The sequence below is a fragment of the Martes martes genome (assembly GCF_963455335.1).
Source record: "Martes martes genome assembly, chromosome: 15".
NCBI classification, from domain to species: Eukaryota; Metazoa; Chordata; class Mammalia; order Carnivora; family Mustelidae; genus Martes; species Martes martes.
The window spans coordinates 13544017-14112309 of NC_137903.1; the positions used below are offsets into that span (position 1 = coordinate 13544017).

General features: G+C 37.9%; 2 protein-coding genes and 1 pseudogene across 4 annotated transcripts; 2 read left to right on the forward strand and 1 right to left on the reverse strand.

Annotated features, from left to right (window-relative positions):
* Nucleotides 1-132563: 132563 nt before the first annotated feature.
* Nucleotides 132564-314685, reverse strand: SPATA17 (spermatogenesis associated 17; the record flags this gene model as incomplete). The annotated part of the gene is made up of 11 exons (XM_080823976.1): nucleotides 132564-132921; nucleotides 136770-136852; nucleotides 186672-186807; nucleotides 211253-211401; nucleotides 217988-218191; nucleotides 242725-242848; nucleotides 276335-276438; nucleotides 287653-287703; nucleotides 299718-299799; nucleotides 301153-301242; nucleotides 314618-314685. 10 exons carry the CDS (start codon nucleotides 314683-314685, stop codon nucleotides 136772-136774), a joined length of 1089 nt encoding a protein of 362 aa, XP_080680102.1. The 3' UTR covers nucleotides 132564-132921; nucleotides 136770-136771.
* On the forward strand, nucleotides 150365-150519 carry LOC308356030 (large ribosomal subunit protein eL39-like; annotated as a pseudogene). The gene has a single exon. The product of its transcript is annotated as a large ribosomal subunit protein eL39-like (transcript).
* Nucleotides 314686-314980: 295 nt separating the features above from the next.
* Nucleotides 314981-482510, forward strand: GPATCH2 (G-patch domain containing 2; the record flags this gene model as incomplete). Of its 2 annotated transcripts, XM_080825116.1 has the most annotated exons (10): nucleotides 314981-315150; nucleotides 325078-325794; nucleotides 331181-331242; nucleotides 334426-334608; nucleotides 335071-335150; nucleotides 418691-418758; nucleotides 434893-434932; nucleotides 441544-441614; nucleotides 470060-470148; nucleotides 482290-482510. In XM_080825116.1, exons 1-10 carry the CDS (start codon nucleotides 315095-315097, stop codon nucleotides 482508-482510), a joined length of 1587 nt encoding a protein of 528 aa, XP_080681242.1. In that variant the 5' UTR covers nucleotides 314981-315094. The 2 variants fall into 2 exon arrangements, with proteins under 2 accessions (XP_080681242.1, XP_080681241.1); XM_080825115.1 differs by lacking the exons at nucleotides 418691-418758; nucleotides 434893-434932; nucleotides 441544-441614; nucleotides 470060-470148; nucleotides 482290-482510 and adding an exon at nucleotides 335278-337308.
* Nucleotides 482511-568293: the final 85783 nt, after the last annotated feature.

The following is a 568293-nucleotide window of genomic DNA, read 5'->3' on the forward strand; positions in this document are numbered from 1 at the left end:
TCGATAATGGACTTTAATCATCTGCTCTAATTTATTAACCGGAAATGTTTTGCAAGATGTTTAGTCATTGGAAGATGCATTTTAACTTAGGAAGTTCTAAGAGGTATGTTTTTATTTATTTTCTTCCTCAGCAAATATTTGTTTCAATGATTAATTTCATTTCCATTGTAATACATCTCCTGGTAAGCATGTTATTCCTTAGGCAAGCCAGAATTCCAGACAAGAGCACAGGATGAAAAATTGGCAAATAGAAAAGCGATCACAACAAATGGATTAAGAAGAGTATGTATTTTAAAGCGAAGAGATAATACAAAGTAGTCACGAGTCAGAATTTTACATGAACAAACTATGTCTAATTTCGATGCCGTCCGAAGAAGTACAATTAAAAAAAAATCCCCTTAACTTCATTAAGACATACAATACACCTGACCAAAAAAAAAAAAAAAAAAAAAAAAAAAATGGGTGTAGTCATTGGGGTTAACTTTCTCATCTTGTTATTGATTATGATGATAATTATGATTATTATTTATTACTAAATCAGTCTCAGCAGAAACTGAAGAATCAAGCCCGGCTGTTGTCCTTCTTTAACTTTTCTCAGAGTGATACTGGTTCTGATGTATCTGTTTTCCCAGAGCTTTGTCTGAAAGGAGGCACCTCCATTGGGAAATCTCTCCCTATAGAAGTAAGAATTAATCATGGAAAAGAAGGAAAAAAAAAAATCTCAGAACTCTGTCAAAATAGATCACAAGTCTCTCGGGGACGGGAAGTGTCGCCGAGCGTATTCGCTGTGTAAGGATGCCTCTTTTTGACTCAAGAGAAAGGTACGGCTCCGAGGCTGGCACAGGGTGTGAACGCGCAAAGGCAGCTCCAAAGTGAGTCTCAGACTTCAGTCGCCAAAAATAAACTGGTTCTTGGCTGAAAGACATAAGTGCAATTGTGAAATTGATATCCCTCCTTGGCCGAGTCCCAGACAATATGTTGCCTTTCGGGGGCTGATCAGCGTGATTGATGTGACCTGTGAAATCCAGGGGGGCGCTCCCCTTTAATCAAAGCCTCCGCCCTCGACAGAGAAGCAGCTGTGGACTAACAAGTTCTCCAAGCGTTCTCCCTCCAGGTCCCCTTAGAGATCTGACAGCCCCGAAGGAGGAAAAGGGGGCAAAACAGCCCCCAAGCAAACTCCACCCTGGAAAAGGAAAGGAGCAAAAAGAGAGAAAAGACAAGCTATGGATCGGGACATAAGATGGCAGCAACTGAACAGTGTATTGCCTTTCAGAGGGAAAGTCGGATTTCACTTGTGATGTCAAAACAAACTTACTGAAGACAGGCTGCTATGGGTTTTTTTTTTTCCCCCTTCTAAAAATATGATTTTTTTCTGTTTCCCTCTAATAGTGATGATCGGTGGCTTAGAGATGACATCCCGTTTTTTTCCATTTCCCTCTCCAGTTTCCATGTTTGCATCATAGACTGTGGAGTTGTGGGAATCTGTCCCCAAAATAACACGTGAGGATAAAGTCAGAAAAAGAAAAATGACTTCGAATCTTCCAGGGGAACAACGTGAAGCTTGCAGCCGCGGGGTGGTGAGTCCTAACACCAGCCCCCTAATCTCATCATCATTAACCTATCACTTGTTCTGCCTCTTCTCTGCTGCTATCAGGGAAGGAATAGGGCTATCACTTTGGAGGGTTTGAATTTCCTACGGCAAACGTTTCTAAACCGATGACAGATTGGCCCCGCTCCTTTCTTCTACAGCAATCATCATGACTCAGATTGATTTGAGCTTAAAAGATCAACACCGGGGTCTAATTTACTTTTTGCACCGTTTCTTTTAACACTGAAAGGCTTCCCAATTGGTTAACCTCACCACACTCTCCTGCATTGTTGTCCTATTTGCACTAAACATCCTGGTGCCAGATTGTCAGCTAATTATGTCACAAGCAATCAGCTAACAAAGCATAGCCATTCTCGCCTGGAGAATGAGCCTTGTTTCAAAGCTACTCCAAGGGAAAAAAAAAAAAAATAGGCCCCTCTCATTAAGGAAATCTGGAGTGCGGGTTTTATTTAACACAACATTTCCGTTTGGGCACCGCTGCTGTAGGGACATGTATTGCTGGTTATTTCTTAGGCAGTTGCAAGCGGGCAAGTCCTGGAGCTTCCTGGAGACTGTGGTTCATTGACACGTACCTGGGAAGACATGAGAGTATTTGGTAAACCTCTGTGATGTCAATCGGCAAAATGAACACTAGTAAGTTACCTTCCTCCAAAACACCTTTTTTTTTTTTTTTTTTTTTTGGCTCAGTCCCGTGGAACAACACCTCAGTTTCCTTCTGTAAAGACTAAATCTGGAGCAAGACGACAGCAAATTTTCAATCCTCTATTTTATTAGAGATGAGATTAGCAAAGACGAGCAAACCAAGAGAAACCCAGAGACCGTGGATGGTAGGAGGGTGAATTTGTGATGGGAGAAGCGTGGACTTGTTTTCATCTGGAAACTTCTGGATGTTTTCTGTGGTAGGTGCCTAGTAGAGAGCCTGATGGGGGTTTAGCGCTCAAGAAAGACTACTTTCCCCTTTTATGGAGGCAAACTGAAATTAGTTCTCAGTTTTGGAGTACGCGCACAATTGGAGGTAGAGAGAGTTAGCTAAGTGATACGACAATAAAGAACCTACTTGGATAAAAAACCGTGCTAAGGGGGCGCCTGGGTGGCTCAGTGGGTTAAGCCTCTGCCTTCAGCTCGGGTCATGATCTCAGGGTCCTGGGATCGAGCCCCGCATCTGCGTTCTCTGCTCAGTGGGGAGCCTGCTTCCCCACCCCCCTCCCTGCCCCCCTCTCTGCCTACTTGAGATCTCTCTGTCAAATAAATAAAATCTAAAAAAAAAAAAACAAAAAACCGTGCTAAGAATAAATGAGTTACATCGGTTTCCCTTCCTTTCATTCATCTAGTAAGGCTTTCGTGTTACACCTGCTTAATACAGTATCCATAATCTGATGATCACTAGATCTTAAAATTCTCAGGAACAAGAACTAACACACAAGAGAAAACTGTGTAGAACATTACAATACACAATTAAGTAATACATTTTATAGCATAATAATAAATGCAACGGCGATGCAGACAATAGAAAAACTTGTAATGGTCTCAGGATTCTTGGGTTGTTTCTCAGAGTTGTGAGGGCAGGAAGAGCTTCTGGGTTCTTGGTTATTACCAGACAGGAAAATAGTGTCTGAGAATGCTAATTATCCTGATACTTAGCTCTCACAATGAACATTTAAAACTTTAAATCCTGGGGGCGCCTGGGTGGCTCAGTGGGTTAAAGTCTCTGCTTTCGGCTCAGGTCATGATCTCAGGGTCCTGGGATTGAGTCCCGCATCGGGCTCTCTGCTCAGCAGGGAGCCTGCTTCCCCCTCTCCCTGCCTGCCTCTCTGCCTACTTGTGATCTCTGTCTGTTAAATAAATAAATAAAATCTTAAAAAAAAGAAAACACTTTAAATTAGGAAAATTAGGATTAGGATCAAACTAAAACTAAAGTTTTAAGCGCCACAGTCAGCAGAATCCCAGGGACTGAAGGTTTCCCCCCCCCCCCGTTCTTCCAATGGATGCTACTTCCTAGAGGGGTTCCACTTACTATTCTCTTGGATTTCTTTAATTATATGGACTTGGATAGAAATATTTTCAAGGCGAGTCCTTTAAAAATGCCAAATGGCTAAGGGTATTAATGAGACCTTCACTGAAAAGAGAGAGAGAGAGGAGAGAGAGAAGTGTGTGGAATGTGCACAATGCATTTTCAGTAAGATATGCTGTATTTTCATCAAGTGTAACCACAGCCAACACCTTCATCCGAAGAGTTTTTCACTTTATAATAGATGCTTCTGGGAAAATAAAATCTGAGCTTGAGAAATGAGTAGCTATGCAGCAGTCTTACAGAAAAGGATGCGATTTCTGTTTCACAAGTGAAGTCTAATTTGGCTTTGCAGCATCTTTACAAGATCGTATCTTGAAAACACAAAGAGAAGAAACCAAAGAAAGAATTCACTAACCCTCTCATACCGACCGGGATGGAAACTTAGTGTCAAGGTCTTTAACTGAGTGAGATAAACTAAAATAATAGATAATTCTTAGGAAAGTCACAGAAACATAAATAAAGGGGTATTAAAATTAGACACATGGCAAAAACTTTAGAAGTTTGGGTTTTCCAGCTTGGTGACATGAAAGCCAAGAAATGATTTGTGATTAATATTCTAATACGTAAAAAGTCCTAAGAGATCAAAGAGGGTATCATTGGGTTGTTCCAATTTCCACCAAGATGAGAGAAAGAGGGGTCAAGTGGAAAGTGAATGGATGGGACTGAAGTTAAAAAACTCTGAAGACAGACTGTGGACACTGAAAAACAACCTGAGGATTTTGAAGGGGCGGGGGGGTGGGAGGTTGGGGGAACCAGGTGGGGGGTATTGGGGAGGGCACGTATTGCATGGAGCACTGGGTGTGGTGCAAAACCAATGAATACTGTTACGCTGAAAAGAAATTTAAAAAAAAATGTTAAAAAAAAAAAAACACAACAAAACTCTGAAGACAGCCTGATCAGGGAAGGATTTTGTTAGCCTGAAATTTGTGAAAATTTCAGACCTACAAAAGGTCTGAAATGGTTTTTCCCTGGAGATCCTCGAAAATAAATTCAAAGGAAGAAGTGACTAAAAATGCCCTTTGAAAACAAGAATATTAGGAAGTCAGGCTACATTCTTCCAGTGAAAGACTATCAACTGGAAAAGGACAATTTGATTTTTGTTGCATGAATAATGAGTTCAGTTTGACATTTTCTGTTTATAACTTGCACCCTCTGTGACAAATTTCCCTCAAAGCCCCCCTGCCCTAGCCTGCCAGTAAAAATAGTCAGTAGTCACAAGGGTGAGGCACAGACCTTCTTGTGGCTTGTTAGATCTGGGGTGGGGATAAGGACCCTTGGGCAGGTCATCATCTTCATGGAGCTCTTAGATTTGATATCTGGAAGGAAATTTAGGACTTTGGAAGATATTAAAGTGGTGTAATTGTCCCTATTTTAGCATTACTTTGGGGATTTTCTAGGCATTATGGCGTTTTGTTTTTGCATTTGTTCTCTCTCTCTCTCTTTTTTTTTTTTTTAAGATTATTTATTTATTTATTTGACAGAGAGAGAAATCACAAGTAGGCAGAGAGGCAGGCAGAGGGGGAGGAAGCAGGCTCCCCGCTGAGCAGAGAGCCCAATGCGGGGCTTGATCCCAGGACCCCAAGATCATGACCTGAGCCGAAGGCAGAGGCTTAACCCACTGAGCCACCCAGGCACCCCTACATTTGTTCTCTTTTGATAGCAGAAAGGAGAGAAGCAAAGATTATCTGAAGTGATAGCTCATAGCGGTATCCAGTTAGAGGCTGGAAATCTTTCAAGAAAAAAATTATTGAGGTTACACAACTTGCATATAATAGCACTGTATTTTAGTGTCTCTTTATTTGAGAAGTACATGGAGAACAATACATGATTACGCATATATAATGCATACACTCTGAAATGAATTTTTAGAGTTTTAGTAACCACACAATATTTATATACACATGTTCAACAAGTGTTTATGTTGTCACCTTAGAGGCAACGCTTGGTGCTAATGGACTGGTATAAACTCCTTGGGGTCCTGCAAGGATTCGCTGTCCTTGGTCAAGAATCCCTTCTAAAGAAAGTAACAACTGTCTTGTTAGGCATTTTCTCTTCGAGAATGCAACATTACCAAGAATGGCTGAGAAAATTTCTTTTTAGGCTGAGCTCAACTTTGAAATAACTGTGATCAGAGATGACTGGGAGCACACAGAAAATATGCTTCAAACAGTGACCAACTTCATCGTTGTTTAACTTCAATCCATTTTAACCATTTAGGGAATATGGATTTATTTAGGCACTAAAGTTAGAGATAAAGAAACTGGCCTCGAAATTCACCTAATTTATGTTTTTTTTCAAGACGTCTTTAAAAAAAAAAAACAACAACACCTTATTTATTGTCTACATTCTACATCAACATTTAAAGTCTTCCTTCCACCCCTGTCAGGCAGGCCTATTAGGAAGTGAGTAAATTTAATAAACACGCAAGTGCGCTAAGTAACCATCACCTCATTTGCATGTCTGTGCTGGGACAAGTGCAGTCAGTGAGGGCAAGCGGCTGGCTGCTCTGGGTTTGTGTGGGTCTGTGAGTGAGCCCCTTGGAAAATGCATCTCTATCACAATTGTAAACTTAGGGCTGGATGAGAGTTTCGGGAGCCATCAGGGCCATTCTTAGGCACACTACCTTTAAACCATCCCAGAAAGAGGCTGGTGAAAAATCGTTAGACAAGATTAAACCTCTAAAGAGAGTTAGAAATGAATGACACATGGACAGGGAAAAAAAAAAAAAAAAAAGTCTACATGTCGTGTGGATTTCTTTTTAATTTCTTGTTTTCGGTCTGATAGGAAGAAACCGCAGCATGATTTTGTTCTGAAATGCTCATTACCTTAAAAACTAGTTTGTAAGCCCGTTTGCTGCCGAATGAAATATATAAATCAATTAGCCGCTGTCTTTGCTTTCACCTGCAATAAATATTTGCATTATCTATCAGACAAACTATGATACCAAACAGGACCTCAATATCGGGAAGAGTAAGCAGGGCTCGGGGTTGTACGTGATGTGGGGCCTCTCTGCTCTTTGTGCAAGACCCGCTGAGATCCTATCAGCTTTAGGGGGGAAAGAAGGCATAATCCTCTAGAAGTGAAATGTATAATCGGGTTCTAAACTTTCTCTATTTCCATAGCTTGCGATAAAGTGAAATCTAACCAGGCAGCTTTGTTTTCTTCATGTCAATAAAGAAATAAACCATAATGTGCAGATTTTTGTGTCATTCTGGTTTTTTCAACCTAGGTCGCCTCTTGTATCGGAAAAAGACCATCCTAGCAGTGGATCCGAGGCTGTGGGCGATGGCAGAAGCTCTCTTTAATCTTCTGAGCAGCTTTGTAACGTCACTATACTGTAAAAGCTACAAGATAAACATTTCCAATGCGAATCAGTGCAGTAAGCCACATATGTAAATACATTTGCAATGATTGTACATTAATAGGAATGTTCACAGTCCTGTTAATGTGCATTCACTGGAAATGCTCTCTCCGTGAATATCCCATTTAATAGTCTCAATAGAGCCGCGCTGGGAAAGATTTCGCATCCGGATGCGCGGGGAGATCCTTCAGCGGGTGTGACGCAGGCTGTCTGATGCGCAGTAGCTGGCCGTGGCATGCGGTGCCACATTTCTATTTGTCCTTCACGTGAAGTCCATATTGACTGCTTCAAAAACTCTTTGTATGAGCTATTATTTTCAAATTGTTTCCCAACTTATACCGCAATTGAAAATTGGACAGCTTTTCAATTGCTCTCACATTCCAATTGATTACCAATACCGTTTTTCAGAATTAAGAATATCAGTCTATTCTCTTCCCGGGCATCGTGTCGACTCTGAGTGGCTTTCATTTAAATATTGCAGCTCAGTTTGTGCCTGACTCCGTGTTAAGATAACGTGCAAGACGATCAATTAGATTTATTATCTCTTGTCTTGACTCGATGGTATGTATCACTGTGGAAAAAAGGCAACGACCCCCAGATGAAATGTTGCCTTGGCTTCAAGGTCTCCTAGGGTGACTACCTGAGCTTCGTTTCTGCTGTATCAGACGGGTTTCAAGGTTTGCGATGTACATTTTAGGACGAGGCAGTTGTGATGATCCAGGGACTAACATGTTTTCTGAATAAATGCATTCTAACTCTGTTAGGTTATCAGATCAAAGCAATAAATATTTATTGAGTGATTACTATGTATAAGGCACTATGCTAGGCCCCGGAGGATGGGACGGGGAGTGCCTCTTGAGCCTTATCTTAAATTCTCAAACAACTCTCAAAAGTGAAATCGATAGGACAGAAGGAAAGAACATTTGATTTGTCTAAGGTGTCTCTGAATGCTTTACAAATCATTCTGTGACATTGTCAATGGTCCTGGGATGGTTCATAGTAGCCACCTCTTTCAGATGGGACAATTCAGGAAGGGAGAGATTAAATTCTCTTCCCAAGGTCACAAAGCAATACGGATGCCAACTGAGGACTGCAACCTCGAACAGCCATCTCCTGGCTTTGTGTTAAACTGTTCAGGAGCAGTCATTGGTGTCGGGGGCTGGGACGAGGTCAAGCTTTGGCTTGGCCGAGATTGCTAACTGGCATTTAGGACAAAATTAACTGACGTAAAATTTCTGGCATTTAAATTAGCATAATACCACTGGTCTTCTATCAATATAGGGTGTTCTCTAAGCAAATGAGTCTAACCTGTCTGCTTTTATATGACCAAAGACAAACAACATATTTCTATTTTGGATGAGTGTTCCTCTGAACATTTTCTTGTGCAGATTTTCAAACATACAGAAAAATTGAAAGAATTTTGCAGTGAGCATTGCCAAATGACAAAACTAAAACAATCTAGGAATGAGTTCAACGGTTTTTGTTCAAGGGGAAAACAATCTGCATATTGGGGGAATGCAGTGTGTCATCAGCAGGGATTTTGGGCAGGAGTGAGTTTTACAGAACGTTAGATGTGACAATGCAGAAACAGGGCATGGTTGGCTAGGAAGCTGGGGATTTCGTTATTAGGCCAGCGGGTCCTGTCTTCTAGGGAAAGGTAAGCTAGGTAAAGTCAGGTGGAGGACTATGATGGCCATATGTTAGGTTTCCTTCACAAGTGTTTCCTTTACGTGGGGGCTGATTTGGGATTAGATTTGTGACATGGACCAGGCCACTGGGGTGACCTCCATTGTGTGGGTCCCAGCATATGCATTAACTTTATGAGCATCTGGACACCCACCACCCCGATATTATCATTTGTATTTACTCTACTTGCTTTGTGACATCTCTGTGTCCGTTCTTCCATTCATCCACCAATCCAATTTATTTATGAAGCATAAAGGAAATTGCAAGTATAACCTTTTGGGAACTACCTTCACTGTAGGGCAGAGAGGCTTGTAATAATGCCAATAATAGTATGGGAAGAAATAATTATAATTGGAATTCCAACAAATTTGTTCAAGATTCTTCTATGTATCGACTAGCCTTATATGGGTATGGTGTTGCATTCATTAGTTTATCTGGTCCTGGCAATAAGCTCATGGTATGGAAAGGCAGGTATAGTAGCTCCATTTCGCAAATTAGAAAACAGGCTTAGAGACAAAATGTCAACCTCAAAGTCACCCAGGAGAGAGTCTATCCAAGAACAAATGACTTCTAGCTCCTGGCCCAGTGCTCTTCCCACTAGACCATGCCATCCATCCTCTTGTTTAGAACCTCCAGTTAAGTTTCTGATGATTATTCTAGTAGCTGGTTCTTAAAATAGAAATACTTAAATAGCTGGGTATATGCTATAGCCTCCCGTAATTTATAATTAACACTCATAATCTTGTTCCAATTTGGTCTTTTGTTTAACATGTCTCCAGACCTTTAACTTAGAAGGAGCTTTAGGACCGAGAAATGTTACATCATGGAAATATTTTCCCTTCCTCCCTTCGAGGTTCTCTGGATGATCTAATGATTACATTGACATAGGTTAAGAGCAAAAGGAGAAGTCTGTGTGCATGGGAGCCCCAAAGATACGAGACCCAAAGACGGGGGTCGACTGAGCCTTGTGTGCCATCCTGAGCTAAAGACAATGGGGAAAGAAGAGGAAGACAAGTCACAGGAAGAGGAGAAGAGATGTTTGGTAAACAAATGTTCACCATGCCATGCAGGTAAATATTTCTGATATGAAGGTTATGTTGAGTATTAGCTCTCTTCCTGGTATAGGCCTCCTACCTAAATTTTTTTTTTTTAAAGATTTTATTTATTTACTTGACAGACAGATTACAAGTAGGCAGAGAGGCAGGCAGAGAGAGAAGGGAGGAAGCAGGCTCCCCGCTGAGCAGAGAGCCTGATGCGGGACTCGATCCCAGGACGCTGGGATCATGACCTGAGCCGAAGGCAGCGGCTTTAACCCACTGAGCCACCCAGGCGCCCCCTACCTAAATTTTTATAGGTAGTTACGGAAAATGTAAATAGCTTTTCTTGAGTACGTTGGACCTTGATTGTCTTCAGCTTGAAATTATCCACGTGCTCAAATAGCATATTTTGGGGCAGCTTATTTTGATTCTGCTCAGTTATATCATAATTTACTTAATCTCTTATGATGGATATGTAGTTCGTTCTTTTCTGCCATTATAAACAATGCCAAGTAGCCATTCTTGTCCTTACATTTGGGTTCCTCCCTGCTGTATTTACAGAGGACAGATCCCTAAAAGCATGGAGTGGGAGGAGTAAGAAAGACTGACAATACGTTCAAAATGGAGTCACTTATGGTAAGCCCCACATCCCCAAACTGAGACTTAATTCCAGTTTTGGCTCTCCCAGAAATGGCATCTTAAACTGATTACTCAAGAATTGTCAGATCGGCATTAGCTGGTAATCTACTGAATAAACCCCTACCATCACCTAGAAGGATAATATCCTTGCAATAGTCAATTGTTTTTTTGCCTACTACCCCTTCCTTGGTTCTGCTTCTTTCTGCCTGTAATATCTCTTGTCTTATATGGCTCTTTAAGGCCCCTTTCTCTCTGCTGGTTTGGAAGCTGCTCAATTCATGAATCACTGAATAAAGCTAATAAGATCCTTAAAATCTGCCCAGTTGAATTTCGTTTTATAACAGGGAGGATGGAGTGACTGAGGGAAGGAAGGAACCAAGAAAGACCAGGCAGGAGCAGCCTTGCAAGTCAGTAGGCTTCAGACAGAGTCAGTTTAAGTGGATGTAAGTGGACATGTGTATACACCATGTGCCAGGGGAGAAGTCTGGAGAGGGGAAACTGCTTTGGGAACCCATGACATCTAAATGGTATTGAAAGCCCCTGGATAGGATGAGAGGAAATCATCTAGGGGAGAACATGCATAGTACATGGGATCCAAACACTTGGGATGCTCCAACGATCAGAGCTTTGGCCAAAGCACAGTCTGCAAACGAGCCCACGGAGGAGAGGACACAAAGTGAGATAGAAGTCCAAAGGGTTTGAATGTTCAGGAAGCCTGGTTTCAAAAAAGGGAAAGTGGTCCAAATGTCCAATGTTGCTGAGAGACCAATTAAGATGAAGGCAGAATTGACTATTGAATGTGGTATGTAGTATTTTTAGGTATGCTATAAATGTCAAATAAGCATATAAAAGGTATGTTTGGTCTTACTTTTAGTCAAATAATTGAAATTTAAAAGATAGAAACTTTTTTATCTATCATAATAATAAAGACAAAAAATAATAATATCTACTACCAATAATGATGAAGGGGAAATAACCATTCTTTTTTTTTTTAAGATTTTATTTGTTCGTTTGACAGACAAAGATCACAAGCAGGCAGAGAGGCAGACAGAGAGAGAGAGGGGGAAGCAGGCTCCCCACTGAACAGAGAGCACGATGTGGGGCTCGATCCCAGGACCCTGAGATCATGACCTGAGCCGAAGACAGAGGCTTTAACCCACTGAGCCACCAGGTGCCCTGGAAATAACCATTCTCATACAGCTGTTACAGCTGTTGCCTCCATTTCTTTTGAGGGCAATTTGGCAACATCTAGCCAAACATTTCACGTGTACAACTGTCACTTTGGACATTTCTCTTTAAGGAGTCTGCCGCATTGCAGAAATGAGAGGCCAACCTCACCCCCTTCCCGCCTCACCCTGGTGCTTTTTCTAATACACCCTTCCTAACTGACCTCTCAGCTCCCACCCTTCATTGCCTGCAGTCAGTCCACTCATCATAGGTTGGATCGACTGATCTCTTAAAAACAAGCATCAGATCGTGTCACTCCCCTGCTTCTAACTTTCCAAGGCCTTCGCACTGACACCCAAGCCCTGACTCCTGCCCAGAGCTCACTTTCCTTCCACTCTCCCGCACCGCGCTGGCCTCCTTGCTCCACGTTCATCCCCTCACACACACAAGCAGGAAAAGTGGGAGAGGGAGAAGCACGCTTCCCGCTAAGCAGGGAGCCCAATGTGGGGCTCAATCCCAGGACCCTGGGATCATGACCTGAGTCGAAGGCAGGAGCTTAACGACTGAGTCACCCAGGTGCACCAAGAGTACCCTTATCTTGATGAGCACCGAATAATGTATAAAATTGCTGAGTCATTATGTTGTACACCTGAAAGTAATATAACACTGTATGTTAATTATACTTCAATTAAAAAATAATTAATTAATTATGTACTAAATTAATATAGTTTCATAATAGTTTGCTATTGACCCATCTTTGCATTCTTGAAATAAACCTGCTTGTTTAGGTGACTGTGTTGTTGATCGGTGTTTTTACATTCATATATTTATATTCAACACATTTGTTGGATGGCTGCTTTATATGGGGCATTATACACCAGGAACTACAAAGATTACTATGAATGAAGATCCATAGTGCCTGCTCTCCTAGAGTTTGCAATCTTGTGGGAAGGCACAATTTAAAGCTAATTATTTAATTACAATTGAAATAGAGCATAAAGTGCTAAAAGAAAATATACTTGGGAAGCCTGACAGCCTAGAACAAGCTTCTCAGTAGAAGTAAGACTTAAGTCAAAGGGCAAATATGCATAGGAGTTAACTAGGCAGAAGTTATAGGGCATAATAAAAGAACTAGCACATTCCAAAAACATAGAGAAGCCACTATGGGAAATAGTATGGAGTTTCCTGAAAAAATCAAAAATAGAACCACCATATGACCCACCAATTCCACTTGTGGGTATATACCCAAAGGAAATAAAATCACTACCTTGAAAGAGTATCTGCTGCCCCATGTTTATTGCCACATTATGTACAATAACCGAGACATGGAAACTACCTTTGTCTACCATCAGATGAATGGAGAAAGAAAATGTAGTTTATATGTGCAATGGACTATTATTCAGACACAATAAAGGAAATATGCCATTGGCAACATGAATGAAACTTGAGGGCATTATCCTAAGTGAAGATAGTCAGAGAGAGAAAGACCAATACTATATAATCTCACTTACATGTGAAATTTAAAAAGAGCAAACTTATAGATAGAGGGAACACAGACTGGTGGTTGCAGAGGTTGAGGGGGGGCAGTGGGGTGTGTGAAATGAGTGAAGGTCGTCAAAAGGCACAAACTTCCAGTTACAAGATTAGGAAGTCATGGGGAAGTAAGTTATGCCATGGTGACATTAGTTGACCAATCTGTATTATACATTTTAAAGTTGTTAAAAGACTAAATCTTAAAAGGTCTTATCACAAGAAAAAGAATTGTTACTATGTGAGGTCTTGGATGATAACTAAACTGAGGGTGGTAATCTTTTGTAATAAAGTATATGTGTATACCAAATCACTATACCGTACACCTAAAACTAATACAATGTTGCATCTCAGTATTTATTTCAATAAAACTAGAAAAAATTAAATTAATAAAATTTTAAAAAATTTTAAAGAACTTTGGGTTTTATTTTCTTTCTAGAAAGATCATATGTGAGAATGGTGGAGGAAGATGAGGTGGTTGGTTAATATGAAGAAGGTCTGGAACAAACAATAGGCTGTAGGAGAGCAAGATATACCCATGACTGAGACTAGATCGTGGGCTTCCTTTTTGGTACAATCTTGGTCAGGTTTTGGAATCAGAGTTATGTTGGGCACAAAAAAATATACTGAAAGCTATCTGCCTCTTTTTTGTGCTTGGGAATGAGGTAAGCAACATAGAGAATACTGTATTGTTGAAGATTCGGTGACAATCAGTTCTAAAATGATCTGAGCTTTCCTTTTCGGCGTTAGCTCCGGGTAACTCTTCATTCTCTCCTATAGTCATCTTTACCTCAAGTAATTTTCTTTATTGGACATTTTTTGAAAATCACACATTTTATTTCAAATGTATTACGTGAAACTGTACGGAGTAATTTCTCATATTGCAAAAATGTTTTGAAGAATTTATTGCGTATTTCTCATATTCAATGTCAATTTTTTAAATTTTTTATAAACATATAATGTATTATTAGCTCCAGGGGTACAGGTCTGTGAATTGCCAGGTTTACACAGTTCACAGCACTCACCATAGCACATCCCCTCCCCAATTAATGTCAATTTTTAATACCCTAGAATTTGTTATATATACATATGCATGTGTGTGTGTGTGTGTGTGTGTGTGTGTGTGTGTGTGTGTATTCTCTTTTTTCCTTAGAGGGGCTTGTTAGAGATTTAACTTCTTAGATGTTTCAAAAATATTAGCTCTTTTTATTATTGATCAATTTTACTGATTTTTTTTCCTAAATAACCGTTTCATCTTTGTCATTATTAATTCCTTATTTCCACTGAACTTTAGTTTATTTCATTGTGTTTTTTTTCCAGGTAAATGAATGCTTTTTAACTCATCTTAATGTTTATATTAAAAATACTTAAAGCTACAGATTTTTCTTTAAAATATCTTGGTCTTGGGGTGCCTGGGTGGCTCAGTGGGTTAAGCCTCTGCCTTCAGTTCAGGTCGTGATCTCAGGGTCCTGGGAACGAGCCCTCCATGGGGCTCTCTGCTCAGCAAGAAGCCTGCTTCCCCCCTCTCTCTGCCTGCCTCTCTGCCTACTTGTGATCTATCTCTGTCAAATAAATAAATAAAATATTTAGAAAAAATATAAAATATCTTGGTCTCATCAATATATAGTGTTCCTATTTTCATTAATTTTTAGGTAAGCTGTAAATTGAGTTGTAACTTCCTCCCATAAAAAAGATCCTTATTATTGTGCAGACACAGGTAGTAACAGGGCAAGAGGATGGAGGCAAATTGACCTGGTGAGGTCATTTCAATAGTTGAAGCCAGACAGGTGGCATTCATGGAGATGGAGGAGACGGGGAAAGGAACAACTTAGAGAGAGGCTCAGAAGGGTTACCAACTGTATTAAGCATTAAAGACAACAAATTTTCACTCCTTGAAAGCAATCACCCTTTAGAACCTTTATTTACTATGCTATAAAATAGACACTGGCATGTCTTTCCAATTGCCCACACGATATCCATTTTCCTTTATTTTACACTAACAGAATCCTGACTTTGTTTGGTATGCAGTGTACCCAGAAAACACATTCTCATTTTTTCCTGCTGCTTGAAGTGGCTATGTCAAGCAGTTCTGACCAATGACATGTAAGAGAAAGTCTGCCGGGTATATCTAGGAAAGGTTGTGCTTTCCTAATATAAGAGGAAAAACATTTATGTCTTTTTCCTGCCTTGGAAATGTATGTAATGTCTGGAGATGTAGCAGCCATTTTGTCACCAAGAGGTGAGAAGCATAAAGATGAATGGGTATAATTTAAGAATGTCAGAGTAGAAGAGTGCAAAGTATCTGAACCTAAGCAGCAAATACCTACTAGCAGACTTCCTGTTATGTGAGATAATGTAGGTTTCTACTTTTGCAGCCTATGGTTGGGGGTTTATATTGCATGCAGCTGAACACTTTTTTAACAGATGCATTTTTTTTTCTGCCAACTTTATTACTTTCCAATGAGCCCCCTCTATTTTATGAGACCTGCTTTTGCCTGCTACATTTTTGCAACAACCCTCATGTACCATGTACCAGCATACCTCTAAGATCCTGCAGGTTGGGTTCTAGAGCACCCCAAAAAAGAAAATATGGAAATAAAGCAAGTCAAATGAATTTCTTGGTTTTCTAACGCATGTGTTATGTTTACACTGTAGTCTATCAAGTGTGCAATTTAACATTGTCTCAAAAATCAATGTACATACCTTAATTAAGAAATACCTTGTGGCTAAAAAATGCTAACAGTCATCTGAGTTTTCAGTCATCACCGATGGCCATAACAAGTAGAATAATAATGAAAGAGTTTGAAATATTACGAGAATTCTCAAAATGTGACACGGAGACACGAAGCGAGCACATGCTGCTGGAAAAAATGTCACTAAAAGACTTGCTTGACGCTGGGTCTCCACAGACCTTAAATGCGTAAAGAGCACAATATCTGCAAAGGGCTACAAAACAAAGTGTGCTATAAAGAATAAACCCCTCGAAATGTGGGGGATACTGCTCTATGTCCCACGTATGAGTGTGACAGTCTCGTAACTTCTCTGAATGTTTTCTCTTCCTGTTTTACCAACTAAGTCCCGAGTTTCCTTCTTCTTTTGCTTTATTAATCACCGCATGCTTGGACCTGGATAAGTGCTTCCCTACTGGTTCCCTCATTCTACTCTTTTCGTTCTCTAGGCCACCCGATATTCCTGTTACCCAAGGCTTTCCGACGCTCTTGTGACTTGATTTTACTTGATTCCTCTGCAGATGGTGTAGCAAAGACTACTCAGGACATGAGAAATAGGCAGTCGTTAGGCTGGAATGCTCTGATCTCCCCCAAATCTTCCTAATCTCTTTCCATAGTCCTGATTTTCACAGGAACGCTCATTCTAATCAAGTTGTTTTCCTCACCTAGATGTACCTATCAAATATACTTTTCTCTATATTAAACTCGGTCTTATCCTCTCCTTTTCTTCTTTAAATCCTACTCATTTTCCAAGGTTCAGCTCAAATCCCACCTCCTCTGCTAAAGCTTTCTTGTGCACCATGACCTGATCTCTTTCCTTTCTCTCAAATCCTAGTTCTTAGTATCCGTATTATTTTCATCTTCCGCTACATCTGCTCACCTGTAATGTGCCCCAGCAACCTTAGGCTAATCAACCATTCTCCAAATACACTTTATCTTTGCTCAGCCGGTCCTTACAGCTTGACATGCCTTCTCTCCTCTTTTCCTACCAGAAATGCTGCTTATCATTTGAGCTGCAGCTCAAAGCTTTCTTCCTTTTAGTCTTTCTTTTTTCCTAGGTTAAGAATACCAGCCCTTCCCATGCAATTTGTTCACTCCACTACTTTTTTGCTCTGTCTTATGTGAGTGCTATTTGTTTACATGACTTTTTTCCTTACAAAGACCTACAACCACTAAGATTTAATAGAACAGATACTGTGTCCTCCATTCATAATTCATCAAAGCATGGCTCTCTTGGTAGAAGAAATAGTACTGACCACCTCATCCAGACCTCCAGTTTATAAAGGAGGTAATAAGCCTTCAGACAGGTGGTAACTTGTACAAACTCACAGAGTTCAAGTCCACATGAAGACCCAATCCTGCAGCAGTGCTCTGGTGAAACAACGAATGAGAAACATTCCGTTGCACAAGGAACGAATAGCTTAGTGAACATGTGACTCACATTTAATTAACAAGTCACAGGTTTATTATTTGGAAAAAAAAATCTGAACATCATGGTGTACTATGTATTTTCTAAAGCTTCCAAAATACGATAGATTAATTCAATTTGGAGAGACAGTAGAGAATTTTTAAATATTAGCCAATAAATAAAATTCCTACAATTTAAAATGTAAGAGATGATCTATAAAAATGAGCCACCAAGTTCATCTGAATCAAATATTTGCAACATTATTGTAACTTTGCAAATTTCTCCACTGTTACATAAGTAAACAATACAAAATTAAACAGGAGAAACAAATGTGTCATATCTTTGTTTTAAATTAGTGTGAATAACATTTACCCATTGTTTGTTTTAAGAAATATGAAAATAATACTCCACTTCAGACCATCTACTCTTTATTTTACAAAGAATACTATAATGGGAAATGAGAAAACATTTGCCCAAGACCCCTTAATTGTTTAGTTCTGTCAGTATTTTTTTTTTTTTTCCAGAATGGATTGGTGAATCTTGAGTACAGTGATAATTATGATTAGGGGACATTTCTTTCTGGAATCAGGATAAGATAATGAGCCATGTGTGTCAAAATCAAATTTTAGTTTAAATTGTTTTCTGTTTTCACATTCCCTACTTAAAGACTCACTATATTTATGTGTACAATTATTGGTATAACTGTGCATAGTATTGTTTATACTGTTTATACATCCCTACTGGTTCTGTTATACTTTATTGTAGTAGAATAAAAAGTATAAAAAGTATAAAAAGAATACAAAGTATTCTGATTTTCTGATTTTCTGATTTTCTTCCATAACCATCACCATAATCTTATATGTCTCAGTTTAACAAAGTATGGTCATTTATTGAAGGAAAAAGAATCATTATTAGACAAATTGAGCATTCCATGAGTTACTAATGACCAAATCCTGTTGGAATTTAAAGAACAAGAGTTCGACGCAGTTAAATATAGTCTTGTTAGAGTCTGATGCAGTTAAGTGTGATCTTGCATTTTCTTAGTCTGGATGTGGCCACCGAGTACTATTTTTCTGCACTAGCTTAAATCAGGAACTACCCACACATCCTCTCCATTCACCTGGGTGAATGAATGATTATCACAATTTGGAAATAAGGCTACTGTAAAAGGTGAGCTGTTGATTTCTTTTACTTTAAACTCCTAGTGAACAAACTTTAAAAATATATTGGATGGTGAAGAATGGAGAGATTTTTAAAAAAATTTTATTTATTCATTTATTTGTGTATTCTTTTATTCATTCATGTATGCATTTATTCATTCATCTATTCATATGAGAGAGAGAAGGAGTGCAAGAGCAGGGGCGGGGCAGGGAGAGCAGAGAGAGAGGGAGATGAGCTCAAGCAGGCTCACACTGGGTGTGGAGCTGATGCAGTTCTCAATCCCAGGACCCTGAGATCATGACCTAAGCCAAAATCAAGAGTCCGTGGCTCACAGGCACCCCGAGGGGACAGATTCTGTAAGTGCTCAGTAACTAATTGACAAGTTATCCTGGGTATTCAGTCACTAAAACTTGAAAGGAAACTGATCAAGAATGGCTGAAGTTGTTGATTTGGGGTAGGAGTTTTCCGATCTGAAAACTCTGAGTTGGGTTCAGACCAGTCCTGACCCTTGGTAAAAGGACTAGGGAAACGTTCAAAGCAAACGCAAAAAAATAGTTATAAAAGGAAATCCACCAAGTTGCAACAGTCCAGTAATACAAATTTGGCATCCGTTTAAACGACGAATCAGAATAACTTATCATGATCTGAATTAAGCCACAGGTGAGGAGTAGAATCAGAGCGGTGATGGAACTAGGGTTTTATTTAAACTTTTCAAATAATTAAAGACTTGTTAGTTTCATTCTCTCTGTTCATTGTTTTGTTTTGGCATTGTTTATCCCTGGTTATCAGTGGATTAGTTGGTTTATTATGATACACAGATGATCCTTATTGGACAAGCAGGGACCTGGCCAGCCAATGGTCTATAGTTTCCTTGCCTAGAGATCTCTAGCTGGGCATAGTCATATAGGCAACTGACTGTAGAGCCAAGGGAACTGAAATCCCTTCCCACCTTACCCACCCAGGCACACACCATTCCAGATTCTAGATTCCGGCACTAAGTAAAGATTGCAATTTAAACCCTCTACACTTCTTGCATTTTTTAAAACTTCGATACACAAAATATCAGCAAAAATTTCTTTTGATATCCACAACGAGGGCTTCTTAACTTTAATAAAGAACCCCCTAGAGTGCTGAATGCTTGGATTCTTTGATTTAAGGGTCAAGCCAACTTCTTTCTCTTTCCTGGGTATGCAAAGTAGGGCTAAACTGGCAAGTGGGTTTAACATGATAACCTGTCCTTGAGTTAATCTCTGATAACGAAGTCATCACATTTTTGTAGTTTTTTTTGTTTGTTGGTTTGACTCTCAGTGATCTCTCCCGCAATCTGTTTTGTCTGTAGCAGCTGACAGTGTCTCGGGGAACCTGACTTCGTTAGATTGATTGGAACCTCCAACTTAGCCATTTGCTTGCAGAACGGCTACTTCCCCACCTCCACCTCCCTCCCTCTCTTCCCTTTTCTTCCCCCCCTAATGATGTTACGTTTGTCCTGCAGATGATGTAGAGCACGCTGCGGAGGATGAACGGCTGGGCTCCGATCGCTCCTTTCTTGGCAAGCGCTCACACTTCACACCAGCCCTCCTCGGCACCATTAATATTATATATAGATACCCTTGTCACAGATTTACATTCGGCGATCCGAAATCAGGACGGGAGGGTGAACCGCGTGTGAGGAGGGGTGGGGGAAAGCCAGCTGATTTATTGTGGGGAATGTTAGAGAATAAAAAGGAGGTGATCAAATTTATATTAATGTCCTGACCTATATTCTTAAAACGGCTTTTTGTTCATTTCAGTGTTCAAGCATTTTGCTGCCCAAAGCCAGAGGGGAAAAAGAAAGAGAAAGAAAGAAAAAAAAAAAAACAAAACCAAAACGTAAGCACTATGTTAGTATGTTGCCTTGTTATTTATTTATTCTCTTTATGTACTGGAAAATTGTTCAAGTTATCACCATGTGTGAGCTTCAGGAGAGGATATGGAGATAGATGGTTTCTATAGATTGATGGGCTGTGTCTCCTTCCCCGTGGACGTGGACAGTAGAGGCAGGTGTGGGAGAGTTTGTATGTACTAGTTTGAACTGACTGGTAAGGTCTTGTCTGTCCTGGCCGGATCCAGTTTAACCTAACCCAGAAAGACTTCGTAGTAGACTAAAAGCCATTATATGTGAGTCCTATTCTGAAAGTCAAGAGGAAGATTTACTAAGGTACAGAGATAACATTGGCAGGATCCTCCAAATTGCAGGAATATTTTCTGTGGCCACGCCACCATTTTTTCAAACAAAATTACAAGTAGTTTATCTTTACCTTCTGTTTGATGGAAATTAAGGTCGTTAGCAAAGTTCTAAAAATCTCTGTGCTTTGTGCGCATGTCTCTAAATTTGTCTTGCTCATCCTGCAAAGTATTTGTCAAACCCACAACACGGAGCTCCTGTTTCCCACTCCAGTACCGACCACTCTGGGCTCTGACTGGAGGATGGCTCGAACCGCGGCGTCTCTGTTTTGTGTGCAGCAAGGATTTCTGAATTCCTCGGGTTTTTATTTTATTTCATTTTTTTAAAGATTTTAATTTATTTGACAGAAAGGGAGAATGAGCGAGTGGGAGCACATGCAGAGGGAGCGGCAGGCAGAGGGAGAAGCAGACTCCCCACTGAGCAGGTAGCCCGATGTGGGAGTGGATCCCAGGGTCCTGAGATCCTGACCCCAGCTGAAGGCAGATGCTCAACCCACTGAGCCGTCCAGATGTCCACCTCAAGTTTTTATTTGTTATTGAGGATTCAGTATTAAAACCAGTTGCCTAAGGCAAAGAAAATAATGAGATTTCTTCCCTTTTATTTTTTCAAACTACGCTAAGAAATTTTACATGGCAGCTTTTTAAAGTACTTTTTTATTTACCCCCCTTCTAAAGAGACTACAGAACCAAAATTGTCAGAAGCACTGATTTAACCCGAGAACCATTTCTTGAGTAGAGAGGGGAATATGATGAGGTCAGTACTAAGAGTTCTATGTATTTATAGTTCGAAATTATGTTTAATTTCAGAAAAGCTTGATGTTTGCTACTTTGAGGCCTAAAAAGTTATTTGTTGTAGTTTTAATCATTTACATGTATTGAGGATCAACTGTATGCAGATCTGTGTTGTGCGGTATCGGACTAGGTCTTACCTTTGGTTGTTGGTTCTCCCCCGATCAAGGCTTTTTCTGGTTTCTTAGGTAAATCCCTCTGCCCTAACCTCTCTTCCTTCTTACAGATTAAACAAAACAGAAACTGTACGCGTTCATGAGAGATGTATTGAAAGTGTGATTTCTGTGAGTCCTGTTTTTGTATATGGGGATGGTCAATGAAAATGGTAGATTGCCACTAATCTTTCTAGAACTGGAATTATAATTTTACTGTCCACTACTGTCTACTACCCACTACTCCACATTGCCTGACAGTTTACTCTAAAGCTTGCCTCGTTGTAATTACTCTATCCGTAAAACCTATGGGTCAGACTCATCTGTTCATTTTTTGATTTTTCCTCAAAAAGGTGACTCTGTCCCATTACTTGGGAGCGTACTCTCATGCTTTCTAAACTTTGTTAGTGTGTTCTCGGTTTACAGAGGGGGTAGTGCTCCTCTAACATGCTTGAGACTCAGGTTGGTTGGGTGTACCTGGGGCAGGTAGTGGCTGCCATCAAGGAATACCAGGTATTTGAGGCAATCAATTACATTCTTTCTGATTTGCCATGGGCTTCTACAGACCTAAAAAGGTTGAGGTGTTTTCAGTTTTCAGACTCAGGCGAGAGGATCCTGGGTCAGCAGGCTAGAGGGAACCGCATATTGCAAAAATGGACACGCAAGACTGGTTCTATTTTCCCAAGAAAGTGGAAGAATCTGGAACTGATTGAACAAATAAGTATTCCAGATGAGGGACCCTCTGGAGACACTGGGATGACATGCCCCAGGCCAGAGGGCAGATCGAAGTGCATGCAAGGGAGGAGAAGATCCAGCTCCTGCCTCTGTTCACCAACTGAATTTGCTTGAGGTTGGCTGCGCCAGTGTCCAAGGTGGGGGTCTAGGCAGATCAGGTCCCCGATTCTGCACTCCTTCCCTGCTTTGTGCTCAGGGCTTTAGTTTTGGGAGGCATTGAGAACTGCCTGAGGGTCTTGGGAAAATTATAGGGAAGGGATCCTCTCTCTCATGACTCCCTGAGGAGCTTGACTGGGTCGCTGTCCACTCTGGGTTTGGGCTGGTCCCTGTCCTGATGCCTGAGTCTAGGCCTCGCCCCAGCAGATCTGTGCTCCCACTGAGGCTAACAGCTGGCAGGGCGGCCTCCCCGGAGCACCCCCTGAGAGGGCACTAAGGCCCCCAGGTGGGAGAATCCAGCAGGGGAAGGTGAGCCCGGCCTCAGGCAGATCTCGACTTATAACTTGTAAATATAAGACATACAGGATATGGGCCTCCATCTATACTGTTGTCTGGGAACCCATAAATTTTAAAGGGCCCTCCTGGATAGCTTCTCTGCCCCATGCCAATGCTGACTTTTCTGCCTTTGATGACAACTTGGCAATTTGACTCTGTTCATGTTCTTGATGTCACTTTGCACTTGTATCCTTTCTCTTCTTTTCATATTTGACCTTCATTTTTCTGACCCAAGGTCCTTTGCCTAATGGGTCAATATTGCTTATACTCTTCTCTTTGCCCTGGCCTAGGAATCACACCTAATGGTGCCACTCAAAACAGTTTAGCCGGAGGGACCTACTGTCCCCTTACTGCAACTATTTTCATATCATTATGTTTTGCAATGAATGAGACAGAAGGGTGTACTAGGTGAAGAGTAAGGAAATGGAAGGAAAGAAGGAGGAAAGAAAGGAAAGAAAAAGAGAAAGAAAGAAAGAAAGAAAGAAAGAAAGAAAGAAAGAAAGAGAGAAGAAAGAAAGGAAGGGAGGAAGGAAGGAAGGAAGGAAACATCCTACCAGGATGGTTTCTTCGACTATAGGCTTCTGTTGTAACAGTTGGTAACATTAGTAGCGGTTCATGAATCACTATTCAGGTCCACAGTAGAACTTGGCTCCCACCACCCTGACACTTACTTAGGAGTTGAGTGCTAAATGGCAGTGTAATATTAGGGCACTATTCAATTTACATTAAGCGGTCCTCGCTTGGTGGCTGTTCACTGGGAGTTCCCTGGGTGATTGTAAATGCAGACAGCTAATGGTGCTGGCGTCTTAGCCAACATTTCTGCTGTGGGAACAAAAGTTGCATGTACAAACTGTTCACATGGACAGTAATCCACTTACTGCACAAAATCATTGCAAATTAAGTCAATAGGTTTCCAGACAAAATGAGTTAGGAATCAGCATGGGGAAGCACCACCATTTCCCCTCTCCCCACCCTGTTCTCACTTTTTTTCCCCCCCAATATGATGATGAAATCTGTTGTCTCCTTCTTAAACACCAAGAGGGAAAAAATGTTAATCAAATTTCCTCAACTTTTTATTTTAACGAACCTTTGAACAAGTTTAACAACTTATAAAAGATGGGTGCTTTGAGTCACAGAGTGAATTTTCTTTGAAACATCAAATTTCAAAACACATGTTCAAGCTCATGGGAAGGGCAGCTTGCTAAGGAAAAACAGACTGTGTCTCTTGCTGTTGTGCACCAAAAACAGACTCTTTCCAAAGAAACTGCTGTAGAACTAAAAGAAGAAATGACTAAGGTTGGGTTTTCTCCTGGGGGTGGGGCTTATCTGTATCTGTTGATCAATTTTAAGTGTCTGTTGCCCATTTTTCACTTACCCAATGTTTGTTTGGTACAAGAGACTACTATTTCAGGAGAATACAGTGTTACAGACAGGTCATGAGTTCCTATCAACTCTACTCCTTTCTGGATATGTGAATTTGGGCATTCTCCTTATCTTCTCTAGATTATCAGTTTCTTCGTTTGGAAGTTAGCGGTGATAGATCCTTATAAGGATGATGAGGGGGATAAATGAGATAATCTATGCAAAGGTGACAGAGAGCTCAATATATGATAATGAACTGAAAGTAAATAGGTATGAAGAAAGGCATTAAGTTGTAAGAGAGTGCAGATGTTCCTCTCCCTTCCTCTCTGCAATGTTAATATAGATTATGGTCTATACCCCACTGCTGTGGTGTTATTCAATTCTGTTTACCAATGGGGCAAGAGTTCAATGTTATATGTGCATCCAAACAGATCTTATGAACTTGCTGTCAGGAGTTTACCTTATGCTGATCTGATTTAGCCTAGAGAAATATTGCACATAAATGTTCTTTACATACAAAGTGAGGATCTGGTCTGTGTTACTCATTTCTAAATGCTCAGCACACAGAACAGTGCTTGGCAAACACTCAACAAATATTTGTTATGAGAATCAAAAAGTGCATAGAGAACTTTGTGACTCGGAGTGAGGTGTACATGGAACAAATGATTATAATTGGGCTATTTCTATCCTTGCATTATGCTCTTCAGTTCAGACTGGTGCCTTTTGGTATTTGTTAGAAAGCAAAAAAGGGTCAGTCAGTTGATTGGCACAGTCGGTTGATCATCCGAGTCTTGGGTTTGGGTTCAGATCATGATCTCAGGGTCATGGGATGGAGCCCTGCATCAGGCTCTGCAGTCAGTGGGAGGTGTACTTGAGATCCTCTCTCCTTCTCTTCCTGCCCCTCTCACTGTTCTCTCTCTCTCTCTCTCTCTCTCAAATAAATAAATAAGTCTTTGGGAAAAAAAGAAAGTAACAGAAATACTTTATAACATATAGGTCATTCTAAATGCATAGATCTCACCTTTAAAATAGGAAAGAGGAAAAAACCCAACGTATCATAACAGGGTATGAATTTAGTTGTGCTTGGGATATCAAGTGATTATTGTTAATGCAATCAGAGATAAGTTAATTTCCTTCACGTTTTGTATATAATTTTTATAAATGTCTTTTAATGGTTTACATGTTAATTTTGTTATGAAGTCAGTATATTCAGATTAGGGAATTAAACTGAATTAATTTCAATGCCCAAGATTCTTAATTGCCAATCCCAGAAGTCTTCTCTTGCCCACTTTATAATTAGCCCTAATTATAGGTCTATAATATGTTTATTTAGTTATTCAAAGCTTCTTGTACTTTGAAGTGTAAAACAACAAGGATCATTTAAATTTGACCAATTAAAAAAAAAAAGACAAAACATTGTGGTCACAAAATTACTCTTTGAATTAACTAGAACATAATCTACCTACCTAAAGAAATGAATTCTTCCGGCTAAACGTACCTATCGATCTATCAATAGAGACATGAGTGTTTAAGTTGCAATATTATAAAGCATATAAAAGAAAATAAGGAAATGATCCATCATCCTGCATTAGTGGCCATAACTACTTACTGAGCTATCATGAGATTGGAGAGCAACTTTCTCATGGTTTTTTTTTTTGTTTTTTGTTTTTGTTTTTGTTTTTGTTTTTGTTTTTTGCATCCCAGAAGTTCACGGCCAGAGTCAGGAAAAGAAAAAAAAAAAAAAAAGAATACCGAGAGGAGTGCCTGGCTGGCTCAGTTGGTGGAACATGCAACTTTAATCTCAGGTTTGTGAGTTCAAGCCCCATGTCTGATGTAGAGCTTACTTAAAAATAAAAAGAAGAGAGACCCCTGGGTGGCTCAGTTGGTTAAGCATCTGCCTTCCCAGGTCATGATCCCAGGGTCCTGGGATCGAGTCCCGCATTGGGCTACCTGCTCGGTGGGGACCCTGCGTCTCCTTCTGCTTGCTGCTCCCCCGCTTGTGCTCTCTCTCTCTTTCTGAAAATGAATAAATAAAATCTTTTAAAAAATAAAAAGAATGCTGGTAGATGGGGAATGTGGGAAGTAGAATAATGGATGGGATTCATAGAAGAGGGAAGAAGTCTTTGCTGTATTAAGAACACCGCTAAGAAACTTATCTCAAACAACAAATAAGAACATTTTATCCTCTAATATGGAAAAAGAATGAAAGGAGATTTACATTATAGGAGGGAGGGAGATTGGGATAATTATAAAACAGCCTTATTCTCCTTACTCAGAAATGTCAGTAGAGTTCATAAAGTTCATAGTAGCTTCTACGGAGCATGGAGGAGGGGTGGGAGATGGTGCAAGGTGTTTAGGGATGAGTTGAAGACCTGGGAGTTACTTTATGACTCCAGCTCAGCTGTGCGCAATTAGATCTCTGTGGACACAGCCCATGCATCTACATACTTTACCTGTCTCTTCACTGGATCAGAATGAAAAGCCAAGAAAACGTTGAGTTGGACCAATCCGTGTTTAGGGACAGGACATATGTCCTAGAATCACAAGTGTGGACTAAACTAAAAGGCGGGTGATGAAAGGCTGAAACGGTGTCTAACAGCCAAACTAGGGAAGACAATAAAGGTAAAATGGGCTTGTAGAATCTGAGAATAGGGAAGGTTAAGTGACTAGAGAACAAAGAGTTTGTTCAATGGAAACATGGCAAGATGCCTGGTGAAACAACCTGTTTTTGGCAAAAGAGATGAATTTCAGAATTTGTAATCTTGGAGGTTGGCAGCTCACATATGGTTGATCTAATTGTGGGAATGAAGATCTTACTGTTAATGCCCCGTCTCCACTGGAAGAAAAGATGCCTGGGGGCGAGCAGTTGATGGTGGTTGAGATGGTGGGCACTGGTTATTTTAGTCTTAGTTTATATCTTGCCAAAAGTTACATTTTTACAGAATAAATAGAACTACACTTACATTCAACATTTTTGCTACTGGATCACAAACTATCATGGTCCGTGTCTTATGCAGCTCATTTTTTTTTTTTCTTTTCTTCTACTGGGATAATATACTGGGAGGCTTAGGGTTACGTTATGCTGTGGGAGAAGTGCCAGTCTACCAACACACCAACTGTACCCCATCCACGTAAAGTCCTTGGGACTATTCCACTATTTTAAACCCCTTGGGGACAGCGTCTATGTCACATTTATCTCTGTATTCTTGACATTTAGCAGAGTCACTGATACTTAGAAAATGTTTGACAAATGTTTGAGGAATAAAGGAGCAAGTGCATGGATGAATGAACTAATGAGAGCAAGGATAGAACAGAACAGAAAAATGTAAGTCAAGTTTGGAGAAAGTGAAGAAATGAAGATGAAGTTGAGTGGATGACATGAGGATGGAGAAAGGTGGTCTTGGCATTAACTTCCAGGAAGGGAGTGTTCCTGAATCGCATCTATGGAGGGAGCAAAGGGAAATGAGAAGGATTCAGCCCCTTCCCGTCAGTGCCGAGGAGGAGGGCACAAACAGTAACTAGAAAAGCTGGTGAGGGAAGAGGTGTCATGAAGGAAAGCCGTAAACAGTGCTGAGGTCCTTCAAGGAGAAATGATTCACGGCAACACGGTGCACCTATTAAAAGAATGTGACATTTTCCTTGGTGCTTGGCAAAGCATATATTTTAAAGTTTGCTTGAGTGTGGCTTTGATCTTTCAAGAAGTCGGAGGGAAGATTAACGCTTATTTACTAAATATTTTTTATAGAATTAATTTTTCAATCTTGTTCTTTATATTGCTACAGTCTGCATAACATGATTTAAAATTCTGGTCTCATGTGGCTAGTTCCAAAGTACAGTTTTGATTAATCAGAGAATTGGTTTAATCATTTGTTGGAAGGAATAATAAATTAGTGCAGCTGAAGACTTTGCTCTGTCTCTGAACTCGCTCTGCGCTGGCCTCCTTCTAAATATTTGCAACAGTGTGTGCAATGGTATCATGCCCAAATAGGACCGAATTACGTATCAGCTCTGAAATGAGAACCAAAACAAGGGTGGGGAGATGAGAAGCAGGAAAACACACGAATTACATGAGGCTGATATTGTTCGGCTAATGAAAGAAGAAGGAAATGCAAAATTGTGGCAAAATGCCAGAGATCTGGTTCACGTGTGGGCAAAACTCCATCTAGATGATGAAACTAAGATCTCATAAAGTTCCAAAGTGAGCTGTAGTAAGTTCATAAATCATGGGCCTATGATTCTTCATGCTCTGAGTTTTGTTTTTTTTTTTTCTTGTAAATATCCATTATGCAAGACAGAGGCTGTTCTCCCACTCCCGCCATAGTTTACCTAACGGGATAGGCTATTAGGTGTTTACGATAGTCGAATGCCGGTCACTGTGAGAAAGAGTAGAGGTCTAAGTGTCGTACAGCATCAGACAAGTTAAATAGCGGAGCTGAAGTGTTACCTCATAAAATATTCATAAAGCAGGTTTCATTTGTTCCAACGAATGAGACTCCTGCAGAAGACCCACCACAGTTCCTGACATGCCTCTCAAATTTCTGGGAATTCACAAAGAAATTCAGAATTCCTGAGCGAGCGGGGTAAGTGATTTTTATTTTGGAAGGGAAGTTTCTCCCAAATAAATTTCAACTGTCAGATCCTGGGGACTTGCAGCAAAAATGAATACCAAACTGATGTTATACATCATAGACGTTTTTACAAAGAATTTTGTTTCCTGTGATGGGTCAAATCTGTAGGAAGAAAGGACAGGAAATCAATGCCTAGAGTAAGAAATGCAATAAAAGTGGGCTTTGTCTTAAGCATGTTGTTTCCTTCCATTTTACCTGCGATCAATAGACTTTGTTTCTTTCTATTTCATCACTGGAACAATAGACTTTCCTCTCATTGCCCGTGTTTGCCCAGAAATGTCCCCCCCTGAAGTTGTCACTGACAGAAGTTCCAGAAGAACTTCTGGTCTATTTCTTTCTATTCTGAGTATCACCTAAACCTGGGGTTCTGACCTAGGACGGGGGGACAATTCCACCCACTATGGGGTATTTTGGATGTCACATGATGGGGGGACTATTTGTGTTAGGTTAATGGCCTGAGAGTTTCGTTGTAGTGAAGTAAACGTCTGCTTACACGTTTGTTTTCTACGTAAGTCCTTGAAGTTATGGACGTTCCATTCTTCTTCTTTGCTCCTCTGGCACTGAGAGCAGCAAATGCTTGTTGAATGACTAACAAAATGATAAAGTGAGAAAAACAAGGAGAGGGTGTGTTTAACTATAGACAGTGTCGATGAAACGAATGACATTTAATTTACTCTACTTTGTTAAATACAAGATGCCCTGGGCAATTACGAACTTCAGACGGAGAGGAATCACAAACTTTTGACTGGATAAGGAACTTTAAAAAAAAAAAAAATCCTTTCAGATATATTTACCTGGAGAATCGTTATATTTTTGATGGTTTTTGTGATTGACGAAAATGGCCAAGGAAATAATTGCTTTACAAAAACCGAAAGACTCTGGAATTCTTCCCGCCCCCCACCCCCTTATTTTTAAGAAAACCTGTTTTCTTAAATGATGAATATCAGGATTTGCTTCCACGACCCAAGACAGAAACATGTTCAGAATCTTAAAAGCGACTTAAAAGAAAACCTTCCTGGAAGCCTGTTTCTGTCAGAATGTTGTAATTTCCTTTAGAAACTCCAGCTGTTCCACAGCACGCAGTTAAATTAAGTATAAGTGCTGTTAAATAGGAGGCAACCGTTAGAATATTTTAAAAATATGACTAGAATCCAATGTTTTAATCAAATAATTTGCTAATCACTCAGGATGGCATAGCCTCGCGATGCGTCCCTCCCTTACCTCAGCCCTGCCCCCTGCCAGAGACCTGGGCTCCCGCTCCTCCTCCTCTTCCTCCTCCTCCTCCTGCGTCTGCCGCTGACGAGGCCCTTATCTCTCTGTGGAATGTTCCTCAGAGCCCATTAAAGAGTGCTTTAATCCAAGAGAATCTAGATGATCAAGAAAAATTAAGCTCCTCATAACAGCGAAATTGTAAGAAATTTGGACAAAACGACTCTCCGCATCACAGATTTTGTTTACTAGTGGGTAATTAATTCTCCACATATGTTGGGAACATCTGTCGCCATGACCCGCCATCGGATCTGCGAAATGACTGCTGTGCGGTTTCCCCGCAGGTCATTAGCAGAGCTCTGAAAGGAAGCGCCTTCCCCCTGCCCTCAGCCCCGACCACTTTCTCTGTAGCGGGGAGGTTCTCTGTGTAGGTTCCTGGGAGGGAGATGCCCTCCTTCGCCACTTGTCCTTCTGTCACCAGTGGGCATCTCTGGCCACGTCCCATCCCCCTGCCACGCCCCAGCCCAAAGCAGGAGGAAAGCAGCGCCTGGGTGTGGGGGAAGAGAAGCTGGCGGGTCTGGGGCTAGAGGAAACCTTTGGCTGCCCTCTGGATTGTCTGGCTCCACCCAGGGGACAAGGGGAACGTCGTCTTCAAGCGTAGCTGAATGGGATCCAACAGAAATCTGGAGGTTTCTGACCTGGGACGTCCCAGCGCCATTGGTGAGAAATTGGCCTCAGGTTGGAGGCTCTCATTGCCAAGAGGCCTTGTCTGAACAGAAATCCAAGATGGCAAACCAACTCTGGGAAGGGGCTTTGGAAGCTACCATGAAATGCCATTCATTGGTTGGCATTGGGGCACTTCCATGCAAAGGAGAGGGGAGACTTGTGGAAAAGGGAGATCATTTGCCCCCATCCCTGAGCTTCTAATAAAAAGCCAGCTCTCCTCCGGACAGTGGTAGGGGCCTCCCGGTAGCCTGGAAAATCAGAGATGAAAAATCACAGATCTATTGGGAAGTTTTAAAGTGAAATGGAGATAGGAGAAGGGACTCTGTTGACCAGATGGGGTTTGGAAATTTGTACACATTATAGGCCTCTGGGCATCCTAACACGGCACCTGGCACACTTTCTTGTCTCCTACTTGTGTGTTGTCCCACTAGCAGAGTCAACTTGTTAAATACTGGAAATTTGCCTCCCTCATGTTAGTGCGTTCTAGCGTCTGATCTATCACAGAAGAGCTGCTCAAAACGGTGTGGTAAATGAATGCGCGGATGTCCTAGTAATGCCTCACTACGATCCTGCAACATCGACATTATTATCTTAATTCTAATAAGGAAACTGAGGCCCAGAGGGTCCCTATGGCTGAGCCAGTGTTTCAACCAGCTGTGGCTGCTGTCTGTTTCCCTGCTTTTCTCAACCACAGTGCTGTTCACAAATATAGCTCCGAGTCCCCGTAAGGCTGGGTGACGTTCTCCCAGAAAAGAGAAAAATTTGCAACTTCTAGTTCAATTATTGAATTAAACTTATTAAAAAAAAAAAAAAAGCACGTACTAAGCATTTATAGGGGTGAAGCTCATGGATCTTAGAGTCACTCCTACACTTCATTCCTGATCCTATCCCAGTACCTGACCTCTTTGAGCCAGTTTCCTCATCTTGTAAAATGAGGATATTCAGTTTCTAGTTGTTAGGATTCTTATGAGGATCATATAAAGAAGATATGAAAACCACTGAATGCAATTGCTCAATTAATGGTGCGAAAGAAAAACCCATTGCTTCCCATGTTGCTTTCTAAAATCAAACACTAAACACACATCTTACGCAACTGGCACTTGTCACTTGTGTATGATTCTGGTTCTTGTTCATAACTAAAACCCCCCTTTTGGTTATTAGAATTACACTTAGAGATAACTACTTGCATACTTGCATGATTATAAACCTTCTTCCTTTTTCAAAAAATATTTTTATTTATTTGACAGACAGAGATCACAAATAGGCAGAGAAGCAGGCAGAGAGAGAGGAGGAAGCAGGCTCCCTGCTGAACAGAGAGCCTGATGCGGGGCTCAATCCCAGGACCCTGGGATCAGGACCTGAGCTGAAGACAGAGGCTTAACCCACTGAGCCACCCAGGTGCCCCCAAACCTGCTTCCTTTATTTAGAGAATTCATCCCCTGATGGAGGTGGCCATTTTATACCTTCAAGTGGCTGAATTATGAAAGGTCTTATTAGGCTATTGAACGAATCAGATATAGATAAGTAACTATTCAGGAAATTCTTAAATTGGATCATCAAAGTGCCTCTTCAATAGTTTCTTGGAGAGCAGCCTATAAAAGATCTGCCCCATACCTGAGCCAACTCTTTTCCTAACCAGCTATCAAGCTAAGGTTTTGTTTCCAAATGGAAGCCTTTTGATCAGAAACACAATATGAAGTTTGGGGGATAATTTTAAGCTACTTGCATAATGACTTGACAGGAGAAATTTTGCACAGTAGAAGAATGATGAGCTTTGGAAATAAGGAAAACAGTGGGGTCCTCCGTCCCTATCCCCCCTCCCCCCCGTTTTCTTTATCTCACTTTCAATGGGCAAAGTCTACCTAAATCCCATGGCCGTCCTGTGCCTCCCTTAGTGACTCTTGGGTAAGGAGGGTAAGACAAATGGGTTATGACGGCCACTACGACATATGTGTACCACATTCAGAGGGAGCCGGGGAGGCACCGAAGCAGTTCTTCTAGTTATGGGAGCCTAAGTAGAGATTTTGGAAAAATGAGTAACAGCCATTAAGAACACATTTCCAACACAAAGATGGAAAATGTAGAGGAACTCACTGAATGTAAGCTAATGTAGGGGCATGTCCACGTAGGGTTGAATGGACTTTTGGTCTTCTTGATTCCGCTCCCCCAGGCCCACTCCCTTTCAGAAGGACTCATGACCACTGGCTGAGCTCTTCTAACATATGTCATGGTCAGGTACCTTTTGTTTGTTAAGGCTCCTGTGATTCCTCCCCCTAGCAATTTGTTAATTTAACAAGTATTTTGGAGATGGCCAGTAGGTATTTGTTAATTTTTTTATTCGGTGTTTGTTTTGTGTTTTTCTTTTCTTTTAAGATTTTATCTACTTATTTGAGAGTGAGAGAGTGCACGCACACAAATTCAGGGAGGGGTAGAGGGACAGGTATACTCCCTGCAGAGCAGGGAGCCCAATGTGGGACTTGATCCAAAGATCCTGGGATCACGATCTGAGCTGAAGGCAGACACTTAACCAACTGAGCCACCGAGGCGCCCTTGTGTTTCTTTTTAACACTGTTTTTGAGCCCTAACAATGTGATAAATCATTTCTTTATATATATATATATTTTTTTTTTTTAATTTCTTCTCAGTGTAACAGAGCACCCAGTGCTCCACGCAATACGTGCCCTCCTTAAGTGATAAATCATTTCAATTTAACTCAGTGGAACAGATGCTTAATGAGCACCTACTATGTTCTAGGCATTGTTTTTAGAGGAAGCAATACACAGATTCATAACATAGTTCCTGCCTTTTAGAAGTTTACCATAAACTAGAGAGAATTAAAATAAAATTGTATTTTATTTCCAATTGAAGAGTTTACTCGAACAATATGGTAAGGGTATGTTCAGAGTGCTTTTGGATCACTGAAGATGGGACATGCCGCTCTAACTCTGACTGAGGGGACTGAGGTGTTCCACAAAAGAGATGACATGTACAGTGAGTCTTGAAGGATGTATAGGAGTTCCCCAAGTGGCATCCTGGCTAGGAATATGGACTTTGGAGTGGCCTGGGTTCAAATTCTGATTCTGTCCCTTTTAGCTACGAGACTTGGAACACATTAATTAACTTCTGCCTCCTTTAGATTCCTTACCTGTGCAATAAAGGTAACTCAGAGCACCTGCCTTACAGTGTTGCTATAAGACATAAAAAAGTTAGTATTAATACAACGCTGAAAACTCTCCCCAGCACACTGCGGTACTGTCACAGTCCCAGCGGGTATCCTCAAAGCTGCTCGGTCGTCTCTGCTGAAATTCCGATTTGCTCTTGGCCCCACGGACATCTTTGCCAGTAGTTTTTACTTGTTTCCTGACATTTCTGACTGAGAATGTGGAGAGCATCCATGCATCGGGGAGCTCTGCTTCGGACTACCCTCCCTCCAGGCTTTATAGCAACATGGCCCGGGTTCTACACTCTTCCTTCCACTCAGGGACCTCTCCTTCCACTGTCCTTTCACACAGGGCTACACACTATGGCCCAAGTTCAAGTCTCCCTGCTCTCTACCATCCAGACTGTGTCTGTCTATTTGGATTTCATACTCCAGGGTCAACCTGTGGAGAAATCTTTGAGTGATGGACTGAGGAATTTAAATTTAAATCAATGAAGTATGAAATGTCACTGAAAGTCTGGTAAGAGAATGAGATAGTAACTTGGCAGCACTTACAACAGGAAAAGAAGCTCAGAAAGAAAACTTTAGGAGAAGTACAAGAATGGATATATCGTGAAAGCCAGTTAAGGAGGAATTTGAAAAATGGACATGTGGAAGCCATTATCAAGACTGTTTTAAGAAGATTGTGTCTGATTGTTTTGAATTATGTGATAAAACCTTCTTCTCTGACAACCATTTCAGGAGAATGGTAGAGGTGGAGGGTAGGTTGGGAAGGGGTCAGAAGTTAGTGGATATTAAAGAAATAGGGGCAACATCTGAAGGAAATTTTGGGCACCCCGTGGTGAAGGGAACAAGATGTACTGTCCAATGACTGCTCTTCACACATCACTGCTCCAGGGAGAGGGCTTTCTACCTGAGAGACATAAGCAAAACTTACAGACTGGTAGAAGTTTCCAGTAGAAAGGAAGGATTGGATGGGAAATAAGAAAGGGTAGGACTGAAGGGAAATGATGCTAGAAAAGGAAGGGCCAGTTGCAGGTGTGTTGTGATAAACATATCCAAAGCAATAACATGTTTTCGTGACCAAAATATTAGGATTACGTGCACTGTTGATTTATTCACGGAGGTTATCGTCTTGACTCTTCCTCAAAATACATCTAGAATATAGGATGAAAAGGATTCTTACTTTTTATAATCCAGCCATTCTCTAGTGCTTATTTTATGCTAGTGTCTATAATTAATATCCAAATGTCTTGATGGATGTATGGGGATCGTTTTAATTTAGTCTTTTGTAATCATTCAGTCCATTTTATTCTTATAATTATGAAGGGCAGGATTAAGGGCAAAATCCTCTCTTTCTATCAGGATTAAGCCTGAACTAGACAAAAACACAAGCATCACAGGACTAACCAAGAGGAAGCTCTTTTCAGTGAACGTGGTGACTTTAGTAACGCAAGCCAGGCTCTGGAGTGAGAAAAACAGTACTGGTGAATGCACTGTGTCTCACGGGGTCAGGGCAAGAATTCCTAGTAGAAAGGGTATTCCCTCTTTAATAAAAAAGAAGAAAAATGGGTGTTTAGTTTATGCGGATTCACTGGTGGAGGGACTGAACAGGAAGGCAGCACCTGATCCCCCTCTCACTCCAGAACAGGCATCCTCTTCTCCTCCATATCCTGCCGGGACCAAGGGTCAGTCTGGAACCCTGAAAGCTTGGGAAACTCCAGTTTGTAGGATTAGGGAAAAGCCTCATCTGATGTGTAGACAAGGAGTTCAAGGATGCTTGATGGTGAGAGATGGGAGAGGGGAAGATGGAGGGATTGGGAAGATGAGGCTGGAAACATCTTCTAGGAACCCTTGATTTTCCACGTCCTGACTGCCAGAGCCCAGCTGAGCTCAGTAGGGAATCCCAGCCTCTGCTCTGTCTGGACTGAGACCCGTCCTAGCCCCCTTCCATCAAGGAACCTCAGAAGAAACCTTTATTAAACAGACCCTTTCAAGTAAAAAAAAATACAATTTTTATTAAAGCGCATTTTTTTTCAAATTAACCAAAACATATGATTACGTCTTCCTTTGTAGAAATGGTCTGTAAGTAGCTGTGAAATATTATTTTCATCTATTGCAGATATGCCTCCTTAAAAAGAAGAAAAAAGATCCTCGAGGAAACAGTATGGTGGACTATATAGCATAGTGGTTCACGTCCAACCGAATTTTCTAAGTTTTTTCACAAAATCTGCTCCACTAACAGTCTTTTGCATTCTAATCCATGACGATTCTTTTTGTCTAGTTGCTCATCCTTGACTCCTCTGGTTTTTCCTATTCTTCATCCAATCAGAAACTCCTATTTAGCTCTATTTTCAAAATATATCCAAACTCTTCCCACCACCTCCACTATTACATCCTTGACCCAAGGACATAACTGATCTCTTGCCAGGTCTTTGAAATAGCCTTCCAACTGATCTTCTAGCTGCCAGTGTGCTCCCATACAATCTTTTATCAAACCAAAGGAGTTAAAGCCTCCAGTAGCCCCTATTTCACTCAGCATAAAGCAGGGTCCTTCAATGGCCTCCAAGACCTGACCCCCGCTGGGCACCTGCTACCTCTCTAGGTGCATCTCTGTGGTTCTCTCGCTTGCTCTCCTCACTCTGGCTGAAGTGACCTGCTCCCTGTTCTTCTGGCTCCTTTAATCAAGTTCCATCCATGTATAGACTTTTTAGCAAGCCTACCCTGACCTCCCTGTTTCATATAACACACAATCCCTGGCCCAAAACCTGGCATTAGCAGTTCACTTTATCCTGCTCCAAACTTCTTCCAGTATGATAGACATGGAGTAGGAGTAACTACTTCTGAGGGTCATGTGAGAATTAGAGGAGTTAATACCTGTATTTGGAATTTACCTGGACATAGTACATGCATGAAAAATATTGTAAAATATTGTATAATAATGTATGTTTGGGTACATGATAGAATCAGTCTTTTTTTTTTTTTTAAGACATTTATTTGAGAGAGGGGACAAGCAGGAGCGACATTGGGAGAGGGAGAGAGAGAATCTCAAACAGACTCCCTGCTGAGCATAGAGCCTGAAGCGGGGCTCGATCTCCCTACCTTGAGATCATGACCTGAGCCAAAACCAAGAGTCCAATGCTTTTACCAACTGTGCCACCCAGGTGCCCCTAGAATCAATCTTTTAAAAATTATTTTATGAGTATTGTTTATATGCTACGTGAAACACATGATTTAATCTTCACCTCAAATGGTATGAGGTGGCCCTTGTTAATGTATGAGGAAACTGAGACTCAGAGGTATTAACTGAGGTTACAGAGTCAGAGTTGGGATGAGGAAGTATTCCCAAGCCCACTGGACCCTAAAGCTGAGTCTCATAAAAAGCCTTAGACCTCTCTCCTCCTTCATACCCACAGACACACTCTACCCTCTCAAGGAAACTTCATCAACTGAGGACTGTGGCAGATGCCGCCATGTTCCTAGGGCCATGTCAGTGTTTACAACTACAGTCAGGTCCTCACCTCTGTGTCTAACTGTCTCCTGCCAGATCTCCTGCCATCCTGCAGTGACACACTGGATGTATTGGGGGCTCTATCCTTGGACCCCTCTCTTCTCTAGTCTTCTCTCTAGACCCACTAATCCACTTGCATGACTTCCACTACCTGTGGCCAACAACTGCTGAATTTATATCTCCAGTCCACACCACTCTTCGGAGACCCAGACCAACACACCCTCACCATCTAACTCCCTCCTCACAACTCCATGGAGTAGATCTCGGTGGTTCCTCACAGGCATCATGCCCAAAAATGGAAGTTATAATCTTTCCCTCTAAATTCACTCCTCTTTATCAGTGTCTTAGTAAATGGCATAATTTTCTCTCTAACCCTGTATATCCCAATAAGTGTGAACAATCCCTATGGTACCTCAGAAAGCCAGAGGTTTTTTCAATTCTTCCATCCCCTTCATATACAGTCACTTATCACGTCCAGTCCTAACTGACTCTCAAGTTTCTCCTTTTATTTCTATTCTCACCCTCACCATATTTTTTCAAATTTTCATAATCTCGTTTCCAGGTTCCTGCAATAACTTCCTACATAATTTTTCTACACTCCAAACTTATTCTAATTCCGATCCACCTTCTACACTTTAGCCACAATGATTGACAATGTGGTCATTGCTACTTCTCTGCTTTAACCTCAAAGGCTTTGGGCACCTGGGTGGCTCAAAAGGTTAAATGTCTGCCTTTGGCTCAGGTCATGATCCCAGAGCTCTGGGATCAGGCCCCGCATTGGGCTCCCTGCTCAGAGGGGAGTCATCTTCTCCTTCTCCCTCTCCCTCTGCCCCTCCCCACCACTTGTGTTCTCTCTCTCTTTCTCTCCTCTCTCTCAAATAAATAAAATAAAATCTTAAAACAAAACAAACAAAACAACAACCTCAAAGGCTTCCCATTGACCTAGTGATAAAGTTCATGTGACAGCTTTTGTTGTTTCAAATCGGGAGGCTAAACTCACTCCTCATTTAGGTCCTATTGTGAAAGGATTTTTCAGACGTAATTAAATTTCCTAATAAGCTGAATCTAAATTAATCAAAAGATTGTCCTGTGTGGGCCTGGCCTAATCAGGTGATTCCCTTAAAAGAGGGTTTAGGCTTTCCTAAACTTAGAGTTGCCGAACATCTCATGCCTGTGGGGTTCCAGCTACTCATGATCTTCTCTTCCTGGCTGTTTGCTTAATAGACTTTAGACTTACTCAGTGACTCCTCACAATTGTGTCAGCAATCAGTGTGTGTGTGTGTGTGTGTATATGTGTATATTTATGTGTACGTGTGTGTGCATGCACATGCAGACACACACACACACCCAGTTCTGCTGCTCTGATTGAACTCTGACTGGTACAATCCTTAAAATACCCTAACAGTCTAGCACAATTAAGTCCCTCTCTACTGCTTCAACTCATGTCTCTTTTCCTCTCTCCCTTAGCTGCAGACAACCTAAAATCCTAATGGCATTAGCCTAAAGACAGAGTTTATTTTTCTCACAAGTAAGAAGTCTGCACCAGTTGTAAAAGAAGTTCAGGTTTGGGGAAACTACACAACAATGCCCCAGGGGCCCCTGCAATACCTTCTCCTTTGTCATCCTTTGTCTCACGCTTGTCACTTCATCATGGCAAAATGGCTATTATACTTTGGGGCATCAAGTCAATGTACTAGAGAGACAGTAAAGAGAGGTTAATTTAAAAAAAAAAAAGCAAAGGAAAAAAGGCGAAAGGACAGAAAAAACTTTCTCATTGCAAGTCTTTGTCTTTTTATTACAGAAGGGCTACCCTTCTAGGGATTTCTCTTGCTGTCTTATTAGCCAGAACCATGTTGCTTGGCAGCCCCAGCTGGAAGGAGGTCTGAGAGAACAAGTTTTTAGCAATTATTTATATGGTAAAGGCAAGCAAGAAGAAGAGGTTGGAAATTGTAGTTGGGTCAGCCAACTGATAGTATTTGCCAAATATCCTCTCCCCCCACCCCTTTTAGCTCATTTTTCAATCTCAACATAAATATAATCTCCTCAAGAAAGCCCCCTCTCATCCATCAGATCCTGCTGAGTCTGTTAAAAACTCTTTTCCATTACAATGCTTACCACACCAAAGTCAATCTTCCTTGGTAGACTATAAGCCATCCAGCAGGGGAGACACCCCATCTTTAATATTCTTAATGTTTAGCACATTTGTAGTTCTGGCATGCCTGACGAGCATTAGAAGCTATGATGTAATGCCATCTACCTCATCCATCAGGAAATGAGAATTCAGTGTGATCACCAACAGGACTCCCTTGCTTATGACTGAACTTTTCATTCCTGCAATGCTCAGAAAGCCCCATCCTTGATTTCTAGTATGTGGGAGAAAGGAAGTTGCCAGTCGGGAGATGCCACACACAGTCTCCAAGACACATCTCTTACCACAGCCTGATGTCATACTCAGGAGGCTTGAACAGAATCAGCTGTCACCATTTTCCAGGCAGGCTTCTTCACCACATGCAAAATATACCTAATTACAGTTTGCTAAGAGAGGATTCTCTGTGCTATACTTACTCATCAGTCAGTCCTTTTAGGCTTCAGCAGAACGCAGAAGTTTGGGCTCTTCTCTTAGCTGCTTGGCTGCTGCAGTTGAATTGAAGATGGTTTTGCTAGAGCCAGGAAGAGATCTAACAGATAATCTAGTTGACCAACACAATAACCAATATCCCACATATCCTCCTTCCTTGAGTCTATCTACTCTTCCCCTTAGCTGGACTAAGTCGCTTGCACAGGCAATAATTTTTAAATAACAATTACTCATTTGAGAGAGAGAGAGAGAGAGAGAAGAACACAAGTGAAGGGGAAGGGACAGAGGGAGAGGGAGAAGCAGGGCTTCTTCGTGGCCCTGGAGATCATGACCTGAGCTGAAGGCAGATGCTTAACCGACTGAGCCACCCAAGTGCCCCACGTAGGAAATCTTGATAAGTCAGAATTCTTCATGTCCTTGGGAAATTAGACACATATTGATGAGATTTTAATCATTTATGTAGCAAGATGCATGCAGCTACCATTTGATGCATTGAAGTGCCTGAGAAATATCTTTGTTCAAACTTTTGCCTAGATGCCAGGCTCTGATGAATGGGATGTATGTTCATGGGTGTAGGAGCTTGGTTGTTGTTGTGGTGGTGGTGGTGGTGTGGGTGGGTCGTGCTTATCCCACTGCTGTACTCAGAGTACTGAGCAATGCCTAGCATGGGAAGCACTGAACAAATAAGAAATAAGTGACTATTGAGTGATGAGATAGTATTGTGTTTGTATCTGTCACTCTTACTCTACTCGTATGAGGAAACACATTGATCAATTTTTTTAATGTAACCCAAACTTGCACACCAGGCACAGAACCCACTTGGCAATTGAACTAACACATTGAGAGATTCAACTCAGATGATCAAGCTTTTTTATTTATTATTTATTATTTATTAATAATTTCAAGGATACAAGCAGTCAAGAGGCACAACCAAGGCAGGGAGAGGTCTATGACAACTCCCAGCTCCCAGGTACTTCCTTCCTACATTGCACACATGTGCTCTGGGCCAATACACTAGCTGAGGTCCCTAAGTGAAGTCAGAATCTCTAGGCTATGGAATATCTCATTTTATATCTCAGATTTGTATAGTCTAAGTGATTTCTTCAGGGAGCCATGCTTCATCATCATTAGGTTACATATTGGCTTGTTTACCATAAGTGGTCCTAAATTGGGGACATCGTATAAAAAATATTCCATATATAAGGACTTTACTTCTAATACATATCATTAGTCTATTTAATCTGGACTTTCAGTTGCAAGTCTCTAGTTGCAAGGAAAATAGATGGGGTCACTTGCCCGATTTCCCTGGGAGTGAGATCCTTACCTCACTTTCTAGTAACTCAGAGATAAAGGGATCACAGTCACTCCATCATGTCCAAAAACAGAAGTTGAGCTCTGCCCATATTTGTATAAGTATGCAGTGCTGGTATTATTAGAGTAAAATTCTTTACATTTTATAATATCTCTTTTAAAGCTATTATTTAAGCTGGTTTCCTAAGGTAACTATATATTTAACTATCTTCATGTTGATATCCTTATCATTTTCGTTGTTTGAGGCTTATTTAACCTCAGATTTCTCAGGAAATACCCTGAAATCTTCCATACACATTATAGTTTGTAGCCTTCATTCTTGAAAGTAAATTTAGCTGGATATAAAATTCTTGGCTTACATATTTTGCTTTGAGTAACTTAAATATTGTACCATTGTCCTCTAGAATGAAGCTTTAATGTTGAGATGCTTAGTTACAAAACTATATCCATTTCCTCCTGGTCTTTTTGCTTGCATGGACATAAGTTTTGTTTTGTTTTCATTAATTTAATGTCCAGGAATTTTAGTACAGTGTCTCAGTGTTGGGCATTCTGGTTCAGTTTTCCTAGGTTCAGTGTTCCCTTTCCATATCTATTTTAAGTCATCTTGTCTTTCAAGAAAGATTCCTTGAGATAGAATTTCTAACATTTATCCTGTTCTGTTGATATGGTTTTCTTCTTCAGGTATTCCTGTGATATGTGTTTTGGAATATCATTGATTATTTTCCATAGCTATCACCCTCCTTTCAAGACCATTTTGCTTAAAAAATATTTTTTTTAGGATTTTACTCCTTTTCCTTTTCTGTTTTTCTCAAGGCATTGTCTGTTGCATATATTTTCTCTTGCCTTCCTTCTAGTCTTTATATTGAAAGGATTATTTCTTTTATTTCTAAATATTTTCTGAGTTGTCATCTTCCTTTCTGATCTAAATTCTTGTGGCTCAGACCAGCTCTTGGTTTCCACTCAGGTCATGATTTCAGGGTTGTGAGATTGAGTCCCATGTCAGTCTCACATTCAGTGAGGAGTCAGCTTGGAATTTTCTCTCTCTCTTTCTCTCTCTCTCTCAAATAAATAAGTAAATGAATAAAATCTTAAAAATAAAAGAAAAGAAACCAAATAAGCCAGCACCTTGATTTTGGACTTCCAGGTCTCCAGAACTATGAGAAATGAGTGTGTGTTGGGTGACATTTTGTTAGGGTGGCCCAGGAGGACTAACACAGAGCTCTTGGTCCCTTTCGCTGTGTCATGTATTCACTCGGTGCTTTCATGCAGTCTCATGGCTTTAAGTACTAGCTAAATGGTGATGCCTCCCAAATCCGTATCTGGTCCACATACACCTTCAAATTCAAGGCTTCGGCATCCAGTGGCCTAATCAACAATCTTCTTTTGAATGACAAACTGATGCTTCAAACTAAACTTCAGAGCGTTGCTCTTGCCCACAGACAAAATGTCCCATCTCAATTTATGACAAATTTCATAACATTAGTACTCAGGCCAAACTCTTGAGATCATCATTGATTTCTTTCTTTCTCTTCATCCCATCCAGTCTCTGAGAAAATCCTACTGGCTCTATTCTCAACATGAATTTAGAATCTGATCACTTCTCACCTGCTTTACCACTAAAATCTACATCAGGTTAACTCATTGCTCCTGTCCATTGCATTGACTTCCTAACTGGTCTTCCTACTTCCATCGTTTCTCCCCTACACATCAACCAGAGTAATTCTTTCAAAATTTAAGTCTGATCATATTCTTCAAAATAGAATAAAAGCCATAGTCCTTCCTCAGAGGTCTATGGGACTTATCTGGGCTTCCATGATCTCTCTGACTTCAACCCCTACTTCTGTCCTCCTTGCTCACTCTGTTCTAGTCTCATTGACCTTACTGCTGTTCTTCAAACGTGCCAGGGATGCTCCCACCCTGAATGTGTTTCCTCTCCTCGAATAATGCTCTTTACTTGGTTGTATACTTCACTAAGGTCCGTAACCCCTTCAAACATATGTCCAAATGTCACCCTAAGAAGTCTACCTGCACATCATATGTAACACTTGTTGTATGAACCAGATCTGGTTCTACATAGTTATATATATAGGTATATAAATATATATATCCATATTTAAAACCCAGGTCGTATTATATGAATGTTCATATACATGTAAAACAGGTATTTTTATTTATATATAAAGATGTTTATATAATATATAAATATACATATATTTATATAATACCTATTTTTTTATTGTCTGCACCTCCTTGCCATGATGTAAACCCCAAGAGAACAGTGATATTTGCCAACTTTGTTAAGTGATGTAGTCAAGGTACATAAAACACAGTTCAGCTCATAGTAGGTACACAATAAATATCTCTAAATAAATGAATGAGTTTTTTCCATTTGTTTTGTTCCTGGATTGCCATCTCTTTCCTTGATTTTTTTTCTTTCTTTTCCTAATTCTGTCTATTTTTTCACTTAGTAATCTCTGGGTAACATGTTGTCCTTGATGTCGTCTCAAACTTGCATCTTCTTTTCTTCTTTATTTTCCATCATCTTATCTCATACACGTGCTTTCCTCTCTTAGGGAACTCTTTAGTAAGAAATCTGATGAGCCTATCATTCTTCCCTTAGTTTCAGGATTCTTGGGGATTTTCCTACAACAAACACAGACATAGATATTTCATTATTATCAGAAACACACATATGTTGCTTTGAAAAGCACCATGCAAGGAATTTATCCACAAGTGGGACTTGTTCTTTAATAATGTATCTCACAATTTGTGCTTGCTATCACTTACCATTAATGCTAAAAAGGTAGATTGTAGAATATATATATATATATAATACATAAGGCACTTTTCTATGCCTTAGTGGAAGGAAAGTTATCTTGATGTTTCTAAGACATGGGCTTTGCCAGGGGCTCTGCTGCTAATAAATTCTAGGATATTTAGGGAGTCATCGACTTGTTTGCATCCCTGCTTTGACTGCAAAATAAAGGCTGCATAGAAGGAACACAATGAGCCATATACCACTCTCGATGTGATAGCTGCTATATATTTTCTCTTTATTACTCCTGACCACCACTTGGTAAGACTGGAATGAGTCAACACATGTGGAAGCCCCACATCCTAAGGAGATTGGGGTGCTCCCCATCCCATCTCCCATTATGTCATTTTGTGGAAGGTTTTAAAAATTCTGAACAATAGAGGAAGTATAACGTAGCTGATTCAAGTTATGTCCCCTGAACTGATTATTATGAGACGTTTAAAAATTTCATACAAGATATAAAAACTTTCCGGCAGCAGCTCTTCCTGCCCATGGGTCCTGTCCCCGTGCTTTAATAAACCACCATTTTGCACCAAAGATGTCTCAAGAATTCTTTCTTGGTCATCGGCTCTGGACCTCACTCACCTCACCTCACCTATGTTTTAGAACTTCATCAATTTGAGTAAATGGATGTAGGGGAGATTTCGTGAAATGAAGTTATTTGCAACCCTTTATCGACCTGGGTTGCCTTTTAGATCTGTTGACGGTTTCCTTCACTGCTAGAACTGATCAACGGATTCCCTAAAGTCAGAGGATACAAAATCAATGTACATAAATATGTTGTGTTTCTATGCACCAATAATAAAGCAGCAGAAAGAGAAATTAAGAAAATAATCCCATTTATAATTGCATGAAAAATAATAAGAAACTCAGAAATAAATCTAGCCAAAGAGGTGAAAGACCTGTACTCTGAAAACTATGAAACACTGTTGAAAAAAATTGAAGACAACACAACACAAAGGAACAGAAAGACATTCCATGATCATGGATTGGAAGAACAAATATTGTTAAAACATCTATACAACCCAATGTTATCTGTACATTTAATGCAATTCCTATCAAAATACCAACACCAGGGGCACCTGGGAGGCTCAGTGGGTTAAAGCCTCTGCCTTCGGCTTGGGTCATGATCCCAGGGTCCTGGGATTGAGCCCCGCATCAGGCTCTCTGCTCAGCAGGGAGCCTGCTTCTTCCTCTCTCTGCCTGCTTGTGATCTGTCTGTCAAATGAATAAATAAAAAATCTTAAAAAAAAAATACCAACACCAGTTTTCATAGAGCTAGAACAAACGATGCCAAAATTTGTATGGAACCATAAAAGACTCCGAATAGCCCAAGAAACCTTGAAAAAGCGAAGCAAAACTGGAGGCATCACAATTCTGGACTTCAAGTTATTTTGCAAAGCTGTAGTCATCACAAGAGTATGGTAAAGGCACAAAAATAGACATTCTGATGAACAGAACAGAAGAGAAAAGCCAGAAATAAACCCACGACTATGTGTTCAAACTAATCTTCAACAAAGCAGGAAAGAATATCTACTGGTGAAAAGAAAGTCTCTTCCAACAAATGGTACTGGGAAAACTGGACAGCATCATGCAAGAGAATGAAAATTTCTTATACCATAATCAAAATAAATTCAAAATGTATTAAGGACCTAAATGTGAGACCTGAAGTCACAAAAATCCTGGAAAAAAACTCGGGTCGTGCCCTCTGACATGGCTGGTAGCAGCTTCTTTCTAGGTATTTCTCCTGAGACGAGGGAAACAAAAGCAGAGATAAACTTTTGGGACTTCATGAAAATACTGTGTAATGTTTCTTACTTCTGGTCAATAATTTCCTTTAAGTGCTTTACTGTTTTAGCTTTCACACTTAGATGTATGATAACTCTGGAATTGAAAATTTTGTGCGCCGTGAAGTAGAGATGAAAATTATTTTTTTTTCATGTAGAGATCTAATGAATCAGTATCACTTATTAATAAAATCTTACCCTCACCATAAAAAAAAATCTCCAAAAAACTCTTTTCCCCCAAATTTTTGTGTGTGCCCCTGCTTTTTGAGCACTCTGCCAAGCTTGTTTGCTCGACGGATTAGACACTATAATGTGAGCATTGCTACAGAGAGACTTACGGCAGGAAATAACTTGCTCAGAGCTGGGGTGGGTGACTCAGGCCTTTCTAATACTCAATTCCGGGAGCCTGTATTACCATAAGCCACCTGCTCAAGCCACCTGAGGTAGCAGACATGAGCGTAAAAGGTACCAACTCTTACTATCTTCATATGGATTGTTATGAAAGTCGACAGCATTGATCACTTCTCTTTTCACTCTTGGATTGGAGTTCACAGTTGGAAATAAGCAGGCGTTATTAGCAATAACAATGGATAGTATTTGATCACTTCTAAGATATTTTTCATACTTTAACATCTCTGAAATCAAAATGTATCTTGTAATAGATAGCGTGTGATAGCTAATAAAATTCACTAATGTTTGAGAGGTATTCATTATGCATCAGACACCATTCTGATTGTTTCAATATTCCCACTTTTTAATACTCCCATTAACCCGACAGGGTGGTGATACTATTCACCCCATTTTGCAGGGGGAGAAGCTGAGGCATCAAAAACTGAAATAACGTGCTCAACATCATACATCTAACATGTGGGAGAAATGAGATTTGAACCTTGAGGATCTGGCTAACCAGAAACGATTCACCGCCCCCCATTGTGCCTGGGAAGGGGGGCGTGCAGGCCCACCTACGCATGACAGGGCACGAGGAGAATCCATAAAGGTTTAATGAAGGTTGACTGCATTGTGTGGGCATCACTTCCTTCCCTTGCTCGCACATCTTCAAGTTTCTAGTACTGTTTTGCTTTGTTTTGTTTCCTCTTGGATATTGGGTCAATGTTACAGCGTCAAACACTATGTGGAACAGGAAACGAGAGGATCGGTTGTCAGAATGAAGCTCTGGAGAAGTTCTGACCAAGCGTTTTGCTGCCTGAAGGCAACTTGGTAACTGACCATTTGGCATCTGGGGTACGCCACAGGTCTGACTTCCAGAATTCTTTCCTTCCATGTTTTTTGCTCCTGAATTCAGGAGAAATTTTTTATCTTTTATTTGTTGCTGAAGCCAAGGAGGGAGAACTGAATGAAAGGAGAGAATCATTCCAATCCACTTATTCCTTCCAAACTCTGGTGAAAGAAGTATTAAAAAAAAAAAAAATCCAAAGCCTCTACAGATGTAGTTCTTATGATAAATCACTTTTTAATCAGTCATAATTTTGCATTAAATGCTGAATAAATGCCCTTTGTTTCATACTTAAACTGTCAGTGACTAACATCGGGAGGGCAGACTAGTGCCTATCATTAGAGCAGAGAAAAATCAATACCATTTTTAATTAAAGGCAGGCACAGCTGAGCTTTGAGACAAGCAAATCTCCTTGTCAGTTCATCTCCCCTTTAAACTCTCTCAGAAGTTCAGTTCAGAAGTTAAAAGCCAGCCAAATGCAGGAACAGAGTGACACAAGGGCTGGGGGGAGGGGGGTACTAAGGGGGAGGGGAGGGGCATGAGGTGGGGGAGGGGGTGCAAACTAACAAAGAAGGCAGAGGGAGACATTAGGAAAAGTTCGCTTTTCATTCAGCCAGCCCCTAAGACAACCTTCAGGAACCATAAAAGGTAGATACTGGCTGTTGTTGCGGAGGTGATCTTTTCCCTTACAGACCGAAAGGTGATCAAAGGAGAGTCAAACCTACTCTTGTCAGTCATATTTTATTACGGTTCAGATGCCAGCACATGGCAGCTTTGAAATGGTCCTTTTCATATCATATTTTGCGACGTTGGATATTCTCCCTTCATAGAGCAAGGGTCCAGCAAGGCAGGACTCACGGTCTTGTATAAGCCAATGACAGAAGGGACATTCCATCACCTTTGCTGTATTCTTTTTGTTAGAAGCAAGTCACCAGGCCAGTCCATACGCAAGAGGAGGGGATTCCACAAGGCTGTGGCTCAAAGAGGGGGAGTCACTGAGGACCCTCCACGAAAGCTGCCTACCATAGACCTTCATATCAAAAGGCGTATAATCTCTTTGGACAAAGAATACAAGGAAATTGGGGTAATATGAGAAAAAGAAAGGGTAACATTTCATCACATCCCCCGATATGATACAGCCAATGAGTCCTAGGGATAGTCAGGAAGATAAAAATAACACAGGAAGAATGTAATTAATGAAGGCTGATGGCACTTTGGTGAATGTACAAGGACAGGAAGAATGCTACTCGTTTTCTTCTAGCTCTGTTGGAATAACTATGGAAAGACCTAGTTTTCAGAGTTTTTTGCAGACTGCCCATCCACCTTCTGGTTACTGCTATTTTCTTCCTAGCATGAGAACTCCAGCTAAGTCTGGTTTTGCTCATCAGGGTCTCCATGGTTTTAAGTAATTTTAAAAAATCCATCTCAAACTAGCTCAAGAGTGAAAAAGGATCCAGGAGTAATTCACTTAAGCAAAGTGTAGATAGAGGCAAGCAGACCTCTGACTCGGTGTGATCAAGAAACCAGCTCCTTTTCCTGGTTATGACATCTACCCATTATTCTAAATCCTACTGGTTATTCTCAGTCTTCACTCTATCTCACATGGGTTTATGAATCTTTTAATCAAATCATTTATATAGACTGGAATCTCATAAAAACTGTTTGTCCCAGGTCCTTCACACTCTAGGGATACACTGTATATCAAATAACTAATTCTAGAATGGTTAGGTAAATGTCATGGCATATGTATTACATAGAATTTCTGAAGTTTGATCACCCAAATCATGTGGGTTAAATAAGGTGAGAATATATATGAATATACATGTATATATGTATTCATGAGATAATTTGCCCTGTAAGTAACTAATCTGTCAATCTGTCACATTCTAACTTATGCATGGCCCAACCAAAGAATTCTTTTTTTTTTTAATTAAAAAAAAAGATTTTATTTATTTGAGAGACACAGAGAGAGAGGGAGAGAGCATGAGTTGGGGACAGCAGGGAGACAAGCAGAATTCTCACTGAGCAGGGAGCCCAATGCAGGCCTTAATCCCAGGACCCCAAGATCATGAATTGAGCTGAAGTAATGCTTAAACAACTGAGCCACCCAGGCCCCCTGAGAATTCTACTTTATTTTATTTTATTTTATTATTTGAGAGAGAAAGAGAAAGACCTTGTATGGGCGGGCGGGGTGGGGGGGGGAGGAGCAGAGTGGGAGGGAGATGACCCCAACCAAAGAATTCTTAATGGTATTGTGTTGCTTGTTGATGAATCACAATTTATAATCACCATATTTTTACCAATAATTATCAATAAGATCATCAAAACTTTTTGGTGGCCTTCATAGTCTTTCAACCAGCTCTAAAGGCCCATTCTTGCACATGCATGGAAACTCCATGCTTTTGATGTCATTGTTTCTTTATGCTATCCCTTTCCCCCACTTCTATGGCTTACTTTTCCTGAGTTCCCAGTTTCCTACCCTATTCAAACCCTATACTCTTCCAAGACCAGGCTGAAGTTTGTTTTTTTTCTATAAAATCTTGGTTTAAGTCACAGTACCCCTAAAGAGTCATTAGAAGTAGTTAGACTTTATTTTTTTCTTTTCTTTTTTTATACCAATTATTTGGAGATTCACTAACACAAATGTTGCAATTTCTCTTTGTCTTACATTATTCTTTAACTTGTTAATGTTATGTTCTATTCTCTTTTGTATTGCCCTTAGCAGCTGGGCAGAGTTGATTGTCAATATGTATCTACTGATTTGTAGATGAATGCCTTGTATGGAATTCCAGAAGGGCCTTCTACCCAAGAGGTTATTAGATCAGCTACAATTATCTTCACCGAGTTGGGTGAAGGGGTTGGGGATAGAGCGTTTGTATGTATGTGAGAGAGAAAAGAGGGAGAGAGAGAAATGCAGATGACCACTGGGTAGTATTGTGTGTCAATTATTGATTTGTGTAAAGAGTATTTAATTAAAAATTACACAGTGAAATGAGACCTACCACTCAATAAAAAAAAAAAAAGTAAAAAACAAACCAAAAAAACGAAAAATAAAGACCCAAAACCTCCTGGTAGATGTCTTACAACCTTTCTTCTGCAATTATAGAATAAATAATAAAGTAGCTTTAGATGATGTCAATCGTAACTATTCCCTAATTTTTTTTAATCTTAAAATTAAATTCTCTAAGTTCAGTTTGGCAATACTCTGATGGTTTGGTTTTCTGATAAGCACCAACCCTACATGAGAGGAATTTATTATAGAGGTCTCTGGAATATTTCCTACTTGATTGAAAGTTCTCTTGGAGCAGAGGTATGTGATTCACTTTTTTAAAGTAGACTTTATTTTTTAGAACAGTTTTCGATTTACAGGAAATTTGAGAAGATGGTGCAGAAAGTTCTCATCTACACAAGCACACAGCTTCCCCCCTTATTAATATCTTGCAGTAGGATGGCTCATTTGTCACAAATAATGGACCAATTATTTATTCATTATTATTAACTAAAATCCACACTCTATTCAGATTTCCTCAGTTTTACCAATTTTTTTTTTTTTCCTCATCCAGATGCCTTCTCAGAATCCCCCATTTCATTTACTCATCATGTGTCCTCAGGTTCCTCTTGGCTGTGACAGTTTCTCAGACTGTCTTTGTTTCCATTTTTGTTTTTGTCTTTGTTTCTGTTGACCTTTGGTGACAGTTTTGAGGAGTACTGGCCAAGTACCTCATAGGAGGCCCATCGACCGGGATTCGTCTGATGTTTCTCTCATGGCTCTACCGGGGCTGTGGGTTTTCAGGAGGGTGGTCACAGAGGTGAAGCGCCTTTTTCATCACGTTGTATCAAGGGTCCATGCTGTCAACTGTGGACCCAGATCAGCTAGCTGAGGGAGTGTTTGTCAAGTTTCTCCATGAAATTAGTCCTCCTTTTCTCCCCCTTTTTCTTCCTGTCCTCTGCGGAAGTCATTGTACGCAGCCTATACCTGAGGAAGTGGGGAGTTTCTGTTCCACCTCCTTGAGGATGGAGCGTCCATGTAAATTCTTTGGAATTCGGCCACACAAGATATTAGTCAGTTTTCCCCATGTATTAACTAATGTCAGTGTGGACTCATGGGTATCCAGACATTTCTTTCATACCTTGGGTTCCAGCATTACTTTATTTTGTTACTCAACTTGTTCCAGCTTTGACTCTGGGGATCTCTCTCACTTGGTTCCTGTACCTTCATGATACACTTGTTATTTTGATGTTGTTCTGAGCATTTCTTTACTTTCAGGTGCGAGTCATTCACTTCTGTCCATCTCTAACTCTTAGTACCTCAATGGACTTTTTGTTAAGTAAATACAGTGTGTACTGAATTATGGCAAAGCTCGCTTTTCTACCATATTTATCTGCAGTTAAACAGTAAGGCCTTGTCGCAGTTTCTCTCTTGTAAGGGTACACATGCCCCCTATTTTTGAGCAAATATGTTTACATTTCCTTCTCGAACATTTCTCCCTCTATATTTCAGTTATCGGCAAGAAGTCTAGAGACATCATGGCGACAGTTTTGTGTATTTACCTGAATTATTGGAAGGGCCTTCTGAAATTTAAAGCGTGGAAACACAAAACCTCAAAGCTCAAGTGGCTTGATAGTCAAGTTAGAAGTAGGAGCTTTGTGTCCTGGCTTCTCCCTTTAGGCTTCTCTGCTCCAGCTCCCACAGCCCACGTAAAACAAGACAGTGACCTGGGAGTTGGAAAAGCAAAGAAAAGGGCCCAGCCCGAGTGTGGGGAGATGTACTAAATTTATGTCTTGGGTCAACACAATTTACTCCTGCCTCCTCCCCCCCAGTTCTCCTCCACCCCTAGTCTTGCTTCAGACAATGAATTTCCAGGGAGTTTTTTGCCTTTTGATCTCCTCGCTGGTCTAATGCAATTGTCCACTGGCAGAAGCGCTGTGAGGTGCAGAATAAAGTAATGAAGCTAATTTGATTTGCACTCCACCCCACCCTAAAGATCTACATGTCTTTATTGTATTAGATTCCTAATGAGATTCTCCGTCTGCACTCCGGAGAACGGTGGCTGTGGGAGGGGCTCATCTCAGGAGAGTCTCCCCCATTTACATCCCATCTTTAATGGATATGGACCTGTGTGCCCTTGAGTCATAAGGTGACCATATTTTCCTGCCTGGACTACCCTGGGCAGGAAGTGGGAGAGCAACCCCCTCCACAGAAGGAGGGAGGCCTTCTTTCCAATTCCAGAAGAAAAAAACAAAACAACAACAAAACCAAAAACAAGAGTAAAGGTTCAAGATGGGCTGAACACGTCACTTCAGCTCCAAGCAAACTTCCAGCCTCAAATCGTGTTTCCGGAAGACATTTGCTGCTTGTGCAAGTGTGCTCTTTACTTGTGCCTCCAGTATGATAAATAGTGAGCAGCAAAGATAGCATTTCAAAGGGCCCTCCCCCGGACACGGAATTTCCTGAATTATTCCTGCTGTACTTGGCAGTGGTCCATGGAGGCCAGACTCTGGCCGTCCAGGGGCCCTTGGAGTGAGATGTAAACATGAAGCTGATTTTGGAGAACCACATCTGGAGAATGTGAAGCCCTCTCTTCCAAAACGACACTCATTCACTCCCTCTACTCTCCCTGGCACCCACAATGAGCTCTAAACCAAGTCATGAATGGGAGATTTAAAGCACTTCATCAATGTCTCTTTAACGAGCCCCTCCCCACACCCTCCAGGATTTTGGCAAGGCCACAGACATCACCCTTTTCCTCTTTTCCAGCTCCAAAACACTCCATCTCCCTGTCTCGTATTACATCACACACCGGGAGGATAGTGCGGTGTAATTTTGCTTGTTTTAGTCCAAAAGCTGCTTTTGAACTGGTTGGCAACCCTGCTGGAAACTCGGATTTAATTAATATAATGCATTTATTTATATGGCAGAGTGGATTATTGTCGGACACAGCAGGAAGGTGGGAGGACAAACATCCGTAATCCCCAATTCACAAGCCTAGTGCTCAAACATAAAAGGGTTTTTGACTGTTTTGGAAAAAAAAATGGGGGAAAAAAAAAGGGCCCGGTGCTACCCAAAGAATCATTTCGTAAAAGCAAACATTGCTCAGTTTGTTTTAGGCCTCGCTCAGATCCCTAGAATCACAGGAGGAACGGAAAGGAGAGTGATTGGCATCATGACGACTTTCCTAGGGGGAAAAAGGTAGTTTATATCTAATCTAAGGTCTTTAAGAGGAATCTATCAGCTTTGGTTTGGCTCTCAGTGGACAGGTGTCTGGATCATAGAAGCACCATACATAATTCACCACCAGAGAGCCCCAGAACTTAGCAAGAAGGCTAAATTACCTGTCACTTCCAGAGAAGGTGTTCCCTTCAGGTCAAGGTTGAAGGCTCCGGTAAACCCATGCGAGGAAGAGGGCTTCCGTCCCTATCTGAATGTCAGCCCCGCTTCTCCGGGGTTGGAAATGCAGGCTGGCTACTGACCCTCACGCTGGCCCACCTCCTTTGCAGGGTCAATTAACACCCTATCATTCTGAAATCAGATTGGAAAGGAGGAAGGCAGGTCGCTTGTTTTAATGATCGGAGACCACTTTGTTTATGTCAGATCAATGGATGCCAAGAATCTTCCTCTCTTCGTGGAGGGTGTGGGCGAGGGGGGTCCTGTCAGGGGTGTGAGCCGTCACAGCTTCGTCTGAATACAAAAACATCTCATTATTACCTGGGGTGGAACACGGAGCCTAGTCCCAGGCAGACTCTGACTCGAGGACACAGTTCGTGAGAGGCAGGCGCCATCCAGCTGTCATTAAGCTGCTGATTGTGACTTTCTCCTTGATGGACTAGTGACGGATTGACAGGTGACGTTGAGCCTGTTGGAGCCTGTGGTGGGGAGGTGGGGAGAGCTGCGTTTCACCTCTGTGGTTTGGGGGAACCTGTTTGAGCCTTCACGCATGGATTTCCCTTTGGGTTTATCCCCCATGTTTCAGAACTTTGTTTCCAAAGCAGTGCGACACAGAACAAAAACGCAACATCAGGCAGAGACCCATCACAAGAATGAGGGTTGGGGGAGCAAAAAAACATTTTCTTGACTTAATTCTGAGGGCAGTGAGAGATGGCTAGTTGTCTTTGCTAGCGTTTTTAACTCCTCCGTTGCTTTACGATTTCGTTTTATTATAATTTCATTAGATTACAAATTCATTAGATTCAAATTTTACTTTAAATTAAAGAACCGAGTTTTAAAAGTTCTTTATTTCTAATAAAGTGAAGAGGAAGAATGTTTAAGAGTTCTGAGATGTTTGTATATAGAAGAATGTTTGTTATATTAACACACTTATCAAATGTGTTACTTAAATTGATAACATCAAAATTAGGGATCAATTCTGCAATGTCTGAGAAATTTATTATACTTGGTAACTCAGAGGTATTTTATTTCTTCACAAAAATTTCCGGGACGCCTGGGTGGCTCAGTTGGTTGAGTGGCTACCTTCGGCTCAGGTCATGATCCCAGCAACCTGGGATCGAGCCCCACATCAGGCTCCTTGCTTGGCAGGGAGCCTGCTTCACCCTCTGCCTCTGCCTGTGCTCACTGTTTCTCTCTCTCTCTCTCTCTGACTAAAAAAAAAAAAAAAAAAAAAAAATTCTAAAAGCAAGAAGGAAAATGCAGGGCAGCTGGGTGTCAGAATTGCCAAACATGGCTTGATAAATATTTGATTCATTAATTAATTGAGAACTATTGGATCCAACTTGGAAAAATTTTTAGTGTTTAAATTTAGATGATCTTTTACCAGAGAGAACTCTTTCAGATATTATCTTAGTAAAAGATAGTACCTTCAAATTATGTTTTTAAAAAAGTGTCATTTTAATTTGGTAACCTCAGGAGAAGCAGAAATAAAAATCATCAATTATTAATTCAATAAAGAAAATTTTCCATGTTTCTCTATTTTTTTATTGAGGTAAAATTTACATGTAACACGGTATTAGTTTCCGGCATATGGCATGGTAATTTAATATTTTTCTACACCACAAAGTGATCGCCCCAAGAAGTCTAGTTATTGCTCATCACCAGACAGTTGACCCCCTTCCCCCATTTCACCCACAGCTCAACCCCCTTCTGCTGTGATCACCACCAGTCTGTCCTCTGTCTATGAGTTTCTGATTCATCCTTGTTGGGTCCTGGTCACTGAGGGTGTGCCAAGACCCATCCAGGTTCCAAAGGAAGTGATTTTGATAACATCTAGTTTCAGGCTGGTTGGAAGCAAGATCATCAGACAGTAACTTTTAAGGTATGCAAATATATATAGTCCTTTGGAACCGCAATCATAGACCCTTTTCATTCCCAGGCCAGGAGATCTGGAGGCGTCCCTTGGGTGACAGTTGCAAAAATCAGGGCTCCTGATGAGTGTATGAGCTCCTTTCTGGGAGGTATCAGCAAGCTCTGGTGAGGCCAAGTGAAGTTTCCAAGGTGGTGTCCCCTTGCCTGTGCTGCCTGAGAGCAGCCTGTGGCCCCTACATGTGCAGTTAGCTTAAGCTTGTCCCTCAGGTTGGAGCTCTGGAACAGGGGAGATGGGCCCTTTCCACGGGCAGATGGCGGTGTCTATCAGTCTACTGTCTGTGCAGTGTGCTGAGTGAGGTCGCCTGACTGCCTTTTTTTTCTTTTTCTCAGATGGTACACCAAAACTCAGTAAGTAGTAGTTTCTTTCTTTTTTAAAAAAAATTTATTTATTTATTTGATACAGAGAGAGAGAGAGAAAGCACACAAGCAGGGGGAGTGGCAGGCTGAGGCAGAGGGAGAAGCAGGTTCCCTGAGGAGCAGTGACCCCAATGTGGGACTCGATCCCAGAATTCTGGGATCATGACATGAGCTGAAGGCAGACGCCCAACCGACTGAGCCACCCAGGTGCCCTACGTGGTAGTTTCTTAAGGTTAATTGAAATGTGAGCTTTGTGTAGTTTGTATATTAAAACCCACTGGTCTGTCTTGCACTTTAGAAAAAAAGCACTGAAGTATGAATGGCAATGTCATACTAGTTTTGGGTGTACAACAGTGATTTGTCAATTCTATGCATTACTCCGTGCTCACTAAGCTAAATGTAGTCACCATACAACATTATTACAATACCACTGACTGTATTCCCTATGTTGTCCTTTTCATTTCTGTGACTTAGGTATTGGATAACTGGAAGTTTGTTGCACTTCATCACCTTCAACTATTTCACCCATCCCCCCCACCCATCCCCCCACCCACCTCCCCTCTGGCAACCACTAGTTTGTTCTCTGTCCTGAGTCTGGCTTTTCTTTGTTTGTTCTTTTGTTTGTTTTGTTTTTTTAGATTCCACATATAGGGGAAATCATATGATATTTGCCTTTCTCTGCTAGACTCTCTTTCTGATTGTTATAGTCTCGCATCAACAAACACAAGCCCCTCTGACCATCGAGGCCAGGCAATCAAGGGATATCCCCTGTGCGGACTGCACTCACCCACCCACTTTAGTAAGGCTGTGTCTCCATCCTGGCTGACTCTGCTAGCTAGGGAGAGGGAGAGTGCAACAGTAGTGCTCACCAGAACGTCCATGTCCGGAAAGTTCCAACTAGCCACTCCTCCTCCGACAGATGCTTTAAAATTAGCAAGTGAATTTCCTTCACATATAATCCCATTGCTTCTCGAAGTTCTGCCTTTGCCCTGGGTCCTGGGACAAGTGAGTCTATATGCAAACCCCTGAAAAGGCATATCCCAGATTCCCACAGCCCTTGGGTCCCCTAGACATAAACCCTGCTGGTTTCCAAAGTTTGGCTTTTGGGGCGCTCATTGCTCTGGTACAGGTCCCAAGGGTTGAGTTGTTCAAAAGCATAAATCCCTCACTTCTTAGGGAGAGGCTCTGGATCCATGAGACCCCTCCCTATTCTATGGGGATGGGGTAGTGGGTGTTTTTGTGAGAGTGTTTCTGTCTCCCCTACAGTCTAGATGTGGCCCTTTATCCCTTGTTGTGGTAGCTGCTGTTCTTCAAAAAAATTTTTTTCAGTGGGGATTATTCTCTATGTAGCTATGGATTTGGTGTGTCTGTGGGAGAGATGAGTTAAGTGTCTCCACTGCCGCCATCTTGGACAGCCTTCTTCCTTGTTTTGGATGATAGAAATTAACATTCTCTTCAGAATATTATTTTGGAATAATATAAATAAAACTAATGAGTTTTTAAGACTAGCTTTTATAAACATTTAGTTTATAAAAATGAATTAAATAGGAAAAGTTCTGTTAACTACTGACTGAGAAGTTAAGAGCTAATTTTCCTCTTTTACATATATTATTTGTGTAAATGTATCTTTATACATTGTTGCACACTGTGAATTTGGTTTATTTGCATATTTCAAGTTCTTTCTGTAATTTTACTTCTAAATAATTCTATACGTAGCCAAATGAAAGTGATTTTAATTAAAAATTATCTGAAATAAAAATTCCTTCTGTATATGTATGTGTGTGTGTGTGTGTGTCTCACATAGACATAGCAGATTCCTAGGTGACCTCACAATAAAAGCCATTGCTGTGTAAATAACGTCCACACAGTTCATAGATGCTATATTATATGCATGGCAGGGATCATTCCAAAGGGAAATTCTCAGGCAGCAGGATATGAAGAGAGAAGAAGATTCCTTCACTATTATTTCGAGGCTGATTTCTCATTTTCTGGTTAAATGCTTCAAAAAACTATCCTCATGCTTCTTCTTGAGATTTCCAGGAGATGTGGAGGCTATAGTATGTAGAAATTTAGAGAACTGTTTTCTGTTTTGCAAGGATGAAGCATTTGGATACACCCACTGGGAAATTATTTGAATGGATCCCATGACTTAAAATACCATGTATGTGCTGTCGACACGAAATTTATATCTCCTCCTTAGATGTCTCCCCTGAACTCCAGACTCATATATTAAACTATCTAGCAGACATCTTCAATCAGAAGTCCACATTTCGAATGTAACGAATTAAAAAACAAACTCATTTTTTGAACTCATAATTTTGTCTTCCACACCTACTCTTTCTTCAGTCTTTTCCATTATAGTTAACAGAAATCCATCTTTCCCATCAGTCAACCTGAAACCCTTGAGTCATCCTTACTTCTCCTTCTCTCACATTCTACATGCATTCTATGATGAAATCCTTTTATCTTTAGTTCCAGATATATCTAGGATACAAACAGACTTCACCAGCTCAGCCTCCACTATCCTTGTCCAAACTACCTGCGTCCCTTTGTGGATGGTACTTGCCTCCTGATGAGTTTCCCTACTTTATTTCCCCCTCTCCTCACCAACCGGAACCATACACTCGACACAGCAGCCAGACTGATTCCCTTTAAGTGTAAGATCACACTGCTCCTCTGTTTGGAAGCCTCCACTAGCTCTTCTTCCTACACAGAGTGAACCCAAGTCCTAACATTTGTGTAGGATACGCACAGACCCACCGCCATTGTGCCTCTGACCTTATCCCCCTCCTCTGCTTTCCAGCCCCCAGGCCAGCCATACCTCCTCTTGTTCTCGGATTGCACCAAGCACATTTCTCCCTTAGTAGGGGGTCTTCACTCGGAAAGCACAGGACTCACCCTCTCATCTTCTTCACGACTTGGCTCAAATGTTACCTTCTTAGAAATGTCCTCCTCACTATTCTTCTCTCTGCCCTACTTTTCTCTATAGCATTTACCATGAGCTAATATAACTGAAGTGCTTATTTCGCTTACTGTCTCCCTGAACGAGAATGGAAGCTCCCTAAGTGCAGGAGGTTTGCCTGCTCACTGCTCTATCCCCAGGGCTTACCAGTGCCTGGAATAGAGCAGCGCTCAATAAATAATTATTAAATGAATTAAATAATTCCTTAAGCAAGGCTAAAGCTGAGACCTGATCATTTCTATGGCCTATAGAGTCTTTCAAATATATTTTTTAATGTCTATTTTAATGTACATACAGTAAACTTTAGTCTTTTTGGTATGAGTTTTATGCACTTGGCAAATGCATACACTGGTGTAGCACCCACCTCAAGCAAGATACAGAATGATTACAGCATCCCTCAAAAAAAAAAAAAGAAAAAAAGCCCTCATGTTTCAAATATTGTCCCCATCTTTAATGCCCCTGATCTGTTCCCTATTCTCCAGTTTCGTCTTTTCCAGAATGTTACACAGATGCAACCATATCACATGTAGTGTTTTAGATCTGGCTTCTTTTTCTTAGCATAATGCATTTGAGTTTTACCCATGCCATTGTGTATATTGTTTGTTTGTTCTGTTTTACTGCTGAGTATTATTTCATTATATGGCTATACTGGTTTGAATTCTATTATTTCTAGGAGATCATGAATAAAAGGTATATACCCCCAGGCTATAGGTCACAAAACCAAGTTTCTGAAATACATTGACTTTATAGGGATTATAGAACTAAATTTAGTTGTTTGTTTTCAAACTAAAGTGTGGGAAAAGACCTGAAGAAAATACACCCCAAATATTAATGGTGATACTGTCTTTGGGAATAACTTCTTTTCTTTTCTTTTTTCTATTTCTAGTTATCTACTTATTTTTAAAATAAGGGGCACATATCATTTCTAAAATAAAATTTTTATTTTGGAAAAGATATAGATACTGAAATATCCAAGGGATGGCTTTTGAAGAAATGAAAATACATCTTATTTCATTTTGATCTGAGTGGCATCAAAAAGGCTTAGTCGGCCACAGTTTCATTGAGGAATGAGAAAAAAATGGGTTCAACAAAAAGTTTATTTAACAAAGGAGGAAAGTAAATGCTAATTTTAAGATGATAATTTGCGACTTTTATTTTAGTAACAATTTATACCTGCAGTCAAGAAGTCTGCTGCTTCTTTAAGGAGTGAAGGTCTGCAAACAGCTTATGAAGTAATAGATCATATCTAAGTAGGTTGTTTGCTCTCGGTACAGATGCCATCATTACTAACTACTTTCAGGCTCTTTGAGAGCTAAATAATTCCGTAATGCATCATTGAACATTTAGTTGCTTCATAGCAGATGGTTTCAGGGGTCCATCTGCTCACAGCAATGTTTTCAACAAGCCCCCTTCACCTTCACCAAAAGGTTCGGAAACATTAGAATATTCATTCTCCACTACAGGTGTGTTTTCTTGGCTCCCCTATATTAAGGAGAGGGACTACTGTCTTTTCTTTATTCCAGAAAGGAGATGCTAGCCTGTGGAAGTCTAGGAAGACTTACCGTGAGCGTCAGGGAAACAAGCTAAAGGGTATCTTGATTTAAAGAACTTCTAAAGTCACTGAAGTTACCGTGTCTGTGTATGTGTGTGTGTGTGTGAGTGCTTGTGTGCCTGTGAGAAATGGTTGCTTTTCCGTACTATGTTAAAAATGAGATATTATGCAGTCAGCTTGTTCTGTTACTCCTGCCCCTAATACGTGCAGGAGCAGTGTCTGCTTCTTTAGGGTTTGCTGGGGAAAAGAATGCCTTCTCTCTGCCTTTGAGGCCACGGGCAAGGTCAGAATGAACACGTGAAATACACGAAGCAGCTCCAACTAAAACCATATGGATAAGAGCAAACGGAATATCCTCTCTGAATGCTGAGGAGCTCCAGGGGTAAGTGTTCTGGGGACACAGCTAGTTTTATTCCAGAAATCCCCAATGCCCCATTACCTGTGTGATCACTGAGATTTGCAGTCAGACTGCTGGAGAAACAGAACGGTGACATGCAATGAATAAGACAAGTGCAGCAGCTGCTCTCCAAATATGGAGAATTTTCTTTTCCAAATTGGAAAATAATAAGGAAAGACGGAGGTGGCCAAGAGGAAGCGCGAGCATTAAGTAGAGGACATTCAAGAGACTGCAAGAAACTAACGGTCCGTTTATTCGATTGAGTCAACGAACACCCCTGACCCAAAGACACGGAACACATGAATTCAACACCGTGAACCATATAAATAGCTTTCAGGTGTTGAGTAATTAGAGCGACCTCACCTTATCACCAGTCTGTTGGCAAAAGGAACAGTGAAGAGCTGGCTATTGCAGAGAACCGTGTACCTGGAGGTTAATGCCCCTTCCTGCGGCCACAGAGGGGGTGTTCAGACATGAGAGCCCTCTGTGTTTCGTGCTCAAGTGTCGTATTTTAATTTGTTTTTCTAAAAGGAACCAATGGATTCAGATCCAGGTAATGAAGAAAATCGTCGAAGCTTTCAGAGGCGTATTTCAGAGAGCTGTTTGAAGTCGAGTTAATGATCCATTATCGAATCTGAGACAAAACTATGAGTAAAAAATAAGAATCTTTGGCTTACTGAGATGAATGGCACTTGCTCTATGCAATTGTCACTGGTGATGGCTCTAGGCTTATATTAGTGCATTCATTTTTAACAGGCATTTATTAAGTACCTACTAGGTGCCCAGAATCGGACAAGGTTTACCAGAGAGACCCTACTTCCAACCTTCAGGAGCTCCCTAGTTTGTAAGCTAAAAGTCTGTTGCTTAAAGGTTTGTGTCAAAGGTGAATGATTGATTACTGGCCACAAGTCTGAAGGGGTGGCTGGCGTGAGAAAGCAGAGAGCACACATTCCTGATATGGCCATCAATGTCATCTTGATTATCCTGTCAAGAATATCCACTGGAATTGACTTTACCATCACTCCTACTTTTGCTGGGAAAGCAGAAACAACTACCAATATGTTTTCTGTGTCGGTGAAAGCTTCGGAATACAGTTCATTTAATCCAGTGTTCTCTTTTAGGTATAAATAGAATTCTCAAGCATGCTTAGCGTTCTTAGCTTCATGAGGAATCCAAATTAAGGAAAGGACTTGTTTCATGTTTTCAGATAGCTTACAATCTAATTGGAAAAAGAATATAAATCCACCTGAAATGGTAAGAAACACCTGCAGGAAACACTTCACTGCACTGCTGAGAACCGAGGGCATTCTAACCAAAGAAAGGGGGAATGCAGAGTGGGGTGAATCGGAAAGGCAGGCATCTTCTCATGCCATCATGGACCCTGTCCTACATGTGACTTCTGTAGAGAAGAAAAGGGGAGACAAAGAGGCTTGGGTCCACTTTAAGGAACTTTGGATGGATTTCTTTAAATGTGGAAGTAGTTGTAGGTCCATATGTTTGGACAAAGGCACAGCCTGAGTGAACACACTGAGCTGGGAGTCAAAAGAGTGGAAAGAAGGAAGAGTTGGTCGTTAGCTCGCTGAGGCTGAAAGGCTGTGGCTTGAAGTCGTAGGAAAGGAGGGTAGGACCTCTGAGCATAGTTGGTCTAAAGTCAAGGGGTGTGCCCAGGGAGGCTGAACTATATCTGGCCCATACCCTACCAACAGAGCCCGGGTGAACCTAGCCCACCTGTCTGCTACGATCGAAAGTGGCTGAGACCTAGCCCTAGTCCAGTAGCGACTGGAGCACCAGAGGTCCTAGTGCTGAGAACTCGTTACATGGTCCAATAGTTTCAATGAAGAGTGCCAAGCAGTAAGGATCTGACATTATGCATCAGAAGATACGCATGGTTCTAGAAGATACACATGTAATTTCCAACTCAGAAGGAGGAAAATTACTTATTAGAAAGCATTTTTAAGAGTTCTCAAAATAAACAGAGGAGGTTCTTGAATTTTTCAAAATTTTCAAATCAAATTTTTCAAATTTAATATACCAGCAAACTAATTTAATTATTTCAAAAGGTTTGAATTTAGTAAAAACAAGTTATGGTCAAAAGAACTATTACTTCCTCAGTATGGATTTAGATCTGTTTGAACTTTTATCCAGTGATTTTTAAGGGATACAGTAAAATTGTGTGATCTCAGAAAACTCTATTTCAATTAGCTTGAGGTTGTCCTATCTATCTCCTTATCTACCTATTACCTGTGGCTCTGGAGAGTTGGCAGGCTTGAAAGTCATGATAGGAAACAACATTGAAGCAGTAATGTCAATTTTTTTTTAAAGTAGCTTAGCCTTGTTTTCAGATGAAACCTTATGCAGGACTCCAGCATACAAAACCGGTAAATTAAAAACCACTTTTGCTGATGCAGAATGGAGAGTACAGCCCCCAATGCCTGCCATTGTTCCAGACCCCCACATCTTCCCAGAAACTTTAGTACCCTCCAGTAAGCTTTGTACGTGGGTTCAAGGCTGATTACCTAGATTAATCACCTTCAATCAATGTCTTTGATATTTAGCCCAACATGGGGTAGATGATGGTCATATTTAAGTATTGACCAACTTCTACCTTTCTATGTGATCATACTTGTATTTCCCCTTTATTCCCCTCTACAATAAATGACCATATCTTGCCTCGTCTTCAATAACATATTCTGTCATATACTATGACTGGCATATGGTCTATTTCCATGGTACTCAAAAGATAGATCAAAAGTGACTTTATCTTAGGTACTCTAAGATTATTATATTTCCTTTGTAACATTTGGGCATAATGACTCTGACTTTTGAATCTTTGGGTTAACAAACAAACAAACCAAAAAAAAAAAATCCAAGCCTAATAAAAATAATTTTTCTTTTAATTTTAAGCGGAGACAGAAGCCATTTAATTAAAAGCCATTATTCATAAATCCTAGTGTAGGGCAAGTCTATTCATTTCCTATGGCTGCTATAAGAAAATACCCACAAACTGGATGGCTTCCACCACAGAAATTTTAACACCGTTCTGGAGGCTGGAAGTTTAAGGTCAAGGTGTCAACAGGGTTGGTCTCTTTTGAGGGCTCTGAGGAAGAATCCGTTCCTTGCCCCTCTCTTAGCTTCCCGTGGTTTGCTGGAAGCCTTTGGAGCTCCTTGGCTCACTGAAGCGTTGTCCTGGTCTCTGTCTTCACGTTCGCCTGGCATTCCCCTCTGTGCACATTTGTCTCTGTGTTCCAATTTCCCCATCTATAAGGCTACTGGTTATATGGGACTAGGGCTCTCCCTAATGACCTCATCATAACTTGACTACATATGCAATGACCCTATTTCCAAGCAAGGTCACGTTCACAGATGCTCAGGGTCAAGACTTCAGACATCTTCTGGGAGGACATGATTCAGCCCATAAGAACAAGTCTTATTTTCCTGCCGTCCTGTATGTGGATCACTGCCTATGTATGTTTATCTGCTGATACAAGGTCAAAGGCAAGTATGTAGACTCCCATCTGGGGTGACTTCTAAATTCCTAATTCAACAAGAAATAGAGAGATACCTGTGTAGTTAAATAGGGAAGCGGCCTTTAAAAATATATTTAAGGAGAGTTACAATGGACCAGAAAGCAAGTTAATATTAGTGATCCAGCAAAAACAGACAAAATTATCCTCAGGGACTTTTCTGATGTCTGCAGAGAGTCCCCCTGATCTCATGGGCTATCTACAGCCACAATTACTGTATGGCACAAAGGTTATTTATTCAACGCCCTTATCTCTTAAATGGAAAACTTAATTAATTGGTAGTGTTAGGCATTTTCTACCAGTCGAAGTTTCATCTTCCAAATTCCACAGAGGGGCTGATGCTCGCTCCTGTTGGCAAAGTTTGCGTCCCTCTCCAGGTGCTTCCCTGCCTTGGATCTCTTGAATACTGAGAGCCCGCTGTGTGGCAGCCCCTGGAGGTACAATGATGTATAAGATAAAAGAAAGCCTCATGCAAGGGACAGACAGGTAAATAGATAATCACGATGAAGTGTTTGAGTTTCATGTAGACTCACACTCTACCTGAGGAATACCAAGAAATTACGGAATCATGGCTTATGTGTTGGGTACTTATTATAAGCGTGATTCCGTGCTAGGTACTCTGAGGTAATAGAGAGAGGAATAATTTGTTGTTCTAGATCCAAGATACACATTTGGACTTGTGAGGCAGAAATACCAAAGGTTATGAAATTTAAAAGGCCTGACTTCAAATCTTGATGTCATCATCTAATAATCAGGTCACCACGAGCAAGTTATTTAATATCTCTGAGACTCAGGTCATTTCTTCATTCGTAAAATGGGTATTGTCTTGCTTTCTGCATACGATTGTGAGGATAAGAGCCCATCTCAGTGCTTACCCAGGAACCTGCTAGATTGCAGGGACTGGAAAGTGTTTTACAATGCTTAACTGAGGAGATGAGTCAAGTCCAGAGTATGAGATAATGAGTAGTAGGAGGAAGTGTGTGTTTGAATATACGGTGAGTAATCTTCACTCACTATAGGCACCAGGGGACCAAGATCATCACTGGGGTTTCACTGATTAGTGGTGGCCAGTCAGAGGGTCTGGATAGCTCACTAGTGAGAGACAACATGAAGACAGCAGTGCTTGTTTATCTAAACCATTTAATTTACAAGGATGCCCCACAACACTTACGAGGTTGGCTGACAGGAAGCTATGAAGCACTTACAGAAATGAGTCCTAAAGTAGGGATGTAAAATTCTTACCAAAAAAGAAGTAGGCTGCATAGTGCCATATAGAATTTCAGTCATTTGTCACGAAATGAAGCAGAGACCCGCAGAACCAAACTGAACTTGGTGCCCTGAAAAATGTACCTTTTAACCAACCCCAAATCCAAGCATGTGAGAATTAATCACAAATTCAAACAATCTAGCTTTAGTTTTGTTAAATGTAAGGTTTCCTCAAACAAATGTCTCAAATAACCATGCAAATCTGTATTTCGAAAGTTATAAAACAAGTCACGTGCTGATGACCTTACTATTTCACGTGACTCCAAACCAGATCCAGTTCCTAACCTGCAATTTTGCTTCCAGCAGGGAAGGGTTTCAGCTCGTCTCTTACGCCTGGGAGGTGCTCATTGGAAGCCCGCACAAAACCTTTGGCGGCCGGAAAGGAAAGGAGTCATTTGTTGTCTTGGCTAATCTGAGGACTACAGGTGAGTCGCTGCTGATTTGGCTCAAGATACTTCTGTTTCCAAAATGCACGTGAAGGAAATGTGAAGTAGTATTGGCATTTCCGTTAGAATTTGTATTAGGGGGTACTGATTTTTCTTGCTCGTCCTGTGTCCCTGTGTGCCTCGTGGCTTCATGTGGCTCCCCATCCAGACACAGAACCAAAGGAATAGTTTCAAAAAATAGCCAGATAATTAACCCAACATGTACTTATTTAAGCTTTTCAGATAATTATTGTGTCTCTTTTTGATCGTGGTGGCACTGGCGGTAGTAAAGGCGATTTTTACGACATAGTCTGGTGATAACATAAGAAAAAGAAAATCGTGGAATGAAGATAACGGGTTTTCACAGTTGCTGAAAAACAGCTACGTCGTTTCTGTTAAAACCACCACTTCATCCTCAATTACTAATGCAGTCACAAACTGTGAGGACTTGATCTTAAAATCAGGCTCAGAGAACTCTTTGTAGATAGTTTTGCTCGTGCTGTACATAAGGAGACCTAATTATATTTATGCTTCATTGATAATTTTGTAATTCTTTGGAATAAATTGACTGCAAATTTGAAGGTTATTAGTGAAAAAGAAATATGCCCTTTAAATAAAAAAAAAAATCACTGCCAATAAAGAGCTGACCTACATTCACAAAATTACTAAATTACAGTGATTCAATCCGAGGCGATTTAAATATTTTGTTGCAACAGGAAATGGCATTTCTTCCCTTGTGTAGTTAGTGGTCCTAGCTTGTTATTTTGCTTTGGGCTGTCTTTACTGCCTAAAATTCACATCTTAGAAGGATACGCACAGCTGAATTAAAACAACACTTTCCTCATTTAAAACAAAGTTGGAATTGGCCAGATGTGTACATTCCCAACTGTGGAAGCCGACTGTCTCACAGAGGCAAGAGGTGGCCATGTTTGGGGGTTTGGGATATTTTATTTGGGCAAGTGAAGTCACGTGGTTTCCGCAGTTGAGGAGTGGGTCACTCCCTAAGTTCGTTCAGAGGCGCGGGTAAAATGCACCTACCTCTGGACCCTGAAGTTGGATTGAATCTCACAAATCCTTCTCCCTTGTCCCTGTTCCATTTCATTTATATACAGTGGATGTCCGACAGGCTCTGACTGGTGCCGCTTTCCCTCTTCACATCCCCAGTCTCCCGACATTAGTTCAGATGGAATCAGAGTCATTTACTTTTCAGTCTGCAGTGCCCCTGGTGCCAGACCAGCTGGAGAGGGGGACACGGCTGAGGAGCCTGCTAATCTCAATGGCCCTTGGGTCTTTCCTCTAAAAGACACAGCAAGCAAACATGCCAAGTGCTATATATACAAAGGTTGGATGTCATTGCTGCAGAAAAGGACTCATGGTGGTGTGTGTCCACCACCATGATTGTGAATCACGTGCCACTCAGAAAAGCACCAGTGGCAAGAACATTTGCCACTCTGAATCACGGCTCCCCTTTTTACAGGACCGTGGGGGAAGGGCTAATAAAGATTTTAATTCTTCTCCACAAATGCATGCAGACAGAGGTCTAGGTTGGAACAATACAAAGTGTATCATCTTAATTATTGTCTCGCTCTAGAGACAGCCAAGTTCAGGACCAGGAAAAAGTCACTTTGGAGAGGACTGAGAAGCAGCTCTTCCCAAAAACTGTAAGAAAAATGAATTGTCTCCTTTATGATAAATGCAATCCTTAGTGAGGTGAGGTTGATAGAAATCCCGTAACGGACAGGATAAAGCCAAGTGTGCTCTGAAAAATCTCTGAATGTCACTGATCTTCACGAGTGTCATCTCTCAATTTTTTAAATGATCTTTTCTATGAAATTAGGCAATTTTCTTTGTAAAAAAGCACAAAAAAGAATAGCTATGTTCTTAAATATTTATTTTCATAGTAGTTACAATTAACTTTTAGAGTAGTTCTAAATATTCTGGAAGGTATACCAAACCTTTCAAATGTATCAAAAAATAGACGAATTCTGACATCTTCATCAAAGAAAGCATGTAAATATTTTAGTGAAGAACACTGTAACTGTCTTCCTATGAGTCACTTGTAATGAAATGGATTTTCATCTACATGACATCTATTGTACCAAAAGAAGTATAAGTTGCTCTATTTTAACCTTCCTAATATACTCATGAATTCTCAAAACCGAATTATTTTAAAAGAATTTAAAATAAAAATATCATGGTTCACAAGGAACATAACTTTAGAATACACTTTACAGGTAATATTAACTTTAGAAAGTATTTCCTTTTTAATAACCTCATAAAAATGTTAACAAAAAAGAAATTGGGAAGATACAAATTGGTTTGTGTTTTTAATCATTCTAAATCAAAAATAAAATTATTTTCTTGGAAAATTAAATGATCATACATACCCAGAATTTTGACCATATTGACAAGAAACACATATTAACTTTTATCTTTATCATAGCCAATTGAAATTTCTTATTATTGTTTTATGATAATTATTATTTGTACTAATTAAAGGTGATATTACAGGACAGAAGTAACAACCTCACAAAGCCATTTCCTTTTTAACTGATTTTGATTTTAATAAAATTTGAAAAATATTCTGTAATTATTCTTACTGTGCCTCTGTATGCATGTCTACAGAGTGGAATTTCTGAAGAAAAAATGACTAAAACCTTAATTAAACCATTTCAATTACTTAAAATACTCAGTATATTATGAGCTTTAAGAAAGAAAAGGCCTAGATTACATAAGGCTTCAAACACGAAAATGATTTTGATGTTCTTTTACTCTTGAGTAAAGGCATTTTAAAGTTTAGGATCTTTGAGGGAGTAAAAAAAAAAAAAAAATGATTAATTGCTGAGACACAGATGCTGAAAGCCAGGGGCGGGGGTAGCTGTTGAGAACTGAGGTAGCTCTGTTTTTAGTTCTTTTTATTACTTGTGAAATGCTGTTCACCTTTTAGTAGCCAACACTCCAGGTCTTAAAGAGTTTGGCCCAACAGCATCTGAAACCCTATAACCTCAATTTTTAAGTGGTGTGCCTCTCTGGCCAAGTGGGGCTGTGACATGATTTCCCCTGCCTTCCGAGTTAAGAAAATTACTTTTAGCAGGTCATAGTGAAGGCAGGGTTATTACATAATTGGAAGAAACATGTTCCATTTTTCAGGAACCAGATAGTATTATCGGGGTGCGCACACGTGGGTTTCCCTTCTTCTTCCACATTTATACAAGTGCCCTGCGTTCCTTGCGGATAAAGACAAGACTTCGCGGCACCCATTTCGCCTCCAATTTAATGAAGTTGTTAAAGTAGCAAGACTGACAGGTTAATTATCCTTTATAAAAGGGGGACAAATTGAACTGTGTCTTTCCATCATTTTTTGATATATCAAGAACTCCGAGGTGCCCAGATGCGGCTCTGGTGAATAGAAGAGCTAATCCACTCTGCGATTCTGTGCTGACCCCGCTCTCCCCACCGGGGCCTCGCTATATTGCAGTTGGTTTTGTTTTACATTCAACAGATCCCACTTTATTATAAATTCAGGAGGATTTTTTTTCCTTCTTCTCTCCATATGTTGGCTGACAGCTCCCCAGAAATAACTGATGGCTAAATTTAAACTCTGATGAAAATTAACCCAAGTGTTAAATGCAAACAGGAACTGCTTGGAAGAGGAAAGAGTTATCATGGTAGATGCCAAACAGTGGAAAATGTGTGTAAATTAATGGAGCCTCGCCGGTGACAAGCCGTCAGGCAGTTTGATGGCTCTTGCTAGCGCTTTAGTCCCACTGAAGTTGGCCAGAGGGCAGCACGGACAAGTCCTGCTTTTCAAAAAGACCGCGGGAAGCTTGACAGTAACGCTAACTAGATCATCGAAAGTTCATGGTCAAATAAGAGATTTTTTTTTTTTTTTTCTGCAAAGCTTTGCACTAAACAGAGTTTGCAGACAGGAGAGCCATGAATGAGATGTCAAACTGCTAGTGCAGCAAAATGATCTAAAGAAGGGAAGGGAACCAGTGCGGATTTAAGAAAACAAACGGACAAACTGGCCACTGATTCTGGAGTGAGTGTTGAGACATTGTTTGGTGAAAAATAATAAGCATTTGACTTGAACCATTTTCTACTTAAGAGAGTCACGCTTCGCTTACTCTAAGTGTTGTCACAGAAGCTACGTTTGTATTTCTCAGTTTTTCAGATTAAAATATGGAATTTCAGCACAGTGCATTGAAAGGGGAAGGAAGTATAATCCACTATACCTGTTTTGTATTGTGATGTATATGTGACATTCATAATGGTCGGAGGAAAAAAGTCCAGTCCGTGATCCATTTTTCTCTATGAATAAGGCAATATTTTGCTTCTCTAAAAATGTAACATTAATCATGTACTATTACAGCCCAATATTAGCAGGATAGGATCGCTAGGTCATTGAATCATGAAGCAGAAAAACTGCTTTCCATCCCGTGAGTGAGCCTCAGTTTGCTCATTTGTAAAATGGGCGTAATGGTACTAAGATCAAGGGGGAAGCTGAATGTGAAAGCTAACCTTCCACCAAAGGAGAGGAAGTAAACTCATATCAAGTGAAGCCAGCCTTCTGGACACCAGAGAAGGATCCTGAGCATGAGACAGTGGAAAGAGCACGAGAGTAAGGGAACAGTAGAGTCAAGTCTAGGATCTATGGTGACAGGCTACATGTCCTTGGTCCACAGCAAAAAGAGATGAGTGCAATAATTAATGTATGTAAAGTGCCTTTTTGGGAAATGGTAACCTTCTCTCCAGCTCTTAGTTCTTATCCAGTTGCCGCCTTCAGCTGTCTGAACCTGCCCGTCAAATGAAGGTAGAGCTGAAAGCCCCCCCATTCCTTACTTCCCAGCACCCCAAGCTCTCTTGGTTATCTCCAGTGGGGCTTAGCAGCCCGAGGGATAGAAACAGAGAATTAAGGAGATTGAGGTGTTAAAGGGTCAACACATCAGAAAGACAATGAAATGGGTTAAGTACAAACTTGAGTTCCCAAAGCTGGTAAGTGACAAGGTACGTTTTTTTTTTTTTTGTCCCCTAGAACTAAGTTCAGTTGGTATCTTGAGTCCCCTATTGCTTTTTCATGGCTAGAAACTTATCTGATAATTCCAGGTAAACTCAGACAAATTGGCTCATTTATCAGTTATTCAGGAAAGTTCAGGGGTTGGGGGGGGTTTTTGGTCCTCCTTTCTCCTGCTTCTGGGACTTTCAGTGTCACAGCAACCCTCCAGTGGAGGTGGGGTGTCTGACCAATAGTTGGGGTCTTCAGCGCAATGTGTACTTCACTGAGATGTAGCTCTTCCCAATTGTTTCTTTTTTATTTTATTTTATTTATTTATTTGACAGACAGAGATCACAAGTAGGCAGAGAGGCAGGCAGAGAGAGAGGGGGAAGCAGGCTCCCTGCTGAGCAGGGAGCCCGATGTGGGGCTCGATGCCAGGACCCTGGGATGATGACCTGAGCCGAAGGCAGAGGCTTTAACCCACTGAGCCACCCAGGTGCCCCTGTTTATCTTTTTTAAAGACTTGATTTTTTAGAGCAGTCTTTTTTTTTTTTTCCGAAGATTTTATTTATTTATTTGAGATAAAGCAAGAGCTAGTGAGCGAGAGCATGAGCAGGGGGGAGGGGCAGAGGCAGAGGGAGAAGCGGACTCCCCGCTGAGCAGGGAGCAGGACTTGGGGCTCCATCCCAGGACTCTGGGATCATGACCTGAGCTGAAGGCAGACACTTTCGCTGACTGAGCCACCCAGGCGCCCCTTTTTTAGAGCAGCCTTAAGTCACGGCAATTTTAAGAGGGACGGTACAGTGATTTCCCATTAACTCCCTGCATAACTTTAACAACACCCTACACCAGGTGGTCCGTTCGTTACAAATGATTGTTAGGTCATAATCAGCCAAAGCCCACGGTCCATACTAACAGTTCAACCCTGGTATTGTACATTCTGTGGATGTGGATAAATATACAATGACATTTCCCCATCCTTATGATAACATAACAAGTATTGTCACTGCCCGTAAAAATCCTCCGAGCTCCGCCCAGCCATCTCCCTTGACCCTCTCTGGTTTTCTGCTCTGTTATCTCCATCTGGCTTCTCCTGAGAGCTAACAGCTTATTGCCACCGGCTGGCCTATGGTGTTTCCTCCAGCTCAGCTTCTCCTCACACTGGTAGCAAATGTTCTGGGCATCTACCAGCTGGTAAAACTAACTTTCACAGCTCCCTCTAGGACTGCTAGGGATATAGGTAATTTAACTGCTCTTTCTGCTGATGGGGGGGGTGGGTGGGGGCTATGGGCAACTCCCTCTCACTGCCCATCCCCCCACTCCCTGGACAGTAACCCTTCAGCCATTACTATTTTGCTCCTAGACTATTCTAGTTACAGGACACCTAGGAAAGGTTCACACCCTCCCAGGGCTACAAATGGAAACTGGGCACCTAGGCTGAGCTCTCAGATCCCCCAAACACTTGAAGTAGGAGAATTACTGTCCCTCCCTCTCTGAGGACACACTCACATTTCATTTCTCTCCTTCCCCATCCTCCTTCTTTCTTTTCTCCAGTTGGAATTTTTTTTTTCCCCTCTTGGGGGTCAGCAAGAAAAAAACAGATTCTAAATCATTGCATATCTTTTCCAGGCTTTCTCATCTGATATCTGGATTTTTTGAACCAAAAAGTTTGGAATGTGATGTTTTCATCCATGATGTCTCAATAATGCCATGGTTGACTACCTGTCTAGCTGCTTACATTGGGGAAGTTGACAGGTGAGCACATCCATTAAATATGTCATCTATGGACTGAAGTTTCTGCGCATGCCTGGGACCGGGGGGCAGGGTTGTGGGTGAGATGAATGAAGGAAACTAAGCACTTGGTTGGAGAGAGAAGGGCGTGAAGACAGATTGGAAGAAGATGGGGTTATCAAGATACGGAGCTCTCCCTAAGAGTAGTGTAGACCAAGTAGAGAGGAAGACTACTGGAGGACTGGAAGTTCTGTAGAGAGAGTGGCAGATTTTAGCTCATGCTTCTAAGATGGAATTGTTCTATTTGGGGCAATTTAGATTCCTAAATAGGAAGGGAGATAAAGTTCGTGGAATTGAGCGCGCCGATAAATTGGAGATTAGAAAGTTAGAAAGTTGGTCATCGTCTCACGTTTGAGTGTACTTAAGTTATCACTGGACTCCTATGCCACCAATTATATTCACACATAACTTTTAAAACTGGTCACTTCTTGGGTAGTGTCATTTTATGTGAGTTAGAGTCTTGCTTCTTGGGGTCAAGAACTGTGCCTCTTCCAGTTCTCCAGAGGAGGACACACACACACACACACACACACACACGCACACACACAGGAAAAAAGCTATAAATGCCGCATTCCAAGTTGCAACATGCAACACTGCATTTGGATAGACCACTGCTTTGAAATATCTATGAGTCTCCTCTGTAACAGAATTGAGATGGTTCCCTCTACACCGCTATGCTGACTTTGCTTTCTAAACTGCCTCACCTCCCAGTACAACTAAAATGTACTCCTAGGATTGTTTTGGTTTAATCAAAGCATAACTGGGAAAGAAGTGTTCTGCTTGCCAAATTGTGTATTTCAGAACTTGAGAGAAGGATTTTGAATTAACGGCTTCGTTGGATTATATATCCATTTCTCAGTTCAAATAAGATGAAAAAAATTGAGTTTGTTAAAGGAAAAAAAAATAACACCATTATTCATCGGCTTATGTACTTGTCTTCGGATACTATGGAGAGACTCTTTCGGACAAAGCGAGTTCTCCTTACAACATTTTTATGCGTCGGGCATATTCTCATCTTCTGTCGTCCCTGTAATTCACACACACAAAATCCGCGGGACGCTATCCCTCACCATCCCTAGTGAGAAAGTTACAAAGCAATTTCTTTTCCGCGTATGTAGTGAGTGGGGGCAGGGGCAAACCTAGAACATCTGTGCGCTCTTTCACTCTGATGCTCGGCAAACGGAAGCTCCTTGGTATGTCAAGGGCATTTCCTTCCGCAAAACAGGCCAGGAAGCCACGCGTTCCAGAGGCCTGCCTGGGAGCCCACGGGGCGGGTCTCCTGGTTGGTTCCAAATGCGAGAAGGGACCACCCGAAGCAGTGCGGGCCGTGGGGGCGGCGGGAGCTCCCGGGAGCAGGTTTGCGAGCCTTGCCGCCGCCCGGCGGGGTCCGGGGCAGGGGCCGGGGAAGCCCCCCTGAGCCGGGGAGGGCGTGATGGACAGCTGCTGACATCCGACGGCCCTTCCCGTGGCCTCTGCCGGGAGAGCGAGGAGGGGTCTGCGTCCTCGGAGGACCCATCTCCACATCACAGCTCGCACTAATTGGTCCTCTGGCCGACCGGCGCGGCGGGGAGGCGGGAGATTGGCACGGCTGCGGGGCTGCGGGGCTGCGGGGCTGCGGGGCTGCGGGGCGGGCCCGGGGCGAGGGGCGGCCGGGCGGCGGGGCGGCGGGCCCGGGGCGCGCGCAGGGCGGCGGGGAGCGCAGGGCCCGCGCGGCTGACTCAGCGGGCTCCGAGGCTCGTGCGCACGCAGCCTCCGCCGGGAGGTGGAGGGGAGGCCCCTCGGCGGGTCTGGCACCCGCAGTCGCAGCAGGCAGCCTTCTATTTTTATAAAACCACGGCGGCGACGACGACGGTACTTTGGGAAATGTGGGCCCGGAGCCTTTTAAAGAGACATCGGCGTCACCGACGTATTTTTGTCAAGACGTTTCTTTCTGCTGTTTGCTTTTAAAGGCAGCGGCATCTCTTTGGGACTTCAGACTTGGCGATCCCCTCCTTCAGTGGGGAACCCTACAAATGTCCTTCATCTGTCTGTTGCACGCATCTGTAGAAATTTCGAGTCCTAGATTCATTTCAGTTGCTCGTGTGACCTCTGGTTCTTGAGTGCCATCAAGTGTAAGCCCTTAGAGTGAGCTCTCCTGTCTTGGGAAGGGGTCAGCATCTGGGTTGGCTCCCACCCCCTCTGAAGAGGCTTGGGGGTCAGTCCTGTGCTTGAAAGGCTCACCAGTGCTCCTAACCTTGGGTGGTAAGTCTACTGCGGGGCTGCAAATTCTGACCTCTTTTCTGTCTCAAGCCTGCAGGCATTTGCTGATGAGTCTGGATCATGTAAATGTCCTCATGCATTTCCCCTTTGCACGCGTACATGCCCACACTTGTACATGTGTGCACGCACACACAAGCGCGCGCGCGCACACACACACACACCATTCAAGGCTCAAATAAGAGGTGATGGCAACCCTCTTCTTTCTTTCTTTCTTTATTTTTTTTTTAAGATTTTATTTATTGGTACGCCTGGGTGGCTCAGTTGGTTGAGCGGCTGCCTTCGGCTCAGGTCGTGATCCGGGCGTCCTGGGATCGAGTCCCGCGTCGGGCTCCTTGCTTGGCGGGGAGACTGCTTCTCCCTCTCCCTCTGCCTCTGCCTGTGCTCGCTCTCTCTCTCTCCCTCTCTCTCTCTCTGACAAATAAATAAATAAAATCTTAAAAAAAAAAAGATTTTATTTATTTATTTGACAGACAGAGACCACAAGCAGGCAGAGAGGCAGGCAGAGAGGCAGGCAGAGAGAGAGGAGGAAGCAGGCTCCCTGCAGAGCAGAGAGGCGGATGCGGGACTGGATCCCAAGACCCTGGGATCATGACCTGAGCTGAAGGCAGAGGCTTTAACCCACTGAGCCACTCAGGCCCCCAACCCTCTTATTTCTAAGCAGTCACACTATGGCCCTGTCTTAGTCCATGCCTTTCAGAGAACTTAATAAAATGAAAGAAATAAACGAATGCAATCGCACATAGAGTACTATGCAACCATTTAAAAAAAGATTTATTTGGTTTATATTTATTCACATGAAAAAAAAAAAAAGAAAAATCGTGATATATCGGGAAGTGATTCAAGGAAATACCAACCAGTGCACAGTCTGATTTGTTTTTGTAGCAAAAACAGTTGTTAGAAGGTCATCTATATATTTATATTTGTGTAGACAAAGAAATCTGGAAGGAAATGCGCCCCTCTACTAGTGGTGGTCTCTCTGGGTGGTAGGCTATAGCTGGGTTACTTTGTGGCAGGCAGCATCAATGGTCCCATTTGCTGGTGACCGATGTCCCTTCTCTTGGATTCAGGTAAGGCTAACTTTCCTCCTCACCTCAGTCAGGGAGGTGGACATATGACCTTAATGTTACCAGTCAGAGAATTCAGACAATTTCAAGGTTAATACAAAAGACCCATGATGGGCTATTCAGAGATTTTTTTTTTTTTTTCAGTACTTTGGGGAGAGCTATTCGAGAACAAGCTCTACTCCCACTAGGATTGCTTCCCTAGTGATGTGCCCGTCTGAGGCCCCTGGGGGCCACTTTGGCCCCATCAGGAACACAGCTGGCTAAGGACAGAGAGCAGAGCTCTGATAAGGAGGAGTTGGTCTCTGGATACCATCCTGTACAAAGCAAGATGTAACCCCTGATTTTCTCAGTTACACATACTAAAATATTTCCTTTTTATGTAAGCCAGATTGATTTGAGTTCAGTAGATGATTTGTTGCATGCAATAGACCTCTTTATTTTCTAAATTTTTTGTGGTATATGCTACATTGAAAGCCAAAAATATATACATACATATCTAAGCTATTCAAAAGGATGTATGAAATATTATTTACTGAAGCTTTTATTATGTACCAGGCAATGCATATAACTAACCCTCACCTTAATGTTTCAAAGTGAATATAGAGAAGGAAACTGAGGCTCAGACGTTTAACAATCCAGCCAAAGAGTTAGTGAAACTCATATGCAAGTTAGCACACACATGATTCTAAACCCTTTAACTATTGTCCATGACTGCCTTCCATTAATTGAAAGAAAAAAAAAAAACAAGCTTTAATCTCATATGACAAAGCAAGCATTTCATTTTTTGGCAGTCATAATGCACGTGTACATCTATTTACCTACATACATATGTATACGTGGTTAAATGTGCGTGTTTTGGGGGGATGTGTGTGTGGTATGTGGAGTGTGTATGTACTGTGTATGATGTATGGAGTGTGTGTGGTTGTGGAAAGTGTGTGTGTAGTGTTTGTAGTGTGTGTGTGAAGTATGTGTGTGGTGTATGGAATGTGTGTGGTGTATGGAATGTGTGTGTGCTGTGTAGAGTGTGTGGTGTGCATAGTATGGAGTATACGGGGGTGAGTGCATATGCATAGAGTGTGTGTGTGTGTGTGTGTGTATGGAGTATGGAGTATGTGCATAAAATGTGTCTGTGTGGAGCATAGAATGTAGTGAGGGTGTGTGGTATGTGAAGTGTGTGGTGTGTGGAATGTGTGGTGTGTGTGGTGTGTAGAGTATGTGTGTGGTCTATGGAGTGTGTGTGTGCTGTGGAGTATGTGTGTATGTGTGGCGTGTGTGTGTATGTGGTGTGTTGTGTGTGTGTGCACGGCGGAGCCTCTGTGTGTGGAATATGGAGTGTGTGTGTGGTGTGGGAAATGTGTGTGTGGTGTGGGGTGTGTATGTGTGTGTGGAATATAGAGTGTTGTGTGTGATGTGTACAGTGTGTGTGTGTGTGGACTATAGAGTGTGTGTGTATGTAGTATGGAGTGTGTGTGTGGTGTGTGGAGTGTGTGTGTGTGTGTAGAGTGTGTGTGTGTGTGTGTGGAGTGTGTGTGTGTGTGTGGTATGGGGTGTGTAGGTGTGGGGTGTGTGTGTGTAGTATAGAGTGTGTGTGTGGTGGGTGGAGCGTGTGCGTGCGTGTGTGCGCGTGTGTGAGTGCGTGTGTGCGTGTGCGTGTCTAGCAGTGAGTCGGAGGCTTCTCCCAACCTTCCTGCCGTTTCCGCAGGGAGCTCGCGGCGGTCCGACGTCCGGACGCGCTGCTCACGCCGGCCTGGTCACGGCCCCGCGCTCCGGTGACTGCTCGGTCCGCTCTGGTTACCCGACGCTCGGGCCTCCGTCCCGGGTGCGCAGGCCGCCCCGCGGGCGCCTCGCGTCCCGCCCCGCTTGTGTGCTCCGCCCCCTTTCCCCTCCGTCGGGTCCCAGGTCACGGCGGCCCCTGCTGTCTGCGGAGCGGCCGCGCCCTGATGGGGGTGTGGGTCTCCGCGAGGAGCGTGGCCCGTTCAGGGTGGACGGCGCGCAGCAGGTGACAATGTGTCCTTCCTGCACGCCCCGGCTCCAAAGCTTTACAGACCTGTCCCCCCACCCCCCACCCCGGGGGCCCGTGATCCCCCACACCGGCCACGCCAAAGCTTCTTCACTTAGAATGACGTCTCCACGCCGTGGGTCCTGATGGTTCCGGGGCTTCCCGATTCTGGCTGTCCTTGCGTCACCGCCGAGCGTCCCCAAGCCCAGTGGGGCACTTTGTCGGAGCTGCTGTGTCCTCTTAGCTTTCTGCTTGGGTCTTCAGGATCAGCCCTGTCCCCATCCTCCCATGCTCCGGGGCCACCTCTGTCCTCACGTGCTGCTCCCCCCTCGTGGCTTTTAACACGGCCACAAAAACCACGCAGTACTCCGCTTAACACCGGCGCCTTTGGACAGGTCCTCCTGCTCCTGAGAAGAATATTTTCCCCTTTCCTTAACCTGACTAAGGCCTGTTTTCCTTCAAATTTGACTCAAGCATCGCTCCACCAGGAAGCCCTTCCTGGCTCCCACGTCTAGACGCCCACCCCTACGCTCTCCCTGCACACTCGCCCCCATGGTGTCCGTGGGGCTCCAAGTGCTCAGTTCCTCTCCGTCTCTCCTTCGACTGTGTGTCCACTGAGGACCATGGTCGTAGGTTCAGATCTTGAACTCTTCTGTTCCTATGTCCCGGGGCCAGCACGGGGCCTCTCACAGCACTGAGCGCGGCGGTTCGCTTCCTTGGTCGCTTGTGGCACCGTGGACCCGTGGTCAGCTCTGTGGGTAAGAATGCTGTTCTCGCCATCACTGTGTCCCAGTTTCTGCCACAGCCCCCACAAACAGTAGGTTCCCCCATAGATGTAAGTTAAATGTTATTAAAAGATGGATTTTAAAATAAAAGAGTCTATTATATTTATAAGCATACCTTTATTTTCTCCATTACTCTAAGCTTTTCTTTTTTTTTTTTTTAAGATTTTATTTATTTATTGTAGAGAAGTGCAAGCAGGGGTAGGGGTAGAAGGAGAGGGAGAGAATCTCAAGTGGACTCCGTGCTGAGTGTGAAGCCTGATGTGAGGCTGGATCTCTTGACCCTGAGACCATGATCTGAGCCAAAACCAAGAGTTGGATGCTTAAACCACTGAGCCATCCAGGCGCCCCACTGTTAGTTTTTTGAAGAAGAGTTTGATTTCTGTGTCTTAAAAGTTTTGTAGACAAGACTGTCTAGCGTGGTCATGTTCCCAGCAGGTAGTCAACATTTACTGATTGGAAGAAGTGACCTGAGTTCAAGTCCTGGCTCTGCTGGTTTCTCGTTGTAGGACTACTGGTTAAGGAAGTCACGTGTGTGCAGTCTTTGACTTCTGTACAGTTCCGTACAAATGTGCCCTGAACCCCGATCTCCTGACAAGGAGATAGAGAATCCTCCCAGCCGAAGCTGGGCTTATCTCCTTGGGAGGGTCTTTCCCTGTTCTGAACGGAGCGCACTTCTCTGTTCCGCTGAGGTATGTGCGCCACACGGCATCTGGTCAAGTCCACTGATCTATCTGTCCCTCGCAGGGAGGGACCCGGTCCCGTGCCCATGGCACAAGAAGGGTGCCCTCAGCCAGCTGCAGGGGGAGGCCCCAGGGCCGTGGGGGACCGACGCTTACTATTGGAGCTCATCTTGCTCTTTTCTATGTGACTAAACGGTTATTCCTTCTAGTGCCTGTGCGAGTTGTGTCTTTCCAGGGACCGTGTCCCCTGAGAACCATGCAGTGGGGTGCCGTCATGGGCCTGCTGCTCCTGGGGACAGGCATCCTGACGCCCTTTGCTATTTTGCATGCCGTGGGACTCCTCCTCTGGAGGAGCTAACAGGTGTCGCTTACACGACAGGGACCTTCGCTAAGTTGTGTATACATCCCTAGCCTCTGTTACTTCATCTTTAAAATGGGAACATCGAGCTAACACTTTTAAATGCTTTACATGCTGCTATTCCATTTTACAGATTAGAAAACTAAGCACAGAGAAGTTAAATGAGTTGCCCCAGGTCACCTACCAAGGAAGTGCGATAAAGCATGGGCTTGGCATGCGGTTAAAGCTCACTGAATGCTCACTGCGGGGGTCGCGGTGGCGGTGGTTAATGTCTTTATGATTGTTATGATGATGATGGGCCTCGTAAAACGATACATGGATAACCGCACTACTGAGTGTCTGCGTCACTCGGCTGGACACAGAGTAGAACCTTACTGTGTAAGTATGCAGGGGGCTCCAGCATAGAGGAGGGATGGTCACGGTATCCTTTACAGTCAGGGTAGATAAAATTTGGCTGCAACTGTGCATCTCTAAGAGCCTTCTCCATTAAGCCCCACAGGGGAACCCCGGGATTTTCCATCGTGTAGGAGTCAGCACTGGACACTGGCTAAGACAGCGGAAAGCCCACCCTGTGATGTCATTGCTGTCATTGATGGACCTCTGCCACCCCATCCCAACCCCACCGCCACGCACCGGGAATTTTCTGGCTTCTTGGGGCTCTTTCAGATGCTCTGTTGTGTGGAAGGAATGAGGAAAGTGGATCAGGTGTTGGCATCTGTCATTTTTTAGGACTGCTAGACAAAGTGCCACAAACAGTTGCTGAAACAACAGACATCTATTGTCTCATGGTTCCAGGTGCGAGAAGTGTGAGATCACTGGGTCTGCAGGGCCACGCTCCTTCTGGAGCCTCCAGGGAGAGATCAGTTCCAGGCCACTCTCCTAGCTCTGGTGTCTCCTCAGCAGGTGGTAGTGTACCGCCATTTTTTTAAAAGATGTTATTTATTTATTTGACAAAGAGATCACAAGTAGGCAGAGAAGCAGGCAGAGAGAAAGAGAGAGGAGGAAGCAGGCTCCCTGCTGAGCAGAGAGCCCAATGCGAGGCTCGATCCCAGGACCCTGGGATCATAACCTGAGCCAAAGGCAGAGGCTTAACCCACTGAGCCACCCAGGTGCTCCCTGTACCTCCATTTTTAACACGACGGTCTCCCTGTGCTACTGTTTCTGTCTCCAAAGTGCCTTGTTTTCTAAGGACAAGTCTGAGGACAACCGTCGTATTGGATTAAGGGTCCCCTCTACTCCAGTAGGAACTCATCTTAACTAATGACGTCTGTAATGACCCTATTTCCCAACAAGGACACATCCTGAGGTCCTGAAGGTGAGGAGTTCAACATAGGAACTGGGGACACAGTTCCTAACAGTCTCAGACAATGGCCAGTGTGGAGCCACCGCTCAGCTCCTGCTTCCTGCTCTGCATATGGGCACAGCAGCAGACCACGCGGGCAGGGGGACTGCTGAGGGGACGGGCCGGAGTGGGGTCAACTTTTACTGCGGTGGCTGGAGCATGCAGATCAGACTCCTCCTCGAACCAACGGCTGCCTTCTCCCCGGGATAGAGGCAGGAGAGAAAGCGTAGCAATAACTACACTTCAGAAACCACCCTGGGAGGCAGCGGGGGACGAGCGAAGGGATAAATGGCCCAGCTGCTGAGCCATTCACTGAACGTGCCTGTCCTCGCAGGCATCCCTGTGACTTCAGTGCTGGAAAAGTGAATGAAACGAGAACAAGGACCCGCTCCCATGTTGTTAGCTCACTGTTACAATGCAGGGTGACATTTGCTTTAAAAATCATGTGGAAGTGGTTAGCAAATGCTATTACGGCATTTCCAGAACTTCACCGCAGCTGTTGCCCTGCAAGGGAGGTGCACAGCCACTGAGCCCAGCTCGGCAGTGGGGGCCCTGAGTGTGCCCTACGGGCCACAGGGCCCAGAGGAGCCCCAGCAGCCCGGGTCCCCGCCCCTCAACCTCTCCCAGCCTCCCTGTCCTCCCCTGCAAAGAGGGCATAAAGGCACTTACAGCCTACTGGGCAAAAAGATGTGTGGAGAAGGGAAAATTATTTAAAGGTTAAAAAAAAAAGTATATAAGCCCAAATCATTGAAAAAGAAAACTCTGCGTTTTTTTCCATGCCTCATGACCTTGAGCCAAAACATCTGTTGCGTCCCAGTCTTTCCTTCCTTCTGAATAGTATCAGGATTAATAGAGACCAAACGCCTTGCATTTTTTGACAGGGGATAATACTGGAGATCTGGCAGTATGTACACAGAGATATGAGCAAGATTTATACTTTACATGTGCTCAAGGAGGATTAAAAAATGCGGTAAAGTGTACATCGTTTCTACCAAAGACAGGATGGCGTTGGTCAGGCCTGGTCAGTTTCTCAAAGACCAGACTCCATGAACACACATTCAGAAGATGGGAAGAACTAAGGTAATTTTAGGTTTTAACACAGGGACCATACGATCTGTGTCTGGTGGATCTGGGATCAGGACCTGGGAAGGGTTTTCTCACTTGGCTATTTTTTTTTTTATTAAAGGTTTTATTTATTCATTCGACAGAGAGAGCGAGCACAAGCAGGTGAAGCAGCAGGCAGGGAGAGGCAGACGCCCCGCTGAGCAAGGAGCCCGATGCAGGATTCGATCGGAGGACTCTGGGATTGTGACCTGAGCCGAAGGCAGACGCCCAACCAACTGAGCCACCTAGGTGTCCTTCACTCGTCTACACATAGGGCAAGATAAGATCACACCAACAAAGAAAGGACTATCTAATAGGATGGGAAGAGGAAGAAGTTTGCTGGGCCCCATGGTGGGTGGCGGGAGGCAGGAAAGCCCAGCTCAGGATGAGAGTACTGAGGAAGCCCAGCGGACCCACTAAGGACCTTTTACATTTTAGAACACTTTTGCATTGTCCCTGGCCTTTAAAACAACCCTATTTTATGGAGGTATTGTGAGTACAAAGCGAGATAATCAAAGCAAAAGTGTTCTAAAATGTGAAAGGCCCAGGGCACTCCAAAGGACTCTGATGGGTCTCCAGGCTTCTGTCATCAGTGGGAGGATTTGAAGGCCAGGATTAAATCTATGTGCCAAGTTTCTCCTCCCTCCCCCTGTCTCTTGACTTTTCCCAACAATGTTTCACACATTCAGTATTTCCAGGATTTTAGGGGCCCGTCTTGGTGTAAATTCGACCCCAGGAATCCCATTCTGCTCCTCGGACCAAAATGTCATTTAAATTCCCCAGGAAGCCTGAGGGGCGTCTGAGACAGTTTATGGTGCCAGAGACTGTGGGGTGAACGAGGGTAGCCTCCCCCAATACAGAGCATCCCAGCAGCGAACTGACTAGCTCACGAAGGCCTGAACCCTAGATCTATCCCAGTTAGATCTGGCTGAGGCTCTCCATTTTGTTTGCCTGTCTTTTCCCCTTTTCTGTATGATAAGGAAATATTCTCGAGATCCTAACCACTGTTTTGGTTTGTTTGCTTGTTTCTTTGCTTTTTCCTTGGCTCCAGCTCTTGGTTGAAATATTAGAATACAGAACGAGCAAGAAGGGGTTTTCTGGACCAGGACAGATAAAAATTCTTTAAAGAGACTTAGCAGAAAAGTGTACGGTGTGCTGGTGTTGGTGGAACCTGCCTTCTCCTTTGCATCTTTGAGGAAAGTAGGCAGGACTGGAATCAGCCCTCTGGAACCTGACCGTCAGAAGGCGCAACAGAGCTGACACAGCCTACGGATTTGCCCCCATCCGGCCCAGGCCTGGCACACGGGGCTGGCCATCGTGCATCCTGGAAGGACCCGGAAGGAAGGAGGAAACGGAGCGGCCAGCAGGGGCTCTCTCAGGAGCCATCGCTGTGGACCAATGTCTAAAGGCTGAAGGGGATGGTGGAGAGCTCAGTGGAGAGCAGTTCGGACAGAGGACACACAGACTTCCTGTCCGCCTGTGGCACTTTCTCCGTCTCCCCCTATTTCAGTGAACTCCAGAGGAAGGAGGGATGCTGCATGGAATGGTTTCCCTCCGTCAAGCAGGCCAGGATCAGAAAACAAAATTCTGTCCAGTTACAGAAAGATCATTTAGATGTCTCGCGCGTTTGGGTTTGCAGACTGAGATCCACTTGGGGGGAAGGAAATGAGTTTTCACCTCCCTTTGCTTTCTCTTCCTCTCTATCCACAGCCCCCCTTTTGGGGAGAAAGCAGATGTCGGGCGCACGGACACAGGAGAGGAAACGTAGGCTGGACCATGTAGGCCAGAGCCGAGGAACGGTGGCTGCGGGGGGCTGTGAACCCCTTCGGCTGGATCCAGGGCTTCCTCTGCCCTTAAGAAAGGAGCACTGTGGAAGGATCCCGAGCGCCCCACCCCTGTCCTGTGTGCTCCATCTAAGTGCCCGGGCAGCTGACACGCCACCTTTCCCCAGCCTCTTCGGAGAGTCGGGCTTCTCCATCTCCTCCCCTCCCAGCCATCTGTTCCTGCTGCTCGGCAGCCTCCGCGCTCTGCCCTCGCCGGGCCTGTCTGAGCAGGAGGGTGTGCGCGCCTCTGATGAGGTGGGCCTCGGCCCCTCCATCACTCTCTGCCGCGAGGAAAGCACCAGCTGTCTGGCTTCATTTGCATTTTTCTCTCCCAAATAATGAAATTAGCCATGAGTTTCCTGAGGTGATGCAAGACACAAATTTAGGCTAGACGTGTCAGTGCGTGATGGAGAGGGGAGGAGAAGGTCAGGGAAGCATTTTGATAACAAATTTGCAGCCCTGAAAGGGAAGGGGAGATTGATAACAAATTTTACCAGAGAACTACCTTTCAGCTCAGAGGAAAATGTGCCTTTTCAGCTCAGAGGAAAAGTTAGATGAGGCCTTTAAAAGGTAATGCTCCCCGCCCACCCCCCGGCCCCAGAGAAAGTCACAAACATTTTATGAACAAACAGAAGAAGATGTCAGCCAAGGATGAAGCAATTCTCAATGACTGAACATTTCTGGGGCCCACGTGCAGAACTGCCTCACGATGATAACATTCCCAGACGTGCCCAGGCTGGGAAGCTAGACCGTGCTGCTCAGTACCGGGCAGGTGCAGAACCCACCCCCCTTTTCTCTTCTCTACCATTATTTGAACACTTCTGATGACAAATGAAACAAGAGTCTCCTCATTTGTCACAAAGATTTGGTTACCAGTTCTCTGAATGTTTTCTAAATTTGTCATCTCCATTCCATAATTTAAATTAATTAGTTATCATCCTTGAGGCAAATACACAAACTCTTGATTATATGTCCACATATAGTCTGAAGCAAGTTCTCATGGGAGGACCTTTTAAGATACTATCAGTAAGTTTTCAGAGTTTTTCAAATGACCCTGTTCAGAAGCAGAGAAAATCGGACCATATTACTCCTCTGACATGTAGAAAAGGAATGAAATACTTCAGGCAGGTCAGATGTTGTCATTCCTCCCACTGGGAATGAAATGTAAATCCTTCCCAGAATCTAGAAGTTTCTACATAGTCTGGTCCCTGATACCTCTCTAATGTCCTCCTCCACCATTTCTCATTCATTCATTCAACAATGATTTTTGAGTGCCGTCTATCGTCTGGGCGCCATACTAGGTATATGGAATGTATCAATGAACAAGGTAAGGATTTCTACACTAATGGTGCTTACATTCTAGTGCCTAGTAGGGGGAGACGGGAGTCATTATGTACAATAAGTAATTCAATTTCATAGATGTTAGCACATGGTGACTGCCATGGGGGGAAGTGACAGAGTAAGAGAGAAAGGAAGTGTGGCACGTATGCGTGTGGGGGGTGGGGTATTATCTAAAATAATTGAGAAGGCAACATCTTTTTAAAAAATTTTTTATTGAAATTCAATTTAGTTAACATATAGTATATTGTTAGTCTCAGAGGTAGAGGATAGTAGTAATTCATCAGTTGCCTATAACCTCCAGTGCTCTTCCCATCATGTGCCCTCCTTAATGCCTGTCACCCTGCTTCCCCATCCTCCCACCAGCAACCCTCCAGTAACCCTCAGATTGTTTATAGCTATAACTTATATATATATAACTTATATATAACTTAGCTATAACCCTATAGCTAAGGGTCTCTTATGGCTTGTCTCCCTCTCTGATTTTACCTTATTTTTCGAGAAGACAACTTCTGAGCAAAGCCTAGAAGGAGTGAGCTGTGGGCAATCAGAAGGAAGAGTGGTTCAGGCAAAGGAAGCAGCCAGTGGAAGAGACTGGAAGCAGCATCAGGCCCGCCATGTTAAAGGAGGTGCATGGAGGCTGGGGAGCCCAGAGCAGAGAAGAAGGGGAGATTTGGGAGGAGATGAAATCCAAGAGGCTGAAGGGGCCAGTTTCGTAAGGTGCAGTGGGCATGTAGGGACATGTGAAGATGTTGAGGACAGTACTCCAGGCTTACCTCCATCTTCTGGTCGGTTTCTCTATGTGTTTTCTCCCCTCCTGAGGTCACTGGTCATTGGATTTATGGCCCTACCTGATGCTGCATGATCTCATCTCCACCCATCACTACACACCTACAAAGACCTTATTTCCAAAGAAGGTCACATTCTGAGGTTCTTGGTGGACATGAGCTTGGGGAGGGGTGCAATTCAACCCACCACACAAAGCCAACAGGGCTCTAGACAGGGTGGGAGAGAGGCGTAAGAGACAGAGAGAGAGCAAAGGTGTTTCCAAGTTTCAGCAGAAGGGACTGGAAGAAGAGAGTTGCCCTTTAGTGGGAGGGAATGATTGTGGGAGGAGCCGCAGAGGCAGCGCACAGTCTCCCCTGGGTCACGTTGAGCTTGAGATACACGTAGACATCCAAGTAGAGGTGTCAAGCCGGCCAGTGGATGGTGCCAAGTCTTGATGCATCACGGACTTACCATTTTTAAGTGGAATAGCACATTTTAAAGCTCTTCCTATTTTGGAAAACTGGAAGTAAGAGAGGTCTTGAGAGTGGCCAGCCTCTGCCATTTTCACAGACAGCCAAGTTAACTCAAGAACCCTGCAGCCATTGCCCTTCAATTTCTGTCATTCCCTTGTGACGTCAGGCAAGTTATTCACCTTAGAGTCCGTGTCCTCATCCGTGAAGTGGGATGAAAATAATACCTATCTGAGAATAGTGTTGTAAGAATTACATTAGATTAAATAGTCTATGTAAAGTGCTCGTGTGCCAAATAAAAGGGGATCACACTTTGGGGCAGTAGGGAAATGTGGGCTCTTGCTGACTCCTGCACACTAAAGGGAAATATCTGGACATTTTTACCTCCCAGAGCTGTCTGTATTGTGCACCTGACTGACTTCCAAGTGGAATAAATTTCTTGGGAATCCAGGGAGGAGACGTAGACACTGGAGTATAGATGAGGTCCCAACAGATGGCATGTCCAAGTAAGGATATTTACAAAGAGGGTGTTGGGGAGCCCAAGAGACACTTTAAGAACCAGGGATTAGCTGCAGCAGAACTGTCAGTACCCCTAGGCACAAAAGGATGAGAGGAAGAGATAACCAGAAGAGCTGTATAGGTCTGGCCTCCTTGAGAGGAACAGAGCCTTTCATAGAGGTCACTCACCAGGCGGGGGGGCAGGGGTGTGTGTGGTCAGGTAAATTCAAACTATGGCTTCATTCTGCTCCCTCCATGACTTTGTGTTAGGACGTCGTGTTGAGGGAAATCAACTGAACCTGGCGGGGCGGGAAGGGGGGGCCTGGAGTCACTGTCACAGTGTCTAGAGTTCAGAGTTGGGGGACAGAAAGCAGGGTGGACAAGGGGCCATGGGAGCTATCCAACACAGGCTCTTCTTGTCGCCCTTAACCTGTGTTTCAAGGGTCCTGAGTCCCCCTCTCCCCTTCAAGCTTGGGAATTGTCTGGTCTAATGTTTGTGCTCCTGCAAAGTGTGACTTGGGCATTTCTTTGCTAGAATATTAATTTGAGAAAAGGAGAGTGAAGGACTGAGCATTTGTTTGTGTAGGAGCAGGCTGCCTACACCCGAGCCCCGTCTGTCTCCAGACGGGGCTGTGCTGCCGCTCACAGTGTGAAGGCCTCCTGGGGGCAGTGGCAGCTTTGTTCTTCATATTACTTTTCTTGAAAGTTTTCCTTTTGATGAATTTTACCAACAATTTCACTGTGGGCTCCCAAATGTGCACATTGTCACCAACGGCTTGAAATAAGGGGGAAATAAACTGAAACCTGGAAAGAGTCCCTCCTTCACGCCCCTCTGCTCCATGACCATGCCCCCTGCTCTCTCTCTCTCCCTCTCGCACTCTCTCTCTCTCTCTCTCTCTCTCACACACACACACACACACACACACACACACACAATGAATCCTTGGCAAAGTATGCTTCTGTCATTTCTGGCTTGACTTTCATCATAATCGGCCCCTGTGGGGGCATCAAGAGATGAAACATGGTGGAGCAAATAGAGTATCTCTTGCTGATACCAGGCTCTGGAGCCTTCCTTTCTAACCCCAGACATCACTTCCCTCATTTAAGGTCCTAACTAGTCTTCCTTCTTCTAGGACTGTCTTCTGGGAGCCTCTCTACTGCCACTAGAACGATCTCTCTGAAATAAAAATGTGACCATGTCATTCACCTGACTTAAATATTTTCATGGCCCCTTCATTGCCATACAGCATAATCCAAACTCTTGGGCTTAAGTCCCCTCACCCCACCCCTCTCCTCAGGAAATACCCTGACCCTTAACTGCCTGAACCAGTTAGGACTCTTTCTGATTCAAAACAGAAACAAAACAAAACATGTAGTTGAAAAGCCCTTGGCAGTGTTCTAGGAAAACGCGATCTAGGGTTCAAACAGTAGCACCAGGAATTAGTTTCTCCCCATCCATATCTCAGCTTCCATTCCTCTGGGTTGGCCACTTTGGTAGCTGGGTTCTCCTGTCATGGGAGGAAGAAGGCTACGGCAGCACCTGCCTCATGCTGGTGCAACTTCAAGACCAAGGAAAGAATAACCACTTCTGTCTCTTGGTATCTGGTAACATCTTATTGGTTCTGGAAGGGCATGTGCCCATCTCTGAGCCAATCACATGGTTACCAACTGCTCTGATTTGTCTAGACTTAAGTCAGATGCCATCTTGGGTCTGGTGTTGGAAGCAGTTTCTCTGGAACCACATGGATTGAGAGAAAACAGCACAAATGTATCCCCACATGAAAATCAAGGGCTAGGATTACCAAAATGGTGAGTAAATGCGAGAGGACCAAGAAGAAACCAATGTCTACTTCCCCATCTCTCTGTCTGCAACCCTTGCTCTGTCCAGTCTCACAATCTCGAGTACAACAGCCAAGCCTATAGTGTTTCAAACAAACCTACTCATTTCATACTGACAAGTCTTTGCTCTACTGTCCCCTTCTTTTAGGCATGTCCTTCCATCCCCCTTAACTTCATCCCTGTCCAATTGGTCAACATCTTTCATCTTTTCAGATTCGCTCTTAAAACCCATCTCTACCGTATTTCCCAACTTGCTGTCCCAGATAGGACTTTGTCTTTTGAGTAACCTATGACTCATTTCCAGTTCTGCACATGAGTCTGCCACAATAGCAATAATATCTCATTGTGTTACTGTTAGACAGGTCACGGAATTTAATCTAGACTCCAGGGGTTTTGATTTTAGGAATCACATCCTACCCATCTTTGTAGTTCTAGTGCCTAATCATTGCCTGAAAATCCAAATGTTCAGCAGATGTTCACTGATAGTGAACAAACAGATTGAAGTACCGGATACCTGGGAAGATGGCACCAATTCACCATTTTAGGTATCCCGTAGAAGTAGAGTCCTCGGGTTGAAGAATAAACACAAGTGGTAATGGAAGGTAACCTCTTAATGGCAATATTTCATTTATAAAAATAAAAAATAACTCATCCATATGACGCTTTTATTCTCCCAGTATCCTGAAGATAATGAATATATAGAATTCTACAGAATCTCTTGAATATCGGTAAGGAGCTGTCAATGATTTAGTATGGTATTAGGAAAGTAAATATTTAACTGGGCGGCACATCAGCTAAATATAATGTTGAGAGTAGCTCCATCATCACAATCTTCATCGTCACTATCATCAAAATTAAGCATGTAAATACCCAACCCTGTTCGATCCTGTCTTTTAGGTAAAAACCATAGTAGGACAGAGCCTTTCAAAGTCTTCTTGAGTAGAGTCTTAATAACTAGCTTCAAATGGTAACCCTCTTTCCAAAACACTCCTCCTTTTCATAGTTCCTTTAATTCCAATTAGATGAAGAAGCAAGCATGTTGAGGGTCCTCAAGTCAATTACTTGACCTTTCTGAGACATGACCTTCCCACCTCAGCCCCCATCTGTAAAGGAGAAGTGATGATACCGACCTGTCTGGCTCGGGAAGGGACGTCTCTGCAGAGCAGTGGCCACAGCCACCAGATAAAGCACTGTCTGGGTGTGGGGGGGTCCCATCGTGATTTAACAGCTGAACCCTCCTGTCTGCAGGACAGGAAGCACAACTCAAAAGTGAAAAACTGAACTTTAAAATTACAGCTTCTGGACATCTCCCCCTGGGAGAAGTCATATGCCCAGATGCTAAGGACTAGCATAGATTAGGGTGCTTCTGGATCTTTCTAACATGCCAGCACAGATTTCTGTTCAAAGTTGCACGCTTTTCCATAGGATGCATGGGAAAATTTTGCTTTACGTTCAATGATTTCCTTCTAATCACTTTGAAACAGGAATTGAAACTACTGCTGATCATGTTCTATTTGATTGAAACAAACTAACTGCTTCTGAGTTTCATTCACAGAATTCCCATATTTAACTGGACTCCTCCGACCTTTTATCCAGCGTGAGTGCTGAATGTCATCTTCAAACATGGAATGGCCCAGGGAGGACACCAATGTGTCCACTGTGGGGGTGAGGCCCTTCCCTGGGCTTCCCTTCCTTTCTCTCCTCTGTTCCTGCCTCACTGTCATCACCGGAATAGACGATTTCTTCTTGACAGCTCTTCATGTCAGTCAAAAGTCTAGGTCAGACACTTATCAATTGACCCGGTGTTAAAGGTAGACACTCATTTCAGCATCTGTCAATAGCCTCTTTTGATCCATTTAGACCAGAGCCTGCATCCCTGTAGTGATTTATACTGATGCGTGCACGGACTTTTAAAGACAGGGAAACCTTTCTAGAACTCCAGAAGTCAGCCAGCATGTGGACTGCTGCTGCCTCTGTTGCTTTCAAACAAAGAACCCTGGAGGCAAGATAATACGTGGGGAATAAGAATACCTAAGACCTTCAAAGATCCTGACTATGGCTCTGACCCTGAAGCTGGGCGCTCTCCAGGACCGGAGGATGGAAATCCCGTTCCTTCTTCAAATCCCGGGTAGCCTGTGTTCCCGCACTCATCAGTCGGGGAGGGCTTTCCACCAAGTTAGCTGAGTTTATTCCCGAGCCACCACACTGTGGAGCTGCGTTTCCAGAGGGCAGAGGCCACCGCTCACCTATACACTCCCTGGAAAAGTGCCCCCAAATACAGGACCCAGGGCCACCGCTCAGTGTCCCTCTGGACCAGTCTAGCCTGATCTCCCCTCTGACTTGGCAAAATACCAGGGAGCCTTCCTGCTTGAGCTCAGGTGTCTTTTCCCCTCCCCAGCCCCCCCTGGTTCCTAACGGGGATGATGCACATTTCACTTTCCCAGGTGTTTGTCACAAAGCTGCCAATCCCTCCCTACTTAGGAGACAGGAAAAGAAATGTGAACATGTAAGAAATTCAGAGGGGCCGAGAAAATTTTCCTGACACGCTCCTGCTGTGACACCACGGCAGTTGAAGAAGGCCTGTCATTGGGCTGTCAACCTTTAACCTCCCCCAGACGTATTTTGAAATGATGTGAAAAGAATTGCTGTGCCGTACCACTGGGTCCTTCCAGCTCTGCGTGTCTGTCCTTGATGTCAGTCAAAAGTAGTTAACTGGCACCCATGGTGCCTTAAAAAAAAAAAACCCTCCACAAAATATCAGTAATGACTTTAGTTAGGAAGACTAGCTCTTGTCAAGTAATGACTTTTTGACATAAGGTATTGTTTACCTAGGCAACGTTCTCTTACTTGCATTTTAATGAGCCTAATTAATAATAAGTTAGGAGGCCTCGGCTATTTCTTCACAGCTGGACCATATGCACTAATTACTCTGAGTGTGGAAACCTAAAATAATCCATTTAGGCAGAAGAAATTGTTTAAATATATAGAAAACCTTGATTTAAATATATATATGTATGCATATTTGCCTCCTCCCCTTACTGATGTCACCTGTGATATCAAAGCAATTTGCAAATCATTAAGGCAGACATCCCCTTTAAAAATGTAGGTTTGGTTTGTGTTTTGTTGGTGGAAGTTTTCGCTGGTAGAAGTTTACAGAGTTTGCACGAGGAACTGACTGAAAGATTTGCCGGGCACATCCTGTGTGTACTTCCCATGGGTACCAGGCCAGAAGAGTTCCCAAATGCAAGAATAAACATCAGTAGTAGTGAAAGGTGATCTACTGGTGGAAATACTTCCCATATTAAAAAATAAATAACCTCCAAAGGGCCACTTTGGAGTTTACGGAAGTTTTTTTTTTTTTTTTTTAAAGACTTTTATTTATTTATTTATTTGACAGAGAGAGATCGCAAGTAGGCAGAGAGGGAGACAGAGAGAGGGGGGGAAGTAGGCTCCTTGCTGAGCAGAGAGCCTAATGTGGGGCTCGATCCCAGGACCCTGGGATCATGACCTGAGCCGAAGGCAGAGGCTTAACCCACTGAGCCACCCAGGTACCCCACGGGAAGTATGTTTTAATTGGCTTCTTAAATGTGAAGCTTCCCATTTAGGTTTTGCACTTCCCTCAATAGAATCTTAGGAAGTAAAGTAAGTATTCGGAATCAGGGCAAGACAACAATTCCAAAAGGAGGCAAAACACCAGGTCCCTGGATAGATTTCCCGAGAATGAAGGACATCACGGCTCCCCGCTTGCACCTGGCTTGCAGGTGCACAGGGGACCCCGAGGGCGACTTTCCTTGGGAAAGGGCAAGAAACCCTTATTTATTGCCTCAGAGAGAGTTCAGTCCAGCTGGCAACCAGACACAGAGCTACCGAAACTTTCGCTGGAGGCGCAGGTTTGGGGACTGTCCCAGGAATCCTATGAGCTGAGGTGCACATGCGAAAGGAAGGCCTATCTGTGACAGATCACTGAAATACTTGAGCACAGAGTCAGTTATTCATTTCTTTTTTTTCCAAAAAAATCATGCTAAACTGCATGATTTTCTCGGTTGTGGAAAGATCCTGGAGGAAATGTCACGAGGAGCACTTCAAGAAAGCGCTGCTCAAAAGCCCTACGAAGATTCTTCCAGAAGACAAACGGATGACTTGAGCACTAAGACCTCAAAGTACATGAAGTGGAAGAGAGAGATTCTGGCGTCGGGGCTGTCTGAGGAGGCCTGGTTCTCTTGGCGTGCCTTTTGGACTTCACCAGGTCCCCATCCACCCATGTTTTAACAAGACATAGTTCAAAGCAGTCAGACATGATCCGAGCTAATTGGTGGATTCAGCAAGAAACCTGGGAAAAGGTCATGCTGAGGTTGGAAGGCATCCGGCTGGCAGGGTTAGCAGATGCTCCCCAGAAAAGGCCTTGGAGTGGAGGAGCTCCCTGCCAGGCACCATATGTGTGACGGACATGACGGTGAGCACGGGATGCCTGAGCGAAGGTGACAGACTGGCTCTCATTTGCACAGAAAGAAACTTCCCTCGGAGTAGACACAAGTGAAATAATGTCCACAAATTGGGCACATTTTCAGGCTGCTGGCCACTTGGCAGAATTTTCCCTGCTGTAACCTCCTCCCCCGAGGAGCAAAAAAAGCCTACACTATTTACCATGACAGGACACCTGTCCCAGCTGTCCCCCAAGGCTCTCGAAGACAGTAGAGGAGGAATTACAGAACGTAGAGACCCAGTCGCCAGGCGTGTTGGAAGAGCACGCTGTGAGCACGCTCACCCAGACGCGCTCCCCGAGTGCCCCCCAGCATCCCGGTGGAGGCAGGATTCAGTTAGTTGAGAGTGGGAGCCAGCGCTCAAACTGGCGGCCTCCTGACTCATCAGGCAGGGCTGGTTTCTCTCACTCTGCCTTCCCGAGTTCGAGCCAGAGAAACTCGGGACGATTGCATCACAAAATGACTGTGTGGAAAACTGCTATTTCTAATGGGACAGGTGTCATTCTCTGAGGAAACTGCTGGTCCCCGGTATACACGGAGCTTCCCTCTTCCTGCCTCTGCTGGAAACTTCTTTCCATCCCCACTTGCTCTTGCCTGCTCTTTACTTTGAAAACTTACTGTTTGAGACTGCCACTTAAATCTATCTTTTATACCAACGAGAAGATGCTAAAAACCCATTCTGGTGTCCTACAGACATGCGTTAGCTGAGCGTCGGCAGGTGAATGGTTGGCAAACATGTGGTTTTGAGGACTGAAGGAGCTCCGGCAATTTGCTGGATGTGACTTCCCAGCAGAAACCATTATTGTCTTATTCGCTCTCCCACCCCCCGCCTCCCAGCTGCAGAAAACATTCAGCAAGCACCTAGGTGACTACAGAGGAAGGAGGTCGAGGAGAAGTCTCAGGGGCACATTCTCTGACCTGGGAGCTCCCTGTCCTCCCACGTGATGAAACAGGCTTGTGTGGGAAGTTAGTCATCAGTCAACCGGTGAGTCATTCGTCACCTCAAGGAGGACACTGGTCCTGCAGTGAGTCATCATTTCCACCACTTAGCATTGACCTGTATCATCGAAGCTGTCCCTTTCACGGAAGCTTAACAATTGCCATTCACGCACGGGTCCAAGACCCCTAACTGATTCTGCACAAGTAGAACATGATCATTTTGGTAACTGTATTCCCCAGTGGACTTTGCAGGATGACAGAATGGAATGTATGGGTGGGTGACAGTTAGGAACGCATGGGTGGGCTGAAAAGTATTTACTAAATACTTACTAAATATTTACTAAAAGTATTTACTAAGATGAAAGGTTGGCAGTCAGCGCCCAGGCACCCAATGATGCCAAAACTCACTCCCATCTGACCACCAGCCCCGGCTTCTCACCCACTTGTCCTTGGCCTGGGGACTCAGCACCAGATATCCCCAGGGCAAGGGTTCACTTACCAGCCCTGGGAGCATCACACCCAGAGAGAGAAGTGAATCTGGATTAAGCCCAAACTGAAATTGATCCTTCATCTGAACTGGAGGTCCTGAGACTGGATTGACACCCAAGCTGGAACTCTTGTTCCAGAGCCTCATCCTTGGGTCAGCCTGTGAACCAGAATTATCCTCCAGAAGGTGGATGAGGAAAGTATGGCTCTGTGTTATGTTTAGAGCATTTTATGGCCCCCAAATAGATCCTGGTCTCCCCCTCCAACTGCCTTTACCCCAGCAGCTCCCTTCTCTGGAAATTTCTCTACACGCCACCCCCACTTGCCCAATTTATATCTTAGAAATCTACTCTTGGAGACTCCCATTTCAACCTATCTCATATCCAGAATCCTTCCCGATGCCTTAGTTACAAATTAAGTTTAACCCTTTTTAAAATAATGTCTCTTGACTTCTGTGTCTTTTATAGGAAATACAATTTCCTATTGTATTAGCTTGCTATTTCTGTCATAAAAATGATCACAGATTTAATGACTTAAGATAACACACATTTATTATGATGTCACAGTTCTGTAGGTCGGAAGGAAGTCTGCATTCAGTGTGGCTCATTTGGATTCTTTGCTTACCTCTCACTGGGTGAAAGTTGAATCCGTTAGGGCTGCAGTTCTCCCCTGGGACTGAGATCCTCCACCAAGCTCATCGGGTACTGGAAGCATTCCTGTCCTTCTCAGTCTCCAGGTGTCCTCCTCCATCTTCCGCTCTCAGGATAGAAAAAGCCCTGTTCTAAGGGCTCACAAAACTACACTGGGCTGGCCAGGATAATCCAGGATTAGCTCCCTCTCTCAAGGTCCCTGATAGTAACATCTATCACAACCACACAGTTCCTTTTCCCATGCAACATAATATATTCATGGGTAAAACACCAGAGGGTGAAGGTCACAGGGAGCAAAATTCTGCCTGTCACCCAGGTCAAGCAGCCCCCGGGACGGTGCTAGCTTGAAGTTAATGGCGACCTGATGTGGCAAGGCTTGGGCTCCCTGCTCATTTGGCCGGCCTGGGAAAGATCACTCAGGTTATTCAAGGGACCTCCAAGGGCCCCAAAGATCTGGATGTGATCCCGGAAGATTCTAGGATTTCCCAGGTATGAACTAAAGGAATGCTCTCATAGAGGCAAATAAGATCTAGACTTGTGTCCAGTTCAACTTCTAAGTAGCCACAAGCTTCTGAGTTTGGGAACCCCTATAGTCTCTGTCTTATCGAGAGATAATAAAGATCACACATGGTTACATGGACAAAAGTACCCCCAAAAGCTAGAAGCACCACACAAATAGGGCAACCATTTCTCATTGCTGCCATAATACATTACGACATACTTGGTGGTTTCACACAACACTTGCTTATTATCTCATGGTCAGAAGATCAAAATAGGTCTCAGCGGGCTAAAACCAAGGCATTGGCAGGGCTGCGTTCCTCTCTGGAAGCTCCAGAGGGAGACTCTGTCTCCTCGCCTTTTCCACCTCCTAAGGTGCCCTCATTCCTTGGGCACGACTCCCTTCCTTCTTCCAAGCAGTGGTGGATGGTAGGGTCTCATGGCTCCCATCACATGGCTCTGACACGTGCCTCCTCTGCCTCAAGCGTCCACTTGTAAGGACCCCAGTGGTAACACTGGGCTCATCCAGAGAATCCCAACCATCCCGGACCATCTCTGACTTTTTTAAAGTTAGCCGATTAGCAACCTCAGTTCCATTGGCAACTTGAATTCCCTTTTGCCATGTACTGTAACATAGTCATGGGTCCTGGGGATTAGAACAGGGACAACTTTCAGGGGATATTATTCCGTCTTCCACTAATGATTCCAACAGCCAATCACCACTCACCTCCTGAACAGACTGGTTGGCCACTTGCCTGGGGTTAGGGCTGGGACTGTTGCTGTGAGATATTAGAAGCTACCACTACTTTCTAGTTTCTACTTGGTGGCTGGATTTCCAGCCCCCTCTCTCACGGACAGGCCAAAGAGATAGGTGCTTTGCTAGTTTTCCACCCTGAGAGTCAAAGGTCTGTGTTTGTTGGTTTTATTTTGTTTTTGAGGATCTTTCCTAAACCTCCATGTCTCTCCTAAGCTGCTCAGGTAATGCCCAGTGGGCACTTATTCTACCATCTTTTTCTCTGCGAGTCTATGTGAGACCATTTTTTGCTATCCTGGCCCCCCTCTCCATTTTCCCCATGGAGTTCATATAAGTAACCAGTTGACATAGGTTCTAACTAACATCTATATCAAGCTACACAGTGCAAATCCTTTGGTTTCATTTACTCATTCACTAGAACATTTATTGAGCCTATTAGGTCTGATGCTACCATTCACAGTCAACGTCACCAGCCAGATCCTCATTGGACTAACCCTTAAAACACACAGGTGATTCTCATTATTTGCAGGAGTCGTGTTCTATAAAGTGGCAGAGAACACTAGTAGTAAATCAGAGCCTTCGCTTTGAGCAGAAATAAAGGGGTAGGTTCCTGCAAGCCTCTGGTCACATTTTGATCAACTGATCAACCCTAATCTTATTTTATGCATGTTCTGTTTAAAGACACCTTATTTAATATTGTTGATTCATTAGCATTGAACTCATGGCCAAAAGCACCATAACTCAGGCCTCAATGGAGCTGATCAAACACATGCATTTTTTTCTGTAGGCACACTACAGCCTCCTTGTACTTAGGAAGGCTAGGCAGCAGGACAACATGGCACTTGGGAGCCACTTCGAACAGCAAAATCACCAACAAAAAGCACTAAATTGTGGAAAAGGTGCCGTTAAACAGACCATGGAAAGAACACTTGTTTATTGTATTTGGACGCTGAAACAAGAAAGCAGAACATCATGTCGTCCAACACCAGGTGACGCAAAGTTTTCACCACTCTGCGCGTGTCCTCCTATGATCACAAAAGCATCACATGAATGGATTTGGGGGTTACAAATAAGTTTTAGCAAGTCAATAAATTCGCAAATACAGAATCCACATATAATGAGAACTGACCGTACTTCATATATAAAGGTATGCCTGAAAAATCAATTAAGAGGCAATGTTGTTTACAGGCCTTCCAAATGTAATCTCTCTCTCTCTCTCTTTTTTGAAACAGTGGTAAAAAGTATCATTTGTGTTTATGAAAAAGGCAACCTTCTGAGACAATGAAATACGCTGGAGATTTGGGTTCAGTGGTATTCACTTGAATATCTGAAGGCTATTGATTACTTGTCTCATTTGTATCATTTCTCTTGGCTCCTTAGACCAATTAAGCTGTCTTGCCATCTGATCTACCCTCAACAATTCCTTTTACATTCTCATTCATTGAGCCTCTACCAATGCACAGATGTCCCCAGGTTCTTTCCAATTGGCCCGACCTTTCTGTGGGTGGGTCTACTGACGAAACTTGGACCCATTGTCTGCCTCATGCCTTTGCGTCCCGTGGTCCTAGCCTACTTGGAACTCACAGCACTTTCTCAGCAGATAAGCCAAGGCAAACTCACTTCCAGAGGGTGACAGGTACAGGAGGGGAGTGAATAAACTCAGTCTACCTTGGCTTGTGCATTTTAAGTATAACATTAAATTATTCTTTTTCTGCATCTGTGGAATGGGGATAATGGTAACTGCTGTGCCCTCTACATGGGGCTTCTCTTAGGAGGCTGGAATTAAATAGTGTTGGAGGAACTTATAAACTGTATATAAAAATTAAATTATTACAATTTCTCTGGGTTCTTTGCTGCTGCAGCTTCTTCTCTTCCTGCTGTCTATGGGAGAAATTTCTACCCTTAGGAAAATAGCTAATAATGTCATGACTTTTTTTGTGAGTGGTTTTTGCAAAACCGAAGTGACTATAAACCTTATAACTAAAGCAGAGGTTTGGGGATTTTTTTCCCTTTTATCAGACCCATAAATAACAAATATTATCTAGGTCTTGACTCTTTTTCCTTATTTGTCAAACAAGTTCTAAGGTCTTACAAGTTAAAAGCAGTGCTCTTTTGGCAGTGGCATCATAAAAACAATAATTCAGATGAAACATTTGTCACCAGTCAGCATGTATGAGACTCTTCCCTTGCACTGCAGTGGACAGAAAAGAAATATCACCCTTAACGTTGAAGACAACAGGTAAATAAAACACCTTGAGAAAAGTTGCAAACACTTTTTCATTGCCAACTAATTTTATTTTCTAGAGAATGATTTAGGAAAGAACAAGTCATTTAAACAAAGTTAAGCAAAGAACTCCTGAGGACTTCCATAGTGCATTCTGTCCACCCAGTCGCCCAACAAGCTCACCTGGCCCACGTCTAATGCCCAAGGACTGTGTGGGGTCATGAAGGATCCAAAGAACTGGAGCCAGACAGAAAAGGACTGAACCCCAAGCTTGACACTTACTTAAGTCTGAGCTCAGATTACTCAGCCCCTTGGAGCTTTAACTTCCCCACATGTAAAGTGGGGATAATTGTTATCCCCTCAAGGATTAAATACAATTTTGTATGTGAGACCACCACTGAGCCTGGCAACCAGCACACAGGTGACCAAATAAATGGTAGGTTCCCCTTCCCCTTGTGTGAGCCCCCAAAGGGAACAACTGAGGGGGGCTATGTTCACATGGCCATATCCACTCCCCATCTAGGTTTATGTAACATGCCCTCTACTAAGTACTGGGGGAAAAGATAAAATAATATATACTTTCTGTCCTAAAGGAGCTTGTAACCTAGTGTATTTAATCAAAGGACTGGTCACACTCATTGCAAACTGAATAAAACTTCAAAGAAGAAAATTCCTTAAAAAGTCAATTTTGGAATCCCTTACTTCAATCTTTTCTCTGAGATTATTTTATGATGATGGCAGAAGTTGTGCAGTACATTTATTTGTTTTCCCACAGAGCTCTTCTTTTGAAAAATCTACTGAGTTCTGCCAGAAGAAACTCATGACATGTTGTAAGTTTAATTATGTTCAATTCATTAACACAATTAGAGCTGTGAACAAATTTATTGACACAGCCAGAATCACTTAGTAACAGGCAGTAAGTCATAGATTAAAAAAAAACTCGTTCTTGTAGGCCTCTAAACTCTGGGAATGAGAAATGGGAAATTCATCTTTAGTTCCTTGGAACAGTTCTAAGAGACTTGACCAGAGGTTGCCACTAATAATTCATTTCAAGAATCATTCATATTTTAAGAATGGTTCTTATGTCCCTTGGAACATAAATTGAATCTCCTTGAAATACTACTTTTCATTTTACCATAATAAGTGATCCAAACAGGAGATTTGATGAATATGGATTTCACTTTAGCTCACTGAATCTGGGGATGGAGGCCTGCTCTTGCCCTCCCGGCAAAGGCCAAAGGGATATTGTAGGTTGAGAAGAACCAGTGATCAAGTGCCTCTCCTTCTGAATTAATCCTTTCCAGGTAAATTTTTGTCCTTCCTTCTCGGTTGATTTGTCCAGACAACTGGCAAAGAAACCTGGTGCCCATATATGAAGCCAAGTTCACAAAGAGATTTTACGGTCTAGGGTCGTTTTAAGGATATTCCTTTGAAAGAGAGTCAGTCTATCAATATCCAGGCAAAGAATTTTTATTTTTATTTTTATTTCTTTATTTATTTAAATTCAATTAGCTAACTTATAGTACCTCCTTCATTTCAGATGTAGTGTTCAATACTTTTATCAGTTTCGTATAACATCCAGTGCTCACCACATCATGACCCCTCCTTAACACCTCCTTTTCACCCAATTACACCACAGGCAAAGAATTTTTAAAGATGCCTCTACAGAGTACTAAACTTGGTTGCTGTGGTTCACTGATTAAAAAAAAAAAAAAAAAAGCTAATCAAAGAAAATCTTAATAAAAAAAAAAATACACCACTCACCATCAGCAGAGTTTTATAGCCAGGACTGTCTACTTCCCTGAGCAACCCTTGGTTGACGTAACATTGTTGGCAAAATGACTCTCCAAGAAAGTTTCTCACAAGAAGTTTTGATAACCAAGGCTGGGATTCTTGAAATAAGTATCCTCTACCTGGGTCTGCTTATACTCTTTAGCTGGGGGCTTTTCTGTGATGCTGGAAAGTGAGCAGATCTGCAGGTCCATTAGCAGCCTGCCTGGCTTTGAACTCCACACTCTGCTGACTTAGCAGCCAACCAGACTGACCTTCAGCACCTTCTCAGTGTTTCTGTAGCATCTATAAAAATGGCCGTAATAATTGTATCTGTCACAAATACTTGCTTTAAGTTTAAATGAGATGCATGAAAAAATTTCAGAAAAGTAGTTATCACCTTGTAAACACGCACAAAAATGGTAGCAATTATCATCCTGCACAGCCTATCACCAATCCCATCCCTTTGGTGGAGCTTATATTTTAAGCTGCCTGGCCTTCCCCAGATCCTGGAACCCAGTGACCTACCAATGAATCTGAGGTTCTTATGTTACTTCCCAGGTACTCTTTCTAATTACCAGATGAATTCTTTTCATGTACAATTAACTTATCATCTTTGCAAAACAGGGAAGTTTTAACTGGAAAATAAATCTGCATTTTATTCCCCTTCAAATGCAGTTTAAAAAATTTCAGCTGATGGGCAGTGCGGTTTAGTTAAGAGATGGGATGGAAAGTTAGACATGGGCTTGACACATTCAGAGAGTCGGGAGCTGGAAAATGCATTAACTACCTAGTAATGGGAAGCCATGTTCATAGCGGAATCTGATTTATAAAGAAAACACACGAGATACCACACATGGTCAAACAGTGGGTTGTTAGGTTTCCGTTGTACGAAATGTTTCTGAGGGTCACAAAATGGTGGGAAGTGGATGTTTTGTGAGACAAACTTCACTCGACACCCTGCATGCTCTATACTACGTGGTACCTGGCTGAAGTTGAATGTTGAATGGTAAAGCTGAGTAAAGTAGTTCAGGCACCATCATATTAGAGAAAATTCAACAGAGATCAATAAAAATTATTAAGGGGCTCAGAGAATTGATTTTTGAGGAAAGATTAAGAAAAATAAATGTGCAGTTTGACACATAGCCAAGGAGGAATATGATAACCAGGTGGTCAACGAGGTATATAAGACACGGCCAAGAAGACATTCTCTAGGATTGTGGAGACACAATCCCTATGGCCTCTGAGAATACAGTCTTCTCCAAGGAGTGATGGAAAGCCTTGCCACTGGAAGTACTGGTAACTCAAATGTCGGAAGCTTATTGAAATTTGGTGGCAGGCTGTGTAAGTGGGAAAGATGACCATATGCATGCCTTTATTTATTTATTTATTTATTTATTTATGAGAGAGAGAGAGAGAGAGAGAGAGAGAAGAGAGAGAGGAGAGAGAGAGGAGAGAGAGCTAGGAGCAGAGGGAGAAGGACAAGCAGACTCCGTGCTGAGTGAGGAGCCAGACACAGGGTTCGATTCCACCATCCCAAGATCATGACCTGAGTGGAAGTCAGACACTTAACCGACTGAGCTACCCAGGTGCCCCAAGGTTTTAGTAACTTTTGGGAACAAGAATACATATGGTGGCAGAGTTACAATTTCAACCAAGCTCTTATTTTCAGGTTGTTAATGTTCAAATGTTCTCAGACCACATGATTAAAATTAAGGAATGATAAATAATGGTAGCATACAACCAGATAGATCACCGCCCTTAAATAAATACATATATGAGTGCATGCATAAACACATCTGTAGTATAAATACATGCATACAAAACAGACGTGTATATATGTAAATCTATCAATTGAAATGTCTGTATTTAGTGATGTACCGTCATTAAATGTACCATCCAAACTGAGTTAGATGATGACGGAGCCGCTTAGTGAATTACCTCTGTCCTTTGTTCTGGCAGTTTCCAGAAATGGCTCCTATGCCAAGTATGAATCATCTTTTTCTGGCACTGGGAAAGCTATTTTCAGCAGAGCCACACTGCAGGGTCATTATTCTTAAGGCTGCATTATAGGGCATCAGAGGAAATGACATAATCCAACTCAATTCACAAAGAGTGGCAAGTGGAGGAAGCTTAAGGCTACATCAAGCCAACTACATATTCTCCCCCAAAAGTCACAAGACTTCTTAATACAGTCCCTGAGGGAGAAAATCTCTCTCAGGATAAATGAGGGGAAATGGCCTGAGCTAGACCCTGCTGGTCTAAAACTTCCTTCCTATATTTACCGTAATAATGAATGTATATAATAATATATGTAAAATAATAGAAGATGCCTTTATTTATATTATAAAAGTACTCAATGTTTGAATGCTATTTTTCACACTTTCCACAGAGCGTATGAGACCTTTAATAACCACCATAATAATAAAACGCGCAGGGGATAAAATGACTCTGAAAAAGCATCAGGGAGAAACATTGACCTGTATAGTTTTGACGACATAGCCTCATTCGTTGGAAGGTACGACTTAGATTTACTTTTCTCATTACTGAAAGAACGCAGGGGGTTAGAGTGCCACCTTTCCACCGCTCAAGGACTGAAAGAGAATCCGATGTTCCTCTCAACTGAACTGTGGGTCGGACCCCACCAAACAGTCCTCCTAACAGGCTCCTATTCTCTGAAGAGGGCTTTACGCCACTCCCCACAGATGAAGGGGGGACTAAGTGGCCACGTTGTCATTGGTGCTGCTGCTGAATGTTAGTGAAGCCAACGTTAACCCTCGACATCCCTGTGTCATTTTTAATGCAGATTTTCCATCACATTTTTTTGCTGTTTTTACAAGTAGTGCTATCACTGCACTGCTCTGCCCTGAAGAGATCTAAACATGCTGGTTTGTAATTAAATAGCAGCAAAACAAAACAAAAGCCGCCATTGTGATCTTAAGTCTCTGTGCTCCAGGAGAGAACCACAGTCATTATTCCATATAAAGGGAACTTGGGAGGCAGGTCAAAGTCAGCCAACATGGGGCTGTTGAACTTGAGTTCCAGACTAGTTTCCAGACGGCTTCTGAACCACCCTTGGTTTTGCTGACCTTCCTTATTTCTATTTTTCTGAACCAGTGACCCTCAAGCAGTTGGGAAGAATTACCTGTGACTTGTATAGTTCTGAAAGTTTTAATTGTATTTACAGTCTCATTTGTCATTTCTTCTTATTCTCCTCTATTCCCCATGTTCCTTTGAGCTTCTCTCCTTCCTCTATAAAATCTAAAGTGGAGAACAAGTGAAGAGACTCATAATGGAATTTGTAGATCAGAGGGACAAAACTGAACCTTTTCCCCTCCTCTAACTTCCATGGCATTAAAATACTATTTCTTTCTTGCGTTTGGAAAAATAAGTTATTTGTAAGAACATCTCAAATAGTTTATTTATGCATGTACATATGCATTCATTTAACTTTTTATTTCGGGTCACTTCCTAGGTTTTCAGAGCAGTCACCAAGATAGTGCAGAAAGTTCTGGATCCCTCAGCTTCGTCTAAAGTAAAACTTTACAATTGCACTACACTGGCTGAAACTAAGACATTAACACTGAGATAACACTGCTAAGCTACAGTCTATTCGGAATTCACCAGTTTTGCCACTCATGTTCTTTTTCTATGCCAAGATCCAATTCAGAATCCCACATTGCATTAATTTGTTTTGACTCCGCTGTGTCCTCTAATCTGTGATGGTTTCTTAGTCCTGCTTTATTTCATGTTTTCTGTTTGATACCTTAGAAGGGTGCTTGCTGGTCAGAAGCTTTACAGAATGCCCTTTATTTTATAATGGGCTTATGAGATTGGGGGGGAAGATATCGGAGAGATAAAGCACACATCCTATCAGGGACTACATGGGAACAATGCAATTTATCACAAGTGATGTTCATCTTGAGTATCTGGTTATGGTGGTATCTGCCAGGTTTCTCCACTGTAAAGCTACTGGTCTTCCCTTCGCAGATTCTACTCTTTGGAAGTGAGTCACTAAGCCCAGCTGACACTTCTCTTAGAGGGGGAAATATCTACTTATATTATTCCAGATTCTTCTATAACAAAGATTTGTTTGTTCTTCCCCATTTCCGTATTTATATCAGCAGGCACTTGGGTACATGTATTATACTTTGGATTATAATCCGATCCTATCATTATGACTTTTCCTCCACTCATTCCAGGGTGGGCCCCTGGGATTCTTTCAGGTTGAGTCCTAGATTCTTTGGCAAGGTCTCCCCACCTTTTTTTTTTTCCCCCAGCATTCCCTTACTTTTGTCACTACACTACAATCCTACAAGATGCTCTCTAGAGCCATCGTGTATTGCTTTGGTTCACATCTGCAATCAGCTACTTCTCCAAGGATACCTGGTTCCTGGTGTTTGAGAACGATGTTCGAAAACCAAGCTGTGGCTACTGACATAGCATTGCTTCCAGGCTATCTCAGGAGATGGGGCTAACATGATCCAGGAAGAAACATGTATCTCTACTGCTGTATCTATCTGCATGTATGTTAACATAAATCATACTTGTATCTTCAACTCTAAGCCAGCACACAGGCATTATTCCAGCCACTTCCTCCACTTCTGCCTGTGCATTTATAACTTGTTTCTCTACCACTGAGAAAGCTGGCTCCCACTAGCTCCAATTTATTTACTGATTTTTTTCAGCTTGAGTATGCATGTAGATTAATTCCAAAATTGATAATGCACACCACTATGAGAAAAAATATTTACCAACCAGAGTATCTTGTTTATTCAGTTCTTTATCTTTATAGTGTCCAGTCAAAACACTACTGTTCAAAGTTAATTACATTGGCTCCTTTCCCCACTAACCCTTTTATTGTGCCATACTCTTATAATAAAATAGGTACAATCTTCACTGTATTGTGGGACCTTCAACATTTTGGTTGATTTTTTTTCACTTGCACACAGAAAGGCTTACTCTGTTACATACAGTTCTGCGCGTTTAACAAATTCATACTTACGTATCCACAGAACAAGAGAATACGAAAAAGTCCCATCACCCTAAAATTCCCCCATTCTGCTTTATATTTAATCTCTCTTCTTCTCCCATTTCCCAGCAACCACTCATCTGCTCCCATTCCTACAATTTTTGCTTCTCCGTAATGTCATATAAATAGAACTAATTACACCCAATTCCACACTCTGTAGCATTTTGGTTTTGCCTTCTTTCACTCAGCAAAATACATTCAAGATTCTTCCAGCCGTTGCAAGAGTCAGTTAACACATCTTTTTCATTGCTGAGTACTATTCCATTATATGGATGTGCCATCCATTCACTGTTGAAGGACATCTTGGTTATTTTCAGATTTGGGTCATTATGAATAAAACTACAATAAGCATTCACGTACAGGTTTTGGCATAAACATGTTTACCACTCACTTGGGTACATATACTTACTTGAAAATAAATTCAATTCACTTGGGAATGGGATCGTTGGATCACATGTTAAGTGTCTGTTTCGAGAAGAAACTGTCAAACGGACTTTCAGACTGGCTGTACCACTTTGCATTCCCAGCAGCGATGAATGAGTTCCTGTTGATCTCCATTCTTGTCAGCATTTGGTATTGTCACTTTTTATGGTTCTAATGCTTCTAAGAGGTATGTAGCAGTATCCCATTGTGGTCTCAATTTGCATTTATCCAATGACAAATGACACTGAGTATCTTTTCATCTGCCAGCTTCATTATTTTCACTTGCCATCATTGTATCTTCTTTGGGGAAGTGTCTGTTCATACATTTCTTGCCAATTTTTAAATGACATTGTTTTCTTATAAAATTAATTTCAATAAATATTTCCCTATCAATATGGCTTCTTTTTATGTGAATTAAAAGAAAACATCTGCATATCTCTTTCATGAGTGGGGAAGATTTTCCAGTCGATTCCCAGTATTTATGGTAGTTATGTTCCATAAAGTCATCACAAACACTGAATGAGCAAATACTGAACCACTGCTCCTAGCAGAAACATGTACATATACATACATACCTCACATAGCTTATAATCTTAAATCCTAAAAATGACTCATTGTGATAGACTGTTTTATTTTACAAAAGAAAAAAGGAAGTTCTGATGTGTCACCTACTTGATGGAGGTATAGCACTGATGAGTACCAGAGCCGGACTTCAAACCCCTTGGCCAACTGGCCCCAAGGCGGGGCCTCCTCCCACTGGACCCCCCTCCCCAATCAGCTCTGCCCCGGGCTGGGAAGGTGAACGATGAGCAAAGCAAATTTTTCACCCCTGCAAGCATGTCCACAAATGAGAGTAAGAGAGCTGATTTGGGGGTTACAAATAGATTTTAGTAAGTAGATGAATTTGCAAATGCAGAATCTACAGATAATGAAGACGGACTGTACTTGGGGAGCTTCTGGAAACCAACTCGGGCAAAAGATGCTATAAAATAGTTTTGACTTAGTGCCTTACCTTGAAGAAGGCATCTATATAGGGGCAAAATTGTGAAAAAATATATGCCAATCCCATTCTTGTCCATCTACTTTGCCTCATGGGATTCTACCTACTTTGCATTAAAAAACATTTTCTAAATAATGAAAACTGTAGTTCACTCTATTGCATGTGACTGAGAATCTAATACAAATATGTTAAAGCACTACATATCTAACAGGCATCTGGTCCAATGAATCAAAGTTCACATATTTGAAGGGTAATGACACTCAACGTGTCACCCACTACCTGCCTCTGTGGTCACAGTCTCCTGTTTGAAGGGACCGCTCCAGCTGTCAGACGTTACTCCCCTCCCCCTGGCTTTTGGAGCTAGGATTCCTTGGATCTTTTCTTTTTCCTACAGCAGACCTACATCTATTAGTGGCAGGCTGACTGGGGATGAGTCGAGAGCACAGAAGCTGATTGATGGAGCATGGTGCATCCCTTAATTAAGCAGAAGCTACTAATAAAAATGAACTTAGTGGATGATTTGTGGGGTCCTGGCCACACAGCCATATGTGCCTCACAGCAGTAGGAAACAGGAGTGGCACCCAGCTAGTACCAGCTCAGACTGGAGACCATATTTTGCTGTAAAAGGGGGGAAATCTTCGTGGGCCCTTTTGGCTTTGCAGAACAAAAATGGAGAGGACCCAGCATAACAAGTTGTTGGTATTATTTATGAGCCTGTGGCTGGGGGACTCTGGTATTGGTGCCTTACTTCTGCCCTCCCCAACCAGGAAGCGCGGGGCGGCTGAAGAGGAGTTCTGCTTGGTTTCCCCAGTGGGGCCGCATGGAGGCAGTGAGAGGGGCAGGGAGAGTGAGGGCCTGGGCGACTCAGGAAGGATGAACTGGTGAGTATGCATTTGTTTGCTGCCTTTTGAAGAGTTTCAGCTAATGTATTCCATGGAAAGAGCATTGTGTTTGTCCCAAGACAATTATTATTCCAGAGAAACTCTACAATGTGGTCAGATTACATTAGCCTTCTCTTCTTCAAGGAGCTCCTCCAAGCTCACTTCCTCCATGACACCACCCTAATTAAGTGCCGGCCCGACACAGACACTTGCCCCTGCAGCTAACGGCCCAGCTGACACGCACACACAGTGCTGATGTCTGGTGTGCTGCCCTCCATTCCTAGCTGATCTTAACTTTTTCTCCGTTGTCCTATTTGGGGCCCCGAGAAGTTCAGGGCCATTCTGGAATCAGTCATCTCCACAGGAAGGGGTCTTCAAACAGTAGGTTCTGGGCATCCAAATTCTCAGGCTGACCCTCCCTGACCACCCTCCATCCCATTCCAGCCCTTCCCCATGCCTCTCACTGTTGAGCAACTCTCACACACTGAATATTTTACTTTCTCTTTATAGTCTCTCTCCCACTAAAATGTAAGCTCTGTGACATCAGGAATTTGGGTTTACTTTATCTGTACTATCTCCCCAGCTTGTAGAACAGTGCCCAGCACTGTAGACAATAAATACCTCTTGAATGTAATAATAATAACAATAAAAAGATCTTTTCTGGAGTAATTTTTCGAAGGCAGAGGATATGTCTATTCAGTTTCACATGATACAAGTTCTTGCCATAAATGGTCCTTTAGCAAATGTCTCCAATGACAAACATGAGGATCTGACTGTCATTTGCAGTGGCTGCCATATATTTAGAGCAAGAGACCCGTGGGTACAGCTCCTGTCAGGAAGAACAGACTTTGCTGGTTTGTTTTTTTCTGTCCAGATCCTTTCTTCACAATGAGATCTTCTGCAAAGTCTTCTACTGACTCTCAGTTAAAAAGGTACATGGAAATCAAAGCCCATCAATTCTTTATTCCAACCTTAAGATCAGGCTACCATCTGGCTGCTCAGAGCTCAAAACAGTTGGTGTCTGGAAGAAGTCATGAACCCGAGTTAATGTTAACATTGTTTGGAATAAAACTCTCTTCCTTTCTTCCTTCCTTCCTTCCTTCCTCCCTCCCTCCCTCCCTCCCTCCTTTCTCCCTTTCTCTTTCTCCTCACCCCTTTCTGTTCTTTCTTGTATTTTTTCTGTAGGTTGGTGGCTAATGCATATTCATAAATGCTGATGAGGTGGTAGATGTGATCTGACATGGCGGTCCAAAGAGTGGCAGGACATGGGTGGGTTGAAGAATGATGGCTCGCCATAAATGTACTATGTACCTCCATGTGGGGGACAGAAGTCCTGTTCTGTAGGTCATTTTCTTTACAAAGGTCACATTTCTTTTAGTGCACCTACAGTGAAGTTTCAGATATTTCGGACTTTCGTTGGACTATACTTTTATTATTAAATTTCTTTTGTAAAGGGATCATACAACACATGTTTCTCCAGTGTTTATCATAAAAAGGCACTGTGTTAGGGGTCAGAAAGGAGTCATATATGATCTTACCCTCCTGTCCAAAAATCAAGTATTGAATTCTTTTTGAGGGCCAGCAAGTACTGAAGAGGGAGACTCAAACAACACAAAGAAAATACTTAGCTTTGAGGGGCTTGTAGTCTTGGTAGGAAGCTTAGAGTTTCATTCAGAGCAAGAAAACAACAAGAACAATACAAACTTACTGCTGCAGTTAGGGGGCTACTTGTTCAAGTTCAGAATTTGGAGAAAGAAAAGTGTTGTGCATGTAGGGCACTTTAGGAGATTTCAAAAAGGGTAAAATATGGTCTATGGCATTTACTCCCTTATACTCTAAAAAATAAGATGATCTAAATATTCGAATTATTTTTGCATCATTTACTCTATAATGCAATGGACAGAAGACATGAAAATAGACATTTTTCCAGAGAAGACACGCAGATGGCCAACAGACACATGGAAAGATATTCAACATCGCTCATCATCAGGGAAATACAAACCCAAACTACAATGAGATATCACCTCGCACGCATCAGAATGGCTAAAATCAACAACACAGAAAACAACAGGTGTTGCTGAGGATGCAGAGAAAGGGGAACCCTCTTACAAGGCTCAAGCTATTTTTAATCCATTGTCTCACACTTGAAATTTCTTAAAAAAAGAAGAGAAGAAAAGGGAAAATGACAAGTAGTACTTCTAGGCATGGAAGGTTAGTGTATTTAGTTCAAATGAGGTAATGAGGCCAAGTAAAGAGAGCTAGAGAATATAAAACCATGGAGGAAAGATACTGGGGCCAAAGTGTTAAGACAACATTTCTTTCAGCTGTGCACATACTCCTAGTTACCCAGGTCAACTCAGGTTCTAGTTTCATAGGTAGTGTTTGCTGCTTTTCATTTTAATCATGACTTTTTCTTATTTTTTTCTTCCTTATTATTGAAGTATAATTGACATACAGTATTACATTAGTTTCAGGTGTACAGCATAGTGATTTGATGTTTGTATACATTACAAACTGATTACCCCAATAAGTCCAGTTCCTATCTGTCATCATACAAAGTTAGTAAAATATTATTGATGGCATTCTCCATGATCTAAATTATGTCCCCATGGTTTACTTGTTCTATAACTCGAAGTTTGTACCTCTTGGTCCCCTTTGCCCATTTTACCCATAACCCCCCTTACCCCCCTAAAACCCTTTGCTCTGACAACCACCACTCTGTTCCCTCTGTATATGAGTCTGGGTTTTATTTTGTTTTGTTCACTTGTCTGCTTTGTTTTTTAGATTCCACTTATAAGTGAAATGATAGAGCATTTGTCTTTCTTTGTCTGACTTGTTATATTAGCATAATACCCTGAAGACCATCCATGTTGTTGCAAATAGCAAGATTTTATTCTTTTTTATGGCTGAGTAGTATATATACTGCCACGAACACAGGGGTGCATACATCTTTTCAAATTCGTGTTTTCGTTTTCTTTAGATACCCAGAAGTAGAATTGCAGGTAGTTTTATTTTTAATCTAATACAAACTCCATATAACTTTCCATAGTGGCTTCACCAATTTATACTCCTACAAGTAATGTGTAAGTGTCCCCTTTTCTCCACATCCTCACCTATACTTGCTATTTCTAATAGTTTTGACAATAGCCATTTTGACAGGTGCGAGGTAAATTTCACTGTGGTTTTGATAGGTATTTCCCTGATGATTAATGATGTCAAGTATCTTTCCATGTGTCTGTTGGCCATCTGTATGTCTTCTTTGGAAAAATATCTATAAACATTCTCTCCCTGTTTTTTACTCAGATTATTTTGTTTTGTTTTTGATTGAGTTGTATGAGTTCTTTATGTTATTTTGGATATTATCACTTACCGGATATTTGATTTGCCAAGATCTTATCCCATTCAGGAGGTTGTCTTATCATTTTGTTGACAGTTTTCTTTGCTGTGCAGAAGCTCTTTGGTTTGAGGTAGTCCCATTCATCTATTTTTGCTTGTGTTGCCCTTGCCCTAGGAGTCAAATCCAAAAAGCATCGCCTAAGACCGATGTCAAGAGTTACTGCCTATGTTTTCTTCTTGGAATTTCATGGTTTCAGGTCTTAACAGTCAAGTCTTTAATCCACTTTGGAATAATTTTTGTATATGGTATAAGATAGTGGTCCAATCTCATTCTTTTGCATGTAGCTGTCCAGTTGCCTAAACACCATTTATTGAAGAGACTGTCCTTTCTCCATTGTATATTCCTGCCTACTTTGTCGTTAATTATTGGACCACATAGGCATGGACTAAATTCTGGGCTCTTGATTCTGTTCCACTGATCCACAGGTCTGTTTTTATGCCCATACCATACTGTTTTCATTACTATAACTTTGTAGTATAGTTATAATTATAGTTATAATCGGATCATGATACCTCTGGTTTCATTCTTCTCAAGATTGCTTAGGCTATTTGGGGTTTTTGTAGTTTCATAGAAATTTTAAAATTGTTTGTTCTAGTTCTATAAAAAAGCCACTGGGATTTTGATAGAGGATGCACTGAGTCTGCAAATTGCTATGGGTAGTATGACCATTTTAACAATATTAGTTCTTCCAATCCATGAGCACCAAATATATTTCTATTAATTTGTGTCTTTTTCAATTTCTTTCATCAGTCTCTGATAGTTTTCAGTATACAGGTCTTTCACTTCTTTGGTTAATTTATTCCAGGGTACTTTCTTCTTTTTGATACAACTGTAAATGGTCTTTTTTCTTGTATTCTCTGATAGTTTGATATACGTGTATAGAAATTCAACATGGTTTTGTGTATTTTGTATCCTGCAACTTTACTGAATTCATTTATTAACTCTGTTTTTTGGTTTATGGTTTTCTATATATAGATCAAGTCATCTGCAAATAGTGACAGTTTTAGTTCTTCCTTTCTAACTTGGATACCTTTTGTTTTTTTGTTCTTGTCTAACTTCTATGGCTAGGATTTCCAATACTATGTTGGATAAAATGGTCAGAGTGGGCATCCTTGTGTGTTCCTAATCTTAGAAGAAAAGTTTTCAGCTTTTCACCACTGAATATGATATGATCCTTTTAATGTATTTTTGAATTCAGTTTGTTATATTCTTTGAGGATTTTTGAATCTATGTTTATCAGGGATACTGGCCTGTAACTTTCTTTCTTCCCCTGTCCTTCCTTCCTTCCATCTTTCCTTCTCTTTCTTTTCTTCCTTCCTTCTTCCCTTCTCTTCTCTTCTCCTTTATTTCCCTCCCTCTTCCTCCTCTTCTAATCTTTCTCTTCTTCTCCCCTCTCTATCTTCGTGTGTGTGTGTGTGTGTGTGTGTGTGTGTATGTGTGTGTGTGTGATCTCTGTCTGGTTTTAGTATCAGAGTAATCCAGGGCAATCCTGATCTTGTAAAGTAAGTTTGATAGTGTACCCTCCTCTTCAATTTCCTGGAAGAATTTGAGAAGAACAGGTATTAAATCTTCTTTGAATGTTTGGTAGAATTCACCAGTGGAGCCATCTGGTTGTGGATTTTTGTTTGTTAGGAGATTTCTGATTACTGATTTAATCTCCTGGCTAGTAATCCTTCTACTCTGATTTTTGTTTATCTTTTCAAAGAAGTAGCTCTTAGTTTCAACCCTCTTTCTTATTTTCAACTGACTGCATTGTTAGTTTCTGGAAGGGCAGGAACCATAATAGATTAGTCTATTTCTAGTATGATGAATAAGTCTGACTCTTCTCACAACAATTGGGGACCTTCTCTTAAACACAAAGTTGATATTAACATATGTAGCTGGAATATGAAAATAGGAAAATTTAAAGGGTTAAACAGGCTCAGTCTTCAGTAGAAACTGGAAAAGTGGTACCCTGGCCACTGCAGAAGCCCAGGGGAGTCTACTTCTGCAGAGACCAATTGAACTCTCATTCTAGAAACTCTCCAAGTGTCCTTCTGTCCTTGATGGGATTTCTCAAGTATACTTGCCATCTATTCATCTATATGGCAGGGAGATTTCTCAGTATAAGTTAGGAAATTGACTTTTTTGCAACAGTTCTATCATGTATGAGCCTGGGCAACATCAGTTCTCTTTTCCAACGCTAATTAACCCTTGGATACACAAAGCACTGAGAGTCCCAACTTCATAGAGGGCAAATCATGGTCCATGGTGAAAAGATCATGGTCCTTGGGAATCAGACAGACTAGATTTGAGGTCTGGTTCCACCACTAATTAGATATGGCATCTTGAACAAACTGTTTATTTTACCTGCAAAAATGATTATGAAAATTGAAAGGAAAAGGTACAGATAAAAGGTACAGAAAATTGAAAGGAAAAGCACACGTCTAAAAGCCTATGTTACTGCAAATAACTAAGGGCAGTTTCCTTATCTCAACAAATCTAGGAAACAAGTTTCTGTAAAGAGCTGGATCGTCAAACAAAAAAACAAAAACAAAACAAAACAAAACAAAAAAAGAAGAGCTGGATAGTAAATATTTTAGACTTTGTAGAAGATACATTCCCTGTCGTAAGTACTCATCTCTGCCATTGTCCTGCAAAAGGAGCTATAGACAGCATGTAACTGAAAAAGCATGACTCATAAACTTAATTTATAAAAACAGGCAGCTGGCCAGATTGGCAAGCAGTGCTTCTCAAACTTGAATGGGCATGAGTCACCCAAGGATCTTGTCAAAATTCAGATTCTGTCCTGCAGGTGTACACCAGGCCTGATTTTGCATCTCTAATAGGCTTCTGGGTGCAATGTAGACACATATAGGTAAGGGGAACCCGGGAAGCTTTTCTGATCATCAGACCACTCTATTTATTTCATTTCACTACTTAGGCAGTGTGCTAAGTCCTTTTGGACTGCTATAACAAAAATACCACATGCTGGGCGGTTTAAACAACTAACATTTCTTTCTCATGGTTCTGGAGGCTGGGAAGTCGATGAACAAGGCATTGGCAAATGCAGTGTCTAATAAGGGCTCATGCCTTGGTTCACAGATAGCTTGTCTTCCTGTTGTGTCCTCACATGGCTGAATGAATGAAAGAGATCTCTGGGATCCCTTTTATAGGGGTATTAATCCCCCAAAGGCCCCACCTCCAAAAACCACCACATTGGGGAATAAGTTTCAATGTACGAATTTGGGGGGTGGTGGTGGACACAAACATTCAGTCTCTAGCAGCTTTCAACTTCCCAAACTCTTTCAACTAGTTCATATTAAGATATATCTACCATTTCCAACTCTTTGTATATTTGAAGATCCACACCGATTTGAGTTTTAATGCTAATTTTACTTAGACTAAGAGCAATTCTTCCCTGGTTAGCTTCTGTGCCATTCTCTCTCATTTTCATAATAAATGAGCTCTTAACTTAATGGGATTGTTCTAGAATTACACAAACTGGCCATCACATCTCACCTACCATGGTGATGTTTAATGATACACTCTCCCAGTCTACTCCAGGAGTAATGACTTCCTATGATGGCCTCCTATACCATTTGTAAAGACACCATTCTATAACACTAATGAAGGAAGTACCAATTGGCGGGAAGCAGATAGCAGGTAGGAGATGTTAATCAGCCCTGCCCAAAGTGAGTTAAATTTAGTGAAAACACAAGGGATAAATGATTCAATGAATAAAATAAAGGTCTCCAAGAATTTAACAATGAAGATAACAAAGACCTATCCATGCAAAACATTAATGAAATATATTTTCACATGCTGTATTTTCCAAAATACTATAAACGTGACAGTTTTTAAAAACTCTGATCTGTACCTTAGAAAGTGAACGCATCTGAAAAGTCCTCTCAGCTCCACTGAAGCTCTGTGTAAAACTCTCTCAATCCATAGCCACCTTTGAAGGCAAAGAAAATTAAAGAGAGCAGAGTCTCATTTCTGAGACTTGCGATCACTCCAGCAAATTAGTTAGGACAAGAACAATATCATAATGTCTGTCCTACTTTGTCTAGTACCAGAAGGGTTGGTTATATTTAGCCAGGAGAAGAAAGCTCAGAACGGTAAAGATACAAGCTCACTCAGGGACAATTTCAACAAGGAGCTGGGGGAGAAGTATGTCTGTGTTAAGAGACAGGAATGTGAAGAGCTGGGTGGGCTTACCAACATATGATAAATACAAAAGTTTTATCTACTGACCATAAAAATGTAAACATTCTCAAATGACTGAAGCTGATGATAGACAGAAATTCCCAAGCAGTCAGTCTAGTACAAGCATCAGGGAGAATTCCTTCACAGATAAAAGACACTATGCCACGTACAGGGGCTGCATTATAGGATGATATCAATTCATTGCCTCTCAGCTCCAACTCCACTTCCACTGTCCCATCTGTAGATAGAGATTCGGGTCCTTTCAACATTTTCCCTTTGCCAACTGGCATGATGCTAGTTGTCAGTAGAGGGCACCAGAGAGACATCAGGGTGAAGTGCCTTCCCTCCTGGTTCTAGAGTGTTCAATGGACAGGCTTCTGCAGCCTTGTGGTGTGCTTCTCCAGCATGGCTTGGCTTCTCCAGCACCAGGCCCCTGGGACCCTCTAGTGCCAGGTGACTTTTCAGTGCTGGGCTCCTCAAGTGCGGCTGGTTCCTCCTGCTCCTCCTGCATCTGGTTCTTGCAGGACGGGCAGCTTCTCCAGTGCCCACCTCCTACAGCGTCTGCCACTTTCTGGGTGACCTGCTCTTGCAACTTAGCTTCTCCAGTGCGTGCCTCTTGCAGTGCACGGCAGAGGCGTACCCCCTCAGCCAGCCACTTCCCCCTAGAGAACCTCCTGAGCAGCCATGTAGCCGAGTGGCTCCAGAGAGACACGTCCTCTGACGAACTTTCCCCAGACCAGAAAGGGTAAATTTCTAGCAAGTTCTGCTGGTCATCTCTCTCCCACTCAGTGAGCCAGAGCCATGCCCTCCACCAGGCCTCCCACACTAGATGCTTAAGCTTAGCACCAGGGCTGGTGGCTGCTCCTTTTTTCCGCTACTCCTTTTTTTTTTTTTTTTTAAAGATTTTACTTATTATTTGAAAGAGAGAGAGGAGGAGGAGCAGAGGGAAAGAGACAAGAGGGCTTGATCTCCCAACCCAGAGAGCATGACCTGAGCTAAAATCCAGAGTCGGATGGACACTCAACTGAGCCACCCAAGCACCCTTGCTACTCCTATATTCTTCCCGGTTCTCTCTATTTCTTATTTGCCAATCCCTTGGCACTCCAACCTTATGTTAGAATTACCAATTTTTTTATATTAAACTTATCTTGTTCAAATTACTGTGCGGTTTTGTATCTTGATTGGGCCCTGGCTGGTATATTCTGGTTTCTGGGAGTCATTACAAAGTAATTTATATCAGTGGAATTAGGGCTTGCGTAATTGCTTTTTTTCCCCTATAAAACAAAGCAGCCATGTAATCTGTAATTTATTTTCCCTTTCCAAACCTACTATTAAAAATGCTGCTCTCAATTATGGGTCCGATTTATTGACACATTACTACAGAGCTTTATTCCAAAAGCTCCTTCAGATGCATGACTTTCTCTACACAGAACACCAAAGCCAGGATGACTTCACTACAAGCCTCTTCGGAGAGCATTATATCAGAGAGCAGATAGAGCCCTGGGAAAGTGATCTCATTACCTCCTCTCTTCTTCTTTTAATCACTCTCATCTCACAAGACAAAGTTTAACAGAACTTTCCACTGTCCCTTTCCATCTTATGGCTCCATTGGGATGCTGTCCTGTGCTTTTCTCAGCAAATAGAGAGTAAAATAAAGGTGTGTAAATTCAACCCCTCCACATGAAAGAGATTAAGACATCTGAAAAACCTTCAAATTTCCTTGACATCGGTAATTAAGATATGAAGAAGCAGGAATGGCAAAAGTAATACGGTCACATCCCTGAATACATCCTATTCGTGGGTTTACAAGACCTCACAGCTTGGACACTTATGAAACATGCTGAAGTATAGTTACAGCCCAAGAAGGGAGAAATAGATGATCTCTCCTAGACCTCTGGTTATTCTGAAATCTTAAATGGGTTTACACATTGTTAAATGACAAACAGCTATGTGAATACATATCTCATTTGATCAAAGCCATTCTTAGTGATCTGTGAGGAGAAACAATGTCAGCTTATAGACATATTCCATAATTTACTACTCTAAATAAAGTATTCTTTTCCCATGGTTATGTTATAATCATGCTATTTAAGAAACTGTAGAGTATTAGCTCCTTAAATGTTTAAAATCCCAGAAATAATTTGAAATTTAGGTATATTGCCATGCAAAGCATGAGAATGAATTTGAAGTCAATGTCTTTACTGTTGGTGAGTCCACTGTAATAGCTTGCTTCCTCTCTCTCAATAATCTGGACCGATGCCAGCTTAGGCTGCTAGTATTTCTGGTATATAACCATGATTTGGCTGTATCTGTTAATAATCAATACTGACTTAGTCAGGATACCTTCAGGGAAACACATGATATTAGCTTCCCATTGCTGTGTAACAAATTACCACAAATGTAGGGGCTTAAAACAACACCTACTTATTAGCTTGAGGTTCTGTAGGTAGAAGTGTGGGACAGTACGCTTGGGTTACTCAGGCAATCACAAGGCTGAAATCAGGTGGTGGCTGGGCTGCTTCTTCTAGAGTCTCCAGGGAGAGAATCTGCTTCCAAGCTCATCCTTATTATTGGCAGGACTTTGTTCCTTGCTGTTGTGGGACTGGGGCCCTACTTTCCTTGCTGGCTCTTATCCTGGCCCTTTCTCAGTTCCTAGAGGCCACCCACATTCCTCACCACATGATTCCTTCCATTTTCAGATCAGCGATAGTGCATCAAATTCTTCTCATGCTTCAAATCTGATTTAGCTCTTTCTCAGCAGAGAGAGCTCTGTTTCAAAAGGTTCATGTGATGAGGTCAGGCCAACCAGGAGAATCTCCCTACTGTACCATATAACATTACCAAAGCCACCCCATTCACACTCCTGGGAATTATGCAAGGTATGGATACCAGGGGAGCACTACATTTGAGAGGCTATCTTAAAATTGTGCCCACCCAACACATCTAAGAGAGAAAAGAATTAGACCAAGTTAATGATTTAGAGTTGCCCCTGTATGAACTGAAGTTCAAAAAACAAAAAACAAACAAAAAGAAAAAAACCTTCGCCGAGAGATACAATTGAATTAAAAATAAGTAAGGGCCTAGATGTAGTAGATTAGGATTACTAACAAAATGCTGGAATAACAGAAACAGAGGGCACATCCTGGAACAGAAAAGAAGAAAAATAAGTATGGAATACAATTATAGAAGGGAAAGAAAAACTGAAAATTCATTAAAGCAAAAGGTGATACTTGGAAACAATGGGTTCAATTAAATAAAATATTGCGTTCCTATTCTATATCAGAAGCAGAAGTCAACCGAAAATAAAGTAACAATAATAGTTAACATGTACTGAGTACTTACTATGTGCTAGAGCACTTGGGCACTATTCTGAGTGATTTGCACATATTTCTTCATTCAGTATTCAAAACATACTTAGAGACTATTATCTTTCTTGTATTTGTGGAAGGTGAGGTGTAGAGAGATTAACTTGCCCAACATCACCTTATAAGTGGCCGAGTCAAGAGTGAACCCAAGAAATTAGCTTCTAGTGCCTAGTATATCATTATGTTTCCTGTAAGGAAGGGAATGAGGGAAGCAGGAGGGGAGAACTCTAAGGAAGAAGTTGGAGTAAGAGAGACCTAAAGGCAAAAACAAAGTACCTGATTCCTTTCCTTCATAGCACGAGTGTTAGTGAGGTGATGACCATGGGTCCTCCCTTCCTGGTAGTTCCTGGATGGGCACCACAAGCTTTTGCTTCTGGGCCTCCATGTTCTAACTAACCCATTCTATGACTGACTTTCCTTCAGATACATTAATACCTTAAACCTTATTTATTGTAGAGCAGACTTTCTGGACTAGGAATCATCTACTTCCTCTGTATTCAGTCACTCACTCATTTATTTATTCAACAAATATTTATGAGTGTCTTTTATGTGTCAGATATTGTTTGAGGTGCTGAGAGTCAGTTGGTGACAATACAGACAAATCCTGGTTTTTAGAAAGCATGAGTTCTGATGGTGGTAGAGGAATCGAGGGGGGAGGGAGATATTCAAGTGAACAAATGCAACAAGGACTATGAAGAAAATAAAGCAAGGCTGAAGTAATAGTGATTGGAGGGGTAGAGATGTTAGATTTGGTGGTCAGGGAAGGTCACTGTGATAAAATAGTATTTAAAGTGTAACTTGAATGACCAAGATAGAGCCAGCCTGTAGCTTTGTCTATTTCTGTTCTGCTCTGTATTGGGTTTACAGTTTCATGCATAGGGACAATGTATTGCTTTTTAATTCTTGTAGGGAGCACCTCACTAAACTTGTAACACTAAATGTATCATTTTTTTAAAATGAATTTGGATGGCAGAATATCAGTGAGTTTACAGGAAGTTAGGAATCTGAGTAGTACCCCAACATTCTCTCCCCAAATAAAAATTGCTTCTGAGACCTAGTATGTTATATATTATTTGTGTTGGCTTTATCCGTAGTCAGTTTTAGATGTCTGGGGATAAATGCAAGTCATGGGCAAGCAATGGTTATTTGGCCAGCCACTGTAAAATATATTCTTGGTTCAGTTTTATTATTCAAGGAGTATGGGATATAAATATGTTGCTTATTTTCAGAATGAGTTCACTGCTTCAGTTCTTCCACATTGTTGCCTTTAATTAGATTTTCTAATCAGTCATCTCTGGGTATTGTTCCATGTCCAGAAGTCCATATTAATAAAACGTCTGCTTACTTATAAGAATTTGGTGAAAAGTTTAATTTCAGGATGTTAATCCATCTGGCCTTGCCAACTGCCAAACTACAGAAGGATTAAGTTGGTGGTAGAGGGAACACCATCTGTTTCTGAGAATTTAGTTGATCTCTGCATGATGAGCAGGAAGTCAACTGCAAGACTGAAGAGCCAGGATGGAGAAGAGAAAAGTGAAGAGTTTATTGGGCCTTTGTTTCATTCTTGAGCACAATTTTCACAAGATGGATCAACATTAAAACCAACGAGCACAAGGCTTACATTATTTAGCTACTCAGAAGAAATCATGTCCACATATTTGTCTTTTTTCCTTCCTCTTTGGTAGCAACCAATTGTTGAAAGGAACTATATTCTTTCTGCCTAAACATTTATTTCTTCAAATGAAGTAACCTGTTTATCTCTTAGTGCTGAACCAAGAAGGCAACATATAATACAACTTGAGTCAAATGTCTAGCCTAGTTAGCTTATTGACCCTGTTACTTTACCAATGATCCCTAAATACTAAACTCTACTTTTAGATAGTCAAGTTAGTGTTATGCAGGAACATTCCACACGCAGAATTCCATCTTTTTTCTTAGCTCAGTATCTGAAAGATGCCATCAAGAGATAGAGATGATGCAATCCATCACATTTATTCCACAAAAGTACTTCTAAGTTCATGTCCTAGTGATGGTGACCTGGTTGAATTGTGACCAGAAGAGCAGCACATTCCACAAATCAGTGAGTGTGGTTTGGTTTTTGGGTAAAACTAGGAGCAACTGAAGGAGCTGGTGGTAAGGAAAACCAGTTCAACTGAACATTTGATCTTTCTAGGCAGCATTAGAAGCCCTCTCTGAACCCTCTTTCCACAAGCTTCTGTGACTGTTACAAAGATTTCTATTCTTACCCACTTTTTTTCTTTTCATTCTCTTCTCCTATGCTTCTCCTGGCTTTCTGTTCACTTTTAACCACTTTACTGAACTAATCCCTGTCACTGATTCAGAAATAACCTATATCCTGATTGATGCCTCAATTTATATTTTTGGTTCTGACTTCTCACCAGAACCACAACCTCACAATTTCATTTTCACTTAAATATCATACAGTCACTTCAAAGTAAATATATCTCAGACTGAATCATCTTCCCTCTTAAACCAGGCCCTTTTCTAAGATTTACATGGTGTCAATATTCCCTAAGTCAATGGACTCTTCATCAGGGACTCTTACCCATTTCACCAAGGCCTTCTTTTATCCATCGAACCATTTCCCTGGAGTCCACTCTAAAGATATTTTCACCAAAGGATTCATTTAAGTAATAGCTCTTCCATTCTTTTTAAGCAAAGGCATTTGATATTTGATGTGTATCTAGTCTGTGCCACCAGCCATATAGGCTATATAGGTCAAGTGGGGAGATGTTAAGAGTTCTGTTATTGTTTGAAGGTAATCTGACTGTTAAAAAAGTAATCAGACCTAACGAGTATAATTCTTATCTCAGATAGTCACTGTATCTATTTGCCTAACTTCTCCACAAAAATTTGCACCTACAGAAAGAGCCATAAAATTGTATTAATGATTATTTATCCACAAATTTCGATGGTTTCCTGGTGCTGACAGATGGAGAAATATGTACTCTAGGTGGCCTCTCTGAAGTTTGGCAGTAGATATGCATGATCTCATGCAACAAAGATAGAACATTCTCCAGTTCTCTTGGCAGAAGATGATGAGGAGTGTAAAAGGAGATTAAGTTTCTAAGCAATATTTTCTTCTAAAAATCTTCTGTAAGTATTTTATAAAGAAGTAGGACTCCTAAATGAAACCTGCCAGGAACTTAAGGTACACATTGCTATCAGACAAGGATATTCTAGATTCTAGGTGTTTGACACAGCTTTGAAATCTATGAACTTGAATAACAATGGATAAAAGCTAATTAATCATTTCTTAAACTAAGCCAAACCTAAGTTCTGACATAATGTTTAGAGGTATCACTCAGTCATTCACTTCCATTGTCTTGTTCTTTTTTTAATAACTTAGCACTGAGAATCTTGCCAAATATGGGTATTTTGACCCCTGTGATCTGCTCAGAAAACAGTTCTTTTTAATGGAAGCTGCACTATCAAGGGCACAGTTGACATCCTATATAATTCCCTAATTCAGTTTGAAGTAGAGGAAGGACTGACATCAACCTTGGATCAGTACCCAAACTATAGCATGTTCAAATTATTAAAGAGCTTTAGTCCATTTCCCATTTCCATCTTCACTGAACTTTTATCATATTGAAACCAAAACACCAAGGATAGTAAATAGGTCTCAACTTATATTCCAAATCAAATAGAATAATGGCTGCCTGGAGAGCTATGTGGAAAAGGCTCTTGGGCCCAGTCAGTAGAAATGAGGATTGGGATTAGCACTGTCTGCCCTGGAGAGGTAGTAGTAAGAACAACTAGAGGATGAAGCTCTGGAACCTAGAGGTGTTTAACACAGGAAAAAAGAAATCTCAGCTGAACCCTGGTATTTTCCTCAAATGCTTAAAGGACAGCTATATGAAAAACAGAATCAACTTTTTCTAAAGTACCAAATTAGTCTAAGTGAAATCACAAACTCCACATAACAAAGAACTTTTAAATAATTAGAAAAGTCCAAAAAGGAACCTACACCTTTGAGAGGAAGAGTCATACCCAAGATGAGAAGTGCTCAAGGCAGGAGTATGGATATTATAGAAAGGATCCCAGAAAGTGTGGGGAATTAGAATAAACGATTTCTTAGGGATTTTACCATGTGCCATCGAGCCTCAAATAATGAAAAACATTACCTTTCAGAGGAGGGCTACTTGTATAGAGATGAAAACAAACAAAGGAGGACATCCAACTATCTCGGATCAAATATTTAGTATTTCCACTGAATTTCATCCCAATAGGAAGCAGTGTCTATATCTTGCCATAGCACTTCAAAAGCTATTTTGTATTTGACATTAAAAAATGCATCTGAAATTGGACATCGTCTTTTAAAACCTCAGCATTCAGGATTTACTGTGGGATCGTGGATATACCTGAACTCCCAGGCCTTGCCAGAATGCAACTTATCAAAGGCATTTGTGCCATACATTGGAAACCAACTGGTTGCCTGGAAAGGTTAGGTATAGGATTCGTTATTGTCCCGTCAGCGATCAGCATCTTTGCCACAGAGTGAAGGAGATGGGGAGAAAATCACCTAAGACAGAGATGAAAGCTGTGTAGGCAGAAGAAAAAAGCCTTCTTGATTATGCTGTGGACTTTCTGGAGTCTTTAATTCTCCCTCTAACCCGTCTTCAAACTGGCATGTGGGACGTACTGTAGATGGATGGGGAAGCTCATCAGGAGAAGCGCACACATATATCTTGTGGGTTGATTTTTTTATTTGCCAGCTCAAGAGGAGCAGGGAGATTTATTTGGAAGGATGGTAATGAAGGTGGGGAGGCACTAGTTAGACTGCAGTTTCTGTTCCCAGTATGTTATTCTCACTTTTTTCTCTTCCTGATGCTGGGTGACTTTCTTTATTTCCACTTATTTTTCTTTAAAGGGGGATATTCTGGTATAATAAGCCAGTGGCTGGGGGGGGGGTGTAGTAAAGATGTGGGAACACAGAATCTCTGTGTGTCATTTTTGCTGAGATATTTCAAATGTTTTAATTATATTCTACCTTTTTATTCCACACACATTTACTTATACACAATTACATACTATCTGAAATAATTGTTTTCTTTATCCCTGAATGGGATTTCATGTTCCCTTTCTTGGTATCTTTCTTTTGCTCTGCCTTACAAGAATGAAATAATGCACTATAATAAAAACATCACTTTCTTCCTTCATAACAATAGCACAAGGAAATGGGCTGACTTTGCTGGACCTTATACAGGGTAAGAAATAAGCATCACCACCCCGATCTGAGCCAAAGAATGGAACTATTCACTAAAAGGAAGGAGTAAATTGATATACTCTTGATTTCCAGAATGCTGTTTCCTGCCAAGGAGACAAAGACATGGCCTTTGGATGCCTGTTAACAACTCTCACTGGCTCATCATTCTAATGCAACAACTAATCACCTGAATTGAAGAGTCATATGAGACCCGAGTCCAGTCCCAATTTTGCTCTTTACGGGATCATTTTAGTCACTTACTCTGTCATAATTTTTTCATCTGAATATGGGTTATGATAAATCCTAACCTCATATGGCTTTGGAAATATTAATTAGAATAATTATGAACCAAACCATGCAAATAGTGTTTAATTATTGAATTCACTGATTTTTCAAAGTAAACATTGGGTAAAAAGGCCAGATGTATAAGTGCATCCAAATGCTTGCTGAATGCCTAAAATCAACTGTAGATGGTCAAAATTTAGTAGAGCAAATTCTTGATTATATGGGTGGTTGTTATTCACTTTCTGATTTACCCTTAAGGTTTATATCTCTCTGCCAAGGTTTGTCTTTTATTTTCCCCACTTCTGCAATAGAATGTTATAAAAATATAGGATCAGGGATTTTAGAATATAAAATATTCTTGTTACTCGTGTTTGTAAAATTCAACTTATAAAAGCTAAAATAAAAATTTAATTATCTATGGGTTTTTTCATTATGAAATTACCCTTACCATTTTGTGCATGTATGAAATCTAAGAGTCTTAATATTGGAAGCTTCATGTCAAGAAACAGGTATGTACCAGGGGCACCTGGGTGGCTCTGTGAGTTAAGCATCTGTCTTTGGCTCAGGTCATGATCCCAGGGTCCTGGGATGGAGCCCTGCATGGGCTCCCTGCTCAGTGGGGAGTCTGCTTCTCCCTCTCCTTCTCCTGTCACTCCCCCTGCTGGTGCCCGTTCTCTCTCTCTCTCTCTCTCTCTTTCTCTCCTTTCTCTCTCCCTCTCTAATAAATGAATAAAACCTTAAAAAAAAAAAAGAAATATGTACCAAATTTTCTTTTTTGAGCAGATTGAAATTGTGAATGCATATATCTCTGAAAATAATGTTATATTTATTATTTATCATGGTTAAGTGTCCAGGGCAGTCCAGAAAAACCTATCCACATCATATTCTACTTTTTCCAGAACAGGCATAAAATTTTAGAAATAAATTACCACATATCATAGTATTTCTATGGGAAAACCTGAGTTGGGAGACTCAATATGGGGAAACAAATTCATCATCCAGCTGCCTCACTCCCATTTTCATTCTAAACCGGGGGGCGGGGGCTACAATGGCCTTTAGTGGGACTAGAACAAGAGGAGATTTAAGAGAGGAAGGCAGTTAGTGAGAGAGGAGGAAGACAGGGATGACAAGAAAATATAGGTGTGGAAAGCTGGGGCTGTGTGGCTTTGTTTCAAGCTGTCACCCCTTTTTCTTTCCAGTTATCCTGAGAGCACTCTGGCAATAAAAACAATAACAATGATCATTTGTTGAGAGCCTGCTGAATTAGAGGCACAGTCCTCAGTGTTGTTCACATGCAGTCAATCCTCTTAACAACCCTGAGAGGAAAGTATTATTATTCTAATTCTTATAGATGAGAAAAATCGAGGCTTAGGGAGGTTACAAAATGCTGCTGGGACCAGGCACATAGTAAGTGACAGAACCAGCTGAATGAGCCACTTCAGTTGCCAAAACTACCAACCAAGGGCAAAATCCAGCCCCGGCTGCACTCCACATGGTTTGCACAATATTTTTGTAATTAAAATCTTTGCCAACACTTAAAAATGGAGAATTTTATGTAAGCAGTTCCAGCTTCTCTTAAAAGCACATAGTTTGAAGTCACTAGGCCTGCCTTCTCTTAAGCAAAACCAGGTGGACCTGAGAATTGGCTGTCATCCTCAGAGAGAATGGGTGCCCTCCAGGGTTTGGGTTTTTGTTTGCCCTACGTCCCCTCATGCCCTTACAGGACTAACCATAAATAAAGGCAAACATGCATACAGGGAAGTGCACAGCTCATAAAAAACACAGCTCACTGAATTCTCACAAATCAAACAGTGCACCTATAACCTAAAATAAGAAGCAGAACATGACCAGCACCTCTGCTCACAGGAGGCCCCTTGAGTTCCCTCTGTCACTATGGCCTCATCCCCACCAGAAATTATGTCTATTTTTTCCACTTTAAGTGAATGCGTTAATATATCTGAATGTATGTTGTGTGTCTGATGGCTTTTACTCAACATTACATTTATGAGGCTCTTCTTTGTTACTGAGAGGAGGAGGAGAAGGAGTTAATTTTTGTTGTTGTATTCTATATGCCACAAGTTGATTATACCACAATTTATTATCATTTCTACTACTGGTGGCCATTTGGGTTGTTGCCAACTTTTGGTGGCTGTTACAGATGGTGCTCTATTAATATTCTTGTATCTTTCTTTTAATGAGCATATACACACACCTCTTAGACATATACATAGGAGAGGATAACTGGGTCACAGGACATACACATGTTCGGTTTTTGTGTCTATAGCCAAAAAGGCTTTCCAACATATTGTAACAATTTATATTTCTACCAATTTACTGGATGAGAGTTACAGGAATGCCATATCTTGTTGCCATTCTTTTTAAAATTTTACCTATTATCATGAGTATGTACAAGTATCTCAATGTATTTTTTTAAAACAGTGCATTGGACTATAATTAACGTACCATAAAATTCAACCATTTAAAATGTACAATTTAATGGTTTAGGCATATTCATAGAGCTGCTCAACCATCACCATAATCTGACTTTAGAACATTCTATCACTCCAAAAAGAAACTCACAAACATTAGCAGTTGCTCTCTACCCCCACCACTAGACAACCACTAATCCCCTACTCTCTATATCTCTGTATGTTTGCCCATTCTGGACCTTTCATATAACCAGAACCACACAATAAGTGGTCTCTTGTGACTGGCTTATTTCACCTAAGCGTAATGTTTCTGAGGCTTATCCATGTTGTGGCACATATCAGTACATTATTCTGTTTCATTGCCAATAATATCCCATTGTATGGATGTACCACATTTTGTTTATCCACTCATTAGCAGATGGGAATTTGGGTTGTTTCTCCTTTAGGGCTATGAAAAAGAGGGCTATAAATATTTTGTATATTTTTGTTGGTGAACATATGTGCACATTTCTTTTAGATATACATCTAAGAGAGGAAGGGCTAGGTCACGGAATATGCGTATGTCAAGTTCTAATGGCTATATACGAACAGTTTAATAAAGATAGTCTACAAACTTAGATTCACACCAAGATACTGGATGGGAGTTAGAGTTACTTGACATTTTGGAATTGCCATTTTTAAAACTCCTTGTTTTAAAGAGTAGTTTTATGGGGCGCCTGGGTGGCTCAGTGGGTTAAAGCCTCTGCCTTCGGCTCCGGTCATGATCCCAGGGTCCTGGGATCGAGCCCCGCATCCGGCTCTCTGCTCAGCAGGGAGCCTGCTTCCTCCCCTCTCTCTGCCTGCTTCTCTGCCTACTTGTGATCTCTGTCTGTCAAATAAATAAATAAAATCTTTAAAAAAATAAAAATAAAGAGTAGTTTTAGGTTTACAGCAAAACTGAGAGGAAGGTACTTAAGTTTCCCCTATACCCCTTGCCCTCACACAGACACAGCCTCCTCCATTATCAGCATCCCCCAGGAGTGCGACACATTTGTTATAATTGATGAACCTACATAGACACATCATAACCATCCAAAGTCCTTACTACTATATGTCTCAACTCTTGTATCCTCCAAGAAATTGTTCTTAACTATTCCCATCCCACTTTAATCCAATCTTCTCACATTTTAGGCATGCCACAAATTAAAATGTTTCTTATACTAAATAACCATGTTTCATTTTTAGTTACTCCTCAGACTTGTCATGTCAACTGAATGTAACTTGTTGAGGGTAGCAATTTTGTCTTCTTTTACCAAAAAATTTCTGTACTCACATGACTTGTAATAAATCACCTAATTTATTTTATTTTATTTTATTTTTTACCGAACTTTCATTCAGTTGGATTATTTTCACATTGAGGGGTGTGAAAACTAACTTTTGTTAGGTAGTTGTAGTTTGGAATTAAATATAAACTCCTTAAACTAGATTAAGCAGCACAGACTACCTTTGAGCTGAAAAATGGGTTAACTACGGAACAATGTAAGCCTAACAAATAATCATTATTAGGTTTCATTATAGGAGCTTGGGTTTCACTTATGGTTTGTAGGGTCTTACAATCTCCCTGTAAGGCTGCAAATTAACTTCTCAACTTAACATTAAACACACACTGGATGTTTCCCTTCTGTTTGCTTCTGTGAGTTACTCCAACCAGTATGCATAGTTTCATCATTTCTTAGTATCAGGATTGCTTCATGTACAGATGCCACACTTTGTGGCAAGGACTGCTTAACACCACAGCGTGCTAATGAGATGCATTTCACAATCATAAATACAAGTCTGAGAACAATAAACTCAGTGTACTGATAAGTGACTGTATCTGCCAGTACCAGCAGCAAAGTGATGTCCTCCTCAATGAGCTGAAGTGTTTAGACATGGAAGAGTACTTAGCAACACACTACTATGCCCTTGTGAGGGAGCCTGCTGGGGACACTGAGCTCCAGAAGGAATAACCCAAGCACAAGCCACAGACCAAGCTGGGATTTCATTTTATTCTCACAGTTTTGAATTGCTAAATGGGAGAACAGGTAAGTGTTTGGGGCACTGTGTGCTTTTTGTAAGGTACAACAAATAATCAGTTACATTTTCAGTCCAAATTAATGCCATTTCTCTCAGTTAGAATCTTTCACTGGCAGTGGTACGTGAAGAAGAGTTAGGAAGAGTTACTGTAGAAGAGTTAGGAAGTTTATCATTAAAGATGTAACACAAGTGGGAATGCAAGTTGGTGCAGCCACTTTGGAGAACGGTGTGGAGATTCCTCAAGAAATAAAAATAGAGCTTCCCTATGACCCTGCAATTGCACTACTGGGTATTTATCCCAAAGATACAGATGTAGTGAAAAGAAGGGTCATCTGTACCCCAATGTTTATAGCAGCAATGGCCACAGTCGCCAAACTGTGGAAAGAACCAAGATGCCCTTCAATGGACGAATGGATAAGGAAGATGTGGTCCATGTACACTATGAACTATTATGCCTCCATCAGAAAGGACGAATACCCAACTTTTGTAGCAACATGGACGGGACTGGAAGAGATTATGCTGAGTGAAATAAGTCAAGCAGAGAGAGTCAATTATCATATGGCTTCACTTATTTGTGGAGCATAACAAATAACATGGAGGACATGGGGAGATGGAGAGGAGAAGGGAGTTGAGAAAATTGGAAGGGGAGGTGAACCATGAGAGACTATGGACTCTGAAAAACAACCTGAGAGTTTTGAAGGGGCGGGGGGTGGGAGGTTGGGGGAACCAGGTGGTGGGTATTAGGGAGGGCACGTATTGCATGGAGCACTGGGTGTGGTGCAAAAAAAATGAATACTGTTAGGCTGAAAATAAAAAAATAAATAAATAAAAATTAAAAAAATAAAAAAATAATTAAAAAAAGATGTAACACAAAAGATGGATGAGCTGTGGTTTTAGATAAGCTTAAAGACTAGAATTTAATCCACAGAATATAGACCAACCCAAACTATGTTCACTCACTCACTCACTCACTTTTCAACAAAATTTTTATTCTGATGTCTGATGTTTTATGTCATTTAAAAAATATTATTTAACTATTTTCTGCATTCAATGTGGGGCTTGAACTCACCACCTGGAGGTCAGGGGTCACATGCTCCTATGACTGAGCAAGGCAGGTGCCACTATGTAATGGTTTTTATAATCTGGAACTTGGATCAAGTGTGCTCTACTAGTTCAGCAATTCTGCTTCTAGTCATCACTATGATCTTAGACAAGTTCCACATACAATTTTGTGATTTTATTAATATCCCACTTTGTTTCTAAAAGGTTTTGGGCCATTTTACAAGGAGAAAAAAGTAAAATGGAAGAGAACATTAGGGCAAAGTTAAAAGAGCTGAAGGGGGAAAAAAATGTGATTGAAGGTAAAATGAGCCCATAAACAGACACTGTGTAGATGGGAGAGGTAGGTTATAAATCTAAGGGACCAGAATAAGAAGGTGATAAAATCAGTAAGAAAGATTCAGGACTTCCCTAAAATAAGAATGCAATCTTGGGGCACCTGGGTGGCTCAGATAGTTAAGTGTCTGCCTTTGGCTCAGGTCATGATCTCCAGGTCCTGGGATCTAGCCCCACATCAGGCTCCCATCTCAGCAGGGAGTCTGCTTCTCCCTCTCCCTCTGCTTGTGCTCTCTCTCTGAAATGAAGAAATAAAATCTTAAAAAAAAAAAAACTAAAAAAGAAAATAATGCAAACTTGACTTTATAACCACAATACTATATTATATAAATAAGGATAATTAAGGAAAATTACTATTTACAGATATGAAAGATTATTTCCTAGAGGGAACAATTTACCCAAGCAGCAATCATAACCTGACTTCTGGATCAACCAACTTCCTGTATATCCAAATGTGTATCCAAAATCATATACAACATAACTACCATAAATGAGACCAGTTAGAAATAACATTCCACAAAGTATGCATTCAGATGAGCAATGGTGCCATTATAGGCATTATTTTAGGAAAGTATCTGCTATTTTATAGCTTCTATTCTTTGAAAGATTTTTGGAACTTCCTTAACAACATTTATACAACAGATATTTTACTGTGTGCCAGGTGCTCTGCTAGATGTTGGATACAGGACATTTATCATGAGAGACAGTTATTTGACCTCAAAGAAATTAGAGATAGGTTGGTGGAGGGGAGACATTACCTGATTAACTCTAAGAAAGTTGATGAGTATTTTGATTTCAGAAGAACTGGTTATCCAACTCTGAATGTTCTCAAGGCATATTCCTTTAAACACCCACAGTGTTCTTCATGTTTTTAACGGGGGTCAATATTCATTCAGAATTGAGTTTGGTAAAAAAAGATGGGAATCAAATTATCACTTAGTTTTGGTCAGACTTTATGTCTAACTTTCTTGAGTGGCTCATATTAGGAACAAAGAAGATTTTATGTAAGTTGATGTAGCAAAGTAGTTTTCCAGATTAAACAGATTGCTTTCCTCAATTATAATTGAGGTGTGGAGGGGCAGAGGGAGAGAGAGAAGCAGGCTCCCCATTGAGCAGGGAGCCCACTGGGGCTCCATCCCAGGACTCTGAGATCATGAACTGCACTGAAAGCAGAGTCTTAACTGACTGAGCCACCCAGGTGCGCCACCAAATTTGGCTCTAAATCAATGTTAACTGTTTTAAAAGTGAAGGTTTCCTGTACGACTTCACAAATATTAATTCCTTGAATAATCCCCTCATTACATTAAACAGTTTTAAAATTCCAGCTTAGCCTATCATACAGACAAGGGCAAGATTATGGACTGAATCATAAGACTTGCCACGTAGCTTTGAAGTGGGAAATGTTCAGACTCTTTCTAATACAAACCAATTGTCTTCCGAGTTTGTGCTAAAGTCAGAATCAAGAAATACTCACCCAGCACCTACAAAATACTTAATGCATTGCTAATGCTATGAAAGATTCAAAGGGTTAGAAGGTGTACTCTAAAATTTCACAACTTAACCAGATACTTGTTTTTCATTCAGAAACCACTTACTAGGTGAATACAATGTACTAGGTAAAACCCTAGTACTAGACTACTTTTTTGTTCTCTTTGCAGCAGAGACCCACAAATGTCTTCTCTATTTAAGGGAGCTTATGTTTCTGGTCCCACACCCATTGGTCTATGTCTGTTGCAAGTTCAGTGTCCTGAGGGGGTTTTAATTGGTCTGATGGGTCCCCATCTTCCTTAGGCTAGAGCTCTCACACCAAACCATTTCATACCATTCATATTTCAAACCATTCATCATTCACACTTACATGCTGGCTGCACTCAACTTGGATACCCAAACTGGTCTCATCAGTTGTGACGAGGGCAATGGGGTCAGAATAGGGCCACTTCAGTGGAGCCATTTATGGCACTTTTGATCACCAGTAGTTGTTGACAGATGTTCTTAGAGGGAGAAGACCCACTATCCACACACTATGTGTATAGAGATCCACACTATAATTAATTTATGAGCAGTTGGATGTAAAATATTACAGTTTATTGAATCACTTTAAGAAGTATGGTTTAAATGTATTTTTTTTTGTAAGATATGTTTTTATTTTACTTTTAGAACTATAGAATGTTTGAATGAACCAATGATGTTTGCAATTTCTCCTTTGGACAAATGAGAGAGAAAGAGGGCAGGAGAGAGAGAGAGAGAGAGAGTCAGACAGAAAGAGAGAGAAACACTTCAGAGGTTAAGAGACTTGTGTCAAGGTTACTCAGCAGCCACAGAAGTAGAATCCAGGATTCCAGGCAGTGGGGGTCTTCTACTCCGCACTCACTTCACACCTTAACCTCATTTTTACATTTGGTCTTCTTTCATTTTCTAAAAACAAAAGAGTACAATGAAAGAAGAAAAAGAGGGGCACCTGGGTGGCTCAGCGGGTTAAGCCTCAGTTCATGATCTCAGGGTCCTAGGGATAGAGCCCTGCATCGGGCTCTCTGCTCAGCAGGGAGCCTGCTCCCCCCTCTCTCTCTGCCTCCCTTTCTGCCTATTTGTGATCGCTCTGTCAAATAAATAAATAAATAAATTTTTAAGAAAAAAAAAAGAAGAAAAAGAACCCAGTAAGATGAGTTCTCAAATTCTCTATTTAAGTCTTCCTTCCTGAGAGCTGACTCAGTGAAAAGTCTGAGAGGCTGTGCTGTGATTTGACTCTTGTCTGCAGGAATTATCCTATTCTCTAACCTCATTCTACACCACTGCAGGTACTGGTAACCAAAGCTGATGGTGTGTGCCATTAGACACATGGGATGCTCAGCCCACATGCCTCAGTCACGGAGAAACACAGCAGAATGTCTTCCTATAGGCAAGTGGGCTGTTGTATCATCTTTAGTCAAAGGACCACAGAGTCAAGAAAAAGATACTAAAGAAATCTTAGGTTTTCTTTCTTTCTTCTACTACTACTTCTTCTTCTTCTTTTTTTTTTTTTTTTTTTGCTAATTCATTATGACTAAGTTGGAAAGGGTTATAAATTCACATAGTGTCAAACTGAGTGACAATATTTAATCATTTCTCTTGTCGAATTAAAAAAATCCCCCCTCCCAACAGGCATAAATACACACACACACACACACACACACACACACACACATATATATTTATATGCCTGGTTATTACTTTCTCTTCATACAGTTTCTTTTTCCTTACACAGGTGCTAACCAAACTTATTTTTCATTTTAATTTTTTCTCAGCTATTTGAGTCATTTATATACCAAATTCCTATGAAAAGGTGGGGGGAGTACATTGGTTTCCATGTGTAATTTAATTAAAACTTAATTCATCTGGTCTCAAAACTGAACCACACTTTAGCAGAAAGATAGCCTGGACCAAGGCCCATTACAAAGAAGAATGTGAAAAACTTAAGGAACACATAATGCAAGAAAGCTCACATCAATGCCAGATTAACCAATGATTTCACCTCATTTTGCTAAGTTTTCTTCACTCAAATCCTTAAAGAGACTCTTCTGCCTGCAAAGATGAATGTAGCTAAAAAGACAGCAAAGCAATTCACGCCCTTGATGCAACACAGTACAATCTGATTTCAACCAAGCCCCCTTTAAGAAACTATCAAAGGTTACAAAAATGACCTGTTAGTTACAAAGAAAAACTAAAGAAACTAAGAGTCATATTCTAGGCAGAGAAAAGATTTTAAAATATGTGTGTGTTTAAAATCTAATTCACTCTCAGCAATTTCAGTGGCTGAAATCTTAGTGTATTAATCAAAATGGGTAGTGTAGGCTCTGTTTATCCTAAATAGAGGCATGCTATGGAAAGAAAGATTAATCTGGTAAAGGCATCACTATTCTAATCGGCCTGATGGGAAAACGTAGTGTGGGTGTAAGAGGCAATGTTGGGTGAATTGTAGTGAAGTGATGAACTACCTTGAAGCTGAAGCAATCAAATAGATAGCTTTAAAAATTACTATGGCATCTTTATTCAACACTTTGGTGTGAGTGTCCCCGTCTTGGCCTTCTTTACAAAGAACAGAAGCACTTTGTCGTATTTGGTGAAATTAAATCTTAATAGGAGAGCCGCAGCTAAGGCTGCTACCCTTCACTTACCAAAATTAAACACTAGACATTAATTTCCTTTCCAAGAAGGGGAGATGACATTTTGATAATATTTTCAATTTACAAAATAGTTAAAAATCCAAGAGAAGCGCTAGCAAACATTTTTTTAAATTTCTATCACATATTTCTGTCACATATCTGTGCATTGTGCACTCTTTTTAATTAAAAGTAATGTGAAACATTTGTTACTCATCCCTGTCTTCTTTATAAATAATTTAGCAAGTAATTATTTTGTCTTCAGAAAAAGAAGATAATTGTGTCTAAATTATTATGATTGAATAGAATAAAATCAAGATGTTTTTGTAATTGGTAGACAAGAGCAAGTAGTCCCTATTGGAGTATTTTGTTTTAACACTTTCTTTTTGTCTGATTAGATACAAATTTTATAAAATGAGACTACAAAGAAGTATCACCCAAAAAGGGAAGGCAATCATAATCTCACTAGCTAGAGATAACTATCATTAACATTTTGCCCTATAAGAATGTATACATATACATATAATATACAAGTAAGCACATTCAAGTGTGCTTTTATACATATATACACATTATATATGTATGTGTATACACAGACATGTACACACACGCACCCCTTTTTTAAAGGAGTCATACTACACAACCTTTTGAATTCAGCCCTCTTTTCTTAGAAATACAGGCATTTTTCAAATTAATAGGTAAAGATCTTTGTTAACATTTTTAATGTCTTCATAGTTTTGTATTCATGTCTTATTTAACTTACCGTATACTGAGTATTCATATTGTTTTCAACCTTTTCCCATTATAAACAGACTGTGTATTTCTTTTTATTATGTTTAGTTAGCCAACATATACCAATCATTAGTTTCTGATGCAGCGTTCAACAACTCACTAGCTGCATATAACACCCAGTGCTCATCACAAAACATGCCCTTTTAATACCCATCACCAGTTTACCCTCCCCCCCCTCACCCGCCTCCCCTCTGTAACCCTCAGTGTGTTTCCTGGAGTCCAGAGTCTCTCATGGTTTGTCTCCCTCTCTGATTTCTTCCAGGCTGCATTTCTGAACTAACATCTGAAGTCATACACAAATATGAACAATTTTATTTCCATTACGACATACTGTGAATCTCAAATACTAGATAAATGTTCCCATATGCAATGGTACTTCATAAACCTTAGAAACCACAATTCCGCTTGGCACTATGTTTTTCTATTAGCTCAGAATATTTCGTATTTCCCTTCCTATATTCCTTTGGAGTAGTCAAGAGGTAGATGCTACTACCTACATTAACCACACTAATTTTTGAGTTGAAGCCTCCAAAGTTGTAAGTGGGGGAGAAGTGATACAACACTAAATCTACAGAACAAACATAAGCTGCTTGAATCTACTCTGTGCTCCTTCCAATGCTCTCCTGCCAGTGCTTTCCCCTCACTTCTCGGTGCCGTACACCTGGGAATTCCATCCAGCGGGATTTCGCATTCCTGCCTCTTTTCCTTCAACTACAGTGATCTTTGCTGTCTTCATCTGATACCTCCTTTACATTAGGCTGAAAGTGCCAGGGCACCTATTAGTCTTACTTTGATTTTAATCACTTCCTATTCCACGACTCCTCAACAATTAAACGGTTTTCACTGAGAGCTCCTTCTGTGATCTTGAAGTTTATGTGGGTATCTCTGTTCTTCTCTATACTGTTAACTCTGATAATCAGAGATCCTAGACATTCTGTATTTGGAATCCCCTAAAGACAATTCATATTTCAAATAACACACACACTGAAAATAGTATTTTAAACTATTTTAGCTTTTGGACACTACCAATATTTTTTCACCGAGTTGTGTAAAACGATTTTATTGTATTAATTAACTTACAGAAAAAGGCTACTTCAGATTTTTGTCAATTCTATTAATATATTTTGAGTTTTCTTTGGAGAAAAGCTTTGAAAAATAAAATCCGTAATTTTTGAATGTTAAAAACCATTAATTTAGAGTGAAAAATGGAGCCGTATGATATATAAACATTATATCATGGTTTTAAAAATGCTTGAGGATTAAAGTCAATCTCATTTGATTTTTTAAAATGTTTTTAACATACTTTTTGAAGTACTTCTTAGCCAAAATGCATACCTTTAGATAATTTGTCCAGCTTTTGAATATAATTTTCCATACTTTGAGAAGAGATCAAATGATGGTAATACAGTTTGGAAATCCTGGGAAGAAAAAGATCAAAGATTACCACGGAGATCTTACTGACTTTGTATTGCTATTATTATTTCATTATAATTTATGTCATATTAAATTTCTAGACACTTAACTGCACTTCAAGTTTCCCACCATATCCTCAAATAAGACAAAATTGGCAGTTAAATTTTATCAGCTGAAAGCCAGAGGCACCGAAGCTTCCTCAGACATAGCTTGCCATGGCTCTGGGTAGCACTATTAAAAATCTCTGAGCGATGCAAAGGCCAGATGCACTCACCTGTCTTCAAGGAACTCACAAATCTGTATTTTTCATCTTGACCTATAAGGCCCCCACATAGCTGTGCTTTGGGGTCCTTTCTGATGTGGCTTATCTTCCTCTACATTTCCCCTCATTGAGTCTTCTTTAGCAACACTTCTGCTTACTTGGACACATTTCCTCTGTCTTTATACTTACAGATGCCTCCATCTAGACAGCCTCTTCTCCACTTATTTCCATGGCTCATTCCCTCCTTTTACTGCATTTCTGCTCAAAGGGGCCCTCCCAGATTTCTGTATATACAAAACAGCACTCCTGAAACTTTCTATCACCTCAGCTGGCCTCTATTTTCTTAATTACCCTTCCTTGATATTACATATTTATTTATCTTGTGTCCCACATGACAGCATAAGCTTCATAGGAGTAGGTACTTTGTTTTGTAAAAAATAAACATTTGTTGGGGCGCCTGGGTGACTCAGTCATTAAGCGTGTGCCTTCAGCTCAGATCATGATCCCAGAGACCTGGGACAGAGCCCTGCATAGGCCTCCCTGCTCAGTGGGAAGCCTGCTTCTCCCTCTCCCACTCCCCCTACTTGTGTTCCCTCTCTTGCTGTGTCTTTGTCAAATAAACAATTAAAATCTTTTAAAAATAAATAAATAAACATTTGTTGACCAAATGAATCAAACAGGAAAGGTGATATACTGTGCCAAGTACCACAGCACTGATTCAAAGGAATGTTACAGGCGTTTAGAGGGAAAATCATTCTTTTACTCAGTAACCAGAGAAGCAGCATCTGATTGAGGATAAAAATGCCCTTCATGCATGTGAAGAAGGCAAATAAATTAAAGAAGTAAAGTACTAAATCAACAGTGAATATTGCAAATAACAGTCAGACCAGATAAAACTGTATGTGTCTCCTCCTATGGGAGTCTTTTCTTAATGGAGATGATTTGGGACAGTTTTTGCCTTTTTTCCCTTTAAGAAAACCCCAGAAAGAAGGACCTCCACCCTGAGCCCACCTCTTTCAGAGAGGGTCGTACATTACAAACACACAAAACATAAAGGTACCGAAGAACAGCGAGTGTGTCTGCCGCCAGGGACCTGGCTCTTTACCCTGGCGCAGCCAAGCTCTGAACCCGAAGTATCTGTTTTTATGACTAATGCTATTCAGGCCCCAGGGAGCAGCTCACATCTGTTGCTCTGTGTTAGTGAAATGAAAGTGACTAAGCCCAAGTGACATGAAGGACAGTTATGCTGTAACAGACACTACTTTCAAGGATGAAATGAATTTAAGTGACAAAGATGCTTAGATAAAAAAAACAATCAATTTGAATAAAATCCTTCCTCTTGGATAGCATAAATGCAGCAGAACCTCATAAAATCGAGCATTATTTTTCTGGGGCACCAAACAGCCATACCCTTGCTTTCTTTTTATTCCAAACTGTGATTCCAGAGGTACTCAGGAATTGATACCGTATTTGCGAGAGTTGCCCTTGACACAGCAGGAATATTTTGCAACAGTAAATAATTCAAACTACTCTTAAATTTGAATGTATGAAATTTAGGTATACGTGTGAAGCATGGTAGTGATTTTTTTATGTAGGCACTTGATGAACTCAGAAACCTAGGACTGTGAATAGTTTCAGTTTTATAAATACATGTAATAATTTAAATTTCAAAAAAGTAAATGAAAATATTAAATTTATCTAAATGATCTTAGTTTAAACTTTTGATATTTATTAATTAAATTTATTCCTCATTTTGACATAACAGAAGATTCTGAATACTTAAAGTAACTCATTTTTTAGATATATAAGTAAGTTTAAATTTTTGTTTTTTACATTTACTTTAATTTACAATTGCTAAAAATGTATTCAAACTGTACACACTTTAAATAGATTTAAATTTTCTTTTAAAATCTGGTTTATATCATTACTGATAATATAATAATTAGAATCTTGATTCTAAAAACAATAAAAACTTAAAAAAATATAAATTAATGATTCTGCTGAAATACAAGAAAAGAAATTATATGGAATACGTAATTATGCATAACTTGTGTGTCTTTATTTTATTACTCACCCAACCAACAGATAACCCAGTCATGGGAACAATTAGTAAATTCTGTTATCTTTGATATTTTGCCAACTTTCATTCTTAATTTTATATGTAGTTCTTGATGTTGTTATAAAAGTATTTTTTTAATTTTTAATTTTTTTAAAGATTTTATTTATTTATTTGACAGAGATTGAGATCACAAGTAGGCAGAGAGAGAGAGAGGAGGAAGCAGGCTCCCTGCTGAGCAGAGAGCCCGATGTGGGGCTCGATTCCAGGACCCTGGAATCATGACTGGAGCCGAAGGCAGAGGCTTTAACCCACTGAGCCACCCAGGCGCCCCATAGAAGTATTTTTATTATGGTAGAATGACAGAACATATTTATTTAACAGTTAACTTGATTTGTAACTTTTCAATCATATACTACGTGGCTTCCATTGCTCTGGCCTTGGGCTCTGTAAATGGCAGAGGTGGGCCTGCTCTTCGTGTGCTTGGAGGCCTATTCAACGGATCCTCAGCTGCTGCTTCTCCAGAAACAGAGTGCTCTTCCTCCAAAGGCCTCACTTTCCAAATCGCCCTTGCATCTGTCTTGTAAACCACTTTCATATTCTGAACACCCTTCTAGAAGCAGCTTACCAAATGGATAAAAATGGAAATAGTGTAGCCCAAGGTTTATTTACCTCTTACATTTCAGTTAGTTGTCCACATTGACCAAAGTATTCTAGTGCTGATTAGGCTGACTTTATACTAATTCTTTCCCTTATTATGTAAGTAATTTTTTTGTTTCCTTCACTAATACCATTAAGAATGTTCTTTTTTTTTTTTTTATTGAGGAAGTTTTTGTTTGGTTATTCTCTTTATTCTCTGATACCCTAGACCTCACCTAATCACTGATTTTTGACAATGGTGGTATTATATAGTGGAAAGGGCTCTGGCCTGGCTTTGGAGCTATTGATTCATTTGTCAAACATGTGCTGGGCCCCATGCCAAGCTCTAGCCTACCCAGAACCAAGTGGGAATCCCTGGACTACCACTTACTAGTGTTTTCAGCTTGGTTGAGGTATTGAATCTACCTGAATTTGTTTACTCATGTGGACTCTAGTTTCTGGTCCAATATGTAAAGAGTTTGGAAGTCATCACTCCCATCATCACAACAGGAAAAGCTGAACAGATTTCCAATCAACTCTTCTTAGATACTTCAGAAAACTGAGGTCACAGGGCAAACTTCTGCCTTGCAAAGGGGAGAGACAGGCAGATACGAAGGATCACAAGCTACTGGGAGCAGAAGCTCAGAAAGAAAAGTGCACCAAAGACAGTATCACAGGAATACCTTCAACCATAACTGACAGTTGCTGGTGGCTCAGGGTGGGCCATTTGAGAGTTAAGAACTCCGAGGCACCCCATCGTAGCGGGGTTCCCATGCTGTCCTGAGTTTTACTACTAGGAGGCCTACCGGGTTCACACTGTGAACCTCACTCTTGCTTCCAGCAGAGGGAGGGAAAAAGTAGCCATCTGAGCTCTCTGTTCTCCTTAATAAAGCCTGTCTTGAGTCCAACTATTTTACCAGCCTGAGGGATCATCCAAGCCTGACTGATATGAAGGAAGAAAAATAAGACTCACTAAGGCTGAGACTTAATCAGAGGACTATGGAATGTCCTCTTCCCACAACTTACCAACCCATCATTAGATTCCTGTGTAACAACACAGGGATCCGAGCCAAAATAACTACAAGTCTGAGACTCCATTTAAGAGTCTCTATTTACAGTCAAAAAAACCAAAAACCAAAACCAAACCAAACCAAAACAAAACAGGGAGAGAAGGAAAAGGACACTGAAGAAAATTTTAGCTTGACACCACAGCTACAGTCAACAGTGAACAGCCTAATTCCTTGGCAGAAAACAAAAACGTTCACACTGAAGGCCTATGTTCCTTAGTTCTTTCCACTTGATATATCTAGAGTCTAGAGTCCAGCAAAAAATTAAAACTCATGCTAAAAGGCAAACAACAACAAACCCCCCAAAAACTGAAATCTGAAGAGACTAACCAAACATCAGAAACAGACTCAGATATGCAGAAATTTTGGAATTGTCAGACGGGGATTTAACTACGGCTGATATGCTGAAGGTGCTAATGTAAAAAGGTGGACAATACACAGGAACACAAGGGTAAAGCAAGCAGAGAGACAAAAACTAAAAAAGAACCCAAGGAAACACTAAAAATAAAAAACGCTATAATAGAAATAAAAAATGGCTTTGATGGATTCAGTAGGAACTGGACATGGTTGAGGAAAGAATCAGAGAAATTTCTAAAACTGAAACGCAAAAAGAAAAGAGAATGAAAAAGATGAACCAGCAGATGCAAGATATGGAACAGATATGCAAGAACTGTTAGACAATCACATTAGGTATAACATGCATACTGGGAACATCAGAAGCAGAAGACATAAAAAAAAAAAGGAACAGAAGAAATATTTGAAGTAATAATGGTTAAAATTTTTTCTAAATTAATGACAGACATGAAACCAGATTCAGAAATCTCAGAGAACATCAAAAATTTACACCCACATATTCATATTCTCGAAAAAAGCCAAAGTGGGGGCAGGTGGGAAACCACCTTCCAGACAGAGGAACAAGGATAAGAATTACATTGGACTTCTCTGCAGAAACTGTTCAAGCAAGAGTGGAGTAAGAAAGTGTTAAAAGAAAATAATCACCAACCTACAATTCTGTATCTGAAAAATTATCCTTCAAAAGTAAAGGAGAAACAAAGACTTGCAGACAAACAAATATTTCAATAACAAATAAAGAAATTTGTCACAGGTCGCCCTCCTGTGCAAGAAATACAATTTCTTTTCTAAAGAAAGAAAACTTTGAAGTTATCAGAGAGATGGAAAATGAAATAGGTTAGAAGTGAGAAGCATTATATTACTGGGTATTTACCCCAAAGATACAGATATAGTGAAAAGAAGGACCATCTGTACCCCAATGTTCATAGCAGCAATGGCCACAGTTGCCAAACTGTGGAAAGGGCCAGATGCCCTTCAATAGACGAATGGATAAAGAAGATGTGGCCCACATATGCCATGGAATATTACACAGGCATCAGAAAGGATAAATACCCAACTTTTGTACCAACATGGATGGGACTGGAGGAGATTATGCTGAGTGAAACAAGTCAAGCAGAGAGAGTCAGTTATCATATGGTTTCACTTACTTGTGGAGCATAAGGAATAACATGGAGGACATTAGGAGAAGGAAAGGAAAAGTGAATTGGGGCAAAATGGAGGGGGAGATGAAGCATGAGAGACTGTGGACTCTGAGAAACAAACTGAGGATTTTAGAGGGGAGGGAGGTGAGCCTGGTGGTGGGTATTAAGGAGGGCATGTATTGCGTGGAACACTGGGTGTGGTGCATAAACAATGAATCCTGAAACACGGAAAAAATAAAAAGAAGTGAGGAGCATTATATAAGAAATAAATGAAGGTAAAATAAAGCCTTTTATTTTCATTTTTTTCTTAATTACCTTTTAGGTAGCCATTTTGTTCAAAATAATAATATACATACATAATATATAATATGTACAATATAGAAAGTAGAACATAATCAGGGACTATAGCTTATGGATGAGGTAAATGAATGACTACAATACTATAAGGAATGGGGTGGGGTTTGGAATAATCTGTTATAAGGTAGCTGAACTACCTATGAAGCAGTACAGAGTTATTTGAAAGTGGACTTTGATGAGTCTTATTTGTGTACTCCAAAGTATAGAGCAAACACACAGAATTTTTTTTTAAATAAGTATAATTGATATGCCAAGGGAGGAGAGAAAATGGAATCTTGTAAAATGCTGAATAAAACTAGAGAAGCCTGGAAAAGTGGAAAGCAAAAACAAAACAGAAACAAAAGACCAAATGAGGTAACTGATGGAAAACAGCTAATACAGTAGACATTAATCTGACTATATTAACAATCATTTTAAATATGAATAGTCTAAATATATGAATAAAGAAGCAAAGACTGGACAAAAAACAAGATCCAAATATATGCTGGTTCCATGAAACCTGCTTTAAATGAAAAAGACACAAACAGATTAAAAGTAAAGGGATGGAGAAGATATACCATGCTAACCTTTAACCAAAAGAACGCTGGAGTAACTATATTAATTTCAGACAAAATAGACTTCAGAATAAGGAAATTAACAGGGATAAAGATGGGTGTTTCAAAATAAAGGGGTCAATTCTCAAAGAAGACATAACATTCCTTAGTGTATGTGCGTGACTACAGAGCATCAAAATACATGAAGCAAAACCAATAGAACTGCAACAGAAATAGTCACTGTAGTAGTTAGAGATCTCAACACCCCTTTCTAAGTAACTGACAGATCCAGTGGGTAGGAAATCAGTAGGTACACAATTGAAAAGTACAGCTATCAACTCTAACTGACATTTATAGACAACAATAGCTGACACGTTCTTCTCCAGGTCACATGGAACATTCATCATGATAGACCACATTTGGGGCCATAAAATACACCTCAACAAATTCAAAAGAATATACATCATACAAAGTAGACTCTTAGATCACAATGGAATGAAACTAGAAATTAGTAACAGAAAGATAGCTGAAAAAGCCCCAAATATTTGGAGGTTGAACAAAATACCTCTAGATACATTTGGGTCAAAGAAGAATCAACAAGAGAAATAAAAAAAAATATTTCACACTAAATGAAAATTAAAGTACAACTTACCAAAATTTGTGGGATGCAACAAAAGGAGTGCCTAGGGGGAAATTTATAGTACTGACTGAATATAGCAGAAACCACTAATTTAAATTTTCACTTTAGGAAACTAGAGAAAGAATAAGTTAAATCTGAAGTAAGCAGAAGAAAATAAAATCAGAGCAGAAATCAGTGAAACTGAACATATGAATTCAATAAAGAAAATCAACAAAACCAAAAGCCAGTTCTTTGAAAAGATCAGTAAAATTGATAAACACCTTGCCAGGCTAAGAAAAAAGAGAGAAGACACAGATTACTAATATCAGAGATGAAAAATGGACCATCATGACTGATTCCATGGATATAATAAGGATGATAAAGGAATATTATGAACAACTCTATGATCACAAACTTGATAACTTACGTGAAATAGACCAGTTCCTTGAAAGATACAATCTAGTAAAATTCACACAAGGAGAAAGAGATAACCTGCACAGGCCTATATCTATTTTAAAAAATTGAACCAATAATTGATAATCTTCCCAAACAGGCCTAGATGATTTCACTGATGTTTTCTACCAAATAAGGAAGAAATGTTACCAATTCTGTTTAAATTATTCCAGAAAATAAGAGCACAGGAACCACCTCCTGACTCCTTCTGCTTCATCATCTATAAAATGGAGATAACCTGTCTCACAGGGTTGTTGTAAGGATTAACCAGGATAAAATATCTGGCACTTAGCACTAATTTTTTCCTCCCCTTTTCCTTCAATGGCTAAAGTCTATTCATAATCTACCTATTACGTTCTTTATTTCAAATTAAATAAATTCCATTGGCTCCCATGAGAAACTAATTATGGAGCAGTCACGAAGTGAAGCAGGACTCAGAAAATTTTGATCATAATCCCCATCAGCAAAAATATCTTGAACAAGCACTCTGAATATATGTCTGATTATTTGTTTTAAATTTTACAGGTATAATACTGTGATAGCAAAATGTCATGTTAAACAGGTATACAAATGAGGTAAAACTTCATGTAAGTAGAAATTTTAACATGTTCTGCCTTCAGTCCTGTGGCTCTTCTTGTGTAGGTAATTGTGGACCCCTCTAATACAACGAGTGAAGCATGACTTAATCCTGTGTTATGGTCTCACCTGGGCCTTCCACTAACATCTGAACATCTACAGTGTGTAAGTACCATGCTAGTCAGCTTCCGACGGATGGTAACTGACACTTAGTCGTGTCTTCCCAGGAGACCTCCCGGGCTAGTGGGAGAGTCAGACAATAGGCATTTACAGTTGTGTAGATAAACAGGCACTGACTTTTCAAGTACCTACACTCTCTATTCCCTAAAAGAAAATTTTTCACAAATTCTTTATCACTTTTATTTTTTTAATTTAAAACCCCAAATTCTTACTCGGCCCTAACTAACCAGTAACTGTTACCTACGGTATAGCAAAAGATGAATATGCCATTAAGAAAGCTTTGGGGGGGCGCCTGGGTGGCTCAGTGGATTAAAGCCGCTGCCTTCAGCTCAGGTCATGATCCCAGCGTCCTGGGATCGAGCCCCGCATCGGGCTCTCTGCTCAGCAGGGAGCCTGCTTCCTCCCCTCTCTCTGCCTGCCTCTCTGCCTACTTGTGATCTGTCTGTCAAATAAATAAATAAAATCTTAAAAAAAAAAAAAAAAAGAAAGCAAGCTTTGGTTTGGGAGAAAATCTGGTGCTGTTCTCATTTGTTCAAAATTTGCCTCTGATACATAGAACAGGCCACCCTGTCATGGGAAACTTCTGAGCTCGAGAAAACCACCTGCACAATACTCATGCAGTGTCACTTTTTAAAAGGGGGGGGGGTGCTTTTCTGAAAAATAACCTCATCAAGAAAAACACTGGGGACAGTAATTCTAAATCCTGCCATAGCCTTTGCTTGCCAAAGCAGACAGCTTTTGCTATTAGGATGCCCAGCCAAACACAAATAATCCACTGCTAAAATGAGCTCCTTGGGACAATTTAGGAGTCTTTGGAAGTGAACGGCTCTTTGAGCTGGAATGCAGCCCAGGTCCATTTTCAAACCCAAGTCAAAATGACAAAGAGCAAATTTCCTGGGCCACTCACCCCCTAAGTGTAAGATTACTTTAGGTTGGCAGCTGGACTGTTTATCTAGTTATTTAAGGTTTTTCACCAGATACAACTGAGTACTTAAACAACCCGCTTCAGGGTTGATAAGCAGGACAGTCCCGATAACATCACAGCGCACCAAAATCTCCGAGATTGGAAGGACAAGACAGAAATCAAAGGTTATACATATACTGTTCAGCTTAAAATATTTTTTAAATATTAAAAAAATAGCTCTAAAGCATTGCAAATATTTTTCTTAGAACTTAAAAAAAAGGGGGGGTGCAAAGAACTTTTAGCTGAATACTAAATACATTTTAACTGAAAATACTTCCTGAATGAGACCGCAATTAAGTCTAGTTTGCATGTGGGATTTTCCATAGTCTTCAAATGAGAGTTTGTAGGCAGTCTTAAAAGATAGCCTGTACTATTCCTGTACAATCAAACTTTGCTCTCATTACATGCAGAAGATGCTATGATGGCACGAGCATTTCTAGTTTTGACAAAAGAGTATGGTTAAAAGTTGTAGGAGTGGGGCGCCTGGGTGGCTAAGTGGGTTAAAGCCTCTGCCTTTGGCTCAGGTCATGATCCCAGGGTCCTGGGATCGAGCCCCGCATTGGGCTCTCTGCTCGGCAGGGAACCTGCTTCCTCCTCTCTCTCTGCCTGCCTCTCTGCCTACTTGTGATCTCTGTCTGTCAAATAAATAAATAAAATCTTTAAAAAAAAAAAAAGAAAAGTTGTGGAAGTTAGTGTCTTCTCCCTGTTCACTCTGCGGTTTCAGGAAAACATCCTAAAGTGTTCTCTATTATTTGTGTTCTTCTCAATCCCATAGTGTTAGGATTTATCATGTCATTCTTTCAATTAAACCATTTGTGTATGTTCTCAAAGAAACCATTTCTAGCTGATCCCAAGTTCATGATGCACTGTCAATCTGAACGTGGAAAGAAAATCAAGTTCATGTGTATATTACATTATGCTTAGCGTATCATGGACGGTATTTGCAACTGTAATTTGAAAACTTTCTTACGATTTCTACTCTGAGGTAGTATTGCTTTGGAACCAAGCTGCCTGGGTTTGAAATCCAGCTTCATTCTCAAGAGTTCTGTGATCCTGGACACCTAATTTAACCCCTGCAATTCTTATTTCCTCATTTGAAAGAGATGAGATGAAATAACATGAAAATAGTAACACTTTACTCATAGCGTTCTTGAGTATGTTGTTGAGTCCATATGTATAAAGCATTTAAAACAGTGCCTGGCATATAGCAAGGACTTGATAAGTGTTAGCTATTTTCAAAACTAAGAAATTCTCAGATACCCTAAAGAGTGGGGTGGGTGGAGGGAATAGTTGTGAATGAATAACCTTGAACAGCTGTTTATTCAAAGGTTATTTATATCTGACTTCAGTATACACATCCCTATTTTTCATTTCAATTGGGTACATCCAAAATCCAGTATTATATATTTGAGTTTCTGCTGAATCTTTTTCCATTTTTATATACTTTTCTTCTTGGCAGATATATCTTTCTTCTTAGCTACAATTTTAATAGTTTTATCTGTTTTCTTTTATTTAGTTCATGCTCCTCTTCCATCGTTATAGCCTTCGTTATAAACGCACAGGTGGGAAATGGCAGGCCAGATATGTAAAGTGAAAGGTAAGTAATGGAGTTTCTTGTATGACCAGTTCATTGCATTATGGTGTTTCTGTATTATGGCCGCAATAAGAGAGATACAGGATGTAAAGATATATCAGAAGGAATAGATCAAGATATAGAAATATATTCGTACATATAAAATGTGGTCTTATCCACTTAATTTCAACTAAAAACAGTAAAAATGTCATCTAAATAAAAGTCTCTGAAATGGAACATCCAACTTGATTCAATGTTGGTAGTTAGAATGATCTGTGTAGCTTTTTAGTTGGTTTGGTAACAAAGCTAATGATACCAGGGTAAGAGGTTCCAGGAACATTATTTTCATATAGAAAGACAGCCCATCTTAAATAGAGGGAATGCTGTATGAAGCTGGCACTAAAGGAAAGTTCGGGCTTGCATATGGTTAGTGCACTGGAAAATGGGCTGCAAAAGTATTCAGAGAGAGTGTACCAGAATGGCTTACAGGGGTGCCTAGTGGCACATTTGGTTGAGTGTCAGAGTCTTGGTTTCAGCTCAGGTCATGATTTCAGGGTTGTGAGATTGAGCCCCATGTCAGCTCTGTGCGCTGCATGGAGTGTGCTTGCGATTCTCTCTCCCTCTCCTCCTGTGAACCGCCCTCTGTGCCCCACCTCCATGCCCTCGTGCTCTCTCTCAAATAAATAAATAAATCTTAAAAGAAAAGAAAAGAGAATAAGGAAAACCACTTAGAATTGGGAGTAAGAACTGAAACCAGGATTGTGACATTCTTAAATACTGCATGTTTCTTAGTAGGAAAAAACTGAATGCCTCCAGGTAATTTGGTACTTTAAGACAATTCTCAAGAGGGCAAACATCTGCTAAAAGACGGGCCACACAATTTTCACAGTTGTATTCCCCAGGTTTAGCACAGTGTATGGTAGGGGCTTGGTAAATATTATTTGGCTGAAGGAATGACCGAATGATAAAGACATGGCCTTGGGGAAACCACAAATCTGCTCAAAGTGTGAGCCTACTGGAATAGCACCTCTTCATCCTCTCATTCAACCCTGTCACTCTAGAAGCCAACAGGAGATGGAAACTATGTGCCCAGTTCTCCATCACCAAGAGGGTCCTTCTAAAGTCCCCTCCACTCTCTGGAATATTCCATTTTCCAGCCAGGAGATGCTATACCCAGGTCCCTCAGTACCTTCAGTAATCTGCGTCTAAACGTGTTTGGGAAAGAGACAGAGAAGACAGGGAGAATGAGACAGGGAGAAGGAGAGAGAGTATGTGGGAGAGAGAGAGAGAAAAGACAGGGAGAAGGAGAGAGAGTATGTGGGAGAGAGAGAGAGAAAAGAAGCAGCAAAGGAGAAAATAGTGAAAAAGTGAGAAACGTACTCATCTGTGAGCTCTATGAGGGTGTATTTGTCTTGTATACTACATCACCAGCACCAATAGTGTCTGACCCATCAGGACTCAATAAATCATGACTGAATGGAAATACAAGACTTCTCACTGTGACTCAGCACCATTACAGTGCCTGACCCATCAGGATTCAGAAATCATGACTGAATGGAAATATAGGACTTTTCACTGTGACTCTGTTTTGCAAAGATGATAATGCCCAGATTTCCCAGGAAACACCCTAGAGCAATGTGTACCATGATGACTTCTTTATAAGAACACTAACCATTGATCTTTACTATTTGGATTCCTTATTCACAAATTTACTAAAATTCATCTATAGCCCCCAAATCAATACCCATAGTGCTTTCACAGTCACTCACAGATACAAGCAGAGTGGAAAAAAGTTGAGTCCCCTGAGGCACACATCCCAGCTGATCTGCTTTTTCATTCCAGCTCTTACTCTGTAAATAAGTGTCCCCCTGTGTTCTAATTTTAGTACTACCTTTTTCATCTTTTGTGCCTGTTTTTGGTGATTTCACTGTTTAAAATGGACCCCAAGCACAGGGCTGCCTTGCTGTCTAGAGCTCCTGGGTGTCAGGAAGGCTACTATGTTCCTTGAGAAGAAAAGATGTTTGTTAGCTAACCTGCACTCAGGCAGGGGTTACAGTGCTGTTAGCTGGGAGTTAGATGTTAATGAATCAACAATATATATTTACTTAGTTTCAAAAGAAACACACATAAAACAATGTTATGTATTGGCTAGTTGACAGAAACGTTGACCACAGGCTCTCAGGAACCTAACCCTGTATTAGGTTCAGGATTCACTGACTCAGTGTTCATGCTGACTTTACAGATAGTGACCACCTCAAAGACAAGAATCTATCAAGTGCCTCCTGCATAGTCAAGCTCTATCACGGCGCACTCACTGTTGTGTGGACTTAAATATTCACCAGAACACTAAAGATACCGTGCCTCCCAGGGCACAAACTATGCTGAATGAACAAACGAATGAATGACAACACGAATAAAAATATGAACTAAGGGATATACAGCACTCTTTAGTATTCCTTACAGAATGGGTTGCAAATAACTTTTTGCGAACATTAACTGTATAATTATATTATTATATAATTATATTACTATATATAATTATATATTATAATACAATTATAACCTGACATTTTAGTTTTATGAAGATGTTTTCATTTCAGTATAATTTCTGAGTATAAATGAAGATTTCAATGAACAGAATTCTCAAAACCCTCTACCAAACCTAGATTTTCATATCATCATCAAGAGTTATCTTATGCTCTTTTTCGCCGCCATCCTGCTGTGTGCCACTTGCTGTTATTGACCATGTCTTCTCACAAGACTTTCAGATCAAGCGATTCCAGGCCAAGAAACAAAAGCAGAATCGTCCCATTCCCCAGTGGATTCAGGTGAAAACTGGTAATAAAATCAGGTACAACTCCAAGAGGAGGCACTGGAGGAGAACCAAGCTGGGTCTCTAAGGCGTCCCACATCACGCGATGACACACCTAATTGGCACCACGTATTTAATTAAGCTTCTTAAAGATCGTGTGTTCTATGCTGTCACCCTGTAAACACCTTTCTGCCTGGCCAATAGATACCATTTATCAGCGAAAGATTTTTCTGTTACTATAGCTCTGCACCGGTGGGTTGGTTTGGTAATAAACATGAGGCCTTTGAGCTTTAAAAAAAAAAAAAAAAAAAAAAAAAAGAGTTATTTATTTAATTTCTTTCTGCTCCTTTAAAAGAATTGGTTTCATTCATTTATTCACTCACTCTTTCTTTCTTTCGAAAAAAATGTTAAATGACAACTTAGGCCAAGCACTACTCTAGGCTGTAGAGCAATGAAATTAGTCGGGCAAAAATTCCCGTCTTCATGAAACTTAAATTTCTAGTGACTGCAGATGGACAATAAGTAAATAAATCAGTCAGATAACAGTAAGTGCTATGAGGGAAAATGAAACAGGGTAGGGAGAAATAGAGTAAGGGCCTGCAATTTCAAATCACGTAGTCAGGAACACCTGGTCTCGGATGACATTTGAGCAAACTTGAAGGTGATGAGAATGTAACCATGCAAACTAAGAACATCACAACCACCAAATTTGTCACTACAACATTAGTGTCATTTCAAGTAACCTAAATCCACTAAGCTACCCTAAAAAGACCGATTTATCTGCCTTAAGACTTTTCTGATGTCTAAAGCCTGTTTGTGCACTTGACATCAGCAGTGCCGAAAGCAGGTAAGCATCAAGCAAGGTTCTTTTTTTTTGATGGGACCTATTCATATTTGTTGGTTAGCTGGAGTAGAGGCCCTTGCATAATGCATTGTATTCACTGCCTTTTCTCTGTAGCCAGTGTGAAGGGGTAGCATGGCCTCGTCTGTGAACAGAGCTCCATTCATCACGTCCTCAACAGGACTGCCACGGCTAATGCAATCCTCACGCAACACGCACTGACACCATTCTGGCTCCCCATGAAGAGGTAGGTGTCCAATAGTCCGCCAGTGGTGGGGCCTAGCCCATAACTTCTAATTCCCACTGGTGCATTTATAGCCCTTAAGTAGCACAGCCCAAGAGAGAGATTTGGAGAAATAAAGAGGACTACTAATAATGGTTATTTCTTTCTTTCATTCAACCACAAATGGTGTCTCCTGTCAAAAAGTAATTAGCCAGAAAAATATTCACATAGAAATAATACTTGATGCGTTATCTGGATAAGTGGCAGCTGGAGAAATTTTTTTTATAGCAATAACTAAACTTAGTCAAGGTTAGGTTTTGTTTTGTTTTGTTTTGTTTCTTTTGACTGTGGGCTCCAGAGAGAAAAAGTGAACCCCCTACAAAAGAAGTAAAGATGCATTTTTCCTCCACGTTCCTTGAAAGTGTTCACATCTAAGTTTTTGTGATGGGATTTATTATTGCTTCTTGGTTAGCTGGAGGGGAGGCCTCTGCATAACATATCTTGCTCATTTTCTAAGTACCAACTGAAAATGCGAACACCCCTGAAACAATAAACTAGCTAATTTAAAAGGCACAGCTAACCAAAATGAAGGGTAATTTTCTACTTATTTTAATGGCTCTAAAAGTACAAATCTTACCCTTGGAGTCAACTAGTCATAGGATTTTAAAATAAAAGTAATATTGTCTTGCCTTCATAAAAGCCAGTCTATCTCCTCCTGTACACCATTTTCATCAAATGATGTTTTTTACTTGTTGGTTTACTCTTTTACTGCGAGAATGTCTATGATAATGTGTGGTATGAAAATCAAGAAATTAGTCTCACAGCAGGGAGTCTGCTAACAACACCATTTTAATCTTATCCTTTAAGCAGTGGCAGAAAACATATTAATTGCAGTTTAATTTGTGCAACAAATATTTCATTTTAATTATGCTTAATTTTTGTCAAGCTATAAAAATGTCAATAGTTCTGACACCGTTTTTTCTTACAAGTTTTTTTTAAATGAAAGAATTAAAATCAAGTGCTGTTTCTGAAAGAAATTATGAAAGATTTCTAATTACTGCTTATGTTTTTGAAAAATGGCTAATCTAGAAGCCCCAAAATAACATCTGGGAACATGTGAACTTGAAGCTTTATTACTCAATGTTTATAATTCTTAATAATATACACGCATCATTAATATAATGGAATTCTCACAGGAAGGGTTTTTTTTTTGGTAATTATAGGCTATATCAATAACTGTCATTGAATGGTACATTTTCTCTATAAAAACGCTTTTGTTAATTCCTCTCAGGAAAACTAGGACAAGAATAAGTGAAATTGATTGCAGTTGATATACCACACTGAAGAAAAGAGTATTTACCATGAACAGAAATAGAAAGAAAAGTGTCAAAACCACCAAAGTTGAACAGTATTAATTATATTCAGAAAATATTTATTAAGCTCTCACTAGGTGCAAATCCTACCCAAACATTAAGTTCCATGCAAAAAGGCTACCTCCTCCTGGAAATCCTTCTCTCTCCAGATGTGAGTGAGATCTCCCTACATGTCTATGGTCCATAATTATACTTTTCTCACCCTCACTGTCCTTGTTTTTTGGCTGGTATCACAGTAATTTCCACATGTTTTCATATCCCTTACTAGATGATAAGGTTCCTGGGGGCAGGATCTAGGCCTTCTGTGTTCATTTCCTCCATCTATCTCGTTCAAATATACTTTAAAATGAAAATCTACTGGCATGAACAAAATGTTCTAGGTGCTCTGTTTTGGGAAATAACACAATTATTTCAAAAGTCTTGCGATAAAACTTTGTATAGACCTGTACTTCGAAATTACTCATCTAGAAGACTTCCAGTTTTAAGATGGCAGAGCAATACATTTCTTGCCCTATCTTATCCTATTAGAAATCTGCACCCAAACACAGAATTACAAACATCTGTAAAACTACATCTTCAATGAAACTGGGAGATGGCAGTGACCCCATGTTGAGAAACAGATGAGGAATAGTATCAGTTCTAAAAGGAACAGAGAACAGAGATACCTTTGTGTCTGGATTCCAGTGAAATTCCAATGTATTCTTCCTTCTAAAACCCAGAACCTTCAGGCATTGGCATCTTCAGATATTTCAGAAGCCAAAAGTGAGGCACAGGGTTTGGTTGAAAGTCTCTATAAGGAACACTTCTAAGCTTCCTTCCCAAGTGTCCCCCAGGAACCTCCCTGCTCTTCTCTACCATTTTTAGGGGGTCTGTTTTCTGAGTGGAAATAGAACAAGAACAAAAATTGGAGACATTAGGCATAGTAGAGGGTATGGGTTAGGGCACTAATTAAGTGGAAGTCTTCACACTGAATGGTGAGAATACCATACTACCCCATAGCCCCATTCCCAACTCCCAGAACATTAGCACATTTGGCAGATTAGGGAATTTTGTTGGGAAACTGAATGGCTATAAGTAGCGGCCCGTCCACAGAGTTACCTCTGAGGTGAAGGCTATCAAATAAGCCTTACTCAGGCACATAATTATTTCAACTAGAATTTTAGTGTCTCATTTTTAATAATGAACAGCCCAAGATTGACAGATGTTTGCGAAAAACATCCAACCTAAAAAACAGAGACCGTTATAAATAAGAAAAAAAAAAAGATGAATTTGAAACAATGAAAGAAGCGGAACAAAGTATAATTAAAATCTAAAATATTCTAAGAGATATTAAAATATGTATTGCATCCATTAAGCAAGTACAGGCTGCTATTTAAAAAAATTAAAAAGAAGAAAGAGCTTTACTGAATTAATAATACAGAAGCAGAAAAAAAAAAAAAAACCTGATAGAAAAATTGTAATTTAACACCAAGAAATGCTCCCAGGAAGTAAAACAAAGGGACAATGAAATGGAAGTAGGAGAAAGAAGATTTAAAACAACAACAACAACAAACCAACTTGAGAATGGATGAAGAGAATTTGATCTCTTACTACAGAAACTCCAGGAGAAAGAATCTCAGAAAACAAGTAGAAAAGAATTAGGAAAGAATGCAAGCAAATTACCCCCAAACATGTGGGATGGAGTTTTCAAAGATAATAATTATACTGAAAGTCTGTTATAGAGCACAGGGAAACTTGACAAAAAGTGTGAAGAAAATCAAGCAAATGGGGATAAATGCAATTATTAATTCCAGGAAATACAGAAAGTTATACAAGAAAGAAATATTATTATAGAACATTTCAGGGATTAATAAGAAACAATTTTTCTACAATTAAAAAAAAATCCTAATATAGAAAGGCTGAATATTTGTTGACTCAATTTAGAATTACTTAAAGAAAACATGGAGAGGATGGAATAAAAAAGCTAAATTCCTATCTTCCATAGTTGAAAGTCAATAATCTAAAACTGATAAATTAAGAGACAGCATATTATTTAGGTAGAAGGTAAAAGAATTGAAAATGGTGGTTTCTGGAAAGTAGGACTGGACATGAAGGATAGGGAAAGTAGGACTGGACATGAAGGATGGAAAGTAGGACTGGACATGAAGGAGTGGGTCACGAGTATGCCACTTTACATTCCATGTCTTTGGACATATTTGCTTTACTTTTACTATGTATATGTTTTATTTTGATATAAACAAAGTAAATAATTTTAGTGCATTAAAAAGTTTACTATTCTTAGAATTAAATTTCCTTTCTACTTGGGTCACTATTTGTCAACTACATTCTTCTCAGTAATTGATGTCCTACTTTTTAAATCATTTATTTAAAATACCCAGTTACATTTATCCTAAATACCTAAATGTATGGTTTTCCACATGCTATTTTTAAAGGCCATATTTCCCTTTCTGACTATTTTTAACAATGCTTCCCATAAGCAAGTCTATATAGTATTACGATGCAGGTAAGATAGTCAACAGGAATTAATGTATTTTATAATGCCAACTCCTTTCATAAACTTTTGGAAAATTATATATACATTTACTAGTCTATGTACAATACTTAATGTCTATATTTAAACCAAAATTATTAAAGACGATGTTCTATTTTCTGAACTAGTGTCCTTTTCTCCAACTAAATCAAATTAAGAAAGCAATGTGAATTTCCTCACAAGCTATTTCATACTTGGATGCCCTTGAACTTTACTGAGTGTGAACTAAAAACATATGTAGGTAAAACACATTGATATTCAAAATACTAAGTAATGTTTATTTGCTGTTTTAATGTACAATTTATTGCAGAACATCTGTACATAACTTGTAATTTATTTAAACTTTATAAATAAAAGACTGTCAAATTCAAGAACTTATGATACATATAAAAATTTAATCTCAATATTAGTACATTATTTCATTATTATTTTTAAGTAATACAAAAATTATTTAAAGACTAAGAAGATATAAAAATGGAACAATTTAAATAATTACAGCCTCTTAAAACTCTATGGTTGGCATGATCACACAATATGGGAGAAAAATTCTTTTGAATAAAGTTAAATTCAACTATGTATGTATTGTATTGACTTATATCTCTTTTGTTCTACAAATAAGAACTTATCAGAGGGGTGCTTGGGTGGCTTAGTCTTTAAGCCTCTGCCTTTGGCTCCAGTCATGATCCCAGGGTCCTGGGATCGAGCTCTGCATCAGGCTCCCTGCTCAGCGGGAAGCCTGCTTCTCCCTCTCCCCTTCTCCTGCTTGTGTTGCCTCTCTCACTGTGTCTCTCTCTGTCAAATACATAAATAAAATAAAATAAAATAAAATAAAATAAGAACTTAACAGAAACAAAAAATAAATATGTCTCAGAATAAAGAGAAATTAAGGAGTCAATCCCATTTACAGTTGCACCCAAAACCATAAGATACCTAGGAATAAACCTAACCAAAGAGGCAAAGAATCAGTACTCAGAAAACTATAAAGTACTCACAAAAGAAATTGAGGAAGACACAAAGAAATAGAAAAATGTTCCAGACTCATGGATTGGAAGAACAAATATTGTGAAAATGTCTAGGCTACCTAAAGCAATCTACAGGTTTAATGCAATTCCTATCAAAATACCATCCATTTTTTTTCAAAGAAATGGAACAAATAATCCTAAAATTTATATGGAACCAGAAAAGACCTCAAATAGTCAGAGGAATATTGAAAAAGAAAGCCAAAGTTGGTGGCATCACAATTCCAGACTTCAAGCTCTATTACAAAGCTGTCATCATCAAGACAGTATGGTACTGGCACAAAAACAGACACATAGATCAATGAACAGTATAGAAAGTCCAGAAATAGACCCTCAACTCTATGGTCAACTAATCTTCAACAAAGCAGGAAAGAATGTCCAATGGAAAAAAGACAGTCTCCTCAACAAATGGTGCTGGGAAAATTGGACAGCCACATGCAGAAAAATGAAATTGGACCATTTCCTTACAACACACATGAAAATAGACTCTAAGTGGATGAAGGACCTCAATGTGAGAAAGGAATCCATCAAAATCCTTGAGGAGAACACAGGCAGTGACCTCTTTGACCTCAGCCACAGCAACTTCTTCCTAGGAACATCGCCAAAGGCAAGGGAAGCAAGGGCAAAAATGAACTATTGGGACTTCATCGAGATCAAAAGCTTTTGCACAGCAAAGGAAACAGTTAACAAAACCAAAAGACAACTGACAGAATGGGAGAAGATATTTGCAAACGACATATCAGATAAAGGGCTAGTATCCAAAATCTATAAAGAACTTATCAAACTCAACACCCAAAGAACAAATAATCCAATCAAGAAATGGGCAGAGGACATGAACAGACATTTCTGCAAAGACATCCAGATGGCCAACAGACACATGAAAAAGTGCTCCACATCACTCGGCATCAGGGAAATACAAATCAAAGCCATAATGAGATACCACCTCACACCAGTCAGAATGGCTAAAGTTAACAAGTCAGGGAATGAAAGATGCTGGTGAGGATGTGGAGAAAGGGGAACCCTCCTACACTGTTGGCAGGAATGCAAGCTGGTGCAGCCACTCTGGAAAGCAGCATGGAGGTTCCTCAAAAAGTTGAAAATAGAGCTATTCCACGACCCAGCAATCGCACCACTGGGTATTTACCCTAAAGATACAAATGCAGTGATCCAAAGGAGCACATGCACCCGAATGTTTATAGCAGCAATGTCCACAATAGCCAAACTATGGAAGGAACCTAGGCGTCCATCAACAGATGAATGGATAAAGAAGATGTGGTATATATATACAATGGAATACTATGCAGCCATCAAAAGAAATGAAATCTTGCCATTTGTGATGACATGGATGGAACTAGAGGGTATTATGCTTTGCGAAATAAGTCAACCACAGAAAGACCATTATCATATGATCTCTCTGATATGAGGAAGTTGAGAGGCAACGTGGGAAGTTTGGTGGGTAGGAAAGGAATAAATGAAACAAGATGGGATCGGGAGGGAGACAAACCATAAGAGACTCCTAATGTCACAAAACAAACTGAGGGTGGCCGGGGGGAGGGTGGTAGGGAGAGGGTGGTTGGGTTATGGACACTGGGGAAGGTATGTCCTGTGGTGAGTGCTGTGATGTGTGTAAACCTGGTGATTCACAGACCTGTACCCCTGGGGCTAATAATACATTATATGTTAATAAAAAATTTAAAAAAATTATAAATAGCTTAAAAATAAATAAATAAATAAATAGGTCTCTCTGTGGTCAATATACAATAACTTCTAATTAGTTGGTATCTTTTTAAAATTACACTTTTGAAACTAAACCACTAAGGTAAGTTATATTCTTAGTAAATAAAGTATATGAAGTTGATATTTATAAACTTGAGAAATATTGAACTGTTAAGTAGATTAACCACTTATATAATTTGCTTAAATTATTCCTTTATTTAATAAGACCTTTTTTAAAATCAGAAATATAAAGTCCTGCTCCCTCCTAAAGTAGATTCAATATAAGGAAAAATAAAACAAGTATAAAACAAGTAGCAAGCATACACAACATTAAGTTCTAAGTAGTTCAGATTTGGGGCTGAGGTGAGCAGGCTGAACAGTTTACTGGGGTATTAAAATATCTTATAGCCATCAGCAACCTGAAGATTACTATGAATTATTTGTAGAAAACACTTCTGAATTTAAGCTTGATAGGTTAAAAGCATTCCAGACAAATAAGAGGTAATTCGTAGGGTCTTTTTAACAAGAAAGAACCAGGATGTTCTTCACCTTATTCAGTAAAATTCTGTCATGTATATATTTACTTCACTTAAGCAAAGAAAGGAAAAGTGTAAGACTTTATTTTGAAAAGCTACAATAAAACTCTATCATGAATATAATATAAATATGGTAGACTGAAATAATTATGAGTTGTAGATTTATTTTATGCAAACATTTTTTAGCAATGTAGTTTAGGATATTAATGCATAACACTTGCATATATTTCTTATGTGGACAGATGCTTAGCTAATATAGATCATGATATAGGTGTTAGTCATCATTAATGCTATTTCTAGAAACCCATTAGTTTCCAAAGCCTGGAAATTAATGGTAGAGTATTTCAATTGGTTTTTCTGCTCTACAACTAAGGTTAGAGCCTATTCAAATTTTCAAAACTGTTACTGTGATTTAACGGATATTAACCTCACAATGTTCTATAAAGTTCTTATCCATCATGGGGGTTAGTTAATTAGCCTGGAGGAGGAATTTCCTCTCCAAGAAATCTTGTATTTAGAGCCCTAAGAAAACTCTTGTCCATCTCTATCATCAATAACACATAAAAGAACCGGCTATGGATGTGCATGGGGGGAAATATCAACTAGTAATGTCTGCGTCTTCATGGGTGGAACTGAAAAAGTCATCAAAGAATTATCCCCAACAAACATTCTGGTTCTCAGTTATACCGGTAAGTTTTCTGAAGCTTTCAAATAACAGATCGGATTCTCAGTTTAAGTATATTGTTCTGGGTCTCCTCCTTATTTATGACCTAATTACAAGTTTTAAAGTTGGATTTTGGGGGGTATTATTATTTTTTTTTTTAATTTTACCTCTCCAAGAGATTTCAGGGTAACTGGAAAACATAAAATTATTGCACTACAGAAATCAAGCTGTGGGCTGGGCTTTACATGGGTTCTACAGAGACTCACGGTGTGGAAGGCCCCTGTGCTAGGCATGGAAGAGTTGCAAGTAAGAGGCAGGACCGGGTTAGAAGTGTAAGTTTTCATCTCTTCCACCAATTATTAGTGCTGGAAAACTATGAAATGAGGCAAGTGAACTGGGTTGCCTTCGAACTAGAGCCTGCAAAGAGGCCTTGATCTAAAGAGATAGAAGAACCAAATCCATAGGCTCTCCGTATTGGTGAACAGTGAATGTGTCTAGTGCTCTTCAGATAGGAGAAAGAGAGGAGGAAAAAAATTATACAGTCCCATGGAAGAACAATTAATTCACATGTTAAAGACATGGAGGTAATCAGACATCTAAAAGTCATCATTTCCAGGAACCTGAAGAAAATGTCAGTGTTAGAGAATATTCGCCAACTTCAATCAACTCCTAAAAATATGGATTCTATAAAACAGAGCCCATAAAAACAAGGTCAGAGATATTCGGTGAAATAAGTAAATAAACTAAGATTACAGTAGCAGAATTAAAATTCACTGTAGAGACAATTGGCTACTCAAAGTTGAATGGATGGAAAAGGTTGTATTTTAGAATAAAGAAACTAACTCAAAAAAGCAGCAACCCCCCAACACACACACACACACATAAAATCAGTCAGCTGAAATATTTCTTTCGTAACAGTGATTGATAGAAAGTCACAAAGCAGTATTTATAAAGTTAAAGGAAAAGGTTTTGAGCCCAGTACTTTATACATAGTCTAGCCGTCACTTACATAGAAAGCAGCAGAAAGGTCTCAGATATTATATTAATTGGGATTAGAATCAGCTGCAACTGACAGAAAGCCCAAATTAGTGGTGATTTAAGAGAAAAGTCTATTCCTCTTTTACACTAAAGTCCACAGTTGGTGTGATACTCTACAGGGTAAAGGACCCAGGATTCTTTTATATTATTGCTCTACCTTTTGTGGCCTGCATCGATCCAAGGATTACAATGATTGAAGATGTCAATCTCCAGCTATGTTTCATTCTAGACATCCAGAAGGAAGAAATGAGAAGAATGACATTCATTTTTCTTCAAAAACACCACGGGAGGCTGTCCATCGTGGGGCTCTTGAGTTCCTACATATCTTGCTGAATGTGTCAAAATCTCAGAGTCTTGATCACTCTTTTACTTGGAATAAGGATCACTTCTCGGTATTGTTTACATGACTAGCAATCCTGAGAAGCGATGTACCACCACGAACGGTGTAGATATCACACGGTCCTGCAAAAGCAACTGGTCTTCTTCTGGGAAGAGCAGGCTTGCTTACTGCTTCCTATAAAAACAGTGGGTTTCCTACATTCAGGGATTCAGGGTTCTCCTCCTAAGGCACATCTGCGCATGCACACCCTCCCTGGCTCTCTGTACCCTCTTGTGAGATCTGGAGGGAACTGGTACAACTAAACTCCTACTGCTTCTGCTCTGAGGAACAGTCTCTGACCCAGGAGGCTTATGTCTTCTACCAACATCTATGGCACTGAGTCAGACTGATTTACCAGCTTGTACAGTTCTTTCAGTGAGAGTTCTGCTTTTAACTGTCCTTCATAGCATAAGACTTATTTACATAGGGGACAATTCAGGTAAATAATTCTTGGGAGTTGAACCCACAGTTCTGCTTACACTCCTTACAGCACACAGTCACAGGACTATGACTAGCTTTAAAGGGTGGCTGATGAATGAAGTTTTCATTTCAGGCACCCAGGTGCCCAGGTTCTAGTAGCACAGACATCAGAGGTTCTGTTCATTTAGAATAAGAATTGGTAAACTATGGCCCACAGGCCCAAGCCAGCCTACTGCCTAGTTTTTAAATGAAGTTTTACTGGAACACATTCATGCCCATTCTTGTATGTAGTGTGTATTGCTTTGTGCTATAATGGCCAATGTGAGTAGGTTAACATAGGCCATGTGGCCCTGAAATCCTAAAATATTTACTCTCTGGCCCTTTAAGAGAGAGTTCTCTGACCCCCCCCCCCCCCCCAGTATAGAAGGGGAAAACTGATACAGAGAGACAATGAACTTTTTGCTACAGATACTTAAGGCCTCACAAAATGTACTGTCCATGTCCTCCTTCAAATAAAGCCTTCATGTATATCCTATGTATCAAAGAAATGATTCATATTAGTATTTCAGGAGAAGAATCAGTAATACTAATATGATCTTGAACAAAAAAACAAGATGTAGGAGACTGGAACGCTATTAACAAATTTCAAGAGATTGGTAAATATTGTACCCCAAAACTGCAGAAAATTTATTTTTTTTAATGTACTTGGAACATTTACCAAAATGACCAGATCCTGGGCCATAAATCAACTTTTAACAAATTTCAGGAGATTAAAATCACAGAATTTGTTCTTTGAACACAGAATAACTGAAAACTAGTAACCTAATAAACTAATAAACAACTAGTAAACTAATAAACTAGTAAAAAAACTAGTAAACTAATAAATAGTAAACTAATAAAAATGTAACTTGGAAATCTCCAAATACTAGAAAATCCAATAATATGCTTCTAAACAAAACATGATTTAAAATAGAAAACATTTCAAGATTTATGATGGAACCTTGTTTTGAAATGTATAGCCTTATGCACACATATTAGAAGCAGACTGAAAATGAATTATTTAATTATCTATCTTGAGAATTAACAAAAAAGAACAGCAAATTAAACCCAATAAAAGTGAAGAAAGAAAAAAGTAAAGAGAATATATTAAGTAGAAAATAACCCCTAAACTGGGAAAATCAACAGTCGAAAGTTAGTTTTATGGATAAACTGATGAAACAGAAAAGTCCTTAGCAACATAATAAAACATTTATATATCATTAATAAAACAGGTGACATCATTATATGTACCATAGGCATTAAGTATTTAATAAAGGAGATCATGAACAGTCTTTGCCAGGAAACACAAAAATTTAGAATAATAGGTCAAACTGAAAAAACACAACCCAGTAGATGTAAAAATAGAAATGTGAATAGTCCTGTACGAATTATAAACACTGAATAAATAAAAACCCACCCAGAAAGAACATCTCAAAACCCAGTGGGCTCAATAGTAAATTCTCCCAAATATTTAAGGAAGAAATCACACAATTATACAAATTCTTCCAAAAATAGATATAGGGAGAACACTACCCAAATATGTTTAGGAGGCCAGCATAACCTTGACACCAAAAAGACTGTATAAGGAAGAACAAGTAGAGACAAACCTATTTCACAAATATAAGCATAAAAAAATTAAACAAAGTGCTAGCAAATTGAATGCAGTGACACATAAAAATGGTAACATTTCAAGATCAGGTTGAATTTATGCCAGGAATAGATGATTGGGTTAACAATAAAAAACAAACAAACAAACAATATAATTGACTACAATAATAAAGAAATCATGTGATCATCTTATAGATGGGGAATACACCTATGATAGAGTTTAATATCTATTATGATTTTAAAAAGTCATATCTTGAAACTTTATCATATTAAAGACATCATATAATCATGATAACTCATCATACTTTATCATATTAAAGACATTTTGTTTCTGTATGATAAGGCATCATGATCATTGAAGAAAACAGTATAAGTATTCACCTGATACCAGAAATGACTGAGAAGAAATAAAATTTTATTTTTTAGAAAATGTGACTTTACATGTAGAAAAATATCTATAGATGTTATTATTAATAAGCTTAGCAAAATCACTGAATATAAAGTCAGAAGTGGGAAAAAATAAAGTTTCAAAAGAATACGTAAAAAGACAAGACCCCACAGAGATCCCCAGCCTCTTCCAACAATGAACACTTGAGTACATAGAAGAAGGTACCAGCTATGAGCCAGGCAAATGGCCCTCACCAGAAGGCAGTGATGCTGGCCTTGATCTTAGACTTGTAGCCTTCAAAACTGTGAGAAATAAAGGTCTATTGTTTATAAGTAAAAAAAAAATACATAAAGTATGATATCACTTATGTATATTTTAATGATAAATAATATATCATTACCTACCATTGAGATTTAACCAATTATTTTTTGCTGTACTTTATATACCTATGTACTGTATGTATATAAACATACACAGGTAAAATTTTTCATAACTAAGAATTTTATATGATCCTTATCATCGTAAATGTTTCTATCATTTCCTCTTGATACCCCCAAAGCTTTCCCTTCTTTATCCCTGAAAATAATTTAATGTTTGACTAAGAAATAAAGGCAAACAACCAAATATATGTAGAAACTTTATATTGCACATTATTTCACTTCTGCAGCATATTATTTAATAGATACTTCATAATAAAAATTGTATGGTTAAGTACACAATTCCATCACTTAAACATAAAACAAGTATTCTATTGTACAAGAATCATGAAAATGCAAAGAAAATTTACTTTAAAAATTAACACGTTTTAATATTGTATAAATACATGTGACTCTATATGTGTCTATGATATATACATATCTCTATATTTATATTGTTACATATTTTCCAATTCATAAAGCAGAGCTAAATTATCTTGAACATTACTTCCAGCTATGATATTTCTATTATATTATGATTACTGGAAAGTCTTCTAAATTTCTGCAAAGAATTTATAAAATCTTAGAAGCCGGCCTATAATAGGAGAAAGTAAATTTAAAGAGCTAGCAGAGTGTCATGGTCGACAGCCCTGACTCTGGCAATGATTAGCATTACTTATTCTTAATTTGTAATCTATAAAATGAGAAGAAATGATAGTGATAGAAATGATAACATCTAGGTGAGTTTGTAATCTATAAAATGAGAAAAAATGATAGTGATAGAAATAACATCTAGTTGAGTTCTGGGGATTAAAAGTGATAATACACCTAAAGCTCTTCGTTATTGCATGTCCATTTACTAAGAAAAATATGAAAAGGGAAGAACTGAAACACAGAGAGACTTTGTTGTTCATATAGCCCCTGCTCCAAAAGAAACAGAATAAGAGAAACATCCAAAATGGTTTCTTTTCTTTTCTCTTCTTTCTTTCTTTTCATTTACTTCTTTTTTTTTTTTTTACCATTTTAAAGGACATAACCTACGCAAGTAGAATTTCATACATCTCTTACTGAATTGTTTGACAAATCAAGGCAGTACACTGCACACAGTGGGTGCTCAATAGTTGCTAGTGATGAATAAACATTAAAAATGAGATTTAATTGTAAACAGGAATTGCAATCATGCCCACAAAATGGCTAATTCCCTTTTGTAGAGAAAATAAAAACTTTTTTTTTTTTTTACAAGATTTTGTTTTTATTTATTTGACAGAAAGGAAAGCAGAAAGAGAGGGAATACAAGTGGCGGGGAGAAGCAGGCTTCCCACTGAGCAGGGAGCCCGATAGGGGGCTCCATCCCAGCTCCCTGGGATCATGACCTGAGCAGAAGGCAGACACTTAAGGACTGAGCCACCCAGGCATCCCAGATAAAAACCTTTCAATAGTTGAACTCCAGGTTTATGCAGAGTGATTTAAATGGGAATATACAGATCTTTGGTCTTAATGCTTCAAAATGTTTGGCTCAATGAAACATGGAGACATATTACAAAATGGCATTGTGAGATAAAGGGAGAGCTCTCGTTCCCTAACAATAAACTACCATCTATGTGTTAATTTCACAGAAACTCTTAGTGGGTTTTTAGTCACCTAAGCACCCCCTATGATTCTCCTATGCTACATTATACATACATAGGGAAAAAATGATATACATGGATATGCTTTATTGCTACCTTTAGCAGGATTGAAACAGGATCAAATTTTATTTTGGTGGCCTTTTATTAGCTTTCTACCACTTGATCAGCTGATATCACTAATAATAAATTTTTTTTTATAAACTAGAGTTTGCAAGTCCTGTCCCGAGACTGTAATATTTCAAAAAACAGTCTAAGCTTTAGGGAAAAAACCAATTACAGAAACAGCATTAAAAATGCCAAGCACCGGGCAGAAGCAATTCTGGATCAGTTTAAAAAAGTGATTGATGAAACTCTAATCCAAGCTGAAGGAACAGTTTCACGACAAGCTGTGACCATTCCACACACTTCATTAGCTGCCATAATTAGCCTGGTGTTTCAATTTGTTAGAACTGGTGGGGACAATTTTCCTCAGAATGCAAACATCAAAAAACAGGGTCCTTCAGACTTCAGAAGAGGCTGATGAGAGGCTTTTCTAGTCTCTGTTAACTAAAAGATTAATTATCGCTGATGGGAGCCTGTGCTGTGATTGTCACTCTGTCTATGTGCATTACTTTTAGCATTAGAAGAAAGATATGGTTGACACTGCACTACTCAATCAAGCAGCTTCACATTAGTGCACAAAGTCGGTTTTAATATCCAGGCTATTTTTGATTGATTTGTCTTCCTGTTTTCTGGGACCAAGACTCACACCTATTTTTTTAGATCAGAATTTTAAAATAGTTTCTAACATATTGAGAAGTTTGGTTAATGCATCTTGCCTCAAGTTATGGCTTCCCTTTTTACAGATCAGCAAATGAGTGATTTCATATATTTCTATCATCATATAGTGGCATCCTCCAGATATGTTTATAAATTTTCTAAGACTACAAATGTTTAAGCTAACCTATAAAGCTACATTCATTTTAACTATGTTTATAAATACAGCACTATAATCTTATCCCTAGATTAACAGAATATACTCTGATTTTCCATGATGTAAATTCATGAAATCTAATTAGAAGGGATGGTAAGAAAGAAAATCCTGTACTGTTTCCTTAGAACAAAAGGGATTTCTTTTAGTCCTTTGGCCATCAGCAAAGCTGATCCAAAACTGACAGGATATGCCTAAAGACAGTGTTACTAAAAATTTCACTGAAGCCTTATTTTTATTCCCTTGGAGTTATTACTTATTTGCATTAGCACAGTTATTTTTAAATCCCAAATTTCCACTTTACATATCTTTTTTAAACAACTTATCTCTTTGACCTATAATGAATAAACTGAAAGTAGTTTAGTGAGGTATTAAGGAAGCAATAAATAATCAAAGAAACTGGTGATATTTTCAAATCCACTACATTGTAGTGAAAAAGTTTTAAAATAAAAGAAAAACATAACTACATCAGAGAAAAATGGTTATATGAATTTCCAGAGGGGATTTTCCATAGGTTTGATTAAAATCAAATCTTTGTTATCCCAAACAATTGGGCAAATATGTAATATGGAGCAGTAGTAACAGAAAATAAGTTAATTCTAATTTTTTAGTAGCCATATTAGAAATAGTGACAAGGAATAGATGAAAATAATTGTATGGCAATAAGATATTTTAACCCACTATGTCTAAAACACTGTCAATGTGACATGTCATTAATATGAAAATGTGAGTATCCTACCTGTTTTCTGCACTATATCTTTGAAATCCAGTGTGTACTTTACACCTAATAGCACATCTCAGTTCAGACTAGTCACATTTCAAGAGCTCAACAGCTACACAGGTATCACATCAAACAACAGAAATTTATAGAATGTAGAACTTTCTTTTCCAAAGAGGAGTTTTTCTGCTACTTAGTGAAAAGAACAATTCTGGGGTTCTATGAAGTCACATAAGATTATAATACAAACATACACAATAGCAGTTAAAACAACTTTTTACAATGAAGAGTAAAAGTCCTTTTACCTTCATAAGTGGACACTGATGAAATCCAAATAGATACTAAGAATCACAACAATCAGTTAAGATAATGTGAGACAAAAAATCAACAGGCCAAGCATAACATTGAGACTGAATATAGCCACACACAGGGCCAGAAAGACAGTGCCCATTCCTTGGGCAGGAATGAATGGTTAAAACAAAATCCAGAATGCTTCGGTATGGTCCTATCTGTCATTAACACATGTTAATGTTTTACTATTACCGTCAGTAAACAGCTGCTAACCCAAGCATTATTTCCACCATCCCTCACAATGCAGCAGTTTAACAGTTACTAAATATCCCAGCAAGGAGCTCTGGCTCTGGGATTATTGTCCACTCTGACTGTTTAGTACCTGTGAAGTATTTGTAGTAAATAATATTATCATGCCTAGAATATATTTATAATTAGCTGGCCATATTACCCTAGTTGGTTATCTGGTACATATGTGGTCAATTTCACTACATTATTGTTTTTGATCTTTTCATCAAACTGCTTCTTCCTAAAATCTCAGGAAATATGTTCAGAACCAAGATATCTAGATTTAGCAGCTCTAAACAGCCATACAAAAGTCACATAGAAACTAATCTCAATTGAGTCTGCCAAGCCATTTGCTATTCAAAAGACATTACAGATATTATTTCTGTTTGGGTATTGCCGTATGGGGACGGTTTTTCTTCCACAATCCTACATCTCTATCATTTATCCTTGATTTAATTTTCAAACAGTGGAGGATATACCCAAAGTAACTCTTAGAGTTCACACATAATATTCAAAGTTGTGTTCAGTCATACATCTTAATAATGTATAGGCAGAGAGAGAATCTTGAGATATAGATTATAAAATAGCACAGAATTTGAATAACTTCTTCAGTAGTGAAGACTTTCAATTAAAAAAGGAAGTAAATAGAGCTGGAACACTTCTGTCCTTTGTAAAAATACTTCACAGAATATTGTTGTTTGTCATAAAAAATGGGTTGATTTGAAAAGTCTGGAAATTAACCAAACTATGATTTGCCCCATCTGAAGACTTTTGTCTGAAATCATCTCACACTGCAAATTGAAGAAGTCTTATACCAGAGGGGAGAAATCATGAAGCATAAGAAATAAATGTTGAAGTTGATTTGTGACTTAGAACAAAAGGATACTACAGAAGAAATACTTCATTTTCTCCTAAATAGTTATTTACTAACATGTCACAGGGTAAATGATAGAGCCAACATACTCCTTTAGCATCTGAGAGCAACCAACTTATGGATTTGGTGTGGTATATTCCTACTAACATCATGATAGAAAAAAATCCTATTTTGTGAGCCCCTTTTGGAAACTACATAGATTCTTTCTTACTGTCTTCAAAATGATTAAGAGTTGAGCATAACTTTGGTTGGAAGGAAACTTCAAATTTCAGGACTAGGTGTAGAATCTGCAATCTTTGGGAAAACATCTGGTTTGCCGTTTGATGGAAAAACAGTTCTACATCCCATACTGATCACCTCTTTCAACATCAGCATGAATTACTGCCAAAGATACTGCCCCAAAATCCCAAATCGAAGCCTAACACATGCATATTCCTGTAGTCAACTTTCGAACCAGAGACTTTACAGGAAATTTTTATGAGAAGGAGAGAACAGAATGTGAAAAGAAAGTCTTAAAGGATTCAACTTTACAGGTTTATACCTGCAAGAAATAGGAAGTCACGATCAGAACAATATGATAAGGAGTTCACTCATGGGTTGGATTACTTAGATAATTTTATTTTTTTTAAAGATTTTATTTATTTATTTGACAGAGAGAGATCACAAGTAGACAGAGAGGCAGGCAGAGAGAGAGAGGGAAGCAGGCTCCCTGCTGAGCAGAGAGCCTGGTGCGGGACTTGATCCCAGGACCCGGAGATCATGACCTGAGCTGAAGGCAGTGGCTTAACCCACTGAGCCACCCAGGCGCCCGATAATTTTATTTTTCTTCAATTTTTCTTCTATTCATTACAGCCATATTATACATGAATTCTTTTAAGAAAGCTTTCCTCTGGGAAATAAGATTAGATGATGATAATTATGCCAACTCTCTAATTCTGGAGGAAATGCTTTTGGGAGCTGAAGAGGAAAATGACAATTTGTTTATTTCTGTATAGGCAGAAATCTCTGAACACCTAGGAACATCACAAATCTCCATTCAAATTCATTTCTGCTTCAATCTCCCTAAAACGGATACATGGATTCACAATTTTTAGCTGTCACAGACTCTATAATAATGCCTATTCCAAAATATATAATCTTAAAGGCTTAAGGACAAAAGAAATGAAATGACATGAGTTCAATGTAGAGATTTCTTGAAAATCTTTTTTATTCCTTTACTCCAAACTTTGCTCTCTGACAAAGTGAGTTAACTGGGGTTTTGGTTCCATTCGATACTACATAAGTTATTATTTTTAGCATTTGATGTCATTAGAAAAATTGAAATCAAATTAATGGCATAGAAGTGTCCTGCTACATTAAAAGGCTACCCCAACATTTCAACTTTTATTCAGGTGAAATGGTAGTGTTTTCACTGAAATTTATTTTTATACAATTTTTACTGTATAAATAAATTGTATAAATTTTATGCAATTTTTATTGTATAAATTTTTATATAATTTCTTTTCTTTACTTGCAAGATTTGGATTCATTTCCACATTTTTATAAAATAGACATTTGAAAGTAATAATTGTAAACAAGTACTAAAAAAAACTATTGTTTTATTTATTTGGTGAAATAAATCAGTTTCCAATAAGATTAAATTGATGGCATACAAATGTTGTGTGTTTTTTTTGTATTAGTACTTTATTTTTAGACAGAAGGCCCATAGCTTCAATTATGTATCCAAAGAGTCAGATGTCAAAAAAAGTATCAAAGTATTAATGAAAAGTCTTAGCATTATTTCTGAAGAAAATAACCATTTCCTGATTTTTATTCACAACAGCCAAGCTGTGGAAAGAGCCGAGATGCCCTTCAACGGACGAATGGATAAAGAAGATGTGGTCCATATATACAATGGAATATTACTCAGCCATCAGAAAGGATGAATACGAACTTCTGCATCAACATGGATGGAACTGGAGGAGATCACGCTAAGTGAAATAAGTCAAGCAGAGAAAGTCAATTATCATATGGTTTCACTTACTTGTGGAACATAAGGAATAGCATGGAGGATATTAGGAAAAGGAAGGGAAAAATGAAGGGGGGGGGGAACTGGAGTGGGAGACAAACCATGAGGGACTATAAACTCTGGGAATCAAACTGAGGGTTTTAGAGGGAAGGGGGTGAGGGGATGGGTTAGCCTGGTGATGGGTATTAAGGAAGGCACATATTACATGGAGCACTGGGTGTTACACGCAAACAATGAATCATGAAACACTACATCAAAAACTAATGATGTACTGTACAGTGACTAATATAATAAAAAATTAAAAAGCCAAAATTGAAATTAAAAAAATAAATAAAATGAAAACCCACTTTGCCAGCCTTTATACCAAACTTCCCACATAAAATAAGTAGAAGAAATGAGTAGATAAAATGATTCCCTACAAAGGGAAATATGGTTAAGTGGAAGAAAGTTGGTGACTTGATTTATATTAAGTGATCTAGTGAGTCCACCTAAGTGGACAGTTCTTTTGTACTTAAGTCCAAGTCCACACCAGGTAACATGCACTTGTAATAGAAGTATACTTAACAATTACACTTCCATAAAGAAAATAATTATAGTGTGGAATATCACTTTTATGTGTATGTTTCGGTATGAGAAAGCTGGTTCTTCGGTTACTTCCCCTTTCTTCCCCACCCAGTGATGCCTTTGCAGTATGTGGGTGTGTGTTCATAGTTGTGAAGGAAAGGATTTGTGAGCTTAATGGGGCAAAGACAGATGAACTCTGAGTATATGTAGCATACATACTTCAGGCAACATGTTCTGGAGGTAGCAAACTTTTTGACTATAATATTTAAAAACAAAACCAAGAAGACACACAAATGGCCAACAGACACATGAAAAGATGCTCTCAACATCAGCCATCATCGGGGAAATGCAAACCAAAACCACAATGAGATGCCACTTAACACCTGTCAGAATAGATGAATCAAAAAGATAAGAAATAACAAGTGTTGGCAAGGATGTGGAGAAAAAGGGACCCTCACACACTGTTGGTGGAAATGCAAACTGGTGTAGCCACTGTGGAAGACAATATGCAGATTCCTCAAAAAATTAGAAACAGAATTACCATATGATCCAGTAATTCCATTATTGGGTATTTACTTAGAGAAAACAAACACTAATTCTAAAAGATATGCACCTCTATGTTTATTGCAACACTCTTTGCAATAGTCAAGATATGGAAGCAACCCACGTGATCATCAGCATACATCCACAATGGAATATTATTACTCAGCCATAAAAAAAAAGCCACTTGGACAACACGGATGGACCTGGAGGGTATCATGCTAAGTGAAATAAGCTAGAGAGAGACAGACAGATACCATATCATTTCATATGTGGAATGTGGCACAAAGAGAAAAAAAAAGACAAACAAAAAATCACACTCTTAAATACAGAGAAGAAACTGTTGGTTGTCAGAGGGGAGGTGAGTCGGGAGATGGGTGAAACAGATAAAGGGGATTAAGAGTACACTTATCCTGATGAGCACTGAGTAATGTATAGAACTGTTGAATCATTATATTGCACACCTGAAACTAATATAAGACTGCATGTTAATTTTATTTAAATAAAAATCAATTAAAAAATAAAACTAAGTACACTGTCATCCCCTATGAAGTCAGATATATAACAGTAATAATGATTATTCATATCAAAAAATTTTTTAACATTTGAAAAACATGCCTTGCTTTGCTTTGGCACAGTAGACTTTACTGAGGCTATACTATAAGTCATACTGTACTCTATAGTAGAAAGAAGTTTTCTTGAAAGTGAATTTTATTTTTATGTTACCATGTTGTCAAAAATCAACCTTAAAGCTACCATTGATTATTTTAATGCCATGAAGCCATAACTTTACACTAATATAGTAGCTATATTCTGAGATGAATTTCTTCATAGAATACCAAATACTTAATATTTGATACCTGAAAATCTCCCAATCTGACAGATTCATGCAACTTGAGATCCTTTTTTTATTGTAAGCATTTATGTCCATTACAGATAAGTAAGATGAGAGTTAAAAGTTTAAGAAAGAAAATTTTATCAGTAATGTTTTGGGGTAAAAAGAAAAAGTATATGTTACCTGTGAATATATCTAATATATTCTATCATCTTTTTTTCTGATATATTTTTAGAATTTTCACTGTACCTTGATATTTAGGTAATATTAGCCATAAATATGGAAACATACTTTAAAAATAAAACACACACTTTACATATAGTATTTTTATAACTCCTCAATTAATGCTATTAGAATTAGAAAGTATATTCATACTTGCAAATTAGATTGCTTCTATCCTTTGGACATTATTTATGTATATTACATGTCAAAACTAAAATGACAGATGACTTCTGAATTCAATTAGAAAAACAATATGCATGTCTCAAAAATCAGAGATAAAGTTAGCAAAGCTTCAGATTCAAACAGTATATTTCAAATTCCATGTATTTCTTTTTTAAAAATAGTATTTTTGAAGAAAATGTTTTAACCTTTTTTAATGATTTATAGGTATTAGCAGTATAAATGAATTTCTGCTGAAAATGTTGACAAATAAAATGGAAGTAATTTTCTTACTACAAGCATGACATAAAGGAGAAGGAAAAAAGTATATGGCAAATGCTATTTGCCCTTCATTATTGTTACAGTAAACATCATCCCGATATATGGCATCAGGTTGGTAAGCTGCAACGAAATTTGATCAACACACTTAGTCTTCTAATGACAAATAATTAGATGCATTACAAAAAATACTCTGAAAAGATGTATAATAAAAACATGGAATAAATGCGCAGAACTGATATTTACCATGAGAAAATTCAATTTTAGACTAGAATGTGGTTTTTCTATTAAGGTTTAATTTTTAAAATACTATACTTGGCAGTCAAACATAACTTCACTTGGGAGAGGGGGGTATAGTTAGGAAAAACTTCCCTAAGGAAGTAGAGGGAGGAAACTAATACATCTCCCTTGGGGGTGGGTGGAAGGGATTCAGAAGACACCCGGGTTGGGGAGTACCTGAAGTGTTCTGTCTTGGGTGTTAAGTGTGAGCTGTCTCTGGGATGAGCAAAGACAAAAAAACAGATGAAGGAGTAATAGAGCAACTTTTTTCTCTAATGCTGCTTACAGGCAAGTTACATGATTAAATGAAGGAGGTAGGGAAAGCAAGACATTTATAATACCACAGACAAATGACAATGCATTGCTAGTTAGACAGCATAATAAGTACCATCTAATTTTCTCTTTGAAATCCATTTATTCTTCAAAGCCTTGTATCATCATCAAGGGACCACATTTTCCAACTGAGGAATTACAGAGGAAGAAAATTAGATTTTATTAAATATTCCAATTGTGAGCAAAATCTTTGCAAATAGCTCTTGGAGTAGATTTAATAAGAAAGTAAGGTCAACATTTGTATCTTTGCAGCCAGCAGTGTGAAATATTTTCACTATTTTTGTATCTTAATGTTATTTAATAAATATTCTTGAAGTCAGTTGCTGTCCAGACTAGCAAGTTATCACTTTTTAGTCATCTGATATCTCACATTTGTTAACCTTTGAGCATGCTAGTGAATTTAAGTTTTTCTCTAAGAGTTGGTAACCTTATAATAGCCACCTAAAAATAGTTTAGAGACTAATCTGGAGTTAATAACACTATTTTCAATATGCTACTAGCATAATAGAAGTTACAAACTGCAGAATTCTGCAGATCAGTTGGGTGGTATGGCTTCCACCATCTTTTTAGAATATGAATATTTAGTTAAATAACCCTGTGAATAGCATCTTTGAGAGAAAATATATCGGATTAGGCATAATTTGGAAAATACTGCGTTAAGTATGTTAAAAGAAACTGAATTCACAACAATAATTTTTAGAATTTCTTTAAATGAATTCTCAAGTAGGAATCCCAGCGAATGAAACAGTTAAGTGCAGTTCTGAGCTTGTCTGCACATTATATAGTGATATGAAACAAGAAGGTAACATGAAATTAGAAGTGTTTGACTTATCCTTTATTTTTATGGTATCACTGCCGGTTTCCTTTTCTTTTTTGTAAGAGTTAAAAACAATATTAAGTGCCCACTGGGAGATTTACCAAAAATGGTTTTTAAGGTACTGCTTTTTATATTCTGACATAAAAATCAACTGAAGATACAAAAGGATAGGAAATGTTTTCTATAAGTAAAAATTCAGCTTGATAGCAAGCTTTCACACATTTGTCTTAGAAGCAACGCAAGTTAGACATCTAATATATTTACATTTCAATATTTAATTTTTGTAATGGTAAAACATGAAATATATATAGTATGGAAAATAAACTTATATTAATACAAGGCAAATTAATCTTTCAATCATCTAGGACTCAATCAATTTATTAACGTTATTTTATTATTACTTTCTAAATAGCTTTTATAACGTTATCACATGAAAATGGGGCTAATGATGGAGAAATTTTTAAGTGATACAGAGGGCATTAGAGATTTAGGATATCATTACAACATTAGCAATCCAAATATACTAATAGAAAAACAGAATAGGAAAAGAGACCAAAGGGTCATATACATAATAATAACTAAAATGTATGGTGTTTATCATGTTGGGTAGTCCAAATCACTTATGTGATTCCCTAATTCTGTCATCAGAGCAAACTGTAAGTAAGGCAAAATATTTTCCCTTTCCACAAATGAAAAAAACTGAGATACAGAGAATTCAAATAACGTGTTTAATATTTTATGCACCGAAGTAGTATTTGAAATGAGAGATTCTAAATCCAGAACGTAATCAGTAGGACTGGGATCACAAGAAGAAGAAGAGATACATTTCCCTCTCTCTCTCTATCTCTCTTCTCCTCTCCTCTCTCTCTCTCTCCATGCATGCCCAGAGCAGAGGCCATGTGAGGACACAGCCCCAAGGCAGCTGTCTACAATTCAGAGTCCTCACCAACCCTGACAGCACCTGGCTCTTCCAGCCTCCACAAGTGTGAGAAAACAAGTATCTGCTGTTTAAGCCACCCGTTCTATGGTACTTTATGGCAACCTGAATAAACTAATACAATAACAAAAACACATATGTACAACAGAGATGACTACATAATAATAAGAGCAAGTTAGAAAATAAATGAGAAAAGAACTTTTTCCCAATAACAATAAAGTATAATTTATTTAGGAATAAGCCTAGTAACAAATGCAAAGAATCTATGTGAAAAAAACTAATTTGTATTAAAAGACATCGTGTGCTCTTACAGAAAAAAAAAAGCACAACTTCATTAAAATCAAGAAAATGCTAATTAAAACTGTAATGTTACACCTATCTGATATTGGCAAAAATATGTTGGCAGGAGTACTGAATATCCCTGCTGAATGCTAAATTTGTAAAATATTTGGAAAAATACATTCTTATGAACAAATTTAAGGATGTACATATATACTCACCCATCGCTTTCTTTCATATAGGAAGAAAAAGGCATGTAAAAGAACCAATGTAACATTCAAATCAGCATGGTTTATCAGAGCAAAAAGGCTACCCCAAACCCCACATTCATCTCCAGTAAAATGGATAAATTGTGGAAAATTCATGTGTGAAATATTTTTTATGAGTGAAAATGAAATGCAGCTACACACAGTGAGTCTCTTGTATAGCAAGTTGTTAAAAAAAAAAGCATCGTATAATTCACATACTTATAAAAAGACATCTATATAAAGTGCCTAATTAGGTAAAACTAACTACTGCTTGGGAACAAAAATACATGTAATAGAAGTACAAATAAAAGCGAAGAAATTATTAAAAATTCAGGATAGTAGATACCTCTAGCTAGCAACAGAAAGGACAGAATCGTTAAGAGTGCCACATAAGACTTCAAAATAATAGGAATTTTTTTTTTCTAAATCAGGTGGAGAGTTCACTATACCATTATATTTATTTATTTTATTTTATTTTATTTTTTAATTAACATATAATGTATTATTAGCCCCAGGGGTACAGGTCTGATAATCGCCAGGTTTACACACTTCACAGCACTTACCATAGCACATACCCTCCCCAATGTCCATAACCCTACCACCCTCTCCCTATCTTCCCCACCCCCGGCAACCCTCAGTTTGTTTTGTGAGATTAAGAGTCTCTTATGTGTACCATTACATTTATAAAAAACACTCTGATATTCTGTATCTGCTTGACAAATAATTGAGATAAATTTTTTTAATTATGTAATATATAAAACTATAAGTCTGGTGTCTATAATAAAAGAGTTAACATAAAATCAATATAAAGTCTACAAAAATCCCAAAGTAAATAAAATAGTAACTAAATGAAGTGAATAATAAAAATAATAGAATTGCTAACCATAAGAAACAATAGAGTAAACGGTATTAAGGAAACTCGCGAGTTATTTGTAAAAAGTGTAAAACTGAATCATCCTTATACAAGAATAAATTTTAAATCATTTTACAGTATGTTAAAGGTAGCAAAAAAAACACAAGTGATCATTTAATATTTAGAAAAACTTCACAAGCGTATCTTAGGCAAGAACCATTTCCCTCTCAAAGTAACTGACAAAAACAGTTTGTTACCTAGCAAAAAGTATTCCAACATTTGATACAGAGAAAACTTCTCTCACTTAAAATTTCTGGATAAAAGATTTTAAGATCTTTTCAATGCACAGATGACCTGGAAAAAAAAAATAAGGGGATTCTAAAAAAAAAAAAAGAAAGAAAGAAAAAAGAAAAAAGAAAAAAGTCTGGTGAGGGCTACAGTCAGTATTTGTTCCAAGGTATATATTTATTTATAGTCCTAGTGTCTGGGCATAACATGGACATGGTCAAGAAATTGACAACTGGACAGCAGTAGTGAACTAGAAAAAGAAAAAGACCCTATTAGGAAGACTAACATATGTCCCTGTCTCATTCTTGGCTCTGGGTTGAGTGGAGAGGAAAAAAAAGTCTTTCATGAGAGTTCCTCAACAATGAACTTGAACTCACAAAGGTTTGGATGTGAAATCAAAATTTAGTTTCTCTGTTAAGCTCATGGCAGAAACAAACAACAACCTTTTCTGAAGAAATGTACCTTAAATCAGGGATCAAAGAATTCCCACATATCAAGTTTCAAGGAACAAAAACCCCCAAGCGAATAAAAATATTTATTTATTAATAAAATAAAATTAATGATGATAAAATAATACTCAGAGCTGATGAGATGGAGGGAAATGGAAATTCACATAAATTGCCAGTTGGACATGTAAATTAGTTCACCCTTTCTGTTTAGACATTTGGGAAGATGAATCAAGAATCTTAAAAACATGCATACTCTTTAACCCAAGATTTCTCAACAGTGGCACTACTGACATTTTAGGCAAATAATTCTTTGTAGTGGGGAGCTGTCTTGTGCAGTAAAGGAAATTTAGTAAGCCATAGCCTCAAGGTGGGTGCTAGATGCCTGCAGCACCCACCTCCACCCACCTCTACCCAGCTGCGAGAGCCAAAAGCGTGTTCATACACTGCCCAAACTGCAACAGCACCTCTAGTAGAGAACAACTGCTTTAAACCCATTTGTAGGCAAAGGTTAAGCTGCAGGAGCAATGGCCCTCAGCATTGCTTCTAAATATGAAAATTCAAAAAGATGAACTTAAAAGATAAATTAATATATATCATAGAAAATCGGTTAAATAATAATTTCACACAGCACAGTAGAATAGATTCATGATAGACTTCTTCCATCTTTAAAACAAAAAGGGTACTTCGCTTTCTCTCTCCCTAAAGCCATTGCCCTATCAATCTCTCTTCTCCTTTTCCAGCCGAATTTATTCAAATTACTGTCTAACTAGATCAATCTCTCCCTTTCCTCCATCCTTCCTACCCCTACTGTTTTTTTACTCCCTCTTCAACCGATTCTATTCTGGCTTAGTTCCCCATATTGTCATTGAATCAGCTCTTGCTAAGTAACCAAGACTTTGATTTTGCTAAATCTAGGGGGCTTTTTCAGTCCTCATCTTCTTTAACTTCACAGCATCATTTGCCATGGCTCATCACTCCTTTCTTCCTGCATTATCTTTTCTTGACTTCTTCGATAAGCATATTCTTTTGGTTTCCTTCACATTTATCTACCTCCTTTACAGCTCATCCGACTCCAAATGGTTATTAAGTGTTGGCATTCCTCAAGACTTTCATTTGCCCTCTCATTATCTTATGTTTTACTTTAGGCTATTTCATTCATTGTCAGGATTTCAATTATTATTTACAAACTGAATATACTAAATTTTATTTGTGAACAAGATCCACTCAATTCTGTGACTCTGGTCCAAGCTGTTGTTTCAAGCAACAAACATGGATAATAGCTATTTATTTAACATCTCTACTTGGATGAATCAAAGTCATCTCGATCTCAAATGTGTATAAGATTAAGCTCAAGATTTTTTCCCTACAGTAGCTCCCCAAATTCTGATCCTTTTCTTTTCCCATTCTCAGTAAATAGTATCACTATAAATTCAGTTTGTCCCTTGCAGAAACTTAGTAGTAATCAGCAAACTTCTTTTTTTCTTACTTTATCATCATATCTAATTCATTTTCAATTTTAACATTATTTGTATTCTTAACACTTCTAAAATTAATTCACATCTCTTCATATTTACTGCCATTCTTTTAGAGTAAAACCATACATCTTCTTTAGGGCAGTTCGACAATATGTAACAAAAGCCTTAATGATGTGTTAGCCTATTATCAAAAAGACAAGGGCTAACAAGTGTTAGTGAGGACACAGAGAAAAGAGAATCCCTACATACTGTTTTTGGGAATGCAAACTGGCACAGCCATTTTGGAAAACAGTATGAAGTTCCTCAAAAAATTAAAAATAGAACTACTGGGCGCCTGGGTGGCTCAGTTGGTTGAGCGACTGCCTTCGGCTCAGGTCATGATCCTGGACTTCCAGGATCGAGTCCTGCATCGGGCTCCCAGCTCCTTGGGGAGTCTGCTTCTCCCTCTGACCTTCTCCTCTCTCATGCTCTCTCTCACTCATTCTCTCTCAAATAAATAAACAAAATCTTTTAAAAAAATAATAAAAATAAAATAAAATAAATAAAAACAGAACTACTGTATGGCCCAGCAACCCCACTTCTAGATATATAGCTCAACGAAAGGAAACCACTATCTCAAAGATATATATACACCCTTGTGTTCATTGCAGTTAACTTACAATATTCAAGACATGAAAATAACCGAAGAGTCCACTGATGGGTGAATGGATAAAGACAATGTGATAATGTGAGACACACACACACACACACGCGCGCGCAGGAATATTATTCAGGAATAAAAAGGGAAATTTTGCCATTTGACACAACAGGGATGAAACTTGAGGGCATTATACTAAGTAAAATAAGTCAGAGAAAGACAAATATTATATGATTTTATTTATATATGAAATCTAAAATAGTCGAACTCACAGAAATAGGGTAGATTAGTACCCAGGGACTGTGGATGGGGGAAATGAAGAAATATTGGTCAAAGGGAAAAAAATTTCAGTTATAAGATGAAAAAGTTCTGGAGAACCAACATTGTTAAGAGAGTATATTTTAAATGTCACCACACACATACACAGAGGAGGGTAATTCTGTGAACTGACAGATGTATTAACTAATCCTGTTGTGGGAATCATTTACTAAGGCATATGTGTATCAATTCATTATGCTGTAGACCTTAACCTAAAACAATATTATATACATCACTTATATCTCTATAAACATGGAAAATCAAAAAAATTAGAAAAAAATTAATTTTCTCGGCCTCTATATCACTCACGGTTCTCTAAGGAAAGAGAACTAATGATGAAAGGTGACAGAGAGACAGACAGACAGGAGCTTTTTTAAGGAAATGGCCTATCCAATTATGGAGTCAGGCAAATCCAAATCTTCAGGTTAACCTGTCAGGCTAAAAATGCAGTCAGGTATTAATATCATAGTCTTGCAGCAGGATTTCTTTTCCAGGAAACTTCAATTTTTGCTCTTAAGGTTTTCAACTGATTGGATCAGATCCGCCTACACTATTAAGGGTAATGTGCTTTGCTCACAGTCAACTTAGGGTAGATATTAACCACATCTGCAAAATACCTTCACAGCACCACTGAGATTACTGTTGATTAAGTAATGGTACAAATGCCTAGTCAAACTGACACATAAAAGCAACCATCACAGCCCTGACTCAGAAATTTCACTTTCAGGGGCACCTGGATGGCTCAGTTGGTTAAGCAGCCTTCTCCTGATTTTGGCTCAGGTCATGATCTCAGGGTCCTAGGATCGAGTCCCATGTGGGGCTTTATGCTCAGAAGGAACTCTGCTTGAGATTCTCTCTCTCTCCCTCTACTCCTCTCTCCTGTCTCCAAAATAAGTAAGTAAATCTTAAAAAAAAAAAAAAAAGAAAGAAAGAAAGAAAGAAAGAAAAGAAAAGAAAAGAAAAGAAAAGAAAAAGAAAGAAATTTCACCTTTGGGAATTCATTAGGGCAAAGATGTATGCATAAGAATGTTCACTGCAGCGGAAATGCTCAAACATTATTGTTTAGTATGGTTTGATAGGAGCCCACCTAGAAAACCCACAAATATCCCTTGGACTTTTCCATGCCAAACCTGCAGACATAGCCCAACGACACTTCAATAAGCACTGTCAATGTTAACTCTCATATTCATATAATGCTTCAAACAGATCCATGATTCCTAAGATCAAAGTCCACCTCTTTCTAAGACACCAAGAATATTTACTAGCTATATTTCTATTTATTTGGGGGTTCTTGATCCTGGGAAACCTCCTCTTTTGCCAAGTCAGATAAAGACATCATGGGGGGGTGGTCACAGAAAGAAATTAAAGCTATGACCCTATACCTACGAATAAGGGCAAAAGGTCTAGAAGCCTAAAGTTTTCACTGATATGTTAACCCAGTTTCCCACAATAACAACAACAAAATAAATTGAGGTATTTAAAGTTTTTTTTTAATTAAGGTTGAGTTTAATTGTAGAGAAATGCAGTTAACATATTCCAAGATTTCTGTCAGATGAAGAATTTAATTCTTGTTATCCTAGATTAGTAATTATGCAGAGAAGACTGGCATATGTTGAATTTTTAGAGGTAAACTTACAGCGGAACTCTTAATAAAGTTCAAGAATCACACTGGGACCAAAAACTTCCAAAAGGAGAATTTTATTAGGCAAGTTGTTAACCCTCTGGCTGTCAAATGCTCTGTCCTACACCACACTGCACAGCTGCACATCTAGGGGCAAGCACCTTAATTGGGGGATGGAATCTTACAGATCTCAGGAGGAAATGTTTGCCACAGTCTCTTTAGCACTCTACAGTTATTAAGAATCTGGTGGAGAGATCTCTCAATCTCAGACTTTACTGAAGTTACAAAATAAAAGTTTTTTTTTTTAATGGTTTCCCCGGCTTTACAAAAATGTCCATTATGTCTGTTCATCACTCAAATGCTGTATTTTAGACTCAAATGCAAATTAAGCCCTTAGGTTAATAATCATAGACTAATATGGTCAGATCTAATCTACTAAAAATCCCGGATACATCATTTCACATATTATTTTCATTCACAAGTTAAAATCCGAATCAGAAATCCTTTGTACAAGTATAACTGAAAATTACTAAACAATATAATAAATCTATCTGAAACAAGGTGATTAAAAAGCAAAGGTAGTGTAAATATATATAATCTTAACACATTCTTAGGTTAAATATTATTTTGATAAATAGTATTTGGCTCTATCCAGTTTTCTAAAGTACATAATAGAGTATATATAAATATACACATAGGCAAATGCATCTACAGATCTATAACAAAAATTATTTAAACTTATTATTTTCCCTGAAGCTTAGTGACCTCAAGAAGACTGATACAAGGATAATCATAGCAAAAAAAAAAAAATTGATGAATTTTAGTCCCTGGTGCATTGTGAGAGAGAAAGAGGGGGGAAAAAAAAACCACCTAAACTGAATACTTGATTATTGAAGGCCATCCTCATAAGCAAAATATTTTCCCTCAATTACACCTAATTATTTAAGTGTTTACATTTACTAATGAAACGAAACAACACAAAACAAACAACTGTAAGGGGCTGTTTTTCAGCAAGTGCATAATCATCAATCAACATATACAGAAAGATTTTTAAAATTATATGAAGCTGGTCTGTTTAAATAGAAAGGCATATTTTATCCCAATCAATGCATAAAAGTAAAATTATCCATAACTGAGGCATGTTTCTCTGCTATACAGTTCAGCTGTAATGATCCCCACACACTGTACTTGCACATCAATTATGATAATCATAATCACGGTCGTTAAGCTGAATGTTCATTATTATCAGGATGCTGGTGACAGCAGATTCAATCACCGGGTGCCATGGGCAAGCAGTCCCAGTCCCACCCAAGCTTCTGCAGACAGCGATGTGCCACATTAAATCTATGATGTGTTCCACATCCCACTCCATTCCAAAAGCCATAGACGGTAAAGGTCAACTTTATGTTCTGTGCAATATGCTTAGGTTCTCTAAATTAATTCTTTGGAGTACTAGATATTTTTATGCTTTGTAGCTTATGAAATCCTGTTTAGGACCAAAATGCATGTGAAAATAACAAAGGGGCTGCCCTACTGTTGTAATTCACCTACAATAAGGCATATGAAGAAAGGCTCCATCAACATGAACCGTCTTAAAAGTCTCTTTCTGAATTCTGCAAACGTGGGAAAACATGAAATAGTTCCATTAAAATCAGTCATCTAAAATGCATATGAGAACTCATTCCAATTCAGATAAAGGCCTTAGACTATTATTTCTGCTCCAGTAAATATGAACATATGTGAATGTTTTGACAACCAAAAGAATGTTTTTAGTATACTGAATTTTTGTATTGTCCAACTTGTTTAAATCTACCCAAATAGATTAAACTAATAGTGACTGACTGGTATAACTCCTTATTGAATTTCACTTCTATTTTAAATATTGATATAAGCACAGTAGTTTATAAACACCAATTATTTACCTGAACTTAAAGTTTTGCCATTAAGACACAGGCCTAGAATCTAACAACTTGGGGGCTTTTACAGATTAAAGAAATGTGAGTAAGGAAGGGAAGGAAAAATAAAGTAAGATGAAAACAGAGAGGGAGGCAAACCATAAGAGTCTCTTAACTCTAGGAAACAAATTGAGGGTTGCTGCACAGGAGGTACGCAGAGGGGTGGGGCAACTGGGCATTAAGGAGGGCACATGATGTGATGAGCACTGGGTGTTACATGCAACTACTGAATCACTAAATTCTACCACTGAAACTAATAATACAGTGAATGCTACCTAAATTGAATTTAAATAAAAAAATTTTTAAAAGATACAACTTAAGTTGATTAAAAGTTACCATCACTAATTACATTAAAAAGAAATATGTTTTATTACATTTTTTATTATAGATTTCCATGCTTTTAAGAAAAATGATGTATGTTATTTTTCATTATTGATTTTCATACTATGAAGAAAAAACTGTACTATTTGCTCTCCTTTGTTGACTTTCTGATGTCTTTGTATAGTGTTCTTCAGATCAACAGCATTAAAAATAAAACAAATATTAAATAATATTTGATACTTAATTGATTTAATGTGAATGTGTTTAGAGAAGGAGTATCTAATTAACATTTGATTTTCTCTCAACTGATACCCTTTAACACTGTGTAACAAATGAATGGAAAATTATAACCTCCATGCTTATAGGTGAGAGAAGAAAAGGAAATTCTCCATGTAGATAATCTCAAAACATGATGGAAGAGGTGGAGAACAAGAACCAACTATATTTAATTGAGTTGTTTCTTGGTTGAAATCAATTTATTGCTTTCAAATAAATGTTATGTATAATTTAAATGTTTGTAAAGAGTCTATCTTCCCACAGAAAAAGCATAAAGTAGATCGGCCTTTCCTTCTTCAATATTTTGACCTTAACAACTCTAGCCTCCTGAAAACTATCCTTCCTCCACTAATAATGAATAAATTGTGGTCTCCAACCTCATTAATCAAGAAACTAAGTTTTTAAAACTAAAGAAAAAGAAGCCTTCTTTTAGCAATTTACTGAACCCAATTCTCACCCAAATGACTTAACATCAAATCAAAATATAAATTATGTCTAACAGTTGTAAGACTTAACATACAAACAATAAAATGGCTACCTCTCTAATGTGCTGATTACATTAGCCACACAGAAAGGTAATTTGTTTCATCTATTTATTTGAAGAGATCAGAAAGTAGGAAGAAATAAGAAGGAAGGGAGAGAAGATGGGAAAGATGGAATTTCAATTTTCATTTAGTATTTTTCTACATGCTTTTATGTAGGGTTAAGTGGATTCATGATTTATAATTCACAATTTATTGACTTCTTAATAATTTTTTATTATATTTATTAAGACTTCTCCCTATACTTTTCTCTCTTAATTTTCAGAGTCTACAAGAACAACTATTTGTCATTAATGTTTTAAGTATGTATACTTTTTAAAAGTATGGAGGCACACCACAATTCCTCAAAAGAACAAAATAAACTTTTTCTCTTTAGCGTGTATCCAAAAGTGTCTATATTTCCATGAAGCTGCTTACTTCTGTAAGATAGATGCATATTATAAAATATGTTAGAATGTATGAGGTGAATTGGTCACCTAAAACCAAAAAGTATTGTATTATTTTAGGAAAGAAATATTTGCACAAGGGTCTTATTTACTCAGAAGCAGCTTAACGTCCTAAGGTAAGTCATTTATATTTGAAGAAATGAGCACTTCTTTGAATTAAATAAAATGGTGGGAGGGCATAAAAGCAAAAAGATGTTTATGTCAAATAGCAAATGAAATGTAGATCACATTACATACATTCAAAATATGAAATTAAATAGTTTGAAAATTATATTTATCCTATATTCTGAATGGTTGCCTATCAGGTAAAAACAAATGCCAAGAATAACATTGTCACCAGTATTTAGGTTTTCAATCAGTGAGCCAAATTGAACTACTCACTGTACTTATTCCCTATGATGTGGAATCACTTAGTATTTTAGATCATTTTTTAAGAAAGAGGACTTCGCAGGTGGAAAAGAAAAAGGCACTCTCTAAAGTATCTGTGTTACTCCCCAGCGACTTACCCTTGGTAATCCCATATTTATAATGTCCTAAAAATAGACTTTTCCTTATAGTTTGATAAAATAAAGAAAGATCCCATTTTTCTTAAAGGTCTAACATATGTCTTCCTCTTGAGTAATGAGGATACGTCTGTAACGTGTGTTTTCCTTTTCATCTTTGCCATCCACAAGCTGAAATTCCTATCACTTAGCACTGCCATAATGGTTTCCTTTATTTTGTGAGTATAGACACTGTTCTCATCTAAGATCATTCCCTTCCATTTTTATTTCTAAAATATAACCTTTACTATATTTGCCTTTTTGTAAGGTGTCTTAAATCCTTCTGGAAGGAGGCTGTGTGTAAATGAGTAAATCCTCATTGACAGACTATTAATAGAACCAATATGTCTGGTATGCTCTATGGATCTCAGTGGCTTTAACCCCTTTCAGAAAGTCACTTACAACTTCATTTTATCTGTGTAATTATTTCTATAAATAAGTTATAGTTTCTGTTAGATAATGGGCTTAACACATAGTAAGAACTTCCCTTTTACCTCATTATGTAAAGACACCTTGGTATTTTCCCTAATCAGAAAATTTTCTCTAAATGCTAACAAATGTAACTCTGGAATCAATAAATATTTGCTTTCTTCTCTTCTGTATCATATATATACATATATACATATATACATATATTTCTATCTATTCCTATCTATCTACATACCTGCCTACTTAATTACTTATCTACCTATCTACATACACACAGAGATTGAGAGAAAGCAATCAAGCACTGATCTCCATGTCTGAGAGCTTGGCTATTAGTGATCACAGATTCAAGTTTTGACCCTGGCTGGCTTTGGCAAAGCCATGATGCCTACCATAGATCATAGGACAGCTGAGTCATTACACATAAAAAACATGTAACACTAAAAAACAAAAACATGAATCTCTTACTGGCTAGAGAAGTTAGCAGTGTTATCTTTACATAAAATAGCTATAAATAATTTTATAACCATGAAGGTGTTAACCGTATGACAATATTTATGTTTGTTGTAATCAGTGTGTTATTTTTAGCCTTTCAAAAGGAACACCATTTTTTTAATGTTGCACTAACTTACCTTGTCACAGATCCATTTCTTAGGATTTTCATCTCTAAAATGACGACTTCCATAAAAATTGGGACCATACTTGCTTGACGAATGCATTAATGGGGTGTACTTTTTATTTTTATGGTAAGAAGAAAATGGCAAAAACCTGAAAGAATATTTAAGAGATGTTAATTTTGTTTCTGCAGACATTTGATTAAAAACATTAGAATTTAGAGAAGTAGTAAAGCATAGTGGAAATAAAACATGGTTTGGAATCAGAATAACTGGATTCCACTTTAACTTCTGCCACTATCTCTATTACTTTTATGAATTTCGTTTCTTATTCAGCAAAAGGAGATACTAAGACTTTTTTCACAGAATTTTTATAAGTCTCAAATATTCTGGAAATACAGAAAATTTTAAAGAATAAATTTATCAATGAATGATGCCAGGTAATTAAAAATTCACTGTATAAATAAAAATGTTTTTAATTTCAAAAGGGCATCCAAAAATGAAAAGGAATCCCATTATAGGAAATTCTCACTGAAACGAGTTTTCTTCAAAGTTTTTTTCTTTTTTTTAATTGAGGTGTAATGAACATACAAGATTATATTAGTTTCAGGTATACAACATAATTTGATATTTGTATATATTATGAAATGATCATCTCAAGTCTAGCTAACATCCTTCACCATACATAGTTATCTTTTTTTCTTGTGATGAGAAGTTTTAAAGATTTACTCTCTTAGCAACTTTCAAATATGGAGTACAGTATTATAAATTATAGCCTCCATTATACATTACATCTCCATCTGTACATTAGGTCCTAATAACTTACTGATTTTATAACTGGAATTTTGTACTTTTTGACTCGCTTCATCCATTTCACCTACCCACCACCCCATATGGCAACCACCAATCTGTTCTCTGTATCTATCAGCACTTTTTTTAAAAGATTCCATGTAGAAGTAAGATCTTATGGTATTTGTCTTTTCTCTGACTTATTTCACTTAGCATAACGCCTTTGAGATCCTCCATGTTGTTACAAATGGCAAGATTTCATTTTTGTTTATGGATGAATTATATTCCATTGTATAAAACACTCTTTTAATACACCCACTGATGGACATGTAGTTTGCTTCCATATCTCGGCTGTTTGTAAATAATGTTGCAGTGAACATGGGGGTGCATATACCTTTCTGAGTTAGTGTTTTTGCTTTCTTCAAATAAATATCTATAAGAGGAACTGCTAGATCATATGGGAGTTCTAGTTTTAATTTTTTGAGGAACCTCTATACTGTTTTCAATAGTGGTGGCACCAATTTACATTTCCACCAACAGTGCACAAGGGCCTCCTTTTTGTCTATATCCTTGCCAACAGTTGGTATTTCTTTCTGATATTAGCCATTCTGACAGGTGTAGTAGGATAATACTCATTGTGGTTTTGATTTGCATTTTCCTGATGATGAGTGATGTTGAACATCTATTCATATACCTGTTGGCCACCTGTATGCCTTTTTTGGAAAAAATATCTATTTAAGTCCTCTGTCCATTTTAAAATTACACTGTTTCTCTTTTTGCTATTGAATTGTATGAGTTCTTTATATACTTTAAATATTACCCCCCCTTTTACAAATATATGATTTGCAAATATTGTCACCAATTCAGTAGGTTGACTTTTCATTTTGTTGATGATTTCCCTTGCTGTGCAGCCTTTTATTTTGGTGTGGTCCCACTTGTTTATTTTCGCTTTTGTTGTTTTTGCTTTTGGTGTCAAATCCAAAAAAATCATCACTAAGACTGATGTCAAGGAGCTTATTACCTATGATTTTCTTCTAAGAGTTTCATGGTTTCAGATCTTAAATTCAAGTCTTTAATCCATTTTGAGTTCATTTTTGTGTATACAATAAGATAGTCATTCAGTTTCATTCTTTAACTCAGCAAAATAATGAAAGCATTTTTGGTAGGGGTTTTGAGTAATGGGGCTTTTGAGTCAACCACACCATTATTCAGATCTTAGCTTTTGCCCTTGCTACCTGTGTTCCCTTACAGAACTTACCTGACCTCTATGAGATTTTACTTCCATATGGGGTTGTTGTAAGGAATGAGTAATTTCATATATGTAAAGCCTAACATGGAGGCTGAAAGAGCAAATGCCCAATAAATAATGGGGGTGCTAAAAGTAGAAGTAACTGTAGAAGTAGCCTGTTGTCATAGCCATCATCAGCATTATTATTTTAATGTGTTATGATCAACATAAAAGATCAAAATTTTCAGAACCATATAATTTTTCATGCAACATCTAAAATTGTAATATGCTTTTTGTGTCATGTGGTGAAATGTTTAAATCCCTCACCAGAGTCCTCTGAAATAAGAGTAAAGAAATTTTTTTAAAAGTTATAAACCTATAAGAAGAAAGCAGAAGAGAAAGATGAAACAGGTGACAATACCAACAAATTTTTGCCAGGTGAAAAGCAGATAGGACGTTCAAGAAACTGAAATCTCCGTTCCAGAAGAGGGAGAGGCCAAAGGGGAAGGGAGATTTTGCAGGACCCCTGTGAAGCTCAAGACACCAAATGGGATATATGAATCTCAAATCAGTGTCTACTCCTTGAACTCTTCCCTTGCTCATATCTATGTGAACTGGCACTGGACTTAAATACTGCGTTCAGACGAATACATCAAAAAGATACTGGGCGGGGGGTGGGAGCTTAGGGGAACCAGGTGGTGGGTATTAGGGAGGGCACGGATTGCATGGAGCACTGGGTGTGGTGAAAAAACAATGAATACTGTTAAGCTGAAAATAAATAAATTTTAAAAAATGCAAAAAATAAAAAAAAAAAGATACTGGGAGTGCCCAGTGAAACAACTTCAAATATCGACATTTGAAGAACGCTTAATTAAAAGTCGATCAGTCAAAAAGTCACTCTCACATACAAACACATTTCTAGTCTGATTTTTAGTGTCTCCTTTAATATAAATCTAAAAATGGATTATCAATTGGGGAAACTACCAACATGAAAGAAAGACACATATCCAAACATAAAAGATAGTCTGGAGGAAAGAGATTTAATGAAGGAAATAGGAGTAAACCTCAAAAATTTTTATTTAATATAATCAAAGAGGATATGGTACTAATGAAGTTGGAGCTAGATGTTGTTTAAATAAAAGAAACCAGAAAAAGATATCCGGGCAATAAGAGAAATTTATATAGTGAAATGAAATATTCTGCTGAGAAGCATATTCTGAAATTCTGGCTTTGAAAAAATAAAGTTGAAGTTCAACAGAGTTACTGACCCATAACCCTATGTCAATATTTTCACATACATTATCTCATTTAATTAAGACAAGGAAGGGTTTTCTTTTTAATCTCAGTTGAACTGAAAATTTGATTCTTTGCCATTGCACTTATATATTTGTTTAAAAAACAATAAAGGAAAGCAGCATTAGTTCATTAATTTTCATACTTCTCTACAATTCCTTTTTGATGTTTATTAATAAACTCCTTTTTAATATTTTTCCTAAGAAAACATCTCTAATACTATTTAAAATATAATAACAAACAGAACACAGAGCTTTGAATTACAAAATTACACAAGCATGTATTACACATGCTCTTGGGAAAACAGCTCTCATATAAGACAGATTATGGTCCTTCCAGTGCTAATTTGCACATGGGATGGACATCACACACACAAAAATTAATGTGGCCCCAATGTCCCTGAGTATACAAAGGGGGTGCTGTGAGCCGGCTGCTGCACTTACAGTTTTTATCACTTCTGAATTGCATTTTAATAGTACATTTTTCTTTTGTGTCTGAACAAAATTTGCTTTCTCAAGGGAATGGTTGGCTGGGAAGACAAGGCTGAAAGACTAAGTATTTTCCTGTCCACGAGTTAATTTTATTTCATTCAGCCATAATGTTTCACTGAAGTAACATGCATGTGTACTCTTACGCATATGTACATATGTGCATATATACGTATACATATTCAAAATGTTTAATGTTTTATAAATAATTTTCAAATATTTATCTTCAAATTTGGAAGAAATTATTTAATTCTGAAAAAGGATTTGCTCTATAAAAGTATAAATAGCTATGAAAACCCTAAAAAATCAATTTAGTTAATAATCAAACTTTTAGATAAATACCAATTACCTTTTCAAAATGTTATCTTTCACCAGTTTTAAATATATATTCAGATTTACCTCATACTTGCAGTGATTTCTTTTCAATTAGCTGGATACCATATTAAAGAAGATATGGGTTAGCTTTTTATTTTATAACCTCATCAAAGATTCAGATCTGGAAGAAATTCTAAAATACAATGTGGAGACATAGTGGTTTCATGAACACCTCATTACCTGAATGTGTGGGCAGTTAGGGAAGAACTTATAGAGGTCTCAGGAAGCAAAAATTAAAAAATAGTCGATTCGCTTCAGGGAAAGTGGGTCCACTGCAAATACAAAGTCTTTAGTATTAATATACTTAATATTATTTTTCAAATATTTTCTTTTTTTCTCTTATAACTCCCTCTTACTTTCCCCCTTTTTTTATAGTCCAACTATTGCCACTCATAATTCTAGGTTTTCCTTCGACCTGTTTATTTCACTGCCAAATAACTAAAATCTGCAAATTGTGAAACCCTCTTGCCTACTAACCCAAGCCTATATTCTTCAGCCCAGCTGTCAGGCTTCTTAGAATGCACTTCATCTGTTCAGTCTCCTACCACTTCCTGTCTGCCATGCCACCGATGCCAATCTCCTCTTTCTCTCTGTCTTTCCATCCTACCTGTGTCTTTATCCATGTTCCTCTCCTCTGGATATACTGATCCATACCCTGCTCATCTTTCAAAATCCAGCTTAACACCCAGTTTTCCTAGGCAGCCTAATTATCCCACTCTAGTCCACACTGATTTATCTACCGTCTTATTAAAATTCATTCATTAAACAAACGTTAAATGAAGTACTTTTATATACTACACATTTTGAAAAACACTTGAGATAGAATGACGGAAGACGCACTATCCCTAAGAGGAATTCACCTTAGCAGGGAGTGGAGAATGAGACAACACAGGAGAATGTGTTAAGTTTTGTGTCTGATGTATGCACAAGAGGCTACTGAGGCAGAGAGGAAGGTTTACGTTTGTATATGCATATGTGTTAATAATATGCTTATCTTTGGAGGGTTTATTGGCAAGGAGTTGGAAGATGGGACATAGAAAAGTTATCTTTTCAGACTGTGTGTGCAGAAATGAAAGACACGTAGTCAGTCAAGTTAAGAAGCTGGTAGAGGCTATTTTAGATAGAAGAAAATATATACAAAGATACAGAGGTGAGGTAGAGCATAAAAAGGAATGCTGAAAGAACTGAGAGGGGTTCAACATAGCTAGAAATTGCGTTCTTTATAAAGGAAACAAAGTAGATCGTGTAGAGTCTTATGGTGAATATGACTGTATGGTAAATAAGGAGAATATATATAGTTATATATTACAGATCTTTATACATTACAAAACATTTGTCTTTATGTATACATTTATATTAAGTTTTGACTGCTCAGGAGGGTAGTTATGCAAGCCACGATGGATTCTAGATAGGTAAATCGTCCCAAAATGGACATGGTGATAACAATTTAGAGATGCCAAGATACGTGCCTATGGGAACACATCTCAAACATCAAACACGCCCTAGATCAGCCCTCTCTCTATTAAACAGCTCCTAGTAAAATATATGCATTAACACAGGGCAGGATAAAGGGACACTTTTTTCAGGATAAAGAACATTTTACTGCAAGTTAGGAATTTGGTTCCAGACCATAATAAATTTTCCAATGAGCTATGCAAAAGAATGCAAGTAAGTTTTTTAGCCTAGGCCAGAGGCAAGAGAAATAGTAAGCCAGAGTAAGACAATATCTAACCTGAGCGGTAACAAATGGGTCAGACCGCATTAGACATATATGGAAATTGAAGAAGAGCAAGCAAGTCAGGGACTGGTATGAGTAGATACTCAGAGGTTAAGAGCTTGGAACATGCACGTAGGATCCTTTAAGTGTGCAGCTAATTTGCTTGGAAAACAGAAAGAATGCTTTTCAAAGGGTACATTCTGGCTCCTATCAAAACAGGCTAAGTTGGGGCGCCTGGTGGCTCAGTGGGTTAAAGCCTCTGCCTTCGGCTCAGGTCATGATCCCAGGATCCTGGGATCAAGCCCTGCTTCAGGCTCTCTGCTCAGCGGGGAGCCTGCTTCCCCCTCTCTCTCTGCCTGCCTCTCTGCCTACTTGTGACCTCTGTCTGTCAAATAAATAAATAAATAAATCTTTAAAAAAAAAAAAAAAAGAACAGGCTAAGCTTCAACAGTTTTATCTTACTTAACATCTGTAGGAAGTATTGTCCCAGTGACTTTATTCTTTCCTCACTAATACTATTGCCAAAAGTGGGCTCATTATTTGGGCTCTAAGCTGCCCTGAGAGGCAGACTTGACCATAGCATTACAAAGGCTAATAAATCCGGAGGATCAAGGAATGGTGGCTGATTACCACATTGCTCTCTTCAAACCATGCTGCTTAATTGGATGTTTTGTGATTCTTTGATACCAAGACATGTCCGAAATTTTCCGCCATTTATTGAAAAAAATATTTTTCTTATATATGAATTATAAAATAAATAAGAACGCTTATGTAATAAGTGACTATCAACAGATCCACTTTTTCTTGTGGAAAAGGGAAACAAAAATACTTTTCCATCATCTCAGATTGATCATAAAATAATTTAGTCTTCAAGTTTTTTAAAACCTCCTATACTTTATAGACTAGAAAATATAAAGTAACGAGATGATGGCATAGCAAATAAGGGCTTATGAATTTTACTGTCTTAATATTTGAGTAATTAAATTTCATATGTGCAAGCAGTAGTTTACTTCTAACTGTAGTAAGAGTGACTCTAAGATAATATTGTTTCTTAACCATGCACTACTGAGTTAATAAATGTTCAAAGAATCTCTCAGAAAATCAATTATCAGTTTTATCTTATGTACAACACAGAGTGGGAAGCATGCCATTATTTTTTTCTTACAGCAATAATTGTTGCTATGATGGGTTTTGGGGGGACTTGGGAGGTTCTTTGGTAGCAGAAGTACAGATATGCTCAAAAGATCAAAAGCTACATTAGTAAAGATCTTAGTATATGAGCAGCCCCTCCCAATTATTAACAACAATGGAAGGGAAGACACTCCCCAATGGGGATACAAGAGTGAGTGCTAGAATTTATCCCACGATCTTTGCTTAAAAGGCATGTATCTAAAATATTTGCAAAAAAAAAAAAAAAAGGAACGAGGATTCAGAGCTTTGTAATGTTCAAAATAGAACAGTTATTCAGTTGTAGGTAAAGAAAGTAAAATAGGAGGGGGAAAAAATCCACTCTGGGCTAATTAAGAGAAGGCATTTCCTTTAATTCCAGAGGGAATTTCTCTAGTCCATAAAACTTAATTGGACAAGCAAAGACACCTAGGTGTAAAAGTTTGGAAAGACGTGATGAAAGAATTGAAAGATTAAACATGAATCAAGCAAACTGATTTAATCGAATAGACCAATCAACAAATAATTTTCATGTTATCTTAAAGGTACACCTGCTCAAAAATGATTCTATTAGACTTCAATATTACAATCATTATTATAACGTAGAAAACAGTAGATTTAATGTTTTGAGGGCTGAGTTATAACCAGTTCATTTCTGCTCTCATTATCAGATGACTCAGTTCTCATTAACCAATCAGAGCTTTTTTTAAAAAAAGATAGAGCACTTTGATAAAACACATAATTGGAAATATGCAAATTATTTTTGTCAATTATATTTTGAGACATGTTTTAGATTTGTAGTGTGTATAATTAATAATGAATATTGAATTAATATAATGAATAATGAATGTATATCATTTTGCAATATATCTAAGTGAAATCATTATGCTGTACGTTTTAAGCTTACACAACGCTATATGTCAATTATGTCTCTCAATACTGAATAATTTTAGCTTACTAAAACAATAATCAAGTTAAGTGACTCAGGTCTGATTCGTAAAAAGGGGCCATAAAAAGCTGAATATTTTACCTTTAAATACAGAATAATCTAAATTTTAGAATAACCTTAGCAAATTAAGACTCTTCACTACATTCAATATGAGAAATAAAGTATTTTCACTATAGGTATGAAGAACCCAAACTTCCAGATAAACCTAACATATAACTCACTAATATCAATAGAATGATCTCAAAACATAGTCCACTGCTCTATGAAGATGTTGTAGTCCACTAGAATTTTGGTTGAAGAGATGTTAATGAAATGAGCAGCAGATTGGGACAGGAATCAGATGGGCTTTATTTAGGGAAGCAAACAGCTTTCACTGAGATTTTAATGTAATCATAGCTCTAAGTGTTTAATACGTAAAGTATTTTATCCTTAGAGTGGAATTCGGAGCAGAGATTTAAAACTCATAAACTATTTAAACAGCAATCTCAATAGCACAGGTCTCTCCCCCAGGGTGGAGACAGAAATGTAATATTTAAGGAATGCAAATGGCAAGACTGTCTGTTCAACTAGACAGGAAGCTTATATTGCAAGCTTCTAAATTTAAATGGAAAGACATATTTTGCCCTTCTTCCTACATTTTTCTTAGCTTAAAAAGAACAGAACTCCCAGATATATTATTATTAACAATCTCAAGGCATGCTTACTCAGTAATTTTCTTATGGCTATGCAACAACTTTCTGACATATGTTTTGCAGAGTTGACTGTTCTCTAGTTAATTGTGAAAAATCTTTAAAAAAAATCTCTGCTAAAAGATACTAAATTTAAATGTTCCAGCCAAGTAACAGTCACACAGGCTCTTCTTTTAGGCCGTTTATATCAGATGTTTTAAACTTACAAAGATGCCAATATAGCTAAAAAGGATGAGCTCAGATATTTTAAGGACTTGTATAATTGACATAAAGAACATATAATTACACAGGTTAACTATGCTGGAATTAAAATGAAAAAAACTTAATTAAAAAGGAACATGTAATTAAGAAGGAATATAAAGCTGTGGGAAACACTTGTATAATTTATTGTTAAGAAGGTCTAAGGAAAAAATAAGCTGAAACTACAAAAAAAATCATTAAGGAAAGTAAAATATTCTTTGTTGAGTAATATTCCATAGTAGCATATTCCAAACTATGATCTGTGGATAAGGAGATTTCTCAGCCAACTATATTATTAGACCTACAAAGCCAGGAGAACTCTGTCTATCTTGTTTACTGCTCTGTCTGCAATGCCTAATACAGTGTCTGGCACATATTAGGCATGCAGTAATATTTGTTGAATGAACAGGTGAATAAGTTTGCAAAATACTATACATTGTATGTTCCTCCTTTGAAGTTCACACTAAATAAAAGTCTATTGAAGACTGAGAAGCCCTATAAATGCCACATTTAAAAAAACAGTTTAACTGTTTTGAATGTAACTTTTTCCTAATTTATTTGATAGAAAACTCATTGACATCTTCCAGACTAGCATTTTAAGAGACACAGTTTGGAAAATTCTACTGGAAGTAAGAGAAAGAGAAACAGAAGCATAGGGCCCACCTATTACCGGGACGAATAGGGTAATGTTAATAAAGATCAAAGAGAAATCACAATGTAATTCATTTTTTTTCTTGATTTTTCTTTCAATGAGAATAATTTTGGTGAGTGAATTAGAGAGATTAGGACAAAATAAATGAGAGTTCAAGCTCAAGTTCAATACATAAAAAAATAAAAATAAAAATTTTAAAAAATGGGCACCTACCATCTGTCAAGTATTTCACTCAGTGTACTGCATCAGTCATGGGCTCTATTCTTGAGGATCTTATTACCTAGAACAAGGGTCTCCATATTTTAATCTGGAAGGACTAGGCAGGTAACACTAGTCAGTCAGATATAAAAACTAAGAATGTAAAAATCAATTATTGCCATGTGAGAGAGTGGACCACTGTTTCTAGATCATCTAGTTTTTAATATAAGCTGGAAAATCTGAATTTTCAAAAGATTTAATTATCATTTTAAATTACTTTTCAATTAATTTAATTTTCAGAAATTTGGTAGGATCCGAATATAACACGTCTGAAGACTGTAAGCGACTCAGAAACCACTAGTTTGTAACCTCTGATTTAAAATTTACATGTGAGCACCTAGCACTTTCAATGACTTCAAGGTCTCTAACTAAGATATATTGTATCCCATGTTACTGAGTAGACCTATGGATGAAATGCAAATCACTATCAGTTATTCTTAAGAAACTGTGACTATACCAAAGATATTCCAAAATGTCTTTAAAAGCAGAAGAATACAGATTCTACAATACATAGGTAGCTTAAGTAGATGTTAATTTTCAGCACAATTCTGAAGTGGAATATTAAAATTCTAGAAAAGTGGCGACATATATAGAGCATGGGCACATATATGATACTGGCACCATTTTATTTTAATACTTTAATATGTCTACATTTTCCTATTTTAAAATTTTATATCAAATTTTAAAATATGAACTTAAAAATCTTATATTAATTTTAAAATAGAAATATCTGAACATTTTAATATGTATATATCTTAAGCATATATACACACACATATATAAAGAGATGTATATACATATAAACATATATATCACCATGGGTAAGAGTAAAATTTTAGACATCTGCCTGAAGTTTGGCAAAGAACTGGGTGAGTTCTTTTATGATATCCTGAAGAATATGGGAGAAATAAGAACTAGCTGATATTTAAAGAAGAAAGCAAAGCTATCATTGAATGACTTCCCAGTGGCCAAACCCAATACATTCTTTTAATTCTCACTTGACTTGACCTCTGGATCATGCTGTTCATCCAGTCCTTGCAGTGAATTTCCTTTTCTTTATATCTGCAGAATCTCCTGATGCTCTTCCTTGCTTTCTCAGTTTCTTGACGGACTTACATTTTCTGCCAACACCTTGTGTTAATGACACTTATCTTAAGCAGAACGGTGCATTAGACTCACCGTGGAATATATCGCAAACACATCTGCCTACTGAGTCAAAATATCTGTGACTAAGGGAGGCATATATATATAATTTTAAGCCTCAAGGTGATAGAGATGAGCAACCTAATTAAGAACCATGGTCCTAACATTAAACAACTCCAAGAAATCTATACTTAATCTTCTCTCTATATAGTTTTGCCCCTAGGAGATTTTTCCACCACCAAGGTTTTAACTATTTCCTCTACAGTGATGACTTCTAAATCTTTATCTCTATATACAGTGTTTTTCTTTGACTCAAAACCAATATTTTCTTTTTTTTTAATTAAATTTTTTATTTATTTTCAGCGTAACAGTATTCATTGTTTTTTCACCACACCCAGTGCTCCATGCAATCTGTGCCCTCCCTAATACCCACCACCTGGTTCCCCCAGCCTCCCACCCCCCGCCTCTTCAAAACCCTCAAGTTGTTTTTCAGAGTCCATAGTCTCTCATGGTTCACCTCCCCTTCCAATTTCCCTCAACTCCCTTCTCCTCTCCATCTACCCTTGTCCTCTATATTATTTGTTATGCTCCACAAATAAGTGAAACCATATGATACTTAACTCTCTCTGTTTGACTTATTTCACTCAGCATAATCTCTTCCAGTCCTGTCCATGTTGCTACAAAAGTTGGGTATTCGTTCTTTCTGATGGAGGCATAATACTCCCTAGTGTATATGGACCACATCTTCTTTATCCATTCATCCGTTGAAGGGCATCTTGGTTCTTTCCACAGTTTGGCGACCGTGGCCATTGCTGCTATAAACATTGGGGTACAGATGGCCCTTCTTTTCACTACATCTGTATCTTTGGGGTAAATACCCAGTAGTGCAATTGCAGGGTCATAGGGAAGCTCTATTTTTAATTTCCTGAGGAATCTCCACACTGTTCTCCAAAGTGGCTGCACCAGTTTGCATTCCCACCAACAGTGTAAGAGGGTTTCCCTTTCTCCACATCCTCTCCAACACACGTTGTTTCCTGTCTTGCTAATTTTGGCCGTTCTAACTGGTGTAAGGTGGTATCTCAATGTGGTTTTGATTTGAATCTCCCTGATGGCTAGTGATGATGAAGATTTTTTCATGTGTCTGGTAGCAATTTGTATGTCTTCATTAGAGAAGTGTCTGTTCATATCTTCTGCCCTTTTTTTAATATGATTGTCTGTTTTGTGTGTGTTGAGTTTGAGGAGTTCTTTATAGATCCTGGATATCAACCTTTTGTCTGTACTGTCATTTGCAAATATCTTCTCCCATTCCGTGGGTTGCCTCTTTGTTTTGTTGACTGTTTCTTTTGCTGTGCAGAAGCTTTTGATCTTGATGAAGTCCCAAAAGTTCATTTTCGCTTTTGTTTCCTTCGCCTTTGGAGACATATCTTGAAAGAAGTTGCTGTGGCTGATATCAAAGAGGTTACTGCCTATGTTCTCCTCGAGGATTCTGATGGATTCCTGTCTCACATTGAGGTCTTTTATCCATTTCGAGTTTACTTTGTGTACGGTGTAAGAGAATGGTCGAGTTTCATTCTTCTACAGATAGCTGTCCAGTTTTCCCAGCACCATTTATTGAAGAGATTGTCTTTTTTCCACTGGACATTTTTTCCTGTTTTGTCGAAGATTATTTGACCATAGGGTTGAGGGTTCATATCTGGGCTCTCTACTCTGTTCCACTGGTTCATGTGTCTGTTTTTATGCCAGGACCATGCTGTCTTAAAACCAATATTTTCAAATGCTCACTAGGAATATCTACCTAGATGCAAAATAGGAAATCTTAACAGAGCTGCTCCCAAATTAAACTTATACCCAAAACCTCCATCTTATCAAACCTATAATTCTTCTTACATAGACATACTTCATCTTATTATACTTTGTTTTATTGATCTTTTCAAATATTGTGCTTTTTATAAACTGAAGATTTGTGGCAACCCTGTTTTGAGTTAGTCTATCAGCACCATTTTTCTAATAGCATTTGCTCATTTCGTATCTTTGTGACACTTAGGTAATTATCAAAATACATCAAACTTTTTCATTATTATATTGTTACAGTGATCTGTGATCAGTGGTCTTTGATATTACTATTATAATTGCTTTGGGGCACCATGAACTATGCCCATATAAGACAGGGAACTTAATAAATGTTCTGTGTGTTCTGACTGCTCTGCCAAACTGGCCTGCCCCCCATCTCTCCTTCTCCTTGGGCCTCCCTTCCCTAAGACACAAAAATATTGCAGTTCGGCCAATTAACAATCCTACAATGGCATCTAAGTAGTCAAGTGAAAGTTAGAGTCACATGTCTCTCATTTTAAATCAAAAGCTAGAAATGACAAAGCTTAATGAGGAAGGCATGTCAACAGCCAAGAGAGGCCAAAGGCTAGGCCTCTTGCTCCACTCAGCTAAACTGTGAAGGCAAAAGAAAAGTCCTTGAAAGAAACCAAAAGTGCTTCTCTAGTGAACACACAAGTGATAAAGAAATGAAACAGCCTTAGTGCCAATTTTGTGTGGTCTGATAGAGACACAAAATTTTGGAGATATTTGGAGAAATTTTGTGTGGTCTGGATAGAATATCAAACCGGCCACAACATTCCCTTAGGCCAAAGCCTAATCCAGAGCAAGGCCCTAACTCTCTTCAATTCTGTGAAGGCAGAGAGAGGTGAGGAAGCTGCAGAAAAAAGTGTGAACCTAGCAGAGGTTAGTTTGTGAGGTTATGGAAAGAAGCCATCTCCATAATATAAAAGTGCCCGGTGAAGCAGCAAGTGATGATATAGAAGTGATAGCAAGTTCTCTGAAAGATCTAGCTCAGATAATTCATGAAGGTGGCTGCACTAAACAACAGATTGTCAGTGTAAACAAAATAGCCTTCCACTGGAAGAAGATGCCATCTAGGACTTTCACAGCTGGAGAGAAGTCGATGCCTGGCTTCAAAGCTTTAAAGGACAGGCTGACTTTCTAGTTAGAAGCTGATGCAGCTGGTAACTATAAGTTGAAGCCAGTGCTCATGTACCGTTCCAAAATCCTAGGGCCCTTAAGAATGATGCTAAATCTACTCTGCCTGAGTTCTGTAAATGAAATGACAAAGCCTTGACAAGAACATCTGTTCACAACATTAAAGCCCACTGAATATTTAAGCCCACTGACCACTCACTGACAATAGACCTGGTCACCCAAGAGCTCTGATGGAGATGGACAAAGCTAATGCTGTTTTCATGCCTGCACAACATCCACTCTGCAGCCTATGGATCAATGAGTAACTTTGACTTTCAAGTCTTATTATTTACCAAACACAATTTTGTAAGTCTACAGCTGCCATAGATAGTGAGTCTTCTGAAGGATGTGGACAAAGCAAACCGAAAACCTTCTGGAAAGGATTCACATTCTAGATGTCATTAAGAACATTCATGATTCATGGAAAGAGATCAAAATATGAACATTAGTAGGAGTCAGGAAAAAGTTGATTCCAACCTTCATGCATGACTTTGAGGGGTTTGAGATTTCAACAGAGGGAGTACCCACAGATTTAGTAGAAATAGGAGAACTAGAATTATAAGTGGAGTCTTCGTGATCAAACTTGAACAGATGAGGAGTTGCTTCTTATAGATGAGCAAAGAAAGTGGTTTCTTGAGGTGCAATCTACTCCTGGCAAAGATGCTGTGAAGACTGTTGAAATGACGACAAAGGCTACAGAATACTATATAAACTTAATCAATAAAGCAATGGCAGAGTTTGAGAGGATTAACTCCAATCTCGCAAGAAGTTCTACTGTAGGTAACATTCTATCAAACAGCATCGCATGCTACGGAGAAATCGTTCCTGAGAGGCAGAGGTAATTGATATGGCCAATTTCACTCATCTTAAGAAATTGCCACAGCCACACCAACCTTCAGTAACTGCCCTGATCAGTCAGCTGCCATTAACACTGAGGCAAGACCCATAACCAGCAAAAGATTACATCTTGCTGGAAGCTCAGATGATGGCGAGCATTTTTTAGTAATAAGTATTCTTATTTTTTTAATTTTTTTATTAGAAAAGAATGCCTTATTAACTATCCTTACACATTTAAATATTCAGAGCCTTTTGAATTTTTGTTTGTCTCAAATTTTTATTTAAATCCTAGTTAGTAAACATGTAGTGTAATATTGGTTTCAGGAGTAGAATTTAGTGATTCATCACTTACATACAGTAATAAAGTATTTTTAAATGAAAGTATGCACATTTTCAGACATAAGGCTGTTGCATACACTTAATAGACAACCTATGGTGTCAATGTAACTTTCATATGCACTGGGAAGCCAAAAAGTTCATTTGACTTGCATTATTACAATATTCACCTTATTACATGGTCTAGAACTGAACCTGCAATGTTTCTGAGGTATGCCTGTTTTTTTTCCTTAGTCAAGGAAGGACATCACCATCTGGCCAATCAATTCAGCCGGAAGCTATCAAGTCAAGGCACTAAAAGGATTCTCTGCCTGGCGGCCCTCAATCTGAAGAAATATTTGCTCATGGCCCTACTCCCATAAAACACTGTATTTGATATAATATAATACATCCTTCCCAAGATCACAACTGTGATTTATATATACACATGTGTATGTTATACTTTATTTTATATATGCTAGTTTTATTTATATGCTTTATTTATGTTAATTTAACATATCCATTATATTAACACATATTTATTACTTATTGTGTTCCAATCCTATGACTTACGTGGGCTAGTTTGATTTTATAAATTGAGCAAAACAGATTCTCTTTCAGGAATTTGAACTGAAAAACAGAACTAGCTGTGGGTTCTAGAGCTGGAAGGTTATACTGAATCAGGTCCGGAATGGCCATGATAACTAAGTGTAAGCTGAAGGTTTATGAGAAAGAAACTATGAGCAGATAAAGCTAATCAGTAGAAAGGAGGTAAGAGGCAGAAAGCAGGGAAAAACAGAGAGGACACAAGAGAGAGAAACCATGGCCCTGCAGCCCACAAGGTCACTCTAGTCCAATTTTTCTTTGGTTCCTCATATTTCTGTAAGATTCCTTGCTGTATCTTTTCAAACACACCCTTACCTTTTTCTGTTACCTTGAATGGATCTTTGTCCTTTGCAGCTAAGGAAGCTCTAAAACAGTGATTCTAAATGTATCTGTGCCCTTGACCAACCATCTACATCCTATCGGACTGTTTCCTAGATTTGATTTAGGGTTCATAGGATTCTACCTATAAAGTTGTCTGTCAAACTTTCCATTACCCCCCACTACCAATGTCCTTGTTCTACTGCAGTCCTCTTTATCTCTGGACTGGACTATGGTAATGGTCCTCTAACTAGTCTCTGTCACCACTGACTCCTATATCTTCACCAAGAACAGAGCTAATAGAGTGATATTTTTAATCCATCTGACCCCCCTCACTCCAGTGATGGTTTTATACCATAAAAGGCCTTTTATGTGATTCTTCACCATGGTTCACATGGCCCTTTACGCTCTGGCTCTACCCAGACGTTCCAACTGGTCTCTTCCCCCTTTCATGAGGTACCAAAGCCATGAGCTGAGCTTCACAAGGTACCTCAGAAGGCGAGCTGGAATCCACAGAAGCCACGCACTTTGGACACAGAGATGGCTTCATACAGGCTACCTCCTCTCCCTGTTCCCCTGCTCTATCTGGAAAATTTCTTTTCAGGCTTCAAGTTCCTTCTGACTCCAACACACTTTTTTTTTTTTTTAAGATTTTTATTTATTTATTTGACAGACAGAGATCACAAGTAGGCAGAGAGCAGGCAGAGAGAGAGGAGGAAGCAGGCTCCCTGCTCAGCAGAGAGCCCGATGTGGGGCTCGATCCCAGGACCCTGGGATCATGACCTGAGCCGAAAGCAGAGGCTTTAACCCACTGAGCCACCCAGGCGCCCCTCCAACACACTTTTAAACACTAAAAAGAACCAGGAAAATCTGGGCTGTATAAAAGCCATACCGATACAAGAATGCTGAATATGGCACAAAATTACTATACTTCTTTCAAAAGAGAAATTCCATGGACCTCATCTGCTGACCTAAAGTCCTTTGGCAAAAGTTGATCTAGCATATGATAAGGTATTATATTAGGAAGCGCGCATAGAATCTGATAATACCTAACTAAAAGACTACAAATGTCTTTTTATGACTTGTTCAATTACATACACCAAAAGTATATTTAATATTCTCAGGATATCACTGAAAGTATTCCAAATTTTCACCACTATGTTGATGTTATAAATCTTAAACTTCTTTAGCCTTAGATGTTTGCAGAAACAGAATTCTAGTATTCCGTGGTCATTTATTTATAAAAATTTTTTTTTTCAGGGAAATAGTGAACAAAACAAGAGCCCAGTTCCCACAGCAGAGCCAAAGTAATAAAGGGCTCTTTTGTAGACAAATTCTAGAACTTCTTAATTATACACAGGCTTATTATCTGTATCTCCAGTGTTATAAAGTACCAGAACTTCATTAGAAAAATTAAGCTGGAAAAATGAAGGCAGCACTTTGTAAATTTCCAGTGGAAATTAGCTGGGAGAGGCAGAGGAATACTGGATCAAAAGAGGGTAATCATGCTTAACTGTGCCCTAGAGCACCCGCATGTTTAATACGATTTGCACAGTAACTACCTCTCCTATTACTGCCTGTTTGGAGTATTCTGTGTTAATGGGGTTAGCTAATTTAGTATTTTAACTTAAAAAGGCTCTGCTGATTAATAAATGTTGCACACTGTGCTAGTAATTAAAATACATGGAAGAGTTACAAATAAAAGTTGAATTGTTAAGAAAACATTATCTGAAAATATATGATAATCCCTATTTATCATAATACAATAACAGTTCAGAAAATATGCAAATTATAAAGGTCTAAAGTGTTTGAAAATCCCAGAAGTCAAAAAAGTTTTGAGATATGTTAAATTTCTTTATCACTACTCTTTAGTGAAAAATATAACCAGAGCTCATCTCTATGCATTTTTTAAAATGCCCTTTTTAAAAATTATTTAGATCTAGTTTCTTAACCTTTCCCAAAGCATTCTTCCAATGGTAACTGTCTATTAAATGATACTGATACTTTATTAGAAGCAATAATAAAAGGTTTAAAAATGACTTATCTATTTACCAAGATTTCTGTCTAAACCAGGTTGCAAACCTGAGGGAATGAAGGCAGATACGTAAGATTCACAGTTGCTGAATATTTTTCACTAGTGGCAGCAAATGGCAGAGTTCAAGAAATGGAGTTTCTTAGTTTTGCTTTCTTACTGAATGTGTACCAGATGTGTCCCATTTCACCTAATATGAATAACGGAGGGTGACGGAAGAGGCCATCCCAGATGCCACTTTGGCAAAGGATTATTTTGAGCTAAAGGCACTTGAAAAGAATAGGTACATGAAACGTAATCTGAACTCCCCCACCCCTTGTTTTTCCTTAAAATCAGGACATAACATGCCCATAGGACAGCTGACTTCCCTGTATCAAGAGGAAAGAAATGTTCTTGCCACCAGAGATAGGCGTCGAAGCCGAGAGAATTTTGCAAAACAGAACTTGTTAAATGACTTTTGTCTTCCTTTGGTCTCCCCACTCATTTTATTTTCCTTCAACTGTTGCTCATTGTATACAAGCTATACGACCTAACGTATAAGCACTCAGGACTTGTCACTTAGGGGGTGTTTACTTCCTTGTGGGCCTCCTGTGTCAAATAATACTTATTTTTAATAAATGTGTGTGCTTTTTTCCTATTATTCTGTCTTATGTCAATTTAATTTCTAGGCCCAGATGAAGGCCCTAAGGGATAGAGGGAAAGTTTTACCTTCCCTACAATAACTATCAGAAAATTAACACCTTTTATTTTTCAGAAAGATGTAGAGACAGCTATTGAGTGGTCTGTACTCAGGTTTTATGAAAGCCTCTACAAGGTTAAAATATAATATCCTTACACTATGATTTAATCATGAACTTCTCTTCATAGGGAGGCTCCAGCCACAATCATATTTTTTTCATCCTCTAAATGACCATACCTTCAATCTGTAGAAGAATCTCGAATCCTTAGGAATCTAAGAATTTCCGTCAAGTTAAGTTCAGGTTTTTAATTAATCTAAACACCAAAGTCTGATATAGCAAGGTAGTTCCTTAATTTGAAAAACAAGCTATAGCAGTTTTCTATTGCTGCTATAACGATACCACAAACTTAGTGGCTTAAAGAATACAAATTTATTATGTTAGACTTCTGGAGGTCAGAAGACTGCAATGGGTCTCATTGGGCTAAAATCAGGGTGTTGGCAAGGCTACATTCCTTCTGGAGATTCTTTCCCCCCCCCCCCCTCTTAAGGATTTTATTTATTTATTTGAGAGAGAGAGAACCCAAGCAGAAGGAGAGGCAGAGGGAGAAGCAGACTCCTTGCTGAACAGAGACCCTGACGTGGGCTGGATCCCAGGACCCCAGGATCATGACCTGAGCTGAAAGCAGAAGTTTCACTAACTGAGCCAGTCAGGCACCCCTCCTTCTGGAGATTCTAGGGGAGAATTCGTTTCTTTACCTTTCCCAGTTGTAGGAGGCTGACAGCATTCCTCGGTTGGAACTGCCTACTCTGTACTTAAAGGCAGCAAAGACAAACTGTCTTTCCCACATCACATCACTCTCACCTTCGATGTAGTCCAACCTCTTTCTGCTTCCCTCTTCCACTTTTAAGGACCCTTGTGATTACACTGGGTCCACCCAGATCATCTAGGATAATCTCCCCATCTTTAAATTCTTAATCATATCTGCAAAGTCCTCTTCAGCATAGAAGGTAACAAGATATTCACAGATTCCTGAGATGAGACTGTAGACTCTGGTTGGGGTGGGGGTGGGGGGGCATTGTTTTGCCTCCCAGAACACAGACTGGCACTGACTTCTACTGCAATGTCTTAAATCCATTCGAGTTTGGAACTAGTTATAGTCTGCATACTTATATTCTCTGTATTAAGTCAGAACATTTCCTATTAATAGAAGGTATTAACATATAGGACCTTAGCCCCTCTCATAAGACTTTTAGTGAAGCCCATATCAACCTATACCACCTGATTTACGATCACCTACTCCACTCCACCTCCGCCACATTTACTTGGATAGTTCTTCGAAGGCATGGTGAAAGGCTCTTCCGCCCTTAATAACAATGACTTTTTTCTCTACTTCATCTGGGTAACTTGCACGGTTCCATTTTACATTTAAAAATAATCTTTGGGGCGCCTGGGTGGCTCAGTGGGTTAAAGCCTCTGCCTTCTGCTCAGGTCATGATCCCAGGGTCCTGGGATCGAGCCCCGCATCAGGCTCTCTGCTCAGCAGGGAGCCTGCTTCCTCCTCTCTCTCTCTCTCTCTCTCTCTGCTTGCCTCTCCACCTACTTGCAACCTCTGTCTGTCAAATAAATAAATAAAATCTTTAAAAATAATCTTTGAAATGTTCCCTGAAAAAAATATAAAACAAGTATGTGTCGCTGTTTCCATTTAAAAAAAAAATTTAAATTTTTTAAATTTCATTTCAGTTGTTTCCATTTTTTAAAAAATAAAAATAGTCCTTTTCTATGTTTTTAAGGGAATTTCAGATTGAGTAAATCATGGGAGTTAGAAAATTTCTTAATGGAAGCAGAAGAGAACAAGGGATATAAAGAGAAATGAAAGCAGCTCAGTACCTCTGGAGCACACAGAGTTTCTTATGCAATGTGGCAGACTGGCTAAAAAAACAGGCCTAGACCCCATCCTGAAGGACCTTGTGTCTTGTGACACAGAATTAAGATTTATCCTAGAGTTGATAAAACCCATTAAAAAGTATTTTGTCTGAATAATGACTTGCTTAAATTTCTGTAGTAGCTGAGGTAAATGCACTGAATGGGAAAAAGACTGGAAAGACCAGATAAACTTTTTATAGCAATTAAAAGAACAACTTGTAAGTGCCTAAATTAAATTAGTAGTAGAAAGGGAAAAGAGGGAGTGAATTTGAGAGACTCTTAAAAGGTAGACTAGACAGGATTTGAGGACCAAGAGAATGCTGGAGAAAGATAACAGGGTAACTTTTAAGTGCCTATGCCGGGCAGAAAGTTGGTTACAATTCACATTCGAGATAAGAAGAAACAGGCCAATGTGGGATATACTGAGTTGGGAACATATGGTGAAGTAAGTAAAGATGGCAACTGAAAATATAAATCTGGAATGTTAAGAGTAGGATCTCAGAGATTTAGAGTGGAAAGCATTGGCATAGAGGTGGGAGTTGAAGTCTCTCAATCAGAAGCAATCACTCACACAGATTACATAGAGAAAGAAAAGAAGGTAAAGAAAAGAGTTGAATGCTGAGTCCTGCCATCACCTTAGCTCTTTCCCATTACCTCTCACCAAAGTATGGCAACATTCTCCTCATGGTTTTCCTTCCCTCCAGCACATTTCTTCTCAAATACACCTGTCTCACAATCAAATACATATTCTTTCTATGACATTCTCTTACTCAAAAAACTTAAATAATTCTTCATTATCTACAAATAAACTCCGATTCTTGGCCTTGAAGCCTTGTCCACTTTCTCCTACTGCCTCCCACATGAAGATTAACTTCTATCAAATTGGGTCTTCTCATTGTTCAGTGAACTTTTTCTACTGTCATTTTCATACCATCAATCTGCCTCTATCTTTTATCCAATCTAAACCATCTTTCTCAGAACCAATTCAGTCCTTTCTTTGAAGAACACCTTCCTAGACCAGCAGTGTTCAGAGCAAATGCTACACTAAAAAAAATCAATCAATCAATCAATCAATCATGACATTGTCTTTGATACACATTTGATGATTTTCAAGTGCTTATCTATGGCAATTTGTACTCAGAATTTCACTAGGCTTTCTGATTTGGTTTAAAGCCAGAAGCGTAGAAGTTCTATGGGAGCAGAGAATTTGTCTATTTTATTCACTGCTAAATCCCAAGAGTCTAGAACTATTCTGGACACGCAAGCATTTGTTAAATCAATAAATACCTCTGTATATTTCTCACAGTATCTAGCTGAGAGCTTCTCACATAAAGGTTACTCAGCAATTATTTACTAATTGCTTATTTAATTTCCTGGTTTCACAAAGACAGACATATGAATAAGGACAGTAATTTTCTTTAAGAAAAAATGAAACCGGAGTAAGTTTCTTTAGGAAAAAGAACAAACAAATAGAGCTCCACAATACTTCCAAAAAACCCTCCGGAATCCATACTCAATGTGTAAGATATTGTCCCACTTCCTATGCTTCTTTTCCTTATTTGGAAATAAGACTGTTGCAGATGTAGTAAGATGAGATTTAAGGCCCCTAATATAGGTAGGACCCTCTGCAGTAAAAAAAGTATACATCTCTGTGGTTAGGGAATACTTTTTTCCTAATTCCTATCACAGAATTCTTGTCTGTAAATATACAAAACCTAAATTTCTAACATTTCTTTTGCCTCACAAGATATAATTGTTATGCAATATATGAAAACCAAAATTGTTTTAGAAGCTGCTACAAAATATCACTGTTTCAATTCTTTTTTAAAAATATTTTATTTATTTATTTGACTGACAGAGAACACAAGTAGGCAGAGAGACAGGCAGAGACAGAGAGGAGGAAGCAGGCTCCCTGCTGAGCAGAAAGCCTGATGTGGGGCTCGATCCCAGGACCCTGAGATCATGAGCTGAGCCGAAGGCAGAGGCTTAACCCACTGAGCCACCCAGGCGCCCCACTGCTTCAATTCTTTTAAAAAAAAAAAAAAAAAAAAAAGGATTTATCCATAGGCCAGTTGCTAAAACCAGTTGCTTAGCCCCCTTACTAAAAACATGGTAGGTTCAAATCTTTAAGTAATTTCTTGAGCATTCCCAGTTGGGTTTGTTCCTGATTGGCTGATAATCCTAGAAGCATCTTCAATCTGAAAGCTTCAGGGTAAAGGGTCATCAGCATTGGTATCCATAGACGTTGAAGATATTCACAAGTGTTCCATAGAAAGTACAAGTGGAACACCTTTCTTTGGGGATAATATTGATCTCTCATCCCTCCAAGCTTATCAAGGAAGACACTATGAAAGGATACTTCCGGATCTGCACAGTGATTTCCGTAGAAATATGGAAATGAGGCCAATTATTTGAGCAGTTAATCTTGTTATTTCATAAACCTTTGTTTCCATCATTGAAAACAAAAATAATCCTGAGTAATATAACTCTTTAGATATTCATCACTAAATTGCACATTTTGCTTAACTAAGTCTGAGCAGCATTAATCTTCCATAATCTCTTTGGTAGAACAAATCTACCTTCTCAAAACCAACTGGAAATAAATGTTTTTCATTTCTTATTCATCACACATTGGGTCACTGTCAATTATTGAAAAAGGTATGGAATTCTCTATAGGTAATTATTTCATGTCAAGTAATTGCTACAAAATAAAAAATTTATAAAAATTACTTGAGATGCATGCCAATTTTCTTTCATCTGAGTTTGTGTGGAAATTTTTATTTTTAAAGAGACTTTTCAGAAATGCATGATTAAAATTAGGCACATTATATATCCCTCCTAACTTATCAAATGATCCAAAATCCACCATGCTGGATGAGAGGTAATTCTAGTTTCTTTACATAACAAAACATACTCTGCAATGTATTTTGGAATTATCATTACGTGACATTTATAATATGATGACTAGTTTATATTATATATTATGTAAAAATGATAGTCTATATGTTGTTGACTATTATATAGTAATTTATAATATTTTATAATTATGAAATTATAATTTGTTAGAATAACATACTTATCTTGTTATTATTTATAATATTAAGGAATTATTATAAGACACAATACAAAGATAATTACAGGATATACTATAGAACAATAATAACTTTTAAAAAGGCATTCCGGATCTTAAATGGTCTGTTTACAAACTGTATATGACTATATTGATGACAAATACCTTAAGAGAGAGGAAATGCTTTGGAGAAAGATGTCTGAATTGAGACCCAAATCAGTGAGGCTAATAAAATAATTTTAAATTGCATATGCTATTAGATCTTCCTTTATCTTTTTTAGACATCTTCCTTAGTAAAGACACTAACCTTCTACATTGCACCCGATTTATTAAATTTATATCAGTGTTTCCAAATTAAATTTAGTCCACATTAAGAGAAATGTTTTTGTTCTATTGGATCTTATTTTAGAAGCATCATAGGCTTTCACCAGATAATTAAGGTAATTATTTTCACAGATTCATGGACAGTAGTCACTTATCCCCTTGAAATGCCATTCATTCTTTTTGAGTAGTTATATACACACACATACATAAATATATATTACATATATACACACACACAAATGTGTATATATGGCTGTGTATTTATTTATATATTTGTATATATGTGTGTATATATTATATATATATAAAAGTATATAGCATATTTGCATATTGAAAAACAGTTGCTTCTGAATAGGTCAAGAGTGCCACTACCTTTTCTCACAAATAAAAAATTCTCTACAATATCAGGAAATACAAAATGTTAAATCATTTAAGGCACCACGCATGCTACAGCTATTTTTTTTAAGCTAAGAACTCACATATTGTCATGTACATTTCGCATCCATTCCTGTCTTCTGAACTCCTCTCTGGCCACATTTAACTCATTGATTGGTTCTGCTACCCGCAACGTTGGCTCCAAAGGCTTGTAGCGCTGTTCCAATACTTCAGTGATATCACGGAATGGTCCCTGACAGGAAAGAATGAGGAAATATTTTATTATGGAAGATATTTTATCATATTATTGACAATTAAGGATGCTGAATATCTACAAAGTATACCAAGTTTACCAAATTATTTTTAAAGAACAAGCTGTTCTCCGAATTGGAAAATATATAGAATATCACATCTTCAAAAAATGCTCACACAGGTAGAAATGATTAAAGTATTTTAAATTAGCCAGAATTTTTCCCTACTTACATCAAAATACTTTTTATGCTGAACTGTTAAATTTGTAGTTGTATTACTTTGTTTCTGATGTAACTTAAAAAGAATTCTCTCCCTTTTTAAGTAAAAATATTAGAAAAGATTCTGAGCATTGCTTTCAAAAAGGCCTTATCAATAGGAATAGGATAACACATATTTTTTCACTAAAATAAAGCTTTTAAGTGAATGCCTCATCCTGCATTTAATTGGTGACCCTTCAAGACACAGAGGGCCGTAATTTTAATTAACTTAAGTGTTCTTTGGTAAAAATTTTAAGTTCTATTGCATAATAACTCTGATACAATAGCAACCATATAATGACACAAATACATAACAGAGGAAACCCCATAAGATGCAACAGTGAAGTGTTTTATAATATATCTTACCTTTAAATTAGTAGTTACTTATACTAATTACTAGAATCCACTGGTTGTCTAATTAGTGTCATATTAAGCACAATACAAATCAGAAGTGGCCATGGATTTTGCCATGTCATTAATTACATACTGCTTTTTTTTTTCATCACTATTGTTGTGCAGGACAGAAGTGATATAAAATGGACAAAGATTCCTGATCATATTCCTTATCCTTAAAGATCTCTTCTTTAAATAGGTTATCACTAACAAGACACAGCTGGAGTTACTGCAAGCACTGAGTGAAGACTGTGGGGCTAATAAAAAGAAATGATTCACGCCTCATTTATGTTCACTTATGTTTTACATTAATAGAAACCAATAATAGGAACCAGTTACCATAAAAGTCATGGACCGTAAATAACACAAATGGCAAATAAGTATCATCTAGTACTTTTCACAGCTGGACAGGAGGATTGCTATATTTGAAAGTAGTTAATGGATTTTTATTGGAACTTTACTTTTTAAAGATACAGTAACATGATTCTGAGTTCACTGTTAAGAAATCAATGAGGATTTTTTTTTTCACAGATTCTTAATGTTTTACCTTGAGAAATTCTATGGTTTAAAACATAATGCGTGGTTATGTTATCAGGGGAAATTTACTTCTTTAGACTTTTCCCTTATATGTAAAATGGAATAAAAATTATCTCACGAAAGTGCTCTTAAGATAGATAAGACAATATAAGTAACACTGTTAGCATTGTACTGAGAACATACTAAACGTTCACAAATGATAACCCCTAGCTTTTTTTTCATTATTAGTTTCAAGAGAAGTTTGGGGAAGGTTTTGAACAATAGCAGCATCAAATATATAAGGAATTATGCAAAGCTAGGACCTTTGAAGGGACCTTTATTCACAAGGAGGAATGGTCCTCTAAGTGACCAAGCTCTATCTTTTAACTTTGTTGGTTTATCAGTGTAACACATATCCATTTGTAGACTTACCCTACTACTTGTTCTGGAACTCACTATTTCCAAAGAAACTAGGAAATGAAAAAGGAGGAGCCGTATTCAAGCAGCAAAATTTAGAATGAAAATAGACCCAGTCTTCCTGTTGGGTTCAGTATAATCTTTGTGACCCTAATCCTCCATAATTCGTAATCACGTCCATATCTCTATATCTATCAGTGCCTGGTCCATACATATCTTAGACACTTAGACAAGTGTCTTGCCTTTGAGCTCAACAAACTTCTCCCTGGTTAGCAAATGACATTTACTGTCGGGACGCCTGGGTGGCTCAGTTGGTTAAGCGGCTGCCTTCGGCTCAGGTCATGATCCCAGCGTCCTGGGATCGAGTCCCGCATCGGGCTCCTTGCTCCGCAGGGAGCCTGCTTCTCCCTCTGCCACTGTGTCTGCCTGTGCTCGCTCTCTCTCTCTCTGACAAATAAATAAATAAAAAATCTTTTAAAAAAATGACATTTACTGTCAAGCTTTTCCTATGCCAAAGCTGCTTCTGTTAATGTGTATTTCTGTTGACAGACTGCCTTTCAGATCTCAAGTGATCTGAATATTGATCATACCTGGGGTGACACGGGGCCTCAGATTTTGGACATAGCTTCAAACTTCAGATCTGTTCATTGTACTCATTTCCAAACATTAATACCTAAAATGTCTAAACTCAACCTGAATCTGTAAGTCTCCTTTGACACTTAACTATAGTTTTCCAAAGTTTGACTTTATTTGCATCCGACCAAATCTTAAGTACAAGGGTCAGATATATTTATGTTCTATAGTTTTAATGATCCATGTTATTTTACAGTCATCTTATATTTTTAAAATTTTCTCAAAGCTTAAATAATAACAAAGTTATGTTTTAAACTCCCAGGATTGTCTCATATACTTAAGAAATTTACCTCCCAAGCACAGACAGACCATCAGAATATAATTAACATTTGTAGTATAGCATATATAATCTTAAATCTCCCTAATGACGTATATACCTTTAATATTATTAGATAATATATAGGAAATGTGGTTCAGTCCAACAGAACCACAACATTAAAAATCCCATTCTGTGAAAACAAAAATGGAAAGGAGAAAAAAAAAAGAAGGAGAAAAAGTGAGGAAAGCTGCCAAAGGAAGTTGAGAGAGAAGGTGAGATGAAATGATGGGTTGAGGAAGAATGGGAAGGCAGGAAGGAAAAAAAAAAAGGAAAGAAAGGAAGAAAGAGAAGATTAAAATGATATAGAGCAGAGGGAGGAGGACCAGAGATAGGAATGAAGGAGACAGGAAAAAAAGGAAGAGAAAAAGAACAAGGGAAGAGAGGAAAAGGAAGAAGGGGACAGAAAAGGAAAAGAAAATGAACAAGGTCACTATTTGGTGGTGCGCTAGACAAGGGTAATTTATGAGTGTATATGTACACACATACACATGCATGTGTATCTGCAGATATCTGCATATGTATACATATATACACATACATAAAGTCTTTCATACACATGTATATTCCATATATATGCACATATATCATTATATGAATGTATGTAATATTTTCAATGTGTCTTCACATATATACTATTGGGATATAATAAGAAATACAGGGGCAAGTGGGTGGCTCAGTTGATTTAACATCTGCCTTCAGCTCAGGTGATGAGCCGGGAGTTCTGGGATCAAGTCCCCCATCAGGCTCCCCGCTCAGCAGGAGTCTGCTTCTCCCTCTGACCCTCTTCACCCTGGTGTGCTCTCTCACTCTCTCCAACAAATAAAAACTTAAAAAACAAAAAAGAAATACATAATCTAGTGGGTTTTGTCACTGATTCCTGGCATAGAGCTCCTAAACCGCTTGGAATTTCCTGAATGATGCCTTTGTTACAACAAGGTTACACCTGAGATTATGCTAATGAGGTGATTTAGGTTGGGCCCCCAGTGGCCTCTTGATGAAACTGGTCACCAGAAAGACCAAATGAGTAGAAGGTTGAAATTTCCAGCTCCTGCTTCTGATCTCCAAAGAAAGGTAATGGAGCTCGAGATTGAGCTTTTTAAGAAATCTTACACAAGGAGATCTGACGGGCTTCTCAACTGGCATACACATCCACATGCCGGGAGACAGGCGCATCCCAACTTCCTGAGAACAGAAGCCTGTGCACCCTGGACCTTTTCAGACCTCACTCTATGTTCCTCCTCACCTGGCTATTTATTTTTACCCTTTATAACAAAGCAGCAAATGGAAATAAAATATCTTCCTGAGTTCTGTGAACCATTCTAGTAAATTATCAAAGCTTAGGATGGGGTCATGGGACCCCTCAATTTACAGGCAGCTCAGTAAGAATAGGAGACCCAGAAATTGCTACTGCTATGTGACGTGAAGAGCAGTTGTGTGGGGTTAGGCCCTTAAGCTGCAGAGTCTGCACAAACTCCTGGTAGTTAGTGTTAGAACTGGCTTGAATTGTTAGATACCAAATGGTATTCAGAGAATCAGAGAATTATTTGTTGGTGCTGGAAAACACCTCAATCCCATATATATTTTTTCCAGATATATTTATACATTTGTTATATTTATTTACTATATTACATAAATAGATGTGTATACATCTTCCATATAAATAAATATAACCATTTTTACATATATACTATATATGGGTAAAAACTGTCCACATATATTATTCACATATATCCTGTATATACTTACATGTATATATCTTCCATATGCATTCCATAAATACTAAATACATATATGTATAAATAGAATGCTATGGAAGGGGAAACCATTTAAGTACTAAAGGGACTATATTGAGAAAAGTACATTAATAGAAATGAAGAGTGAATACAAACTAGTATAAATAAGCCATATAATAAAAGCATTAAAAAAGCAAAACAGTACAGTTAATCTGAACTCTAAGTATTATAAAACTCATATAAAATGATATTAAATATCCATGGTTAATGTGAATATTATATAGTGTGGCAGCTTGGTCTGGATGACTTCTAGACTGTCTCTAATTCAGAAACATTTATATACCTGTATCTTATCAATACTGTTTCCTAAGAAGTTGCATTCAGAATTACTCTATGAATTCCATGTTTTACCAACAGCTATCTCATTGAATACAGCATAAAATATGGATTATTAAGTATTCAAATATGTTATTTTTGATACCTTAGCAATCATTGAATACTTAATACACAAGCAATGGAGATACCATAGTTATCTTCTTTATAAAATAATAAACTGAATTGCTTATTCCGATGGTATCATGTAAAATCTTTCCTTGCATCAACTGAAATAGTAATATGCATAATTCAAATGGTAAAAATTCAGTTACTTAGAATATAAAATTTGTTATATTTGCTTTTAAAAACTATTTTAAATGTCTTTATTAGAATATTGGTATAATCTATATTTTGAAAAGAATAATGAAACTACACTATGAAGGTATGTTACAAAATAAACTAAAAATTTTCCAATTATCTCTCTTTTGTCCCTTTGCTCAACTCTTCCACACTCCCACTTTATTTCAGAAAGAGGGGACACTCTCAACTTCTATGTTTTTTTGGATATTTTTTTTTTAAAGTTCTTTCTATAATATAGTATAAGTCATCAGTTAATAGAATTTTTTTTAAATAGTATTATCAATCAGTAGTTTTAAGAGAGCAAAAAAATGCACAAATAAAGGGAATAAAAGACCCAATTATAGAAAGTGAATACATAACATCACAAATAATTACAGCAAAGTGGAAATTACTTTATGGCATAGATGAAGTTGTCTTTAGCAAGCTGATGAAATGGTTGGGGTTGTGAAAACCAGTCTCTAAAATGACCTTCAATGATCCCACTTTCTAGGATTCAAACCCCTGTGGGGACTGGACTTAAGCACTTCTAAAAAACAAAATAAGGCATAATAGGAGGTCACTTGTGGCATGAGGTCATAAAAAGACTGTGACTTCTGTCTTGAGAAGTCTCTAACTTTCGGTTAGATCACTCTCCTGAGGGAAGCCAGATGCCAGGGAGGCAGCTCTGTAGAGAGGCCAATGCAGGAAGGGACTAAGCTATGACAACAAGCAACCATCGGCTCTCCTCATCCTCCTGCTCTTCCCTACAGCTGAGTTTTCACATGAAATCACAGTCTTGCCTGACCCTTGATGGCAACTTCAGGACAGATCTTGAGTCAGAGGCTCTCACCTAAGCTGGACCTACAACACTGACCCACAGAAACTGCAAGATAAGAAATGTCTTTGGTTTAAGCCATCAGGTTTTCAAGTTATTTATTACATAGCAAAAGATATACAGAGGAAAGCCTGTGTAGAGAACTACTAGATGGGAGTTCTGGGAATCTGGCCAAGTGAACCCAAATCAACCCAATCCTAGGTTGATGCTCCCTGGTGGCAGCTGTCTACTCCAGGTTAAGCATCAATGGAGATGCTAGAACTGTTGCTCACTGGGGCCTTTGGGAGAGGGTCTATCATCACGCAATACAACCCACTCCACGCTATAGCCCTAGGAAGTCATCTGCCACTCCAGCTCTATAGCAACCCACAGGGAAGATTTTTTTTTTTTTTGTCTCTGCCTGATTCTTGTATTGTTTTGGGTCCACCGTAATTCCCTGAACTTTTACTTTTAAATTATGTTTACAGCTGTACATAGATAGGAATGATCAGATGAGAAGTTAAAGTTGATAATACATCACTATTTGTCGAGCAACATGTTATAAGAAGTACTGTTAGAACAATGTTTTTAAAGAAAAAGGCTAGATCCTAGCCAAGCATCTTAACGTTTTAACTTCATATTTCAAGTAATAAAATTCACTACCATAGAATTATCTGATGACTTCCCTCATACATATTTTCAACATACTTTATATTTATTATTTAAAATTGGATTCCATAAAAAATAATTTTCCTTTCTTGTCACAAAGACAAAACAATAACAAACAAACAAACAAACAAACAGCAAGAATACAATCATGGACAGAATTCTTCTATAGGACTAATGAGTACCTGACACTGTTTCCTATCTATAGGTGGCAGAATTTCCGATCGAGGAAAGGAACGGGCACTCGTACACTCCAGCCAACTGCTCGGGCTGACCCAGTGCTTCTTTTTAACTTTAGACCTTTGAGATGTTAAAGGCTTTGCCTTTTGTAATCGCAACTCCCAGGGATCAGGATCTTTTCTGAATGGTGAATTGTATATACCTGGAATCTGAAGGAAAAGAATATAATTTTTATTTTTATTTTTAACTTTTCACAGGAAATAAAAGGAAGATGAAGTTGTATCATAAAAATTTTCGTATGTTTTTAAGTAGAACTCTAGTTCTTAACTAGAGCCTGGCTTTAAATTCATCTATGGGGATTACAAAATACTCACTTTGTCTATACTCCAGACCAACAATTTCAGAGTCATTCATATTTAAAGGCTAAAAATGTTAAAAATCACTAAGCGATAGCTTCTACCTGGCATATATGGCACATTTAATATAACTGTATTTTAGAAAAAAATTGCAGAAGGACCTTAAATCATTCCTTCTGTTAACTATGTGTATGTATATTTAATCCTACCCATAAGTCACACATTCACTCACACAAACTCAAATATGCAATGCTTGAACCAGTTTCAGGCACAAAATATGCACTCAATAAATACTTGGTTGCTTTAATGATTACACATTATACACCCTATTTAACAGCAGCTATTTTAAGTTCCCTACCTTAAAATAATAATCAAATTTGGAGATGCCTGGGAAGCTCAGTTGGGTAAGTATCTGCCTTCTGCTTAGGTCATGACCCCAGGGTTCTGGTATTGAGCCCTGCATCAGGCTCCTTACTCCCTCTGCCTCTGCACTTTCCCCTGCTTGTGCTCTCACTTGCTCTCTCTGACAAAAAAATAAAATAAAAATCTTAAAAAAATAATAATAAACTGGTATTTTATATTAGGTACTGTATTTCTGTAGTGTCATATTAGTGGTGTCAATATCAATTATTAATGTTCTTTCACTGATCTTGTCACACATTATATCAAAAGTCAAGTTTATTAGCATGCACCTGCTATGCAACAGAGGTTCAAAAGATGTATATATAACAAATGTTAAATTCAAGTTTAGCAGATATTCATTTTCTGAAAATTCAGTGGTGTCTGAGTATACAAACAGCATAGAACCATATTTTGATACTCTTTTCATATATACAAATTCATACTCATAAGGAAGTTATTTCATTTTTTACTTTTATAAAGATTTTTAGTTTAATTGAGGGGGAGGGGCAGAAGGAAAGGGAGTAGGAGACTCCTGGCTGAGTAGGGAGCCGGACACAAGCTCAATCCCAGAACCCTGGGATCGTGACCTGAGCCGAAGGCAGACGCTTCACTAACTGAGCCACCCACGTGCCCCAGAAAAATTATATTTTAAAGGAGAGTATGACTTATTTGGTTCCTGTGTAAATACTCTGGACTAAGGTAAAGAATGTATCCATTAAACCCATATATTTTTCCTAAAATGTGCCTTTCTCTTAGGCTACCATTATATGCAGAAATTTTTCTGGTCACTGTATTTACTGACGGAATCAGCAGTTCCAAAGCATTATGATTACCTAAGATCCTTGTCTTTGAAAAACTATCTTAGAAACTTTTATATTCCTGGGACGCCTGGGTGGCATGATCTCAAGGTCCTGGCACTTAGTCCCACATCCAGCTCCCTGCTTAGCAGGGAATCTGCTTCTCTCTCACTCCCTCCCTCTATCCCTCCCACCTTCTCGTGCTCTCTCTCCCTCTTGCTCTCTTGCTCAAATAAATAAATAAATAAATAAAATCTAAAAAAAAAGAAAAAGAAAATTTTGTATTTCTGGCCTAATATTTCAATTAAATGTTAACCTTTTTCTAATACCAACAGAGGCTAGATTCAGTGTCCTAACCCTAATGCTCCATTAAGAGCCTGGGGACAACTCTGTCAGAGTTCCTACCTACCTACCACGTTGTTTCACAGTTATCTTTGTGTGTATCAACCTTCCCTAAACAAGCAGCTGAAGCACAGGACCTCTGTTTTAGGTATTTTTGTATCCTTATGGCCTTCTGAAGTCCTAGGCACATAGCAGACACTCAAAACCAAAGCACCCTGCAGAAGGACCCGTGAAGCCTCTATTTTACTCTTCTCTTGCAAAGCCACATCAAGATCTCAGGAAAATGTTTGAGGCTTATTTCAAAATCTTATCAACCTCTTTCAAAGAATTACAGATTATACCCCTTTTATCTTTCTTACTATATCAGTTTTGCTGTGCTTCCAAACACACTGTGATCTAGAACTAAATTATCAAAGACCCATTTGAGTCACCTCCAACTCAACTGAATTTTATTAGATAAAGCCAATTGTAAATATACTTACATATCTTTAAAAATATTTTTGAACTGGGTTTTCTTTGGGATTTTTCCCCTATATAATTTATACAAGAAAAAAAAAGTATTGAAACATTACAGGCAATTGTATAAACCATATTTAACATCATGCTAACGTTCTCTCACTATAACACGAAACATCAAACGTGGCAGATGCATAAACAGTTTAAATGATGTTAATAAAGGTACGGACACATATATTTAAAATAGTTCTTAGTGTAATTTTGAAGTGGGTGATAATTTTTAAGATGATTTTTAGGGTGAATTTCTATGATGAGAATCTATCAATCATAATGAGAAGAAAACCAACAAATATTACATTAAAAATACTATTCTGACACAAATATAACTAAATCTCCATAGTCTATGCAAAAGATAGGAATAAGCCATCCTATTTAGGGATGATCTAGCTGACTTAAGTCTGTTAATCATTTCCACAACCTTGCAGATTAAAATAGTAAAATACATACAATTTAACTAGATTATAATTTATCAGTTAAAAATATCTATCTATTTGAATAACTGCTACCAGCCATTAACTTTACCCCATTAGAAATCTTCTTTGGTCTCTTTCCACATTTGCATGCACATGTATACATAGGCTAGATGGGAAATGCAAATAGATCAGTAGACATGATAGCTTTCTTAAATTATATTTTGCAACCTATATAGAGACCTCCTCATGTGTATTCTCTTTGCAATTTAAATCAAATATAGGTAGAAAATATATTTTAATTGAATTTAAAATGTATCATTTAAAATCTTCAAGGTGTCAGTTATTTTAGAAATTAATTTAATACAGTTGCTAACTTACGTCAATGAAAATGGTCCAGCCCTCTCTCGATCCCGACTGCAAGCAAATACCCTATTTATTTATATCGATACAGTATGCATTTAGCTATTACTTCTTTAAGTAAATAAAACAACCTTAACTTACTATTGTCTCAATTGCTACATTTTATCATTTGTAAGCCACTTGTGAATAATGGTTTGTTGTTGATTTTTCAAAATATTACTACGAGTCACAAAAGACAAAGTTAATCCTAAGGGACCATGACATATTTTTCCGTTTTCACATTTTTCACAACTTAGAAGGGCTACTGCCAAGCTAGCTTTTGGGACTTCATTTTCAGCAATAATTTTCTAGAGTGACCAACACTATGGGGAAATCTGTGCTAACTGTTTAAAAAAAAAAAAAAGCCTACAACTGAGTTATTTGCAGTACTGTCATGCTAACATTCAACTCAATAAGACCCAAGAAATCTCGGGAGAGGACTCTGCTAATAGCTTCTTACTGACCTCCTAGCATCAGGCTGGGCTGCTGACTGGTGGCCCAGTGGTGAATACGGCAAATGAGGTGTGAAAGCACTGATTTTTTTTAAAGGCTATGATTCTGACTCGTCAAAAGGGGGGGGAAAAAGGCAATGAGTTATATAATAGATATATATTTTTCTTGAATTCCCCCCTTCAGACCCTCCATCATGGGAACTTAAGCATGACCTGGAATATTAATTATGTCAGGTTGAGCAATGAGCAAATGTACCATTTGTTACCCAGTCACCCTTAGCATTACATTAATATTTTGAACCATTCCGTATTTCTAACAATCTATCAGTTGCTCTTTTCTTCTCAGTTTTTATTCTTTAGACTTACAAGTATTGTATGGGAAAGTACTTTAGAAATGCAATTGGTTTACAAGCAAATGGAGGTGGATTTGGAGATCTACTGTTTTATTTCATGGAGAATGTATTTACGGTCATTTTCCACTCATCCACAGACCTTCATTTTGTAATTGCCTGGGGGAAGCTATATTCTAATTCTCCCCTCTTCTCTTTGTTATTGAGGTTTACTTCTAAAACAAGTTGCTGTAAAATGAAAAGAATCTGAAACACGATTTTGTACACCTACAATTCCCAAAGCCCAATGGTTAGTCTTTCCATATTTTACCATATGAGAAATAATAATCTCTCCTAATTTCCAAGTAACTGCTCACTCAGGAATGAGGAACTATGAAGTATACAGGATAGGTGGGAGGATTCAAGTTTTACTCTTGCAAATCACACTGCAAACGGGAACTGACTGCCACATAAAGGGAAAAAAAATCAAGAAGTATTTTCTTGCATCAGGATTCAGAATTTGTGAATACTAGGAGAGATACACAGTTCTAAAAGGTGGGGGGCTGATTAAAATATGTTCAGGATTCTAAGCTTTAATCAAAATTATTTTAAAAACTAGACACCAAGCCAGCAGAGAAGAGCAGTAAAGATCTCTACTAACGAGGAAAGTCAAAGTGGGCCAGAGAACTGTGAATGAAGTATTTGGGAGGGCAGGGACTGCTGAATCAACACTGACCAACGCACTTCATCATAATTATCAGGACACACTAGGGCCAGGGGATTTATAAAAATCCCACTCAGCAAATAATTGCCCTGCTGTTAGGAGATAGTCAGAGTGTTAACACACTGTCACAGTCCAGTGTTTAGTAAGATATTCCACATTCAATTACTCTTGCTGAGAACTAAAAGGAAACATGGTCATTTCTCACCACCACAGTTCTGCTTCCACATGCATTTCAGACAACCGCCATGTTAACCCTCAGATACCGTACCCCAGGACAAAGAAGGATTTCATGGAAACATTTGGGATTCACAATGACTGTATTTGGTATAAAACTTATCTATACAAAGCAAGATTTATAAAGAAAAAAAACTATTACTATCTACAGATGTTTTTCTGTGACTTCAGTGAAGAAGTTGAATTTTTAACTGTTCTGAGTCAAAGTACAAAGTGGGGTCATGTTAAATGAAGATCCCTGAGGTAGCTGGCTTCATTAGTTTAACAAATAATTTTTATGATCATTCTGATATCCTAAGCATTGGCATCACATATTAAAATATTTTCATTAAGTATTGATTAAAACAATGAAATTTAAATAAAACACCATCCTCTATATGCTAATTCAATTCAATAAATATTTAGCACCTACTAACTTAGAAACACTTTACTGGATCTCAAGTGGGTACAGATGAATGAAAAGTGATCACTTCCACCAAGCCATTCTCAGTGGTGGGGGAGGGGAGGGCCAGGACAGCAATTTTGTGACTGACAATAACATAACCAGCCTGTAGTAAGTACCCACTAATTACTGTTGTAAAAGAGGTTTACACCAGAGGTTACAGTACAACTGTATACACCTTTTAAAAAACTGTGGGAAAGTATTTGACTTTCTTCTAAAGGTAGGTAGAATGTTGGCAATAAAAAGGGAAGAAAGGCACTGCAGGCTAAGGGAAGGGTAAAAATAAAGACAAACATATTTGTGGGGAAACAGAGCAGCTGTTCAGTGAATATCACACTGGCGGGTTTAAGTATGAAGCTATAGTCAGAGATGAGCTTACAAAGATAAACTGGGGCCAAACTCTAGAAGGCTGCAAATTACAATTAATTCTGCATACAATGGAAATCTATTGATTTTCACATTCTCCCTTAGAAGGTAAACTCAGGAAGAAGTCTGAAGCAGGCTACAGAAACTCCATGAAAACACAGGTGAAAACCACAATATAAAGAGACAGAGCAAGCATCAGAAGCAGACTCAGATATGGTAGGCATACTGGAATTATCGGGACAGAAATTTAAAACAACTATGATTAATATGTTAAGGGATCTAGTGGATAAAGTAGATAGCAGGCAAGAACAGGTAGGCAATGAAAACAGAGACATGGAAATTCTAATAATCAAAAAGAAATGCCAGGGATCAAAAACATGGTAACAGGAATGAAGACTGCTTTTGATGGATTTATTTGTAGACAGGACATGGCTGCTTAAAGAATCTCTGAATTTGAGGATATGTCAATAGAAAATTCCAAAATTCCAAAATGGGAAGGCGAAGAAAAAAGTTTGATAAAAATGTAACAGAATAGGAGTTCCTGGGTGGCACAGTTGGTTAAGCACCCAACTCCTGGTTTCAGCTCAGGTCGTGATGTCAGGGTTGTGAGACTGAGCCTCAAGTTGGGCTCTGCGCTCCATGCAGAGTCTGCTTGAGATTCTCTCTTCCTCTCTTCTGCCCTTCCCCCTCGTGCTCTCTCTCTCTCCCAAATAAAAATAAATAAATGTTCAAATATATGTATAACACAATACCCAAGAAAGGTAGGACAACTTCAAAAGGTAAATACCATGTACATGATGGTAACCCATTAGAAGGAAGAGAGAAAGTACAGAAGACATATGTGAAGTAATAATGACTGAATATGCCCCCAAATTAATACCAGACACTAAACCGCAGATCCAAGAAGCTCAGCGAATACACCAAGTAAAAGAAATGACAAATAAACACACAAACACATAGAGAGGCATATCATATTCAAACTTCTAAGAATCAAAGATAAGGAAATCTGTGAGAAGCAGAGGTGATAAGCACCTTAAAAACAGAGGACACAAAGACAAGAATCACATCCAACTTTCCCTCAGAAATGGTGCACGCAAGACAAGATGCCCTGAGTGAACCCTAATGTAAACTATGGACTTTGGGTAATGATGATGTGTGGGGGTAATGAATGTACGGCAACTTCCTGACCAAATCTGTTGTGAACCCAAAACTGCTCAAATTTTTAAAAGCCTATAAAAATAGGTAAACATATGCTTAGTATATAATACAACAATTCCATTCTTGGGAATCTAGAGAGGTGAAAAAACATGCAACATTGCCTATCTCAATACCTGGCTCAGGGTAGACAATCAACCCATGCTTATGTGAATGACTAAGTGAAATGGATCAAAAGTCTGTAAAGGAGATGAAGACTGCTTATTGAAAGGTAAGACAAAAGAACAGTGGAAACAGAAGAATGACATGGACAGGGAGCATTCTATAGAAACAAAATGAGAAGACATGGATCATAATGTTTATTAAAAAGAATATAAGAGAATGTGGACTTACAGAAAAACTTGGGCTTAAAACCCAGGCAGAGAAGGTAGAAAGAGGAGCAGTTATGCAGGAATATTATTACCTGTTTGGGAGTTGTTAGAACTGAGCTCCCAAAAATCCAGGTTGAAAGGTCCAGTTATAATAGTAGTTGTAATAGTTGTAATAGTAGGTCTGGAACTTGGGAATGAGGTCATAGTTAGTGACTAGAGTGTTTTTTGAATAAAAATACCTGAAGGTCTGAGGGAAATATCTCAAGGGTCACTGAGAAAAAACATGCAGGGAATTAGGGGAACAGTTTGAGGAGTGTGCACATACAAGAAATAAGTGGGAGAAGAAATGCCCATGAAGGACACTCAAAAGAGCAAACAGTGAGGGAGCAGAGGCAGTACACAAGGGAGAAGACCATTTCATGAAGGAGGTCAGCAGTGTCAGAAGCTCAGGAGAGGTGGAACAGCATGAGGACAAAAATGCACAACTGGCATGGTAATTAGAAGGTGACAGGTGACCTCCACAGAAGCAAATTGTGTTCTTGTGGCACAAATCACATCGTAATTCGTTGAATGTGAGGAAAGAAAAAGAAATGGAGACTAATTTGAGTCTTCTAAAATACAGCAATATTATGATGACTAAGAAAATCTTGGGACTAAAGAACATTCCACCCACCTCCCAAACCCCACCAGGATTTCCCTTTAACTATATTGCATTTTGAAAGAATTTCTGAGAGAAGACTCCATTTATAATACTTTCTGAGAAATCTTCCCCATTAAACAATTCCTTTATCTTTTTCCCTGTAAATGTTTAAGTCACTAGTCTACTGATCCCTACAAGGACTGGATGAAAGCTGCTTATTTTCTTGCTTAGGAAATTTTTCTAGGCCTATTCCTTTCCCCAACATGTAGTAACCTACCTTACCCCCGCAATACAGCTTCATTTACCTCCTCCCCTCCTCTATCTGCTGCCTTGGCACTCTCCAGATTTGGCTTTGATTCCTGCTTTTCCATTTGAGTCACAGCATTGACAGTTTACAAATAATTATAAAATACTGAAATTAGCATTGATATGTATAAATACTTATACTGAGAACAGACCGCTCTGTGGGGTTAGGATGGCTGGTATTTGAGCTGGGATGTGCTCGGTGTGTAAGGTGAGGGAAGGCATTCCAGAAAACAGCAAGATGCGCAAAGGAACAGAAACTTTAAATAACTTTGATATTAAAGAACTATAAATAATCCCATATAATATCAGAGAAAAGATATACATTGAATTCTATTGAATACACTACTGAAGAAGACTGAGAAGAAATGATCAAAGATAGAAGGCTGACCGTAGGGTCACCAAGGCCAAAGGAAGTTCCAATACCACAGTGTACAAATCTCCCAGAGGTCCTGTGGATTTATAAACAGGAGATTCCTGGTGTCCTTATCAAGAAGTATTCTGAGTAGAGCAGTGAAAGTGGACACCCAGTTCCACAGTGATTTGAAAACTCCCTATTGTGATGCCTCTAACATGCAATTTCTACACATTCTGTGCTGGCTTCTTATACATACTACTGAAGTCTGAATGACCTAAGAAAAATAGTAAAGCATGTTTTTGTAACCACCACCCACCTCAAACCTTCCCTTATATACCACTGTTCCCCCCTCAGAAACCTACTATTTTCTTTTCCTCAATTCTTCGATAGTGATTTCATTTGAAAAATGATTTCATGGTTTGGGTTTAAAAGATGCCTTTCAAGACAATTAGTTGCTAAAAGAAAAATACTTAGCATCACAGAAACAGGCAAACTGCATTGAAAATTTTCTTTTGTTAAAGAAAATGTACTAATAGAATGGAGCATTTGTCAAACTTTATTCCCAGTGTTATCTGGGGCTCTGCAAGACACTGATTTCCCAAGAGTCTTTGAAGAAAAATTTCTTAAGCAAACAGGGGGAAGCCATTTTAAGTTTTTATCAAAGTATAGGATTGACTGCCTCATGGGGAAATGTTATGCTGCCTTAATCTGGTTGGCTACAATCTCATGACCAGATCTCAAAGACCACCTCATTTTTAGACTACTGTGCTCTCATAGTCTTGTTTGGTAAACCTGTGGCTTCTTGTATGGAAATTATTAATTAGTACCTATTAGGTACAGATTATACCTGCCACTTTGTGATAACTGAGCTGAGTCTTTAGTATTTCTGCACTTTTCTGTGTTATCCTTCAATAAAAATTTTCTCTTTTTTAGGTTATCTTTTGCTTCCTTATTTTGCTTTGACCTCCTGGGTGGTAGGGAGCCCAGAAAACTCCACTATGCTTCACAACCCTGTTATCTTTTATCTCAAACTCAAACTCAAAAGCCCCTCTGGTGGTAACACAATTTGGACATAAACATAATTAGAGGGAAAGTAATTTAATCAAAGGGAGTTGGCCAACACAATCTCTTGATCAAAAAACTGATCTGGTCTAAAATGAGGAATAGGCTAGTCTCTGGCTTTTGGGGTGTACCACTGGGTTATTTCACAAGTTTTTATGTGAGCTTTTCATTTCATTCCTCATTTCAAAAAAATTAGGAAATAATACCTCCCTTGTACTCTTTAATCCATTAATTCACTTTCAGTCCATCACATTATTACTGTGCTAATGAAAATAAAGAACAGGCAGAGCGACTTAAATTTCTCTACAATAAGAGGTAATCGGATCAAATAACTATTTATCTATTTGCTTTACTGTCAAATTGTTCACGCCCAAATAACTGTCTGTCAAATGAATCCCAACTCTCCTTTATATTCTCTGGTATGCTCGTTCTCAACTACCCTGTTCCTTTTCTCAATACTTCTGATCCCTTGTCTATGATCCTTTCAACCTTGCCCTGTGGAACCCTTCTCCCATCTATCCTAAACAATTTCTCTTTGCCCCCATACTTCTCAATAAATATATTCTCTACATTTCTTCATTATGACTGAATCTTCCTTCGCCTCTAGAGCAGGCCTACTGGACAAAGCATTTTAGTACTCCCCTGTATCATAGTGACTAGGGAGAGATTTGCATTTTCTTAGTTGCCCAATGTCTTTTTCAAACCACTACTCAACTTTCTTGCAATCTGAATATGCACTCCCTTATCCCTCCTTGTGGTTATCATACACAGACTCGTTGGTCATTTGCCCATATTCATGATAGCCTTTGGCATTTAGTTCAGCCTTCCTTTCTACTATGTACTCTGGGATTTCGTGTATAGGTGGGTGACCCATCCCAACAGTAAGCCTCACAGTTCTTTTACTCCTGCAACCTCACTGACCTTTATATTACATTACTAGTTAGAGCAAGAGAGATATGGCAAAAACATTTACATTCTTACAGATATTTCTTTATCTCAAATCATATGATCACAAAACAATGTATAATCGTGTTGAATAGGATGTCTGTGGTTTCAGAATTTCAGTTGATGTCTCAAAGACAGAAATACTTATTTTTAGAAGGTTGATTAATTTATTTTAGAGGTGGGGAAGCAGTAGGGGAGGGGCAGAGGCAGAGAGAGAGAGAGAGAGAGAGAGAGAGAGAGATCATCTCAAGCAGACTCCCTGCTGAGCATAGAGTCCAACTGGGAGCTTGATCCCATGACCCTGAGATCATGACCTAAGCCAAAATCAGGAGTCCGACCCTTAACCAACTGAGCCACTCAGGCACCCCAAGATGAAAATGCTTAATAGATGATATAAGTATCCACCCTTATTCCTCTGGTTCATGGTTCTTTTCTCTAGAAGACAAACTCATTGCCCAACAGCTCTCCAGAGTGCCCATGAAGGCTTGCTTGCCTTCCTGTGAGAAGGCCTTGCATGTTAGGCTTATGCCTCCACCTCCTGATGCTTAAAGGAACTGATAAGCTAATACACACACACACACACACACACACACACACACACACACAAATCAAAAGCTAATAATGCTGAATATATTATCTAGTAACTGTCATCAAATAAACAGAAATTTAAAGATATATATATGTGTATATATATATGTGTATATATACACATATATATATATAAAATATAAAATAATGTTGAGCTAGGACCTTTCTCAGCCCTCTTTAAACCATACCTTAAAGAAACCAAAGCATGGTTTTCAAGATAGCCAGATCATAGTTTGAATTTCATCTTCTTCACTCTATCTAGTTATATCACTTGGCTTAATTTGGGACATTACAGAATGAAAAGAAAATGTTAGTGTTGTCTTTACCTTTTCTTTGAATATAAGATTTGCCCTTTTAAAAGTCACACAGAATATATTTTACCAAACACAGGTATCAGTTACTAAAAATTATTACATCTGTCAAAATAATTGTCTTATCTACAGTTTTTATTTAATTCAGAGATGAAATAGTGAATAATTAGGACTGAAATAAAAGCTGCCTTTCTTGTTTTGAATATGAAAGTATTATAAATCAGAATTAGGATATGTATTAGAAATACCATGACTCTGATATTGGAAATTAGGGATATTAAAGTGACAATGTTGCTCTCTTTTATGAATTTACCTATGTTAGAAGGAAGCAGATATAATCATAACACCAATAGTAAATGTTATATAAAGACATGGAGGAAAAAAGCAACAACCATGCCTTGCAAGGTCAGGGAAGGCCCAACCACAATTTTAGCATTCAGATAACTGTCGACAGAGAAGCTGATTTGGGTGTGGATATATAAATAACCAAACCAGGTAAAATAAACTGAATAATTTTAATGATAAAAATTTAAGACTAATTCAGATGACCATAAATCAGCTTATGCATATATAGCATAAGCATAGACAACAAATATGAGTATAAGATTATATTAATGACTCATAATTTATTTCAAAGACATATTAATATTGAAATTATATGCACATATACATGTACTAATTTAAAAGGAGGTGGAAAATAAAGCTGAATAAATTTAAGAGAAAAAATTTTAATATTCAATTCTTTAAAGGGACTAAAACTATAAATGAATGTTTTACATTATATAAGCACCTTGAAAATATTACTTTTCTCTAAACTAAGGGCGATCGTATCCTTTCAGCAAGACTCTCCTTTCAATATAACAACAGCTACTGAGACCTGCAATTTACTTACTTTAGGCCCAAGAGATATTAACAGATTAAGGTTTAAAGACAAATTATTTCTCTTTTCTCCCTTCTTCACACCTTCCTTCCATTTACTCATCTTTTAGTTTACTGTCTGCTGTGATATTGTATAGATAACATAACTCCTTTTTGAGTGAAATACTTCCAACTGTCAAAAGATATATAAATAGAAACACCAATTGATAAGGCCATTTAACAGAAAACCTGCCACTTAATACTAAAATATTTAGAGTCATGTTTCTCACACTAAAAATGAAACTAATTTTTTTTAAAGTAGGCTCAATGCCCAACATGGAGACCAATGTGGGGCCCAAACTCACAACCCCAAAATCAAGACCTGAGCCATGACTCAGAGATCAAGACCTAAGCTGAGATTAAGAGTCAGTCGCATAACGGAATGAGCCACCCCACGTCCCCTGAAACTAATTTTTAATATAATTTTTAAATAAACAATTGTACTTCCTCTTTGTTTATGTTTCTTTTGTGACTGTAATACATATATGAAATATTGTACACACTTTCTATGTCTTTTAAAATATTTACCTGCCTTATGTTGCATAAAATCTCAAGGTCATAGATGATTTACTGTGTTGGACTATACCTCAATTTACACTCAAATGTTAAGGGTACTCATGCTCTTAATAGTGACCTTAATAAACTCCATTAATCAATGTTTGCGTATCTGGATCATTTAGTTAAGAGTTCATTTTAAGAAAATATCTGAAAGTATAAACTCTCTGCCTTTGTCCCCAGTTTTACACAGGAATAATGTTTTTGATTGCAGCGTACAAGGGTTAGGAATGGAGATACACAGAAGATTAAAGGAAGAAGAAGAAGAAATAAAGAAAGAAGACGGATTCATCCAAAGCCTGAGATTTTAAATTCTGGCCTCCGGCTATTCAGTGGAAACATTTCTAACATTTCCCAATCCAAAAGAGTGAATTTAAATATTAAGAACATGGGGTGAGCAGAACTTATCTATATAAAGTTATTCTTCTAGACTTATTGAAGAGCTAAGATAAACCATGAGCTGACAAATTCTACCTCTTCATTATTTATTATTTATAACAGCCCCTAACTTCTAACTGGTCTCATTCTAAAATATTTCTAAAGTATCTTAAAAATAGAAAAGTAGTCATAATAATAGTGGGAATAAATCTTCAAATCTATAAACCATTATAGTCCTAATTATTTCATCAGATCTAGTTAGAGCAATGGTATAATTTCCTTGAGTTTCTAAGTTTTAGATTTCATTTTATTATAATTAGGGATAGCAAAAGGAAACACCAAAAACTCAGGCTTCACTCATCAATGAAGAAGCTGAAAAAATTGATTATAATTAACATACCAATAACATAAATTTTATAAAAACAAATAGAAATAAGCATATACCAGTTAACTGCTAATTACCTTGTGTAAAATATCTGCATACAATACAGTTTAAAATATGGTGCGCTAGAGTATAAAGGTTAAGTAAAGAAACATTTTACATTAAGGTAGAGAATGGCAACTACTTTTGTTACAAATTTTTTCTAATTCTTTTCTGACTTTTGAATTTTCTATTAAAGCTGTATTTGAAATTTTATATAAGCCTGTATCTATATATGTATATACACATATATATATATAACATATACACATATATAGATGTGTATATATATAGGTAATTGTTTAATACCTGTAATGCCTAGTAAGAACTCTCCCTACCCCACACCTAATACATTAAAAATTCATCTCATTGCTGGATGGAAATAAACAGACCCTGATTTTCATGTCCAAAAATGAAACATAATAAATAGAGGACTAAAAAAATCAAGTGCCTCAATTTAAATTAAATTAAAATAGTTTCAATAGTTAAAACTTCTTTGAGCAAGTTTAACACAATACAAAAATATAGTCCAACTATAGGTGAAGTAACAGTGAAATTGATTCACCTTAATCTCTGGTGTCCTCATTTTCACAGGATCTTTCCGTAACACAAGGAGGGACCCTGGCAATGTGTTCACATGGTTATGTTATTTGGTAAAATTTGTGAAAGTAAGACATCAGTTAATTCCTCTGTCTCTTTTGCTCTGACTTGTCCTCTATCACACTTTGTTGGGTGGGACCAGAGCAGCTATGGACATGATGGAGACAAAACCGGGAAAAAAACTAAGGTGGGTGTGTATTTAATTTAGGTTTGGTTGGATATAATTATGACGGTTTTTTTTTTTCTCTGTTACTTCCAAGTATAGTTAAAGTTTTTTAGCAACCCCAATGTAGGAATAACTTTCGAGACTATTCCTGAACGCAGTGGGCAGACTCACCAGGATCATGAATAAAGGTGCAGGACCAGAGGCTACACCGCACTACGAACATCCTGAACTGTCTGGCCCGGGAGTACGCGCTAGTGGACGAGAAGTGGGGCTTTCTCAAATGGAGAATTTGATTCTCTTCATTTCCTATACAAAACAGAAGATCCTTCCTTTCAAAAATATACTTAATAATGCACCATACGCAAACGGGAATGCATCATTTAACTTTCTTACAGTAATGAAAAATTTAGATCAGTGTTCCTACAAAAAGGAGTGAATAACTTTCTCTTTTCACTCTAGAAAATGTAACAAAATTATTGTCAAAGAAAGAGGCAATCAAAGAGCATGAGACCAAAATATGGTGAGAAAATACGATAGATCTATCAAGCAGTTAATGAAACTACTCTTATATTTAGAGGGGTGGTGTTCTCAGATGTTAAAATCTGAAATGTGCTTGAAATGATTTTTTACTCATTATAAAAAGTATTCATCTTCCTGCATTTGTAACTTTATATAGTTTCTTCTTGAAGATAGATCCCCAAATTGTATAAGCTTCAGGCCCCAAAACACATGAATCTGTCACATGTACAAGGAGAGGTTTACAGTGTGTTTTGCTAATGGACACTTTTTAAAATAACTTTTAAAATGCAGCATGCTGAAAAAGAAAATATATGTAAGAAACGTAGCTAAGAGAACTTTTCTACCTGAGTGGTCTCTCTAAATTTTATTTTATTTTTGCCTCCATTTTCTGGATGCATGATGGATAAATGATGGCAAGGAGAAGAGCAGGGAAGGGACTTATTTGGGGACACAAGACTTTTTTTTTAACCTTTTCACTTTAACTCTTCAAAGAGTAATGACAATAGACAATAATTTTATCTCTTTCATATATTACAGGATAATAAAAACTATAATGTTAAAGAGGGAGGAAATAAAATGTACAAGTTAATAGCTAATTCATTTGCCACAATAGTTCAGTCCTTGGCCTTTTCTGAACAGAGACTGCCAATAGTAACAGATTATGTGATGGTTTTGTGATATGGACAGTTCACTTGGGACCAAGAGCAAGTGACCAAACTTGAGGACCTGCCTCATAAACTATGGATCCAAAGATCATAGGTCAGATCTTTATGCACTACATAGTCTTCTGGAAAGAATATATCTGCCAAGTGTCCAGAGGAAAAATGAGTACCAAACAAGAGCATTTCAATCGCCAGGAAGATAACTGCTACTTTATAGAATACTGTGGGGATAAATGTATTAAAAGTGCTTTGAGCTATTCACAGAAAGGCACCATAGAAATCTATATTATGTTCTGGCTTGCTTCATTCACTCTCTTACATGCAAGGCCTAGTTTTTCTATTTGTCCATGAATTCATTCAAATCAATGCTCCTGTTAAGCACTAAAACATCTCAGAGAAAGGGTAAAAAGAGAACTCAATGAACTGAGGTAACTCAAGGAGCAGTACATACTCAGAATGCTAGTGTTTTCAAGGATAAAGAGATATCCATAAACCTAGGACAAAGTCCCTTCCAAATAGAGTTTATTTAGGTGAATCACATGTAGACCATAGATGCAGAACACTCACTCAGCTTTTCACTGTGGCTGCACTGACCTAAGGATGCTCCAACATCACAGAGTTTAAATAAACTAGTTAGACAGCCTTGGGCTGGTTGCTTCATCTTCCAGACCTGCTTTCTTTAACCTGTTAACGGAAAGAGCTAAAAAGGTAAACTCTAAAGATTCCATGCTGCTCTAATATATTCCAATCAGGGGTCCTGTCCTCTGTCAGGATGAGTTCCTATTTTTATATTTTTCTCCATGGAAACATACAAACTACTGGGAAGTTGGCAAAAACAAATATAAGATCCTTCAAGTAAGACTTATGAATCTACTCCCACTCCCTACTTCTGTAATTCTCAGTTTTATTGCCAGACCTTTTCAACCTAAAAAATGTGCCATAACCAGGGAGTGGGTAATGTAAAAATTAAGAATTCATTGTTGGGAATGCTGTGTGATGTAGGGAAGAAATAAGAGGAATCTATTTTAAAGTAGGAATACTAAATAGTGATGCTAAGCAAAATGGCAAAATTGTCATGTTTCTCTTACATGGCCTCCTAATTATCTTTCAGTGCCTTACAAGATCTACTTTTCTCCCCAGACATTCCACGTAGTCAACATATCCCTTACCATCTCTGGCTCCCTTTGTTACTAACCTTGTGCCCATTTTGGTCTTCATACTATAGGTATTGCCTCTGGACATACTTTCCTCCTTCCTTTTATGATAGCCTACTCACAGTTATTAATTTTCACCAAGCTATACTAATAAGAACACCTTAATAGCTGTCTCCTTTCTAAAAATATTTTAATTTAGTATGGGAAAAAGAAATATATCTTAAACAATAAAGTAATGGCAAAATCAAAGTGTTAGTGGGACGTATGTGAGATGTTGACTCTCTTTTGGGGGTGGGGGGTGGGGTAAAGGGAAGCTTCTGAGTTTCCAGAGTATGACAAGCCACAAGAAGTCACCTATCTCATATAATGAGAGCCTTGTAATGAACGTTTCTAGGGTATAAAAATCAAACTGTATCAGGATGCTAACCCTGAGGATGAAAGAAAGATAAGACTAAGTATAAATAGGCAGAATAGAGTCAGTCTGGAGAGTGTCAAATGCACATGCTGAAAACCTTGGATTTTATCCTGTGGACAACAGGGAATCATTGGAGGTTTATAAACTGCAGAGAGACATGACATAAAAAGTACTATTTTAGCAAAATTTATCCAATGGTGATAAACATACTGGGAAAAAGAACAAAAGACTAAACAAAAACAAATTTTAGAGATTATTACTATTGCTCAGACTTCAGGAAACAGACATAATGGAATTTATTTAGAAGATGGTAGGAAGAATAAATTGAAAGAAAACTGTGATTTTACACAGAAAATGAAAAAGAGGGAAAGATTTTAACGATCTGGATGACTAGGAGTAGCCTAGATCATTGATCAAAATAAAGACTGATTTGGACAAATAAAGAAAAAAAGCACATAAAGAAGAAGAAAAAAAAAGCCAAAAAGCAGAAGCAAGGAACCATATGAATGCCCTAAATCAGGTTGCATCAAGCCATGAAGATCAAAAATGTAATATACTCAATATAGTGGATACGATTAACAGCCATAAATATCAAGGCATACACCCTTTTGCAGTTATATTATGGAAATACAGAGACGGGGGAAGGGAGCAGAGAGGAAAAAAGAGAAAGTGGGGCGTCCAACCTAGAAATGACAGAGGAACATAGTATTTTTAAGCCAAAGAAGTGGTTTTTATATAAGGATCAAGAGGTATAAAAGTGTGTTCCAGAGAGTTACTATAGGGGTACTTTTTGATATCATACTTGATCTCCCAACTATTGCTGTCGTATACCATTGATTAAGGAACATGCCTTATGAGAAGGATCTCCAAAGATGCTTTCCAACTACACGAGACACATCACACACACACAAACGCACACGCGTGCTTGCCCATGTGCGGGTACACACTGAAAGGCTGCCCTTCTCTTACTTCAGTACCTCAAATTAGAAGTGTGTAATCACATATCAAGCACAGAATCTCCCCATTTATGATTTTGAGGATAAAGAGTTGAAAGCAATAAAGGGCTTGGAAGACTTACTGTATTGCTTAATTTACACATTTTTTTACCTTACAGATTTGTCTTATAGACATGCTATTCACATCAATATGGTATCCATATGAACAGAGTATCAATTATTTTTGTTGTTTTTTTTTTTCAAGATTTTATGTATTTATTTGACAGAGAGAGACACAGTGAGAGAGGGAACACAAGCAGGGGGAGCAGGAGAGGGAGAAGCAGGCTTCCTGCCGAGCAGGGAGCCTGATGCGGGCAGGGCTCGATCCCAGGACCCTGGAATCATGACCTGAGTCGAAGGCAGATGCTTAAAGACTGAGCCATCCAGGCGCCCCAAGTTATATTAAGTTTTTTAAATTAAGCTACTTTCCTTTCATATACACATGTGATCTGATACAATTTTGAAAAAAAAAAAAGTTGCTGAAACCATTTGTTTCTCTCAAAAAATAAGGAAAGACAACGTTTATTAAAATTAATTGGAGTATGGGGTCTTTTTAAAGAATCTTAAATAACTGAAAACCATTAACTCAGTGTCCATATAAAAATGACCCATTAAAGAAAAAATATGAAAACATATAAGTGATGACGTGAAAATCATTTCCATAAAATGTTACAAATTTTAATGAAATATGTAAATTTTCATTTTAGTTTTAACGGAATATGTACAAACTATTAAAAGCCATTGTTATAAAATAAAATACATATAGTTATACTTACTCACGAATATATTTTGTATCTGTCCTTTTTTGTAGTACATTGAAATAAAATAGCCATATTTTTACTGATCAGGAAACAATGTATCTAATTCTACATAATAACCTATAGCTCTAAACACTATGATATAGTTCTTGAATCTTGGATTTGTATCTGTAACTCTGCTGTTCTCCAGGAGGACCTCTAAAAATGCTGGCAACATTTTAGAGGCAGTATCTTCTAATAAGCCAACAATAGGCCTTTTTCATGTAGCCACCAGTAGGTGGAGCAGACAACATAATTTATTACCCAAGAACAAGGACGGGAATGAAAGTCAGTTTATTTGGAATAAAACAAATCTGCAAATGAGATTTTCTTCAAAGGAAATGTGTCCTATATGTGTTAGATTTAGTCTGACTGGTTACTGAATCAAAATAAATAACTTTATTAAATAATCAATCTTCGCAGAAAGATAAATTAAATTTACAAATGGAAGCAATGTTTGCATTTTACTTATTCAAATCAACTAAAATTAGCTTTCTTTTCATAAAACTTTTACAGGGACAAAGATTTTTTGATGTGTTCATTTAATAAGGGCGCTAAACCCAATCCTGTTTTACAGGTGATGGGGTGCATAACAAATAGTATTTTCTGGGAAATATAATTGACTAATCCTATTATGTCTGTAGCAACAAATTAACCTTATTACTACTAGTAAATGGTGATTGATTATTTATGCAAATAAGTTACCATGTTCAGCTTTCTGATTGAAATAAACATATACAAAAGGTGCTTTAATATGACTTGAACTTTTTAATTAATAAAACCCTGAGGGGTCTATTAATTCACTCATTGCAATATTAGTTATTTACTTGTGTAATTCCTATTAGTGCTAACATATTTGCTTGCATAAAGATGAGATACTTAATATCAGTAAAAATCAGGAAAATATTTTAGAACTATTTTAAGATATACACCAGATTTGTTACTAACACTGACTTTGAAACTAGGTTATCAGTATGAGTATGTCAGTATATCAGCATAAGAGTCCTAAAATTATTAAAAATTAAATAACAACATAACTTCATTTATTACCTATATATGAATTCACAAATACAATTTTGGCTTAGAAAATTCCTTACCTTTTCTAAAGCATTCTTTGTCTGAATTAATGTTTTATCTACTCATCTAAGTGAAGCTATATTAGACTTATGAAAATTTAATATGAAAATTAATATTCTACAAACTATCATTATGTATCATTATAAATCACCCCTAAATTATTGAAATCGCCAAAAATAATTTCTAAAAAGGCTATTAGTATTATTTCCTTTAAATACATCAGCAGAACTTTTCCTATCCTGATGTACTTATAAAAATTATTTATACTTGAATATTTATTCAGTAAACTTTCCAATAACTGCATAAATTGAAAGTTAAAAGTGACTCAAGCCTTTAATAACAAATACTCAATTCATATCTGACTTCTATTTTGTACTTAAATGTGTATTTGATATAATTTGAAATCAAAACTCTTAAAACAAGCAGTGAAATTAATCTGTAAATATCTTAGTAATGTTTTAAAACCTGCAGCTTAATTTCTCACCCATAGTCAAGTCATGCTGAGAAAATCAGTACTAATACTCAAATTGAAACATGTGTCTTTCATTCTCTGAGTCTTTCTTAGGTTAGGGAAAGTAAAGATTTTTGTGAAAATAAAACAATAAATGGAATCACAAAATCATAAATACAAATGGCTGTTTATTTCAATAAGACCACCTATATAAACTGCCATTGAAAGGTGTCAAATTCCTTTCTTGTAAAAACATTTGTCTGGCATAGACTGAAATCAGAGTGAATATGCCTTGTGGTTAAGGATCATACAGTATACATTTGTACGTCCCACTCCTGGTTCAGCATGAGACAGATTGTCAGTACTCAAAGTATGTTATCTGGAATAACTGAAGACTTTTAAAGTTAAGATTTATCTTTAATCTATTTATTAATATTAGTGTTGCATATCTTTGTTGAGGTTAAGGTGAATATTGCATACTTTTGTTTAGGTAAAGATGGTTTATAATTGTGACTTATAATACCAGTTTAAAATTTAACCTTTTTATATCATAATAAAAACTAAGGAATAAAACATTTGAAATTTCCAGTACTGTCCCATTAGTAAAACTATTCCCTGGCCAAAGTCAACAGATGAGACTAAGATGATACCACTGTTCTATTTCAGTACCCCCCCCCCCCAAAAAAGTTTGCTTTGGGAATAAAAGTGTCTGCATAGGCTGTATTTTAATAAATACAAATAAAACATTTGAAATTTTCAGTAGTTTGCTTTGGGAATAAAAGTGTCTGCATAGGCTGTATTTTATCTCCAGTTATTTGTGATCAAATATGAAGATCACTATGACAAAATAAATAGACCAACTTATCAGATCCAAATGAAAATCTCTGATATATAATATTCCTTTCCAAGGAAGGGGATTTAAGAACATCATTTCCCCTCTGCTGCCCTCAGGTCTGTGAGGCCAGTTATAAAATGGGGGAGGGGATATTGGGTGAAGATCATTATAAATATTTCTAACTAATCTTCATTAATAATTAAAGCAAAGAAATGAGAAAACGAACGCTTCCAACAACTAAGACAAACAGAAGAAAATGTATAGAATCTTCATTTATCCTTTAATTATTTTTTTAAGTATTTTATTTATTTATTTGTCAGAAAGAGAGAGCACAAGCAGGCAGAGAGAGAGGGAAGAAGCAGGCTTTCCACCAAGCAGGGAGCCCAACATAGGGCTCAATCCCAGGATCCTGGAATGATGACCTGAGCCGAAAGTAGACACTTAAGTGACTTAGCCACCCAGGTGCCCCTTGATAGGTTAAATTCTAATAATAGGACTGTTATCATTTACCGGAACACTAAGGGCCAGATAGTATTTTAAATATATTATATTCAATTCTCGTAATGTTCTTTCAAATTGTAGAGCGAAACAGACAATTCCAGGTGATCTTCTGATATCTTACCCTAAGTGGGAGAGCCTGGATGCCAACTTAGCTCTGATGTCAATGCCCATACTGTTTCTACTGTCATAGCGCCTCAAAACCTATCATTCTATTGGATGCCAAGGATTTCTGGAAACAAGAGATCAGTTTAAATTTATATACATGGACATTACCAGCAGTCTGCAAGGTATAAACAAGGAAAATGGGCTAGAGCATTGACAGCTTGTATTTGTTAACACAAACACACCTAAAACACAGTGGTAGTATTAAAAACTCATTAAGATCCAGGAGTCAAGTCACATAGTCAAGTTTGTGAAATAATCTGTTAAACCAGGTGTTTAAATTTAAATTAAAATGAAATCAAAATAAAGAAATTGTTCATATAAAATATCTACCATACTCTGTGGCACATGGTAAGTATTCCATGGATATTTGCTATTCCATTATTTTTTTTAAAATTTTTTTAAGATTTTACTGATTTATTTGAAAGAGAGCATGAGTGGGGTGAGGGACAGGGGGAAAGTAGTCTCCTGCTGAGACAGCCCAATGTCGGGGGAAAGTAGTCTCCCTGCTGAGACAGCCCAATGTCGGGCTCAATCCCGGGAGTCCAGGACTATGACCTGAGCTGAAGGTGGATACCTAACCAACTGAGCCACCCAGGTGCCCCCTGCTATTCTATTATTTTTATTAGTAAAATAACTAAGTCTTTATGGACATTCTAAAATATTCCTCTATGATATCTAAATACCCTGGATAAAAGAGAATTAACAAATGTTTCTGTTAAATCTGATTTCACCACTTAAAAAATCATTTTTGCTGTTACACTACCCATCATATAAGTAAAAACAGCGCAATTAGACCTCAGAATAAGAAGATTCAAAGTATAAAAGGGATTCAGAGTTATCAAAATAAATAACTGTACCCAGTAATTACTATCAGGTTTAAAGAATTAAAGGATATATTATACCTCCCTTAGTTTCATCAAAATTAAAATTATAAATAACTAAAGTTTAAAAAAAAAAGAACTCCTGATGTGATTCTACACCTAGAAAAATGTAGCCCACCAATTATATAATTAGATTTTTTACACAATTATGAATTTATAACTGAAACAAAAAAAAACCTCGACTTTTTATTTATTTTAAATTTTTTTTTGTTAAAAGATTTTATTTATTTATTTGATAGAGAGAGACACGAGAGAGGGAATATAAGCAGGGTGAGTGGGAGAGGGAAAAGCAGACTCCCCACTGAGCAGGGAGCCCATCGGGTCCATCTCAGGACCTTGAGATCATAACCCAAGCCGAAGGCAGATGCTTAACACTGAGCCACCCAGGTGCCCCTGACTTTCTATTTCTTAAATTATCTTTATTGCCTAAGTATTTGGAATCTAAAGACCTCCATTTGAGTAGCAGACCTATTATTATTAGTTTTGTGTCTATAAATCAGTACCGTAATTTTCTCTCTCAGTTTTCTTGTCTGTTAAATGGAAATAACTCAGCTATACAAATACTAAGTAAACACTAAGATAGTTATCAGTATTGAAAGTGTTGTTAATTAGCCTATCAAATAGAGCCAGAAGTGCAGTTCTCTGTCCTAAACGTGCATGGCCAGTCCAGTACTTAACGTTTTTGAATTTGGATGCCTCGAAGCATGACACTTAGTCTCAGATAACACCCTCCACAACCCTCCACCACAGAACTGGACTTGACTTGCCCAAGTCTGAGACATCTGAATGTGTGACTCCAGCTGGAACTTTAAGACTGAACTTGAAAGTCTATGAGAAAGAATAAAACCCTACAAATTGCTAGTTTCCTGCCTGAGGCTCAATTAACAAAACATACTTCAACCCCTAAATTCATGTTGCTTTTTTTTTTAAGATTTTATTTATTTATTTGACAGAGATCACAAGTAGGCAGAGAGGCAGGCAGAGACAGAGAGGCGGGGAAGCAGGCTTCCTGCTGAGCAGAGAGCCCCATGCGGGGCTGGATCCCAGGACCCTAGGATCATGACCTGAGCTGAAGGCAGAGGCTTTAACCCACTGAACCACCCAGGCGCCCCATTCATGTTGCTTTTTAACCATATTTCTTTGTGAGCAGAATATTCTACAGGCCAATGTATTTTTTCTCAGCAACTAGCAACTACGGCACAATCTGATTTACCATTTGTAAGAAAATCATTCTAAGTATTCCCAATTCCACATTTGTATCTCAGTAAGAAGATGCAATTGCTGAAGCAGGTTTGTTCAAAGCTTTACTTGAAAACGTGCATCAAAATTTAGAAAGGGCACAAGAATGGCTCTAATCTCAACATTAGCTCAAGTAAAAGAGAAAACCTGAAAGCGACCTCAGTTTAATAACTCTTAGTTCTTGATCAATTCGCGAAACAACAATAAGCCACTCAGAATGGGTTTCAAAAGCTAGGTTATGCCCTTCGTGTTGTGTTATCACAGTGGCAGATCACACTGCTGACTTGGACCTTTCTGCCGGCGTCCCAGCCGCTGCCTCTGTGGAGCTGCTGTCGCAGACGAGTCATGGTGCCTGCGCGCACCTACACAGAAGCACGAAATTGAACTCGAAGTAGTGTCTTTGTGATATCTTCTCAACAAGTCATGTCCCATTCAGCCTGCTACTTTATCTCTGTCAGGCTAGGGGCCCAAGTGGTTTACGGGAGCTGTCAGGGACAGGTAGACCAACCTGCTTTGTGCTGAGGAGGTAATGCATCTTTCGGGCTTGGTAATCTCTTTCCTTCTCTTCCCTTTCGAGGTCGGCCCTCTTCTCTTCTCTCTCTCTCATCTCTGCAAACTCCTCCAGTGCCTCCCTGCATCAAAACAATCTGCAGTTATTTATGATACTAAAAATCTGCTAACATTTTCCTTCTTCCACTGATGATAATCAAGTGAGTTTTTGAGGCTACCATCACCCACATCCATCAAAATCAGTGGTGTAATCGATCTTACCTGCACATTTCTCTGAATCTTTGCAATCTTTGAAAAGCATTTAAGTGATTTTTCAGTGGTCAAAATTTTTAAATCAAATATCTACACATTATAACTAATTCAACAGCTGAGGAAATATATCAAGTGCTAAGGAAGTAAACAACTACATTGCCATTTTCTTTGGTTGAAGATTAGCTATTTTGGACATACCTAAATATCCCAAGAAAATGTCTGAGCTACTGATTTCCTTTAAATTTTGATTTCATGTTTACAAATCTCTAATCATTTATTTTGTATACTAATGGGCTAATTTTGAAAATGTGATGGGTTTTATATATATACTTAATTTAAATTTACTCCAGTTAATAGTTCAAATAATACATGTATTATCCTGCACTTGAAAGGTGATTTTGTTCAGAGATAATTAAAATAAAAGCTAAGCTAGGTGAATAAGTTCATGGCTTTCTAGGTATAATAAATTCTATTAAAATAATGAAAATTTCATCATTTGAGTGTATATATCTAAGAAATTTAAACAAAAACAAACTTGTAAAACATACCCTGCAAAAAAACGCCTGTAAACAGAATAAGATATTATCAAATATGGAAAAAATAAATCTTTTATTTTCACAGAACAAATTTAATTATTCATGTTAAAATAATGTTTTGAAATTATACATTATTCTTTTTCAAAAACAGATAATGTAACTTAGCGTCCAGTTCTTTAAGTAAAATTTTAAGTAAATCATCGAGCATTTACCCTAAAGATATCAAGGGAAAGTAGAGGGAAAGATTCCAAAAATAAAAAAAAAAGATTCTCATTTCTACTTCAATGTCTAGAAATATTTTTGTTGCAATTCTCTGTTAAAGGCTACTAATACAATACTTCATACAAGGTTACTTATGAAACACACTGACGTTTAAAAATCACCATGCTATGCTATTGCAGCAGAGCAATTTTTTTCAACATAAGATTAAATTGCAAAATAAATGAATTACTTGGAGTGGCATGGCCCTCATTTTGCCACCCTTCTCTTGAAAATTGCTTATTAATATGAAAAAAGGAGTCAGAAAATAGCCTGTTTTACTTTATGCATAGTATTTTGGGGGCTTCTGCACCCACAGAGCTGGGCTAGCTGCACATTTAGATTGTGTTGGCAAGCTGGTACAATGACCTTTCTGACCTGCATCTCAAGGCTATTATTAATCGCTAAGTAACCTGGTAAAGCCAAACAAATTTGTTTCCATTGAAAGGATCTCTATCTGTGTCTGAGAATTTGTTCTGTACCAAACAAACCTCATTAACTGTGTCCATTTTTGACAAAGAACCAGGAGTTAGAAGGATTGGTGACCTTTCTTTGTCCTTAAGGTACAAATTTCAAGGCAGGTACATATGAATAAATGAGAATTTTTACCAGGAAAAATAACAATCACATGTTACATAAAAAACTGAATACATTATTAATTTTCATCTTTACTTTTAATATTATGTAAAAAATGTTTTTCTATAATTCCTCTCATAAGTCTTAAAGATAATTTAAAATAACCAATGAACTGCCTCTATAAGGATAATTACTCAGATATGCATGTATCCAATTTTATGTCATTCCAAAGATAAGCACAGTAATTTTCCAAGCAATCACAAAAATAAAAAAAAATACATCTACAAAGATGTTTGTGCCCTATAAATAATTTAATGAATAAGAAGAGACCTTACATAAGAAAGAAAAAAGTATCCAATATAATTGCCCACACACATGAACAGGTAAACTGCAAAGAAGTAATATGGCTTGGATACAAAATCAAAAGTGTAAATTATTTGATGTAGTAAAAACAGCCCATCTTCTGGATATGGAAATGTAAACTAAAAACAGAGTGTAATCAGGGAGCTTGACAAGGAAAGCAAAAACTGAAAGATAAGTAAAAGAATGTCAGTTTCCAGTATATAAAGAAAACACACCGTAAACCCAGAAGGAACTGAGAAGCCCTAAAAATAAATCCAAAAAAATTTGACAAAACATTAGAAAAATTAATCTGTGGTAATCTCAAAACACAGAAGTAATTAATTAAATAAATTTATACAATTTTTGAAAAAAGCCAATCTTATGTTCCTGATTTATTGCCATACTTGAGAGTGTACAGATATATTGAACATCACAATTATATTCATGTCAAATACTCTTTGTTTAATGACCAAGTAGGAAGAGCTGAATAAATTTTTATCCCTGATATACAAGTTTTTGTTACATCAATAGCAATGAAGAGATGTTTCACTGTTAAGGATGCAATAAAAAATTATGATCCCATTAAGGATTAAATGATGGAAACTGTTCGAACTAGGTTTCTTTATAAAATTATAAAAATTATCGATTTTTTATCTAGGGAATTTTTTTAAATGCAGTACTTCTAAAACAGTTAAAATTTTTCCCAAATAATTCCAGGTTGTTTTCAATATATTTTTTCATTTCAGGCATATATACTGTCTTACTTCTATCCTTGTAACACGATCCAGTGATATATATGGGATAGTTACTAATTACCTTATTTTACAAATATGGTAACACATGAAGAGATGAAATGATGCATTCTGAATAACAAATCAGTTAATGGCAGAAATGGAATTAGGATCCTTAGATTTACAGTTTCTCTAATTGCAGATCAGGCTGTAGTCATCCTGATACAAGAAATATTATGCAGAAGATATTTTTTATTGAATGAACCGCATACATTTTTTATTATGATCCTGTTTTCTACTATATAGCTAAAGAAACCTGGGTAAGTCTCAGGTCTTCCTGTATCACTTTTCATACATATAAATTATCTGGTGATACTAGTTTAAAAATAAAGGTAAAAATTACCAAAACTTTTGTAAAGTCTTTCATATTCAATATAGTTTGCTAATGTTAATGATATTTATAACGTTAAAATATTTACATATTCTAATTATAACAGCAATAATAAAACTAAAAATAGCTACAATACAGTGGAATGATTCACAGCATGAACTCTGAAATGACACCTGGTTATAAACTCTCTGCTGTGGCTACTTACTAGCTGATTAATATCTGAGTCTCAATATCCTCGTCTATAAAATATAAATATATTAGTATCAGTGTCTTCTTCATCAAGCTATTGTGAGGAACAAATACATTAATCAACATGAAGTACTCAGAGTGGGGCTGCCACACAGGTAGGCCCTACACAGGTGTTAGCTATATACTGAATTTTCACTCTAAGCCATGTTCTAGACTACTTCCTTTATCAACTCAACTGGATACCAATCTTTTATACTTTCTCAACTCCCTCAACAATCTCTTCTTTTCTCTCTTTTGATCAATGTGCAATTTGTGGATAAAATCCATGAAGCAAAGTATGGAATCTGGTTTTCTAAGAGGCAGAGAGGCATGGCTGGTGGGAAACATGAAAGGGAAGAGAGCCATGCAAGTAAATGTTCCTTTTTTCCATCACTGCTGCGAGATCTCCTTGCAAACCCGTGTGGCTAATGGAGAATGCAGTGCAGACCTGGTGTACCTTGTTGAGTCACTATGGGACTCCATAGGAAGTGGTGGCCGCGGCAGCAGGAGCTTACCGTAACACATTCCTCCCCTCCCTACAGGACCAATGCATGAGTAGCCGTGGGAGAAAATGAGCTGCCCGGTCTCAGGCTTTGTCACATTCTCCCTCCAGCCTGCGTCCAGCGACTGGTGATTGAGGGAATACATAGGCCCAGAGCCTTTGTCTCACTTTGGGTCCACTCTGAAGACCCATCCAAATCCTAGGCCTCCAGTGACTGGCTAAAACTTCTGATGGGAGTCAACTTCTCTACCACCTTACTGATGTTATTCCCCAAAGGCCCCCCACAATACAGTCCTGCACCAAACCATTGCATTCAGAGTCTGTTTCAATCTCTGACACTTCGCTCCCACTTTTCCTCATCCTCACTGCCCTGAACAGTAATATAAAGTATTATAAGTTTAATAAAGTATTATCAGCTTAACAAATGAAGTATTACCAGTTTTATCCTACACTTACATTTTATTTCCAAGAGGTTCCTGCCTAAAACATACACATTACCACTTTTAATCCTTTTACAATCCAGTAAGGAAGTATTATCACTCCCATTTTATAGATTAGGAAATGAGAGTCACCGAGGTTAAACCTCTGTCCAAACTCCCAAACTAGAAGGTGAGAGTTAGAATTTGAATACAGGTCTCACACCAAAATTCATCCCTTTATGCAAAATACTATACTCATATCACACATTTTGCCCAAATCCAATTGAACAACATAAGTTTGAACTTGCACAGGTCCACTTATACGCAGATTTTTTTCAACAAATACATTACAATACGACAAATGTATTTTCCCCTCTTTTATATAATTTTCTTAGTAACATTTTCTTTTCTGGGCATCTGGGTCACACAATCAGTTCAGTGTGTGACTCTTGGTTTCCACCCAAGTCTAATTTCAGGGGTCCTGGGTTGAGCCCAGCATCCAGCTCTTGGGTTCAGCAGGGAGTCTGCTTGGGTTTCTTTCTCCCTCTTCCTCTGCCCCTTCGCCCTGCACTCACTCTCTCTCTCTCTCACTGAAATAAATAAATAAATCTTTTGAAAAAATAACACTTTCTTTTCTCTAGTTTACTTTATTCTAGAATACAGAATACACATGGATACAAATGTGTGTTAATCAACTGTTTATGTTATTGGTAAGGCTACCAGTCAATAGCAGGGTATTGGTAGTTAAGTTTAGAGGGAGTCAAAACTTAAATGTATATTTTCAGCTATACAGGGAGTCGGTGCCCCTAACTCCCACATCGTTCAAGGGTCAACTATATTTTGCCATTGTTTGATTTTCTTATGCATTTCAAAATAAGACACTAAAAAATTTTATAATTTTTATCTTCTCATCTTTGTAGGTGCAGAGCCCAAGAACAAAAATCTCTATTCTTTTCTCTAAAAAGGTTTCATATGTGTCACCTGGGAGGCTCAGACGGTTAAGCAGCTGCCTTCAGCTCACATCATGCTCCCAGGGTTCTGGGATCGAGGCCCACATCAGGCTCCCTGCTCAGCCAGCAGTCTGTTTCTCTCTCTGCCTGCCACTCTCCCTGCTTGTGCTCTCTCTTTCTCTGATAAATAAATAAAATCTTTAAAAAAATAAAAAGTCTTCATAGATCACTTCAATGATCACTAATCTCTTGCTGTTTCCACTCTCAAAATCCTCTTTTATATGTCTGTTACATTCTACAATATATTATAGCTGCATACACGCACAACTTCCTGCCTTCTGCCCACCAAGTCCTGACTGAGGTCCTGAAGGTCAGGATTACAGTTTATTCATTAATGTGTCCCTCCCAAAGTATTTGGTCTAATATCTGGTATAAACTAAGTGCTACTATTCTTTTTAACTATTTCGCAGTTGACTAGTCTTACAATTCATCCCTTCTGATGGTTTAATTAAAAGAGATAAGAAGCCACATTGAGAAAGCCTCTCTTGGGAAGGAGGGAAGAACCAGGATTCTGGCTCTTTACCTATAAAGTGGTTCTCAAAGTGTGGTCTCTGGAAAACAGCATCAGTTTCATTTGGGAAGTGCTGGAAATGCAAATCTCAGGCTCCACCCCAGACCAACTCAGAAATCCTGGTGGGTGGGACCCTGGGGCACTCTCTTGCCTGCTGAAGTTTGAGAAGCATAGTCTGCAGCAATGAAAATTATCAGTTCTGGTGAGGAATTAAGATGATTCAATTCTACTCACTAATATGACATCATAAAGAGATACCTTACAGTCAGTTAGGAATTTTAATATGAGTATCATGATATAAGCTAAAGCACTGAGAAATACTACAAAGGAGATATGATATGTACCCAATATTTTCATAGAAATCATAATTTTGGCAGAGAAATAAAAAAACAGAGATTGTTTTAAAATTATAAATGACCAAAATTTCAGAGGGAACTGGTAATAAATAATATTACATAATCTCTCAAATAAAAACAAAATGTCATCATCTGTGACATCTTTAAGAAAAAAAAATTCTAAGGAAATGGATTCAAACAATTCTCCAGAGTCCTCACTCTGTTTTGATGGGAAATGAATTCAGTGATGTGCAAGAAGCCTTAAAAAAAAAAAAAAAAAAAAAAGTTGAAAAGCATTACTTTCTGCTGTGGTATATCATGACAGAAAAGTATTTTAGTTAAGTTTGTTGAATGTGCTTTGTTTTCTTTTTCATAATTATCTGCTCTCAATATGTCCATATTAATTTAACCAACTACATAGACAATAAAAGAAAAAAGGGGGGCAAAATCTAGAATATAACCAAAAATATTAACCACGAAGCCAATTACATGCTTGGACCTGGTGTGTGACATTCAAAACAATTTGGGGACTGATAAAACCCTGGAATAGATACTCTGGAAGTCAGAAAAATACCCAAAACATTTGCATTAGAAACAAAAGCTTCCCTTTAAGTCAGTCAAAGCATTTAAACCACTTGTTTTGTCTACCTGGTTACTGGGGCCCTGGACCTGTTGGACAGGCGGTGCCAATTTCATTCGGGCAGCATTTTACAAAGGAAAATACAGTTTAAAATTAAGGACTGTGTAGCACACAGTCATTCATATTCAAGCACTCCTGAGCTCCATGCCTTATTCTGAAACCTGCAGTTAAGACTTGAACATTCTGAAAACACTTACAAGAGTCCTCTCAGAAAATATTTCTAGCGACTCTCGAAAATCCTTTGTTTCTGTATAGATGAATTTCTCTTCAAAATGCCTAAGCTACTTGAAGAATGAATATCATGAAGAACATTAACACTCATTTGTTTATTCAGTCAATTAGTCACAAGGATGTTTAAGATATTAAAAGAAATAAAAAGGCGTAAAGGCCAATCCCTGCCTTCATGCAGCTTACAAATATAATAACAGATAACTAACTAGACTACAGACAGAAAATGAAGAAACACGGAGGCAGAGCTTAAACTTGGAGAAATCAGAAAAGGCTTCCTGTAGGTGGCAGCACTGGGAACTGAACTAAAGGGTTGGGAGAAAGGACATGGGGAGGAAAAGAGGCTGGATTACTCACAGGAAACTAGGGCTACCTTTGGTAGACGTGGTCCATCAACAGCAAAGTGGGCGAAAAGCACTTTAGAGTAGAAGAAAGGTTTCCTGACCTAGGGTGAATGCACTCTCTAAGGGTAATGCTAGCAAATTTGTACTCTATAGATGAGATATTTTGAGAATGAAAAAGGTAAAAAAGAAGATAATGGTGGATGTTATAAAATTACAATACCATGACTTCACTCTGATCATAAAAAAGGATCACCCAATTGCTCCATTATTTCATTTGCCTACTTTGCATGATTTTAAAAAGCAATAAGACTCCATTCAAAGATCATTCATGAAAATCAGTTTTTTTCCTCTTCTGGCTCCTTTGAATAAACTTAGTTGAAAAGAATTTTTTCGTGTAGTATTCTTTCTAAATATATGCACATATTTCACTGAAAAATTATTTTCTTTTCACTGTTCTGGATGGTTGCTGTAAAAGGAAGTAAAATTTTATATCATATATATGATGTCAAATAACTGAGAGTGACATTGAGCTAAGTACAACAGTAGGTATAACAATAAAATGTATTTACATAGTGCATTATTTTCAGGAGCTCCAAGTGCTTCACAGACATTAATTCAACCTCACAACATTCCACTGAGGTTGGTAAGGGGCAGGTATTATTAACAAGGTTCCTGTTCCTCTTTGTGAAATGAAATGACTTTACAGATGGTGACTTTGAGACACAGCATGGGGGCTTTCCTGCATAAGGGTAGATCAAGGCACATTGCATTTTCTCTCCTTTGTGTATCTTCACAGTGATTCAGCTGTGAAGGAGTATCAAGCTTCTGACTTTTTGTTTGGAGGAGAATTTAGAGTTGAGGTAGCTAAAAGAATCGCAAGATCTTATTTACTTTGTGTTCACTCAAAAATAACACATTGTCTCTCACTTAAAATGTGTTAACATCATTTTAAAGCAAAAATAATTGCTACTGCTTTTGCATGCAGTACACTCAATACTCAATCCAGGCGCATCTCTGAATTAATCAGGGTGCTCTCCTAAAGCAATACAATACGATAGGATGAGGTCAACATATTTTAAAGAAGTATCACATATAATAGTATATCACATATAATTTCAGAAAATTATCTGAGTTTTAGAATACTGCTTATTGACCAACTATCTTATAATCAGTCTAAGAAGTCAAAGCAGGAGAGTATCCAGATTTATGAATCATCATCATACATTATTATTAGCTGAAATCCCAGAAGAGGAAGTGGTTGTCCAGAGCACAAACAGCAAAAAAACAAATGCATCAAAGAGAGAAAATTAATATTTAAGATCAGGCAAATAAATGCAAATACACAAATAAACAAAGATGAAACCATTAGAAAAGTAGAAAGGAAACCAGGAGAGAGTGGTGTTACAGAATCCAAGCTGTAAGAGAGATTAGAGGGAAAAAAAGGATCACCAGTGCCTTATGCTTTAAAGAAGCCAATAATATGAAGGCCCAAAAGCCTACTGGTAGAATTAAAAATAATTTTTTGGCAATAACTGCATTTTTCAATACCTTTTCTCAATAACTTAAACATATCTTCAAGTACTGAGTAAAAAAATTTGTACAGAAATATATCAAGTACCAATCTGATTTCCACTCTATAAATACATTCCCAATCAACAATATTAACAATAGCTTTACCAGTCTTTATCACAGAATTAAAAAGGAAAAAGAAGGAACTCTCTTCCATCCATCTCATATCAAGAGCTCAGGATCTCAGCTAGGATAAGTGAGAGATAAGAACTTCATTTCATCCATTCCTCTAAGTTGGACTAAAACCACAAACCAACATATTTTAGTTCCTTGCTTTCAAATGAATAATAACTTAATGTTATACTCTGGCTTTTTTTTTTTAATATCACCACAAAAAAGAGACTCTTGAAATTCAGAGGGCTTTTTTTCCCATTTAAAATATAAAGTTACTGAAGTCACTGTTCATTACATTACCAGTGTATCCTACCGAAGATCTGAACGTGAAATTTCTTTTTTATCAGGGCTAGAAAAAGCTGTTTCTTGGCATATGCATATTTTTTTTTTTTTACATTTTCACCATGGGACATACTTAACTAATCATATTTCCTGATCAATCACACCAAGATAGTTATCATTCTGTATTTTCCTTTACTATGGTCTTTATTTCTTTTATTCTTTTTTTAATGTAACTCTTGTAAACTGCCTAAAATTCATTGTGTAAAGAGTTAAATTTGAAAAAAATTAAATATATATATAAAGAAATTATATCCAATGGAATAAGCTTTTTCCTTTTATTAATTCTATTTCAGGAATGAAGCTTTTTATTCTTTTTATATATTTGGCTTAGAAAATTTTTTGAAATAGCAATACATTAAAGGTAATACATTCCTGTTAAAAATATAGTATATGGGAAAAAAAGAATATTAAAAATATAGTATGTGGAAAGATGAGTGGGTATCAGTCCATAAAGTGATTATATCAATTATGTCATTAATTACTAATACAGATATGCAACAGACTGTTTCTAAAGCAAAGAATATGCGCTGTATTTTAGGCACTCTAGTGTGTTTTTATCTAAGTTCTACCAAATTAATTGCTACACTAATCGTATCTTTACATATAAAATGATTCTACAGAGAAAAAGTCACATGTACATTACAGATTAATTTGGTTCTTGAAAACGAAAATGTTGTTTTCTTTACATCTCAGGTTATTCCTTCCTAAAAGAGCCTGTCATCTAGATACAATTAGATAAAGCCAAACCACTATCATTTAGTTAGCTGAGACCAGAATATCATACTTTTAAAATGAGGTTTATTGAAATGTTATCTTTAGGTAATCATATTTATTCTCCTTATTTACACAATATAAATGGTTTTCTACTTATGTCCTTGAAATAGTGAACAGGGACACCATAGTATGAAAAAGTGGCCTTGCTGCTGGAGTTCATAAATTTTGTTCAGCTTTGGATGAGTTCAAAGAATTGCCATGTAAGAAAAGCCTTACAGAGGGAATTTATCTGATTATGGCAGTAATAATTACCCAGCTGTTTATTGCAGATAGAGAAATAATTCATGTAGGCAATAGGCCGTGGTAGCAATGACACTCTGCATTTAGTAAATATGCAAACTGTTCACTTCTAATTAACCAAGCTAGAGGATGCCCTTATTAAATGTATAAACTAAAAGTGCCTTCCTGACAAGTGATGAATTGTTACATTGCACAAACTCTTGCCACAGAATTATTGGAGTGAACTTGGGGCTTAACTTCATTAAGAGATCTTGTGGGATAGTTAAATGAGGATGGACAGCGTAACAAGGCTTACCTGACAGCCAATGATATGTTAGAGCTTAATGGAACTGCACCTTTTCTTCTGTCCTACTTGGTTCAGATTCACCATAGATAAAGTGTGAAAGTGCAAAGTTAATTTGAGTTCAAATAATAAAAATAAATGAAACAACATGACAACCCATTTATGGAGGCTACCTGACAGTTTACCTACCAAACAAATTTACAAAACAGCCAGTTTTTATGATTCATGTATCTCTCATATAACTAAAATAGATACATCTACCACTCTTTTCATTAGCTTAAAATAATATGGTTAATAAAAATAAATGATTTTATTGACTAGCTTTAAAATCAAATGTATTTTCAGAATAATATAGAGGACAAGGGTAGATGGAGAGGAGAAGGGAGTTGAGGGAAATTGGAAGGGGAGGTGAACCATGAGAGACTATGGACTCTGAAAAACAACCTGAGGGTTTTGAAGGGGCGGGGGGTGGGAGGTTGGGGGAACCAGGTGGTGGGTATTAGGGAGGGCACGGATTGCATGGAGCACTGGGTGTGGTGAAAAAACAATGAATACTGTTATGCTGAAAATAAATAAAACATTTTAAAAAATAAATAAATAAAATGTATTTTCAAAAGTAAATGGATGGGCTTTATTGAAGAACATAAATACAATACAGAAATTACTTTTAATATTGACTCTGAATGGGGCGCCTGGGTGGCTCAGTGGGTTGAAGCATCTGCCTTTGGCTCGGGTCGTGATCCCAGGGTCCTGGGATGGAGCCCCGTGTCATGTGTCAGGATCTCTGCTCAGCAGGGAGCCTGCTTCCCTCTCACTCTCTGCCTGTCTCTCTGCCTACTTGTGATCCCTGTCTGTCAAATAAATAAATAAACTCTTTAAAAAAATATTGACTCTGAATGTTTCATTTAAGTTATTTTATCACTTAACTAATGATGAAATGGTTCATTATCTATATTCTATGCTCAGCCTTATTTTAAGGTAACTATTCATTCTTTATCAAATATCTATGCAAATATTTCCACTCCAACTAAGGATGCTATGAAAAATATCACTCAGAGGGAGGTTGTAGACATAATGATACAAAACTAAAATGTTTCTACTTTAATTGTTGAGTAGGTAATGATATTGACCTCATAGGTTTGTTGTGAAAACTGAAGGAGATGATGAGAATAAAGGGCTAAGCACAATACTTGGTATACAATAAGTGCCAATACATGTTAGTGATTGATAATGTGTTTGACTGACAATTGCTCTATTTGATTAAAAAATTAACGCCTAGTGTTTTCAATGGGAGTTTCACACTGAGATCTGCTAAGACTTTACATTCACTCTTTCACCTAACTCACATAAGCTCAGAGGTTATAAAATGTGTGAACTGTCCTTTCAGATAGTATCACAATATTACTGTAAATGTTTGTTTAATTATACACTTACTGTAAAACATGAAACAATATATAAAGGAAGTAGTATATATTTTAAGAGAATCAGATTTTATCATTATTGAAAATCTAATTTGGCTCTTCAAAATTTATAATATTTAACTTAATTAACAAATATTTATGTACTAAGAAAGAATATATGACCAATCTTCAAATAATTTATGCATTTATATACTTACTTATATACAAATATTTTAATGAGTACTCTATATCAAAAATAGGAAATAGGAAAATTTTCAATTGTATTATAAAGATAAAACTTTCACATCTTAATGAGAAAATACCATAATCAAGGGTTAAAATAAAACTGCTTTAAATAAGAAAATAGCTATGCATATAAATAATTTTTTAAAAAAAGGCTTTGTAAGTGTAAAACAACTTAGGCTCCACATCTTGAAGAGAAGGTAAGATTTTAAAAAGTTAAGAAATGACACTTAAAGAAAGCATAAAATAATATCTAATACTGAGTGCTTATTAAAATAATTATGTATTGATTTCTAGGAAGATAGTGAATGTGTTCTTTTGCCTACAATCTATTTCCAAAGTCATAAATAAGAAGAAAAAGAAATAAAAATATAGGCAAAAACAAGGAGAAGCCACAGTACCCATAATCAACTCAAGAGAGTAAGTAGGAATGGAATGAAAAAAGAATATTTAATTAAATTCATTTTCAATTAAATTTAGACCACAAATACAGGGTATTTTCCTTAATCACAAAGTCAGTATAGTATGTGGGAAATAACTGAACAAGTCTGAGGAATCTAGTAAGAGCTCCAACCAAGAGGGATAAAGATAGGAATAACCAGATGCAGGACTAAAGGAGAGAAATTGCAGCCAAGTAATTTCTTTTTTTGTTGATCAGAGCTTCTGACTGAGTTGAGACCAGATGGCAAATCTGGGCTAGAGGAGAATGAGGAAAAGTAGCCTGAGAGCTGCTGAATAAAATAAACCCAGAAAAGAAAAGAGTCTATGAGCAATGGAACTTCACATTGATCTTGCTTCATGAAATCAATATTCACAGTGACAGGAGGTCAATCAGGACTTGGAAGGACAGTGTCAAGAGCACAGTTTCCCATCGCTCCAGCTTACTCTCCACCCCGTCATCAGATTGTTGAATGACTGAATGAGAAAACAAACCATCAATACCTAGGTGAAGCACTAAAAAAAGTACAAGAATTCTGAGACCCAATTAAAAACTTCAGTAAAGTATAAAATTACTTTGTTCAAAACATATTGCTTTCAATATGTAAAAATAATAATCACAGAGAGACTGGAAAAACGGTGGAGTGAAAGGGCCATAAGCTCACCTTGTCCCACAGATACAACTAGATAACACTCATATCAGTGTAAATAAACCAGAAGATGACCTAAAGACTGGTACAAGAAACTCCACAACTAAAGGTAGAATAAAGGCCACATCAAAGCAGGTAGGAAGGGCAGAGATGCAGTGGGGAGCTAAACAAACTCACGTTGGGAGGGAGGAAGCCACAGGCACAGAGAGGAGAGAAACAGACTATCATATCAGGGAGCCTGCACAAAGAAGACAATCCCCATAAAAACCAGCTTTGAAAGCAAGAGTTGCCTTTGTGAGTTCTTACAATTATTGGGACCAAAAGCCTGAAATATTAAAAATCAGCATGACGTAATGAACACTGGGTATATATAAGACTGATGGATCACTGACATCTACCTCTGAAACTAAAAATACATTATATATTAATTAACTGAATTTAAATTTTTAAAAAAAGTAAAACTTTAAAAACAAAAATTAAAAAATGTAAAATTACAAAAAAAAAAAAAAAATCATTGGGCTGGGTTCTGGGAGAGCCTGGAGGCTGTTGGAAGCTGAGTCCCCACACTTAAAGCACTAGCACAGAAAACAGCCCCCTGACATACAGCTTAGAAGCAGCAAGTTGGAAAACACCTAGGGCATATAAGAGGGAGAGTTACTTACTCAGAGCCTATCTGGGAAGGGAAACGTTCTCAGGGAAACTCCTCCAGGAACAAAGGAGCTGGCAGGCACCATTTCCCTCCCCTACCACCCAGCATAAACACAGGGCCACCTGCTAGAATAAGCACAGAAGACAGTCATGATGTAACTTGCTTATATCAAGTCCCATCCCCCTGGGCTTTAAGGACCCTCCTCTTGCAGACAGAGCTTCTTCAGTCCCAGTGCTGCTGGTCCCCTCTCCCAACAGACCACCACAAACTTTGCCAAAACCGTATCACCTGACCCACAAGTTTTGTGGGACCTTGGTCCTGGCAATTTCAGCAGCAAGCCCCACAGAAGACCTATGCACTTGGTTAAAACTGTGTACCCCACCCATGTGTGCTGTGCAGGATCCAATGGCCCAGTCAGGTGGCATCTGCAGTGGCAGGTCTCACTTTGCAAGGGAACCAGTGGGCACCTTGTTAAGGCTGCACACCCTACCCAGGCCAGGAACCAAACACTGTCCACAATAGGCTGGGAGAGCCACTCTACACTACTGGACGGAAGAAAAAATCAGCCAGACCACAAAACCAGGACACATGCAACATACATAAGAGAAGGCCCTCTAAGGTTTCCCCTAAGAAGACCCACCTGGTTTTGGTAAACATGGGACACTGTACTGCAAGGCACTAGAGGACCTCTTCTTCAGGTCACTACTCTTGAAAGCAGTACATATAGCTGACTTTCCAAACAGACTAAGAGTTAGATAAAATGAGAAGACATAGGAATATGTCCCAAATGAAAGACCAGGACAAAATCACAGCAAGAGACCCAAGGGCAACAGATATAAGTAATTTGCCTGATACAGAATTTAAGGTAAAAATAGTTACTGGAATTGAGAAAAGAGTGGAGGACATAAGTGAGACCCTTACCAAAAGATAAAAAGGAACTAATAAGAGATGAAGAATAAGAGATGAAATTAAAATACACTAGATGGAATAAATAGCAGGCTAGAGAAGCAGAAGAATGATGGAGGACAGAGTAATGGAAAGTAATGAAGCTGGGAAAGTGACAAAGGAAAAAAAAAATATGCAAAATGAGAATAGACTTAGGGAACTCATGACTCCATTAAGCCAATAACATTTGCATTATAGGGATCTTAGAGGAAGAAGAGAAAGAAAGGGAGCAGAAAATTTATTCAAGAAATAATAGCTGAAAACTTCCCCAATCTAGGAAAGGAAACAGATACCCAGATCCAGGAGGCAAAGAGATCACCCAACAAAATCAACCTGAGGAGGTCCACACCAAGACACACAGTTATTAAAATAGCAAAAACTGGTGATAAAGAAATAAACTTAAAAACAGCAAAAGAAAAGAAGTCAGTTACATACAAGGAAACACCCAGTACGTGCATCAGAGGATTTTCAGCAGAAACTTTGCAGACCAGAAGAGAGTGGCATAATATATTCAAAGTGCTGAAAAGAAAAAAATCTGCAGCCAAGAATACTGTATCCATTAAGGCTATCATTCAGAATAGGAGTGATAGAGATAAAGAGTTCCCAGATAAACAAAAGCTAACAGAGTTCATGACCACTAAAACAGCCCTACAAGAATGTTAAAGGAGACTCTTTGAGTGGAAAGGAAAGACCGTAAGTAAGAGTAAGAAAAGCAGGAAGCTTAAAAGCAGTGAAAGTAAGTATATCTGTAAAAATCAGTCAAGGAACTAAAAAAATAAAGTGAGGTAAAGTATGACACCATCTACCTATAACATGGTGGGGAGAGGAACAAAGAATGGGTTCAAACTTAAGCAACAATCAACTTAATATAGACTGCTATATGCAGAAGATGTTACTTACAAACCTAATAGTAACCATAAATCAAAAACCAGTAATAGATATGCAAAAAATAAAGAGAAAGGAAACCAAGTATATCACTAAAGCCAGAAAACCATGAGAGAAAAGAGCAAAAGAAAAAAAAAGGATGAGAGAAGAACTACAAAAACAACCATAAAATAAGAAAAAAATGGTGAAAAATACATACCTATCAATAATTACTCTGGATGTAAATGAATTAAAAGCTCCATTCAAAAGACACAGGTCATGGAATGGAAAAAAAAAAAAAAAGATGCCTCTGCATGCTGCCTGCAGGAGACTCACTTCAGACCTAAGGACACATAAGGACTGAAAGTGTGGGGATAGAAAAACACATATCATGCAAATGGATGGCAAAGAAAAGCCTGGGTAGCAATACTTATATTGGACAAATAGACTTTAAAACAAAGACTGTAACAAGACATAAAGAAGGACACTGTATTATAACAAAGTGAACAAGAAGTTGTAATAGTTATAAATATTCAGTCACCCAACATATGAGCACCCAAATACATAAAATAATTAATAATAAACACAAAAGAACTAATGAATAGTAATACAATAATAGCAGGGGAATTTAACACTCCACTTACATTGATGGACACATCATCCAACAGAAAATCAACAAGGAAAGAGCGGCTTTGAATGACACTGAGCCAGATGGATTTAACAGATATTTTCAGAACATTCCATCCCAATACAGTAGAATACACATTCTTTTCAAGTGCACACAGAACATCCTCCAGACTATATCCCATATTAGGGGATATAGTTTCAACAAATTCAAAAAGATCAAAGTCATACCATGAATCTTTTCTGATCAAAATACTGTGAAACTAGAAATCAACCCTATGGAAAAAATCTGGACAGAGCAAAAATACATGGAGGTTAAATAAGATGCTATAAATCAATGAATGGGTTAGCCAAGAAATCAAAGAAGAAATGAAAAATTACATGGAGAAAAATTAAAACACAATGATTCAAAATATAGGAGATGCAGCAAAAGCAGTTATAAGAGGGAAGTTTATAACAATAGAGGCCTACCTCAAAAAGCAAGAAAAATCTCAAATAAACAACCTAACATTATTCATAAAGGAACTAGAAAAAGAACAAACAAAACCCAAAACCAGCAGAAAGAAGGAAATAGAAAGATTAGAGCAGAAATAAATGATATAGAATCTAAAGCAAACAAACAAACAAAAACAGATCAATGAAACCAGGAGCTGGTTCTTTGAAAAGATTAACAAAATTTGGTAAGCCTCTAGCCAGACTCATAAAAGAGAGAGAGAGAGAGGACTCAAATAAACAAATCACAAATGAAAGAGGAGAAGTAACAATACCACAAGCGATTATAAAAGAGTATTATGAAAAATTATATACCAACAACTTGTACAACACAGAAGAAAAGTGTAAATTCCTAGAAACATACAACCTTCAGTTTAGAAAAATTGAACAGACCCATTACTAGTGATGAAAATGAGTCAGTAATTTAAAAACTCCCAACAAACTGAAGTCTGGGACGAGGCGGCTTCAGAGGAGAATTTTACCAAACATTTAAAAAAGTGTTAATACCTATTCTTCTCAAACTTTTCCAAAAAAATCTAAGAGGAAGGAAAACTTCCAAATTCATTCTCTGAGGTCAGCATTACCTTAATGCCAAAACAAGATAAAGACACCACAAAACAAAGAGAACTACAGGCCAAAGTCCCTGATGAACATAAATGCAAAATTCCTCAACAAAATACTAGCAAACTAAACCCAACAATACATCAAAAAAATCATTCACCATGATCAAGTTGGATTTATTCCTGGGATGCAAGAATGGTTGAATATTTGCAGATCAATCAAATGCTACATCACATCAACAAGGGTAAAAATCGTATGATCGTTTTAATAGAGGCAGAAAAGCATTTGACAAAGTACAACATTCATTTATGATAAAAAGCCCCCACAAAGTAGGTTTCGAGGGAATGTATCTCAACATAAAGGTCATATAAGAAAAACCCACAGATAACATACACAATGGGGAATAAATGAGAGCTTTTTCTCCTAAGGTCAGGAACAAGACAGGGATATTCACTCTCACTACTTTTACTCAACATAGTACTAGACGTCCTAGCTACAGCAATCAAACAACAACAAAAATAGATCAAAGGCATCTCTAATTGGTAAGGAAGAGGTAAAACTATCACTATTTGCAGATTATATGATACTATATTAAAAAAACCCAAAGGACAACAAAACTACAGAACTGATAAACAAATTCAGTAAAGTCACAGGATATAAAATCAATGCACAGAAATCCATTGTATTTCTGTACACTAATAGTAAAGCAGCAGAAAGAGAAATTAAGAAAATAATTACATGTACAATTATATCGAAAATAATCACATGTACAGTTATATCAAAAATAATAAAATACCTATGAATAAACTTAACCAAAGAGGTAAAAGATGTGTATTCTGAGAACTATAAAACACTGATGAAAGAAGTTGAAAATGACACGAAGAAATAAATGGACATTCCAAGCTCATGGGTTAGGACAAATATTTTTAAAATGTCCATATTACTCAGAGTAATCTACAAATTTAATGCAATTCCTATCAAAATACCAACAGCATTTTTCACACAACTCAAACAATTCTAAAATTTGTATGGAACTGCAAAAGACCCCAAACACCAAAAGCAATCTTAAAAAGGAAAAACAAAGCTGGAGGCATCAGAATTCCAATTTAAAGTGATACTACAAAGCTATAGCAATCAAAACAGTACGGTATTGGCATCAATGGGGCAGAAAAGAAAACCCAGAAATAAACCCACAATTATATGGTCAATTAATCTTCAGCGAAGGAGGCAAGAATATGCAACAGAAAAAAGACAGTCTCTTCAACAAATGCTGCTGGGAAAACCGTACAGCTACATGCAAAAGAATGAAATTGTACCACTTTCTTGCACCATACACAAAAATGAACTCAAAATGGATTAAGGACCTTAAATGTGAGACATGAAACCATAAAAACCCCACAAGAGAGCACAAGCAGTAATTTCTCCGACATTGTCCACAGCAACATCTTTCTATGTATGTCTCCCGAGGCAAGGGGAATAAAAATAACCTACATAAAAATAAAAAGCTTCTCTGCAATAAAGGAAACAAACAACAAAAATTAAAAGGCAACCTACAGAATGGGAGAAGATATTTGCAAATGGCATATCTGATATAGGGTTAGTATCCAAAATATATAAAACTTACACCATCACCAAAAAAAAAAAAAAAGCACAAAAAAACAATAATAATCCAATTAAAAAGGGCAGAAGACATGAACAGACATTTCACCAATGAAGATATCCAGATGGTCAACAGACATGTGAGAAGATGCTCAATATCACTCATCATCAGGAAAATGCAAATCAAAACTACAATGACAGATCACCTTATACCTGTCAAAATAGTTAAAATCAAAAACTCAAAAAATAAGTGTTGACAAAGATGTGGAGGAAAAGGAACCCTCTTGCACTGCTGGTGGGAATGTAAACTGGTGCAGCCACTGTGGGAGACAGTGTGGAGGTTCCTCAAAAAATTAAAAATAGAACTACCCTATGATCCAGTAATTGTACTACTGGGTATTTACCCAAAGAATCTGAAAACACTAAGGGATACATGCACCTTATGTTTATAGCAACATTATTTACAACAGCCAAATTATGGAAGCAGCCAAGTGTCAATCAACAGATGAGTGAAGGGGCACCTGGGTGGCTCAGCGGGTTAAGCCTCTGCCTTCAGCTCAGGTCATGATCTCAGGGTCCTGGGATCGAGCCCCACATAGGGCTCTCTGCTGAGCAGGGAGCCTGCGACCCTCTCTTTCTGCCTGCCTCCCTGCCTACTTGTGATCTCTCTCTGTCAAATAAATAAATAAAATATTTAAAAAAAACAGATAAGTGAATAAAAAAGATGTGATACACCCACCCACCCACACCCACACTCACTGGAATATTATTTGGCCACAGAAAAGAAGGAAATCTTGTCATTTTCAGTGACATGGATGGAGCTAGACTATTATGCTAAATGAAATAAGCCAGTCAGAGAAAGACAAATACCGTATGATTTCCCTCAGATGTGAAATTTAGGGGGGAAAAAAAAGAGGAACAAAGGGGAAAAAAAAAAAAAAGAGAAAGGGACAAACCAAAGAAGCAGAGCTTTTATTAAGAAAATAATGAAGTTTCACTAATGAACCTTTTAAAAGACCCACATAAATGAAGAGATATCCTTCCTTCCTTGACAAGATGACTCGAATTATGAAAATATTATTATACCCTACTCTATTCTACAAATTTAATTTAAATTGATTTAAAATCCCAATTTGATATTTTTTCAAACATGCCAAAATGATTTACAATTTAGTTGGAAGAAAATTAAGCTGAAGTAGCCAAAGCATCTTCTGAAAAACAGAAGTAAATTGTAGGTACTTAAGCAATGTAATATTATACAGGATTACAAAAAGAGAAGTCAGATGGCCATCGATAGTCAAGAGATACACCGGAGCACATGTGGGGACTTACTATGTGATAAGATGACACTTAACAGTGAGAGATAATTGAATTATTTAATAAATACTACTGTGATAACTTGTTAGCCATTTAAAAAAATCTTAAACTCAATTTTAAATTTACTCCTCATATTAAATAGATTTCACTGGATTCAATATTAAAAGTTACAAAAGAAACCTTACAATATCAAAAGAAACATGGGTGACTATTTTTAAAGTCATGCAAAGAAGAAATCAAAAAAGAAATTACTGATGCTCTCAAGGCAAAAGCAGCTTTGATTGTAGACTTACATCTCTGAATACTCATCTTCTTTTATATTTTGGCTAATAAATTGTTGATTATGCTGATAGCTCTTTGATGCTTAGATATTGTTATGAGGGTGGTTGGTCTGAATTAACTTAGCCATTATCAAGCAAGGTAATATCCCAATTCTGATATTTGTCTTGAGCTCACATACCTGCCAAGGTCTTGTGGTTATCTACAGCTAAGTCCCTAAACTTCATAGCCACTGCTAATAAATTCATCAGTTTGAGATATGAAACCAGTTGGGTTTTACAATACCACAAAGTTCCAAATTATAAGACACTCAAAAAATACACACTGTACAGAGTACTTCTTAGCTAAGAAGTACTACCTTCCAGCTCTGCTTGCAGATTAGCTATATCTAGTCCAAGTTCATCTACTTCTCACAGAAACTTGCTGGAAGAGGCAATGTACACCAATTTTGTGAAATCTACCCACTATTTCAATTAATACCAAAGCCTCAATTGTTAATGACTTTATATCACACAGTACATAGAACAGATGGGATCTGAAAAAATATTTAACACCACATAATAATGGTTTTTAATCTGACATGAAATTGCCTCCAATAGTCAAATTCCCATTTAGTTCTATTATTTTTAATACTTTATTTCACTGGGCATGACCAAGTCATACGGTACCTCCACTGAAAGGAAGTCTAACAAGTTTTTTCTAGCCCTAGCAGCAGAAAAGGCATTTATAAGAGGTTTGTAATGGGTTTTAAGTGAGCCTGCTGATGCTATATGCCACTGAGATATGACTGATACAACTTGAAATAAATCAAAAATACAAAGAGGCTGTTTTGATTTAAAAAAAAACAAAAAACTGAGTTCAAATCTCTAGATCTACCACTACTTAGCTGTGTGATCCAAGTTACTTGAAACCTGAGTTTTAGTTGTTCATCTTTAAGATATGACAATATATATCCCAAAAGGAGTTTTGTATAGATAACATACAAAACATCATGCACATAATGGATGCTTAGTAAATAGAATTTACTGTGATTAGTCTATTTATTGAGTTCATCATTGCTTATAATGTCTAAACCTGTTCATATAAATTTTTAGGTTGGTATTTATGGCATTTATAATTATCACATAAAAGACTGATCTTCCTCTTATGGTTATTTATCAAAAACACAGACATGCTACACCAAAAGAGAGAAATTTCTGATGAGTCTGTAATTAACTATTTCTTTTGTTTATGTTTTACAAGATTTAAGTTAACTACTCAGTTATAATGCTTTTTGTCTATATTGTGCATATATCTAAAGAGGAAGTTATCAAGCATGTGTCCAGTATTGATAGATTAGATATAACCCAGACCTTATTTCTTACATTAGTATTTTCCCACTTTAATTGAAATGGGAAATGAAGTTAGTGAAACTTTTGAAGAAACCACATGTGACAGCGCAAGAAAGACGAATACCAACACTACTCTATAGGTTTTTACTCTAGCAGTTCCTCCTTTGATTTTGGGGGCCGCAGATATTACCAATCTGAGAAGACATGCTGATTTCCTTCATGTTTCTATTTCTTCGTAAATTAAAGCACAATTAGAAATGTACTTCCTAGGGGCACCTGGGTGGCTCAGTCATTAAGCGTCTGCCTTCAGCTCAGGTCATGATCTCAGGGTCTTGGGATCAAGCTTAGCATCAGGCTCCCTGCTCAGTGGGAAGTCTGCTTCTCCCTCTCCCACTCCCCCTGCTTGTGTTCCCTCTCTAGCTGAGTCTCTCTCTGTCATATAAATAAATAAAATATTTTTAAAAAAGAAAGAAATTGTACTTCCTAGATAGTTTAATGTATTAAGTTTTCAACTCCAGAGAACTAGAAATCTATTTAGTACTGTGTTTCCCTGATATGCAATGTTAAGTGATCTCAATGCTCTTCAGTTTTGTCATTAGCTTAATGCCTTTGTTGACTCTGTACGGTTTTATACCAGAGAAAGATTACTTAAAGACTATAATGGTGGTCATATTGAGGGGTCCTAGATAACTATTATAAGGATGAGAGATAATGTTCAAATCTTTTGAATTGAGTTTCCTAGAAACTACATGAATATTCATAAAAATCACTCAACTTTTTTTTTTGCTTTTCCTTGAAAACAAATGCAAATCAGCAGACTACAAAGACATCATTTAACACAAATATTGATATAAATATTTTGAAACAGCAAGCTGTTAGTTAGCTGTGAGTTCTAAATGATGACCATCTTCATTGCAAACACTGATAGTTTAACAGGAAATGCGATAGAGAGAGGAACTATGAACTTTAGAAACTAAGAATTTCTCATAGTTCAGCTGGAAGTTACTCACATAAAAATAACAGAAACAGGCAAATAAGAGAACGTCAGTTTTTAATATGCCAAGTTATGGGTATGGATCAATGGATTTCAGAATAACCACAGAAACGAGGCACACAGCACAGTCCATGCGAATATGGCAGAGCTGCACAGGGATCTTGAAGGAACTAGATGCTGTTCTCTTACATGTGTTATTTCATCAGCACTATTCAGATCATAAAAAGTCAAAAAAGCATTTTAAAAGCTGTTCCTTCTGTGATTTAGTATTTTGGCAAGCATGTCAATGAATCTAAGAATTCATAAATATAATATTAAATTTAGAATAATGGTCCTCTTAATGATAAATCCATTAGTCATTCTTTTCCAAAACTATGAAGGACCAGTTTAGTGATCTGAGGAGATGTTGCCACCTGCGAAAACTTTTTTCTATCTATGGGAATGCAAGGCAGCCTTTATCTTTCAGGAATATATATTTCAATAATACATTAAGAATTAAAATATTTTTAAAATTTCATGACTTAGAGAACTTTTAACTTTAGATTAACTAACAGTTGTAAATATGTAATTATAATATATGCACATATACAAAATTCTTGATTTACATGGAATTATCATATCCATCTTAGTCATGGTAAGTGATAATTTTTTTAAAAGATTTTATTTTATTTATTTAACAGAGAAAGAGATCACAAGTAGGCAGAGAGGCAGGCAGAGGGGGACCGGGAAGCAGGCTCCCTGCTGAGCAGAGAGCCCGATGCGGGGCTTGATCCCAGGACCCTGAGATCATGACCTGAACTGAAGGCAGAGGCTTAACCCACTGAGCCACCCAGGCACCCCGGTAAGTGATAATTTTATACCATATACTTTTCTGTGAATCCCTTATGACATAGATTAATCTCATTTAAATTATCCTAGCACCTTTATGGAATTTGAAGTACTTTAAGTTTTGACGTAAATAAATATATCGATTTGTGTCTTTTAAACATATTGCCATGTTAAACAAGTGATCCCCCAGATTTAAAGGGAATTAGAAATCTTCTAGTTTGTCATCAAATTCAGAAATCCTTTTTACACAAGTCCTGACATTGTAGATGAATCCGGTCAGATATTTTATACTTCATAAGTCAGCCTATTACTGAATAGCTCTAATTATTGGAAATATGCTTTTCACGTTGAACTAACTTGCCTCAATTTTTTCCCTTTTTATAAATGCGGAACATAATGGTTCTTTGAAATCTGAAGACAGATGTCATGCCTTACTTTGAGCTTCTGTGTTCCAGTCTTAACCAACTCTCCATGATTTCCACATCTCTTATATTCCAGGTTGTTTTCTGTTGGATGTGGATTTTTTTTTTTGTCAATGTTCACCGATAATAGTGGCATCCAGAATTTAACTATGCAACAAATGTAGTCCAGCTGAGAAACTTTAATTTCCTAAGATCTTTCTATCATTTTGTATTAGTCTACATACACAGAAAGTAGTGTAAGATGCTGGAAAGTGCACTATCCTTGACATCATATGATGTAGAATCCCATCTCCATTCTACTATGATGTAGCAGTTTAACCATGAGCTATATATCTACAACAGCCACACACTTTTGTTTCTTTAGCACATATATATAGGGAATGCCAGCATTCACGCTTCAATTTCTTAGGTGAGGGATTAAGGTTGTGCTCTGAAGAAACTGAGAGAAAATACATAGGACTTAGAGTACAGTAGCTTGTGGGTGTGAGGCACATGAAATTTTCTCTTACCCTACACTCAATGGCAGTGACGGCATCTACTTCCTCATTAGAGCAACAGAAGTTTCTCTGGAGAAACTAAATAGCCTAAAAGAAACTAAATAACCTCCACATACTGGCATCTGGGCATCTACTAGCAAAAGGTATCAGCTCCCTGACTTACCACCTTAAAAGCAATGAAACCTACCAGTCAACAAAATCTTCAATTTATGTACACATTGAAATTGGTCTTTCAATTTCTCACACTCATGTATAAATGAACACACACACACACACCAGTTGTATAAGGGTAGATTCTAGTATAAAAGGGAAAATGCAAATAGTCAACTTAAAGAAAAAAAAGAAAAAACAAAACAAAACACTGTGGAGGAAATTCAGAACACAGAGACGGAATAAAACTCAAACTCTAAACTTCTATTGTTACCTATGCTGATTATTTTTCATTTGCTACCCCCAATTCATCCAACATACTTCTGTGACCTGCACCGTGACCGAAAAGGCTAAGCCCTACCAACTCTATCATTTAGGCTAGTTTTCAGCTGGATTTAATTTAACAGAAGACTAAAGTTTAGGAGGAAGAAACTGAGGGTATTTTTACCTCATTTCCCTCTCCCCTTTGATGCCACACACCTCTGGAAATAGCTGCATTCCTCTACAAGTACAGATCACGGCCAGGGGTAGAGATTGTAAACTTCCCCTTGGCTCTCACTATAACCATTAATGCTATTTCTTTGCCTTAACTCTTTGACCCTGGCAATAGCGACATCCTACTGTTGCCAGTCTGTGTTGCTAAAACATCCTTTGCTGCACCCTTAACCCTGTACATTATCTCTGATCTCATCCTTTCATTTAACTTTCTTTATTCAAAAAACAAACCCTGAGGTGGGTTCTGCTTCCTGCCAAGACCCTAACTGCTCTGGTACTTTTAGAGAAATATGATAAAATTCATTAACAAAATAATAACTGAATCATATAAAAGAAGAAATTATTCAAATGGTAGAAATATTTAATGAAAGTTAAAAATTATTGCTGAAATAAAAATTTTAGTAGGGTAGAAAGGAAGTCTCTCACAAATATACAAAGGACAAAGGCCCAAAGTGAAGGGAATGGGGGCAGAAAGGTTTAAGAGACTTAGCACATTACTTCTGGAGGTCCAACATCCAGCCAATAAGAACCATGTAAAGAAAGAATAGAAGGAAATAAAAGTGAAGAAATTATTTCAGAAATAATATAAGAAAATATCTTAGAACTAAAGGATACATTGATTGCTCAAACAATGGAGGCAAAATACTTACAAAAGTCCTAATTCTGAAAAATTTCAAAAGTTCCAGAAGAAAAAAATTCAAAACAATCTGTAATGCCTATAAAAATGTACCAGTGAATCCACCAACATGATCATACTAATGTCACACCTCCCTCAGCCAGTGATTGAGAATGGGGAGTGGAGGTACTAAGGCAGGATAATGCTGGCAAGACAGCAGACTCTTCCAAAGGGTAACTGGCTTGAGGAGAGCCCATCAGCCTTTCTTGAAAATGTACTGCAGTCTCAATCTCTTCCCAATCTTCTTTCTCTCTTTCTTTTCATAGGTGTCAGACTTGTATTGTGGACTAACGGTCTTCCCCCACCTTTGCCTGCTGCTTCTCTCGACTGCACTTCTTACAGATCTAATTCCATCTTAGTATTTGCTTTTGTTACACTTGAACTAACAAATGTTGAAAAAAATAGATCATTTTCAAAGGAAGAAGAAACAGACAAGTAAGCAGTTAGCAATTTTGAATGCTGGAAAACAACAGGGCAGTGTCTTCAAAACTCTGAGGGCAAATGATCTGTAACTGAGAACGTTTTACCCAGAAAAACTACGAATCAAGTTTGAGGATAGAAAAAGACATATTTAAAGCAAGTAAAAACTCTTGAAATTGCCTTCCATGCACACTATTATAGCAGTTGCTCCAGAAAAACAAGAAAATAAATCATAAAAAGAGAACACAGGTCCACAAAACAGTGAGTTCAGCCCAAGAGAAAGAAAGTTAGGAGATGTCTTCTCAAGAAATCTCCATCATATCAAAAGAAAATGCAGTCTGTCTGGAGCAGGATGATGGAGAGGTCAAAGAGGACAAGCTCCAGAGGAAAAGGGGACTTACTAGATTTCCTGATAGGATAGAGCACTGGGAAATAATCAATGGTAGATATAATTTGCAGATAGGGCAAGACGAAAATATAAGGAAAATAGAAATTAATTAAAAAATGGAATAAGGTAAATATATTCATCCTACATTAATTGCCTTTGTAAGGAGCTCTGCTTCTATAATCATGATAATGTAAACACTGATACTGATTTCTCTGAAAATAGATGGAAGTGGAGATGGGAAGAATATGAGTTAAACCCTCATCTACCATATGTGAAAGTAATGTAAAAGATCCTAAGATGTAAAATCAGACAGTATTAGATAAGCATAAAATTTAGAAACATTTGGTGTAAAAAGAAATAGCTAAAAGAAAAAAATGGTCGCCACTAGGGACATAGTAAGGGTATGGCAAAGCAATTCTTTTATCTATTATAAACATTTGGTAAAAAGTAATATATATAATAATATGCCTGTATTCTGTTGACATATATTCCTTTTCACTATTTTTTTTAAAAGATTTTATTTATTTATTCGAGGGAGAGATAGAGAGACAGCGCCAGGTAAAAAGAGCAGGGGGAGAAGGACAAGCAGACTCCTTGCTGAGCGTGGAGCCCAGTGCAGGGCTCCATCTCAGGGTCATGAGACTGAACCCCAATGCTGGGCTCCATGCTGGGTGTGAAACCTGTTTAGGATTCACTCTCTCCCCACTCCCTGCTCCTCCCTCCCCTCATGATATAAATAAATAAATAAATAAATAACTTCTAGATTTGGAAAAAAAAAAAAAGATGTTTGTGTATTCACTACTGTGTTTTTCCCAACTTTGTTCTATGTTCCATTCTTTGCTCTTCCTTCCAGTTCTCTGAAAGAAAATTTTTAGCCATGGTTTAATGTCACAAAAATACTGATTTTTTTTTTTTTAAGATTTTATTTGGGGTGCCTGGGTGGCTCAGTTCATTAGGTGACTGCCTACAGCTCAGGTCATGATCCTAGATCCTGGGATTGAGTCCTACATCGGGCTCCCAGCTCAGTGGGGAGTCTGCTTCTCCCCCTGACTCTTCCCCTTCTCATGCTCTTTCTCTCATTCTCTCTCTCTCAATAAATAAAATCTTTAAAAAAACAACAAAAAAATAGATTTCACTTATTTATTTGAGAGAAAGAGAGACAGAGTACCAGTGAAGCAGGAGAAGGAGAAGCAGGCAAGAGAAGCAGAATCCCCCCTGAGCAGGGTCCCGTTTGCTGGGCTCAATCCTGAGACTCCAGGATCATGACCTGAGCCTAAGGCAGACTGCTTAACCAACTGAGCCACCCAGGCACCCCCAAAATACTGATGATTTAGATTATACTCAGCAATTAATGTTTCTACAAATTCTTTTAAAATACACAAGCTAATTCATGAAATTTTATGTTTGTTTACCTTGAATTAAAAATAGCCTCATAAAACTGAATGTTATTCTTATAATATCATAGGGAAATATATCTACAAATATTAGCTCTTATTCCTTGATAGTAATAACTGTTATTTGTTGAGTATCAATTATATGCCCAGTGCTTCACGTACTCAGTGCCTCACAAATATTCTGCAAAGTAAATACTGCTGTTCTGATGCACAGATGAAGAAACCTACTTTCTGTAAGATTAAGTAACTAGTTCAAGTTCACACAATTAGAAAATGGCAGAACCATGACTCGTCCACATCAATCTCATTTCAAAGTCAATGTTCCTAGCTATTCATGTCTTACACTTGTTAAATTAAAGCTTTCATGAAGTACCCAAGAGAAATGGAAACATATTTCCACATAAAAACTTGCATATAAATGTTCATAGCATCATTATTCGTAATAGCCAAAAAGTGGAAACAATGCAAATGTCCACCAAATGATAAATGGGTAAATAATATGTGGTTTATCCATAGAATGAAATATTAATTAGCAAGAAAATGAGTATAGTACTCTTATATACTACAGCATGAATGAACTTTGAAAACAAAGGGCCAAACATCAGTCACAAAAACCACATTGTAAGATTCAATTTATATGAAATGTACACAATAGGCAAGTCTATAGAGATAAAAAATAGATTAGTGGTTGCCAATAGCTGAGCAGGCTGGGAAGAATGGGAGTGGGTCATTGCTAAAGGACATACGGTTTCTTTTTAAGGTAATGAAAATGTTTTAGATTGATTGTGGTGATGGCTGCACAACTTTGTGAATATATCAACCACTATAGAGTAGTGCACTTTAAATGGATGAACCATATGGCATATGAATTCTATCTCAATAAAGTTGTTACAATAAAATAAAACAAATATATCTTTTTAAAAATCTCTCATGATACATGAAAAGATAGGTAAAGAAAAATATCCATAAAAATCTTTCTAGCCAAACCATGATATACAAAATCAACATGATAGAAAACTTCAATTCACTTTGATGAATGACAAATTTACATTCAAAACAGCACTATTGTTTATAAGGTATTAACAACCAAAAAATACAATGAAGCATTAAATTTGGGGGAATATATTACTTCCAGCTTAAATTTCTGTCAAAAAAGTCAGTTTTCTGCACTTCAAGCTAATAATGTTTTATTAATGCTACCAATCTATAACTCTGTAGCTAATTTTTAATTTCATTATATAATTTTCTTATTCATAACCTGGGGCAGTTTTTGCAGATCAGGCTAGATATTATAAAGGAACATGTCTACCAAGTGCAAACTCAGCCTCAAATTAATCAATTCCATTTATCTTTGTGATAGGTCCACTCTTGGTTATAAAAATATATTCTTATATAATTATACATAACTTCTTTTACTATTAACTATATAATAAACTATTTCCATTAATAAAAGAGCAGATAAAATAAAGTTAAGACCAATGTTGTCTGGTATCCTACATAATTCAAAATCAAACATATTCTGATATAGAACATACTTTGCTAACTTTTTGTTCTGAAAATTATTTTACCCTGCCCAAAGACAGAAGAATGCACTAGATCTTATATTGTCTCTTTGAAACTCAGAAACTATATATTTAATCCCTGCTGGTATAAGTAATCAGGATACATCATAATTGCTTTGATACAATATTAACGTTTGAAACAGAATCTTGAAAAAACGGTACCTAAAAATATTGCCATAAGTAAATGTGAAATAACTTTTACCCAAGACAAAACGCTTAAAAGCAACACATTTATTGAACAAATTCTATATGCAAGTCACTGAGTGTGGAAACTTTCTTGCAAGATGGCTACCAATAATTCCCACTGTAGTATTTATCCTTCGTGTAATCCCCTTGCTTTAAGTGTGGGATGGACCCAGTCTCTTGCTTCAAATGAACAGAATGTAGCAAAAGTGATGAAATGTCCCTTTTGACATTAGGTTATCAAAAGAATGTGGTTTCCATCCTTATGTTTCCATCCTTATGTCCTCTTTTCACTTACCCATTTCCATGTTGTAAGCTGCCCTACAGGGACGCCTACTTGGCAAGAAACCAAGGGACTCAAGTGCAACAGCCAGAATAATGGAGACCTGCATCAGTGAGGCTCCTCCCCCAGCTGAGCTTTCATATAAGACCGCAGCTATGGCTGACAGCAGGACTGCAAATTCCTGAGAGACCTTAGCCTAGGCACGAAGCACCTCCCAGATTCTTGGCTGACAAAGTGATGAGCTAATAAGTGTGTACTGTTTTAAGCTGCTTCTAGTAGATTAGAGTCCTGATTCCAATGATTCCCAAAGAAAAACAGAATAAAGAAATGTGAAGAAATAATCCAAACAAATGTGCTATGTATGTTCTTCTATGAGAAGGAAAATAAGACTATCTCAGTAAAATTATGACTCTAAAGATGCTTTTAATAATCACTAGACTATTTAAAAATAAATATTATGAAAAATACAATCAAATGGGCCTGCCAAAGCACAAATGTAATCATGCCCGTTGCTCTTCTTAAAAGAGAAGTCTACCCCAATGTTCTTTAACATGGTCTAAAATGCACTGTTATGATATGTTTCCTACTGCATTGCCTGGATTTATCTTTAACTCAACCTTCCATCCTCTTCCTTGCATCAACCTCAGTGAGATTTCCTGGGCTAATGTCCTAATTTCTGCACAACCTTCATGGCTCAGCTTCACAGCCTCTGAGAAATGTCCCTAATCTCAGACTCCCACTCTTACTCTGACTAACACCTATCTTTGCCTTAGATGTTCTGCTTCTGTGTTTCCTCTATGTGCATTACATTTATAAAACTGCATATGCAACAGAAAGGAAAACAGACTGTGATTTATATTAGAAAGTAAACTACCTATTTCCAATATTGAGATAGTGGAATAGATATGTCTCTACCCCTTTTTCTCTTAAACTTCCATACAAAAAGAAAGGCAATAAGAAAATAAAAGGAAACCCCATCATCGGTAAAATTAGAAACACTTAAGAGTAATAATATATGAAGAAGGGCCACCAAGAGTAGTTAAAATTCAACCAGGATTAGAGATGTCATGGAGACAAGATATCTTAAGATGCACCTCTCAGAGAGAGGTGCATAATTCTTAAAAAGAGCTGGCATACTTAGGGAAAAACAACAATGCCCTCCTTGGTCAGAAGAATATTGTAGAGCAAAACTTGACTGTGGCAGACTTCCTGAACTACACCACCAGACTGGCAGGGGACATAGAACTAAATGAGGAAATGCACATGAACGCTATCTTTGCTATAGATCTACAAGAGGAGAGTGTAAAAGCAGTAAGAGCAATAAAAGCTAAATCCATTCACATACACAGAGACATACACGTTATCTGTAGGGCTATATTTTGAGCCAAGAAGGCCTCCTAACACTCCCAGAGCACTACTTTGGCCCTTCCTCAACACGGTTTTTTTACAACACCCAATTCCAAAACCCTAGAAATTTCTCCAATTCCAAAACCCTAGAAATTTCTTTTCAGCACGCTAATGAGATGACTGGTGCATGCTCAGGGGCCCGGCTACCAGGAGAGCCAATCATGTGATTAGAAGGTTGGGACTTTAAGCTCCACCCCAATTCACTTCCAACATACCTGAAGGGGAGAGAGGCTGGAAGTTGAGGTAATCACTAGTGGTCAAAGATTTAATCAATCATACCTAGCTAAGGAAGGCTCCATAAAAACCCCTAAATTTAAGAGAATTCAGATGGAGATGCTAGGAGGATGGCCTGACAGCCCCATCTTTTGCACTATGCATCTCTTCCACCTGGCTGTTTCTGAGTTGTATCATTTTGTAATAAGCCAGTGATCTAGTAAATAAGCTGTATTCCTGAGTTCTTGAGCAGTTCTAGCAAACAACTGATCTTGAGGACGACGTCCTAGGAATCTCTGAGTCAGCCTTTCACATACTTGTCTCTTCCTCTACCAGTGATGGGCTAGGGTGAAGCAAGAGAGGCCTCCCCAGTGTACAATTTAAGGATGCCCTTTTGGGGTTGTAAAAGTGCAGGGTTGGCACCTGCATGGCCCTGCCAGTAAACACCTCTTCAACTTTTGTGCCTTAAGAGCCTCATTTATCTCACCTTAGTCCTTGCCCTGCTCAAATTCCCTTTCTTGCATATTCTGCTAGCTCTTTCCTCTGGACCTGCTCAAGCCTGCCATTTGCAAAAATCCAGCCCATCTCCAGGACCTTGGATTTCTTAAGGAAGAAATTAAATAGCAGTCCCCTGGCATCCACATTTCTGAGTTTTCCAGCTTCCCCAACTGACCAAATCCTACTGCAACCCTTCCAGACCTTTATTTTGGTTTCCAAAGAAATCAACCTTACAAATACCTGACATTTAATCTCCAAAGACCAGATCCTATGTACATATCACATGTGTACACATATGTACACACATGACCTATCACATATGTACACATATGTGGGAAATTTAAAAGTTAGAAAAATCAGTTTTCAGATATTTCTTATAGTATATGTAAATTTAGGGTCTCAGGCAAAAATCTTATTTTAACAATTTATTGTGCAATCGTTCTCTTTAGTTCAAAGAATTTTAAGAGTAAAATAAGATAAGGTATGTAGGGAAAACACTAAAACGACTACATAAACAGCAACTGTTACTATTTCTTTTTTTAGCTAAACATATTAAAAGCATATGGTCACTTATATGTTATTAGAACAGGCTTATAACAAAAGGGAAAAATATGTATTTGAAGTTATGTGAAAACTTACACATAGAGCTTTGGTAAAGTTGACTGAATAGTGTTACAATAGCTTTACTTTACATAAATCTACAGAAGACATCATCCTATGATCTAAATCCAGGTGCTTCTATGTGTTCAAAGAAAAAAAAGCTAATAGTAAATAGTCCATTTTAATTATGGTCCATAATATTTTCTCCTTTGAGAGGCAAGTTCTTACTATTGATCATATTTCTCAAAATGCATCTGAGGCTTATCATACTTTAAATCTTCATCTATGGAGTCATTTCACAGATAAATCCATCTCAAAATGAGATAATGCTACCAAAACTATTTTGCATAGAATCAGAGAGGCCTACTGAACACAAAAATGATCTCATTTATAGTCAAAAATACAATATATTTAAAAATATGACAACAATAAATTTTAAGGTAAACAGAATCATCTATCTCTATCTTAGCAATAAATTTCTATCTAAAATATCACTGAGTTCTAACAAGTATTCCTAAGTATGGTGATGATCAACATCTATTACGTAACCTTTTTGAAATTGTCACTAGTAGAATACTCACCTAATTGCATCGTTGGTCTCTGAAACAGCTCTCAGGTACTCCTTCAAATAAAAATAATTAAAGCAGTATTTCCGAATCCTATAGCCTCGCCATCGTCTTTGAATCTATTGAAGTAAATAAAAAGATAAAATATGCCAGTGAGCATTTTTAGTGAAAACATTAACAGCTCTTCAAAACTAAGGCAGTGATGGATGATAACTCACATCAAATAAAGTCTTAGGCTTTCCCACTAATATAACAGTATAAATAGGTGCAAATGTATTGTACTCAGATTTATTATAAAATATTATAAAGACAAAACATACTTAGAGGTTATTAGATTTTTAAAAATTTATAATTTTTCACAAACACTAAATGTGGAATTAACTACAGAACAAATAAAAATTTGCTTTTCAATCTCTATCACTTCCATTTCCTTACCAAACCGATTTTTTATTTTTTATAAACCACTGACTTGAAGATTATATTTGGTCTCATTAAAATCAATTTTCAAATGGGCTTTTAAAATTTGGTGGTTTCAAAATCTTTAAACAAAATGTTGTCTTATATCTTCATCATGACATTTTAGTACTTAACAATAATAATAGCTAACATTTATTGTTTTATTATGTGTAAGGCACTATTCTAAGAGTTTTGCATGTATTAATCTTTATCTTTTAATTTTTTAAAGATTTTATTTATTTATTTGACAGACAGAGATCACAAGCAGGGAGAGAGGCAGGCAGAAAGAGAGGGGGAAACAGACTTCCCGCTGAGCAGAGAGCCCTATGCGGGGCTCGATCCCAGAATACTGGGATCATGACCTGAGCTGAAGGCAGAGGCTTTAACCCACTGAGCCACCCAGGTGCCCCTGTACTAATCTTTCAAATACTCCTATGAGAAATATTCTTATCATCTTATTTACAGATGAGAAAACTGCTAAAAAGAGAAATTTCCTTATAATTATATAACCATTGGTGATAAATCCAGGAATTACATTAGGACTTCAGCGACCATCTTCTAAGCCATTAAAATATAGAACTGGGAATAGAGTGAAATGCAATTTTCAATGGATAAACATTTCTGTTGAAAGCACCTGTTTTTTTTACATGGGAGGAGTATGGGGGGGGTCTCAAAGAACAAACTTATGTGGGCTACTTCATGCCTTATTATACTCTAGTAGTCATGAGAAATCAATCTCTTTCCATTTTATCTTTGCTAATATAATTTCTATTAGAAAACTCAAAACAAAAACATAATAATGCCTAGATTTTACTTTTGTGGAAAACAACAACAACAAAAAAACACAACTTCTTTGAAGAAGTAAAGGAAGAAGAATCAGCAAAAGATGAAAAAAAATATTAACCTTATATGAAGATTTAACTTTATTCCCTAAAATTTTATGGGAGTATACATCTATTTTTGGATATGAAGTCCTTCCAATGTTTTGTAGAGTAGCTAAGCTAGGAACACACACCTTCTCTAAGCATTTTTTTTTTAAATAGCAAAGGGTGATTAATATAGACACTCTACATTTGTCCACTGTGCTTTATTCCAAAAGCCAATTCTTTTTACACTAAATACGTTGAGCCTAAAATTTTTTATAACTTGAATGCTGGATCTGTAAGAATATACAGGAAAAATGCTTTACTTGTATTCTCCTATATTTTACCATATTTTAAAGCATGACCATTTAAAAGGTATTTTACAATCTGAGATACAGAACATGAAAATTCTGAAGAACTGTTTTAGTTAATCTCCCACTATGAGAATGGCAAAAATCACTGAAGATATGCAAAATAGCCTGTAAGAACAATGAAATCAGAGATAATAATTCTAGAAAGTAACACCAAGTAGAAAAGCATGGTAGTGTAACAATGTTACAAAATGCATCTTTGCAAATATTTTTCAAATGATCTCTAGAAATTCATTAAATAAGAAAAATTATTTTTTTTCTAAAGGTGTATACTCATTTTAGAAACTATCTCCCTCTAATTCGACGAAACTGTATTAAAGATGACAAAGAAAGATGAGGAGCAAAAAAAAAAGAAAAGAAAGAAAGATGAGGAACTAATACAAACCACTTTCCTAATGAAAAGACTAATCAGTTGGAATATGTGTATGTATATAAATCATACATGCAGATAAGTGAGTATTTTCCTGGCTCATCTAATTTAATCATTAGAGTATCATTTTGAGGTAGAGATTATTATTAGTCTCATTGATAGAAGTGGACACTGATATTTAGGTTAAATCATTGCTTTTGGTCATAGAGCTGGTGGGATGATTTCAAATATTATACCATACTTCTACTGCATGTGCAGTCATACAATAAAAGAAGAGAACACTTTCAGACAAAAGTATGGACAGAAAATTCATCATCAGCAATAGAAGTGATTTAGGAAGAATGGGAAAATATTAGCATATCAAATAGTATTAAGGTAGGAACTACTTGTAACATGAAAACATTAAAATCTAAATAAAACAGTATTCAATGTGCCAGAAAACATAAAAGATGCATGCTGGAGTACTGAGAAGGAAAAAGGAAAGATGCTGATTCATGAGTAGGTCACATTAGAGTGGTGTGGATGCCCATTCTGAGAAAAGAAGTCTGAAAGGACAAAACTGAAACTGAATCCATGTGACCAGGAAGGATACCTAAAGAAGCAGCACCAACCACTCCACAGAGTACATAATTGGTGTGTCCTCCAGGGGATCTTCTAATATCTGAACTCCCTAGATATCTACCCAAAGGCAGGTTAAAAGTCCTTTTCAAGACAAATCCTTTTATTCAGACTGGTATTAAACTGGGTATTAAGGCACATACTAAGCAAATGATGGTTAAAGTAACAAATTAAAACTCACCCACATTAATAATAGTGATTGATAATCAATCTATCTCTAAACGGTTTTGCTAGAGGTGAGAAGGTAAAAGAAGAAAGAATCTGGGTGTTTGACTAAGTGAAGATGCTACCATCCAGTGAAGTGATGGATCTAAAATTTATTGAGCTCATGAATGTGCCAGGTATACATTAACTTCTTTAATTCTCATGATAATCTTAAAGTATGTGCATGTGTTTTTTCATTTAAAAGATACCACTTTCCTATGCTCTAAGGAGTCTAGTTTATCCAATCCCTAACTGATAGAAGATAGGATACAGTGGAGATTCTACTATACTTTCTCTTATAAGAACAAATGACATCTTCAATTTTGCCTAAATTTCCTGTTGATATCCCAGTATAGTGAATCAACTTTCAATTAAAAAAAAAAAAAAGTTCTTTCAAGAGGCAAGATGACTTTTCATAACATTTCTTCTTAATTTCAAGGTGAATGGGTTATGACTTCAAAAAAAAAAAAAAACTAGTATTCATGTCCTTCAAAGTAATTAGCAACTTTCAGAAGTGATTGGTATAAAACAATTATTGTCATTGATCAGCTCTGAATAGATAATTTTAAACAAAGTCATTGTGTGCTCAGCAGATTACAGCTTGTTAACGGGCAAGTTCTAAATGACCTCTTAAGCTAGTCAAATCAATGATGCATATTCCTCATTAAGTAACATCAAAATGTAAGTGGTCTTATAAATAATGTTTATTTTAAACACTAAAACAAATGGCAAAACCTTGATATACCAAAAGCCATCTGTTCATAGAAAGGATTTCCCCTCCATTGGTTTACTTTTATTCCTCAAAATTCATAGTAACATTACTGTTATAAAAAGAAAAAAAAAGTTTTCTCACCTAAAATTAAAATGAAGACATGAAAAACAAAATTTCTATTAACTGATAGTAACCTACCTAGTATCAATGGTCTAAATGTATTTGAGAGCATACAAACAGAATCTTACTCATAACTATACTCTTATTTATTAGAATGCTCAACATTCTAGATTATACAGTAAGCACAGAAAAGTAGGTTTACTAAATTTTCAAAGGTATTTAAAAAACAGTAACATCAAAATTTCATACTAGGTGTCACTGAATTATGATGTCAAAAATATACATTTAAATGGAAATCTTAACCAGATATTTCTAACTAACATAAGATTCTGGATAATCACTCCATATGCAGTTTCTTCCCTTCAATATTGTTTCCCCACTCTACATGACTTTGTATTCCCTTTCACTACAAATTTATTTAATTATTTCACAATGTTACTGGTACTACAAGTAGCAGGAAGGGAGAAGAAATATTCTTTTGCATGGTGATGGAAAATTTAAATATCCATCCATCATTAGGCAAAAGCTTGGGGTGGTCTATCTGATCCTGATCCTCTGACTCCTTGGGCTGAGATTTTGGGATATCTTTTTCTATTAATTTGTATTCCTAGAGCTTAAAATTATATCTAGTATATAAGAGACCTTCAGTATTTTTTCCTAAATTATTTCCTTAATTACTTCCTGAATTATTCCTGATAAATTCCTACTTATTCCTATCCATCTAATCATGGAGTCATTATTTTAAATGTACATGCTTCATAGTATTACAAATATAAAAACTGGATTATAAATAGTTTAGGAGATTGAAATGGATCTTTATGTATCTGACACATATTCAACTATTTTTTAATTAAAGCCACCACAGAATCATTTCTCATATTTTTATATTTTAGACACAAGTGGGAAGCAAAAGAAAATGGTTAAGTGATGTTTCAAGCTAGATTAATGTTTGTAAATTTAAATTCATATTCATAGATCCAGACCTCTAAGAAGAAAGAGCCAATAAAGTTATGTTTACTTTGCAAATAGGCTCTTTTAAGTGATATTTAATCTAGTGATCCTCTTGTTGTTACAGTTTTTATTTTTCTTAAAGTGAAGATTTCTATCCGAACTAAAATATTTTGGGACACTAATTTCAAGACAAATCATTTAAAATAACTGAAATAATAAAAGAATCAGCCAAGATGCTCTTTCAGAAGAGTATCATTATGTAAGGATATATGATTGATCAGTAATATGTACAAAGTTTCCAGGGTAAAAGGAATTCTATTCGAAATAATCAATTATATCTGTAGCATTTTTAAATCTCTATAAGCTTTAGATTATTTCCATTTTTCATTTCTCATAGATTTTGAAAGTGAGAAGAAGAAAGTGAGAAGAAAATTAGAACATATTTTTTAAGAACTCTCTAAGATACTACACATGAGCACTTCCTGAAATTTGTATTCATATGATACTGTGCCAGGTGTCCTAGGACAGCAAAGGAGGACTCAAGATGTGTAAGATAAGCCAACGGAGGCTTTTTAAAGACATTATAAGGAACATATAATTTGCAGAGAGTACTTTTGTTAACTTCCAACTCTGTGACAGACTATCTATCCTCATTATGTTTAGTTTACTAAAAACCAGTATATTCGAAGAGTTAACGTATAGAGAGATTAGCAGTTGAAGTTTCTAGCAGTCCTGGGGTGATGATGGAGGACAAATCCTGATGCTGGTAAGAGCAGTACGTAAGGCCCCAGCCTTTTTTTACAATGAGAGGTTTATCATCCAATTCTGCCTACAAGGGGAAGCATGTAACACTCAACATGGTCTCCTACTAATTGTCACTAAGTTTAGAATTCCCTAAGTAAAATGTACTGCTAGTAAGATGCTCTTCATTTGTGAGGACCAGGGATCAGTTTACCAAGTAAACCAGAGCATAAGTAATGAAGTTCCCATAAAGCTCAGTCCAGGGTTTACATAGTTGTTCTCAACTATGAGAACAGATGTGGGTATCAGACCTCTAGGGTTCAATTCCTAACACTATCACTTACTAGCTGTGGGACCTTGGGCAAGATATCATTCTGCGATTCTATCTCCTCATCTTTCTAATTGAAATCTGTGAGGATTACAGAGAAGAGTTAAAATATTTAAAATATTTAAGACTGGTGCCCGGAGGGTAGGGACTGCCATGTAATTGCTAACTCGTATTATTATTTACTAATGGTTCTGACTTACCAAGATTTGGGAATATGTGGCATTGCAATCTTTTTCTTGCTTGGTCTCAGAGACATAAAGCTCCCACTGACCATCAGTCTGACTAAGGTATGCTCAAATATCTGCCAGCAATATATATATTCACACTCAGGTAGTAAGTGTGAAAATCTGGAGCCGTTCTCTTGGGGAAATAGGAGCCTCAAAGACAAGGTTGAGGCTGGATATACGTTCAGCCTCTCAGGAGACCTTCCCCCTACCAATGGAAGAATTAAGTATATGATATGTACCACTCCACAGACGAAGCTTCATCTGGGATGGAGTAGCCAGTAAACAAAAGTCATAAGCAAAAGAAAATACTAAATGTTGAGAACCAGGAATCAAGGTACCAGGGAAAAGGAACAAGTAATAGACCCTAGGATGGATGAAATAATCCCACTAAACAGTACTTCTTCTTCTTCTTTTCTTTTTTTTTTTTTTTTTTTTTTTTTTTTTGGCTACTTAGGGATATTTTTTAATGGGCTATCTATACATAAAGTAATTTTGCCTCTTTATAGTACTGTTATTAGGAAGCTGAGCTGCTAAGCCCAGTGTTTGGTGGACCTGAGGTGACACCCAAGAACTTAATTAGATACACCCTGGCATCAGAAATGGAGAGTCAGGTCTATGCCAGGCTGTAAAAGGATAGACAATTGTGTATTTAAACGGGATGTGGAAAGAAATGAGTTTAGGAACTGAATCAGTTCAGGACATTTGTATAAGATACTAAAAGCTGCACAAAAAAACTAAGAAAAAAAGTTGGGGGCCAAATATAGACAAGATCCACAACAGAATATCCAAAATGTTGGAGGAAAAGCAGAACCCTAATCTGGAGTAAAGATGAATTAAAGACCAAAAAGGCAATAAAGTGTCACACAGAGAAACAGGAGGAACAGGGCCTCAGGAGCTAAGATAAAAATTTACTGAGCTATTTATTGCTGTATTAATTGACTGTCACTGGACTAGCAGCGTATCAGCAACAGGGATTTTGAAAAGGCATACTCTGGGTTCTGACAGCAGCTTATATCATAGCAGACCTCCTTCAAACCTGTACATGTTAAGATACTTTAGCAAGGTCCCAAAGCTCATGAGTTCTTCCATTCATGTGAGAAATGCACTAACCAAATAGTTCTTTACCACATCCAATTTATCATACCACACAACCTCACCAGATTCTCAAAAAAGTCTTAAAGGTCCCCCAGCAAAGGCTTAAATAATTGCCAACAGGCACTGAAGGACTTAAACTAAAAGTATTTACAACAAATGACTTTTTTACTCCTCGTGTAGAAAAGTGTTCATTGATTTATTCGGGGAAATTTATTTAACCACCTACTATAAGCCAGGAACTATAGATACAAAGACTAAGAGGATAGGATCTGGGCCCCAAGGGACTTACAGTGTGTGAGGGGGTGGATACAGGCATATAAATTAGTAAGGATAATAAAATGTTACAGGTTCTATAACAGAAGTATGTCAATGGTAAAATAGGACATAAAAAGGGAGAGCGATCAATTCTACATGGGTAGGGGGATCATAAAGCTTTTAGAAAGAAGGTGACCCTTTAAAAAATAAACGCAGCAGATCAGGATATGAATACTTATTACATTAAAAAAATCATAAACATATAATTTATTCTTTATTATAAGAATGGGACATCTATATAGGAATGGATAGGCTAAAAGTGTATTTTTTAAATCCCTCTATTTTCAGGAATGCTCCACTAGCCTCATTAGCAACTGGTGATAATCTGTCATGCTAAGAGTCAGCAGTCAAACATAATTTGTAATTAGCTCCATATATAAGGCAAATTAGGACAAAAGTTTTTCTTTTCTGGTGTATGTGAAACCTTATTCAAGATTTGGGTGCACATGGATCTGTATGAATATTATATAAATTGGGGGTAGTTATCTAGGACTCTCAGAAGTTCTTCTTGGACAAGCACAGCCACCCATATTTAACGCATTTAAGGGATAGTTGTTTTCAACAGGGTTACTCGGTAATGAGCTGAAAAGGCAGAGGTGTAGTTATTAGAAGTAAAACTTCAGCTAGTGCTCTCTAACCAGGATCATAACCTTCAGATGTGCACAACATTGAGGTAGGCGGACCACACACTGGTCTCCTCACCCACTCATTCCTGCAGAAAGCAAAACCTTCAGAGCACCATCCTGCAGAACTGCACATTTTACAAATAAATTCAGTTCTGGTCACTGTGATCAACCAATGCTAAAATTTAAACTTTTTTTTTAAAGATTTATTTATTTGACAGAGATCACAAGTAGGCAGAGAGGCAGGTAGAGAAAGAGAAAGAGGAGGAAGCAGGCTCCCCGCTGGGCAGAAAGTCCAATGCAGGGCTCAATCCCAGGACTCTGGGATCATGACCTGAGCCGAAGGCAGAGGCTTTAACCCACTGAGCCACCCAGGTGCCCCTAAAATTTAATCTTTGTTAGGCAGTCATTTTGGCCATCATGCAAGTAAGCTTCTTGCTTCATCACAGGAACATGAAATAAGTACCCAGTCTATTACCAAGTCAGCTCATGCAAACCTCTGAAGGCAGGCTTTGAACATCTTCATTAGAGAAGTGTTTTCATTATAAAAATTCCTGCGGGTCGTCAGTGGCTCAGCTCAAAGTCTTCCCCTGCCTCACTTTATTGGTCGCTGCATCCCCGCCTCTCCTTTCCTCTCCTGGAATGTGTAGCATAAAAAATAAATCCACGGGGCGCCTGGGTGGCTCAGTGGGTTAAAGCTTCTGCCTTCAGCTCCGATCATGATCCCAGGGTCCTGGGATCGAGCCCCGCATCGGGCTCTCTGCTCAGCAGGGAGCCTGCTTCTCCCTCTCTCTCTGCCTGCCTCTCTGTCTACTTGTGATCTCTCTCTCTCTCTCTCTGTCAATAAATAAATAAAATCTAAAAACAAAAAAAAATGAGTTTTAAAAATAAATCCAGACATAGCAAGAGAGACTTTATCTCAAAGAATTATCATGGGAGGGAGTGAATGACCAACACAACAGATGGAGAGGACTACTGCAATAGGGAAAGCGCTTTGACCATAAGATCCATAAGCATGTCAAGAATTAGACACAAAGAGTTGTGTGTGTGTGTGTGTGTGTGTGTGTGTGTGTGTATTTAATAGGAAGATGTAAACAAGGCTAGAAAGAACCGGAAGTGGAGAAGTGGGATGAAAGGGTGGCATAATCGAATAGATCAGAAAATGCTTTACCAGGAAGCCAGCCTATTCTCAGGAAGAGGTATTACATGCTGGCTGAAGTTCAGGGACACAGGGAAGGAGAGAACTTTAACCACAGTTTGGTTAATAAACATGTTTTTCCAACTGATTGATGGAGGCAAGCAGTTGCGGTCATCATCTGTGAGGTAAGGAACAGAAATTTGGGAAGGGGGCACTGTCCCTTGTTTACCTTGTCACAGGTAAACAAGGGACAGATCTGTGCCTCTTATCTAAGTCATGTGGTGAAGGGCAATTTTTTTTTCTTTTTTTTTTTTTTTTCAGTAATCTGTTTCCAGAGGGTGGGGGATATTTTTAAACTTTGTTATTTTCCATGATCACAGGACTCAGGTAAAGTTCAACACTGCTCACTAAGAATAATCAAAGACAAGTTGACTTTGGGCGATGCTAGTAGGAAATGCAGCTTTTAGTTCAATGTTGGGAGTATGTCAAAAACTCTGCCTTCCAAGTGGCTTATACGTAGCTTTCTTAGATATGCCTAATAATAGGTAAAGAGAATCATGATTCAAGCCAGATCAAAACTGAACAGGAAGATGGAGAGCTAAACAGCAAACAACAGAATGCATTTTTTCTACCCCTGTCTTCTATGTCTCTATCTTCCCCAGTGATCTATGTAGACATCTAAGTCTTAAGTCCAAGTACATTATGCTCTCAGTCATCTATTGCCTTTTACTCTGAAGACACATCTGACACAAAGTAAGCAGAAAAGAAAAGAATCTAACAGTGTTAAAAGCTCAGAAGTCAAGTCCTTGGCAGAGCTATACAGAGAATCAAAATCTCCTAAATTCCCAGATTTAAGCACTCCCACTGAAAGAAGAAGACCGAATCATTTTCCTATACTACTATATTATTAGTAAGTAAATAGCCCATTGCTGCTATAGTATGTGCCTTTGGCTCAGGAAAAAGCAGCAAGATCTACTTCTTCCTCTTGTTTTTCTCCCTAAACCACAGGGGAACAGAAAGGTGGATAGAGGGGCACCTGGGTGACTCAGTTGTTTAAGTGTCTGCCTTTGGCTCAGGTCATGATCTCGGGGTCCTGGGATCAAGCCCCATGTCGGGTTCCCTGCTCAGCAGGGAGCCTGCTTCTCCCTCTCCCTCTGCCCCTCCACTCCACTCATGCAGTCTCTCTCTCTCAAATAGATAAGATTGTGAAAGAAAGGAAAAGAGAGAAAGAGTGAAAGAGAGAGAAAGAGAGAAAAAGAGAAAGGAAGGAAGGAAGGAAGGAAGAAAGGAAGGAAGGAAAAGAAAGAAAAGGAAGAAGGGACAGAACAGGTAGACTAGCCCTATGACAGGCTCTCGGCACACACCCACACCTGGAAAGGAAAGGAAAGCAGCCTTCTCAAAGCAGTATAAATAACCAAAAAATGTTAATTTACCTGCCATACTTCTGCACGGGACCTTCAGAAGGTATTTTACTACACTGTTTGACCCAAAATAAATCTATTATTAGCAGAAGTAAGAACTAATAGATTAATGAAAGAGAATATAATAAGGCAACATAAGTTTTAAGAACATTAATGGAATTCACCAAAGTAATTTCTCCATTTATAATAGCTCCACAATTAAGCTATTACCCTACTATCTGAGACAAGAGAAATAATATTTTTGTTGTGCCCATTCCCAAAATCTGAGCAGAAACCAAGCCAGCCTCATAATCACTAAGCTCAGCATTCCATTAGGAAAATAACACATAAAAATGAACATAGAGATGATAGAAATTAAACTTCTAAGGTGGAAACTGACTTTATTACTGCTAAATCATATGAATAATTCCTAATTGATTTGTATTGGACCGGCATCTTATATTCCAGAACCATGTTCATCTATTTATCACAATATTCTATATGACATATGGAAACTAATACATTGCTTCATTAATATTTACAGTCTTTCTCTAGTTATGGCTCAGAGATATTTAACATTCTAAAACATAAGCACTGATAATTACATGTTTTACATTTTACTCTAATTTTTAATACTGCCAAGATTATTTAGTATAACTAACTTTTTAACTATGTACTCTTTTCTCTCTAACCATTAGCATATCAATCAAATTTGCATTATTCTGGCTTGCTCATTTTATTAAAAACGAATTCAGGGCACAATTGACTTTTCATTTGTTTAACAAGTGAAGAAATATTTACCCTGACAGCCATTGCGTTGTAGAAATTCATCTTCATAGCACAAGATGCGAACTGTGAATCAGGAAAAAAGAAAAAAGGCCTATAGTTCAGTTACACAAAGACAGTGAAGCCTATTTTTACATATAAAAGATAAGAATCTTTATACATAATACATAATAAGAGTTCTGGGTTTAGAAAAATGAAATCAAACTTTGTATTGAAGAGATAGGCTTCCTAATACATAATGCAGGCTTAACCAGAAAAATCTATGGTAGTCAAACTAGGAGCTAATGGAGATATATGATCATAAAATGCTCTCCGCTGAGTTTGATAATCAATGGTGCTCTACTGAGAATAGAATAACAAAGCAGAAATATTCACAAGTGCTGGTGACACGTAGTATTGTATGATTTATTCACTGGGGTTCTTTTAGCCAAAACTCACAGAAACATAAAAGGAATTCATATTTCAAGACGTCTGGTTTAATGAAAAATTCAAAGAAATGCTGTCTTCAGTCGAAATCGTTCAAGGATATGGATGCAGTGATGGAGCAAAATTGTGCCTTCCAACCATCTGTACAAAATGTTATGTACTTAGCTGCCTCCTGAGTAATCCTTGGGAATTTTGTTTCATTTAATATTCATTTTAACACCATAAAATCATAAATACAATGATATCATGTTACAGCAAATCCCCTGATATAGGGAAGACTTCCTAAGGTCTTGGTTTCTTTCTAGTATAGATACATTTGTCTATTAATATACAAATCTCTGTTACAGTACATAATCATTTAGCAACATAGCTTATTTCAAGACAAATATTGCTTTAAATGAAGTTTCTACATCTGTTATATCTTTTAATTAAAAACATAAAATTAACATAATTCATGACAGTATAAAAAATAGTAAAAGCAATGAAATATACATTTTTGATCCAAATATTATTTTATCCATTTTTATTCAATCGAAATTCATTTGACTAACATAACTTTAGCTTAAGTAACAGGTGCTGTGTTTTGGTCAAAAATCAGAGATAAGTGCCTTAACCTTTTATATAGGGGTTTTCTTCCCTGCAATAAACAGAAATTCATATAAAAGGGTTTCACTGTAATTAGGCTTGTTTGAATTGCCTGGTCTGATCCAAAGCAAATTGTCTGTGGAGAGCAGCAGGGCTGGATTATTTATCAACAGTCTGAGCAATTAAGAAACAGTTGGCTGCAATATGTTATTTACAAATGAACACAATGATGTTACTTCATTTTAAATTCTCATTCTTCGTCATAGCAAGCGAGGCATAATTCTTGGCATTTGTGGTGAAGTTAAAAGATTTACCTTAATACCTTATTTCTTCAAGTTATATTGATGCAGAGATAACCATTAAATGATTTTACGCAAGTGGAACATACTAAAAATTACATTCCTAAAATGTCTAGGTTCAGAAAGAGGTAATGTTTCTTACCCTTACTATGTTGCTGTTCAGTTAGCAGCACTGACTGCGTGTGAGCTTTCAAGTCACAGACCTGAGTTCATGTGCTGATGTTGCTTTTATCAGCTGTGTGGCTTTGGACAAGTTACTCAAAGGCAGCCAGTCTTGACTTCCAGGCTCACAATATGGAACAGCACACACTTTGAAGAGTTGAGGTGAAGATTAAAATGAGATAAAATTTTTAAGGGGCTTGGGACATAGTTGATGATTATAAAAGGGATTATCACTGCTGCTGCTAAACACATTTTGTAGCTAAAAGTATGCAATTGAACAATTAGTAAAATTCCAAAATACAAGAGGTTAAATTTTATTCTGAAGACAGAGAAAAGAGCAATCTAGCTTTTAAGCGTACGAATTCTGACTTCCATTGTTAAAGGTGGAAGAGCACTTTGATTCTAGTTTATCATTCTCACGTGAATCACTGATGTTAAATGTATTTGCTTTGGAAAGTAACAAAAATATATTTATGTGAAAAATATTGCATGTTCCCACTTATAAGAGGTATGTGAAATAGTCAAATTCACAGAGACAGAAAGTGGAAAAGCAGTCACCAGAGGCTAGAGGAAGGGGGCAGCTTTTGTTAACCGAGTAGTCTCCATTGGCGATGAAGGAGCAATTCTGGAGATGGGTAGAGGTGATAGTTGCATAAAAACATAAATATACTTAATGCCACTGAATAACAGTGCAGTTAAAAATGGTACAAATGGTCAATTTTATGCTATGTGTATTTTACCAAAATGTTAAAAACACTAAAAAAAAATCATTTGTGAATGAATTGTTCATTTTCATAAGCTATCTATGAGACACATTTAGACACTGAAGTATTTTGCAAAATTCCTTTCATCTAAGTCCATTTATTTCCATTCTGAACAATGACACTACTTGTTTTATTAGTATCTGTCTTTTTGGGATATGAGTAGTTAAAATACAAATCATACAAAAGCCCTTGTTCCTAATACTACTGTCTAGAATTCTGTCCTCAAAATTTGTTTTTCCATTGCATGGGAGTTGGATAAGCAAAGAATATCCTAGCTACTAAATATTAATAGTCTATCCAACAATGACAAGCTATTGTAACTTCTCAACAGACAAAATTCTTAAAATTTTTCTTACTCTTTATTAATTTCTCATTTTATCTAAAATACTAAGTCTACTAAGACTAAAAATCTGAAGTGAAAATCAAGCATAAATGGTAATAGTTTCACTGTAATGAAAATATGATACTCAATTACAGATGTTTCCCCAGATGTCTGGTGAACAAAGAAAGGGAAAGAGAGGGGAAAGGGGACAGAAAGAGAGGAAGAAGGATAAACAGAACTGATATGTTGCATTTACAACAGACAGCACAGGAAGTATTTCTGGGATGAACACTAAATCAACCATTTGTTAGCTGTATGGCCTTGGCCACGTCATCCCCCACAATTTTTACAAGGTTTCTGAAATTTTTTTTTGGAGGATTTATTCCCTTTAAAAACATAATCTTCTGCATGGTTGGTATGTATGTGATCTTTTAGACAGGGTTGCTATTCATTGGGACTGGACCATGATTACCGATGGAAGCATGTTTCATATTTTGAGTTTCTTTCTTTTTTCTTTCTATCAGGTGAATTACAATGGGAGGGTGGTTGGGGATAAATGAGAACCACCCTCTTGGAGGTCAAGTGATATTCAAAGCTTACCACGATCAGGTCCCAATTTCTCCCCTCAATTATCTGTCACTACTCCACTCCTTTAAAAGCTCTATCTGATCAAATTACGCTTTTTATTTCTTCACCTCCATGTCCATATTACTCCCCTTGCCTGAAATGTCTTACCATTCTTTTTCAGCTGTCCAAACCTTCTTTCTCCTGTTTTTCTTGCAAGCATTTATAGAAGAAACTATCTTTTCTCCCCTACTCCAAGAGAAGAAGCTGGCATTCTCCTAGTTGCAAAGCACTTTCAAACCATTCCATACCAGTAAGAAGTACTCCATTAAAAAGGACAACAACAACAAACCAAAAGAACAAGAAACCGTACTTTTTAATAGCAAGCTTGCCACACTTAAGACTCTCTTATCCCTTTCAATATCGTCATACTTCAGGTATCCAATTACTTATTAACTTCCTTCCTCCCTCCTCCTCACTTCTCCCTAACTGCCCCAAGTACGCTCTAAAAATTCTGGCATCAAGCTAATGGTCAAATTCATATAGGCAACACATTTAATTACTAAACCCACAGCCATGTTCCAGACCCTGGGAAGTAGAAATGTTCCCCGTCTTAAGTCTTAAACTCTAAATGCAAATTCCTCTCCTTCAACCCCTAGTGGCTTGATTTCTCTTAAAGGTTCTTCTATTTGGTTGGGACAGATTTAATACAGATATGTCTTGTTCCCCATTTTTAAGTTCCTTATTCGCATATTTTTATCTATAAGACTACATGGTATTTTGCTACATGAACATACCATAGATGACCTAATATTTCCTTTACTGTTGAGTATTTACATTGAAAGCCCCAAAAAAGGTGAGTTTCAAGGAGGAAACAGTCAATCATTTTCAAAAGCACAACACTCTAAAAAAAGGTTTTTTTAGATTTTTTTTTTAATTAAAGATTTCATTTTAATTCTGGTATAGGTAACATATAGTGTTCTTATTAATACAGTGATTCAACAATTCTACACATTACTCAGTGCTTACCACAGTAAAAGTAACTTTAATCCCCATCACCAATTTCACCCATCCCCCACCCACCTCTGCTCTGGTTATCATCAGTTTGTTCTCCATAGTTAAGTCTGCTTCTTGATTTCTATCTGTCTCTCTTTTATTTTTTTCTTGATTTCTATCTGTCTCTCTCTTTTTTTTTTCCTTTGCTCCTCAAAAGCAGAACACTGAAAGCAATACATATTCATAATAATTTTGAGTAATACAGCTATATAAACCCAACCAGATCAGCTGGCTTTATTTTTTAGATTGAACAGTACAAAGGAAACACTTGCATTAAAGTGATGACAATGGAACCTTTAGAAGCCATGCACATATGGATAACAGATACCATGAGCATGAGCCTTTGTTATTTTCCACATCAGTGCTATCCTCATTTCATAATTTTGAGTATAATCGTTAAAATGATTTATTATCAAATAATCGTGAGTATTTTGTGCATATGCTTTGCCTTGTTTGTTGGCAAATGATACCAATCTGTTCATTATCAACAGCTGATTTTTAAAACACCCTTTCTTTCTTCCACATACAATATCAAATGCCAAATATATTATTTCTTACAATTATTATTAGCATAATCTTTAAAACCAGGAGAACCAACTCTAAATTCATTTCATAATTATGATGAAAATATATTAATAAAGTTTTAAATTAATACCAGTAGGTCAGAAACTTAAGTTATCCAGCCTTTAGTATTTATCTAAACTGCAAGACCCTGAAAGGAAAAAATATGTTTCAGTTTTCTGCTCTGACACTAAAGGGTGATAAATGTTACCTTATTAACGTGTAACTGATTTGGAGGTCCTACTGCTGAAGTTTCTCTCTCCCTCTTTCTCTGCCCCTCCCCACCTCACGCTCAATCTCTAAGATAAATCTTAAAAAAAAAAAAAAAAAGAAGAAGAAGAAAAAGAAAAAGAAAAGAAAGAAAGAAAGCTCCCAAAACATCAGGACCATTGGAGTATCCAGTAGGAAAAGCAAGTTGCAGTAAAGTTAGAGTTCAGCAGGTATGAAACGCATATGCACCGAGCACACACACCAGATACCATCAATTTTCACTACCAGGAAAAGATTTTCAAGGCTGTGAATCCACAATCCTAGACCCCTAAGATGAACAAATTTGGGTTCTATTGCCAGATACAGTGCCCTGGAAGTAAGCAGGAAGGTCAGAAATGGAGGTAGGGAATAAAAAGAAGCAAAAACAATAGTCATCAAGGAACCAAGAGTCAAATCACTCACTCTCACACACACACACACACACACACACACACACACAGAAAAACCAACACCTAGAAATGATCTACTATTGTGAGTTAATGAAGGCACTGTAGTGGAGAACCTATTGATCCTTCAGGACTGGATAATCTAGCTGGTGTCAATATGAAAATTATTTAAAAGCTAGATAGAAATATTTTAGTTAATAGAATTTTGAGGGAGGTTGTCTAAAACTACTGAACCTATCTAAGGAGATCTTAGGATCTTTCTCAGTTCATTTTCTGTGTGACTTTGCCATATCTGAGACTGTTGACAATGCCAAATTTGCTAGGCATTCTCTCCTCTGTTTACTGTGATATTGTGTCTCTGCTTTTCTAGTTATTATCTGTCTATAATTCCCTTTCCTCTGCCTAAATCCTACCTAATGTGTTCCACAAGCCTTAATTCTTGGCCCTCTGCTCTACTCTCGAGATATATTTTTTCCCCATTAGGTAGAAAATCCAGTCATCTTGCAATGATGGTTCTAATATCTTTGTCTCCAACTCTGACTCTTAATCTAAACTCCCATTCAAGTGTTCACTTTAATAAGCATTTGTGGAGTGTTAATTATCATATGCCGAACACTCTGCTGAGAGACTCTACAAAATCGCCTTACAAGATACCACCACATGGAGGTGTCCTAACATCATCACAAACTCAAAAAGCTAAAAACATCTTTTTTGTAAGCTTCACTTAGTGCCCCATTCAGAATGTTTCTTATAAACATGCACACTTTTATTATCATTATAACTATTAATCAGGTCTGTGGAGATAAAAATGCAATCTTAGTAGCTTATAGAACAAAAAGTTTCTCCCTCACATTATGGGTAGACTAGGGTTCCCTATAGTTATCTATGCTCTACAGCTCTTCCTCTTAACCCCAAGGATGAAGGAGCAGCCCAAGACTGAGGTGTGCCATTCTTATGCCAAAAGGAAAGAGGGAGAAAGCTTCTTAAAGCTTCATCTTGAGTGTGGCATATATCCCATCTGCCCACAACACATGGCTTAGCCCAAAATCTATGAGATGGGAAAGAATCACTCTTTTATGAAGAAGGGGGTAGTGAATAATTTTGATGCATACTGATACAATCACCAGCTGCGTTGATGATAGCAAGAGTCTTCCAACATATATATCCCTGTGAATCATGTAATCAGTTAGCAAAAATGTCGGCAGGCTTTCTATGTGACATTTGCTGTGATACATTTGTGATACAGTAAAATTGAACAGTTACTGCCATTCAGGAGCTCCCAGTCAAATAAGAGATGTAGATGAGCAAATTTATCACAGTGGGACAAATGCCTACATGAACAAAGCTAGAAAGGCACACCTGGTATGTGCAGTCTCCCACCATTGTACACTCAGCTTCAGGAGATCAGGGAAGATTAATGTTTAAGTCAAGTCTGGAAGAGTAAGTAGGGCTTTGGGCCAATGGGAGGCAGGTCAGAGCGAAGGACGGAGGGCATTTTAGGCAAGGCACGGGGCATTTGTAAAAAACTTGTAGGACACTGCATATTTTGGCAATGGCAAATGATTTAATGTGTCCAAAGTATATTTTATACAGGTGTAGCAAGAAGTGAGGTTAGAGAAAAAGCAATTGGAGACTGAAAAACATGACATGTCACATGAAAGATGTAAACTTTTGCAGTATGCTATGGCAAGGGCTGTAGGCATGTGAATAAAATGATGATATTTAGACTGAAGTCAAGAGACTTTTATGAGGGGAAATGGAAAGTGCTTGATGGCTGATAGGAAATAAAGGGTAGTGAGAAGGATATAGTGAAGAGTCTAGGATGACTGGATTTCTGGTTGAATGGTTGTACCATTTATCTGAATGAAGGAATACATAAGGAGGAACAGGTCTGGGGTACCTGAGGGACACACGGAGAAGATTTTAATAAGGAGTTAGCATGTGGATCTATATGGATCAGAAACTGAGAACTCGAGGCAAACCACCAAATCTTCCTGAGCTCCCATTTTTCTACCTAAAAAATGAAAATAACACATGCACTTTCTACTTGACAGATTGTTGGAAAATATTAAATAATGAATGTAAGGTTTATTTTTTTAAAGAGTTTATTTATTTATTCGAGAGAGAGAGCTTGAGAGGGGAGAAGGTCAGAGGGAGAAGCAAACTCCCCATGGAGCTGGGAGCCTGACATGGGACTCGATCCTGGGACTCCAGGATCATGACCTGAGCTGAAGGCAGTCGCTTAACCAACTGAGTCACCCAGGTGCCCCTATAAAGGTTTTTTTTTCAGTGTTCCAAAATTCATTGTTTATGCACCACACCCAGTGGGTATTATGAATATAAAGTTTTTAAACAAGAAATTCCTTTTAAAATGTAGGAAATTAACATTTTTTTTAAGATTTTATTTATTTATTTAACAGAGAGAGATCACAGGTAGGCAGAGAAGCAGGCAGAGAGAGAAGGGGAAGCAGGCTTCTCGCTGAGCAGAAAGCGCGATATGGGGCTCGATCCTAGGACCCTGAGATCATGACCTGAGCCGAAGGCAGAGGCTTAACCCACTGAGCCACCCAGGTGCCCCAGGAAATTACTTTTTAAAAGCCACATTCACGCCAACCTTCTGCTGGTCCCCAAATTCTTTGAACCACCCGATCAACATCCCTCCTGCCTCCCATCACACCATGCTCATTCCCAATTTCAAAGCCTCACTCATGGCATTGTTATTGTATATAGCTGTTAGGCCAAAAAAAAAAAAAAATATATATATATATATATATATATATATGCATAATAAATTTGGGAATTGATGATTTAAACATAGTTACTACAGACTATGTAAGTGACAATGTATACTAATGTGTGTGAAAGGATAATTAATGTAGGCTTAAACAATATCTTTAACTCCTGTCCTACCCCCCAACCCAAGAAAGTAGCAGGTCCTTTCATGTGTTCTTGCCTCAGATGGCTTATGTGTGACTGTCCATCCCTACTGAGCTTCGCTTTCTTAAAACCTGAGCTCTGAGAAATTATGCTGGAATGGGAGAGAGATATTAAGAGGAGAGCTATGGGCAGAGAAAGAGAAATAAAAGATTCCACATGCCTGGGGAAGAGCTGGGCATTAGCTTTTTAAAATAAGGAAACACAATATTTGGCATTACTATCACTTCTTTTTTTTTTTTTTTTAACATCTTAATTTTATTTTTTCCAGTGTTCCAAGGTGGCTAAAACTCTAGGACTAAAGTTGGTGGCACCTGTGAAGGAGACAGGACTGGAAGTACTAGGGATATCAGGATATTGACTCTAACAAAAATTCCGATTCCCTTTACGTGGCCCACCAGCCACAGAGTTCTCAAAGGATGAACCCTGAAGATCAAATACATGGGTCAGGACAAAGGACCTCCTCTGAATGAAGCTCCACAAAGGTGGGGATCCCTGGTATGTTAGCACTACTTAAGCTTCGTGGACTTCTGCATAACCCAAAGGAGGGAATTCTTCAATAATGAGCTGAACTTCAACTGCCTATCAGCTTCAGTAAACAAGGGTTTTGGAATCACATCGAATTGGGTTTGAACTTTTCTCCACACATCACTAACAGTATGTCTTTGGGGAAGTAACCATATCTGAGACTAAAATCCTTCATCTATACAATAGTGATAATATTCATAGGACTTGTGTAAGACTTTAGTTGGTATAGACATTAAACACAAAAATGTTTGCTACAGGGGCACCTGGGTGGCTCAGTGGGTTAAATTTAAAGCCTCTGCCTTCGGCTCAGGTCATGATCTCAGGGTCCTGGAATCAAGCCTCACATCAGGCTCTCTGCTCAGCAGGGAGCCTGCCCACCCCCCCCACCCCCCGCCTCCTGCCTGCCTTTCTGCCTACTTGAGATCTCTAATAAATAAATAAATAATCTTTAAAAAAATGTTTGCTACAATATTTTAGTCATAGTAGTCAATCAATAAATGGCATCTATTTTAATTTCATTCAATAATTACTTATTGAGGTCCAATTATGTTATTTGAGATCCTTATGTTAGGTCCTGTATACATAATGGCATAAAAGGAATAAATAAAACAGACCTGTTCTAAAATAGCTTATAGCTTAACAGACTTAAAAACTATCAGAACCAGGGTGCCTGGGTGGCTCAGTGGGTTAAGCTGCTGCCTTTGGCTCAGGTCATGATCTCAAGGTCCTGGGATCGAGTCCCGCATCGGGCTCTCTGCTCAGCAGGGAGCCTGCTTCTCTCTCTCTCTCTCTTTCTGCCTGTCTCTCTGCCTACTTGTGATCTCTCTCTGTCAAATAAATGAATAAATAAAATCTTAAAAAAAAAAAAACTATCAGAACCAATCTAAATGAGGAAAATCTCTATCATTTTTACCCCAAGAGCTCAAAGATAATTAGATCCAAAACTGGAGAATAATTTAGTGATCATGCTGAGTGATATTCTTTTTGATCAAACTCAGTTAAGACACTAAAGTAACAAAACAAATTTCCTAGAATGGATCTTTATATGAATTTTTAAAAATATTTTTTCAGCAACCTCAACATCTTTAGAATAAATACAGATTCCCAAGTTGAATACATTGACAATAGCCCCTGAAATGTTTATACTCTTGTATATTTGATAAAAGAGGTCTCAATCATTCATAACCTTCTTACTAGTGGCTTGTAAGTAGCAATTCCAGCAATGGAAGTTAAGTCAGTAATGCTCATGGAAAGCCATATGCATACATATATCTTATTATCTTGTCTATACATTGACACAGACCCCCAACTATGAATGAATAATGGGGCTAAAGATCACTCAGCACTCCAAAGAAAATACCTTAATTTTTTGATCATCCCATTTAAGTAATCTGATTCTATTAAAAGTGGGTTTGAAGGAGCTTCTGCTGGCCAAATCAATTTGAGTGCCAAACCAATTAGTGACAGTAATTTATTATATTTATTATAGCACATTGAATAAAAGGAATCCATGAGTTCATACTGATGTAAAAAATTTTAAAAAGGACAAACAAAGAAAAAATCTTTTTCTTATACTAACATGCTAACAAGTAAATGTAGAAGAAATGACAGAGTTAGAAAATTGCTATTTAACAAATATAATAATTGATTCTGGCCAAAGCCATCAACGAATGCTAAACCCAGTGTAAAAAAGCTTGATGAGGGGCGCCTGGGTGGCTCAGTGGGTTAAAGCCTCTGCCTTCGGCTCAGGTCATGGTCCCAGGGTCCTGGGGTCAAGCCCTGCATCAGGCTCTCTGCTCAACAGGGAGCCTGCTTCCTTCTCTCTCTCTGCCTGCCTCTCTGCCTACTTGTGATCTCTGTCTGTCAAATAAATAAATAAAATCTTTAAAAAAAAAAAAAAAAGCTTGATGAGAAAGAAGATACACACACACACAAACACACACAGTTTTGAAATATCCCCCCCCTACCCCCTGCAACGGGGCACCTGGGTGGTTCAGTTGGTTAAGTATCTGCACTGTAAAAGCATCACTGTGGTTTTAAAACTAGTTATAAGAGAGACCCAACAGTTACAGAAAGTTCAGAATGGAAGAATTACTGTTTGAATACTTAGTTTCACTAAATCTAAAATAGTAGGCTCTTCCTCCAAACAGTTCCTGTACTTTTTCAACATGTTTTAAAGTTTTTTTCACTAAAGCTGAATGCTTATCACTTAGTTACCTACTTGCTTTTATCTTTCCCTCTCTATATCTTTTAATTTCACTTAAATGCAACTAATCAAGAACAAATGAAAAACAAATTTACTCTACTATAGTCGAAAATAGTAACAAACCAAAACATAAATGAAGTAGGCCACTGATTAGAAACTTTCTCATTTTGTATTAAAAAAAAAAACCGTTTTTTCTTAATATCCTAAAGCTTTTAACTGAAGTGTAAGTTGGCAGGCTACCATATACTTCTACAAGACTAGAATTGTGGTATACCACATTTATGGCAAATCTTCAAAATATCCCAGCAGCCGATATCCCCACAGCCAATAACAGGCAATGGTAAAATCACCTTATTTTTATATTTTGTAGAATTAATTTTGGCCACTTTAATTCAATTAATGCTAAATGACTATGTTATGAAACAGGGATTAAACGAACAAGCCGCTGTGCCTACCCTGAAAGGGCTCACCATCTAGAATCTGGAGAAAATCATCGACAAGTAAGTGCACATAAATGCATACACTGTGGAAGTTACTTTAACAAAATGTCTGGTGTCATCTGGGTACGAAGAACTGAGTCATCAATTCTCCATGGAAAATCAGAAAAGGCTTCTCAGAAGAGGTCTCATTCTAAAATTTAAGCCCAATTTTCTTGTTGTTGTTGTTGGTTTTAAGATTTTATTTATTTATTTATTTGTCAGAGAGAGAGAGAGAGAGAGAGAGAAAGAGAGCACGCACAAGGAGGCAGAGTGGCAGGCAGAGCAGCAGAGGCAGAGAGAAAAGCAGGCTCCCCGCTGAGCAAGGAGCCCAACATAGAACTCGATCGCAGGACCCCGGATCATGACCTGAGCCAAAGGCAGCGGCTTAACCAACTGAGCCACCCAGGCATCCCAAGCCCAATTTTCTTTTTATGTAAATATTTATAGCAAAAACGTCCACGCTGCATGTGAATATGACTAAAGTTATAGCACATTGTATAATTCAAATGCTAACATACATAAATTTTATAATATTTACCTTTACAAGTAGCCGATACTCTTCTCTGCCTGAGTAACCTCTCCACCATTTCTGAATAACAGTTGCTACTCTATGTAAATACCTGGGTGAAAAATAGACTTATTAGTATGCTTCCTTGAACAGGATTATTGTTTAAAATTTTTCTTAGACTGTATCTTCTACGATTCAAGAGCTCAAATTCAAAGGCAAATTTTTGTGTACTTTTAAAGGGTAGAGCTATCATTCTGCAATAGAATTATAAATTTCTAAAAGTAGCAAAAGGGGACAGAAATAAATATTCAGTATTCCTTTTGGGCTTATGATTAAATATCTTTAAATTACAAATACTCTTCAATACTAATTCTTGGAAATATTTTTGAATGTTAAGACTATAAAACAGGTCAAAGGAACAAGAGATAAGCCAGGCAATGTTGGTATAAGTCATCGTAAGTACTTAGAAGTAATTCTTGAGGTAAAGAAACTCTTCCTTTTTCATGCTTATATTTCCCAGTCAATCCAAGCTAATGACCTGTTAATCTGCTGAATTAAAAAAATACACTTTGTTGCCATGTTCCTCAGTGGTATGGGGGGGCCAAAAGAGAAACCTCATCTTCACACTTGGATCTGCAAGTCTGGCTCCCACGAGCTAACAGAAGGCACTATACAATATAATCCCAGGTTGATCATCTGAATGAGTTACTATGTACTAGGTTTTTTCTTCTTCCACCTTATCCAGGGCAATGCTTTTCAGAAATGCGAGAGACTGAAGGAAAGTTAGAGTGCTGAAGAAAAAATGAGGACAATTAGGATAGGGAAATCAGCTTTAGTCTCTTTATAATCAGGACGGCAGCATTCTGATATCATTTGCCCTTATCTATCAACAGGCTGGAGAAGACTGGAACAACTTCTTTCGTTTTATTTTATTTTGTTTTTCCTTTCTTAACAATCAGTGAATTCATTGCTATAAATAAAGTCCAGTCATTTGTCATATCCTATGGAATTTGAAGGAAAGAATCTAATCAAGTGTGTTTATGATATTGAGTATTTTTTAAAATTAGAGATATGGTTGATATAATTTAGTTTTTTGATATATAAGAAAAGACCAGAAAGAGTTATTTCTTTAAAAAGGACATCATATAGCCTGGGTGGCTCAGTGGGTTAAGCCTTTGCCTTCAGCTCAGGTCATATCTCCGGGTCCTGGGATCAAGCCCCGCATTGGGCTCTCTGCTCAGCGGGGAGCCTGCTTCTCTCTCTCTGCCTGCCTCTCTGCCTACTTGTGATCTCTCTCTGTCAAATAAATAAATAAAATCTTTAAAAAAGAAAAGACATCATATAATTTATTAAGTTCATTAGAAGTAAAAGATTACTTGTAATCAACACTTACATGAATAAATCATATTTTTCAAGGAGTGTGTTTTTATGATATATCTGACATTCCCATAACAAAATCATATACCTGATATATGCCCGAACTTGACATCCTCGAAACCAGCTCTGGATTTTAACTGCTGCATCATACTCCTTTTTCCTAAATACATCTACAACACTAAAAAGAAAATTTTTTAAGCATTTCATTAGTGACTAATATAATTCCAAAACAAATCAACCTATTAAAACTTAACCTTTAGTTTCTTCCAAAATAATTATAACTCAAACATCATTTTAAATAAAATTAAAATACGAAATAAAGCATTTCAGAAATCATGAGCTATATTTTTAAAATTAACCTTTCTCTGTGAGGCCATGTGCTTTCAACAGCTTTACTTTTTCTTTCATTTTTTAATCACCTATTTTGCAACTAATTAATTTACCAGTGATTCTCATAAGGAAACAAAACAACTTGCATTTTTCTTCATTATTTTAAAACCATAATTACTTGAATTTACTATTTGAATGCCACTACACATATCATGCAAGATTAAAATGCCTGCATATTTGACTCAATGCATCAGTTAACTGAACTGCCTCTAAGTAACATGAATCCATCCCAGAATGCTTATTCTAGACAGAATTCTCAGAAACTCCATTTAAGCTAAAGCAGGGGCAGGGCCATAGGCTTATAAAGACAAGAAATTCAGCTGTTAGATTTTGCTGATTTACAGCAAAAAAAAAAAAAGGTTAGTCAAGACAGATCTCCATTTTAATTTTATCAGTCATAATTCCCCTCCCCGTCCCTATTAGATATGATATTGCTTAAGGCAATTACTGTGTACCACAAAGTAATTTCTTTCCTAGAATGCTGGTTGGCACCTAATTAGCACTTTATGTTTGCTGAACGACTAAAGAATGGCTAACCATTTATTTCTTAATTTTCTTTTAATTCCCTCAAAATAGTGTTTCCTTGGACAGGTTATTTTTTTGTGGTCATTATATTCTAGATTAAATATATAGATTTCATTAAATTTATATGTTATAATTAGAACAGAAACAGAAGGGGGAAAAAACCTCAAACAATAAAATTCTTAAACAATACTATGAAGTTGGCTAAGAGAAAGAAACTAGGATGAGCAGTTACGCTGTCAGTGGCAAAAAGCTGGAGAAACAAGTAGACAGATTATAGTCCTAGATAAGCAGAAAAGAGAGCTACCTAGAAAGGACTCTAAAGGACTCATAAAAGCAAAACGGAAAACAAAAACTATGCATCAGTCGGCGATCCAGATATGAAGAGTAGCAGAGAGAATTACACAAATCAGTAAGGTTAAGAGGACACTCTAGACAATTAGAAGAAATGAAAGTGCAATTATCATTGTATGTTTGTTCTACATCTACAAAATTATAGGAGAGACGTGTATAAACCATATTCTTGGTTCAAATGATTGTGTTCCACATGGCAGAAAGAACAGCTTGAAGTATTTCACTCCCCCAAGCCTTCCCTGACTCCCCAGACCACAGCAGGCCTTACCATTGTAAACTCCCATAGTTCTTAATATTTAACACAGTCATGTATCATGACTGATTGATAATGGTCTTTCCACTAAACTTTAAAATCCAAAAATCCACAATATTACCCCCTTTGTCCCACATGCATCCCCAGGGGCTCCAGAGGGAACTGATGTTTCTCCTAACAGTCTTTGACTTACCAAAGCTGCTTTCTCTTGGGGAATGGCATGCCTATTACAGACATATTTAATCCCTGTGAAGACTGCCACACAGGAGCTTCTATCACTATACCTACTCACAACATTAAAATATTATCCCCATTTGACAAAGGAAGATACTAAGGGAGACAGAGGTATAGGGATATGTCCAAGGTCCCATCTTAATAAATGTCGGAGCTGAAATTTTATCCTACATAGTCTGGCTTCAAATGCTGGATTCTGAACCATCACTGCACGGGAAGGAAGGGTAAAACAGGAGATGGGAGGAAAGTGAAAGAGGAGGAAAAAAAGAAAGGAAAAAAAAATAAAAGGAAGAGTGCATGTAAGCCATTTTCAAATATAATATTAAAATTTTGTGTCACAGAGGAGCATCAATCTCCTAAAAACAATAAAATAAACTGGGACTAAGATATGAAAAGACATCAACATCTACAGTAAAAAAACAAAAAATTTCATCTTTGGGTGTTGAGTTTGATAAGTTCATTACAGATTTTGGATACTAGCCCTTTATCTGGTATGTCATTTGCGAATATCTTCTCCCATTCTGTCAACTGTCTTTTGGCTTTGTTGACTGTTTCCTTTGCTGTGCAAAAGCTCTGGATCTTGATGAAGTCCCAATAGTTCATTTTTGCCCTTGCTTCCCTTGTCTTTGGCCATGTCCCCAGGAAGAAGCTGCTGAGGCTGAGGTGGAAGAGATTGCTGCCTGTGTTCTCCTCAAGGATTTTGATGGAGTCCTGTCTCACACTGAGGTCTTTCATCCATTTTCAATCTATTTTTGTATGTGGAATAAGGAAATGGTCCAGTTTCATTCTTCTGCATGTGGCTGTCCAATTTTCCCAACACCATTTGTTGAAGAGACTGCCTTTTTTCCATTGGACATTCTTTCCTGCTTTGTCGAAGATTAGTTGACCATAGAGTTGAGGGTCTCTGGGCTCTCTATTCTGTTCCATTGATCTATGTGTCTGTTTTTGTGCAAGTACCATACTGTCTTGATGATTACACCTTTGTAATAGAGTTGAAGTCTGCAAAGAAGACATCCTGATGGCCAACAGACACATGAAAAAGTGCTCAACATCACTCAGCATCAGGGAAATACAAATCAAAACCACAATGAGATACCACCTCATACCAATCAGAATGGCTAAAATTAACAAGTCAGGAAATGACAGATGTTGGAGAGGATGCAGAGAAAGGGGAACCCTCCTACACTGTTGGTGGGAAGGCAAGTTGGTGCAGCCACTCTGGAAAACAGCACGGAGGTTCCTCAGAAAGTTGAAAATAGAGCTACCCTATGACCCAGCAATTGCACTATTGGGTATTTACCCTAAAGATACAAATGTTGTAATCCAAAGTGGCACATGCACCCAAATATTTATAGCAGCAATGTCCACAACAGTCAAACCATGAAAAGAACCTAGATGTCCATCAACAGATGAATGGATAAAGAAGAGGTGGGGTGTGTGTGTGTGTGTGTGTGTGTGTGTATGATGCAGCCATCAAAAGAAATGAAATCTTGCCATTTGCAATGACATGAATGGAACTAGAGGGTATTATGCTGAGCGAAATAAGTCAATCAGAGAAAGACAATTATCACATGATCTCCCTGATACAACGAATTTGAGAGGCAGAGTGGGGGGTCTGGGGGTTAGGGAAGGAAAAAATGAAACAAGATGGGATCTGGAGGGAGACAAACCATAAGAGACTCTTAATCTCACAAAACAAACTGAGGGTTTCTGGGGGGAGGTGGGAGGGAAAGGGTGGTTGGGTTATGAACATTGGGGAAGGTATGTGCTATGGTGAGTGCTGTGAAGTGTGTAAACCTGATGATTCACAGACCTGTACCCCTGGGGCAAATACTACATTATGTGTTGATAAAAATTATTTTAAAAATCAAAAATTTCAGATATACCAGGTATGGGTAAGAATGGAGTGCAACAGGAACTCATAATATTGCTGGTAAGAAATAATTCAGCCTTTAAACACATACAAAAAATTTTCATTTATATGAACGAAAAACTCACAAAAGTTTAGGACATTAAATAAGGAAAGAAAAAAGAAGGCTCAATTTTAAGAGACAGTATTTTGCAGTGTCATAGAAGTTAATAGTAAGGTAGCAGGAAGGGAGACCATGGTTGAGCAGTACCAAATGCTGTGAAGAAGTCATGAAGACAAGGTCAGTGTTTCAAGGAGTTGCAGCATTATAGGGAATCTTTTTTCTTTTAAAATCGTATCCTAGCCAGTAAAATACAATAGTGCAAAATATAAAATGTCATTACAGCAAAAATAGAAAAGATACAGTAATACAATGTCCAGTAGAGCAGGCAATTTGAAGATGATAGAGTGTGGAGAAGGAAAAAATAATTTTATTCAGTAAGGCTGATGTGAAGTGAAATTCATGATGAGATAAAACAGCTTTTTATAGGTATTTAACCTAACATTTAATATGATTATAGATCTGTTTTCCTTGTTTTTAATATACTTTATTTAAAATACTGAAAATACTTGTCTTTCCTACCCCACCAACAATCAACAAGTGACTATCTTTCAAAACAGGAGATGGGGGTGCCTGGGTGGCTCAGTAGGTTAAGCGTCTGCCTTCAGGTCAAGTCATGATCCCAGGGGCTTGGGATCCAGACTCCAAAGGGCTCCCTGCTCAGCAAGGAGTCTGCTTCTCCCTCTGCCCCTTCCCCTGCTCATGCTCGCTCTCTCTCAATAAAATAAATAGGTAAAATATTTTTTTAAAAAGGAAGAAAAAAATATTCAAGTAATATATCTGAATACATCTAATACTTTTAAGCTAATGTATAGCTTGAACCTACACTTCACTTATTATTGCCATTAGAAATGCAGAATAAGCAATCATGTTTCTGTTTTGACTTTGTTTTCTAATCTCTTCTGGTAATAATGCTAACACATAATACATAGTCAAGAAGATATTAAATTATTTCTTCTTAAGCTTATGAACACCAATGTATATAAACATAACACAGATACACTAATAAGAACTATACATCTTAATTAAAGGGAAATATTTTAAAAATAACTAGTAGTTAACTTACTGCTAAGTTTTAATTTCTATGCTGTAATTCAACTTCCATACACATTTCTCTGTTGCCCTTTTTTTAACTGCTTAAAAAATGAAATTTACAGATACTTGGGTTACCACTGGGATGCTGAATACTCATACAATATGTCATGAACTGCTAGACTTTTTGTGTTTAAAATGAAAAATGTGGGTAACACTTTATTTTAATGGTATATTAATTAGTTCCAAATTACAATGAAAATCCTATAGCAGTGAATAAAATATGACATCTACATGAATTTGAAATAAATTTATTATGATCAGTATTATCACAATGAATACTAAATGAATTAATAATGATGAAAGACCAAAAGTATTACCAGGAATATAATAAAACATTGAAAAAAGCTGCAAGTTTCCAGTCACTTTATCATCAACTAGAAGTAAGTACTATAACCCCGGATAACACTATATTCATGTGTATCATTAGCGGCTGGAAATTAATTGACAATAAATAGAAAATGAAAAAAATGTGTAGTTAAATATCTTTCCAGTAATGTGCAAAAAATACACATTTTACACATCAACATACTGTTTAGTCTGACCTATGCGTACTAGCTCCTGAATTAATACTAGATTAAAAACCCAATCTTCTTTGCTTCTCATTACCATATGACTTTTAACTACTTTAGATACTAGGAATAAAATTCCAATATTAGCTGCCCTACACTGTAAAATATATTGATGTGTAAAATAGTTTTTGCTTCTCACTTCACTATTAGGTCTCAAGGATGTCAAGCTTCTTAAAGGCAGAAACTATGTTTAATCTATACTGTGTTTTAATTATCACTCATGTGCCTAATAAGAGGTAAATAACTAGTTGAAAAATATAAACTACATTTTAGAATCTAGAAGCCATGTTTTGTTTTCATTAATAGTCCTCATTATTATTATTATTTCACAGTTCAATGAATAATGAGTTATAAATACATATGTATTAGATCATAAAGTAGGAATTAACATGCAGATTCACAATGTATTTGCAAAATGTTTGATTATTTACTTTTCTACCTCTTCCTTCTACCTTCTCTTCATTTTCTGAACAATTAAGTCCTAAAGAAATTGGCAGTGGGGAAGGAAACCAGGAATCTGTGCTAGTGGGTTGGGAGTTTGGGGGAATGGGCAGTCACAGTGGCTCAGCTAAGCCTGTGTAAGTAAGGTGGGCATCTATCTACATGTAGGCCTGGACTGGGGTAGGATGTCACAATCTAAGGACAGTGTTCCCATGGACAGAAGGCCTAACTCTGGTTGTCAAGGAAAGGTGAGGAAAGCCTCCACAAGGTTGGATGGAACAGGGAATAAGAACCCAAGAACGATGGGTGGAACAGGGAATAAGAATCCAAGAATGATGGAAAGGGTATCCAAGTTGGTGAATGAGTGATAATCCAACACGGAGAGGAAAAGGGAATCCATAAAAGAGAGGACAGTTATGGTTACAGTGACAGAGGTTTTGTTATATACAGAAGGATTGATCAAATAAGTGAATATGTGAAAGATAATGAGAGCCAGGTTCAGCAGCATTAGAAAAGGAAAAGGAGATAAACTAGAGTTAATCCTGTGATGCTGGATTTGAAATGGAATTGTCAATGTAAACACATGGATTTCAATATATACATGGATGGATGAATGGATGGATGGATGGATGGATAAATGAAGTACAGATGCAGACTGAACACAAATCATATATACACATCTTTTCTCACTCTGTCCACTTGAGAGAGCCTGAAAGTGGCAACACCCAATGGCATGAGCATCCACTAAAAGCAGCAAGTATTCTTTGGAGAAATGGATGACTCCAGAGCTTGGGTTGGAAAAGAAAATCATGAGCCTAGAACATTTTTTGTGTGCATCAGAAAGCAGGAAAGTATTACGATGATTAGGACACAAAAGAAAATCTTCTAATGGCTCCCATTGGACAAATCTAAGACAATGCTAGCATGAACATAAGTAATATAAGTAATGTTAACCCACTGAATAGGAACCTATGAGTCCATAATGGTATGCATAATAAATAAATTGAAAAGTTGATGAGGAACGGAATACATACACAGTTTCAAATCACCTACTTTTGAAAAATACCTACTAATTACAAAGGGGGAAAAGAGACCATTACAGTAGAGAAGTCTAGCGGAAATTATCTTAGTCAACAATCCAAATAGTTACCATCAGTAATGGGACAAATCAAAATTATGCAGTATCTGGTAGGATGCATTAAAAAAGATTACAGGATCACTTCTGTGACGTTTCTGCCAAAGATACATAAGCTGAATCTAATGAAGAAGAAAAAAATCAGACAAACCCAAATCGAGTTAACTTTTACAAAATAATTGATCTGTGATCTTCAAAAATAAGGTGGTTATGAAAATCAAAGAAAAACTAAGAAAATGTTCCATATTAAAGTTAACTAAAGAGGTAAGATACATACAATCCTTTTGCTATAAAGAACATTAATGAAACAATTGGCAAATCTTGAATGGAATCTGGAGATTAGATGGCAGAAATGCATCAATGTTTATTTCTTGATTTTGATGGTGGAATTTTGGTTATACAATGTCCTTAAGTGAAAGAATGGGGGGGGGGAGGGCAACAGGCCATCAGGTTGCAACTTATCCTCATATGATTTGTGAAAAAACAAAAACAAAAACAAAACCTCTGTACTGTACTGCAGCTTCTTTAAGTTTCAGATTATTTCAGTATTTTAAAATATATATGTATTTATATATGTGCACGTATGTGTATATATACACAAAAGAATGGCATCTCAGAACTTTTATTTTATTCAAAGAGTTTTAGAATTTAAAACAATTTTGACATTTAAAGTAAACTAAAGATAGGAAAATGATCATGCATAAGGACATCTGTAATGATAAGGAGGTTAAGAAAATGTAATAATCCTAAATGAGTATGCACCTAATAATAGTGCTTCAAAATATGTGAAACAAAACCTGACAAAACTAAAAGGAGAAAGAACGAATTCACAATAACAGTTAGATATTTCAACAGGTCTCTCTGAATACTTGACAGGACAACTATACAAGAAATCAATAATAATATAGAAGACCTGAACAACACTATCAACCAATTTGAAGCTAATCGATTTCTATAGAACACCTCTACCCAACAATATCTATTTGGAAGGTCTTCAAGTTCACTGATGTTTTATTTGCAGGATTTTAATCTGATATTAAGTCTATCTGAATTTTTTGTTTCAGATCATCTGTTCTGTGTCTCTAAAAGTTTCATCTGCTTCTTTTTATTTCCATTTCACTCCTCATTATGCTTATATTTTCCGTTAAGTCCTTAATCATGTTTTGAGAGCTATTTGAAACTCATTGTAGGGGCGCCTGGGTGGCTCAGTGGGTTAAAGCCTCCGCCATCGGCTCAGGTCATGATCCCAGGGTCCTGGGATCGACCCCTGCACAGGCTCTCTGCTCAGCAGGGAGCCTGCTTCCTCCTCTCTCTCTGCCTACTTGTGATCTCTGTCTGTCAAATAAATACATAAAATCTTAAAAAAAAAAAACAAAGAAAAAATCATTGTAGGCTAATTCTATCATCTTTGTATTTCTAGGTCTGTTTCTATTAATCAATTTTTTTTCTTCCTGGTTATAGGTCATGGTTTGCTACATTTTTGTCTTACTACTAATTTAGAAAGAGATGCTGGACAATATGAACGCTATGCTGTTGAGTTTGAATTTTGCTCAGAAATTACTGCCAGTCATAAAACTGGAGTAATTGTCTAGATAACCTCATTTGTTTCCTTTCACCAAGAGATCATAATCCTACATTGTCTGTTGCATCAAAATGTCTAAAAATAATTTTTCACCTATATTGTTCAGTTTTCTGATTTTTCACAGTGGCAAGCCAAGTTTTCTACCCATTACATCCTCATGACCACTTAATTTATATGTTGAATTTTATGTTTGCAAAATAAAATTTTTGTCTCAGAATATTTTTCCTTATTTACTATTTATTTATAAGTAATACATGAATACCCAATGCTCAACATAAAATTTTAAACAGTACAGAAAAATATAGAGAAAAATATTAAGATACCATTTCAACCTTCCTTATCCTCCAAATCTCAAAATCTAAACACTGTTAACAGTTTGTTATCTATGATTTCAGATACTGTGTCTCTCTGGATATATATATATATATAAATTTCACACTAAATGTACTATGTATTTTTCTATGACCTATTTTTTAACCTTAATCTGTCTCTGTCTTGGGGGGGTTATGTCATTTTATATAAAAAGTTTCACTTTTAAACTGCTACTTAATATTCCATCATGTGTATAGGCCTTAATTTATTTAATCAGATTAGTTACAAATACATACAAGGTATTTTCAGGTTGTTGTTGTTTTTTTCTATTAGAAATAATGCTTTAAAAAAAAGATAGAATGCTTTAATGAACACCTTTATACATAACCCTGTACATAAAATACCTTTGTGCACAAATTGTGTACACAAGAGATTTCTACAAGTCAACAAATAAAGTGACATGTATTTGATAAATTATTATAAATTGAATTGTTTTTGTAGTTTTAAATCACAATTGCTTGTTGCTATTATATAAAAAAGACAACTGATTTTTGTGTATTGGGTATTGTGTCTTACAGCCTTGCTAAATTCACTTATTTCTAGATCTTTTTTGTAGGTAGCTTAGTTTTCTTTTTTTTTTTTAATTTTTTTTTTAAGATTTTATTTATTTATTTGAGAGAGAGAGAGAAAGCATGAGAGAGGACAGGTCAGAAGGAGAACCAGACTCCCCGCTGAGTGGGGACCCCCAATGTGGGACTCAATCCCAGGACTCCAGGATCATGACCTGAGCCTAAGGCAGTTGCTTAACCAACTGAGCCACTCAGGTGCCCCCATAGCTTAGTTTCCTACACACACAGTCATGTTATCAGTGAATATAGCCAATTTTGCTTCTTCCTTTGCAATTTTTAAAACTTTAATTTGTCTTGCAATATTTAAAACCAGGAAAGAAACTATGGAATGCTCAATTAAGGGTTAGAGACAATTTCTACACTAAGAGTTAAGCCCCTCTCTCACATGATATATGCACATAAACACAACTGCACAGTGAAGAAAAATGTAATAAAATTTCTAAAATATTATTAGTGAACACAGAATATTTTCTTGTAACCATAGGTTGAGAAAAAAATCATTCCAAGAGAAGTAAAATCCCTGAAGTCAAAAAAACAGTTTGACAACTTTGGCTTCACAAAACTTTAAAAACTGAAAGATACTATGGCAAGCAGTACTCTAAACTTTAAACATATGGCACTGTCTTTGGGACTGGGTTATGGGAGAGACTATGGGGAGTTCTAGGGTCACTAAAGAGACTGGCCTCCAGAGTAATTGTTATTATCACATAGGCTGTAAAAGTGAGGAGGAAATTGGTATTACAAGCTGGATAAAGAATGAGCTGCATTACTATTAGTGAGACAATTAGCAAGACTATTGCTGTATCACTTGGAAGGTGCAATGTATTAATGAATTTTTCAACTTGCTCAAGGAGGTATCTAGGAAGCAAACTGCAAGTGCCTATTACATTTCTTTAACTGCATAGAATTAGGGGCATCCCATAAATCTCAGTAACAGTGTTCATTTAGGTTTAACTAGAAATACTACACATGTAATTGTTCATTACTGTTTCTATTACTTCTTTTGTTCTTCTTCCCCTATCTTGAGATCTCTGTCCTAATTTAATACTCACTTGATTTCAGAGTGTGTTTTTTAATACATTTCCTCAGATAAAAGTATATAGATGACAGAACTCTTAGTTTTTATGTATCTGAAAATGTCTTTCTTTCATCAAAAAAAAAAAGTGAATAAGATCTTTGCTGGGTTAGGTTTTTTAGATATTGCCTTGAATAATCAGTAATTACTGTCCTTTTCTCTTCTACATCCCTGTATTGCACACAAGCCATTCGATGCGTCTCTCTTCTTGGCAAATAACTTTATTCTTTTCTGTCTTAGATTAGGAGCTTGTAAAATTTTTTTCTGTATCCTTGAAATTTTTCCAGGTAATATCTAAAAACTGTCTTAAAATAACATCCTGTCTGGTACTCAGAGTCCTTTCCATTCAAAGCCATACTTTTTCTTCAGTTTAGGAATGTTTTCTTTGATTATTTCTTCATTATTAATTTGTCATTTTCTCACTCCCACTCCCCAATTCTGCAGTGACTACCATTCACATACTAAATCCCCTAGATATGTCCCCCATGTTGCTTTCCTAAAACATTTACATTTCAAGTAGCGACTATTTTTAAATTCATTTATTATATTTTTAACTGAAAATATTTTCTTAAAAATTGGTTATAACTTTTTTCCTTTAATTTTATTTCTGCAAAACTTCTCATTACATTTATATTAAAGTTTACCCCTATGTAAACCATGAATTCTGACTGTACAGTAGCCTCCTGTTCTGGTTTCTTGGCTTAATACCCTTCCATCAAATGAACATAACTTTGAATGGCCTGTGGAATTTTCTCTATTTGAATCTCATTTTCCTTCCCTTAGGCAAAGAGGGAATAAATATATAATTTGTAAGGATGTTTAAGAATTAAGTGATAGACCTGTACAAAGTTCCTTTTCTACAGTCTTTTTTTTTTTTTTTTTTTTTTGGCAAAATGGGGCCTCACAGGAACTCTTGGGAGAAATGTAGATTCTCTCTCTGTAACTGAGACCCACTGAATCAGAATCTATATTTTAACAACATCCTCAAGTGATTCTAATGTACACTACAGTTTACAAAGAGCTGATCTAGTGAATAACACATGGGAAATAATAATAATTTCTTAAAGAAACTGCCTGTGTCCTTTTTTCATATATTAATATTTTATATGGTTTTTGTCCCCAAATTTATTAATACCCTGCTGTTGTTTTAACTAGGACAACTCTGGAATTTTGATTCCTTCATGATCTTTAGAGACTTTCTTTTATATTGAAACTATTACTACTACTACTAAAAAAATGAAATGTAAGGAATGCCAGCCTATTCTCATCATGGCCTTCTCATAGTTCTAATTTTTCTCCAAGTAACCTCCAATTTGGGGGAAATGTACCCAGTGTTAAAAACCAGGAGATGGGGACAAAAGTTTATACTGAAATCTGCAGGAAAAAAAAATCATGTCTATTTGCATTTCTAAGGCATTTCACCAGCCTTTTTTTAGAACAGTGTTATTGAGCTCTAAAAATAGAGTTTAATATATTAACATGTAACACTGTGATAACCAAATGAAGTATTATATGAAAAAGTTCCTAGTAAAATTCCCAGCATATAATCGGTGCTCAAGAAATGTTAGTTGTTTCACTTCCATTCATCTTTACTCCGTTGTAATTACTTCTTTTTTTTAAGATTTTATTTATTTATTTATTTGACAGATAGAGATCACAAGTAGGCAGAGAGACAGGCAGAAGCAGGCTCCCCACCGAGCAGAGGCTCGATCCCAGGACCCTGGGATCATGACCTGAGCTGAAGGCAGAGGCTTTAACCCACTGAGCCACCCAGGCGCCCCTGCTGTAATTACTTTTTAAATGCGTATATTCTACATTAGGCTGTGAACATCAGGAGGGATGCAGCTTACTTCTTAGTATAGGCATGTCATGAACACAGAACACATCCTTTAAATGAATGCTCAATAAGTGGTTAAGGTGTTAATCTATAATTATAATAATAGAGAGATAATAAGTAATTTCTACCCTTAGCAATTTTTAGTAGTTTACTTAAACCAAGACTAATGATTGATTCAAAGACTTATGTATGGAATTATTAAAGAATTATTGTGCATCTATCATGAGTGAGAAATTACGATAGACACTAGAAATCTAAATGATAAGCAAAAAACAGACACTCCCCACTTCTAGTTTAAGAGGCAAGATAGATATCTCCAAACAGAATGTAAAACTGAATTGTGATTAATACTGTAAGAGACACGCAGTGCTGTAAGAATGTGGTAGGGGAGATAAATGTTAGACTAAGAACAGCTCAGCAAAACCCCGTCTGATCGACACATTTTTCCTGGGTCTACCATTATCTAACTGACTTTTACGGTTTCTCTTAAGTTGGAAAAATCCCCTGAGGCATTGCTTCCAGAAAGCCGTGGTCAAAACAAAACTCTTCCCCAAAGAAGAAGTTTGGGTGTATAGAGATGGATAAGGCTACCAGTATCTTCCTTATTCCTCTACTAATGGTTAACATATTGATACTGATAATCTCGTTAGAATCGTTTACTGTCCCTTGGGAAGACCAGTGAGTCCTTACAACAGTTCAGTTCAATATTTGTGAAATAACGGAGGCTCAAATCCCCAGGGAGATCACTCACACTCACACGCACACCACACCATCCCCACCCCTACACCCCATCCAGCTAGGGAGCCTGGATGGTCCCGTCAGGCTATTAAAACTTCAACAGGGAGGACACTGGTTTCATCAAACTGTGGAGTGATGACGTCAAAGAAAAACACTTTATTCTAGTTTTATCTCCAGTGGGCTGTTTCTTAAAACCTCTCAAGCTGGGAACGCTGTCTCGCCCCCACTGCCATCTATACTCTCCCTGTATGGCAACACCACTTTTAAACTTAAGAGTAAGTTTCAAGCCAACCAACGAAGGGGAGAAGTGGGTGGTATTTACTGGTTCGGGAATTTTGTTAACAGGAAACTCCTTCTGAGGAACACCTGGCTGGGGTGAAGACAGCCCTCTGCGCTGTACCCCTGCTGACGCCTCACCTGTTCCTGTAGTAGTACTGATGTGCCACGAACGTCGACCGAGCCTGCAGCCGAGCTAACGTGGCCATAGCCTCCAGGCGTCTGCCTGAGCCCCGGTGTTGCTATCGGTCTCCACGGCAACTGGGTTAAACCATAAAGCCAGTCTCGTGGGGTTCAACTTTTCGTTTATCCCACTTTTATTTTCCACTCCGTTTCAGATTGCAGAACACTAGCAAGAAAATTAAGAAATTTTGCGTAGGAAAAAGTTCCTGGGATTCGCCTCTCTCTTTTCTGTGAGTAAAAGGAGGCGATTCCAGGCGCGGAGGGCGGTGTGGGGAGGAGAGGTCATGGTTGCTCCGGGCTTCCGGTTTCCGCCTCCCGTCTGCTTCCGGAAGCTCAGCTCAAAATGCTGAACTGCTTCTGGAAGTCCCTGGTGCTGTGCTAGTTGGAGTCTGTTCTCGGGCCTGAGCCTCGAGGCCAGGCTCCTGGGTGTCGTTAATGTTCGGGGCCGCCGGGCGCCAACCGATCGGAGCTCCAGCCGCCGGGAACAGCTGGTGAGGCTGGCGGCCCTGGGGATGGGAGATCAGGAAAGGGTGTGATGGCCGGAGGCCGCTGGACCTGGGATGGACGGGGGAGGGAGTTGGGATGGATGAGCTGAAGACACTTAGGCCTTGCTGTGGCTCCTGCCTGGGATGGAAGCGATTTGAGGAAAGCGTGGAGCTGTGTGCGCTAAAGATTTGTGAAGGGACACAGTAAACGTTTGCTGATTGCCTAACACTGTACGATGTTTTGGGAGTAGAGGTCTCCGTACTTCGAGAGCAGTTCATTTCTTCGTTGATTGTTGACAAGGCTAGGGACAGAAGAATTTCTCTTGATACAGGCCTTATTCCCTCACTTCACTTTTTTAATTTGCCAAATTATACCAGGTGTCCTGGAAGATCAAATCCCGGTTTTCTAGAGTTCTGGAACTTTAGTACTGGAAGAGACCTCTTCACGCACCCCCGTTTCTTTCTTTCTTTCTTTTTTTCTTTTTTTCCCAGTGGGAGTGACCTACCTGTTTCTGCTCCTTGAACGTTTCATTTAGTTCAGATGAGATTTGTGTGTTCCCTAAGAACATATAAATGCCAGGATTTGGTTAGGGGTTTGACTATGCCTGCGGTACCACATCTCTAGTGTCACTTTGGAATAATTGCTTTGACTTTTCAAAGTGCATTCACAAATTAATGTGCTTTTTCTTTAGGACAGTCCTGTGATAGGAGATTGTGATGAGCACAGAACATTTAAATGAGTTGCCCCAAATTGCCATGCATGTTCTGGAGCTAGAAGCTGGGTTTTGGATTTCTGTTTGAGAACTCTGTGATGCCAGCCCTCTTCCAAGTATAGATAGAACAAGCAGTGAAACAAACACGCAAATTTCCTACTGACAATGTCAAACGGGAAGAATTGAAAAACAGGTGAACTGTGGCTGAAAAATGTATGTCCGTTCTTAGATTCTGCAGTGAATGACACCATGAGAGATTATAGTAGTCTGTGTTCTCAAAGATTTTCTGTGCATCACTTATTGCTAAAAGTTAAGACTATCTTGCTTAAAATGTTTTGAATGAGATGAGATCATTCTGTAGTTCCTCTCATAGTGGGGTAGATTTGGTTGTACTTTTAAATTCTCACATTTTCCAGTGAGAAAGCAGGGAGTAGTTTTTTTAAATAAGCTATATTTTTTTTAATGGTGTCATATGGCATTAGTATAAAATAAAACCCTTCTCACGTGTTTAGTATTTTTAGCTTTGACAGTTGTATATACTGTGTAATCACCACACAAAACAAGATACAGGACATTTCCATTACCCCTGAATTCCCTCTCCAGTAATCTAGGAGGTACCTTTCTTAATGTTCACCATTCAATCAATACCTTGTTAAGGGAGTGAGACAAAATATGCTGTATAGATTGGTCTGCTCTTGCTGTGGTGATCTGATTTGTAGGATAGATGATTATTTAATTAAAAAGTATGACTTTCTCTCCCTTTCACCTTCTACCTAAATTATATTTAGGGACCTCCTTAGGATACAGAGAAACCATTCTTCAATTGTTTTAAAGTGCTTATCTTATTTTCAATTACGGGGATAGAATTCATTCTCTTATGGCATCAGAGTCTAACATAGTGCCTAGCGCTTAATCAGTGTTTCTGAATGAAATTCTTAAAAATCATGCCTGATTTGCTAGAAAAAACACTTTGCAGAAAACTGGAACCTTGATTTTTCTAGTTTATCTGTACAACCATCCCATTAATTGGGAATTTCTCAATGGAATTTTCTTTTTTTCCTTCATTGATTAGACATTTACATACTATGAGTGTATGTTTTATCCCAATTATGAAATCCCAGTGCCACCAGGGATGCTACTACTGAGTACTTGATGCCAGGTTTTATGGATGTATATCTCATGTAAAGTTTGAGATGGTGCTATCAGGTTTTTTTGCATTTTAGAAATGATGGAACAGGAGCAAATATAGTTTGAATAACTAGACCAAATACCATATTTGCAGCATGATTCCGGTATATCTAAAAACAATTCTTAACCATCCTGGTATACATCCAATCTGTCTGAATTCGATACACTATTATAGGAATATATGAACTGTTAAGATGCCCAGATTTGTTAACTAACCTAGAATTCCTGTTATATTTACCTCCCATATTGACTTCAACTTTTTCTCCAATGTCCACTTTAGATTTTCATAAAAGTTTTTAGGCACCAAATGGGTAAATAGTACATGACTTAGCTCTCTTTTAACATTCATTGAAAAATGGAACTGGTATTTTATTTTGTAATTTATTCCTACAGAGGTCAAGTTTTATACAATTAAATAATAAAAATCCTATGATTTTGTGTATGTCAGGAAATGAATATATTTTTTGTGCAAATTACTCTTGGGAGTGGTTTATATTATATTTTTATAAAATATTGCTGAATGTGTCTATCTCCTTTTCCTGCCTCATCTTTCACATACAATTTTGAAATTAGGGCCCAAAAAGCACAAGTATTTTGGTACTTAAAGTGTAAACCTACCTTTTAAAATTTGATTCATTTAATGGACAAATCCTTTATAATTTAGATACATTTTTATTACTTTTTACTAGTCAATTTAAAGTCAATTTCTGGCTTGTTTTTAAGATTTTAAAGGTTGAAGTAAACAAATTTTCAAGTAAATCCTTGATAATGAAGATACTGGATCATTATATTGAACTATTAATTTAAATTTTTGTGGTTTGCTTTAAAAAAAAATAAGCCCTAAGAAATAAACTATATTGATTCTGGATCTTTTTTTCTTTTTTCTGAGTTTCATTCCTATTTCAGATTTGGATCTTTAGGTCTGAAAAAGTGCAAAGGGGAAAATGTGCATTTTTTTTAAATAAATGCCTTTTTTTAAAAAAAAAAGATTTTATTTATTTGACAGAATCACAGAGAGAAAGAGAACACAAGCAGAGGGAGTGGGGGAGGAAGATGCAGACTTCCCGCTTAGCAGGGAGCCTGATGCAGGACTCTATCCCAGAATCCTGGGATCATGACTCAAGCAGAAGGCAGATGGCAAATGACTAAGCCACCCAGGCGACCCAGTAAATGCCTTTTCTTTTGTTTTGGTTTGGTTTTTGGGTGTTTCTATGTTTTATCTTGAGGTCAGTTCCATACTGTCAGGTATGTTTGAGTCAGGTTTCTGTTTCAACAATTAGGAATCAAAGCAATGGCCAGTGTGATTTTGGCCAAGTAAATCATTAATATTAGTATAGCTTCTTAGTATTTTACCCGTGGCAGGCTGGAAAGGTATTTACCTAGCTAAAAAATTAAGAGTGTCTGACGTGTTAGTGTGGCAGAAAATTTGAAATCTGAATTGTCTGAATTTTTAGTGAAGTCATACTTGCCCTGTTACTCGTTCATTCATTTAGTCATTCATTGGTCTGTTCATCCAACAGATTTTTTTTAACATCTGTTATTTGTCAAGCATTATGCTAGATACTTGTAATTAATATTAAGTTGTCTTCATTCTTATTCTAAGAATTCAGAATGTATTATATATTCAATAAATACTGAATAGTGCCATGTATGAGCAATGAATGAGACTCATCTTGTACATATTAGAAGCTTGCCTAGATGTGCTCTAATATATGCATGTTGACAAGAATTGGAATGAATTATTTTTTAGACGCTAAATTATTTTTGTTTTATAGAATTCGACTTTATTTCATTTAGGCAGCTTCATATTCAGTAGTTTACATTTCATAAGTGATTAGAATATAAGAAGTTTTGAATGACTCTTGAAGTCGTTAAGTGAAGTTGAAAACAAGAATGTTTCTCAAATTTAAATAATAAGTGAGCTTGCTTTATTAAATCACTATTTGGAAAGTAGAGTTAACACTTTCTTCTAAAGCCATATATGATCCCCCCCCCCCCCAAAATTGTTAGTTAAGGAGGCAAGAAAGCTTTCTGGGTGTTTCTGGTGGTAACAAAAAGTGACAAAATAGCAGCTGCCCTTAGCACGTCCAGTTGAGTGCAAGTCAGTGGAGCTTTTGCTCTCGTTATGGGAAATGAGTTTTTCTCTTTCCTAGAGAACCTGGGACTCTTAATTAACTTGGAAGGATGATTTTCTATCATTTATTTTTCCTTATATCCGTTTATTATCAAGATAGGACTAACTCAGATACACAGGATTAATTTTTGTTTGTTTGTTTTTTAGTTGTTTTTTTTGAGATCCTTGGAAATCTTTAATAAGAGTGCATGATGAATTTCTTAAAATTCCATGCAAGACTTGCAAATGTCTGTTATTCCCCTTCTCCCCATGATTCAGAGTGGTGCAAGAACATGCACAGGATAAGGTCTGTGCTTTTGTTATGATATCCTCAGGATTCATAGTGTGGTTCTACTTAAAAGCAAAAAGCTTTGGTATTTCAGTGACTACTTTATTTGCGTATAGGGATTGTTGAAAGATGAAATAACTGCTCTCACACATAAGTATCCACTGTCATCCCACAGAATCCCTTTGAGGTAGAAATTATACCATTTTTATGATGAATAAACAGAATTAGAAGATAAGTAATTTATTCAGGGTCCTCGCCTAATGAATGTAGTCAAATTTAGCTTCCAAATTAATAAATTTGACTTTAAAGCCAGTGTTCTCTATAGGTTCCTCCCAACTTTCCCCCCCCTAGAGAATTTTGTTCCATACGCATTGCTTAGTGTTAATGTAAAGTTATAACTAATTATTTATATGTTTTATAATAAGATACATTCCCCTACCTCCCTGCTACCTCTCTCAAAAAGAGAGAGGAAAGTTTACTTCTGATTAAACTTCTGGTTTAAATAGGTAGGTCAAGGAATTTCAAAACTAGCTTAAATTTTATCATTTAATGTTAGGCTTACTCTTTTTTTCATAAATGACCTCAAAAATATTTAAAGGAGATAATTCTGTTAATCATTTAATAGGTCACTAAGCTGAGGTAAAGACTTATTTTGACAAATATATTTACCACTAAAGAAGGAATTTATAAATTCTCATAAGCAGCAGAAATTTTCATCGAACTTAAAATAATTCTCACAGATCATATATGTTGAATTAGTCATGAAATTTAGCCTTGATATGGCATCTTTAAGGATCACTTTTTGCATGTTTAATCACCCATTGTCATGATCTATACGATTATGTGTTAATTTTAATTTGTACTTTGATGACCAACCTTTCCTTTCTTAAGTAAAAGCTAACATGAATATCGACATGTAATTCCGAGACTATTTTCTTAAGTTCATGACCAGTCTTAGCGTACATTCATCAGCATAACTCTTGACTTGGTAGTGCTCATGCATTGTTTACTTGTACACATTGAGTTTTTAATCATATAGAAACTAAGACAGAAATGACTATTTCCTTAAGTTTTTAAAAGCCAGCTAAGCTGTTGTATTTAGCAGCACTTCACTTTGTCTTAGCATTCCACTGCTGGAGTTACTTAACTTTGTAGAAGAAATAGTCTGTGTTTTACAGAGATGAAGATGAGAATTTTACCATGTGCTAGGTGATAAGGAATATTTGATTTCTTTTTCCTTATCTACATATTTGACAGTTGTAGTCAGTTACCCTATTTGTTACATCTGAAAGATTTTTGTTTGTCTTTTAATGAACTTGGGTTTCTTCAGTAGACACAAATTATCTGTCATTTAGTATGTAATTATTTTTATCAGTGTCCAGGCAAGGAAATTGTTCCCTAATTCTTTAGTAGATGCTATATTTTATCCTCTTAGGAATAGTAGTTACTGCTAAGAGAATCTTCAAAAAGTAATAGTTGTCTAGAGAGTAGTTAACTGTTAGTTATTGGGGGGGATCAGTTTTGGGGGCTTTCTTGGGTTCATCTGCTGTGCCCCGCCTTTACATTGTTGACTGATAACTTGAGAGTCCCTGGTTTGTCCATGAACTGCCAGTCCTTTGGGAACAAATGAACATTAAGTTTGGACTAAGACAGCTTCCTAGGTCTTTTTTCTTGAACCAGAAACATTACATAATGTAATACCGCCTACACAAAACCAAAATGCTTATCTACTCAAGTCATTTCCTTTTACAAAATCCAACTTTACATAGATAGTGGGACTGTAATCTAATTCTATTCTTCTGGAGTATTTTAAGAAAACTATTAGTTAATGGTTATCTTAGATATTATACCCAACCACAAACTATTCTCAAAAGGTATCATTTCCATTGAATTCCAAATGAAGAGAAATTGTTTCATAAATGTGACTATTATTCAAATTAACCAAGTGGTAATTCACTGAATTTTATTGTAATTTAAACTTTACAACTACGAATGCTTAACATAGGTTTTTACAAAGAAAGCTATGTATTTCCAGGTTTCCTCTTCAATAGGAAAGATCTTACTTAAGAAAATATCTTGAAGATAAAGTGTTTCCATTCAGTGATCTTCAGTGTAACTAACTGCCAAGGAAGTAAATGAGCTGTTGATCATGCGATGGTCTCTTACAGTGACTTTATTTCTGTGAGGCCAGTTGATGCCAGTTTTCCCTGAGAGATACAAGTGAAGCCACTTGACTGACTGACTATAATATTACTGGCTCATTAACAGGGGTTTTGGCTTACAGAAGTCTGGTTAGTTGAAACTGAAGGGGAAGAAGGTGATTTGAATTCTGAATAGCACTTAGTTAAATGTATTTTTTTCTGTGTTTTTATGGGGTTTTTAAGAAGTCTCTCTCTCCCTTTTTTTTTTTTTTTTTTTTTTTGAGGTTGGGGGGAGAGAGAGAATCTCAAGCAGGCTCCCCACCCAGCAAGGAGCCAGAGACAGGGGGCTGGATCTCACAACTCTGAGATCAAGACCTGAGCCAAAACCAAGAGTCAGATGCTTAACCAACCAAGCCACCCAGGTGCTCCAAGAAGTCTTTTTAAAGTAATTGTTGTACTTAATTGATAGTCATAGCTGATTCCTATTTGAGTTGCCTCATGGAATAAATTAGGTTCTTGTGGTTGAAATTTTTTTGAGGTATTTTCTCAAAAAAAAATAAAATCAAGTAAGGTGACAAATTTAATGATGTTTTAAAGAAGTCTTGCTTACATTCTTAGTAATACTGTCAGTTATATTTTCTTAAGCTGTGTTTATTACAGCAGTACTTTTTTAATGAAATTAATTGAAGATAAATTTCAATAAATTGAATCTAATTGCTGACCTTTATCTAACGTTAGGACCACCTCATTTTCCTTTCTAAAGTAAAGTGCTAGATTATAACTTCCAAAGTAACATGCAATTTTAGTTGGAGATTCTATTCATGCTTTAAGTTAATTTCACATTAATATTTAGATCTAGTCATTCACCTCTGATAAGAAAACTTAATCTTAGAAAAGTTAAGTTACTTGAGAACCAGGTAATATTGAGTCCTTTTTTAGATAAAGGATCTTTATTATAATACATGTTAAACTGGTTTCCAGGGAATTTTATTAAAGGTGCAATATTATATTCAGAGATAATAGGTCTTTCAGACTGCATTTCTTCCAAAGAAATAGTATTAAAGGAAATGAACAATATATTTATTGTAATAAAAGGAAAACAAAAAGGTGATAATGGAGAAAAGACCCATTTGGATTATCAGTGTAGTCAAATTTGTAGCCCTTCTTTTGGCTTAATGCTAATTCCTATGTGACACATATTTCTTATACTCAGATGCAAAGTCCTGAAACCTGAGTAATATATAGGACCCTTTTAGTGGTTCTCCAGAGTTTATTTAAAATACATATTTGAATTACCACGTTTTTTTTTTAAGATTTTATTTATTTATTTGACAGACAGAAATCACAAGTAGGCAGAGAGGCAGGCAGAGAGAGAGGGGGAAGCAGGCTCCCCGCAGAGCAGAGAGCCTGATGTGGGGCTCGATCCCAGGACCCCGGGATCATGACCTGAGCTGAAGGCAGAGGCTTTAACCCACTGAGCCACCCAGGCGCCCCAATTACCACGTTTTTTAAAAACGTGTGTCCATACAGGTTTTTATTCATTCAGAATGCTGAAGGAGATCTGGAAAATACAGACCGACATTAAAGGAAAGACTGTGTTCATTAAGTTAATTGGTCACAGTGTACATTTCACTGATGGCTACAGCACTGGTTCTTCAGATTCAGCGTACCTTCACCACTTCTACTGCCCTGTGCCTTATGTCCGTTCAGGTCTCCCATTCCCTTTTTCTGTTCAGAAGAATATAAAGCCCAACTGTGAGTCATTTGCCTTACATAGATATGTATTAAATCTGTCTGAACAATTAAAATAGTACCACCTGCTGCTCCATCACTCAAAAACAGAAATGCAGACTGGACACTGGAATTGTGTAGCACTAGAATGCTGTTCTTGGCTGTAGTTAAGTTGGGCATTCAGGCTGTAGAACCAGGCTGCTGGAGTCTGAAATCTGTTTCTACCATTTCCCAGGTGTGTCACTTTGGGTAAATTGCCCTTAATGTTTCTGTCTCTGTGTATCTCATATACAGTCTTATAGGGTTATTATGCAAGAATGAGATGAGCTAATGCATATAAAACACTTAAAATGGGCCTAGCATATAGTAAGTACTTGTGTTAGAAGCTGTATGTGTGTGTATATCATCTTACGTAGTAAATCCAGTTGAATCACAATATGTGTTTGTTCTCAGGTTGTTAAAATGAAAAGACAAAGTTAAAAGTTATTACAGGGAACTTGCAGATGCCTAAAATTATAGACTGTAGAGACTATATAAACCAGGAGTCAGCAAACTGTGGCCAACCATCACTTGGTTTTGTAAATAAAATTTTATTAGAACATAGCCATATCCATTCATTTATGCCTTGCCTAAGGCTGCTTGCACCTTACAGTGGCTAAAGTTGGATGGTTATGATAGAGACCTAATGTACTGCAGAGCCTAAAATGTGTACTGTTTGGCCTTTTACAGAAAACTGTGCCTACCCCTGCTATACACTTAGAAATTATATAGACGTCTCTAGTTGAGAATATTTTGCTCCATGCTCCTAAGAACTCAGAAATGATTGTTCATGATCTTTGTAAGAAAGATACAAAATCAGAATTTTGGGCACTCCATCACCAACTGATGTAGAATCTTTGGGAGCTGGGTTTAGAAAGTGTTAGTATAATTTGTAGAAGTTCCTAAAGAATGCTTAATATCTATCCTAGCTGACAAGTAGATAAATTTTTCACTGGTAACATACATAGTTCAATGGGTTTTGTTTGTTTAAAAAAAAAAAAAAAAAAGCTGAGAGACTGTCTCAGAGTGAATTATAAGAAAAATGATGGGCCATTTTAGACCAGTGAAGCTCCAGTTTGAATAAGAACATAGTTTCTGCTTGACTGAGTTACGAGATTAGTGTGGCCTAATTATATGCCTAGTATCTGGTTAAAGTCTTTTTTTTTTTTTTTTTTGCACATATTACAAATCTTGAAAGTACTTGTCAGTCTTTCCATCTCCCTCATGTTTCATGGTAGTGACTGGGTAGAGCATGTGGTGGGTCGTGAATTATATGACTTCCTTTTTCATTTAGAAATCGTAGGGAGATGGGGGTGTTTGGAGGAAGGATTGAGAAAGTTCTCTATCTATTGGAGGAAAACTAAGGAAAGAGCAGGAGTAGACTAATGTACAATGATTTAAGCAGAAATAACTTTTCCATAATTAACACATAATTAAAAATATGAAATTACTGGGATATTTCACTGTTGATACTATGCTTACTGTATCTTGAAATAATTCCTATGTTTAGTGAAAGAACTTACACAAGAAAAAGAAGCTTAAAAATGAGTCGGAATATTTAAAATAAGTATCTTGAATAGAAAAATTAAGTAGCTTTTAAACATTTCTTTATAATAACTATTAATTTTACACTTAGAGTGAATTGTCTGCTATAATAAACTAGGTTAATACAGTTAACACTATTTTTGTTTATTTTTTTTCCTTTCTTTAAAAATGTAGGCATTTCAGTCGAACCATGGAAGAACTGGTTCATGATCTTGTCTCTGCTTTGGAGGAGAGCTCAGAGCAAGCTCGAGGTGGATTTGCTGAAACAGGCGATCACTCTCGAAGTATGTCTTGTCCTCTGAAACGCCAGGCGAGGAAAAGGAGAGGGAGAAAACGAAGGTCGTATAATGTTCATCACCCATGGGAGCCTGGCCACTGCTTAAGTGAAGGCACTGATTCTAGTTTAGAGGAACCAAGCAAGGACTACAGAGAAAATCACAATAATAATAAAAAAGATCATAGTGACTCTGATGACCAAATGTTAGTGGCTAAGCGCAGGCCATCATCAAACTTAAACAATAATGTACGAGGAAAAAGACCTCTGTGGCACGAATCGGATTTTGCTGTGGACAACCTTGGGAACAGAACTCTGCGCAGAAGGAGAAAGGTAAAACGCATGGCAGTTGACCTCCCACAGGACATCTCTAACAAACGGACAATGACCCAGCCCCTTGAAGGTTGTAGAGATCAGGACATGGACAATGACAGAGCTTACCAATATCAAGAGTTTACCAAGAACAAAGTCAAAAAAAGGAAATTGAAAATAATTAGACAAGGGCCAAAAATCCAAGATGAAGGAGTAGTTTTAGAAAGTGAGGAAATAAGCCAGACCAGTAAGGACAAAATGGACTATGAAGAGCAAAAAGTCTCAGATGAACTCATGAGTGAAAGGTGACTTTTCTATTCTCTAAGTATAAAAATATGTGTCTCCATTGTTTGTGCTTGAATGTGTTTTGTATTTTAATTAATTCTGTTTTAAAATAATTATAAATTATAATAATATAAAATATAATAATAGTGATATTACTGTTTAACCATAGTTATATTTCCTTATAATTTACAATGTTTAGTACAAAACAAAATTGCTTATTTGATTTACACAAAGTCTTTTGATTGTGTTGTAAAGACTTAATTTTCAGCTATAGAGGAAAGGAAATGGTTTTTCAATGGGAATGAATGTGCTTTTGAATAACAGCACATTTGTAACTCTTAGAATTGGACTTATGATTATTTATTTGTTTAATTATAGAGCTTTAGCCTTCGGTGCTTTTTAGTGTCACAGTTCATCAGTTTATTTTGATTTTTGCGAATCAAAAGTTGATACCACTTAACTGTGTATTACTTGATATTTTAAGAGGTCTGTAGATTGCTGAGAATTCTGACGATTTATGGATTATAAACAATTTATAGTCTAGAAACACTTGATCTTGTCATTAGACAAATGAGAAAAGCAAAGATCCTTTGGCAGCTAGTCTAATCTGTTTATTCTAGAAAGCAGGTATACACCACAATGATAATTGTTAAGTACTATTTTGACAGCATCAAAAGGTAAGTGATCATTTTTCTTTTACATAGAACTGATGCTACTGCAGGAAATGAGAAAGTATTGAAACTATTCATCCTTTTAGGTGTCTTCTTCAAACCAAACACAGAACTATGATCTAGGAAAAAAAAAAAAAAAAAAAAGAATGGGTCCTTTATTAAGGATAGTTTGCTATTTATATAATTTTTCTGAAGAAGTAAAAATTACTCAAAATTTTTAAAATGTTTGAGGAAGGCTTTGGAAAGTTTATGACATCTGCTTTTCTTCCCCAAAAGTTGGCATTTTTATACCAGAATGAAAATTATTTGTATGGTAGTGTTGGGCCATTGTGACTGAGGACCACGTAGCTTGACTTGAAAGTGATTATTTTACTCAGTGGCTGGGAGGGAAGGTGTGTGGCAGTGAAGATAAGTGTCCGTTTCTAGATTATTTACAGATTACTTATTTTTTGGATTAATCCTCCAAGCCCTTATTTTATTGATGTCTGCCTTTTATTGACAGACACCTACCCTGGAAGAAAAATGAGATAAAACTCCCTTCATTTTTCTTCATTGTCAAAAATATTTGATTATCCATCGGGCGCCTGGGTGGCTCAGTGGGTTAAAGCCTCTGCCTTCGGCTCAGGTCATGATCCCAGGGTCCTGGGATCGAGCCCCGCATCCGGCTCTCTGCTCGACAGGGAGCCTGCTTCCTCCTCTCTCTCTGCCTGCCTCTCTGCCTACTTGTGATCTCTGCCTGTCAAATTAATAAATAAAATCTTAAAAAAAAAATATTTGAGTATCCATTAACTATGATCAGGCTACCAGCAGTCAAGTTTTCAAAGAGGATGTTTTCACTCCAGAATAATTTTTAAAAATATTTTTTATTTTATTCGTATTTTTTTAGGTTTATTTATTTATTTTAGAGAGAGCGCACTGGGGCGGGGGGAGGGGATGGCAGAAGGAGAGGGAGAGAGAATCTTAAGCTCTGTGCAGAGTGTAGAGCCTGACTCAGGGCTCAATCTTACTATCCCCAAGGTCATGACCTGAACCGAAACCAAGAGTCGGACACTTAACTGACGACACCACCCAGGTGCACCTTCTTTTATTTTTAAACTTAGCTGTGTAACTATTTTTAGTGTCACCTTGAGTTAGATGCATATTCCTTTTGTGGGAAGATTACTAAATACGACAGGCCCTGTGGCCTACAGCCCTATAGTTTGAAATAGCGGATAAGCAAACAATGAAAAGGAAGTGTGCTGAGCAGAAAGTACTGGTAAAGGAGGGCTTTCTGAAGATGCTGAGGTTTAAGCAAGCAATGAGTGCTGTTCAGATAGTACATGAGGGAGGGAAATGATGTTCCTGGGTACAGGGAGCAGCTGGTGCAAAGTCATGGATCGTGAAGCAAAGTGACGTATTTGGGAAAGTACTTAGAATTGATGACTACTAGAACAAAGTGGCGGTTGAGGCTGCAGCAGTAGGCATGTCTTGAAGGCCTTGTGTGCTGTGGCAGTTTGGGTTTCATCCTGTAAGTAATGGAACCCGGTGAAGATTTTTTAATAATGAAGAAACTCAGATTTATATTTTCTCAAGGAACATGATCTCAGTAACAATGTTTTATTTAGCTTTGACCGACCTCAAATCCATCCTTAGGTGAGGGGTAAATTATGGCAGGGATAGTAGAGGGGAAGGAAATAGGAGAGCAGTTTTAAGAGTTGGAATCAATGGAAAGTTGACTGTTTGGGAGGGTGAATGAAAAAGAGGATACTCAGATAATGTGTTGGTTTCAAGAATAAAAAATACAGGAAATGAGCAGATTGGGACAGATGATTGGGATTAGTATACAAAGAGTAATTTGACAACAATTTGTGGAATGTATCACGCTAAAAAAAAAAAGAAAAAAAAAAGTGGGATGAGGTGTCCTTGGAGCTAAGCCATAATGGCTCAGATGCTGAAAATGAAAAGCCTTGCTTCCATAGAAGTTCTTGTTCTGACTTATTGAACATGCTAACAACTGCATGATGTACTTGGAGCAACTAGCTAGATGTCAGGTGAAATATAAATAAGGAAACATTGTTAAAAACACTTGTGAAAAGATCCCAGATGAAGACAAGGATCATTAAGGGCTAAGCCATTCTTAGAGGGGGACGTCTGATTTCCTTCTCTCTTTAAGAAGAGTAAATAAGATAAAGACAGAGGGAGGCAAACGGTAAGAGACTCTTAAATATAGGGAACAAACTGAGGGTTATTTGAGAGGGGGTTGGGGGGGCATCATTGGGTGATAAGCATTAAGGAGGACACAATGTAATGAGCACTGGGTATTCTATGCAGCTGATGAATCACTAAATTCTAACCCTAAAACTAAAAATACACTACATGTTAACTAACTTGAATTTAAATAAAATCTAAGGAAAAAAAATAGGCAGGTAGAGAGAAGATTGGGATATGAGTTGGAATAAGAACATAAATAAAAGGACCAGAGATGGAGGTGGGAAGAATTTAGGTAGGACTCATCCAGGCAGAGCCTTGAAATCCATATTTTAGATTTTTGATAGAAAACATTTTATTATTTTATTTAATTTATATGCACATATAAATTAAATCTGTATATCCATAGACACATGCATGTTTTATAAACTTTCTCTTATAGAATACTTTTGGATTTATAAAAAAGTTGCAAACATAGTGCAGAGAGTTTCTGTATATCCTGTTCCCATATAGCCTGTACCCAGTTTCCATTACTGTTAATATAATACATTACTCTGATACAGTGGTCAGAATTAATAAGCCATTGTTGATGCATTATTAACAGAAGTCAGTACTTTATTAAAATTTCCTTGTTTTTCTTTAATGTCCTTTTTCTGTTCTAGGATCCCATCCAGGATGTCATAATATTTTTAGTCCGCAAGTTACATTTGTAAACAATGAGCCTGGTTGTATGTAGAATATTAAAAGAGGTTAATCTGAACTCAGAAATTAGAAAATCATTGTACCCCCCCCAAAAAAGTACATAGTTGCACATTTCACAGTTGTTTATCTATAAATCTGAACTCTGAAAACTGTGAAAAACTAATTCATTTGTGGCCCAACCTAGCTTGACTTGGATTTAATGTGCATATTCATTCATTTATTTGAAAAAATATATTAATAGAGGTTTGATTCTGGAGTGCTACCCCAGGCTCCTGTGAGGCATTTTGGAACATACCTTTCCAAAATTTGAAAAATGGTGAATTTTAAAATCATGCTCCCTCAAGAATTTCAGAAAAAGAATTGTGACTCAAGGTATGCAGGATAAGGCCATGTATTAGGGTTGTATTGAACAAGGAGACAGGAAAGCACTATGCCATAGTCACAGAAGAGGAAAAACAAAATCAACAGTAGTTTGGACAGCTAAACAGCAAAAAGATGAAGTTTCCAAAGTGTTTTGGACACTCGGACATCACTGTGCATTGGAGAGCATGCCTGTTTGTAAATAAGAAATTACAGATGTGATTGTCTTAAGAAAGTATTCTTTCATTAATGCTTGTGCAGTCTAGGACGCTTGCTAACATTCTCCTAATATGAAGAAAGTTAAAAAGGTACTAACTTGGGAAAATGTACCATTTAATAAATCCTTATACTTTTTCATTTTTAAAAATCAAGTAATTGAAATGATACTTTATTTTCAGAAAACATAGGGATTTAGATCTCATCTATCATTTTAATCCTGAACTCTCAATTTAAATATTTAAAAAATGGATTAATTTTTAAACAGATTAGTTTTGATTAGTAAGTCAGGTTACAGGAATGTACTTATTAACGAGAAAAGTATTCTAAAATTCACCTGGGGAGCTTCCTGATTGGTTAAAATTCAGAATTGCAGGAAGAAGAGAGTATATGAGAATTTTTAAAGAACATTGTCAATTTTCTTTAGAGGCCAAGCCTCTTATTACATGATCTGGTTTTTGTGTTGTTGTTGTTTTTTTTAACTAACTAGATTTTCATATAAGCATGGCTTGTATTAGAACTAGTAGTGACAGTTCATGTCAATCGAATACCTGCTATTTGTTTTAATTTGTATGTGTACGACTTTGTATCATCCTCAAACTTCTATGGAAGTATGGAGAACCTGTTATTTTTTACACACCTCCTCCCTAATATTGGCAGTATTCTGTAGTTTGGTCAGTTTTTGCTCAGAGAGATTTTTAACTTCAATTTAATGGATTGTTACCATTGTAAACTTTTTTCTTCCTTACCAGGTAATAGCGTTGTTGTGAATTCTTAAATAATGTCTTTTCCTGAATATTTGCAAATGTGGTCATGAAAAGTAATTTCATCCCGGGCCCTTATATTTCATGTGCTGAAGAAAGGCTTAGCCTGCTTTTGATTGAGACTTTCCCCATTTTATTGAGCAGTGGTGTTCGGGGTTTGGACTGAATTGCACGGCATAAGAAAGGAGCAGTGAGCATTTGATGAAAGCAGATAATAAAATGCATCAATTGTGTCAGCCCCTCGTTGCAGTCACATCTGGCTTACTGTCAGGGTCCCATTAGATGCCTGTGGTTTTATGTGCCAAAAATAATATGCTCTGTAGTTAATGGAACCAGAATATTTGCAGTTTGATTAAAAAAAAAAATCATCTTATTTTCTTTCAGATCTTTGTCAGGCTTAAGTTTCATCTCTGAGCTGCCATGTCTCTTTAAAATTTTACGACTGAGAGATCAATTGTTCTTTTGATCTGTTTTGTTTTTTTTCCCCCCCTTTTCCCTTATTCCAGTGACTCCAGCAGTCTCAGCAGCACTGATGCTGGCTTATTTACCAATGATGAGGGAAGACAAGGTACTGAGATGCTTATTCTTTTTTTTTTTTTTTTTTTTAATTCCTTCGGGAAAAAAGTCTTCATTTTAAAGTTGTGCTTGTTACTAGTTATTTCCTAAGTTGATGATGGCAATCCGCTCACCTCACACACACCTACTTAGTGGACTGGGCTTTAGTTCTTTTTTTTTTTTTTTCCTCCCTAAAGATTTTTTATCTATTTGCAGACAGAGATCACAAGTAGGCAGAGAGGCAGGCAGAGAGAGTGGGAAGCAGGCTCCCTGTTGAGCAGAGATCCTGACACGGGGCTTGATCCCAGGACCCCGGAATCACGACCCGAGCCGAAGGCAGAGGCTTCAACCCACTGAGCCACCCAGGTGCCCCTTTAGTTCTTTTTGATACTAGGAAGGGTATCCTGTCTTCCTGACTTAAAGTAATCGATTATCTCCAAAAGCTAGTATGTGGAGCTAATAATATTAAGGGAGGATTATCTTCCTTAAGAAAGCTTTGCATACCTTAGTCCTTTCAATTTTGTCTCTTCACAAGTTCACAAGACACTGGTTCTCATTCTCCACCTGATTCCAAATGTATTTAATACTGTTTAAGCATTAATAAAGGTAGATTTACAAGTCATTTGTCATTTTTATTCAGCCGTGACATTTATTCATCCTCCCTAGTTTGTAAGTAATTAGACAGTTTTCATGAATTCAGTATTGTAAACTGTTACACAGTCATGTCTTACAACTTAGATCTTTAACATCTTTGAAGTTCCCTGAAGCTTTTCACAGTTTCGGATGACATTATTTTGAAACTACCTCTTAGGGAAGAAAATAGAAAAAACCTTAATAAGAGGACAGGAGGCACTCTACAAATGTTATCTGCCTTTCTTGAGAATCTTTAGAGGAAAGCAGTAAGTTCTAAGGGGGAAAAAAACCCCAAGATTTATAGTTTTAAATTACAGTCTAATAATAGGAAGAAAAAAAGAAAATGATAGCCACTTAGGCTTTTTTTTCCCATAGTCTGTTCATTCCTCTTGGTAGGAATAAAATAAATGATCATTCATTTTGGCTTACTTAAAAACCCATATATATTCTGTTTTAAAGACCATAGACTTTTTAAAGTTAAGAGACTTTGCTGAAATATGCTAGAACCTCGGAGCTCAGAGTGAATTCGACTACCTTGATAATATACCTAAATTCTTGTTTAAATACATGAGCCCACTCAAATTTACTACAAATGCTGCATTTCGTAATGAAAGGAAATGAAAAAACTTTTGGACAAGCCTACCCATATTTGAAAAGCTTCAAATGGTTTAGGATAATACACCAGCATTTATTATGAGCTTATTACGTTTTGCATTTCTAAGTGCCTTTTTTTTCCCATTCAGTTTACTTTAGATTTTATATTATTCTTTTTTTTTTAATTTTTTTTTAAATTTATTTATTTGTTAGAGAGAGAGAGCGAGCGAGCACAGGCAGATAGTGGTAGGCAGAGGCAGACGGAGAAGCAGGCTCCCCGCCGAGCAAGGAGCCGATGTGGGACTCGATCCCAGGATGCTGGGATCATGACCTGAGCCGAAGGCAGCCGCTTAACCAACTGAGCCACCCAGGCGTCCCGATTTTATATTATTCTTAAGAAAACCCTGGGAGATTCTTTTTTAGGAGGTATGGTGAAACCTACAGGCTCATAGAGTGGAGCTACCTTCCCCCATGTCACACAACACTGCAGTTCTCCCTGTTCCGACTGACTTCAGAACTCAGGTTCTTAATCTTTAGCTGTTTGATCTCCCTATTAAGAACAAAGTTGTGTATCACATCAAACATAAAATGAGCTCATTTTTTCTGTAATAACGTCTCAAATGGAGTTAAGATCTAGGGTAATTAGTTTCAAGTGACTCCCTTTTCTTGTACCTATACCTGTTCTAGGAAATTTTAATGTAATTCTCAGTAAAAGTACTAAATATTATGTGCTTTGTAAAGTACCTTTTTTTAAATTAATTTTTATTAAATCCTCAATTGAAATAACACTGGTGGCTTTGGTTTTCCAAATGCTTTAAACTTTTCACTCCCTCGTAACTTGAAGTACGGCTCTTTCCCAGAAAGCCATTTTCAGTTGAAGTTCTGGTTTTTTTCTAGTTTGCTTTTAAAAATGTTCGTAGCAAGAGATTTTGGAAATCAGAATTCTCTTTCTGTAAAAGGGAAAACTTCATGGCAATTGTGATGACCCTCTTAAAAACCAGAATTAGAATCATGAAGACTCTACAAGTCTTCATAAGGATCTTCTTACGCCTTCTTCTCTATTTTCCCCCCTTATCCTTGTTCTAAAAACAAAATACTCTTGATTCACATTTTGTTTTAAAAACAAAATACTGTCAATTCACCAGTACATTTTGAACTGAGTTTGAAATGGATCATTTCTCCATGGTTGCACTTGTGGATGTTCCCAAAAGTCCAACTTACTATGGATAGTGTTTTGCTTTAAAAATACCTTGCTTGTCATAGTCCAGTATAGTTTCTTTGTAAACTCTGTGGTATTGTCACTTTTCATTTAAAATCAACTTTTTCACAACTATTTCTTAATGAACTTAATCAGATTAATTTCATTTAGTCACATCTGTTCATGATCGTTTCCCCTTTTACACTCCATACAAATCATGAAATTAAGCTAATTTTATACCATTATCAGCTGCAGAGAACGGGTTCTATAGTTTTATACTTTTAATTCTCTGTAGGAGATTAAGGCTTGTTTTTCTTTAATTTGGAAAAGGTAGTAACTTAAATGGATTTCTCTACAGTTTTTGCCTTAGAATTAACCAGTATTATGGTTTTTCACATTTTTTAATTGGTTCTAAAACATAACAGCTTATGTTTTTGTTGATGGCAGTTCTTGTTGTGGTGTTAAAAAACATTTTTGTGAAGCTGTGGTGTAGAATAAGTTTTCTGTATTACGTAAATGGTTAACAGATAAAATACAGGATCCCCAGTTAAATTTAATTTTTAGATATATAACAAATAATTTTTTAATATAAGTGTGCCCCATGCAGTATTTAGACATATTAAAAATTTTGTGCAGGTATTATATATTTATATGAAAAATCCTTTTTCTGAAACTCAGATTTAATTGCTATCTTGCATTTTTTAAATCTGATAACTCTGTGTATTTGGATAATAAAACTGAATCTTTGGGGGATTTCTTGTATTTGCACAGGTGACGATGAGCAGAGTGACTGGTTTTATGAGAAGGAATCAGGTGGAGCGTGTGGCATCACTGGAGTTGTGCCCTGGTGGGAAAAGGAAGATCCTACCGAGCTAGACAAAAATTTACCAGATCCTGTCTTTGAAAGTATCTTAACTGGTTCTTTCCCTCTAATGTCGCATCCGGGAAGAAGAGGTCAGTAGCACTTGCTGACTGCTGAATATGGTGGACTTAGAGTGCATCTAGGAATATCCATTGAACGAGAATAGGCTGAAATGGAAATGAAAGCGTCTTAGCACAAGATGCTATAAAGACACATGTCAGACAGTAATTCATCTACTGTATTAATCACATGTTCTGATTATTAGAAAGGTTGACTTGCCTCCTTGCTAGGACCACTGTGAAAATGTTGAAATGTTATAAAGGTAAATTAGGAGGAAAGAAAAGCCCTGAATAATACCCTGATTCTTAAATAATCCATAGTTGTGTGCTAACCTCATTAGAGCCCTTCCAGGCGTTGCTTCAGATCTGTTAAGTGTGTTTTGCATTTTCCCCACTACTGTTCAAGATGTTTCCTTCCTCAGACTCATTTTGAATTCTGTACAGACAGGAACAGTGATCATAGAATCTCCTAAATTGAGGACTTTGATTTTCCAGGTTTTCAAGCTAGACTCAGTCGCCTTCATGGAATGCCTTCCAAGAACATTAAAAAATCAGGAGGGACCACAACTTCAATGGTAGGCATGCTTTTTTGTTTAATTGTCATGTTTGGAAATGTATCCATTTCTATGGAATAAAAAGCCACATCCTCATCCTTTATTCATATTCTAATGTTATACTTAAAAATAATCCATTTTTTTGTAGGCTACAAACTGGACCAGTGAGATTCCCCTATAAACCAAATCTTCTAATGCTAATAAATTAGTTACGTTTTGAACATCTGGGGAATGGCATTCGAGGGAACCTGGCTCCTGTCCTCTTCCCCTGGAGGAATATCATTGAAGTGAGAGCCTCTTTGATGAAAACATGGGGCTGTTTTTGCTGGAGGACTGGTATTCTTCCTTTAGTCAGAAGTGAACATGGTTGGGGAGGCTTTCTAGGGATCTAGGTTGGCCCAGGGTGGGTAGAACTACTGTAAATTTTATATATTTTTCTCTTTATGATTTTTTTACATTGAATCCATTTATGTATTACTTGCTTTGCCAAAATGCTAACAAAAGCTAGAAAATGGAAAACTTCCAGATCTCATATAAGTATTCCTTAATGTTTATATTGTGACTGGTTAAGAACCAATTTTTACATATCTGACTGTTGTAAATAAAAATGATGCATTGACATTTATGGCTCATTTTTAGAGAAGTCTTATATAACCAGCATTATTTAATATATTTGCATTTTACTCAGGGTATTTTAACAAGGGCTAAGATGAGTAGTAGGTAAGGTTGATGATCTTTACTAGAATTTCTGTTTTGTTCAGTTTGCTTTCTACTTGGAAAATCTGCTCTGTATTGCAAACCCATTGTATTTCATAGTATAGTGTTCATTGTACTACAAAAACATTATCCTAGTTTTAAGCTAACCACAGTGATAACTAGTCTGTGCTAGTAGAATCATTTGCTATTACTTTTTAAATTATCTGCTTTGTCTGATACCTGAAACCACTCAAAATTATCATTTTGGCTTCAAGCTTATGGAAATCATGTGAAAGCTGGTATTTCAGCTAATACTGTATGCCTCTGAATCATATTGTCATGTTTAAAAGTGAGACCTGCTTGCACACCCTTGGCAGACCATATGTGTCACCGTGAGTGTCAGAAATACTGCATGAGCTCATTTTCACAAGCAGAGGGGAAAATGTAACATTTCTATTGATGGTATAATTTAGACACTCGACAACGTTCAGGCCATTTGAATTCTTCAAAATGGTATATTAAAATGATGAGTATTTCTTACTAAGTTCCAATAATTGATGAAAACTGTGATTTAATACATGTATTTTTATATTGTTGTATGGATTAATTGTAATTCAGCATTTAATGGCTAACTTAAATATGATGATTGGGAAAGAAACTTAAAGTTGACATTTCTTTTACCTAAAGGTATTACAATCTGAAAGATTTCAGAAAATGTATTAAGCAGAAAGTGTGTGACATCTTTTAGATTGCTTCTCTAAACTGGAGAGCTTAAATTTGATAAAGTGCAACTTTGAGTATCTTTACCTTTACATATTTAAAGTGATATTTTAGAGGTACAATAATGTGGTGTTTGGTCATTGTAAGTAAGCTTTTTTGTGCTATGTCCTTTGGAGTAAAAAAATCGTGATTTTCTTTTTCTGAATTACATAAATGCTTTTATTTTATTTTGTATAATGACTGTCTTTGAGATCTGAATAAGTCACTTTAAAACCTTGGCCTATGAACTTTGCCTTACCAATCATGAATCTAGATGAATGCTATCTAGTTCTTGGTTCAGTTTTACCTATTCTTATTTTTGGTTCACTGCTTGCTTGAGCATAGCTGGGATTTGTAGCCCATTTTCTAGGCTTATTGCAATCTCACTGTGGTATTTTATAGAAGCTATTACATCTGATAGGCTACCTTCATGGTATTGATGATACATGGCTTAACCATAGTAAAAGCTGCCTTCCCTCTCTAAATTGTAAAAAGGTGATTAAGTTTCACTTGATGGAGATATACTATATATGTGTGTTTATCATGGAACTAGTGCATTAGGCCATAAACTGTTTTCCTGGTTTACATTTTTTTGTATTCAAATTTTACTGAAGACAGTGGGCTCCTTCAGGTTTTCTTTCTTTCAATCCTGAATTGTCCTTGTTTGGATTTTTAAGTACTGTACTTTTTTTTTTTTTTTTTCAATAAAATATCTGACTTGGACAAGAAAGGTAAGAGTTCCAGTTTGTGCTGATATTCTTAAATTCCTGCGAAGTGTTGTTGTTGTTATTGTTGTTGCTCATACTGTCTAGACTGTATGTAACAGTCTAGCCTTAAAAATCATAATCTCACAGAAGGTCATATTTAAACAGTACCATGACATCAAGGAATAAGAATGAAATTTAACTCCTTAGATTATCACACTGGAAAGCCAGATTGCTTTGAAGAGACATTAATTTTCTGAGCAAAGTCAGACACATGTAGCTACAACCCATGAAACCCAATGGCAACAAAAGTTTTCTTTCTCTAACGCAGATGAATAATGACTGCACAGATTTAGTGATTATCCTTGAAGGAAATGAGAGAAGAAGGAAATGAGAGAAGAATCTTATACTGAAATATAATGGGTACATTCTTGGGGGAAACGTTTTCAATTGGATTTTTTACTGTTCACCATAGTTATGTCGTATAAAGTCATCCTGAACACTAATTAGCAAATACTGAACCGTTGCTCCTAAGGGAAATACCAGGCTAGGTTCCTGTGAGCCTCTGGTCACATTTTTTATCGGTCAGTCAGTACATAACCTTGTTTTACGTGTCTTTGTGTCTAAAAATACCTTACTTAATACATATTGTTGATGCATTAACATTGAACTCATGACCAACAGCCCAATAACCCATGCCTGAACAAAGCTGATCTAACACATGTATTTCTCCTCAAGGCACATCATGGCCCTCTTACGCTTAGGAACCTGTGTCAGGATTTTAGCCCTGTGCTTGGGGTTCATTTAAAACAATGAATTGCCAACACAAAACTGAAAAATGTGGCACCAAATAAACCACAAAGGGACACTTGTTTACACTATTAGAGCTGAAACAATGATGCTTACTATATATGCCATACCTCAGTAGGGAATGCACACATGCACCAGGGGACAAATTTTCACTGCTCCTGAATGACCTTAGAAGCGCTACAAGAACTGACTTGAGAGCGGGGTGCCTGGCTGGCTCAGTCAGTGGAACATGCGACTCTTAATCTCAGGGGTGTAAGTTCAAGCCCCACGTTGGATAGAGAGATGACTTAAAATTTTTTAAAAAATTGATTTGGGGGTTACAAATACATGTTAGTGAGTGGGCAAATTTGCACATGTGGAACTGTCAAATAGTAATGAGGATCAGCTCTGTTTAGTTTTGTCAAGGGCAAAGTGGTCTTACAAAAAGGTTAGAGGTTTTGAAGACTGGACTTGGTGAGTCTCCACTCTAGTTCTTTTTACTTTTAATGACAACTTGAACCTTATCTTCTCTTTCTGTTAAATAGAGACAGTATTTAATCTGCAGAAGTATTATCAGGATGTAATGAGATTATATGTACATCATAGGTCCAGAACCATTTTTGTCACATAGTATTTACTAAATAAATGATAGTTACTGTTATTATCAGATATACTAAATACAGAATCTCATTATGGGTCAAAATGCAGAATCTTAAGTTTTTCATATCTTATATATGATACACCTTTATATTTAATATTTAAAGTGCTTTATATTGCAATCTTTCATGTTACCTTTATACTTCATTTATATTTGAGCCAGCCTTTGTTTTTAATATGGTGTGTAAAAAATAATTTTGAATGAATCTTAGATGACAGCCACTGCATTAAGTCTTAAACCCTAATTACAGATTAAAAACTGTTCTAAATACTCTCCCTAACTAACTTTCAATTACTAGGCCGTTCATTTGCAGAAAGACTTAACACTGTTTAGAAAGTTTTGGTCCAGAGTTACCTGATTCTTAAAAATAATTTTGCCCATATAGATGAGGGGTGAATGCAGTCACAGTTCTGAGAATTTAATATTGAAAAAAATTAATTATTGCTGTACTTCTGTTAGAATAACACACTGGTTTATTGGAGCCCAGCTAGTGAGCCTCTAATATTTACCCCTTATAGGAGAATTAAGCAAATGATCATTAATTCTGATGAATATTCTGGGGCCATTATCCAGGCGATGCAGGGTGAATCTCCTGTATTTCCAGAATTTTTGCATCAAATACAATTTGGAGTGAATAATCCTCAGAATAATGATCCATCAGAGAATCTGTTCGGGGATATGGTACTTATAAATTGAATCCAGTTACCCTGACTTAACCATAGCATTTCAGTTAGCCAAGATAGCCTAACCCTAAGCATCCTAATTGTTTCCTGTAGGTGAGAGATTTTTTTTTTTTTTTTTAAGTTTTTAAACTGATGGTCCTAGAACAAAGGTTAACATTCAAATTGAGTGGTCTGTTGAAAAATTAGGAAATAAATGACTCTGTTTAAAACATAGTACCTAAAATCCAATGTTAATATTACATTAGGAATTGCACCTAAAGGTTGTAAGGCTCTATTTAAAAATTGCATCATCATTTCAGTCCACTTTTTGTTTGTTTGTTTGTTTTGGTTTGGTTTTTTTGTGTGTTTTTTTTTTTGTATAGATGAAATGAGAACAGCTATAGTGGTGATGGTAGTGGTTATTCTCTCAAAGAAAATGAATCTGATTTATACATGTTTCTCAAGTTAAATATCTGAAAAAAAAAAAGTGAACATTAACCCCTAATCTAAATTGTCATTCTATACAAGTAAGCATACCATTATATTCAACAGTGAAATAGCCCTCAAAATAATTTATATCTGTTTAAAATCTTGAGTTATTTCATTGTGTAAGAGAAGGGAATATTGTATATATTTTCTTTCTCTGAAGTATATCATGAAAGACCAGACCAGATTTCATAAGTGGCGTATTGATAATGATAATGATACTATCATGATTTACTCTGTAAGTCTTGCTCAACCTTTGTTTTATTGTTTCTTAGGATACTGGAGTGGAAATATGTAGTCTGATCTACAGCCTTTTACAATAGAAGGGCCATTTTAAATGGATTTGGTTTAAATAAGGGAACTACATGAACTTTTCTCTTAGACTAGTCTAAGAAATTTTATGATAGAAAACAAATTTAAAATGATTTTTTAAAAATACATAGGATGTGTGTCATCAATTGTACTCTGACCGTGTGCTAATTATCTAATATTTTTCAGGGGAATTTAATAACTAAGTGCTTAATTATAATCTCTGTGAATTGATTATTCGTTTGCATCCTTAAATCATTTTTAGATACTATGCAGAATCCAAGAATATATATTTAGAATTTTCTTATATTCTAAATATATATTATATATCATATATATTCTAATCCATTACTGTGTATGTTAATAATTTAATTTTTATCTTATCTCAAAGTCAGCTTGAGATCCAGATTTCATGTGGGAAATTAATACTTTTTTCTTAGAACTTATTTTGGGATAAAGTAGCTTTGTAACATACAGAAGTACTGCTCAGTAGAATTATAATAAATATTTCTTCTACAAAAGACATTTTAATAGTGTCTCCTATTTGATTTAAAATTCTCTATTTTGGTGTCATTATTCTTTTTACATTTTACATATGTAAATATAATACCTATAATATTTGAAAATTTGAATCTAATGATTTTTCATTCTGTTCCACTAAAAGTAATATCAATACTAATATTGATATTTAGTCTTAATTGCATTAGAGGAATATTTACATACTTAATAGTACAGATTATATTTATTTATTCATTCAACAAGAATTTGAATTCTTATCTTATTCTTATCTTATCTTTAAAAATCCATAAGGAAAGAATACAAAACATGTTCAGTCTTGGTATTTTAATAATGCCAAATTTGACCACTTATAGTTTTTATCTACCTATTTAAACTGTCCTTGCTTTTCTGACTACTTAACCACTAGAATTGGCCTGGTTTTATATATTGTCATTTGGGTTTGTGATACTTCAGAAATCTGGAACCTAGCAAAGAGAATGTTAGTAATGACTTACAGTGATGCTTACTACATGCCAGATACTTTACTAAGTTATATTTATATATTTTAATTCATTTAATCCTATTAACATTTACAACTTAAACATTTTCAAATTTGTTTTTCCTTTGCTATGCCAAAATTAATGAAATCTGGAAGTTTCTTCACTGTGTTGTCATGTTGCTAATAAATATAAATACATTTTCTTCATAAAATAGTTTCATTTCTGGTTACCAAACACTATGGAAAGTGTGAGTTATTTTGAAAAATTTGCAGCTTTCTTTGCTGTCTAAAAGAATGAGCACAATCAAGTTGTGTGCCATAATAGAAATGATAAGTAAAATGTCTACTGCTCCCATCGGATTAATCACTGGGACCAAATCCTCCATTCCAATCTTTTTCTTTGCTTCTCAGGTAGTATATAGTACCTTGTTCTTGGTCGTCAGCATCATCCAATTCCAGTTTGCTTTCTTGCTCTGTTTCTGCTGTTTTCTCCGCTTACCCTCCATGGTCCCTCATTATCTCTCCAAACCTGTATAGTGTCCCTAGGAGCTGTCACATCTCTGTTTCAACCATGATGATAGCTTCTGTATTTCTCTTGATCTGCTCCTTTCCTACCCCTTTTTAGTGGAACTTGGGTAAACTTCGTACAGGAGGATTTGTTAGCTGGGACTTCAGGTGTGAGTTAGCTTACCAAGTCATTGGGGAGGGAATTGGCAGACAGAAAGGCATGGATGGGCAAGGCTTAAATTTATAAAACAGCATGCAGGAAACTGAATCCACTGCTGCTGTAGTATATATAAAATATGCTTGTGTGGAGGAGTATATGGTAGACAGGGTTTGTTTGGCAAAGTAGGCAGGAATTAGATCATTTCCAGCTCTGGTCCATGGGAACGCATGTGAACTAATGTAATGTCAGGGGTTGGGGGAGGGATGGTTAAGCTAATCAGATTTTGTCTTAAGAGATCACGTGGACAGCAGTCTAGAGGGTACATTAAGTGGTTATAAGATTAGGGATCTAAGGTCTATCCCTGTCCCCCAGTAGATGGGATCCACAGTACACTGAACTCCTATATTTTATTGGACTCAATAATCTGATTGACTTTTGAGTAGTATCCATTCATTCAAAAAATATTGAGTCTTTACTGTGTTTGAGGTACTGTTCCACCCCATGGCAGTTAAAGTAGTGAGCAAGGCAGACAAGTTTCCAGGAGCTTATATTTTAATGAGTATAAATAAACTTGGTTAGGAGAGGAGGGTAAGTAAATAGAAATGGCCATGGAGAAGATTGAACAGGGTGATGTGAACATGAAGGTGATTGGAGGTAATATGATTTGCAGGCTGCAATAATTTTCAGCCTTGGCTAATGTGCTTTCTTCTTGTCACTCTTGTCACATCCTGGGAAAAGAAACAAGGGTATGCGTTACTCAAACCTGTTTATTCAAGAAGTTGAGGTAGGTCCTAGACATTTCTCCTGTTTCCTGACCAGACTGATCACAGTTTTTAAATATCACTATAGGTAGGCCTGCACGTGGCAAAAGAATGTCATTTTTATTTACAAGGAACAATTTTTAAAATTTGATTTTTTTTTTTAATACTAAAAGTTTTCAGGGGCCCAATATTTATGTAGTGTTTGGTTTACTTCTTTGGATTTCATCATGATGTCTGTTTCGAAATTTGATATTGTGGTGTAGTAGTTCTGCTTTTGTGGCCACTTAAATACTGTGCAGGCTGAATAGTTCTGTTCTATTACATTTTTAAAAGTACATGAATTGCCACACTTTCTTTTTTAAAATCTTTTTTCATTTTGCCATTTGTGCATACGTTTTTAGGTTAGCACATTGTTAGTAAAGAAAAAATGGCTTGTTTAAAAATTGGGTTTTTTTTAATCTCCTTAAAAGCAAATGATTTTAGAAAATGTCAGGATTATGTTTATCATTTTAAAATTACTCTCTTGTATCCTGAGAAACCTTTGAAATATGTTCTAAAATGTTCTTTCCTTAGATTGGTAACCATTTGATTCCACAGATGGGGATTCAATACCCCTCTTCCTTGTTGCTCTTTAAAATGATGGTGACATTGCCAGAGTCCCCATTTCAGTTTTCTTGTATCTTTCTTTCTTTCTTTTTTTTTTTTTTTTAACTCAAATCGGAGAAACAGAAATGTTGCAAGCATTTCACCTTCTCCAAAGCTTCAACTTTGGTTTTCTGCCTTTTATGTTGCTGATAGAATTATTCTGATGGTCTATAAAACTCAGTTTTCTAATTTGCCTTCAGATATGTCAGATACCTTATATCAGAAAAGTTCAAAATCAATGATGGGTAGAACACTTCCAAATAATATTTAATAAGCACTTTCTATATTGAAGTCACCTGCAAATCCTCCAACTGAAGGTCAATTTGAACAACTGAGAATTCACAAAGAAGTCCTAAACAGAAGGGGTTCCCTGTACTAGAGTTAGAAAATGCCAGGCAGGTATTTGCTGCCTGTCATCTGAACAACAAGATTCCCTCAAACCAGAGATGCATGCCCACAGGTATTTATAAATATTTTAAGCCAGTAAAACCTGTAAAATTTTTGTTGTTAAATGACAGTTGTCTAAAACATTGGCCAGTGCTTCCTGAGGGAATAAAGCAGAAGTTTCATGATCTGTTTGGATGCAAAAGAAGCGATGACCTGAGCCATCCCCAGTATAGCATCTTTCTCTTAGAACTTCATATTGGAATCTGGTCACTGGCTGTAGACAGTTCACCATGATAGCGTTGCAGGTGCATTTATCTTTAGGTTGCAGTGTAATTGTAGTAATATTTAATAGCAAGCACTTGGTCTTTTTGAGGTCTTCCAGATTTGTATTGAGTTTGAAGTATGTAGTCTAAAAATACTTCTTTAGAATCTACAGTCTTTAAAAAGTAAACAGTTAATTACTTAGCCTTCCTCCCATTCCATTTCATTTACATGTGTTTTTTTATGAGTTTTTATGACTCTTCTAATTTTTTGATCCACAGAAACACTTTATAAGAGTGTCTTGCAGCATTTGTTGGATGAATAAATAAGTATCTGTTATGTCCAACTCAGAAACTCGGTGCCTTGCCTGTTGCGTTTTCAGCCACATTTGTACACATGTCATGAAGGCTCTTGATGCCTTTGTTGTGGGAAAGGTCAGGAATACAAAAATAAGTAAGATACGCCTTTATCCTCAGTACCTTACTGTTTGGTTAATAAAAATTAACTGGGAAAGACAAGAGAGGGGAGACCTAACATTGGTTAAGAGAAGCAAAACCCAAGTGGTTTTTCATTCTTTAATTTAAATTTTAGTTTTTGTGTTCTCTTTAATCCTTCACTCTTCCCACATCTAGCCATGTCTGAATCTTATTTATCTGTCCTGTTAGCCCCTTTGTTTCAGTGCCTTAGGGTAGTTACTCATAACCTTCCATTTTGATAACACATTAGGTTTGTCCCTGGTCTGTCTGCCAGTTTTCCTTCCTCTGATCCATATCACATGTAACTCCAGGTAAACTTTTTTTTTTTTTTTTTTTTAAACATGGTTATGCCCAAGCCAAAAAAAAGTTTTCACTGCCTTAACCATAAAATCTAGGTTTTTTTCCTTTCTACCTTCACTGCTCACCTGGGAACTATAACACTTGACTCCTTTCCAGATGATCTTACGTTCTCAACATGCCCACGCCTCCTCCAGCTTTCTCCTGGTCAGCCACATTCATTCATACTACAGCTTCACTCAAAACAGTACATCTCTCTCCTTACTGTTAGATTCATACCCTTCAAGGAAGAGTTGAGATTCTTTACCTTTCCTTCAAAACCTTCTCCAACTCTTCATATTTAAGAGAACAGTCCATCTTCTGAAATGGCATTACCCCTCCTGTCTCTGTTTTATTCTTTATTCTGCTTTATTATGTTTGCATTATATCTATAAGTACATAGAGCACCCCCATGGCAGGAATCCAGCTCAGGCCCATAGGATGTGCTTACTAACTTTGAGAATGTTGGTGGAGATTACTGGTTATCACCCTCTGTTTTTTCAGGAGTTTTCCACCGCTGGTTATGAAGCCAGTTCAACCTTAAGTAACATCCTTTCCTACCAAGAGTAGTGTCTAAATTCTTCATGGTTTTTAATTTGTCCTTTTATGTATATATTCCGTGATGGGATGGCAGATGGGATTTCATGTGACAAAGCACGAGAGAAAAGCTGAATTGATGCCCGGTGTGCAGATACAGGGCTTGTGTACCTTTTGGTTGGAGAATCCTTAGAGGTTGCTATTGAGTAGGGATTTCCCTTGGAAATAATCTCCGAAGAAGTAATCTCCTGCCTCAGAGGTGGTGGGTGGACAGTGTTGAGTCCACTGGCCAACATTCTAATTGAAAGCAGAAGACAGCGAGCACTCAGTGTGCTGACTTCCACTGAATTCCCCTGACCGAGTAAAGGTTTATCATGTCACCCATCCACTATGGCCTCTTTCTAGTATAACATTTTTATTTTTATTTATCTATTTTTTTAGTTTTCTTCCTTTTTTAGTTTTCTTTTTAAATTCACTTAACAGAGTATATTATTAGTTTCAGAGGTAGAGTTCATCAGTTGCGTATATGAATACCCAGTGTTTATTATAGTTCAGCATATTTACATGATGAATTTTGAGCTTCTGCTGTGCTGTAGGGTAGCAGTAGTAACATGTTAAGATTGGCTAAGGATTGGGATCAGAGGATCAACTTTTTTTTTTTTTTTTTAATAGACTCCCTGTTTCGAAGGTATCTGGCGCCTCCAATTTCTGAACCTTTCTGAAGTCTGCTGCTTTAGTCAGCTTGCTTTTTGTTGCCGCTCTGTCCCCACCCATCTTACACTAAAGAAGGATGAATGGCCAGCTTTGATGTTCATGTGTAATTTTGTTGAAGTACCTTATTTGGTGATACCTTCTTTCCTATTCTCTTTGTCCTAGGGGGTGTGGAATTTTGCCTTTTTACTCTTCCAAGTCATGTTAATAGGGCTTTGGGAGGGAGCTGAAATCCATGTATGATCAGTGGGTTATGTGTATTGGCAAGTCTTACCTAGTGTCCTTTTCTTGTAATTTTCATTGTTATAAAAAAAAAAAAAGTAATAGATGTACAGGTTTTAAAATTCAAACACAACAAAAAAGTACCCAGTTTCTCCCATGCCCATCTGTGCAAAGATAGCATCTGTTCCTCTGCACCTCGGTGTTTACACTTTAAAAACATGTCAGAAGGACGCCTGGGTGGCTCAGTGGGTTAAGCATCCAACTCTTGGTTTCAGCTCAGGTCACGATTTCAGGGTTCTGGGCTCAAGCCCCACACTGGGCTCCGCACTCAGTGACGAGGCTGCTTGACATTCTCTCCCTCCTTCTCCCTTTCTCCCTCTCTTTCTCTTTCTCTAAAATAAAATAAATCTTAAAGTCCGAGAGATTGTAAATTATACTTATTTTTCATTCGTTTGGCTACATAATATTTCATTGTAATGTATTAATAAATAATTTATTTCTCATATCAGCTTTTATGTAACTAATATTAAAGGACAGAAATATTTTACTACTATTAATTATATTGCCTAACATTTACTGAGTTCTTATTATTTGCCAGGTGGTGTTTTAATCTCTTTATGTAGTTTAATTCATTTAATGTTCATAAAAAGGCTACTGGGGTAAATATTATTCTATCTTCTAAACCAGGAAACAGGGACAAATGGCTTAAATGACTTGTTTAAGGCCACAGCTAGTAATTGGTAGTGTCAGAATATGAACTCTGGTCTCATGGCCAGATCCCCATGGATCCCCAAGCTATACAGCCTCTCCTTCAAGAGTAAAAAACATATTTACACTTAAATTTTAGTTTCTCAAAAAATGTCTGGGCCTAATTGGTCAATTTCATGAATATATTGGGCAGATCAGTCTGAGTTTGCTTGATTAAGTTGAATGTGTTGAATTGGATCTCTGTTTTATTTTTCAGTGTAATAGTTTCCATCACGTAAATATGCTGTCCATTCCTCCGGTCAACTCTTCACTTCTAACTGATGTGTTTTCTCTTCTGGCCTTTGATTTAACCTGTTGATTTAACTTATTCTGACATTTAAAACTTTTCTTTCTCTAATCTATTAGAAGGTAATTTTCTGTTACCTATTGGTGGGGTTTTCTTCCTCTCCAGAAAGGTTAGTGCAGCAATAAATATTTAAATAGCATTTGATATTTCATAACAATCTCCATCCATCCTGTAATATAAGTAGTATGCTAATTCCCATTTTATGGATTCACAGATTTTCAAAGCATTAGCTTCATTAAGAAGGATCAGAGCTAGGTCTCAATTCAACCCTTTTCCAAACAAAAATTTTCAGAAGTTTGTACTCTCTTCTGTATTTTTCACCGAAGCTACAGTGATATGTCTTGGAAATACCACAGGGCTTGAAACTTAAATTTCTTGTCAAGTTGTAAAAGTTGTCCTCTTCAAAATTTGATTGGATCCTCATTTCGAGGAAAGAGTCAAGAATTTTTGTCATCAAATTCTTAATTCACACTTTTAAATTGTTGCGGATTGTATTGAAATAAATAATGTGATTCATGCTGCGAATTTGGTATTAGCCTTTTTGATATTTATTAATATCATGACTTTTCCCTAACCTACTTCCTTGGATGGCTTTATAAAATAATAGCACATTCCCAGCCTTCGGTGTTGACTGTTCATAGGAAATACCAATTAATCTAATTCATCTTGATTAAACAAAATCTTAAAGTCATCTTGTTTCCTCAACAAATCACTGCATGTATTGTATATCTTGCTAACACATTTGCTGACACGTGATTGTGTATATTGCATCTTGTGTTTGTAATTGAAATGCCTTTATTTCAGTTGGAATGCCCCTTGAGGTGCTGGCTGACTAGCTGACTAGAGGAGTTCTCTCCTCCTGTTTTCCCCAACATATATAACTCCCAGCTCTACAGTGTAGCACTGTGAAGGGCAGGGAGGGCAAAGCAGATACTTTATATATGAGAAGGGGCTTTTCCACAAACACGCACATACATATTTTCTTTTTAGATTATCTTTTGCTGGTCGGTAATCCTTGATTTCATTGAGACACTAGAAGGACATACACTGTTTCCACAACAGTCATAATCATAAACTTTGTTAAAAGTGAATTAAGATATGAATATGTATGAAGAAATTAGATGTTCTCACCATGGATATATGGCATCAACGTGTCTTGAGTGAATTACAGACTTTACTCATTTCTGGGCCATTTGTTTTATATATAGATTAAATATAGATAATTACTCGTGTGACAGGTTACTTTATTACTTTGATAGATCTCAAAGTACTGCATGCAGTTATAATGTTATTATTGTAATAATTTGGATTCACTAATAACCAGAATTAACATTACACGAGTTAAAATTTTAAAATTGGAATTTGATTTTGTTTAAAGTCAGTTTTACTTCCGGTGGTTATTTTTACTTAATAACAGACTATACCTTTTAATTGAAGTTTTTAATTATTTTTAAGCTCATGTTAAATATAAAAATGTTTTGGAACTATTAAAAATTAGAGTCAGAATATTAACTTCCACAGGTTAATCAGTGCATTTTTGTCTTGCGCCTCACTTGTTTTAAAAAATTGTTAAATTTATTTGTAAATGTGCATCATGTGATAGATGTACTAAACTTAAAATTTATTTTCACTTTTATGAGCTCTTAGCCAAATACCCAGCACATCTTACGTTTTCAATCATTGTTTTCCTATATAACTCTAATACCTTGTCTTGCAAGAGTGTGTGTTTTAGAAAGATATTAAATATTTAAGCTGTTTCAAAGTTATTTGCACACCCTCGTTAAGATTTGTTACCTGAGGGAATAAAATTAAAAGATTCTAATCTAGTTATCCTGGTTTTAATCCATATTTTTAATTTTATTTTGTTTTGTGTTTCAGTGAGGATTCCACGTTTCTGGCTCAAAGAGGTTTCTACCTGTTCTTTCAGGTTAAGGCAGTTCTTTAGAAAAGCAGATCTATTCTGGCTATGTAATGCATTTTATTTAATTTTATAGTTTTTATGATATCATATATTAGAGATTGCCAAAAATATAGAAAAATTTTAGAGAACATTTTTGGATTTGATGGATTACCACTCTTGAAAGGGAAACAAAACACTAAATATTTCTAATCCCGCATTATTTACCGCATGGGTGGTTAAATGCTACTTTAAGCCTCATAAAATTAAAAGGGAGAAATCTGCCAACTGTAGCAGGAATTGGATTTAGGAAGAGTGGTACAGAGCCAAAATATTGCTACAGAATTAAATGTCAAAAATCTTCTTTAATAGTAGATATATAGTTCACAGTGCCTGGTTATGATTAATACATTTAATCTAAATCACTGAAAGTTGCACTCTCCTTTTCCATAAAATACAATAGGACACAAATCAGTTTTACTGTAGATGGATAACAATTGGAAAATAATGCATCTTCCCGCCCAATAAATTGTCAGTTATACCTTTTAACTAAAATCAATTCATCTTTCCAAAATTTATTGCAATTTCTAATAATAAATCTCCTCAAATGTTTATTCATTTGGTTTTTGATACATTTGTGCCACTTTTGCTATGGTCTAATGTTTTCTCTTTTGATTCATTGTAAATTAGAAAATCTATTTTGAGTCAGTTTTCTAGTTAAGAAGTTAAAATCTATAACCTAGCACCTTTTTCACTCTCCTTTGTACATTTTAATACCCTTGAACTTGAACTTAAATGCAATCCAGTAAATTCTTTTCAGAAGGAGATTAAAAGACTTTTCAATGTAACTTCTTGAGTAAGGGCCAGATTAATAAAACAAGCACTTAGGAGGCTGATGATTGTTGCCATAGATCTATTTTGGAATCAAAAAGAGGAAAAGGAAATAAATACATGGGGTTGTGTCATCATTTCATGTAAGTATTTAGTACAAAAAAGAGGAAATGCCCATTTGAATTAGGATCAGATATTGATCATATTGGTTGTCTGCTATTATTTTCTTTTGATTGCAGTAACCCAAAAATATCATTGAAAGGAAGCACAGATAACCAGCTATGTTCAGTCTATTTCCCACAGAGAAGTCTTCCTCTCACTAATCTTCAGATACACTTTTTAATCTCTGTGTATACATTTCAGATTATTCTCTTTTAATGTATACTGAATGTGCAGTCACATTGGTTTTTCACATACACTGTGTTTTAGAATGTAATCACTGTGATGTTTTTAATTTCATACATGATACGTGAGTATCTCTTACTCTTTATACTGTTAGATTACCATTAGACTTAAATCCTTCAAGTACTGTATGGTGAACACCGAATCATGTCATTTTAATTTTATACTTTCCTATACATACTCCACAGTGAAGTTCAGAGTGGTACCCTTTTTTTTTTTCTATCTCCGCCTCCACTGTGCTATTATATAAAATTTAAAAACAAGGTAAAGGGGCACCTGGGTGGCTTAGTGGGTTAAAGCCTCTGCCTTCGGCTCAGGTCATGGTCTCGGGGTCCTGGGATCGAGCCCCACATCGGGCTCTCTGCTCAGCAGGGAGCCTGCTTCCCCCTCTCTCTCTGCCTGCCTCTCTGCCTACTTGTGATCTCTGTCTGTCAAATAAATAAATAAAATCTTTAAAAAGAAAAAAAATTAAAAAAATAAAAACAAAGTAAGAATCAGTTGACTTGCCCACAAATTACATAAAAATGTGTTTGCAATTAACATGTTCTGAGGTTTGGTGTTAAGTCTATACTTTTTATATTCTATCAAAATTCTGAAATAGATTTTTGGAATGGATACTATTAGAAATGAAAGTGACCTTAGTTTGAATTAAATCTGCAACTCCTTAGCAAATTTGTATCACTGCTAATAGATAAGATGCCATATGATTAATTTAGCAGTTAAAAAGGTGATTTTTGTGGCCAGAATAGCCAAAATAGAATTCATTGTTTGGGCTAACTACATGGTGAAGAAGACAGATGTTTTCTAAGGCAAAGATGAGACATGAATTACAGCTTTTACTTATTTATCTAAAAATAGTGCTGCTTTTTTTCTTTTTTAAGCTGTGAACCTAATAATGTTTTTGATATATGGCTTCTTTAATACAAAGTATAATATTCATTTGGACTTAACAAATTAATTTCTGTATTAACAAATGCCAAGTTTTCATAAATTTAGCTAGCTGTAAAAACTTTAAAAGTAATCTGTCTTACATGTACTTCCTAATCTGATTTTCCCATCACATTAAATATGAAAGTAGATCATGCTCTTTGAAATAACAAATGATAAACCAATATGCTCTGCCTTTCATTTTTAAACACCAGTAACAGATTGGAGTGTTACTCCTCTGGCGGTTTTATAAACATGGGCTAATGGTAACAGTGTCAATTTATTGCTTAAGTGTTAGGATTTTGTGTTACTGTCAGTTGTAAAGATTTTAACAACAGCTATAATACCATTTTTCACCTTTGCGTGGTAGTTTTGTGAAGGACAACAGGTTTGTTCTACCCACCTTTTGGGAAGTTAAGGGTTTGGGAAGACAAGTAAGTGACATAACTAGAAGAGACAGAGCCAGGGCTAACCTGCTGATTCCTGGTCCCATAGACTTTCCCATACCCCACCTGCCTTTCTGTACTCTCTCCAGTTGAATGTGAATCCATCCTGGAAGCTGCAATTTTCTTAATGTTTTCAGCCATAGTTTGAGGAATTGCTATGTAAATTTTTACTGTTTTCAAGCAGAATGAATGTTTTGAAGGAGATCAGTGAGTAATCTATTTTTCCCCAATCCTCTAGTTCACTCTCTTGGCCACTGACTCAGCCTAACTCTTGTGTAGCCTTTCATTCTCCGCTTTCTTCCACCCTGTCCTCAAGTCTCCTTAAATCCTAATGTGATCTTCTGACCCATTTAACTTCTAACTTGAAATCTCTCCGTGCCGCCCCTCGGTTTCTCAAATAGCACGTAAAGTCCTTTCTCCTGTCTAGGTCTTTGCCATTAGGGTTTCTGCTCATCTTTCCATCTCTGTGTCCTGATTCTCTCTGGTTGATACATCCTGAATGTGCCTTGCACTTTCCAGCTTCTGTCACTTTGTTCCAACTGTTTTTACTATTTGCGACATCACACTTCATGTCGGTCTATGGAAATCGTGCCCATTCATCGAAATACATTTTAGTTAAAACCTTATCTGGAAACTTCCCTACCAGAAGGCATCTCTCCTGTCATTCAGAGGCCTCACTCCCATCCCCTCATGACGCATAGAACCATGTGTTAGCCCCTTCTGGTAGAGTGCAAGCAAAAACCATGGAACTGGAAATCAGAATAAGTTCTCTGAGATCCATGATTTACTGGCTGTGTAACCTTGGAGAAATCACTTTTTGAGCTTTAGTTTCCTCATCCCTAAAATAGGGATAATAAAAGATAAGATGAAATAAGGAATGTAATAGGACTTTGTGAACTGTAAAGGAACTGTTGCTGCTCACTCATTTCAGGAGTCCAAAGCTCAGATGCCTTCAGGGGCCAGGCAGATAATACACAGATACATATACACGTATATACAAAGTAGTTTTGTGTTCGGGACCTCACTGCATGCTAGAATGGGCAATCCTAGCTCAAGGTATTCAAATTCAAAACATTCTAAGATACTCTGATAGCCAAAAGAAAGAGAGAGAAAGAAAGAAAGAAAGAAAGAAAGAAAGAAAGAAAGAAAGAAAGAAAGAAAGAAAGAAAAAAAGACAAAAAAAATCTGTTTACTGGCCAAATACTGCTGTCGCATTGTGTCCATCACTTTCCATATCTGAGTAAAGCAATATTGCATTCCCACAAGCCCTTGCATGTTGCAGGTGCCTCGTGAATCTTGGGAAGGTCAGTGGGCGAGTAGATGACTTGAGTGGGTAAGTGAAGTTTAAATGTATAATGTGGGAAATGAGATACTTGGCATTTTAATCACTTTTTCTGATCAGCAAGCAACAGGTATAAAGACATGGTATGGACCATGGTTTCTCTTTTGGTCCTCTAGTGAAAACTTCCTGGGTATGTGCTGTGCACAGTTTTGCCTTAACTCTTTCTCAACTAGTATTGACCACAGAAGCACTATTACAGTTTATAGAGAATTCAGGCATTTTTCGGTAAGAATGTTATTTTCTCTGTCCTCTGTGTTGATGGGCTCTGGCAGACTGAAGAGAGGTGTGTAAGTCTAGTGCTTTTTCCATTCAATTGCTATTACCTCTGATCCTTGACAGTTAGCTGAAGAAAAGCCTGGTGCTTGAGATTTAATGATTCTTTTCCCTGGGATCCGAGAAATATGGCTGTTTACTTTCTCATCTTTAGAGAGTTAAATGTATCTTATCCAATGGGTTAGAAGCCACTTGTAAAACTTAGATTTAGGTACAATTAATTCTTGTGTCTTTCAAAGGAGGTAGTACAGGCTTAGTTCAATGCTAAAATAAAAGCCAAGGGCCCAGGGACTCTAATGTGTCTGTACTCTTTGTATTTTTCTCATATTTAACAATGAAATGATCATCTCTGCAGTTACGGGATGAAAAGGTGGTGCCAAATGACCTTGATAAAAGGGAAATTATATTCTAGTATGATGACCCAAACCATTGTGTTCTACAAAACTAAGTCAGACATAAGCTTAGATGTAGTATAGACTCATGAATAGAAACTTGACTGTTAGTAGATTAATTGAATACGAGTAAATGAAAGCTTTGTTAATTTGATCTGAGTGGTACAATGCTTACATCAAGAAAGAGAAGTAAAATCTTTTGACCTTATTTAACTGCCCTAGAATGTCTAGTAAAGAAAGGGTGCAACTTCTGTGAGGAATAATTGAGACATAAAAACCATTGCCTACCAAGTTGTCTGGCACAAATTCATTTGAAAAAAATTTCCCTTGAAGTTATTTCCATAATTTCTTAGACTCTCTTTTAGAGTGTTTGTTTACTTATAAAGTAATTAATTGATTCTGCTCTAGGTTTTTCACTTGCCTAAATAGTCTTCCTGTTCATAAATACAGAACTCTCCAGCCATATACAAATTTTAAACCCCTTGGTTTACAGTGTTATGCACATGTTATATTTTTAAGTTTGGGGACATTTAGAGCATGTAGAACAACTGGGTGTCTTTCAATCATCCAGTTCATTTCTGTTGAGGAAGTGTGTGTTTAAACATTAAGTAGCATGTGTCAGGCATCATTCTCTATGTTTGGTGATAACACCAGCAGCCTGAAACAGACAAAAATCCCTATCTTTGTGAGCTTACATTTTAGTAGGTAGCACCTGTATGTCAACCTTCTGCTAAGTATAAAATCTACAAAGCTGAGTAAGTTTTGTTCTTGCCCTTCAAAGAGCTTACACTCCAATTACAGAAATAGATACAGAGAATTACAACATACTGCGCCGAGTTTTAGGAAAGAGGTGCTAACTGAACACAAAAAAAGTAAGGGGCACCTCACCCACCTTCAGAACAGCAAGGAAATGGTGTTAACTGTGGGTTAAAAGATGAAGCTGAGCTGTCGGGTAGAAATGGGTACAGTAAGTGGATCTCACGGAACTCTGCGAGTGACCCCCCAAGGACTGGGACCTGAGATCCATCTTCCAGAAGTGGTCGGCGTTGTCCACATGGAGAGAGTGGGGCAGACACTCCAGACAAAAGGAAAAGCATGAACGAGGGGCCATGGCATGAAGTAATGCGGTGTTTGCTGGCAGCCGCAGGCAGGCAGGCCTTCAAGAGTGGGATTTGTAGACAGGGGGTCACACCGGATAAACAGAAGAGGCAGGGGAGGGTGGCCCTTGCCCACCTGGAGATTGTCCAACTTAATGAAGCCAGTCAGGCCCTCGGGAAGATTTTTAATGACATGACATGTGGCTTCACATTCTTTCATACATAAAACAAAAACAAAAACAAAAACGTGTAATAGCACCAAGCAGGACCAAACAACTTTTGCTTCTTAGATTTTGAAATCGGTCCCACCTGGAAGACTTTCTTCTTACTTCCTCCTGGGATGTTGCTCGGTTCATAATCACTTAAGTTTTCCTCCTTCATCAGAAGAGTCTTAAAAGTACCCTTTTAAGTTGTTTTCAGTCTGACTCCTGTAAATATATGGCTCTGCATCCCCGTGACTAGTCCCATCCTTGTTACATAGGTTTCAGTTGTGTTTAGAATATCTACTATTGGTTTTACGTGTTCATAGTGGAATATTTGTTTAGCTCCTCTGAGGGGGTAGGTTTCCTCTTCTGATGGCAGCTGACATGAGTCTGTGACTGTGACCTGTCTTATAGTCCATTATTTTAGGAAGTTAAAGTCTATTTCAGTTGATATGCGCAGCGCTCTGTATGAATGGTGGTGGTACTGAGAGAAAGAACTACATACAAGGTATTTCTGAGTTCAAGATTTGCTAACTTTCATTTTATTTTTCCTCTTAGTTCATTTTAAAGGACATTTAATTATTTGGTTGGGATTTTTTTTTTTTTTTGGCAGATGTCACATATTGGATAATGTCTTAAGTTTCAGTCAATTTTAATAGGTTAAATGCTTCTTTAAAGAAAAAGAAAAACAACCTTTAGGCTTTTTAATGATGAGGTCATCCCTATGGTTATAATAATAATGTTTGAAAACATAACTGTATGCTGCTAAAAAAAAAAAAAAAAAAAAAAAAAATTCCTTCCCACTGAAATAGCTTCCCAGTAGGTAGATCAGTAGTCTTGGTTATCTTCTGAGGCCCTGTCATTGGACCCAACAGTGTTCAGGTATCAGAATTAAGTCGCTGCTCTAAGTTGTCCTTTGCAATTGAGTGTCTGTCTGGTTGTGTGGCTGAGAAGACTCTTAAGTTAAGCAGAGACTGTAACTCTCTTCTTCATTGACTTTCTTTTCCATCCTCTTCAAATCGGTTTAAGACTCCTATCCTCTTCCTAGGTCACCACTGAACTGGCTATTGATTCTTCCAAGACTTTCTCAATTTTCTCTCAGCTCCTCTTTGGCATTTGTCGTTTTAGCTCCTTCCTGTTAGAACTCCCATCTTGCTTTCTCGTTACAGTACCATCTCTGTTTCCTTCTTCCTCTGCAACTACTTCTCTGCCCCTGGCCTGTTTTCCTGGCTCCTCTTTTTCCTCTATCTTGGATATTGGCATTCTCATGTTTGGTGTTTGTTTTTATTCTTGGCCAGAGCTCTTCTATCGTACTTTCTCTTCTGTTCTAAGAGCTTTCAATTCTTACCTCTCTGCAGAAGGCAACGAGGTCTTTTTGTGTTGGGCCATGTGCCCTCTAGCCCAGTAGTTCTAGGCATTTTTTTTCCCATTCCCATATACCTGAGAGATAATAACACATTACTTCTCTATGATGATTCCTTCAGGTAACAGTTCTTAGCCGTGGGTGAGCATCATAGCTCAGTACCACCACCTCCACCTTGGGGAACAGCATGGATAGTTTGAAAATCTTACCACGATAGTTCTGACACATGACCTGTAGCCATGTCCTTTCTCCTAATCCTGATCTCTGCCTTTCCTTTCAACATTTAAGAATCACCCTTCTGCACCGCCCCCTCCCCAAAAATTTCATCTCCTTTGTGGTCATCTCCAACAGGTTATTACTATGGCGACTTGACTTGATACTCCGTTATTTATTCTTATCTCTTCTAAAGCATGTCCAAACCTTTAATTGAAGATTTAGTTTATATAAGTAGTACCCATGTTGATCACATTTTAAATGAAAATCATCATCGAGTTGAAGAATAAGAACGTATTGAGATTTACAATGTACCAGGTACTTTGTAAGGTCTGGAAGCCCAAAGTAACAAATGATACACATCTCTAATCTTAAGGAGTCTACAATTATTAGGATATATATAGACTGATGCCCCGCTAAGAAAAGTTGTGAGTGCCATAACATAGATATAAGCCAGTTTCACTAATGAGAACGAAATAAGTAGAGTGATCACTTCTACTAAGGGGCAATACAAAAAGAATATTTGAGCTGTGCCTTTGACTGAGGAGGTCTTCCCACAAGGAATAGGAGGGGTAGTAGTATATAGTAGAAAGACCAGGCAATTGGAATTAGAAGGGACTCAGTATGAGTTGCCACTGTTACACAGTCTTAGGCAAAATTACTTGGCTCTCTTATCTCCCCCCATCTTTTAATTAGTTTCCATCATATGACTTCTCTTTTCTTTATAGCATTCACCGTAATCTGATTTCTTTTTTTTTTTTCCCCTAGTCTGGTGTTTCCATCTACTAGAATGTAAGCTTCCAGGGTCAAGGACTCTTGTCTCTCTTGTTCGCCATTCTCCTCGATGTCTAGAACAGTGCTTGACACTCGCAGGAACTCAATACATTAGTGAGAATTTTGAATGCATCAACGTGGATTCTTGTGAAGATTAACAGATTTGTTTATAGGTATTACTTTTGTGAACAAACAGGTCATCTGATTCTAACTCTAGTGCTTAAATTCAGCATAACTGAAGATAAAGAGTTGTAAAAATGCACGGCTAGTTTAACGAGGATTGAGTACCTGGGTGTGTTAAATTTAGGAACACAGATAATAATGTCAAAGTTTTGACAATTCAGTAGAAGGACCTTAGAACACTAATTGTGATCATCCTTCAAACTTAAACATTCTCTTGCTTTCTAATCTTTCAGTTTTATCAACCTATGAGTTAGACATTAGTATTAATATACCGTGTTTACTTAGATCTACAAGATTTATCAGATTCTTCCTTACTATTTTATCTAACATTTCACATTTTCTTTGTGGGATCTTTGAATATGTTCTTAGAAGGCATTTTAGTGAAGTTCTAAAACTGATAAGTTTGTTCTTTGTAATCTGAAACTGGATTCCTTTTGTGTTTATTTGTAAAAAATAGTTTTTCTGTATAGGTAATTCTGAATTAAAGTTTTTCGTTTCACTTAGTGGATGCTCTGTTACTGTCTTCTGGCATTCATTGGTGCCATTGAGAAATCTGTTTTCAGATAATGACAGATAACGTAGCTTTTTCCCCCCCTTTGGCTGTTTTTGTTTATTTGTTTGTTTTTGATATTCTGCAGTTTCACAATATGACGTATTAATGTGAATTTGTTTAAGATGGTTTTTTTGTTGTCTTTCCTTTGGTAATTGCTGTCTTTAACCAGGTCTTTAAAAAAAAAAAGAAATCGTGCCTTATCTAAATACTCTCTCTTGCTTATTATGAGTCTTCTATCTTTCGAGGATTCCAGACAGATGTTGCACGTTCTCATTTTATTCTCAATGTCTTTTAACCCTTTTCTCCTGGTTTCCATTTCATTGTCTTTCTGTGCCACATTGTAGGTAATTTCTTCACCTTTGTCATCCAGTTAACTAACTCTCTTTTTATCTGTGCCTAGTCTGCTGTTTAATTCATCTGTGCTGTTAAATGGGAGTATTCTAATGCTTGAATTAATCATTTAAGAGATGCCAGTAGTCTTTACTCATATTTTACTGGATTTTACCCAAAAGAAATTGATAGACTCCAGAAATTCTAATTTTTAATGTCTTTCTAACATGCTCAGCCATATTTGGTATCTTTACAAAGAATAAGTGTATTTCTGTACTTTTATTTCTGTTGTGGTATAAACTCTGCAATGTCAAGTGCTCCTATTAGTCACAGTTAAGTACATTTTATACTCAAATATTAGTTGAGAATAAGATGCTGACTAAGTAACCGCGTCCATTATAAGTCATTAGTTATCTGTTCTCTGACTTGCTGGCTAATTATACTGTGAATTGCCTACATATCTGCTACCTTCTTCTGGTCTTTGGTAACAACATGACTTAATAATCCCTTGTCTTTAGCTTCACAGTGTTTTGATATTAAGCATTTATTTTTGAGCTTTACAACATTTTTTTTCTTACCAATTTTAATCCTCTAAGTATTTTGCCTTCTTATTATTTTTTTTAAGATTTTATTTATTTATTTGACAGACAGAGATCACAAGTAGGCAGAGAGGCAGGCAGAGAGAGAGGGGGATGCAGGCTCCCCGCTGAGCAGAGATCCCGATGTGGGGCTCGATTCCAGGACCCTGGGATCATGACCTGAGCTGAAGGCAGAGGCTTTAACCCACTGAGCCACCCAGGTGCCCCGTATTTTGCCTTTTTAAAAGTAAAATTGTGGTGTTGCCTTTTCTGCTCTTCATTTTTTGGGGTTTATTGCCTAGATTAATTTTCCTTCTCTTACAGTTTTTCATAATATGTTATTAATTGAGAAAATGTATAAACTTACCATGCTCTTATATGGAATCAATCTTTATACTCACTGTCATTCTGAGAGCTTTACGAAACTCTTTATGAAACTACTTTATAAAAATACTTTGTACAAAAGTTAAAATACTACAGACTTGTAAGTTATTATTTGTAATAATTTTTGTAATTTCAAGCATTATACCAGTAACTTTCAACTTTGTCTTTCCTGTGGCAGTCAGAAAAAGCAGTGGGTAAATGGAACAGGAAACAGGTAACAAAAAGGGATCGGAATATAAAAGGAAAGAAGTAGGGGAAAATGATGAACGGTGGCCAACTCCAGTCATAATGCCCAGCCCGATTAAGGCCCTTTGTGCCTGTGTTTTAAATTTACCTCACATGACCTTGACCTTTACTTCTGACCCCCACTTCTCAAGTACCTCAGCTTGTTTCTGACAGAAGTGAAAATGATCAAAGAAGGTAGAAAAGACAATTTGACCTTCAACTGAAAAAATACTACGCTTTTAACAGTCAAAACTGTTCTTCTGCGAAGCGTTCCAGAGCTGGACACACACGTGTGCGCACATGCGGGCACGTACCTCCAGTCACGAGAGACAGAGCCTCCCACGCGGCCCAGTGAGAAACGAGGGGAGCCGGAAGCTCTGACACTGGGGCCCTGTCTCACGAGTGGCATCGGGTGTTGGAGGAGCTTGGAATTTAGGAGTCAGCGTGAGAAGATTTGCTGTTTTAGCCCGCAGCTGGTTAACTACATGAACTCATACACGTCCTTAACTTCTCTACCCTCAGTTTCTGCTCTGGCCGTTGTTGTACACCTTGTCAGTCATTTATTGAGGGTCTTTTAGATACTAATACTAATGTCTAGTTTGCTTATCGGTGAGGCGGAAGTTTAAAATCAGGGTTTTTTTCTTTTTTCTTTTTTCTTTTTTTTTTTAAGATATTTTTATTTATTTGACCGAGCGGTCACAAGTAGGCAGAGAGGCAGGCAGGGTGGGAGGGGGGGGGAGGGAAGCAGACTCCCTGCTGAGTAGAGAGCCCAATGCTGGGGGGCTCGATCCCAGGACCCTGGGATCATGACCTGAGCTGAAGGCAGAGGCTTTAACCCACTGAGCCACCCAGGTGCCCCGAAAATCAGGGTTTTTTTCTAAGAGGGTCTCTAACCTTGTTTAACGTGCAGACCCGTAAAGCTCAGTAAAAGGTAAGGACGAGAGAAATGGATGGGGAGGGCACAAATCCATTCCTGCAAGCCTAGAGCAGAGATAAATTCAGCCTCCAGACAAATCTTGGAAGATGGTGGAGGCGGGTCTTGTTAAAATGTAAATTCTGATTCTGGAAGTCGTGGTGGGGCTTGCGATTTTGCAGAACGCTGTGGCTGGTTGGAGGACCCCCTCTTAAGTAGCAAAGCTTGAGAGGGTTGGTGGGGGAAGAGAAAGGCTTTAAAGGAGAAGGATGGCGAGAGTTCGAGGAGAGAGATTGCTGAAGGCAAAGTTACACAGTAATAACAAAGAGAAGTTCTGGGGAGAATGTGAGAAGCAGATCTCTGCTGTGATCTTGTATAATTGGGAAGGGTTGGGTATGATCATATATACTTGGGAATATATGCACTTAGTAAATATATGCACTTCCTAACCCTTTTTTATTTGATGCAGATTTGTTTTAGAAGTGTAACATTTCTCTCAAATTTGTAAGTTGGGAAGTTAATGACTAGTGATCAGAGCTATGAGTATTAGTTTTTCATCTTTTAATAATACCTAATAGGCAGTATGTGGGAGATAGAATGGGGATATTCCCAATTTATTTAAATGCAAGATCGTTTAGCTGTACGTTGTGATTTAGCAAATTAAACTTGTGCACATTCGTTTATTTAAGAAGCTAAAGAAATTTCAACTATATTCTTTTACGTGTCTGTGGAAGTCTCGCTTTCTTCTGTATTACATTCCTAAGTGAAACATTATTTCTGGTTTTGTACCTTGAAAATGTTTGTATGCAATAGGAAGATTATTTTAGCAAAAATGATAATGAGATATTTTGTACTTGAAGTCTATTGTATGTCATATACTTTCAACATATCTTAATTTTAATAGACACATATAGCTGATGGCTACCATATTGGATAACACTGTTAAAGCTTTCACTTTGTAGACAATCAGTGAGATTAAGAGGCACCTTCATTTCTCTTCTTTTTCTTATTTCCCTTGGAAAGATTGCAATAGCTTGCTAGTTGTACATAAAAATAGGACTTTTTATAAACAACAGATAGGTGGTGCCCTGGTTGCAGACTTTGATGGATTCTCAATGAAATTCAGCTTATCTGGGTTCTTAAAATATGTTTCAGTAAATTTTATAAAGATTGCCTTACAAATGCCATAAGAGGTAGAAATTGTAATGGTAAAAATTTAGTATTTGGCATTCACCTTTAGATGTTGGGTAGCTCTACTACTATGTCTCAACATTCAAACTCCTGATGATTTTTATGTGCTAAGTGCATAGATTTACTGCTGCAGTGTGAACATTTTTAAATTAAAATATATCTTTCATTCTGAATGTATTGATTTACACATCTCTGTGTCAATATTAAGTCAAGCGAATTTTCCAATAAGTTGAAAAGATCTGGCAGGGCGAGTTAAATTTATTAGATTTGCTAGAGGTTTTTTCCTTGTCTGTGTTTAGGTAGCTCTCTGCTTTTTCTATTCTTGATTATAATTTTGTTTTTAAAATAGTACTAAAATTTTAATAACACACTTTCATGCCTCTTAGTACTTTAAGTGATTTTTATTCTCTAGAATTAATTGCCACTGGAAACCATGACATTCCTTGTTGCATTCTTGGCATTCTTTGCTACTGTTTTTTAAAAACAGTGTACTTTTGGTTTTCTTCTATTGTTAAAAAATATATTACTGTTTGAAGTTTAGTTGAATCACAAAACTAAGTTCTTTTCCTTTATGTACTTTTTTGTAAATTTTAAGCTTAGGAAAATTTGTACCTTTTAAAAAATCAGACTGTGAGACAAAGCTACCTCAGTTGTTTGGAAATAAGAAACATTTCATGAGTATTTAAAAATTTGAGGCAAAATCCACCAGAATTTCTAAGTGTGCATATGAATAAGGCATTTACTTTTTGATATTATAAGTGGAAACTTTGTCTATATATTTTGACTAATCTAAAATAACAGTTATCCTAGAATGGAGGAGAGAATCGCTCACTGACACATTAAGGTAGAAACCGGTAGCATCAAGTGACATTTTCATTAGATTATAATTTTACTTAAATACTATTCCAAGTTCATTGGTATATTCAGTATATTATAATTTTCCTTGAGGATTTTAGACTGGCATAAATATGCTCGTATCTCTTATATTCCACCTGAAGTTCACTTTAAAAGATAAAGGCTCTAATGAATATACTGTAATATCAAAATATGAGTATGGTGTGATAAGAGTAGGGTGACAGTGTTATTTAGTCGGTAAAACATAGTGTGTAAATGGGTAAAAACTTTGATGTGGGAAGAAAATGGCAAAAAAAAAAAAAAAAAAAGGTACCAGAAACTTTAACCAGGATTTAGTGGACTAATGAAGCTGTGGAGGAAATGTTTCTATTTAATACACCAAAACTATTTTGTGTGTGTCATGGTGGTATTATTTGCAGTTTAGGCTGGTAATCCTTCTCCCATCATTAAATCAAATCTGCTCGGTGCTTTGTATTTTTTTTTCCCCCTAGACAGAGTGGGGGTTGTAGTATAAAGGAAAACCGGATTTTATATAATACTTTGACAGTGAAAACTGATACTTTTATGGATTCCTTGACTTTGACCACTTAGCACATTAGGAATTCCAAATGATCGTGAATTTTATCTGAATAAAAAATAATAACTGAATAAAATAACTGAATAAAAAGTAATAATTTAATAATAATAAAAATAAAAACTGAATTTTATCTGTAGACAAAATAACTGACTGATTTCAGTAGAAATACAGCACTAACATTTTATGATAGCAAAAGCCAACAATAATAGAATACTATGCTAAGCACACTCATTTAATCAACTCCTAGTAACCGTATGTCATGAGTATTCTATCTCAGGTTTACAGATTGGGAAATTAAGACATAGAATAAGTAATTCCTTCAAAGTTACAGACTAAGGCAAATGGCAGAGCCCAGACTTGAAACTAGGTCTTTGTAAAGGCAAAGGATCATGCTCTTAAATATCACACTATCCTGCCTCCTTGTGCAGCAGAACTGTTGTGTGTTATACTCACTTGACTTGTATCATAAGAAAAGATACAGTTTTCTGAATGCAGTCAGGGAATTTTCTGCTTTTAAATTTTAGCAGATTTTTTAAAACCTCTCATTTAATCTCTCCAGGGGTCCTTTATGTATCGACAGATACGGATTTTTATGAACTCTTTTCTGTTGAGTATAAACTTGTATAAAATAGTACCTAATGTGAAAATATTTAGTATTAGCCGTTAGCAAATATTTCCACATTCCTGTTTTAGAATTGTAAAATACTTTGTGCAGCAAAAACAAAAACAGTGCAAAGAAACTAAATATGATCCCCACCGCTTGCGATATATTCAGTCATCTGCTTAATCCTCATCCCCTCCGCATTGTCAATACCCATCTAATTCCACTTTAACAACAGTAATTGGCTGATGGAGTAGAAGATATAGATTTGTTTTCTTGATGACTCCTTGACTTTTTTTCCTCTGGTAATACTAATAGAATTCCAAATCCGTACTGGTGTGATCATGTCATGAGTAGGTCAACAGTCATGTCAAGGTCCTATTGGAAACCTCATAGCCAACATCTTAATTTAGACTTAGCTATCTTTTTCACTTGTATGTGCAATTGTAAGCAATTTTTTCAAGTCTCCACTCTCCATTATAACAGAATTCATTTAGTTCAAAGGGGGATAGCCCTGCATGTGAATTTTGTGGCTGGCTACAATTGAGTAAATAGAATATATAAACATCAGGGAACCTCATTTGCATGGGTATATACATGTGTTTCTTTTTTAAAGTTACATAGATTGAACAACAATGGGAAAACTCTTATCCATTTTTTTTTGTAAGCAGCATTTTATATTATATAAATTGTGGTGATGAAGCATGTGGTAATGAAGCATGAATGATTTAGCAGTATTAAGTTCTAGAAGAGTATACTTTCTCTTTAAATAGATTATTGAATTATTACCAGCCAGTTTGTCCTCACTGTTCCAGTTTTATTTCATTACATGTGACTGGAACAATAGTATTCATAGGAAGAAAATGCATTGTTGAATTATTAAACTACTTTGATTTGGGGGGAGCTAAAGCATTCCATCCATGTATGAAAGGTTATGTAAAATGTGTATCTTTATACCTTTGTGTGTATATATTTATCTGTGTAGAGCTATATGCCTTATATATATTTCCATTTTCTCATAACATTAATAAACATATTTCTATCAACCATACTATTTTCTGTATATAAAAATACCCACTGTACTCGCTGTGTTTTGAATAGTAATAAATGATAATAATCTGAAGCTTATTAGGTTTGGATCTTTAAAAATTTCAAAAAAACATGAACTAAAATAAAAATGTTGGGTTAAAAGATAGAGACTTAGCTTTTAAGCATAGAAATGGATTTCAGTAGAAACTTCAAGTGAAGACAATCTGATTATTCAAAAATTCTTCAAAATTTTACATTTTATAGTTAATTCAATTATTACTTTATTGCATTCTAGAGCAGATCTTTACACTGATAGTTGTTTGTTTGTTTGTTTGTTATCCTCCCAAGCACAGAGATCGTACACATTCAGGAGCGAGGCTTTATTATCAATCATACTAATGGGTTTCTGGTACTTCCATTTATTTGTTTGGAAGGCCAAAGCAATCAAATTGGAAGCACATAAAGAATCAGTAACCGTTTTCTCATGTCATGATGCATTGATCTTTTATATCAGTTCTTTTTTAAATCTAAGCCACCTGGAATTTTGACTGATAAATCCAGATTTTATTTTGGTTAAATAGCTTACCCAGTTTTTCTTGCTGTCGTTTGATTATTTTTTTAAAACAAAGTTGATATAGACCCAGGTGATTGGTTTCATTTTAAGGTAATGATTGAGTATGCTAATTTTTGACAGTACTTTAATGATGGTCTCATGGTTGTATCATGTAGTTAAAATAACTAACAGTTAAAACCTTTCCCAGAGCTGGGAAAAACAAACAAAAACCCAGCACTTTGTAATGAAAAAACCCTAGGTCAGATTGGAGGTCTAATCCCAGCTTTGCAAAAATCTGGTACCATGATTTTGGGCAAGACATTAAAGTGCTTTATGTCTGTTTCCTCATTTGTAAGAATCAGGAAGCCTTAGGCTTTTTTCTTTTCTTTTATTATTTTTTTTAACCTATTAATGTGCAAGAGTCACCATAGGTCCAAATCACTCCTCAGACCTGGGGAAGAAAACTCTTAAGTATCAAACTCCCAAACCTGTGTGTGGATTTATCAAGAATTAAAGGGGGAAATGTGTTCATTTGCATTTCGACTATGACTATATGAGATTCAGTTTTATATTTTCCTTGCCACGACTTTGATCCTGAATTTTGCTTTTCTTTGTAGTTTTCTAGATAAGCCTGCTCCTTGGAGCCAAAAGACCCAGACCCAAATCCTGCTTGAGTCTGTCACTTGTGACTGATTTGGGACTGTTTGCCTACCCTCTCTGTACTCACTTTTCTACTTTTCCAAATGGGAATAGTAGTGTTTACCTGAGGGGTTTATGGGAGAAGAGAGGATGAATGAATATTGCATTGGTACCTCATAGCGAAGACTTCCCCTTATAGGTGCTCCGAAATGCGCACCTCCCCACCCCTCCGCGCCTTAGGCCTATGATTACTCCATGTATCGTTTCATCTCACTTTGAAAAATTACAAGGCAGCTATCCACAAGCAGATAAACCATCCAGAAACTCATTGCAGTCACCAAATGTCAGTCTACTTTGCAGGCATCATAGAAGTGTACTTCCTGGACCTACACTTGTTGTTTTTGTTGTTTTTGTTGTGTTTTGTAATTTTACTTATTTATTTGAGAAAGAGAGCACAAGCTGGGGGAGCAACAGGCAGAGGGAGAAGCAGGCTCCCCACTGAACAAGGAGGCCGATGCGGGGCTTGATCCCAGGACTCTGGGATCATAACCTGAGCCAAGGGCAGACCCTTAACTGACTGAGCCACCCAGGCGCCCCATGTACCTACACTTGTCTTTGAGCTCTGGGGGCCTCCCAGTCAAATCTGTCAGCTCCAGGCTCTCTCTGGGGCAGTTATGGGTATCCCAGTATCCGTCTAAATTCCCATGGCAGCCACTGAGGCACTGTCTGGGCTGGGGCTGGGGCAAATGTAAAACCATTGAGAAAATAAGACCATTTAACTTGAATATATAAAAACATGAAACAGGCATACTGTATCACTACCCTTCAAAAGCTGTTTTTTTGGCCACTCTGTTTTTCTCATTTGTCCACTTTCTCAGCATGTGAGAAGCCCTCTAACCTAAGAAGTATTATTTCAATATTACATACTTCTAAAAATAATCAGTATTTGTCTTAATATCCAAGCAGTGGTTCTTATCCCAGATCCAACTCAAGACTGCACCTTCCTTTTCTTTTCAGAAATCGTCTCTTCTGATATCATTTTTGCAAAAGGCAAATCATTCTCATGTTCCCTGCAAAATAATTAAGTAAACATATTTAGCTAAGTCATTAACTGGGCTTTACCTATAACTTGTTCTGTGAGCATTTTAGAATCAGGCCGTTAACATTATTTGAATATATTTCTGTAATATAATTAACAGGCAAGATAGGTTGATTCTGAAAAGGACATGTACAGTTTTGACACTGAGAATTAATTATAAGAGAGAAGACAGATTTGTGCTCTGGCCAGAATTAACTAGCAGTTCAAAACATAAAGCAGTCACCTTGGACTCTTATAACAAAAAATGACACTCCTTCTCTTAATACCTAGCTTATAAAGTTTGTTTAGACAACTCATCTGCTTGTCAGCGCTGTCTTTTTCTGTGTAATTAAGTTTAGAAAATAGTACTTGATTTTCTTCGACCACTCCAAAGTTCATGTTTGTTGAATTAAAAAAAAATCACATTTTATGTGTGTTTGTGTTTAAATGCTTCAGATACTTATCAGAGGTCATTCATTCTAGGAGGAAGGGGATGACATTCAACTTAACATTTCTTCCCAATTTTAAAGAGTATCTCTTTAATTAAAGAGCTGAAAACTGTATTAGTTGTTTGCAAGGAATGGCTTACGTAAAGTGCTGGCACAGTATTTTGCTGATTTTTTTTTTTTCCAAGTGACCACAATTATTTTAATGCTTTTAATGCAACTTTTCTCATTTTACAACAACAAAGACCCTCTTCAAATATCTTACATTGGTTAATCCAAGAAACACTGTGATAGTGGGGTTAATTTTGAGTGCACAAAGAACCACTGGAGGGTACAGAGAGGGCATCTGTTGGATAAGCTTTCAATATGATGAGGATGATAACAGATCTGCCACTTGTGCAAAAGACAAGTAATCTTTTACAGTATTTGACTTTAAAAAGTGTCGTTTTATTTGTTTAAAAAGCATATTTTAGTCGAATGGGTTATGAACTTTAGCATCAAACTGCCTTTCCTCTTGTACTTCTAGTGTTTTGGATGTCAGATACCTGGATTTCGTTTTAATATATCTTAAGTAGGTACAAAATTGCCTTTGAAATTTATTTTTATAAAGATGCTTAAACATCCTATTTGCCAAGATTTCTTTTTACCTTTCATTACCACCCTTTCTGTCCCTAAGAAAAGTAGCTTTTCTCTCCTGTGTGTCTGGCCGTGTCTTCACCCACTAGTTTAGGAAGTCGACGTACAGGGCTCAGCAATTGACCTCATCTCAGGCCCATTAAATCGGAACCTCTTGGGGGTGGAACCCAGACAGTAGTAGTTTTAAAAAGCATTGAATGATTTTAACGTGTAGCAAGAGTGAGAGCTACAGAAGAAAGAAGCAGGAAGACCTATGACGATTTGCTTTGAAACCGTGAGCAAGTTATTTTAGCTTATTAAGATTTTGTTTTCTCACTGCCGTAAATTGTGCCGATGAAGGGATTATGGAACACTTGGTGTAACGGTTACTCTGCATAGTCAAGGTGCCCGTGAAGTCTGGAAACACACATACCGTATTTTTGAAGCCTGAAGCTATGGTTGATAACTTGGTATATATTTGTTGGCCTTTGTGTCGAGACTTTATGGAGACTCTGTGCATGACCATATAAGGTTTTAAGTTTTTGTTTTGTTTTCATTTCTTCCTTAGAGTGACCTGAAATCTAGCTTCACAGTGTAATTAGTTCTAGTTCTCCCTCTGGAATTACGCAGAATAAGTTGGATTCCTCTTTTCCACAAGACAAAAATTTAAGTGCCCAATCCTCTGCTAGCTCTCTGTGTCGTGTCTCCCGGCCTCAGTTTTTTTCACCTGTAAAATTCGTAGAAAGATGTTAGGAAGTGAAAGGAATTAAGGGTTCCGTGTGATGCCCCCACAGACACTTGGACAGTCTTATATCGTATCCTTTTCATACTGGATCACCTCATTTCTTCCCAGTTATTTTTCTCATTTTCCAAAACCCACCCGAGCTTCTGATTGTTCTCTTAAAATGTGCTTGTTAACGTCTTTCAAATATGGTACCTAGAAGTAAAATAACACTGGATTCATTGGATATTTTTCTTCTTTTACTCTGGGCACATGAGTTACTAAGAATGCTTCATTTGTGGGCGCCTGGGTTGCCCAGTCAGTTAAGGGTCTGCCTTCGGTTCAGGTCATGATCCCAAGGTCCTGGGATCGAGCCCCGCGTAGGGCTCTCTGCTTGCCACTCCCCCTGTTCATGTGCTCACTCATTCTCTCAAATAAATAAATAAAATCTTAAAAAAAAAAAAAGAATGCTTCATCTGGGAATAGAGGTTGAGAAGAGGTTTGTCACATTACATTTAGATAACATTTCATTGAATACATCTCGGAATTTGCAGTTAAAACCCCTAATTTGTACAAACTTCTGTCAGCATTTAAGTCTTCCACTTTCTCCAAGTCTCCCTGTCTCTGTCTCTGTCTCTGTCTCTCTCCCTTAGATATTTGCAGGACTTAATGTCTATTACTTTTCTTCTTTTTAGTTACAGGCTGAATGTCAAATTGCCAAGGTTTTCTTCCAAATCTTGATTCTGTCACTTAATGTGGTCTTGCACTGTTAAGTTTGAGAAACATACTTTCTATATTTTCATTCCAATACTTTGGTAATAATGTTGATTAACCTGAAGGAGCCCAGATTGCCTGCCACTCGAACTTCTTCGAAGATTATTCCAATTATTAATCCATTTTCTTTCTGTAAAGCTGCTGTCCCTTCTGTAATTCCACCTGACTGAACTCTTAGCCAGTCAGAGTTGACTCACAGTATTGCAAATAATACTATTAAAGACTTTTTAGACACCCTTTTGAAGTTCTAATATGCCATATTCCTGCCATCTTCCTTTCACGATACAATCTTTGCCTATAAAATCAAACATCATTCTCTTGGCAGAACAAATTCTTAGTGAACCTATGCTAGCTCCTAGTGATTATTGTCTCCTCTTCTAAGTCCTCTTAAACTCTGTTTGATACTATGATACAGATTTTTACCTTCACTTGTCATCACTGTGCTGGTTATTAGTTTATAGATCCTTGGACATTTTACTGATACAAAGAAAATGCAGTTCGAGGGTCATATTCAAAATATCTTAGAATATGTGTATGAACCTAGAGATTTAAGTTCATTTAAAAACTCAAAACTGCATGGAACTTGTGATACAAGAACATCTAAACATGTATGTCTATATTAATAGATTATTATGGTTGCATAATATTCTATCATGTAGTTGTAAGGGTTTTTTTGTTAGGGTTTCATTTTATTATTTTTTTTAAAGATTTTATTTATTTATTTGACAGACAGAGATCACAAGTAGGCAGAGAGGTAGGCAGAGAGAGAGGGGGAAGCAGGCTCCCTGCTGAGCAGAGAGCCCGATGCGGGGCTCCATCCCAGGACTCTGGGATCATGACCTGAGCCGAAGGCAGAGGCTTAACCCACTGAGCCACCCAGGTGCCCTGGGTTTCACTTTAAACTATTGTAAATAGTGCTTTGGTGAACATCTTTGTACCTGAAAGTTTCACCCTTCTAAGAACACAGATGCACACACTCACACAATTATTTTCGTAGAAGTTACTTCAGTAAAGTTGCTTTGTTGAAGACTACAGATAGTCTTAAATCATCAGAGTCGAAAAGCTTATACCAGTTTTTTAGTCGTGTCTAAATAGATGTTTCATCATTTACCCCTGCACCTGGACATTTCTCCTGCATCATGTATGCATGTTCATAACGCGAACTGAATCTAAGAGAATATTATTTGAACTGAACCAGCTAAGGTAAGGTGCTTTTCCCCCGTAGATCACAGTTGCATTGTTTTAGTGGCTTGTGTTTTATCATAGATGATTTTTGTTTAAAAATATAAATCCCTAATGCTGATTATAAACTGATAACGCTGATCCTGAATTAGAAAAGAAAAGTCAATACTCTTACACAAAAGCTAGATACAGTTAAGAGCTCTATTTAGTAAGTGATGTTTAGCTTTTGTAGCTCTACACTCATAGTAACAAAAAACCTTGTCGTATTTAACTATTTCCCTAAAAATAAGTATGGTATTGTGAGTCTGAAAGTAATCCCCCAGCCGCATTTCCCGTTGAAATAATTGCTTTAATTACATTAAAAATTGTGGAGTTTTTAGGAGTACAGCTCCTGCAATAGTAAAACAGCCTGTTTCATATTTTAACTGTGTGCTTTGTGTTCAAGGAAAATATCACGTAGCAATGTTTTCATTGCATACTTTAATTGCATACTTTAAAAATAATTCATACTCAGCTTCTAAGAACTAATTTAAACATCGTGTATGGATACATGTCTTTCTTGATCTTTCCAAAGTGATCAATCTGGTTAAATGAGTAATGAAAGAATGCAAACAAAAGAATGAATATTTTCCCATATATTTCATTAATAATTGGATTCATGAATTAATTTTCCGTATACTGGATGTGATATCCATTCATATCCTCTGCCCACGTATTGATTTGTGTTCACTGTATATAACAAATATGGTAATTCCTTCTCTGTCATATTTGTGCATGATTTACTATTTCAGTACACAAAATAGAGGCTTCGGGTACACAAAATAGAGTAGTAACACATACTCAGTTTCAGAACTTGGGATGCAAGAACATCTAAAGAATAAGCAGCCTACCCTCCTCAGAGCAGCTGGATGAATGTGTACTTGGTGAGAGCAAGTGAACAGAAAAAGAAATTCACACTTTTTATTATCTTTATTTTGTACCTTTTCTCTGTATTTGAATTGCTTGAGCCAAGGCTGGGTGACTGCTAGGCAAATGAATAAAGTTTCTGTGTTGAGAAGTAGACTTGACCAAAGAATGCCTTTGTAAGAACAAGCAAGACGTTGGTTCTTTCCACTTCTGTTTCACTTAGCATCACTTGGACTAGAGAATGAAAACCAGTTAGACCACAGAGAAGCATGGGACTTTATTTCTGATAAATCTTATTTATAAATAAGTCAAGTGTCAGGGGCACCTAGGTGGCTCAGTTGGTTAAGTGTCTGCCTTCGGCTCAGGTCATGATCCCAGAGTCCTGGGATCAAGCCCTGCTTCGGGCTCCTTGTTCAGGGGGGAGCCTGCTTTCCCCTCTCCCTTTGCCTGCTGCTCTGCCTACTTGTGGGCACACTCGCTCTCTCTCTCTCTGTGTCAAATAACTAGATAAAATCGTTAAAATATATATATATAAATAGATTGAAGTCTTGAAACTTTATGTATAAATATGCATATTTATATATATAAAGCCTTGAAACTTTATATATATAGATATATATAAAATATATAAAGTATATATAAAATATATATTATAGAGATGTGTGTGTATATATGTGTATATATATGTATATATATATAAAGTTTCAAGACTTCAATCTATACCTTAGTACAGTTAGCTCCCTGAGAATTTGGAATTATTGAATTATCTTAGTGGTTAAAGAAAAAAAAACTAATATATCGTGGGTACTTACTTGCTAGCTTACAATGTTAACATAACCATTTTACAATGAAACTTTGTGTGACGTGCATGCGTATGTATCTTTTTGCTCCTAATTCTTTGAGACTCTAAAGTAATTTAGTTTTCAGTAGATATTTCTGCCAGTTGCTATTGTTATGATAAAATAAAAGTCCTGGGCAGTGTTGTTTTTCTTCTCAGGAATTTCCTTACATTTCATGCAGATTAGTGATTATTTGTTTTTGAAAATTGAAATCCCCTATTTTGGAATATTTGTATATTCACATATAGGTTAAATTTTCATTTTCCCCCTACTAACATACATTAGTGATAAGTAAATGCATTTGCCTTTATAATTTGAGTGTTTGAAACTCAACATCGTATGTACAGGTTGAAGTTTAATTGGACTAAAGCAATTCTAGGAACTTGGGGTTCTTAGGACATTTACATAGGGTTTCTTGTATTGTCAGTAGCAAATAATTCAGTGTATAGAATCTCAAATGATAAATCAGTAATCAAATGAGCATCATCTTTTGGAGAGAATGAAACTCGGTGCTGGGCTTATTCATGACAATACAGGAGCCCACCAGGTTCTACTTTCCCTGACCATGATCCTTTGAACATTCTGCTGCTGCTTTTTACTTTTTTGTTTTTTAAGATTTTATTTATTTATTTGTCAGAGAGAGAGGGAGAGAACAAGCAGGGGGAGCAGCAGGCAGAGGAAGACGACGCAGGCTCCCCGATGAGCGAGGAGTCTGATGCAGGACTTGATTCCAGGATCCTGGGATCATGACCTGAGCCAAAGGCAGACACTTAACCGACTGAGCCACCCAGGCATCCCTCTGCTGCTGCTTTTAAACTCTCCTCAGTCGTGCTTACTTTTAAGGAGATAGAATGGCTTCTAAATTCAAACCAAGGAAAACTTTTAAGGCAAAATATATGAGCTCACAGTTATCTGGTTAGTCCAATATATATTTAAAAAGCTTAATGTGTATAACCAGCACATTTTTAAAACTATTTCTCTCCCAAAATATCTTTTGGAGATATATTAATAACCTAATATATGATCGCACCCAGGGTAGGACTTCACTCACGTTTTTTTTTCTTTCTTGATTTTTCTTTATGAAAACAGAAAGCTGCTCTGAAATCGATTGTAGGCTTAGGGAATTTCATGCCCTTGGCCATCCAACACAGGTACACTTGACTGTACGATTTGGCCATCAACCAAAGAAAGTTGTAGCTGAAATGGAGAAACAGGACATTCTATCACATTTTGAATATACTCTCAAAGAGTTGCTGGAAGGTGAGCCTTGACTCTGTGATGTAATATGTGGAGTCAAACTGAGTATTTGCTGTGCTAGAGAAAACTAATGGAAACATTCACTTGGGGTAAGACAAATGGTATTAAATGAGAAAACACACCATGAATTGCAAATGGAGCTGAGTTAATTTGTTGCTACAGTAGTGTTGCCCTACTGTTAAATGAAGGCTGTGTAATTATCTTGCTGGCAGAGATAATGTCAAAACCTCATTTCTCCTTACATGCCTCGTTTTTACATGAGGGCTAATTGAGCTGCAAGGTGACAACTGATTATATATGGCTATCATCGGGTCCTCTTGCTCAATTTGCAAATAATGTTACCCTTTTTTGAAGTGAGGATTTTTATCAGACTTCAAGTAAGGTATTAAAGAAACTTCTCGAACTGTTTGAGTAATTCGCAACATCCTTTTCTATCTGTAAATTATTCTGGAATAAATTACCCTTTTTAAGTATACTTCTCTCAGACTTTCCCCTTGTGCGTCGGACTTGCTTATGCACTATAGTTGAAGGAGATAGCGCTACTAGTTTATGTTTTCTTTTGTAAAACATTTTAGTTATGTTCACTCAAAAACTTGTCTTCTGTTTCTTTCAATTCTGGAACTGTAGAATTTCTTAGGTATTGAAAATAGAATGGCAGAAGTTGAAATAATAGGGCGAAAGTGCTCTTTTTAGTGAAGTCAACTGAATTAAAATACCGTATTTCTTTCTTTTGGCTATCTGGCGCTGTCCTCAGTAGCCTGTAAGCCTTTTCTGTCTCACTGTCTTGGTGGGTCTTAATAGAAGGAGAAAGGTGTTTATTAGAACTAGTCTCCTTAATCGTGGCTCAGTCCATGAGGAGGCAGCATTTTATACAGTAAAATTTTCTATTCATGAAAAATCTGAAGGGTTGAACAGTGTAACTAGTTTTTGTGGTTGTGGATGTTCCTGAATATATACTAGACGGAATTCATTACCTCAAGGAAAAAGCTAATAGCGAGTGTATAACTGTAGTTCAAGTAAGTGGACAAATTGTTGCCCTGCTGGGGAGTCTCCCGGCTTCATGTGAAATTCTGAAAAGGAATTCAAGCTGAGATGATCAAACCAGGGCAGCGGGAAGGAGGCTTTTCCTTCCATGTGGAATAGTTTACGTTTAAGAATAAAGATCAGACGAGTGGGAATTTTTTGGAATCACAGAAACCCCGTGGCAACTGGCAACTTGACCAGGGTCATTGTCAATAACAGCAATAACCACAAAAGGTTAATAATATATATATAAAAAAAATAGTGTGTGGCCAAAGGTTTTATATTACTTTTAGAGTTTTCAAAGTTTACTACTAGAAAATGATAGGAGAAATAGCTGACCTTTACTGTTTCCTTATGTGCAAATATCTCAGTTAATCTCTACAGTAACCCTATGAGATAGATGATATCCATTTTTAACAGGTGAAGAAACTGAAGTGTAGCTTATTAGAATCACACTGCTAGTAAGCCACTCATCTGAATCTGTGTTTGGGCATATATGTGTATCTCTAGTTCATTAACGAGCAAATGGAAGCTTATTGAGTTGATCGACTTGTTTCGAATTAGACATTAGGTGCACAGCCGCGGTTCACACAGCCGTCCTTTGACTCTTAACTTTGTTGCTGTCACTCTTGTCTTTGTTATTCAGGCCTTAACGTTTTCTTGATCGGTGTTTTCTGTTCTAGTAGTTTTCCAGCTGTGTTCCATGGAGCCCTGGATTTCCCTGTGAAGGTTCCAGGAAGTGGTTAAGGGGGTAGGAATTCAGCCTGCCGTCAGTCATAGTAATTCATTGACCCTTAGAGTTCTAAGCAAGAGGTGATTAGGAAAATTTCCACTGCCTAGAGAGTCATAAAGTAATATATCCTATTCCGTGTAATTAAAAAAAAAAGGCATTCTTGAGTGCCACCTTTCAGTGGTATTTCCAAACTATTTGTCTCCTCCCTAAACACTGCAGCACTTATCAGATCCTTTGGGATTGCTAGAGTTGAGCCTGACTCCTGGGGCACTGGTATGGTTGTTGTTCTCTTACACCCATGGCACCTGGTGGTAAACAGGAGACTAAGTGTATGATCAGGAAGGGTCAAACCTCAGCATGCCTGATCAAAGAGGTATATGTTTTTTTTTTTTTTTTTTTTGAAATTCCCATATACCTGCTTCAAGAAACACAAACCAGAACCAATCCTCAGAGAAAGGAATTTTCTGTCCCTAAGAGCTGTCCTTACCCAGAAAAGATCCTCTGGGTCCTTTCAAAAGCAAAGCAAATACCTAGCCATTTCCTGCAAAGGAGGGGTGTCTCTTTACCTGCATAGCCTGTTCATCTGTTTTGTTTCCTGCACTGGTCAGGGGCGAGGAATAAAGAGGATGATCTAGGCACGGGGTATGTAGTCTGTAGGCATGCCTCTCCGACTCTCAGCCAGCTTCTAGATAACCGGAGATCTCAGAAGAAAGTGGGGAAAATTCCATTGGCAGAAGAGGAAATAAATATACCAATTTTGGAATACTGAATTTTGGAAAATGAACTTACCACAGAGCAAATTTTGAAAAGAGTAATGGCGGTTTTTGATGCACTTAAAAGAAGTCGCTTCAGCCGAATATGGTGGGCTTGCATGAAGTAGATACACACAGACCGTTTTGACAAATGTCATCATAAATCTTCTCGCTGCTTGAAGTGCCACATATTTTTCAGTTTTTTGCTCTCCAAATTTAATTTTATCACAGTGACTGCTGTGCATATGTTTTTAGATAAACCTTTTCTTCAGTTCTAATGACATCAGAGCTCCTCCTGTCAGGAGAGCATTGGTGTTTGTGATTATTTTATTAAGTTTTCTAGCAGATGCAGTTATTTACTCCCGTGTTGAGTTGTAATTTTAAAATGTCTGGTTTGATTCTGCCTACAAGGAAAAAGTCAAGTATACTGCAGAAATGACTTTGAAAACCGGAGCATTCCAAAAAGGTGTAAATAATGCACAAATGAGATCTTTTTTTTTCCCCAAAAGTGAGTGGAATTGTATTATCAAAACTTTATTTTCTTTTTCCATTTTTTATTAGTATAAAAAATGATATATCTTATATAAGATATAATTGACATCTTACATTGTATTAGTTTTAGGTGTAATGATTAGATATATGTCTATATTGCAAAATGATTGCCAAAATGGTTAACATTCATCACCGCCACGGCTGCCCATTTAAAACTTTCTTTTCAAACTTCTGATATTCCCTTGTCTTTTGAAATGAAGTTTCAACTGAGCTTTTTTTTTTTCCCTATCCTGTCAATAACCCATACCACACTCCATCTATGTCAAGTTTAAAATCTTCAAAAAGGAGCTGGCCTATACAGAAAGAAAGTCTAAGATGAAACTTCAACTGATCAGTATATGCAGAAAGTGAAAATTACTGTAATTTAGCGGTTCTTAAGCACCAGCAATTTGCCCTTCCCCCCAAGGGAAACCAACCAGTGGTGGTTGTCAGAACAAGGTGGGGTACTACTGGCATTTGGTGCGAAGACGCCAGGGATAACGCTAACCACCCTGTAACACACAGGTTAGTCTGTCGCAGGAAGGATATACAAAAGCCATGGCTCATAATTGCTGGGGCATTATATCCAGGATATTTGAGTTTCATTTATTCATTTACTGTTTTATTTGATAGCATTCAATCTTGACTAAAGGAAATGTAGTTAAGAATGTGGGTGTGTACGGGACTCCTGGGTGGCTCAGTCGGTTAAGCGTCTAAGCGTCGGACTCCTGATTTCGGCTCAGGTCATGTTCTCATGGCTCTTGAGGTGGAGCCTCTCCTCGGGCTCCAGAGCTGAGCTGAAAGTCTGCTTGGGATTATCTCTCTCCCTCTACCTCTTCCTCTCCCCTATCCTCCCCACTCTCTCTAAAAATAAATTAATAAATCTTAAAAAAAAAAAAAAGTTGTGTGTGTGTGTATTATAGGTGAGATTAAGACAGAATGTTCCTTCATTATACTTGGAAAATTTTGAGATTGAAAAACAGGGGTTTTCATTCATTCAGCTTTTTTTTTTTAAGATTTTATTTATTTGACAGACAGAGATTACAAGTAGGCAGAGAGGAAGGTGGGGGTGGGAGCAGGCTCCCCGCTGAGCAGAGAGCCCGATGGGGGGCTCGATCCCAAGATGCTGGGATCATGACCTGAACTGAAGGCAGAGGCGTAACCCACTGAGCCACCCAGGTGTGCCTCATTCACCATTTATTAAATGATGATTTAAAAGGGGAAAAAGTACATCTGAGGAATTTGCTGTTAAGAGATGAAGGTCATGGAGAGACTTTAAAGTTCTCTGCTAGTGGGAAAGAGGCTCCTGTGGGGTGTGCAGAAGGACACGTGATGTGCAGTCAACAGTGTGGGTGCCGGGCGACTTTGCAGTAGAAGATCCCTGAGCTGAGCCTTGAAAGACAAGGGTAACCAGGAGCCCGAGGCAGGGAGGAAGAGGAAAACGTGCGCCAGGCACTGAACAGCCAGGAGAGACAGGAAGGAGGATCTCTGAATTTGTGTCTCCCGATTACTGAGTCTCTTACGTGACCCTCCTTCACCCTTGGGCTCTTGCAGGCGGTCTGGCTTCTCTCTTCTGCCAAGCTCAGTCTTTTTGTCTCCCTGAACTACTGGGTGGGTCTTGCCCCTCTCGGTGGGGGTCCCTCTGGCTTTCACTGAACACTCAGGTTTGGGCTCCTGCTTCCACCCTGCCTGGTGGTCAGGTTTTTGTTTTTACCGCTCCTTTTTTCCATTCCTTTAACCCAGTTTATCTGTTTGTAATGTGATAGATAAGACAAAGGTAAGGACAGTCCTTTGTGAAGGACGCGAGAAGAGCAGAAAGGGGCTGAGAGTAAGACTCTGGGAGGCGGCCAGCTCTCAGAGGACAGTTAATACAAGGAGTTTGATTTTTCATGTCGTCAGTAGAGAGGACCTATACGGAAGGACCTATGGTCAAAATCCAGAATCGTGTGATTTCTCAACACCTTGTCAGGGATTTTTAACGGGGGTGCTAATACGCTGTAGAAAGGGAACTCGTGGTGCGTGGCGTGGTGGGGTAGTTGAGAGGTGTACTTTGGTGTTGGCTGAATTCTAAGTGTTGGTGTTGGTGTGAATTCTAAGTGTAGTCACTAAGGCTGTGTGATCTGAACCTGTCACTTAACCTCTTCCTGCCCCCGTTTTCTCAGCTCTAAAATAATTGCGTTGTTTTTATACAGTTTTGTTGTACCTCTCAAGAAGATTAGGTCCAGCTTTTAATTAATTGTTCCATTACTTGTATCAACTAATTTATACTTGTATACATTAATATTACTGTGACAGTGCAGAGCCCTGTAGCCACTCGGCGGTACGGAGGGAGACTTGTACTTGAGAGAGCTTGAGTGGATTTGGTGAATGGGTTTGAGTCCCTTGAGGTACAGTTGGGGGAAGGGAAAGGAAGGAGGAGTCAGGGCGTGACTTCTAGACTTTTGCCTGGGTCTTGATTGATTGGGGTCTTTTGTTTTATTTTAATAACCCACCACTTCTTTGAGTTTTAATGAGGTGGAATGTAGAAACCCTAAACGGGGAGGATAACAGAGTTGAATTTTAAAAAACAGGTGCTGAGGAGAAACTGTGTGGCTGGATAGCTGGTGAACTTTTTAGGTTGGTCCTTGGCTTTTTAGAAGTCAGTTGGATGCAGTGAGTCAGCCTAAGGGCTCCACAGTGCATTTAAGTACAAAAGAAGATAATTAAATTTGTACATTTGCTGTCTGGTTCCATTGTTCCATGTTATCATAGATTAAACCCTATTAGTAAAGATACCTGATTTCACTAGTATTCAGTGTTAAAATCTATATAATTTATTTAGTGCCTGCTGTATGTCAAGCATAGTGCTAAGTGTTTGAATATATTATCTCCTGCATACAGAAACCCTTTAAAGATAGTGGTAATCAATGCCTCAGAAGGTAAATGACTTGTTCAAGGTTATGTACATAGTCTTAATAGAAGCCTATTTCTAATCATTTTCGTGTTGTGTGACTCCAAAGCCTGTTTTCCACAACAGTATAAAGCCATTATATATAATTAGTATCATGTTACATTTGAGATTGATGAGATAACATGAAAATGCTTTGAAAAGTCAGTGGGTTAGAAAATCATTAGTTTGAGAATCATAAGATGCGGGTTGTGATTCGGAAGCATTTTACATATTAACTTGTGTCTTCAGCTTATTATCTTGTTAAATGGTAATAAAGTTTGACTTCTGCTTATTTTACTGTATGAATATCATGTGCTGAAAATTTTTAGGAATTCAAAATGCTGTCTTATGAAAGGTGCATTAAGGGACAGTTGGACACTCATACAGGAATAAATAAATGAAACAGAACAAGGAGTTCAAAACAAAAACCACATGCAAATAGTATCATTTGATACACGACGGAGGTGATATTATAGATCAATGGGAAAAGGATGGACTTTTTAAACCAGTGATTTAATTTTGTAATCAGCGACACAATGATTTATTTATATGGAGGGAAATGGAATTGGAATCCCTACCTCACAGCACATAAAAAATCAATTCCAAGTAGATTAAACACATAAATGGAAAGCCAGAGCTATAACACTTCTAGAAGAAATATGGAGGAACAATTCTAAGATCTCAAAGCAGTAGAATTTCTTAAGGCAAAAAAGTGTAAACCATAGAGGAAAAGATGGATACATTTACATTAAATTAACAACTTGACATTTATAAAAGAGGGTGAAAACACACACATGTGCATGCACATGCACATCCCATGCCACAGACTGGGAGAAGCTTCTGGGGACACAGGTAGCTCTCAAAGTTCAGAATCTAAAATAGATCAAGAATATAAAATAGTAACTGAAAAATAAACTCTTGATAGAAAGATGGACAAACTAAAACAACCGGTATTTTACAAAAGAGGAAGCACAAATGGCCTAGAAACCATGCAACGTGCCCAACTTTATTAGAAATTAAGGAAGTGTCGTTGAAATCACAATGAGATATGATTTCTTCCTCATCAGATCAGCAAAACTTAAAAAGAGACAACGCAAATTGTTAGCAAAGTAAGGATTAATGGGATCCCTGAAACATTGCTTCTGAATGTACCCTGATACAACTGTTTTGGAAGGACCAAAGCCAATAAATAGTGCATACCTCATAAATTTGCAGTTGCCCGGGAATTATATGCCCTACAGAAAGTTTTGCACTTTTGTGCTAAGAGTCATGTACAAAAATATTCACAGTAGCAATCTTTCTAAGAGCGAAAAACGGGACGAAAGAACCTCACAAAGATGTATTAGCAGGAGAGTAAATAAATTGTGGCATACTCATTGAGTGGAATACTGTATCAACAGAAGAAATAAATAAGTAAAAAATAAATGAACACAGCTGCATCGATCAACAATAATATATCTCAAATTACATCAGAAGAAAAAAACAAGTTGTAGGGTAATACATACAATATGATTCCATTTTGAGGTCGGAAAAACTTAGGAATACTAAACCAGTGGTAGGAGTAATGAATAAAGAAGAATGATTCTGTCAGAACTGAGGATAGACTACTCAGAATATAAGTAGGATATAAGTGGGATAATGTGGGTGGGCCATCTAGAATTGGTTAATATTCCAGTTCTTGGCCTGGGATAGGTTTCATAAATGTTCAGGTGTTTTCGTACAGTCTTAACTATGTAGGCTATATTCCATTTGTATTGTAAAATAAGATATTATATGTTAACTACTTTTTCTGTATTTTTGTTTCTCTACCATTAGTTGTTCAAATTCATGTTCTAGAAAAAAGATGAGCTTTTTTGCAGAAAATATAAAGACATTAAATCTGTCATTGCGGAATCCCCCAAATCTTTAAAGTATTATGAAAGAAGGGGCAGTTGCTGTGATTTTTAAACTGAATTATTTTTGTTCTGTCTGTGGTTTAATATAAAGTAAAGAAATTGGAGTAAGACCTGTGGTCAAGACCCAGCTCTACCACATAGCCAGTTTTGTGACTTTGGAAAAATCCTTTCCCTCTCTGAGCCTCAGTCTCTTCTTCTGTAAAATGTATCTAATATTAATCCCCACGTCCCAAGATTGCTGGAGGACAGTATAGTATTTGGGAAAGAAGTTTATAAACTGTAAGGTGTTAGTTAATACATGTCTGAAATCAAAATTCCAGTCACACTTCTCTGTGCCGTAACCAGCACCTAACCCAAACAGGAGTTTTAGTTGCGGAAGCTGATCTGAAAATTGTGACTATTTTTTGGACCCAGAAGTCCCCTCAGTGGAGACAAGAATAGAATTCCTCATTTGCTGTTGCATTAGTCCTAAGTCTTGTAGAGATACCTCCCTGTCCTCCCTGTCCGCATTCACCACAGGTGGTCAGTAGTTCCTGTCCCACCGCGCTGGTCAGCAAAGGGGGAACTGAGGAGACCAGGGCCTTTCAGCCTCTGGTTCTCTGCAGCTTTCCAGCAAATGATAACCCACTGAGGCGTTAATTTATGTTGGTTATGTCATTGTTATGTTTTTGAAGAAGAGATTAGATTAAGAAGTAAGAATCCCTGGTACAGGGATTGCTGAAAGAGTACTCGAAACTTCACTGTGGAAGAGAGGAGAAAGCAAGCCAGGGGGTCAACTCTCCGAGGCAAAGACCCTTTTCTCTTCTTCGCTCTTGGTTTTATTGTTGCCTCAAGATGATCATAAATCCTTATCACAAATAATCACCAATCCTTATCACTGTTTCTCAAGCCTGTGATGTGTGAGGAAGAGTCTTACTGGAACTGGGAGGCTCTAGTTTTGGGGAAGATGGGATATGCTAATCTGCGTGTTCTAAGCGTTCTGCTAAACATAGCCTAAGGGACAATGCATATATCTTGGATCACGGGGGTGGGTGTTTGGGCTAAGAAAGCCTGGGAAAGGCAACTCCCTGGGGCATTCCAACCGCAGAAAGATCCCTCAGGCCTCAGCATTCCAAAGGCCTCCTCTGCCCTTCGGAACCTTGCCTTGCCCTCAGCCACCTCCATGTTATGTTTTAGCAAGCCAGGTAATACGGCTGATTTCATTTCAAATACCCCAACAAAGTATCACAGGCATTTCCATTTCTTACCTCACACTGCTTAGTGAAGGTGAGGTTCAAGATGGGACCAAACCTTTGTTGGTAAAAATACATCGTAGTACCCAGACCTCCATACTGTAACATGCGAGCAGGAACAAAGCTTAGCCGAGTCTCCTCTCAGTGGAGCAGAAAGCTACAGCAGCGTATATGGGAAGCCACTTGTAAAAGAAATTGCAGACAATCTTTCCATTTAGAATTTTGATTCCTCTGTAACCTTATAAAATAAAATCATTGAATATCATTAGATTCTGGGGAATAAAATAAGATATAGACAATCTTTATAAATAGTTCGGGTTTTATATTTAACTGTGGTGCTGGCTTACCTTTTTTATTTCTGCATTACTTACCACGTTGATTTTTAAAAAGAGGACCTGGAACAAAAAAAAAAAAAAAAAACCTATCTCAGTAAATCTTGGTTTTAGAAATCCATTAACAGTAAGGATGTAGAAACCAAGCAGTGGCATCATACCAAGCAGCAAAAGATTCAGGTATCATAAATTTTCAAGCCATCTGTACACTAAGTACACTGATGAGTGAATCATACATTTTAGATGAATGGAAATCATATAAGCTCCTACCCTTTGTAGCTGGTGGTAAAATCTAGAAAGCTCCATAGCCCAGGTGAAAGCTCTCCAAAATGTTTCCACAACTTCGGAGGGAAAGTAAAAATAGACTTTTTTAAAATATGAAATGAATAAATGGAGGAGATAGACTTAGTTGAAAAAAAAAGAAAATGCTTATTTTTATTATTGACCCTTTTTTTTCCCCTGAGTCAACTCATTTAACGTACTGGCGTAGTAACATTCAAATCCCAATGTAGAAGGATTTTTTTTTTTAATATTTTGAATAGAGACATGGTGTTGTCTTTACATTTGATTTTAGCTCTCTGAACAGTTCTACCGAAGTGGTGTGTGTGTTTATATATATAGGATTTATATTCCACCTACTTCCAGAACAGATTTACAGTTGACTAGTTTGACATATGAAGATTAGGAGATTATATCAGATTAAATAAAAGAAATGTGCCTTGTTAATGGGTTTATATATTCCTGAATCAAACACAGAGTAACTATAGCATTTACAATAATAACAATAATGCTCCGATTGTGGCAGCTGTAATGGTTTCATTATTTCTTTCCTGTAGCAGTAATCTTTTAGTGTTTGCCATAGAGCACACTGTACTATAGATACAATTTAATCAATTGCCGGGCAATGTAGCATTATTAATGTGATCTCAAGAGATGCTCAGGTGAAGATAGGACCCAAGTATTTCATCCTAGAGGCTGCTGTGACTTTTGGGGCTCATTGAAGATGGGGCTGCCCTCGCTAGTGACCTCATAATTTCCAGAAGCAGGTGGAGGTGGCAATTATAGCTTCGGCCACTATCTTGAACTTTCTGTAGTAGGTGATGAATTGCAAATGGCTAGACCCTGTGCACAACAATAAACTCAAATAAATCTTCAATGTGTAATAATGACAAGATGGGAAGACTGGCAGCTATAACAAGGCTTCTGTTGTCACCCACTTTGCTGTAGCCTTGATATTCATCATTATCAGCTGGAGCCGGCTCAAGAGCTGGACAAGAAGGTCCGAAGAAGGATGAGTTGTTTGCGCTGAAGCGTCCAGTTGGTCCCATCTGGACGAGAGTAAATGGGATTTTTTTTGCCTGTTCACTAGGCCAGAGCTGTCCATCATTGTAGGCAGGTATCTGATCACTTCATGCTGTGGGACAATATGGCTTTACACGGCTTGGCTCTCTCTCCGTAGTGCGATATAACATTTTTCCCCTGTATGAAAGCTTTTGGTTACTTTTCAGTTGCATAAAAATGCCGTTCGTTTTCACAAAACTGAGCTAATGCTGTTTGCTCCATCATTGACAAATGACTTCTCAAGTGAGAACATAATTTTAACACAACCCGAATCGTGGTTGAAATCTGTGTCGTGAATCATATGGAGTTATTATGTTCGATAATAGCATATGTTTTCTTCAGCAGTAAGTAAAAACTTAACTGCTTTTAATTTTCAAAGCAGTGATGTAGACAATACAAAAATTATCGGAACTTTAAGTTACTGTAAAATTATTACTTAATGTTCCTAAATACTTTACTGTTGTTGATGCATATGGTATACATATTCTTAGTAATAAGAATGCGCTGTGGCATTTCTGTCAAGATCAAGTATTCCGATGACTGAATACCGTTTGATTTACAGTAAAAACCATATTCACTGATCCTTCAACATTTTAAGTCTGTGATAAGATCTTTCAATATAATATTATTCATGGATTGATTGTTCTCCCCCTTAGAAGACTATCAAGTTTTTATTTTTTTAATTTTATTTATTTATTTTTTTTAAAATTAGGATAGGACTTTATTTATTTATTTTTTTAATAAACATATAATGTATTTTTATCCCCAGGGGTACAGGTCTGTGAATCGCCAGGTTTACAAACTTCACAGCACTCACCATAGCACATACCCTCCCCAATGTCCGTAACCCCAACCCCCTCTCCCGACCCCCCTACCCCCAGCAACCCTCAGTTTGTTTTGTGAGATTAAGAGTCACTTATGGTTTGAGAAGACTATCACGTTTTTAAAAGCCTACTTTGTTGAACATTCATTCATGAACATTATACAATTACATATTTTGCATGTTGTCTGTATTACAATTATGATGCTCTTAAATTTAAAATTTGAAATTTCAGTAACTGATAGGTGATCGATTTCCCTATTACCTACAGCCATCTTTAATAAAGATTATAAACATCCTCCTAGTGTGTTTTTATTACCTTTTTTCCTGTTTATTTTCAGCCTTTTAAGGGAGAAGATCATATAATTGTTTCTTAACATTTTAGATTTGATGTTGCTTTTTAAGAAAAATGAACCCAATAGTAGACAGTAGAACCCTTTGGGCATTTTTGCTTTTGATTTATGACATATATATATATGTGTGTGTGTGTATATATATATATATGTGTATATATATGTATATATGTATATATATATATATATATTCTTGTCATCACTTAAATATCTATTTTTAGATAAACCCGTAATCATATAATTCAGATTCACTTTAACTCCTGAGATGATTAAAAAGTAAGACGTCAGGTTTCCATTTCTCCAAAATGCAGGTTCATTCTCAGGGCTCAGACCCAGTGACATGCCATCGTTCACTTTTTGTCTTTCGTTGGTAATAGATCTTCAAGCCTTGAGGCACCAGACTCATGCAGATTTCTTTGCATTTTAGTTTCCTGATGGAGTAACAACTTCCAGTTTCAAAGCTGCAGCATATTGTATTTCATCTCTGCAGACCTAGCTTCACCCAGTAGTGGCCACGGGAAAATACATGTCAAGAACACTGTTTTCTTGTACTGGAATTTAGGCAATTTGTTTTCAGACTGTGGGCAGTTTCAACCTATTTTTGGAACCCCTTTGTGGCCTGACCATTCGTTCTCACATAATTTATGGTGGCCCTGTAGCATACAAACTTTCCATCACTGTCCAGCTGAAATTCTCTGTTGTCATAGACTCTTCTCCCTTGCCTTCCTTTGGCTCCTTTCAATGCCTTTCCTGCCTCTGGACCAGGTAAACCGGCCTGGACTTTATATTCGACCATGCAGAGCTTTGACCAGATAAGTCACTAAATTGAATGACACGCATACACTTTAAACAGTATCCGTATGGCTACAGATGTGTCCGTGACCCTGCGTCAGAATCGAATGAATAGCAGTTTATTGAAGTGTCTCCTAAGTATGTAAAGCTTGAACTTGAGTTCAGGTTATTTCTGTACTTAAAAAAAAAAAAAAAGAAGGAAAGAAAGTACATGTAGTTTTTTCGTACACATCAGGTTGGGCTCTCGGTATGTGTGTCAGTATTTTCTCCAAGTACCTCACATCTAGACATAGGACTTGTAGTGTGTTAGAATAAAATACGATTGAAGAATTTTGTCCTAATTTCTTTACATTGCTGTTGGCGTCTAGTGTTGAGAAACATTACCAATAGGATCTAAGAGTATGATAGCTGAAAACTAAATAAGCTAAAAAATGGATGAGAGTAAATGATGGTAGTTATTCTTTTACCCTCAAGCAAGCTCTTTTATTTACTAGCCACTTGGCCGTCTGTAAGTTACATAACTCCTCTAACTAAATTTTGTTAATTCCCCTTGTAAAGTGGGTTAATAATAGTATTTCTCTCATGGCGTTTTACTGTTTAACGTGATTTCTGGCACAACGCTTTCAATAAAAACTTACACATTATTGTTCAAATACAAGAATTACATTTGTGTTCCTGCTTCTCAGATTATGGCTCAGAGAGCTAAAGTGGTTGGCGAAGGGAACCGTTTGGCACTGTTTCCAGGTTAAATTAGAAAGGGGTAGCAATCTCGATTCTTGAGTGCGTTAACCTAGAGCAGGAGTACCCCCACTTCTCCGCACATCAGAATCACCTGGAAGGCTTGTTAAACTAAAAGTTGCTGGGTTCCACTCCCCAAGTTTGTCAGTCAGTGAATCCTGTTTAGGGCCTGAGAATTTGCATTTCTAGCAAGTTCTCAAGTGATGCTAATGCTTCCATGAACACTGCTCCAGAGAGGCCCTTTCCTTAACTGATGATGAGAGTGAAATGAAATAATGGATAAGCCCTGCATTTGCTGTTTGGTGACGCTGGCACCAAGTAGAAAGCCCACGGCAGAGTGCAAAGAGCGGACTTTGTTTCCTGACCCACCAGATTTGTACTCCTGGCTGGCCCAGGCTTTTCTCTGTGTCAGTGATGACTTAATGAAAAAGTTCTTGTTTTATTTTCTTAAGAGGCTGGGGGATTCTAGAATGATTTTGATTAAAATAAAATATTATTTCAAGTTATGAATCTCTTCAGATTCATAACATGTAAGTATGTGAAAATGTATCTGTCCATGTAAGCAAAAATTCTCCATAACATCTCTGATTGTATGCTGTGTAATTACACTTACTAATCATGTAATTGCATATCTTAATTATCACATGTCTTACTTGCCTTTCTACATGTATTTAAATAATTGTCTTAATATAATATATAATTACAAAAGTAACAGTTCAGTATCAGAGACATTTTATTGCTCCCACTGAAATACTTGTTCAGTAAGATTCTGTAAAACAGACATTTTGTCCAATAGGAGTAAAAAATGATTTTAAAATCACATTTTAAAAATAATATTATTTCCAGGACAGCCTAAGGCAGTTTATTTTTTTTAAGTAAATTTTACTTTCAGAGTCTCCATTTCTGCAGCAAGTTATTAAACACTCTATTTATCAGTACATTTGATTTATTTATTTGTTTGTTTATTTATTTATTTGTTTGTTTAAAGTAAGCTCTACACCCAACATGTAGGGTTTGAACCCATGACCTCAAAATCAAGAGTCGCGCACTCTACCAACTGAGCCAGCGATGCCCCCCACCCCCCAGCGGATTTTTTATTAGGTCATTGTTTAAACCAAGAAGGTAACCAAAAAATGTGACTTTTTGTTGTGGACAGGTGTCCTTCACTAAAAAGAATTAACAATGAATGAGGATAACATAATCAGTTTGTTTTTAACACCCTCAGATATTTTTTCACATGATCATGGTTGGTTTTCCTTCTTGAGAATGACAACTTTGAAGGCAACAACTGTCTACTCTGATCACTTCTGTGTCCCTAGTGTTAAAAATCGCCTGCTCTGAGCAGGCATCCACCGATTACTTGGTGAATAAATGAATAATGGGAATTATTACTGGTGTCAGTGTTGGTGCTGTTACCTCTTATTGAGCATCTACTACATGGTAGGTCTTTTCCTGGGTATTTGCATATGTCTTCAATTCTCATCACAACCTGCAGAGATGGATCTAATTAACCACAGAGGAGCCTGAGGCTGAAAGAAATTAGAATCCTGTCCCCTTTCACAGATCACAAATGGTGTACACCCTTGTCTTTCTGCTCTAGAACCTAGACTCTTGGCCAGCAAGCAATGAAGCGTCGAAGTCTCATATTCTGGAGGTAGAAAAGAAACGTCTGTAATATTCAGGGAGAGACAAATGGAACACTTATGAGACTGGCGTTTAGGAAGAAGGAAACAAACTGGGGAAGAGACAGTTACCCCATACACAGCTCTTGCATTAAAGAATGAATCAGAAAGCAGTGAGGTTTGATTTCGTTTGCACATAACTTAAAGCACTTGCATCCAGCTGAAGCATTTTCGTTATACCCACCTAACCTGTGAACCTAGATGAAGTGAAAGTTTTCATTTTTTCAGCTGTTTCTTTTTTCTAACTCCCGTGCATTTGCACAGGGCAAGTTAGTTCTTAAATTCACGTGCTGATTATCAAGTTCTCCTACGTTTTGTGTATATTCCTTACCTTTACGATTTATCTCAGTTGACTCTTGGTTGATCTCTCATACATTGAACTGAGTAGATTTATCTGGCCAAGGAATATGAGTGACCAGTACATGCCTGTGAATGAAGAATGAATAAACAAATTAGTGAATGAAAGAGGCCATAAGCATTTTATTTCTCTCTCAACAGTCTTGGTATGAGCTGTAATTCAGATAGACTGGAACCATTCATTTATACCATAAGGTCAAAGGTGGAAAAGGAAGATATCAAATCAGATAAACTTTTCTCTTGGGATACTAATCCTTCTATACATGGTAATAAGAATATCTTAAGTGCTTGTAGAGCATTTTAATCCCAAAGCAACATTTACTATCTTTATCTCCCAAAGGTTAGATATGACTGACGGTCCTGAAATACATATTCTAATATGGAGGCAAGATATATGGGAGGGAAAACCTACACCCTGGAGGGAAATATAAATTTATAATTAAATTGCAGAATATTTTATAATATTTATCTGAGTTATCAGTTATCATCTGGCCATTAACTGAGATTAATTAAAACATATCACACACGGTGCCTAGCTCATAGTAGGTACGCAAATGAGTGATGCTGTACTTGAACTGGGAGACTGTGGCCTTCCATCAGGGCTATAGAAACAGACCTGGAGAGACTAAGCCAAAATTTTAATATTCTGAAAAGAAGGTGTTTAGATACAGAAGGAGAAAAAGAACAAGCAGTTGTATGCAAAGGCAAATGCTTATTTGAGCCTAGCAGTTAAAACTCCTCGCATGTTAATCGCTCATGGAGTGATTTGTTTTTGGTTTGTTTTAAAAGAAAATGGAGCATTATCACCAAGCTGAACTCTCCCAGTCTAGGCAAAAAAAAAAAAAAAAAAAGGTTCCATAAAAAGTGTATTAAATGAGTAAGTTCTTGAATCCATTTTATGAAGCCTGTAAATGTTCGAAGTATTCTTTTTACAATTGGTATTTTTTATTTGGCATAGATAGACAAGCAGGTGTCTCTTAGTATTTGCAGCACGTGTAATCATTCACTATTCTTCGTGATGTAGAAACTCACCTGTAGGAGAATCTTTCTTTCACAAGTAGGAACAGAAGAGTTGGCCTGTGTTCAGACCCACCATTCATGCCCCCAATCTGTCCAGCTCTTCAACCAGAGAAAATTACTAAAATGGCATTGTTGGCTCTAGACGACAGCAAATGTTCTTTAGCATTTATCCATATCCTCGGCAAGTGTATATTGCAGTCTAGCTACGTGTGAAATAATTTTGTATGCATCTGGTGCTTCACTGTTTATAATACCTTAATATATACTTTGTCCACTTCACCTGTAGGTCAGAATGCCTCAAAATCCCAGTTTGGCCTCGTGGGTTCTCTGGCTGGTTTTTGTAACTCGCTGTGCTTGGTGCCATGGACAACACAGAGAAAACTGGTGTGTAGTCTGCTGCCACAAGGCCTATAATCGAGAGTGAGGTCTTTAGACAACTGGCTGTTAAATCAAATTACTGTTTGTTAAGTGTTTAGACATTCAACGAAGGACAGATCATTTCTGATTGGGAAAATTCTGGCTCTCTTAGGAAAGCTCTTGTCCTTGGTTTTCCCTTTCTGCAGCAAGAGCATAGTCATGATGCCTCTTTATGCCCCCAGACTGTGGGTGCCGCTAGGTGCCCTCTGTGACCAGGAGAGCAGGGCCATGACCTCACCCTCAGCTCTCAGCAGCCAGTCCTCTTCCCAAAGCCTCCCACAGGCCCCTGGCACTCTTGTCCATGGGAGGAACCTCCTATGAAGAAACAAAGCTTCACTGTGGCACCACATGCACATTTCTCAGTTGAAGGATCACCCCAAATCCAGGGCTGCGAGCCACCTTCCGCCAGATTGAACATTTTTAGTCACCTGTGAGAAAGCAGAGGTAGCATGAGTCACCAGTTCTTTTGGGAACTTGGGCCTGGAAGGGAGAGAAGGAAAGGGGAAATGGCACCTTCCAGAGTTTCGGCTGTTTTTATTTATTTATTTTATTTATTTATTTTTTTTAAAGATTTTATTTATTTATTTGACAGACAGAGATCACAAGTAGGCAGAGAGGCAGGCAGAGAGAGAGAGGAGGAAGCAGGCTCCCCACGGAGCAGAGAGCCCGATGTGGGGCTCGATCCCAGGACTCTGGGATCACGACCTGAGCAGAAGGCAGAGGCTTTACACTGAGCCACCCAGGCGCCCTCGACTGTTTTTAATAACAAGAGACCTGGGGTGTGTTTAAATGCTGATTGGGAAGGCTCCCATAGAACTGGAGAGGTTGAGAACCCAAAGGAGATGGGCTGAGAGACCATGAATTTCCTAATTCAGTGGAAGATGACAGGAGCCAGAGCACAGACGGGGAGATTAGCCCTAAGCAAGGGGGAAGACATTTATTCCCATTTTGTTAAGAGGATCGGAGGAGGTGGAGATAGGTGCGAGTTAAATATACACATTTGAGGGCAGGAAGAGAGAACATGTTTGGATTTCTGTTTTATTTGTAAAACAGTAGCCAAATGTGTTTGCCAGGGCGGGGTGTGAGGTAAAGGAAATGGTCAAATGTTTTGAGGAAATTTGAGAATGTTTTAACTGCCTGGTGTGAAGAATGGAAGAGAGCTAATTCGAGAGAGTTGGGATTGCTCATTGGAGTGTACGGTTATACAGTACCACTCATCACAGTTGTGTGGTTTTTGCCCAAGAGCCGTTAACAGCCTGGGTACAGGAGGGCAGATAATGTACAGGGGTATGGCGAAGTCTTGGTTTGCTCCTGACCGGGGTTTCCTTAGGCTGGTGTTTGGGAAGGTGAGTTGACAAAGGGAATTCAATCTTTTTTCCGAAGAATGAGACGGGATAGAATTTTCATCAGAGTGAAATGTTGCGTAACTTCAGATACAATTGCATTTTCATTATATGAGGCACACCTGGAGCCCTGAACGTCTCTAGTCATCGAAGCAGTCCGGGTGCTCTTACCCTTCTGGTTTTTTCTAGGCAGAAGAGTTTCCTATCTCAGTCCAGATGTCGAATGTAAGACTACCCGGAGTTCAGTTTTTCAGAACTCTGTAAAAGATAACAACTCGAGTATACCTATTCATACACATAAGTAATATACATACATGTATATTCATACAATATAAATAAGATACAGTAACATCGTAAGTATGAACTTCCAGCCCATTTATGTTACAGAACCAAGGCAGTCATAGCCATCTGAGCTAAGAGAATCATCCTTGATCTGGTTTTCTTTCATTATAATTACAGCTCTTTTTGATTTCTTTGTCCTGTTCTTGTCTCATGAAACTGGACCACACTGGTCATTTCCTCATTCCAGTTTATTTAATACTCTTTTGTTTAATGTCGGAGATGTCTGTATGCCATGGCTCAGTTTTGGGCTTTGCTTTTACAGCTCACTGTACGCCAGATAGTAGAGAAAACACCGCATGAGTAACAATTCAGTTATCCTCACACTGTCTCTGGAGCTCAGGTTAAAGGATAATTTCCATCACAGGCGGGAAAACTGAGGCATAGAAGGGCTTGAAAACTTGGACATGGTCATACTTTCCAATGATGTGGCCTCTGAGACAAACTGAAAACCGACTTCAGAGCCGACTGTGTACTGAATTTTGATCAGTTGTTTTCCCGGACCAGCTTCGTTCGTAAGGTGTCTCCCTCTCCTTCATGATACTGTGCAGGTAGGAAATGAGGTTAAACGAGCGGATGAATGTAAAGCAGGACAGCGCATGGCTCACAGCAGGCACGCCGCATCCCGCATGCCACCTGTACCTTTTTAAGCTGGGGAATGGTGCCACAGTTAGTGAGCTGTGGGTGGCCGCTTCTCGTCATGACACTGTGGTGCCCTGTGCTGCCAGTGAGAAGCTACAAGAAAAACTTGCCAGTTAAGGGGACGTGGAATGGCTCGCCAAAGGAAAGATCATGTTGGCAAATCTGGAGGAGGATGCTAAACCATGGGCACTGTTAGAAATTGCCAGTTGAGGACATGAGTATTAAGCCTTAAGACTTTCCTGGTTACAAGAAATGGAAACCCAGCTCGGCCTGCCTTATGCAACTTAAAGATATTTATTGCTCGGAGAGCTGTAGCGCCCAGCCACAGGCTCAGACAGAGGCAATGGGACGAAATCTTGCTCCTTTTATCTCTTGGCTCTCCTTTCCCTTGGGTTCACTTTGTTCTCAGTCAGGCTTTCCAGCTTATGGAAGCAAAATGGCTGTGAGGACTTGAAGCTTATATCTTATCTCTGTAATCCTCCCCTCCCAGCTCCTCCTCCCCCCCCCACCCGCCCCCAATAAAGAGGAATTTTGTCTTGGGATAGTTCCAGAAATACTCTGGAATTGGTTCTTAATGACTTCCCGCCATATCCACATCCCTGAACCAGCTACAGTGAACATGGGATGGCTCGCTGTGAACACTCAGGCCTGGGCCGGGAGAGTGGAGACAGCTTCCCCGCACCACAGACTCCAAGGAGGGAAAAGGGTATTTGCAAATCAGAGTGCTATATTATAAGAAGGAGTAGATGATTTCACCCGAGAGATATGCAGCACAGTTAGCCTAAAACCAGCAAGTATTCCTTAAAAAACAGGACTCAAAATGTAAAGTCAAGACCTTCTGGACCTCAGGGTATATAGCGCACCTTAGAAATGTTTTATGAAAAAATAAAGTTCTTGTCATTTTTGCGCTTGAGTGATACAATTGGACCATAAGATATGCTGTTAAGAAAATAGGAGGTTTGGTCCTAAAATACAACTTAGGAAAGAAGTTTTAACACTTGAATCGAGTTAAACTTGAGTGTTCTCGGCTTCCATTGCGTCGTTCACCTGGAAGACGTGTGCTAGGAACTTGCCGCTGAGGTCGTCCTGTGGTGTAATGAATTACTCAGCCCATTTTCCCGCATGTAATAGTGGTGTTTGCACGGATTAAAAAAAAAAAAAAATAGGATTTTTTTTTTCTGTCTGTGTACATTGAACTGTTGTCAATTTCTAGGGTCCTTACGAGATCGAACAGAGTCTGGAAGCTTAAATTTTATGATTTTGTTTCCTCGTTTTCTTAATATGGGCTACATCGTAGAAACTTGCTAAAAAAACCTGAGTGATCTCTTTCCTCAGATCAAGGACTTTTTGTATTGTCAGGTTTTGAGAGACTCGACTTGTCAGACCCCTAGTGACTCACAAGATTGTCCTTTTTAACTGCTATGACAGGACATCTGTACACCGAATTTGAAACTGCAGGAAAAGAAAACAAGAGCCTTGCTGATTTGTTTAAGAAAGTACAGGAGCCCCGTCATGTCTTGTTGCTGAATTGTCTTACGTTCGGTGGAATCAGAGATTTACAAAGCAGCATAGGCTTATTGGGGAAATTAAGTCACCGTTCAGGAGAAATTACAGGATTCTCACCATGAGGCATGCTTTCCTTTGTCTTCAGGCATCAAACCTTAGAATGACATAAGTTCTATCAATGTAGTAGTGTTGTGCAAAGAGTTAATAATGAACCTGAATCAGATTTGCCTGTCAAGGAAAGAACTTATTGTACAAGCTACAGGTGATATATTTGTCCCAGATTTGTTCTAAAATGTCTGGCTCTGGGACGGAACCCTCTGTGCCGTGTTTGCATCCAGCTGGAATTGTAACTATCATGCACCAAGTGCACGGGCTATTTCTGTCTCTTCAATACTAGTATTCTCATGGATTCTCCAGAAAATCCAGTTATAACGGTGGGAGGCCCCACCTCAGCCTTAGTGCTAGAACCAACAGCAAGGGTAGATTTGGGGTGATTGCCCCTGGGATGGGTCTGGGGAGAGAAGGTGTGGAAGCTCGCATACCAGATGACACTTGGGGACTTTGTGTTTCTTTTCACTTCCAGTTACATGGTCCTAGCACAATGACCTCAAAGTCTGTAAACACTAGGTCCCTCGCTGTGAGAAATCAGAATGTTTTTTCATATTATTAATGTCATCAAAGGCCTATCTTGAATGTGAAGGCAAATAAAGGACTTGTTGAAACCCATTTACCACCAGAACGGTTCAAAGTATCCTCATGAACTGGAATCAGCAATGATCAAAGAGTAGTATTTTGTGCAAGTACTGTGCATTTTAGTGTAATAAAGTTGACAAAATGGTTTTACAGTTTTTCAAGAGAAGTAATCACGGCTATATTGCTTTAAAAAGGGGGGATTCCTTTTTTTTTTTTTTAATTAACAGGCTATTCCTCGTCACTGCTGCCAATATAAAAATTCATGTTATTCCACCCATAATCATGTAGTGTGTTGCTGAAAAATCAGGGACTGGTGCTTTAGGATAAGTTGTTATCAGAGAATGCCAAGCTTGCCGAAGAAGGGAGCAGCCTGAGGCCCTGGTTCCCAGTAGCTCCCAGTGGCTAGATGGGGGAGTAGCCCTTAGCTCCTTACTTTCTGTTCATCTGTCTGTCTTTCCTTCTGCTTTTCTTTCTCTTCCTCCTTCTGTTCTGCCTTCCCTTCTCCCTTCCCACCTACCTTCCTGCCTTCTTTCCTTTCTCAAATCTCAAATCTCTTTGTGATTGTACCATAATCAATTGTGCTTTCCTTATCAGTCGTGAAACTGAAATATACAATTTAATTAAATAGCTTAACCTCCTGAAACGTTTTACTGTAAAAAAAGAAGAAGAAGAAAAGAAATCTCCCAAGAAATGTAATTCTCATTTAGGTGTTGAAAATTTTTAGTTTGAATCTGATATGCTAATTTTTACCCTAAGCAATTTTATCTTTCACATATTAACTTGAAACCGGGTGATTATAACAAAAGTAGTGACTGTTTCACAAATACAGTCAGCATCGATGTGTGTGCATTCAGTTTCTATATAAATACAGATATAAATAAATTGGAGAAACAATCAAGAAACCAAGACTTTCAGGGTTATCTATTGCCATTGCTTCCTATGCATTGAAGCTCTCACCATAGCCATTACTATAAAACGTTCCCTAAGTACATAAAGGCTCTGATCGTTAAGATTTTTATTGCCAGCCACACATACAGAGCTGCAAATTGCCTTGTTTCAGATTTATTATGTATTACTCCAGAAATTCTATAAAGATCAAAAGAACTGATTACAATGTTGACCTTTGCATTAACTCATCTGAATTTAAATTCAAGTGTTTGATTTGGGAAAATAAGTCCATTTATCATAGGTCTGCTACTGAGGGGATTGTGCAGCCCTGATTGGGAGTGCTGAGACCAAATTTATTTATTGAGCGTGGGCTTGAAAATTGTTTGTAGGACAAGAGGAACAAAAGTTTGACCTGCCATTGTATAGTGCCAGGGGAACAATGTGGACATTGCCCTTTTCAAATTTCAAGTAGTCCGTCCGTTTCAATCTTGTTGATAGAATCGCCAGATATTAAGTTGAGCAAATATAGACTGTTTTAGAAATATAAATCATGCTTCGATTTAAAATTAATGATCCTTCTTTTACTGAGAAAATAACCATTTCTTCAACATTGAGGTTGTATTTTGGAGGAATATTGCGATGCTTCTCCTTCTGCAATTAGCCTTTGTATTATACTTGAACTCACATTTGTCCATGCTTTGTTTTGTTTTCAGAGTTACTAAGAAAAACCTGTTTGTAGTAATATCTTCCTACATGGAATTATACAGATTTAGTTAACTGTCAGCTATTGAACTACTATTGAACTGTTCCGTTTTAAGCACAAAAAATTTCAAAATTTGAACCCCGGCACTATTTAATGGTATCTCCCCTCCCCCACAAATTGCATATCTCGTCCACATGGATAAACCTTCTCTTCTGCCTTTAGATGGGCAGAGAGTTCTAGAAAGTGCTTTGATAAAGAAGGAGGTGATGGCACTCAGCAGAAGGCATCAAATGTATCTTTCCCTAAATACCCAGGCTTTTTGATAGCATGGCATTCATAACTATGAAAAATTAGGGTCCGGCAATGTTAGGTATGGTGATGATGGACGTAACTTGGCTCATAATAACCTGAAGAACCTACTGGTTAAAAAAAAAAAAAAGACATTGTAGGTTAGGATTTATGCCCATCTTAATGCCTAAGGTTCAGCTCTTCTGCTCCTCATGGTGATTAACCTTCCAGCCCAAGTCACTGTCAGCATGGAGAGGCCAGGGTATTACCCATTTGCTAAGTTTCACTGGGCAGGCCAGAAACAATTACAGTAGACCCTTGACATTTGCAGATTTGTCCTGAGACATTCATGTACTGCGGATAGGAAAATGTACCATAGCATGTTATTTTCCCTATAAAATCCAGTAAAGTAAAACTAAGAAAATTAAGTGACCCTTCAGGCCATTAATGATTCCATCAGCACAAGACCAAAGTATTTATAAAACTATTAAAGTAAATTCTGCCACCGAAATAAACTCCATACCGCCTAACAACATTGTTCTAGTAGCGTTAACGCCAAATTTACAGAATCTGCAAATGGTGGACAATATTGGTGTAATGACGTTAGGGATAAGATTGAGATGGGAATGAATGCTCGGCTTTCTTGTCTTGAACTTGCTCCCTGCATTTGTTCACGTTAGAACTGCCGCAGCATCATAAAGGACTGTATCAGAGACCTTTGGGGCTCTTGAATAAATTCTTTTTTTTTTTTTTTTTTAAAGATTTTATTTATTTATTTGACAGAGATCACAAGTAGGCAGAGAGGCAGGCAGCGAGAGAGGGGGGAGCAGGCTCCCTGCTGAGCAGAGAGCCCGATGCGGGACTGGATCCCAGGATCCTGAGATCGTGACCCGAGCCGAAGGCAGCGGCTTAACCCACTGAGCCACCCAGGCGCCCGGGGCTCTTGAATAAATTCTTACGTGAGGAGTGCCCTGCTGTGTCAGTCAGAAAAGCATGCAGCTCTTGATATCAGGGTCATGAGTTCAAGCTCCACTCTGGGTGTAGAGATAACTAAAAAAATAAATAAATAAACAAACTTTAAGAAAAAAAAAATAAATTCTCTTGTGAAACTTTAGTTCATTTTTTTAAGGATGTAGACTTCCCAGTTATTGATACCTATATGAATTCATCTAACACAGAATCCGTCTAAAAGAAAAGAAAAAGAATCCATCTGTTTTGTGATGAAAAGAGAGGGCTGAGGTAATAGTTTTACACTTACTTCTCTTCATACAGTCTAAAAATAAAGGGTCCTGGTAAGGGAGACCAGTAGGTCTATGTAATTAAAACCAAGTGGTTTCGCCTGAAAAAAATAAATCCGTAAGACATTCAAATATTATAATCTGATCATTGGTTTTTTTTCCTATTTCTTGATTTTTTTTTAGTTTTTGAAATTTAAAAATATTATGTTTGCAGTATCAAGCTCTTCTTTGTCAGTTTGAAATACTTGGAATTATCCAAATTATTGGACTAGTGGGAAAGTTGTATTTACCAATTTAATTGAAGTGTTTCCTTTTTTCTTATTTAATTTAAATAGGACTCAAAGTCCTAAGTGGTTTGGTTTATTTGAGGAGTTTGACTCTTCTGTTTCACCAACCTTATTGTTTGAAGTGGTTTTGTTTATTGTAGTGATGAGTCTTTTCACTTCTTATACTTTAGTATTTTCGAATGGTGTCAAGACGTTATGGAAGTGGGGAGTGGCAGCTTATGAACAGGGTTGTGTAGAGAGTACTTGTGTTCAGTACAAAGCAAAACTTTTTTATGTTCTTTGCCAATTTCAAACCTTGTAAGCTAATTAATTCCAAGTTAGCAAATATACATTGGATGCCTACTATGTGTCACATGTTATCTTAAGTAACCCCGGGTACAAAGATTAATTGAAACGGGCTCTACTGTCCAGAGATTTGCTATCTAGCAGAGTAGACATGTACTTAATCTAATGTGGTAAGGAAAGTGCTTTATTAAAGGAATGAACAAAGGACTAAGGAAATTCAGAGAGAAGGAAGAAGCCAAAAAGGACTCCTTTTCTTTGATTTCTAATCTTTATGAAAATGATCTAAGCACTCAACTTAGAATCACAGAATGCTTTTGATGTAAAGGATTTTAGAGAAAATACTGAATTTTCTTTAACAGATTAGAAAATTGAGGTCCAGAGACAGGAAGTGACTTATCAAAGCTCATACATCTGGGTTGGTTTTTTTTTCACATTGTCATTGATCAAGGATTTAGTATCCTCATACAGGTTACCATTTAGACAAAACCTTCCTAATGACTAGAGAGCAAGCAGTTAAGTTCAAAATTGTATCGTATTCTCCATAATTGCGGTATGATTTCACAGAAAGAAGAGAAAAATGTAGGCTGATAGAAATGGGGAATGTGCCAGAGATGATGTCAGCAAATTAGGCCTTCTGTGTACTTAAGGCCTGGACCAAGCGTATAAGAGACACAACCCAAATAAAAGAAAAAGTGAAGTAAGAGGCCGGAAGGAATTTGAATTGTAAGAGTGACAATCCCTGAAACAGAAGTCTTGATAAAATGTTCAGTGTGTGTGTTTGCCTGCTCTGAGCCAGAGTGACGTGCTTCCTTTTTTCCTGTATGTTCCCTGTTTCTAATCCTTATGGAAAACCTGCAACATCACCAATAGGCCCAATTATAGGTGAGACTAATTGAGGTAAAGAGAAATTACTTTATGCAGCTAGGTTGTATAGTTAATAGGTGGCAGAGCCAAGATGACTTCATCTGACCACAAAGTATTCATTCTCTCTTCTACTCATGATGAAAGATAGCAATCAAAGTTTTCTGAGTTAGGTGACTCCTGCATATTCTCATTTGTGAGACTAGAAATATGCTGACATTGGCCAGTAACCATAAACACATACATATGTGCATTCATTCATTCATTCATTTTTAAAAATTAAGAATTGAACTTCATGAGGGGAAGTTAATTGGAGAGGGAATTTAATGAATTTATTTGGTTATAATGAGCTTGAGGTGATTCTGACCTTTCCAGAAGGAAATATCCCAAAGGGATCCTGGAAGTGTGGGGCTTGTTGTTGGAAGTATGGAACTTCAGAGGAGAAAAAGCTGTAAATATGTGACTGATCAATAAGATGGTGATGGTTGAAGGTAGGAGAGTTAGTGCCCTTTCCGAGAAAGCAAGTATGTAGAGAAAGGACTGAAAGGCAAAGCACATCACTCTGGAAAAACGGAAGAGGAGGAGGTAGAGAAGTGTGTCGATATGATGGTTTTGTTATATGGTTTGGCAGGGTTTTCTTTGTTGTGCTTTTTGTCTTTTGTTTTATATGAATGCATCATGGTCATAAACTACTAAATTTTATGTATACTTTCCTCTGTAGTTCAGAAAGTTTCTCATGCATAGTGATACACAGGTGGGTTTAAAATTTTGCTAGTTGTGTGAGGATTCATAGTGAGTGACCATACAAACAGGAAATTCTGCAGGATTTGCATTAAACCATGTGAAGAAGAAATAAAAAAGTAACATGTAAGTGATATAGGGAAGAAAAAGAGGAGGGTAAAGTGATAAGACATAAAAAATTCTGAATCATCTTTGGAATCTGAAATCAATAGAGGTGTTGGTGGTGAATCTATTGCTAGAGTTTGTGGTAGGCTGCTCATTCCTCTCTCGTTGGTTTTTTAATTCCAATTCCAAGTATACTGAACACCCACAGAGAACCTGAGTCAGTTGTCCATTCATTCATTCCACAAATATTGTAGGTACTATTTAGATACAGTAAGGTGCATTTTTGACTCTGGCTTAATTTTATACATTAACCTAAAAAGAAAAAAGCAACTTTCTCCATATTAGACTGTTACCTCAATATCAAGAACCCATGTAGGCAGACGTGTGACATTGAGATAATAATTGAATACAGAAGAAGTTATTTTTTTCATTCAAACTGATTAAGTCAAGTGATTGGAACTAAAAACCCACAACAAAGGAATGAATAGCCCTACCAAGGAGGTCTGAAGTGAGATGTTAAGCCTGTTGATAAAGCAGACTGGGGCTATGAAATCTGGATGTACCACTACTTACAATAGCCAGCATTTCTAGTCCTTCCTGTGTGCGAGGCATTTTACCAGGATTTGACACGTACTAACTATTTTAATTCCCATAAGAGACCTATGAGGCAGGTATTACTCTTACTGCCCATTGCCCTTTTACCCATAAGGCAATGAAAGTAAAAAGAAGTAAAATAACTTGTATGGGTAGAAAGTTACAAAGCATGGATTTGAACAAGACAGTAGGACTTTAAAATCCCAAACCGAGCTCCAAATATTTAATACTAATTTGAACTAAGTAGCTGAGCCCGGTGTCTGTAGTATCCTAACCTGAGTGCAGATAGTACTTTACAGTTCATATTACAATAAATACTGTATGTACCTTAGGCGACTGTGTGGTCATGTGACATCTGGTCACCCAAGAGAATTGGGGGAGAACCGAAAGGGTCCAGATTTAAAGAGGACAGTTGATTGTTGCTTAGTCCAGGTGGTCATGGGATCGTAGGGTACCACTCATGAGCTTTTATTATCTTTAGACATCCTGAATATTTTTGCACGAACTATAAGTAGTTTAATAAATACAAGAAACAGTTTAAAGCAGAATTTCACTTTGAATATGAAATGTGGTTTTTGTTTCATATTGGACCATCAAGACCCTGATCACTAATTAGAAGATGGGCACCTTTTGGTTATGAAGCTAGTACTTTACCCAGTTAATAATAATTTTAAGTTGCAGTCTAGGGTTTCTGATTTAAGAATTAATAAATAAGAATTGCTGGAATATTTTTTAGTTGCTCCCATATCCTCAGAATGTGAGTGGTATGGAATTTTTTTTTTTTAGTATGGCGTGAAGGCAATTAACGGTAAGATCTGCAAGAATCCTTTTGATAGATCTTATTTTATATTCATTGAAATATTTCCATACATAATTAAAACAGCATGTTGAGTTTTCCCACTTAATTATATTTGTTCTTTCCATTGTCATTTACAAGAGATATGTATCTGTATCTATATTCAGTAACCAAGGGCTTACTGAAAACAGGTGTACTTAGGATTCTGTTATTTGTATTTCAAAGCTATTAAAATATCAGTCATGGCCTTTGTTGAGATTTCAATGTAGATGTCAAGATAAAGCATAAATACCTAAGTCAACAACTGAATTTTGCTTCATTTCATAACTAACATGTGCCAGAGACTGTACAATGTAGGAAAAAACAAAGTTGAATAATACCTGGTTCCTAGTCTCTGTCTAGATGCTTATAATCTGTCAGAGGGTTAGATAAATAAACAGCTAATTAAAGTACAGTATAATAAATAATATAAGTATAATGATTATATAGAAGTTGCTAGGAGCCCAAAGGAAAATTATTATTTCATTATGGATACAAGTACATAATAATGTTATGGGACTTAGGTAAGATTCAGTGAAAGGAACCAAAATATTATTTGGTGTACATAGTGACAGTTTTTAGAATTAAGATATTAATATGCATCACCAAACAAGCTCATTTTTTTGTTCCTTCGTACTGCTAAACAAGGCTTGACAAGTTATGTGGAGTTATTCCCTTTAAGAATTATTTGTGAGAACTGAGATAGGATTCAATAAAAATTAGCTTTTTTTTCTTCGCAAGTATATTATCTTGGTTAGCACCTTTGATATGGTTTATTATCTCTGGGTCTCCATATGCCTAAGACTGACACTTTAACCCCAGTGCTTTTGGTATTACTCACCCATGAAGATTGACATTTGGATTTGCTACTATGCATATTTGCAGAATCTGTCAGTGTTTCCAGTTTTGCCTCTTCAATTTCCATCCAGTCTGAAACCTTTGTTCAACACCCTTCTATTGATTCTCCTTCTGGCTGCAGAGTTTTTTTTTTTTTAACAATCTTTCCCCTGCATTTAGTTTTGAGCTTTGTATTTATGCTGTGACAGCCAATTTTTGCATATTTTAAAAGCATTTCTTGTGACCTCCCTATTGATGTTTTTCCCACTTTGCCCTACCATCTTCAGTCAAGTCTGCCACAGTGGTCCTCAAACTTTTGCGAGGACCAGAATCACACGGAGGGCTTGCTAAAACACAGGTGGTGGCCTTCACTCTCAAAGGTTCTAATTCAGTAGTTTGGGGATAAGACCTGAGAATTTGTATTTCTAACATGATCTCAGATGATGTCGGTACTCCTGGCCTGGGGACCACCCTCAGACAACCATGGTATATAGTGGTGGCTCTCAAAGGATAGTCAGGGGATCCCAGAGAATCCCCGAGTCTCTTTAGCAGGTCCATAAGGGCAAAACTGTTCTCACAGTAGTACTAAGATATTTGTCTTTTTCACCTCAATTTTTCGTGAGAACATGGTGGTATTTTGCAAAGTCTCTAGGAAGAGTGTTGAGTATTATTGGGTTTCAAAATTAACACAGTTTTAATTTCCAGTACAGCAAATGTCAATACCTATAAACCATATAAACAAAAACTTTTTGGGGCCCTCAATCACTTTTAAGAGTATAAAGTTTGAGAAGTGTTGGTATAAAGAAAAGAGCACTACTTCTTCAAACCGAAGTCGCCCTGAGTGTCCTGGCCCCTTCGTGCTCTCTGACCTTACACCGTGCCAGTCTTCCCTTGCCCCCACCCCGGCCGCCTTGCCACTCCTTCCTTCCCTGCTTCCACACCTTCCTATGCTATTGCCTTTGACTAGGAATGTCCCCACTCCTCCTCCTCCTTCAAACTCAGCTGGGCTTCCACTTCCCCACCACCTTCTCCTGATTTATTTCCTTCATAGAATTGACCACAATCTGTAGTATTTCTGTGTATTTGTTTGTTTGTTTATTCTTGTGTAAATCTTTGTGTCTCCATAGACTAAAATGCAAATCCCATAAATGCAGGGTCCCAGTGAGTCTTGTTTGCCAGTGTGTCTCTTCCTCTTCCTTTTCCTGGGACACGTAGTCAAGGCTCAATATTTTCTTGTTGAGTAGATGAACCAGACATTTCTGGACTCAAATACTGTCTCCACTACTTGTTAAGTAGGTGGCCTCAGGTGGGTGGTTTTAATCTCTCTGAGCCTCATCTGCGAGATTGCGATAATAATTAACATCTTGCAGAGTTGCGAGCTGGAGTCACACTGGAAATGCATGCAGCTTCTGGGAGTCCATGCCACCCAGAAAGTGCTCAATCAGTGTTTGTTAAAATCAATAATGATAGAGGCTATTTACTTAGTACATACCGGGCTCATCACAGAGGACAAAAGGAAAGAATAAAACAGTTATCTCTGCACTTGGACTTGTTCATGGTCCAGTGGAGTGTGCTCCTTGGCATTCTGTTTGTACACCCAGTCCCATAGAGTTGGGTTGTAGTGACATGATATCAGTGTTCCACAAACCAACCATGCTGGAAGATCTCATTGTTTCTGATTCCATGGTGTGGCTTAATAGCCGTGGGGCTCGGAGTTAATACCTATTGGACAGTTCTAAAATAGTTGGTCATTATCAAGTCTCTTAGTTATATTGATGGTGAGATGCTACCATTGCTTTATGGATAACTTCTAGAATGGATTTTAAGAGCGTGTAGTATTCTACCACTTTCTCAGCATAGGCTGGTATTCGACGGGCTTCTTTTTGTCTGTGAATTCTCTTAATAGTGCGCTACTCCGGAAAGGTGATTTGCCAACTTTTTTTTTCCTTTTTTCTCATAGTCTTTTTTCCTTATTATATTTGACCAACTTACATGAAATTGTTCAAGGTGTTCATTAAAGAGTAATTGCATCTCTTTCCTTTTCTGTATTTTAAAAATTGCAGACTATTCTTTATGCAAAGGACTTAGTAAGTTATATTCATTTACCCCATTTATTCTCTGCATACTTCATACTAGGCTTTATCTTTTGCATTATTTAATTTTGTGGAACTGCTTTTAGAGTGGGTTTAGCCAAACAGATAGCAGCATGGTTTCTAAGACAACATATCTAGATTTTTTAAGACTCTAATATTTAACCTGCATGTGAGTTATTTGGAGCATATACTGAGTTGTCTTATGACTATCCCAAAATGCTGATCAGCAACAGTGAACAATATTTGTGCTTTTGATGATTTCAACACATGGTTCTGTGTGGGCCCACATACCAGGTTCTGTTGGTGGTACAACAGTAAATTAGGCAAAAACCACTGCTCTTGAGAAATGTGTATGTTTCTAGAGGAGACCAACACATATTTGCAATTTTAAGATGAGGCGATCTGCTATGTGACATAAGATACAAGGAAATATATGAATTCAAAGTGGGAAGAGAAATTACTTCGGTTGTATGTGATCAAAGAAGGCTTCAAGGTTTTTTCAGTTTTTCTGGGTAAAATCAAAGAAAATGTGTGTGCGTGTGTGTGTGTGTGTGTGTGTGTGTTTGAAGTTGGACACAGGAGGAGATGTGTTCCCTTTATTACTTCGATAACATGTATTCAGATGGTCTGCCAGTTCAAGTTTCTTTCAGGCCCTTAGAATTGGCCAAGAACAGCAAATCAGCTGTAAAACATTCAATTTAGAGACCATTATTAGAGATAAGATACTTAACTCTATTTTATTTAAACCCATGACCTTTACACTAATTGAAAAGCATCAGAAAAGCACCAGCCTATGGCGTCATGAATAATGTCTTTGTGGAAATTACTGAATGAAGTTTTGTGATTTAGACTGGCTACCATGTCGTTGTAACTTAATTGTAAAGTGCCTCTTCTTTGTAATGCGGTGCTTTATATATTAAACATGTATCTACATTACTAACCTGCTCAGGAAAAACGGTTGCTCATCTGATGTTTATCAACCCTAAGGAAGAGTGTTTCAAGTAATTCCCTGAAAAGAATGATGATAGCCCCTAATAATGAGCATCTCCCATCGCTTCCTTGCTCTACATACATGCCCTCCTCATTCCCAACTCCCTCAAACCCTATAAGCTCCTTACTCCATGCTTATATCTACTGTCATACTGATTTGTGTCATCCTATTATTGGAGTTGTATCTTGCATTAGACTTTGAGACAGTTAGTACCAATATTAATAATAATAATAATAGGCTGACTCTGATCTATGTGCTTTTCAGATTGTCTCATTTAATTCTCATAATAACTATATAAAATAGATACTGTTTCCATCCCCATTTTAAAGATGTGGGAGTTAAGGCAATCTTAGAGCTGAAATGTGGAAGAAGCAGGATTTGGACCCAGGCAATCTAGATTCATAGCCCACACTTTTAATCACTCAACTGTTTTCCTCCTAAGAACCACTTTATACTGGAGAAAAAGAAACAGTGGATGAAATCCATAAATTGTAGTTGATTTTGTTAAACTTGGTGGTTTGTGTATCCCGTTGTGATCACGGCATTGGGCAGCAAGAATTACTGCTAAGATTCGTATTGCTTTGTTTTCTAATCTTATCATAAAAGTATGTTTTTGTCACAATTGATTTTATAACCTGCAGAATGAAAAATATGATATGTATTATGTGGAATTTTGCTGTGAAACAGAGAAAGAGCTTAAACTAGTAACATTTATGCTTTACTGCTTATTTATGGATCACACAGAAAGATTTTCATCTACTCTAATGTAAAGATAATTCTATCTATGACTATATTTAAAGAGTTGATGTCAGTTTAGAAGTGTAGCGGAGCAAAAACTTAAAAGCTGGGCAAAAGAAAATGTAGCTTCTTTATTTAGGACATTTGATATTTCTCATGAGGTTTCACTTACAACTACTAGGGGAAGGGACAGTGAGGGGAAGGAGGGCATGGAGTGTGGAGCAGGGGTTGGGGAAAGTGATACAGATTTGCCAATCACTGTATCTCAGTACAGAATATTTCTTTGGGCAGCTTACCCTTTTTCTAACAAATGCTTTGTCCTGTGGCTCTTCCCCTCCCACCTACTTCTCTCCGTGATGACAATGAGGAACTTAGGTGCCATGGAGGTCTTAGAGGAGATTCCCGTAGGTTCTGGCACCACCTTATTGTCTGTTCACTATGTTTTGGTCCTTGCTGATCTCCGGCTGGCTAGTCTAGTCTAGTCTGAAACCTGGTATCTCATTCACTCAACATGAATCTGGTTCTCTCCCGTCTTTTGAGGTCTCATGCTGGTACCCATGACTGAATCCCATGGATTCCAGTCCTTTGCCCCTGATCTCCAAGTCCCTGTGCTGCTTGGAGCCCCCCCACTGGGTTACAGAAATTCCTGGGTTACCCAGGCTGCGGGGGACCGGTAGACTCTCAGCCTATCGCTCTAGCCCCCTCCTTCCACAGATGGGGCATTTTTCCTCCTGTGCCGGTTCGGGCAGGGTGCCAGCTCACATGTGGCCTCTCCTGGAGACTTCCCTCCACAGCAGCTGTGCCTCAGGAGGCAGACTTGCCTTAGGTCCCCGCACTTCTCTGCTCTTGCACCTCGCCTTGCCCCAGACAGGTGGGAGCAATCAGAACCTGGGTTCCTAACCTCCTCCCCCTACTTCAGCTCCAGCTCTACTTTCATGGTCTATGGGAGTGAGAGGGCAGGAAGCGCTACAGCCCAGCCATCCTAGGCAGAGGGGGCTGCTCCCAGGCTCTTGATACAGAAACCCAAGAGCAGCAAGGGATAGGGATTTAGTGAAGATGAAAGTACAGCAATTTAAAATATGGAACGATTACTTCCTTCTTTGTTTTTATTCATTTTTATTTGGGGCTCTCTCTTCCTACTGGAGTTGGACAGTATCAACTAGATGGATAATCTAGCCTAAGTTTGGAAGCCTTGCACATAGACTATTTTACGGAATGAGCCATATTTGGATTTCTGGATTTCTGAAACTTTATTACTTACCCAACTTTTTTTTTTTTTTTTCCCCAGTAGACTTATGGTCTGGTCAGGCATATGTCTTTGTTTCTAAACATATACCCTTATGATCCATACCTCATATCTGTGTTTAGCATATAATTCCCCTCCTTCCTTCATCTTAAACCCCACCCATCTCTAGCACTCAACATAAGCCACATCTCCTCCTCAAATTTGCTAAGTTGGGCCGTAACGATCTCTCTTTTGTGAACTGCGATGGCAGTTATGAACTCAATGCACACAGTTTAGCACTTGCTTAATCTGCATTGGTTTCATATTTTTTAAGTTTGCAACATATTAGCTAGCAGGGTTTTTTTGTTTGTTGTTTTTTAAGATTTTAGTTATGTGAGAAAGAGATCATGAGCAGAGTGAGGAGCAGAGGGAGAGGGAGAAGCAGACTCCCCGCTGAGCGGGGAGCCTGATGCAGGACTCAATCCCAGGACCCTGGATCATGATGGGAACCAAAGGCAGACACTTACCTGACTGAGCCACCCCACATCCCTAGCAGGGTTTATATTATGCAGTTCTTCAGAATCTTCTACCGCATCTAGCTCTGTGCTAGGCATATAAATTAGATATTGAGTATCTCTTTCATTGTATTCCTGACCCTCTTAATGGCATGGTTTTGGTTTTTTAAGAAGAAAGGTAGAATTTAATGGCAATAATGGCATCATCGTTATTATTATTATTCGTGAGGGATTGACCTTGCTGCATGGAACAAGATGCTGGAATAATGGAGGCTTGGACAAGGGTTTTGGTTTTTTCCCCTCATGTTATGGGAAGGTATTTGATGGCTTCATTACCCAGATAAAGGAGAGCGGGATGGAAGCCTTTGATTCTTGTGATCTTTCACTCCTACTCAAAAAAATGGATGTTGTTGCCTATATCCCAGGCGACCTGAAGTGCAAAGACGGGTCCAAGTCTCCTGACCACGAAGTAAATCCCACTGAGAGAACTTTCCTCAGAGGCTCCACTCGTGACTGCATGTCCTTCTTATTGGCCAGAACTGTCTTCACATGGCTGCCGCTGGCTGGCCCAGTGATGTTTTTGTGCAACCAGAGTTCAGCTAGATACTGGCTTCCTTCCATTTCAAGCAAATTCTACTGATAAGCTTCCCAAGAAATGGAGAGTTTTACTGTGTGATTTTTTTGCTTGAAATACATGTTGGCCTAAAGATATTAAAAGTTTAAGTTATTACTTGGGATTTGTGCTGCGAATCAAGAAGAAGGAGAGTATGTACTATACTAAGATTTTACAGTTATTGATGAACTAGTATTTGATTTCTTCTTAATTAACTCATTCACTCATTTATACCTTAAAGACTAGTTTACCTCTTTTATACCTTAAGAGTTAGTTTGCGTATGTTGCTACTTGCTGTCTCTTTCCCTCTCAAGTCACTGTTATGTGCTTTTTTTTTTTAAGTTATAGAGATATTTCAGTGCAATTTACAGTGTAACAATCAGGTCTTGAAATACATTATGGAAGGTTGAGTGTTTGCCTGCATGTTTGCCTCAAGAGAACGGTTTATAGATTATAGTATCTGAAGTGTTTTATTTGCTAAATATAAACCATATTAAGATAATCAGCTTTAAAATGTGAAGACTATCAGCATTTTCCTTATAAATTACTATCAATGTATCCTTGAGAGTCTTAGAAACAATCTTTCAAACATCAAAAACAGCTGTGATTTTTTTTTTTCAATGTAAATTAAGATTGCATACAACATCACTATCAACTTCAGGTAGAAAGAAATTGACTAGTTTACTAAAAAACATTTGAAAATGAAGAAAAATAATACACAATTCAAAAGGGGATATGCACAACTATTGATATTGTGATAAATTATCAATTAATACAGAAAAAATGATTTTAACTGCTGAAGTGATGATCATGTGTTTTAAGTATAGTGTAAGTCATTTATAACTAAGCACTTAAACATTTTCTGAGTCTGCTTTTATTCTTAAAGTAAATTTTTTAATGTACATGGTAGAATTTTCACCCAAATAGCCATCTTAATTTTTTTATGTTACCAGTTGTGTTTGCTGAGTATCATAATTATCTTTACTGCTTTTACCCCCTGACCTCTTCTAACTACAAAAAAAATTAATTTTACATGTACCAAGCTTTTCAGTATGTTGTAAATCTCATTAGGAATGAGAGCTGTTGAGTCTCCTTTTTGTTTTTTAAGTTCTGTCTTTAATATAATAGACTCTGTATAAGCTAAGCTTCAAAAAGAAAACACTTTCCAGCTTCTATTTTCTGTATATGTGACTCTTTTTTTTTTTTTTAAACTTCTGCAGAATAGTGGGAGACAAGAGGGGAGACTTCAAAGCACCCATTAGAATTTGTATTTATTGTCTGAAATTCCTTTAAACAGTTGAACATTACTTTTAAAAGCATTTTGAATGTCCAGAGAGATAAAAGGATTTTTATAAACAAATTCCCTGGCAGGAGCTACATTACGTGCTATATATTTCAGGCTAATAATAAGGGCTTACTGTGGGTCAGTGTGTCATATCCCAGCGGTGTCTAGTGAGATGGAGGGTTATCTTACATGTCAGCTAGCTAACCCTGTGAACAGTTTTGAGCAGGCAAGATAATGGGACTGAATTCTGAAATGAGGATTGAAATATACTGAAGTATTGTCACATGTGAGAACAATAACTTTTTTAAAATAAATGTAGTCACCTTTTGACATCATTAGGCATATATGATAATAATTTTTAATGGGGTATATTTTAAGTGGATAGATTGGTTGAGTATGAATTGAATCATATATAATTAATAGATAAATAAAAAAATCATAAATTCTGCCGTGCACAGATTTTTATTAATAGAAAAGTACTGGGCAAAATTGGAAACATTTTTTTCCTTTTCTATTATGATTACTGAATTAACATTACTTGATACTAGTAAGGTTCAGCTTCTTGATTGCAGCTTTAAGTTTTGAATATAAGATTACTTCTACCCAAACATAGGTGCAATAATACAGAAATCTTTAAAATTGCTTCACTTTACTGCATTTCCAGGACAGTAGCTCCATAAACCATTATATAAAGTGTGTTAATGCCTTTTTTTAAATCTAATTCCTTAAAGGATTTTTTATTCATTCTTTCTTTTATTTCCCTGCAAAGTCAGTAACCAAAGCTAAATATACACTTAACTTTGAGAAAAAGTTTGCATGTGTATGCAGGTAGATGTCATGAGTCTCAAGAAAATATTTATTTTTTTAAATGTGGGTATGATTGCTCAATATGAATTGAATAAGATAACCTACATACAATCATGGCATATAAACTAAAATTTTAGGCAATGTATAGATATTGAGTATAACCTAAGTATGTTGAATTGGGGTGAATATTATAAAGTTTCTTTATACCATCTTATGTACATTTTGTTTATTATTTGGCATTTGCTTTTATAAAAGGCAGGTCTTTATGCACGCTGGATTTTGTGTAAATATATGTGGGCATAATCTTATTTTTCCGAAGCCCATAACACGGCAAGCATTATAAATGAGTGATTTAGGAAGCCTTTGGTCAGCCAGCAGAGGCCACTCACAGCTTGCTACTAAACTGGACGGCAAAGTGAACCGCCTTCTTTAATCACTATTTGCCATCATTCCAGGCTGGTTAATTTTTAGTTTCTTACTCAAAAGAAATTATTATCATGGAGCAGTATGAAAAAAAGTTGTTGCTGTATTTGTTTTTTAATTATGTAGTGATTAATCTTTTCTATTAAAGCATTCAGATCATTCATGATTAGTGTATACCAGAAATGAGAATTTATGCACTTAATAATTAGAAGTATTATTATTCTAATAGGCCAATCATTCTAAATTCTTAATTATTAATGCTGACTTATTTTAACTAGAAAAAAACTGTTTAGGGATTTTAAATAATTACATTGTTTAGTTTTAGGTTAAAAACATAACAGTTGCCAATGTTGTCATATGTATGTACACATATGTATTTCTAAACGTGCATCAGTTTAATATAATTCAGCTTTTGACGATTCTTTTAGAGAAGTGTATGTGCTGTGTTACTTGAACATGTGCCGGGCTTCCTTCCGGATTACCCAAAGTCTGTCTTCATTCACCTCTTCTGGTTGATTCTGGCCACGGAAAGGTTAGCATCTTTGCTTTGACGCAGATGGATTCCTGCTAGGAAGACTAATCTGCAATTGAAAGGCAGGCCTTGTACTCCTCTGTGCTTTATTTCCTTTGATTTTTTTTTTTTTTGATTCTTTATAAAACCTTTCTGGTTTGAAGGTATAATCTCACATTTGCATTGATACCTGCTTCTGAAGAAAAAAAAAAATAGTACGCGTACTCTAATTTTCCAAGTTCCTTCGTGTATCCTCATCATGGACTGCTTACCCCTCTCTAGCACAGTTTTGAATTTTTTACTACTTTGGCTGTAATGCCTAGTAGTAGAGCTATTTCTTACTCCTGTTAGTCAATCCATAATATGTGCCAACATCCATGTTTGGGCCACTGTGCTCATCTTTGTCTATATCCAAAATAGCCCCCTAGGTTACCCAGAGTTACAAGTGAGAACCAGAGTACCATCCTTGGATGCCTAATTCCAGGCTGAAGGTTTTCCAAGAGTGTATTCTAGATTCAAGCAAGCATCTCTTGCAGCAAATCCCGAAATACAGAAAACACTTGCTTTGGTATATTGTGTCCTTTGTGTAGTTCTGTAGGTTGTGAATAGGACAATTGAAGTTCAGATCTAGCTGTTAGTCTTTGTGATCCGGGCATGTGCCATCATCTGGTATTTGAGAGTAATGATGTTTCCTCACTCTATCCCACCTTGCCTGTGAAAATACCTTACAAGTGGGCAAGAGCTATAAAGTTTAGGGCAATCATTATCATGAGTAATAATAATAATATTTCTACCAATGATGTGTCATGGTGGTCATTATCACACTTTCTTTGTTCATTTATTCATGTTACTCAAGGATTTAAAAAATGCTAAAAATATAATGGAACAGTACCTTGACAACCAGGTAAAATCATCAGATTCATGCACTGTGTTATATCCACTGCAATATAACTTAGCTATCATGAGGGCTGTGAATAGTAGATGACACATAGATCCTAATAAGGGGTTTCCCCCCTTAAAAGTCTTCCGGTGTGAGATCTCCTGATAAGAGCAAGGTTGTTTGTGAATATTGGTAAATTTTAAAATGAAAACCTGGCATATCTTTCTGTAATTTATTGTGTTTTATTAAATTCTAAGGGCATTTTACTTAGTTGGTGAATCAAGTGATAGTGTGTAAATTTAGTCATTTAATAACAACAGTTTTTAAAATCTCAGGTAACTCATTTGTCCTCGGAAATGGATCGTATTCCCACTTGAGTATTCCTTCTAGGAGAACATTGTCTGAAGCCAAAACTCCTGATGGGTAACATTTACAGTGACCTCTCCCTCTGCTCCAGCACATTCCCAAACACCCATCAGGCATTCTGCATGCACCTACTACTTCTTAGTTTCTTGTGGCCAGTAGAGAGAATTTCTGTTAGTCCGGTGTAAAATAACGTTTTAGTTTAATAGAAGTCTAGACAAATGAAGGTGAAATATGAATTAGCACATGAATTATTGCCTGATTTTTTTTTTTTTTTATTCTTTCAAAGCCATCTTGGAATGAAAGGGGTTCCTTAAACTCAGGACTTCATCAAGACATCCAAAAGATCACTCAGTGTGACAGTATAATTAAAATCACCCAACAGAATGGGAACTCTGTACCATTTACTATATAGTAAATATAAGCCTAATTTTACATACATAGTAGGTAAATATTTGTTGAATTGTATCCAGTAGAGCAGTTTTGGGTTAAGCACATGGGGAGCAGCCAGTTACCACCTGAGCTGAAGGATCACCCTGGAAAGTAAGGCTCAGATTAGAGAAGGACTTTGAATGCATTTCTCATTAGTTTTAATTTTACTTTCAGCGTAGAGCTATGGATGGCTCTGGAATGAGAAAGCTGACATGCGAAAAGCACCGATTTAGAAAGTTGAATTTGGCAAGTTGGTAAGATGGATTGGAGCAGGGAGAGATAATTGCATACAACTCCCTTCTCACAGGTGACTTTTCCCCCCTTACTCCTCTTAAATCAGATAACTACTTTGTTTCCCTTTAATCTTATAAATGATACCCATTTATGCGACCTGAATTGTCATTTTTTTCGTATTGCCTTAAAAGCCATTCTAAAGTAATTTTTATTTTTTCTGCACGTTGTTTTAAAAGTAATTCTAGTGTTACCTTCTTGGATGTTTTCCATCCCCAAATAGATTGTGCCTTTTGTGAATTGTGACCATTCTGTGATATTATATATGCGAATAGGTGACACAGTGAAATATTTTATTCATTCTCCACCTGTCTCGTAACAGAACTTTTTAGAACACCGATATAAAACTCATTTGAAATCCTTTTGGGGAATCTTTGTGTTTATTTTTCTGGAAGGGGTTAAAAGATGAACATTTTATACATCTGTTTTAATAGCCATTAATTAAAATCAGTTACTGCAAATCTTTCAGGATATTATTTTCTAATGATTGATCTTTAATGAAGATAAGTGTTTAGACAAGCAACTATAATAAATTCCCTTTCATCGCTTTGCCCTCCTCCCCTCACCTCCTGCCCCCAGGGTTTCAAGTCCTATTTTGAAGCCTGGTTTTGTTGAGTTGTTTTCCTTAATATCTGTCACATTTATTTGACTGACATTTGTTGAATGTACCAGGGGGGCCTTCATGCAGAGCTGCTAAACTTTGAGGGTTTGTTTCTTTCTTCCAAGAACGAGAAGTTGAGTCAAATGAACCCTGGTCCTTAGAGAAGCAGAAAACTTCCGGGCCTTGACACAGTGGCAGGGAGGCTCACGGAATGAGCTCACGGATGGTCTCCTGGTTCCCTGGAGGCCGGGCGGATTTGATTGACCGGTCCACACAAAACTGAAAGGCCTTCTTTCGAATGGCAGCCTGCCACCCTAAGTATTTGTCAGTGTGGCCACTGAAGCAGAAGAGCATGTGGAAAGCGAATAAAATGTGATTGTACAGACGAGCGAAGTTGAAGGAGAATGCCTGGAACAGAGGGAGAGAAGAAAGAGGAGCGGCTTCCTGGACGTCTGTGGGGCCATCACACTTCGTTCATTTACAGAAGGAACCTTAATCCTTGAAAATATGAGTAGGATACCATCCGTACTGAACAAACTTTTCATTAATCCTCTGAGAGCGTTGTGTCTCAGATACGTTTACCTGATTTGGGAAGTAATTTTTTCAATTATGTAATTGTAGAAGAATGGGATGGGTTTGGTGACAACAGAATGACAATGAGGTGTACAACCGAGTGTTCTGCTTGTCTTTTGAGGAAAGTTATGAAATTGGTGGTCAATAAATCAGTGATAGAAAAAATAGGAAACTGTCTTAATGGAGAGAATAGGTATTCTGTCCTTGATGCCATGTAGCCTAATGTCCCATATGTTCTTACCTACTGACCTTCTGAATTTTGGCAGTGGCACTTTCTTGTACAACGGTTACTCACGTTTCTTCTGTCACTATGACATTCCCATTTTCTGAGGTTGATGACTTGATTGTAAACAAAAATAGCAAAAACCAAGACCCACGTGATCTTTTAGCTTTAGTTTGTTTCACAATCCGCAGAGGCCGGAAGTGGGCAAATGCTTTGTTATCTAGCGGCCACCCATTCCTTTCTAGGTTGCCTGTATCTCCTTTTTTCATTTACTAATTTGAGGAATAAACACAGGTAATGAGTGCCTGTAGTCACTATGGATGGAGTAACATTTAAAAATGAACCGTAAGAATTCTGGGCAGATAGTGTGATGTCATCAGTAAATATTGGCTAATTACATAAATGCATCAGAGTCCTAACAAATAAGAGCTGGACTGTGGAGATACTGTTTCTCATGAAGAACAGAATACCTGTTACCTATCCAATCTTGTGGAATAAAATCTGCTTTTTCTAACAAATAAACTTTACTATGTGAATATCTTATTGGTATTTTAAAGAGGATTTTTTAAATGTGTTCCTTCTTTCTAAGACATTCCTGGAATAATGAAGTTGTGTTTTTCAGAAAACGCAGTAATCACCATACTTGCTTACTAAAAATTATTCCTTGAATGTAACGTTTCCAACTGCTTCATTTATTTTTATAAAGATGATTATCTCAGCCTAAATTATAAATTTTTAGAAAGAATTTTGTAACAATATTTCTTGATATTTTATAATACTTTGAATTATCTACTAATAGTCCATGTTTCCACATTTAAAATAAACTGGAACTTGACTGTAGTACTGCTTTCCACAGGCTGAATTCTGTATTCTGTATTAAGAATTCAGATTTTCAGTATGGGGTATCTAGTCACAAAGTCGCAAAAGGTTCCCAGAGTAAAAACATTTCACTCCCGAGGCAGACCAGTGACATGAACCCTGAGAAGCTCATCATGCAGGGATCTCAGCGTTGCGTGATTTCATTTAAAAATAATCCTAAATTATGGCTGTTGGCATATCTTCCAAAGTAAAACAAAAATTGACTTGAAATAATAGTAAGAGGTATTCACCCCTAATTTTTTTTAAGGAAGGGCCACATGTTATGTAAATATGTAAAGTCATTTAAATATCTCCCTTTGATCCTGTAAATCTTGTGTGAGTCGTTTGCAGCAATTGAATTGAGCTTATCGTTTATACATATATGATTTCTGAGAAATACACAGTATGATTATTTCTGACTAGATTGAAAGCTTACATTTGTATTGTGGGACAAATTAGTTAGAAATTCTGTTTTATTGTATTCAGTTGCATTGTTTTCATCAGGCAATTTATCACATGGGTGTATGTGCAATTTCTTCATTTATTAAATTTCAGATTATGTATTTCAAGCCAGAGCAAGACTTAAACATTTTTCCATAAGTATAGCTTCAGGTAAACAAGCAATTTTAGCCCTGAAAATAGCTTCTGCTTCTGTCAACACGTTGTTTATTCTTTCTCTGAGATAAAAAGTTCAGTTTTCTGATATTTGTACCAAGATAAAGTCAGTAAACAAGATTAATATAGTGTGGAAAAGGTTGTCAGCAGCCCTGGCAAAGGAAATAAGTTGCCTGTACATAGAACATACTGTAAACTGAATAAAAGTGTCAGGTCCACCACGAGATAATGCGATCATGAACTTCTAACAAAGCATGACATAGGCACCGTCGGCTTTTCTCAGAGCCACAGTGTAGAAAATGGATTACTGTATTCCTGGGATGCCCACTGGAATAGCATGAAAACCTCATTTTGAGACGAATGCAGGATGTGGTCCTGGAGTTGAGCCACATGTTTACCTGTGGTGCTCCAGCCGTGGGGGGTCTTCATGTCATCATCTGCAAACATTTGCAATATTTGCATTTCTTGGAGTTTAGAGTGTGTGCCGGCATCCTTGTGACCCAGGTGATAAAGGGATAACTCGTTTTTTTGCAAATGTTGGGTTTGTTTTCAGAGGCATTTTTCTGCCTCCTCGGGTATTTTTCTGATTGTAGACTTTAAGTGGCATTTTTATAGTTGCAGAGGGTTTTATTATTATTATTATTATTATTATTACTATTATTATTATGGACGAGCATAACTTGGGGCCTTTTGTCGTAATATATGTCTTGTTGACTGTGACTGTAGTAGATGCATTCTTGCATGGTGCTGCTCATGCTCCCTTTTGAAAACCCACTGTGAAATAAAAGTTGTGAGGTTTTGTTGTTTTTTTTAATGAGAGTTGCTTCTATTATGAAAAAAAATTTTTTTAAGATTTTATTTATTCAATACACAGAGAGAGAGAGAGATCACAAGTAGGCAGAGAGGCAGGCAGAGAGAGAGGGGAGGAAGCAGGCTCCCTGCTGAGCAGAGAGCCCTATGTGGGGCTCGATCCTAGGACCCTGAGATCATGACCTGAGCTGAAGGCAGAGGCTTAACCCACTGAGCCACCCAGGTGCCCATATTATGAAAAAATTTTTGAACCTTCAATTCTTTAGCACATTTTTAATTTTACTTAGAAACAGAGGGATAAAATACTGTTCTTTTAGGTGAGATTACGTTTTGTTCTGTGTAAATACGCAGATTATTCCTGATTTTATGGGAAAACTGTGAAAAGGACTCATGACTCCTTCCTTGATGTAGGTTTTTGTATGCACTGAAGAAGTGTGTGCTATAAAACACGTTATTTATATTTACGAATTAGCTCTGGTTAATTGGTTTTTGGAAATATCGCTTGCTCAACACTAATTAAGTGAGCCTCCTTTTTTTCACATATGATTAAATATATGCACGGTTGAACAGTATTTGGAAACAAGAGTCGGTGGTCTAGTGCTTAAGAAACTTTTTTTTTTATTATAAAGGTACTTTTAAAATAGTCTTAAAATTCTAACAGAGAACGTACAGTAAGGGAAAGCAAGAGACCATTCTTACCAGGAATGAAATTACCCTTTTGGTCCATGCAATGTTGTTTAGCTTTTGAGAATTAATATTTTATTCTCCATTTTAGATTGGAATCCATCAAACAGAATTTTTTTTCTTTTTTTCTTTTCTTTTTTTTTTTTTAAAGAAACTCATCTGTGACATTTTTTGTTTCAACTTTCCTTTCAGGTGAGCACCCCTGGTCCTGTCAGTAACAAGAGGATGGTTCACTTTTCTCCAGATCCTCATCACCATGAGTGAGTACGCCCTGATTTGTAGGATCTCGTTGGGGTAGTCCGTGTATTCCTTGCGGGAAATTAAGAGCTGTTGCTCGTAAAGTTAGTTTAATTTTGCACCTTTCTATTTTTTTAAAACATTTTATTTATTTATTTGACAGAGATCACAAGTAGGCAGAGAGGCAGGCAGAGAGAGAGGAAGGGAAGCAGGCTCCCTGCTGAGCAGAGAGCCCGATGCAGGGCTCGATCCCAGGACCCTGAGATCATAACCTGAGCCAAAGGCAGAGGCTTAACCCACTGAGCCACCCAGGCGCCCCTAATTTTGCACCTTTCTTAAGAAAGAGCAAATACCTTATGTCTTTGACAGTTGTACAAGAACTATTTCAACCCATGGCGTAAATGTAAATAAATGTTTTTTGAATATAATCATTCTTTTATTTATGATAGGATTTGAACTACATTTTCATTTCATTAAGTAGCATCAAGCTCTCCTCCTACTCATCCTTCCTCTCTCCCTTTCTCCCCACTCTTTCTAAAGCACTGAAGTGCAGAGGAAGTGACTGTTTTTAACTCAGTACTTCTCTGCTCTCTGCTTCTGCCCAGCATGGGCTATGAAGGGACCAGAGTGTATTTTCATTTAGCAATAGAAAGGAGAGTCTGATTTACTAAATGCTTCTAAAAATTAAGCAATCGAGCTTTAACTTAGATGAATTATTGGGTGAATTTCTAGATGCTAGTTCTATTTCTAAATATATCTTTATTGGAAGAACTTGAAAACATTATAAATTTTGGGTCAATACTATGTCTCCTCTGAAGGTGGTTGAACTTGAAAAAGGCTGTAAAATGTGGAAAGACATGAATTAATAATTGAACGAGTTTTTTTCTGGCAAGTAATCCTGTTAGGATCCATTAGATCCTAGCTTTTAAATCCATTCCTTAGCCAATGCAAAGAAATTATTCTTCATCTATGGCTTATTTTATATAGATTATTAATATAAATATAATCTGTATAATATAAAATAGTATTCATAAAGGTTATTATTTCCTACAGTATTTATTTTATGGATTACGGTATCATAATCTTCCCTTTCTTTAGTTTATGTCATTCATTTGTATTATCCTGTTAGACCTTTTCTCTGTTTTCTCAAGCAGAAAGAAAAAAGAGTGAAGCTTTTTTAGTTCAGAATGGCAACCAAAGACTTGTATATTTTCTTCTTAATTTTTTGCTCTGATATGAATCAGGAACTCTAGCAAGTATATATTGAGCTGTTTTCAAACCAAAAATTACATTTGGAGGACAGACAGATCTCTTTATCACATTGGAGTCCTGTGCTAATAGTGCCCAGTGGACAATGAATAGTTATTGGGTAAATGAAAACATCAAAGTGTGAATTTAAAATGAGACAAGTTGGATAATGTCAACTGAGTATTACTTCTCAAATTAGCAGGTATGACCCTCATTGTTTTCTCCTGATGTCCCTTACACACCAATCTCCCCAGTGGTTCTTAATGAATTAAATAAGATTCTCTGATATCTGAACTCAGATATCAGATTTTTAGAGTTTTAGAGTTTTAGAGTTTCCTTGGTTGCCCCAATGCATTTGCTTACCATTCGGTCCACAGTCAGGACTAAAATGGAGTCATCTTACTACCTCGCACCCTGCATGCTGCCAGTCCAGTCCGGTCTCTTTAGTGTCTCATGCTGACCCCATCTTTTCCACTTCCTGCCCCATTATTTTGAATAAGCTCTGTTATGTTTCATATTACTATAGGATCCTAGGGAATCTTTCTGTCTCTGTTTTCTCACTATTTGAGTACATGCTACTTACTTCGACACTTAAGTTCAGTTCCAGTTCTTTTATTCCCCCATTTATAAACCCCTAGTGTTGCCTCTTGACAATGGAGAGGCTTCATTGGCATATTATTGATCCCCATGATCTGTTTCCAGTTACCTTTCCACCTCACCGTTATCTCTCCTTCATAGATAATGGTCCAGCTCTCTGGTCTGCCTCTCTTCCCTGAATATGACCTTTAACTTCATTGTCCCTTTTAGCCTGGGATTTTTTGCTCTTGCAAATATTTGGGAAAATATCTATTCGGGTCCTTTGCCCATTTTTTAGGTTGGATTATTAGATTTTTACTATTGAGTTATAAAAGTATCCAGTATATTTTGAATATTAACCCTTTATCACATATGTGGTTTGCAAATATTTTCTTCCATTGCATAGGTTTCTTTTGTATCTTGTCAATGATTTCCTTTGCTCAGCAGAAACTTTTTAGTTAGATGTAGTCCCACTTGTTTATTTTTGCTTTTGTTGCCTTTGTTTTGGTGTCAGATCCAAAAAAATCATTGCCAAGATCAGTGTCAAGGAACTTACTTCCTGTTTTCTTCTAGGAGTCTTAGGATTTCAGATCTTGTGTTCAACTGTTTGATCCATTTTAAGTTGATATTTGTGTATGGTATACAGTAGGGCTCCAGTCTCATTCTTTTGCAAGTTGGCTGTTCAGTTTTCCCAAACCATTTATTGAACAAACTGTCCTACCCCGGCGTATATTCTTGACTCCTTTGTCAGTTAACTGACCATATATGCATGGGTTTATTTCTGGGCTCTCTATTCTGTTCCATTGATTTTTGTGTCTGTTTTTAGCCAGTTACATGCTGTTTTGATGACTATGGCTTTGTAATATAGTTTAAAACCAGGACGTGTAATGCCTCTAGCTTTAGTCCTTATCAACACTGCTTTGGTGATTTGAGGCCTTTTGTGGCTCCACACAGATTGTTTTCTTATTTATGTGAAAACTGCCATTGGAATTTTTATAATGATTACATTGGATCTGTGGATTCCTCTGGGTAGTATGGACATGTTAGCCACATTAATTTTTCCAGTCCATGAACATAAAAGATCTCTCCATTTATTTGTGTTTTCTAACAATTATTTCATTACTATTTTATAGTTTTCAGATGTTTTACCTCCTTCGTTAAATTTATTTCTGTGTATTATACTATTTTTGATGCTATTATATATGGGATTGTTTTCATAATTTCTCTTTCTGATAGTTTGTTGTAGAAACAACTGACGTATGTTTCTTGATTTTGTATTCTGCAACTGTGCTGATTTTGTTTATTAGTTCTAACAGCTTTTTGTGGTAGAGTTTTTGGGGTTTTCTCTTTATATATTGGATCATTTGCAAGCCTATATAATTTTACTTTTTCCTTTCTGATTTAGGTGTCCTTTTTTTCTCTTGCCTAATTGCTTAGGATAGGACTTCCAAAACTAAGTTGAAGTAGTAAAAGGGGGCATTCTTGTCTCATTCCTGATCTTAGAGGAAAAGCTTTCAGTTTCTCACTATTGAGTATGATGCTAGCCGTGGGCTTGTCATATATATGGCCTTTGCTATGCTGAGGTAAATTCCTTCTGTAACCAGTTTATTCAGAGTTTTTATCATGAAAGGATGTTAAATTTTGTCAGATGCTTCTTTCTGCATCTATTGAAATGATCATATGATTTTAGCTTTCTTTTTGTTAATTTGCTATGTCACATTTATTGATTTGCAGGTGTTAAACCATCCTTACATCCCTGGAATAAATTCCACTTGATCATTATGTGTGATCCTTTTAATGATTTTGGTTTGCCAGTATTTTGTTGAAGATTTTTGCATGTATAATCATCAGGGATATTGACCTATAATTTTCTTGTAGTGTCCTTATCTGGCTTTGCTATTAGAATATAATGCTGATCTTACAATGATGCAATGTGGAAGTGTTCCCTCCTTTTTTTTTATTTATTTATTTTTGAAGATTTGAGAAGGATATTGTATTCTTTTTTATTTAATTTCAACTTAAAAATTGTATTTGCTTAGAGGCATTGGAATGTCAACAAAGCAAGGTGCAACTTTTTTTCTTTTTCTTTCTTTCTTTTTTTTTTTTTTTTTGCAACTACAAAGTGATATTGAGTTAATAGAACAATTATTTTGTATTAGCTGCCTCAGAGACAAGGGAAAATGAGGACAGTACCATTCCCATTGATAAATAATTTGTGGTGTGCACCAACAAGAAGCTGCTCTAAATCTCCATGCCAATTTACAACCTCATCCTGTGCCAGGCAAGGTTAGTGACTATTGAAAATAACCACCAGGACAAGGCTATCTAAAGACACATTTGGTAGTACATTAGCTATACAGAAATAGACACTGAACAGTTTAAAACCATAACTTACACAACATTACATTTTAGTCTTTTTTCTTTAAAAGGAATGAGTTGTATATAAAGGGGGTTAAATGCTTTATAGATAAGAAAAAAGCAAACCTTGCTAGAATCAACTTATCTTCTTCTTCCTCTTCATCTTCCTCATCTTCCTCCTCTTCCATTTTTTCATTTATTTTTCAGCCTTGGGAACTCCCTTTTTTGCCTCATCAGGCTCTCCTGTAGCTGGGTATGCAGCAGTCTCCTTTCTGTACTTTTCTTCAGCTTAGCAGCCTTCTCTTCATAAAGCTGCCTGTCATCTGCTGCAACTATCCCCCTTCTCTCCCCATTTCTTTACAACATCACCAGTGCATAGGCTGGGATGCTGATTTGGGGATGATACTCAGAACAAAACAAGAAAAAAGCCACAAGAGTCCTCTTGGGTGCATTGTGATCTTTGAACTTCTTTTGGTTTCCCCTTTAGGAAGGATGTAACTTTCATTTTTCTTTCATCAGGGGTCTTGACCACCTTTTCCATGTCTTCATTTTTTTTTTTTTTTTTTTAGATTTTATTTATTCTAGAGAGAGCACGCATGCAAACGAGGGAGGAGCAGAGGCAGGGAGAAAGAATCTCAAGCAGACTCTGAACTGAGTACAGAGCCTGACGTGGGGCTCAGTCTCCTGACAGTGAGATCATGACCTAAGCCAAAGCCAGGAGTTAGACGCCGAACTGACTGAGCCACCCAAGTGCTCCCATTTTTTTTTTATCCATTTTAAAAAACATGGCTTTCTACCTCTCTGAACACTTCTTAGAAAACTCCGAGAAGTTAACTGAAGCATCTGGATGCTTCTGTGCTGGAAAGTTTGCACAAGGGATGTGTATGATGAAATTTTGCCCCTCAGCTTCTTGGGACCTTCTTTGCCCATGTTTACTTATTTTTCTTCAGTGAGGCACAGTCATCCCGTGCCTGTCTGGCTCTCCCTTGCCCCAGAGGTGTCTTTGTGGAGTTCAGTGTAGTACAATGGCTGTCTATTAATTCTTCTTTAAATGTTTGGTAGAATTCACCAGTAAAGTCGTATGGTCCTGGACTTTTCTTTTTTGGGGAGGTTTTTGATTACTGCTTCAATCTGCTTACTAGAAATTGGTCTGTTCAGATTATCTAATTATTATTTGAAATTGGCAGACTGTATTTCTAGGAATTTATCCATTTCTATGGTATCAAATATGTTGGCATGTAATGGTTTATAGTAGTTTCTTACGATCCTAAGTACTTCTGTGTTACCAGTTGTAATGTCTTCTCTTCATTTCTGATTTTATTTATTTTAGTTTTCTCTCTTTTTTCTTAGCCTAGCCAAAGCATTGTCTGTTCTTTCTTTATAAAATCTAGCTTTTAGTTTCATTCATCCAGTTCTGTTATCTTTTCTATTTCTTTTACTTACGCTATAATCTTTGGTATTTCCTTCTTTTTGTTAGTTTTGGGCTTAGTTTTTTGGTTTGTTTTTTTTTTTTTTTGTTTTTTTTTTTTTTCCCTGTGTATAGTTCCTTGAGGTGTAAAGTTGTTTATTTGAGATCCTTTTTTTCCCCTTAATATCCTAATATAGGCTTTTATCACCATAAACTTCCCTCTTAGAACTGTTTTTGCTGTGGTAAGTGCTTGTGTGCCCATTAAGAACTACCTGTTTGTTTTCTATAGTCCTATGTGTCTTGTGGACAGAAGCCCCATTGGCTCACAGAGCTAGATGTTTCGGGGCCCCATCCCAGGGTGGGAGTCCTGAAAGTTGGAATACTAGGTGTATGTTCCAAACCCTGTGTCCCTCAGGGAAAAGTCGGGAATTTGGGGTTTCTTCCTGAGTATATGGCTTAGTGCCAGGGGTGGGATTTATGGTGAGAATGTGTCTCAGCCTTTCCTACCTACTTCAGTGTGGGTTTTTTTCTCATCTGCCCGACATGTAGGAGTCACTCAAGTAGTTTATGCATTTCTCTCAGAGGAAATTGTTCCACATGTAGCTGTACAATCAGTGTGTCTATGGAAAGGGAGAGTTCAGTGGCCTCCTCTGTCACCATCTTTGTCCCTAGCAGCCCCTTTGTGGTTAGTGAATATCAGCAGGAGTTTAAAGTCACAGACTAAAGTCACGAGTGACCACGTTGTTTATTTAGGCGTTAGGATTCCTTCCAGAATGTAGTAGGTTTCTGTTGTGTTTATGGTTACAATTCCTTGCCTGGAAATGTTAGTGGCCATGGTGTTTTTCCTGTATCCTTCCTTAGCTTTTATGCTAAAGGCTTTTGCCTTGAGCCATGTGAAAGAATGACCTCCAGAGGTTAGGTACCATCTTTAAGAAACCTCTACTCTGAGGAAGGTCTAGACCAGAGCCATAGTCATGGTAGTCATAGCCCTGTTCACTCTAGCTTCCATGCCACTTCCTGCTTCCACGTGGGAATTCCAAACCTGATTTTCCCTAATTATGAGTCTCTTGTTAAACTCGAACTGTAATCTCTAGACTGAAGTACCTCTTTTAGCGAATCTGTATTTTTATCCCTTTCTTTAGGCCTGTCGTTACCCATGTAGAGCAAATGAAGAAGGTGCCTTGTAGTCCTCATTCTACAAGTTTCTTTTTGGGAGATACCATAGGATACAGCATTATGGGAATTTTATTTTACACAAATAAATAAATACACAAGCATATTTTACACTATACACACACACACACACACACACACACACAGAGTCCCATTTGAGTTACCTGTTAGTACTGGCCTCTTTCTCTAGTCAGTTTAAAAAGACCACATTTTTACTTCATTTTGTCTCTTTCATTGTCCTGGAGAGGAAACCCAATATCTGAAATTTTCCTAACATTTCCTTTAACAGGGGAAGGTATATAGTGTTTGAGGTAAGTCCAGACATAGTTTTAGTTATATGCCTCCCTGACTTTCTTCCCAGATAATTAAGTCCATACTTCTTTCAACCTGCTCCTTATTATAAAGTCAGATACATAAAACTGACTCCTGCTGCCACATTTGGTGTCTCATAATAGAAAAAAAACAAGATATTTATACCCTCAGGATATGCAAATAATTTCTAAGGCAATCCTGGTCACCAAGAGTTTTAAGGGAGTCAATTTCCAGATTCCTTTGCTTCCATATATATATAGACCTTCTTTCCTGAAATCATTAGCCTTGGTTACTTTGCTGATTCTCATTTTTCACAGTTGGCTTTTTTCCACTTTGGAAAAAAGACACCCCCCCCAACCCTCTCAATTTTCCCTCCCTACACCCTCCAGTCCTACTCTTACTTTGGCACATTGCTTCACAGTGTAAAATCCTTTTGGGTTCCAACAGAGGGACATTCCAAATATTGTGCTGATATTGTGTGTTGACAGATTGAATCTAATGGCCAAATCACAAAGCCTTTTGCAAGTTAGGTAGATTGTTTGTTTTTAGTTGTTGGTAGATTGTTAAAAATTCTCCTTAACCTAAAAGTCATTGTGTGATTTTTGGCATAAATCTCTGAAGGAGTTTGATAATCAAATGACTGCTCTAACCAGATTCTTTTTATTTCCACTCACCAATTTATGTGAACAAGGTTTCTGAGCACTCAAATTGGTAAAAATAAGAAGTGTGAATAGAATCAATGATAAAGGATAATATTCATCAATGGCTACATGAACTAGTTTGGGGGAAAAGGTTTTTTATGCCACTCCTAATAAAATTGTATTATTTTATGTTTAGGGCTATCAAAACATTTATGCTGGTTTCATTAATTAAATACTAATGATAACTTTTTCAGATCTTAAACAACTTCTCAACTAACAGTAGTTACCAGTGTTGACTGACTGATAAATTCATGAAAATAATTTATTAACTCTAGTTTTATAGTCACAGAAATTTAAGAAAACCGGATGGATGGATAGACAGACAAAGACACACATTATTGTTGCAAAGGAATATGGCAAGGTTACTAATAAAAGACTTTCGAGCATAAAAAGATATTACATTAGGATAAACTTCTGTGTGACAGTGATATTGGAAATTTAAGGAGAAAATAAGTCAGGTAAATTGTCAACATTTAAAGAAGTGCTTTTCATAGTGTTTTGTTTTGTTTTGTTGTCAAAGCAGATATGAAATCTGTGATGATATTCGGATCCCAATGTATATTTAGAGGAGCGGTGTAATGGTTTTCTTCTAAAATGTTAATATATACAGTTGCAAGAAACTAATCTTCTGCAAATATTTAAATTTATGGTGAAAAATTTTAGATGTCTACCTAAAATAGGTGAGGGAGATATTTTCATAACTATGCCAGACAACATGTATTTAAAAGTGGTTGAAGACCCATGTTGAATAGAATGCTTGCAGGAAAAAAGAATGGGATGTTCTACAAATAATGGTTTCGACAATTGCAGTTTAGTTTACCGGCATGACCGGAAGTCTGGAAGTGTAGGCATTTCCAGGGCTGTCAAGGAGGCAGTACAGCATTTCAGGAATCCTAGGCATTTTTCACAGAAGTACCACTAGCCATTTTCTGTGCCTTCTATATTCTCCCTTGAGATATTTATTTCTACCTGATGATAGTACTTATCATATTATTCTCTAGAATATAGTTACTATATACAGACTTCATTCACCTTAGTACGAATCGTGAGTTTGCCGTGGTTGGAGACTTCATCTTCTATAAGTTACTGTCTGCAGCACGATGCCTTACGCATCACCTCATGGGCTCTGGGGTGAAGGTTTGCCAGTTCCACTACTGGCTAGAGAGGGAAAGACACACTCCCTTCCTGATACTTGCCCAAAAGCATAGGGAAAGCACAGACTAACCATCATGGCCTTGTGTCATCCCTACTGCAGTTTACCTCAGAGCTGTGATAGCTCGTCTGAAAGAATGGCTAGAAACAGTCATTAAATTACCAGATATTCAGCAGCTCCTCATTGGAAGTAAGCAACAAGTACTGCCTTCGGTCAGTTAACTGATTCTTCTAAGTTGATACATGTTTTGCTTTAGAAGGTCACCTCAAAAACAGTCTGATGTAGCAGTACTTTAAATAATTTTACCTCATAGCATTTCGAGCTTAAAAACAGATTCTAACGAGTAAGGGAAAAAATATTTTAAAGGCTCCAACCCAGTAGTGTGTAGGAATTTCAGTTTTGAAACCATGCTTTTATATGGTCACATGGTCAACCACATGGTCAACCCAACCCTTAGGGGAGGGTAGCCTAGAAATGACCAGTTGAAAGAAGCAGGGCTGCTGAGCTGGGAAGTGAAAAAGGATGTTTTCAGAGTTAATAGAACAAATGCCCAGCAGGGCACTCATTGTGAAAAAGCCTACGGTCACAGAAAGTTTTCAGCTCAGTTTATGAGAGTCCTAGAAGCTGATGAATAATAGTATGGATAGAGGCACCTTGTGGGGCTCAATCACTAGTTAGGCACTAGTAAGGCAGGTGCTTTCAGCTCAGGTCCTCATCTCAGGGTCCTGGGATCGGGCCCCATGTCGGATTCCCTGCTTGGTGGGGATTCTGTTTCTCCCTCTCCCTTTCCCTCTGCCACTACCCCTGCTTGTGCTTTCTCTCTCTCTCTCTCTCTCTCTCTCTGTAATAAATAAATAAAATCTTTAAAAAGAAATAAAAGTTTGGGTAGTTTCTATAAAAATTATATTTGACAATAACTTCAATTATAAAAAAGACTTACTTACAGAAATTTGGTGAACGGCCAACTTTGCTGCACACCTCAGATTATGGAATCTCAGTTTTAAAGGTAAAATGAGATGTGGTCTGTGCAGATAGTGAGAAGACCTGCGAAGTTAGGAAAAGGTGATTGTTAATAAAATAATACCTAATGTCATACTAGCTGCGTATTTATATTTTGTATAATCGTATATAACTGTAAATATATATTGTATAGGTAATCCAGTTGTTAATATATGGTAGGGCTCTTTGAATAGAAAATATTTAGCCCAGATACATGAAATAGTCACAAAAATAACTACGAAAAGGTGCACAAAAAGTGACGAGATACCCAATCCAACTAAAGCAGAGACATTTGTATCTGATTTCTGCGAAGTAACATGTTAAGTTTTAAAATTCACATTTAATTATTCTGTTGACTTTCTGAAAATACAAGTAAGAAAATGCAGGATATAAAATTAACGTATGACTACATTTTCTTTTAAAAATATTGAAGACTTCATTTTTGCAGTTACTGGCGGTTCACTCTACCTCCCTTTCTGTGCTAACCCTAAATGGTTCCAGAATTGTTTTCCTTTTTTCCAATCACTTATGAGATACCTGTTTTTAAATTGAGTAAATATGATATATTAATTGATTTTTAAATGATATTTGTATTTGCTTTTATTTCATTTTAAAGAATAAGACTTTTACCTGCAGTACTATATGTAAATCAAAACTTATTTTAAATGCAAGTGGGGAACTACCTGTAATCCTATGATGAATTCCTTTATAAAGCAAATATTTACACCTTTTTTTATCTTTTGTATAAATATCAAGTTTGCTTAAAGTAAGATTTGCCTGGATTAAAGGTTAGTTCATTGGGAATACTTTCGTACTTTGAAATTTAGCATCTATTGCTTTATAAAAATAAAAGTGGCTTCAACTTCAGATTAAGATAAATAAAATATACTGGATCAATTCCTCCTCTGATTTACTGTGATTCCCTTGGGAAGTCGTTTTAGCTTACATGTGTCTTAATTTTTATCTCTGGAATAAGGATAAGAACAGTCCTTTACATAAGACATTTTTATAAAGTACTTATGTAAAATAATAGAATAATTATTAAAGCAGGTGTAAAACATTTTAGGATGATGATGATGATGATAATGCTTTATCTGGATAGTATATTATATTTTCCAGAGTATTTTCATATGCACCACTCTCTCTGTGCATATTTTCATATGCACAGTTTTTTACTGCCCCTCTGAAGCAGTCCTAACACCCCCATTTTATACGTAATCTGACTTTTGGAAAGTCACACAGTATATTCTATTCAACCAAAAGTCAATTAAAAAAATTGTATTCAGCATTTATTATGTATGATGACCCACTAAATCTGGAGTGGGGGGGGGATCGCTTCTCGGCCTTTTGGCTAAGATCAAGTGTGGAGTGGGGGGGAATCCTGTAAATATTACACTTGAACACTGGTGTATCTACTGACATTTAGGAATAAATAGGAAGTTATTACAAAAATTCACAGAGTAAAAGTTCACATATTACTGTATTCCACTGTGTACTATAGGAGAAGAAAATGAATATTTATTTTAAATACCTGCTCTATGCCAGGTTCTTAGCATGTTTAAGCTTCCCAATCCTATAAGAGAAGTAGGATAAAGTTTATTGTATAGATGAGAAAGAGAGCAAATATAATGGAAAAACTTGGATTTTTCCCTCCTACTTTTTCCTGTGTGTGTGTGTGGTTTTTTAAAAGATTTTTCTGTATTTATTAGAAAGAGAGAGACAGAGATAGGGCTAGAGAGCAGCAGCCGGAAGGAGAGGGAGAAGCAGACTCCCCGCCAAGCAGGGAGCCCGACGTGGGTGCCCATTGCAGGACCCTGAGATCATGACCTGAGCCGAGGGCAGGCGCTTACCCGACTGAGCCACCCAGGCGCCCCTCCTGTGTGTCCTCTTTAACACTCATACAGAACATGTCATTTCTGACACTGGCTTTTCCTCGTGACAACAAGCAAGTGTCCAGGACACCAACGGACTGTCCTGTTTCAACTTAGTTTTGCCACCAGGCACCCAGAGATGGCATCAGATGGTACAACTTACAGGTTGCGTCCTACGAGACCACCTTGCCCCCTAACGCCCCACATCTCCAGATGCCCCTGGCAAGCCCGGGCTGTTCCCTGTGCTTCTGACCCCCCACCCCCACCCCATACAAATCGGAGGTTCCAACGACTGCCTCCAGCTCAGGACACCAGTCGGATTCTGGCTATGAATCCACGGTCCCTGCATCACCTTCCTTGGGTTTATTTAATTTGCTCACAGAATTCAGAGAAATGTCTTACTTGCTAGATTACTCATTTATTATAAAAGCATATAACTCCGCAACAGCCAGATGGAAGAGATACACCAGGGCCAGGTAGGGAGAAGGTGCATGGAACTTTCCTGTCGGATCCGGGTGTATACCACTGCCCCTGCATCTTCTCTCTTCCTCTATCTGGAAACTTTTCAAACCTTGCCCTTTGGGATTTTTATGGAGGCTTCATCACATAGGCACGATTGATTAAATCACTGGCTTTGGGAATGGATTCAACCTCCAGCCCTCTTCCCTCCCCAGAGGTCAGGGATTGAGACTGAAAAATCCAACCGCCAGTCTCATAGTTGGCTCCCCTGGCCACTAGTTCCCAGCCTTAGGGAATGTCCAAAAGCCACCTCATTAACATAACAATGTCACTCTCAACGCTTAAGGAAATTCCAAGGGTTTTCGGAGCTGTGAGCAGGGAACCATGGAGTAAGACCAAATACATATGAGAAATACATTTTAATCATCTGAATAACCAAATATATAGTTTTCCTCTAAATCCCAGCATTGCACCCACACTCAGAAAATTAATTTGTCACAGTTCACCTTGGTAGTAAGAACCAGAGCCTATATTCAAACCTAGATCTTTCTGATTCTAAAACCGATGATTTAGCAGGCACACCGTTCTGAACTTCCTGGGTTTACATTTGCAGTTTAATAAAAGAAATAAAGGCTCTCTTGAGCATAGTCGGAGCATAGTTTTCGAACTGACTTTTTGTTTCATAGAAAAAAATAATGAGGAGTATCTTTACATCGTGGTCATCTGGTCCACAGAACATGAGACCCCAAAAGAATCTGGAAGACCACCTAAGCCACTGCTGTGATTCTTCTCATTTCATAGAGTAACATGGTGCCTCTAGTTGTTAAAACTCTGTCCTGTATCTCAAGTCATTCATTTATCCATCCGCTCAGAAAATATCTGCGAGGCCTACTATGTGCTGGATCTGTAGTAATGAACAAGACAGACATTGAGAAAAGAGAAAAGAGACATTGATCAGTAAGCACACACATAAATGTGTATGTACAGACTGACACACAGATGATTGTTATATAGTGAGCTGAGTACTCTAAAAGAGAATGTTTTTAAATAAAGATTTACTTACTTATTGTAGAGAGAGAGAGTGCAAGTGGGAGAGGCATGAGGCAGAGGGAGAGAATCTCAAGCAGACTCTGCGTTGAGCACAGAGCCCACCGTGGGGCTTGATCTCACAACCATGAGACCGTGACCTGAGCCAAAACCAAGCACCAGAGGCTTAACCGACTGCACCACCCAGGTGCCCATGTAAAAGAGAACTTTTAAAAAAAAGAATTTGAACTAAAGATGGAAATGAAAGGCTTCCTTAAGGAACACAAGCTTGAGATGAAACCTCCAAGAATTAAGGGAATAGTGACAAGAGGAGCATTTCAGCGGAGAGGATAGCTCTGTGTTCAGACGATGAAAGGCATGTTAGCAATAAGCACAGAATGGGAGAGAAAGAGGGAGTATTGGGTGAGACAGGAGGAGGGGAAGCAAGGACTGATGATGCTGAGGCTGGTGGACCATTTACGGATTCTTTCTCCTAAGAGCAGTGGACAGCCCCTTTGGACTTTGGTTTGCATTTGTTTATTTATTTGTTTGCTTGAGGTAAGGGTGTGAATAACCAAATATTCAAAAATGGAACTTGGAAGCATCACTGTAGCTCTGCAGTATGATAAATGGAGTCAAGTTAGTCGCTACAAGAAAAGTTGTAACTTGCTGGTGGTTTGAATAGGAAAGAGAAGGGGGTCCAAGCTGAGTTTAGTTGTCCATTGGAAGGCCGGTGCTGCCGTTCACTGGGCTAGCGAACTAGCTAGATGGAGACTCGGTTTGTGACAAAAAGAATCTTAGCAATATTTATGTATTTATTAAAAAATATAGTAAGCCCAGGGGCACCTGGGTGGCTCAGGCGGTTAAGCGTCCAACTCTTGATTTCGGCTCAGGTCACGATTTTGGGATTGTGAGATTGCGCCCTGTGTTGGGCTGGTTAAGATTCTCTCCCTCCCTCTCTCTTTGTCCCCACCCCCACCCCCATTCTCGTGCACATATGCACGTGTGCGTGCACATGCATATTCTCTCTAAAAAAATATGTATATATAAATATACAGTAGGCCCATTACATGTTAACATAAATAGCATATTTTTAGGAAAATATGCTATTTTTTTCGCCCAAAAAAATTAGTGAGAACATGCTATTGTTTGCACAAATTACTTTAATGTCTGGCTTAGTAGAAGACAGCTTAGATTCCTTTCTGCGTCCACTTTCAACCTGGGGTGAGATGTTGTTTTGTTGAAGCATATGAAGAAAATCGAGCCTCACACAGATAAGTAGTTGGACAAGGAAGGAGTATTTTAATAGCCTTTTCATTCCAGATCATTGTGGCTGCTCTTTGATAGGATACTAAAACACAAAGAGTGATTGTTTCTCAAAAGTTCTTCATAATGTGTCATCCAAAAACATATCAATGATTTTTTTTTTCTCTTAAATCTGCTGTTCTGTCTTGAACTCTGAAAGGATCACTTACACATCATGATTTAGTAAACCATACATTGGTCATACAAAGGCACAATCCCTAGCAGGGGAGGAATGTATTAGTCAAGGTGTCTGGGTAACTGCAGTGAATAGTTTGTTTCTAGTTGGTTATTAATCCAGATGTCATTTACAGATACCAAAAGTGTCCATTCCACATCAGGGTAGAATGTGACCTGCCAAAGAGCATCACCGTCTATGAGCTTGAGAAGTTGTTCCAGTGAGAGCAGAGACAAATCCTATTAATGTAGAGGCTGTTTATTCCCAGGTGTTAGTACCACAGAGGCTGGAGATTACATCAAAGTCTTAGGAAATCTGCTCTTTTAATGTAAGTGTCTTGTCCTTCTGCAGTATAGGATGGTGAGTGCACACGGTGGTCAAATAGCCTAGTGTCTGCGCCTTATTTCTGCACCTGGAAAGCGAGAAGAACCTTGTAAGGTTTTTACAAGGAGAGGAAATAATACATGTCCTGTGTCAAAAGAGTGCTTGGGAAACACAAGTCCTCAATATTATTGTTCTCTAAAAAACAAGTAGCATAAATAATAACATGGGTATCATTCTCTGTGGGCTTTTTGTGGTTTATTTGTCACTGTGTTTCTCTTGATTTCCTACCCCTTGATGTTTACAAGTAGTTTTGGTGCAGCATACTGCCAAAGGCCTAGGCAGGCAGCTAACCACAACTCCCTGGTTCTGAGGTTGAAGAGGCCTCCCCAGATGGGTCCCTCCCCAGATGAGGATCCGTGGGGTGGCTGAAGCAGTGTGGGTGGGTCAGGCAGGGCAAGGACAACTCAAGAAGGGAAGCGTCAACTCCGCAGCAACTTCTATGTTCTGAACGTTGTTGTTGAACTTGTTCTCAGCCGGAATGCAAGTTGTTATCACAGTGGAAGGATCAGGTTCAAGGTACCTCTAGCTTGGATGTCCAGAATTCACATCAAGGGCTTTGTGTGATTGTTCTTGGGGGCAGAGCCAGAGCATATAGTATTCTGGTATTTTTAATGTTTTTTTTAAAACTCCGGCAATGCAAAGGTCATAATTTGTTGTAACGATGCTATAATTAAGTTGTGGTAAATGATAGCATTTGGAGATTTTATAACCAGAATTGATTCGTAAAATGAATACAGTCCCAGCAGTTTATGTTAACATAATTAAATGGAAATGTAATTCTAACTGAGTTTGCTTATTAAATTGAAAATTACTGGGTTATGAGCACTCTTACAATTCTGTCAAAATTGGTGTAAGTCTAGAATTACATGAAATATCCATTAAAATAAAGCATATTTAAGGCTCTGTTGCTGGTGGTGAATACATTACTTAAAGCACATGCAGACGGATCATGTGAGAGCACGTGCTTTTCGTTAGGCTCATGCTAACTCCTTTTCTCTTTCCTCTGCAGCCATTGGTTTAGCCCTGGCGCTAGGACAGAGCATGGCCAGGTAAGGAACATTCTATCCAAAAGGAAGTTTCTTAGTCTCTTTCAGGTATCAACTATCTCACTTCAAGGTAGTAGATCAGCTCTGTGAGAAAAGATAGAAATCCCAGCTTATTGAAAAAGGAATTGATTGTGCCCGTGCTTAACACGCTAACCAAGTGACTCATACTCACTAACCATCAGAATGCTCCCTTACCGCCACCTTTCCCTGTCACAAATGTCACCTCCACGGGAAGGCTGTGGGAGTCACCTGTCTGTAGGACTTCGCCATTTATATTTGTTTTTCACAAAGTTGAGGTATCAAGATAGTACATATGCTGAAAAAATCGATTAATATTAAGTAAGGTCAGCCAGCAAGAGAATATTTTTATTTTTGAAGTTTAGACGATGATAGTAGTTTCTTACAAGTTTACATTATATTTTTCCATGAGGTTTTTTCTTTTATTGCTTACTAGTATACATGGCAGCACAATGATTAGTTACCTTAACAAGAACTTGACATTTGTGTCAATGAACTTCACATACAAAATAAGCACTTTCTTTCTTTTTCCCTTAAATATATTCGTTTTCTCTCTGCAGCATGCTGCAGTAATTTAGGGCTTAGGTTTTTGATAAGTTTTAAAGCATATGCACTTTACGGTTGGCATCCTTGTTTTTTTTTCATTATGAATTATAAAGTTATTAAGTGGGTCAAAAATATGTAAGAAATACCTTTAAATACATGAGAATGAAAAACCTCACATCCACAGGGATCATGTTCTGTGAAGATAGGTAGATAGATAGGGAAGGAGGTAGGTAGGTGGATAATATATTCATGATGTTTAATTTCTTAAGCTGAGCCACTGTTGGTTGTGTATGCCATAGTTCCTTTTACTCATAAAAAGAAGGTGTTAAATACTTCATTATAAACTATACTAACTTTTTAACACACATGAGCCTAGCTAAAGAAAAATACCATGTAAATTCAGCTTTAATAGTATTTTGTGAACTTGCCCTTTTCCATAGGAGTGATTGTCCCCTTAAAGATACTTCTCATAATAATAATATAATATGGACTGCTATTTCTAAAGATTTGGAAATTAACCAGACTAAGTTATATCTGTGATGTGTTTATCTTATTATTCAAAATGTAAAAATTAGACTTTTTGCTTTTCCAAATGGTTCATGTCTCTCTATGTACCTATGTACAGTGCTTACAAGAAGATTCTGCTTCTGGGTAATAAGTCATATCAGGATATAGGTTATCCCAAAATACAGTTTTTTAAAGCTCCTTTTCTACCTTTTAGAAATACTAAAGTAATGTTATAAAGTTGTCTTTCATATCACAGTATAACTGGTTGCTTCTAGCCAAGCTTTTTCTTCCTGCAGTTAAAAATCAACAATGCTAATATCATAAAGAGAAAAAAGTTGAGCAATTCTTTTTTGCTTTTAATTTTTAAAATCTTTTTGACCAATTTTCGGATCTGCCTTGTGTTTAAACTTTGATACATCGTTTCAGATTTCTGTCTTGAATGTAGGTTATTAATTAATGCTTACAGTTGATTCTTATTATCTACAGTAGCTGTGGTCTATAAAGTCTATGTGAACCCTACAGTAGCAAATACCAAAACACTGCTCCTGGGGAAATGCAAGGTTAGGTTCCTGAGAGGTTACAACATTTTCATTTACTGATCAATACATATTCTTGTTTGATGTATGTTTATGTTTAATGATACCTTATTTAATATAGACATCATTGATTCTTAATATCCGAAGGAAGCTTGTTTAATGCACATGTTTCCTCTGTAAGGTCTCTGATAGCCTTGCACTTAGGAACACTCAACAGCACCTCAGCTCTATCCCTGGGGGCCACTTTAAATGATAAAATTTAAAAAAAAAAGAACACAAAAATGCAAAAAACATAGCACTGAACAGACTGCTTGTTTACACTGAGAGCTGAAACACTGAGCGAAGGATCTACTCGTCAGGTCTCAGCTAAGAGTGTGCAGGACAGCTGACCCAAATTTTTGCCGCTCCGCACGTGTCTGTGAAGGACTACAAAAATGTCGGAAGTATGATCTTGGCATTACAAATAAATTTTTGCAAATAGGCAACTTTGTAAATATGGAATCCATGAATACTGAGAAACGGTTGTACCTAGGTGTACATATACAAACCACACAGAGACCACTCATATTCTGAGGGATGAACATTTCTTACTTCTACTCAAATCTAACTCTAGCAGAGTAAACTTTGCTAAATAAACCTCAGTGCAAGTGATGAAATGCAAAAACATAAAGAAATGTAAAATCCTTCACCATATTGTTGAATGAATGACTGTTGGCATGCATGATGACCTTTTATTTTTCCCATACCAACTTAGCAACGTAAAGAAGGGATGACATTACCGTCACTTTTTGGAAAGCCCACCCCTTTCTACTTCCTCTGTCTTATAATTCCTCTTTCCGTTCTTTAGTCCTAAATCCCATATCCATATCAATGGATCCATGCATACTTCTCACTCTTTTATTACCCATTCAGTAAATAACTATTATCCATCAGCCATTATCTTTCAGGTACTCTCTATCTTTATGAAGGAAGGTATTTAGAAAAACAATGTAGCTTTCCCCTGTGGTGGTTATAATCTGGGGCAGGAAAGCAATAATGACACAGTCTGTTGTGAAATGTTTGAGAAAACCACAGAGAGGGCAGTTATAAAGGCCCCAGAAGAGAAATAAAGTTGGTTCAGAAATGGAAGGAAGGAGAAAGAAGCAGTTATATGAAACATCTTTTTTTTTCTTTCTTTTTTTTTTTTTTTTGGTCTTACCTTATTCTGATTTTTCCTCTTTGAACATCTTTGATTTGACATTTTGATTTGACATTGATTTGACATCAATGATTTGAACATCTTTGAACATCTTTGATTTGACATTTTGATTTGACATTGATTTGACATCAATGATTTGACATTTTGACTATATTTACAAGTATCTTCAGGAGTCATAGGCCACAGTTTAGATATTACTTAGTTCTCCCTTCAGGGTGAGGACACTGAGAGCCCACGTGTGAAGAGACTTGAAATTCTTCGGTAGACATTTGAGAAATTTCAGAGAAGTGGCTGTTAACAGAAATATTCCTGAGTGAATGCCTCTGAGTATCAGGTGGTAAAGAGAGCATTTCTGTGGAAGAATTCCTCTCTTGGCTTCTTCTCTTGTATTAGGGACTTGAAACTTTTAATAATCTTGTGAAAATATTATGAAGAGCCACAGAAATCCCTGCTCCCTTTCCGACAGTAAGAACCATCATCCACAAGGAACACTTCTCTTCCTGGTTTCAGGCAGTAGTTTTCAAAACTGTGAACTTTTTGTAAACCTCACATTGTACTAGGTTTTGTGCTTATGAATTTTCATGTAATTCTTATATGAGTCATTTTTTTAATATACATCTGCAGGTCACTAATCAGGGAGTTGTGTCTCCATCTGGCCTAAGTCCAGCAATCTGAAAGTTGGAAGGTAAGAAGCACTTCGCACCATATTCAGAAGTTCTGTTATTAATCAGAGTTGGCGTGGTTGAGTCAGAATCTTGAAAATTGACCTCACTTGTGACACTGATAGTAGTCCAAGGAAACAGAAAAATCATCAATAAGAAGAGCGAGGAACTTCTCAAAACCTCATGAGCTACTCTTGCTTATTAGAGCAGAGCTCAAGGATTCTTGTGTCTTTGACCATGAACTCAGGACCTGACTTAGCCTGCTACCCCACCGCACCCTGCCGTCCTTTTTCTTGTTCTTTGGGGCATAGCAGAAACGTGTTGAGAATCTTTCAAATACAAATACATGTTTTCTGTTCTAATAACATTCTGGATTAATTTTTTTTCTTTTTTTGCCCCGTAAAAGATCTAGCTTCCCATACTAATTTATTGGATTCATGACCCATAGATCTGAGTTTGTATTTTTTTATCTTGGTTTGATTTTAAATTTGCAAAGGTGCACCTAGATTTATAGTTTTATTGATAAAGTGTGAAAATTTATGATGGTTTTTTAATATAGAAACACTGTATTAGATGATTCTGATATTTACCTCCTTTTGTATACAAAGCCCATCAAAACTATAAATTTGAGGGAGAAAAGAAATTCTCATGACATAGAAGGAGCTCTAATATTAGAATTCAGAGAAGGCGCTATCTCATTTAGGTTGATCCAAGTGGTGGCCTCTCCGAGAACTATCCAGACCTAGTAGGTACAGCCTAATATTTATTTTGGTCTTTATGGTTGAATTTTCAAAACTAAACTAATAGAATTCTTATTTTAGAATGTTGTGTTTAGGATTTTGAGTTCTTTGCTGTAACTGTTTTAACACAAACCGCTGAAACAGCATTCACATATCTTTTATCTTAAAATTAGGTAAGTTAGTTAGCCACTACTATTAATTTCAGGTGGATATAGAGATTTTATCATCTCACCTCTGGCTATCTGTGTCACAAATGTTGGTTTGTACATATGTTCTTAAAAGCCACTAGACTTAGAAATGCCAAAGTAATTAATTATTTTTATTTTCAGAAACAATTTTGTTTTCATGGTACGAAGTGTTTCTAAATTGAAACACTTTCAGATTAATGGACTTAAGATAAATGGTTGCCATTTTCTATACATAGTAATAATGAGATCGAGCTTCAGCTGCCTATCAGATACTAGATCTCACTCCCTATTTCTTTATCACATTTAGTCCATCATTCATTCATTCAACAAATAGTTACTGAGCACTAAAACTGTACCAGACACCGTGCTGGACCTTGGAAATGCAAGAATGAATAGGGGAAGCAAAGGGCCACAGGTGATCGAGAATGTGGTGCACACGCCAAGCTAGAAAGTTCTATATGGCGGGGCTATGTAATTTAGAGAAGAGGAGGTTAGTGATCATTACCAGAGGGGAGGTGGGTGGAGAGATGGGTGAAATAGGCTCAGAGGAAGAAGAGTGCCCTTGTCACAATGAGCACTGAGTAATGGACAGAATTGTCGAATCACTATATTGTACACCTGAAACTAATAGAACCTATATGTTTACTTTACTGGAATTAAAATTACAAAGAAAAAAAAAGAAGAAGTAGGAAGGTTAGGTTGGGGTAGGAGGAAACGTAAGAAATTAGGAGTTTAGAAATGTAATCAAAGTATGAAGGGCCATGAAAGGCTTGAACAAAATTGAGGGGTTTATCCACAGAGAGTAATATAAGTAGATCTAATTTTAGAATTACTGGCTGCAGCGTGGAGACTAGATGGGATAGGAGTGAGTCTGGAGGCAGGGAGGCCTTTGCAAGTAAGAGAAAATCATGGTATAGGATGGTAGTAGTGGGGAAGGAAAGAAGTAGGTATTTAAGAGAAATTTAAGATACATGCACTTACCATGAAGACCGTCCTGAAAGAATAAATAAATGATCTAACAACATTCTTGATGATCTAATTAAGTTCTGTTTCCTCTCAAAGATGGCCAAATGTCGCTAATTATTAATTCCAAATAATGTCATTAAATAGTTTAAAGCAGTTTTTTATCAAAAGGTATTGCTACTGGTCAGACAGTACCCACTGACAACCAGGCTCATTAGTTACAATCATAATGGTAGCATTTGAACCATTTTGCTCAGCACTTCTTGTGTTTTGGTCATAGTGCTAAGCATTTTACATGATTTATCTTGTTTAACACTCCTGGCAACCCTATCAGTAGATAATATTATCTCCTTTTTACAGATGGACATGAGGGTTAAGTACTTTGCCTAAGACTGCCCGGTTCGTAAATGGCAAATCTGTTATTAAAACCTAGTAACTTGTTAGTTACAGGCACAGCTGGGATTAGAACCTAGATCTATCCTGCATTAGTACTTTTAAAGATTTCTACTTTTGTTAGTGTTAATTTCTAATATGCTGTGCATCTTCCTTTTGGCCCAGTCTTGTGTATAATTATATTTCTGCATAAATAAGATAAGCTACAGTTTGAGCAAACACATAGTACAGAGTATTGACTACTCAGGTTTTTTTTTCTTTCCAATTAGTTACGGCAAAGCAAGTGTGAAGGGAAGTGGATGGTGAGGCATTTTGAGGAGGCAATCAAATGTATATACATACTTTCTAATTATGTATTTCCAAGCCAATAATTTCTTTGAAAACAAATGTTTTAAGTGTGTTTCTTAACCATGTTAGGCCAGGAGATACAGAGAAAATATTAGATCTTTTATGTCAGCGTAAATGACAAAGTCTCAAAAATTCACAGCTGAACGCAATGGTAAAGGCCCTTGGCAAGAGAGGTTATGTGACTTTAACCAAGACTACTCCAGAGAACTAGGATAAAGACTGAGTTCTAGAATCTCCCGCTCGGGGCTGTATTTTAACTGACAATCAGAGCGGTCTCGCTGTCAGGGAAACGTCGGATTGCCAACACTTGCTACCAGTTTTGTTACAAGAGTGTCAACGGCATCTCCAGTGAGCCCAGTGGTCTTTCTTGTGAGAGAAACCAGTAGAGGGCAAAAAAAAAGTTATTGCAAGTTCAGAAATGGTGTCCCTTTGCTGAGAGGATCACCCTTCTACTACCAAAATAATACAATGAAAATATTTTTGTTTCTACTACTTTGTCTTAACACTTTGTATAGCATCAGCTTCTGAGAGATAACCGAGCTGAAAGAGGACACAAGAAAAACTGTTCTGTGAAAACAGCCAGCAGGTAAGCCATTCGGAATCATTTTTAATTCTGCTTATTAAGTCATGTGCTCTTTTTCTCCCCATACCAGTATGAATGGATGAGTGATAGCTGAGTTGCCTTTGAAGTTGCCGTCTAAAGAGCCAGTGTGAAATATTTCAACCATTGTTTATTAGAGTCGATTTCAGGATTACTAGTAATGAATAGAGAGATACCATTCGAATGAATTTTTAAAAGAAAAGAAAATTTCCGTTTCTCATAACTAATCAATACTATATCAGAATTTAGAATAATCATTTTAGTTTTCCATTTAAAAAAGTAGAATTAATCTTTTCCCCCTAAACTTATATGGTACTTAGACCTTATGAGAGAGCATGTATATTCTAATAATATATAAATGAGTCTATAGAAAATATACTCTTCTTAAGAAGTGCTTCTGGTTCTTACTCATTTTATATTGCTGAGTCGATGTTACTTTTTTCCATTAACAAAGAATTTGTCTCAGTTGGTTGTTTTAGATGTGTATTTTCAAATTTTGCATGTGGTATTTCTGAAGACTTAATTTTTATTTAGATGAAAATGGCCCTCAGAATATTGATCAGAACTACCACCCTGGGATTTACACTTACTCAATTTTTAACAAGATAACTGACTTCAGATAAATTGCATCCCATGGTTTCCCGTTGGTAGGGCGCTAGCTGCTGTGTTTAACTTTCCCAAAGAAACAATAGAGCTTTAAAGTATAATGTTGTACAAAGTAACCTCAACTGATAACGCACTCAATCTCTGAAGAAGCGAATGTAAATCCTCTCCAAGCCTGGCTACCTAATTTAGACAATCAAAAACTGTCAAATAGGGGCACCTGGGTGGCTCAGTGGGTTAAGCCTCTGCCTTCAGCTCAGGTCATGGTCTCAGGGTCCTGGGATCAAGCCCTGCATTGGGCTCTCTGCTCAGCGGGGAGCCTGCTTCCCCCTCTCTCTCTGCCTGTCTCTCTGCCTACTTGTGATCTCTCTTGCTCTGTCAAATAAATAAATAAAACCTTTTAAAAAAAGAAACTGTCAAATAATAAGTTGACCATCAGTGATAGTCAACATAATACCAATATATTCACCCTAAGAATGTCAGTTCCTAAGATTATAGCAATATCTATATAAAATGTATACAGTTTATAAATAACTGTGGATGAAATATTCATACAAATAAAATTAGCAGACAGCAGCTCACTATTGGAATTAATCAGGCAAATGGAAGAAATATATATAATTGTTAGAAATGAGAAATATGATTGTTAAAGAGATAATTAGTGAAATGGAGATACAGCCAAAGAAATAGACCAGAATATAGCCTAGAAATACAAGGAAGAGAGTCGTTAAAGAGACACAGAAAAAAAGTCCAAGATATATTTAATCAGAGTCTTTGATGAAGAAGGGCTTAAAACACATACACACGGACACACACAGACACACACGGACACACACAGACACACACGCACACACACGATATTTAATGAGACATTGGTTAAGAATCCCCAATGTGAAAGTTATAAATCTGTACTTACACATACAGAAAGCACAATGGATACTAAGTACAATAAATTAAAAAAAAAAAATCCAGGGGCACCCGGGTGACTCAGTCATTGGGCATCTGCCTTTGGCTCAGGTCATCATCCCCCCACATAGGGCTCCCTGCTCAGCAGAGTCTGCTTCTCCCTCTTCCTCTGCCTCTCCCCACCACTTGTGCTCTCTCTCACTTGCTCTCAAATGAATAAATAAAATCTTTAGAAAAGAGAAAAGAAATCCACACCTAGTGGTATAGTGTAGTACACCCAAAACAAGAGAAAATCTTAGAATCCAGAAAGAAAGGACAAATTGTCTACAAAGGAGTGGTAGCTATACATCAGACGTCTCTGTAGCAGCAAGGAACCCAGAGCACAGTGGACTCATCTTCAGAGTTGTAAGTGAACAGACAACCTAGAACTGTGTACCTAGGAAAACATCTTTCCTTGATGAAAGTGAAGTAGGCACATTTTCAGATTTTCACAAACTAAGAACATTTACTACCAACAGACTTTGGCCAGAATTTTTAAAGGATGTGTTTCCAAACAGTGGTCTCCCAAAAAAAGTCTGAGATTCAGGAATGATGCAGAGCCAATAAACTGAAAAAGATGTAGGTAAATGTAAGCAACCATTATTTGTATAAAGTGATAACGATGGTTCATAGGCCTTTCCAAAAGACAATCTAAAATAGTGGACAGCAGTAGCAGTGGCAGGAAGCAGATGAGTTGTGAAGCATGGGCATGGGACAGGGCCAGTGAGGAACTGGAGGGAAGGGTTCCAGTGGGGCATAAAGAAGGTCTTGGGATGAGGATATTTTCATTCTCTTGAGTGTGATGATGGTTTCACATGTATATACCTGTGTCAAAACTTGTCCAGTTGTACACTTTAACTGTGCATTTTTCTTATGTCAACTACACCTCAATCAAGATCTTCTAAAAAAAATGGTGGAGGGGGGAGCACCTGGGTGGCTCAGTCGGTTAAGCATCTGCCTTCAGCTCAGGTCATAATCCCGGGATTCTGGGAGCAAATCCTGCATCAGCCTCCCTGCTCAGCAGGGAGTTTGCTTCTCTCTGCCTCTCCCCCATCCCCATTTGTTCCCTCTCTCTGTCTCTCTCTCAAATAAATAAAATCTTCAAGTCAAAGTCAAAGTCTTTACGTTGGCCTTCAGGGCCGTTTGTGATCTGGCCCAGATCTTTTCGCTTCTTCCCTAACATCTTCTCCCACTTTACTTCTTACTCAACCCCTCCTGCACAGTGGCTTCTCTGCTATTCCCCCAGCACCCCAGCCCCACTCAAGTCTCATGGCCCTTGCACATGCTGTTCCCTCTCCCTGCAGCTATCTTTATGGCTTGCTTCCTGTTTCCTTCAAGTCTCTCCTCAACGTATAAATGTTCATTCTCCACCAAACCCATCAGACTCTGATTGATCTGTCTTCCTAATTGTCCAAGAGGGACAATCTCTTTAAGCTTCATGAGAGCAGGGTCTTTGCTCTACTCACTGGAGTATCCCCAGTACCAAAAACAATGCCTGATACATGAGCAATAAATATCATTACATAAAATATTTGTAGAATCCATTTAAAATCGATTCTGTGGCAGTGAAGTGCTTTGATTGAGTCCTTGTGGGGACCTCTACAGTTAGTATCTGACTCTAGTCCCCATGTCACTACTTATAGGCTGGGTGATCCTGAGCAGAATACTTAACTTCTCTGTCCCTCAGTTTACTGATCTGTGAAATTGGGAAAATAGTCATACCTACTTCATAGCACTGTTGGAAGGGATAGATGAGTTAGTGCCTCTAAAGCATTTAAAGTGGAAGAGCTCAAACATTAGCTCTTATTTCAAGGATGGTCTTGTTATTTCCAACTATGTGTTTTTTAAGCACTTGTTCAACTTTATTTTTTTTATCCTATTTTTCTTCTACCTAGTTTAGAAAGTCAAATCATTCTATAAGACTTATGACAAAGTATGGCAGCCCCAGCCCTGTTCTTCCCCATTCTCTAATTTCACCCTCCAGAGGAAACCATTTTCATCCCTTTCAGCCATTTCTTCTAGTATCAATCCAAACTGCATGCGTATTTTATGATTTCTTGATGTTCTTACTTTGGTATAACCTACTGACTTCCTGTTGTACGTCCTATACATACACACACGCACGCACGCATGCACGCACCCCTTATCTGCATTTTTCTCTCTTTCTAGTAGCTATCTCATAATTGTCAGACCAAATCAATATTCATTGTTTGCATTAATGTGATTATGTATGTAAATATTATTCATAGATGTATCACTTTCTTGTTGTCATGGAGATAACTGTCTTGTTTTTCATTTGCTTTGTTTTCTGTGTGCCTCACCCCAGTTCATCAACCAGCACTATGCATAAGTGTAGTTCCTCTCAATTCTTTTTCTGGGGGGCCTCCCTCTTGGAGCTGTCCGTTTCTCAGATCCATTCTCAGCTGTGTGCTGTCTGGACCTGCTGCACAGCTCAAGTCCCGTGATCTCTCTTCATTAACATCCTGGGGATGTCCTTCATCTCTCCTACATGGGATTTGCTGTTCCCTGGCCCCCACGCCATTATTTTTCCTGAGCTTTCTGAGAAGGAGAACAGTCGTGGTTACATTTGGGCACTTTGCATATCTGAAAATCTGTTTGTTCTAGTCTTACGTTGACTGATTCAGCTGGGAATGGAATTCTGTTGGGAGCCATTTGCCTCGGGATTTTGAACGCATTGGTCCCATATGGGGAGTTGTCGATTTGAATGTTGGAGTGCTCTCAGGTGATCCTCCAACTTTCCTTAATTGTCCCTTTTATATATTGTTGTCTTCAAAGATTTCTGGGCAGTTTTATCAAAGTGATGTCCCAGACCTTTTATTGACTAAAAAAAATTCTCTTAACACTTTTCATTTCTAAGAGCTCACCTTGTTCTTTGAACATTCCTTTTGAACAGATATCCTCTGTGTCTTGTTTTGTGGGTGCAGTTTATTTTCTTGTGTCTCTAAGGGTGACGTTTGTGTGAGGCACAGGGCAATTTGTGAAGTTGTAATAACCATAAGGAGAGAAAGACTTACTCGAGTTTAATTTTGGTTACAAGTTTTATTAAGTGCAAGACAAAAAATTCTTCACCTTCCTTATTTATATGTATTTTTCTGCGTTGCTGTCTTCAAAGCCATTTTCTTTCTAGTATTTTCAGTATGGTCTTGACTTTTCTTACCCCCTTTGGATGAGTGACTGCACTTCCCTTTCTCAACTTACAGGAAACATAAAGCTTAGAGAAGAGAACTGTAATGCATTAAATCAATAAATTTGGGGATCATTTATCTGAAACACAGCAGACAGGTAAGAAAAGATAAATGCACCAGTGGTCTGCCCTTGATGACTCCCAGCCGAGCCTCGGAAGCTCGTGGAGACCCCGTGCTCTTCAGGTGGGCGTGTCTCACCGGAGCTCGGCACCATTCTTCCAGCCTGTGGAGGGTAGTACATGTCACCCTCAGCTCCGCCGGGGAGTTTTCAACACCTCTGTATCCGGATTTCAGGCCCTTATTTACCGAGGCCACTAACTATAATGCACTTTCTCTCTCTCTCTTTCTTTCTCTCTTTCAAATTTTATTTATTTGTCAGAGAGAGCATAAGAAAGGGGAGCAGCAGAGGCAGAGGGAGAAACAGGCTCCCTATTGAGCAAAGAGCCTGACACAGGACTCAATCCAAGGACCCTGGAATCATGACCCGCCTGAGCCAAAGGCAGAGGCTTAATGCCTGAGCCACCCAGGCATCCCCTTTTGACTGATTCTTAAACAGATAATGTAAACTAATATAAACAAACTCTAATTATAAACAGTGCTATAATGTCATCTCATTGATCCAAATGGTGTTAGTCTTACACATCTTCCTTTTAGTCTGTTGCTTCACTTTTATTCCCTGGGGGAGACTTACCATACAGCAGGTCTGTCAGATATCAAGTGGTGTGAAAAACTTTTCATCAGAATGTTATCCTCTTATATTCATTTTGTGTTCTCCCAAGATTTTGCCTTGCACTGCTTGAAGTTGCGTGTTTCCTGGCTTGTATTCATCCGTGTTGCCCATACCTTACTGATTATTCCCATCTGATTCTTCCGTTTCATTAGTCCCTGAGGTTCTGTTTTCTGGTCCTTCTTCCATTTCTTCAGAATTCTCTATCCATTTTCCTACTGTGGCGTTTTGTCTGAGGCTTCTTGTGTATTATTTCTCATCTAATATTGAATGAGTATCTCCTTGTGTGCCTGAAAACCTATGAAAACAAATAAAAACTTAGGGAAACACAAAATTATTTCAAGAAGTAAATGCATGAAAGCATCCTGGATTGTAATTTTTAAAAACCGCTTCTTATTACCTATCACTGTCGATATTTAATAATTAACAGGCATAATTTTTGAGTGGTCATTGCATGTACTAGATTATTAGCCAAAGTGAAACACACACACATATTCATCCTCACACACTCAGCTCAACCTTTGGGCATTGCATCTGAGTGTTTTATAAAAACAGTGGTGACATCTAAATTTATTTCTTCAACCCATATCTTTCTCTTAAATTCCAGACTTTTTTCTTAAAGATTTTATTTATTTATTTGACAGACAGAGATTACAAGTAGGCAGAGAGAGGGGGGAAGCAGGCTCCCCGCTGAGCAGAGAGCCCAATGCTCGTTCCCAGGACCCTGGGATCATGACCTGAGCCAAAGGCAGAGGCTTAACCCACTGAGCCACCCAGGGGCCCCTTAAATTCCGGACTTGATATCCAGATCTTCCATTTTTTTTTTCCAAGTCTTCCATGTTTTTATCTTAGTAGTCAAATATAATTTTATACTTCTCAAAGTTAGGAAGTTCTTTTCCTCTGCCTTCATCTCAAACTCCAATTCAATAATTTCATATTGTTTCTCATGTCATAACCTTTGGTTAGTATCAGAAAGTTCAGTATAGTTTCCCAAATTGAAAGGCAGTAAAGCATGCATTAAGTGATGCCTGATTCTAAGGGATGTGCCATTCTTGAAAATGTCTTACTTTTTTAAATACCTCTTTATATTTATGATTAGTCTTTACTATTCTAAGAATCCATATAAAAAGATTGATAGTTTGACAAAAATTGACAGCAATTTTATTGAATTATTTAGATCATGTCATGCCTTTCCTTTTGGATCTGGTATCTTTTTTTTTTTTTTTTTTAAATCTGCTGTACTTCTTTGCTTAAATGACTTTTGTCATTTACACTTGGGAGGCACAAAGGCTAAACCATCCAGCTGTCTGATATGTAATTTGAAATTAAGTAAAAATGCTTTTATTGTTGATGTTATTCAATTCTGTTTAATATTTAAAATGTCTTTTAACATTTTAAAAGTAGCTCAGTGGGTGAAGTGTCCGCCTTTGGTTCAGGTCATGGTCTCAGGGTTCCGGGATCCAGCCCTCTGTCGGGCTCCTGGCTCAGCAGGGAGCCTACTGCTCCCTCTCCTCCCGTTCATGCTCTCTGTCACTATTTTGCTCTCTCTCTCTCTCTCTCTCTCTCAAATAAATAAATAAATAAATAGTTGTTTGTTTTTTTTTTAAATGAGGGAATATAAATTTTAAAAGATAATAATAATAAATAAAATGTCTTTTAAAAACGTGTTATTTCACTTTTTCTTAGTTCGTAGTAGCATTACATTTTTCATCTACTTAGTGTCAAATAATTTAATTACCCCTGGATACTGTGTGTTCTGTTTCTTATGTTAGCAATTAATAGTGAGGAAGAAGAAATCGACCTCTTTTTTTTTTTTTTTTTTTTGCTGTCATCTTGCCTATTAGTAGTAAAGAGTCTCCTAAAATGAAAAAAATGACAGTAGATTTCATCAGAGAATCAAAACAAATCCCATCACATTGACATACAAACACATTCATGTCAGTCTTCTTCCGTCAGGTTAGAAGAACATTTCTATTTACTTTAATACAGAGCATATTCATTTTTATATGATGATACAAATCATTGTGTTGTGTTGCGGCTTTAACAAATAAAATTAAAGCTGTTTTTTATTTGATCTTCTAAAGATCCAGAGATGTTCAAGGATTGAGTTTACTTAGTCTTCCCCGTAGTGTCATCTGTTATTGGAGAAGGAGATCTAATTTGCAACAGATACAGAACTATTTGTCATTTTGCAGGTTTGCCAAAAATAAATGAAACTATTAATTACTACATTTTTGAGCAGCTGTTAATAAATTGGGACAAGATAACTGTTCATTATAGAGTACTGGTTAATGACATGGACTATATTGGTTCACTGTTGCTTTTCACAGAAATGTATCAACAAGATTAAACCTATTAACAAAAGTAAGTGAAGCTTTATGTAAATTTTTAAGATGAGAAATTACCTACCCTATGTTAACAAATTTGCCATTTTAAAACAAATCCTTTGTCATATTAAACTAATGATTCAGTACCATATTTTAAAACAACTTATACCACTTAACATTCATGTTTTATATACTTTATGTTTATATGTCCAAAATAATGGCTTGAAACTGCTTTTAAATAGTAATTTTAAAAGTAAAATGTCTAGTGTGTTATTGTTCTACTTTCTAAACCTAATATTAGCATTAAATTTCATTGTCTTAAAAAAGTTTACCCAATCTTCCAGATAGAAAATATCTTAAAAAAAAAGAAAGAGAAAGAAAATGTCTTTTAGATTTTTAAATTCATTCATACATATGCATGAATAAAGACATAGACTATATTTACATATTCCCTTTAACATGAATGTGTACATTCTATATTTGTTTAATTGGAATATATTTAATTGCATCTGTGTTCTAATTTTAAAAGTTTTTAACAGCTTCTAGGTATGGATTTTATAGTAGCGTAATTAGAAATATACCACATATACAACATAAAATGGTTTTTAAGGAATTTAATCTATTTTATACTATATGACCAAATTATTGTATTAAAAAAAGGAAGTATTCTCAAATTGCCACTTCGCATGCCTCCTGTCCCTTGGGCATCTAGAAATTCTGACCTTCCTTTCCAAATTTTTAAACTAACCGTTATAGGAAGTTATTTTAAATTTTGACTATACTAAATAAAATTACTTACCAGCCAGTTAGAATTTTGAGAGATTGCTTTTCGGGGTAATATGAATAACCCACACAGACCAAAAAAAAAGGGGGGGGGTTGCCATTTGGAAATATGTAATGTATCCAGTGTGTGGTAATTAAAAAAGCAATCAAGTTCTGGTAAAACATTCATGACAATGTCTTTTCTTTAAATCTGGTAGCTCAGTTAGATATTTTCACATGACTAAATGCATGCACAGCCTCTCCCCTCCAGAACAGCAGTGGAATTTGGCCATGGTCACTAATAATGGAAAATAGCACATGAAAGCCTTTCCAGTAAATTTGGCTTGTGGAGTCCATTTCCTTCAGACAGGTGTCTGTTTCACAGCTGGCTCTCTCCAAATTGGTCCTGTGATTAAATGGACGTGGACACAAAACTAACCTTTAACTCCCAGAGATGGCTCCCCTAGGCAGTGATAGAGGTCCACCGGCAGGACCATGTATTAACAACAGCTGTATCCCCACTGCTGCCCAGGTTATAACTTCATCAGGGGTACATCTGAGGATCTCATCATCCGATGCATATAGGTGCCAGAACACTCCCCAAAACATCAAGCATTCCTAATTTATTAGGTAAAGAATTGCTGTAAAAGTTAGTATTTTAAACTAGCAATACAATAAACCAGCAACACAATAAACAATAGCTCCTACTTGATAATTTGTACCTTGCAGCCTGGAGAATAAACCTCGTAAATTCATCAGCCGCATTGACAACGCTTTGAATTTAAAAAATACTATTTTGTGTCCATAGAAAACCGATTATACGAACTCTTGAACTTTGACATATGTAACTGCTCATAATATGACAGGGATCATCCTGCAGTCTAAAACAGTTACTGCATATATAAATAGTTGCTATATAAGCATAAATTATGTAATAATTTATAAAAATTTTCAAATATTAAACACTTAACTGTCACTTGTTGTAGTTGATTTTAATTACCTTTCAATTAGGAGGCAATTTAAAAATAAATCTAAAAGTCACAAAATGATGTCTTGTAGAGTTAGAGCTATGTTTTTAAAAGAATCCACTTCTTTATAATCAGAATTTTTCCTTGCCCTTTCTCTTCAGAAATATTTTTCATCACTCTGTAGTGATTTGTTTGTATACCAAGATATTGTTGGGAATTTACTTTGTTTATTTCATATACTTCTGATCAATTCCAACTCATGCCCAATTATATTACACTAAATTAACATAATTCAACAGATGTTGATATTTAAATGTTTTCTGGCATTCAAATCTTGGACAGCTGTCTTTGAGCTTGGGGAAAAGGCAAACATTTAGAGTTAAATGCTGAACATATGCTTAAATTACTAATTAGAAAGATGGAATAAAAACTATGCATTATCCTTTCTAAGGACAATAAACCTCAGATAGGGATTTCTGTAATCTTTTTACATCAAGTTACAGTCCAGAGGTGTACTCATACTAAAAAAACATCAGACTCCATGGATAACTTAATTTAATTTCAAATTTGATCACTTAAAAATTATGGAGAGTGTCACTAGGATTTGAACATCTAAAATGACTTTATACTGGCAGTTTTAAGAGTTGAAAAGATGCTTTTCGCTTACAATGTCAGGATGGTAAAAGCAGTTTTTAATAATATTTTATTATGGAAAATCTATCATATGCAGAAATACAGAGAAAAATATAAACTCAGTGTGTCTCTCAGCTGGCTTAGATCAGGGTATGGCCAACCTGGTTTCATGTATATCCCCACCCAGCCCTTCCTCCAACCCCAAAGCCCATCTACCATATGACTTCAACTGAAACCTAACAGTATGTTCTAAAAAATAATAGCCTCTCTTAAAAAAAAAAAAAAAAGAAGAAGCCACAGTACCATTACCACATCTATTAAAAGAGCAATAATTCGTTAATACATGTTATTTCTTAACATATGTTAATATATACAATTGATATTCACATTTCTTCAGTTATTTTATAATGTTTTATTTTATACGTTGTTTGGATTTGGATCCAAATAAGGTCTGTCTCTTATAATGGGTTGACATACATCTCTTTTAAAATGATCCCTTTAATTTATAAATATGCCCTCCCCCAGACTTTGTTTCTCCTTGAAAGGTTTTGATTGCGGAAATCAGATTGTTTGTTCTATGAAGTTTGTCACCTCGGAGAAGTGTTGCTGATTTTATCCCCACTGGTCATGGCACATACTCCTCTTGTCCCTCCCTCCTGTAATTGGTATTTAAATCTAGAGAATTTATTAGATTCAGGTTGTTTCATTTGTTTTGTTTTGCTTTGTTTGGGCCAAGACTCTTTCAGAGATGGTATCTTTTCTATTTTTCTCACTTCCATGTCTCTTTCTGTGATTGATTAGCCATAATGATCCCAAATTCACTCAGTAAGGGTTACAGAATGGTGATATGTTAATTCTGTCATTTCACTTTTGTTTATTGGTTGGGTTACTTCTGTTAAAAATTTCCCCCACTCCAGCTACTTGATTACTTCAAGGCACAGATCGTGTAGGAAATGAAAGATAAAAATACTTGACCACTTCCCTTGGTTATCAGTTTTCAGAATTAATTGGTTCCTTATATTTGCCAGAGGTGAACAGTGAAACTTAATTCTTTTTTTTCTTTAACTCATTTATTTTAAACATATTTGATGTGTTTCAGTTCATTAGTTATTATTCTAATTGATGTTAAAATTGGCCCATCTTTGGGCAATGGAAGATTGTTTATATTGGTTCCTGAGTCTGTTTCCTTTCTACTGGATTTTCTTTGCTTTCTTCCTTGCCATCTGGTATGTTTACATTTTCAAGGCTACCTTGCACCTTTTCTAGCCTAGACCAAGAATCTGCCATTTCTTTAAGAAGGGAAATAGTTTCGGAAACTACAATCTGGATGTTAGACCTATCATTATTTCTAGCCCTTTTTAATGGAATGCATTAGGATTTTTTTTTTTTAACATGTTCACTCATACTAATAGTCTTGACTCAAATTCAGACTTCGGTATTTTTGTACTTTCCATTATTGTTTATAATCTCTTTTTTCAACATTGAAAATACTACCTCTCAATGACACCATATAATTAACAGTTGTCCCTTGAACAATGTGGGAAGGTTAGGAGCACCCACCCACACCCCGTGTGGTCTGAATTTCTTTGGTGACTTTTCATTCCCCAAAAACCTACTGATGGCCTACTGTTGACCAGAAGCTTTACTGATAACATAAACACTAGATTAACGCATACTTCGTGTGCTATATGTATTATATACTGTATTCCTACAATAATGTAAGCTAAAGAAAAAATGTTACTAAGAAAATGATAAGGAAGAGGCACCTGGGTGTCTCAGTTAGTTGAGTGTCCAGCTCTTGGTTTCGGCTCAGGTCATCATCTCAGGGTCATGTCCTCTGGGGTAGTGAGATCAAGCCCAGAGTGGGGCTCCGTGCTCAGTGCAGAGTCTGCTTGAGATTCTTCTCCCTCCTTCTCCCCTCCCTTCTGCCCATCCCCCTGCTCACGTTCTCTCTCAATCTTTCTCTCACTAAAATAAATAAATAAAGTCTTGTAAAAAAATCATAAGGATGAGAAAATACATTGATGGTACTTTACTGTATTTATTGGAAGAATTCCTTGTATAAGTGAACCCGTGCAGTTCAAACCCATGTTCAAGGGTGAGCAGTATTCCTTTTATCTAACCAATCGTACACACAGCAGTCTCAGAATCACCATATCATCATGACCATCAAATAAAATAATTTGTAAGAACAGCCTAAAATTTTTCCTTTTCCTATTTGTTTTATAATTCTTATATATTTCACAAGGAATATGTAGTCAATTCCTGTATGTAGTCAATTTCAAGCCTCTTAAGGGGCCCCTGGGTGGCTCAGTCAGTTAAGTGTCTGCCTTTGGCTCAGGTCATGATCCAAGGGTCATGGGATGGAGCCTGCTCAGCAGGGAGTCTGCCTCTCTCTCTCTCTGCCCCTCCCCACTGTTTTGTTTCTCTCTCTCCCTCAAGTAAATAAATAAAATATTTTTAAAAATAAGTAAAGTCACTTGAAATAGTTTCTAAGTGTAGGCATACCAATTTGTAATTAGGTTCTTTAGTTTCATGTTAATATTCAGAGACTTCTCCTTAAAAATATATTTAATTTTGTTATATAATGACATAAACATCATTACAGGTTCTATAATCAAATCTCCACCAGAAAAAGAAAAAAAATCATTTTCAAAGAGATCTAACCTCTATCCTCCTCAACGGGAGGCAGGTAGCTGTTGTTCTGTTTTGTTCTATTTATGGTTTATCCTTCCATTGGCTTTTTTTTTTTTTCCTGTTTGAAAATAAGCAGATCTATCTTTCTTCCTTTCTATGTTTCCTTTTCCTTGCTCTTACTTGCACTCTGGTACAACATTTTACATTTTAGAAGACTTTTTTTTTTTCCTAATAATTATCTTTACATTAATACGTTGGGCAGGAGAGGCTGTTTGCTATTGGTTCCCTACTAGGACCTATCCTGAAGTCAGCTAGTAACCTCTTTTGCCCTTCTCATTCCTCTCCCAAGCACTGGATATAAAGTCAATGATACTCTGCTAATACCTATAGGCCAGTCAGCAAACTCATTCTATCTTCCTATATACTTTTCATTTCTCCCCCCTTTGTGATACTGGTACTCTGTGTACATTCCCCGAGGCATTGAACCATCCATCCTATGCTGTCTTCTTAGTTTCAGTTTTAGTTTTGGTTCTAGTTCTGTTCATTTGGTATAAATTCAGCAAATAAATATAATGTTGATGATCCCCATCACATCTGCCGTCAGTGTTTCTCTGTTCTTTTTGTTTTCCTCTGGAAGGGCTCGTGGAACAGTGTTCCTTGAGTTCCATGACCTGTTCATGTAAAAGTCACTTTGGCCAGATTTACAATCCATAGTTCCTGTCTTCTTTCCTCAATAAATAGGTTCCTGCATTGTCTGTATAAAACATTTATTTTCAGTGTCTGCTAAAGTCTGGTTTCCTTTCATGTTTCAGTGACTTCTTTTTGCCTGGATGCTCAATGATATTTTCTTTCTCTGTAAAGCCCAAGAGCTAGAATAGACTGTATTCTGGTATGGTCATTCAAGATGTTTTTTCCCAAGGATGAAGTATGCTCTTTCTGAAGATAGTTGTTGTTATTCTTGAAATAAATTTTAAGATTTCCTCCAGTTACAGTTTTTCATATTTATCTTGTTTCATTGCTTTGGTTTTGCTTCAAAAGTTTCTCTTATACATATACTGGATCTTTTTTGCCTGTCTTTCGTAGTATTACTTACATGATCCTTTTTCTCTTTTCTTTTATTTTGAATGTTTTTATACTTGGTAGCCTGTGTTTCATTACCTTCTATTCTCCTCCATGCTCTTTATTTTCTTATATTTTGGTCTAGTTTCATTTCTGGAATTTATTTATTTTTTTATTTTCTTTCTACTTGTTTTCTGGATGCTTTCATCTCTCTTTGGCTAGCTGTTGTTAGGCGGGTTGGGTTATGCTATATAGATTCAGAAACAAGAATGCCACTGCCACCATATTCCCAGAATATTCCAGGACTTCTTCATAACCTGCTTAATTTTTAAGGGTGGAAATAAGTGATTGGAGTGATACCTGGTCAGGGCTGCATTTCTCTATTGACAGATCTAGTGAGTCATGATTTTCTAGTCTTCTAGTAAAGTAATGTTTATGTTTCTTTTAACGATGATGCTTCATACACTACTTCCACACACCTTTAAATACTTTTTTTTTTACCAAGTGTATAAAAGCCACTGGTCTAGGTGATGTGTTTGGAACCCACATATTGTGTACAATCTCTGCATTCCAGAATCTTATATCCTACTCAGGAAAACCTGGACTCCATCCATGATTCATTTTAGTCTCTCACTCTTGTGCCCTTCACTCAGTCTCCATAAAATAGCCAGAATGACATTTGGAAAACCCAAATCTATTTGTGTGTACTTAAAAAATTTTAATGGCTCCTTATGCACTGTTCCTAGGTTGTAAATTGGTACAGCAACTATGGAAAACACAGTATGGAAGATCCTCAAAAAATTCAAAACAGAGCCTTCATATGATCCAGCAAGTCCATTTCTGGGAATATATCCAAAAGAAATAAAAACACTAACTCCAAAAGATATCTGCACCCCCATATTCATTGAAACGTTTTTTACACTAGGCAAGACATGGAAACAACCTAAGTACCCATCAGTGGATAAATCGATCAAGATGGTGTGTGTGTGTGTGTATGTGTGGTGTGTGTGTGTGTGTGTGTGTGTGTGTGTGTGTAATGGATTATTTAGCCATAGGGGAGGAAAAAAGAGCAAGTCCTACTATCACTTGAGACAACATGGATGGACCTTCAAGGTATTATGCTAATTGAAATAAACAGAGAAAATACTTTATGATCTCACTTAAATGTGAAATTAAAAAGGGGGAAAAAAACAAGATCAGATTTATAGTTACCAAAGGCAGAGGGTGGGGAAGGGGAAATTGGAAGAAGGTGGTCAAAAGATAACAAGCTTCCAGTTATAAGATAAATAAGTACTAGGGATGGAAGGTACAGCGTGATGACCACAGCTAACACAGCTATATGACACATAGGGAAGTTGTTAAGACAGTATATCCTACCAATCTCATCACAAGGAGAAAGGGGTTTTTTTTTTCCCCTTTTTTCTTTCTTTCTTTGTTTTCTTTTTATTGTAACTATATGAAAAGATGGATGTTAGCTGAACCTACTATAATCACTTCGGAATGTATATAAATCAAACCATCATTTTGTACACCTTAAACTAATATAAGTATGTATGTCAGTTATTTCTCAATAAAACTGTAAAAAACAAACAAATAGATGGAAACACACAAACACATAAATTCTTAATGGCTTCCCATTGCCTTTAGGATCAAGTCCTAAATGTGGCTTGCAGGGTCTTTCTCGGTCTACACCTCTTGATTCCAGCCTCAATCTCCAAATACTCCCTACCTTGAATGCTACAAACCAACTGCAATGCTCTTGTTTTCATTCTTCAAATAAACTCTGCCCTCTCTGTGGTAGAATTTAAGATTCATAAAAAAGATATAAAGTACAGTGGGAAATCAGCTTGACAACCTCTGATTTGGTATATCATGTTCTGTTGTATTTGCATACATGACACATTTGTATGTTTATAGAATATATTTAGACCTTATTAGCTAATGATAAATCTGTTATATTTCCCCATTAGTACTCTAAAAACAAAATGTGTTCTGGTTCCCAGAGTTTCTCTACTTCTTTGGGCTTATGATTGGGGCAAGAAGGCGACAGAATCAATACAGTGTTCAGTTTACCATAAACAAACTCTCTTTGTCTGTGGGGAATTATAGTCAAGACTTACCAAGAGCATGCAGCGAGCCACACATTCAGCCCTCACATCAATTCTTTGAGATCAGTTCCACTACTACCTCCATTTCTCAGATGACAAAGGCAAGGCATAAAAATTAAGTAGCTTGCCTAGGTTTGCCCAGGTTGTTAAATGGGGAAGCAGCAATGAAACTTCATCTCTTGGCTTCAGAGTCCACACTTTTAACCACTGTGCTGTATCACCTCCCCAGGTAAGTGGCTATGCAGTTAAGAAGGATCAAAGACAGGGAATTTAAAGTTTACTACCTAAAATTGAAGAAAAAAATTCCCCATCATTTTTCTGGTTAAATACCAAAATAGCTGAGATCCCCTGAGTGTTAACAATGCATTTATTTCATCTCATTTAATTTCCAAAATTACCCTCTGAAATAGATACTGTTATTTTTCCCATTTTGCATGTGAGGAAAGAGAGAGAGATGCAGTTGCTTTCTCAGCTCAAATGCCAGGTAATTTACATGGTAGTGTCTTTTTCCTCAAGTCTTATTCCTAAGACATACAAAAATGAACTCGACCATCTTCTTAAATCTGCTGTCTCGTCTTTAAGCAAAACTGTTGACTCTTCTAAAATAGTAATTTTAAACATTTTAGATTATTTGTGCATTATGTAACAGAGAAAGTGGCAACATTTTGAAACCATGACTAAAACGATTGGTATTAATTTGGCATTCAGTGTCTGAAATTTAAAAAACACAGAGGCCTGCAAGTTTTTTAAAGAAATGCAATGTAAATGAGAAAAAGAGTAAATGTTTGTAAATGTAAATGAGAAAATGAGAAAAAACTTCATTCTTATTTGAAGTTAATTTTTGGTAGGCTATTTCTTCATCAACATTTAAAGACAATAGACCTTCCAAATATAAAGAGTGGTAGACCTGAATTACCAAACTAAGAAAGGATGTTTGGTCAAAGATCTTGATGGCATAACTGATTCTGAGTATAAGCTAATACATTCCAACTTTGCAGGTATTCAAGTTGAATAGAACTAGGAGAATCCTGAAATAATACTCCTTCTCTTGATCACTGAACATTTAGTGTTCATGTAGTCAGCACAAGCCCCCGATAGCTTCCCTAGCTATTAGAGTATATTTCACAGTCTAGGAAACATTTGCTAACAAGTGTGTAAAAGTTTTATGTACATATTGTTCATTCGTCTGCCAAAAACTATCATGGAAGAGAAGGCACCGAAAGCATTCTTTTCATAAAGTTACACTTAGCAACTTAGCAAAACGCAAAATTATGTAAAAAGGGAAACACTTTAGCATTAGATGCCGCCTAGACTTTAAGAGCTGACTTACATATATACAAGTTTGATTTTGCACATACTTCCATTCCGAAGCCCAAGATAGGAACTGAATTCGTTTTGTGATTTTCTATTCCCATAAGTAAGCATTTATTTATTACAGAAATCGGAACCTCAATAAAGATATTGATTATCATAAAAACAAGTTACTATCAAAACTCTGGCATGCCTTGTTAAATTTTATTCAATAATGATTTAATAAGTGCCTGTTGTTGGCAAGGCTTATAAGTGCTGAGGGAAATCTACTTAAAAGAAATAAATCAGATGTGGGCCCCACTGCGTTCAAGGAATCTACAGTCTAAATAGAGTATTGGTTCATGTAGATATATAGCTGTAGCTTAAAGTAAAAATCATTGTTTTCTCCAAGGAGTGAGAGATTATTCTGACAATGGCAGTCAGATAAGGCTGCCTAAAAGGGGTGGCATTTCAGCTGAGTCATAGATTCCCAATTGAATTCCACCAATAAACAATAATTTAACCTAAATTCAAGTAAGTTTGCATCTAGTGGCAATGCTGTCTGACATATTCCAGGGTAGAAATAACTCCCTACATCTTTCAGAACTTTAAGACATTCCAGCCTATTATTAAAATATCCAGTGTTTATTACCTCCTCAGTGTGGAGGTGAAAGTGGCAACCACATCTGCCTTTGCTCTTTAGTGGTTGTACTCTACAGATGTTCGTTACGGCAGGTAGAATTAGGACATTAGTCTCAGTCCCCTTTCAACAAGTCATCATGGGACAATTTACAGAATATCAAAACTGAGCTCAATCTTGAGCCTGTATCTGCCAGCTCAGCCGTGCAAATAAATTGTAAACTCTGTTGAATGAACAGAGCCTCTCAACTTCAAAAGCTACCTTGGAAATGGATCTCCATGTGACTCCATCTCAGGCCAGTAGCTTCCTAATCATAGCTACAAAACTATCCAAAGCTACTTCTACCAAGTATTAGGGACAGACTTTTTTCCCACTGAATTCAACTATTGATTTAGTTAATAAAGTGATTAATTCAGTCCAACAGGCATTTCATTCCTTTTTTTCTAGAGAATTTAAAATAATGGTGAATGGACAGATTTATTGAACTTATTAAAATTTGATGTGTGCAGGGAGGTGACTTCTCTCCCCGTGTCTCCATATGTTCTCACTCCCGTCTTGTTGAGTTGCTCATAGAGCCCCAAAGATGGCATGTGGTACACACGCTTCAAGGTAGTCGTGCCTCTTTAGATGTCTTCTCTCACCAAGGGGCCAGGAATGCCTTGCACTCTGGTTTGGAATTCTCTTTGAATATTGAGTTGAAATCATTTTCCCACATGATCGGTAGACTTTAACCCCTAGAAAATGAAAGCCATATCTTTTTTATTTCCCAATCCTGTTTTATGGCATAGGGCATGGCATGCATTACATTTTCAGTAGACATTTATTAAATGGAGTATAATAAACTAAGTTGAATGAGGCAGTATGGTATAGGGGAAAAAATGATTCTTTAGAGGCATGAATTCCTTGGCTCAAATAGAATAACTTCATTTCTGTTTATGTGATCTTTGACAAGTAACAGTTTCTCTGGACCTTAGTTTCCTCAGACCTATCATGGGTTTTTGTGAGGATTAAAGAAGATAAAGTATGTGAAAATACTTAGCATAATACCCCATATGTATTGACACTGAATATGTTTGGATGTTCCTGGTAATTCAGTAATAAATTCTAAGATTTAAGAAACTAACATGTATTCAAACTAATAAAAAAATAATAACATATTTTCTGCTCTGCCCCTTTAATTCCATCATTCTCTGATGCTGGTGAAAGAAAGAAACTCAGCACATCCATTCCGAAATATTCCCTAAGAACTGCACTTATTAAAGCTTGGCTTAGAGTCAGAAATAGTGAATAGATTATAGTAGGAAGTCAATTTAACAAACATACAAGTATTATATACTACACTGGAGAAAGTGGATACAAAAATGAGTAATGCATGGACTTCCTCAAAAAAGTTAGGAATATTATTAAGAACACTCCATAGCTTTATTAATGGACATTATAAATGCCAACCATAGCATCTTAAGAAATACTATATGGTGTCATAATCAGAGAGAATGTGGTGTTATATCTGAATCTGTGTCTGAATTGATAGTTCTTCTTTGTAAGATGCAAGATGTCATTGGGATCAACATCCGAATTTTTTAAATGTAGACACATATCCTCTTGCATTTAATGGAGATATTCAAAATAATTGTGTTTGTTTTGCATAATTTTTAATCCCTCCTAAGACTTAACACTAGCTTTGTTATATCATTTTTTCAAGGAAATTGGAATAAATTTATTGTTGAAACTGTAACTAATTGTCATTGATAAACAGATTCCAGAAATACATAGTTTTTGTAGGAATTGAAGAAATTAAATCAATATCAGTTTACTAAGTGCCTACTATTTCCTAGGTACTATGGTGTGAAGAATAAAAGAATACTCCAAGATGCCTCAAATATCTTAGATTCTGCTTGGAGAGACAATATCCAAATTTGAACTCAGGCGAAATGAATTTTCCTGTTTCCCCAAAGAGGTGGTCTGCTACCATAACCTTATGGACTTATTACACTGTATAGTAATTTCTCTTCCTTGTGTTTCCGGCATTAGGCTATAAGCCCCTTGATGGTAGGAGCCATATTTGTGTTTTCTTAGCATCTAATAGAATACCTGATCAAGTTTTGTTAATTGTTAAATGAATGTTTTTGAATAAATTTAAGAAACACTTCAAGGAAGAAGTGTTATCACAAAAAATGCATGATTAATTGCCAAATGAAATGTTGAGGCAACAGTTTTTACAATAGTTTAATTTGTTTTAATTCAGTAAATATTTATTGTGCCTCTAATATATGACAGAAGCCAAGTTAGATTCTGTGAAATTGCACGTGGTTCTTGGCCTTAAGTTGTTCCAGTGTTTTTAGCTGACAGTTGCCTCTAATCTGAAAACAAGTTAAGCCAGACCATATGATATATGTAACAACAGACAGAAACACAGATTGCTATGAAATGTAGAGGAAAAGTTCTTAGAAGGTGAGTAAGGTTAGGGAAGTTTAAAAACAAGAAAGAACATTTAGATTTGAGGACTCTGGGAGAACTGTGAAGGGTGAAAGATTAAGTTCTCAAGGATGGTGGAAATTAGGAAACATAAAGAGGAAATTTTCTCAAGTGGGTAGAATAGGTTGCTCCAGTGTTAGGTCATGTACACGGCCTTGGTGACCAGCAGTTCCTTAAAAATATCTGTAGGACTTGGACAGATATGGGAAGCATGGAAGCCAAGATGTAACAGCGGTTCTCCCAAAGAGATTTTTTGAAACCTTATGAATAATTTGCTCTATGAAAGGTTTAATTCTCTTCTAGATGTGCGAATGTTCTCACCTAGATATGCTCAGAATGTTCTAGTGATTATCTCAGGATATCTACCTAAATGGAGTGAGACAGTCACCATCACCTTCTAGGTACCCTTTGTCTAGAATAATAAGGAGGTACAAAAAGAAGCAGCTTTTATAAGAGCTGTTTAGGGATATGGAAGTTGGGTTTAATAATTCACACAAAAGGAATGATAACATTAGAATAGCAGACTCTCGGGGCCTAAGATAAAGCATGAAACATACCACTTGGAGGAAGTAAGACTTCTTTGACATAGGAAATACCAAGTGGTGGCCAAGAGAAAATTTGAGGCAATGGGCTTCGAGTTGCAAGACTCTCCTGGGTTTTTATTGAGTTTTTTAAAGTGAAAAATGAGGACTTACTCTTACAGGCTATGACACATTTATAAACGCAAACAGAATCGAACACTAAAGAAAAATTAACTTTTTTATTAACTACCCAAAAAATACCTACTTGTTATTTAGAAATGATCCTAATTATATCCTTATTTTAGCACATTGATAGTGTTTAGATATAATGAGTTCATAATGTCTTTATTTGGTGTCTGTTTAGTGACACTACGCTATACCTTCTTTTGGTTATATTACGCCACAGAAGCCTCCTATCAGTTCCCCGGATCCCGCATAAATTACTTTTCTTTGCCCTTCTGTGAAGCATTCCCCAATCTGTGAAGTGGGGACGAAAGCCGCAATAATGTGGTAGCCAACAGTTACCGATTGCTTGCTCTGTGCAGGCACTGTGCCAAACGTTTGACACCAACGATTTCTAGATAAAATCTTCAGATAAACCTTTGAGGTAAGTACTAGTCTAACCACAGTTCTTGAAGGCAAACAGATTGAAGCAAACAGAGTTTAAGTAACATGCAGACTGGTAAAATCCTCTTCCAGCCTTGACAAATATGGCAACAAGTAGGCTTTTGAGAGAACAAGTTGGGAGAGAAATGGCGGTATCAGAGTGAACAGGTTGTGGGACCACATGCAAGTTCCCACCAGCTCCCCCATCACTCCCCCTTCCTCAGGACAGCTGAACCACTAGAACGCTGCTCCGAGGAGCCAGAACGTCCTTGAATGGCTGGGCAGTGCGGCCCGACCCTGAGTTCTTCAGAGGCCTCCTGATGCAGCCTTCCCTCCCTCACACTTGCCGCCCACACTGGGGGCTACGGAGGGAAGTGCTTATCAGCACACACCGCGGCACAGAAGAAACTCAGAGTAACGTTAGCTCTGGCCACAGCCACTGGTTAGTGTAGCAGGCTAAAGCAGATTGGGAAGAAGTAGGTCTGGACTCGAACTCTGACAGGGCGGAGGGGCACTGACAGGATAAATTCATCGGCTTTTGAGAAGAACCGCACACTGGCAGGCCAGGTTGCTGTCGGAGGGGTCACGTTCAGACCATAGCTAATTGGATGTTAATGGACACAGCGTCAAGATGTCCCAGCCCAGGTGGGCAGTGAGCAGAGAAAGGGGACAGGGGCAGCTGATGCTTGGGCTAGGGTCTGCCAGCAGCATTGGAGACTGCCTCAGTCACCAGGTTGCCCTTCAGGGCCAGACCTTCGCATTTGGGGAGATCCAGGAAAGACCTAAATCCAAAGAACTAAGGTACTGGGAGGCTTATGACTGGTAGGTAAGTCCAGAATAAAGCAAGGGCTCAGCTCCTGGGACACAAGTCCTAAGTTCAGTGCACTGTTTTAAAACTTAAACTCTGACTTTCTTAAGTCAGGGTTAGTCCAGGGAGAGGGGAAATGGACTCGAGGCAGAACACGAAGTCAGATGACCAAAGCCATAGAAAGAGAAGGCACCAGAATCACGTAGGGTGTGATCCACAAGACTAGATGCAAAGCGTGCTTCATGCACAAGAAGGGGCTTAGAAAGAAACACCATTAAAAACCAGGACTTCATGCAATGTTCATAGTTAAGAAATACTTAGACTAAATGACTAAATGGTAGTTAATGCTTCATGTGTGTTTTAGTACAACAGAAAAAGACATACTGCTGTTAACACCTTCGGTTTAGTATGTTGAGACATGGGGACATCAAAGGAGAGGAGAGGGTCATTTGGATCTAGAAGAGGAAGTTCCCAACGGAGCTGGGTTTTCCAGCCCCGAGACTTCTCTCCGCCACCAGATTCCTCCTCCAGTGACACCGCAGACCTGATTCATTTCTGTGCAGCTGATGCCCTGTCCATGCTTGTATTTTTCTAACTGACAATGAGTGTTCTTGCCAAATGCCAGGGCCCATAGTCACATCTGTTTGTCTCTCCTCTGAAGCTTGTCTGAGGCTGCTTGGGAACACATTTTATCCAGGGGGCAACTTTAACTAGGCCTAATTCTCTGAAAAGCCTCTGTTTGTAAGTGCATACGATGAAGGGACAAGTCCTTCCTCTTTTCGCTTTAATATTATTGTGTTTGACACTGCCTGCTTCTGTCCCTGTCAGCCCATGTCGAAAGCCACGTTTTCAGGCAAGATGGTTTTCACTAGGATTTTTGTTTGTTTGTTTTCCCTTTTTGTTTTTTCCTGTTTTTTGTTGTGGTGGTTTTTTTCCTCCAGATAAAATGCCCAGTTTCCTATCACCACACCATTTAAAAGGATGAGGGGATAAACCAAGTGAAGTGTGTTTCAAAAGCAAAACAAAATGAAGACTTCTTTCGGAGTTCTGCTTTTCTAATATTTAATAGGAAAATCTTCAGAATCAGTACATGGGAAACTACGTTTCACATCATAACTAAGTGACAATACTTAACTAATCCAAAACAAAAACGGCATTATTTCTTGATCCTTTCCACTTAAGGATATGTTTATTTACCTTTAATAGTAAAGGTGTGAGTAATTATAAAGTTATTAGGCTTTGATTTGTCTCCCCTCTTCTCCACTGCAGGCAAATACTGTTAACGGAAACAAATACACTGGTGTAGTTGATTGGTAATTTCCTTGCAGCGCCTTACCAAAAAATCTTAACATTATTTTTTAATAACTTCGGGTCTGTTCATAAGACAGCGCATTATCCTTTTTCAAAACACCATACACACACACACACACACACTCACACACACACAAAGCCAACTATCACCTTGAATAGTAATCTAAGTATTCTGCTTTGCAAAAACAAATGACTCATTTAGACTGAAGCATCAAGGCTTCCTTTGAGACACTCATTGATTTTAAATTAAAAAATAACTGCTATGTTTTACATTAGGAGTGACAACAAATAACAGAGTAGACCTTACTCGATGTTATTCGTAGCAACTTCATTGCACCTGTCTGAAGGAAAAGGGGGATGGACAAGCCTGAATGGGGTAATCTTACTGATCAATAATCCAGATCTCGGAATGCACTGTAGCAGATAGTCAATTTCTGATAGAATTACTGAAATGCAGCCAGCTGTTTTTCTTATGGCTCAGGTCTTTGGGTTCAATGTACTGACTTTATTAACTTGAACTTTATTCTCCTTGAATGTTTGTCTGTCTCTTTTCCTTTATGCGGCTCTGCTAGGAGTGGAGGAGGGGAGTTGAGTGGAGATGTTATATTCCATTTATTCTGTACAGATGCCTGAAAGGGAATTTTTGGTCCAGCAGATGAGAAAAGAGGTTTAAAAGAGGGATTGTTACTGAGATTTGTTTTTCACCGTGTTTGTAAACAGGCCTTCCTAATAAGTCTTAATAGTATTAAAAAAAAAAAAAGATAAAGTCTTAAAGGCAATATTGACTTTGGAGAATTATTTTTCAAGCAATGAGAAGACTCTGATTAGATTCCATTAGTACCGGAACAGCGGAAGTGGAAGCCAGCAATGTTAATAGTCACAGTGGGTACTTACGATGTGTCAGACCCTCACGTATTTCTTCTAATTATTTCCAAAAATGTATTTCTTAAAGAGAAGGACCCTCCTGACTAATTTTTTTTTTTTTTACCTTAGTTTGAGATTTAAATGTGTCTGAAAGTAATAAAACCTGCCATTGGGCTTTTTTGGGTTTTTGTTTTGTTTTGCTTTTTCGTTTTGTTTTGTTTTTTTTTTTTTTAAATAATCCAGAATCAGGACTTTTCATGGGCTGCCTGCCCACTTCCTCTCTCAGATAGACCAACACAAAGAAGTTCCATGATACGGCAGCATCATGTTATTCTCAACCATAACAGAGAGGAGTGACGGGAAGCAGTATGTGTCTGGATTTTGCAAACCTAGTTGCCCTGCATCTCATCAGTTTCAACCCTGGCCAACCCTGCGCTCTACCAGCGTCCCAGGATTCTAACCTGCCCAACCGTCTCTTCCTGCCTAATGATCTTTAATGACTCCATGTCAGCTATGAAATCCAGACACCTTCACGGCCATATGTGACATATATGGCCCGTAATCCAGCCCCAGCATCTTCTTCCTTCAAATTATATAGTCCCTTCTCGAAAGATTGCTCCCCAGACATCTCGGACCAGAACAAACTTTATTGTTTAAAATACTTTCAGCAGAGGGATGCCTAGCTAGCTCAGTCAGTAGTAGAGCATGAGACTCTCAATCTCGGTGTTGTGAGTTCAAGCCCCATGTTGGGTATAGAGATTATTTAAAAATAAAATAAAATAAATACTTTGAGCAACAGGTATAGAAATCCTAACCAACAATGGCTTAAACTAAGGATATTTATTATATTTCAAAATGAGGATCAGAAGTAGATGGTCCATGGGTTGGTGTTTACAGTTCAATAACAAAAGGGCCATGCCTCAGAATTCGGATTCCCACTTTATTTCCATTTCCAGAATGTTCCCTTCTCCTCCTCCTCAGCTATTGCTGATATCCGAGCCTGTCTGGTATACACTCTGCAGAGTCAATGTTGCTGCAGTCTTTTGCTAGGAGAGGTTTCCAGAGGGATCACAGATGTCAAAGGATAATATTGTACAAAAAGGTAAAATCATGACTCTGTCACAGGTATAAAATGAGTAGGTATTTGAGATACTGTTTAACTCATGAGTTAATGAGGGAACCAAGCAGATCTTTTAAGGAGTTCAAAGAAGGAGTCAAAGAAACACAGATTTGTAAGGAGTAAGGAGTGTAGATGTGAACGGGCAGATGAATGCAGAACTGACTTCTTCTCCACAGGAGGGAAGATTGTCCTTCCTCAGGACAATTCATTTGTATCTCTATAGACAGGAATTATTTCCCATTGCTCTCAGGCATCCATAACTTTGAGTTGTTGTAAACTAGCTTCCATAGAATCAGAGTCTGATAACAAGAAGAATATGCTCTAAAAGTGTAGTTTTCCACTAAGGCACAAGTATTTCCCTACAAAAGAAAAAAGGTATATTCAACACCACATGTTTCAAATTGTTATAAGGCCTCAATAATATAATCTCTAGTGGTAGCCAGTAAAGTTGGTGTTGCCCACCACTGCCACCACTGTCCCTAAGTATTTCATGCACTCATGACTTAATCTCCCCACTCAGACTGTAAATTCCTACAATAATAGGAAACGAACATTCCACATCCTTTGTATCGTCCATCTCTTCTTTCCTGCTCTCTTGACTGTCACCACCTCTGTGGGATCTTACGCTAAGTCAGAATAGAAACTAATAAATGCTTGCTGAATAAGTGAATTCATTGATTTTGTATAAAAAGGGTGTGTCGTCTTTGAAATTATTGTAGTTTTTTTTTTTAAGTAATCTAATAGTTTTTAAATAGTAAATGGGATCGGGGCACCTGGGTGGCTCAATGGGTTAAAGCCTCTGCCTTCAGCTCAGGTCATGATCCCAGGGGCCTAGGATTGAGCCCCACATCAGGCTCTCTGCTAGGCGGGGAGCCTGCTTCCCTTCCTCTCACTCTGCCTCTCTCTGCCTACTTGTGATCTCTCTCTCTGTCAAATCTGTCAAATATCTGTCAAATAAATAAATAAAATCTTCAAAAATAAAAAAAAGTAAATGGGATCATAACCATTCATTTTTTATTTATTTATTTATTGGTTTTGGCATTGGAGCCAGGACTACACCTCAAAACCCAGACAGTTTTGCATGTCTAAAAAGATTTTGATGTGTGTGTGTGTGTGTGTGTGTGTGTGTGTGTTTGTATTTCTGCAAAGTTAGTCACTACCTGAATGAACTAATTTTTTAAAGTATTTTAATGAGTGTATATATTTATTCTCTAATAGAGAAACAGTATGCACTCAATACAAAAGGAAAAGAAAACTAGACAAATGTCTATTGCTATTACCTACATTGATAGATTTTCACAATGCATTTATTTGATTGTGGATCAGCCAGATCATTATTGTACTTTACTTTGTACCTTATAGGTAGAACCTATAAGTAAATTTTACTTCCCAGTAAAATTGCTGCCCAGTTTTTCATTATATTTAAATACCTGAGAGTATGTGTATAAATATATATCTTGGTTTTTACCTGAATCAGTTTTTTCCTTTTAAATTTTTCCTCTAATAATCTGGGTGTGTAGGGGAGAAAATAATTTTTCTCTGTCTTTCAAGATTCTTCTAGCTGGATTAAGAATCAAATTGACAGATTAACAGGAGGAAATCAAATTAAATTCTGTACATACAGGGAACCCACACAAACATAAGATTCTAAAGACAATGAGGCAAAAGGAGATATATATGTCATCCTGAACTAAGGAGAAGGGAAATAGGAGTCTGGAACTTAAAGGGAAGGAATACAATTCATGAGAACTTGAAAAGGAACAAATGTTTGGTGAACGAAGTTTGTCGGTCTATTCAGAAACAACTGGATATAGAGAAGACTGACCCAGCAGGCCTTGCTAGGTTAAATAAGAAACTTCAGGATACTACCAGATACCTCTGTGAATTACTAAAGGAACATGTGCTATAATAAACATGCATCATTTATTTCTGCTTCATGATCCCCAGATACTATCCCAACCCCACATCAGGGATTATTATCCAGGAAATGAACAGAGTCCTTTTATAGCTTGAAATGTTTGAAGACTTTTAAATCCTTTCCATCTCTGTGTTATTTTTTTCTTGATTTCCAATTGGGCCATTTCTAATTTTTCCAAAACTTTTTAATTTAGGAGTCCATGATTAGGCAAAATAATTCAGTTCTAACTAATTTCAAGAATAGCAGAAAGTCTGCTTCTCAGTTCTTATATATCTTGTCTTTATAAATATAACCCAGTATCATGTTGGCATATTTAGGGACAGAAGACCAGCATTAACACATTCAAAATTATGCTTCCTCACCTAGCTAATAAACAATTAACTAAAGAATTCTAGTCATACAAATTATGAGAGAGAACATCACTATTTCCTTCTGTCTGTTTAAAATGTTTTAAGAAAATTCACTGCCACATAATATCCTAAAAGAAATTGATCATACTTTTCCTGTAATAAATGTTGCTCTGACAGTAAAGCATTAGTAACCAATTGATAACCTAGCAACAATATTGTGATCTCTTTAGATAATTAATCTTAGCTATTTTCCTGTCAGAAGCAACAGTGCTTGATTTTATGTTGAGCTAGAAAGATTGCCAGTTTTGAAAATTAAAAAGCATTCCTTTTATATTATTCATTCCAGTAACAATTTATGATGGCGCATTTAGCTGCTGAACGCTTGTCAACAAACGTAATTATGTTTCGATATAAACAAGATTGGTGGTTTTACTATGCCGCTCCATCTTTGTTGAGAATGTTTTGATTTAGGTTCAGATTATACAAGCTGTGTATTTATGTGTCATTTTTTTTCCTCCTTTGTTAATAGTTTTTTCTGATAATTACTTGTAGGCAAACAAGCATGCATTTAGGATCCTTATGCACAGGAGATATCAAACGGAGAAGAAAAGCTGCACCTTTGCCTGGACCTACTACAGCAGGTAAAGCAAAAAGGGGTTGGGCCAGAACACAAAAATAAAGTTCATAAGTCATCGACAGGAAAATACAGATAATTCTAAATCACTTACACTGAAGAAGAGGCACAGTTTACAAGCAACTATTAAATCATTTGCATTTGGTGTCAGGGTATGTTGCATGTTCCTTGTGTAGATTTTTCAGGCAGCCAATCAATAAAATATTTGCTACACACCGGCCCGAATGCAAGACTCTATGTGAGGTATTAAAAGGGTACAGAAACTTCAAAAGCTGTGTCTTTGGCCTTCGGAAACTTATAGACTGGTTGGGACAACAAGGCATAAGTAGATGAAAAGGCAAATACCTCCAGAAGAAATTAATAATAAGAAATTCAAAAGTATAAGGAGCAGTCAAAACATAAAGCCCCATATTATGGAAGATGGAAAGGTAACCATGAATGCATCAGTCTGGTTTCTAGTCCCAGCTCTGCAACAGTCCTAGATTCGTCTTTCCTTATTTAAACATGGGTGCCTGGCTGTCAGTAGAGCATGCGACTCTTGATCTCAGGGAGGTGAGTTCAAGCCCCATACTGGGCATAGAGCCTACTTAAAAAAAAAAAAAAAAAAAACTGCATTAGAATAAAAAGTCTCTCGTTATTTCATTATTTCCACCTCAAAATCACATCCTTCTAATAACATCCATTCTAATGAGTGTGGAATAGGGGAAACCACAAGTGCTGAGCAGAGAGAAGTCAATAGACCAGAGGGGACAGGAAACCTTAGAAGGGCAAAGGCCCAAGCTTAGTGGTGAAGGACATGAATAACCGTATGTTTAACAAAATCTCATGCAAGAACAATGATAAGGAAGGCAGAGATAAAAACCAGTGAAAGGAGGAAGCCAAGTGGGCATTAAAATGTAGAAACCCACCTAAGAATAAGGATTTGTGATGCAGCAAACTGACTCTAAGAAATGTTTTCAGTGTAGATACTTGGTCAGTTACGAAGAATAATAGCCTTGGCCTATTGCCTGGGATCCTTAACCATTAACCATTCAGATTAACCTTAATTTCATTTGGGAAGCTTTTTATAGGAAGAGTTATTTTTTCCATGATGATTTATAGAAAATGAAAATAATATTCATGTCCACCAGGAGAATAAACGATGAGAAGGAGGGAAGAAATCTTGACGTGGTGATTACAAAGAAATAAAAGATGTAAAGCTTTAATTCTCTATTTAGGAGATCTGTCCTATAGTTCAGTACTAAAAAATTGAATGACTTAAAATTAGAGCAGTTGTTCCATCTAAATATAAAATTAGAAATTATGCATGTGATTATGAGTAAATGTGATATTGATCATCATCTTGTAGCTATACTGAATTTTCAGAACTTGGAAGTAAGAAACACCTGTGTGTGGAATGTGTATTTATGTAGAATAATATTTACCACTTACTGGGTGCCTATTATGTAACAAGTTTGTTATTTCATTTTATCTTTGTAACGGCTTTATGAGCTAGGTGGTATTAGCATCACTTTACACCATAAAATTAAGATTCAGAGAAGTGATAGGTTTTTCTTCATTCCCTAAGAAGATAGTAATTATTGAATGGCAAAGGGAGGTTTCAAGCCTACATCTCCCTGCATGACTCCTAAATCCCTGTTCTTTCTATGACAACATATGGCCTTTTTGTAAGAACATATTTTAAAGACTGTTCTATTGCATATGTTTATTTGAACCTGCTATTATATCTTAAGTTTCATTGAAGAGTTATCTAAATATTGCTAGGTAGAGATACAGAACATTCATGAGAATACTTCTAATATATCTTTCCACAGGAACATATAGCCACTTTTAGATCAAATACATGTCATAAGTTCTTCAATTCAAATCTTTCATAAGGCAGGTGTAGGATTCTTTAATATCCCCATTCCAGTTGAATGGTCCCCTGAATTCTCTTATCTTTCAATGATTCAAACATTAGTGGCAGAAATAGTACAAGAACAATCTTAGGGATGGATCTAAAGCACCTTAGTGCCGGCAGTAAGGAAGAGAGAGTATCAGGGTCAGGTTCGAACACTCTGAACATATGTGAAGTGAGAAGGAAAATGCTTAATGGTTGAGGAGAGGGTAATATAATTATTTCTACAAGGTGATTTTGACGTTACAACTCAGTAGCATCAGAGGAAATCATTTATATGGAGTATGGGTATAAACATTAAACTTTAGCCTAAAACATTCATAAGCTTATACCAGCATATTCCAAACGTTATATTTCAGAACTGTTGTGATTCTCTTAAGAGTCGGGATTTGGGTTATGTTACTAGATTTTTTTCTTTTTTTTTTTTTTAAAGAATAAAATTCATAGGAATTTAATGCATTTTGGTAATTACTCACAGTAGTGGAGTAAGAGAATTATGTTACTCATTTCCAATGCATTTTTTAAATCCATGCATAACTGTTCCTCTCAAAGAGGTAGAGAATGAGGTTATTTAAAAGTCCTCAGTTTTAAAAAGAATATCTTCTAATACTAATGAATCAACTCTAAGGTGAAGATTATTATCCAAATTCAAGTAAGAAATGCTTTTGCATAAATACACTTTGATAATGAGGTTATGAATCCTTGATCATCTTGTCTCTGAAAATTATAATTTTCAAATTCTGGAGTATATTCAGCCTTACAATAGTCAATTATATTTAAGCTTCCAGAGTTGAGTTAGCGTGTAGAAGTATTTCAAAGTGAATATTCTCCCCATTTTATAGGCCCTCGCAGACCTCCCAAAAACACATTGAATTGGGATTATGTTTTCACACATCCTTTTGCCTTTCGTCAGCATTCGGTCTAAGCAGGGAAAATGCAGGGAAAGATAACTATGTCTCATTTGAAATAGGGGATAAAAGTTAAAAGGCAGACAGCTCAAATATTATGTAATGATCCCCTCTGATTTATATGTGAAAAGTTACACAGTTAAACAGCAGGTTTAGAAAACATTTACCAAAACACTGTCCGAAAACTGTAATTTGGCACTCTTAACTTTATAATCCTGAACAGGGTTTATAAAACAATTTAAGAGTCTAAGAATAAACAGTTACATGTTGTATACATAATAAATACTTTTTAAAAGTCACCTATGAAATTAGTAACCCAAAATCTGATCTTTACCTGCTAGTGTGTTGAGAATTTTATTCACCCTGTGTTAGCAGTAGCATTGAGGCATAATGTCATTTGCTTTGTAAGGCTCTAGACTAGCCAGCAGTGTTATCGGTTGAACATTTATTAATTGTGACAGGAACACCGAATTTATTTCTGTGCTTTAGCTTATTTACTGCTCTTTCACCTTTGTATTTTGTATTGACAAAAGAAAATGAATATTGATAAGGTTAGGTATTGATTTTTAAATGTATGGCTTCTTCCTTGCCTCATTCAAAGTCACAAACCAAAAGACAGTAGGTGTCTCAGTAGCAAAGGATGTAGATTGACTGTTATAAAATTGAGAACTGTTGAAGCAGGAAGGTTTGCCAGCAGAATGCATTTTATAGTTTGAAAAATGTCATCTGTAAAGGTGAAGAAAAGCAGTGAACAAAATAGGAAGGATATTATTAACACATTCTTAAAAGCCAGTCAGCAGTGTTGGTTATGGTCTGTGTTTTTGGTAGAAGTCTTAGCTTATTAAGGATCTGAAAAGATCTGAAAAGGATAGTGAAAAGATGTGAGTATGCTTTTTGAAATATTGAGGCTACCTCAGTATTAAATGTGTTGTTATCCACAATTAGTATTTGCTGTTACTATTTTGCTTTCTGTTGAACTGATATCCTAGGGAAAATAGTCATCATAGGGAGTGCACCCCTTTTTCCTATGCATTTATATTATGTGAAGAGATGCCTAGCAAAGTTTAATTTCTTGGTATAGATATTGGTTCAGGCTGCACTGTCATGGATATGCAAGATTTTGGCAAGAGGTTGCTTTACAGCTTTTTTGTGACTTTCGGACTTCTTCTTCAGCATCCGACTGATACTTCAATAATAAAATAATCTCCATGAATACTTAAGGCAATAAAGGCAACTTGTAAATCGTAATAATGGATGAAGATTTTTTTTAAAGTGTGCTTTTAATTAAAAGTCATACTAATCATAATCAGGAAATGGTCAGTATAGCCAAGTGCCCTTCCAAGGTACTATATCTCTTCAGTTGTCCAAAATTTATTTATCAATAATTATGTTTTTATTTTCTTTTACCACTGGATCTATATGACCACTCTAGATTATCTTATCTCTCCCAGGATGTTAAAACGGGCACTTCGGGAAGAGATGGTTGGTATTAATTTTGAAACCAAACTACACTTGAACCTACAGCAAAAGCCTGAGAAACGTATCACCTTCATCCTCTTGATACATGCACCACCAAACTGCCTTTCAGTTTGGTGTTTTAGGAGAGTTTCAGACAGCTCTCCATTACCATTTGGTACAAGGAACACTTAAGGAGAGGGTAAACATTCACATTAGATTGAAAATAATCATGTTCCTGACAATATAAAAGCCTAAATAATGAGAAAGTATACAAACTACAGAACAGCTGGCCATGCTGAACAAAATATGAAGCCATCTTTTTAGATGCATAAATGAGACTGAAGGAAGGAAATTGTTCAAAACCAGGAATGGTCCTTAGCAGCCCCCATGTCCATGCCCAGTTTTGCCAGTCTAGGAAATCCTGAGGTAGTCTGGTTAGTGCCCCTGTAGGAAGGGAGCTAAGCTGAGGAGGTGGGTATAAGGATCCTATCAAGGCAGAACCTCTGGAAAGCTCTATCCTTAGAAGAGGGCAAACTAGAAACAAAACTTACCCACAGGCACAGGAAAATAAAGAATCTCATTTATACCCAAGCTCCAAGTAGAAGAATCTGAAGCTATGTAACCAAGAGCCTACCTCATATGAGTTTCTGGTTTAAAATTACACCGAGCCAAAAAATGAACGTAAAAACTGGTCTTTGAAACAAATGCAGAGCCACTTTGGTGGTACATGGCTTAAACCCCAATGACTCTCTTCATTTCACAAATGGAAACCTAGTGAAGGTGATATCATAAACCAAAACTTAAAAAAAAAAAAGTTATAAACAAATTTAAAAACAAAAGGAAGTAACTGTAGAAAAAAATAAGATAGGTATGGTAAAGAACCAAGGAGAAATTTGAGATTCTTACTTATTATGAAAAAATCTTGAAAATTATAAATTCATTGGATGGGTTAAACAACAGACTCAATATAGCCAGCCAAAATAAAATAAAATAAAAAATAAAAAACAGTGAATTTTAAGAGCAATCTGAAGAGATTACCTAAAAGCAGCACTGAGATTAAAATATGGGAGATAGAATGGCTGGAGGACTTGGAGGAGGATGAAGTTCAACATACATCTAATAGAATTTCCAAATGGAGTAGAAAGAATAGGGAGGTCCATTATTCATGGAGCATCTTAACTGAATTCATTGAAAATGATAGAATTCTTACAGCTGAAGAAAAATGTGAATATTCATATTCAAAAAGTTCAAGTCTTTATCAGAAAATAGTAAATATAAATGTAGTCATACCTAGATGCATTGTTAAAAAAAAAAAAAAAAAAAAAAAAAAAAACTTAAGAACACCAAAGAGAAAGAAAAGAAATCAGCAGCCAGGGAGGAAAGATGTAACCTACATAGGAATGGTATTACACTGGCAGCAGACTTAAAAACATCAGTACAGTCCAGAAGATAAGAGATAAAATTTTCAAAGTACAGAGATAAAATAACCATCAACATGGTGTTTTATGTCCAGTTAAACTATTCCCAAGAATGAAGATGAAATAAAGACAATTTCAGGTAAAGACCAATTATTACTAAGCTTAATACTTCATGTAGAAGATGGAATTCATAAAAAGAATCAAAATCAAGAAGAAAATGTGAGCAAAGAGATTGTTAAACATGTTCATAAAGCTAAACTATTGAATATATAAAAGTGAATAGTGATGGTGACAGTGCCCATGAAGGTGATTAATTTGGATGTATTAAGAGTAAGATGGGAGGGGTGTCTGGGTGGCTTAGTCAGTTAAGCATCTTTTTGGCCCAGGTCAAGATCTCAGGATCCTGGGATTGAGCCCTGTGTCGGGCTCCTTTCTCAGCATGGAACCTGTTCCTCCCTCTCCCTCTGCTCCTCCCCCCTCCCACCCCCTGCTTGTGCTCTCCCTCTCTCAAATAAATAAAAATCTTTTTTTTTTTAAGTAAGATAGAAGTAAAATTCTGGACAACAATATGGGAATGTGAAGAAATAATAAGTCAGGTATGCATGTTGATATTTAAAGGTAATCACTAAGCCAATAAAAATATGTAATTTTCAAGCTGATAGAAGAAGCAAGAGACACCAGAAAGGAAGAAACAGAAATATAGAGAATTCCACAAAAAGGTAGAGGAATACAAGATAAATAATATTAAATAATACAAGAAAAATAGATCCAGATACACCAATGATCACAATAAATGTAAATGGAATAAATGCATCAGTTAAATTCAGGGATTATTATAATAGATTTTTTTTAAAAACCTGTAAATGTTTACAAGTACATCTAAAACTTAAATTATAATTTAAATACCTGCCAGATAAACTGGATTTACAGCAAGCAAATGAATCTTTAGGTATTTCAAGAGAGTTGAAACACTGTCTTCAGACCAACTTGGTATGCTAGTTTAGACTAATAATTTCTCAGGAGTTTGAAATTTGTGAACAGTGAAATCTCAGTCATTTGGGAGAATGTAGCAAAAGAAATGACATAACAAAGTACGGTTATACAATATTTTAAGTCAAATGTTCAGTCAGTGAAAGGGTAACATACGGACTCAAATGTAAGTCCACATTCTAAGTGGGACACTTTCTAGCTAGTTGACCTTGGGCAGGTGCGTTACTTCTTCAGACCTCAGTGTTTTCTGTAAAATGGAACTGATAATACCTGTCTTTTAGATTGATAAGGAAGATCAAAAGAAATGGTGACTATGGAACCGTTTGTAACCTGAAGAGCTGCAGATATCGTTATATTTTATTATCCAACTGTGTTAGTGTATGTTTGCTGTATATTGTCCTTATGCAAATTGAGAGAAGTTATTACAATTCAGCTATAACCCAGTTAATTTTTTTTAGTTGCTTGAAGCATCATTGTCACTAAAATTGTTTATTTGCCATTAATTCTCATGGAAAGTGCCTAGCAAAGTTAGAATCTTGCTTACTCACTGTAATCATGGTCAAATGACATCGTGTCTCCAAAGCCGACTATAATTCCTTCCTAGCACAGTTGTTATGAGAAATGGATATAATAAATGTCATATGCCTAACAAGTAAACCATGTGCTTGGTACACAGTAGGCAAACCATAAATGGTCCTGCTTATATATTATTGCAAATAAACATCTCCGTGTGCCTTCAGAACCAAAACAGTTTTAAGAATTTTTTATTTTAGTTTTTGAAAACACTCTTCTTTGATTGATAATGATTCCATAAGAAATATATTTCTGTATAACCAAAATATCTATTAATAAATACACTTCCAGGGTGCTGTGGGTGCCTCACTCAGTTGAGCCTGTGCCTTCAGCTCAGGTCATGATCCCAGGCTCCTGGGATGGAGCCCTGCATTGGGGCTCCCTGCTCAGCTGGGAGTGTGCTTCTCCCTCTCCCCCTACTTCTCCCCCTACTGGAGCTGTCTCTCACTCTTGCTCACTGTCACTCTCACTCCCTCAAATAAATAAAATCTTTAAAGAAAGAAAGAAAAAAAAAAAAAACACTTCTCCAAACATGTCAATATAGATTACGTCTTTCATTCTTTACAAAGTATTCATCACTTTGGAAAAAAAAAAATGGGAAATTAGTTCTACATTAAATTTTTATTATTTAAAAAGTATGTGCCTTGTATTTTAAGCAGTTAAGGACTTGAATGGATTTGATTTAGCAAAATTCACATGAGAGATGCCTACAGTATTGCAGATAAAATGCAGAATCGTCTGAATCAGGCTCTTCTATATTAAGAATGAAATCATTAAAACATCTGACAAAGAGTAGTAACACCTACCACTTTCTCACATCTTGTGCTAAATGCTCTTTCCTTTCTTAACAGTAATCAAAAAAAAATCCATGTCCTTAAATTAGTTATGGAGAACAGAGGACTATATTATAACTCGTGCTTTTAATAACCAATAATAATAATAGCCCTGCCCCCCAGCTGGCTAGTAAAGTAGTAGGGAGAAGGGGACAGGAAGAAAGAGTGAGCGCATCCTGCAAATGCTCAGATGCGTCCTGAATACGGGGGAGGGACTGAGGCAGGGTGCACTAGCTGTTATGTAGGAAGCAGCGTGTGTCACCTCCCCTTCCATTGGCTGTTTATCCAACATCAATACAACACTTTAGGAGCCAAATTACTAAACAAGCTGCCAATTAGGCTTGCAGTCATCTGGACAGATTAGCAGCTAGGAGAGGCCGATACAAGATTTTCATCTCTTGAGCCAATTACACAAGTGAATTACCATCCACTAAACTCCCAGGAAGATGTGAGGGGAAAAGACCCACTCAGCTGTCGGAGAGAGGCGAGATCCCGCGTGAAGGGGGCTGGGGTCGGGAGCGTGGGAGGGTGAGCAAGCTAGGTATTGCTAAAATTGCCGGAGCAGGAGGAGAGCCTTCCAGGAAAGGACTTAAAAGATTTAGCACTGCCAGGAGCAAAAGGAAAGGAAATTACGGTTGTAGGATGCTGTGCGGAGACTGAGTTGTTCCACTCCCAAGTCTTAATCTCATAAAAAGGATGAGAGACCAACAGTAGATCTCACTCCAGAATCACTGTCCATGAAAAATGAACTCACTGTTATCTTGTCTTTAAGGTTGCATAGAAAAGCTTTTTTTCTTCTTTTCAGGAATCCATGTTTCTATGTGGAAAGGTTTAGCATTTGAGAAATTAAATGTTCTCCTTTTTTTAATTTTTTTTTTACTTGAAAGTACAAGATACTGCTTTACCTTATTTTATTTTCATTAAGAAGAGAGAAGGAAGCAGCACTTAAAAAACAGAGAGAGAGTGAGTTCTTTAACGTCTAGATAAAAAAACACAAGTATGGGACCACCATGCTTGAAATATCAACATTTTTAAATGGTGATACTCAATTACCATTTGCTGTTCCCTTTAGAACTGAGAAATGACTGCAATTTAGCCATTTTTTAAGAGGTGTATTAAATTGGCCTCATATTTTTTCTTAAATATTTAATTTTAAACCTGAACTTCAGCAAGCTTTTGTATCCAAAATATGATTAAACAGATGTGTAGCCCAGAACACCATTAGACCTCTGATGCAATTTGAGCTTATAGATGGAATTAAACTAATTCGTGACAATCACATAAAAATCAAGGATGTGGGACAGGATGCCAGTGCACTGTTCAACCTTATATACCTGATCAGCGGCTGTTCAGAAAATATTAGCTATCTTGGAGGTCTGTCTGGGTTGCCACCATAATCGTAATTTCAAAATAAAACTCTAATGGCTCTTTTTCTTATATTAGGGAGGAGTTTTGACAAAAGGCTTTTCTTCAGTTTTGTGTGTGTGTGTGTGTGTGTGTAACTAAGAGGTCCATTTTTTATATTATATATATGGATGGGTGCATATGTGCACAGAGAGAGATTTTATATATATATATATAATATATACACACACACACAATGAATTATGAATTTTCTATATACCAGTCATTGTCATTCAAGCTGTTCGCAACTAAAAGTTTTTTTTTTTTCATTACACATTAAGATACTTGTTTCAGTGACCTAAGACCCAATTTAACAAATCCAAAACTGACTCATTGTAGTAACCTGGTTCTTATTTATTGCCTGTTACTAATTCAGCAAATGTATTCCATTCTAAGTCCCTCAACGTACTGAAGATTGAAACTACCACAATGTCCAATAAAGGGCTTTGAAAATCAATTGATCAGAGTAAATGAATGTCCATTATTAAAACTGATTTCTAGCACTTTGCAGTTTCTTTCTTCTACAACTCAGAATCAGGGGGAACAATCCACTTGCTCTTCCCCAGAATGCTAGATACCAAGTACCACATAAAATAAAACTGTTGCTATTTCACTTATTATGAATTTTTTACCATGAAATATGTATCCCAAAGAACATGTGGAAATGCAGAGGGACTGTTTAAAGAACAAAAAAAAAAAAATTTTTTTTAAAGGACAAAATAATACACTGACCATTTCTGTAACCACCATCTGGGCCAAGAAATAGAACGTTATACTCTGCAGTCCCATATGTAATACTTTTGTTATTGTTATTGGTGCTTGAGGATCCGTCCTAAACCTAATCTAAGAGAAGGAGAAGGACTGAGAGTCCCAGCCTTCTTGGTTGGGGGCAGAGGACAGGAGATGGAGTAGAAGGTGCCCTCATAATCCCCAGTCAGGGAGGAAAAATTAATGATGTTGGAAAAGGGGTAGAGAGGGCTTGTGGGTTGGTGCCAAAGAGCGTAGTGAGTGATCTTGTTAGCAGCTCCCCATTTCAACCCTCAAACTGTTCAGGGAAACAGCCGCCCACATTTCAGAGCAGAAATATGGTGGACCCCGGGCTGAGCTAGTATGTACACAAGAGGCATCCTCAGAACTTTGAAAAGTGAGACGATCTTTAGCTCTGAAGGACTGGCGAGGGAATGGTGAACCAACGACAGCATCCCTGTAAGTTTGCGACCTCGGAGTTCTACAACTGACTTGTTGGAAAGCTCTGGTGTAGGAGGTGGGGCTAAATATGGTCTCATTAAAACAATGATTGTTTTAAGATACCCTCATCCCCTTTCCCCCACGATCTCCAGTATTAATTTGATAATCACTTCCTTCTGCAAAGGGAGTAACCACAAGACATGCCCTGAGAGTTGACAGTTGTGATTGCTTTTAACTGGTTACCTCTAGATTGGCTAGGTTCCCCTTTCCTACACCACAGTCTCCCAGCTGCTGCTCCAGGATGAACAGAAATGGACCCCTCGGAGCCCTGGCCTGCTCCACCTCAGGTGCACACAGCCCAAGGCCAGGTGTGCAGCTAAAGGAGGGAGCTCAAGTTCTTATGATTCCTTGACTTTTATATCTGTTAATGTCTCAGTCCTTTGACTTTAGATAATTGGTACTTCTGCACTTTCCCCTAGAATCGAATGTACATTTCATAAGCTCAATTGTTTCCATAAGAGCCTCCAAGAAAATTCAAACTAAAAGCCAATCTTTGAAAATGCCATCAAAAAGAAAATGCTTAAAATAGGTGCATCTCTAAGTCGTCTTTGCGAGGAACATACTGGAAACAAGAGCTATTTCTAAATCTCACGATAAGCACTGCCCAGTCTCCTTTTCCAAAACAAGGAATGGAGGTAGGTAGGAGATCAGGGACAGAGGGAAAAGGGAAGAATTATTTTTATATATAGCACCATCTGTAACTTTAATATTTTATTCATTTATTTATTATTTTATTTTCCTCCATTTTTTCCCTTCTTGTCTGCATCTGTAGTGATCAAAACATAGAAATGGAAGGAGAAAGAAAAGACTTATTATAGTCCAAATCATAAATAACAAAAAGAGGATTAGAACAGTGTAAACAATTCCTAGGAATTAGGGATGCCAACAGTTGTGCTTTTTGTTTGGTTTGGTTTTAGTTTTGGTTTTACTGAATGTCAGTGCCCCAGGCAAATGTACGATACTATGGTGTTAGGTTGGTGATTTTCAGAATTACCATTGAGGCTAAGGCACGAATGAAATAAACCTCTTTGTATTTTATCATTTACTGAGGATACTTTTCGTACAGGATCTCAACTGATTCTGGCCACTTTCTGTGAGGTAGACATTGTTCCACCTGTTTTATAGATGAGGCGACGAAAGCCACAGGAAGTTAAATAACTTAATCAGCTGCTGATTAGTAGAGCTGAAACTCTAAAAGAGATCTTTCTTCCATTCATCCCTCTACCCCGTCAAGGTCCTCATCCCAAGATGAACCCTGCCCCCACCACCAACACCTCCCACCCAGGTACCTTGTTGAAAGAAAAACTTAGGAGAATATGATTTTCTTAGCTTGAAAGTATCTTCACCTGTACTAATGTGTTTTGGGGGTTGTGGGTTTTTGTTTTGTTTGTTTTATTTTTTGTCATTTTGTAATTTCAGGATTTGTAGGGGAAAACGCCCAGCCAATCCTAGAAAACAACATTGGGAACCGAATGCTCCAGAACATGGGCTGGACACCTGGGTCAGGCCTTGGACGAGATGGCAAGGGGATCGCTGAGCCCATTCAAGCCATGCAGAGGCCAAAAGGATTAGGTCTTGGATTTCCTCTACCAAAAAGCACTCCTGCAGCTCCCACTCCCAATGCAGGAAAATCCGCTTAAGAAGAAAAGCAAAGAAGAAATGTTTTACAATTTTTATTCACGATATAGATCCCATTGTCCTAAAATTACAACATAGCTTCCATTTTTGAAGCAGAAATCTACATTGCCTCAAACTCACCACTCTAGCGTCCTAACTGCATACAGTCCAGCCACAGTGAGAGAGATGGGGCTCCGTCACAATTCCTGGTGCTAAAGTGAAAACCTTCACCTTTTGCAGTTTTCAGCTATTTCCAGGTATAAGGAACACTCATTTCTCCTGTTTATTTTGATCTCATAGGTCAGTCATTTCTAGCTTGATTCGTTCGTGTGTGTGTGTGTGTGTGTGCGCGCGATGCCCAGGCAAATGTGAGCACACCCACAGGCAAATGTGAGCACACCCACAGGTTTCTCGAATGGGATAGGCCAGAGAGGGTGGTGTTTCTATCATCCCTAGAACTTGAAAGACCTCGCATTACATCAGTGAAGTCCTAAGCAAATCTTTGTTTGATAGGCTTGCCAATTTCACGTTCTGATTTTGGCTCTTTTGTAAGGATTCTGTAACAGGGTGGTCCCAATTATCTCTCCTTGGACAGCGTAGGATAAAGTTCACAGTTGACAAACAACAATTAATATTTCCCTCTGACATTCTGACCAAAATAAACCTCATCATTGTTATCACCAGAGTGCCCACAACATTACCTTAATGCAGATTTTACAAATTTTACCTCATCTAGAACAGAAAATAATTATTGAAAGAAAAATGTATTTTTTAAATTCACCATGACTGAACTGTAAATTGTATTAATCTAGACTGACTTCTACCTCTCTCTTCCCAAAGGTTGATATTTTTTTAAGATCAATGCAACTGTGGTAAACTAATTTTCAGTTTTAACCATTGGAGTACTTACTAGAGTTATCAAATCAGTTTGTTTGAAAATCTAAATGGCTCTCCCAAGAATTCAGATTTCTGGCAATGATCCAGCCCATTTATAAGGTGAACAAGAAAATGAATGGTGATAATTTGCCGTCTAACATCTAGGTAGTTACTTTAAAACTAAGCAAAACAGGTCATTTTTATTATGTGCCTCCTATTACTATTTTTGAATCATCTGCTTTGTAATGCCAGAGGTTCTGAATAGCTCTTAGCCTAGGAGATGATCTTCATTATTACAGACTGATAATATATTTATAATGGCTTTTATTGGTTGAGTAAAGGTCAAGCTAACACATGTGAATCACCTTTCTGATGGAGTTTTTTAAGGCTTTTTTTTTTTTTAGAGCAGTTTTAGGTTCACAGAAAAATTAAGAAAGTACAGAGATTTCTTATATACCCTCTGCCCCCAAATATGCACAGCCTCCCCCATTATCATCCAGAGTGGGACTTCTGTTATGATCAATGAGCCTACATTGACACATCATAGTCACCCAAAGTTCATAGCTGACCTTGCAGTTTACTCTGGTCTTGTACATTCCATAGGTTTGGATAAATGTGTAATGACGGAATCCACCATTGCAGTATTAGCACAGCAGTTTCACTACCCTGAAAATCCTCGATGCTCCATTGTAGTAGGTTCTAGAAAATTTTGCAAAAATTTTTTTAAAGGAGAAAGAGGAGGTTTGTGCAGATAGTAGAGCTTTCCTAGGTGGTCTCGTAACTGCCAGTTGGGGAGAAAAAGGTCAGCCTGCCATTGGAGAGCCCCTGTGGTTTGCCAAACGTACACGTTTAAGAATTATCTTCTTTCCTAGGGGTATTGTGGTTAAGAGGACAGGTTGGTTAAGAGATTTTAGAGTACACAGGTAAATTGCTCTTTTGAGGCATTCTTATTGGATAGAGTAACCCTATAGTATGATTATTTTTTATAAGTTTGGTTCTTGGAAATTTGTCATTTTTTTAAAAATGCTTTTCATTAAATACTCGTTCCAGCTATGTAAGGGGGGAAAGCTGGAGGAGATCATCTATATACCAGGTTAAAACTTCTTTATGGTAGTGTAGAGTGCTTTAGGATCTATTCAAAAGACTTTATTTTTAAATTCATTGCCTGAAAATCTTCTGAAACCCAAGAATGTTGAAAGCCAAATTAGAAGCTGCTGATAACACACAGTAAGTGTATTGTGAGACGGGTCCCAAACTCCTGAGGACAGCCTTCTTTTTCACTCCGCAATGTTCTAACCCTCATAGTGAGGAAGAGCGGAATGTATACCAACTGGCATGGGGAAACTCCCTCACGAAACATTACAGTCTTTATCAACATTTTGTATTGTTTCCCTTCGGGACAGGTACTAGTCCTCTGAAGCAGACCCTTGGAGATGCTCATTTAGCTTGGATGTTGTTCTCGAACACTCCCTCCAAAGTAGTTCGTGTTTACATGATCAGCAAGCAAAAGAAAGGTCAAATTCTTGACGTCTAGAGCCCTCTATGTGGCTCTCAGAAGACTTAAAATATTTTTTAATGTTTGTAAGTACTTAACTATACAGACTATATGAGTCAATACTCCAAGTAGATATTATCACGCAGACATACATCAGAAGCACATACATCCCTTCGCCATTCAGTCCTGAAGAACAGTCAGTGCAGACCTGATGTTCTGTCTGTACCCAAACATAATTGGAGAAATAAACACAATTAAAATACTGAATTTCTAATGTAAATCAAGTATCTTTTAAGATATGAAGCCCACTAATTTATGTTTCACTTATAGTTCCAGTTAATTTTTATCTGCTTGTTACTATGCACATAGAACCCAAAACATCCAAAGGAATTCATGATTTAGAATGCACATTCATGTCTTCTGAAAAAGGTGGTAAGATTTTCCTCTGCTCCTTTGTGAAGCCACTTTTCTACTCTACAGTATCTAAAGCCCATGTCAAATTAATCAGTCATGCTAAACTGTAGAGAATACATAGGTCTCTTCCTTTATGGTCTAAATTATCCCTAGTTGTAGCCAAGAGGGGCTGAACAGGACTACCTTAGCAGTTCAACTTTTTTTCTTCGTATGCTTATTAAACTTGATACTGATGAGACTGTGTGTTCAGGTCGTTTCCTTCCTTCCTTCCTTCATTTTCTTCCTTCCTTCCCCCAAATGTAATTTTCAAGGCTATATTCCCCTTAAACTTGTTTGCTTTCATTTTTCAGTTACCTGACACCCCTTTAAAAGAAAGTACATAACTAACTGAAATTTATCAATTAATTAGTCTCAACACTTGAATACATAGACTTTATAACTCATACCGTGGTTATCAAACAGAAGTAAAGACAGTAGGGTTAAAAGATATGCACGATGTATACATATAGGTGTGTTTACAGGCACATATGTGTGCAACAAACAGACATGATTGCAAAATACTGCATTTTATTAATAAGTTTATTTTAACATTGTGAATTGATGTTCTTGTAATGAATTGAACTGACAGTTGCTTCTCTTCACATTTTCATTTTGAGCCGAATTTCACGAAAGAAAATAATTTCTTCCTGTATTTTGTCTTTCTAAAAACAAAAGGTGATCTAAATTAATACTGTAAAATGAAGTTGGTTAGCAAAGACTATTTTGGATTTTTTTTTTTTAGGTTTTTTTTTTTTCCCTTCTGGTAGAAAGCTATCTTAATAGTACAACAAAGAATGAAAGAATAAAACAATGTTTAAAATGTTATTTATAAGCAGTCATTGTCTTTGTGCTTTAAATGTTTACCTCTTAACTTTAAAGTAATAAAAAATAAAGTTGAAAGTACTCTAAAAGAAATTTAATTACTACCCTTTGACAATTAAGATCTAGTAGTTAAATTCATTACTCATTTTTAAGCCCTGGAACATTTCAGTATTTTCAAAAGATTTTGGAGAAAAAAATTGGTGAACATACTTGACTCACACATTTATTCACAGCTGACTGTGACCTGTTCTACCACATTTTCATCATGTGTTTAATTTCTCTGAAGTTGGGCTAAACTGTCTCAAGGCCTCCTTCCACTCAAACATTCTCTGATTCTCAAGTAGCAAGTACACATGTTCTCTCTCTGGCTGCTTGAAATATCAATGAGAATCATATATGTTGCAGTCACTCCATTTTCTCCTGGAGCATTGTACCTTTCATAAACGTGCTTGGATATTTTAAATATTCTGTAATACTAAAGTGTTGAGTTTTGTTTGCTGTAAGAAGCATCTCACTGTGTTGATAAAATTGTATCATCTCTCCTGAAAAACTAGAGTTGTTAGAGTTTTGTTTCTTTTTTTTTTAATCCAGTAGGTATTAAATACTCATTTATTTAACAGGCTTGCAGTAATATATACTCAACTGACAAGTGGACCATGAAGGCTCCTTCTGCTGGGTTCCTACTAAGCAAAGACTCATTACTTTACACACCTGACATTTTAAGTAGATCCAGATTTGTCTCTAGTGAGCCAGTGCCATTAACTGCCAGAAGTATGATCTACTATTGCCACTTTTAGTTTTATCTGTACATTAGAGTTGTCTTCTGTCTTCGAATTGTCAGACAGTTTAAATCATTCCCGGATTCACAGACCTCACTCCTGTTCCGTGATCAGAATGTCCTATGTTTACCCCTTAATCTTTCAAGGATGAAGTTGGCTAACAATTGAAGGTGATTTTTGTGTTTGCTTAGTTTAGGTTTTGGCTGGGAGGGGGGCTTGTTTTGTTGTAGTTTGAATTTTCAAAATCACTTAAATTTTAAATGTGTGTATGATACTTGATCTTTCGGGTGTAAGACGGTAGAGACAAGACTGTTGTGATAGTATCCCAGATAAAAGGACAACCCCCTGCAACTATTTTTTACCTATGTTTCATCTTCCTACTAAATTTCTAAGAAATGTTTATTCTTCCTGAAGGCAGCATTCTTTAATAAAAGCAGAAAGGTGAGAACTAGTATGCTAACTGAACATGTACTTAAAATACACTTCCTAAAATGGCAATTTCTTACATCCCTTATTGAGGTGAATTTCTTCACATGCTAGAATTTCATGGTTCTGATAAGCAAATGAGTTTGGGGTGAGGGTGGGAATGAGGGTCTGTCCAATGGCCACGTGGCCAATCTGGAATTCTCAAGTTCTTTGTGGATGGCTATAATTCATTATGGACACAATAAGTAGGACATGCACAATTTTGTATGTGGCTGTGAAGGCCTTGGGAGCACACGGTAAGGGTGTGAAATTTGAAGTAATTCTAACACAAAGGCTATTGTGTCTGGTCCCTAATTTGGAAGGCTTGGTTCTTGACCCTCCCACAACTTTACATGCCTTTCCTGTTACCTGGCGGCTTTGGATTCCTCTCCACGCATCTTAGTCTACTTCGCCTATTTTAATGTCACCGGGCAGCCTTCCGAAGAGGAGACAATCGCCAAGCCCGCAGGAAACCAGCATATTTTGACTCCTACGCCATTGCATTTCTCCATTAGGTCCCTTAACAACTCAGCTAGAAACAAGCGGCAGATTTTCTCCCCCACTCAGTGAGTAATTGTCTGCGCCACAGTGACAGATGTGCAATATAGCAGCTTCTTCAGGAAAAAATTAACAGTTTGTCCAGCATGTCAGCTCGCTCTTTTTAGTGCTTGGGAGGTCTTGGCCCCATTATGGATGATTTAGAAATTGAGGCAAGCAAAGACCAGCTGCCTTCGCTGAAAGCCTTGGTCAGTCCCCCTCATCTGCATTCCAAGACTCACTCACATCCAGAAATTGGTGGAGCCCCTCTGGCCACGAGATGAGTGTGGGCTGACAATGCCTTGATTTGTTGAGAGAGAGAATAAATGGGTTTTTCAGAAGATGAGGAAATATCACCATTACTGGCCAATTTGCAGCATTTTATCTGTTCTTCAAACATGTCACTTTTGTTATTGTTGCATGGTAATTACATAGTGAAACGGAAAGAAAACAAATTCTGGTTACGTATTCAGATGGATTGCAAAATCATATAATCCTGATAAATGCCCATTTATGATACACACGGATGAAAGGTTCATTTTAATTTTGAATGGCTAGCTCAGCCATAATGGGATATAGGATTAAATCCCAGAGAATCTGATTACCTAAAAGCAAATAGTCTTTCCCTTCACTTCCTCAGATCCAGGAAATTCAAGGGGGCACCGTAAAACATTCTCACAAACACGATTTTCCCGAGACAATGCAAAAAGTGCATTCAGGATTGTGTTCTGAAAAGGACGGAACTTTCAGTGAAACCAACAAGTCATCTCATTGTGGGGATCATCAGTCAGTCAGTCCTGAAGGCTGCTCAAGAAACGAGCTGAGCCAAAATCTTTCATTTCGAAACTCAGGTGCCTGCTCACTTCTGCAGTCTTGCCAAATATTTGGATACTAGAAATCGAATGCTTTTCTTATGTCCCTTTTCTGAGAGTTTTTCTCCCCCATTCACAGGACACATTATTGTAAAGAAATGTTGCCAGTGTAAGTCTAGCTGAATGTACAGATAATGCAAAGAGAGGAAACATAAAGGAACAAGGGGCCAGCACCCCAGGATTGCTACTTAAAAGTGTTGGTGTGTAAAGTAATGAGTCCTTGTTTAGTGGGAACCCAGCAGAAGGAGTGTTCATGGTCCACTTGTCAGATGAGTAGATATTACTGTAAACCCGTTAAATGAGTATCTAATATCCATTGGCTCCCAAGCTTGCTGTGACAGGGAAGGAAGAGGCACACCAGCTCTTCACTGCCTTGGCCCCAGGGGAACCACGTGTCACTTCTGTTCAGAATCCATCAGCCAGTACTTGTCACATGGACCCAGCTGGGGGTCCTTTCAAAGAAGCTGAAGAAGCTAGGGGAGCACATGGCTATTTGTGAGCACTATTTCTGCCACATAAACTTAATAGGACATGTCCACACTATAAAACAGCGAAGTAGTATCTACCATATTTTATTGAACGTTAGATGCCATCGGTTGGAAGAGGTACCTTAATTTTATGTACCGTTAAGGGAGAAAACAAAACGCTGACCAACAACAAACCACCACCCATGGCAAGATCCATCCCAACCTCAGAAATACTGAACTGTGAAAACACGACAAAACAAGTTCATAAGTAGCAAGTGAATGGTGCAGAGAAACAGCGCTGAAGAATGTCAGGGAAGGCCACACGGGTAAGTGGGATTAGATGGGCTCCCTGAAGAAAGCTAGGGTTTAACTAGAAACAAGGAAGGTTCGTCTTTTAGCTCCCGCTGTGTATGATACAAACAACACAGGCGTGGACGTGATTCCAAGCTGGGTTCCAGGCCCGGCCCTACTGCCTTCTGTATGATTGGAAGCAAATGCATGAGCTTTGGGCTTCTTTGCTAAAGTTGGAAATAATTGCAGCAACCTCATTTAGTGATGAGGGTTAAATGTAATAATGCACGTAAAATACCCTAGTACAGTGTCTGGCACATAGAAGGTGCCTTCAATTTGCTACACTTTTCTGTTTCAGATGAAGTGATAAATTGTTTTTTTTTTTTTTTTATTTACTCTTCCAGTTGGGGAGAAAAGGTTGGAGAGAAGTATTAAGACATTTTGACTTTGCTAGCAGTTCCTAAGAAAGACAGTAATACTCAACAGTCCTCCTAATTTCGTAGCCATGGATGACATACCCTTAATAATAAACTTATGCCGTGACTCCAAGTATTAGCTTTTAAGAAATCCATTCAGAGTACCTGGGAGTCTCAGTCAGTTAAACGGCAGACTCTTCATTTCGGCTCAGGTCATGATATCCATGTGGGGTGTAGAGTCTGCTTGAGATTCTCTCTCTCTCTCTCTCTCTCCACTCCACCCCCCCACCCCCACTACTATCTCTCTCTCTCTCTCACTCAAAAAAATAAATGAAAATCCATTCAACTAAAACCTATAAATGATAAATATACAGAATTCAATCACCTGCACTCAATAATTTCTTACTAGCTGACCAAAAATCATTCAGAAACTACTGACCATGCTTACCAAGGCCTTTGGAACCTACCACGGCTCTCGTTGATGCTACTCCTCTCACGGAACTGGGAGGCACAAAACCCACTGAGAGTCTCTCATGCCCAGGACTCTAAGAAGAGCTAATGCTTTAACAAGTTCCTCAGGTTGCTTGCTTAAGATACTTAGTTGAAATTCTGTCTTTTCACAGGATCTCTTTGAGAATACATTCTAGAACAGGGCTTACCAAACTCTAAAGTATGTAAGAATGACCAGGGAGCACTTAAAACATCGAGGTTGTCCAATGGCACTCTCACAAAGGCATCTGAACGTAGGTATGCAGTTGAGAAAGATTGTCCTGGAAGCATCAGATTGGGTCATCCTCCAACCTTTGCTACATTGAAGCCCAGTCTCCTACGATGGACCCCACTGGGTTATCTGCCCCAGCTCTCCCTTTCTGGGAACTGTCACCACCACCCTCTCACCCTTTCCCAGAGACAATTCCCAGGAATTGAAAATTAGGAGATTCTATTCTGCCCTTGGTGTGAATGGTCCCTTAATGGAGAAGCAAGGAACAGGCAAGCAGAGAAAGGCAGGATGTTCATGAGTTAAAGCAGGGCCCAAAGGAGCAGAGAATGAAGATGAGAACAAACACACTGGGTCTCTCCCACAGCCCCAGAGCCTGGTGTAAGGTTGCTAGATGTCCTCTTCAAAAAAAGACCAGAAGTCCATGACAGGGAAGGTGGACTGAACATTTTTCTGTAAGAGAATATAACCTCTCTTTTCATAGGACTGGCCTTTTGCATTATTGGGCAGAATACTCACCACATGGGCCCAAACATCTTATTAGCAAACAGATGCATCAGAGGGTGAATCGTTCGCATTACACAAAGATTTTTCATGTTGTAAAAGAGCACAGGGTCCCTTTTGGTAGCATTTTCTCAAGTGCTTATTTACAGATCATTAAATACTTAACAGAGGGAAGAAGTAAAAGCTGAAGTGCTTGAGCCAGTATTTATTAAATATCCCTCATAGATTCAGATAAAGCAAATCTAAAATCATAATGACAGTTAATTGTCCAGTTTTTAGGTTTTTATGTTAGCAGATAGGAAGCTAAAATAACAGCCTGTCCAGGTTAATACAGGACTCCTGAGCACTCTACCGTGGTTGTAATTCTTTTCTGAGGGCTTATCCTCAGTCCCATAAGACACCCCTTTATCTTATAATAGATCTCCTTTTTTTGTACAAGTTAAGCTTTCCGTTATTTCCATATAGTACTCATTTTCTGCTGGATGTTGGCTAATATATAAATGTATTATAAAACACCAAAAAGTACTACCATAACTTGACCAACTGAATTTTTTCTGATTGTGCAATCATCGAGGAATTTATAGTTTTAAAGGAGCTATTACACCTTATAATGCTTTAATAAAATTCCACCTTGTAGCAGTGGAGTATTTTAAATGACTTGGCCTCGTTTGCCTTTTCTTTTCTCAACTGAGCCCGACTCTATCAAATTCTAAGCCAGTGGTTCCTGTCTGTGGAAGAGGCCCATTACCGCAAAGGACTCTCAGAAGCCTGAAGAAGAATTCTGAATATTAGTTACTTTACTTTTTAAATATGTTAATGGATATATAACCTAGAACATTTTTCTCTGAGCCGTTTTACAATTCTTCTGTGTCACAGAGTAAGGAGAGCATGGCAAATCTGTAAAATATGATTAGAAGCCACTTCCTGCTGCCTTTCCATCCCGTCTTACGGCCAGCTGGTAGTCACACTCCCAGGCTACTGAGTTCAGCTGGTTGTGGAGGGAAAATGGCGGCCGCTGCTAAGATGGCCTCCCTTGAAATCGGCAGCTGCCCAACTTCCCAACCAGCTCGTCACCTGCCTCCAGCTTTTTGACTGGAGTTCCGGGAGCCCGGGAGAGAGGAAGAAAGCAAGCCAGCAAGAAAGGTGGGCAGAAAACAGCGCAATCCTCCAGCTCCCATGGTTTGTTTTCCTTTTCTATCTGGAACCCAGGGGCAATATCACAGCAGAAGGAGCGCCGGACCAGGAGATGGCGAACCTGATTAAAATTAAATGCATCTTTCACCTGTTCTGGTTCTGTATCTAAATTGATCAAATGACGAGGTTGGATAGGAAAAGGAATTGGTATTTCTGAGGGCCTATTACGTGCTGGGAATTTCATATATAACGTCCCTGTGAACTTTGGCAGATATGTATGGCTGCCTCTCATTGGTCTTTCTCAGTTATAAAGATTAGACAAAACTTAACTTCCATAATGCAGACAAACTGGGGGAAAATATGTGTTCCTAGACTAGCAGAAAGTCCAAATACTTCATATTTAAGGACACACAATGTTATTGTTTACAGGTAAATCACTAATAACTCAAACTAGCATTGAATAAAATTTTACTTAAACAAGTAATGTTCAAATCAGTGTCTGCAAATAGCATCTGTATGGTAACAAGAGTTCTGAAAATTTTATTTTCCTTCAGTATTTTATTCCCCCTCTGGTATGGATGTTAATTGACTGGATAAAACTATCATTACGATGAACAGGCATACACTACCCAGGCCAAGTCTCAATGACCACAAATTCAAAATCTGTGGGGCCCGTATAACTGAGATTTGATAATATCCTTTGATATATAGTTCATGATGTGTCAGGTTTCTGATCATACAGGGTAACACTAACTTGACAATATGACCTTGGTCAAGAGCCCATGATTTCCCAGAACAATGAAGAAGAAAGTGATGGTTTTGTGTTTGTTTGGTTTTTTTCCCTGTTACAGAACTAGGGTCCAAGGTAATGACCTTAACTCCATATAGAGTTTGAAGCATTGAAACAGGTTCAGAAAAAATCAAGACAAACAACTAAAGGCTAAGGGGACTGACTTTGAGAAAAATATTGGCAATGATAAGTATAGAGTTTGCTAAATAATGACCCCACAGAAGGTTTAATAATCCCAAGAATATTTTAAAGACACAAACATCCAGAAGGAATAGAATTATTTCAGGAATTACCCTTTCATTCTAGAATGAGGAAAGTATAGATTGGTTGGTTTAAATTGTTTTTTAAATGATGTTTGAGTAAAAGGAAACAGAAATGTCTGTTTTAATGGAAAACATTAAAGTGCTCAAAGGAACAACTCTTATAAAATCTCATTCTGAATTAATTGAAGCCCTTTGTGAATCCATTGAAGGCAACAATTCAGCCCACCTTGGGGATGATGGGCAGAAATATTCTAACATACCTGAGAATTGCATCTCCTGTCTCCACAACCAAACCACCTTGGCAGTTGGTTTGCTAAGCCAGGAAAGGTTTTGAGTGCATCTTCTCACTGGGCACAGGCATTCTGTCCATTCTTTTGCTCGAGAGTAGCATAGAGTTTTGCTGGGACCCTTTCTGGGTCTATTCTTTATTCTGACTTTTGCACCTGTGAAAATAACCAAAGTACGGCACAGGTCATTAGGCTAGGTAAACTGCTCGTTACAGAGTGAAATGATACCAATGATAGTCATATTCTGCCAATGCAGACCGTGCCTACTTTCTACCGTCTAATTAAATGACACTTGTGAAGTATTTATGGAGCATCTACCATATGTTTATCACTGAGCTGGTCACTGTGAGGAGTCGTAAGAGTTTCATAGTGTACTCACTGCCCACAAGAGACTTAGAATCTTTGTAGAGACATCCAACATATATTCAGGATTGATATTTAAATATTTTATAATGAGACTGGCACAGGTGCTGGTCAGTGACAGTGCCTACCCATCTTATCTGAACGGATGCCAGCGATAAGTAATTGATACAGTGTGCGTTGGTGAATCCCAGCCCAACTTACATCTGATGATTTTTTAAGTTGGAGGAAAAAAACTATACCTAAAATGAAACATTGAATATAGTCCTATGCCGATATACGTGATGGAATGTCAATGCCGTGTATGCTGCCCTTCCCCATCCATGGTGGACAATATTGATCAAAATTGGGCTTCTTCATGATGAAGCCGGGTACAGTCCTTGCCAGTCAAAGGCAATCACAGTTAACTCATGTGACAAAATCCATTCCCCATCCCTTATAGATGCCATAAGCATTGATCACAGAAGGGGGATAATACCAAGACATAACCATTCAAACTTTTAATGATACTTTCTTGATACTCTTTGGGAACTCCTTGTTTACCCTTCATCAAATGAATCTCCCTTCTTACAAATGTACACATAATGGCCTTTCCCATCCCTTTCCTTTTCTATGCCCTTCCTCTTGTCTGGCTAAAAAGATTTCCCAGGAATATCTGTACATTTAGAATCAGGTTAAACCTCGTCTCTTGCTACCAATCTTACCCTATAATTTTCATACACCTTTTCAAAGCGCTGATCACCAGAGCTAAAATAATATTTTTATTTTCTTTGAGGCAAGGATTAGGATTATTTTTTAATAGCTCTCTCATCATTTACTTTGTATCTATCTTCTAACCTTATTTTTAATTTTTTTCCCTTATTTTTAATTTTAAGCTCCTTAGCCCGGAGAGTATATATTCACTGTTAACAGCACTGTACATAATGATAATTGGCCCATAATTGAAACTTAACTGACCAAATAAATGAATGAATGAAAAGCAAAATCCTACAGGTCCAAAAGCTATATGCAAAAATTAGGGAGGTTTAAAATCACCTCAAATTTTTGAGAATGCCCAAAACAGAATAGATGTTTGCACAATTTTATATAAGGTAAAATGCCTCTGCAAGCAAATGCGGTAGGAAAGAACGTAAATATTTCACACAGCGCTGCCTCCAGCCGACTCTTAACAAAGAGGAAAAGTTCACAGAAATCTGTAAACACAACAGCTGCCCGAGGTGACAAGAAGACATTCACTCCCATTCCCTCCAGTGAGTGCAATTTCTTAGTGAGGCTAGTTGGCATTTTACCCAAGTTTCCCTGGTGTCAGACCCGCTGGTAACGGTGTTGTTCTGATTTAGAAATAAAGGATTGACTCAGAGGTGTCTATAAAATCATTCTGCAGGATGATAAATCCCAACTTTAACACGAAAATAAGAGGTCAGCCATTCGCTCTGGCTGCTGTTTTGTACCTCGTGCTTAACTCAAATCTTCAGGCTGTCACTGTGGCCGGGGCGGAGGTCGCCGGGCAGGCTCCGGGATGGGCTTAGCACACCCAGGGCTGCACTCGTTCTCTGCCCGATGCTGCGAGCTGCCTGCCGAGGGTGCCGCCGGCTCGGGCCCCGTGTGAATGAATGGTCCGTAAGTCCCCAAAGTGGTTTTTGAGATCTGAGTAAGAGCTCAGCTATCATCTCCAAAATTGTGGCTCATCAAGTAGAAATTATGAAGAGATCCTGTTTTTCACTTTGTTTTATTGGCAAGCGTCCTTAGTGAAACTGACTCTTTCCGTAATAAGCTGTCATCGGATACAATTGTTTTGGAATATGGTCTCCGTGTTTGATTGCAGGGTCCGCAGGCTTCAGACAGTAGGAATGAAACGCTTAAGCTTCTTCACTTATTGCCTGCTGGTGTACAAATATAGGATTTGGCCATTTCGCCTAAAGCCGTCGTCTCTCCCGCTGTATACACCCACTCCGGGAGGTACCGGGAATGCAACTTCCCCAGCCTGTGAGACAAGAGGAGGCCCATAAAGCCAAAATCAGAGCCAAGGTGTGGGTCTGCCTCATGCATAATCAACCCACAAAATATAGTCTGATGGACCCCTTGCGATAGCTGAACTTTGGCCTCCCCACCACTGACATAAAAATAAATAAATAACAGCCAAATCCTCATAAATGCTGAAAAGAAGCAGCTGGTAGCCAGAAGACCACTTTAATAATAGGAATAAAAACAAAGCCGAAGCTGGGCGCATAAAGGCTTATATCTGGAAGGAAAAAAGAATTAACGTGAAGACAGGGATCAAAGCCACTTCTATAACATGCATCCTCCCGCAGAAGAGAAAGAAACTTCCAAATCAGAAACCATTCTGACACTTCCCAGGTCATAGGAAACGATGTATTTTTTTTAAATCCCTATGTTAACATAGTCTGCCGGGATAGCTTTAGGGTTCTTTCCATTTCCTGCCTCAGTGGAGGAATCACCATATAACAGAAGTGATGACGGAAACCCCTTCTTCACGTAGGCACCCCCGTGCTGACCCCGCCTGGCAGCTGAGTCCTCGCTGGATTTTGTAATGACAATGCTCTGCTATTAACTGCTTTCCTAAGTCCCTTGTAATTTAGCAATCTATTTGGTGAGGCTAGGGCCACTTTCATGGAGCGCTGATTACCCAGGACAAGATTTGAATACACATGCGATGAAGACAATGATTGGTGAAATTTAGGATATTTCTAAAACTGGGTGGGCAACATTTAGAGCAATCTATGTGTGTAAAACCGGCCAGTATTTGGAAATTTTGAGAGAAGTCAGCTAACTTTGTGTCCTTTTGGCCCTCACAGGACGTTCAACCCAATCAGGAAAGACGAGGGTAAGATTTTGAGATGCAACATGGTATTCTAGAAAAAGCGTCAGTGCGCGGTCAGCGTCCTGGCCTCAGCGCGCTGCGTTGCCCTGGGTGGCGGGAATCTTTGCTCCTTTTTCTGCTCTTGCTTTCTGTAGAGGCTGCTTTTAGGCAGCCAACTGGAGCCTTGAAACCTGAGCAAGGTGGAGAGGCCCACAGGGGCCACCGGCTGAATGCAGACATGTCTACCGGGGGACCCACCTCAAAATATCCATAAGCCCTAGCTGACTGATGAGCTACCTACCCCCAGGCACAGGCACCCAAAAAGGGCAATTCCATACGTTCCCAAACCCCTTCATCTCCCCCCTCCACTTAACTACAGCCCCCCGCCTCTGCCCCCGTCAGTCAGTCTCTCCTTTGCTGTCCTGCCTGGGGTGCCCTTGAGTTGTAGTCCCCAAACTTCTGTCTCCTTTGTTCTGCCTCGGGGAAATTCTTTCCACTCCCAAGCCATAGACCTCCACTCTACAGGGCTGCCCTGCCGTTCCTAAAAGGGTCATAATGATTTTTGTTAACGAAAATCAAATGAAATAACATCCCGTAAAAGCACTTTGAAAATTGAAATGTTATGTAACCGTGCACAAGAATTTATGACAAGTGTCCAAAAATTTTATATAAAGCTGTAGATATTCAGAAATTAAAGATACCTGCTGGTAGAGGTGATTAAAGTAGATTAGTTCTTCTACTGAACTTTGAAGAAAATTAAGCCTTGCGTTCGCAGAGGTAGAGGTAAACATTGTAGGCGGAGGGAACAGAGTGTAAATGGGGGTGGGAAAATGTATATGTGGCTTATTAAAATTTAGAAGAGAGCATAGGACAGATAGTATTAAGATAATTGTTGTTTTTGGTGTCTGTTTTTTAAATGGCAAAATTTCCCATCCTTTCATTTCACATGTTAGTTACAGTGATACTAACTACTCATATACCACATGTCACATCTAAATGGGTAAATATTTACAGCTCAATCTGTGTTTTAGCTTTTTTTCCACAATGCTCCTCATAGTAGAACTGTTAACAGCCACCATAAAAAATTCAAAAATAGTCTCCCAATTTCCATTGCTGTTCTTTGCTATAATGGCTGATTTTTTATGTTAATGTTTCTATTGTTTTAATATTCTTGCTTTTCTCATTCATATTCTAAGATTATTGTTAGTGCCAACTCATTTGATTTATCATTTAGGGAAAGCACTTGTTCAAAAAGTCAGCACTGGATATTAAATGATGATTGCCTGCAATGAATTCCTTCTCAACATCTGCAAAGACAATTTTGCCTTTTCTTCTTCCACTTAACTCTAAATGAGAGATCTTAAATATACTTCAATAGGCTTCATATCTGCTTACAGAACATCATCCTAAAATCTAAGATGTTAAAAAACAGTCAGGTTTCGAATGCTCCATTTTCTTGGTTAAGTAGAAGATGCACATGTGTATCAAGGTAGCCTCGAAGTACAATACATGCTATCATTCCCTAAAACCCTAGTTAATACCATATAAATAAAATATTTCTCTTCCTTTTCAGATTATTTTTATATTTATAGAGAGCTTTGTAATTTATCCACTGTTCTTAATTCTAGAGAATATTTATTTCTTCTTGACAATTGAATCATGAAAATAAAAGCAGGAAAGTGTGAAGTTGCTCTTTTAAAATGAACTTTCAGTGTGCCTGGGTAGTGCAGTCGTTGAGTGTCTGATTTGGCTAGGCTCAGGTCATGATCTCAAGGTCATAAGATGCAGCTCTTTGTCGGGCTTCGTGCCCAGTAGAGAGTCTGTTTAAGACTCTCTCTCCCTCTTCCTCTGCCTCCCTCCCCAGCTCTCTAAAACAAATGAATAAATATTTCTTAAAAAAAAAAAATACAATGAACTTTCAAGTTCTTTAAGCCTTCATCCAAATGGAAATGCTTACGTTGGAAATACTATGTGACAGCTCCAACTGTATTTTTAATGTGTATATTGTAGAGTTAATTCCTAACAGTTGGCTGGAGCTTTGTGACATTGAGGCTATAGTAAATAGGATAATTCTAAATTAAAAATGACATCTCAAGAGAAAATGCAGTTTAAACAAAAAATTATTTTATTTTGTCTTTAGAAGAGACATTACCATGGCCGGCAAACAGCTCAAAACGTTATGTTCAGTCCTTCTTTTTGTCACCTTTGTGATAGTATCTACTATTTGGTTTGATGCTGACATTGTTGCTGGGTGAACTGGGGAGACCCCTTGCCCTGGGGCCTTGACCCAGCCAGACCTGAAGGAGTTGCCAAAGGTTCTTGGTCTTGTCATGAGAAAGAATTCAAGGATAGACATGCAGCACAACAGATAAGTAACAGAAGCAGCAAAATGTGTTAAAGCAAAAGATACACTCTCAAGAGATGACAGCAGGCAAGAGAGAGAGAGAGAGAGACGTTGAGGGTTGGCTGCATACCTTGGGGGTTGGTTTCTTTTATTGACAGTTGTTAACTAGGGGACAGAATATTAAGTACTTGGGGTAGTCCTGGTGGTCTGGAATATGCATATAATGGCTTCCTCCAGTTGATCCTTCCTTGGTTGTTATCTATTCTAAAGAAATTATTAACTCCTTGTCCCTTACAAGGAGGACATACACAATTTGCATTATGAGGCACGGGTAAAGTGGGAGGAGGGGTAGAGGGTGCAGGTCCTGGTAAGAGTAGAAGCAGGAAAGAGAGTAAAAAGCAGATTTTTATGGAGTCCTTCACGTTTCCCTATCTCAATAGCAGAGAGTTGTCAGAGCATGGTCTTTTTTTAGGAAGGATAAATTGTCTGGTAAGAGTGGAATGGAGGGATTTGGGGAGAAATGGCATAAGATGATGATGGAAGTCAAGTGAGACCAGACAGAGAAAAACTATGTATTCCATTCTAAGAAGACTAGATTTCCTCCTCCACTCTATAGATGCTGGGGAGTGAGAGTCAATAAAGCTTCTCAAGCAGAGGGTAAAGGCTAATCATGATGATGATCAGGAGTATGGGAATGACTAACACTTAGACAACACATACTCTATTTGAGGCGTTATGCTCCATGCTCCATGCATTGTAATATGATTCATCGCTAAGATAATCCCCAATAATGTTCTATGCTTGGTACTGCAATGTTTCTATTTTACAGATAGGAAAACGGAGGCATGGAAAATTGAAATAAACTGCCAAAGATCACTATAAATTATAGAGCAACCATTAAAACCCAACAGACTAGTGCCCACACTCCTCACCACTAGACCATAATGCATCATCACACTCCTGTTTTACAACAAACCTGGAGTTTGTTGTACTCTGGAGGACAGATTGAATGCAAAAAAGAATGAGCACATTTAAGAGACTGCACGTTTATTCAATAAATACATAAAGTACCTACAGTCAGAGGGTCTCTAACTTAAATGCTGGAGATAACAACGGTAGACTAAAGAACACCCTTAGTCTAAAAATGGGAAATATCTAAATTCAGTTAGAGATAATGTTAGACCAGGAATAGGGAACCAAATCAGGAGGTATTTAGGACCATGAGTGGACAGGCGTTGGTGACACATGAAAAGTAAGCAAAGACAGAGAATTGGAAATACAAGAATAATCTGAGTTTTCTAAATTGAGCTCTGGCTGGGTAGCAATGCAAGATCAGTTTGAGAAGACAGAGAATTTCAGACATGTTGAAATGTAGGTACCTTTGCAACGTCCAATTGGGATGGAAGGACTTTTCAAATATTTTTGAATAAATAATTAAAAATGTTTTCACACTATTTTACACGCCCTCTTGCCAATATAAGGAGTTCTAAGATTGTAATGCATGAATTACAATACTAAACATATGCTTATTAAGTGTTTATTAAGGTCAAGAACAGGTCCAGGCACCAGAGACCCAGTGCTGAGCAGCACAGACCTGGCCCCTGGCTTCCAGCTCAAGATTAAGCCCCTGCATCCTAAACGTGTAGAAGATAGGAGCTTCTTAAGTTAAACAGAGTCCTAAGTTCAAGATAGCCCTACTGGTAGTTGTGGAAATGCAAATCAAAACAAAGAGTTACCATTATTTACCCATCAGATAAATGGAGAACTAGTAATGCCCAGGGCTGGCAAATATCAGGGGAAACAGGCTTTCTCCTACACTGTAGGTGAATGGCTATAATGTAGCCATTCACCATTCCATTTTGGAAGGTAATATAGCAATATCTTCTAAAATTCAAAATGGGAAAATTTCACATCTAGGATACAAAAGCAATGGTACATATTAACATAAGTACAAAGATGTATTGCAAAATTGTTTGTAAAAGCATAAACTGGTTTCAACTTGAATATCCTTCAATTGAACAAATTATCATTCAGATACGTCACTTAATACTAAGTATCTCTCGAATGTAATATAAGGATGTGTGTATGTTTGGGTTTCGAAAGACCTGCATGATATATTGAGTGAATGAAGCACTTAAGCAGAATACCATTTCTATTATAAGCTTGTTCTGGTTTTATGAAGAAAGACTTTGTATATCTATATTTGAATGAACGGGTAAATATGAAAGGAGGTTGGTTCCCCCATTATCTCGGGTGGGTCCAACTAGAAGGAGGGTGAGACACTATTGACTTGTTTGTCTTTTTCATAAATGACTTACTAACTTTTGTATCCTAAAACACATTTTAAAAAAGGAAATGAGACAACCCGCCACAGTTTTTAAATAACAATTCATTTGATGGCTCCAGGAAAAAAACTTGGAGGACTGAAATGGGATCTAAGAAGCTGCCCTAACATAACTAGGAAAAATGTTCTTTAGTATGTATGTATCTGGGGTTCTCGTGAAAACATTTGTGTATTATACAGTAAAAAACAAAAGTAAAAGGCAATCTGAGGCTTTCAACTTGTGATGTTTCATATTATATTGTTCACAGTATGCCTAGCACAAATACCAAACAAAAAATTTTAAAAGAATAGCAATTAATGAAGTGGGAAAACTTCATCATTTAAATATGCAACTTTACTGTTGACAGTTTTCAATTTTTATAGCATGTTCCCCTAATAGGAAAGCCACCACACCATCATGGAGAAAAATCTCGGAAATACAGAAAAGCACAAAGAACACAAAAATGTCCTGCATTCTATTCTCTACATCCATTTTTTTTGACAGTGTAGAATATATCCTTCTAGGAATCCGTCCAGTCATCCATCTATCATCTAATTTGTTGTACATCATTTAAAAAAAAATTCACATATAGTTCCATAAGATGCTTTTTTATTTCACTTGAGAATATCAGGAACATTTTCTTGTGTCTCCTACAATACTATTTTTACTGGCCACAGAGCATCCTTTCAAGTCGATGAATAATAACTTATTCAACTAGTTTTCAATCACGAGATATTTGAGCTGTTATGCTTTAGCAGAAGTGAGATAGACATAGCCCTTCAACCTAAATTTTCATTAATGCTTTTTAACATAGCTTTGTGATTACTTTTCATTTTTTTAAGGTAAACATAAATTTTTGTAGTGGATTTAAGAATGTACTTGGTAAGGGTGTCTCAAACTTAAAAGGATGTTGGCAACTCCTGAGTTCTACAAGGCAAAACAAATGGATACAGATGGTATGTGGGGCCTGGGTCTCCGGGGATTCCAGAGGGCAAAGTCATTGGAACTTCACCAAGACCTACACCACCACATTGTGACCTGGGGCAAAGATGCCAGGAGGCCCCATATCTAGTTCTTCATTTTGCAGTGGACTTGAATGAAATGATGATAATTATTGATCCAACAAACTATAATAGCTTTCCCCAAGTCCTTGGGGACTGTTGTGCAAATGTGTACTTAGGGACTCTTAAATACTGCTTATTAATGGCTTGACAGGCCTAACAGCTCTGAAGGAGCCATTAAAGACCATGGTATAAATCCTTTTGAGTTCTTACTTCTGAGACCCAACCTGTGGGAGACAGCCCACACGCACTGAATCAGGCTGCTCAGGATAGCAAGTGATGCTCTAACTTCTGAACCGACCGCGCATAGTATCCAGAACAAATTGGTGATTTCCCCTGAAATACATCACTTCTTCCACTTTTCTCTGTTTAACATAATGCATTTAATTCATTCTCTGAGACACTTAAAAACAGTGTGCACATTTCCTTAGGAACTTCATCTCTAATTTTTCTATCCGTTCCTATAGATTTTAGAACTAGAGTGAAAAGTTTCAGATACTTAATACATAGTCTTTACAATGACCAGAATGAAGTCCGAAATATGTATGCCTACATTTTTTACCTTGTTAAATATTTCATTATTGACTGATTGTCAACTCTATCAACATAGCCCAGCCGGCAAGAATCAAAACGTTTCATCCTCATCGTCCATTCTGGAGGCTTTATGAGCCCGGGTATATCGTCACTGACACATTCTCCACGGCACCCCAAATAGCACTGCAGGGGCCAAACCGCCAAGCAAACTTCCGCTCGGGCCCCACGGAGTGCTTGAGTCAAGCCCGCATTTCTCTCCTAACCAAGTTCTGCTGAGATACTTAGGGAGGCCAAATCACCCTGTTCTGCCAGCACAGATCTCATTTTGAGTTACCGTCTTTGTTTTACAAATCTAATCTGGAGGACTGAACTTCCCAGGCCTGTGATATGTTGCCGGAGGAGCCCACAAGGGTTTAAATCGCCTCTTTTCAATACGTTCTGGCACCGCAGCCTGAAGCCAAGACTTGTTTCTTAACTGGCAACCTGCCTCCCACGGACGGAGGAAGCAGATTGCCTCTTTGCTGAGTGCTTAGACAAGGTACTGATATAACAACAGTGGACAAGCAGCTGGGAGCTGGGCTGTCAGCCTGTCACACACTGACAAATCTGTTGTTCATATCCAGGCAGGATGTGTGTGTTTGGCCATCAGGATCATCCATCTCGCGCGGGCCGTGCGGGGTAGCCTCTCCCCCGCGTGCGCGCCGATGGACCGAACGCTGTTATTACCTCTTTCTGAAGGATCTCAACTAAACAACTCATTTGCTTTTTTATGATGGGGCCTGGCAAATGAGACAAGTAAGATAGCCTGCTCAATTTTTGTTTCTCGCTCTTCGTTCCACACACCAAGACAGCCTGGATTGCCACTTCATGTCGCATACATAAAATCATAATTCTAAATGGCTCCGCACTGCTTTTCTGAAAATCCACGCAGCAGAAGGAAGGGCAAATATAAGAAATATTAAATTAAAGTGGTGCTGTTTGCGGGGGAGAGGAAATGATTTGAACACGATAACGCGGTGTGGGATGAGTTCTTCTGTTTTGTTTTTGTGTTTTCTTTTCTTTTGGTCTTTTATTTTCCAGGCAGGGCTGACTTTCAGAATGATCTCTAACAAATTTCCCCTAGAGCCACTGAATTTGTAACACTCAGACTCTCACTCTCTCTGCAGATTCATTTCAGGCTGAATGTGAAGCCCACCTGAGACTAAATTTACAATTCCCTGGCCAAACCATATCTATATATATGGGCCTTTGTAAATCAATGAAATATATTTTCTTTTTTTAATGTAGGCATTTGGGGGAATTTAAAAGTGATTGAAGCTATATCCTAGAGTTTCTGATATGATGCCATTTACCGTTTGTTGGTCCTTACCTGGAAAATTTAAAAAAACAAAATTCTGGCTATGGGTTATTGATTTGTATCAGTTAAACAATGTGTGTGTATGCGTGTGTGTGTGTGTGTGTGTGTGTGTGTATACACACATACACATATATCATTTATCAGGTTTTTGTTTTTGTTTTTTTTTTTTCAGTTCCCATGGTCAGCCTAAGAGCTTTCTCTTCTGAGGAAGTATTTGTGCAATATTTCAGATAATCTGATCTGTAACAACCACAGAAATGTGCACTACCTCAAAGAAGCAACACAACATATTAAGTGAAAGGCACAAATGATGCCAAAATGCCATATTAACATTTTAGCATGAAAGAAGTTCATATCCCTATAGTTCTCAACAATACACCACTGCAGTTTGCAATTTAATTTTAAAAATTCTTTTAGGTGAAAGACATTTTTTTCAGTAAGAAATAGTTAAGACAATATTTACTATTCATTGAATTCTCACTATTAGAATTTTCCTTTGCTGTGTTAATATTTGTTAGGAGAAAAGCATCTGTTAATATTTTAATTGGTAGAGGAGTAAAGGAAAACAGCTAACAGTGCAAATGAAAAAGCCCCAAAGAATAGTTTCTTCTTTTGTTCACTACTTCCAGTGCCCTATTACAGCTACATAATTATTCCCATATAAACACAGAAACTCAGGAGTGATATTTACTACTGATTTTTCCTAAAATTCTTTAAAGGACATGAACTTTCAAGAGTTGCAAAGGAAGCAAATTACTGTGGTAAACTTTTATTTAAAGATAATAAACTAAAATTAATTATATATACATGCAAGGAAAAATACGTATCGAGGAATGGTCTATTACTTAGGAAATGCAACTACTATTTCTAGCGTAGCAAAATGTGAATGTACTCTTAACTGGGGAAATACCTTCTATTCCTAGATATATTATTATTCCCTCGATTTACCTTGGTTTAAAGTATAACATAGCTTTAAGCAAGTATTTTACTCTGTTACAATATGTTTCCCGCATTTTTATGGGTCTGAATGAGAAGAAAAGTGAAAATACGCTCTGTTTAAAGCAGTAGTGCAGAAAAAATATGAAGGATTGATTCCTACTTTGGAAATGAATTTTTCCTAATAGAAAATAAACCATAAATATTCAAGAGGGCCAAATAACTCATGTCGACTTTAATAATACCCACATTAACCCCTCTATATATTCTCAAGTTTTAGAATTGTGCCTATTTTTTAACACAATAATGATGTGTTCCCTATCCTTATACGATTTCTGAGTGCTCTTTATTCTGTCCTGAGACTCCAGTGATTTTTGATTGACAGAAAGATTACCTAATAAACCTTCACTACAAACTAATTAATCACTTTGAATACAACACTAAATTGGCTGGCATAAAAAAGCAAATGAGGTGGGTGTTGAAGACCATTTTCAAAGGACCTTCGTGAAAAGAGAAGTACAGACTTCATTTTTCTTTCCTTCTCTCTTCTTCATGTTCACAGAAACTGGTTCAAATGTACACTTTCATCCCCTTCTCTCTACACTTGTCTCCCTGTAACTGCCTCCAGACAGGACCAAGAATCAACAAGTATCTGCCGAGCTCTGGGATGAGAGTACGGTTAACCTCCAAGTTTTCATGTAGTAATCAAGACCCTCTCCCTGCCCCTGCCCCATAAAACCTCCAAGTTTTCATGTAGTAATCAAGACCCTCTCCCTGCCCCAGCCTGTTGCAGCCCCCACAGCACTCTGTCCATCTTCCTGTAATAGCATGACTGACTTTTTATATATGTCCGTGGGCTCCTTCCAGAAACATCTTTTATTCATTTCTGTACCCTCCCCACGTGGCATAATCTGGCGCTCCATACTTGGGTAATGAATGCATGCTGTCTAGAACAAAAGATGGTGGTTTTCACTTATCTTTTCTACTTGAAATGCCAATTTCTCTGCATTTTCATGCCCACTCAATAAAGTCAAAATGTGTGTTGTTGATTTGGCTAGAAAGACAATGGTCCTTAATAGAATCAAGATCCCCTGTTCCCTGTTGTTTGTTTGTTTGCTTGTTTTAAAGAAGAGAAAAATAAATAAATTTAAAAAAAAAAAAAGAAGAAATAATCTCTTGGTCAGTCCTGACCATTAAGCCAACTTAACGTTACACAAGGGATCCCGGAGGACTGAGGAGACATGCTGGTTTTGTCACTTTCATTTGTGTCTGCTGATTTGGGGACAGAGGATCCTCTTGGGCTTTCCCCCCTCATCACCACTAACATTTCCGCTACTCTGGTCCCACCAGTCTCTGGGACTCTGTTAAAGGGTAAAAGATTTTTTTCGAATAAAGCAGAGGTTTCCTACGTCCACTCAAGGCATCTATCTCCCCAAGTCCCTGGCCCACTTTTCCTTTGCTGTTTATCTCAAAAGGAACAGATCCAGTCCTCCAGAAATCTACCTTATTCGCCACCATCCCCACTTCCAATGGACTCACACACACAAAGAAGGCCTCCATCTTTTGTGCCCTATGCCTGATGCGATCAAAGTAGGAGACGTGGTGGTCCGCGACCCTGAAGGACCAAGCAAACATTTTGCAGATTCTCTGTTCCCGCTGGCAACAAGTAGCCTCCCATGGTTTATCCGAGATTCATCTCTTCACCTCTGGCCTAAAAATAAATAAGGCTTAAAAAAAAAAAAAAAATCAACACTGGACGGTCCAAAGAAACACAGCACTCCTAATTTATCACTTTGGAAGGGCTGTCCCCACCCCCAGCTCTATCCTGAGTTGGCCCCTCTCAGCCTCCCCGTGTTGCCTGTGGTAGCTTTTGTCTGCTGTTCTGGTTCACGGCTGGCTGCCTGTGCTGGGTGAGTGGGTCCCGGGGTCTGTCTGTTGAACTCCAAACACAAACATCCCTCCGACCAGACAAGCTGTGGCTTCCCGGGATACTAATGAGCCCCAGCTCTTGACGAGAGCTCCCCTTTCCCGTCCCCTCCCCCCTGCCCCCCTGCCCGCGGCCTCCCTTCCTGCCCCCGCCCCCAGGCCAGCCCTGCCCCTTCAGCTCCCTCTCCTCCCTGCCTTGATCCCAACCGCTCAGAGACCGGGAGGGAGAGGGGAATTATTTATTGTGCGTCTGTTTGAAATGAAAGGCTTTTACATTTTAATGAGCACTAAATAGGTGCGAGGAAATATTGTTCATTAGCTGTAATCTACGGAATTGCTTGAGTGAACTTCCTTTGGAGGCTGCTTTAAACGGTTCACTCAAGTAAAGCAGTTTGTATGGTAATTAAGGGAGCATTTTTCTGTCAACATCTGTGCTGCTATTTATAACGGGAGGTAGCTCGCAGCCACACCAGAAGAGCCACAAGGGGTAGGTGCGAGCGAGGCTGGTGGGGCGGGGTTGCTGCTTGGGCTGCTGGTGGCTCAACTATTTCTTCTTGGCACCTTTACAACGAAGACAAGCTCCTTTTTCTTGCTTTCCTTCCACTCAATGTCTAATAATTCTTAAAAAAAAAAAAAAAATCCCTCCCCACTCTTCCCAGCTAGAAGAATTATCTCCGTGACATCTCTCCATTAATCACATCCCTCCCTTGGCAGCCCAGGCAGGGAGATTCAAGCTGTTTTGGAGGAGCAAGTGGTTTTCAGCTTTGTCAGATGGTTTCTTTCGGGTTGTCACCCATTTTTCTCTCCATCACCCCTTTCCACACCCTTACGGTGGCCGCAAGGTACCAGGACCAGAACTTTGGGAATTTGAGGCAGGCAGAGGGCTCTGGAAAATGAAGAACTAAACCGGGAATTTCAAATGTCTCCTCTTGCAGGGAACCGGTCATCTCTCTACAACGTGAGATGTGCAGAGTCCCAGCAACCGGTCTGATCTGATGTTTCCCTTAAGTGGTTTGGAGGACTATTCACCTGCCCCCCAGCTAAAGGAAGGCCTGGCTTGACATACCCTCAGACTAGAGAGACCCTGGAGAGGGTGTCAATCTGGTAAGTCCCAGGGACAGGCAACTAGGGCAAAAAAGGTTTGGTAGGAAGGTGGACAGGCTTTGCCCAGGCCAAGACCAGGAAAATGAGCAGGCAATCAGCAGACAAAGAGCCAGTAGAAGGGCCGGCAATGCGCGCTGGGGATCTGCAGTCAAGGCTGCGGTTGGGCAATGCTCCAACATTGGGAGGGATTACAGAGCAAGTCAGAACCACAACTCTGGGTAAAGTGGAAATTACTGAACATAAAGCAGAAGTCACTGGGTGAGAAATAAGACAAAAACTCCGTTCTTGGGTCCAACGAGGTATGAGGTCTGAGCAAAACCAGAGGCCATCCCAATTGCATATGCTACCCTTGAACAACAAACAGGTCTTTTTAAATCTTCTCTGACTAAAGGCAGAGCTATTCCAAAATTCTCAAAAAGAGCAGTTATTTTTCCTAGCTCTGGAGGTTATAACAATACAGGGACAAGGGGTCAAGCAGATCTTAACCACTGAAGGAAGAACAGAGATCATTTACCAAGTTGACTGGGATTCTTAAATGCAGGGAAAATTTTCTGTTTGGCTTTCCATGTCTGCCTGATTCATTCCTTCCTTCCTTCCTTCCTTCCTTCCTTCCTTCCTTCCTGAGTAGTTACTCAAAATCAATATCTTTTGAATGAATGAATCTACAATTGAGGATTCTGTCAATCATGGGAATGACATAATAATGGAAAAATGAAATAGAAGTGAGGGTGATAATTGACAACTTTTCTTCCCCTGAAGAACCTTTATTTAATCAGTGAATTAGGAAAGAATCAACAGTCTTAAAATTGAATGCTCTTGTTCATCCCATTCAAAATCCTGATTTGAAAAATACACTGAGCAGCTTACATCAAGTGCCTGTTGGATGGGATTATATGGTGCCCACGGAAGCTCTACCGACTTCTGACCCCTCTCATCAGACCCTGAATATCATGAACTCTCTCTTTATTAAATATCATCTTCACTGACAGAACTTACTGTTAAGCACAGTATTTTATCTCTATGGTATTTTTGTCTTAACTCTATTTGTATTTGATTTTTCTGTTTAGATTCTGTATTTTTGTCCCAAGGCAACTTCACTAAATAACTGACTTTAAGTCAAATTGAGACATAAAAAGTGTAGTAAACTTCAAATAAAAATAATTTACACTTAGAGATAACATGAATAACCCAAATCCACAAGTGACCCCCAAATTACTGTCCATTTAAAATAACTGCCTTTCAGGGCACCTGGGTGGCTCAGTCAGTTAAGCTTCTGACTCTTGGTTTTGGATCAGATCATGATCTCAAGGTCCTGAGATCCAGTCCTGTGTGAGACTCGTGCTCAGCATGAAGTCCACTTGTCCCCCATCCTGTACAGTCCCCAAAATAAATAAAATAATTTAAAAAAAGAAAAGAAAAGAAATGCTTTTCCATACACCACCAATATAATTAGGCTGGGAAAACCTTCTCATCTGCTTGTTTTCCCCCCCCCCATGATATAGTTCTATCTCTAAGGGAAAGATCAGAGTAAAATACGGAACAGGAAGCAGATTGTTTAGATCTGGAGTTTGAGGAGAAGTCTGTTTTAAAAATGAAAATCTAGGAATCCTCAGCCAGTAGGTGCTGGTGGGAGACATGGGAGTGAAGGAGATTTCTCAGAAAGAGGAGAGAAGATCTCAAAAATGGGCCTTGAAGAGGTTACCATTGGAGGTTTGAGCAGACCAGGGGTAGTGTGGTTTTCATTGTTGTAACTGTGTCTTTCCACAGCACAAAATTCAGCTGCCGTCGACACACATGTGGAACTTACTGTTGTTAGAAAGCCAGATGTCTACGGTCATTATTTTTCCAGACAGACAGAAGTGAACACATCCAGAGGGCAGTCAGTATTCATGCTCTTTTGGGTAGCATTTTCTGCAAATTACCTGCTGTACTCAAAGAAATCCTAAAAATGCCAGATCTCCGCATTTTTCTTACAAATAAGATTCTAAGTTCCTTGAAGAGAGAAACCAGGTCCCATAATTCTTTCTGTCTTCAACTTATAAATAGGGAATACAAAATAAATGTCTATTGATAAGAAAAAAATGCTTCTGTACATACTCTTCATTAATAAGACATTTAATCTCAATATTTTTAAACTAATCATTTTTTCATTAAATAAATATTTGAGTGCCTTCTATTTATTGCTACCATCTTATGGATGCTGCTTCAAGTGAAAAAAAGGTCTTAGATATTTTCTTCTTTTACATTTATGGTTTACATTCACAGTTTAGTTTTGTTTATGATTAAAACAAAGATAACCATTTAATTAGTTGTAAGAATCCATTTCTAAAAGTAAGTATGTTGATTTTTAGTAAAACTAATCAGATATCATCTTTTAAAATGATTTCTTTTCGTGGTTGGCTTAATGTGGTTACTCTCTGAATTGTATATATTTTGCTCACTTGGGTAAGATAGAGTTAAATATTTTAAAACAATCTCTTCAAAGCTAAGAGAGGGAATATCCCTTCATAGTCTTCCTGTTCAATTTCGTTAGTTATTATTTAGTAGGGAGGCAGGATATGATGCGTGCCATTAGATTATTTTAAGCTGAGCCCATTTTTATTACTCCACGTGAAACAATAGATTTTGACCATGAAATTCGAGGTAGGTAATCAACAAATTGCAATGTTTTGTAAACTTCAGCTTCTCACTTAATTTAGGTGTCATTGCAGATATCATCACACCAAAATTCAGCATTAGGAGCCAACAGGGCATATTTTGGTGTTCCATTAACATTTGCCTTGGAATTAAAACTTGATGCATCCAACCACCTGCTGCATATATTAATGGGTCCCTGAAACATGCCCCAGAGTGACATGTTTTAGTACACACAGAGAACGGTTCTTTAACTTTCCACTTAATTTTAATTGTTTTTCCCCAAATATTCTCTAGGAAGTGCTTTTCTCAGCCTAAAACACACTCTTTAAAACATTCACAACTGGAGTATAAAAGACAATTAGAATGAACTTATTAGACTGTTTTTTTCTCTATTGTTTGGAAAACATCTCGATGAATATGTGAATGGAGAAATAGCCACCACCGCTGGCTAGAAACCGGAGGAAACTTCGGCCTAGACCTGAGTTAGAAGAGATGCCTTATACACATATTTCAAAGCGTTGGCCAAGGCTTTGTCTATGAGACCCTGAGTAGAACTGGGTGGAGGCTGAGAAGAGCTAAATCACATTGCATTGAAAGTGGCAAGTACGGTGAGTAAAAAAATAGCAGAAGAGTCTGAGAAGGGATGGAGAGAGTGAGAAGATAGATGCAAGCCAACGATGCAGGGAAAATGACTGAGGGGCTGTCAGTAGGAAGGATTTGTAATAAGCAAGTTCTATTTGTTTGCTTTGCTGGAACAGAAATCCCTCCACACCTTCAAACTTGTAAAGTTCAGTATGTGCATGAATGCCTCTTGTGACTACTCTGTTGGACTGAGAATGATCTCTTTCAGTCTTTTAATTTCATATTGGAGATAATGATCCCTGGAAGAGGGACAGTCCATGTAGGACAGTTCTATCTGCAAAACTTAACTTAGAGCCCATGGTGATCAGTCTAACGAGGAGAACTTCCCAGGAGAACTCTGGGTCTGAAACACAGACCCTGCAGTTGCCATCTGGGTAACCTTCTGGGAATTACTTAGCTATTTTATTTATACTCTGTCTTGACCCATAGAAGATTCTAGCCGATGTGAGTTACTGAATCTGCGATAGCCTCAATTTCCTCATTGGTAAAATGGCAAGAACAATCCTGACAAAAATACTGTTTCGAGAAGTGGCTTTCAAATTTCCTTATACTTTTCATAGTGATCCTCCACATGGAAGGCTGGACAGCTCTTCCTAGCTGAATCCATCCATCTTGGGCATATTATTCATAATAGTTCCAATAACTGATTTTTAATTGGACTATGGAGAATTATCAAATGTGGGGAACTTTGGATATTATTCTATGGATCTAAGTCAGTTATTCTTAATATCACCATTGCTTTTGTGATTTAATGTTTTTATGCATTATTTGCTGAAACCACTTTCAATTCATAAGCAGTGTAGTTGAGTGGTTTGAATCCAGGCTCCATTATTTACCACTTATTAGCTGTGCGAGGTTACGCATCTACTCCGGGCTTTAGCTTCCTCATAAGGTTGACATGAGGATTAAATCCTATCTATAAAGTGCTTAGAATATACTCTTTAAAGTAGTAAATGTTCTGTTTGCCTTAGTTTTTGCGGAAGGGGGGACGATGGATTCTAAAAAAATGGACTTTATTTTTTTAGAGCAGGCTGAGTTCACAGCACAACTAAGTGGAAAGTTCCCACATACATCCTTGGCCCCAGGTCTTTCCTACCATGGACATCCCGTATATCTCAGGGTGTCACATCTATAACAATGGATGGACAAACATCAACATATATCATTATCAACCAAAGCCCATAACCAGGGTTCACTCAGTGCTATGCATTCTATGTGTTTTGACAAATGTATAGTGACATGTATCCCCAATGTAGTATCATACAGAATAGTTTCCCCGCCCTACAAATCTCCTCTTCCCCACCTGTTCATCCCTCCCAAACCCTGGCGCCCACTGATCTATTCACTGTTTCCACAGTTTTGCCAATATATTAGCTTTTATTAAAAATTTTAACAAGTCTTTACTGCACTCTCATAGGAAACAGGCATTTTATATAAATTATTTAATCTTAATCATGGCATCTTGTATAAATTATTTTATTTAATCCTAATCACGGATTTACAATGTACGATTGTTGTTCTTATTTTATAGATGACAAAATAAAGCTCAGACTTTAAATTCTAATGTCTTCCAGTACCTTTAATGTATTAAAATGGTTGAATGAAAAATGGATTAGATTTTGAACTACAAAATCATTTGAGATATTGTATAATATATTCTATATCCTGCTTTCAATTTAAGAAGCATGTGTATTCAAAGAATATTCACTACCGCTACTATGCTGAATTCAGTACAGTGTCTTTATAAACCGCAACTATTTATAAAATATAGGAATTAGTTTAAGATTTTATAATATGCTTACCTTCGTGTTCATATTAATTTATAATTGAAGTAACTTTGTAGACATTGTGTTAAGCAAATTTTAAGTTATGGTATTTTATTGATAAAAACAAATGAATAAAACTCCTATTGTTTTTGTGGCTTAGTCTGAAAGTTATCAATAAAACATATTCACAGCATATTCAAATATTCAGGTATATGATGATAATCCTATATCAAATTCATTTCTCTTTTGCCTTATTTAAATTGTTCTATTTGTTCTAACTTTTGATGTATTATCAAGATCACATACTTTATTTAGTGATATTATATATAGTGATATTATATATATTTATATAGTGACACTTCGGTCACTAATTCCATCCTTACTATTGCTTTAAGCCATAATAAACTATGAATGGGTTACAAGTAAAATAATACTTTGAGACGATCACATTACAATTCAATATTTTACTTCCTAACTGCATCATGAAGAGGTAGACTCACTCATAAGGTTTGATAAGGACATACATCCAAAAAATTTATTAATGAATCTAGTGAATAAGTAAAAGTGTTCAAATATCATTACTCTACCAAGATAACTACTCAAAGTTGTCATAGCTACTTGCTTAGGGGCCAGTGAGTAAGCCTCAGATGATGTACCTTCGGAATTTTCTAAATTTTTGGACTTTTGCTGTATAAAAAAACAAAGCCAAGAATTTCTAATTCCTAACTCTCAGACTTAAAATGCACACAAAAAATCAAACACTGAGAAAAAATTATAATATTCTGTGAATAGCAAAGCCTTAGAAATTATAAAGGATGTAAAAAAAAAAAAAGCATATGACTTTTGCTTACAAAAACCCTACAATATACTTGAGAAGAGAAAAAAATGTATATATGTACATATATACTTATATACATATGTGTATATATGTATAGAGCCTACTGGGGAAAGATTATGGAGCAACATGTCTGCCCCCTCTGTCCTTCCTTTCCACCAACTCAATTCCTGCCCATCTTTCAACACTCTTCTCAACATTAAAGTCTGAAGACTTTATCAGGATCCCCACAATAATCTCTATTTCAGAATTCCTTAAACACTTCAAGAGAAGGTCAAGACCATACTACATTTAAGCTGCTCATATTATTTTCCACATACTGCATATAAATTTCATTAAAAAGCAGAACAAACTGCATATCTTAAGGGAATACATATGATTCCTTCCCGCGAAATGCTCTCCCATGTCACCTTCTCTGGCTACCACACCTTTCTCCTTTTGCTGTTACTTTCCTGTGGGAGATAGTTGTGCTCGGTGCCTCTCTTGTGTGCAGTATGGGTGTCTTGGGGTGCCGGGGTGGGGCAGTCAGTGGAGCTTCTGACTTGGTTTTGGCTCGGGTAGTTTTCTCAGGGTTGTGGGATCGTCCTGCGACCGGCTCCACACTCAGCATGGAGTCTGCTGGAGACTCTCTCTTCCTCTCCCTCTGCTCCCCTCCCTCCCTCTGTCTCTCTCTAAAATAAATAAATAAATCTTTTAAAAAAATACAGTTATCTTTCACTGTACTGCACTAGACTGTTTGTCTCATCCAGTAAGATTTACATTCTCAACTTCTGGGACTCTTGGTTTATTTTCTGATTTAAACTCAAGAGTTAGCAAAGTACTAAATACAAAGCTGGTATTCCATAAATATTTATTAAATTAGCAAATAGGATTTGTGGCAGCATTTTATTTATTAGAGGTTGAGTTGAGATGGTCATTGAAGGAATGACTGCCAACTATTTTTGAGAAGTCTGGGTTCCTTTTTTTCATATCCCATATTTGCTCTTTCATAAATCCTTTTAACTCTCTCTTATATCAAGAACCTAGCCTTTTCTCACCATCCCGACTTCTAAATGCTCTCTTCTGTTCAACAGATGCTTTGGCTAATCATTGAGGAAAATGGCTCCGTCTTTAAAATTACCTCCTCCAGGGCAAAGCATTTAACATGAAGGAAACTTCAAGTCTGGCCAAAAGATACACTATACATCTATTTGTTGTCACTGCTAACATTATAATAATGCAAGACATGTGATTTATAAAGCTCTTTAGCATTCAAATGTCTGGTTTTGATAAGATGCCCTTAGAGTAGGTGTTCTGGTGCCTTAACATGGCTGAGGAAAAAAGCTCAGAAAGAGAGAGATATGCCCAGGACGACATAAGTAATGAAGTAGATAGAATTGGAACTAAAACCAAGGCCTTGTGATTCCTAGTTCAATGCTGATGTCTCAATGTTACAAATTTATATATTGTGTTATATTAGTATCACTAAAATGTTTTATGTTCCCTAATAATTTCATGTTATTTTTTTCAAGCATATAAATTAAAACTTCAGTTAGGTGTCCCAGGGGACTAGTTAAGCACTTCTTCCCCCAGTAAATATGGAGGAAAAAATGTGAAAAATACACATACAAATTATATTAAAATATGATTTATCAGAAAACAGTGCCCTCGAAAATAATCAAGTCTTCTCTCTGAAGTCTGCTGAATATAATGAGAAAATCGCCTTCAAGACCATGCGAAATGAAATTTCAGGTTTAATTTTGTTGCTTGGGATTACCTATCTTTCTACAGGTCATACTGTTTACTCCATGTCGACATTTGATGTTGACCATTGATTTTAACCTCATTTAGTGTAACATGAACAGTAATGTATATGAAGTATTAAATATTAATAATTTATTGTTCTCACTACTATTTGTATATAGGCAATTGATACCTTTTTCAGATGGATTTTTTTTTCTGTAACTCTAAAGAAATTACAAAAAAGTGGGACACCTGGGTGGCTCAGTGGGTTAAGCCTCTGCCTTCAGCTCGGGTCATGATCTCAGGGTCCTGGGATCGAGCCCCGCATTGGACTCTGCTCATTGGGGAGCCTGTTTCCTCCTCTTTCTCTCTCTCTGCCTGCCTCTCTGTCTACTTGTGATCTCTCTTCCTCTGTGTCAAATAAATAAATAAAATCTTAAAAAAAAAGTTTAATAAACACTCAGAGGCGTACAGCGCTGATGGTAACAATAAAAAGCCTATGATTCACAGCATCACTGGTCGTCGGTGTTTGTTTAGAGCCGATACTGGGGATGTGCCCCTTCAGCTCATGGATGTCTGTCTTGGAGTGTGTGTTCCTTCAGGAAAGAATGTAACCGTCCATCATCTTTTTCAATGCTCATTTGGCTGTAAGGAACAGAAATTCACCTACTGAAGCTCAAGGGCAAAGCAGGGAGGAGGTAATTTTAGAGATGGAGGAGAAGCCCATGGAAGCCCATGTTACCGTGGCGGGGACATAGCTACCCTTCGAGGGACTGGAAAATTGCTCCAGAGCTACTACATCCAACTTTTTCTCTAGAGTTCCGTGGTTTATTATCTCTGCTTCTTTCTGTTTTTCTGTGTCATTATTTTCTCTACTGACTAATTTCTTCTGCAGGGCTCTGGTTTCTGCTTATTTAACCTACCGTATTCTGGTTTGTTCTAGGTGGAACCTCAATGACATTTTACTTTCAGCTTCTGTGCATCTTAATCGGAGAAAGGGAACGGGAAGGGGGTGAAAAATAAACAAACAGCAAAATCCTATTGGTTTGGGCTCAGTGAAGCTATTCGTTCCCTTTGGGTTCACATATTTGCCTCCAGTCCAATCAGCAGAAACCAGAGGGACAAAACAGGGCTCCCTAAGCCCACCCACGGGGTCTAGAGGCTGGGAAAGAATTTTAAAGAAGAAAGCAGCAGCTGAGGGCAGTGATAATTTTTCTACTGTGTCTCTTTGTGTCCCTCGATAGAGCCCCTTCTTCATGCACTGTGGATGACAAGCCTTGAAGAAGATGAAAAAGAAACAGGGAGAAATTTCTCTCCTTTCTCTCTCTCTCTCTCTCTCAAACACACAGGCACACACATGGACCCCAAGATAATGGTTTTAAATAACCTTCTGTCTCCTTTTTCTAACTATTTTCCACAGATTTCACCTTGCCTTAATAAATATCATCCCATATGCTTCTAGTTTTATGGTAATGATGAGAAAAGGGAAGGAGAAAAAGGAGATATGAAGTCAAATTATTATTACAGTTGAATGTTGGAAAACCAGCTGGCAAGTTATAATTTACTGCTGTTCATTAATCAGGTACCGCTTAGATCTCAAATATAAGATTTCCTACATGCATATTCTCGTACAAGGTTAGGAGATGAGTATAATAAAGGTAAACATTCAATGATGATAGAATGCTTTGCATTGTCTGGTAAATTACTTGGCGAATATGTTTTAAAACTTAAGAATTTTCTTTTTGTTTTGCTTCTCTCTGGATAGAGCTTTTATTATAGATTTTTGTGTATACCATTGAAAGGCAACCAAATACCATTAAAAAATATTATTTTGATCTCATGGAAAGTTGACGCAAGCAAAGAGGTTTGAATCTGGAAAGCTAAAAATAAGAAATGGAACAGCAAAATAAAAACTGTCATGAAAGTGTTTTAGGCTTGGAGTGGAAAGCCAATGATCAGAGCAAAATCAGAATCTGGATCTAGAATCTGGACATAGAGCACAGTTGGGCAAGTAACGATTCTAAGGGTCAGTACTTGGCAAGCAGCAATTGGCAAGCATTTGCTGCTTGAAGATGGAATACCTTCTCGGATCACACACGAGCCATCGGTCTAGACTACAGGCACTTATAGCAGCAGACACCCAGAAATCTGGCCAAACAGAGACTGAATAAAGAGGGATTAGGGGACCCAAGCAAAGAGTCTGGCCAGCAAGTAGAGGGCACTAGTGCAAAGCAAAGCTTTTCTGGCCAGAGGGTTCCTGAATAATGGCTGTAACTGCTCTTGGCATGGGGAATAAAGAAATCCCTAGAGGATGAGGATTCCTGGGGGTGGGAGACAGAGGGAGAGATAAATCCAACACCTTTTTATTAGGAAAGACTTAATCCCGCTAGTATCCTGGCGTAGGTCTTGCAGAGATAGCTAAGAACATAATCTGCCCTCTGATCTCAACAGTGTTACATATGACACAAATATAGACATATTCAAGAAGCAACATACATCAGGAATACATTTTATGTAATTATAATCTTGAGCTGTAATATATTTATGGCATTGACCTGACAAATATCTTGTTCATTTGAGAAAAGTACTGTAAAACCTTATTAAAGTTAACGGGGTGAACATTCTAGAGCACAGGCTTTCTTCTTTTATATGTTCAATGTTTAACTAACTAGGTAAAAATGCTGCTCTCTACACTTCGTTAGTAATATGTATTTTCAGCCCTCAAAAAGATTAGAATTTAACAAATCCGATCTGACTTTGCATAATATCAAATTAGTAATACTTATTTTTACGATGGTGAAATTCAATGAAAATTTAGTATCCTAATCTTGGGGAAGAAAATTCTCTGACAAAGAGAAATCTGTAATATTTACCACGCCTGTAATATTTAGCATAACATTTGCTAGATCAGATAAATGCCCACATTTAAGAAAGTTTAAGCATCACATTCTATAATACTAAATATAAATAATTATGTTAATAAAGTATGTTGATATGAAATATATTGGTACTATTATTTAATAATGTTAAAGTAATATTAAGTATTACTTTAAATTTTAATATTAATTTTAAAGTAATGTCTATGAAATGTTGATTATTGGGTTTTTAACAAAGACTCTTTCAGGGTAAAAGTTTTTTTAAAAACCATGTTAACTTCTTTATGATTATAGAATGAAGGTATCTTCATTAACAAGAGCCATAAGCAAAGGGCTTATTTCATTTGTGTGTAGGACCGTTTGGATTTTAAGAATGCAAAGCACCTTAACAGGGGATAAAATATCTTCATTTTACAGAAATTTGATTAATTTCCTACCTGACACTGCTAACTGCTTCTAATCATATCTTGCAATAGAATTTCATTTTGTGAACAGTGAATTTTGACTATGGAATTTTAAAAATAAGAATGCAGTATGGTGTTTACTGAACACTGCACATGAAATATCCTCTTCAAATGGCACACTCCAAGCCAAGGCGATTGGGATACGAAACAGATATGAAAGAAATAAAGCCTAAAGGAGGCACAATCATCGCACCGGTTATAAAGCTCTTTTCAAACACGGTTGCGTCGAGAATTATACTGTTAGCATTAACTACTCTGCTAAATGTAATTTCAGAGCAGCTTGGCTATGCTGGGACCAATAATGTTTCAGCAGATGTTAACAGTGAGGGAATTTAAAGATTACAGAGTTTCATGGGTGTAGTAAAGCTGCAGTGGGAACAGAATATTACCGTAGCTGTTATGTTCTGAGTGCGTCACATTTACTGACAAGTAATACATGAGTGATAGTGAGGACCAAGGGAATGGAACTTGATACTTACTGGTCAGCAGCATATAAATTCCATAAATTAAACAAAGTTTTATGTATTCTTCATTTCTTTTCAGACTGATCTTCCTCAGAGGGCCTTTGTTTCATGTTAATTCCATCATCGAAGCTTTGTTCAACCATACTGTTCTCTTTAGAAAATGTATATCTTCATTCAGGATTTGCTTCCACACATCTATCCCCATTATTTTTAAATCTTGGAGTGATCTCCATGTGGAACTGCAGGCAACCTCAACATTTTTTATCATGGGCTTTCTCAGTCTCCCTCTTCTGATGTAAATCCCATCCTTGTCCATTTAAAAAAGACAATGTTCAGCTTATTTCTTCCCTTAATGATCTGAAAGGAACAATCTGCTGATCTCCGAAGATGGGAGAAAACTTGGCCAAAGGCATTATCCTTCCTTCAGCAGCACAATGTGGGGGTGAGGGCAGTAAATGAAAGGGGGGAAATGTCATTGTATTTACCTGGGGACAAATGGAGAATGGGCAGGAAGGTTCATATATTCCTGAGAGAGACCTCCCGCTTTTTTAATGGGGCCAGGTAATTAGCCATTAAACAATAAAAAGTTCTTGACGGGCTGAATATCTTAAATCCTAATAACCCCACTGGATTTCAGGACAAAGCCAAAGTTAGATCGCAAGACTGTGAGAAACTAGACTAAAGTTGTATTTTTATAACAAACCAAGTCAGCAATAGTTTTTAAAAATTTAAAGTGTATTGATGTTGAAAATTGTAAGAGTTAAACTAATAGTATTTGATGACTTCTAATAGGCAAAAAATTAGCCATCCACAAATCTATTTTTTCTAATTGTCTTGACACAAAGAGAGAACTTCATAGACGTTGGATCTCATTCCACCATACCGACCGGACACCGGAGTAGAATTTTGGGGTAATATGTCCCATTATTTGAAATAGGGATCTCCCCATTTAAAATCCTGAGGCCAGCCATGCCCATATGGAGCCCTTACGTGGCTCTTCTACCCTCGTCTTTCTCCTTCACTCATTTAGCCCAGGTGTGTACATCTTTCTTGTTCCTAGATAGTCAACCCGATTGAGAACATGGATTATTTTATTTCTTGCTGCTCTTTCATCTACCAACACTTTAACAGTGCTTTGTAATAGTAAGCAAAGAAATAAAAGAAAGAGAGAGGAAGACATCGTTGCTGAAGACCTTAGCTCTAACTAGCTAGAAAGTCCATACATTTCAGGAAATTGTGTGAAAAGTACTCTCCAGGTATATGTTACTAGGTAAACACATCTTTCTATATTTTTATATACAGTAGTCTGTTGGCATTTCTATTTATCATAAATATTGCTTAGTATTTGCATAAACTTGTGAATTTAAGAGCTGGAAGGGACATTCATTAGTCACCTGATCATTTAATTAATATCATCTTTTGTCAGAAGACTGAGAATTTTCTCCCGGGGATTCAAGAAGAGTTCCCCAGTAACACTCTCCAACAACATCATTATCTAAGCTTCACATTGCTTGTGGACGATGGAAAATAGCACTCTCTTAGATGAGGAAATTTGGGGAAATAATGACTTTATGGTTTAAGGTAGGTGTTAGGTTCCTCTTTCCTCGAAAAATTAGACAAATTGCTTTTCTAAGTCCACGTTACTGTTGCCTTTTACAGATTGTGAAGGGTGTGAGATTTTCCCTATCTGTAAGCTGAGAAGCTAGACTGCTCCTATCTGCTGGCAGAAGACAGAAGACGCTTGGGTCAGAGATAAGGGATGTATTACTTATGACAAAAGCTGTAACCAGATTATTGGCGTGTGGGCCCTTTCCCAAATCCCAGTTTCTACAAGGCGGTATGAAGAAAGACAAGCAGCACCTGTGCTCATGGTGGGTTATGTTAGGGGAGAAGAATTCTGAGCTTCAAACCTGTGCTTTGCTCCTGATGGAGACCCTATTACTCTATTCCAAGGCTGTTTGCTGTGCAGACACCAGGAAAAGGCAGCCGGGAGCAAAGGCAGAGCATTCGTCTGCTTGCAGATGGACAGACATATGAAAGAGTCATGGGGAAATGGCTCCTCGGGGCAATCATCCAGAAGTCTTAAGTTGTTGACCTTTTACCCAGAAAGCAGTTTTACTGAAACGTCATGCCCTGGGCTGCCTGCGAGGTAAGATGGCGACAGAGTTCTCTGTCCTGAATCACTCCTGCATGGGCTCTAAGACAGATCTCCTTTCAAGCAAATTCTCAGTCCATCGCCGGATGTCTAAAGGGTAGAAGTTATGCACTATTGAAATATAAGTGGTGAAAGCAGTTTTAATTTTCTTGCTGGTGTTATTATCTTTTAAGTCCTAATAATCTCTCTCATGCACGGGCCTTGAGCCTATAAATCTATACAAGTTCAATTAGCAATGCGGTAGAACTTTTCCTCAACAGTGCAAGGCACTGATAAAAGCAAACAATACAATTCTAGCATGCTGCTTATTAAGAAGGGAGACACCCACACAGCCGACGACAGACTGAAAGCCTTTTTATTTTGATGGTACTATTTCACTGTCTATCATAAACTTAGCGAAGCAAGCTTTCTCTATCCTGCTCTCCTTTTATTGGATATAAATCACCCCTGACAGGAAGTTTTATGCCTAAATCCGTTTACTGTCCTTGTTGGTAGTCTTTAAATTAATATTTATAAGCTGAAAAGGCCTAAAAGGATGCAGCAGTAAAATAGCTAAATGCTTCAGTTGGGCCTGAACTGATTTCCACCTCCTTGACCATTGACATTTTTTAATTACTCCTGACCCCGCAGCCATTGTCAAGTTCAGCCCTCTGCCTACAAATCACTGGCTTTGGTGGAATGGTGGTGGACAAAATAGGAGCTCAGCAGGGTTTAGCTTCTGCACTACACGCGAATTTTGAAAAGCTTTAGCAAGCAAGGAGAGAGACAGAAGAAAAAGAAACTTAGAAATGAACAGTGGCTGAAAGCAACGTTTTAGGAATTGTTCCGGTTGGAAGTGTGTAATGATGGATCTTTTTAAATTCCATGAAAATGCACAATATATCCTAAAAATTGCCTTGGAATGAAACATTAAGCTAAATTCATTATTGGATTTTCAGGTACAACATTAGCCTAACACCCCGGAGCAGGCAATGTTGATTCCGTGACTTCATTCTTCATCGCTGCCTTCTGATAGCAGCTCTTGTCTTATTAGCCTCATTGTGTCCACAATTTTTTTGTTCAAGGGTCTACACTATGATTCCTTTGCCTAGCCGTGTGGTGTGGGCAGACTGGCCCCAGCCCCACAGGGGCCCTTTTGAATGGTCCAAGTCAATTGTGGTGAAGGCATGAGAATGTGACTCAGTTCTGGCCAATGTGACATGAAGGAAAGTAGAGTAGGGAGTGCTTCCTTCTGGGGAATGCTTCCTTACTGTTAACGGCCAGGTTGAAGAATGGCCCTTGGCTGCTCCTTGTCACATCTAGAACTGGTGTGACCTTCTTGCCACTCCGAAGGGAGTCAGCTGGAGGTCTGATCCAACACATAGAGGAGGACAGACCCAGTGGCATCCCAGAGAAGCAGAGCTGAAACCCTGACATACCACTCGTGGATATTGCCCTAACTATGGTTTTCTTGCCCTAAGCTAATAAGTCCTTTATTGTTTAAGCTAATTAGAGCCATCTGAAGTCATCTTTCCTTGCATCAAGATAAATGATATTATCTAAGACACTGAGCCCTCACAAGAAGTTCAACATTTATAAAAACAGAGCATTAAAATTAGATAAGCATCAGTTCTCTTTGAGTCCTTACTTCTTCCTCCCTAATATAAATATATCCTTCTATGTGTTGAATCTCTCTGGGAAGGCTTGTATCATAGGATTCTACCTTTCCTCCTCTGTGATCTCTTCCACATGATCACATCTGTTCTTGAATGTTGTCACACATGAGATTGCTTCCAAATGTACCTCTTCATCTCTGAATCTTGCTACTGCAAGTCCTCCTTCCCCAGCTGCTCAAAGGGTGTTGAATTCAGGCCTGAAAGATACCAAAGTATTATCTTTCTCCACATAAATTCTGCCTCTTTATTTTTTCCATCTCTGTTTAGGGTAATACTCATCCATTTCACATTTCCGCAAGTTGTCCTTACTCTCTCCCATCCAGTTAGCTGATCTGACCAATTTATGCTCTCTCCTGATACCTCAGTGACCAGAAAAGGAATCTGGGAATATCGTTCAAAATAGGAATCAATTGAAAGGGTATAGAGGGGGTGCCTGGGTAGCTCAGTGGGTTAAGCCTCTGCCTTCAGCTCAGGTCATGATCCCAGGTTCCTGGGATCGAGCCCCGCATCGGGCTCTCTGCTCAGCAGGGAGCCTGCTTCCTCCTCTCTCTCTCTCTGCCTGCCTCTCTGCCTACTTATGATCTCTCTCTGTAAAAGAAAGAAAGAAGGAAGGAAAGGAAGGAAGGAAGGGAGGGTATAGAGGGCCCAAGAACAGATGGATGACTTACGAGAGCAAGCAAGAGGTAAGGGTGCTGGGACCTAAGCAGAGGAACAGTTAGGTCTGTTCACCTTCACTCCACTGCAATAATTCACCTTCAATTCACTCTACGTTCTTTTGCTACCTATTCAGGGTTCAACATCCCATTTGTCAGACTGAAGTCCCATGCCCCATCCTCTCCTCCCATTCCTGCTATCCAGTGGGATCCAGAGGGAGAACCTGGTCTCTTTAGAGCCCATAGCAGGAGAGAGAGTGATGGACATTCACCAACCAAAACCATGTACAATAGGTGGTTCCCTCAAAAGGGAGATCAAAATACTCATAATAAGGAGTGAACATAAAGGATGGTTGCTCAAAAGCCAAAAACCTACTAACGCCCATTAACCATAAATTTTTTCTTTGCCTCAATTTACCCAACACAGCTTTAATCCAGATCCCTGCCACTGTGTTGCCTCAATTTACCCAACACAGCTTTAATCCAGATCCCTCCACTTTGTTGTGGAGTCGACAACCTTTTTGGTCTTTCTGCTTAATAGAACTGTCCACTCTCCATGCCCACTTTTTTTTTTTTTTAAAGATTTTATTTATTTATTTGACAGACAGAGATCACAAGTAGGCAGAGAAGCAGGCAGAGAGAGAGGAGGAAGCAGGCTCCCCGCTAAGCAGAGAGCCCGATGCGGTGCTCGATCCCAGGACCCTGGGATTATGACCTTAGCCGAAGGCAGATGCTTTAACCCACTGAGCCACCCAGGCACCTCTCTCCATGCCCACTTTAAACATCTTAAGCTTCTAGACTTAGTGGCCTCAAATATGGCCTTAGTTTGGAGATTTTCCTGCTGAAGCTCCTCTCTTTCTAAACCCGAGGAGCTCATCACCACATCTCAAGTCCTCTTTCTTATTTTATCTGCCACTTGACCCTTCAACATTTCCCTACATGTCCTTATTATTTATATCTATATTATTTACTCTCAACTTATTTTGCTTATGACTTCTTTGACTCCTATACTTCCTTTTTTCTCTTAAGCCCATGCAAAAGTATTCCTCAATTAACCAACCAGCCAATCAACCAATCAATAAATCCATCCATAACTGCCTCCAAGATTGTCTTCTACCAAATCCCACCATCTCTGTGTGACCTCCTCGTATCCAATATCCCTTAATATATATGTATGAAGTAGATCAGTAAGCAATGCCACATAAATTAGTAACCTGAGAGGGGCAGAAGTTATGTCCATCTTCCTCTTGAAGGCTAAGTATATAATAGCATCTGGCAGACAGAAAATATTCAATAAATATTTGATATCACATTTATCTCCACTCTCAATGCCTGCCTCTTTGAGGAACCACTTTCAATCCTCCTAAATGTTTCTTCTACTCCCTACCACACACTTCTCATATTTCTAAATGATATGGTTTTCTTAGTTTTTCAACTTTAGGTACTAATGACCTGCTGTGGGAATGAATACACTGACTTCTCTGATACCTCATTTGCCCCTTAACTCTACTTCTCCACTAACCCAACATATCAACCATACCAGCTCTCCTTGTATCTTTCCAAAATAGTTAAACTATTGTTTTTGGCTAAGGCATTTTATAACATTTACATTATTGGGTCTATGTTATATTTCTTTTTTTCCCACAATAGTCTGGGCTATTAACTCTCCAGGCTACTTCTCAATTGGTACTGCTGGTAGTCCTTTACTGTCATCTTAGAAATCTCTCTTGTCCAATCCCTTGCCTTCTAGATTCCATGCCTTCTTTTTTCTTGGTTTAGTTTTTACACACCACATATTTTAATAGTTTCCTGAGAAAATGGTACATGGGAGGTAAAAATTTTTTTCAGAACCTGCATGTCTAATATATGCTTATTTACTCTAACACTTGATTGATAGTTTAGCTAGGAATAAAATTCCAGTCTGGAAATCACTGCCTTGTAGAATTTTGAAGACATTCCTCATCTGTTTTCTAATTTCCAGTGTTACTATTGAGAAGACTTATGACATCCTGACTCCCAATCCTCTGTACTTCACCTATATTTTGTTTTAGCTTGTTTATTTGTCTTTCTGGAAGGTTTTAAGATCTCTTCACCCAAGAGTACTGCAGTATATGGTGGCATGCCTTGGTATGGATCATTTAAGAAATTCATTGTGCTTTGAATCAGCAGGACCATCAGAGCTCAAATTGTTAAATTTTAATGCTCAATCCTAAATCCATCTCACTGGACAAATCAGCTTCATTTGACAGAGTTGGTCACTATTCTTTCTTTACTTGGCTTCCAGGATATTTTTTCTTCTGCTGCCCTCACTGGTCACTTCTTTGCAAACTCGTTTACTAGTTCTCCATTTCCCAGCCCTATTAAATTGATATATCCCAGAACTCAGTCCTTAGCCCTCTTTTCTATCTTCACTAACTCTCTTGGTGATTATCAACATGCCGCCTACCTTTGTATGCCACCTATAAACTTCAGATCAACATATTGAAGAGCTTCCTTGACATCTCCACTTGCTTGGCTCAGAGAGACTTTAAATAACAAGTATACTCCTGTCTTGGGCCATACCACCTAAGTAAGCTATCTGGAAGATCTGCTTTTTAAACTTCTCTCATATTTACAGGAGTTGTTCTTCTTTTCTTTTGATAGCATCCTAGTTTTGTGTGTGTGTGTGTGTGTGTGTGTGTGTGTGTGGTTTCAATATATTCTCTTTCTGAGGATATTAACTACAGGATTTAAAAAGTGTTTTCATCTGTTTTACAGGTCTTTAAAAAGATTTTATTTACTTATTTGAGAGAGAGAGAGAGGGTGCACACACAAGGGAGGAGCTGGAGGACAGAGGGAGAAGGAGAAACAGGCTCCCCACTGAGGAAGGAGCCTGATGTGGGACTCAGTCCCAGGACTCTGGGATCATGACCTGAGCTGAAGGAAAATGCTTAATGACCGAACCACCCAGGCACCCCCTGTTTTACAGTTTTTATTAGTCCCCTGCATCACCTCTTTTCCCTCCACTTTCCTTGTTATTAGCCTCTGCCTTTCCTGGTAAAGACTTTCCTCACATGTCTGGTGATCACTTAGCTGTTTATATTTCAGAATAAAGCACCAGGAAGCTCACTGCAAGCCCCCTAGGGTGACTTGGAGTCTAGTAGACTAGGCCATTTCACTGGGGGATCCTCAATTACAGAATCTTTTTTTCTTTTATTTTTCCCTTTTCTCTTGGATTGTTCATATTCCTCAATCTCCTACCTGATGGGTCTAAGTCTGCATTTTGGTTATCAAGATGGGAGCCTAATTTTAGTAAGGACTCCCATCCTTGTCTTGCAGACTAGTGTTCCAGAATCCAGTCTCTTGGGTAGATATTCCAGAGAATGGCCCTCATGTCTTTTTCTGGACTTGAGGAAGGGTTGCTGCCTGGATAGGGAAAGGGATCTAGGGTTCTAATTGTACCTTAAGGAAATTTTCAACAAATCTTTTTTGTCACCCCACTTGGCACTCCTGACTGTGAGGTACTCTAATTTTTTTTTTTTTTTTTTTTTGCCTCTAATTCATGAGACAAGATTCTCAGGTAAAATCAGCCTGTCTCTTAGATATCATAGTGATGGGCTCAAGTTTCAGCTTGCTGGGGTCTGCTAAGTCAATGGCCGCGTCTCCACCCATTTTCCAGTTTCCAAAGCATTCATTTCTGTTTCGTCCTGAAACTTCTCTCTCACTTTCTTTGTCATTAGAGATTTATGCCCTTTTTCTTTTTTCATTGTCACTTTAGTATAGTTTTAGAAGGAGGCTGAAATAAACAGGTGTGCTTATATAATAGATCTTCTTTTATTACATATTTGACTTGGAAAACACAGGAACTAAATCTGCTAAGTAATATGCATCATCCTTCTGGGTAATGCTGTTTTTTGTCAAATGCAAACTGTGATGTGAAATAATGAGATTGGCTTTCTGATGTGGCTCATAATCCACCTCCAAAGGCAATTTAAAAAAATCAGTGTCAAAATGTTTTGAGCAATAGCTGTCTGCTTAGGATAAGTGTCTAACCTCCAAGGGAACTACTTTATAGGGGACAATATTACTTTAGATTTTTTAATTCTGGTTTTGTATAAAAGTTGATTTTTTACTTTTCTCAGATAATGCTTCAAAATTTCTCTTTGGCAATTTCTCTTAGGTGTGTTTTGTCAGTGAAATTATTAACTCCACCAAGGAGCTCTGACTCTCTGAGAGTGGTCATTGGACCATCTGTACCAAAACCATTTGGGAAATTAGTAAAAATGCACTTTCCTAAGCCTCAACCCAGGCCAGTTGAACCTGAATGTCTGGAGATTTGGGGTCTGGAATTATATTTTTAACAGGTATCCCCAGTGACCTTAAAGCACAGTGAAGTCTGAGAACCACTGCTCTGACTCATTATGTGATTTGCAGTAACCCTCTCTTAACATTTGTTGGGCCAGAAGCAAGAATACAAATGGAAGCTCATATAGCATGTCTAAAAATTTAAAAATCAATTAATAAAAAGGTTATGAATCAGCCCAAGATTATTTAAAATAATACATTCTATTCTTTTTCACAAATATCTCTTATAACAACATGGAAAGAAAATTTCAACATGTAGCATTCTCAGGCTTCTTAAAATTCCAGACAGATCTTGGAAATATAGAAAAAACTGGCCCTAGGCCCTGACCCTAGCCTGTGGTCTCTCCCCCTTCTTTCCCATTACCGCTCAGATTTTCACTGTGAGTGACCTCAGGAGCACATGCAAGCACAACCCTACATCCAAGCTCTATGCACGACTCCTCTACAAACACCATCTCTTGGGAGCAGGAGTGAGGACATCAGTGGTGCAATTTACACACAGGAGGTTGGACCTGAGGAGGAAGCCTGTGCAGGTCCTGAAATTTGACTAGAGACCATTTGGGTATAAAATTCTAGGGTCCTCGATACTTGGAACATGGTCTAGGGGGAGGAGTATGAACTCACAGTGGTCCTACAGACCCCTCACCCAGCGTGGGGTGTGGACAGAACAAGAACCTGTTAACTAAATCTGAGAGTGGTACTGCTCCTTCGTGCCTGGTACAACGAGTGATAGCACCAAGTCTTTAGCTGGATGCAATATAAATGAGTTATAATCTGTGGACCCTCTGTCATAATGTCCTCCTCCGGCCCCCATTCCTTACACCACATTTCCCATTATCTTAGCAAAGACAATTTGGAATGTTTTGTGTGGCAAGTGGTTTTGAGAAATGTATTCCATTCTTCTCTCATATGAATTAATTTCTACTCCTGTTCTTCCTTTATTTTTAAGTGACACAGAACCCATATTACTTACAATGTTCTCACTTCTGTGCAAGTTTGGTAATTATATTTTATTATCATTTATATATCGTACTTAGCAGAGCCAAAAATGTACCAAGACCAAGGCCAGTCTTAAAGCACCCATTAGCATCAATACTAACATTGGATAAATAAGAGTCAGTAAATGAATGTCAGTGAGCTATAAAACACATGATAGTGAAATAGTCCTTCCAACCACCTTTTATAGACAGAAGCTGGGCACCAAGAAGATGTATAGGCCTAATAAATCAATGGAAAGGAATTCTGAAATGGATAAATCAATATTGAAGCAGTCAGAGAATCCTACAGGTGTATGACAATGACCTACTGGGGCCTTCAAACCTCAGCCAGAAGGTTTACCAAGATAGTCTGTAATGATAGATGGAATGAAATGATAAATACCTCTGTGGAGGAACCTTGTGCTGTTTGCATTGTTCTCCAAAGTACCGTGGACACAATGGTGACATAAACTGACTTTTTAAATACTAAAGAACAGTTTCCTAAGAGGCTCCTGTTGTAAATCCATACACCTGGGGGGCATCACCAAGGATTAGGTCATTTGCATAAGTAGTTTCAGGTATGACTAGTTTTCTATATAATTAGTCTGGTTACCATTTGCATTTTACAGATGTTCAGTCATATGCTGGCTGTTGGTGAGAGTATATTAATTCCTTCTTTCTGGAATATAATGTGGCAACATATGGAAAAATACTAATAGCCTTTCCCTGGTTATTTTACTTCAAGGAAGGTAACCTAAAAAAGTCATGTGATACTGATTAAGATGTTCTTTTGGTTGTTATCTAGAATTTTAAAAATAGAAATATGCTCTTAAATGTCTGTCCATAAGAGAGTGCTTAAATGAACAATGATACATTCATAAAAATATTAAAATGCATATAGTTAAAAGTTACTGCCAAGTAAATTTAATAATATGAAAAACTGCTTACAATTTGAAGCTGGATTAAAAACAGGCTGCAAGACTACATTTGTATGCAAAATATAATCTTAATTTTGTTTTAAAATGATGAAAAAGTATTAGAAAATATATCAATTACAATATTATCACTGTGTTGTCTTTCTTCATATTTTTCTATGATTTTCCAAGTTTTCTGTAAAGATCTGCATTATTTTTATAATCAGAAATAACTCTTATCTTAGTTAAGTTCTTTGCCAATAATCTCCTAATTCCACTTCAGAGAATCTGTCTTAAAGATATATTCCAAAATATTTCTAAAAATCATAATTTACAAGGATTACTAATGTCGAAAAATAGAAATTTCCTGTCTGACACTAGGTTAAGAAAATGACAATAGAGTTACATCATAAAATATTAGGAAAGCATTAAAATTATAATTTTGTGAACTTCTAACAATATGAACAACATATATTAATGTTAAGTAAACAACTACTGCATAATATGTACATAAGATATAAATATTTATAACTGTAATAACAAATGCTTCAAAATGCTAACTGAGATTTAATGTTTGGATAATGTTTGGATGATAATGTTTACTGTTTGGATGATAAGGCTATTGATGTACATTCATTCTTACTACTTTATTTTTTTCAAATATCTATTGCAAACATGTTTAACATTTGTAATTGGATATTAATAAGTTAACTTTATATTATCATTTTAAAATCTTTCTTTGAGTATTAGTTCACTGTTCAGCATTGTCTTTCCAGCATAAATCATACCCATAATGCACTCCTCAAGACTTAGCTTCCATTAAAATTCCTACAAAACATAGACACTTGTGATGTAATCTGAGTGTAGAAAACTCAGCATTATCTTTCCTCCTTTTTATTCTACTGCATTTTTTAGTGATTTGCCTTTACTAAGTTTTCCAAAGAGTGAATTCATTTTTCTTAGGAAGAACTCTTTTTCTCACTAATATTTAATCAGCTTTCGAGTTTATCTTTGTGTATGGTGTAAGAGAATGGTCAAGTTTCATTCTTCTACATATAGCTGTCCAGTTTTCCCAGCACCATTTATTGAAGAGACTGTCTTTTTTCCACTGGATATTTTTTCCTGTTTTGTCAAAGATTATTTGACCATAGAGTTGAGGGTCCATATCTGGGCTCTCTACTCTGTTCCACTGGTCCATGTGTCTGTTTTTATGCCAGTACCATGCTGTCTTGGTGATCACAGCTTTGTAGTAAAGCTTGAAATCAGGTAACGTGATGCCACCAGTTTTATTTTTGTTTTTCAACATTTCCTTAGCAATTCGGGGTCTCTTCTGATTCCATACAAATTTTAGTATTATTTGCTCCAGCTCTTTGAAAAATACTGGTGGAATTTTGATTGGAATGGCATTAAAAGTATAGATTGCTCTGGGCAGTATAGACATTTTAACGATGTTTATTCTTCCGATCCAAGAGCATCTCAACGTGAGACAGGAATCCATCAGAATCCTCGAGGAGAACATAGGCAGTAACCTCTTTGATATCAGCCACAGCAACTTCTTTCAAGATATGTCTCCAAAGGCGAAGGAAACAAAGGCAAAGATGAACTTCTGGGACTTCATCAAGATAAAAAGCTTCTGCACAGCAAAAGAAACAGTCATCAAAACAAAGAGGCAACCCACGGAATGGGAGAAGATATTTGCAAATGACAGTACAGATAAAAGGTTGATATCCAGGATCTATAAAGAACTCCTCAAACTCAACACACACAAAACAGATAATCATATTAAAAAATGGGCAGAAGATATGAACAGACACTTCTCCAATGAAGACATACAAATGGCTACCAGACACATGAAAAAATGTTCATCATCACTAGCCATCAGGGAGATTCAAATCAAAACCACATTGAGATACCACCTTACACCAGTTAGAACGGCCAAAATTAGCAAGACAGGAAACAACGCGTGTTGGAGAGGATGTGGAGAAAGGGGAACCCTCTTACACTGTTGGTGGGAATGCAAACTGGTGCAGCCACTTTGGAGAACAGTGTGGAGATTCCTCAGGAAATTAAAAATAGATCTTCCCTATGACCCTGCAATTGCACTGCTGGGTATTTACCCCAAAGACACAGATGTAGTGAAAAGAAGGGCCATCTGTACCCCAATGTTTATAGCAGCAATGGCCACGGTCGCCAAACTGTGGAAAGAACCAAGATGCCCTTCAACAGATGAATGGATAAGGAAGATGTGGTCCATATACACTATGGAGTATTATGCCTCCATCAGAAAGGACGAATACCCAACTTTTGTAGCAACATGGACAGGACTGGAAGAGATTATGCTGAGTGAAATAAGTCAAACAGAGAAAGTCAAGTATCATATGGTTTCACTTATTGGTGGAGCATAACAAATAATATAGAGGACAAGGGTAGATGGAGAGGAGAAGGGAGTTGAGGGAAACTGGAAGGGGAGGTGAACCATGAGAGACTATGGACTCTGAAAAACAACCTGAGGGTTTTGAAGGGGCGGGGTAGGAGGGTGGGGGAACCAGGTGGTGGGTATTAGGGAGGGCACAGATTGCATGGAGCACTGGGTGTGGTGAAAAAACAATGAATACTGTTACGCTGAAAAGAAATAAAAAATTTAATAAAAAAATATTTAATCAGCTTTCATAATATTTAGCTAATTGATGTTTTTAATATCAAGTACAACTTGTGTAATACAGCTTTGGAAACAGACAGGACTCTCTATAAACATTCTACTCAGGTGAGAGGGTTACAGATATTCAGGCATATCAGAGAGTAGCCCACACCTTCAAGATGATCGTGTGCAGTAGACAACAATCAGCATATTTATGGGGAAGTATAGGGAACACAAATTAATCTGGTCACTGAAGCAATGGGCTAATTGAATGGTTGGCCCCAGTGTTAGATGCTAGGGGTATAAAGATGCATAAGACTTACACACTGGTTAGTTAGCATTATGGATTGACATCTGAGACCACACCAAAGCCCCTCAGTTTACTCCTATAATTGAGAAACATATACTTGAGGCTCCTTTGAGAATATTTTAAATTCAAGAATAAAATTGAAAACACATGAAGAGATGCTTAACCTCATTAGTCACTAGGGAAATGGAGATTAAAACCCAGTAAGATATCACTACCCAACTATTAAAATGATTACAATTTTTAGAAGACCGGACAATACCAAGTGCTGGTGATCCAGTATCACTACTGGAATTCTCTTCCATTGCTGCTGGGAAGGCACATGGTACAGTGGCCCTGGAAAGTAATTTGGCAAATACAAAATTAAACATATGCTACCTATATGACTCAAAAATTCCACTCCTATGTATTTTAGCAAAAGAAATAGAAACATAAGTCTACATGAAACATGTATTTGAATGTTCATAGTGGCTCCATTCACAGCAGCCAAAAATCAACACAATTGCTCATCACCTAGTAGGTGGATAAATAAGCTGTGGTATATCCATACAATAGAATACTACTCTGTTATAAAAAGGAAAGAATTGCTGTATAAGAATTTCAGATGAATCATGCTAAGGAAAGGAGCCCAGACTCAAAGCAACATACAGTAAGAGTTGGTTTATGTGGCTTCTGGAAGAAGTGGATTCTAATAGAAATCTGAGTTCCTATGGCTTTAGTGGGATATGGCACAGGGAGAGGGAGAGGAAGAAAGGAGAGAGAGGGGGGCATCTGAATTGCTCTCTCATTAATTACATGAAGTTTTCAGCTCAGCTTCATCTACCAGCAAAATGCTACTTAAGAGTAAATTCTACATTCTTTTCAGTGAATCCTAAATGAGCCAAACAAGGCAACATGGAAAGCATTCTAGTTTTATGCCCTGGGAGGCTGTTACATTTCATCTAGGAAACTACATATGATATCATGTTAGTCTCTTCCTTAAGGAAGAAATTAATAAGCCTAGCTTTTGAGGCAGTGAATAACTCAGAAGGTTTAGAAGGTTTAGAATTTCTGGACTCTTTGCAAAGTTGGGCATTTAAATCAGTTAAATTACTGTTTTTAAGTCAGTTAAATGCTTACTACATAAAGGCAGCAAGTTATAGAATTGCTAATAGGCTGGTTTAAAACTCCATGGTTATTAAGAAATTTAGTTTTGCCCAAGGGAGCTTTAGGTACACATCTTAATACTTAGACAAGTATTAAATTAGACAAGTATAAAAATTAGACAAATAATTAATACTGTATTTTAACTGTTTTTTAATTTTAAAACGTAATTACTGGAATAATCGTGAACATATTCTCATTGTAAAAAAAAAAAAAAAACCCAAAGATACAGAGTTCATCTCTTTTGCCTTCACCCCAGTAACACCCATTTGCAGAGGCTACTGTTGGGTCCATGGTCAAAGGAGCGAGACTGATACAAAGCGAAGGTCAAGCAAAGCTTTATTTCGTGCCAAGCATCGAGAATCAAACTGACCGGCCAGGGCCGTCTCTTGCAAAGAGGCGACCCCTCTCTTCCTTACAGACTAGTTTTTAAGGGCAAAGGCCATGTGGTTGGGCCTGGCCACGCACAGATGACCAATGAAATTGTAACACGGAGGAAGCTACACAGTCCTGCTAGGTCACACATAAGTAACCAACTGAATTACAATTTACCCTATAGTAAATATTTGAACTAGCCTATCACCTTGGTCAAAATTGGTGCCCAAAGGGCACCCAAAGGGCGGGGCCCATACTCCTCCTTGGTAGCTAGGGAGACGGTATGCGCCCCCAATGATTGGATACCTCCACCTGGCCTGACCCACCCTTGTATTTGGGCTTTGTTACTTGGGACTGGTTTCCGGGACTTGTTTTTAAGTAAGTTCATTGAAGGGGGTGTGGGGGGTGGTAGGGCCAGGATGGAGCTGCTCTGACTAAACAGGCCCTTACACTACCACCATTGGTAAGGGACTGAGTTATTCTAGATCATCCAATGCAATTTTGAATGTTTGTATGTATGCATTTTTATTTAATAAACTGCACTTTGAAACTTCTTTTTAAGGGGACACCTGGACACCTTCTTTTTAAGCTCTAACTCTTGGTTTAGGCTCAAGTCATGGTCTCAGGGTTGTGAGATCAAGCCCCGCCTGGGGCTCCACACTCAGTGTAGAGTCTGCTTGTCCCTCCCTGTCTGCTCCCCACACCATGCACTCTCTCTTTCCCTCGAATAAATAAATAAAATCCTTAAAAATTTTAAAGAAAGTCTTCTTTTTACAGAAATATATACATTTGTACAAACACCCACATATGCCTGTTTATTTCTTTTTACATCAATAATATTGAACTGGTGCATTGTTACTCAGCATGCTTTTACTGTTAACAATGTATTGTGTACATATTTCTGTCACTATACAGATTTCTCTCATTCTTTTTATCTGTGTATAGTTTTTTATAGTGTAGAAAGTATTACAGTTTTTATTTGTGACTAGTATTTGACTAGTGACTTTTATTTGAAAAACTAGTGTATGAATATGTTAGAAAATTCAGATAGTACAAAAGTATCTGATAGAAATTAAGTCTTCCTGGGGTGCCTGGGTGGCTCAGTGGGTTAAAGCCTCTGCCTTTGGCTCAGGTCATGGTCTCAGGGTCCTGGGATCGAGCCCTGCATCAGGCTCTCTGCTCAGCGGGGAGCCTGCTTCCTCCCCCCTCTCTCTCTCTGCCTGCCTCTCTGACTACTTGTGATCTGTCTGTCGAATGAATAAAAGTCTTTAAAAAAAAAAAAAATTAAGTCTTCCTCCAACTGCAAACTCCTGATTGCTTTATGGTGGTTCATATCAGTTCTCTGTGTAGACTTTCAAAGGCATTCTATGAATATATAGTAAAAAAATATATTTAAATATACATAAGCTCATATATGCACAAAAATGGACATGATGTGTTTTTATATAGTTTTATATTTGTGGTATACTTCCTTTTTATGTTAAATATATGTGTATATGGGTGTATAGTATGTAGGTATATTATATATAACATAAAATATAGGTTATTATTTAAAAATTATATATAATATTTTTGAAAACTGGAAGTAAGCACTACACCCTCTGAATTTTGCTTCTTTCATTAAAAAGGTATCTGTAATTCAGTTTTAGCACACAGGGATACATCTCATTCTTTTATACAATTGCATGATATTTTCATACACATGTAAAAATTTATCCTATGTTCTCCCAATGAATTCACATATATGGTGTTTCTGGTCTTCTATAACAAGTAACATTTCAATGGATTTTCTGGAAATTACAATATTGCATATATGATAAAAATTCCTAGAGGAGCCACAATTTATGCATCCATTCTTTTACTGACATTTAGTAAATCCTAATATCTTACTATTATTTAAGTGCTCTGAAAGACATCTTTCCACATAGTTCCTAGTATAAATGTATGAGTATTGCTCTAGGAAAAAAACAGAGTTGGTACTGTTGAAGGTTTATTGAAATTTAATTTAAAAATATACTTTCAGTTTATCCTCCAAAAAAGCTCTATTGCTTGCACCAACTGAAAATGAACAAATCGACCCCTACATTTACCGTTGTGTAATTTTTTTTAACAATTTAATGAGTGGAAAAAATGGTATTTAATGATTACTTTCATTTTAATCTCCCTGCCCCCTGGTGAGGTTGAGCATATATGTTCTTGTGCTTGTGTTATTTGTAATTTCTTTCTCTGTATGCTATCTGTTAAGTTTAGGGTTAGACTCAGTTTTGTTGAGTTATTTTGTTTTTTGATAATGCTTCATATAAATTCTTTATATATTTTGGATATTATTACTCTTTATTCTAATACATTATACGTATGTTTGCCTGGCTTTAGGTTTTTTGTGACACAAGAGTTTTAAATTTTGATTTAGTCAAGTTTATTCATTTTTTCCCACCTTTACTGCTCTTATATTTTGTTTTGTTGAAGAATGTCTTCTGTAGATTCCCCTCCTATAGTTACCTCTTACTTCTAAATTGTATTTTTAACCTTAACTCTTTAATCCATTTGTAATTTGTTTTTGTGAATCCTGTGAGATAGTGATCTTTTTATTTTTTTAATAGGCAATCAATCTTCCAACATAATTCATTGAGACATTCTTTCAACATTGACCTTAAATTTCACCATAATCATGTAAGACATTCCCATGCACATATGAGTCTGTTTCTAAGTTTGCCCTGGTGTTTGATCTATTTTTTACTCTACCAATACCATGGTGTTTTTAACCCATAGTATTCACTGAGCAGAATTCAATCATAAGGAAACTTCATTTTCTCTTAATTTTTAAAAATGATTTTACTTATTTATTTGACAGATGGAGATCACAAGCAGGTAGAGAGGCAGGCAGAGAGAGGGGGAGTCATGCCCCTGCTGAACAGAGAGCCCAATGCGGGGCTTGATCCCAGGACCCTGAGACCATGACCTGAGCCGAAGGCAGAGGCTTTAACCCACTGAGGCACCCAGGCGCCCTAAAAAACTTGATTTTCAATTAGAAATCAGTCTAGGAAAATAGGCATTTGTAGCTAAGGGAGGACCAAATCAGCTTCAAAACTATCTACTTTTTCTTGTTGTTCCAGTGGTTAACGAAATATTTGCAATATCAGTTTACTGGATGTTAACCTCATAAACATGCTTTTTTACCACCCTTGTATGGGAAATGTATTAATCTAGACTTCACTTGCTTTAGGATTTCATGGTAATTCAACTTTAGCTGGACTGATGATTCACTTTTGTCCTACTTAAAAAGAAGGGTTTACTTAGCAAATTAATAGTGTAAATAGTCAGTGAGCATGTTTAAGCCATTTTGAACACTATTTTTAAGGGCTTTAGCAAATTAATTTTATGCAAATGGTGTTGCTAATGCTAGTCCTGTTAATCTGTTCATTAAAGCCAGAGGGAGCAAACTTTATTTTGGCAATTAGTTGAAGTTACTATGTGTATTAAAAAGCACTAAACTGCATTTCTTTTAAAGCGTACTATAAATGTAGGCTTTTCACTAATTCAGACTTTTCCCCATTCCATAGTGGGAAATAATGAGTTTTGATTTTTGCCTTTGGTAGCTGGGGGGATATTGCATTGCTCAGAACCTCCAACACAAAGTATCACAAGCTCTTCCACTTCAGGGGAAGATGTACTTGGTCAGCTCCTATCTATAATGGAAAGACTCACCTGACTGGGAAGAGCACCACTGCCCCTCTGAGGGAGGGATGCCGGAAGACTGCCCTGGTCTGTCTTTCAAAGACAGAGAAGAAATGCCATTGCTTAACAGGACAATGATGTGCCCTGATCCATTATCAAATGTCAGGCTGCTGTTGCGTTCAACTACTCTCCCTGCTCCAGAAACGCCATGTCGTCTGATAGTGTTTGGAACGAGAGACATAGCAGGTGGCGACTATCGATGTGACCTTTCAGGTTATCTACAGGACACTGAGTGCATTTAAAGGGATAAAGTTGACATTTGTGGTTATGATCATTCATATTCTCGTCATCGGTCCATTGATCTAAGACACTGGTCACATCACTGTCTAGAAGCCCAGTGACAAATGTGACATATGACTGATAGGCAAAAGCTCAAGTGAATTTTGCCATTTATTATTATAATTATTGTTGAGTCAATTTTCCTTCCCCAATTATGGGGGCGTCGGGTAGTGAGCTGTCAAAAGTAAAGATATGGTTTCCTAATGTCATAGCAAGCTATAGGAAATACTTTGATGTAGAAAAAGGTTGTCTTTCAGCACCATATCTGCTTCTTCCTCCACTCTTTCCTCCATGAATGGCTTTTTAAGTGATTAAAACTATGATTTTTTTTCTTTAAGGGAGTCACGTTATACCAGATGTGTTATATCATTTGTTTTTATTCTGTATTCATTTCCTATTTTTTATTGGGGTATAATAGACATATAATATTAGTTTCAGGAATACAACATAATGATTCAATATTTGTATGTATTACAAAATCATCATCACACTAGTCCAGTTAACATCCATCACTGTACATCATCACACATTTTTTTTTCTTTTAGTGAGAAACTTCAAGATCCACTCTCTTAGCCACTTTCAAATATGCAATATAATATTAACTACAGTCACCATGCTCTGCATTACATCCTCAGGACTTATTCATTTCATAACTAGAAATTTGTACCTTGTATCTCCCTTGACCCATTTGCCCACCCTGACTCTCTGCCTTTGGCAACCACCCAACTGTTCTCCAACTCTACGAGCTCAGGGTTTTTTTGTGGGGGAGAACTTAGGGAAATGTTGGGGTTTTTTTGTTGTTGTTGTTTTGTTGTTTTTTTTGTTTGTTTTTAGAGAGAAGGCACACATAAGGAGGTTGAGGGGCAGAGGGAGAGAAAGAGAATCTTAAGCAGGCTCCACACCCAGCATAGAGCCTGGCGTGGGGCTCAATCTCACAACCCTAAGATCATGACCTGAGCTGAAATCAAGAGTTGGACATTTAACTAACTGAGCCACCCAGTTGCCCCCCCCCTTTTTTTTAAAGGATTTTATTTATTTATTTGACAGAGAGAGATCACAAGTAGGCAGAGAGGCAGGCAGAGAGAGAGGAGGAAGCACGCTCCATGCCGAGCAGAGAGCCCGATGCGGGACCCGATCCCAGGACCCCGGGATCACGACCCGAGCCGAAGGCAGAGGCTTTAACCCACTGAGCCACCCAGGTGCCCCAACAGTTGCCCCTTTTTTTAAGATTCTAATTCCACATGTAGGTGAGCAAATAGAGTATCTCTTATCTTTTTCTGTCTGACATTTCACTTAGCATAACATCTCACAGTTTCATCTATGTTGCTGCAAATGGCAAGATTTCATTCTTTTTCATGGCTGAGTAACATTCCTCTGTGTGTGCGTGTGTGTGTGTGTGTGAGATATTTTCTTTGCCATTCATCCATCAGCCGACACCTTGGTTGTTTCCACGTCTTGGTTACTGTAAATACTGATGCAAAGAACATGGGGTTGAGTATATTTTTTCAAATTTATGCTTTTGCTTTCTTTGGGTAAATTCCCAGACAAGGAATTGCTAGATCATACAGTAGTTTTATTTTTAACTTTTGGAGGAAGCTTTATATTGTTTTCCACAGCGGCTGCACCAACTTATATTTGCACCAACAATGCACGAGGGTTCCCTTTCCTCCACATCCTCGTCAACACTTATTATCTCTTGTCTTTGGTAATAGGCATTCTGGGTATGAAGTGGTATCTCATTGTGGTTTTGACTTGCATTTCCTTGATCATTAGTGATGTTGAACATTTTTAATGTACCTATTGTCCATCTTTATGTCTTCTTTAAAAAAATGTTTATTCAGATCCTCTGCCCATTTTTTTAATTAGAATGTTTGGCTTTTTTGCTACCTAGTTTTGTGAATTCTTCTATACTTTGGGTATAAGCCCCTTATCAGATATATGATTCACAAACACTTTTCCTATTTGATAGGTTGCCTTTTCATTTTATTGATGATTTTCTTTTCTTTTTAATTTTATTTATATATATATATATTTTTTTTTTGATGATGTTCTTTCCTCTGCAGAGGTTTTTAGTTTCATGTAGTCCCACTTGTTTATTTTTGTTTTTGTTACCTCTGTTTTTGCTGTTAGATACAAAAAAAAAAAAAAAATTGTTCTCTATTGCTATGTAACAAATTATGTCCAGTTTAGCAGATTTAAACAAACATGTGTTATTAACCAGTTTCGGTGGTCAGTAATCCTGATGAAGTTTACTGGATATCTTTGTTCAGGTTTTCTTAGAATTTTGTAATCAAGATGTTGGCAGAGGGCCTCTCACTTGTCTGTGCTCAAGGTGACAATGGCGGGGGGGAGCTCTTCTTCCAAGCTCATTCACAAAGATCCTCAGATCCTTACTGGCTGTTTGTAGAGACCTCGGTTCTTCCCCACGTGGGCCTTTCCATAGGGCAGCTCACAACATGACTCTTGGCTTCCCTGAGAATAATCCAGCTAGCAGAAGGATGAGTCAGTGCCTGAGATGGATGTCCCAGTCTTTGTAACTTAGTCTCAGAAGCGGCATCCCACAACTTTTGTTAAAAGGGAATCACTAAGTCCAGCTCACATTCCAGGAGCAGGGATTATACAAAAGTTGAATACCTGGAGGTAAAGGTCATTCAGGGCCATCTTGAATGGTGGTGCCTACTACACTAGGGTAAATGGATAAAGTAGGTGTCACATTCCTTCTGTATTTCAGGGACAAGGCAATGAAGATTTACAAAGTTAACATTTTAGAACAGAGATTTGAATCAGATCATTCTGCTATTTTCCATACTTTAGTCACTACATTGACCTGCCTCTTCAGATTGGGTACATTATTTACCCTCAGGCAGCCACTACTGTCTCAGGAAAAGGTAAAATAAACACATTCAGCCTGTGAAGACTTCTTCCCAGGAGCAAAGCATTAAAGTTGGTTTTGTCCTGTCTTGTTTTGTTTTTAAAAAACCTTTAGGGTCTGACATAACTGGCTTTGTTCAACTACTGGCCTTATTGCCAATAAGCTTTGTGATTTTATTCATGATCCTTAACATTTCTGATCTTCATTTTATTTTCTTTTTTGTCAAACTGAAATAAAATGACTTATTTCATAGAACTCTTTTAGGATCAAAAAAGATATGTGTAAAGATTCCTAACCTAGACTATATATATACACATATATGTATATCTATATATAATATTAATTAGTGTCCTTTCTCCTCATACCCCACCCAATTGTGGAAATTCAGCAGACAGAAACATGAGTACTTTCTTTAAGCAAGGAGCTTTTCTTGAGCCCCCAAAATCACTTAGGTAGCTTGCCTATGCTTATGACCAAATACTTAAATATATTACATTCTTCTTTTAAAAGATTTTACTTATTTACTTGAGAGAGAGAGCATGAGCAGGGGGAGGGGTAGAAGAAGAGGGAGAAGCAGGCTCCCCACTGAACAAGGAGCCCAACATGGAGCTCAATCCCAAAACCCTGAGATCATGACCTCAACCAAAGACAGACACTTAACTGACTGAGCCATCCAGGTGCTCCTATAGTACGTTCCTTATTGGTGAGAACTTTAAACTTCTTTAACCAAAGCCTAAACTCACAATAAGAGACCTATGCTCTCATGCCAGGACAGGCGAGAGCTGCAGACTACTCAGAATATACAGAATGTTGGTGGGTCATGGGCCATGCAAAAATGTTGGTGTCTGTTGGGGAGAAAAGTGCTTTGGATGGGAAATCAATCTTAATTTTTTTTTTAATCTTAATTTTAGTTTTGTTTTTGTCTCCCTATCTCCCATGTGTATTTCTACATTGAATACCATGGATTGAATATGACTGCAGTTATGACAGAAATACACGTCCTATCCTACTCCATACTTTTCCCGTATCTGCCCCAGACTACTCTTATCCTGAATTCAATTCTTCTGATCCTTATTGAACCCATAAAATCCTATTCTTTGTGGTGCAATCTTGCTATCCCCAATGTCATAAATCATTTGAAAGGCCAGACTCACAAAATACCAAAAGGTGTGGAAGTGAATTGATACAGAGCACGATTTATGTTTCCTCTTTGTAGTTGCTTTTTGTAAGACAAATGCACAAACATTTCTTGAAGATATTCTGTTACAGAAAGATCTCAACCAAACTTTTGGTAGAATGTATTTTGTTCTGCGGCTTATCTAAAAATGAGAATGTTGTTGGTATTAGATGGTTTTACACCCCAAAGGGTTAAGAGATTAGCTGCAATGTATCCTTGGAGAACTTATGACCATTGATTTTTTTTTTTTTTCTTAAGCTGAATTTTCAAGAGCAAGGGTGATCATGCCCATTGCTCCCACACGCTATGGACAAAAGACACCTCGTGCATTTTTAAGTGGAACTTGAGTACTAATTCATGTCTTCTTCAAAGATATGAACACATGTCTTCTTCAAAGCATGAACACAACACTAATTAAATTATATTAACTGACATTTATATTAGTTACTATTAATATTAGTTATATTAACTGACATTTATAAAACAACTACCATGTGAAAAGCATTGGGCTAAATATTCTCATCTCTATTATTTAATACTCATATCAACCATATGAATTCTTATTATCATTATCATTTTTTAAATTTGGGGGATACGCTTAAGAAGATTAAATGATTTTCCCAAGGTTATGTAGATAGTAATTCACAGAGCCAAGATTAAAACTCATAACTTTTGATTCCAAATAAAAAGCTCCTTCCATTCTATGACAAACATGGATAGAAAGTGTGGCCACATTTCTTTAAAAGTTTGCTATTAATTACATAGGATTAATATGTTTCTGATGACATTGATTCTTCATTCATATTCCAAGAAAGTACTTTCAAGGGCCTTATTGTTTTGCAGGAGAGCAATAGGAACTTCTATTTTAAATTTTAAATACTCTGCCAATTTCCTTACCCAAATTGCCTGCCATTAGAGCCACAAGATTAGCATTCAAGGATGAGGTGTTCTTTAGGATTGAAACCAGTCATGGTTAGGAAAAAGAAAACATAGTCAACTCTTGACTCACTGAGATAATAGGGGATAGGAATTGTGCACATAACTGAGGCCTGGAATGAATTCTAAGTTTTTAATTTTAACTAGTATCAAATTTTTCCTCAAAAAAAATCAATTAAAAATCAATTTAAATTTTTTCTGAGTTCCACTAAGAAGAAGCAAAATTAAATATTATGTTCATTAGGATTAAGTTCAGCTATGGTAGAGGATACTCCCAAAACTGTGAGTGAAATAGTTAATTTTTCTGTCATATTCAATCTGGAGATGGCCAGTCCAGGAGTGACATGGCAGCTCCAGTCGTCAGGACGGGCCTTCTTTTAGAAGCAGTATTGCAGTATCCCTTGGGTGTGGCCATTGTGCTCCTGTCAGAGATGGCTATGGGAAACAGTCATCACAGACACAAATCAAGCAGCAGGATGGAAGACAGGAGGAACAGAACTTTATCTCCATTTTAAAGAGACTTCCCAGAAGTCTCACATGGCCCTGCTCCTTAACCCAAGGTGAACAGCATTAACCCCATGAGAAGCTGGAAATGTAGTTTTAAGTGAAGGTGCCAATATGTCTGACTGAAAATAAAGGTTCTATTAATTTGAGAGAGAAGTTGAGGATATATTGTTGGTGACAACAAGGTATGTCTACCTCAGAAACTGAGCTATTATTAATTTTTAGAGGTGCATAAAAAATAATGTCTGATGAAGTAGTCAAAAAGCTGGCAATTAGAAGAAGATACAAAGACAATGTGTGTATCATTTCCTGGGTCCTGGTACATTCTACCAAAAGTAGAATGCAAGCTCTCCATACTTAATACCTTTCATATTGGAAATTGTGGAGACAAAGTTTTGCACAGAATAACGGCAATGTATGGCCAGATTTATGACCCAATAGACTTTGACTGTGGCAAGAGATGTTTGCTTAAGACAGGGATCATTTCCCTGATGAAAATCTGAAAAGTCTATCCCGAAACATCTTAGCTTTCAGTACTAACCTATATGGCCTGTAAATATGTTAATTTATTGTAGCTAGGTTTTGAACCTACTCAATCTTCAAACTATCTCTTGGTATAATGAAAATTTATTACTCGCTATATAAATTAGCACTTGCTGTAGTTGTCTAAAATTTATCTCTGTCAAGTTTCAAGAGCTTCTTCTTTGAGCTACCTGGTGTTCTAAGCTGAGGTGAATAAAATTTGGCTCATTCTAGTTAATTTGTGAGGAAAAAGTCATGTAGTAGCTCTACCCCAGCCTGATAATCTACCTCTCCCTAGTGATCCTGGCATTCCCATTCCAAATGGGAAAAGAGGTATTTTTGTTTGTTGGTTGGTTGGTTTTAATGCCCTCACACCACATCAGTCCTGCTTATCTTCTTCAATTTTCTTTCCTGCCCTTGACCACATGTTTTTTGACAATGCCCTGACTACCTACTTACCTGACTACAGAAACTAGTGGTAACAGCATAACCAATTGAGTACAAACATTTAAGACTTAACACTTAGTAATTTTCTTGTCTTGGCTCAACAGTAACTATGTGATGACATTTCATCTCCCTGGTGTTTCAGTTAACTCAGTGGTAAAATGAATGAGCCTGGGCTGGATGGTTTCTAAGATCCCTTCCAGCCCAGTAAAAGTCCATGATCCTGGGACTCCAGCATCAGAACTGATGAAAATGTTTCAGGAAATCCCATCTTCTAACCACACAGGAGTGAATAGATAAGCCTATTCCTAATAACGACGCCAAGGTTCCAGCCGCCCTCTGCTGTCGACAGCCCACCTGTCTAGTCACTGCTGTCCTAAAGGTTCTACAATCATTCACTACTCAAGAGTGAAAGGAAAGAACTCCTTGAGTTGATGTACATATAGTCAAATCTCAATTAGTTACAGTGGGGGGTAAAATGGCTTGGATAAATACAGATCACCATTAATTAAAAATCACTCATATTTAGCTTGGGAATTACTGTCCATCTTGTGGAGAGCTGATTTCTGCATAATTATACATTCGTCTTTTGAAAAAATTGTGCATTTTTATAGTCCAATGATTCACATTGCATCTAGAAAAGAACTCAAGCTGGAGGAAACTAGCCGAGAAATGGCAGGCAACCTGCATATAGATAATTGAGAACGTAATTTTATCTACTATCTTTTATCAAAAAGGACTTGAAACAGTTTACAAAACTACACATGACACCATGTAATTGAGAATTCATTATATTCTATTCACTCAAATCCTCATGCTAGGGCAACTTACACATTCAATTAAGTGCATTTGTCTTTGGGAAGTTTGCAACTAGTCAAGATGGATTCTTAGTATGTGCAAAACTTTTACAAATAAGGATAATAACAGCTCCCCTGCTGTATCAATAAATCACCACAGTTCCAATGTGAGAGACTGACAGCAGCTGTCAGAATACAGTTTCTTTGAAATGCTTTATAAATACCATCTAAAGAGCCAGATTGTTCTTTAACAGCCTTGTTATCCTAATGAAATCACTCCGCTTCCTAATCTTTGCTCCAGACACCACCAAGGTTGGGCAAAGGAAACCCCATCTCCCCAAATGACTCTAAACACCAAGTTTGGATGACAGATTAATGATTGGATCTGCCTCCCCATTAATTTATTTGCAAGAGACACCTGTGCCAATAACCTCGTTAGGGTTTGGAGCTTGTCCCTAGAAAGGCATGCCTTTCCTCTCACTGAATCCGCTTCCCATAATTCTTAATTACTTTCTATTGCCTGGTGGGGAAAAGCACATGACATGGAAAATTTTATAGGGTCTAATCATTAACCAACTCTGTTCTTGAGTGTCGAAGAAAATGGTCTGTCTCCCTCCCTCTAGCTACTTTCAAAATCATTGGCCATAGGAATTTTCCACGTACATTTTCTGCTTGAGAGCCATTCCCTCAGAGATAACAGAAATACTTTCAGAGCCCTTACTCTGTGTTAGGTACTGCTCTAGCCTTTATACAGAATTCATTTAATCCCTCAGCAACTCCATTAGTGAAATCATGCTGTTATTCTGATTTTACAGATGAGAAAACTGAGCCACAGAGAAAAGTCACTTCCCCGGGCAGTGGAGCCAGGACACAAAGCTAGGTTGTCTTGACTCCAGAGGTCCTGCTCTAACAGCCATGCTCTTCTCCCATAGGAAAGAGACTTCCCCAAAGAGAAAACAACTCATGAGCTTAGTCTTCTTTGTTTCTGAACATTCATCCAAGCTACAATGGAGATAAAGGGAGTCCTGAGATATTCCTTCACTGTCACCAAACCAAACTGGTCTGCAGTAAACATTCCAACCTCCTTCTAGCGGCCGGATGTCCCGTGTACTTAGCTCTTGCCCTCCAGTCCTGAGACTGTCCGCCTTGGCCGCACACCGCAGTCCCCTGGGGAGCTTTCAGGAATCCTGGTGCCCATCCCCTCCCACCATTCTTCCCCTCGTGACATAGTATCAGACAATGATAATGCTATGAAGAAAACTAAAGATAAGAGCAAGAAAAAGAGTTGCTAGAGAGAGGGTGTTACGTGAAGAGAGTGTCACTTCTGAGGAGGTACTTGGGCAGAACCTTGACTGACATGAGGAAGCGGGCCATGCTGGCATCTGGGATGGTGCTCGGGCAGAAAGCACCACAACAAAGACAAAGGTCCTGATAGGAGATGACGCGTGCTTACTGTGAAGAACAGCAAGAAGCTTGGGGAGACGAGGCAGTTGAGTGAAGCAGAGACTGATAGTGGGCGAGGTTGAAGAGGTGGCCAGGTACCAGATGGCATGATGCCTTACAGACCACGGTGAGGAGCCTGGGTTTCATTGCCCAGTGTGCAGAAAAGCACTTGGAGTTAGTTGAGCAGGACAGTGGCGTGATCTTGTTTATATTTTAAAAAGGAGGGCTCTCGGCTGTATGTGGAAAATGAACTAGAAGGAGCAAGTTTAGAAGATGGGGACCAGCTGGGCGGGGTATGTAGTCATCCTTGAGAAAGAGGCTGTTGACTCCGAATATGGAATGACAGTGGAGAAAGGAGAAGAAATACAGGACTTGCTGATGGACTGAACCGGCGGGGGGTGGGTAAGAAGGAAATGAGGGGGTCAAGGATGAACTGGGGTTTTGCCAGAAAAATGAAATATGAGTATTTACGGAGGCTTAAAAAGAGAACACTGGAGAGTAGGATGATTGTGGAGGGGAACAGGAATCAAAAATTGTGTTTAAGACGTAGTAAGTCGGATTTTCCTTCTAGACATCCGAGTGGAGAGCTTAATCATCAAGTCTGGAGCTCATGAAAGAAGTCAAGCGTGGAGATATAAATCTGGAATTCATCAGCATACAAATAAGTGATTTTTGAATGCTTTATAAAGCCTCCTAAATCATATTTTTAAAAATATATTTTCTGCTTGACTATTTTGCTAATGTATATTTCTAGGGGCTTTAATCAAACCTAAAGTGACCAAAAACATTATGAATCATTCACAGGCACCTGGATTATCCTTGTCCCATCACAACTATGAAGTAAGTGTATTTATTTCCCATTCAACTTCCCACCCATTTTTTCCATTTAAATGTCAAATTCTTTTCCTGATCTCCCCTTATTTTTACTAGACCATCCCTACTCCTCACAAGCCAAATAATTTCAGAAGGGGATTTTCTTTTTACAAAGACACTAAAACCCTTCAGTGTTAGTTGAGCTATGAATGCCTAGGGATGGGGGTAGTTCAGTGAACTAATCACTGCCTTCTCACCTCTGGGATCCACGTTCTAATATAGCCTTTGATTAAAGTGGCTCTAAATCATCCTGATTATCATTGCCCTTATTATAAAGCGTGCACCACTCTAATTTGGGTCGAGATACTTTGAGAAGTTTTTTATCATTCATGTAACTGCCTGCCCATGAAACTCTCATTAGATTTGCTCTCTTACATCTTCTACATTCGAGTGCATACGTGTGAACAGCCTGATGAGAAATGGAGATTTGGCGTTCGCTTGTATCATGTAAGGCTTGCAGGTGGGAAGTTCCTTGCTTCTTAAAATGTTCAAGGGCCAGCTCTGCTTCATTACTTTGGTTTCCTCTCTTCTTCTTCATCTCTCTCTCTCTCTCTCTGTATTAGGGATATTAAGCTCATCTATATTTGTTCATTCGTTCATTCATTTTTCAAAGAACACTGTTTTATTATCTAAAATTTATGTATTTATAACACTTGTTTCTAAGTGGAAAGGATTTATTGATTAGCCCGAAGCAACCAGTTTTTCTATGAGACGTGAACCACGTTGCATGGTTCATAGTGTTTAATCACCGCAGTTCACCCTTCAGAATATATACCAGATCTCTGTACTGCATATCTTCACAGTTTGTAAACCAGCATTAGTAATAAAGAACTAACCAACTTAGCATTCTAATCTGGACCTTCATTTTTCTATTTTGCTGTTTAAGTGAGTCTAGGCTTTATTGCTAAGAAGGGAGCTCAAGAAAGAGAAACTGACAAATTATCCATAATTCCAGTTTACTTCTGGACTATTTTCTATTTGACCCAAACATTGATGTGAAGCAAATATTTTGATGACAGATGAAAGTTAGCAATCCTAACTGAAAATAAAATGTGTCTGTATAAAGGTAAATAAAGTCTTATATTGCGATTCAAAGATCAAGGGCATAAACGCAGCAATGGTTGGGTCTTGGCTTGATAACTTCTTACTCAAAAAATATTTGGTGGGACAGATTCATTGGCCCAAGCTCTGAATGGGTTGATGGCATTGGGAAGCAACTAGGTGCCTCCAAGAAACAAGCTTCATTAATGGAAGCACCGTGTCTGGACCAATGGGACTAAGTGGTCCTTTGGCCAGACCAAATCTGGATTTTAGATGCATATTAGCACCACAATTATTGACAAAAGAGAATCCATTCAATGAAAGATAATGGTGGTAGTGAAGAATGTGGATGATCACATTAAATAAAAAAACAGATAAAGCAAGTGGATGTCTTCAGCCTGTGGACAAGGTAACAACAGAAGCAGCAGGGTTTGAGGAGGTTAGAGAAGACATTTGTCTTCAAGTACTTGAAGGACTAGGAGTAAAGGATGGCTTAGCCTCTGGTTCACGGTTTAATGGAATTGTAGGGAACAGAACAAGAAAGAATACTAAGGAGATACGTGACAGCAGCCCTTCCTTGGCTGACCCTCAGAATCATCTGTAGAGTTTTTTTTTTCCCAAGATTTTATTTATGTATTTGAGAGAGAGAAAGAGAGAGAGCAGGGGGAGGGGCAGAGAGAGAAGCAGACTCCCCACTGAGCAGGGAGCTGAACTCCGGGCTCCATCCCAGGACCCTGAGATCATGACCTGACCTGAAGATAGATGCTTAACTGACTGAGCCATGCAGGTGACCCTCATCTGTAGAGTTTTTACAATCAAGATTCCTGAGCCTTGTTCCTATTGATTGCGATTCTGTGGCTCTTAGGTGGGGCTTGTAATTGGTGGTTTTGAAAATGTTTTATGGGGAATGGTGTTCATTTTGGTTTGGGAACAACTCTAAGGAGGCAAATTTCATTTTGACATAAGAACTAATTCTCTAACAATTTCTACTATTCTGAAACAGAAATTGAGGTCAGGCTGCCCTTAGCAGGCGGGGGAAGTAAGCCCCTCATTATTAGAAATGTCCAAGCAGTAGCTAAATATTGAGAGAAAATTTACCCTTTAAGAGTAGGTTGTATTCAGTGGCTCCAGAGGCCACCAGGCACTGTTAGGACCCGTGAGCCCTATGATGGCAGGAGTAGTGTCTGGTTGTATTTTCCCCCCAGCATTTGGGACCTTGCAAGTGGTCAAATACCTGCTAAGTACTGAATGAATGTACCCTTCAGGCAAGTACCCTTCAGGCAGCAGGTAGCAGGGACAGTGGCTGGAATCTGGTTTCTTAAGCACCCATCTCGAAACCCATGCTTCTTCACAACCAAACATGTACTCCTTCTCTGTAGTATGTGCTTCCCTTTTCCTCCACACTGGCGCAACAGAAAATTTCAACTCATATCCAATGTCACAGAATGTCAAAATTAGCTAAGGCATAATATAAATTGGAACATTTAACATGAAAATGGCTTTTCTTTCTTTTTTTTTTTAAGATTTTTTTCATTTATTTGACAGAGAGAGAGAGGGAGGGAGAGAGAATCCACAAGCAGGGGGAGAGGCAGCTAGATAGAAAGGGAGACGCAGACTCCGCGCTGAGCAGGGAGCCCAACACGGGGCTCCGTGCGAGGACCCTGGGATCGTGACCTGAGCCAAAGGCAGACGTTTAACTGACTGAGCCACCCAGGTGCCCTGAAAGTGGCTTTTCAAGATCAAAAATAAAACACAAATGTCTGTCACATCCCTGTACCCCAGACATCAGCATTCCTCATCCATACCCCATCCTGCCCCCAAGCATCTTCTCTAAGCCAACCTCTAGCTTTAGTGTCTCCATTTGCCCACTCATTGGAATCACCAGGATTCCCAGTATCTGTTCTCTTCAAAAAATGCCAAGATAGGGCTTCTACATTCTAACCTCAAGATTATTTGATTCTAGCTAGAAGAAATCACAACTCTTGAGGGTACTTTTTCTGTCAGCTCAGAACGGGGAAGATTTCTCGCCATCCACTACACCCACCGTGTTTATTTCTGCTTCTGTGCTTTTGTAACTGTTATTTCTTCTTTCCTCGAATCCAAATCCTATCGATTATTAAGATTCAATTCAAAGCTACACCTTCATCATGGAGTCTCTGTGTTAACTCCAGAATCTTTCCAGGTTCTGGACCCCTGTAATATTTATATTCTATTCCCACCATTTGTGGCTTAACCAGTTCTTCTCTTGAAATGTTGCCCAACAGTATCAGCTTCTAAACGCAGGATGTATTACATTTCTTGGTATTTTCCAATGTTTTGACCTGGATTCCAAACAGCGTATTTCCTCAGAAAATGCTTGCTTGTTGATTCCATGTAAGATTAAGTGCATCAGTCTGGTTATGCTGAAAAAGCTTCTGACATTGGAATTTCTTTGATAATTTTTACATGAAAAGCACCAGAAATCCAGCCTCCTGAATGATACATACCCTCAGAGAGCTCTGTGTGTGTGTGTGCGTGTGTGTGTATTTATATAAATGCTGTAGTTATTCCCAGACTCCCCTGTCTTCCAGAAAGTTCCATGTCTAATTCTGACTCATCTCCATTCTCACCACAGGCTTCACTCTCACCCAGGGCTGCAGAGGATGATGAAGTCCAACTTGTCAGGATTTGTTACTTGCTTGCAAAATATTCACACCTTTGACAGAGCTGTCAGATTTTTGTCCCCAAACCAAATGAGCACACAAACTGATTTTCCTCTCTCCAGACTGGAGGGCAGTGCTTTAAATCAACTCTCAAAAATAGTTCAAGTAAGTGGATCTGTATCAACATAAGCCCAAGGAGGGTAACTCTTCATCCATAGTTCATCAGACTCTTAACAAAGATGTTGTCACATTTTAAAATATAATTATTCTCTAGAAATGGTTAATGGAGATGGTAAAAGGCAGCTTGAGGTCCAATCATGTGAATGTTTGATGCCTTAACAAATGACAAACAATCATCTAAATCTGTATTTTTACAATGAACAAAAAAAGTTAGATTAGGGTAGAGTCTAAAGAAATATCCTCAAAGACTTATAGAGATCAACCCTCTGAAAGAAGAAATAAGAAAAATTATAATATTAAATAAATTCAATAATTCATAAAGTTAACATATACTCAAAATAAGACAATAGGAGTTGAAAATTATAGATAATAAAAGATATACAAAAGTGGTAAAAATGGAGAGGAAAATGAGTTCCCAAGTAGACATGGGTTCAGATCGAGTCTTCCAACTTTTTTTTAAAAAGAATTTACTTATTTATTTCAGACAGAGATAGAGATCACGAGCAGGGGGAGGGTCAGAGAAAGTGGGAGAGAAAAAATACTCAGGAAGCCTCCCGGCTGAGCTTGGAGCCTAGGGCTTAATCCTATGACCCTGAGATCATGACCTGAGCTGAAACCAAGAGTGGGACACTTTGACTGACTGAGCCACCCAGGCAGTCCCAAGGCTTTTAACTTTTAAAACACTCTGTGAAACATTACTTATAGCAATTTTTATTATCAATGGCTACAGGATGAACAATAGCAGAAGCATCTCATTTGATGTAAGAATGATTTTATGTGGTTAATTCTGCAAGTAGAGAATATGTCCACCCTCTCCATCCCTCTTCAATCAAATATCACTTCTGACCTACTAATCCTGGTGCTCATAGATGGGCAGATCCTGGAGGGTGCTGGAAGCTGGTGCAAGACTTTTCTTCCCAGGTAACACATGGCTTGAAGACATCGATGGACTAGAGAAAAAGGAAATGCAGGGCTGTATTTGTGTTCTTGCAAGAGACATGGAGGGATTTCTGAATAAGTTGCCTGAGTCCTGTAAAAGAGAGGGGAGCACAAGCTTTTGAAGTTGGAAGAATAGGAAACCATTTCTCAATATGGAGTTGGCCATTTGCCAGCTGGTATATCATTGATTCAAAGGGCAGGGGCTGCTGTTTCTTCAACCTGTATGGAATTGTTAATGCTTAAGCTACCCCAGCAGCAAGAGCTGAGCCTCAAGGATACGTTCATCTATGACCAGGCAAAGAGAAATACAACTCATTTATGGAGTCTGATAAGCAGAGAGAGGAAAAATAAGCAGAATACTCAGAACATAAATTGGAATTTTGGGGGAAGACAGACAACAACTTGAATAGCCACAGAATAAATAAATAAATACACACACACACACACACACACACACATATACACATGTATGTATGTATATGTATAAAATCACATAAAAAAGATGTAATTATAGCATAAAATGCTTTCTGAAAAAATAGTTATCAAATTTTTAAAATTTGGTAGTTCAAGAACCCTAAGATACAAGTAAGAGGAGTTCCAGGAGAGGAAACAAGGAATAGACGGACAAGAGGCAAAAATTAAGCACAACGTAGAAGGAAAAAATAGCTTCAGTCTGCATATCAAAAGTGTTCATGAAATTCTAGGTAAGCTTGATGAAAATGCACCTATTTAGGATATAGTAAAATTCCTGAAACTCCAAGAGAAACTAATAGAGTGAATAAAATGAGTTACTTATGAAGAAGTAGGAAGAAGAGGAAGAGAATGAGAAGAGGAAGGTTCAGACAAGCAAAAGACTTCTCAGCTGCAGCATTGGAAGCCAGAAGATTTTCAGAATTACAGCTCTGGACTGCTGAGTGTAAAGACTGTGACCCAGTAAAATTATTCCCACTTGAGATACTATTTACCTATCAACATGAAAAAAAAGAAATTTGTAGATATGCAAGAGCTCCGAGAATTTTTCTTCCATACCTCCATTTTGGAGAGTATTCAGGAAGGGCTTTAGTCAAATAGCAAATGAATCAGAATAGAGGTTTTTAAGGTAGAAGATGAAAGAAAAAGCAGGTGATGAGTAGTTAATACTGCAGTACTTACAGTTCTATCTAAATGATTAATGATAAACTAGCAAAGTGCGATATAAATAATAAATTATGATTTTTAAAATAAAAATGACATTCTATGAAGGAAAATCCAAGAATTATCTAAGACAAACAAAATAAATTAAAGTATTGAAACAAAATGGGAGCTGTGAGTATAGGAGTGGGGAATAATAGCATCCCAAATATTGTATTTATGGGGAATGCTGTATATGTGTATGTGTGCTGTGGACCATGTAAAAGAAAGAACATCTGAAAGTTTCATCTCATTGGGATGGGCAGGAGCAGTGGAAGAAAAAATAGAGGTTATAATAATAGGCATCTTGTTTCCATAAAGGAGTTCAGAAATACATGTTTCATTGTGACTGTAAAGGATGGAAAGGTACCCACCAGTAGAATTTAAGAAAAAATGGAAATGAGAGAACTTCTAAATTGAAAATGGTGGAAAGAGTAATGAATAGCAATTTGATCAAACTAGAAAAAAAGAAAGATAGAGAAAAATAAGAAAAGGAAGTAAATAAATATCAAAGAGAAAGAAATCAATAATACTAAAGATAGTGTTAACACTAAAGATGAATGGACTACATTTTTCTAATAGAGAACTCTGTGTTGTAAAGTAAAACATGCACACATACACACACACATGGAGAATTGTATACATAAGAGGATAATTACTAAATATTTTTAATTTAGTAACCACTTTTGAAATGTATCATATTTTCCAGCTTTCTTGAGATATAATTGACATGTAATATTGTATAAGTTTACAGCGTACAAGTTCTTAGCTATTATTTCTTTAAATACATTTTCTGCTCCCTTCTCCCTCTTTTCTCTTTCTGGGATTCCAATAATTGGCAGATTGTTTCTTGTGATGGCATCTCATAGATCAGGTAGGCTTTCCTTTTTTTTTTCCTTCTTTGTTGTCCTCTGACTAGATAATTTCAAGGGTCCTGTTTTCTAATTCACGGATTCTTTGCTGTAATTGTTTCATTCTGCTAGTCTGCTGTTGTTGTTCTATCTTGCTTTTTTTTTTCCCCCCATTTCACTCATTGTATTTTTCAGCTCCAGAATTTGTTTTGTTCTTTTTGTGATTTCTCCTCGTTAAACTTCTCATTTTGTCTGTGTATTCCTTTGATTTCATTGAATTGTCTCTCTGTGTTTTCTTGTAACTTGCTGAGCTTCCTTACAACAGCTATTTTGAATTCCTTACCTGATAAATCACAGATCCCCTTATCTTCAGGATTACTGGAAATTACTGTCAGCCTTGGGTGGTGACATGTTTTTCTTGATGTTTCCTGTTCCTTAAAGTTTCATGTTGTTGTCTTCATATGTGGAATAGCGAATCTCCTGTAGTTTTTATTGACTGACTTCAGAAGAGAAATGCCTTCTGTCAGCTCTGCTGAGGCTTCTTAGGCTTTCTTGGATCCATGGATACACCTGCTCCACACTTTTTTCTCCCTCTGTGGCAGAACTCTTAAGTTTGTATACTCTGTCTTGACCTTGCAATGCGTTAGTCCTGGTGCTGGCCGCGTCTCCTTTGCTTTCCCAACGGTATTACTAATGCTTAAGTTTCTGGGATCTCCCTAGCCTGCAGATTTGGACCAGCTTTCTGCAAGTGCTCAGTAGCCATCTGCCAAAGAATATCCTTATTACCATTGGGACCACACAGAAAGATGACCACAGCATAGTGTGCGTGTGTGTGTGTGTGTGTGTGTGTGGCATGTGGGACATTTGGAGTGCTCGTGGACCAGTTGGAGGAATCCATGGGTGAGGCATCCCCAGCAGCTTCTTGTTGGAGCCCACAACCTAATTAGTAGGATTCGTGTGCCTTTAATGCCCTCCAAGAGTCCTAGCTGCAGCTCAAGACTCAGTATTCTGGATGGGCTGAGAGAGAGGTGGACCTCTCTGGTAGCAACCTGCAGGGCTGGAAGAAGCCAGGTGTTCACACATGTGCTCTCACTTGACCCTGCAGGAGAAACTGCAGACCAGGAAGGTCCCTGTTGCAACTGAGCTGTGCTGCCTTGGAGGAGGTAAGAGTTAAAGTCAAACTGCTCCTCTTATCCTTTCTAAAGTACCCAAACTGATTTTCCTTTTTTTCCTCTAATGGTACACTAGATCTTCTCTTCTGGAAATCTGGACTTTTCCAAAGGCTCTCTCGTCATAGGCAATTGCCTAAGACTGTTCTCCAGGGACTCCTCACCCAACCAGTGGGCTGGACCACAGCTGGCAGGGACTGGGGCTGGTTCAGAGTTCACTTCAGGACCTACAGGTGGGAGTGAGGTCGGTATGCCGATGACCCAACGTGAAGGCTGCTGAGACTCCTCCTGAGTTCCTTGGGTATGATCCTGGATCCCACAGTTCCCAAGGAGACACTTTTGTCCATGGATGGACGCCAAACGATAATTTTGAGGGAGGGATGTGATCAAGGAGCGTTCTCCTGGGCTTCCTGCTTACTCTACCTGCTCGTTACTAAATGTTGATGATGCGTATCACAGAACCGTGACTTTCACTGACTTTTACTTTCTTCTCTTTACCTTTATTGACTGATTGGCTTTTTCTTTCAAATTTCACAATAAGCAGAGGTCATTTATATAATCAGAAAAAGGGTAAACTAGTTTTCTTGTGGAGAAAAAGGTTGGTATAATAAATGAAATTCATTGCCCCCATTTTTTCTTCTTGGCTCTTGTTGAGAAAACAGCAAGATACCAATTCTGTTTACCTCAAACTGCTAATCAGCAAGAACTGTGTTCCCATCACGGATGATTTAATTTTCAAAAGCATAAACTGACTTCTGGATTTTTGTTCTGCCTCTATGGGCTAGGAGCTACTTACCATCTATCAGACATTTTTCTGTACGTCGGAGCTGGTAGGTACATCAGGTCAGTCGTTTCTCAGGTAAGAGTATCTCTTTCTATTTTTAAAACGAGAACATTAACATGACTAAACAGCTGGTTAGTAACAGAGTCAGGGGTCGGATCTAGTCCTGGCAGATTCCAGAGCTCATGCCGCTTGCCACTATGCTCTATCACTAAGTTTACAAAAACAAACAGACCACACAGCCTTGTCCTTACGTGCCTGTAGCATCTTTATTTATCTGCAGAGGAAGCTCCTAAGCAGACATCAGCCTATTTAATCCTCATCACATCGCCATGAGGTAGAAATGCCTATTTTTAGAGATAAGGCAATTAAAGCTCAGAGAGAAGTTAAGCTCTTCTCAACACTTCACGGAGTGTAGACAGGTGGCAGGCCTTCTGCAAAGTGTGGTTCCCAAACCCCGTGGCACGATTTGGTGCTGTCTGGAGCTTTTGAACTTTGAAGTTTCGCACTGATCTGTGCCTCGAAGCAGCCCACCTTGGACCTGAAACTCTAGAGACGTTCTAGACCAGTTCCCACCCTAAAAATGAGCAATTAGGCTGCAAGGGGACTGATGAATTCCTTCCAGATGATCAACAGCACGTCAGGCTTAATAAAACCATCATTTCCCCCCAAGAGCTCCAGGGAGTTTTTCTTTTCATTGGAATCGATAGAAAACGCGACTTCTGCCTCTTGTGCAGATAGAAAGAAGAGGTTTAGGAGTACGAGTCGCCACAAAAACAGAATGTTCGTTGCTTTTCAAGTGTAATTCCGATTTCCCTATCCAGCCTCCAGTGTGTGCTCAAATATAATTCACCAAACAGGGAGACTTGCTTGTTGCCCGTTGACATACCGCGGGTCACAGACGTCCTACCCGTCTGCCTGGTGTGTCCTAGTTTTATTTTCCTCCTAAGGAAAACAAACAAGTTGCATACTTGGGGAAAGGAAGGGAGGGACGGAAGCCAATCTGAATGCTTCTGTTGCAAAGAACTCTGCCCTGGCTGGGCGCGTTACTGGAGCACAAGCCCCTTTGCGTCCGGGAGGGGCTTCTGCAGCCCGCCCCACCCCCGTGTCTGGCTCCGGCCCCTGTCGCAGGGTCCCAGACCGTGTTCATCACCTGGAGTGAAAGCTGACAGGAATGAGCACAGGCAGGGAGCAGGGAGACGCGCTCGCATTGTCATGCATGACTGGCCAGCAGCCATCAACGGCAATTAAACGCGGAGAGCTGGGGATCCTTTTGGACAGGTTCAAGTTCCCTGGCACAGCTGTGATTAGATGTTTTGCGCTGTTTCCCTGTAGTCAGGAAGTGACATATTCCCTTTCTCTTGCTCTTTTCTCATCTCTTTTGTGCTGGCCTGGTGCTGCCTGCTCACCCGGCACGGACATTTCGATAACTTCATTTTGACAAGAGTTTGGTCAAAGCGGAGGAGGCAAGAGGCACCGAATCAGAGGGAAATCGGCATTTAAAAAAAAAAAATGCTCTGTTCTTTTCCAGATGCATGCGTTCTTAGCTTGGTAGATGCAACCAGCCAAGGGAGGATTCCTGCTGCTATTTCCTCGTGTTTGTGCTAATTTCCTTCCTGAGCTGAGCTCCGCAATTCGGCTTCTTTAGAACGCTGCTGGTTTTAGGGGAACAGAAAGAATGCTCCTTGCTAGGCTGTGCCATTTTCAGCGACGCTGGCCACTTAATTCTCTCCAAGCTTGAGATGGGTTGCTATGATTCTTCGTGTAACTGATGTATGTTAGTGGAACTGTATTTATGAAATTGGCCTTGCACGAAAGAGAGACTGGCTCGTTTTAACAGGGTTAGATATCTAGTTTGGAGTGTGGAGAAAAGAACTGAGGAAGGAAAGGAGCCCTTTCCTTCTAGGATAAGTGAAAACAGAGGGAAGAAATGATCACGGATGTCCTGCCCCTCAGATCTGCTTACAATCATGATTAACCTCCCTGCGTTTGATCATTGCCATCATTCCTTCTTGACTGAGTAATTCACGAACATTTAGAGAATTGCTTCTAGGTGCAAAGTAGGGATACAAAAAGGTCTAATTCAATGTGTCGAACACTTAGTGAGCTCTGATGTGTGTCAGGAGCTGTCTGAAGGTTTGGGATGCAAGGAGGACTAAGGTTGGGGGCCACCTGCCAAAGGGGGGACACAGACCTCCTTAAACATAAGTGTGATCATGAAGGCTTGAAAGGGCGGCATCTGGGAAGTGAGACTCTGAAGTCACAAAGTGATAAGGTCATCGGGGTGTGGAACAACCCCCAATAGATGCCACAAAATAAAATGAGTTTTTTGAACGTGTCACTGAGGGGAAAGGGAGATACTAAAATGTAACCAGCGAGTAAGAGATGATCAGTCAAGTTAAAGTAAAAGCCCAGCGTCCATTTTCACAGCCCAGCATGGAGCAGTCTTTCTGTTTGGCTCTAAGGTAGGAAGAAATGTATCTAGTTCATGACTTAAACTAACGTATTCCCTTCGCCTCCTCCAAACTCGGGTTGAAAAGTAAAAGCTGTAGACAAATAGGAGGCTTTTCTAGGAGTATACCAAGGATAACAGACTTAAGCTGTTTGAAAGGGAAATCACTTACATTTTGATACACGACAGAAACTCTGCTTTCTTGCTGAGGACTGGTCCCTGCAGGTATCCCTTGGATGTGGGGCTCATGACCTGCATCCGTAATATGTGAAAAGAAACAGGAATTGTATTGCAGTCAACCCAAAGGAGAAAAGCATTAGATGAGAAGTGTGTAGACTAACACCAGTCTGAACTTCAGTTCTCTGCCTTACCAGCTTTGTGGTTTGGGACTAGCTTCTTAACTTCTTCAGCCCTTAAACTCCTCTTCTGTAAAAGGCAAGTTATACCTGTTAATTAATAGGATTATTGTGGCATGCTATCAGAGATAATGAACGTGGAAAGTACATCACAGTTAGAAGGTGATCAATTAATATTATTGATAATTATTATGACTACTATCGTGTGGTTCTAGTGACTGCAACCTTGGAACAGCCTGGATGTTTTGTACTCTTGACAGCTGCTAGTTAGACACTAAGAGGTAAACAGACAAAATTAGATTCTGGCTTTATTAATTTTATAAACCCAACTTAAGCTCATGCTTCTTGTTTGGGAGTCTGGCTTTTAGGAAATGTCTGCACGTCCTCAATTACCTAATTCCTTTCCAAACATTTCCAGTGGCTGCTCCCTTAAAAAGTCTCTGAGGAAGATTAATCTCTAACGTATGGGATCTAAAGAATTAAGCACATCTCAGGGCATCAATACTAGCAAAGCCTCTTGACATTGATTTTTCCTTTCTGTGAAATGGGGATAAATGGATCACTTACTAGTGAGGTACATCTGAGGAGCAAATAAAGATGACTAGAAAACAATGTAGGAAGTATAGTATGTGTACTGGTTAGCTTTTGCTGTGTAACAAACTATCCCATAACTTAGTGACTTAAAACAACAATCATTGTTAGCTCACGGTTCCATGGATTGACAGTTTGGACTGAGTTATAATGGGCAATTCTTTTGATGTTCTCACTGGTATGTCTGCAGCCAGCCATCAGATAGACCAAGGACTGGGTGGTCTAGGTTGGCCCCACTCACATGGCTAGCAGTAGACAAGCAGACAGCAAAGGCAGCTAAGTTTTCCTTTCTGTGACCTCTCCAGAAGGCTAGCTCGTGCTTTTTCATATGATGGATTCAGGATTCCAATTGTAGCAAGAGAAAGCAAACCCCCAATATTACAAGCATTTTTGAACCTCTGTTTGGAACATATTTGATTTGTTAATGTTCCATTGGCCAAAGAAGGTCACATGGTTAAGCCTAGATTCAAAAAATAGAATCTGGTAGAGAAATAGACTCCGTGTCTTTATGGGAGGACCTGTAAAATATTGTGGGTATATTTTTAGAATCTACCACAGTGAAGAAATGTAAACGAAATAGAAGTCCCAGATCTACTATCTAGGCAGACAGGCAGAGGTATAAAGAACTAATGATTTACAGAGCACCTGATAAGATGATCAAAGATCTTTTGAGCAGAATTTCTGTGAGTAGGGGTGGACTGGGGACACTCTGCTTAGTATGGTAGAAACAGTTAGCATTTGCTATTGCTTTTGTTAACAAGCTATGTGTTGTTGGTTTGACTGGCTGGAGTAGAGAGTTCATGTTGGGCAGTTACAGGGAAATTTGATAACCAAGTTGATAAGTGTGAGTAGGAAGAGGACCTTCCATTCATACTTACTTCTCTGGAAGTCAAAAGACATAGAGTCTACTCTTGGCTTTACCGCTCATGAAAACATAAAATCTTGTACAAATTAGTTCACTTCCTTAAACACTTACCTATAAAATGGGAATTATGGAATAGGTAATCTCTTAATTCTATTTGCACTCTAAGAATTGATTTTACCTTTAATGAATTTTCACTCAGTTAATGCACTTAGGCTGCTCAGGGCTTACAGTATAATGTAGAACTAGACTATTCATTCCTCGAACACCTATTTATTGGGTGATAGTCCTTATGTCAGGAATTGGGAAACAACAATGAACAAGAGGGACAAGATCCAAGTCCTTTTTGGTGGTTGGGGTAGGGATGAGGGAGAGACAACACACAGTGAAGCAGATAGTCAACATAATAGTAACCAATCATGTTTAACATCAAGAGAACAATCAGTTGGGTGATGACATAGAGTAAGTGTGCGTGGGTGATGTATATCAAGACTGCTTTAATTATTACAATCATGGAGGTCCTCTCTAAGGAGATGACATTTCAACTAAGACTTAAAAATGAGAAGGAGTCTGACATATAAAGGACAGATATGAAAGAATATTCCAGGCAGAGGGAAGAGAAAGTTCAAAAGTCTTAAAGGCATAAACCAATAATGAAAATAGGGAGTTATGGGAGTGGGAATGGGGTGTAAGGCACTACTGTGAATTTCACAATATCAAAAACAGAGACAGGGATTCTCCAGAAGCCAAGCTCATAGGCGCCAAGTGGCCCCATGAACAAAGACTACAAGAAATTCTAAAAGATGGGCAGCTGCAAGATGCTAAGGATTTAGATTCTACCTTCATCATAAACAATGGCAATTGCACACACGAGGAAGTGTTGGGAGAGAAGTCTGTAGAGACTACTGTGACTGACTGAAAAACTCTCTGAAGAGCACACATATAAATAAATTGCATAAGGATAGCCTTGGGAAGACCAAGGCCAGCAGTGGGCAAAGCTCATGACACTAAAAAAAAAAAACAATAAAGAAAAATCTAACTATATTTGAAGACAAGAGGGTGAAGACATAGGAGACACATGTTTTGGAATGTTCGGTGTAATATATAGCAGGTAGGTTATGAAAAGAAAGCCAGGTTATTCAACTCCCACTCGGCCTCTTCTCTTTTTTATCAAGTAAAATGATACTCATAAATTAAACAGGAAGAACAAAACTGTGGAAAAGGACACGGAATTCCAGGATAGGCCCCAGTGGTGGAGATAATGGTGCAGATGAAGCAGGCATAAAAAAAGGAGAATAAGATGGAGTGTTGGGATGTGCACTTAATAGTGGGGAAGTCTGATATGGAAGAGGACAGCCATTCATTGGTATTGTAGTCTTGTTTGTGTCATAAGCTTGTATCATTTTTTTAAAAGATATATTTGTTTATTTGAGTGAGAGAGAGGGAGTGTGTGCACGAGTGGGGGGAGGGGCAGAAGGAGAGACACAAAAGCCAGCTCCTGACTCAGCATTGAGTCAGGCGCTGGGCTCAGTCTCAGGATCCTGAGATCACGAGCTGAAATCGAGTTGGTCACTTAACCGACTAAGCCACCCAGGTGCCCCAGCTTGTATCATTCTGATTTAGGTTTTGCCCAAAAATCAAAGGCAAATAAATACATTCTGTTCAGCAGAGTATTTAATGGCACTATGGAATCATAGCTATTAGGAGAAATATTTACATTCTCATGGAACTTCTTTCTCAGAAAACTGTCTTTTAATTTCTGTCATCATTCGTCACAAAGCTTCATCATTTTCTTGCACGACCGACTAAGGTAATTGCCTTGAGCTAATAAATTCTTCATCATCATTCTCATCATCATCTTCAACAACACCTTTGTAGATAGCATAGTGCTCTGGCACACTTTATCTTATATGATTTTTATATCTTCTCGGGCAGGCTGGCAAAACAAATCTGATCTTACCCCCTTTTACAGATAAGACAGAGGAGGCTCAGAAAATGTGAGCCATGTGTCATGATAACAGAGCAGGGAAGTTGCTGGTATATACTCAAAATCAAATCTTTGCATTCCATATCCCATGTTCTCTACACTTAAACATCTTTTTCTTTACAGATTTAATGTATTTATTTGAGAAAGAGATAGAGCAAGAGAGAGCACAAGTGAGGTGAGAGGTAGAGGAAGAGGCAGGCTCTCTGCTGAGCACGGAGCCCAATGTGGGGCTGGATTCCAGGAGTCTGTGATGGTGACCCGAGCTGAAGGCAGATGCTTAACCGACTGAGCTACCCAGGCACCCCTCTACTTAAATATCTTTTGTTCGTTAAATGTGTCTTCCTCCACCTTCCCAAAAATGTGGAATAAATCAATCACAAGCTTAACTTATGAATGTCCATTTATATATGGAGGATTTGCCTACATTACAATTCCAATAGAACCAGGCTAATTTCTCTGATTTTTCTCATTCTCATGCTCTCAACATATACTGTTCCTCTGAAGAAGAGATTTCTCAGGTCTGGTTTTGCTTCAAAGATGAAAGTCCAACACACTGAGCTTTTAGGGTCCTGAGACCGTGTGATTTGTGATACTGTGCAGTTGGGAGGATTGCTTCAGCCAGTCCTCGTGAGTTCCATGTTCACAGGGTTGGGCTATCAGGACCTTCTGGAGATAAACATCTTAATATAACAGGTATGTAAGATTCCCATTATCACTCCAGAGGAGCCAACTCCTGGCTAATCCTTAGTGTTTGGCTCATCTCACCAAATCCTTCTCTAAATCAACACTGTTCTCACGCGATGAGATCATCTGTAGGGGGAAAACTTACAAATTAAGAGGGGAAATAAAGAAGAGCCTGGCATTTCTTGTTAATTTGATAGTTATTCTTAAACAAACAACTCACAGGCATTTGAAATGAGTTATTTATTTTGCCTCTGATGCCCCTGTCTCTGAGCAAAAGCAAATGTACTATTAATTTCCATTTGCAACACTAGTTTGATTTCGATTTTCATCTCAATTTACTTTTAGGCTTTGTGGTGGTGGTGTGCATATGTGTTCAGGATCTAAGGACGTTACGATAGAAAGACTGGATTGTATTCAAACAAATGTTTATGAAGTTTGGTTATGTTTTTATATTTTATTTCCCTGGCTGCCCTCCCCTTCCCCCCCCCTGCTCCGGCCCCCATTCTGCAATATCACTAATTTGGTAACACCTATTCTTTTGAAAAGTGACCCCCTCTATTTTTTTATTTTTTTTTTTTTTAAGAACCTCTGCGTATTCCATTAACTGCTAGATTGGTTCCACAATGTCTTTGTAATGGCTTTTTGCCTCCTGGGAGATTTCTCTCTATCTTATATCCTTAATTAATAAGTTCTTTACCAATTGCCACACAATAATAGAGTATTCTTTTAAGCTTAGCAAATGTGTTGGTGCTTGTTAACTCATTCTCCGTCTCCATCCTAGAAAATCTGGGTGGATACCTCTGATGAAATTTCTGCTCACCTAACTGTTGGTGTTCTAGTCCTAAGAGAGAAGGATGGCACCGTTGATGCCCCAGCCTTCAGATGAGCTCAGGCAGGTAACCCCTTGTGGATGAGAAAGGCTAAGCAGGAAGTAACAGCAAGAGCTGGAGGAGAACAGAGGCTCAGAAAGTCATTTAGATTCTTAAGGGTTCTTGAGGAAAAGCCAAAGATGATGTTGCCAGTCCCCTGTTACAATGCCTCTGACTATAACTTCCCAGGGGCCAGTGAGATGTAATCCAAGGGATGTCTTCCCACCATCACCTCATTCACTCATTTGTTCATTCAACTCATTCATTCTTCCTAGTTTTCAACAATTATTATGCTCCAGGTTTGGGCTGACAAAAGGAAGTAAGGCACAATTCTTCTGTATAAGAAAAAGAGGTCTGTCTTGGGTTTCCATAGAAGACCAAGTGAATTAGAGCCATATGGAGGGAGGAAATTATCAGTAGAATACTTCTCTGATGCAGTAGGGAAGAATTTTCTACCCTATACCCTAAGGATTTCTATGCCATACGTTAATGAAATGTTAACGAGAAATTGTTCTAAGGAGCAAGAGAGTCCAAAGCAAGAAGCTGAAATGCCACAACATATTCCGGCATACGAGGGGTAGAAGTGAGGGTTTGGGTAAGATTAGGGAATTCTAAAATACAAAAAATTAATGGGACTAAAGGAATAGTGTAGGTCTGTCATTTTGTAGATGAGGAAACAGGCACAGGCAGGGTAAGTATACCATCTAAGGTGAACCAGCGAATTCGTGGTAATATGGACCCTTGCCTTGCTTTTTTTTATCCAGCCCAGTGACATCCTACTGAAGATTCTGAACTCCAGTACCAAATTCATCGCCTTTCTTCATATTCCCTCCACCTACTGCAGTCATCCCTCATTGTCTGCCATCCACACAACACAAATAGCCACCTTCTGGGTTTTCTTCTCTCAGTGTTTTTTCACTCTATCCTTTATCCAGCCCCCACCCAGAATGATCTTCCATTCGAAGAGCTCCCTGCCCTGAAACCTTTAATGGATCCCATACCCTACTGAATAGAAGCAAATCTGTACAGATGGATCTAGGTGTTAGAATCCTATCAGTGAAAGAGGATATACGACTCCTGCACTGGACCATAAGCATATCGAGGACAGGAACCACTGTGTAGTCATCTTGGTATCCTTAGCCTATTTCAAAGAATTTTTTTTGAGTGTTCCATTATCTTCTAGATCAGCTCCACAATACATTTGCTCCATTAATAATAATGATAGTGATGATGACGATGATGATGATGATGGTGATAAAAATGGTAATGATGATGGTGATGGCTTCCCATGTACTCTTAATTTTAAAAAAATTTTTTTAAAGACTTTATTTATTTGAAAGGAAAAGAGAACACGTGCAGGGGGCAGAGCAGGGGCCAAACAGACTCCCCGCTGAATGAGGAGCTGGGCAGGATCCTGAGGTCATGATCTGAGCCAAAGGCAGACGCTTAACTGGCTGAGCCACCCAGGTGCCCTCCCGTGTACTTTTATTTAATCATCACCACAGTCTTATGAAGTAGTTATTCTTAACTTCCTCAATTTACAAATGAAAAAAAAACAAAGCATGAAGTTGTGAGCTAACTTCCTCAAGGTCGCATAGGTGGGAGGTGGCACAAGTATTTAATACAATAAAATATTAATAATAATTAATTAATTAATTAATCTAATAGAAGTTGGAGTGTTTCACATGATTGATTACACCTTGAGGGCCCGCTGATATTCAAAATAAAATCATTGAGAAATGGTTGGCAGTTCCACGTTTTCTGAGTCCAAATAACCAAAAATGTCTACAACCCCTTGATCTCAGAGTAAAATATAGATCCTAACCCTGGGGAACAGAATGATAAACCGTTTTCCAAACCTGAAAAACAGAGGGTAGATTAGTAATACCCAAGCCACCAGGGTTCAGTCTGAGGAGAAGTTAGAATCATACACTGAGAGAGTGCTAAAACTGGCCCCCAAACTCTAAAAGGTTATGGCGGCTTTACATCAAAAAGTCAGTAAATGACATTAGAAGTTTAATTATGTGCCTTCCTGAGGGAGGAGGATCTCCTGAATTCTCGGATTCTCTAGGTTTCTGCTCTGGTCAGCGTTGCTACGCTCTTACTTCATCCTACCATTTTTCTGCAGATAATACACGGTGCCAACGGGCCCATCCATCTCTGCCCTCTCACTGAAAGGCAAAAATCTCTTCAGAAAAAAATGCTGTGTCAAGAGCAAAACACCACAAAACCTAGAAATTGCGAGAAGACACGGGAAAAGACTAAATCTGCCAGCAGGGATTTGGGTATGGGAGCCTGTAATTACCTGAGTTGGAACCTGGCCAGCAAACAGGGATTCATGCAGAAACAGGACGGCTGCCATCCTGTGAGAAGGTCCAAGCCAGCTGTGGGGACCAGCGGTGGTCAGGGCCTGCGTTTTCTGTTTCACTTGATTTCTGCCACCCCCGGGAGCACAATGGCCCCTTGCTGAAACTCTCCTTTCCACCTGACTTGAAGAACAGCGTTGCTCAGGAAAGCATCAGCATTATAAATTACTCAGGATAGTCGAGGAAGCAGAAGGGATTTAAGTGTTGGCAGGATTATGAAACATAGTCCAGTGTGTGAGTAGGAGAGAGGAAGGGAGCAGGTGGTATTTCAGAAGCACAGACAGGTAGGACTTGGAAAACTCCTTAGTGGCTCTCAAATCTTGTTGCTCCCTTCCCACATCCGCCACAGGTCAAACTTTTTGCGAGGCGTTTTTGCCCAGCCTGCTGCAACGGAGACATAAAACTCTAGGGGGAGCTCAAGCTTCCTTGGTGGGCTTTGTGCTCCAGGCTGGGAGAAGAAACTCTGTCCTGCTTCTAAATGCACAGTTAGGGGCCCCTGGGTGGCTCATTGGGTTGAGGCCTCTGCCTTCAGCTTAGGTTGTGATTCCCAGGGTCCTGGGATCGAGCCCCGCATCGGGCTCTCTGCTCAGCGGGGAGCCTGTTTCCTCCTCCCTCTCTGCCTGCTTCTCTGCCTACCTGTGATCTCCGTCTGCCAAATAAATAAATAAAAATCTTAAAAAAAAAAAAAAGCACAGTTAATGAGCCTTGAGGTAAGAACTGAGAAGCCGACGGCTGTCCTTCTGTCAGAAGCCCTTCCATCAGGAGCTGTCTAGTCTCTTGG